The sequence below is a fragment of the Melospiza melodia genome, chromosome 11 (assembly GCF_035770615.1).
Source record: "Melospiza melodia melodia isolate bMelMel2 chromosome 11, bMelMel2.pri, whole genome shotgun sequence".
Lineage (NCBI taxonomy): Eukaryota > Metazoa > Chordata > Aves > Passeriformes > Passerellidae > Melospiza > Melospiza melodia.
This window is the reverse complement of record NC_086204.1, coordinates 23,503,981-24,080,696: the sequence shown is the minus strand read 5'-3', so window position 1 is coordinate 24,080,696 and position 576,716 is coordinate 23,503,981. Positions and strand designations below refer to the sequence as shown.

At 43.0% G+C, this 576,716-nt stretch overlaps 1 protein-coding gene across 1 annotated transcript; it reads left to right on the top strand.

Annotated features, from left to right (window-relative positions):
• Positions 1-133,016: 133,016 nt before the first annotated feature.
• Positions 133,017-396,323, top strand: TRABD2B (TraB domain containing 2B). The gene is made up of 7 exons (XM_063166065.1): positions 133,017-133,238; positions 133,681-134,241; positions 274,124-274,270; positions 289,704-289,878; positions 351,331-351,421; positions 371,842-372,111; positions 391,232-396,323. The coding sequence occupies exons 1-7, from the start codon at positions 133,131-133,133 to the stop codon at positions 391,446-391,448; spliced, it is 1,569 nt and encodes a 522-aa protein (XP_063022135.1). The 5' UTR covers positions 133,017-133,130; the 3' UTR covers positions 391,449-396,323.
• The last annotated feature ends 180,393 nt before the right edge of the window (positions 396,324-576,716 follow it).

Sequence of the window (576,716 nt, the reverse complement as noted above, 5' to 3'; positions counted from 1 at the left end):
TGCACATACTGAAAGGCAGTCCCAACCCAACATGCTCAGGATTTAGCTGAACAAAGGCAGGAAGAGACAAGGGGCACAAGATACACTCATGTCTTTTTCTTGTATATTCTCTGAATCAATTCATGAAGCCGCTCACATCTGGGGAACTGAAAACAACTGGCATATCATTTCTGCTCCAGTGCACTCAAAACACTTTACTGCCTTTCTGCTGCCTTAGTCTGGTGTGTCACCTCCTACTCTCTCCTCTCCTTGGCACCTCACCATTTCAGAGCACTTTGAACTCCTTTGTCTTTTCTTGCAGCCCACCCTCTCTGATGTCTTCTTTCACTGATGTCTCCTTTCACTGATGTCTCCTCTGACCTTTTTCATTTGTATTTGTTCCTTTCCAGTAGATTTAAGCAGACGGAATTGGATTCATGGAGCAGCCATGGGACAAGAAAGCTGCTTGGGTGCCATACCAGAAAGCACTGACACATGAGACAGGGTACAGCAGAGAGCTGGCATGAAATGCATGCCTGGGCCCTGCATCCCTGAGAAAACAGGCCCAATGGGCTGAAGCAAGGAACTGGAAAAGGGGCTGCATTTCAAGAGGAACCTTGGGAATTGCTGTACCAAGATGTCCAGGAATGTAGACTGAGGTCAGGCATCAATCTCCAGCTCCTGATCCCACTTACAGTACTGACCTGCTCTGCTAATGCCTGCACCATTATCCCCAGGGTCTCTTGGGAGTGAAGGGAAGAAGTTCTTTCTGTGGAATTGGGCTTGTGAGGGATCAGGATGCTTTCAGACCATTCAGTTCAGGTTTCTCTTAGCTAGGGAACTACACTGGTCATGATAATGCAAGGGGCAGATGAAATTCTGTGCCCTTTGTCATGTAGATCTGCAGACCACTTTGATTTTTGGCTCAAAAAGTCTCTTAACAGAGATCAGTTTGCTCCCTGCTATCACCTGAGTGAGGCTGCAGGACATGAAGGCCACCTTCTAGAAGTAATTTTAGCTAGAAGTAATCAACCTTAGATTATCCTTGCTTAGTGAGGACTGAGGCAAGGGAAAACCACCTCCAAACAAATCAACTGCACACAGTGGGGCAGCGAGGGACAGGAGGCATTTCCAATGATGTAGTACAGGAGCAGGAGGCTGATCTGAGAGTGAAGTGGCAGAACAGCCCCAGGAGCTCCCAGAGGAGGCATGAGAGAAGCACCAGAGAGCAGGCAAGAGTTACTGGCATCATTGTGCGGGAGAAAACATGGAGGCTTTGCAGGCAGAAGGAGAACCATATGCAAAGAAACCATCTCCCACTGCTAGTTTTCAGCTGTTTGTTTTCAGCTGTGCTTGGGAAAACACAGCAATAGGGTCATTCTTCATAAATAAACACTCAGAGCATCCACTGCTTCGCCAGAGAAAATAACACTGCAGGCATTTGCTAACTAGCCATGTCTGAGAGGAACAGACATCTCACTGCTGGATGGAGCTGGGAAAGAAGTGGAGGGAAACCCCAACAAAACAAGTCTGGCCCAGTTGCTGCCCAGCTTTTATTTTTTTCTAAAATAAAAAAAGATTTAATGCAAATTTCTATTTCTCCGTTGTCCACCACCACCAAAGTCGGGTGAGGATTTTGCACCTTGGAAGAATACAAACCATAAGGTAGACAAACACTTTTTCAGGAATGTTCCCATCAGGCAATTAGCCAGCCCTCTTCTTAGGCCCTGACAACAATTATGGCATGCTGCTGCCTCCTGCACTTTGACTCAGGACAAGGAAACCCAGCAGTACCCTGTAAATCCCAGCCCTGCTGACAGCCAAAATCAGGAGCAGCTCATTCCCCTGGGAAAAAGATTTGTGAGAAAGGTGCTGAGCTTTCCTTACCCATATGCTTTCTGTTCTCACTACATCGATGCCTTCACCTGCTTTTTGTTTATCTCTATCACAAAATTCATGTGTGAGAGCCTACAACTGAGAAGGTTTTTCCTTTTCTCTTCCCCACTTCCCCTCCCTCAAGAGAAGACACTTCTAAGTATTTGAGCATTTTCTTACAAAGGGCTTTTCTCCAGCTCCTGGCCTTCCCTTGCTGTCCCTCCCTTTTGTTCTGGATGAATTATATGGTGTCAAGTGTCCACGGCAGCCATCCCTGCTCCAGTCCAGCCCTGCAACGTGCAGGATTTGCATGGTGGAGAGGGAAGAGTGCAGAGAGAAAGGGAAATACCGGATATTAAAAATTGCTGACCCTTTACAATCACTAATGCTGAGAGAGGATATATTTTTCATGTGGGAGGGCTGGGCAATTTTCACAAAATTGGCGGGCTGTTTGGTGATCAGGCAGAAATTCAACTGCAATAACATGTTCTCCAGTTTCCTAGCTGAATACCAGGAGGTTTGGAGGTGAAGCCACAAAGGTTGACACGTTTGATCAAACCTTTCCTGCTCTTGGCAGGGGTTATTGCTCTGAGTGTGATACACATCGTTATGGAGGGAACAACAATAACTTTCCTCCTTCAATTTCAGGGCTGGTTCCACAGAAAGCACCTGCTGGTACTGCTGTAATGGAGGAATGCTGCAGAGCAGCAGCCTTTCCCCAGGCTTAGTGGGAGCAGTCAGTGGAAATTATTTGAGACATCTGCTCTTTCCCTGTTTCACTTGCAGCTATCATCTCTTATTTCTAGTTGCTAATAACAACCACCAGCCTGATCAGCATTAATTCCTCTCTACATATTGCAAAGAAAATCAGAGTGTTTTTTTTACAGAGTGGGAAAAGCAAAGGACGGGGAAAAGCAAGGCTTGTCTAGCACCACCCAGGAATTCCGTGGCAGACAAACAGATCTCTTCAGCCCCAACTTGCACTGTCAAACAGACAAAGATTGAGCCAGCCAGTCATCCTTATAACCACCTCCCTCTTGCTCTTCTTCTTCCTGACACCCCAGTGACCTTATCTCATCACTGAAGGCCAAAAGTGAAACCCTAAACAGGAAAAGTTTTCCCAAATGTTTCATGACAAGAGGTTTGTGGAGATTAGTATGCCTGAAACCAGGCTGACTTTACAAAAATCAGGCTGCAGTGCTCTGGAATTTACTACACAAATACACAGCCTTTCTGCAGGTACTTCTGCTTTTTTATTTTGAATCTATGTAATCTGGCCAAAAAAGAGGAGAGGAGAGGAGAGGAGAGGAGAGGAGAGGAGAGGAGAGGAGAGGAGAGGAGAGGAGAGGAGAGGAGAGGAGAGGAGAGGAGAGGAGAGGAGAGGAGAGGAGAGGAGAGGAGAGGAGAGGAGAGGAGAGGAGAGGAGAGGAGAGGAGAGGAGAGGAGAGGAGAGGAGAGGAGAGGAGAGGAGAGGAGAGGAGAGGAGAGGAGAGGAGAGGAGAGGAGAGGAGAGGAGAGGAGAGGAGAGGTTGATTGGAGGAGTTCCTTGCTCCTGTTAATCCATTGAACAGGCAGACACCTTGCAGGACTCATATTTCAGTGTTTCAAGCACAGTACAGTGTTGCACCAAGCAAACCCCCTCCAGAATATCTACAGAACTGCTATAAAGAAGTCCTCTTTCCAACTCTTATCTCATAGAAGAATGAAAGAGACTAGTAACAGAAAAGACATGCCATGATTTTTCTCTCTTTCTGTTGCGTTTGTTTTCTGGCATCTTATAATACCATTCTATAACATTGTGTCAAGTGCTGAATGCTTTTCTGTGAAAATAAAAACACAGAAACATGGGGGTTTTGCTTCAGGAGCAAACAGCAGTTGATAGAAGCACTTTGTGGTCAGAAATGGCTACTGTAAATTTTATTGAATTTGAAACAGACACTGAGAGGCAAATCACTTTGCAGATGTCAGGGCAATTCGATCTGCAAGGAACCTGATCCCACAAGCTTCTGCACTGCACTGACTTTCAAACCTTAGGAAATTTTAAACATCTGAAACAATCACTAGAAGTTAAATGTTCTTGCTTATTGGTAAGTGCAACCTCGTAGCCCACAGAAAGGATTTGAGGATTTGACCAAACAGGCAAAGATCAGTTCCTCAGCCTAGGTTTAGCTGCACTGTCCAATTTTGAGTCAGAAACAATGAATGTTCAGATCAGAGTGCCACTAGTCAGGACAGACAGATTCATACTGGTCACTGGCCTGAGGCTGGATCCTCAATATGCTGTGTGACTGGAAGCATGCTTGGGAGTGCTGCTAATGCAACAGCAAGATATTTTTCCACCTCTGAGATGTTGGGAGTTTTAGAAATTACTCTTTTGAGGTCCTTCTGAGACAACAGACAAAAGAAAATTAATATTTAGGGTTATCATATTTTAATAATTAAAACTTGGGAATTTTTAGGGTCAATATTTCTCACGACTGCACAACAGTCTGAATGCCCTTTCTATGGTCTTCTGAAAATGTCAGCTTTCAATTATGGCTCAACATGTATATATTTCTCAGAGAAAGGACATGGGGGTTTATTTTGCCAAGTAACACCACATTCTGATGGGGTTCATTAATATAGCTGATGGGAAAAGGTCATCTCTGTCCCTGCACTAAATACCATTCTTTTGACATTTGGATTTCAGCCTCCGCTAGGGTCAAAGAGAGAGAGAAGAAAAGAAAACCACCAAAGTCTTAGAGGATGTAAATACTTTAAAAAAGGGGGAAAAAAGTGGGGTTTTTTGTTCATAAATCAGAACAAACCCTATAGTGCACACCTACACAGCTGCACATTCAGGAAAAGGGAGATTGACTGGGCCAAGGGCATGAGGTTTAGATTTCCTGGAAAGTACCAAAGGAGCTCTTTAAAAAGCAGCCATTTATCTTCACCTAAAAAAAAAAAAAAAAACTCACAAATTTCAGGACACCAAACTAGAAATTCATTTGACCCAGTGAATCAGAATCTTTGACTCAGAATCTCCCTCACACACATTGAACAAATCCCACTTCAGAAGAAGACAGGATCAGACTGGAGCTGCAGTGAAACAGCTGAGCAAATGGGAATTTTGGAGATCACATCTGTTTTTTGCCCATGTCTAAGGGAGATGCTGGGTACACCTTTCTCAAACACCTAAGGTCCTGCTCTGCTCAGGGTTGCACCTCAAACAAACATTGTTTTGCTACAAGAATTGAACACTGATTATGTTGAAATCAGTTAACAGGAACACACTTGCATGAGACAGATTTTCTAAAGGAAGCTACTGAACAATGAGAAAAACAAAGTTTTGTCTCACAAGAACTGGGCCAGAGCTAGACAACTGCAGCATATCAACTGCAGTTTGATACTATTTTCTCACAGCCTAAAACTTCTTGTAAACCAAATTGAAATACTGAAATGAAAAGCCTGGGAGTTTATTACCTTGATGTAGCACTAGCATTCCTTCTCAGGAGGTCAAAATGAGGCGGTAATAGTTTTAAGCCAGAAAATCTCTTTGGAGGGCAAGACTGTAGTAATTCTAGACATTTTTTTCATAGCTTCATAGCATTAAAACATCCTGCCATTACGTAGAAAGCAAAGCTCTACATCAGCAGTTTATTCCAAGTTATTCTCTTTTGACCTGCCTCTGAGCCACGCCCCAAATTTAATGTTCAATGCTTGAATCATGCATTACTAGATAAAACACAGTCCCCAGAGTCCTCCACTCCACTACAGCTATATAAAAATAAAATTATTTCAGGCAGAGAAGTCACAAACAAGCCAAACACAACAGGGCCATAACATGCAGCCTGACATTGTTGGCTCTAAACAAACAAACAATTGCATATTCATTTTGACAAACATCTGAAGAGCTGCACTGCACAGAGAGAAGAGTCCCAGGGGCCAATATTCATTCCCAAGCAAGTCCATGGGCTTTGGTGGAGTTACTCAATCGGCTTGCAGGGCCATTGTGTGTCTCACTTCCAGCAGTCTCCAAGCACATCTGAATCACATTCTCCTGTGAACCATTTCCTCTCCCCCTGCACAAAAGCAGCCCTAACATAGGGAGCAGCAAAAAGATCAGGCTTTGTTATCTTTTCTGCCTGCTCCAATATTTCAAGTGCTTTGGGGGCTTGCTGGTTCCCTTGAACAGCAGCCATTCCTGGGTTTATTTGGCATAAATTATACAATTATGTTTCATATCATCACAAGGCATCCGCAAATGAATAGCAGACACCCCCGCTGCACTCAGCCTGTTTAAACAGGATGCCGGCAGAGGAAGGAATGTGTAATACAATGACTCCACACTATTTCCAGTGGCAAGAGCCCCTTTACACCTGCATAAATAGAGCTGGGCCAGGCTGGTTGGGTAGACATTGTCTCCTCCAGCTACGTGCCCTGCTGTTGTAGCAGCCACTGTTTTCATTATGGCTTGGGGGGCTTCCGCAGGGAACTCATCCTCTACCTGAGTGGTTAGGTTGTGAAAAGGCAAGTAAGTAACAATAGAAAGTAGCAATGTGTTGTAAAGGCCTTGCTGGAGCTACACAGTTTCACTGAATAGCCCAGCAAAGTTTCTCCGAATGAACATGCTGCTGAACCTGACCCTCCGGTTGCCTTAGAAGCAAAAGGCAACTCGTTTCAGTACCTTCACTGTGAAATTTGCTATAAATGAGGGTTCTAGTGTCAATAGACCAGATTTTACTGACCACTCTGTGTCTGAGCTCTGGTTGAACATTTCTGTTTATAGTTCAGGTGCAAGCCATGATGCTCAGCTTTCATCCAGTATCAATATTGAGGCATTCTCCTCCCTCACATCAGCTCTCCAGAGAGCTTCAGCAACCCTTCTTTTCCTCTCTGATGAGGTCTGGCCCAGCTGTTGCAAATGGTGATGTGCTGGGGTCTGAGAATGAGATGGACCATCCTGGACATTCAGATGAAACACCTTGGACACTAAGCACCCTTCCAAACCTTACCTGGTTGCTACCAGACTTTCTGATCCGGTCATTAAACAGGACCATGGGTGCATGCTCTTGTTCAAAGCAATGACTCACCAAGTCCTGGAGGGAAACTCTCAAGAAAATAATGAGGAACCTTAACCCACTATTCTGTGTAGCAAAAGGGCTTCCCTAAAAGTAGCCATGTCAAGAAAAGGTTTTGTGTATAACTTGTCACGAATACACTGAGGGAGGAAAAAAATTGAAGAAACATGAATTCTCCAGGCACTTCCAGATGGGAGGATGAGATGCCCCATCATCAGCTGTCAGCTGTCATTGGGTGATCAGACGGCTTTGATATTTAACACAGACCTTTAAACCAGATGCAGCGTTAGATTAAAAACTATAAACCTGTTTAATTGTTTGGCATTATGCAAGGAACGGTTTGTTTAATTAGAAGGTATTTGGCAACCTGTTAGATTGTAAAATGTTTGACAATATGCCAGTCAGACTCTCCAAGCGATAACAGCAACATCAGACTCGTACGTGTTGTACATTCTGTGCCACATGTGTGGTACATTCTTCAGTGGAGCCATTCCAAAGTGGAATTTAATGGCTGGGGAAGGTGTCAGATGAGCAATGCAATTATTTTGCAAAATAGCTACTGCACAAACAAAGTCAGTGAAGGATTTTTTGAGGTTAAATCCAAGCAGGACACCTGTAGTTTTGGTCCTCAGGGTCTCCCACTCTTACAGTCTCATACAGACACTGGGAAATGCTTTTTTTACTAACCCTTGGTACATGACTCAAAGCACCTCACTTAAATTAGGCTTTTCATGGCTGACTGTCACATCCAGAGAGATGGACAGACAAAAGACATTAAGACAAAAGACATTAAGATAAAATGCTCCTCCTACAGTGACTTGGCTCTGCTGTGATTGCCAGTGAAGGACGAGACACAGCAGGATGGGCAGCAGGACACCCAGCCAGGCATGGGAAAGCCATCCTCACCCAGGCATCTCTGCTCAGGTTATCATGCTCCCTGCATGTGCTTTAAAAAGGGAATGTTAAGTGGATGCCAGCACAGTCCTTTGCCTTTTCAGTGGAGGCAGCTGATATCACTGCATTGGACATGGTGATACGAAAATAAACAGATTGACAATGCAGTAATTTCGCTGATTGGAAATGTGAAAGGAGCAGGCCTTTTAGGGTTATATCAGGTAACACAGTTTCCAGCTAGAGAAGCCTTGTGTATTTTTTTTTCCTGATCAGAGTTCCTTCTAGCAGAGAGAGAAATTGCAAAAAGGAAAAATACATTGACAGAGCTGCTCAAAAAACATGTTTGAAATAGGCAAATTTTGATCCAGCTTGGTTCAGCAAAACTTTCTGATTGAAACACCAACATTTTTGGCATGAGAGGAATAACAATTAATCATTTTTATTTCTTGCCTTTTGTTCTTTAAGTCCTAAAATGTATGTGTCAGTGATAGTGTTCTGATTTGCTATTTGAACATGAATATACACCAGTCACTGCAGCGCATTAATGTGTGCATCCTTTCATTCTTAACATTATGTCTCAGCATTGAATGGAACATATTATCTTGAAGCCACTTCTGAATAAAGACATTTCAAAATATTGGAATTCTTTGCAGACTGGAAATTTTGGTGTTTTGGTCAGCTTTTATTAAAAGCACATATGAGCAAACTACCTAAATCTTAAAAAATGTAATAATCTGGCTCAATTTCAGTTTCTCTTTTATTTGCTATCACACAGTTGTTTGTTGTTGGTTTTTTTTTTTTTTTTTATGTTATTTCCTAACACTTTTTTTTTTGCTCAGTAAGCTAATAAACCTGATTCCTACCCCTGCTCTAGGTTACCCATTGTGCTGTCAGAAAGTCACTTCAGTGTTCTGTGCTTACACACTCCACCAGGGAGAGATTATACCAGCCAAATATTCCTCCATTCTGCTTTTAAAGACTTGTTGAGGCAGAGTCTCCAAATCCAGGCAATCTATTCCTGTGGTGTTTTTTCCATCCCCTTAAAAAGGTTTTCCTCCTGTCTAACCCAAAACCACCACTGCAGCAACTTAAGCCCATCACTTCTTGCCTTATCCCCAGTGGATATGGAGAAGAGTTCATTACCTCCCTCTTTGCAGCAGTCTTTAACATATTTGAAGACTGTTATCATGACTGTCTCACAGTTGTCTTTTTCCTAGACTAAACAATCCAACTTCTGTCAATCTTTTCCACAGAACTTCTCCTTCCAGTCCTTCTTATCATCTTTATCATTTTCCACTATTTTCTCTTATTTTGTAGCCACTATCACACTGTTCTCTCTCTGCCATCTTCTTGGTTTTTATCTTTGTGATGGGAATAATTTTTCTTAAGGTGCACAGACTGGAACAATTCAGGCTTTGGTGATGGGACACTGCTGTTACACCAGTAAATAAGAGCAGAATACCATGAACCACATTATCAGAATGTGGAAACAACATCACCTCAGCCATAGACTTCAAGGCTCTATGTTAAAATATGGAGAGATTAAATGCCAGTCAGCTCAAGCTGAGCATTGGCATGAAAGGCCTCTTTGCTTTGTTTTTTTGGTTTTTGGTTTGGTTTTTTTTTTTTTTTTTTTTGGTTTTTTTTGGTTTTTTTTTTTTATTTAATATTCAAAGAAGGATTCTAATGAAAAATGTTCAAATTAGGTCTATAAGCAAAACTTCTCAGGAAGTTGGTTGCCTTTGAAAATATTGGGAGGCATAGTTTTCCAGTCACAATAGTGATTTTTATTTTATTAAAATCAACTGTTTGAAAATCTGAAATTGCTGGGGAAAAAAGAATGCCTGGCAAGTGTGCCTAAGTATATGAAAACCACCGAGCAGGTCTTTAACTTGTGGTATGCATGCTATTTCCATCTGTGTCACTAGCAACCATTCCAGCAAACCACTCTGATCTAGTATCATAAGCAACAAACTTTTCCACATCTCTTCTCTTCCCAAAAATACTCCCCAGAATCACCATGAAGTGACAGATCTAACACATCAGGGGTGCATAACATTTGTGGTGTTCTCTGCACACAAGAACACAAGGTGTCTATTATATAAATCTGGGCTGTTTTCTTCATGCCCCATAGATCTCCGAATAAATACAACTTAAAAGGGAAGATAATTATTTCAGCACAAGTCTTAGTATGGAGATTTGGAGCAAGGAGGTAAATATTTATTCCTACATTTATTTCTTGGAAAGCTGTCTCCATAAACTGTTCCAGGCTGCAAATTCCTCTCTGAAAGCTAATTTCAGGCATATCTCAGATAGTTTCAGAGGGTGCTTTTGTTTCAGATAAGGTAGAAATGCTTCAGAGACTTATCTGTGTCTCTTCTAAAGGTCTTCAGTTTGCAAAATTAAGCTGTAAGTATCTTGACAAAGAACTTCTACACCTGATTTATTTTTTCTACTTTTCCTTCCACTGAAATTAGAAGAACAGTATTTAAGATTATTCCCACAGCACTGTCTTTTGCTGGATAAAACATAGGAAATGCAAAAGAAAGAAAGAAAATGTCACCACTGGATATTGAAAGAGAACACATGAAGTTATGGGCAAATTATCCCAACAGACCTGGGTTTAGCGACACCCAAGCAATGGGGTCCAGGAGAAATTTGGTTTCAGCCAAGTTGTGCAGGAGGTCCTGGACAGGAGGGGATGTGTGACAGGACTGTGACAGTCTCTGCATTTCCTTGTCCCTCTGCAGGACCACACTGACAGCAGAGATTCTGCCCTTTGTTTATTTTTGAATAATGCTAAAATATTGACTCGTTCACCTTTTCCAACAATTACTTTTATTCTAAAAACTCCAGAGCCCTGGTGTGCCCAGAGCAGCCTCCAGTGGGGTAATGGGCAGCTGTGACCCATTGCTGTGACTTTGGGCACCCCAGTACAAACCAGGCAGGCACAGGGTGACCAGTCCTTTGGCCAAGCATCTTGCTTTGCTGGGTATGACTCTGCTAAATAGAAATCTTCCATGCTTATGCTAAAAATGAATTCTGTTGAAAAAAAAGAGCACCACAGGCCTTGGGGAAAAAGTAAACAAACAAGCCAACCAAGAGTTTTAAATCTGTTTTCTGAAGAATCCTATCTTGTCTCATGGATGTCGTGTTCCCTCTGATTGCAGTATTAGCAATGCTGCCTGTAAATTTCCCTTTTCTGCTGGCAGCCCTGTTCTGCATCAAAACCTCCTGTCCTGAGGTGATCTGAGCTGCAGGTTGACTGAAAACAAAGCAGCTCCATTCATTTCTGGGTCTAACTGGAAGAGCAATGATAAAAAGCAGGATGGATCCTCAAGTTGGCATCAAAATTACTCCTGCTTTCAGGGATCCACTCTCAGAGAGTGGATTGAGGAGCCTTCTCAATACTGCCAGCTGGTTTGAGAAGGAACTGTGGGAATTTCACTGGCATTCATATCATGATCATCACATTCACAAGACTTTGAGACCTTTTGAAGATCTCACTCTCTCTGGGAGCACAGAACACATTAAAAATCATGGTCCCAAAGTGCTTGTTATCTAGCTGGCAAAAAAAAACCAAACTGAACCCTGAAACTACAGAGAAGGAGAGTTGTAATTGTAAGACAGACACAGTTCTTTTCTTTGCAATAAAGCTAGTACTGGGGATACTGGATCTGTTAATATAGCACTGACTAGGTTGCATGCATGGTTTTACCCTTTAGTTTGGATATCTTCAGCTCCTACAGATCCCTGTGTTTTACTGGTGGCCAGTACCCAGTACTTCTTATCAAAGATGTGATCAATTTGGCCAAATGCCAGATGGAGAGAAAACTTTCCCTGGCATTACTCATGAGTTCTGCCCTTCTGCTTTGAAGCCTCCTTCCCCTCCAGACAGTGGGGCATCTTACATGTGGAATGAGGCAATTCAATGGGAAGTCAAGGGGAGAGGGCTGGTCATTATCTGTTCACCCATCCTGGTGTCAGAGGAGACTCCTCTTCCTCACAGCTCCTGAAGGCTTTCTGGTAATCAGCAGGACCTTGTGCTTTTCCTCCTGGCATCAGCAACTTTCCCCTTTTATCACATTTGTTGCTGACTCCTTCCAGTCTGCTGCTCTTTGCAGCTGTCTGCCAAAACCAATATTCTCACAGCTGCCAGAGGCAGCTTAGACTGGCACATCATAAAAGGCAGCAAGGGCCATATTTCCAGATTAAAATAAACCCAGCCACTTCAGCGCCTCCTGACAATGTGTTTGACATGCCTGTGCCGTGGCCTCACTCCTTGGCTCTGGCAGGACACAGAGATGGCCATGGCAGCTCACGTGGGCACCTTGCTCCCCTCTCCATGCGCCCAGCAGGAGTGGCCGCAGGATGACACAGTGCCACAGTCCTGCTCCTCCCTCACACCTGCCTTCTTTCAATGGGATTACAGAGGGCTGTAGTTAAATACCAGGCTGTTGCCTCTGGTAGGGCTTCCCTCCTAACATTTCCAGGATTATATGCCTGTATTTTTAATGTATTTATTGCTGCTTTTTGATACTGGTAGGAATAGACAAGCACCTTGGTCATTACAGTACAATGTATCTTATTTTGGAAGAAAGTTTTTCTCTGTGTCGACCCACAGCTGTAGCAAAAGGGAAGGGCATGTCTACACATTCCCAGCCAGCACTACATCCTTGTTTTCTGACAAAAAAATTATGAAACTGGCACAGAAGATTGCAATTCCAGAAGACAGGAATTCCCAACCCAGGTGGTCCTTTCCCATTTGCCGTTCCAAAGAAAACTTTTGCTCGTAGACAATGTCTAGCAGGAAAGAACTTCAGGGCAAAATAAAAAAGAGCAAGCCCTGGGCAGAACAGGATAAACAGTGCCTGAACTTTCTGCTTTGGGTGAAAAATATACTCAGAGGCTTTGAAGGTATAAGGCCTCTTTGCTTTTTTACTTAAATCAGTCAGTAAAATCATTTGAAATACTCTGGGGGAAGATCCCAGGGCATGTGTTTATGGGTCACTGAGGGTGAAAACACAGCCTTAAGTCATAGGGTAGCAGTCAGTGTTTGCTGAAAAATCACCTTGCAAGGACCCCAGCTCCCACATGCCCCTCAAACCTGCTAAAAAATGAGGCCACAGGGTGTGGCACACACTGACCCCTTCCAAGGACCAGCAAAAACGCAGGGGTGTGTCTTTTATGTTTCTACTTCTGACACCATGAAATGGGCACAGTGTTTTGGGGCAAATGCCAGGCTGGCTTAGTGCTTGTTTTCCCAGATCCCTTCCTCACTGCTGGTGTCTCCATTGCCACACTCCTGATGAGTTGTCAGGTTTGCAGCATCCCTCCCTTCAGGATGTTTCAGACACAGAGGATGGTTTGTGGGGTCAGTGAAATTTTACAGCCACCAAGAAGCATTGTTCCAACCTCTAGGCTGCTGCCATCAGGAGGCTGACATCAATGCTGCTATGAAAATCAAAATCCACCAAAATTTGATCCAAGGAAATTAAAGATTGCACAATGTCTGGAGGTAGAAGCTGCTTTTTAACATAGCTATGCTGGTTAATTATATTTAAGGACATTTCTGTCAGGTGCAGTTAATAGATCTAATTAAGAATTCTTTTAGGTCTCCCTCATTCTGCCTCTCTCTATACCTCAGTTTTGGAGAAAATCTTTGGGGATTTATGTTCCCTGTCTCTTCTGAGGGTAGGAGACATATCTTGTGCTAGGTACCTTATCCATTCATAGCATCTTTATAAACTGATGGTGGGAATGACTCAAGTATTTTAGTGGAGTTTAAACGGTGCAAACTCCCTTATCAGATGCATCTTCCTTACTCAGAGCCATGTAAATTCCTCAGATTTTAACACAGTTATAAAACCAATGAGATGAGTCTCTCTCCAGACGTGCCTGTGTATCTATATTGAGCATGGAAGGAGATCAAACATTGCTTAGATTGGATGTCTAAATTTTGCATGGGTAAAGTCAGTGCCAGTGTGAAAGAAAAGTCCCTCATAAATTTCATCTGTGGAAGCCAAGAATATTATGGCTTTTAATCTATCAGCTGCCACTTGTATGCTTCATTAGCAAACAATTTTCTACTCTATTTTTTTAACTTCTTGGAGCTGTTTCTTAATTTTTGAGTGAAAAATTTTCCCATGAGAAGTCAGGGTGTCATCTCATTCAAAATTCTTCCCTATGACATGGTTGATTTTCAGATGATTTTTTCTTTGCCAAAAAATGAAGATAAAATATTTCCCATCAGGGTTGTACTCTATATCAGTCAATGTTTCTCATTGAAGATGCAGCTCTGAGTTTGTTGTGACCTTGTCTTCTCCTCAGCTGAACACTATCTCCCCCAAAAAATTTGGAGGGCAAGTAGTTAGTCAAATGGGATGTCTGGATTCCTTATCTAGCCAGGACAGCAAGCAAAGTTATCTCTAAACATGCAGGGATCTGTTGTATCTGAGCTGTGGTATTTAGAATGGAAGGACTTCCACTCTAGGCTGGCTCATCCCTCCCTTTCTCTCATTTTAGAAGACATTTTAGGCAACAACAGCTATAAGAAATTAATCTGACCCTCCTATGACTGAAATGTTCCAGTGTCAGGATTCTCCTTACATTTGGATAAGAAATAATTTAAGTCTGATAACACCTTTTATTCCAGTGGGGGAAACATTGGTACTCTCCTCTTCCGCTCTGACATGGGATAAAAGAAGAATGCGAATTTCCCATGAGTCAGGTATTTTTTTCCCATCCACTGCTATTTTTTATGCAGTGGTTCTATATGTGGAGCTGTACAAGAAGGAAAGATTGCCAAAAATATCAGCTCTTCCCAAACAGCATGACAGATACAATATATGCAATGCAGATGGAAAACGGCACAGCGTGGACACTTTTATAGCATGAAGATTCTCAGCACTGTCAAAAGCAGAGAGTGCAAAAACAATAGGCCTGACTTTCCTCCCATCTGTCCTGGTGTAAATCAGATAGAAATCCAGGAGAGCTGCACCTCTATAAAACCAAGAAGTGAGATGAACTAAGAACTGGACCCATCTCACCTTCCAATCCCTGCAATCATTCAAGTTAGCACCATGTTACAGACCAGCTTTTATGAAAGTCAAGAGGAGAAATGGGTTGAAGTTTTATTTGGAAATTGGAGGTTTGTATAAATTCCTGTCCTCCCCTTTTTATATGCTTATAGCTTCTGAAAATAAGCAAATCTAAGTTACAAAACTAGATATTCTTTCAGAAAAGAGCTGCAGCACCTTTCTTTCTAATCCCTGCTGTCCAGGTTCCTCCCCATCTTGTTTCTCCCTGCCCCTTATACTACTGAAAACTTTTCCTGATTCTCAGTCTGTTACATTTCTTAACCTACCAGAAATAAGCTGTGAAATTTATACAGAAGCAACATAAAAAGATATGACTGAGAAGGAGAGAAATAGCTGTCTGCAAAATCATGACTAGTCTGCAGAAGATGAAAACAGTATAATTATTCACAGTCTTTCAACTCAAGGACAGGAAAGAATAAAACAATTTGGAAAGTTGAAGACAGCTTAAAAAAAAAAAAAAGGTGGTTTTTCATTCAGCTGTGGAAATGCTTGTCACAGGAGCTTGTGGAAAGTGAAGTTTTACAACAGCTCAAAAAGTGGTTTTGGGGGAAAAAAAGCCCAAATCTATCAAGAAATGTTAAATCTTAATGCAGGAAGTCACCTGAATTCTATCATACCAGAGCCTGAGGGGTATTCTGTACAAATATGCTGCCTGTACCATTATCCTGAACATTAGATGTGGCTGGAGGCATGGACCATTGGCCTGTCTCAGTGATTGTTCCTGTGTCAATCCATGGGATGCAGCCTGCTGGGGCAATGTCTGCATCTCCTGCTCTGGGAACAGGAGATGACTGCAGAATCCACATGTTGCTCCAAAAACTTCTCTTGCCTTGTGCTCACCCCCAGAATTCTGGCATTGCTTGCTGCCTACCCAGCAAGCCAGTGGTAGGAGACCTGGCTGAGTCTCAGGTTCACATGGGAGCTTCCTTCCTTCCTTCCTTCTTGATCCTGTCAGTCCCACATCCTCCTCTCAGCTGCAGAGTGCCTCAAAATCCTTTTGACAGCCCTTGAAGGCTGTGGTCCAGAACCCCAGTATTTAATTGCAGTGCTATCCGAGCCATCTAAATCATGGATAACGAAAGAACAAAGTGAAATCTGCTCTCTGAGCCCAGCTGCACATATCACAGAGGGGTTTTACAGCCTAAGCCCAATGGGGCACTGCAAACTCTGGTTGAGTCAAGAAGCCAGAAGATACTCTCCACAGGAGAGAGTGCAATTGTGGTATACAACCCATCTGGATACATGCAGAAGGAAACAAGGCAGATGAGAAGAAATATGTGGGACATAGCTAGGGGATGAAGGCATAAAAACTGGCCCAGGCAGGATTTCAGCAAATTACCCAGTAATACAGCATCATCAAAATGAAATCCTTCTTGAAAGAGAGTAAAGAACAGGATTGGAGAGCTAAGGGTCTGTGCATGCTGGGGGAAGGGCCAGATGACTGACTTTGCAATGCCTGAAATCAGACATCTGTTAAGGATTGTACGTGACAAACTCTTTGTTGAGAGTTAATGAGGTCACTTGAAATGGTTCAACACAATAAATTTAATGGGGCAATAAAAATAATTAGAAATGGCCTGGCTTGTAAGAGTTTGGATCTGAACTTCCTCCCAGTTCAGGGCTGTTTGGACTGAAGGCTTTTGGCTCAGCCCATTAGAGAAGGAGAAGTGAGGAAGTAAAATGGAAGTAATTTCTATCTCTGTCTATTAAGTGGTTGGGTGTGCATTCAGGGTAGAGTTTAGACTGCTCTCGTTTATTTTCATGAAGCACTGAAATCATACTATATGTACAAAAACTTCATTGATTGAACATGTCTCAAGTATATAAACAGATATTTAGATCCTGTGACACTGAAGAGAACGAAATGCTAACAGGTATCTGGGAGGAGAGATGTGAGTCTAAGAACTGTTTAGCATCAAATCCTCTGAAATTGGGATTTGGCTGTGTAAAATGTACTCAGTAAAATTCACCATGTAATTCAATCACTGTTCAGAACTTGCAAATCCATTGGTGTCTAGCCCTTAAATAGCTATGTTCAATGGCTTAAAAGTTTTTCAGGCTCTGGAATTTGATGACAACACATCTTAGCATTATCTTGTGTGAGGAGATGTACCCATCTCACATCCAGAACTCTGCTGTGACCTGGTAGCAGGTACCTAAACATGGCTACCTAAAGCCTTGGAGACTCATGAGCCATCAATACTAGTCTTAGGCAGAGCAAACACATTTTAATATGATGATGTGTATTAGTTAAAGAACTTTCATGGAGTGGTAGTTCAGATTTCCTGAAGGCAACCCTGGAACCTGTATCCATCCCCTGGGATGAATATTCTGGCCACAAAATTCTTACCACTCCTTTGTTTTTTAACAAGACCCAGGCCCATTTGATAATCTTTGTGGAAAGAAGACTTAACAAATTGTATCCTGAATGGAGATATGTCTTTATAGCATGTTGGTCTTCTGCAAGAAAACCTGCGAGGAGGGAATTGGATCTGCAGGCACACAGAGGGATCTGCCAACCTACACTGGCAGAAGACACTTGAGTGGTTACTCTCAAGGTTTGAATTACACTGTAAACAGAAGATGAGATTCTCAAAATGCTAATTCCAGGTGTCTAAATTAGATACACTATCATCCTGAATTTTTATGTATATAATATTCTACAGGGAATTATATATGCATTAAGTCAGTACAGTAGCTACTTGTTGGAGAACAAAGTGTTCTCTCATACGTGGAACAGCTCAAACTGAAGATAAATGTGCAAACCATGTGCCATTCCCTCACCTGTGCTCTGCAAAAGTCAGTACAATCATGGCAGCCTTTTCTGGTGTTGCTGTCTAGGTATCGTCACCATACAGGGGTAGACTGAGAAACAGGTTAAGAAAGAGCAAAAACAATCAACAGTTTGAAGACAAGCAGCCTGAATTACACGCTGCTCACTCCAGCCTACTGAAAGTGCCTTTGCTATTTATGTGGAACAACCTTTACTTAATAATCAATCTCAAACTATTGATCCATTCAAACAATGTGAATCTTGTTCCAGTTATTAACACAACCTATCTCATGTTGCATCTGGAATGTGGGCTTCCTTCTGTGCCTGATCAGGGCTGGGAGGCCTGGGTTCCCAAGGAAAGAAAGCTGCTTCCAGGTTTTAGTGTGTTTGCTGAACCAATTGGATTAAGTGAAATCATTAACACCTCAGCACAATGACTTTTGGACCCTGCTGTTGTTAAGAAAAAGCACAACTAAGGCCAGTGCTGCAAGTCCAAAATCAACAGAAGCCAATGAGAGGCCTTTCAAACCCTGATCCAAAGCTGCTATGTGTCAAAATCTGCAATGTGCAAAGTGGACATCCCCACTCTTGCACAGAAATGAGACTTTGCTGAAGCAATAACTCCTCACACAGCTGCTTTGTTACCTTTTACTTATTTAACTTCCATTGCAGTCTCGTGTTGGCTGTTTAATCCCAGAGCATCAACCCTACCAATATCTGCTCTCACATTCAGGAACACTGACACAGGCAGAGCAGTGGAATTCATGGGACAAATGATGCCACAAGGCCTGTGAGCACCAGGGGCAGCAAAGGAAGAACTCATTTTCCTCATCATGCCAGTTCCTCATCCCTGCAGAGAGCCTGTGTATGACAATTGTGTCACACCAAAAGGGCAGCAGCTCAAGACAATGCTCCACTGGTTAAAAACTCAGAACCACCTATCTTGAGCCCAGGAGCCACTGTATCATTGAATGGAGCACTTTTTCTCATGAGTGGAGCACATGTTTTTTTTGTCACATCATTTGTAAATCTGGAGTAATGCTGCAAGATTTTTATCTCCAGCCTTTTTTTTTTTTTCATGTTGGGTTTTCGACAAGGTAAATGAAAATCCATCTCTCTTGGCTGAGTTACAGAGCATAACTTCAAGGGCATTCCTTAATTTCCAGCCTTCTGTTGCTTTTGACATAAATCTTGGGAGCTGGACTACTTAGAAAGCAGCAGGACACCCCAGTCAACATTTCCTATTCTTTCCTTTCAAAATATTCTTGTTTTCATTATAAGGTACTCTCAGAAGGGGGAAGGTTTTATTAATTTTTTTTTTTTGTGAAATGCTACAAATATGAGGAGATCAAGAGCAAAACCCATGTCAGACAAAATTGTAGCTGCTAAAAGTGATCCATTGAGTTGAGCTACACTTGCATATGTGTGTATTTAACCTCCTTGTTGCTACAGGATTTTTTGTTACTCTTTTTTCCCCCTCTTCCAAGAGCTGATGGAGTTTTAAGATTCCAAGGCTAAGATATTTTAAACTTCAGTATTAACTGTATGTTTCCTTTGGGATATCCTAGGTAAACTGAATGCTGATTTTCTTGGCATGGTCTGCTAAAATTTTATTGGTATCAACATTTTCTCTGTCTCAAGTCACATGGCAGCAAAGTTCTTCCTGAAAGTTCAACAAAACCCACACTAAGAAAAAGGTACTGTCCCCTCATTTTAAACCTTTATAAATTAGACTTTAGGCACTGGGAAATTATGGGAATTATTCCAATGTGTTCACCTAGATACAAGAATCAAACATGCAATGTATGTATCAGAATCCTGGCTATCATAGTGTTAGAAAAAATGAAATATAGAAGAAGAAACACATCCCTTCTAAAGAAATATTTGTATGCACACAGTGTGTGAATACATACAGACGTGAGACAAAACATAACTGAAGAGTATCAAAGTGAAAACCCTTCAGAGAGGGTATGACAGACTGATCTGACATGTCACTCATTTATGATGTTCCCAGGCTGCTTTTTAATGCAGCTGTAATCCCAGACTCAAAAGGCAGTTTTGAACAGTGTCTATTTTGGGCACATGCATTTACAGAGAAATGTTGGAAAGCGTGTCCATGATTTTGTGTCTTGTTCTGAGAAGACCCACCTACCCTTCGGTGAGATGTGCTACAGGTCCTCACAGCTGCTATCACTGAGCTCTCCAGGCCCTCCGGGATTTCTGCAGCCAGTCCTTGGGTTGCTGTGCTTGGTGGGTTTTGTGGCACCACATGTTCTCATGTCAGGCCTCAAATTAAAGGCATAACTACAAGAACCTACGTGCATGTGGCATGTGAGGCTCAGAAAAGGAAAGAGGGAAACCCAACCACTTCTGTTGGGAGCTGCCTGTGGGAAGCAAGACAGGGGGATGAATTTAGACATAAATCTACTCTCAGTTAGGTGGCAGTTCTCATATCCTTTATCTTTCAGTAAGAACATTTCACAGCATGATATTATTTAAGAATAATTAGCAAATTTTAAAAAACAACAAAAACAAAAAAGAAAAACAAAAAGCACTAACCCCCTCAAACCTAATCAAAGCATCTTAGAACCAAAATACAGGTAGTTAATGGCAATTCATTTGGCTATGTAAACTATCCCACTTGGAACAGATTTTGAATTTTGAGGCTGGACTATAAATACTTTACACACAACTCTCCGTATAATCAGTTTTCATCTGGGATCTGAGTGAATAACTGATCTGTTCCAGCTCACCTTGCCATCTGCTCAGCTGTGCCAGTGCTGTCTGCCCTAACATCCTGCTCTGCTGTTTCTCTAAAAACATCACCATTCACTGCACCCTGTTAGGTCCTTTCAGAAGGCTCAGTCTTTCAAGGATACCTTCAGTTAACCTAGTAAAAACTCTGCTTAGAGATTGTGTAGTCTTTCACTGGGAAGGAGGATTTTTGGAGACCAGACAAGTATGCCTGTTGGAAATTAATTTACAGCCACTGGTAGAGGAAGTGCAAATGTGTAAATTTGTGACAGGAAAGGGAAATTTACTGTATTTCATTTTATTTAGTATAAAGATGATTTTAAGTCATGTGTTTCTCACTCCTGTGGTCAATGTCTTGGTGAGGAAAGACTTATTGAGTGCTCTTTGGGAAAGAGACTTCTTAGGACCTTTCTTATGTATTGGAAAAATATCTAACAAGTTTCTGTTAAAACAGCAATGGCATCACAATACAAAAAAATTCTTCATGGGAATTTTTCTGGAATGTTATTTGAAGGTCTGTATAGAAAGAGGTAATAAAGGAATCTTCATAGCCAATGTGCACAATTTATCATGTTGAGAATGCAATCTCATGTGTAAGACAGCCTTGGATGAGAAAAAAAGAAACACCTTAGCAACTCTAGTCCTCAAGAGCTCTCACTGCCCAGCACCAGACTCTTCAATAATTCAAATTGCTCTAGGTTTATTTCCAAGTGTCAGAGCCCTGTGCAGGATTGAATGCTTATGTCTAGATGGCCTCTCACATCAGGACATCTCTCATCCATGCTCACGAGCACTCTGCAAGTTTAGGTGTCCCTATGTGCTCATGAATGCTCCCTGGTGCATCAAGCCTTTGGAAGTTTCTGTTGGAATGGTAATTGAGGAAATCACAAGCCTGCACTATTTATGGAGATCATCTGGTCTCACAGTTCACTATGCAATATGGAAACAACATGTAGCTGGATATCAAAGGCCATGACAGATGCAGAGGGCCACATCTTTTTCCAATATCACTGCTTTGAGGAGGGAAAAATGTCTCCTTTCTGAGCTCTTCTCAAGCATTGATTTGACTCAGAGCCTGGAAGGAAGGTCTGCAAATCAAAAGATATCAGTGAATGGTTTGTGAGTTATTTTGTTAACAGAGTACAGATCATTAAAGCCAAGTTCCCTTCTGTTTCTAATCACTTCACCTATAATTTAGTCCCTTTACAGCAAGAGAAAATACAGAATGAGTGAATGGCAGAGTCTACAGAGTGATGTTCATGAAGAAGAAACAAAGCATTTGGTTGCAGCCAGGCCTGGGCTAGGCTCAAGGCCTCAGCTGTGTGGTTGACAAAACACAGGTAGGTCTGAGAGCAGTTAGCACATTCCTTAGAGTGTAGGGAACATGGTTTAAAATGGCAGGAGCAACACGGATCTGAAGAAATCCTATGATGTGATTTGACTCACATCAGTCCCCAATTTGCTGTTTCTACATAAGATCACTGGAAAATCCAGTAAAGTTGGCAATGAGCTTTTGTTGCCCATGGCAAAGAAGCCGCACCCCTGACATTCATCATTCAGAGCTCTGCTGTCTGTAATACTCTGAGTCCATGTGCTACAAAGGCAAGGCCAGGCAAGTTGAGGAGAAAATAAAGGCAGGCCTGTGGCATCCCCAGAAGGGCCAGAACCCTGCCCATGTTTCTGAGCATAGCCATTTCATGGAAAGAATAGCAGAGGGTTTCTTGTATATCCAGGAGTCCTCATAGCTACAAAGCATTCCCAAATCCCATGGCACTGACAAATCAGGCCAAAATTCGTTTCAGGTTTTTACTTTTCTTCCACCTTGGCAGATTTGCTCTCTTTAAAGAGAAAATCTATGTAAGTTGCTGCAGAATAGACAGAAGACATGCTGCTCCTTTTGTTTGCTTATTCCTTCATGACTATGCCAAAAAGAGATGTGGAGCAAGTTACTTTGCAAATTATTCCCTGAGAATCACTTGACTGATGTTGAAACATGACTACTTTGCTTCCTAGGCTGTCAATTCCGATTTGCCAGTCCTGTGCTCTCAGTCCAGCTCAATAAGCAACAGGAGCAGCTGTAAAGATAGTAGCACAAATACAGTGAAGCTGAGTGTGGCTTTAGGATGGGAACACATTCCACATATATTAGTCAGTTGACTTCTTCATAGAGGAATCCCTAGAAAAAGAAAAAAAATGCTGTTTGTCCCCCTTTCTTTCCATAAGAAGGCTATTGAGGAAAAGATGTTTCTTCCTATGCACCTCTGTTTTCATCACAGATGTTTGTATCCTGGTGAATTTTCTTCAGTGCTTTGGTGACCTCATTTTCAAATGCTGTAGAGAGAAGTCTTCCACTTCTCTGAGACTCTCACTAACAGATCTCCTTGTTAAGTCATTCTATGTCCCCATCATTTCCTTTCCCTCAACTGCACTGATTCTATCTCCTCAGACTTTGTGAAATCATTCCTTTTAAATATGATTCTTTTTTTTTTTTACATCATATGTAGAAAGGAGAAGGAGTTGCATCCACACCTTGTCCCATCTTCATTGTGTGGAGAGGTTTCTTTGATATGCACAAAGACCACTAATGTTGATAACATTATATTTCTATGTGGCATTTCTTAGCCACATCTACGTGCTGCTCTTGGCCACACACCACACAACTGCAGTGCTGAATGCATTATAAGACAGAGATTAAGCAGGAGGATTAAGAAAACAAATGTTAAATGGAACTGTAGATAGATTTGACATCCCAACTATTCCTTATCCCTCAGCACACACATTTATTATTTTTACATTTCCAGCAGTGTAGAAAATGCCTTTTCCAAATTCCATGCACTGAAAGGAGGATAGCTGCGCCAATGAGGGGGTTCCCAACATAATTTTCTCTGCTCAGACTTTCAGCTCCAAAACCTTTATGACATGACTATTTTATGTATTTATATGCTTAAGAAACAAAATGGGGAACTCTCTACCAGCTTCAGAGTAGATATAAAGGCCATATTACTGCCATGTAACCTAAAAATTATGAAGTCTCCAACCACTCTTTCCAGTGCTAAAAGAGTCAGTGGTCAGCCTCAAGAGTCTGAATGAGAAACAAAGATATTTCTTTTTAGAAGGGAACTCTTTTGTGTTCAGCCTTCCTTGGTTTCTTCAGCCTCTAAAAGCCTTGAATTTGAGACTTCTGCAGTTTGCCTCTGCAGGTCCTTCTGCTAACCACAGAGTGCTTTGGATAGGCAACACTGGCTTTGAAGCTGGTAAAAGTCTGGAAACTTCATATAAAACAGAGCAGCTTCAAGAAGGATTTGAGTACAGTCAACTGTGGCCCTTTTCCTGACAGCAGAATAGAACTAATTACCATTAGTCACACTTGTAGAACAATTAATACATTTTTCCTTTGCTAAACAAATGCAATTTGCAAGACCAAACCATACAAAAGGGTGGAGGGGTTTTAACACATGCCAGTTGGATTTGGTTTCTGTGTCTCCAGATGGCAGTGAGCACAGAACAAGGCCACATTTCCCGGCGTGAACAAGAATCTCCATCTGCAGCCTCTGTGTGCCACAAAGCCTGTGACTCATCTGACTGCTTTGTACTGGCTGGGCTACTGCTGGCTTTGTGTAACCATGTCCTCCCAGGACTGGGCTCCCAAGTGCCTCAGCAGGCCCAGATCTGCACATGGTTAAGTCAGAAGAAGGCAGATCTAAGCACATCAAGGATGTTTACCAGCCACAGAATTCAGGATTCAATTTCTGTCCCTGAAAGCCCATCTGTCCCAAAAGCTCTGGGAATGATGCCCAGGACAACGCACTGACCTGCTTGCCCATGTGTTTTATACTCAGATTGCAGAGCACTTTCCAAAGTTTTGAAACACTTCACATTCCCAGAAATGTGAATGAAGACAGGTCATGCCCATCTTTACAGACTGAGCACAGATGTCTTTCTCATCTCTTTTCTTCAGCAAACTTTACCAGCTCCTGCATTTCTGTGGAGCTCACTGCAGAAGGGAGATGTCCCACACTTTGTGTGACCTGTTCCGTCTGAAGCAGAGGCTTGCTTGCAAGAGAGAACAATAGTTTAATACCAGTAGAACCACCAGACATAGGCAGTGATGTAACAGTCCTTTCAATGCACTTCCTAATACCCCTCTAACAAAAAATTCTGAAACACTTAATTACCATGGACTTAGGTGAGTGCAAGTCTCTATCCACCTGTCCCCTTTGCATGCTGGTGAACTCTCCTAAAGCCATAGAGATAAATGAATCAAACATCATCTGGTCTTCCAGCTCTACTTTTTCCAATCTTTAGTCATCCATTCTCTTAATACCCAGATTTTCATTCCTCAGTGAAAAGTAATAATGTTTTGATTTTTCTGTGCTGCTGTAGCTTGAAGGATCTATAGATGTGTCTGAAATCCACAGGAATAACTCAGGATGAAATAACATTTTTATTTTCTAACATTTCTGATGGGCAAAGGAAGAACAAGAGCATGAGACAGAAGAAGAGTCTGAACCTTTGTCTTTTAGCATGAGACTTTGGACCTTGTTACCTGCACAGTAAATGGAATTTCCCCATATCAGAGACACATCAATGAAGAGGTTTTAGGTTTCTCTGTTCATGGGAGATACAAGTGGGAGGAACTGCACAGATGCACATTGATATGTTTGTATTATAGAAATATTACCAGCTATCATGAAGAGCAGGCCTAGGAGCTATGTGAGGGCTATCTAATGCCCAGCCTTTCCAAGTGCTGACCATGTCCAAAAGGATGGATGACTAGGTGTGGCTGTTGTCCCCACTCTCTGCTCACCACATGGTACAGAATAGAAATTCCCACTAATTTCCAAACCAAGAAAGGCCAAGGTTACTATGGGGAGCCTGCCAGCACACATCACATGGCTTCAGGGCTCAGATGGTGGGGGCTTTACTCTTCTCACCACTACAGAGGAGCACAGAGCCCGTGGGAATTCATGCCTTGGTCGGTTTTACAAGCTCTCAATGCATAAGACTGAATTTATAGAGTTTTCTTTCTGCTGTTTTTTCAGTATAGTGGCTCCCTCTGTGAGATGGCAGGCAAGCAGGCAGCTAGAACATTAGGAAGTATTGTATTTATTGGGTCCTGCAGTCATCAAGAAGGTGGGAGGCAGAAAAAAGTATCCTCTTAGGAGAGATACAGATTAGACTTTGAGTCAGTTCTACAGCCAACTGTTTTAAAAGCCCCAGAAGAGGCTTAACTATTTAAAAATGATTTAGCGGGTGAAACTGCTCCGTATGAATTATTTGGTGGAATTAAGGAGATGAGAATGATTAGGAAGGAGTGAGGAGCTTTATCAGCCCAGCACTAAATGTTGAGCTGAAGAAGGGAGGGCAGGCAAGACAGCTCATAGATGCCTGTGATTTTCAAGTGATCCATGAATGTTTATTGGGATGTCATGTCTCTGACCCCAGAATGGGATGGGAGCCAATCTGCATAAAAGATACTCATATTCCTGGCATAGTTTTGTGGTGAGCAGAATCTGCTGTATGTATATTTTATGTTTCAGGTTGCAGGGCCCTGTGTGGGAGTTTTATATAATGTCTTTCAATATTTATTTGGTTAAACTTTACAATTATGATCCTTGGAGAAAATGATTCTCAGATGCTGGATCGTGCCTCTGTAATTTGACTGAGATTAAGCACACAGACTATCTCTTAAACAGCAGCATCTCTATCATGTGTGCTCCTCTAACCCTTCACTTCTAAATATCTCTGATAAAATATATTTATCCTCTCAGCCACTATATAGTCAAACCAGTGACAGCTGCCCATGGCAGATTGATACACAGACACACTGGCAGACAGTGCCTAGTTTTAAATGTCTCCCTGGGGTCCTTCTGGTTCCCAAAGACAAACTGGTATGTTCAGAAGGTGTCTCAGATTACCAAAGACCTAAACTACCTGTGGAACAGGGATATCTGCTGGTTCAACATATCTAAGTTCAGACAAAGCTAAAAGTACCAGTATTAGTGATTATTTCCCCCTCAAACTTCCTTCCCTCTTTGTCTTCTCTGGAAGGGTCCCCATCTACAGGTCTGACTTGTACCTGCTATTACCTCATTCCAAACAACTTCTCTAGAGCACTTGGAAGGACACATGAAAGAAAGGTGTCTAGAGTTCAAGAAAAAAACTTTCAGACTGGAAAGATTAATGTAGGAGAGGGACTTTGTTGGCTGACAGGATGAGGATTGAGAAAACAGTCATAGGTGGAAGGATAATTTAGCCAAATAGCAGCTCTGCTGTACATTACTGTGCAGTGGGAAGAGGGCTGTTCTCCAACATGAAGAATATCCTTTGTTTCTTAATCATTCTAGACCACAGAAACTGGAACAATTTGTTAGTAGAATGACACTCAAAAAGATCCAAGAGCTCTCCAGCAGCAATGTGGAGACACCAAAGATATTCCAAACATTATCCCAGCGTTTTGTTCTGCTTCTTGCTGTTTTCTGCAGGTCTAAGCTGATATCATCACTATTGTGTTCATTGGGAAAAGCCTGCAGTGTTGTGTCTCACCCCACTGTCCTCCACATGGAGCTCCCCAATTTCTGAGCTCTTCATAGATTATTAAAAAGAGGCTGTATTAAACAAAGGTCTACTCTTCTGCGTCTTTAGCCCATTCAACACACGGAGCTGCCCAGTTTCTGAGCTCTTCGCAAACTATTTAAGAGAGACTAAATTAACGAGTCTACTCTTCTACTTCTTTATCCCATTCAACACACGAAGCTCCCCAGTTTCTGAGCTCTTCACAAACTATTTAAGAGAGAGTAAATTAACAAGTGTACACTTCGTACACTTCTGCTTCAATTATCCCATATATAAATATTCCCAGAATGAGATTGCTGTATCATTTTGGGTGCATGAACAATAAAGCTGATCAGAGGCTGTGTGTGGGTTGGGTTTGTTTCATGGTGGTTGAACCAGCTCAGATACACAATGAGACAAACGTGTACCACACAAGCCACCAAAACTTGAGTGGCTTGGGACAGGCCAGGGCAGGCAATCATGTGGGTCTGGTCACACCAGCGAGAACAATCATGTCTTTACCGTTCCCATGCAATGGAAGCAGCCAAAGATCTGTCAGCACAGTAGTTCTCATTAAACCCCAGCGTTTGCCAGTGGTGAGTGGAACCTGGCATTTCCCAGGCAGAAGTATGTGCTGCACACACACTCTCTCTCTGAGGTTTCTGGGAAGCATCAAGCTGTACAGCCACTCCGTGCAGGCTCTTAACACCAACATCTTTGATTTGCACAGGGCTTTACTGCTCACTGAAGAACCCTCTGTTCAGTGTGGGCACAGTTAGTCCAGAGCCTCCAGGAAGCACGGAGCTGTGGGCTCCAGAAAGGGTTGGGATTTTCAGGTGCAGTGGAGGTATGATCAGTTTGCTTCCTCTGAGCAATACTCAGTAGTTCTCTGCTCTTCCTGTTGGGTAAGGAAATCCTAGAAAAATATCAAAAATCCTCAGATTCTACCAAAACTGATATGCAAGTAAAAAACCCCACATTTCTATGTAAAGACAGATATGAAGTACCTGAAGCCATTGCACAGATGCTAGAGACAGTCACAAGAAAAGTTAGGCTCTAGTCGCTGTCAATGCTGTGTTGTGTTTCATTTCACATTCCCATGTGGGTAGGAGGGAGAGGGAGAAATTAAATATCCTGAAGTTGAATTTAGGTCATCAGGAGTCTCTAGGGTTAATGGGAACTGTTATTGCTGAGATGCCAGGGAAAACTATTTCAGAACTATCAGCTCTGCCAAAAAGAGCAAAATGAATCAAACATTTGAGTTCCTGTGTAGGAAGTAAAAATAATTATTCTGTTATTTATTACTGTAAAAAAAAGGTCTAATTTCAGCCAAACTGTCTGAAAAAAAAGCATTCAAATTTTATGTGTTTGTGGCTGTAGGAGGATTTGACTTGGATGGTTTAAATGAGTCCCTGTGTATGTGTGTAAATGTCACAACATGCCACACAAGCAAGGGTCTGACGAGTCTGAATACGGCTGCATTTGAACTTTGGGAAAATTCAGATTCATGGCCTGCTCGTATTTTGGCACAACAAACTGAGCCAAAGCCTTTACCCAAACACACCCAGGACTGTGAAAAGTTCAGTCCTGTATCCAGTCTAGGGTTCCATGTCTGTTGCTGCCTTAAGCAAGCGGGAAGTGGGCTGCATAGGCCTTTTGTGTGTCACAGATGAACCAATATATTTCCTGCTTTGGTTTGGACGTGCATCTTGTTGCAGCTTCCTAATGAGCTGTCTCTACAGCAGATGTCAAAAGCCAAATTTAAAAAGTTAATTTTCCATCCTAAACTCAGTATTTCCTGAGAAAACAAACTCTTTGTGAATATGTGAATATTTAAATCTGCGTGATGACCTGTGTTTCTCCAGTGCCAATGCTTTGTGTGCTATGAGAGAAAACAAGAGCTGATTCCCAATGTCCTCTTTTCCTTCCCACGCCTCTGGCAGCCAAGCCTTGTGCTGAGGCAGCACACTTGGACCTCAGAGGCACTGAGGGAGATCCTCCACTGGAGGAGGCAATGAGGAAGCTGAAACTTCAGCTCTCTGCTGAGCTGCTGTGCACATCCCAATCTGAGCTGTGTCTCTGCTGGATGAAGTCCCCTCAGTTTTTCTTGGAGGAGTCCTCCTGTGGAAGCAGTGTTTTTGCAGGCAGAGCACCTCCAGCTGTTGCCAGCGGTGGGCTCTCACCTTCTACCAGAGTGTGCTGTAAAATAATGATTTCCCCACTAGCTGCAGAGCAGTCATACAGAGTAATAGAAAAATCACATTACAGCTATCAAATTCTGCAGAATGGTTCAATAAACATAGGTGACAACCCAATTCTCTGCTACTTCTGTGGAGAGATCTAAAATAACATATGCAGATCCTCTGGGCATCATCCTCATTCTTTTAGATGAGACTTTTTGCCACAAAAGCATTTAAAAAATAATCATGAGAGTCGCCGTTTTCTCAGTTTTGGAAGATCACTGGGAATCGATCCAAGATTGGATCTTACTTGAGGGAAGATTTCTCCAAAGGGAAGTTCCACATGAGATGAGCTCTCTAGGGATGGAAGAGCTCTTGGCTGCTCCTTTTATGAGATGTATCTGGACTGGCCAGAGCGAGCTGCAAATGAGACATGATCAGGGCTGGCTTTACAAGGCCTATTTTCCCAGCTGGGGCAACCTCCAAGGCTGCACAGCTCAGTGTGAATTCACCTCCTGGAAAACCAGGACTGCCTTGACACACTGCTCTGGTCCTGCTTGTACTGATCTTTTGGTTATGTTATGGGTGACCTTTTACAGTGTGTTTAATGACTTTATGGGAATCTGGGAAAACATCCAATCATTCATAGTCAAAATATTGCACTTTGGACTTGATACCAATACAAGCAACCTTGTACTTTATAAAACTGACTGGGAACTGGTTTCCTACCCCTTTTACTCTTCCAAGAACTACAGCCACCACAATAAAGTAGCAGTAGAATTTATGATCATTTACAGTAAGTGGAAACAAGGCGCTTCTGGTATTCCATCCCTGGTGCTATTTTCCTTAAAGCATCAAGACTCCTAAGAAATGCTTCATGCACAGTCACATGCAAGTATCTACCAAGACTTTAAAGCTGCTTTGACTTGCCCCAAAAGAAACAAAAATCTCTTTGCAGTTGCAAAATAACACACAGGTTAACTCAGATCAAGTCTCCCACAAAGGCAGCACTCCTGACTCAAGGCCTATAAAAGATTCTCAATTATTTTTTTTTACTTCTTTTCCATCAGTATATTTTATGAAAGTCCCTTCTCATGGATAAATGGTAATACTTTCTCATAGACAAAATAGAGATTCTGATAAATGCAGAAGCAGCTTCTAAGAAACTTGGACAGAGGGGAAGGCAAGGGGTCTTTCATTTCAGAAAAAGCTAAGAAAGGGAGATCTTCCCAGCTGGAGTGATGGCTCTGCAATTTGAGTTAAGACAAACAAAGATCCCAGCTCATCACTCCAGTGTGTGCACTGTTTTTAAAAGAAGGAGATGTTATGTCTGTCAACCTGCCCAGAAATCCTTTAACCAGCAAAAGGAATCTGAAACCAAGATTGTCAAAAGCCAAAAAGGAGTATTTTGCAAAGGTTTTGGGTTGTTAGGACTGAGCAGAGGAATAAAATTGCTAGAAAACGTGTCTGGGAAAACAGATTGGCCATTGACTTGTAATAAGACCTGAACTTGCTGCAGTCAAACATAAACTCATGCAAACCTGGGGCTGTGGATTGCTGGATGGAGAGTGGCCAAATGAAGGAAGTGTTGCCCATGGTCTCACTGTGCATAAAAAGGGATTGAGAATGTAATATGGATGAATCTGAACTACCTGGGGAAGGGAAACTCCCCTGCTGTAGCTCCCGTTCTTTCTGGTATTGCAGTTCAGGAGCTTCTACCACAAGGACTCCACACTACAGAAAATGTTTGGTTTGGTGTGTGAGTAGAAGACCTGTGAAGGGGCCAGAGAGTGCTCCTTGGAAGGCACATCAGCATGAACCTGACTGGTCCCACAGGGCCAAGAAACATCTTCATTATTAATGATCCGTAAATGTGGAAACTCAAGCACTGAGCAGAGCAGATCTCCAGGTCACAAGGAATCAAGGGCAGTGCTGGAGCTGAAACACAAGCTCCCAACATAAAGAATATAATCCAGTGTTTCCCAAAATTCTCTGTAATTCTAGGTGTGGGAAGGTAAGAGAAATGGGTGAAAATAGAAAAGTCTCTTTAGAAACTCATAGTCTCAGATCCTCAGAAACAGGTGGCTGCTTGAATACACTTAGAGTGAAGAAACTAAGGCCCTAACTAATAACTTATGAAAATAAACTTTTGAAAATATTCTTTGGAAAGGAAGGCATAATCTCTGATGTCACAGACATTGCATGTTTGCTTACATCTATCCTATAGAGTTTAAACAGTGTTTGATATAGCACATACACAGTAGGAAATACCTATAATAGATAAGGCAGCAGTGGAACCCAGAGTTTGCAGAGACTCTGAGCACCTCTAAATTGCTCCTTGCCCTCAGGGTTTGTTTTTTATTGGTTTCATCACTTAAAGCATAAAAAGAAGCCCATCATGAAGTGCTACAAAAGCTGCTGTCCAAACTCTTGCTGAACATACATACTCAGGGACAGGGGGAAGGTAGAAGACTTTCACCTTCTTTTGAAGGAGGATCAGCTTTCAAAACTTGAGGAAAACTTAAATCGTGCTGTTTCTCCGACACATAATTATAAACTGAACCAACCATGCAGGTTGGTTTCCTCCCTCTGTATTGATGCATTTTGAAGCCTGCTCTGCCAGTTCTGATATTGTTCTTTGAAATTTATAGTCATTATCTTCAGAGTTATGTAACCTGAAAGTGAAACAGAGTGATCCAAAATGACTGATTTTATATTTCTTTTTTTCATCAAATGGCCCAAACCATTATGATTTGGTCTTAAAAAATCCAATTCTCTCCTTTCCTGTCCTAATTTCTTCTTGCGACCACAGGGGAGAAAAAAAGTCAATTTTCATGCAGGTCTGGCTCACCTGCAAGTGACTGCATCTTCCTGTGGCTGATTTGAAAGCAACAAATTTAATCCAGAAATGTTGTTTGTTCATGGTCCTTCCATATTACACAGAGATAGTTATTGCTAACAAATCTCTCTGCAAAAGCAGGCAAAATCACAGAAACCTGCTCTGAATGCTGTATAGACACAAAGGAACATGTAACATTTTCTTGGCAAAACTAACCCATGGCTTCCACATCCTGAAAACAAGAGTCATGACAACACATCAGAGGGCAGGAAAACAAATAGAAATCTTAGACTTCTTGACATGAATTTTGCTTTAAGAAGAATTGACTAAGAAAGCATGGTAGTAATTATACATTTGCACTTTATTCTTCATTTAAACACATAAAAAAAACCACCATCAGGAAAAAAAAAAGCATCCATTACATTAAATTACCAGCAGTGGAATTTTGCAATGGCCTGGAGAGAGCAGTCATTTGACTTTAGGGGCTATAGGGCAAATGAAGGGTTGTTCCCCTTCCTGTCTCCGGAATGAAGGCCTCAGATCGGTCAAGCTTATTTTGGAAATCGAGGGCCCTTGTAAAATTTCTCTCAAAACACTCCATCACCCTCTGGCAGAGCTGTTGGCAGTGGATCCTGCAGGTAGAAACACTCACCATCTTTAAACCTGAAGGAGGAACTGCTACTGTTCGAGGTAAAGCAGCAAAAGTTACTTGCAGCTTCTCCCCAGAACGAGTTGTCTCACTTTTCATCCTTTTCTTTTTCCTGAACAAAAAGCCGCTTGGTGAATTATTAATAAATGCTGTTAAAGAAACAGCTATGTGAACAGTTCTATAAATTGCATATCCTACCACAAGCTTTAAGAAATCACATTTTTTGCTTTATTTGAAGACATGCTGAAGGCATAACACCCTTTCTCTGAAATGAAAATGTCAGGACACAGCAGAAGAAGCTCAGAAGAGCCTGGATATGACAAAAGCTTTGATTTCTTCCTCCCTCTCAATTTTGAACAAACACACCCAGTATTTTCAGCAGGGTTAAGCACCCAGAGGCCAGGCCAGGTTGTGAGCAGACCTAACTTCTCATTCATGCATCAAGGAGGGGGTAAAAAAAGCATTATATACTGAAGTCTTCTAAGTGGAAAAGCACTTCAGGGTTGCACTTTGCACAGCCACGTGCTTCTAGCTCACTTTAAGCAAAAAAAGCAGGGTTCCCATAATGGTTTTCACTGCAAACACCATCCTATAAGTACAGCAAGTCCTCACTCTCTGAGCTCTCTGTGCACACCTCAGTGAGTTACTGGAGCTGAAAACTTCTCTTAAGGACTCTTCTCTCACTTAAACAATTCATTTTGTAAAGGTGTAGAATCATCTGCTTTTATTCCTAGGAGACCTATTGAATTAATTGTCGTGACAAGGATTCCTTGCCTACAAGATTCTTTTGACTACAAAAGAGGAGGGAAGACAAAGGAGGAGAGGCTACAATTAAAGTGGGCACACTACCTGAGTTACCACAACTTTTAATCTCCCCTGGTAGCTCCTGCCTCCTGAAACCCGAAACAACCAGGGGTCACCAAGCATGCTCCTCATGATATGATATGATGATCTCTGGAATATTGTTTTCCCCATCAGTTTTAGAAGAAGACAAGCCCAAGGGTGTTTGGAGAGGAGTACAAATAAGAAGCCAGTCCTGGAGTTCTTGGCTTGGATCTTCAGTAGAGCTGGCTTAAGAGCTGATTCTAAACCTTGGATCACTGCAGCTTCCTAGGAACTGGCTCTAAGACACATTGTATGACAGGAATTTCCTGAAACATCTCCACACATGCTTAACTAAATGATCAAAGCTAGAAGGGTATTTTTGTGTATTTCATCCTCATGCATTCAATTCTAGATACTTCTAAAGAAGGGCAAGGACTGAGATGAGCCCTAAATTCCCCTTTCTTGGGGAGATTAACTCTTGGTCATAGATATCCAAACGCAAGAACCCAAAGCCTCTGCACAGTCATGAAGGTGATGTTGAGAACATCGCATGAGCCACATCAGAGCATGCAATATCCTCAGCTCTCTTCCACCCTTAGCTCTATTGATCAAATATAAGTTTGAGTGAATAAGATACACCAGGGAGGCATCCAAGATAGAAAATAATCTGTCTCCACCCTGCTGTAGATCTATATATGCTACTGCCCAGCTTCATCTGTGTCCTTTACCTATCAGAGCAGTGACTTGGTTGTGATTAAATCCTGCTTCAGTGATTTACTGACTCACCACCCTACAAAGCCCACAGTGACTCAAGGGGGTTAAATGGATCCTTCCTTCCTTTTCCCATACATCTCACAGCGCTCACAGGGAATTTTTTTCCCATCCAGTCCCGCACTGTGATCTCCCTTTCTCTTCACCCCATGGATCATTTCCAACAAAGGCTTTGGACAAGCAGCAAGGGAAAGGATTTGCACAACTGCTGCCCATGTTTAGGGTCCCAGCTAATTTCTGGATTCTGACTCCTGAGCCCTTCAAAATGCCAGGGACTTACCCCACTATCTCAGGCACTGGTTGGGATGGAAAGAGTACTGAGTCTGAAAGCCCTGGCTAAAAACTGCCCTGAAATAAATGGGATGAAAACATTTCCAGCTCCCTCACCTGGCTGAAAGACACTGCAAAGAAGTAGCTTACTAAAATGCACTCTTTTATTCAGCTTTTGCTGTTCATTTTACTGGGAGTCCAGATTTCTTTCTGCCTTCCAGTTTTGCCTTTGTTGTTGTTGAGTTTCCAAGGAGTCTGTCAGACAGGAGAAACAGTATCTCAGCACACAAGTGTGTAGGGGTGCCAGGCCAGGGAACGTCATTAGCAGTCTTATTTAGAGAAAAGGGTGAGTTAACCGCAAAATGCTCTGCTGATAATTTGTTTAGCTGCTCCTGTGGTCAGAAGTGTGGTCAGGCTCCCAGCATCCAGGAGCTGTTAATCACCTGTCAGCGGGCTCCTGCAGTCTTCTGCAATTGCAGCCCCTGTCGTGTGAGGCTCTGTCAGCAAGGGAAATGAAAAGAGCAACACTCAAAAACCTTTCCAAAGAGAGCAGAGCTGTGGCTGAATCCAATCTGTGGTGTATCTCATCTGGGACTGGGTTTAATTTGCTAATAGAAACCCAAATTCTTATGGCAGTAAGGGAGCATGCAATTAACATTATTTTGCAGCTGGAGCTTTAATGATTCCATACAGCTTGTCTTTCCTCATCTGTTACTCCATCCCACGCCTTACAATGACTGAATACATGAGCCAATATCAACAAGACTGGACACACAGGAGAAGTCCTGGGCATATTATGTTTCTACATCTCACTAAATCAGGGCAGAAGAGACAGCACCATCCTGGGAGAATCCTTTCACTGCAATCTCAGCTCCTATGTACCTGAGACAACATCTATCTCCTGAGAGGAGTGCAAGTGCCCCAGCTGCAAGAAAACCTCGAGGTCACATCTAATTAGAGAATCAGAGAACACAGTGTCCGGACAGAGTCCCAGGCTAGAGGAGTCCCACATGGTCCCTCAGATAGATGCCCTGAAGAACAGAGCACACTTCCCTGAGGCTCAAATAGTCCTCATAAATGAGACAGAGCAGAGTCCTTTTCTCTGCCCTTAACACTGGAAAACTCAGGGCCAAACCTGCAAATCAGAGAGAGGGAAAAGCAGTGCTGGCTATGAAAAGTAAAAGCAGAAAGGAGACTTTAGCACTAGATCTGTGTGAGAAGTGTGGTTTACCCTTTTCCTGAGGAAAGAAGAAAACATGAAAGCTCAAAGTAAATGCATATTTCCAAGAAAAATGCTCTGTGATTAAGTGGTATGTTTTGATCACTAGTGGTGGATATTTCATCATCCAGGAAATTACTGTTAAGGGTCACTGCACACTAATTAAGCTTTACTTGCTCCGAATCACCTCATCACACCCCATAGCATGTGCTCTGCCTTTACTCTGGCTCCACATGTCCAGTTCTGGGCACACACACACAGAGAAGTGCTGGAATGACACCCCATGTGCTGGACAGAGCTCTGCTCCTGCCCACACTGGCTGGAATATGCTGCTCCTCACTGGCACCAGAGCTCCACCCCACCTCTGTCCCAGCAAGGAAGGCCTGGCTCTGATGATTTCCAAGGCAGCCTTTCAGGGCTGTGAGTTGCCAGATGATGTCTGCACATTTTTGAGAGCCCCTGGGAATCCACAGGTTGATTTTGATGGGCTTTAGGCTGGGCTGTTACGCTCCAGCAGCCAGCTAATGCAGACCAGCAATTCCAGCAGGGAATCCTCCAGCACAGGGGCTGTGTTAGTGGGGAGACTGAGTCCAAGTGACAAGGAATAGATAGATGGGGAGTGATTCTGGGGGTAATTAGATACAGCAGTGATGTGGGATTCAGACTGGTGCTCAGCGTGCCCCCTGCATGAGGAAATCCTGTTTGGTTTCCACCTGGATTCAGGGTATCCAGGTTCTGGACCTGGCAGGGCTGAGTGAATATTTATCCAGGATAGACATCAGCTCAGATACATTGATTGCTTAGGCTGCTCTGGATACTCTGGACTTAATTTTCAGAACAGCCAATGAGCAGAGTCATGGGAACCAGATCCAGTCCTGCTCTGCTGGATTTCAAGCCCATGAGGGACTTGCAAGCCTTTTGGTTGACCTGCAGCAGAACTGAGTCCATAAACCTCACCCAGAGTTTCCTGCAAGCGGGCCAGGAAGATGTGGGGAATGAGGCTGGGCCTTCAGAGGGGGCTGGCTGGAATTCTGCTGGACTTCCTGCCAGGTACAACTGCAGCACCTCTCAGGCTTCAGATGTTTTGCACCACGGTGTACATATAATACCATCTGGCCCTGCCTTCCCATGCTGTATCTCGGTTGAGCCCAAATATTTATGCCTATTCAGCACTCAGTTTATCCTAAATGGAAAGGACTGCTGCCAGCATGTAAAAGATATATGTAACACGATGGATCAGCCAAACCTGGACACTGGCAAAGCTCTCTGAGGCTGCAGAGCAGGGCATATGCCTACAAGCAGGATTTCCTTGCTGCCAAGGAGCTCGTGTCCATCTTAGAGAGTTTATTTGTGGGAAGGAATAAAAGTGGCCCATAAACATAAAATGTAACAAAAGAAAATGCCAAACTAAATCTGACTTTTCTTATACCACTTCGTTTTGTGGAAAAATAGCATCTGTCCACTTAAATTAGACCAAAATACTGAGATGTTTCCTAATGAACTGGCAACTATAGATGCCAAAGGGGTGAGAGCTGAAATCTGGAGAGGATATTAGCTTTTCCCCCCGATCCGAATATGATCTTTATTATTATTATTTTTGCTTCTTCTTTCCATTTAATTTGGCAATGGACTTACAGAAGAAATAAGGGTTTTTTGTGTTCTCCCTTCTGTGAACTCAGACTGAACACAGCCAAAATTAACTTCTCCCTGGGAGGTGAGGATAGAAGAAAAGGAAACTAATCTTCATTTCCGACCTCCATCTCCCTGACATTATATCCTTTATTTACAAGACCTGAGCATCATCTGCATATAAGAAGGAAAGAAAATAATGTCTCAAATTGGAATCTGGAAATATTTATTCACTTTATAATGGCATTGCCATAAGAAGTTTGATTTTTTCATCTACTCCAGATTGCACTGTGTAGGAATAGTAACCTCTTTAGCCCACCACTGAATTCTGTGATTCATCAGTGTAACAAAAGACTTTTGGAGGGTTCAAAGTATTTCCTTTCTTTTCTGACAATACACACTGGAAAAATACACAAAATAAACAAGGAAAAAAGGGAGTTGTTTCTGAGGAGAAGCCAAAGAGGGGAGGAAGAAGTTTGCTGGTCAAAGAGACTGATTAAAAAAAAAAACAACTGGTATAAATAGGCTTTGGTGAGTTTTAGACATACACTTTAGAAAGTGAGTAAGTAAGACATACACTTTAGAAAGTAAGCCTTTAGAAAGCAAAACAAACACTTAACTAGCATTTTGTTAAAATACTAACAAGTATCTCTGTTGCACTTAGGACCCTGGTAGGGAGAGATAGGAAATTTTGCAGATTCTGCTAGAAAATGCTCTGACTTCCGACATGTAACACTTGTGATTTTATAATGCATCTTCTCCTTCAGGTTATCTATCAGATGTAGACAATATAAGCCTGTCATATTTTTGTTTATGCTGCAGCCAGATATAAAGGTTGTAAATTTGAGTTGATCACAAACCTTGTCTAAAGCACGTGTGCACTTCCGTGACCCTGTTTATCTTCAGCGTTTGGCCAGCTGAGATAACAGCCTGGTGTGTCAAACACGTGACATGTGTTATCTGGACACCATGAACACTTTTGTTGCTGGGACATGTTGACACAGCACTTTTGAGGGGATGTAGACAACATGATGGCTCCACTTATGCTAAGGAACAAGATGAGTGGTCTTATGTTAATGTGTGTGTCTCCCCCCATGCCTAACTCTGTCATTTTGGGCTTGCAGTGAGGAACAACTCAGATGAATTCAACAACAGAAATGTTTAAAAAACCCAGCACTTTGTTTTGGGTATCAGAAGTATTTCATTTTGTTATTGTGGGATCAGGGAACAAAAGGTAGGCAGCTCTTTTCTACAGAAAACATGGGAAACTTGCCTTTGGGTTGTATTTTTTTTTAAGTGGTATATTTCTTTGTTAAGAATCAAAACACAGTATTTGAGATTGATAGGCTTGAACACATTTGGAGAGAGAGAGATTGATAAGTCCTGTTCTCAAGGTCCTTCTTAAACTGTGGTTTTCAGGGTTGCATCTTTTCTTGAGGGATTTGAAATCCACTGTGCTCAATCTACCAACACCCTTCAATGTCCAAGGACATCAGAAAGGACAGAATGTAGCTGGGGAGCTGCATTTTTGGGGTTGCAGGGAGAAATTTAATCTCATAGTGAATAGTTCTTTATGAGCATGTCCACACCACGAGATGGAAGACAGCAGAGAAGGGCAGGAGTTGGTAGATGCCCTGTGTGAAAGCATCAAATTAGATTTGGAAGTATCTGCCACATCTGTGGGATACCAGACAATGCCAGACCCCTCAGCTCCAAAGGCAGGACTGAAGGAGGCTGATTTCTGCAGGTAGCACTACAGAAACCAACCTGCATCCAGCTGCCTCCCAGCTTCCCTCCCGCACAAACAATTTCAGGGGAGGTGAGATTGCATGACAAATTCAATTAGAGATGAGCCTGAGGGGGAAAGAAGCTGTCAAAACAGATGATTAAGATGAATGCAGTTTGCAGCCAAGGGTAGTAACCAGCATTAAGTCATGCCCACAAGCAAGGGAAAATAACGTGCTAGAAACTACGAGGTAAACTGGATTCTTTTTTTTTCATTGTGTTCCTCCTGTTTCTCCTTTTCCTCCTCTCCCACTCTCTGCAATGCTACTGCTTGGCTACACATTAAACACTTTGACAGTCACACAAAATCATCTAACATTTCCATGGCAGTGAAACACAAAAGCATAAACAGTTTATTTCTTGTGAAATTTGTAAGGAAAACAAACATTTTACAAGGCTCTGGTTCCCTCTGCCTTTTCTTCCCATGAAGCCCCAAAATTATTGCTAGTGTAAAAGACAAGAGAGAAAACAGACCTTAAGTAAACAGAGTCATGAGTGTTATTTACTATCCCCTGGTTATATGCCAAGGAGATATCAAGCAAGCAGACATTAGGAAAATATTTATCCAAGCATTAATATATTCTTTGCACATGACACATTGCACATCATTATTTAGCTGGGCTGATAACACGGAAGCTTTACTAACAGCATATTTCTTCCTGTGCTTAGAAGTCTTTAAAGCATTTTTAAGCCTCACAGTAAATCACAGCCCAGTCTGCAGATATGTTCTGTATACACATGCAGATTCTGCTCCAGCCCTTCTAATCACATGGTTGGGTGTCCATATCTGTTCATCCCTGGAACCTGAATGTCATTTCAGTGATGGAAAAAGGAAGGGCAAAGCTATCAATGTCTGCCTCATCCTAAGCTCCTACTAAACTTCCCAGCAGCATCCGCCTCCAGTGCTTAATGAGGGCACTGGTGGGGTGAAGCAGATCAGAAAATACAAGAACTGAGACAAATCTGGAAAGACTCCTGAACAAATCAAGAAAGCCTTTAAAATGTCTAAAGCACTCTATTGTTTCAGGGCTGGGAGGTTGCAGGCTTTTTCTGGTGATCTTTCAATATGTCTCCTCAGAACAAGTCCTAAGTCTTATTTTTGGTCTTATTCTCATATTTTTTAACTAAGTTTGGCAGATGAAAATGTTTAGATAGTTCCCATCTGTCCTAGGCAAGAAAATGCGTCTCTCGCTGTTCTGATTGTTCTGTGTAATAAACATAAATTCCAAAATGTGGGAATTACAGCAAACCTGATTGTATTGACTGAAAATGGAACTGATAGACACAGAATTAGAAGCACAGATCTCTTAACTCATGACTAATATTTAGTCAGCATTAAAGGTGTGGGGCCCACTGACCAGAGGACACCATGAAAGGGGAGGAAGAAGAGGATCAAGGCATGGATGTGGGTGGATTAGATGGTGGGAAGCCCTGAGTTTCCTTGCATCAGACCTCACAACAATCCCACCAGGACTCTGAGCCCCTCATTGTGCCATTTTCAATAACAAGCCTAGGGAGACAAAGGTGTAGATGCCAGTGTTCTTTAACTCAGCACTGATCTGAAACACTTCCTGGTGATGCCATTTAGCAAAGACTTTCTCTAACTATTAACAAAATATTAAAATATTCTAGATCTTTCTATATCTTTACAAGGAAAGCTGGAGCCTGGAGACCTTCAGTGACACGATGAGAGTTGGTGACACCATCAGGAACAGAAACTGAGTCATGATTCCTCTTGTCCTGCCTGAACTCCCAGGCCCTCATCAAAAATCCTGGACAGTCTTTGCAGCTACAGATTTGTGCAGAGATCCACAGGGACTCATAAAGGCTAAAGCCGCCTTTAAAAATGACTTCTTAGGCATGCAAAGGCATAAAGTTAAAACTTTCTGAGATAAGTTGTAACTTACAGCCCCAGCACATGCCTGCCTACTAATCCATCTTCTCAGTGAAAAATGTCACAAGGAATTGCAATCATTCCCCTTAGAGCAGCAAGATCCCCAGGCCACTCAGTCCAGCGGCATCACACTCCCACTTGGGGATTTGTCATGCTCTCCAACAAAGGGTTCACTTCATAATGTTCAAATAATGTGCCATGTTAAGAGGAGACATAAAGAAGGGAATTGTTAACACTGTGAGATTTCCCACACACTCTCAAGGGCTTGAAGCCTGGGTCCTGTGACCTCTCTGTACTATTGGCTGGTGACACGTGCAGTCACTTGCCTCTGGGACCTGGCTTTCCAGCTCTTGACTCATAAGGGAAACTCCAGAAATCTCCAGAATCTCTAAGAGTGCTGCAGTGAGAGAATTGTTCCAGTTAGGCTTATGACTGTTGGTTTGCAGTTCAGCAATTGTGGAGCACTCCAGCCACAGGTTTGACAGAAATGGAGGGGGGAAAAAGTATGCACGCTATTTCCCAGTGAGAAACTCTGGAAGAGATAAGAACATTTCAGGAATAACTGATAAGCTGCATCCTGCTGGTGGTTTTTCTTTAATTTATATTAATGGATTAGCTGAGCTGAATCAAGGATTCTGGGTGAGGAATGTCTCCAAGATGAATGGAAAGATGACACTCATGGGAGTGATTCTCAGAACAGACTGAACATTGCCTACTGGTTTAATGGCAAGAGTGAGGTTTGCTCAATGAATTGAGGTTCCATCTCAAAATTTCACAGATTTTTTTTTAAACCCAGACAAGATTATTATCTTCAGTCTATTCTCATTTGTGCTAAAGTTTCTCCAGCACCTCCCACAAGCCCATAACTTCTGTTTAACACCGCTGTAAACAGTCTGAATTGAGATATTACAAATGACAGGCACTACACCTTCTCCCAGAAAATGCATTCCATTTCAATCCAACATCAATAGTCCAGCAAGATTTGTAACTTAAACTTGAATTACAGGCGGAAATAAATATATTCCAGTTTGTTTAGAGAGCCCTCTCCCATTTGCCTTGCTAGTATCTTTCCCATGCTTAAGCTGGCACTAGTTAATTCTGACTCCTGCATACCTCTGGGATATCCATTTCTAGCCTAACTGGTGGAAAATTGGTTGTTGATGCTCAGGAAATAACTGATTTTCCATCCATTATATTGTAGCCTTACCGAGAACATTATGCTGCTGATACACAAACCACTGATTACAGTTTTTAGTTAACAAATAGGTTTTGTCAATCGCCCCAGGGCTGCCTAACAAAGCTGTGCTTAACGGCTAAGGAGGCCGATTTCTTTGGGGATATTGCTTAAATGGAGCACAGATCTAGAGTACACAACAGTTGCTATTCATCAGGCACAGGGAAAAAAAAAAAAAGCCTGGCAGCAAGTCAGAAATGTAAAACAGCTCTGTAAGTTGGCAGAGTAGTTTATAATTACTGCTATTAAAATATACACACACACATATATATATCTCTATATATATATGCATACACACACACATGTCAGATTTCCTGAGATACAAAATGCCCTAACTCCAGGGCAATATTTCTGTGATGATTTCATTCAGTGATTAAGTATTTCGGAAGGAAGATACAAGATATTAATTAAAGCAGAGGATAAATACCTTCTTAATTAGCTGATGAAATACAATTTGCATCGAAGTGAATTCTTTTTAATAACTGCTGAATGTGCCTGGGGCAATGTTTCAGTACATGCCCACTTTTTCCTTTCTGTCATCCTCAAGGAGTTCTAAATAAATATTTGGAGACTAATTCTGATCTTGCTCACTGTGGTGGAATTACTGTGGTCTGAGAAATGAGAAAGTGAAATCAGGCCAGCTGATTTTCTCCTTTTTCTTTCCCTTCCTCCTGCATAGCAGAGTGGAAAGCACTCAGAGCCATATGAAATATTCTGGGTTTGCACAAAGAAGACAGCAAGAGAAATGCTACTACAGGGTTTTCCTACACTGATTACATTATCATGTAAATCCTCACATGGCATTTTTTGTTCACCCTCTAAGTTTTCTGACACCATTCGATTCCCTGCTTAGACATTTGCCAGTCCAGAAAATCTGAGGAAGGATATCTCAGCAGCTATGGAATTGCCAGTGTCTGGAAGATATCCTTATTCATTTGAGTTTTGTTTGGTTTTGGTTTTGGCAACACCTTTGCCTCATGTAACATCCTGCAAGTAGTGCTAGTTTAATATGGAGATGCTGAATATTTTTCTTTAACATCCCCAATCAACATGTGGTCCCAAGGTCATCTCTTTTCAGCACACTACTCAAACTCTCTTCTGAAGCTGGAATTATTCATTTCCTTGTGGCCTCTTCTATGTCATTTATCACAAAGGAATCCAAGCATTTAATAAATGATGATGAAAATGGGTTTATTTTCCCAACTTGCTGGTGAGGAGTTAGTTTGGCTGGTGCCACTGCTGCCTTATGGATGGGTAAAGGATAGAAAGATGTATTAAATCCCACATTTCCCCCAAGCCTGAGCAATTCAAGGGGCCTGTGACTTGATTTTTTCAGCTGACAGTGCATCCTGCTTTCTTCAGAACTACCAGGTGAGCTTCTGACTGCCCTTTCCTCAGCCCCTCTCACACTTGCACCTTACCAGACCTCTGCATCAGCTTGGCCACCACAAGCAGCTCCAGCACTGCAGAGAAGACAACTGAAGTCTGCTTTAGAGGAAGCATCTACTGATTCCCCAGGGCCTCCTAGGGAGTACTGGATGTGGACCACTTTCCTGTGCTAAGAATTCCCACACTGAACCTCTGACCTCATGAAGATTTCAGTTTTTTTGCTCTTTCACCACTTCATCCTTCTAATGGAAGTAGTGCCTGGCACCCAGGAGGGAACAAGCCTGTGGTTTTGGAGGACATTCTGACCTTCCCACTCTGGGCTTTGCTGCAAGCAGGGGCAGATGTGTCCTGATGATAACTTATTTCAATCTGCAGAGTGAGACTTTCCTGTGCATTAAGAAAAGGACAAGAGTTTTGGGTTGAAAAGGCCAATGTATATAATAAGGTGAAACAGGAAAAACTATCATAGAAAGTGGCTGAAATAATATTTTCAGGGGAATTTAACTTCACTATTAAACAGCTAACAAAAGAAATAGAGAAACTGAATGGCCTGTATGGGATGGAGTTCAGCCACCTGAACAAAGGCCAGATCAGCCATTTCCACAGATTGCCACATCCGCTGTGGATAAAATAAAGGCAATTTGTCCCTGGGACTGAGGTCTCTGCTGATGGCTGGGGATTGGAAAGAATCAGGTATTACACGCCCTGCTTTAGGGTTGTATATGAGTAAGGTATTGTAAATTGCCTCTTCTTCACAATCTTTCCAGGGATCTCCATTTCCTTCATTCTGTTCCCACAACAGAAGTTCACAACAAAGGAAGAATTGGAAATGTCACATTAGCTGTGTCTTACACCATGCTGTAACTGGACAGGGGAAGGTTTAGAAGGAGGCAGGGGGGAGATGGCAAAGGTATTCACAGGCCACAATGTGTCACCTCCAAACAATGAGCCAAAGATTATGCTTGCCAGACTTTTAAAGATGAATATTTGTAGATTTTACTAAGCAAAATAATATACTTTTCCCCTATATTTACATTCTGTATGGCTTTTTTTCTTGTTTTCTTTTAGTGCAATAAGATCAGTGTTGGCACCTGACTTGTTAGATTTCAACCCAAGGTTCAACTACAGTACAGAATTTTATAATGACAAGGTCTGGTCCACGCTTATAACACAGCTGGGCTCCCCCCTCAACCTGCACCAAGCACAGGGGAGGTGAAAGTCTGCTGTTCTCAAGCAATATTGAAGTCTCAAACACAATTTCAGCCTTGCCATGCAAACTGACAGGGAATTCACAGCTGCATGCTCATTTAAAAAATCTCCCCACTGCAGGCATCAAAGCCTCAAGGCTAAATTTCCCCTGCATGCTCCCACCCTGGCACAGATATGCTCCCAGTGCTGCAGAAAGCAGAGTCTGTCTCTCCAGGCAAAACCTCTTCCACAGCCCAAGTTACACAGGTCAGCCTCTTTACTGGGTTACTAAAGATATTCTGGTTGTCTGTTCTGCTTTATTGCATCAGCAATTTCCTTTCAAAAATCCAGCCTTTTCCCTTGGCTTCTTATTTAATTTTCCAAAGAATTTCTACCATGCTATCAGGAGAAACTTCATAGTGAACCTGCCCATGGCCCCTCTCCAGTGCTGCATTCCTCCCTGTCAGGGATGGACAGGTGCTTTCAGATGCACCACAGAGACACAGAAAGCAGGAAAACTTCTGTCCAGCTGAGGATGAAAACAGGTACCTGTCCTGGCATATGACCCAACTCCAAGTACAATTTTGGGAGGAGGATAATCATACTGGGCTTCTAATGAATGTCATCTAAGGCAGGACCTTGCACCGACATCACATGGGGACAGCACCACAGGGTTTCTCAGGAAACATCTAATATGGCATATAAGGGAGGAATATGATATTTTTGTGTGATTTGTTTTTAAATTCTGGGGGGGAAAAGGGGGAAGAGGGCAAGGAATCCTATTCAGAACCAGAGAGTTCAACAAATGATTTCTGCAAAGAAAAATGCTATTCTTTTTACGCCAGCACCTTTTAGTTGGAGGACTTAAAAGAGTTTGGGGTTCTTTGTTAACCACTTGGACCGATGCCCAACAGTTGTTTTCATTTATCCTCAACAATCTCAACTGCTCCCATTGAAGTGAGATAAAGTAGTAGAAAGAAAAATAAACGGGGCTCCTTTCTGCCCTCCTTCCCCAGCGCTGGGGTCAGTGCTGTGCCACACAGGACATGCAGGACAGGCAGGAAGGACAGGCTGGGGCTGGGGCTGGGGCTGGGGCTGGGGCTGTGCTGAGGGCTCCCAGAGCTCGGCTGCACCTCCCAGCTCTGCTCCAGCCTTCCTGCACTGCCTTTGCCAAGTCACTTCACCTCCCCGTGCCTCGGTGCCTCATCGGAGAAAGACAATATCGCTTCTTTTTTCTCGTCTTGTAGCTTTTTCTCATCTCCAGCTTTGTGTCTGTAGACAGGAAGATATTTTAGGCCAGGGTAATTTCTTACTACCTGTTTCTTGCCCTGCCTAAAACAATGGGGCTTTGGTCTGTAAGAACATTTAGGTAATAGAAAAATTTAGCTAATAGCAAGAGTACTTGTCCAGATCTGCATGTCCTCTGGGTTTGCCTTACCTTCCTCATGGCCAGAACTGTTGGAACAGTTTTAATCACTCTGTGAATATGCTTGACAGCTTTGAATCAAACCCAAACCCAAATTGAAAACTGATTTGAATTGTTATTTCTTTTCAAAACCAGAACTGAACCTACACTCTTACTTTGAAGACTATGTGGGACTCAAAAAAACCCCAACCAACAGAGCAAAACTTCCTTTGTAGCTGGATCAAAACTCTACTACAAAAAAATGACTGATTTGAGTCCATAATAGATTTACTTCCTTGATGATTTCAGTTGCCTGTTATTCATCATGTCATGTTAGCTGAAATTATTAGGAAATACACCATTATTTGTGTAAAAATTAATAGTTCCTGAAAGCTTTAAAGTCTTGGCATAAATGGTTACTTGGTAGAAACTTGTTATGAAATGTCATGGTCACTTGTAGCCAGTCTTCCATTTAGAAACCTTTGATCAACTGATTGGAGAGAAAGCACAACTAAACCAAGAAACAAGTTGTAGGTGGAAAGCACTTACCTGAAACCATCAAAAAAGATAAAAATAACAAAGGCAACATTTTCTGTCAGAAATTGTGTTTGGATCTGATTTTCCAGCTCAGTTCTGGCTGCTGATGTGACCAAGTTGCTGTGCTTGGACTTGAATGCTTCTCAATTTTGTTAAAAAAAAAGAAAAAAAAAAAGGTAAAGAGGAGGTTGGGATGTTGTGTTCCAGATAGTGAGCTGAGAAGAGACAATAAAATGAGGAATTTCTTCCCTCTGTTCAGTAAAACTTTTTGACCAAGTCTCATGATCCAGCCCAAAACTATACATTATATTTTGTCTTCTGGTTTTCTAAGTTTGACTTTTAAATGAAAAGTCCTGCTAAAAAATTGAAGAATCCAAAGGTTTTACTTTGATTTTCATGAGGTGTTGGTGTTACTTACCAGTCAATCTTGTGTATTTAGGTGCCATTTCTTTATGGTCTTTGATCAGTGCAACTGCAGACAGCCACTGTCAGAAAACAAAATCATTATAGATCATCTCACATGACACAGGGGTGCATGCAGTGGTGCTCTTCTTGAAGTATTCTACCTGCTGCTGTTTTCATACCCTTAAAATTGAGGCTGTGTTGAGTGGACAGGACAGCCTTGGTTTTGACTGGACACAGAGAGAAAAGGAGAGAGAAGGAAGAGGCCTGGGAAAAGCCCAGGTATGCCAAATGCCTGCAATTACCTGCCTCTACCTTTCCTTTCACCATCTATGAACAAGTAGTGACAGGTGACTGCAATGACTGGAGCTATTAATCTACAGCTCGGATGAATTAATTCCATTTTAGTGGGAAAAAATGTTCCCAAACATTCAGAGCTAGGCCAGCAAAATTAAGTAGAAGCAGGAAAAGCAGAGAGAGGGGAAAACAGCCAAGAATCCTCATATCTTCTTCATTCTTACTCTCATACCTCCAGGGAGCATCTGCAGTCCCAGCTCCATCTGAATCTTTCGCAGCCACCAGAACAAGCATCTGGATGATGTGACAAGGCACCAGCAGGTCAGGAGCAGATGTGTTCCTGTGCAGACTAACTCCTGAGTAATATCTGAGATTTTTTTCCCCTAGATGGGGTTGTCAAGCACACTGCCCACCACACAGCAGGTAAGGAGAGGGAGCAGCCTTCTTTTCAACACCAAGCACTTCATGGACTGCCCTTTGCAAGCACATGGTTTTGTTTTGCTGTGCCAGAAGAGTGCATGTGTGCATGGCATGACAACACAAGTTCATTTCCATTTCCACTGCTGAAGAAAGACAAGATTGACTGAAGGTGAATCCCTGCTCTCTTGTTGTTCATGGCTCAGATGGAAAAGCAATCAGACAAGATCATTTGAGACGCTGTTGTTGAGAAATGGGTTTGTAGAGGCAGTAACAGCTGTCTGTCTCCTAAGGAAACCACAGCCCCTGCTGAAAGCATAAAGCTCATCTTCCCCTCACATCCTTCCATCCCACACCCACAGCTCCATGGCAGCCAAACCTCTGCCTTGTACAGGGCTGACAGACCAGACCCAGAGCGCTCTGCACGCAGTCAAGTGACAGAGATAAGGCTGATGATGCTGGAGATGATAAATTCTGTCTCTGGCTCCCATCCTTGTTTGTTTGTTGCCATGACCCTGTAAACTGTTTCCACTGCACGAAGTGAGTCACCACAACCCACTGTGTGCAGAAGATAAAGGCACCCTGTGATCAAATGCACCCAACACCTGATAAAATCCCCTCTCCCTCTCTCCTTCTCATGGGGGTCTGCAGGCAGTCCCTCCTGCAGGCACCTGCTTATGCGGTCATGTTTGAAATGACCACATTTCTCTGCCCTTTGAATGTGAAAATGGGGTCAGTGTCTTGGGAAAATGAGCCCAACCAGATCAGGTGATGATGCAGGATTAGGTGTGGTTCCCCACTGGGTGTCAAATCCCAGCACGCCCACTGCTAGCCCATTATATTTTAATGGCAGGAGGATGATAAGTCAACACTTCAAAGAGAGAAAGAAGGCTGTGGAGAGCTTCCTGGATTCCTCTTTAAGGTGAAGAAAGAATCTGACTTAATTGAAGCCACTTCTTATCTGTTTCCATCTTTTCTGTTTCAAGAAAGTAGGAGGTTAAAATGGACAAGAAGAATAGCACAGGAAGAGTCTGAGAGAGAAAACAGTTTTTCCCTGTCACTGCATGTTTGTGATTTTCTTCTTTGCCCTCCATGGATAAAATGACACAAACCTGCCAAAACCTGCACAGAGTCAAATTCTTATCTCCACCCTCCATTGTCCTTCACAATTTGCCAGACCCCTTGTTCTGCCTTTCATAAAATCATAGAATCATTTAAGTTGGAAAAGACCTTTGAGGTCATCAAGTCAAACTGTTCACAGCATGACGTAGAAGATGCTCAATGAAGTAGCCGTATGTAAGGAATCTCTTCAACCATACAATTAAAAATCACAAAATCTGACATTTTCAGCTACCTAGACTGATGCAATTTGGCATTTATGTTATTGTGCTGAAAATCAGTCATCATTTTAAGTGCTTAGATCGTAGTCAGATAATTTTGTAAGGATGTCCGCTGAGAAGGGAAAGCATTGGCATTACCAAAAGCAAAAGTAAAAGAGAAGAGAAGAATTGCAGGGATTTATGCTGCACAAATGTTTTGTCACAGCCAGAGAGTTTTTTTTCATTGAGGGAAGAGGCTCATGTCTTTTTGAGTTTGGTGGTATGGGAAACAAAATGACAAAACCAGAGAAGATGGAGCAGAGGTTGTAAAAGCATGTGGTGAGAGGTAAATGCTGGCTTCTCCCCATAACCTTTATTGTGGCCTGCTCACACTTGCTCACACAACAAACTTGTCTCCACAAGGTTTTCACCCTGAGGTACCTCATGACAGTGAACCCCAAGGAGGAACACAATGTTTTCTTCCAGTGAGGCCATAGCCTGAACTTCTGTGTTCCTTCCCTGACCTATTACTGGATACAGCAATCTGGACAAGAAAAACAGGAACAAAACCCAAAGTAGACAACAACCTTATGTTTCTGCTCCAGACTCACTTCATGCTCATCACTTTCTGTGCCAGTAAAGCATGGTTTGTCTTGTCTTCTTTCTTTTTTTTTTTTTTGTTTTGTAAGAAAAAGTTTCCATTTAACATCCAGAGCCAGACTCATGAACAACTATTATACTCTATAATAGTTGTTCTGACTATTCTGTGACTCCTTCTGTCCTGTCATAGACACAGATGGGGTGAACATGTTGCTGTTTCTGCTGAACTATTGTTTGCAGAGGCATGGGTTAAGAAATGTTAAAAAAGATATTTTTATATCTTTTGTGTCTCACTCCATCATACAGAAAAACCATGTATGCTCTGCTGCTTGAAAGAAATGCAAATGTCAGGACCTGCAGCTCCTGGGATAAAACATTCAGGTATGAAGAATAGAAACAGGACGATAAAAAGGTCTGTGCAGTCAACACAGAGAACTGGAACAGCACCTTGATGAAAACTGAGGCACCCCTGCACTTCCAAACAAAAATGGAATAACCAAAGCACCATTTTCAGAAGGGAAGCTGGGTAAAGGACAAGTCAGCAAAAATGTGAGAAGGTTTTACTTTTAGATCATGAAAGGAAACCAAACTTGTGAGCCTTCATTGTTGTGTCTCTGAATATGACAAGAAATCCATTATAGTACTTCCCAGTAATGTTTAGGTCCAACCAAATATAGCATAGATGTGGAAGAATAAAAAAATAAGTTCTTGCCTATTTCTTGAAAAGAGGTCACTGGCAAATCATTCATAGAGGGATTGCATGGATATTTCCACCTTATCCATTGGAAAATCCATATTAGTGTGCCACCGTTGAATCACAAACTCATAGGACGTCACTGAATGGCACAATCTGTTTTTAACTAACACAGATCATGAAGCAAGTTTCACATAATGTCAGGGGTGTGCCCTCAGTGAAGACACCAAAAAGTTGGAGTAAAGTTCCACATAAACGGAAATGGCAAAAATGATGAATGAAACCAACACAAAGTGAATCCTCCAGATCAGGGAAGAGAAGCACCAAAAAAATCCCTTGAACTGAGTAGAACATGCATAGTGGGGAAAGAATTGTAATTTCATTGCTACATACTTGAGATACAGCTTTGGCACTGCAAGAAGGAGTGACTGCATGCATTCACACACCCAGGTTACACACACTGCTTAGAAACTCTACAGGTCTTGCAAATTCTTCTACTTACAGAAATAAACTGCCAAGAATGAAGCCACTCCTGACCAGGGTGTACTGCATACTCCCCACAGCTCCTAATCCAAGATGTGCTTTTGTTCAAATCTCTCTCACAGAGCAGCTTGACTGACAAGGGTTACATGGGCAGGTCCTTACAGCTGAAGAGAGCTCTCACCAGTTTTCCAGTCACTCCTGAGAATGTAGTGGCAATTTGTATGAAGTCTACGTGTTAGACTGAGAAAAACCAACAGGTATGTGCTGCTCAGTGTGTTGTAGGTGTTGGGCAGGCAGGATCCACAGTGGCAGGGAAAGGACAAAGGTAAATGAAAATGAAAAGGGCAGAGTGTTCTGATATTAAATTATTCCACTTTATGCTGTTGATGCAATCCGAGCAAACCAGCAATTTCCTCTTGGCCTCTGTTTTATGAGCAATCCTATTCAAGCTTTGATAATAAAAGGAGCACAGGTGGGTAATTAAGGAGGTGTGAAACACAAACGAGTAGCCAGCTCTCTGCTAGTGCTTTTTGCAATGTGCTCTGGAAGACTCTCCTCATCCAAGTGCTGAGTGATTGAGTGACTTCACAGGCTGACCTGGGGACTCATTTTCTTCCAAAACAGAATGAAGTTCAAAAGGTTTCTGTAAAAATTTTGCTCTAAAAATTGCTGACAGGTTTGCCATTCCAAGAGGAGCAACACTACCTCACTTGCAATCATGCTTTTCATGGATTGCAGCAGAACACAGAGACAGCCATAGCAGGTCAAGGCAAAATTCCCCCCAGCACAAGATGCATCTGGCAGTGGATGGTCAAAGAGTGGAATAGGGAATGGATGGAGAGATCCTTCCCCTTGCACTGCCCCTCAGGTCTTGGTTTACAGACTCACTGGAGAGGTTGTACCCTTCCCAGCAAACAGCCTTCCATGGAGCTCTTCTCCAAGGCTCAGTGGTAACATAACATCCACACACTGCTAAGGACAAGATTCAGAAAAGTTTCCTCCAAAAATAAAGATCACTCATTGGAAGTATTGTAAGACCTGCAGTGTAACAGCAGGGAAAGCCTTGCAGGTCCAGGCTGAAGTTCTGTCTGGTGTGAGAACACTCTTTACACAGGAATAAACCATGCAGTTAGCATTTTGATTTACCTAACCACATAAATGCATGTATTTTTAACACTTGCTATATGCTTTAATATATATTAACAGATAAAATTCTATTAATATGTTTAATTATATAACATATGCTACCTAAATATTCCTTATTCACAGAGGTGACAAGAGAGTGCTAACTGCTTTTTTAGCTTTGTTGAAAAAGCTAACAATGAACAATGTATTTAATCCATCTCAGACATCAATTTTCCTCCATATTAATTTTCCTAACATTCAAGTCCAACAAATTTAATTTGAAAGTATTCAGTCAGCAATAGAAAAGCTGCACTTAGAAAAAACTGGAATGAAATTAACTGAGGATTTTTTTCCTTATTTCTGTAAAACAAGTGGCAACATGCCCATATATGCTCTCTTACTCAAAAATACCCAGCCTTCTAAGCCAGCCAGAAAATCTTACAGAGGCCAAATACAGAGGGTATGAGCCACTATACTGAGTCACAAAAGGAGGTCCTTTGGGCCAGTGCTCTGCCTTTATAGCAGCCAGTAGCCAGTGCTCAAACAAGCAGAGTAAGCCAACTACTGTAATGTTTTTCTTCTGCCCTTCCAGCCCTCAGAAAGCAGCACTTCATGGTCTTCTTTAGCAAAAGCTGCCTTTGGACACATCCTGTTTAACAGTCTGTGCTGAATTTCTCCTCTGCTAACCTGCCCAACCCTTTTGGAGATGTTTATCCTTGAGAACTGTGTGTACAGCCAGGTGAATGACAGGAGCAGGTTGACAGATCGCCCTCCAACATCAGTTCCTGGGTTTTTTTCTTCATCCCATTAAATTCAAATGAATTGCATGATGCCCATGCACACCACTATTAAACATCAAGGAGGAGCCTCCCTACTTCTGGAAAGGGCAAGTTTGTTTAGTTCTTTTCCTTGGTCTATTTTGGTTCATGTGAAAACAAATCTAACATCACTGGCTCTTGGTTTAGGGCCTCCCTAATAATTTCTCAAGTTCAGGGACACCATGGGACACAAGAAAAAGAAAAGGAAAGAAAACCTGAGCATTTAGGGACCTAGATCCTTAAAGCTAAAATAAAATAAAGTTCCATATACAGCTTCTGTATGACTTACAGGGCCAAAAGGATTTATCTCTTATTTTTTGCCTGTACAACTGAACTTCCATGTTCTTTGTATGTTTTACTGAAAATCATGATCCAAACCCTGCTTTGTTTTTTTCCATTATTATTTCAGGTTTGATATTTTGGGGGGTTTTTTTCTGGATTTTTTGTTTGTCTTCCTGAAGACTACTTCAGGATTCAGCAAAGTTTCTAAGCCACAGGAATAGAGCTAGATTGCAAAGCAGGTACCTACCTGGGTGCTCCTTCTGGTTGCAGTCTCACTTGCTGGCATCCTTTCCCAGGAATAAATCCTGAGGCTAGCTGATCACAGCCAGCCAAAAAATTTGCTTTATGGTCTATCCCTCCTGTCCATGCCTTAGGAGTGATTGAGAGGAAGAGAGGAAGAGCTTTTAGAGAGGAAGTCATGGATGTAATTAAACCAACCAGACCACAGTGATACATCCAGAGAGAACACAACTTCATAGTGCACATCCCTGTCCATAGGGATCATTATCAGGAGTTCTAAAAATGTATTGTTTTGTGTACTTTGGTCTTTCTTCCTAACCCCAGTCCTTGCAAACTGGCACATCCTCCATTCTTGTACTCCGTTAACCAAATAAGTACAGGATTGCTGCTCCTGTGCACGTCCTTCTCATCACCTGAAGTGTGGAAAGCTGGGCAATTACAAAGTGACCCAAATGGCTCCATAGAGAACCATAATCTGAGATTAAGTCCATTTTAAAAGCCTGATACCAAATATCCAACTGCAGCACAGTAAAACCAAAATTCCCTACCGACTATCTCTGCTCATAAAAGTGATTTAGATTGGTTCTCCCTCTGCATGAGTTCTCTGCTGGCTGTCTGAAACAATTAACAGAGTAAATAATAAATTGCAATGTTTTTCTTTCCATACAGGTTTGTGTTTTATATGAGTGAACAGTTAAAACACACATCTTAAAATGAAAAATCCCGGAACCTCAGAATTCCCTTAGCTGCTGAGTGAAAAGGAACCAGCAAAGCTCATTTGCAGGGAACTGCAACAAAAGCCTTGTCATTCCTGCTGGAGATGCTCAGTTCAGGGTAGGGACTGCAAACTGAACTCTTCATATCCTCAGCTCCTGTGTGACCATCCCATCTGACCTTATTACTTCAATGTTTTTAATTTTTCAAGGGGGGAAAAAATTGGAAAGAGACCCAGACCATGGACTTTTCCTATGTTTCAGCCTGTCATGTAGGAAATCCTGCTAAGGACACAGGGTCTCTGGCTTCTTTACAGATGCGCAGTGTCACCCAGATCCACAGCAACGTACAGATTCACCCTGTGTTTGTTCATGGCTTCTACAGGAATTTAGCAGACAAATTCATGCTAGGCTAAGCCCCTAAAAACATATATAGGTGTGTTAAACCTCAAAGGGCAAACAGCAGAGGATGTTCTCCCCTCCAGAAGCTGTTGCAAGAAGTGCAGCATCATGCTCTTTTGGACATGAGTTTTGCTGCAGGGGGAAATCCCAAAGTGACTGACAGCCTTTCAGTGCTGAGAAGAGCACAGGAGGTGGATGCAGGAGACTCAGACATAGTTATGCTCTATTTTCAGTCAATTTGAAAACCAGAGGCTTCCATCACCTAGGAAAGGACATGAAAAATTGTGGGCACATCCCTGTAACACAGTCTTCAGCATCATGAAATCTCCAGGGTCTTTATTCTTTGGCAAATGCCCTGGAAAACACATTTTATCGATTGGCTTCTGTAAACAAAGCTGACTCTTTCTTTGGAGCAAGAGAAATATGAAATGGAAGCTAGGTGGATTTCTGCTGGCTAAACCTGAGTCCTAGGAGAGAGGGGGGAAATGCAGAAAGGAAGACCTGTGTCAGAGCAAAGATTAATATCTTGCATGTGAATATATCAGATGCTTGAGAATCCAACCTAGGAACTATCAAGTTTCCAGTCACATCATCAGTGTTGACTCTGAAGTAAAAATTAGTGACTTTTTCCATCAAATCCTATTGATCTATTTCTTCAACAAGAAGCTTCTTCATCTAAATCACCAGTTTATTGTGCCTCTGATTGTTTAAAAGGATGTCATGGGAGCCATTGAAGAGTCACTTAAAACACTGTTCACCACACGTAGACAAGTTGTGTTTCCATCTGAAACTTTGCTCTGTGAATTAAACCTTTAAACACAGAGTGGTCTTTGTTTGCAAAACACTCTTTCAGAAGGGTGGCCAAATCACACTGCTGTTCAGCTATTCAGGCCTGAAATGCAAAGGGAAAAGAAATAGTAATTAATGAAATCCACACACACTGGTTACAGCTTTCTAAATGGGATACAGGTGCATGATGGTTTTGTAGCAGTAGGTGTAAATAAGGTTTGGCTGTTTACTACACCCTGACAGGTGGCTCAATCAGGGCCTAAAATCAAATATGCTTTGTATTCCTAACTCCTTTCCGAGAGACAACAAATTAGCACTTCTGCCAGCTCAAGAAGCAAGATTTTTGCTTTGACCTGTGGAGTCCTGGTCCATTCTCTGACAGCCAGTGATGCCCACAGTGTATTATGAATATGAAAAATAAATTATCAGTCAATCCTGGCAGCAGGCAGACTTCACTGTTTCTGCTCTTTGTCCTAGGAGGGTATGTGAGGTACTTCACTGTTTGGAAGTGAGTCCCTTCCAGAAAATGTCCCTGAGCATTTGGAATGAGAAAGCAGTTCAAATGAAATATGGTCTGAGAGACAGTCCTCCACAAGCAGCGCACAGACCCCTCACAATGCCCTTCTTTCTGGCAGCACTACCACAAAACCTTGGAAAAGAACAATTTTCTGGCTATCCTCCACTTAGCAAGCCACAGAACACAGTCCTGTGTATATTTTGTATTTTGGGAGAGACACTGATATCACAGCCTTAGAAAACTGACATTATGGAAAATAGAAATAATCCCCTCTACTCTAAACCTTCTATCCCAAGATGTCTGAACTGCATTATATTATTTTACTGTCCAAAAATGTTCAAAAGTGTTTCAGGCATTCCAGTGAGCAACTAGAAATAGACATTCCTTTCCCAAATCATCAAACTTCTATGTCCCATTTATAGCATAAAAAGCAGCCGAGTGATAGAAAAAATAAGGAAAGGAACAAAAACTGTGTTCCAGTCTGCTGGCACTTTATTGTGGAGAAGAATATGTTCAGAAGCCTTCAGATTTGAGAGAGAAAGATTCCACATCTTCCTTTCAAAGTAACAAATTTTTTTGCTATTTAAAAAATCTTACATCTATAAAAAAATCTACAAGGTTTTAAGAGTCAGCACTGATACGAAATTGTGAAGTAAAAACTTCCATTTGTCCCTAAAAGCCTTACTTCTCAAATTCTTTCACAAAGAGTTTGCTATTTCAAACCAGAATTAACAAACCTCTGAAACTTTCTCTTCTCTGCCTGGTATTGCAATGTAAAATCTGGTCTCTTGCAAGCAGACAAGGAGAACATTTCTCTATGGGGAACTGCAGCTCTTGCACATCTAAGAGCCAGTCCCACCAAGAGCACCAGGGCCCAACACAGAAAGAGGAAGAATGTTCAAATGCCTCACTTTTTCCACTGTTCAGCTTTTCTTAGATTGTTATGTGGATTTTCATTAGGCTTCCAAGTTTGGAAAACTTTTATTATTGTTATAAACTATGCTCATTAAGTGGATTTTCTAATCCTTTCATGCCAGACGTTTGGCCAAATTCAAGCACAGAATTGATTTGATATCTGACACAGAGTCCCATGGGAACCATATCCTGCCACTGACACAGGAATAGATGTTGTCATCAGATAGATCCATTCCTCCTCTATGCTTCTACCAGAGCTACCTGTTTTTAATAATGATGATATTTGGGGAAAACATCTGTGATACCTCACCATGTGACCAAAGTTCAAGAGAACAAGCCACATGCTGCAAACATTTCTTGGAATTGCAAACTACTGTTCTATTCAGCATCCAGCTGGAGGTCGATATTCCCAAATACTCAGGAGTGTAGGTCAGCAAATGCCTGTCTTTCATCTAGAAAATCTGATTCCTAAGTCAACAAGGCCAGGCAGGATTCATGAGCATCTCTCTGCCATGTGTGGCTTTAGAAGTCAGAGGGCTATGAGGTATCTTCAGCTCAGTGAGGGGGCTTAGTTAGTATATTACAGAATATATGTATATTACAATTAGTATATGACAGAACCATCACAGCTGAATGCAGAAGTTATTAATTACTCTGATTTTAGCCTGTTTGGTAATGTTCCCAGCAAGTTGTGTAATGAATCTCCTGTGTAACTGGGGACACAAAGGAGTGTCAGCTCATCCCAACATTAACCAAGACTTAATATTTTTTGAACTGACTATCTCCAGAACAATGACAAGATTATTCAGCTCATTTAACAGAAAGCAACAACAATCAACACCATTCTGGGAGAATCCAGAACTGTCCAGGACAGAACCATACAGCAGCTTGCAAATTTCTAATTGACTGCGATTGAAATTCAGAAATGTTCTGTTTCCTAAATTATGACTCGGGGAAGGTCATGATTTAGCATCTGTCCTATTTCTGATCCTCTCTTGGCACTGCCTAGACTTACACTCAGGCAGCATCTCCATGGAGTTTGTTTTCTTTTCAGTCACGTGCAAAGGAGCAACAGGAACTTGGGATAGTATTATTGTTATTTCTGCATTCTTCTGCAACTCAATCTTCTTCCTATCTCCAAAGCTCTTTATAAAACAATGGATTTTCCAGTACATTAGGACTTGCCACTAGCCCAAGGATTTTCACTGCTCCTGGCAGCCCGCTGCATTGGCAGAGTTCCCTCTGCATCCTCGACCTGCTGCTGATTGATCCCCGTAATCCAATCCATTTTCAACAAGCCACTTCAGCGCCAATAAAAACAAGGGGCTTTGCTGATTTCTGGTTTCAGCTGCAGCTGTTGGAGCCACAAATCTAAAAAGAAATATTTTAAGTCTATTTGTAAAAATATCTACTGGTAAAAAAATAAAAGATCCATTACTTTTATTCAGTTAAACTCAGAGGGAAAGTAATTACTGCTTCTTTTTATGCATTATATCTTCTTTCTTGTTTTATCCCTGTATGCCTTGCTTGGTGTGATCATAGTGGTCCTTTCAGCAAATAGGTGAAGAAATGTTATGACTGAATTCCCCCAGGGCTTTGGAAAATGTAAGAATCAACAGTTTGCATAACATGGGTACTGCAAACATTTCATAGACTTTAAATCTTTGATTTAGAAGAGACTGTTCTAATCTGCCTTTTCTACAAAGCACCAGCCAAATAAAAATCCCATGTCCTTCCAGATTTCTTGCACTATAATTATAATTTTTTATCTGAATTGAGAAAAATACACAAAGCATTTTAATCCTAGCACCCATACACCAAACTAGACACAATTCCCAATGCTTTCAGATACACGATTCCAGTTCTGCAATTACTTGCAAAACTGAAGTTCTGCATTTTATTTTTAGACTGAATTTGACAAGTTACAGCTTCCAGTCATGGAATTTAGTAAGGGGTTTTGATGGTGTGGTTGCTGTAGAGTAAAGCAGTTATACCATGCTGTTAATAAGAGAAAGTTTAGATAGTTTATAGATCAGATAATCTATTTTGGGAAAATAGACTTTGGCTCAGAGAAGAGCCAACCCTTTCTCTCCCCTTTGTGAAGAATGTTCTCTTGATTCAGACCAATATGGTTCTGCTCATACCTTTTCCATCCTTCTATACCTGCATTTCTGCTATTAATATTTGTGGCTTCACTGTTTTTTCTAAGGTTGCTAACACAAATAAGGACTGTGATGGGATCTCCCAGGGCAGTAGTCATCCTTTAAAGACAGACTGTTCTGCAACCTCTTTTAGCACTACAAGTCATAAAAAGAAAACTATCATAGGCTGATCTTTCCTAAAAATAGTAGTGCATAGAAGTCTGCAATTGATAACTGAATACTATGGAAAAATTTGTTCAAGCTATAAATTTTTTGAAATTATTTGTGAATTACTTGGGTTCACTGCAGTAGTTAGTGGCTTTTGGGTAATGGTTTAGCTGTCCTTTTGTTTACAGCCATTGTCTGCAGCAGCTAATTTTACTAGGAAGGGCAAGGAGGCAGTAGAAATAGAAAGTATGGGCCAGAGAATTGTACTGGGAAAACTATGAGAGCCAGAAATTTTTTTTTCATTGAGCCTTATATGCTACATTTGGCACAGTGTTGCTTTAATGAAATTTTATTGATTCCACGGCAAGCTTCCAATGGAAATGTGCCCAGATTCCTGGGGGTCTCTGCTGAGGCTGGAGACCTTCAATGTGCTGATCCTTGGCTGTAGCCCTTCTGTTAATGGGTCTGTCCTACAGACAGGGGATCACGAGAGCCCCAGAGAAGCTGCTCTGTAAAATGAGACATCTCTCAGCTCTTGCAGACAACTGCTGCTGCCATTTCCTCACAAAACAGAGAGATTATAATTTCCCACAGCACTTGAGGGACTAGGGAACTTCTGGTTTATTAAAGAATTTAAATGAGAATAATTTCAGATCCAATTTATCTAAATATTTGGGGAGAGAAGGGGAAAAAATTAAATCCTTACAAGCTGAAAAATCCTGTTCTTCAATATCATCATGGTTCAGAGAAATAATAATCCAAAGTATAAAAAATATTTGTTTGGGAAAAGGTAAAAATATGGAGAGCTGGTCACTCAAAGACACAAAAAGGAGCACCTCCAGCAGTTGTCTTGCAGAGGAGAGGATGTTTACCAATTTGCAGTGAGGAGAAATGGAGCTATCTCTAGCAGATATATTAGAGTGGAAGAAAAGGTTATAATATTGCCTACTCAAGTTCATGGCCAAGAAGGTCTTTTAAACCATTGGGAAGCTTTCAAAAGAATACCTGTATCAGTAAAATAGTTAGTTTACAGTCTTGAATTACACTCTGTAGATACCAGCTGTACCCATTTGTGAACAGGAATTTATAGTAGAGATGTCAGGTTGCCCAGAGGAATTAATCACAGCCATAGGCTCTCAAAGCCAGAAAGTGCTAAGCAAGTTCTGTTGTTTTTAAAAACCGAAAAACTCTCAAGGGCCCAGTCTGAGGGGCTGGGGCATTGTTTTCCATTTGTATCTTTGGGATCCACCCAACACTTAGTTCCCTCTGACCATAAAATTAATATTTATTGGGTAGGGGAAGGAGCTCATCAGGTCACCCTGACCTCCACTACACAGGATTTCCTCTCTTACATTATATCAGGAATTAATTTCTCTAACCCCCTACTGAAGCAAGATTAGGGTAATCAGAATGGGGAGAGCAGTGCATAACCAGAAGGTTATTGAAATAATCTTCAATTTAATGGAATATCTTTTCTTTTAAAGAGTTTCAGGATAGGGAACAAGCCTTTGAACAGACATGACAACATCAAGTTTTATGGTTATGCAATATAACAGTTTTATTGTAGCACTTCCACTAATTTTCATTTCTCTAATGGTATCTTCTCCATGTTGGGCTCAGAGGGACTTCTTTCTGCAGAACTCATGAAATTTAAAAGAAAAACATTCGTTCAATTTCTTGGAGGATTGCTGTTCTCCTAAATTGAATTTTTCTCCTTGCAAAGAGTTTAATCCAATGGACAGTTAAGGGAGAATGTGCTACCACAGCAAGCAGGCACCACTTAACATGTAATTCTCCGTTTAGATATATTTTATCATTTAGCTGAGGTACAAATTAAGGTTTTCCATTGTCCCTCACCTCATGTGTAAACAGAAATGTTTTCATGAGATTTTTCACCCAAGCAGAGCATATTTCCCTGCTAAGGAGTATTCAAATATTCTTTGCTCTGTTTCTCAACATTACAGGAAAAAAAAAGAACAGAAAAAAAAACCATAAAAACCAAACAAACAAACAAAAATAAAAACCGCACAAAAACAACCAATACAACAACCAAACACAACCATTCCCATACAGTGCAGATCCAATCCTAAGCTAAAGGCCCCACTTATTACAGCAAACAACCACAAAGAATAAGCCCTCCAAAAGATTTTTATTCCCACATTTACTAGAGCCCATAAGAGCCCTCTGTCAGAAAGCAGAGAACCACAGGGCTGAGTAACATCCAATAAGAAAACATGTAAATCTTCACAGCACTGGCTCCTGAGAGCTGGGGAGGGAAATGAGCTGAAAGGGGGTGTTGTTGGGCAGCCCTGTGTCCCACAGCTCCCAGAGTAGGGTCAGCAGCCCAGAGCATCCGCTCTGAACTCACATTTCCTCCATTCTCAGGTAGGGTCAACTCCCCTCACCTCTGTCACCTTGTAATCTTGTTTCTACCTTGTCTGTGCTTCTCTAAACTCAAGATTTAAAAATCTCCTTAAACAGCTGCCCATTCTGCAGCAGAGGAAGGGAAGTTAGGCAGAGCTGAGGCTGGAGCAGTGAAACAGCCACATGGGCATGACCACTTTGTCCTGCCAGATTTGGAGAGGCAGCACTGGCTTGCAGAGCTCGAGAGAAAGGGCAGGGCTCCCATGGCTGATTCAGCAGAGATGGATCCACCACCCTGAAGATCTGAAGAAACCAAATTCATTTAAGATCAGGAAGGGAAATACATTACTCTCAAACAATTTCTTTTATACCATTGCTGTGGCACAGCCAGCTCCTAGCTGGTGTGGACTCAAAGAAAGCCAGCTTTGATGGAAACCGCCTGAAAGTCCCTAAATGTTTCAGACGATTGCCTAGTGCAAACTGCAGGCCATAGTGAAGCTTGGCTTACAGTGGGGCTTATGCAGAGGTGAAGAAGTGGATGAAATTAATTTGGGAGAGGTCCACCAGCTAGGTTGGAGATGCCCATTAATCATATTAGTCTGCACCAAAAATTAACAGGTTGCCTTTAGAGACTGTCCTCATAGATGTGATAGATGAGGATAATTAATAAAGGCAGGTGGTTTAGGCACAGACTCAAGGCCCCTACTGTTAGAGCACCACTGTCTTCAAAAGAGTTACTTTAACCCTTGAGATGGAGAAAGTTTCTTTTTCTCTACAATGAAGATTATGTTAGAAAACAATTCCATCACTGCTCTGCTGTTGCAAACCGTGAAAGTTTGTGCTCAGTATTTGGTCAAGATGTGCAATAGGAAGAGCTCACAAACACTGGTGTAGGAGTGGTTACAAAGCTGACAACCTTGCTGCAGTTCTGGGCCCTACAGTAATGTTTCCAAAGATGGGACTGACCACACAGCATGGCCCATCAGCACCACCTATTTTATGGCAGAAAGTCCAATAGATTTCCTAATTCCTGGTTCCGTGCAGCCTATGATTTGCATGCCATCTGTGCTCTGGCAATCCCGCTCCTTTTCCTCCTGAAACTCATATCTTCACCTGTGCCTTTATTACTTTTTATGTTGTCTTCCTTCATACTAATTTCTCCCTCATCTTGTGTGGTTTCTTGTAGGTAATGAGCAATGCACAATCCCCAAAACCAGATCCAACAGTGGTGCAAAGTCAGCATCATGCTTAGCTTCTAGATAGATTAATCAGTCTGATCCAATCACATTACTAGAATACCAGTGCTATGCTCAGTGTATCTGTGTAGTGTTGCTTTGTATGGTATGGGTACATTTAATGAGACCAAAATATTTGGCCTCCTAAATCTGTGGCCATGGTGGGAGTGAATTTCATTCATCTGCCACTTCAGAGAAGTTAACATCTTTCACAGCCTCAAATTTCAGTTGAAAAGCAAGAACAGAAGCTGCTTAGGAGAAATTGCTTGAAAAGTAGCAATCAGGGAGAAGGGATGGGGCACAAGAGAAGAGAGCAGGGTCATGAGATGGAGTGGGTTTAGGTATTACTGCCCATGTTGAAAATGACAACATAATGTGTGTCACATAATTCAGACACAGGGCCATTCCTTGAAAATCAGAAGCTAATTTATGCAGCCCTACAGTGAAAAAAATCAATCTTCCACCTTTCCTTGGAGAAAAAAAGATCCCCACGCACTATGATTTATGGCAGAGGAAGAGAATCTTAGATTTTCTTTGACTTCATGCAGTACTCCTTCCACATGTCTAATGCACTGCCTGCAGCTATGCTTCTTATGGAAGGTGAGTGTGTGTGTCAGCACTGTCCTTAACAGACTCAGAGAGTCTGATCAGTTTTTCTTGTGTTATCAGCTATTTCATTTTTTAATTGTTATTTCTTGTTTTTCTCTTTGAATCCATTTATTACATTTGCTCTTTCCATCTGTTTGCAGTTTAATTTGCCTTGAGTTAAGGTGCTTGGACACTTTTTGATGATAAATATGTCTAGTGAAATACCCAGGAAGAGTGACTTAGCTTTGTGCCAGGAGCTGTGAGTGTTCTGAATTTGACCCCAAGGGCAAGAATAAAGTCCTTAATTGTAGTCAATTGCATCCTTGATCTTTCTGCTGTGCTGGCCTACAAAAGGGCAGATGATGACAACTCCGATGATTTTTGTTCTGTAAATAACCCCATATTTGTGGACATGCATAAAGTATTTATTCACTGACATTTTGTCACGTTAGAATCACACAGACCAGCAGGATTTGTTATATAGGTGCACGAATGGCCTTCCAGTAGCACTAATAAAAGTAACATTTTGCAACTCCTCTCTGTGAATCTGAAAGCAGACATGTAATCACTGCTGGTCACTCCCAATCTGGAATGGGTTTGACCTGCTGACCTCGGGGTGAAAGGCTCTGCTCTGCATTACCATTCCCAAGGGCTCTCTGACTCTCTCTGAGGCTGCTTTTTTATTATTTCGTAGTTAACCTCAAGACAGCATCACCAACAATGGATAACATCTGCAAAACACTGGCTATCTGAACATTTTCTTGCTTTGCAACCAATCATTGGCACTCAATGAATCTGAAGGTTAAAAAGAAATTGCAGGTCCAAATACTCACTGCAGAAATAGTGAAATCAGAATGGGGGGGGGGAAACCCTTAATAGCTCCTTCCTGTGTGTTTTTTCATTTATTCATATGGTTTTGACATTTCATTTAATGTAATGGAAGATGTAATGATTTGGGGAGAATCATCCAAATTTATTCCTTTTAGCAAGAGACAACCCATCAACCAACTGCCCTCAAAAAATAGAAGGACATCAAGAAAGTTTTCATTGCTCCTGGATTCATTCAAAGTTTTCATTGTCCCTGGTCTTTTACCATTCATTCAGATGTTCAGTGCTTCACTCATCCATGCTGATGCTATCTCCTGTAGAATCCTGATGTATAAAATACCACCCAACCTTACAGAAGCCTTAACCACACACTAAAAACAATTGCAGAATGCAACAGAACTATCCTTTACATATCAACCCCTTTCTGTCCCAGTACAATTTTCAAACACCCCACTGCATTCTGCCAGGAGGATGTGACCTCACTGGGGAGTTAGCCACAGCAGGAATCCAGAAAGATCCACTTTCAGTGACACCAGGAGGACCATCCAGGACTTAGATGGATCTCCACCCACAGCAGACCTGATCCCTGGAAACCATTGTTTTCCCCTGCTAACAATGAGTCTTTACGAATTCTGATTATTTGGGAAGCTCTGCTTACGTACCTCTGTATACAAATGTCAAATCAGCACTTAATGAGCATGACGTGATTTCACATTGAACTGTCCATCTCATAAGCACCAACATGTCCAAGAAAGGAAACTCATTTGTTTATTCCCAGCAGTACTTTGGGATGCAGCCTTCACAAGCAGTGGGAATTAGACATGAGGAAGCAGCAAGATATTTTCCCAATTACATATTCACCCATCAATCATAGTTCTCTTTGAAACCTGGCTACTGGCCACTGGTCCCTGCTGGGAAAATGCTAGAAATGCAAGAAAAAGGGGCATTTTTCCTTTTGTGCCAAATTCCAGTGTAGAGTTAACTTGAAGCTGTAAGTAGCTGTGAGCCCAGCTCCTCTCTGGCATATCTCTGAGAGGAGATCCATTGTGGAATTTCACAGCTGGATCTCAGCATCTCAGCCTGCTCCATGGTTTGACATTTTGGACTTGTTTCACCATTGTTTCCCCAAATTTTCATCTCTGACTTTATTAAAAGAATAAATTTAAAAGAAATTCCATGCTTTGGAGAGTGTGTTCTGGTAAATTTCTTTTCCCCATTACAACAGAATGCCAAGAAACAGACTGAGGCTGGACACATTACTATAGATATGGTATAGAAGAAGAAAATAGATTTAGAGCAAACTCCGGCTGATTAAGCCAGCTGGCATTTTCAGGTCCATATTTCTAGGACTTCATAAAACAGTCTGGTTCTTTTGGAGAAGAGGCTTACTCTGGGGTGGTCATTTTTTTGTGGTAGCAGAGGCAAAAAGCAAGTGTCACTACTTCTTGGGTGAATGAAACTGCTCCAAGGGACACAAAGCCAAGAGTACTGTGGGGAGACTTGGTGCATGCCCAAGCTCTGATCTCCTTTTTGTCACTGAGGAACCAGGAGGAGACCAGGCCACAAGTCCTATGGGAAAATATGACCCCAGGAAGCAGTAAAACCAAAATAGTCGAGACAGAAGAATGTTTCTGTGGAAATAAGGAATACACAATGTGAGGATGACAACTACTAAAATGGCCCCAAACCAACATTTTAGAGCAGCCAGATGTTGAGGCTGCAGACAGAGAATCTCTCTAGGGTAAGTCTAACTCATAGGCAGAGAGATTTTCCCCTGAATTCTGTGCTTTGCTTTTCCATTTTGAAGGTTTATTCTGTCTGACAATGTCTCTTTTTGCACTTACTTGTCACTTAGACACAATGACTTTGGAGCAGGTGAATTTCCACACTCCGTATTCATCATTCAGACATCCACATGGTGCTGGGCTCAGTGGTGAATCTGGCAAGGGGAAGAATTTTGAAGGAAGATTGAAAGCCAGCCTTGAAAAACCCTCTCTCATATGACAGATATTGATCATTCATGATGCAAACAATTTTCCACTAATGGCAAACACAAGGAATTCTCTGTGTTCCTTCCTGTATCATCATCATGTAGGCATAAGAAATTCAGAAAATCAATTCCTAGGCTTTCTGGAAAAAGGAGTGGGAAAAAAAAAGAAATAAAGAAGTTGGCATTCAAGTTGATTGTGTTCTCTTCAAAGTCTTGGACCAGCTCTGACCATCTCCTAAAAAATCTGCACTCTCTCAGTGGAATGGAATTTCCCAATATGCCATGGTCATTTTGGCACCCATTTCTCTGAAGCAGCTATAAATCTGCAGGTCACAGAACGCTGTAAAAGGAGAAAAAATTTACCCAAGTGTTCTTGGACTGGGCCTGGAGATCAGGAGAGGGACAGAAATGTATGTCTCATCCAAAGAAAATTCTGCCTGACTTTAGACTACTAATAGCTCAGTGGGAAAGTCTGTTTAAGTGTGCGCATCCTTCAGAGGTTTCTGGGATGTAACCTGTTAGACCCTCACCTAGAACACATTTCCTCAGTTTTTGAAGGCTTGCTTGTCTGCAGAGTATCTACCAAGCAAAAGAAATGAACATTAGGGAGCAAAGAAACCCAGTGGCAGCTGTGCATCAGGTCCCAATTAAGACATCAAACTAAACCCTTCAGCCCTAGCTCTCAAACATCCTTGTGTATAATATTTCCCATGAGGCTGGAATTCTTCTGCGAGGTTTTTGCTGGCTTTAATGTATAGCATCAGTGTTCAGTGAGCTCTCAGGGCACTCAAGTTGCTGTGTGAGACAGCAGGGTATATTTTTTCAGCCCCACACCTCCAAATAAAAGATAAGGGCATGCCCTGTGTTACAACATGACTTGACTTGGACCAAGGGAGCAGGTCCCAACTGTTTGGCATGATGCTGCATTTTAATTTGCCATGGAGTCATGCTGATTCTGAGCATTCTAATGTCCTAAATCCTAAACCTAGCCCCTAATTTTCTAATACTCATTTAGTGCATTGCACATGCAAATTAAAGGAAATTCATCTGCAAGGGTCTCTCTCCCTTAAGAAGGGGTGGAGAGGGCATTTAATTGGATGATAAATCTGTAAGGTAGAAGTCCACTTGCTGTGGCTTTGAATGAAAATAACCTGATTATGTTTAAGACACTTCCTGTAAAATTCCTTTGTGAACCCCAGGGCACTTTGGGCCAAATAACCCCTTCAGGTAAAAGATGAAGTTTATAGGTCAAAATGTCTCCATCACGGCATCTGATTTCAGCTCAAATTCAAAGTAATATTTTGCCCTGATGTCAGTGAAAGTCCCATCTGTAGATCCCCTGCATTATTGCAGGAAATCTTCCATTTCCTACCATTTTTCTGCAGTCTCTTGGAAACACAGTCACAGAATCACTGCAGAGTCTCACCATGAGTGCAAAGTGCCTGTCTTATTGGCAGAGTGAAATCATACATTGCTCCCTGCTGAGAGGACCTAAGTCACCCAGCTGTCCTCACCAAAAATTAACTGAATAATCCTGCAGATCACTTAAAATTCCCCTTGCTGTACTTACAAGACAGCCCTGCTGTGAACAGAAGCAGCATGCCCAGAGTCATCTCCCACTGCTCCACAACACAGAACAGATTTGGTTTGAAAATAACAGCAGTAGGAACATCTACACTGCCAAATAGCTGAGCTCCCTGGTTTACTGTTAGATCCTGCTTCTTCAGTTGTCTGTGGTGCTTTCCCTTGGGATCTCTTTGGGACTGGTCTAGCTAATTCCTTCAGAAAAATCTCAGTGCATCTCTAGAAGCAGCTTTTTGCAGCAAGCCCTGCCATTAGGAAAGTAGGAGCAGGCTGTCCAGCTCTCTGGACACTCTCCAGGGAAACCTTTCACTCATTCCAAGCCCCAAGATGAAACATCCTCAATGAAAAAAAACATGGTGACTGTTACTGAGTACCACACAATCTGTAGCTTTTTTCATGCAAAACTACCTGAAACAAGCAAATAAAGGAATTTTTGTATCTCAGAGTTAGAGAGATATTACATGTGGCTCAGAAGGGACCAAGAAATTATTGTGAAGCACAGGACAAGGCGCACTGACTTTGGAGAAGGATAGATTTGAGCTTTTCTCTCTGCAGTGCCAGGAGTCACTCCTTGGACTGAAAGCCTTTAGAAGCAGAGATGTAACTGAAGAAAAGCCTGGTAGGACCATGATTCCACCAACCTTGATGCCCACTACTAGGTTTCCTATAAACAGTACTTCTGATGGAGAACAAATACAAATTCACCATTGCACAGGCACATATTAGGATGTTTAACCTGGCAGTATGCCAGCTTTGAGAAAACAGACAAAGCCTGAATCAGAATAATGTTAGATAGGGTCTAACATGATTTGTCTGTTCCATTTTGTCACAGCATCTGCTTGGACAAAATCCTTTCTCTGGCTTTCTTTGAATTAACAGAGAGAACCTGCATTTTTATTCAGTGCCCTACATGACAAGAAAAGCCCAGAATTCCATTTGTAGACATAGCTGAAAGAACTTGCTTTTAAAACTTGGAATTTAGTGAAAGTACTGGAGCCACATAAGTCTACATTTCTAGGACCAATAAGCCAAACAGCCAAACACAACGTGCATAATTCCCCTGCCATTACTGGAAAGGCACTGAAAAGCTTTCCAGGAGGAAGTTAGCTATCCAAAGCAGGGAATGACAGTGCAAAATGGCTCTTTCAGAGCTAGAATGAGGTTGTGAATGACAAAAATTGTATGAAAACCTGCAGAGTGTTGTAGCCAAAGACAAAGAAGAAACACCTCCCAGGATTTGGGGCAGATTGATGTTGAGAGGAGGTCTTAGCACTCCTGGTTTCTGGCTGCAAATTGAAGTGTTGACAGTTGGAATTAACTTTTAAACACAAGCATGATAGCAAAATGTGATCTCTGGACATAATTGTTCCCCATAATACAAACATGTATTTCTAGGAGCAGCAGAACAAGTGAAGCCTGGTTTCCTACAGATGAACATCCAATGCTAAATTTCTTTGCTGTCTAACAAGAGTGAATTTGTGCTGTAAATTGTCTGACGTTATGCAGCCTCTGATTTCCATGACATTTCTAGCAGCTTGATATTTTTGGAAAGAGCACTCCACTCTTTCACTTGTGGTTAAAATAAATCAGCAGATTTTAACACTGTTGGGCAGGCAGGGGGGGCAGGAGGCCGTGACAGAGAAAAACAGACATATGGAGCATGGAATGTCATATTTCTCACTTCCTTAGGAAACCAATCTGGAAAGATAAAGATGGCAGGACCACATTCTGCTGGAGTGGAGTTTTAATTGGCGGGATGAGTGTCAAGAAAATCCCCTTTCCAAAGAATTGCAAGAGAAAGAGCTTATTGCTCTGAGTCATCTCTACACAGCCCTTAAACTACACAACAGGTGACACCTTTGTTGGAGGCAGACTAAGGAAAAGATGAATTACCTCTTAAAATGCAAGTCAGATGATGAGGATAAAGTTTTAGAGTGGATAATTCCCCTTTTCCACATGGGATTCAGGCAAAATTAGTGGTTCTGAGTATGATGTAAGGCTTACCCATCAAGTTACTTCCTGGGGTAAAATATATTACAGAATTGGAACAGTTAAGGAAAGGCCCCTGAATATACTTTCATAATCTGATTTATATTCTCTTTTATCTCAGACTCCACCTCTTCAAGTCATCTTTTGATAAACCTACTGAGAGGACAAAAAAGGAAAACAGGAATTGGAACATTCCTGAAATTGTGTCTGCAAGACACACATTAGTAATTTACCTGGAAACACTTTCCTAGGGAGCTCTTTGGTTTGGAGAGAAGTAACAAAACAAAAAAAAATCCACTTCAAGCAGTATGTGTTTTATCAATAAGTGAAGACATATATCAGAGGCTTGTAAACTGATTTGGTGAAAATTGGTTGTGACTTACAGTCCAAACTGAATTTGCAAGCACTTTTCAAGGATTAAATTGCCCCAACTCAAACAGAAAAAAAACCCTTAAACCAACAAGCCATCAGGAACAACAAATGATTCCTAGTATTGCAGATTACTTCTAAGTGTGATGTGAGCATTAATTGTTCAAGCACAACAACAGCTCCATAATGATATTGATAATATTTATTTCCTTACTTTCATATTTCATGGTGTCTGTCTGTGAATGCTGGACACTCACATGACATTTAGGAGACCTTGCTGTGGGGCTCTGTCTGATTTTTAAGCTTATTTTCTTTTAAGACTCTGGCTCAGTGAGCTGCTGAATCTCAGGGACTCTTGAGCACTCTTACAATGCAAATGTGGTTGTCGAGCTCTACCTTCTTGTGGCTCATCTGCTTATCCCCAAGCTCAGTCCTGACCCTGAAACTTCTTAAGCATTTTCTCTCCTTAATCAAAGGAGAGAGTTCAGCTCTGAAAAGAGCAAACTAACACAAAAAGGTTTCACACAGATTTTCTACACACTGGCACTTTAACCTCAAAACATAAAAAAGATTACACATTACTAGAAAGGCAAATCACCAGATTGTTTCATCCTTTCCTTGGAAGTCCTTGGAAAGGTCAGCCAGTGTGCAAGGGGACAGGGCTAGCAGCAAGACAGCTGCTGGCTGTTTCATTTATCACCCAAATGATGCTTTGATCAGCCTCTGCAGGGACCACAAACTCCTGCCAGGAGATTTTATTTCCACAGAAGGCATCATGTCAATTCCCACATTGCCCAGAGCTCCTGGGTAGCTGTCATGGCATATATTGCAGACAAGATGGCCACAATACACAGAGTATCTCCACACAATTTCAGAAGGCTTTGTGCATCTGAAATCACCATATCACCTCAGGAGGCTGCAAGGATCTACCCTTCTTGTTCTTCAGCCCAACCTTTTATACCTTTTATATATTTTTGCAGGTGAGAGAAGAAAAGGAACAACCTACAGGAAATCAGGAGACAGGAATGAAGTCACAAGGAGCTTCTGAGAACTCGTTGGTCCAGTCAGTGATTTCCCACCTGCCTGGGCCTGCTGTACCTGTCAGTCTAATGCTGCTAAAAGCACTGTCAAACACCTTTTCAGCTGTCACCTGAACTGGTCTGGGAACAGTCTCAGAGCCAGTTCACCCCTTCACAGAAGCAGTAGGAAACAGGACTAAGGGTGAGGTACTGACTGATCTCGGGCTCTCTCTGACCTCTGGCTCAGAGGTAGGTGGGAATCTTCCAGGGAAATTCCTGGGAGGGGCCCAGCTCATTTCTTAGACCAAAGAGGTCCAGTTTGGAATCAGCTTTCTTTTTCAAGCCAAATGTTCTTGGTGAAAGTACCACCTTTGCGCCCCCTAAGAGCATCCTGCCTCTGACTCCACACCACTGCCACACTTCAAACACTACCAAACACATTCCCAAACATTCTCCCACCTTCTCTCCTCTTGAGAGAAGTTCCCAATTTTTCAGTTCAACCTTGCTGGCTGGCTATTCCCCTGGAAAAATCTTGGGAAAACACAAACAATGCACAGCTTTTTGATGAGGTGAGATAACATTGGTTCCAGGGAGATTTCAGCAAAATGCTCCAGCTGTGTTTGACATCGGTGAAGCCCAGGCAGAAAGTGTTCTGCACTGACTTCTAACACTCCTTTTGGCTGATCTAGGCCTTATCCCCTGCAGATGTCCAGGAATTTGCCTATGCTATGAAGCACAAGCCTTCAATTGCCTAAATGCATATTTGCACAATGTTCACAAATCTCTTATGCTGAAAAAGATCTATCCTTTCATTATCCAACACAGTCAACCATCTTCATTGGGATCCTGCCCAAGTTTATCTAAGAGGAGGAAAAAGTTATTATGAAAATTACCACAGATTTTTTTTTTCTTCTTTTTGCAATGAACCATTTTTGTATCAATGCATAAACCACAAGAATAATCATCAGTTTAATCGTTTCCTGCGGGTGAGCCCTTTCAAGTTGAGCTGTCAGGAGGATGGGTGGGGAACTCACTTGGAGGAGAAGTGAGAATAAGTCCCTTTCACAACACCCCCTGAGGCAAAGATCAGAATTACTCTGGGACAACTTGCTTCACCCTCCACATGTTGTGGGCAGGTCTCAGCCTTTAGCACTCAGTGGCATCAGCTTGCACTGAGAAAAAGACATTTTTTAGCAGGTTGACACCTCTGAAGAAGGGAACATGATGTTCTGTGATCTGCAGGTGAGCAGAAAAACATTACACCTGGATTTGTGCTGTTGCCCTGAGTGCTGAATCCTTTGCATAACTGGCAGAAAGTGCTGTTATGTGGGCAATGAGGACACTGTAAAGCAACTGTTTTCTACATGTCTTTGGGATTCTTAGATGGAAGTTACATAAACCAAGGTGTGGAAACAGATTTCTTTTTCCTTTCCTTTCCTTTCCTTTCCTTTCCTTTCCTTTCCTTTCCTTTCCTTTCCTTTCCTTTCCTTTCCTTTCCTTTCCTTTCCTTTCCTTTCCTTTCCTTTCCTTTCCTTTCCTTTCCTTTCCTTTCCTTTCCTTTCCTTTCCTTTCCTTTCCTTTCCTTTCCTTTCCTTTCCTTTCCTTTCCTTTCCTTTCCTTTCCTTTCCTTTCCTTTCCTTTCCTTTCCTTTCCTTTCCTTTCCTTTCCTTTCCTTTCCTTTCCTTTCCTTTCCTTTCCTTTCCTTTCCTTTCCTTTCCTTTCCTTTCCTTTCTGGAAAAGCTTCTTTTGTTGGATTGGATGCACATAAAATCACTTTCTCTATTGCAGATGTTAATTGAAGGCATGCAATTAGCAAAATGATAAATTCTTGGGGATGAGGGAAGGAATTGTGCTGGTGAAATGGGATATTTACCCTTCATCTTCCAATGTGATCAATTACGCCCTTCTGATGAAGGCTTTGGATCCTTGGGAACTTGGACAGCCAAGTCTCTTCCAGCAGGATCTTCTGCTGGCCTTGCAAAGACTCTCATCTCCCTGCTGTCATAAATGGCTTCTAATCTTGTCTACTGCTTGCTGCCATTTTTCATTGCAAAACCATATTTTTTTTATTTTTGTAAATGAAGAAAAAACTATTTTATTAAGTGTTCTTATTAAAAATCAGTGACTGAATGTAGGGCATTGTGATTTTTTTTTAAAAACTTCAAACATACACTTTAGCTTTGAAGATGTTTCAGCACTGGCACTGTTTCTTCTTTACTTCTGAGATTTTCACAGGGGATCTGGACAAAAATGAACATTTTCTCATGTTTTCTCATAAAAAAACCAAATGGTAAGTAAAATTCCAAGCCAGTAGAAGCTGAGGTTCCCAATTTCCAAGTTTTTCATTTTCAGAGGAATGAGTGGAGCTGATGTTAGTGATCTGAAATCAAAGCCCACTTTTTCAGATGTCCATGTGAACTAACCCATATTTTACATTACCACTCTGACAGTAACATTTGCCCACTATAACTTACACTAACATTGTACAAATATGTTCAACCTACATTGAAACAGAGCCTGAGGTGGGGGCAGGGGGGAAGTTTATTAAAAACAAAATAATGATTTAAAAGTTCAAACAAATCAGAATGTCTGATACAAGGAGTGAACACACGGCAGAGAAAACATGATGTTATTGCAAGACAACCTCATGATTTGGTATTTCTAATTATTTGTGTGGGATCAGAAATTAGTTTTGTGTTGCCTGGGGTGCCAGGATACTTTCTTGTGGTGAAGTTCACAGGTGTTCTGCCTCTCTCCCTCCTCACACACATTACCATGGTAGCTGAATGCTTCTCCAAAGTATGCAGCATGTACAGAATAGTCTGTCCATCCCTGCTCCTCGCATACAGAACGACCTTGAGTGAAAATCCCTGCACTGCCTTCACCACAGCTCCTCAAGGACTTAACAATGCCTACAGAAAAGGGAAGCCATGGTGGAGTTATCTGATATCATTTGATGGAAGGATGACAACTGAACCTGCATTTGAAATAAATTTTCAAACACATTTTTGCTCATCCTTTTTTTCTATTTCTCTGTTTTCCAAGCTGTAAATAGGACTTCCTTTTTGTGAATTAAAAAGGAAAAGGCCCTTTGATAAAATCTCTTATTGGCATCATAGCACCTTACAATCCAAATTTTAAATAATCACAGATTTTTACTCATTACTTTGATTAGGCATTACCACAATCAAATGTAATTTGAATTACTGCTGTAGAGATAGTTCTGTCCAGGTTTGGTAGGAACAGGAATAGAGATCTCTGTTGTTTCCATTCTATTAGGTAGAATCTTTCAAACTTTTCATTCCTCAAGACTCTGAATAATTTTCTAATAAAGATGAAGAATGTTCAGAACGTTCATATGTGGGATCCTGCATCACACAGCATATCTAGGGTTTGAGTTTTCAGAGGGGAGCACCACAGAGAAGGCAGCTCCCAGTAGCTGAACATTCTGGGGTTTGTTGCATTTGTCCTTCTCCTTTCAGGTCAGCAAAGCTGAGTTCTTTTGGGGAAATCCCATCATCTGCAGACTGTGAGACAATACCAGATCTTCCTTTCTTTTGCTCACCATAGAAGCATGGCAGACATGGTCGAATGCTTTGGCACTGGAGCAGATCCTGAAAACTAATTAATTACAACATGATGGGGATTTGCCAGAAAAATCTGTTCCAATTAAAATCTGTCATCACAGATTTGCAAAGGAGCAATGATGATTACAATTGCACATTGGGTGGAGCTTAAAAAACATGTTTCCTGTACCCCCTGAACATGACTATACAATTGCTGACTTGCTGTGGTCCCAGTAAACAACTGAGATCCTGTTGTGTCATGTGCTTTCCAAAGAGATGATACAGATTGTTCCTGCTCTGAAGAGATCAGATCTCTGAAGAGATCTGAGGGTCTATTCACATTTTGCATAAAGTTCCCCTCTCTTCTTAGAGAGATCATCATCCTGCCCCTGAACAAGCAAACACACCCTCCATGGGAATACCAAAATTACACCAGAGAGCTGTGGCACAAAAGTCTGGCATGTTTAGGAGGGAGGCTGAGGTTTCTAACAGGGAGTGGAAGGTCCCCTCCTACAGGAGTTCACACACAGGTGACACTTAACACACAAGGTCTAATGCAGTGCATCAAATTTCCTGCTGTATTGGCTGAATTTCTTCCCACATCAAATTGTATTGTTGATTCTGTAAGCTGCCCAAGAATCTTGATATTTAAATTTCTAAAATCATACATATCACATGTACTCCTCTTTCACTTATCTCCTGTCAGCATGGCAAGCCAGGCCACTGAGCAACTGAAGGAAAATCTGAAACTCTAGATGAATTAAGGTGTTGAGAGTTCCAGGCCTCCATTTTAAGAACTCCTTTCTGAGCAGAGGAATTCAGATTTTATGCAGAGTTGCAAACACATTTATAGAATCTCCTTAGTTGGATGGGGCCCACAAGGATCACTGAAGTCCAACTCCCTATTCCTGTTTCTGCCTTTGAGTGAGCCCCCAGTACATCTCAGACCTAACCTGCATCCTCCAGAGGAGATGTTTGGCTGCCCCCCAGCACACCCCAGCTCCCTTTCCCCACTCATATTTCTGTAGCTCTTCAAGAAACCCTGGGACAGGACTTGAAAGGATGCAAGTGCTTGAGTGTCAGCTGCAGTCCAGAAACTCACATTTTGGGATTATGAGCCTGCACTATTCCACAGAGCAGCCTAACTCTGCTGGCATGGAGTCGGGGATAAAACCATCATTGGCTTCCACAGAAGCTAAGTCAGGCCAAAGCAGGGAGCAAAGCACATTTGAACACTTCACCTGCAAGGTCTTCTGGCCATCAGCACTTTATGGCATCGCTTCATCCCTGTCTGGTTGCCGTGTGTGAGGCTGGGTTTGGAACTGGCTTTACTCTGACTCACTTTTTCCATATAGCTCCCCTAAAAACAGAGATCTATCACAGAATTAAAGCAAGTTTTGCAGATAGAAAAACCCAACCAAACAAACCTATGATGAGAAACAAAATATTGCACACATGGATCATTACAAGGTTGAAACAACAGAAACTTCCATATCAGCCTAAATAATGGGAAACATTCAGTTTAATTGAGGTATCTCCTTTTAGGTACTGCAGGCAAACAGGGGTATCTGGTTATTGTTAGATGAGAAGAGAGTGGGGAGGGGCTGGGAATCTCCAAGCACCTCCAGAAAGCATCCAGGAGACAGGATCTCTGCAACAGCCAGTTGCTCAGTGCGTGCTCTGCAGGCTGGACAGATGAGTATACACACAGTTTTCTCGAGCTTGGGTTCCTTCCAAGATCAAAAATTGAATCCACCTGAGGTAAGCAGACTCACAAATCACCTTATCTTGCACGACATGACGGACAGATGTTTTGCTGTTGCACTGAACTGCACAAATGGGACATGTTTTCCTCAGGTCAGGCTCCCAGGTTAACTCCTGGCACATGGACTTGCCTTCTTGCCTTTCCTGGGGGAAGACCAAAGGTGAAAAGGCCAGGAACTGTGGGCTTGCCAACAGGCAGCCAACCAGAAGGTCCCAAAGGTACTGATAGCATTGAGCCACACCTAAAATATTCCTTGTGTTGTGTCATTTGGACTCTTAAGATATGGAAGCAGGGACATGTCCATTGATAGATGGATAGATGATAGTTCGCACAGCAAGGACTGAAGTGCAAAAACCAAAGTCTATCCTGCCAGGAGTCTGCACACAAACTACAAAAATACAGCATCCACTCCTTCCCTGTTTCCTGTGATCTGAATTGCTGCACGTAAGAGCACTTTGGAGGCCAGATGAGCACAGCTGTGTTCACAGCAGGTGAGACAGAAGCTTGCACTGAGACATAACAATGTTTGTAGTTGCTTTTGTGCCCACTTGTCAACTCCCACCTGGACACTGCTCCCCAGCCTGTGGAGCACAGGGGACAGCATTCCATCAGGGGATCCTGCTGCAAGGATGTGTCCAGCCTGGTCCCTACAGCACAGCAGTGACTGTTGGGCATCCATTCCTCATCCCCCAGTTAGCAAAGTGCCTTCTAGAAGCTCAAAAATACACCCATCACAGTAAACCAGAAAGGCTTTGCAATAGTCATTTGAGGGAGCCTTTTGAGCAGCAGGGCTATTCCCATCAGCAAAAGGCAACTCCTCATGTAATAGTTCTACAGTCTTATCCTCCTCAGAGTGAGCTCTGGTGAGTGATGTTAAATATTTAAATTATTGCTCGCTAACTCCTCCCTCTTCAGAGACTAAAGACAGTGCCTTTAAACAAGGCTCTAAAGACTGAGCCTGTAAACAAGCTCGCTGAATGTGGTGATGTATTTTAATTGCTCTTCTTCCTTTTATTTCGTCCCACACCAAAATACTATGGAGCACTAGGTGCTTCCTCACTCGTAGAACTCAAGGCAAAGCTTTGGTGATGCTCATGATTTGAAGGTGTTTGGTTTCTTCCAGAGCAGGGCTTTAATTCTGCTTTCTCTACAGAATTATTGTCAGGACCATAAACTGGCATATCAGTGTTATGAAGTCTCAGATGATGGGCTAGGGCACTGAACATGCTTCTAACACTTGTATCAAAACTTTGAACTTGCATTTTATGCTGTCCAGCTTTATGGGCTCAGCCTGGGCTCTTTCATTGGATAATGATAATTGCATGAAATATTACACAGTGCAGTAAAACAGCTGGCACTGGGCCAACTGAAACAAGGATTTGCAGAGTCAATTTGATATTTCTTTCACATGCAGAAGAAATCTTTTAATTTCTGCACAAACAAGATTTGCATATGCAAACTGAAGTGCCTGTCAGCTATTGGTTTGAAAGAAGGATACGTGAAAATTGTGGTATATAGCCTTCAAAGAGATAAGTTATTTCTAAAATCTCAAGAAAAAAGGCATCCTATGCCAAGCTAGAGGAAGAAATTGGAGAATTTATCCTTCCGGTGGATATGTTTATAAAACTGTTTGTACAAGTGCCTCTCACCCATATGGAACATGGCATTCAGGCAAACTGGCCTCTCTTGCTTGTCTGAATTCTTTCTGGGTGTGGATGTAGAACAGAACAAGGAGCAAAACACATTACCAGTGGAGAGAGACAAGTAAGGAAATTTCATTTGTCTTGTGAGGAAACTTGATCTTCATGGAGAGCTGTGCAGAGCACCAGGCTGGTGCTACCAGCTTGAACCTAACCTTCATCACTCAAAATTTTATTAAACCATCTCATCTTTATCCACAGAGGAACTAACAAACAAAAGAAAAACAACAACAACAACAAAGCGAAATAACCAAAGAAACCCCCTCAAAAACCTGCTCCCATAAAACCATTAATGTTTAAATTTTAGACACATGGGAAAGATTTTTTTTTAAATTCTTTTACCTCAAACATATCTTTTAGGAAAAAAAAAAAAGAGAAGGCAAAGGTAGGTTTGTTTAATTAATATATTTTCTGTTTCAGATGTTGAAAAACCCACCTCAGTTCTGAATTTTACATTGAAACTCAATTATGCTTTTTAGATTTACATAATTGCAGTATTTTCTATTTGTTTGATATTTTATATCCATATTGGCACAGAGGATTTGCTAATGGTATGTGGAGACTGAATCACCAAATAGCTGCAGCCTGCAGCCTGTACATTACATTAGCTAAAAAGAAGACACAATGTGAATGGCTAATTTATAAATTTCCAATAAAATACGTGTTTAGGCTAGGTATTGCTGACTTTTTTGGAGATACTCAGGAAAGAACACCTATTAGTTGTACTTTATTCTAGTTGTGTGATATTTCACTACTCAGCTAAGTTTAAAATCTTTCTATGACAATCTGTCATCTCTGGAAGCATACACTAAATTAATTTGCCAAAGAAGGAGTGAAAGAGGTTTTTTTTAAATTACAAGTTTCATTAAAATTCAAACTGAAATGTCATTTCTAAGAGATCAAAAAAGATAAAACGTGCCATTCAAGAAATTGCACAGTTGGAGTAGATTTCCTTCTTCCTGAAGAGTTTTTTTAAAATTTATATAAAACAGTTTATATTAACTCCAAATATTACTATTGTTTGCTGAAACAACAGTTTTCCTTACGGATTGATGGCAACAATTTTGGAGCAATTATTTGATTTCTTGAGTGGTTGAAACGCAGTAATTATTTTCTGATTCTCTTTTACGATAGCAAGCATTCAAGCAGATAGTCAGCATTTTCAAGGTCAGATCAGAAGTTGTATTAGCACATTCCTGCTTTCAAGTTAAGCACGTGCTTAAGTGCCTTTCTAGGCTGAGATGTGACACCTGTTTAAATCAAAACACAACTCCACTGAACTCAGTGGTGTTGCATCTGTATGTGAGCAGGGTATGTGAGAAGAAAATGAGACCCATATGGCTTTGAAAAAATCTCAGCAAAATGTTGGACTAGTGCTGTGGATTAAAAGGAGGCCTAAAAATCACAGAATTATTGTTATTTTAGTTGTCAGTGCTGTATTTATCTGGTATTTCCTGGCTGTCTATTAGGTATTTAAGATAACATAGCCTCATCATTTTATACCAGCTAAGACTTTGACCCTAAAAGTGAATTTTAAATGTATTATGCACTCCAGAAATGAAATAATGAGAGTTACAGTCCTTTAATCAGGGAAAAGAAGTGACATCATATGCTTATCACAGCACAGCTCAAATTTCCAATACTGCACTGCTAGGAGCAATCCAGCTGAGTGAACAAATAAGATCTTCAGGACTGAAAATGACATCTGAACAAACCATGAGGCTGCCTACAAAGAAGATGATGGGATTCATTAAATTAAGTATTTATTTCTAGAAAAATTATAGGCCCTACACAGACACACACATGCACAAGAGTACAACTACACTATGATCATGAAAGACAATAACACCGTAAGTGTACCTTGGATTGAGCTGCACAGTCCACATCTAAATTATTATTAGGTAGACTAGCACAAGCTGTGTTTCCATGAGTCCCATACAGACATATATTCATTGTCACTTGACAGAATTTGTGGATTAATGTCAGTTCTCCCACTGCTTCTATTGCTTGTGTTGTACTGTACTTTGAACTCCTTGTGAAGGCCCCATGAATAGATCAATATATCTACAGGCCACGAAACAAAAGTTCATGTTTTCTTCCTGAAAAAGGTCTATTTCTAGCTTGACCTATTCGTTCAAGGCCATAAGTAACTGATACCTAATGATAAAAAGAGTTGGCCTAGAATCCCAACAGATACAGCTTGGCAGAGATCCACCAGTGTCCACACAGCCAAGGCAAAGATCTGTTACTTTCTGTTTCTTTAAAGATAAGTTAGGAAAGTGATACAGAAAACTGCTGGTTAAAACTGTCTGCTGAAAAGAGCATGGCACTTATAGGTGCCATCTCTTGCCATGAATGCTTCAACCAATAAACAATATTCAAACCAATATTGTTTAACAAAAAATGTGTAATTCCCATTCATTTCCTCTTGTTTGTTTGAAAGAAAGCTACAAAGTGTTCTCAAGATTACACCAAAAAAAAAAAAGAAAAAGAAAAAGAGACAATGCCTTGTGCAGTTCTCCTGGTGTTCCAGCACAACCCTGGGGAGCCCTTCTGATTTATTTCCTTCCACAATGATGCACACTGCAGAGAGAATCAGCAAAGAAGGAGTATCTGAGGCATATTTGAAGCTGGAGAGTGACTGTGGTCACTAGGCCAGCGCTACACAAGTGCCTTGCAGATCTATTCTAGGCAGCAAATATCACTTAGCAAACATGAAGTCAGTAGTATTTTCTTGTGGGTGGGTGATCTGGAGGAGTAAACATTGACACCTCAGAGTAGATTTCTGTGCAGGTGCACATCACTGGTGTGTCACTCTGACTTGTTACCCAGTGGAGTACAACACTACAAACACTAAAGCACAGTAAATGCCATTAACAGAGGCAAAGAGAAAAATTTCAAAAAAGGTGTCTCTGCATACAGAACACAGATGAACCACAGGGCATTGCAGACACCAGGAATTTACAAAGACTCCAGGGGAGGGTGAACAACTTTATGGAAGATAAATCCACAGAGGTTGCCATCAGCCTGTGCCTGCCTTAGCAAGATCAAAATGATAACAGTAGGAGGTAAGGAATGCATTAGGGAGAGCTGTATTACACACTCAACCTTTTCTCATATCCTTTACCAGCTCCCTTCTCTGAGCCTCGAGTGAAACAGAATCCTGGGACTGATAGAACTGTGGTCTAGTCCATTGCAGCCATTCTCATGGGACAAAAATTCACAGAGCTGCTGGCCTGCAATCTGTCATCTTCTAACAATCATTTGTTGGTTGTACACACTCTCAGAAATGTTCTGATCATTACTAGTTGCTTAAGTAGGCCGAATGCCAGCAGCAGGGGAGGAAAGGCCTTGGTGGCAAGCACATAAAGGCAGCTGACAATGTTGTACTGACATGGGTAAAGAAACTGCTACCCTGGCAATGTGCTGCCTTGGAAAGGCATGAGTGCAGAGCACCAGCCAGGGCAGCCCTGGGGAGAGGAATTCAGTGTGTCTGGAATGAGGGCAACATCCGACTGCACACAAAAGCCAATGCCTACAATACAGTTGTCACTGCTCTTTTGTCTGCCTGAAAAGACAGGACAATTTATAGCTGTCATGGCAAGTGGTCTGGCCAATCCTTCTTGCAATGCCTCTGAGTCTTGGCTGGCACAGAAGGGCATGATGAGATCTCCACAACTGAGATCCCAGAGTGTTGCCATATTCTCCTCTGCTCTTCAGAAAATCTGGGCATGTGTCAGTTAGCAGCAAATTCAAAGCCATCTCTGATGGCCCACTCTGACACAGCTGAGCTGAAAGACTCTGAAGAAATTCTATAAACCCCTGCTTAGGGCAGACATCAGACGTGGAGCACAGTGCTGACAACTTTGGCTAGGACAGAAGAACATCCCGAGCTGTCCCAGGCTGAGTAACGATACAGTGCAGCATGAACAGGCAATCAGATATAACAAAATCAGGAAAGCAAGGGTATATCAGAAATAGGTTTTTGCTGTCTTGGGGGATTATAAAACTCTGTCTTTTTCCTGCCTGTAAGGCCAGTCCAGACTGACTCTGCAGCCTTGCACAGCAGTCAGGGAGTACAAACCACCAGCCTCCCCAGGGAACAGCAGCTCCAGCAGTGCCAAGGCACAGCTTGCTGAAATAGAGGGAGCAGATCCACCCACCTATCCTGGTAACTCAGAATTCTTATCATGCCATGTTAATGATGGCATTTACTCCTTACTCATTCATTTCCAGGAACATCCATCCCCTGAATATAACAAGCTATCAGGAAACTTTCCCATGGAATAGCCTTTGTTGCCTGTGTTTCTGTAATGCTGGAGGTTCACTGACTGTAGCACTGGCCCAGGACAGAGAGGAACAGATAAATGGGCCCGCAGATGTCTTCTGTGCATGGAGCTAAAGACTCATGAGGAGAGGAGGGCCCCAAGCTTTGGTCTCAGTCACTCAGGGTGTGAACACACAGTAACTCTGCTGGACTCAGCATGGACTATCAGTCATGTAAAACAACAAATTTGGTCCTTTATTTTTTTTTATTTTTTTTAACTTGCTCTTCTCTGAACTGTGTCAAATTTGCCAATAATTGGAATTTGATATTTGGTCCCAATGCCAGATACAGTTGTAAGAGAGTCACAGAATTGTCAAGCTCAGATAAAAACCTTCAAGATCAGAAGAGCTGATTAATGCCTTACTCCATAAGGTAATGCCTTTTGCACAAGCAGCCCCAAAACTTTAGTTATGGGGGTTTTCTTTGCATCCCATTTTATGTGCCAGAATGATCCCTCAGGAAACACCCCTATGTTTCCACCAGTCTTACTTCTGCATAGTTTTATTTTCCCTGTGTTTCCTACTAAAGAGATTGTTCTCAGATTTATTTTCTCCACAGCCTGCTTCCTTGCTTGCCTTCTTCTCTCCCTCCTGTGTTATTTTTGTTTTTAGTAACACATGTCTGTCTTTACCAACCATGATCCCATCTCCCAGCTGAAGACTGCAGCAGAATTCATGACCAAGAACATGTAATGATCTTGAAAATTTTTTTGTTTCTTTTAAAACCAGCTCTGCAAGTTGAGAACCTGGATCTATACTGATCTCTTCAGTGATTCACAAAACAATCCTGCCTGCATCTCAAAGCTGTTTATTTTCATTGCTCCCATAGAAAGCATTTTCAGCCCAGCAGCATTACTTCTCTCCAAGACAACTTTGCACTGATTACCTAAGCAGGTTTCATTGCAAGACCCTGTGATTCTACACTTCCCTAAAATCCAAATACTCTGATAAAAAAGTAAAGGTTTGCCAGACAACATGAACTTTTTGTAAACCTGTATTGTTGATTTGCATTACTAAAATAAAAGTAAAAATCTATCAAGAAGATCCACTTCAGATATGGCAGGCCAGAACAGATCAGTTGTTGCAATTGCAGCAACTTGCTGCAAAAAAAAAAAGAATTTGAAATTCTTTTGTTGTACTTGAAGATGGACTGTGCTGCTTTCCCCTGCTCCTTCACTGCCTCCCATCAAAGGCTTATGTTTGCTAAGCTATTCCCTAAACAACCTGGGATGTGCAGTAACTTCTTATCTCTGCATGTTCACATTCTCCTAACAGTTATTGAGACTGGGTCTTTCTGACCTGACTCCACATATTTTCCTTGGCACAGGATTTATTTTTTAAGGGGATCACTATTTCAGCCAATTTTTGCATCATTAACCACCTCCTCCTCTCTATTTATTTATAATTTAATAAACCACTAATTTCCCAATCAAGGAATAAGGCCAGTTTTGGCTAAAAGCCAAATTCAGACAAAATCCCAGCAGTAATAGAAATAGCTACATGAAACCATTTTTAGAAGAAAGAATGTCAGTGTTAAATATCAGTTAGAAGCTGTGAACTGCAGGTAACTGATAAAGGAGGCAAAAGATATCAGGAAAGTTATTGCTGGCAGATTGGAAGCCAAAGACAAATGCTTAAGCCAGGATGTGATAACAGAATTTCTAACAATCGTCTGTTACCTGACTGCAGAGTGTAAAATTGCTGATAAGAGACAACTGAGAAAAGAAAAAAAATATTCAGCAAGTGGTTTAGCTCTGAATTTGGAGCACTTCAGCACAGCAATATGGAGAAGGAGGATTCACCTCCTGTGAGGTCTATGTGCACATGTAAATTCCCAAAGACTTAACCAAATGTCAGTACATGATTAACATATCCTAAAAAGCTAAGAAATTCAAGAGGACTGACATGGTAAACACAGGGGGAGTTTTAGAAAGAAAAAGTGGCCTACCCTGCCAATTTTCATCCAGGGAGCCTGAAATCAGCACAGGCAAAAAGAATGGAGAAGTTGATAGATGATTCAGCTGAAAGGCAAAGAAAGAACAGAAGTCTGAAAATAAAACTAATGCAAATCAAGAATATTTTATGGAAAAGAGAGTTTGATAAGCAAATCTGCAATCAATTGGAGAGATGGTTGGCAAATGCAATGTGCAAACTCTGGGTATGTATTTGGCTGTGCACAATGCAACATTCCACATACAAACTGCCATTACAACAGACCAATAAAGGCATATTTTAGGCAAAGCTTAGTTATTTGAGATCTGTAGAAGAGTCTAGAGAGGATGCACTGACAAAACAGAAAGAAACTAAATATATCACTTCCATCTGACTAGATGAACAGACAGCCATGAAAGCAGGTGGTTCTCTCTTTGTGTGGTGTTGGTACAATACCAAGATCAATTCTTGTGTGAATAATTAAAATGTGTATCAGTTTGGAGGCATTTCTTTGGGAGGGTAAAACACAATACCAGAAGTAAAGGGATAGACAAAACCCTTCTTAACAATTAATTTACAGCCTGATTGGTTATCAAAATGTATTAAGATGAGTCAATTAGAAAAAAAAAATAACTTCACTGAGTGAAAACAGCTCAGGTGAATAGACCCTTTCAGGCAACAGAAAAAGGCATACTTACAGCCTGTGCCTGAAAGGCAAAGCCAGAAACTGAGAAATAAAAGACACATTTTGAACAGAGAGGATGATTAATTTTAGGACAAACTACCACGGGAAGTGGTGAATTCTCATATGATTCGGGTCAGCAGAAGGTGGGATCCATCAGTCAGTGCCACATGAGGGATCTGATTAAATCATTTGCAAACCATTCCAGCTCTGAGGTCTGTGCATTGCAGGAGAAGCCCCGTGCTGAGCTGCACCATCTGACCCAGAAACCTGCGACAGGGAAATGTCTCTGGTCAGCTGCACGTTGCAACCTCGCTCTTCCTTGCTGCCTCTCACAGAATGGATTGCTCCCTCATAAAGTGCCCATCCTGGCAACACAGGGGCTTAAGAGATGAACAGAGCTTGCTTTGAATTGGAGGGAAACTCATATACATACCTTACCAGCAGGGAAACACATACTTTACAAGGTAAACCGCACCCAAGACGTTTTTCCCTTCCCTCTCTTTTCAAATCAATCAGGCCCTGTGAGTTTGACTCTATATGCACCTCTCTTGCTTTCTGTCAAATTAAAAAATTCAATTCTAGGTGAATGCACAATCTCTTCCATTCAGGACTGGTGCTGGCAAAGCATGGGAAGACGGGAAGTTGCTACTGGCAACATGAAGATGGGCTGCAGCCACACAAATTCAACTGGATTCCCACAGGCTGACAGAGCTCAGATGCCATCAAGAGTTTGGGGATTTGGGTCACTTTGCTGTGAAAGGTTTGCTAAAACTCAGTCAGGAAAGAGCAGCCACCATCAGACCAGTCAGGGAACCCTCTGCCTGCAAGAGACACTGGGCCACCACTATTGCTCTCCTGTCCCTTCTCCTGCCCAACCTCAGGTCCACACTCTGCCCTTGGCTTCCCTATTCATTATCTTTCCACATGTTATGGAAGAGCCTGGTTGTCCCACAGACCTTGAATGAGGCTGGGAACCAGTGAGATTCACAGGTCTTAGACCCACAACTCAAAACCTGAACAAAGATTTTATACTTGCTCAGAATTTGGGCTTTGCCAGCTCTGAGCACAGAGACCACCAGTTTTCCAGCCTGCCCATTACATTTCCCAAGCCAGCTCCATATTCATGGGAAGAAATAAATAAGAAAGAAGGGCTGGGAGAGATGAACTTTGTAACAAGCCACATTGGTGTAGGGAAGCAGGGAAATGTAAGTAGAGTTTATTTTATCAGCACTGCACAGGAAGTCTCAATCCCAAAAATTGCTCTCATCCCAGCCAGCACTCCATGTTATTTCTGGCACCTTTGTAAATTGATTTGCAAAAAAACCCTTAGGAGTCCCTTGGTGTCTCTCAGCTCCCTCCACCTCAAGTATTTTACTGCAAACCAGAGCTATTCCTGCACTGTCAGGTTGAAGCAGGTCTCAGAGGCTCCCAGCACCACAACCAGCACAGACACACCAACACCAAAATTCAAATTGTGAATTCAAAAGGCTGCCTCTGGGCACAGCCGGCTTGGAAAATAGGGTTTGTCACTGGCTCTGCCCAAAATGAGGAAATTAAGCCAGCTCAGTATGCAGATAGAGGGACTTTGCACCTTCTGTACTGGTCTAGTTTAAGAGGAATATCCTGAGAAAGACCCTGCTGCCTTGTTTCCCTCTGATACACTTGTCTCATTTCGTTCATGCCATATTAAACCTGATTAAGAGACAATAATTTAATTTTCTTTAGCTCTTGCCTTCCGAAAAAATACTGATTCTGCATTCTGGGGTGAAAGACACATTTTTAAAACTCAGTTGCAGATTTTGTTTCAAGAAGAACTTGCAAATCATTCATCGATTTTTCTTGCCCAGAGCGGTAATCTGTTTAATTCACAATCTCCTAAATCTGATTTTCAGACATAAAAACTGGAATTCGGGGGTCAGACTGGGGCCCACCGGTTTGATGGACCCGTAGAGGGCACCAGACACTCATTTTTCAGTGCACCGGCCAGGTGCTTATCCTGTCCATGGTAACTGCACACAGGGCTCCGGACTCCTGGGATAAGGAGTGGGAGCTCCGTGGAAATAGAATATTTTCGTTCTAATCTGAACTGTTGGAATGGTGGGTATTTCAGTTTCCTGCCTCTTCCAAATTAAATATTGAAATAAAATGTTGGCTTGATCTGAAATTACATTCTCAAGTATCTGATGAAATGGGGAAAAAAATCAGCTAAAATATTTTCTTTTCCATTGCAAGATTTCAAACAAGAAATAAAAAATAATCTTTGACATGAAAAGTCTCTTCACATGGGAAAACACAAGCATTCAATTTGGAAACCAAAATAACTGTTTTGACTTCTCGGGTGTTTTTTTCCATTTACAACAGAAAATGAAATTAATTTACAGTTTGGTGTCACTGAATCTGCATTTTTCACCAAAAAGTTCAAACAGGACACTTCCTCCTCCCCTCTAGCCCCAGTTGTCTCCAATCAGGGCTCTCTGGAGGAAGTGTTGCAGTGGCCTTTGTTGAGATCACACCCTGAGAATCCCATTTCACTATTTACTCACAGGCAGCGCTAAATGAGAGGTAAATGAACGGGAAGAAAACACCCCCCGAAGTGACTCAGTGTCATGTGAGAAGTGTGCTGTCTGCCAGAACCACAAGTCCTGCTGCATTATCACGGTGGTTTATTTAATCTGCGAGTGAACTCTTGATATCATCTAACACATCTGCTCCCATCTTCTTGCCCGTGGATCTCTGTCCTTTGCTGCGTTTACCTCCACATCTGATGGGGCAAAGGGGCTCGGGCAGACCCAGCCCAGCACCAGCCTGGTCCACTCTGTGGGGCAGGGCACCTGGAGCACCTACCAAGACTGAAATACGACACAGAGCTGCTCGCACAAAAGTGGATGTGGCCGCTTAACAGATGGGATCTAGGAAGTTGCTCTCAGTAAGCCTAAATAAATTTGGGAAAGGGAGGGCAGGCACACCAGACTTGGAAGTAAGATTATGATCAAAATATTGAGGCAATTACCCTCCCTTGGTAACTCTCCAAACTGGCATCCTCAATTCCAGACCCTTCAAGTCTCTTAAAGTTTGAAAACTTTCTTAGTTCAGGCTTCTCTATTTTCACCAACCTTTACTCCCACTCCTCTCCCATCCTTCAAACAGCTTTTCACGTCTTGCAGCATGGAGGATGCAACATTCACAAGTTTTCAATCAACTTTAGTGGAGTTGGATTAAGCCCAAATTCCTGCAGCAACTGGAATTCAGGTATCTTTCTAAGACCACTTATTTCTTATTGCCTAGGACAGGCTCTGCTCTGCACTCCTTCCCTATTTCTCTTCCTTCAGAGGTGAGATTATCCTTAAATAATGTTTCCCTATTGTGTTGTGCAGCAAACACTCTGTGCTTCCTGCTTTATACATGTTTTGCATTCTGTGCACATGGCCTAGGAGATCAGTTGTTCTGCCTCAGGGGGCAATTAATCCCCAGCACTGTAATCTGCACAGAGGCATTTAATCTTTCAGGAAAGATGCACCTGAAAGGAACTTTCTGAGAAGCACATGGCTGATAGAAACCACTGAGTAAAGCCAACAGTTTAGCCAGAGGCTGGGAATCTCCTTTCTGCTCTGATCAAGTTTCCCCAGCAATTAAATGCGGAGCCTTCCAACACAAGTGTTTTTCTAAGGCTGATGAGCAAAACTCAGGGATTCAATTTCAGCACCTTCTCACAGGTCCCTGTTGCGTAACTCAGCTTCCCCGATGAGAGGGTCTGGTTTTGCTCCCCCTAGCTGGGAGAATCTTACCTGGTATTGGCCTCAGCCCTCATATAGAAGTCCAGTCCCTATACAGTGGAATTGCAGGGCAGAGACTCTTCCTGCTGCACAAAATCCAAGCAAACAGAGGTCCTAATCTCTCCTTTGGCTTTGGAAGTGCAACTAAGGCCACAGTCATTTGAAAGCACTTTGATGAGGTAATTACAGAGTGATGCATCCTTCATTTTGTCACCTTGCTCTGCACCAAGATATTCTGGATTACTTTTTCAGACTTTTCAACTTCAGGATATTCAGACCTTTCTAAGGGAGCCAATATCAAAACTTTTGCCAGGGATTTCTCTGGAACTTGGCTGAAATTCTAAAGCTCTCTATTTCTAATTTGGCTTCCACATCTTCTTTTCCATTTAGGCTGTTCCTACCTGTATCCTGAAATAGCTCTACCTTTTTTGCATGTAGGGTTAGTTGAGGACAATAGGAAACAACACAGGAATACTAATTTTAAAGCAGTAGTGGACAGTCACTACAGCCTGCACTTCAGTGCCCAGATATGAAGAGAACAGTCAGATGTGGACCTCATCCTTACCTGCAACACATTCTCTGCACACTCAGCAACGCTTCACAGCCATTCAGAACTTAGATTTATGGTTTAGGAGATTTGTCCAATTTAACTCGCTGCTGGCACTCCATGTTGGGAACCACCACATTATGAGATCCCTCAAAAGAGATGACTCATCCACCTTTCATTGGTTTCCCTCTTTCCATTCATTTTGCTTTGGCCTCAATCAGGAGTTTTCATGTTTTTGTTCAGCTACAGGCTCTCAAGCATGGGTGGAAACGGAAGGCAGGTAGCCTTGCTTTCCTGACTTATCCATGCTCAGCACATCCTTTTGCTCCCAGTCCACCAGAGCCACAGGCACTGCCTTCAGACCAGCATGGCCCAGCTGCATCCCCAGCACCCTGTCACACAGCTCCTCTCCAGTGCTGGCTCAGCTGAGGGCAAGGAACAACACTCACCCTTCTCCCAGCCTTGCAGTGGGTCTCTCCATGCCCCCACTGCCTGCAAAGCTGCCCCACTGCACCAGCGCTGGGATAGACCAGCTCCATTTGCAAGGTCTGGTGCTGGGATAAACCAGCTCCATTTGCAAGGCCTGGTGCCTTTCCTTTGCCTTCCCTCACCTACAGAGCAGGTCTGCCAGGAGTGCAGGTGCAGGCAGCCCTTCACTGCAAGAGGTGAGGCTCACAGGTCAGCAGCACACATCAAAAGGGACACATAAAGACCTACATTCAGGGCTGTGTTTTCAAACCCAGGACACAGGCAGGTGGACAAAAAAGACATTAAGCAGATAATAAGTTTTAGGCAAACATTTCTTCTGAAAATGGCTCCCTGAAAGCCCATAGACTTTTCCTGCCAATAATGAGGTTCTTGCTCTAGGCTAAGGGATGTCTGTAATGCATATCACATATGAATATGTTCAGAATAAGGGGTCTTTAATTCAGCAACCAGTGCTGGACAAGTATAAGATGAGGTCAGTCTTAACTAAACTAAAGTTAAATCACTTTTGAACTGGTATCAGAAAAAAGCTCATCCTCTAGGAAAAGCAGAAGGATAAAAAAAGGCAAAAACCAAGCTATGAGTCATGAAGTTGAAATAGGTTATTCAGTCGCTATGTCCTGCAGCCACACTTCACCCCAGTAAAATGGGTTTGAAGTCTGGAATCTCATGAAAGATTCGTGACAATGAGCTCAGCAGTATGGACACAGAAGAGTTGCCTTGTCAGACCAGTGTTTTCCATGGAGTCCCACCCGTCTCCAGTCTTAGATCACTGCTGTAGCTCCTTGGACAATGTCAGGGAGTAATTCGTGCTGCATAAGAAGTGTCTACTTCAGCATCCTTCTCTGCATTCCTGTTCTTAGGGTTTTTTTTTTTTTTTTCATTGTATTTTGACCCATTTTTAAATTTATTATCTCTGTAATTGGTCAATTCTCCTCAATTTCTTCTTTAAACTTTCTTTGTAAAGTACTACTCTTAGGTTTTGTAGGGATGGGAGTGAAGGGTGACAGTTCTAAATGGGAGCAACACATGTCTTGAGGAAAATAATAACTGAGAACATATACAGCAAGACTTCTGAAACCACCCAGCCTGCAAGGATTCCCTGAACCAGGCTTGGTTGCTTTGTATTTAATAGCTCTATTTAGATTTTTTTTTTCCCCATGGACTTGTCCAGTCGTCGTTTGAACGCTTGGAGGTTTTTAGCAAGGACAATTTCCCCCAACAAAGTGTTCCAGACCTTTCCTGTGAACTGGTTGTTCTTGAAAAGATCTCCTGATGCCACATTACACTTCTCAAATGTTTAGTAGCTGAATTTCTGGTAGGCTCTTTAATAGATCTAATATGCACACTGTGAGTAGGATACAGAACCTGTATCCTGAACTGCAGCAGTAAGATATTTCAGGTGAAAGTTGACCTAAATGTAATTACTGGTGTCTGTATTATATTATAGTATAATTTTTTTAATCATCTGAAGGAAGATTACCTGTGTTCATAAGAAGAAATATAAGTTAATATCTATGAAGAACTGGTAATATTTTGAAAGTCTGTAGGTTTGCATCAACATCAACAGGTATTAGCTGCACTGAGAAAGTCTGAGAGGACCCTAAGAAAATATTAGGACAACTCCAGTTCCAGAAAGCTCTTGCCACAAAATAGGCAACAAAATGAAAGCATAAAGAAAATAAAAGGAAATAAAGAGTGCTTAAGCGTACATTTACCTGACTGACCCCTCTCCTCATCTCCCAGTATTGTGAACAGCAAGAAATTTTAAAAAACTATTTATTGCCTCCAAAATAAAGCAGAATGCAAGCAAACTTCAATTTGAGCTTTAGGCAGAGGCTTCCACGGCTCTTTTATTTTAGTTGCTCTGCTCGTTGGTAAAAGATACCTTCAGGAGCTCCTCCCCAGCACACTGTCCTTAGGGATGCCGGGGAAGAACAATGCAGTGATTTTTATCAGTGGCATTGCAACTGTAGGGAAGGATTGGCTTCCCTGGCAAACAGGAGGAGTGTCCTGCACCTCAGCCCTGAATGAGTCGGTGCAAAGGCAGACTGTAAATCACTGCACCCGGTGTTGCACAACTGGCTGCTGGGGAGGCAGGAGTACAGCCCCCGGGGAAAAGGAGCAGCCAAACAGCCTGAAAAGTAAAAGTCACCTGCAGGGACTACAATCCAGAAACCCCAAACTGAACTCCACGAGATTTTCATCAGCGTTTCCAAAGGAGAGGTTAGCAAACTGTGGGTTGAAACGTGAAATCATTGGGCAAACTGAGTGAACCACAAAATGAGTAACTTCCTCCGTGAGCTCCCCCCGGAGGGGTCGGGATTGCTCCAAGGTGCACGGCCTCTGTGATGTAAATTGTCTTGAACCCTAAGAGGTTTTGCAGATTTACATGATAAGGAACTGTTTTCTCCCCCCAACTATTAAGCACGATGTGGGAGAGAGATTGAGTGGGAAGGAAAGAAGAAAAGCAGAAGCAGAAAGCTGGAAGGAGGCTGTAGGGAAAGAAGATTCTTGCAACACACTGATAGATGAGATTGGAAGTCAGGGGGGTAAAGAGAGCAAGAGCAGGATTTGGGCAGGATTATTGCAAAAGGAACTGCAAGTGGATATCACCTGCAGCTGCTCAGGCCTGATGCCAATCTACCAAAATGTGCTTTTACCCATGGTACCCATGTACAGAGAGTTACCAGGCAGTCTCATGGAGCAAAGCAAACACAGTCCTGATTTTCTAAAACTTTTGTCCAAATATCAGAAATCTTAAGTCCAGGTGATTCTGGAGCTAGTGATAATGTCTTTGGATTTAAAAGGACTTGCTGGATTTTTCCACTATGAATTTTGCCCAAATTATTTGCCCTTACACAAACATCTCACTTCTGTGGAATCTCACGGCAAGGGGTCCATTATTTAATCAAACATTTAATTAAGCAGAGGTGCTCCATCACCCAGGAATGGTGTTTTGGCCGGATCCTGCAATGCAGGAAGAGTTGTGGGAGCTGTCTGAGAGAACTCAATGATCTTTTGAGTCTGGATAACCAACAAAAAAGGGCTACAGTGACTTCCAGGGACTGGAAAGTTCAGGGAAGCAGAACAGAAGTTCTTCATGGTGATAGGAACAAGAGCAGTCAGGGGAACAGAGTACACAAGTAAAGCATTAGGAGTTGGAGACCATTTCCAGACACTTCATATATCCATGGAAACAGATGAATCAGCATGAGACCACATCTACAAATGCAGTGGTGATGTGAGGATGGAGAAGAATCTGTGCCTCAGGGTCTCTGCCCACAAAGGAGAAACAAGTCAAGCCTGGGAGCATGGAGTGGCTGAAAGGGTAAGATGAAGACAGGAGATAAATGGATGTGGGGAACTACTAACATTCAGTGAGGGGGAAAGGAGCAGAAGGTTGACATGGAAATGATTTCTCTGTGTCTGAAGGAAATTTTCAATTCTTTCAAGGGAACATTTTTCACCTCCTATTCCTCCAGGTCTTGTCACAACAGAAAGCTTCATTCTCTTCATGTTCTCAATGGTCCAACTCCCTCCAGATCAGCAAACTTACAAAAATGGAAGTCAGCAGAACGTATTCCAGGGCTGGAAGAAAAAAACTCCTTCATCATGAGTCCCTCGGTGCAGCATGTGAGAAGGCTCTTTCCTTTAGCCTTGGAGAGGATATCAAATTGCTTTTAATGTTGCATCTATCAATGCTGGGCCACAAGACGTTTGTTTGCTCCAGGTGTCATGGGAGCTGAAAAATCTTTTTGCAGGGAATGATATTATCCCTCTAAAGCCTTATCTTAAGGAAAACATATACGATCTTGCAGGGAAGCCTCTCCCGGTTGCACTTTAACCAAACAGGAGGTTCCTTTCCTGACATTTCTGTTAGTACAGGAATATCTGCACACACACATCCACACACCACTGTAGCAACCAAAGAATGCAAAGCCCTCCTCAGATGGGCTGGGGGAGGGAGGCGGCCAGGGGAAGAAGGCTTCCCATGCCATTCCAGCTTTGAGATATCCCTGCAACAAAGGGGCAATTACACAAAAGCCAAATATGTTGGTTCTGAGCTGAGCTGCTGCCAGCTGGAGATCTCTGTGTCAGCAGGGCTGGCCCACACCATCCTCTAGCCACCACCCTGGAGTATCTCACTGCCCATCTGCTGGCCTGAGGATCCTAAACCTTGATCTGAAAGAAACCTTGCTGGGCTTTTTACAGGGCAGCAGAGTGTGGTGCTGTGGGCCATGGCCCTGGGAATGGCACAGAGAAAGCAGCTCCTGCCTTGCTGACGCTGCCAGAGAGGGAAGGGATGGATTCTGTACTCTGAGATAGGGACAGGAGAGGTTCAAATTACTGGCAGATTTTGGAAAGCTTTTTAAGTGGTATCTTCAAAGGGTATGTTACTTGTCCTAACTCTGGTGGTGTCAAAGAATATTTCAAAGGGGGTATTGTTTGAGCACTTTCAGATGTCTCACCTTTAATGTCTCTGAGCTTCTGCTCCTCCAGTATAAATGGAATTGCCTGCCTTGTCTGTGATTTACTCTATAGGGGAAATTTTACCCTCTGGAAGACTCCCACAGCCCCTGAGATTGTAAGAAGCAGGATAAATAATCACACCAAGAGTGTCTCTTGAAGTCTAAATGTTGTGGTTGTTAAAAATTGAATTCTTAGGTTGTTAGCACAGTTCTGCAATAAACTGCTGAATTCCCTTATGCCATTATTCTCCCTGTTACTGTTTATGTTTTCCAGTATTTGTTTTCTATGGAAGAACTTTTTTCAAAACACATTTTCATTTTAAAATGTTCACTGTTTTTACCCATTGCTATCTAATTTCATCCTAAAGAACACAAAAAATTTAATTAGAAATATGATTGTGGCTTGCAAGAAAATCTCTGAAGTCAAGATACAATGAGTGAAAAGGTCGATGTCACTATCGTGTTTCCAGCTCATCTGGGCACAGTTATCTCTGCCTGGGTTTGTTACGCAGCTCACTCAGTGCTTGAGCTCGTCTGAGGTTTGTGGGCTTCCCTTTTAGACAAACAGAAGTAGTAATACAAAATCCAGCAGCATGAGTTCAGCCCTGTTGCCAAGGACCCCCACTCCTCATCCCTTCCAAACCCTGAGGAAATCCATCGATTACATGCTGCTTTTTGGAAGTCAGCAGTTTTGGGTGGTTTTGAACTGGGGGGCCTCTTCTAAAACAAACATAAATCAGCACATATGTATACACCCTCCTGCACACACAAACTCCATACATCATTTTAATAAAACCTACCAAAACAAGGAGTCCACTGCTCTCAGAGAATTCACCTCCATAAAATGAAGAGAGCAAACAGTGTCAGAGACACAACTCACCTCTACTACCAGAAGTCTAAAATTTTGTGGTTCATAAGGATGGCATACAAACATGGCTATAAAGCCAGCATATGGAAGCAAGAGTGTTTGCATGGTTAATGTGGCTAAAGAAGGAACAGTCAGTGTTAAAAGGCAACAGGGATAAAAAACATAAAGAAAATTCTGGCTTTTAGAAGATTTGAAAGGGACTGTGGCATCTCAGAACAAATGCTTCTGCCTTCCCTGCTTCCTACTTGAATATCTTGCTGGAAAACAGGAGGTGGGGTATCAGGCAGAGGGAAATGTGTCATTTACTGGCACTGCTTCCTTCCCCAGCACTCCCACAGCTGCTGTGGTTTTACTCACAGGCCCACTGAAGGTCAGAGGAATCCCATACCCAGTCTGGAAACACCAGTAAGGAATGAAGCAAAGAAACCCTGCCCCTGAGCTCAGCCAGTGGGCTATAAGCAGAGTTATGTGGCCACTGCACAACAGCACAGACTGCTTCTGTTCCTGCCCAACAGCATCTTACCTCATCCATCAGCCAAGGCTTGGACTGCAACATGACTGCAAACTTCTAGCCACAGTATTTTTCACTTTTTGGGTCAGGTTTCTTTTTGGGGTAGCTGACTGTACCCTCAAAAAAAAAAAAAAAGGGCGCCAAAATATTTGTTGCATTTTTACATCCCAAATCTGAATCAGATCAGCATTCTATAAGATTCCAACCCTTCTCTCAGTGCTGTACTGTGGCACTGATCCCTTTCCTAGAGATACTATGACAAGACAGCAGTTTGTGACTGGCTCCTCTTTCTGAGGGATTGGAAAGTTCTCCATTTCTTTGCATTGTGACAGAACATTTTGCCTTGGGCTTTCTGGGTTTTTGGTGCAATCCCAAGGCTAAGCACGACTTGAAAAACAGAAACAACAAAAACGTATTTTCTGGCATTCATTTCTAGAAGAAATAAAACAGCCCAACTTAATATGCATGACTTCAATAGGTCCAGTAAAATCTATTCCTTGTATACAACCTAATGCTCTAGCCATAAATTCAGATTTGCTCATGACCACAACAAAGCCCTTCAATGGTTGAGGAAGATCATTACAGGATTTTCCTTGTTATTACAGCCCAGCAGAGAAAGCGGTTTCAGCACAGCTGACAGAAGTTTCCATCTAGCAAACTCTGCAGATGGGTCATAGGCTTCCAAAAAGTGCATCAGTCAGAGATGAATTGGATTAAAGATAATCTGCAATGTGAAATCCTGTTAGAAAAGGGGTTTCCACTGCTTCCAGAGCTGAAACTCTCCTGGACTGAAAAAAGGCAGCTGATGTTTGTTTTTACAGCTGTGCAGAGTGAGAGGTGTGTGTGTGCGTGCTGGGGAACAACACATATGGTGGCCATGTGACACGACCCACAACCAGATGAAAGAAAACTGTCCAATATCTCCAGCAGCGTGGTTCAAATTCCACTTCAGCCAAATTGGCGGGCGTGACAAATGCCAGCTAGTCCTTCTTCCCTACGTTGATTTAGGAAGCAAAGTACTCCGTTTGATCACCTGCATGCTGTGGTTTTCATCTACTCCTAAAATTTTTGGGACACTAAACAGCACTAAGCTGCTGGCTGTTAAATCATATCATTGCTTCTCCAGTTCAGGTTTCTTACTCTTCCTCCTCCCTTTTTAAAAATGGTGGGGTTTTTCCTTCAAGGTTTATGCCATTGTGGCAGCTCAGGGAAATGAAAGTCTGTGTTCCTGCAGAAGAGGAGGGTGATGCAGCACCAGAAAATCCACTATCAGGGGGCAGGACAGAACCTCAGATTGGAGCATAAGAGATCTGACATAAACACAGGTACAGAAAGGGACTGGACAACTTCAGGGAAGTGAAATCCATCTGCAGCTATTAACAAAAAAAAAGTGACCTCTGCTCTCAGACCTCTACTGTAAGGGACTGAGGGGAAAGAATTGCCCAGCCCATGCTGTCTATATTTCCATTAATTCTGAGTGATGGACAGATGGATAGGCTTAGGGGTCTTACTGATCCACCACTGCCATTGGAGATGGAGCTTCCTCAGCAACTACTACATACAAAGTGCACCCATACAAATAATTATGGTCTTCTTTTACTTTCATCAATAAAACAGATGATTCCTTCATGCCTATATGGAACTCCCAAATATTACTGTGTCCGGAGGAAAAGATGGTTCCTCCTGCCAACCAATCCATGGATGACTCAAGTGCTGAGACATACCAACACCAACAGCACACACCCTTTTACCATGTTTTATCTTAGATCAGTTTTATTATTGAGGAGTCCTTGTTGTGTTTATTCCTATGGTAGGAATGATAGGTCACAAATGGTTCATGCTGGTGCATGATGCTTGGGAGTGGAAGCATCAATCCTGTTCTACTGAGGTGGGAATTTAGTGAGTTACAGTTCAAACCTTTCTTTTGTAACTGGCCTTGTTTGTGGCTATGGACAGATGTGTTCTCTTCCCCTGCTTGGGCTGACCCAGGCATACCCACATTATCCAGGTGCCCAACAAACACTGCTCAGGGTCTGGGGTCAGCTGTGGTTCATGAGGCATCAGACAATAAAGACTCAGTGCTGGACAGGTCCTTCTGCTCCTGCAGTAACTCACTTTGCATCAGTGGTAATTCCACTGAGTTATAAAGCTGATAAGATTCAATCTGTAGCTTCACTTCAATTTCTAAAACTGACCTAGGAAACTCCTTCAAGTACAATATATTTTCATGAAGTTCCAAATGGGCTTGCCAGCAACACCAGGAAAGCTGTGAGGACTGGTTTGCTTCCCAGTCTGTTAATGTAAAATATAGAAATACAATTGTCTCAGCAAGAGAAGGATCTAAAGATGCTCATTGAGAACAGATTATATAGTCCAAGCTGAGGAGACACTCCCTCTCAGTTTGACTGTCAAAGCTTTCTATGAACAAACAATCCAGCAAAAGCCCTGACTGAGAATCTGGAGAAGCTTGTTGAGTTATTGTGAAGTGACTTTCCCAGAAGCTGCTCTGTTTGCATATGTCCCAAAACATTCAGGGCAGAAATCTTAACAGAAGGATCAGCGGAATTAAATGAGATTAATGTTTCACACTGATGACGGTAGAAAGTGCCTTGGTTGTTCCAAATCTCTGCCTTGAGGTGACCTCAGAAGCAAATGGTTTTGTGGATTGTCCAGCAATTAATGCTTCCTCCCTGCCTTGAATGAAACCTGTCCACACAGGAACCCCTTAGGCTTTATTCGAATTCTTAAGCTGACTTTTTAAATGAGCAGAAAACCACCTATAATGAGTACTTGGTCAAATTAAAAATTACTTTTGTTGATCTGAAACCTTTTCCTACTCACTTAAGATTGGCATTACTAGAAATTTATTTATGTAAACCTGTCCACACAAGCTTTATATTAAATCCATTAGGGGAATAATCATACCTTTAATTCAATCAGCTTGGTGTTGATTGCAAACCAACAACCATTAAGTGGCTGCAAATAGCCTATAGCTCTGTCAAAAATACCTCATCCAGTTCTGCAGGGAGCTTTACTAGAAAACAAGAGTAACTGGAAAACTTGAGCAGTGGCAACCCAAGGAAAGATGCTAAAATGCTCCCTGCTCTTCTGGTCAAACAAAAAATTCCTTCTGCAACTGGTTGCTGAGCATCACATTAATAAGATATGCTTAAGAAATAAAGACTGTCCCTGACAGTAAAGGGGCGGGGGGGAAAATTACGCATGACTCAACCATTTCCTTGCTGCAATTTATTAGATTTTAAATGTGCTCATGTTGTACCCATCAGCCTCTCTGCTGCTATGGAGTCCGTGCCAGAATTATGACAAATGAGATTTTTCTACTCGCTACAAATTTTATCTGAATTATCTACCATGTTAGAGGTCATGGGTATAACACTTCATTTTTCTCAGTACCATAGATATACTGAATGTGGATGCCAGGTCATGAACTATTTCACAGGCTTGCTATCATGAACTCATGTGAAAAAAAAACATAGTGCACAATTAGGCTTATCTTCAAGAGTTCCCGAGAATGAAGTCCAGTCTGTACTGATTTATCTGATCTCTCCTATGAACTAGAATGAGGATAGTGTGGGGGCACAGAATTCACCCTGCACCATTGTAGCAGAATGAAAGGAACAATAATATCAAGGACAAGGACAACAGGAATGGTGAGCAGCACCTGGGGAGTGGAACCCTGACAGGTCTTAAAACAATCTGGCTTTTGAAAGAAATTGTCTTCTTCTAAAGAATGACTTGGTAAATACAAAGCACACGCTGAGTAGCCACTGACCATCACAGAGGAATCTGCCACCCGTGTAGAGACAGAGCTCGAGGCAGAGCTTTCTGCAGCTGTTCTTGACCCTTAGATAGCACTGGAATGACCAAGTTGGGAAAAAGCCCAGTTAATGTCTTCCTTTCAAAGGCAGTGGTGATGGGGCTTTGTCAATGTTTGGGGTTACAAATAACTCCAAAGCACTGAGAAAACAAAGCAAGAACATGTGAAATGTGGGATTATCCCAGATGTTGCACTTTAACTTCAGTTGGCAAAACCACGACCCGAGTAACCTAGTGAGATGGATTGCAGTGCAACTGGATGTATATTATCCATATTATTGGCCTAATATTTCAAGCTGATCTTCTGCTTACAGTTCATGTCAGCACATAGACTGGCTTATTCAACCTCTTGAAAACATCTTGCAGAGATAAAACACATGTGTATATATTATAATCTTTGGTAAGTCGGAGTCTTCTTTTAAGAAACAGTGACATTTACAGGGGGGGACTGATCATTTTCAGATGTTTTGCTTAATTCAACTAAGCAGCTAGACAGATACTAACAACACAAGAACAATCCTAAACATTCTAGAGCCAGAATCTCTTCATCACCCTGGACCAGTCACTCATCTGCAGTCCTGTGAACTACATTTACACTTTAAGTTTTCTTGTCATAAATTGGAGCTTGGATGTGCCACCAGTTTTAAAACTTTCTGCAACACTGTCCCTTTGAGGTGCTCATTGAATTTGTAATTAAGCGAGACATCACTTCTTTGAGCTAAGACTTTTTCATCCCCATACAGTTTTAATTTTTTAATAGGTGGGAACCAGAAGTAGAGAAAGGGACAAGGGAAGATGCAAAACTGAGCTAAGAATTAGAGCAGAAACACTGGAGACACAGCGATCTGAACACACACTGGTTGCGTACATTGCCTGGTGAATAAAAGCTTCCAGCCCCCTGTAATACAACACCTGAAAAACCACTTGATATCCCAGAAGCTGGCCCCACTATGTAACAGGAGATTGCTTGTAAATTTAGAAAAGAAATTGCCAAGCTACTGAACTACCGTGGGAAACCTGCCAGGGTATCACCTTAAGGAAGGCAGCGCTGGCTACTGGGACTGTGGTTGCTTCTCATTAAATGCAAGAACAGCTTCTGGAATAAGACATTTCTCTGTAGTATTACTCTGGCAGCCTGGAATTAAGGAGTCAGAGGACAAGCCCTGCTCTCCGCTAGCAGGAACGTGACAGCCATTTTCTGGCCCCGCTTTCCCAGCTGCTGTTTGGAAAGGATCACCAGGCTTCCCCTTGCAGGGAATGACTTTAAAAAGCAGGTCTTTTGTCCATAGATCTTTCCTGTGCAGTTTATGCATGACAGCAAATCAACCACGGAGACTACATTAGTAAATATATTATGATGAGAGAAACTGTGAGGGTATTTTGCTCATCAGCCTTTGGGGCAAGACTGCTGGCTGGTTTAAATGGCACAGATATGTTGATTTCTAAAGACTGCTACAAGTGGGGAAGCTCAGGTGATACTCAGACACCTCCATCCTGTTGATGACCATCCAGAATTCCATAGGGAACAGAAAGACAAGGACTCAAGAGTGCTGCATAAACCACCAAGGACAACCACTCTTCCCAATTGTCCCTAATTACAGTGGAAAAGTAATTGTGATTTCAAGTGGCCTACTTCAGAATCGGGATGTGGCTGGCTGAGATTAGGGTGTGTAAATCTTCTCATATAAACTTCATTCCTTTGTGATGAATGTCATTTGATGAATGTCTCAGTTTTTATTTTTCTTTAAGGACTGACACAAAGATTGTAATTGCTCAGCAGTCAGGTTGACAAAACATCTCTTTGGCTCTCTTCATCTAAAAAGCTGTATTGTATTTAAATATTTAATGTTGACAAACAGTGAGAATCAGCTGCAAAGAGCTACAGAGTAAAATACCAGAAATGAAAGATACTTATTTGCACTTTTTCCACAAGGTGAAATGAGCACTTATAGCAGTGACTTCCCTGGGCAATTTTGAGTGGGATAAACTGCACTCTGAAAAAGCCTGTTTCTTTCTGAGTTCAGTAATGTTTTTCAGAAGAACTGAGACATTTATCTGCTATTGAAGTTGAATTCTTAAACCATTAGAGGACTGCCAGTGCAGTATGCTTTATCTTTGCTCTTTTCAGGAGGACAAAGTTTTCCTCTCAGGGAAGAGCTATTTCTTTATGATATTTCAAATCCTTTCTAATAAATGATATGGATCCACATGCCCAGGATTGGAGGGATTTGCAGTGCAAATTCTTTGGAACTCCTGACTGTTCTCAAAAAACACTGAATTTTATGCTTTATGGACTCTATAGATATTGATGGAAATATAAATTCTTCTGTTAGCTGTCAATGATTCAGCTTAGCTTTGTCCTCATCATCTGAAGCAGCACAGAAATAGCAAAAAAGGAAGAGAAAGAATTCATTAAACAGACATAAATGCAAAGACAAAGTGTGACAGAGCTGGAAATTTGACAACTGAATGGTAGAGGTGGTTCCCAACAGCTTTCAGACACTTTCCTCCCTTTTACTATACAACCTTTCTTTCCCTGTACAACCTTTGATCTAAAGCCCTGTGCAGAGTTACAGAAGAAAGGATATTTGCTGACTGTCCTGCTGTCGCCTTAAAGAGACAAGAGAGTCTCTACGAAATGCTGCAATTGCTCTGAGAGAGCCACAAGTGCACTGTGCTCACTCTTCAAGTCCAGACACTGCTCTTGAAAACTATCTGGAGAGACATCCATCAACATGGCTGCAAACATTTGCATCTGCATGGCATAGCAGAGCCTCAATTTTATCACACACTGCAGGATGGCTGGTTAAGCTTATTTAAGTGTGGGATGAAAAAAACACATTAATTAGTTAAAACAAAAGTGTTTAATGTTTTATATTTTCTACAGATGACATGAATGTGACAGAGCAGCTGAAAGTTTGAGGCTTGTGCAAAATGCAGTGACAGGCTTTGAAGACAATCTGCTCCAGAAGGTTTTCTGTGTTTGTGACACACTGGCCATTTTCCTTGTCTCTTGCTCTCTTCTTTATCAAACTGGGATAAAGGCTATTGTACAGTTGGAATTCTTTCTGCCAAGAGTCATAAAATGTTACTTTTCCCTTTATTTCAGGATTTCTTTCCCAGAGGTTCTTTCTACTCCTGTGTGAGCCTGAAAATGTTATGTCATGTATTTGCCATTTATTTTGAGACCTAGAATGGGATCTGGATACTAATTACCATGGCAACCTGTATACAATTTTACTAAATGGAATGGATGTTGTGGGGAAGACTCTTGGGTGAAGAGTGCAATGTATGTGTAGTTTGTGGTACTAAAAGGTACAGGAGAATCGCTTGAAATTGAACCTTCAAACTTGTCCTAGAATGGAAGAGAACTACCACCCCTATGGGCAGCAGTCTGACAGACACAACTGTTCTCTTAGCATATACTTTTTAAATTTAGCCCTTCTCTTTTTGTTCACTTAGTGCCCTCCTTCCTAGTGTTAACTTTAAACAGTTTGCTGGCTTTTAACACCTCATCTGCACCCTTCCTCGTATTCAGTGGCACAGGATTTTCATTGGCACAGGTTTTCAGTGTGCTGCCACCGTGCTAGGGAGGGCATTCCCAAGAAGCCTTAGAGGCAACTTCTTGCTTTCCTTCAAAACTGCAAAGCATGAAAAAGCTTTGATAACAGACTGACAGACTGAGGCTGGTGCCACTTATGATGAGACAACAAAGAAAGTTTATTTCATCAGCTGTATCTGCTGCTGTCTCTCATCTCACTCTTGAGCAGGAACTGCCTTTATGCACACTGCCTCTATCACATCACAGCAGCAGTTAGCTTTTCTCCAGGGCAAAGGCTTCCGAGAGTCTCAGCAAGGCAAACAAAAATTACATGTGATCCCTCTCTCCCAGCACCTCTGGCTTTGTGCATTGCATCCAGCACCCACCAGCACATACAAGCCCTCAGAAATGCTGAAAGCACACAAAATTGTAAGAGCTATGTGGTAGCTGCTGGCAAGAAGCACTGCTTCAAAGGCAGCCAAAGTCACAGCTTCCATTTCTGTTATGCTCATAGTCCACCCTGGAAAATGTTTCTGATGTTGTTACAGGTTTTACCATGATGGCAAATTCCCTTCAGCATCAGCATTAGCATCAGAATATCCTGTACCTTCTACTCTTAATGAAGTACTGCTCACCCAACACAGGTGAGGGTTTTACACCAGTCCTGTCCCAGGACAAGGATGGCATCCTGTGACTCAACATCCTTGTAGGCTGTAAGTGGTCCAAGTGTGGCTTTCCATGTGAGAGCTGCTGGGTAATCCAAATTCCTAGCTGTGGCAGGAAATGAGCCAGCAGGGATCGCTGAGTCTGGAAAAGATGGGTTACTTCAAGACACTTCCCAGTGGGACTGTGAAGGGAGCCACTGTCTCTTGCTGAGAAGCAATTCTGTTTCATGAGAGGTGTATTTTGAGTCTTGTGGCTCTTGGCTATATGAAAATTTTGCTGTGAAGCAGAGAGGGTTGGAAAAGTAGGCCACTCCCTCAAAGAAGTCTTTTGCTAGTCTAGAAATATCATTAGATGTGAAATCACATTCTTAACTTATGCTGGCAGGTGATTAGGGCAGACCCAGCATGAGGCTGCCAATTGCAATATGTGAGAGTTTGTTCAAATAACTTGGGTAGGTTTCATTTCTTTAACAACACATTGCAACCCATGCGTCTGCCAGACTCCAGCACCTGAATCTGCATCCCTGACATCTGAGCAGCCACTGGCTGACATTTGACACTGCTCCACTGAGCTTACTAACTCTCACTACTTGTCCTGCTGAACTTTTCATGGCCACTCCATCCATTACAGCTACCCAAAGGGACAGGAAATCAATGCTGGTATCAAGCAAATGCAAATTCTGAGTCAGCCACAGGGAGCAAAGGAATCACAGCTTCCAAATATGGCAGCAAGCACAACGTGGAAGCAGAGAATTGTGGTCAACTCAGCCCTGAATATTTCTGGGCATTTTACCCAACACAGCAGGAGTGTCTTCAGATGAATGAACTGAGCTCCTGACACTGTGTGTATAAATTTTCAAGTGGGTTTTACTGTGTCCTTTCTCCAGAGGAAACAAGGGCCACAGTAGACACACACACACACAGACACACACAGACACACACAGACACACACATCCCCTCCAAAAAAATCAGCAACAGAAACACACATAGACAGAAGTGCCCAAGATCAGCCTGTTGAAGTAAACCATAATCAAAAACACATTCTGGTTTGTGGAAGGTTCTCTGGAGACATGCATGAATAAAAAAAGTATGCACACTTTCTGTCTGCTATTTTTAAACCTGAATTTTGAATGGATCCTCAAGGTCACCTAGGCTGAGCTTTGATAGATGCAATGTTTAACTGATTGGAAAGAGAACAGCAGGGTGGGATGTGGCAGCTATAAAATACCAGCATTCTCTTGTCAGGCCTTCAGAATTGCTCAGCAGTTGTGGTTGGATGATGTACTTTGTGGACCAGCCATCTGGTGGGAGAGTCCCTGGATTTCGGAGGATCTCTCAGATTATTGGTTTTTCCATGCTCCTCCCTGGATCAGGAAAGAAGATGTTGACAACCCACAGATGCTTTGTGCAAAAACAGCGTTTCATTGGTAATGCTCATGGTGAAGTGCATCCACAGAGAGCAGAGAAAAGACTTGGAAATTATACTTGGCAGCTCTGTTATCCCACCAGCCCCTTCCACTTCTCCCTTGAGTCTGGATTTTCCTGCTGCTGGGGTAACTGTCAAGGTACAAGGCATAAATTCAAAGAATCCAATGATATCCCCATACAGTTGGCCTGCCTTTCTGGCCATGTTCAAATTCAGAAGGCTGAAAACATGTTCTCAGAGCTGTAAAACCCTAATTTTATGGACAGTGCTAGCAAATCTCCTTTTAGGCTATTTTCTTAATCATCTGGATAATGTCTTTTTGCCATTCCGCATGTTTAGTTAAAATGCCTGTGGAAAACTTGGGAGAGAATGATATTTCTGCTAGAAGTGTCACTGATGACACAAAATGCTTTACAGCCACCACTGCCACCACAAGGAAAATCAGTGGTGAAATACAGACCCAAAACTGAACCTTCCAAAATCCAAGCTAGCATACTGTCATGAAGAATCCTTTCTTCAGGACCAGTCTGATATTCTTTATAACTACCATAAAAGTTTAAAAAAAAAGTGGGAAAATGCCAACCTTCTTTAAAACTACAAAAAGGTCTTTTTTTTTTTTTTTTTTTTTTTTTTTTTTTGGTTTTCAAACCTAGATCAAAAAGATTACTCTGTGATTTAAACATATTGCATTTTTGCAGCCAGCAGTGAAAGCATTAAAATGAGAATATTTCTGTCCTGAATGCCTGTGAATTTACCATCTGCAGAGAGGAAAAGACTCAGTTGCCTTTGCAGTTCACATACCAATGGCCTGCTTCTGCCTTGAACTAAATTCCACTGGATTTCCACCACTGTTCAGAAAGGCTAATACTGTTCCCTAAATATCTATCAAACATGGAAAAAGTCAGTCAAAAATTTACTCAGTACAAAAGCAAATCTCCTCCTGCCCTACAGTGTTAAACATTTACTAGTACTGTGTACTGAAGTCTTACTAAGTCCAGAAATGTGGATTTGGGATATTTGCCCTTACTATGAGGGATCACTATGATTTTTTTTTCCCACCTCAAGCCTCAGGCAGTATGTAGAAGATCTTTGGTCCCTAAGCTGAAAATTTTAATTGTTAACATTTTTAATCTCCTTCCAGCAGGTGGAGGTAGATGTGTGTTAGATTTTCCTTTGGGAAAACAAGCGAGATCTATAGCTCAGAAAGCAATTTTATGTGCATCTAAAAAACTGTTTGTAATATCTCCTATATCATCCCTTTATCTATCACTCCCTTTTGTTTTCTTCTCAAAAGAAGGAGAAGCTGAGAAAAGGAAAAATATTTCTGCATTTGGAATGTGAAAATGTCTTGTCTCCCTTGAAACTTTGAAAATCCTGCGTGGATAAAATTAAAAACTCATCACAAAGTTGAAAAAGTTCCTGTTATTCTTTATTTGTTGTCTCTAACTCTCAGTTTTTTCCAGAGTCTCAATTTGGAGATGGAAAGTCAGCACTGTGCTGGAAAATGCCTTTTTCCAGAAGCCTTCTGCCTTGCAAACAAGGGCCAAATGTTTGAGGTAAGAGCCTGATCATCTGGAAAGCCCACGTGAAGCTTTTTTTACAGGCTTCTTCCCTTGGCCTCACCCTTTGCTCTGAACACTGATGAGAGGGAAGAGTTTCAGGAGACATTCTCCAAGTTGGTTCCCTCAGACAGCCTTTTTTCAGGGCTTCACCAGGACATTATTGGTGTCTGGGCACACGCAAGAGAGGAGTCCCAAACCCTGTGGGGAGCACACAAGGGGAGCTTTCTCTGAACAGAATCCACTGGATATGGAAGGGCCTCTCCACTAATGACTCAGATGTTCAAATCCAAACATTCCTATCCCATGTTGATCAGATAATGATCTTGTAAAAATTGTAGCTGCCATACAAATGGAGAGCAGAGGAAGTCAACTACACAGGTTCCTGGATGATTTGTGTTCCAACCTGAAGGAATCCCTGGCTTGTCAAAGGGATTAGGATGAGCCTAACAAGACTCATCCACATCTTCTCATGGAAGTTATTTGAGTTCATCTGGGGCAATGAGGGTTTTTCTCACTGGGTTTCTTTTGCAGCCCCCTTTTGATAAGGGCTTTCCCTGGAAAACCTCAGTTGTCAGGGTTAATGGCTTAAGCAGTGTTGAAAAATTCTGTTTATGTTGGGTGAGGCAGTTCAGGTGGCCCAATCTAATGTAAGCTTTCTGTCAACTGTAAACAGCAGCTTTTTATGTCAAAGCTGTGTTTCTGCCTTTTGACAAAGAATTAACAGACCTAGGAAAGAAAGAACCCAGGGAGAGGACAGTAGGAAGAGAGGTTTAATAGGTCATTTCCACTACAAGTGGTGATAAGTTGACAAAGGAGTTTGCCTTCTCTGCCCAGGTACCAGAGAGAGTTCACATTCACCATATTCTGGCTCCTGTTTTGTTCTACCCTAGGAGCTGGAGAGAAATTTGTGGTGGTGTCTCTGCCAGCTGGGAGGAAAAGTCTGCTGTCACTGCTTAGACCTCCCCAGTCTTATGGTGAGCAAGGGGAGGTTCTGCCTTTGACCACAGCCTTTTCCTGAGGCACTCATTTAGAAATGGCTTGGCTGAAATGGGTCCTGCCTGGGAAAATATTTCCTATATGGATTCACAGGAAGTTTCCCATGTGTTGTCTGTAAGCAGAGCTATTCCTAGTCTGACAGCTCTGTGAAGACAATCGGACTAAATTAAGACTTTCTCTTTGCCTGTGGTCTGGCATTAGGACATGACACCTTGGATGGTATCTTCATTATCTGGTCCCACCCAGAAATGAGACAGATCCAAGACTCTTTGGCTTACAGGGAGGAGGATTGGCCCAAGCTAAGAGCAGAGTGAATGTGGAGCTGTACATCATGTGGTGCAGGAACACCAGCTTTCATTTGGTGACTGGCTGTGCAGAAAAGGAGAATGCTACAAGGCACATGCTTTGCCCCAGGATCCGAGATGAAATTGGTCCATAGGCCAAAATATTTTTCTGCACAAGGATCGACATTCAGTTAAAAAATCCATTGTGAGCCTAAGGGTCCTCCTAGGAACAGGAGAGAAAGGCCATGGTGGGAGATGAGATTAATTCTATCCAGAACAAATTAGAGGGGTGGATGAGGAAGGTCTATAGGAATTATAAGGTTAACTTACTGAAATTTGTGTTCTATAAAAAGATGATCCACACTCCAAAAAGCTTGAGCTGTCAGCAACATCATTTAGTCTTTTACCACAGCCACCAGTAGAGATAAGCATAGTCCTGTTTTAGAGGGAACTGTGTGAGAGTGCTGGTGTAATCCAAGAACCCCACTACCTTTAACCTGTAAGCATCTCAGAAACTTTAACACACAGGGACCCTACTCAAAGGATGAAGACTTTCTAATTCTGTTTAAATGTGATAATATGTAAATAACTTGGATTGGATGTGGCAAAGTAAAAAACTACTTGGGTCTGCTCCAGACTTCCTTTTGTGCTATAACAAAGACCTCAAGACACTGCACAACTCCCATAGATGCAGGTACCAGAATTAGAAAAAAACCATAGACAGAGGGGTTTTACTGAGCTCACACATCCCATCTCACTGCCTGTGGAGAAATATTGCTTCCCAGGGAGGTCTTGCCTACCCCTGCTCTACCAAAAAACTCACAAGCCAAGGTTACCGTTGGATGTCTTTCTCTTTGCTGGGATCTTTTCTATTACCTTCAGGATAAGGTGGAACTTATCTTTATAACCATTTATTAATGTTGTTGACTGATGCACTGGCAGCAGAACAATCTGGTGGAGCAGTGACTCTGCTGAGAACGACCAGTGGGAGGCCTGGGTGAGACAGCAATGGACTGCAATCAGCCTTGCACCATCTGATTTTGCTTCTCTTATGCTGACAGATTCTTGGCTCAGACCCAGTAACTCACAGAGGGTAAAGGATGGTAGCGAATATTTTGGCATGGGAATTAGCAGAGCATTACAGGATGTCAGAGAACCATCACCTCAGAGGGCCACAAGGTGGTAAAAATGTGGCTTACAGGGTTAAACCATGTTAGAATGAACTTGCTTTGCCAGTCCAAAACAGCTGAAAAGTCTGTTATCTCCATTTATTAGTTTAATCCTTTAATCTACCTTGCTGTCCAATTAGATTAATGAAACAAGAATCCCATTTACAGCTTGACCTGTATTATCACACTTATAACATGGGAAAAAATGTACTCACGAAAGGGGTGTGGAAGTTCCTGGGTGAGGACTGCCATAGGGTTTATTTAGTGAGGGCTGATTAGCTCATTAGTGACCTGAAGAGCATAGGAGGGCTCGTGGGACTAACCCACCATCACAAGACAAGGTGATCTTCTTGCTATGATGCTGCCTAACAAAAATTTTAATAGTTCAAAGGAGAATTTATTGCTTTGTGCTAACGCTCCTGAACTGACGTAATTTTAAAAAAAATATATAATGGTTGGGACTAAACTGCTTTATATATTAAGAAATGGATCTGCTTGCAAGCAGGATCTGTGATAACTATTTAATGGAAACCAGCAAAATGCTTTGCTGGTGTGTCTGTAGGACTTCCCTTAAATTGCTAGAGGTGTTCAGATGAGTTTCCCTGACAAGCACTGACACTCTTTTTCTCTTTTCTTGGGCCAGATTCGGGTCCCACAAATTACTCTCCAGAGCATTTTGACTTCAATAGCTCTCTCTATAGCGACGCTGCTTATGGAGAAGGGCCAATGCTGAACCACCCTTGACACCAGGGACTTTTGGACATCAACAGGATTGAAAAAGCAACCATCACCAGAGGAAGACTTTTCTGAAAGGACTCCCATGCTCCATTTCATACAGTGCCTGAGGTGCTTTTGCTTATCTCATTATCCAATTAAAATTTGCTCTGCGCTAAAACACACTAGATAGGGAGGCAAAGGTAGTTAAGGCACTCATGAGGATTTGGGAGAGCTTTGTTTAGTTCTTTGCTCTAAGACTGGTTCCCTGCATGACCCTGAGGCTGTCCCTCAACCCTGTGGTGTTTCATTTGTAAAATGGGCAGGGTATCACAGAGTTCCTCCACAGGAATGCAGCCAGGAGAAAGTGTTAGACACTAGGTTGTCTCTACTGTCCTGGTAAAGATAAGATACCATGGAAGCCAGAAGAGGTTATAATCAATTGAAACAAAGCTCTGGGAATTCTCTGTGTTTCTTTGCTTCCCTCTGAGCGTTATCTGCATTAATGGATGAAGGCATATGAAAGGTGCACTATTTTTTACCACTCCCTCAACTCTTGCCACTTGTTCTTTGGCCCCAAAGTCTTACTACTACATCTGAAATACTACATGTTAAATCTACCCTGAACCACATTTTTTTAGTCACTCTGTACCCTGTGATCTCTGAGCTAACATCTGCCAGGACTGCTGCTTTGGTCAAAGTCACAGGAACATGAGGTAACACACAGCTTTCTCATTCTGAAAACCTGGTATGGGAATGACATGAGCTCACCCACCACTTTTTCGCTGAGGAAACAGCCTGCAAATGGAATTAAAAAAAATAAAAAATAAAAGTGCTTATGGTTGCAAAGGATCCTGGAAAAAGCTTTAAAAAAGCCATAGTGGTGAACTGTTTCTAGCCAAGTTTTTGGCAGTTGCATTATTTGAAGATAAACCTTGCCCCTGCAGACTTCAGTATTCTGAAACAAGTATTTTGAGGCCCAGGAAATTTCTCAGAGAGGCTGATTAGATGACCCTTAGCCTATAAAATCACAGGATAATTTAGACTCAACAGCACCTTTGGTGGTTTCTGGTTCAATTCACATCACAAGGCTTTGATGGCTTCCACCAGAACTTGTCTGGAAGAAAAGGAAAGATAATATGATGGAGATAGCTCTGGACTGTAAATAGCAACATCTTTGATGATTAGGATGGTTTTATTGCTTTTCCTGTTAGTGAAATTACTAAGGGTGTCTTCATAAGACATCAGAATCCAGTGGGTTGGAAACAAGGTATTAACACTCTTGGCTGAGTTTTAAATATACATTCTTTTGCTATATAGTACTGAATAGAACAATTGTTCTTTTTGAATTGCTTAATGAAAAAGCTATCATCCTCTTCAACAGTAGCAACACAGATCTGTGTTCACTGGATAAGAAACTTTCCAGTAGTCAGTAATCCTGATTCCAGCTCTGATCCTGGCTTGCTCTGTCACCTCAGATCATTTACTTCTGTGTCCACTTTTTCCTCTCATCTGCAGGATGTCCTTTGAAATGAAGGATGAAGATCTCCATGAGTGAACTTTGAAAATAAAAGTTACTATAATAATTGAGGGTATATTCAGTCTCGCTTGAATGACTGAATGCTTGATTTAAGAAGTCAGGAAAATATAACATTTTCTTTAAACAAAGTCTGGTGAAAGCTGCCAGAGAAGCAGAAGTTTTAGTTTTTAGGAGGTATTTACCTGAATTCTACTTGATGGTAGGTACTTGAGGGCAGGCTCTGCTCTTTGGAGAAAGATGGACAGAATATTAACTGGCTTAAGTTCAGTTTTGAAGCTGATTCCACAAATGGGAACAGCATGATCTGCTGTTAGGCCTGAGTGGGCACAGAAATCCTGAGGAAAGGAATGGGAGAGCTCCTCTGCCCCATATGAAGTCTTAGCACTTTCTCTCAGCTCAGGTAGAGGACATTGCTGCAGAGGGACTGCACACTCAGATCTAGAACACGCTCCTTTTCTAGAACAGAAACCAGACATTTCCAGATGGTGGAAGAACAAAGAAGAAAGACCATAATTGGATCTCACTGTTTGTGGTTTTATTTTCTCCCCTCCCTTTGCCTTCTAATGAGAGTCAGCAATTTGGAGAGTTTGTGGACACAGTGTTCACTGGAGGAGCTTTCATTTCATGGTTACCCACTTGTGCTCGTTGCCAACTTTACAGCTAATTGAAACAAAACTGAGCTTGTAGATTAAATGGCAACCCCTGGGATTTGTTTCTGCAATTACCAGCACTCCTCCTAGACAGATTCTAATTCAATACCAAGTTCTTAGACCTACATGCAGAAAACACTGGGAAAAATCCCACTCTGCCTGGATGACATCAGAGTTAACTCTGTCCAGTCCAATTCAGCTCCTGCAGTCCATGACAACTGTAGGTGAAATCATGGCCTATTCAAATCTGGGAAATCTGCCACCAGCTTTGTATAGTTAGATGAAGGCTAGGATTTCACCTTGGAAGACTGTAGGAACTCTTTTTTCCTTGACAGCACCACATTTCCAACTTCACAGCTTGCCTTGCAATGGCTGAAGTTTTACAGAGTGCATTTTCCCTCAGTGTGGTCAAAGCTATTCATGCATTTCATAAAAACACACGCTCAGCTTTGGAGTGCAACCTTTTGCAAGCCCCTTGCAGATACCCTGTACCCAAACTGAATTCCCTGGAAGGGAAAAATGGGGCTACAAAATGCAGCACTTGCAAAAAAAGCTTTTGGCAAGCAGTTTCCAGGGGTTAAAAAGTTACCAGTCACCTCTGAACTATTTTCACCAACAGATATTCAATCTGAAAAGCATTTGCGGACTGGGGCATGAACACGTGGTTAAGCAGATTCACAATGAGATACCAGGGAAGCAAAAAGTTGGCTTTTGCTGTATCTTCTCATTGGCAGACAGAGCTGGAGAGAATGCACACTGACTAGCAAGGATTTCTACTACCATATCTGTTTCCATGGTGTAAACCAAAATTTATCTGCCAACTCACTGACAAACTTTCTCCACTTCTAATTCAATTGAACTTGCTTTCATTCCAGAGAGTGCAGCTGGAGAGTTAACATGATAGAGCAGAAACCAGCCATATCAGGTTCTGGATCACCTTTTCTTGCCCTCTTTCAGCTTACCAGTAAGAATTCAAGCATGGAATAAATGCTAAACTTCTCTAAGTGATGCTACAAGCCAAGCAACCCTTGGCTTAGCACTGGGAAACTGGCAGTTTTTATCCTGAACAGCCAAGGATATAGTAAAACTGGAATAGGATATATGGGAGAAAGTGGCTGGAGAACTTTTCTATGAGAATGCTTGAGGGTAGAAAAGAAAACAAATATGCTCAGCCCTGTAAAACTCAGAGGAGAATTGTGTGAGCAGTGAGGGATGGACAGCATCTTGCAGATTCCAAGAGGTATTTGATGCCAGCTAGAATAAGCTGAAGGTGTGTACGGAGTAGAAGAGGGGAGAGAGGTTTTTATACTCTCACAGAAGTTGTAAAACTCTGGAGCTCTCTGCCACGTGTAGGCCCTTTACATGGGCTCAAAAGTTAGTTAGAAAAAGTCATAGAAGAAAAATCAATAAATCAATTGCTGAGGTGCCAAAACACAACAGATACCACTTCTGGCTCAATATCTCTGAATGACAATTTTTCAGAGGCTGAGAGAGAACACCTTGGGGAACTATGGATATCATCTGTCTTTTCCCTGGACATTTGCCAAAAACTACCAGTGCAGACAGCACCCTTAAAAAACTGAGTATAAGAGGATAAGAACTGTCTGGATCCATCTATGCTCACAACCAGACACTCATGCTATAGGAAGGGAGCATATGAAAGAAATAGAGGTCTGCTTCTCTGAGCAAGTTCCCCCTACACTCAGGGTCTCACAACCTCCTGTGTAGGGACACTCTGAGAGGGAGACTTACAGGTGTCTTCCTTGACACTTCCTTGATTTTAAAAGTGATTAAACAGCTCTGTTGGGAAGGAAATGCACCTATGATTTCACTCATTACATGAGCTCAGCTGCCTGAGCATTTCTGCCTTCCTGTCTATCTCCTTTCTTAAGATTATCAGACACAATGAAGTGCAATGATGATGGTGAGCTCCGTGATCCCACATTTCTCCACATCTTGTGGAAATAGTCAGGTAGAAGGGAATGAAATCTTATTAGCTCTCCCAGGGAGAGAAATTGTGCTAAGCCTAAGCCCTATTAGACATCAGAGAACTCACACAGGGCAGTGTGTATTGGAAAGGTGGCAGTATCTGTTCTGCCCTCACAGGGTAATTAGTTTTGTTGTCAAGTTGGCTGCTGAGATCTGATACCTTTGCCCAATTCTATCCACTGTGGGCTTTCCACATCTTTACTCCAATGCCCTTTTTATGAAGAAAAAACAATTTTAGCGACTGCCATGTAAATGTCACATTTTATGAGCAAGACAATTTCTCCAATAAGAGCTTTTTTTTCCTTTTTTTTGGCAGGCTTTCAGTTCATGGCCTGGGTCGCCATGCCCCCAGTTGCCCCCCCCCCACAGTACAGAAATGGACACTGCAAATTTCTGTCTGAGGCCAGCCTTGGCAAAGACGCCAATGAGAAGAGAAACAGCCTGTGCTCTAATAAGTAAAATATTTATGTCTTGCTTTGGCTAACATACCCTCTTTCAATAAAATATTTTTCCCAGGAGGAATTCTATGAAAGGGAGGGGGTTCCTTTATTATGTCCTCAAATAATTCTTTTCTGCTCCCCTTCAAAAGCCTCAAAATCAAAGGACACTGTGCTCTGAAGCTTTTTGTTGCCATTCTTGACTTTGTTATCATTAGTTATTGCAACCATTATATTGATTTCCATTACGAGCTCTCGGGAGGCCCTGGCTAATCAGCACCCCATTCCAGGCTCTGACAAGTCTCTCACAGCGTATGCATACACAAAGCTTGTAGTCTACAAAGACCAGCTAAACAGACTGTTAACACATTCCCGTGCCAGGGAACTGCAGCATGGAGAACACCAGCAGTTCAGCAGCAGCCCCTGCAGAGCCCAGGACAGAGAGGGAACAAAGTTCTTCACTGGCATTGGTTATTTCTGGCTGTGTCTCAGATGATCATTCTGACACGAGGAGATCCTTGAGAGACTCTCCACTCTCCACAGGAGAGCTATCCATGGTGTTCTGCACTTTAGCTCATGGCTCACCTCACAGCCAAACACTGCTCCAGCTTTGCAGCTCCCTCAGCAATCTGTGTGATTAAGGGCAGGTCCAAGCTCAGGTGGAGAGTCACTGGCCTGATCTATTTCTGCTCACATCATCTCCAGCACTCTGCAGTGCAGGTGACAAAATCACTCGTAGCATCTGCTCTCTCTCCCTTAGTGTTATATTACAGATGCTTTTGGCCTATCCCAGTTACTTGTATCATCTCCCTTATTCAAGGCAGGAGACAGAACTGTACCCACTCAGTTGAGAAGGATGATTCTCAGCTTTGATGGAGCAAGATTTTACCTCAGAAAGCTACACGCAGACAGTAAAATTTCAATTCTTAGAAAGATGTGTCTATCCACTTAGAAACAAAGCTGGCTTGTCACTAACCAGGAGACACATCCTGGTCCATCTGAAGTTCCTCTCCTCAGTTTTGCTGGAAGGGGTTTAATGTGAAGGCAAGGAGCAGACACCTCTGTAGTTGTAGACATCCCTCTCCCTCAGACTGCTTTTTGCTCACTGCTGACCTGCATTTCAGACCAACCTGACATGCACTGACAAATCATTCTTTGCCATATATCTCTGGGACACAAGGCTTTGTCTATATGTATAAAATACCTTTATGTCAATGCAGAAAGCTGTGTTCTTGGAGAGAAAACTCATTTTCTTTACTTGCCTTGCCTTCTTTACAAAGCTCCTCTCCCTTTACCATTGAGTTGCCAATCCTGGGATTTGAGCTGGCCCTTCTTAGATCCTCAAAAGTATGTACGTGACAGAGCTACTAGGAATGTCTCAAGTTTGAAAAAGGTTTCAGTGGTGACTCTCTTTATTATATTCCAGGGAACCCAGCTCAGTCATAAATCCCTGGTAACCTGCCTGCACCATGTTTTTGTGATGGAAACCTATTTACCAGCTCTCAGATGGCACTTCACTTCTCTTTGAACTAATGACCTCAAAGCAAAGTGCTCCTCTTAATGGTTCACTTATGACTCTGCAGACTCACTCTGCCTCTCCTTCTCAGTTACCACCCTCCCAGAAACTGTGGTTTGGTGAGGAGAAGAAACAAAAAAAACCCAACCCTAGACTGTTACCTCTAAAGGAAACACAAGAGGAAAAGTCCCATGGATACCAATAGCAAAAACACACACAACCTGGAAGGGAGAAAAGAAAACCCTATTTGGGATTTTAAAAGAAAAGTTGAGCACATACACACAATACTCTTTGGCAAAGGAGCCCAAGCTGGAAAATGTTGCAGCTCAAACGTGCTGTGCTCAGAGAAGGTGTTAATGGTCCAGCCATCCTGTATTATTACACACAAACAGGAGAGGCCCTGCAGAACTGTAGGGGTCTTTTAAGATCCCTGCCCAGATGGAAAGAGCAGAGAGAGTTATGTAGGATTAACACAGGAGGAGAGGAAGGAAAGAGGTGAAGGAAAGGTAAAGTCCCAACACTACAGCTCTGAGTTATCAAGGCAGCTCTGCTGTCTCACACATTGAAATGGGGATCCTGTGGCTGCCCCCCCTTCCACACCTCGGCCTCCCTCTGCTCCATGCACTCCCTGCAGGATGCCGGGGATTCCCTCCTCTCTGGGCTGCATTGATGACCAGCTGCATTTAGGGTCACCAGTCCCAAACTCTTTTCAACTTGCAGCAGGAGTCAGAGGCTTCAGGCACTTTGTCCGCCTGGGAGGAAACATCCAAGGTGTGTCTGTAGCTGTGGTCTCTCCTTAACAGCATCACAGATACCGATGGCTCTTGTTCTTGAGGAAAGAAATACTGGGAAGGCTGTGACACTGGCCTATGTGTGTTTGCTGAATGAGAGCTGATGAAATCTTCACCCGAGTGTCAACCTTCCTGGCCCTACAACCATACACCAAAATCTTCACGTGGCTAAGAGCTTCCAGGCACAAAGATCTGGGTGAAAGCCAGGAGTGTGTGTGCTTGTGGTCTGGGAATTTACATGCAGCAGGGAAGGGGTGGTGCCTTTCCCAAAATCTGCCACAAACACAATGGGACACCCGAGGGCTGCTTCACTTGACCAGGGATGCTGCAACAAAACTTCATATCCAGAAAATATTTGGTCACATCCAAGTGCAAGCTAAAGCTTTGCAAGAATCAGTGCTGAGAGGAAAGCCATTATTAGACTGCACAGGGGTAGGCTGATTCTTCAATGTGCAAATGTTTTAATAAACACTGAAAATTTCTAAATCAGCCATAAATTAGATGGGCTTAGGTGGAGAAGACAATCAAGTTCTGCAAGCTAACCTCTAGAAGAGCCAATTGTGACAGTATTGAACACTCATGAATCTCTTCTGCAACAATAACCAGCTGCTATGAGAGGTGAGTAATGTCCAGAAGAAAATGCTGCTGAAAATTCAAACAATAAACTGAATTTCTGGAGGCGCCAGTACTGGCTTTCCCATTTGTAGACATGATTCACCATCATCATCTTTATAAGAATTCTTCTCAGAAATGTTTGGAGACTATTTTTGACTGCTCTGTGAGTTAGAACAAGTCCAGAGTTATAATCAGCAGCACACTGCTAGGCAAAGTGCTGGACTGTTGAACTCATGTACAATTTTCCTGTGGATTAGATCAAATTCCTGATGTAGGAAAAACTATTAGAGCTTCCATTCTGTTTTTACTTCTGAGAGCTTAACACACATGTTACTGACTTCAACTAAGTGATTTCCAACATATACCTGTGAGAATGCAGGATCAAACCACAATGTGTTATGTTTCAAAATATTTTTTCACAATAAGTTGGTTTAGTGAACTCACTTTTCACCCCTAGAGAGATGACTGTAACGAGATCACACAGAGAAAGGATATGGAGTTTCACACTAATCTCCAGGAGACAACATGCCATATCCAAAAATCCTCTCTCAAATCAGTAGTACTTCCAGTTGTGGAGCAATACCATCTGTGGAGATAATTTGAAGGAAGCAGAGAGGTCAGAATTTCAACAGTCACGTGAAGATTTGGAGTGTGCATATCAGGGATATTGTGAGGATGTGTTTGCTCCCAGCTTATGAAATTCTTCAGTCTATGCTTTACCTAAAGCTTCGCTGTCTTGTGAATATCTGTGACATTATTTATACTGTAAGGGTTTTTTTTACTTTTTTTTTCTCTACTTGCACTTAAAAAATACAAAATTCTTTGAAATCATTAGGGGAAAATTCTTCCCTGTGAGGGTGGTGAGACACTCACACAGGTTGTCCAGAGAAGCCGTGGATGCCCCATCCCTGGAAGTGCTCAAGGCCAAGAATGGAACTTTGAGAAACCCAGTCCAGTGGAAGGTGTCCCTCTCCATGGCAGTGGGGTTGGAACAAAATGATCTTTAGGGCTCCTATGGTTTTCTAACAGGGGTAACCTCAAAATCTATCATGACAGCAGAACAACATTTGATATCTTACTGTGGATACACCTGCTGTGAGTTTTCCTTTAGCAACAGAAAGCAGCATGACAGGTTGAATTCAGCATTAGCTAGATGAGATCTGAGCTCTATTGCTACAAGGAAATGAGAATCGAAAAAGAGACTCTACTTTCATAAAATCACATTGCACTAATCCCAGTCCAACATTCAAGCTAACAAATCTGTGAGGGGAAATGTTTGTCCCTGCCCTCTCTGCATCACTCCAAGATTTAAATGGTGTTTTTAATCCTTCATTTTCAATGCAAACATTTCAAATTCTAGGGGCAAATTCATGGTGTTTGTCGGTTTTAATTAAATTACATGCTTTATTTTTTTTATTAAATAGCCTGAAAGGAAATAAACTGCAAGAAATACTCTAACAAATTATTTAGAAGTATTTCATATATATCTAAGAAAAGAGCCAAATATAAATTGACAGCTTAGTGCAAGAGAACTTCAATCTGGGTTTTATTGCAATAACAAAAGTACGTATTTAAAAGCCTTCACACAGAGCATCTATTCAGAAACAAGCCCGAAGACAGTCAGGGAATTAAAAAGAGGATAGTGTTTTGAATTAATCTAGAACATTTTTGTGGATTAGTTTACAAGCACAGAATGCCTCAGGGACCTAGGGAGAGAGCAGAGCACTGAAGTCAGAGGGATCTGTCTTTTTCCTGTTGCTGGTGATTAGTTCATATCTCTTTGACACCATGTTTACAAGCCCCTAATTGCCTCATTAATACCTCATTATTACTTAGAAAGTGAAGAAGCTTTTAGCTTTGAAGCTGCTTTGCTGCACTTGAAGGCAAATATACGGTGAATTTTGAATGTGTTGGTACTAATTAAAGTTGAAGTCTGTTTCCTGTTGCTTGTGGGTGGGTGTTAATGGCTTCAAAGAAAAAATTAGGCTTCAATTTATATTACTCGCCCCTTAACTTACACACACAGGAAAAAGTGCAAGTAAGAAGCCCACTTCTGCAAACTGGATTTACGAAGGGACACAGACCCACAGGTCTATTTTCTTTCATGCTTTCTCAGTGAGAACCTCACTCTGTGAAGGCTCAGTCACTGTTAGACTGCCTGGAACAGACTGATGTTGGCCAGTTCAGTCCACACAGATCCAGCATGCACCTTCCCACGCTGCCCTGCATGGACATGGTCCCATATTCTCCTTTTGCACCAGAACCTGAAAGTGAAACTGAGTCATCACCATGTAAAATTGCCTTGGGTCTGTCTCCTGCTCTGCATGGACATTGTTTCCAGGTCACCCTGGAAAAGTTTGGCTCACAGCAAAACTAAAATCAGGCACAAGATATTGTGATTCTTCACTTCCAACCACATGCACATATTTTATAAATAGGTATCAATACATTAATAAAAAAATATATGTGCATGAATACCTAACAACACAGCATCTCACTGCATCCAGTAAGCACATTCTTCCTGAAATATGTCTGAGGCTGAGACCTTTGGAAAGGGATCCAGATTTCAAATTACTGTACACAACTGTTTTGATATACCAATTGCAAATAAGCCAATGACCGCAATTATGGTTACTGGAGTATCATATAAGTGAATAAATGAGATGTTTAGAACCTCATTTGGGCTGTAGAGATGCACTGTCTGATAATGTTTCAAGGAATTTTCTTCCAGACAGAAGACAGACCAAGCAGACATAAACCACAACAAAATCAATTCCATGGGAATTTTTTAAAAGAAATGTGCTTTCTTTAATTTAGCTTGCTTTCAGGGGATGTAGTGAACGGAGAAGGGGGTAAAGGAGAAGGAAAAGATGCCCATTTTTGGGAAAAGCGTCCAGTTTCTTAATAAGAATTTTGGATGAGAAAAACAGTGAAAAAGTGTCTTTGCTGAAAGCGAATGGAAAACCCTACATAGACTGGAATATTTGGATACAAAAATAAAATGTTTTCCATACAAATTAAATTCCCAAAGAGGCATTTTTCACCGACATTGTTTTTCAGTGGTAGGGGCTGGGGCTGGGTGCAGAAATAAAGCAAGTCTAGAAGGCTGAACATTCCTTGATGAAGGAGTCAGGACTTGGCTGAGAGTCCCCCAGACTCAGGGTTTAGCTCAGGCTGCTCAGAGTCACCGGTGATTAACAGGCTTTGTTGTCACAGGCCCAGGACAGCAGGTCTTGGCTTACCATGAGCACTCCTAAGGCAGAGCTCAGAACAACTCAGCCTTTAACGTTCCTTGCATACCTAACATCTTCTCTAAGAGGAGGTAAATTGATAAAATTCTGACCTCATTTTATTTCTGCATTAAAAATGTCAATAACATTAAATTACACACGTAGCTTGACATCACCCCTTTACAAACATGACTGTAAAGAATACACACAAGAAACAAAATTTACCTAAAATTGTTGGACAGAAACCCAGTCTAAAATATGGGTAAGGAAGGAACCCGCTCCTCCTGTGCTATATTTACAGTATCTTTGATTTATATCAAACATTTTTAAAAACTATTAAAACAAAAATAATTAAGGCAAGCCAAATCCTTTCCTTGCCAGCACGCAAAGCTCGTCCGACTGGACATATTGAGGCTATCAATCGGTGGTGTGTATTTATAACCCAGTGCTCAGACAACTTGGAACGACAAATGCAAACAGCCACAAAGAAGTTACTTTGTTCGCTTGGCACAAACAAATCCCCGAGATGAAAAGCAGCCTGGCGTTTATTTTGGGCCAAGCTTCCTCATCTGACGATCCACAACGTGGCACGGAAAGGGCAGTGTTACCAAAGGACACGAAGCACATGGAGATGCATCATTAGAGCAAACACAGACCAGGGTGCCAGATTTTGTTATTCTTGCTTCTTCCTTCCCGGAATGGATGTCACTTTCCCTCTGTTCTTCTCCTCAAAGCACACTGGTTTGGAGCTTGGTTGTTTGTTGTTTGTTTTTTTTTTTTTTAGGACCGGGCTTGTCGGCACAGCCTGTAAAGCTCTTAGAGCTATAATTCAAAACTGAATTGTGTTGATTGAAAACACGGCAAGCATCTGACTGCAGACATGTCTGAAGACTTCCAAATGCGTAGTCAAATGAGGACTGGTGAAGACATGGTGGGATTTGCCAGCAATATTAAAGCGAGCTCTGCAGGCACATGATCCCCAACTGTGCCCTAGAAAACGGGAAATGCTCATCTAGAGATGCAGTGGATTCCCTTAACTACTGAGCCACGAAGACCTGAGCTGTCCAAGCAAGCAAGACACTGTGATGGTCAGTCATTCCTGAGAGGCTTCCCAGAACAGAGAGTTCAAATCCAAGACTAGAGGAAGAAACCTCAGTGGGGTCCAGGCTGGTTTGATACTGAGACCTCATTCATTTTCCAACATGAACGAATCATAAGAGAAGCATCAGAGGAGAATGGAAAGAACAAAATAACTCCAACAGAGTGTTTAGCCAGTGAACACAGGGCTTCCTGGGAGGAGAGCACAGTGCCTTTTGTGGGAAGCTGCTGAGAGAACAGCAACAAGGAGACAGGTACCAACAGATAATGAACAGAGGCTGCAGGAGAGCAGGAACAGTTTGATTTTTAGGAATGATGGTGCTGTTCCAGTTCAAAAGGAGTATCTTGCCATCTTCTGTGGCTCCTTCAGGGGAAGATCTGGTCAGGCCTCTAGTCCTTATCTCCATGGGCAGACACAGACAGTGATCCTTGAGTCACATTGTCCCATGCACGGAAAATGGAAGCTCAGCTGTTTGATCCTACAATGCCTTCATTCTTCTCATACCTGCATCCTCTTAAGATATGTCACAGAGCTAAAAGCATGAGAAAGTCTTAATAAAGTTTTAAACTTCTGACAACATTCAGGCTTTAAAAGGAGGGTCATAGGTGATTTGGGAGACTTTTCTCTCATTTCACTTAAGAAAAGGACTTCTCACAGCTCTTTAAACACCAGAATAGAGATGCATATATTTTTCAGTGTATGGATTCAAATCCTTGGTTTCTTTGGCAAAAGGCCATATAAATTCTCATGGATTTGTTGTTGCCTGCTATAAATTTACTACTCAGAAAGAATAATATTTCATTTGTTTTATTGTCGGTGCCTCTAAATAAGGTGAAAATAGATTTAAGTCTTTCATTGAGCATCTTGATGAGGGCAGAGAAGGAACATAAAAAGAAGCCAAAAGGACACTTAAAGAATTGATGTAAGGCTCCATCAGCTATAATTCAGTTGATAAACTCAGGTCTCCTTTGCAATGACTTACAATGCCAAGAGATTTGTTCTGTAAATCCTGTCCAGAACTTGGCAACACCATTCCTAAACAAAAAGAAAGCAAACTCCCAGGGGACTAGAGCAATACTTTTCATCTGAATAAGCAGAGTTTGATCTTACTCATGGTGGCTTTTAGGTGCTTCCTATTTTACATAGAGGATTAGGGGCTGTAGACAGTTCACCCATACAGAGTAACACCCTATCCCATCAGGAGGCTTTAAGCATCCACACATTCTTGCTCTTCAGCACAACCTTTTATGCCCTTATTGTACACGCATCACACCTGTGTGCCCTCTGTACCCTTTTGGGATTGCTCAGTACACCTGGGCACTCCATGGCTCATTACCTTCAATGCTGTTCACCCGACCTACACAGCTGTAGCCCATGGGGGATGAGGCTCAGCTGCAGCCCCACTCTCAATTACCACAAGCTGTGAACGTCCACAGGACCTCAAACTCTTCAGCTTGAAGATCTGTAGGTATATGCATAGCTTCACAAAGTTAAATCCATCAAGCTAAAGCCATTTCCTTGGCAGCTCTACTTACTCCATGACTCTTTATTATCTTCACAGTGACCTCATTCAGAGGGGACACTGCAGGAATCTTACCTCCCTGTATCAGCCCCCAAATGAGATAGGCTTGGGATTCAGGGAGCAGGACCTGGACTTCAGCAGTGGCAGAGATCCAAGTGTGCAGAAAAGTGTGCTTGGTTTTTTGTGACAGAGTAGAGTGAAATCAAAGAGTCAGGCTGTTTGGACTCTGGAGCTTCTCCAAAACTTATGTTCAGACCCAGACTTGCCTCCATTTATCAAACTTACTTAGCTTGAAGAGTCTGACCATGTGGTTACCACCATATTAGCATCTGAGATATTAAGTTTATGCTACTGAACAAATTTATGACTTGAAAGCCTGATCCTTGTCAGTGGGGATTCAAGATGTGGACAGATGAAGCAATTTGCTCAGAGTCAAAAAGAGGATGGGTTACAAAGTTGAGGACTAAAGCAGAACTCCTGAGTCCCAAGTTTTTGGCCAGTGCCCAGGGGGATCCCTTCTCCTTTCCAGGGATTGATAGATCAATGAATTGCTCTCTAAATGCTTCCAGTGGGAACTCTCCAAAACACAGCAAATGGGATTTTTCACACTTTGACTAATGAAAGCTTGGCACATGGCATGACAAATAAAATCCTCACTGCCAGCAGTACAGATATATATAAAATGATGTTTATTTCTACAGGGCTTGTGAATAAGCAAGACATTTTTCACCCATGAAAGGCAGTTTCTATGTGCATGTGTAAGTTAGCAACAACAACAAAAAAGTGTGACTGATGATCCCAATGAACATCATCTCAATGAGATTTAAATACTCGTAACTTTTTGCTCCTCAGAAGAAAGTCTCTCTTTTTACTTCACCCTACAAACTTCTAGGTTTATTGTCACTATATTTCTCTGCTCTTGACAGAAATACAGACATAATTCATTTTTTTGTTTCATGTTTAGAAATCAGTTATCATCACAGGGCTAGGTATGTATAAAGAGAGATGCTACAAGATGTGGTCAGAAAGCACAGTGCCTGCAAGATCTACTTCCACATGAAGACAAAGCTAGCTTCTAACAAGGGAGGAGAGCCCATTTTCTTGCCAAATTATGACATTTCTTTTATTTGACACTTTTTTCCCTGCTTTTTTGGCGCTTTCCACATGACCAGTGCTAACAAGAGGAGAGACTAGTCCTTAACTCCTCATGCAAGCAGACTAAAAGTGATGAGACACAGACTGGGACTGATCAACATGCACTAAAGACACACTTCCAAAACTGACAGTTTTTTCTCTTTGTCTGCTCAAACTGTTTGGAAAAGAGTGCACTGAGAAAAGCCCTGAAAATAATAATTTCTGTGAAATACTGATAATGGGATCCTACCAAATAAATAAGAGATGACCTGGCCACAGCCTTCCAGATCACAGCAAACTTGATATCCCTAGGACAGCTCAGCAGAGGAGCCCTTATAGGCATTTCAGGGACTTGTCATAGTGTGAAATGTTTATTTTTTTCTCAAGTCCAAAAGAATAACTGGGACTATTTTAAATTTGTTTCAAATAAACAATAGAAGAGCTTTATAGTTCTGCAATAATCAGAAAAAATGTAAGAGGAGATAGGTAAGTTGTGAGGTGCTTTAGCACAGCAGAGCATCAGGTTTTATTTGATTAATTCTTCCCTACAGCTTGGAATGGATATACACAGTGTGATTTCAGGCCAGGAGTAGCTTCAAAGTACGGGCTGAGTATCACAGATCCAAGCATGCACAGCTGGATCTCAAGTGTATAAGCCACTTTGACTTGCACATGAGGAAGGAAAGGGGAAGATTACTATGATCTGAAATGTCAAAGCTTCTTCCACACAATTAAGTGCATTTACATGTTCTACTCAAACCAGCAGAAGTTGTTTCCAGGCAACAGAAAGAAATGAGTATCACTCCACACTAGGTGTGTACAACATACATATGCACTGCTCCTCACCTGAGAGTTTCTAAAAAGCAGGACAAAACCATGATTTGGACAGAGAACTGGTAGTGTTACAAGCAAATTACAGGTATTGAAAAAGCTCCCTGTCATTTTCCCTGTGGGGAAGAGGACAAGGGATACAGCACAGAGATGGTTAGGATTCCCTTCTAATAACCACAACCAGATTTCTCATGGAAGGAGGCAGGCGGATTTCTCCTGCAGCAGGTGCCCTACGAGGCCATGAGTGGGTAGCACAGACTGGCTGTAGCAACCCCAGCAGCTCATTTATCAGGGAACACCTTCACAGGCTGAAATCCGGGTGCTGAAATCCAGAGAGAAGAGCATCCCCACGGGGAACCTACAACATCTCTGCTGCAGCCGGGGCTGCCCCGGGCTGTGGGCCTCAGGGTGCGTGAGCAGCACAGCGCCGGGCAGAGCGCTCCTCCTCCTCAGCCTGACTCAGCAGTGACAGCGTAACTGTAGGGAACTTGTGACGGGCCCTTTGCCATGGACTCAGGGCGCACACCACTCACACCTTTGCACACTACCCACACACACTCACACTCTTGCACACTTCTCACACTCTTGCACACTTCTCACACCCTGCACACTCACTCACACTCTTGCACACTACTCACACTCACTTATACTCTTTCACAGTACTCACACTTACACTTTTGCACACCACTCACACCCTTGCACACTCACTCACACCCTTGCTCGCACACTCACACCCTTGCACACCCACTCAAACTCTTGCACACTCACACTCACTCACGCCTTTGCACACTCACTCGCACTCACACTCCTCACACCCTTGCACACTACTCACACTCACACTCTTGCACACTCACTCACACCTTTGCACACTCACTCACACCCTTGCACACTACTCACTCTCACACACCCCCTTGCACACTGACTCACCCCCAAATTCCCCACGGATTTGCACACTGGTCAGGAGGAGCAGTGCTTTGTGCTGGCCGGCTGTTATAGAGCAGGAGCGCCGGTGGCCTGACCCAAAAGAAGGGATGGCACAGCACGGATGGAATGAGGTGAGCAGCTGTTCCAGAGGGCTGCCCCCAGCCTCCACTCCTGAGGGAGCTGAACACCTGGCTGGGATAGTGGAGTTCCAGCTCTGGCCAGGCCAGATTAGATCCCTTCTACTCCTCCTTGTCTAAGATTCGTGAAACCAGACACACTCATACGGCATTCTGAGGTTAGGGAAGTTTAGATCCTGGCCAATTTCTATTGTTAAGCTCACAAAACACGGCGATAAATAATGGAAAATGCTTCAGCTGCTATTTATTTGGGGCACTTTCACCATGTGACATCAGAAAATATTCCATGGTGGAATTTATTAACATAAAAATGGACTCAGTGAGACTTTGTGATCTATAAAACTTCCAGCTAACTAGACTTTTGGTTATCCCATCGACAGATGGTGTTTTTCTGAACTGGTTATGTTGATTCACAGCACTGAAGTGGTTACTGGAAAAAAGGACCACGAGTTTAATAAGGAGCAGGCCCACACACACGCAACAAATGTGAGCCATATTCTACCAGCTCCAAAAGAAAAAAAAAAGCAGCAGTTTTTACACCAAATTGCCAAAATATTGGCACGTTTTGCATGTCTATTATGTGTTCCAAGCCACTGAAATAGGAATGCTGTTGGCAAATGAGCTACATCAGACATACACACAACATTATTGGATTTCCTTGGAATATTTTGCTCCAGGTTAGGCCAAAGATGCAGAGACTCTCTTTCAGAAGTGCTGTCTTGGAGGGCCAGTTTAGCTGCCTTACAATAAAGACTCATCCCACTTAAAAAACCCTCTGAGGCTTCTCATTAATAAATGCCAATGAACATAATATGATACCCAGGTTGCATAAATCAATGGCAATCTAGAAACCAGGAAAAGAAAATAGAGTGAATAACAATGAAGAGGGGAGCATTTAGAGGACTCTTGAGCAGCTGAACTCACAATCATTCTCCAAACATGAAAGAGGCTTCAACTGTTTATGAAATTAAGTGGAGCTTTTGGAACTGCATACTGAACTATGTTGAACAGGAAGAAATCTCTTTGCTTATTAGGCCTCAAGGAGATAATCTGTAGTGCTATGGAAACAGCTATGGCCTTTTCTATACAGCAGGGAGATTACTTCTTTTCAGGTGGATGAGCTGCTTTCAGATCTTTTTTTCACAATCTCTCTGATTTAATATGCTTTAGGAATGGAACAGGAGTGTTCTGCTTCAGGTGCAGATATAAGATCTTGAAATACAGGCTCCACCATACTTGTGGTAGGACATCAGAGAAGGAGAGGCTTCTGCCTCCATAGGCTAAAATTCAGAATATGTTTGAGAAGATGGGGAAAAGGATTGAAAAGCATATAAGGGAGCATTAATAGCACTCACCTATCCCATCATCTTGTGTGTGTATATATATATATATATATATATATATATATATATATGAATGCACTAATATATATATAAACACACACACATAGCAACATACACCTTCTTAGAGGTGTGCATAGGTAATAATATAGACATAGACAAGCACAGACTAAACTTTATACAGAGGGATAATGCATTCCAGAGCCTGACACTGGAAAAGGTTTTCTTCAGCTATTTACATGCCTAGTCTCAGGCAGGATGTGGTCTGTCATTGCAGAGGCCACAGCACAAGGTGAGACTTTGCAAAATGTAATACAAGCTATTAATGCTGGTTGGTCTGCAAAATTCATACCTCGTTCTTAGAAGGGAGGATGTCGGGACTGAGAGGGGATTTTCTTCAGGAACTAGATTGGTTGTTTTTGCTACACTGAGACAAAAGACTGAATTTGACACAGGAGGACCAAAAGGCAAGAAAAGTAAGATCCACTACAGTGACTACATTGTATTGCTTGCAACACACATGAAAAAAAAGATGTGAAACATTGAAACAGTTGTGGTAATTCAGCAGTTTCAGCATGACAGCCTTAAGTAGTGGAGGCTTGTTCATCTGACAACTGCATGTTTCAAATCATGAATTGCATGGCTGAGCAACGATGTTTTATGTGACTACAACATCAAAATCAATCTTCTGCAGGAAAATCTATTTGCCAGACACATCACAGCACAGGTGTCACAGCAAATAACAAGTCATGGCATGACAGCTAGCGGTGCAACTGCTTTAGGCTTAATACTTTTTTGAGTCCAGGACAGCTACAGAGAATGCCACCTGTGTATAAGAGTAAAGAAATCTAATTAGCATCTTTAATTGAACTTCAGCAGCATGATCGAGCATTGAAATTAACCCAGTTCAGAGTGGTTGGACCTGAAACCTCAGGAAGTTTCTTCCAACCTAAACTGTTCTGTGACCTGTAGTGTACAAGAAGGTTGAATCTCATCTACCATCTCTGGCAGGAGCACAAGACACCTTCAGCTTCATTCATGCAAAAAGGAAAAGCTGGGTTCTTACTCTTCCAGTTTTGTCACAGGAGAGGTTTGGGGAGAGCCATTGGCCACTCCAGTGAGGAGTTCCTTACTGCAGGAAGGTTTTAAGAAATGCAGAGACTGAAATTCACCGGGTGCCTTCAAATGAAAGTACACCAAGGTGGAGACAGGGAAATGCTGCTACACCACAGGCCAGCAATATGGTGTTTTTCCTGTGAGGAAGGTGAGCAGAGAGGAGAACATTCTTTAAAAAAATGTTACACTTCCCTGCATGCAAATACTGATCCCTCACAAGCTGTTTTCTCTCAGATCTAATAATCTTCTTTACCTGTTGGAAACTCACTGTAATTACAAGTTTCAATGCATGCTTCTCATTAACAAAGAAAACTACCCTCTATTCCATGGAGTTTTGTTTTACCTCATTAAACATATTGTTAAAGCCTCCACAAATATTTTTTATACCCACACGGACTCCTTATTGAATCTGGCTGTCTTCACTTCCTGTTTAAGCACAACTCACTTGGTAAGTTGTTGCCTCACCACACCCCTAAAGTGGTTGCCTTTAAGTGGTTGGTGAAATGATTAATATTTATTTAGTGAGGTTCTTTGAAAATGATACATGACATAAATAACAGCTATAACTATTTATTATGCTTCCACAAAAATAATACAGCTTTTGTAAGATTAAAAGCCAATTCTCCTATTAATTTTCTTAAAACTTGTTAAAACCAAACTAACGTAACCTTCCATTTCAGCTTAGCCCTCCTTTCTCTTCACAGTTTTTAATAGTCAGTATTTTACACCTGATTACTTCTAAACACACTGTTATACTGCTTTTACAGCCTTGGGCTTTATTACAAAGCCTCTCTGTTAGTCTGGATAGGCAAAAAACAGTAGCAGGTAGGGAGCAATACACATTTTCCAAAGATCAGCACCATTATTTAATGTTTTTGTAAATATTTACTTTAGACGCAGGCTAAATGTTACTTAAGATTTGTTCTAAACTGCTGTGTTTAAAAGTAAAAATCATGAGGACATATGGAACTCATCTGAAGGAGAAAAAAAAATGTTACAATTTCACAAAAGAATTAATTTCTTTACTGTTACCAAAGAGTTGCCTTCATAAAACTTGTGGCATGCTTTTGTGTCTTAGGTGGAACATCATGACACATAGCATGTGGTTTTGTGGTCTCCTCTTCCTACTGCCTGAAGTTCTGGCTGCAGTTTCCCCAACCTGACTGTCCCACCAAATCTGTACACACCCTCATGGTGCTCTCACTGGGATTTCTGTTCCTGTTCCGTTCTTTTTTTTTTTTTTCTTTCCCCCTTCTTCTTAGTCATCTTACCCACAAGCGGCATAAATCAAGGCGAGGCCGTGTTTTCACAGCTAGACAGTTCTTGCAACATCAGGGCTGAGTTCAGGGAAACGGCTGGAAAACTTGCTATCCACACACACTCACACTCACACACACACACACACCTGCCTTTTGGCTCATGGAAGACGAGCACAGTGCCAAAGATGTTTGTTTATTCTTGCCCTGGGTGCTTTGATATGGATGCTATCGATGAGGGCAATCGCCTCCCTCACAGCGCAGCGCAGCACCCGGCACTGAGCAGGGCCTCACATCCTCACAGACCTCCCAGGATCTTCTCCAGGGCGTGACACTCTGGGTCACATCACTCCCGGTGTCCCCACCAGCCTCCTGATGAGGCCCCTCTGTTCTTTCACAGCTTTGGAAGAGATTTGGGTAGATCAAGTCAAAGCCACTAAGCCAGGCAAGTGCAGCCATGCCACTTTGGATGTGGCGCTTGCTGAACGCAAGGAGAGTTTGATCCAGGTGGAGCAAATGCAGCTCTGTGTTACAGTGTCAGCATCCAGCCTGTAGCTTTGCAATCGTTTGTGGCAGCTTAGGGAAAAGCAACAGGATGCTGTGCTGTGACTCTACTTAGCCCTTGTTGTGTGACATCTGCTGGGACATGGACAGCACAACTTTCCTGCTCTGGACCTTAATTTCAGGTCTGGGCACAGCTACAGTGACATTTGGGCACATTTGGGGTGGGAGGCTGGGAGTGTGTGCTGAGGCACACGTGGGAGAAAGGTGGGGCTGCTGCAGAGAGAAAGATGCTGTGGGCACATGAAGCCAGGCTCTGCCCTCCCTGTCCTTGCGGGATTGTGCCATCACACCAGCAATGCCAGGGAAGTGAGTTGGTGGGGAGGGCACAAGAGCAATCACTGCCTACAAAGCAACACACACAGAGCTGCTGCCACTCCATATCCCAACAGCACGGAGCCACAGGTGACTCCAGCTCCCAGCCATGACTTGGTTGTCTCACTGGACCATCCTGTACTGCAGCAATGGGACACCCTGTGTGCTAAAAATCCTTCTGCCCCTCTGTTTTTCTCTACTTTTCCCTTATCTGAACTGTATGTCTCAGGGTGGAACCAGAAAACTGAATATTTATTTGAAATATTAAAGAGCTAGAAACACAATGAGGAAAAACCAGTCCCTTACTCCACCCGATTTTTACCTGTCTGGGAGATCTGGGAGGAGAGACAAGAGGATGAGCGGCATTACTTAGAAAGGAGCTGCTGGTTCCAACACTGTGGTGAGGAGGATGCTCTCCTGCCAGGAGCAGCGTGCAGGGCATGCACACACTGTGGTTCCAAAATGCCTTTCAGCAGCCTGTATGGCTGCTTTGGTCCATTAGGTACCTCAGCAACCAGTGTCCCTCACAGTCTCTCAGGAAGACACATTTACATCCAGGTGGGCCTGAGTCTGTCACTGTCTTTGGCTAAACTCTACTGGCTCTGTGCAGCATTATAGTAATGCAGCATTTCATCATGTAAATTTTGGTAGTTTTGCTTATTGCCAATACAGTGAGCAACTTCCCAGTTTTGGACAGGGTTTACAGTCGGGGAGGCGATGGGCAAACCAGGGTACAGATCAGCTCTGCTGCACACAGCAGGATGAGGGTGATACCTGGGGCTGGGCAGTGTTCTGAGGGGAGAATGGGCTATGTCCGGCACCCTGACTCCCATTTCTGCCCAGAATGGATCTGGAGAGGCAGGAGTTCTGGCATGTGACGGTGACAAGCACTGTCAGCCTGTCCTCTGCTCCGTAACTGTTAAACACACGCTAAGTGTGTGATTTGGAGCTGCTGAATTCAAACGCCTTCTGCAACAGAGGGCTCTAGACGCCCAGGGATCCTGGAAGATTCCCCGTCACCAAGAATCACCTCAGGTCGCGTTGCTGCGGCTTTTCGGTCCAAGTGGAAGCTGGATCGCTAATGATTCATGCTTGAAAACTACAAAAGTTTCCTTGCTTCCATCCCCCTGCGCAGCTCAGGAGGCAGGGGTCCGGTGAGGACAGCTGAGGTACGCGGTACGATGCTGCCCGCGCCATGCAGGGGCCACGTCCTTGTGCTGCCCTCCCCGCTGGGCTCGGAGGGGCCGGGGAAAGCCGGACATGTCCCGACCGCGCGGGTCAGCGCGGGCTGAGCGGGGGCGCCCCAGGGCATTGCCCGCAGAGCCGGCTGCCCTCGCTTCCCGCCCGTGACAAGCCCCGTTGGACTGACTCTGCCAACCGATCGAGTGTGGGGATGTCGGAACTTGTCGGTTCCGCGCTGTTTGTTGGTGTTTAACGCGCGGGACGCGCCGCGCAGGTGCCGCGGGCCGGGCGGGCTACGGGCAAGCGCCGCCGCCCCTCAGCCGCGGCCGCCGCTGGGCCGCCATCGCCCCCTGGCGGCGGCCGCAAGCGGCGGGAGGCGCGGACGGGCCGGGGCGGCTGCGCGGAACTTTCCGCCGGCGCGCGGGTCCGGCCTCCGGAGCGGGGAGCGCGGAGCGGAGCCGGGGCGCGGGGGCCGCCGCCGCCCTGCCGAGCACCGCCCGCCTTCCGCAAGGCGCCGCTGGACCCCCTTCTGGACCGCCGAATTAAAGAAAAAAAAAACCAGTCCAAAAAATCTTGGGTTTAAACTTTTTTTTACTTTATGGCTGCTCTCCCCCCCGCTTCCCCCCTCTTCTCCCCCCCCGCCCCTCTCCTCCCAACCTCCTCCCGAAGCGGCGGGGCGGGAAGGAGCGTCTCCGGTCTGCAACACCAAAGCATGGCGGAGGCTGGCGATGAGAACCGTCCTCCCCAAAGCATCCAGCGCCTCTGACAAGCCCGGAGCCAGAGGGGGTGGGGGTGGGAAAGGGCGGGAGGGGGGAGAGCATGGGAGGGAGGGGGCAGCCAGTCCTTCCCCCTGCACTTGTCAGATGCAGATGGGACTGGCAAAGTTTGTTTGAATAAAAAAAAGGCTAAAAAAAAAAAAAAAAAAAGGGGGAAGAGCAGGAGGAGGGGGGAGGAAAAAAAAAAAAAGATCCTAGAAATCCAAAAAGGCTCATCTGGGAAGGAGAGAGAGGAGACCGAGAGGAAGCGGGATGCAACTCAACCTGACGCTGATCTGCTTCGTCTTCGGGGGGTTCCTGCCCGACGCCGCGGCCCGGCGGGAGCAGATGGACACGGGGCAGTGCGACCTGCCCCGCTCGGTGAGCCGGGCCGGGCCGGGCCGGGGGCGCGCCGGCCCGCGGGGGATGCGCGCGTGTCCGCGGGGCGCGCGGGGGCCGCGGGGCGCGGGCGGGACGGGGGCGCGCGGAGGGACCCCCCCCCCTTCACCCCAACCCCGCTCCGCGCACGCGGGCGCGCGTGGCCCCCACAGGTGTGGCGGCGCTGCCCCGCGTGTGCCCCGCGGAGGGGCCCGGGCCGTGTCCCCGCCGCAATCGGGGGGTCACGGCGGGACCCAGCCCCATGCGGGCCTCATGGTGCCCGTGGGCTTTGCTCGCTGCGAGCCCGCGTGGGGCTGGTGCGAGGAGGAGAGGGGGAAGCGGGACGCCCGCTCCTCCTGCCCTGCGGGCAGCCCTGAGGGTGGCATCGCTGTCTCTTTCCTTTGTGCCCCTCCATCACTGAGCAGCCCCTCTGTCTTCCCCGCAGCAAGGAGAGCTCAACTCCTTCCTCTGGACCATTCGCCGTGAACCCCCCGCTTATCTCTTCGGCACCATCCACGTGCCCTACACGCGAGTTTGGGACTTCATCCCTGACAACTCCAAGGCCGCCTTCCACGCCAGCTCCAGCGTGTACTTCGAGCTGGACCTGACGGACCCGTATACCATCTCGGGGCTGGCCAGCTGCCAGATGCTGCCCCACGGGGAGAACCTGCAGGACGTGCTGCCCCGGGAGCTGTACCGCCGCCTCAAACGCCACCTGGACTACATCAAGCTGATGCTGCCCCACTGGATGACCCCGGACCAGCGGGGCAAAGGGCTCTATGCCGACTACCTCTTCAACGCCATCGCCGGGAACTGGGAGCGCAAGAGGCCCGTCTGGGTGATGCTCATGGTGAACTCCTTGACGGAGACGGACATCCGCTCCAGAGGGGTGCCGGTGCTCGATCTCTACCTCGCCCAGGAGGCCGAGAGGATGAAGAAGAAGACGGGTGCGGTGGAGCGGGTGGAGGAGCAGTGCCACCCACTGAATGGGCTCAACTTCTCCCAGGTAAGGAGGCTTCTGGGCCTCGTGTGTTATCCCAGGATATGGGGGGTGTTCTTGCACTTCCATCAGCTGATGGGGGTGAACCCCAAGCCTGCTGCAGCGGAGTGGTCACTCGTGGGCCTCAGCAGCTTTTGTGCTGGGCTGCCTGTTCTCCATCGTGCTGATCCGTTCTGCCTGCAGAACCCCCGTGATGTGCGTGGGGAGTGCTGCGTGTCTATCACGTGTGTAGTTTATTTGAGAGGCAAATGTCCGGGGTGTGAATGTATGTATCTGCTTGCCTGCCACTTGTGAGGGAAACTTACATGCTTCCCATCCTGTCCCGGAGCTGGGCAAAAAGTGATTTTTTTGTTTGTTTGTTTTGAAGTAAAGCAGCTCTGTGGTACTTGTCAGGAAGAGGATGAAGCATGAACAATGAAAATAGAAATTTCCACATTGTTCAGATTGATTTAAGTGCATGCAAACTGTCAGTCGTCTTTTTCGTGGTCATTCCGGGTCAAAACAAAGTGGCTCATGTTGCCTTTGTACTGGGGGAAATTGAGTGTGCAATATGCATGGGTTTATTTCATTTTAGAGCAGGTAAATTTCACCAAACAGAAAAGGATGTAGGTTAAGAAACAAAAGTTATTGGTGTAACTGGACTCCGGAATTCTTTCAATGGATTTAGCTTTAAACAGCCAAACACTAAGCCATGAGATCTATTTCATTTCAGTGGATTAATGAGGAACACAGTAACAGCTATTGACTTTGCTTTGTGGAACTGTTTATGTGAAATGAGATTTACTAGAAATTGAGGAAATGAACGTGTGTGGAAGAAAACAAATAATCCGGGGGAGATTTAAGATGGTGTCAGTTACTGCTATGATATTTCATTCTTAACCTGCTTTTTGTCATTAGTTTTGGATCGGTCTATTTCCAGCCTTATCTTACTGTCCTACTTTGACCAAAAAAATTCTTGGTGATGTGGGGAAATAAGGATTAAAGGACTAATCTTTGGTGTGATTAAAATGTCCTTAGAGTGCCTTCACCCCCTGCTCCCTTGAAGTCCAGTAGGAGCTATTTGAAGGGGAAAAAGTCTGGCTTTCACTAACATTTGGTTCATCCATATTTCAACTAGGAGTCTTAACTCTGCATACAGCCTTCAGAGCAGATTTTTCCATACACTTTTGAATGTATTTTCTTGTTTATCAATAAAAATAATTAGAAGAAAGCCCCTCAGGACCTTTGCATTATTTAGCACACATCCAAATCAAGGAATTCGTTTTACACTATTCTGTCTGAAAGGTTTAAGTGCCTGTCCTCTCTGTTGAGCCCCTTCTTTAAGGTGAGGTAAAAATAATTAACTATTCCAGTCATCCTATAGTGTTTGGTTGTATTAGGTCAAAAATGGCATTAGAGTCAAGCACATGAAAGCACCTGGTTAAAAATGTACCACTTGGAAGCTTTTTAAATGTGAATCATGCTACGTTTTTTTCTTTCCAGAGAGAGTGAGCAAAGAGAAAGGAAAAGGGACAGAGTGCAAAACTCACTGCTGCCCTTAACCATAATTGTTTCTCTGTCCAACTTTTAAATAGAAACAAAAATTTCCCATTCATTTTGCTCCAAAAACAATCTAAAAAAGAACAGTAAAGGTATTACTGCTATTGGCAAGCAAAGGACAGTCATTTATGCAAAACATTTGTGCTGATTAAAAGAATACATTCCATTTTAATTGTTAGAGAGAATTGACAAAGTTGCTGAAATAGATCAGTGTTCAGGAGGAATTTTCCTAGATTGAAGCTTTTTCTGGGAACAAGGCCACCAGAACAACAGGAGACAAAATTAAACAAAACAAACCAGATATTTATTTTCTTGCTTCCTCTAGATTTCCATGCATCCTGACACCTGGCTAGTTGTTTAACAATAGTAATTTGTAATGTTATCACACCGTCTGGCAGTCCTACTGCTTGGTGTATTACTGTGCTAATTTAGTGGAGTGGATTAGTATTGCAAGGTTTCACCTCCCAATTCCAGGTCTTGGAGCCTTCCTTAAGCAACACGTAATTAAAAGCCACTAAAATGGAAATCAGAAATTGAGCAGCTTTTGTCTCGCAGGGTGTTTGCACAGTTTGATGAGAACATCTGTGATAAATTATAGTCCCAAATCTGCTAAGGGCATCAGCGGTTTTTTACCTGTTTTCAGCATTACTATTACAGGAACACTGCACATTATTTCTGCATTCAGAATTCAGGTTTTAGGACTGAGCCTTGCTGAATCATGTCAATGCTTTTGTTTCCCACATCCACGAAGTCCAGTATTTTTGCCCTAAGCAAATTTAAAAAAAAGACAAAAAAAGCTTTTTTTCCCTACTTCTTCTCCTCAAAGGCGGCTTTGTGCTACTGCAAATATTTAATCTGACTACATGCACCAAATCTGTTAATCTGATACCGTGAGGAGGAGGAAATCTAGGAGTGGTCCCGGTGTGGTACTTGGTTTTGATCTGCTCTGAAAGAAAGTGGATACACTTGCATTTTTGACCAGGAACGATCTTTGAAACGTTCTGTGCAAATGTTGATTGTCTTAGCCGGATAAAAAGATTAAGGTGGCTCATATAATTAGCTGCTTCCTGGAGAGCCAGCTCCTGCAGGTAGGGCAGGGAGCATTGTTTTCTATTGTAAACCCCGAAACTTTGTAGTTTGATGCTCTGCTCACCCTAAAACCCTTGCACAGTGTTTCCTGCTGCTTTTCCACATCACTCCCATCCTCCTGCCTCCTGCTTGGATCCTGGGGGGAAGTGTTATCCCTCCTCCTGGGACTCTGGCAGCTGCTGGTCACTCAAAGTCCGGGCCCTGGATATGGTTGAGCTGGTGTCAAGGTGTCTGAATCCCAGCAGAAGGCAGTGTTGGGAGCCTGGATGCAGGGGAATTGATAGCAGGCTTGGGTCAGGTTGAACTTTTACTGCTCCTTGGTATTTGAAATTTCAGGGTTTTCATGGGAGGTGGGACAGAAGGGCTGAGGCAAGTGAAGAAGAGGAAGCAGACAAGTCTGTCTGACAGCGCTGATGTTTATGTAGAAAGTGGCCAGAAAACGGCAAAATCAAGTTGGCCACGGCTGAGTATTGGTGAGGGGTAGATGACATTCCAGGCCTTCTTGTGGAATCCTGGCAGAGGCACTGCAGCCACTACTGGCTGTGAGGGTTCATCCCTGTGTTCTCTGAGTGCCAGCTGGGATTAGGGCTGAGCTCTCTCTCCTCTTTGGGACCCTCATGTGGGTCTATGATGGGAAGCTTTCCCCAGGTTATTGTTGGAGCAAGGAGAATTGTGAGGGTGGCTCCTGCAGCTGCTCAGGTCTGGTGCATCCTCCCTGATGGCCCAGGGCTGTCTTGGGACCCCCATCACCCTGGAGTGATTGCAGTGTGTCCTCACTGAAGGTCTGTACAGTCAGCAAGGGGGGGATCTTACTGCCCTACCCAAACTGCTGTTCCCTGGGGAGGTGGGTGACATGTCTTGCTTGTATTTGATCCTGTTTCTCAGCAGGATCCACAGTCCCAGACAGTGTTCATAGCCCTTCCTCCACATTAGAACTAAAATCCCTTCCCCATCCCATCCCGAGCTTGCTCTCCTCAGGGACAGTCTGCCTTCAGCTCATAGCAGATTCCCTGAATCCCAGTGTTTGTAGGGGAAATCTTGTGTCAGGGTCCAGCTTCCTGCCAGCCTGTTGGTGGGGAAGCTGTCAGGCTGGTGAGGAGCTGCCAGCACCCCCTTCTCTCCCCTTTGGCTGTTTGGGAAGCTCTGACTCCGGTCTCCTCTGGCTGGTATCATTTCCAACTGCAGGGGGAGATGTTAAATATCAAACCAGTGTTGATTGGATCAGAGACGGCCTCAAAGAAAGAAACCTCAGACTGCGCCAGATTAAACTTCACACTTCACCATTCTCCCCCTTTCATTTCTTTGCCGCCTCATTCTCTGCACAAATAAACCTCATCTCCCCGCTTTCTACCAATGAGACAGCATTCATGGGGCAGGAATGACTTTGTTAACAAAATCAGTCTTCATTTCCCAGGTCCTGCTGTTCCATCAAACCCTGGGACATGGCAGCTTTGATTACTCTGGTGATAGGATTAGAGGGGGGAACAAGTGCTGGTTAATAAAAGGCCGATGGGTGGTCCATCATGTTTGGTCACTGACAGCTCTGCAGCCTCGAAGCTGGACCTTCAGTGGCAAAACAGTAATATACAGAGTAATATACAGCCAGGGCCACGTCCTGGACTCTATTCAATCTGCCCTGTCCTCTTGAAAAACGAAACATTTCTGTGATCACAAAGCTGGGATTCTCCAAGCTGACAGGACCAGTGTAACTGACTTCAAGAGAAGTGTACTTATTTGTCCTAATGAAAGATCCAGGCTCAAAGTTTTCTGAACTGCATTAAAGGGCTCAGTTTCAGAGCTAGCTGACTTTTGATAGTCTGCATAGTTTATATGAGGGAATATTACTGACTTTTAAAAAAATTTTGAAATAAAAGTGGTTTTTGCCTAGTAGAAATGGCATCTTCTTGCTTTTCATAGAATTTCAGGCTTTGTGAAGAGATCAGGAGTCATCAAAAACAGCATTACCTGTTTTGATTGCTGAATGTTTTGAAAGAAATGTTGTTAAAGAGTTTGATTTCACACAGCTATACATAGTGCACATAGTTTTCAGCTTGCTGGCTTTTGTTAAACTATCATTCCCTTCACCCTCTTATGCCCCAGGGTAAAAAAATTCCCCCAGCAAAATTAACCTTGGGGTAGAAATTCATATAGCAAAAATAGAAATTCTTCCATATAACTAGTGGGAGATGCTTTATGTCTTCACCGGGGAGCTGTTGAAGATGAAACTATGCAAGTATTAAAATGACAGTAGTGGCAGTAACACCTGAAAGGATCAGCAGCTGATGTTTACAGCCATACCCACATGTAGGTGTTGATCTGTACAGCCAGTGAATGTGTGTTTCTGCCCCACAGCCCCTTGGAAGGCTCACCCAGGCATTTGATGGCTATTAAGAAAGCAGCCAGTCACTAAGGATGGCTCGAGGGGCAGCTGGCAGTTAATCTGTTTTATTTATTGTGTACAGAACTGCCAGTAGTGTTTGTGCTACTGGTCAGGTATGAGCTCTCCTTTTCCCTCTGATCCTTCACACCCTCCTTGGTAACATCCAAGACCAAGGCAGGTGTACCTGCCTCCCATGAGCAGGTCTGGAGGACTCTGCTGGTTGATTTGTTTGCAAAATTATGGGTGCTGCCTGTAATTGGTATTAGGTAGAAATTATATCTTTGTAAGATCGTTCTTAAAAGGGCAAAATCCCCAGAAAACAGTGTGACAGACACTCAGGGGAGTCCCTACTGTACCTGGGGCAGCTTAACTTTATTAGTGTATAGAAGTCAAATCGTACAGAATCGTGCCATTTTTTCCTGTGTGTGTTTGCCACCTCAGAGCTGCTAACCCAGTAGATACTGGGTTAGCCCCTGTTTAGTAAATGGTGTTTTCACAGTGGTGATTTTCAATCTGTTTGTTACTTGCTGTCACTTTCTGATGCTGTTGCAGCAGCAGTCAGGATCCGCCTTCAGGCCTAGAGTGCTTTGCTTATAAACAGAATAAACCATTGACCCTAAAATCCTCCACTTGAAGTATAGTGCAACCTACAGTTCTCAGAAAGTCTTTAACAGCTCCCCTCAGCTCCCTAGTGAGTAGCAATCCACATTATAAAGGCAGCCCACATCATTTGGGCAAGTCAGAGGTTCCTGGATTGCAAAGGCCAGAAATGATCTTACACAAGGGCGCTCACTCACTTTGCACTCCTGCAGAGAGCAGATCAGTGGCAGGGCTCCTGGCAAAGCATATTTAGGGACTTCAGAGGGACATACTGTAAAATAACAGGTTTCCCCTGTGCTATGCTTTACACTGCAAACCCTTATTAATGTTTTCACTGTTGTTAGGAGTTGATGAGACAAGTAAAAGGCAGAAGAAATCACAGTGTTACTGCTTAAACCATGGGAACTTTGTGTGATTTCTTTCATCTTTTGGTCTTATTAGTGAGGTTCCCTGCCTGCTTGGATGAATGACTGTAAGCTGGCATCCTCAGAGGACAGTGTTTAAGTTATAGCAAAAAATGGACATTTTCAGCAATGATTGGTATTTTAGAAACTTCATTGGTTTTAACTTTCAAGGGTCAGTGTTAGAAGAGCCCCATTTTGCAAGGAAACATATCTGCCTTGTGTTCTCAACTTTCCCAAATCCCTCTTCCAGGTAGGCAACCAGTACAGATGCTCAATGCCACTATACTTAAAATCTGCAGAAAGCACTGTAGGCTGATGACACAATTTCAGTATCTTTCTGAATATCTCAAATTATTTCTAGGTTGCAATTACTAAGACATTTTTTTCTGAGCATTGCAACAATTGTTGAACTTAATACTCCTTCTGTAACCCCAAAAGCATTATAGTTTCCATCCCGCTTGAGACACCAGAAATTAAACTGGTGCCTGCAGAGCTTAAAACTGCACATATCAGTGTTTGAACTTAATACCTCAGTTCTTGGGCTGGAATTGGAGCAAGACTATGCTCTGTGCAGAGTGGGAACAGTCATGCAACTAAACTGTAAGACTGGTTGTATCCATCACAACAGCTAGTAGTTGTGGTGTCTCAACACCTCCATGAATTTGCTTTTTCTGGTGCTCAATGGAACAATACAGTTATTTTGTATAATTGTTACTGTTTATTTGATCTAATTATCATTTAAAGGCATGGAGAATGACAAGTGACCTGGTTAGTATCTGTCAGAAGCTCACGCAGAAATTCACACTCATGTCTGCTGCTTTTATCACTAGTTATTCCAACACCAGTCATTCACATTCAATTTCCAATATTTTAGAGCTTCTGGTGCAAGTAATTTCAGGACTTCTAGCACAATATAAATGAAAGTTGGTAAAAACTTTAAATTAAAACCATGTGCTCAGCATTTTGAAGTGGATGTTGTATGGCTTGAGGAGGCTCATTAGAAAAAGTATTTTTAGTTTGAATGAGATCAAAGACCCAAGATTTTCCACTCTGAGAGTTGTTTAGCATAGTACTGGACACCCCATTTCTCATCATACATAGACTCCCATAGGCCAGTTATGCCTGAAGAAATCATCATCCCGGAAATATTGTAAAAATTAGATTTATTATCAGTGGACCACTGCTGATCACCTCCATCCAGGCACTGTAACAATGCTGAAGGGTTGAAGAGTCTTGGAGATGTCAAAAGCGAGTTTTATTCTTGATTTCCTCAAAATCAGGATTTCAGCCCATACCAGTGGGTAGCAGTGTTAGAAGTGACAGGCTGAATCCTGTGTGTTGTGTCCATTCCAGAGTCCTTTGAAGCCAGGGAAAACACTGAACCATCCCCAGAAACTCCTAGTAGCACACAGAGAAAAGATTGTAAAAAAAGAAAAAGAAACGAATCTGATATCTTCTTTTCCTAGGCTCAGTTAGTGTGGAAGTTATGAAGCCTTCCACATGAATTCCAGTCCAGAGGTTCGTCATGCTTGGGTATGCCTGCAAAATGGGAGTTAGCTAAGATGGGGCAAAAAGCTAGGAATTCAGTCATTGGCAGTTTACTTAGCTGTATCAACATAATTAAGCATAATAGGAACAAATGCTTTATGTTTCCACCAGATTTAATTAAACTTACTTGCTGCTGCTACCCGAACTCTTCCATTGGGGCACTTGTTGGGAGACACAGGTATCTCCAATATATAAACCAGAGAAGAATCTGCCTTTATAGAGCAAAGCAATATTCATCAGACTTAGTGAGCCAAGGAATGAGAAAAAGGAAACAAATCTTACATTTATTTTCTAACCTCTTTCCATTTTAATAAAAGTCAAGTTATGAGGAACACGGGAAAAGTATTGCTTTCAAGTAGGCAGTTCTGTGTCTTGAAAGTATCCCCTCAATATTTTAGAGACTGTACTAAATCCAAGGTCTCCATTAGGCTCCCTCACTTTTGTTAGCAATCACAATGAAGACTGATTATTCTCTGTACGCTTTCTGCCACTGCACAAATTTAGCTCTCCTTTGATTTCTTGCAGCCTTTTCCTATTACAGGTGACAGCATAATAGTGATGGGGAATATTTATTTAAATGTGAGACCAAATGCTCACAGTGCAGGAGTTTGCAGAGTCAGCAGAGAGGGAGAGGGCAAAAGGGTGATTTGAGAAACAAGCGCAAGTTTTTGAAGGTCTTTGTATTCCTGGGATGTGATTATTTACAGTTTTAGAAAGGATTATTGAGATAAATGTTATGCCAGAAGGAAGTGTGATGGGACGTCCCAATGTGTCTTGTTGATTCTAAAACACTGGAAAATGATCACAGCACTATTAATGGTAAAAATGCTAAGCCCTACACCATGAGAGGAACTGGTCCTGACATACTGGGAGTCAGGTGGGATGCTAACTTGTAGTTTGCTTTCAAGCTGAAGTAATTCTTTATTTTTGGGATATCACAGGGGCAGGGGAGGTACAAGTGTGCAAAAAATGCCTAAAAGTGTTGTTTTCATAAGAGTTAATGATGCAAAAAGCCCTTCTTTTTAATAATAAATTTCTTGATTAAGACAGGAAAAAGCTAGAAAGAACATTCTCAAAAAAGCTCATTGTCTGCCTATCGGAGCAGATAACTCACTAACACCCAGAAGTGAGCAAAGTCAAGTTTTCTAATACAAAGTTATGGCCAATATATGGCTTAGCCTTCAAACAACTGGGGTGCAGTTCAGCTCTTTCAGCATTTCTCCTTTCCAGTACCAGAATACCAACGAGAAAATACCTCCACAATCCATGAGACCAAGTTATACCATCCTGAAATAATCCAGGTGTTTGGTGGCAAGATGAAGTTGAGAGGCTCAAGACAACAGGCCTTTGCAGGCATGAAACACTGTCCAACTTTATGGATCTGCCTGTCTGCAGATTGGCATTGGCCAGCTTTTTACCCAGCTAATTGTGTGAGGCCAGAGAGGATTTTCTTTATTAACTTGAGTGGCTTGGCTGTGAAATGAGACATGCTGTACAGTGTATAACTCAAGCTCACTTTCAAAGGAATTTTTATTGAAGCTGGGTATCCAGAGAGATCTGAGCTTTTAACATGTAGTCATCTGAAACACACTCTAGGAACTTCATAATTTAAGGTCAGCATTTGCACTGGTTCATGTTCTAGTAATGGAATAGTGCTTGCTTTAAAAACATACTAAATTTATATCTAAATGTACAAAGATGGGACTTTTTCTTGAAAATTAAACTGACTGATCTGAGCACTTGCTGTGTGTTAAGTGTGGCTGGATAAGCTTGGAATGGATGTACCCTGTAGAGACTACAGCATATTGTGGCTCTGAAGTGGAAAGCAAGCATCATTGATGAACTTGTACATTCTCAAAGCTTGAAGTATTAGTTGTTGGGAATCACTTGTAGTAGTACCCCTTTGTATTTTAGGAAGTACAAAGAGCTAAAATCTCCCAAAAGGTGATGTATTTTGGCACATTTTGGATGGGTTTTGTGATTACTGACAAAGAGATCCCAGTGGAAGATATTCCTAAGAATGCAAAACACAATCACTAAACCCACACAAGATCCCTTATCACACTCTCTCTAAAGTTGCTGCAGATTCATTTGAATTACACTGGAAAGATTTATCTCTTGTTAATGGAGCACTCTTCATTTTTTAAAATTGAGTTGTTGTGCAACACATCAAATAACAATGTCATAACACATCATAAATCAGTTTGTTCAGTGAAGGATTCCACATGAGTTAATCTAACATCCTGGACACAGTTCATGAGCAGTTAATTTTAGCAGTTCTCTTTGATACATATCAGTTAAGGCAAAGCAACTCCAGCCATTATGGAGTACAGTCAAAACTGGTTAACGGCAAAGCAAGTACAGACAAAGATTGTTCACAGATAAAGCCTTTGGCAGATCATTCAAGGGATCTTTGCTTTATATATAGAACAATTGTAGCTCTAATACCAGCAGTGCAGACACTCTGGGACAAAGAGAAAATACACACACACACACCAAACCACAGAAGAAAACCACACACACCACTTGGTACTTGAGTCTAACAAGAAAGTCAAGCTAAAGTTCACCAACCCTGACGTAGCTACCAAAGAGCTCCATGGCAGGCAATGAGATGGGAAGAACCACCCCCAAAAATGCATTCAGGAATTATTCCCATTGTCAGTGTGGGAGAAACTGAGAATGTTTGATTTGAAACACAAAGTCATCCGGCGGCCTGCCAAATGCCATTCATCTCAAGGTCACACAACGTAAATAACCCAAGGGTTAGCTCCAAAGCAGGAGGTAGCTGAACAAGAGTAGGGGAAGGGATTCCTCTCTCTTCCCTGTGGATGTTTGGCATGCTACTGACAATGTTTTGAGGCCTGGCACTCCTGATGAGTCTGGTATATTAAGAGCAGTATAACACAGCAAAAGCAGAGAATAATAGCTGAATGTAGCATTATGGAAGGGACCATGGTTTGAGACCAAGTCACTAAGCTGTCGCACATTTTCTGCAAGAATTAATCAGGGACACTAATTAGAAAGGAAAACTTCAGCAGTAAAAAAAATCTTTTGGATGCTTAAGTCTGAAAAGATTAAACCCTGTTACACAGTAGGGACAACCAATGTTTATTTACTGTTCAGCTGAGTGGTTGCATGAATTTTTCTGTTCTTCTAAAACACGAACTATCACAACCTTTTTATACTTTTTAGGAGAACAACAAGTTTAACTGTAACATCAATAATCCATCATTATCAGTCAGGGAAGGAAGAGGTGTGTTTTCCCAAGAGTGCTCAGACCTGAGGGTATAGCTTGGAATATAACTATGGGAGAATCCCAAAAGACTTGGCACCTGTTCCCCTGTTCTCTGAGGCAAAGCTCAGTGTAGTTCCCACTAAAACAAATCAAACAAGTTGACAATCCTTGTACTGGGAACCCAAAACTGTATCTCTTGAAACCAGGCAAGGTGTCTTTCCTGCTGGTTTATGCAGAAAGGAGTTTCAGGTAGATAAATAATTTATTAAGAGAATGAGGGAGAAAAGAAATGTTAGTCAATATTCTTCTAATTTATTTGTGATTTTGATAGGCTTAAAAACCAGACTAAGTAGAGTTACTTGTGATTTCATGTTGAATTTTTGATGCCATGAAAAAAGTGAACTTAACTCACTAAGTCAGAAGGAAAACTAAAAGTGTTTCAATTCAGTCAGCACCACATGAGGTCACTCTGTGGAGTCCTGTACATCTGTGTGGCCTGAGCACCATTCCTTCCAAAATGAAGGGAAGCAGGCTGGGCATGTGGATAAAGAACCCTGAGTCTTTGTATATACAACATGATATTATACCTGTAGGCCTTACATAATGTGTTGGAAACTGAGGCATCACTTCAGAGGTTGAATTACCCCAATTATGTTACTGCATCTGGGGCTAAGACAATGATTTTTCCATCTATAAATTTCTCTTACACCTTTCAACTTATTTAGTGCTTTTAGAAAAAGCAATATCTGTATGTGGAGTGGCTGGAGTTGATGAGATGGTGATGTGAAGGGGACATCTGGAGAAGTCCAGGCTGATTGTGAACTCCACAACCTACAGCTCTTTGGGCAAGGGATTATGAGACACATCTTCATCCCTGGTGAATAGAGTGGCTCCGCCCCTCTTTGCTATTTTAGCCACTAAAGGAATTGTTTTTCTCAAATGCAAATGGTCTTGAAAAATGGCTGAGAGCATAGACTTGCATCATCAGCAATGAACCAAGGTCCTGTGTGTTGCAACAACCTTTGTTGAGGGATTGTTGTGTTGAAAATCCCCTGATTTTGGCACAAGCTGGAGAGCTCAGCAGTTCCACTTTGCATGTCCTGCCATCATTCAACAGGCAGACCCTCTAGCTAGACATCACAGTAGGGCAGCCAGTTGGCTTCTCCCAACCTCCTTAGGTTTCCAGATGTCATAACAAAATGAGAGAGAGAGACTTAGCCATCTTCCATGTGTTTATGCTGGAGCTGCTAGGCAGAAACCAAGCCACAACACTGCACAGCTTTTCAAAAAGGACTTAATAGGCCTCTCTGTAAACAGATCTAAATATTTGCTCCAGTGACATTTATCGCATCACACGTCTGGCGCGAGTGTTTCGTCCTTGTTTTGCTTGCATGTTTGGATTCTCTTATAAACATTAATGAAGTGCCTGAATACAAATGAATAATCCTCCCCCTTTCTTCCCGCCCTGGAGGGGAGGGGAATGGGAGGGCATGAAGCAATAATAGTTCAACCTTCAACCCGTAATTGCTCGGTACATTTTGATGACAGTTTTCTCTCTCACGTGCTTTAAAAGACTTTATTCGGCATGTACATCTATGCAGAAGGCATTGCACCTTTCTTCAAAGGCAGCTGCAGCCAGAGTTGGAGTGGGGGGCACTTAGCAGGCAGCACTGTGTCATTTGATGTTTGAGCAGACATAGCAAGTTGACTTGCTGCTGGGTTCCCAGCAGGCTGCCAGAATTCTGCCCCATCTACAAAGCTTTTAACAGAGGATATATTTAATATATGGTTTCCTAGGCGTCTGCTGTTGAGCTGGACAGAATAATGGGCCTGAAGCACCTCAAATCTAACTCCATTTGACAGTTCACCTACCTTTTGCTGGAGACCTTTTGGGGTCATTCAATAGGTATTTTCCAATTACCTACAGCTTTACTGACTGGAGACAGTGTGTTTCCAAGTGGTCCCTTCTGATCTTTCAATGCCTTTATGGAGGCCGTAGAAAGTGGTTGTCTTGGTTGTCTTTGTGCCCAATTTTGAACTGAAACCTCCACATCCTCCTTCTGATTTTATCACTAAAGGAGAAGGAGAGTGAGGGGTAAGGAAAGACTGACCAAATCTTGTTTCCATAGGTGGTTTCTGTGGACACAACCTTTAGAAGATAATTCTGTTGTCTAGGGTATGAGAACATAAACCAAATGTATTAGAAGACTGTTTCCTGATCCTGAGAGGGGTGAAATTGTGAAACAGATCAAGGCATCATCCCTGAACCTGTTCCAGACTGAGAAAACATTGAGTATCTCATTCCTGTGTGGGAGCAGTTATATTACTGCTCCATTCTCCCTGTGCAGTTCAAAATGTCACAATGTCTTCCATGCACAATAAATTACCATCATCTCCTGCCAGGTGGGACAGTGCTTTGTTCAAGACTTTACTAAGCATCTTTAGTTTCTGCAGCTGGGCTTGTAGGAGCGGTGGTTTGGCTTGCTTGGAAGCCAGTAATAAAAGAAATTTTCTTTTAGTCATGAGGGGCTCTTCAGAAATTCCCTGAACGCATGCAACTAAGCTCTCAACTCTTTGTTAAGAGCAAAACTGCTGCATTTAAGCTGTGGGACATAAAAGAAGTAATCAATACTCGGAAAGTTCATTCTTCAAACAGTCTTTAAGAAAAAAATCATCCTGTATATGACATCTACAGGTCTGTTGTGTGCAATACTACTAAGTGCAAAGGATTTATGTCCCAATAGTCAGGTTTTGGGAGGTCAAAACTAATACCCAAGAGGAAAAAAAATGCATGTGTTTCCTTCATCTGAGTGATTAGGTATAAAATGGGTTAAAAATTATTACTGTCTTTGGTTCAGCTTGTATATGAAAACATTCAGTCTGCACATACTTGAGTACTATTCGAAAGTGCCTGTCAACCCCATTAATTATCAAATTGCTTATTCAGTCTATGCATTCCTTGCATAAATCCATATCAACTTTGCCTCTTGTAACAGTGTTTGTTTATATGAGCTGGAACTCTCAATCCTGAGCAGACTGAAACGCCTCTTGAAAGAATTTCTTCGTGTGCACCTACAGGGACCCAGGCTAATTCCTATTCAGAGGATGCTTTTTTGGTGAGGAGTTGGGAGTCACAAAATTGGCTGGAAATGTGTCCTTTTGTCACTTCTGTCCGTATTGATAATTCAGAGAGAAGAGACTAAAATCATTACAGTTCTCAACAGCTGCGAAGTGTACACCAGAAAAAAACAAAAAGCTTGGAGAAAGGGATGGAAAAAAGAATTTGCTGATATTTTTGTCATCCTCTTTTTAATGTGCCAATACCAATGGAGGCTTTTTTTTGGAAATGAACTTATAGTCCAGTGTATTCTTTTGTCCCCATCGCTCAAGCATTCTGCCTTTTGCTCATTTGCTGGAACACAAACATGGAAGTGTATTTGGAACTAGCTGGAGTCCTAAAAAAACAAAATTAAGGCAAGCTGCCAGATCAAAATCTAATACACAACATATGTTTACAGGGTTATAGTCTCTTGCCATGCTGGCTTTAACAGCACTCCAGTGTGAAGTAGAGTTAATGCCTTCCAAGATCTTTTAACATCCATCGTTCTTATCAAAACAGTAAAAATACTGGTTTTATTTCATCAAATGCACCTTTCCTCTTGTCTGAAGCCCTTTGAATTCCTCACCACATTTGGGATCAATGGAAGAGTATGTCCTTGGTCATCTTTGTCCAGTTCTCCTCCTCTTCCCAAGAGTTTATATTCCTGAGGGGTGACCAGGTTCATCCAGCAGTCTGGCAGGCAGCCCTGAATAGGATCCCTGGTTTGAGAGAAGACAGTAATGTTGACCCCCATGTGCCTTGTGCATTTGATGTGTAACTCATGGCACTTTCTGAGGAGTCTGTCAAGAGCAAAGGGTTGTCCAAGTCTAAAACAGAGGATTGAAGTGAACGAGGTGCTTTAAGCTGACTTGGGCTACCTCAGCTTGTCCAAATGTAAGAGGTGCCATTGTGTTTGCTCAAACTTTAGTCCTTTCTTGGGAGCCTTCTGCACTCAGCAGAGGCTGGAATTTGGTGTGGCCAGTGAGCCCCACTGAGGCCCTGTGGTTCCTTCTGGGCTGTGCCTTACACACTGCTGGTGTCTCTCATCCCATGGTGCCTCTAACCATCCACAGCACAACGGGACCATTGCCACTGGAATCTGCTGCAGTGGAGAGCAGCCAGCTAAGGCAGGGGCTTCAGTGGCAGTTCAACATGTAGGGGTGGGGTGCAAGGGACAGCACTGCAGGGCAGAGGGAATGGAAAACAGGGACAGTTGTGCCAGACTCCTGTCACCTCCTATGGCTGCTCTGCCCGGTGTGCAGTACACACTGTACAGCTCCTTCAGCAGCAGCTGGATGCAGCCTGGAGTATGTAGGGTCCAAGGAGAATAAACTTTAAGTGTCTGAAAATTTTGTGGGATGAGACAAAGCCTTGGTGGGTATATGAGGCTCTGAAATAGCAGCACCCTTCACTATTTCTTCTGCTCATTCTCCATATGTGGGATATACCTGTCCATGATCCATGAAGCATCCTAGGCCAGCTGGACTCCATGAGCTCTACATGCACTATTCCAAGCTTATCAGGAGAGCTCTGTTAAGAGGATGCAGGAGTTTTCTGGGCTCTCAAGAGACAGTCCTGACGTGGCCTTTTGTGTTCAGTTCTCTGCGTGCAAGATGGGCAAGATATTAGAGCTATTTATTTTTGGAAAATGCCTTTTTTTTTTTAAACAGAAACAGTGCTCATGTATTTTTTTTTTTTTTGTATTTGAGGAAAGAAACATTCCTTGAAATGTCTCAATTTGAAATTTAAAGAGAAGTTAGAAAAACCATGAGTCTCATCAGTAAAAGAACAATCTGGTGAGTGACCCAATTGGAAATTTTTGTGCTATTAGTGCATAACAACACATTAAAGATAGAAAAGGATTAATTTTTAACTTTTTATTGAGATATTGTTTTTCCCCACTAAACTGTAGATAGCAACAGAAGTAAATCTTGTAGCAGCTTTGGATAAATTGCCAAGGGAGAAGAAAGTCCTCCTGTGCCTACTTGGTGGGAGCTCTAACACATCTCCAGGATGCCTGACTGGAAGGTTGTTTGAAATAGGGGGACTTTACCTCTGTTGAATATAGAAAATTCATTTGAGATGTCAGGAGAGTAATAGCATTTTCAGCTTACTTAATGTGTAATTACACCTGATTTGCAGCAGTCTCTGCTCACATCAGTAGTTCATGCTGTGCATGGTCATTGAAGTTCTTGAAGTACAGTTCAATGACATGGGAGGCAGGACATGGCAGTTTCACCTCAACGTTTCATTAAGGAGATCTCTCTTGGATTGTCCTAGCTTGAAGTTCGTTTCAGAAATAAAAATCACATACATGAAAGGCCAAGGTAAGCTGTTGTATAAATATTGGGTTTGCATCTCTGCAGCTCCAGGACTTCATTCTTTGTAGCTCAGATCTCACCAGACAACCAGCTTACCCTTTCACTTGAGGAGAAAGTCAGAAGAGGTGGTCATGGGTTGGACTTTGAGGCTTCATCTTTTTCTTTTATCCTAAGAAATGTCCTCTTTCTATCACTAAGGAGATGAGTTGCCTAGTTCAGCTTTTGAGTCAAAAGTTTAAGCTCCTGCTTGCAATTCTTGTTTGGCTTTGCTGTTTGGTTCTAAACAATTTCTGTATCCGTTCCCATTCTGTTATGCCTATTTGACTGGCCAGTGCAGAGTCATGTTTAAGAGATTCAGTCAGTAAAGTCCATGTTGGCTAATTCCTTAGACACAGTGACTGTCAGGACAATGACCTCTCCCTGACAAAGGCACTGTTTCCTCTATTTCAGCAGTATTCTATGTCCTGACCACTTGCTTTGTGCAGAGAGAATTTGCTGTGTGCTTTGCTGCTGCCCAAATGCAGATGTAGGTTTTGGATTATGAGATTTCAAGTTCTGAGGATCAGCATGGGTTTTAATGCTCTTGATGACACAGCCAAATAGTGTTGTTATGATAAAATTCAAAATTCATCTCTGAAGCACCTCTTTCTAGCGTTGCCTCATGCATTCTCAACTAGCAACGTATTCCTTTGTCTAAGTGACTTCCACTGTTGGAACTTTTTCCTAACATATTTAAGGTTTTCCTTTACTGCTTCCAGATGTAGACCCTTGTTTTACCATTCTTCAACTCTGTAAATATATTTTCTCTGGTTCTAGTACTGCGCAGATCTTTGATAGACAAGATCATGCTCTCTCTTTTAGGAGTCATTTATTAAGGAAAGTTTTTACAACTGCAGACAAAAAACAGGCTTCTGCAGAGAATGAATTTCAGGTTTTGTCTCGTTGGTTAACCAGGATTCACACCCCTTCTGGGACAGTTCCTAGAGACACCTCGTGGCTGTCAGGAACTCTACAGAGCGCATCGTGCTCGTGTCAAATTAATTTATTCTAAGCCTCAACATCCAGAGTTATTTGAGAAGGAGTTAAGAGTGAGGCTGCCAACCTTCTAATTAAAAGCTAGAAATATTTTCAAGTTCTCCTCTGATGGAAACAATTAAGCAAATCTGTTCTAAAGTGGGATTACCCCCCAAACCCAACAGCAACATGTTGTCTGCCTGAGTATAATTAAAACTATCGAAGGAAATTTTCTATTCCAAGATGAAAGGAACTGTTGGTTAGTTCCTGGATTCCCATACTCCAGTTTATACTCCCATTCTGTAAGAACTACAGCAGGCAGCTCAGACTACATGGATGCAGTTTGTTGCTGGGATTCTTAGCTTCTCAGTCAAAACACACTAGGCAGTTCAGAAAAGTAACAAAGCAAACCCCATTCCTTCAAACACACCAGTCCAGAAAGAGTTAGATGATAAGCTTTGTGCAGGAGGAAGACAGATTGACTTTTTAGGTTTCAGGTCATCTATTAATGTAGAAATTTAAACAAGTTGAATCCTGGTGAGCTTGCTGACCAGGCAGTAAGTCTTTCTAGTGGTAAGTGAGCAAGACCTAGAATTCACTATCTCTCAGAATTAACAAAGTGTGTAGCCTTTCTTGTGTTTTATACGGACTCTGTGAAAATGATATTTTAAAGAACAGAAGCCTTTAGAGGAATAAAGTTTATATATAAACTAAGCAGTTTTACTGGGTGTAATTACTCTAGACCCAGCTGAATAGAAGTCTTGTGATTACATTAATCTTACGTGTTTAGATCCAATTATTCAAGATTATACTTACCATAATCTGATCACAATTTCATGTATATACATATAAATAAAAATGACAGGTAGGTGGAAATAGTGTTACCTCTCCTTTTCTCGGTGAAAATTGAGTCATGCAAAATGATGGAAACCATCATTCCATAGCAAAGGAGAATAGCATCCTACATATGCTTTGCACAAGACTTTGCCTGAAATTAGAAGGTCCAAAGAGTCCCTCAGATTCAGGGGTTAGTTCCTACTTGGGGCATGAGTAAGGAGGTAAAACAGTAGCAAGAAGAACAGAGTTATGGAAAGTATGACTTCTAATGTTAAATCTCCATCTTCATGAAAGCAGAAGCATGGAAGCAATAAAAACTGTATGCTTTACTGATTTTTAAAATATCCTGGTTGAGTAGGAGAGTCTCATTACTGAAGACAACAACTCCAAGTTAGTAGTAGGACTTCATAAGGATTTTTTTTCCTTAATCAGAACCTAGAACCACATAGATAGGGTTAGAGTTAGATATGTGTGTTATCATCTTGAGCTGAGGTTTTTTCTAGGGGTACTTCCATACATTTTCTGTAGATGCCCAAGCAGTCTCCTTTCACTGGGCTGTGTATCCAGCTATTACTTCTTTCTCTTCTGTGGAAAGCATACATTAGGGTAACATTCAGGTCTTCCAAGCATTAAGGCTTAAAAAAAGTCACCATGTTTACTTCAACTTTCCCTTTCTAAATTGCTTTGACAGCCCTGTGCTTTTTTAACTCGTTTTGGGGAATATCCAGTCTGCCATTGGAATTATTTGAATTGTACAGAAAGAAAGAAGGGCCTGTTTCCCTCCAAATTCCATATATTGTGTCGCTGGAGCTTTTCATGTTCCATAAACAATGCTCTCTTTTTCTAACCCTCTCCCCCTCCCGCCCATAGCCTGACTTTCTATAATTTTCTTGACATGGACAACTCAGCATTTTTGTGAAAAGCTATGACTGATTTTCTGCAGCTTTACAAACAGGAGCTTGCTGGTGATTTCAAGAGGATCAGGTAGTGTGATGCAAGCGAGACTGGGTCGGGTCTCTGGGACTTCAAACATGTCTCAGCAGTGCATCTAGTTGTGAGTGATTGTTTTCCCTTAAAGCATTCATGATCTCCAATTGGCAAGTCTCCTTTTATAACTAAGTAGACATTTGGAAAAAAGTTGGTATTTTTAAAGATCTTCTTAATCCCTGTAGAACTCTAGCCACATAAAAGCAAGTGGCTTCATTTTTCCACACACTACTCTTTCTTTAGTTAATAATTCAGTTATTTTGTGAGTGAAATCTCAGGAGGTACTCCGAGTTGCAGGCACTCTGTCGCTTAAGTTCATTTCAAGCTTCCTATGAGTCTTTTAATACTTGAATGGTGTTTCATGGTCTGTCTTTGACGACTCATGAAGCTGGATCCCAGAAGAAAATCACAGCCTAGATAAGCAGCCATAGTAGATACTGCAAAAGCAGTAGTGCTTGTGTAGCACTTCAGTGGATTGATGCCTCAGTATATTTTTATTTCTTTCTTTACCAGGAAGATGAATAATTTCCAATCTTAACAACCACGCATGGGAAGGATGAATAAGCAGTATTTGGGAATGGAGTCTGATTGGTTACACCCTTGTCTGGCTATGCTTGCTGGTGCATTTTGCATAGCATTTCTGGAATACTTTTCTGTTGAAGTGAAAGGGTTGTTGCAGCATTTGATTTCAGCCTTGTAAAGGCTTTAGAAGAAATGCCAAGCCCCTGTAGTCTGGAAGCAGCAACACTGACCATGTGCCATGTCACGGAGAGGGAAAATAACTCCCTTCCAATGTTTGCACTGAGCATGAGTGTCACCAGAAAGCTCTAGGTTGCTCTTAAACTCCCTTGCAGCCTGACGGCTTTGTGTTGGACCTGAGAGGTCTTGGGTTAATGTCATCTAATGCATCCTAATGGGCAGCCTAATTGTAACTGCCATTCCAGCTGTCCCTTGTGGGTTTAACTCATGTAAATGAAAACCACAGCTTTCCAATTTACTCTTCGGCATGAAATATTATATTCTTCTTAAGTAATGTGTTTTAATTGCAGAAGCAAGATAATATATATATATATATATGGAAAGAGTGGGTGAGAGCTTGCAGGTTGTATATAAATAGCAAGGCTTCTTAGTTTGTTTCTTTTCTTTACCAGTGACCTGTCTTCTCTCACCTGGCTGCTGACTTAACAGACAGGGAACCAGCTGCTCCCAAGGGGTGAGACCGCAGGTTGAAATGTGTGGTCACTTATCCCAGCTCCCATCTGCTGCAAGATGTGCAGATGGTTGGACACAGCCCTCTGAAGCTTGCACATGCCCACTTGATGTCACTCTGGAGTGACTCTCTCTCCCTGATTTATGTTGGCAGAGAAGATCAAAACCCAGCTTAAAAATGAGGTGACAGAGACATAAAAAAAAAAAAAAAAAAAAAAAGAAAGAAAAAAAAGAAGTCAGTAGACACTCAGAGGCCGGGAAAGGCTGCCAAATAAGCATTCCTGCCCTTGCTTACGATTCTCCACCACATACAACTGGCTGTGTACGTCTGGGAGCAGCCAGCATAGTGATCTATTCATAAAGGGCCAAACTCAGGAGCCGACCTGCAAGGCTTGAGTACATTGACTACACATGGGGAAGGTGGAGTGAGGGCTCTGAGGGGCTTCTTGGAGTTGTGCAGGACAAAAATCCCCTTCTTTCCAGCTAACTAGAAAGCAAGCACATCAGGGGGAAAGAATGGTGTTGTGCTTTAGGGCTTTACACTGGGTTTTGGGACAGCGAGGACCAGTTCTGTAATTGAGCAGAGAGTGTAATTTCTGTAATCTCCAGCTGCCTGGGTCCTTGAGAGTTTCCTTGTCACTCCCTGGAGCTCCTGCAGGAATGCTCTGATTTAGATACTGCCGAATGCTTACTACAGACCTGAAGCAGAGAATAGCCAACACTGCAGGACGATGATTTTGTCATCCCTGCACTTGACTGGCTGACCTTTGACATGTCCTGTTCCACCAGGTCCTGACAGAGAGAGATACATTCAGGAAGCACATGAACTGCTGTTTTCTGATGATGATGCTTTTTTTAATCTATGCCATTCTGGAGAACTGCATTGAAACCCACTCTTTGCTTGATGTGGAGCTTCCGAATGGGGCAGGACAGAGGTTGTGAAGAGAACATAATACTTCTCTTCAAAATGGACAGCCATAGCTGTTGTTTTCAGGACAATGATTTCTGTGTTTTCATTGTGGGTTGCATGCTCTTAGCTTCATCTCGTCCATCTCACACCAGGGGCAGAGCTTGCAATGCCACATATTTCTGTGTATCTTCTCAAGTGTAGATATAAACTCCCATGTATAATCCACAGCATTGGAGCTCATCCAGGGAATGTTTAATGTCTCCTGTTATTAGTGGTGTGTAATTGTAATTGGTAAGCAGTCACAGGGGCAGCACCTTTAACCTGCTTAGTGAGCCATTCCTAAAAAGGGATAGAAAGGCCAACAGTGAATGATAGATATTTTTTGCTTGTGCTTGAACAGTGTTTCTGCAATGCCCTTAGATAGGCTGGGGGATATTGCTTTTCTTGGGTGTCCTCTCATTGGTACTCTCTTAACATCTGAAGTAATCTCAGATCAGCATCTGAATATGAAAATGCAGTTACAGTTACTCCAATTCTTTCCACAGAAAACTTGCTTTTAGTTCAATATTGTCTTTTCCCCTACTTTTCCTACCACGCATTTTATGACAACTAACCTTTGGGAAGCAAAGCTGGTTGTGGCACTGGGCAGGTGCCTCTCAGCATTTCAGCTACTGGCTGTCCATCTCAGGGTGGCAGCTACTTTTAAGATGTTAGGTCATCACAGGAGTGTGAGTAAAAGTATAATCCTGACTCAAGGTTTGCTCCTGTTGTATTTAAGCAATAGCCTACGAGGTAGATTTGTGGCAGCCCTAGATGGGTTACTTCAAATATGCAGGTTCTGTCAGCATTCCTGATTTCCTATCCCTGAGGTAAGTCAGGCTCTGCCAGGTTTCAGCTTTGGGTGATAGGAAATTCAGAAGCCAGTTGCTAACAGTCACAGCTTGATTGCATATGTACACACAGAAACACACATGCCGAGGAAAAGCAGAAAAACAAAGCTCTACAAAAGGAGTTATTTATCTGTTTCTTTGTTTTCCTCCTGCCGCGTGTGAGCACAGCTGGGATTCCTGCTCGGCCGGGGTTTCCAAGGGGCAGGCGGCTCCTGCAGAGCCTCCTCCGAGCTGGAGGTTCAGAGCACGACTCCTCCACAGAGGCAGCTCAGTGTGAGGAGCAGAGCTGCACTGATCTCACACCATGAGAAAACGAGGCTCTCAGTGAGTGATTTGGCTAGGAAAAAATGGTAGAAGGAAAGAAACTAAAGCAAGCTTCTTCTGAGCGGGGGGTATTTCAGTGGTCTATTTTCCGCTGATCATTAGAAGATTAACTGCTGGTCATGTTCCCAGTTAGGCAGTCTCAGAGCTTTTTTGATCCTGGGCAACAGGTTTATTTGCCTAATTTATTGTTGCTCTTAGAATTTTAAACTCAAATATAAATTAAAGTCTTTTGTTCTGTACAATTTAAAAGCATGTCTGGGCTGAGGAACCCAATATTTGGCTTGGCTTCATGTTCTGAGATGTATTTCAAGAGCTTCTGGGCATTACTGGGATGAATTTGGGGCTGCAGTTTGTTTTCTGAATTATTTTGGTGCTTGATGTTTCTGCATTAAGAAGAAAGGTCACTGCCAGCTGTTAAGCAATGAAGAAGGGGAGTGATTGTAAGGAACCTATTTAGGCAAACCAGTTGTTGGAGTGTACCTCCTAAAAGGAGACAAAGTTAGAAGTTGTTTTGCTATCACAGCTGATTTCTGAACCATTACTCCAGTTTGGAAAGAAAATTTCCAAAGAGGTGGAGACTATAAAAAAACCTAATGAGTTACATCTACAAGATCTGCTGATTATTCTGTAAGACAACTCAGAATGTATCTGCTTCCAGGAATCTGAGAATCCTTCTTGGATGTCTTGTCTTGGATGGGGGTATGAGTTGGCTTGGAACAAGTGCTAGATGGGGCTTCAGCTTTTCAGCAGTGGTTCATCAATGTCCTTGGTGTGCTGAGTGACCCAGGGCAAATCACTTCAGCCTCTCCAGATTTTGTTTATTGAGGGACACTGAATTATGATGGATGGTAATTATATCCCCTCTCTGTGGGGAGATCGTGGGCATGGAGATTATCTTCAAACCACTTCCACCCAAATGCCTCTGTGCTGCTGTGCCTGCCAGGTTTGCTAAGCTCTTCAAGGTACCATGTCTGTGAAACTTGTCAAAATATCCTGTCCCTTGAAAAAGATACATTTGGGATGTCAATAATTGGAATATATTGTTCTTGGCCCACGGGGAGTCTGACACAACAGCTCTACCTTAAACACAGCAATCAGCCTGCAAAAGCCAACAAAATCCCACAGACCAAGTGATAACAACTGTTTCACTTTCTTAAATCTCCCAGTAATCTGAGGGATGAGTGAGCTTCGTAGCTGAGAATTGCTCCTAAGTACAATTTACTGGGGTTTGTTTTTTAATACCCGTATTTATTACAATTTTTTTTTAAAGAAGTCTTTTCACAAGATTTGCCAAAGAACATAAAGGTTTGTTGTAACGGATCAAATCACTTATCCTTATAAATCCACTACCCTCTATCTGCCAGTGATGACTTGGCTCAGCTCGAGAGTCAGCTTGTGTGTAGTACAGCTGGGTGAAGGCAGGGCTGTCCTGAAGGGCTGAAAGCCTCCATCCTTCCATCCCTCATTCTGACCATGGCAGCCCAGTGTTGGCATCCCCTTCTCGGTACTGTCAAGGCTGTGCTGCCGCTGGTTGGGAAAGGCTCAGAGAAAGCAGGTAGGGTCCAGAGAGGCTTTGTGTTGAAAATATGTCCTCTGCGCAGGTAAGCAGGACAGAAAATTTGATGTAGAGTTTTTTATTATCATGGATCCAGTTTCTTTGGAAGTAGGAGTGATGGGAAAGAAAAAATCCAAGGTCTGAAAAGTGATGTGTGGATCACAAACATGCATAGTAACTGCCAGAAACAATAGGGTCTTGTATTCTGGGTAATCTACAGTAAAAACTGAGACTATGAACTTCATCAGTGCTCAAAGTCTTTGAGCTCCATTTCCATGTGCATCAGTGTCACAGATGCTCCCTGTACTTCCCAGAGATGAAGCTGTGGCAGCTAAAATGAAGTGCCACACCTAGGCTGAAGGACACCTTATGCTGCTGTTGCTAAGGTTTCAGAAAGCCTGAAAGGCATTTCTTCACTAGTATTAGGCATTAGGGATTTTTTCCTTGCATGTTACAGAGCTATATACCATTATAGAAAATTAAGATTCTTGTAGTGAGGCACTGTCTAAATGCATCTGTCTTGGGACAGTCACTGCTGTGCAAGCCAGAGGGTGACATTATTCTGAGGGAAGAAATCCAGCTGCTCTCTGCCCTGAATAGGCCATGTAACCTTGGGACAGTTGTGTTCAGCTTCCCTTTTCACCTTGTAAGGCTTTAGCCATATGGTACAAGACAGTTGCTTGTTGAAGGAAGGGCTCAGCTTGCCATCGTGTGCAGATGTGGGAGAAGAGGAACAATTGAAAACCCTCATGTTTTGGATAGGAAAAAATATCCCGGTTGTGATCTACTGTTGCATGCATAGGTCAGGGAAGGATTACCCTGCGGTTAAGGAAGAGGATGGTATCAAGGGACAAGTTCTGTTCCCAGCTCAGCCACAGACTTCCGTTCGGACCCTAACACTTCATTCTTTGTGACTTTGTTTACTCACCTGTCTGATGGGAATAATACCGCCTACATGAGGCAAGTTGTGCTACTCTCTGTTGATGCACGTGGTGTTAGTTAGGAACGTGAAAATGCTTTGTGATCCATGGATTTTAAAAAAATGCACTGTAAATGATCAGGGCTGTTACTTGAGATTTTAGTTCCAGACACTGTGCCACAAATCAAAATATTTTTTATATTTTTTTATTTCTTACTGTAGAATGTTATAAAACATCCAGTGGTCAAAAGGTTGCACTTCAGAAAGCAAATGCAAATTTTGGACAGCCCATCTAAAATATAATTTCATATTTAAGCTTTATATATGTTCTAGTTTTCATTGATATTTGTCATGTTATTTTTATTTTATATTTACTGGCAAAATGCTCTTCTCAGTTTGTTAGTGTTACCTATCCATTGTCCAGTACCATTTGCTTCCATGTTTGGTATTTCAGGTTTTACTTTACATCTCCCTTGGCTTTAGAGAGCTAAACTATTCCTGTGCTCATTATTCAGTTGGAATTTGGATGGAACTTCAGATATTTTTTTTCTTTTAAGTCTCTTTTTGTTACAGGCTTCAGTAGCTCACTGAAAAATCCTTTAAGGAAGACACCAAACAGGAAGGTGGAGGCCTTGGTTTACTATTCCTTTCTGATCTCAAGCTGTCTGACACCCAAGGTCAGCTACAGAATATCATTTTATTCAGGAGACATTCTACTGTATAAAAGGTATAAGGTTTATATAGTGTATTAAGGCATGTAAAAAAACTCTTACAAATAGATTGTCTGGGATGACTGGGAAAGGCTGTAGCTTCCACAAGGCCACCATTTAAAGAGCCTCACAGGTTTGCAGTGAAGAGCAAGGTCCTTGTCCTCAGTAGCGTTCAGTTGCAGCTCCATCAGCCAGAGCTCTCCATCAAGGCATGTCTTACCAGCAGCAAGTGCTTTCTTGTGTGATCAAACAACAGAGATGCCCAGTGGGGAGATCAACTTGGCTGCCAGGGCCACCACAGGGTTGCCTCCTGTGAGCCCATGGTGGTCAGACAAGCCCAGAGCTGGGGAGGAAGAGTCATGGTCCAGCTGAGACTGTCTGGAGCCAGCCTGAGTTCCAGCAGCCCTGACCAGACTAGGGTGAGGCCCTGCTGGGATGCCTCACTGGTTGCCTGGAGAAGAGTCATGTAGGGAATGATTACTCTGAAGCCACAGGTGCTTTAGTCTCTCCCCTCCTACTGGGATGTGACCACAGTAGCAGGAATTCCCTATTCACCTCTTCTTCAGTGCTGGCACAGCTCCTCAGCCTGGGGGTCAACATCAAACTGCAAGGTGCCTTTCATTTGGGAAAGACACTAAGAGGCCTGGGCATGCTGAATGTTCTGGGGAAAAGAAACAACTCTGCAGGTTTGTATAAGGAAACTCAAGACCAAGGATCAAGCCCATTTCTCACCCTGTTACTTCCCTTTGAGAAGAAAGCACATGGAGAGCAAGGATTTGTGATTCAGTGTTAAGAGGTAGTCTTGTACTCTAAGAATAGTGGAAGTACAGCAACTGTGTCACTTGGGCAGGGAAGGCCTTGAATATCCCCGTTTGTTGCATGCTAACAAGCTGTTAGTTTGCTACAAAAAAAGAAAATCCCAGTTCCATTTGGTTTGAGATCAAGGCAAATGTCAGGCTTGGCAAACTTCATCCCCAGCTTTCATCCAGCTTTGAAGTCCAATAGGGAAGGAGTTTGTATCTAGAGTGTAGGACAAGGAGGAAGCCAAAGGGACAGCTCCGCAATCTCTTCTCACAGCTCCTTCCTCCATGATGAAAGACTGGAATGTCTTTTTCACATCCTCGTCTAAAAACAGATTTCTTTCTAGTACTACAGCAATCCTTACTCCTAGACTTAAGACGTTTCATTTTTATTATTTTTTTATCAGATGTTTTCCTGGATGTGAAACCAGGATTTCTGGGTTAATGTGTTGTCCCTCCCCCATTTCTTTAGCTAGCTTTGAGGTCTGTAAACAGGGTGCACAACTTCTTCCACTTCAGCAATCGCAGGGGGTCTTTGCTTGCCCTCTGGGATGTTGCTGGAATTTCATACCTCTGTTATCTGTAGTCCATGCAAAATTAGTCAAAACTACTCCCGCCCTTGTCTGTAAGAGACACTTCCTCAGGAGTGGAGACAGGAAAATGGGGGAGGGATTGGAGGTGATGAGAGGGAGCAGGGGTCCATCCCTGTGGCGCACGTCTGGATGCGGAGGAAGGAGCTGAGGGAAGGGGGAGGCACAGTTTATTGTGCTAAAGAGAAACAGAGAGCACTTTCTGCCGGTGCTTATTGACACAAGGCTCGGCGGTGACTCCGGGCTTCCCTGCCGGCTCCGAGTGACGGCCAGAACAGGCTGTCCCCTTGTTCCCTGGGATCTTGTGCAGACAGACTCCTTGTGGAGGGATGGATCCTCCTTGGGCAGCTGGCGAGAGGACAGAAATGCAGGATCCTCTGGCTGACAATCTGCTGTCAGGGAACAGACAGACATTTTGGGAAGGCTACAGCTATTAAATTAGGAGTATTTTCCCCAAGGTCCCATTTTTTAATTGTCCTCAAAGCCAGCTGCTCTGGTGCTCAAAAGTAAGAGTTATTTCTGTCTGGGCTGACCTTACGGGACACATCCAGCTTCCAGCCCGTGTCCATGGCCAGTGTAAGTATCCAGGCTGCCTTCTCTTGACTGATGCTGTTGCTGGTTAGGAATGATGGGAGTGGATTTACAAGCTCAGCTCAGGCACAAGGCAGAAAGTGGCTCATCCACAATGTGCTGATTTGGTGTATAGGCTGAGCCTGTTCCAGGGACCCCAGCCATGGATGCAGCATGTCCTTGGTGCATGCTGTGCCCTGGAAATGCAGCCAGAGAGTGCTGTTGTTCATTTAATTGTAATTTAGGTGAAGATTTGAATTTTTATTCTTGGAAAATCCCCCAGAAGAACCCTGTGTGTCCTGGCAATTTATCTTCCCCATCATGAACAATAAACATGCCATTATAGATAGAGGAAAGGGCATGAAAATCTTACTGTGGTTCACTTAGGCAAGGAAATCAAAGCATTAAAGGAGTTCGTTCTTCATTATCATAGAAATTTCCTTCAAGTAAATGGCTCCTCCTGAATGGTTGGAAGGCTAAGCTGGACTGGTTTGACTCTAGATGCACATCCATCCTGACAGAAAGAAGGGAAAAGACAATATCTGAATGAGCAGACATAAAATATATAGTGAGATGAGAAGAATGGGGAATTAAGGAAATCAAGATAAATGGGAGAAGATGTTCTAGAAAGTACTTGCTGTGGCACTGACTGGTATTCAGGACTGTATTAATCAGTGCTAAAAGGAACTGATGGGAATGCAGGTGAAGGAGATGTATATCAGCTGGAATTTGCAGAAGTTTTTCCCATAAAACCTTTCTACTACTCCTTGCTTGGCAAGGATGTTGGGAGGTGTGAAGAGTTCTGATTGCAGGTCTTTGTGCTTGGAAAGGTTTCTACATTCAGCTCAAAGGACCACTAATCAACAAGTTCAATCCCTTGTTTATCACAGGTCATGGAGGAAGGCAGTTTATTATTCCAGCAGAGAAACCCACCAGAGGCCTGGCGGCTGAAGCAAATTTTCCAGAGTATTGGCCAGTGTCTCTCTGAAGAGAGAAAAGGATTATCCACCTTTTCTCTTGGGAATTGAATGGTTAATTGCAACCTCCTTTTCAGATTTGCCCCTCTGATGCCTGTTTGGATTTTACTGGCATTGGAAGCTATGGCGTGGCTTCTTCAGGGCACTTCAGGCAGATAGAGGCAGGTTGAGAGCAGCTGATGGCATGGAGAATTTCCTTGAAGGTGGAAAAGTACAGGCAGCTTGACTTTCAAGGAGAAATGTTCCTTTACTAAAGGTAAACTGGGGTGCTGCCATCCCTGTGAACTCCAGCTGTGTGGATTAGGACCAATAAATAGGCTGCTCTGCCAAGGTCTGGGCTAACTGAGGCAATGCTCAGTGTTTGCTGACCTTGAGGGAACACAAGTCCATTTAGAGTAGCAGAGTGCTGTAGGTATTTGAGATCTGGGGTGACTGAGGTTTTGCTGTGACCAACTTGGAGCTCCTAATGGGCTGAAACGTCACCCTGAAGCCACAGACATGTGGAGAAAACCCCATTGTACCAAAATCACGGTTAGACAGGACAGTCAGTGAAGGTCAGCGGAACACAAGGCAAATATTGTGCTTAGGGAAAAAAAATCCATGTTTTCTGGCAGTATGAAACCGAGACTAGGGTGGTTTTTTTATGAAGAGAGCCATTTCCAAACAGGGAAAGGCTGCCAATGGTATGAGAAGCTTTTGTGATGTATAACAGGTGCTCCTCAGACCTGAGCAGAGAAAGCCACAACTGGGAGGATGTTTTTGTCTGCACATTGTGATCTAAGAGAAAACAAACAAGTTTATAGGTCTGTAGGATGCAGCAGGGAAACAGATTACTGCACTGGAACAAGCCAGAGGTTTCAGCCCTGGGATGTGGGGTACTTATCCAGGGGTCATGCAGTGGGAACACATGTGCAGGAGTTGTGAAATGGACACAGACCTGATCTTGAAAAAAATCTGCAGAGAAAGAAAGTTGAGAGGGTCATCTCTGGGTGTGAGCATCGGGGTTATGACTATTCTAGTATGCTGTATCCTACACACCAAATTTTGGCTAGTTCTGGGTGCTTTATGCTCAGCTTCACAACTGTTTTTTTTGGTTTTTTTTTCCTTGCATAGGGAATAGGGAATATTAGTACTCCTAAATAACTCCCCTAATAAGCACAGGAAATCAGAATAGTTGCCAAGTAGGTGGAAGATGCAGTGAAATGAAAATTTCAGGAGAGTTTTGAGTTAGAAAAATTGTGCTCAGTGTATTCAACCTAAGTAAAACACTTAGATTTGACAGGACATTATTCTTACAGGAACAACAGTTCCTAATGAAACATGCCAGTCTTCTAGGACTAACAGATTTGGAACTATTTTAGTTTCAGAACTGTGGATAGGAAAAATAAATTAGAAAAAGAACCCTAGCCGTTTGGAAATGTACATTTTCCCTGCTTACTTACACTAGGTGAGAATTTGGCTCAGACAACAGGTCATGTCTGGTCTTATGGGGGTGTTTAGGACTGAGAGCCTCAGAGCACTGGACATATTTGAATTGAAGCCACTTGCAGCCTAAATCTGAATCCAGTAGTGCTTTGCAGCTGCAGATAAGGATGAGGTCATATGCCAGATTGTGGTCTCCACAATACATCATTACCAGGATAATCACATCTGCAAGAAGGACTGTTAGCATCATGCATTATTGAATTAGATCAGGTACTTGTATTTCTGAAATAAGTCCAAGACTGTGTAATTTGCTGGCTTATTAGTTTCCAGGGTGAAGCTGCCAAGAGGCCATTACCAGGAGTTATGTGAATTGACAGGGAGGGCTCAGAGGACAGTTTGAACCCTGTGATAGGCAAGCAGAGATTTTGCAGTCAGTGGGCTATCAGTCTAGTTAAAAATTATAGTCTACAGACATCCCATTTCTGGGATATTTCCTATATATTTTTCTTCCCTTACTGGCCTGATGTCCAAATGCAGCTATCTCTGACACTGACATTAAGGATCACATCTAACTGGTTTAATTGCATGCTGTTCATTTAAGACAAACAGTCTTGGTTCTCTGCTTGCATCCACCAACAGACACTGTAGAGGCTCCTCTGTGATCTCAAGGCAGCATGTGCTGTTTTTCAGCATGGTACACCTAGATCTACCCTCACAGCCAGCATTTGTTCTGGAACTGGCTCATTTCTAGACAGTTGGGAGCATAAAGAAAGTGCAAGATGGTATCTGGTGGCAGGTTCCATCTGGACATAGCCAGAGACAATTGTGCCTTTTAGACTGTGACACTGAAGTCTGAAAAGTAGGGTTTGTGATTTATTCTTTAATTGGGAGCAAGGAGACTGAAAATTGGATGTCCAAGCTCTATGCAGTTGAAGCAAAACCTGCCAGTTGAACTTTGAACTGACTTGTTACAGCTGTAATAGACTACTTGAATCCTTTTCAGAGAAGTCCTTTTTTTCTTTTTTTTTTTTTTTTTTTTTTTTTGGCTGATTCCTGGCACTTCTTTCAGGTCACAACTTCTGAGGTATCCTAAAGGGAGCACTTCAAAATGGCTAAACTCTTTTCAGGAAAGTAGTCCTAAAAGCCATCCCATGGGTCCTGAATGACTGGAGCTGCACAAATACATAGTTTTATAATCCACAAAGAAATCTCTGGTCCAGCCTTCTGCATAACTGGTGAGCTTTACTCAGGAATTTGGCTCATCACTTTTTTCTTGAGATTTAGCAGTGTTTGGGAAGACTTGATTTGAAAGACTTTGCTAGAAGGAGGATGTACCCTGGTTCCAGTGATGACAGTGACATATTTGATCTCCCCTACTTCCTTCTCCTGGCAAGTTGCAATTGTGACATTTGGTCTATCACCAGAGGCTCAAACTGTAGGATTTTGGGATCTGTTTTGTGGCCTGGGGGAGGGGTGGCATATGGAACAAATGTTCTGCATTCAATTGCTCCCCTGGGCTTCAGTGCAGGCTCATCACACTAGCAGATCTAGACAAGGGAACATGGTATTTCTAAATTTTGAGACTCAAAAAACTATAACAGTCTGTTTTCCCACTACAATGTACAAGAATTCTTGAAACAAAAATAAGATCCTGTCTCTGCCACTTACCCAGAGCCTCAGAGATGCAATCAACCCAGCAGTCATCCTCTCACCAGAAATAAAAATATCTGTGGTGGGGTTTTATTTCCTTCTTCTGGAGACCTGGGATAGCAACACATGATTTGGTGCTGCTGACATCTGGCAGCATCGTTCCTATTTACTGTAAACACGAGTCATCGCCCATGGAGTGTTTTATTGCTTGTGGTTTCCATCTTGTTGTATGCAGCAATTATGCACATGGCGCAATCTTTCCATGTCAATAAAAATGTTTCATTCTCAGCAAGGAACTTGAGAATGAACCTAGCAATTCTTGGGGGCTACTGTGCTGAGTTAAATGGGATGTGATGGCGAGGGGAACGGCAGGGGGTCGGTGTGGAGGGCAGGGGTGGTTTTTGGGGTCATTTGGTGGGACTCGCACTCAGGGCAGTGCACAGAAAGTTGGTGTGAGCATTCACTTCTCCAGCCTGGGGCTGAGAAAAGGCCTCACAGCTTTTGTTTGCTTTGTTGGCAAAACGTTGTGCAGCAGGATGCCTTGTGAGTGCTGCTGGAGACTTTCCTTCATGCTAATTTCTGTTTCTGTCTTTACTTTTTTTTCCCCCCCTGGTTATCCAGGAGTTTGGAGATGTTTTCAGTAAAGGATTCATGAGAGAATCTTCAAAGGGGACCACAGCCAGGGGAAAATCATAGGCATGACTGGAAAAGTAGTGTTTTAAATTAGTGTGAAAGCTTGGGGGAAGTCACTTAGGCCTAAATCCACAAGTTGATTTAAGCCTCTTATTGCTGCTTAGGTGCTCTGTGCTCCCTTTGGAGTTACACATCTAAGGGTCTTTATGGTACAGCACTTCCCACCTCATTCTTCCCTTGGCTCACTGGGAGATGGAGTACAGTGTTTGCCCTCTTTGGTGGGAGCAGGAGTGCATTTGTCTGGGGCTCCAGACAGCGGGGCTGGGCTTGGCAAGTCACCCAGCTCCTCTCTGCAGCGCTGCAGAGGGACAGGCCCTTCTGGTGGGTGACTCATCTCCACAGAGCAAAGATGTCTGAGACACGGGGCAGGAATCACTCCCTGGAGGTGCCAGACCCTCTCCACTGGCTCTCAGTGGAGCTTAGCCAAGGAGTTTAGATTCAGCACCTAAGTTTTAAGCAGCCGATGGTATGGGAAGTGAATTTCACCCCCGGGAACTTGGGGTGGAATTTAAGCTGTCTGAAAATGACAGTTGTGCAAGCAATAATAAACAGTCTGTATGGTTCCACGTCTGGAATCTCCTTATAAACAGGGGCATGCAAATCAATTAGATAAAAATCTGAGCATTTCTGAATTTCCTGCCCAAACTTGAACAGAATCTGCTTTTGGATTTGATGAAATTCCCTTTCACTCCACAACCTATGTGTAAGTCTGTTTCTGCCCGACAGGCTGCCTTCTTGTTTCGCACAGGGATGGAGATGCTAGTGCAGTGGGATGCTGTCAGAGTGACCTATCTCTGGACATCCTTAACTTCACCAGGATGGTGAGAGTCAGTGCTGGGAACCTTCTGGGAAGAGCCCAAAGACATGGCATGATTCCTGACTCAGTGCTGCTGATCGAAGTGCTCCAGATAAGCTGAGATGTAGATAAGCACTGCAACTCCCAAGCACTTATCCAAACCAAAACTTTCAACATTTATCCACCTTGACTGTACATGACTTTGCCCTTAGCAACAGAGACTACACCCACTTTTTTCTTCCCTACTGTCAGCGGAGGAGCAAGAACCTACTTGAAGACAAATAAAACACCTTAGGCTTTTAGGTTCCCACACCTTTCTTCTTCCTTTTTCAGAAACTAGTCTGATTATGTATTCATTTCTCATTGTAGTCACTACCTGAGAAACCACAAATTCAGGTAGGAGTGCTGGGCAGCTTCTTGTGAAGGGAAGTGCTCCCTTACTTTACCAGAATGGGGCTTGTGGGGCCTCACCATCGTCACTTGCCCTCATTTGATGTGAAATGATTCTATTAGCTGCCTAGGGCAGGAATTTATTTATTTATTGATTATTATTCCCTTTTAAATTGAAATGGTTTTTGTTTGTTCTCTTTCTCTTGATTCCCTGGAGAGGAGAGAATAGATGTGACCCATCCATTGCTCCCTTTGGTATATTAAAAATGCTCAGGTGCCTTGTGGCTGTATCTCGCTCATGCACTCAGGGTAAAACCAGAGTTTGACTTAGGGAAAAATTCCTAGGAGTGACAGAAGGCCTTCTTTTCCTTTGTTTTTTGTGTTTGCTAAGCAGGATTGGGTATGGGCCACTCTTCTCTGACCAGCAGGCATTATCACATAACAAATTACCTGTTCTTGAAAGGATCAGGGTTTCTTCTTTCTGCATGTAGTGCATTGTAATTTTTTTTTTTTTTTGTGGCTTTTGGTTTTTCAAATTAGAGATTTTAAGTTGTTATAGATTATGTGGAAGTGTTCTGTGGCTTGTGGCGTGTCAAGTTATGTGGAGTCAAGTTTGGTGAACCTTTCTGAATAAATTTGTTATACATTGGCTGCGAGGAGCTGCATGTGATGAACCAGAGATTTGTGTTTGAGTCCAGGGATTCTCCATTCATTTGGGCACATGCAAGTAAATGTTACTGCACTTTCTTTCAAAAACGGCCTTAATCTTTATATTTATGGGGAATTCAAACTGTCCAGAGGTGCTAACTCACCAGGCAGCCTTAGACATTCGTGTTCTCTCATTCCTTATTAATGGGTCAAGCAAAGCATTGGCAACGTTATAAGAAGCTTCAGTTCTTACCTGGAAGGTCACCTCTGAAAAGAAGCCTTTCTTTTCCCATGTATCTCTCCCTCAGCCTTTCCGTTAGGGAGAACTGGGCCAAGAACACGATTTTTTTTTTCACAGAAAAAGTATTTAAAAGTATTTATACTCTTGGAAAAATGTAGTTTTATTTATTAAGAAGGAAAAAATATGTTGTATGTGTTCTGTGTATACATATTATATTGTAAGTACTAAGAAGTTTCCATTCTGCACCCTCCTCCTGCCTTTTCTTTAGAATAAATATTTTGGTTTCAGCCCCTTTTTTGATGGATTGGACAATTCTGATAAGAAAAAAACTTTAATCCCATGAAGTGTTAATTTTTTACAACCCCCCACTCTTCATCAAGCAGAATCACAGAATGATTCAGGTTTGAAACGACCTCTAGACTGAGTCCAGCCATTAATCCAGCACTGCCAAGTCCACCACAAAACCCATCCCTGAATGCCACATTTACATGTCCTTTAAATACCTCCAGGGATGGTGACTCCACCACTTCCCTTGGCATCTTGTTCAATACCTGATCACCCTTTCAACGAAGAAACCTTTCCTAATACTGAATTTTGTTTAAAAACATTTCAGATATCTGTCATGAATCCAGGCACAAAATGCTAACTGGTAAAAATCATGGCATGTATATGCACAGCAGATTATTTCCTGGAATTCTTTGAGCAGGCATCAGATGGAAAAGCCTTGGAGCAGTAGTGATGTGACCTGCATTTGGCCATGGTATCTAGAGCCCATGGGTCCATATCCTGTGAGGTATTCAAGTTTGGCTATATTTACTTTTAAAACATTGAAACAGTTTTCTGGTTAAGTGAAAACTCTTCACTGGCACAATGTGCTGAAATACATATGAATATGAGAGTCTTGGACAAACACCTTGAAAGTAATGATGCAGAGTGCAATTGTGGTGTGGTTTGCTTTTCCTCAGAAAAGTCCTCAAAGTCAGGTCTGGTTGCTCCAAGTTGGTCCACCTGAAGTTTGGAAATCTGCAAGAAGATAATTGACAGGACCTCTCTGGATCTTGGCTTCAGTGCTGGACCACTCTCCCTCTGAACAGTTTTGTTTCACAATACCCATTTTCAATCTATCTTGTGCTCTTTGTGTCCATTGTTTTTTGTAATTTTTTTCCAGGCACCTCTGAAAAGAGCTCAATTCCGTCTTCTCTGTAACTCCTTTCTAGACTGTGTTTAGCTCTCCCCCTTTACTCCTGGGTACTTGACTGAGAAAAAAAAAATGACTGAGGCACCTTGTGTTGGTTTAAAGAAAACCCCAAAAAACAGCAAAAAACAAAACTCAAACACTACTTACTAAACAGTGCTGGCAGTTTTATCAGTAATTTCCAGGAGAGCAGAGTTAGCCCAATAGTAAATCCTTTCATGAATCCTTTCCTTCATGTTTTTAGTGCACTTTCCAAACCAAAAAAGATTAAATGCTCCCTAATACTCATCCTAACCAAACAGAAGTTCTGACCTCTTTAAGCTGTGACCTCTAAGGTCAATATTTGCAAAACAAAGCTGTCTGACCAGAGATGTGAGGTGTTGGTAAACGTTAGCGGTCAGCTGCTGTGCACTCATTGGCCACAACTCTCTGTTGGACAGTTTTGGTTTTGGGAAACTTGCTTGACTTGCTGTCTTACAAATGACAACAAAACAGGAGCTTTTGGTGGTCAACCTTCCCTTTCTTCTGGGACAAACTTACAGAAACCAAACACATTTGGGTTTGTGTATGGAAAACATATATGGCACTCACTGCTCGTGAGATTTCCCCAGCCAGGAGAACCCAACCAGGGCAGCCAGGCACTTGCACAGATGTGGGAGGTTGCTGGGTGGGGATGTTTACCCTCCTGGCGTGTGGTACTGCAGTGTGTTTGCATGTTCTTGTGTGTCTTTTCTGCAGCAAGACTTTACCCTGTGCTCTCAGGAGCAGTTCCTCTGCTGGCAAATGTGCCTGCACGTCCCAAGGAAATCAGACAGGAACTCCCACTCATGTTTTCCACTGGCTTTCCATGGGGCAAGAGCAAGTGTTTCCTGGATATAAAATGATGAGCACTGAGGAATGCTGAGGTACTCAGAGAAGCTAAAAATGGCTTCCTCAAGTGCAGCTGGATGGTGGTCAGAAAGTTCTATTTTTACTTGCCTTGTGTTTGCACAGAGGCATCCATGCATGACTTTCTGTTGTTCCTGGAGTCTTTCAAGCATATGGTAAATAGACTTTCAATGGGTTGGAACCTATTGCTTCAGGAAATGTTGTTACAAATTGTTTTTCCACTGCAGTGCATTGAGGGTTTTTCATGCCACCCCCAACATATGCTCTGAAATCCAAGTGGACTCCAGAAGGGAGTGGCCAAGAGTTTTCAAGGTGTTATGAAACCCATTAGGCCTGCAGAGAAAGTAGTAAAAGCAGCATAAAACAAATCAGAGTGTAGAAAAGCAGGGGCTGTTACTCAGAATGCAGTGAAACCATGTTTCCTTAACTAGATTACTTTACATCTTGTGGTACATAAAGAAATAAAAAATACTTAGATTGCAATATGCCATGTTTTTCTAACTAAATAGATTCCCTTACATTTTGTGGCAGGAAAAAAATGTTAAGAGATTGGTTTGTTTTTTTCTTAATCCCCCTTGACAGGCTGGATTTCTGATGCTTGTATTGTTTAGTGATAATCTTTGACTTTGGGGCATCTTTTTTGGCTAGCTCTTCTCCAATGCTTATGAACAGATGTTGCCCATAAACACCTATGAGAAAGGCACATTTTTTTAACAATCCCTGTTCATCCATGCCAACTGTTCTCCATCTTTCTTGAGCCTCAGCCTTATAGGACTCTTTCTGTTATGCAGGGCATCTCTTAACCATGAGATCCTTTTTCTTCCACAGCAAGTGACCTCATCTATTTTCCTGCAAAAACTTTATTTCGAGGAACTCTTTCACACAGTGCACCCTTTATGATGTCAAGGTCTCATCAAGTCTTCCTCCCAAATTAAAAACAATCCAAGCCACTAATATGTGTGGGCACAAATCCAAGGGTTCCAGTGTGTTTTCCATTTATAGCAGCTGGCAGAGAAATTGAGCTGAATACCCAGCACAGCAAACTGTCATAGGTAGGACTGATAATGATGGAAAAGGAGAATGAATTTGTTTGCATTTGGGAAATGGGCAGATAACTTGAACAAAAAGACTGTCCTAATTCATGGAATGCCTTTAAATCCACAGTGTTGGGATAGGATTTTAAAGATGACATTGAGACATCAAATTTCAATTTAAAATATTTTTGGGAGAAAATTCTATCTCCTCCTCTGCTTGACTAAGATACCCTTTAGCTTTTGTGGCATCACACCTCTGACCTGGGTTTGGAGCATGGCAGTCAGTGGACTGTTGGAGAATTATAGTTTTGGTTCAGATGATACTCTCTGTTAGCTGAGCACTACAGAAATCCCTGCTTTTTCCTCTGAAACAGCTGATACTGCTGGTGACAGGATACCGGATTTAGAGGCACCATTGTTGTGGTATAATTGTCAATTCCACAAGTTAGGAGAAACCAAAAACTGCAGTCCTCTCCTACAGTGTATGCAGACTCAGAAATAATTACCTTTTGGCAGAATGTGGTGCCTCCACATTGTTCCTTGTGTCTTGCTGAAGTGCTGTCTTGCAGGAGTCAGCTTTACAGACAGGGTATGCAGTGAACATCAGCATCTGTAGAACACAGTTAAAAGGTTAGAGACAACTCAGAAGTAATGAAACTCTGACAAGTGGGCACTTGGCTTATGAAGAGCAGGCAGAGGAAATGTGGGGCAGCAAGGTATCTCTGGGATGAAGTAATTAAACAAAACAGAGTAATGTACCTACCTTGGAAGCCTGCTCAAGTCAAATCAAAAGCAGATGGAAGGCATTTAGAAGAAACTCAGGCTGGCTGAATTGCATTCAGGCAGATAAAAGACTTTGCTAAAGAATATATCTTCCACTTAACACAGAGAGGAAGTCCTACAACTCATGTGGGCTTCAAGTGATGACATCTGGTTCAAGTATCATGGTCCTCTTCTGAGGAAACAGCACAAAGGCTTGTCACCACCCCAGTGAAACATTCAGAAGGCTGCAGCAGAGCTGAGTCTGTTCTCTTGGAGCAGAAAGCAGAGTGAAGCTCTGATGACAACAGATGGACAGAGCTGATTTTTTTTTTTTAAGGAAAACAGATTGTAATTAGAGGCCTTGGACCCCTCACCCATAGAGAATTTGTTCACATAGATATGGGGCAGGTATTTCAGCTTATTGAAAAGTGCTTGTTTTCTCTGAGTTCCATGAAGGAAGAATTGGCCACAGATGTCTTTGTGTCCCTGTTTCTTGGTGTGAAACTGCCTCTTTCATAAACACATGCAACAAAATAAACCACATCCACGAGGAAATATTTTTTCTTTTATGCATTGTTTTTGTGTGACTGCAAATTGTACATGCCCTCTTGTTAGAGTTGAAGATAAACTTTTCTGAATGTGTGAACCACTTTTGGGTTCACTTTGATTACCAGCAAGTCTCTCTGTTAAAATAGCAAAGTTTGTGACAGCTAAAGGATGCTTGCGGATAACCACTTCCAGATTTGAAGTGGCACCTGCTGGTGTTGAAATTCGAGCCAAAAATGTGACAAACATCACAGTACAGAATCACAGTACATAAGTCACAAGAAGTACCCATCAAAAAACCTCAGCTCTCAAAGATAAAATGGACCCCATCACATACAATCAAGCCTACCCCCACCATTATCCCTGGCCATAGTTACTAAGGAAGAAATTGTAAGTACTTGTAAGGCAGTTGAGGGAGTGTGTTAGTCACCCAAAGAATAAACAGGGAAATTAATTAAAATAAAATGATTCATTATAAATTACTCTCCCAGCTATACTCATAATGATGTGAGAAATATTCCAAATACTATTAGAAAAGCACTCCCTCCGCATCTAGTACTTCTGGCACCTCTAGAAACAGCAAGTGCTGAAACTCCCACGTGAGGGATGTTTCCTGTGAGCTGTACTGCCAGATTGTACCTGTATTTTTGGGTAAGTGTTTGAACATTTGCCTGCTTATGGAAAAGAGCCTGGAGCCTGAACTTTTCTGAGGGTAGCTGTTACCAGGTGGATTCCCCCCATTTCTGTGCTGGGGCCAGCCACACGTAATTATTTGGAAACACTGTGAAGCAATGCCTAAAAATGGTGAAACGTGAGCGAAGGTAACTCTTCAGATGTGGCCCTGGATTACTGTGGTGGGATAGTCACCACCCCTGCTTAACTCCTGGAGATATGAAGAGCCCTTGCATTGATTTCACCTCTGGCTGTTTTAAAAGACAGCAACTTCTTCCTTTCCCACTGGGCTTTCTGCTGCCCCACGGCCCATCACACCAAGTCCTGCTTTCTATTGTAAAAACAAAAAATCCTTCTTCTCCCTCCCAAAAATCAACCCCTCTTTCCCCCTCAGTTACTGTCAGGGTCTCCTAAGGTGCTCTGAGTGTGTCTGTCTGACTGTTACACATGTGTTTAATTCACATATTTTCTACTGGAAGGGATGTGAAAGTGTGAGTTTAGAATTTGAAACAGAACGTTTGGGGTTATAAAAATTTAGCTTGGCTCAGAAAGGCTGTGTGTAAGCAGAGACTTAATTGACTTCTGCTGCCTCCGATGGGTCTCTGCCAGTCATTCAGGCTGCATCGACGGGCTGTCACGTAAATCCTGCACTGGGGGACTTGGACCAGCAGCTCCACAAACTGGGCATTCATTTTCAGCATCCCAAAGGAATCCTGGAGGACCAGCTCCCAGATCCATAGCCTCTCTTTGGACATTATTTGTGAGAAAGACATCCACCTGCTCTGCCATCATGACTTCATTGCCAGTGTAAAATTTGAAGCTGTTGCTTTGCCTTTTATTTCTTTTGCTGCTGTATTGAAATCTCCTTTCTGAAAATGCTAAATAAACACTATACAGCAGTGGCAGAAGTTCCTGAAGAGTGAGCTTACCACAAGCCATAGATGAAGAGGTTTGCAGTACTGCTGGAGATGGAAAAGAGTGCCTGGTATCTTCACACTGACTTAAGCAACAAAGAGGAATTCAGCAGAAAAGCCTGTGAACAATCTTTGTTCAATTCTTATGGGAAGTTTTATGGCACCCCAGATCTCTTTAGCAATACCTTTCTAGAGTCCTTTTCTGCTTAAAGTTGTCTTCAGATCCTCAAGCTCCTCAGAACTTGTGGTCCTGCATTAGTAGTGTTCAACTCCCAAATCCCTCCCAGCAAGAAGAGTATAAGAAGTACTTTCAAGCCAAGCCTGAGGTCTGGTCTGGGCTGTGTATCTGGAGAGGAATCACTCCAAGGTTACTGAAGAGTTTTGCCATTCAGTGAAACACAGTGTTCATTGAAAAACAATGTTCCACCAAACCACTGAAGGGGAAGTTTTATTCTCTTTTCATTTATTTAAGACCAGGGATTTGGCTTGGGAATTTTGTTTATTGAAATATCGAAGGAAAGTCTGTCTGGCCCCATCTTTGTAGTATCTGAACTCTTTCCAAGTGTTTGAGGGTGGGGTTGCAAACTAGTTTTCTCAGGCCCTTCCTAGTTTCTCACCCTAAAAGTGGTATGACAGTACTATTTACTGCATTTTCATTGCATTATGGACTCTGTTTTTACTCATGGTAACTTACACATTGTAGTTACTTGCAGTTAAAAACCAGCACTGTATTGTTGCAGCAGTGCAACTCCCTGAGATCAGGCAGGGATGCTCAGAGAACTGAACTCATCATCTCATAGGGGAAGATGACAGACTGGTCTTAAGTTAGGGTGTTTCAGAGATATTTATTATCTATTAAAAGTCTCAAATTACCATAATACAGTATCATAATCTGCTGAAGGGGAGAAATTTTTATCCCATATTGTGGGAAAAGCCCAAATTATTATACAACGCTTGAGAAAATGCATTTTATGTATGTCAAGAAGCAGTTAAAGGGGAAGTAGAAGGGAGAATTTCTCTACTTAATCTTGAAGCTGATGCCATCTTTGGTGGGAGTACAAACAATCAAAACATGCTCATTTACTTACTGTGGAAAATACTGTGTAATTTTTATTTAGTCTAAAATGGTGCTATTAAATTCTTCTAGTTTTCAGTTTGTCTTTTCAGTTAAAAAGGACTTCCTTCTTTCTTTTATTTTAGAATAGTTTGATTTACAGTCACGAAAATCTGAACCTCAATTTAGAAGGTTTTTTTATTACTGATTTTAATTGTCACAGTAACTTTTTCGCAATGTATGAGTTTTTGGTGAGAAACTGCCTCTTTTCACAGAAATACTTCAGTAAAAATACATTGCCTAGCTCCTTCTTGGCTCATCCATGTTTGTTCCATTTAATTTAATATGTAATTTAATGATCACAAGATTTTTTTTATAGATAAGTGGGATGTCATTTTTTTAAAGCTACTAGAGGAGTTTGTTACTCAAGTTTTGTCAAATTAATGAGAAAAATGTGGACTTTGAGAAGTATAAACACCAGCTTCCCTGGACTTTGTTTTGACACTTGGTGGGAGAGAGACATAGCCTTGATTTAGTTCTACTGGAAAGGTGCTTATGTTACATAAAGAGGGCTTCCCAGTCCAAAATCAGACAAGAGACAACTGTAGAAATAGAAAAATCTGCTTGGTCAGGGAATGAGGAGACAATAATTTCTCATTTCACAAGTTAATAGAGTATTTTAGGTGCATTGTGCATTGTGACAGGGAAATCCTCTCTTGCTAACATGAATTCGGGTGAGGTTCCTCAGGGTCCCATGAACCTCTCAGCAAACCTGCATCCATTTGGATGTATGAATGCTGGAATGGGCTTGACCTGCATCTGGCCTGGAATGAGTTAGTGTCTCCAGGTGGGAGCCATGCGAAGTGTGATGGTTTCATAAGTCTCTAGATATGACCTTAATCCCAGCAGGAGTGTTGCATCTGAAATCAGCACCTGAGGATGCAAATGTTTCCTCCAAACCACCTTCCAGGGCTTCCTGAAGCTCATTCATCACTGTTTAGGTGTAACAACTCTAAGTGGCGTAAATTAAGTGGCCTTAATGAAGAACAGAGGTTTAGTTTGATATCATTTGATAAAATTTGAGTTAGGACAAGTCGGTTTGATTAACATGACTGAATTTTACAGTAGTTAAACTCTCTTGGAAGTTACAGTGATAAATCAGAGGAATGGGTGATACCATATATAGATTCTCCAGCTCAGGATTCTGGTGAGGGTGGGTAGATCTGGCATGCCCATGGTGGAATTCATGGATGTGTGGATTTATGCTGTGTTGTACCACTGGATCCCTTCTGGTCATGTGCATAATATCCATGGGATTATCTATGAATGGAACAAAAACCCATCTGCATCTCCAAGAGGAGACAGAGCCCATGGTCAGTGTGAGCAACTTCAAGGTTTCACAGATCACTGAGATAAGGGAAGCTGCAGGTGGCAAACATGCAGAGTAATGGCAGCAGAGCTAAGGCTATGGTGGAGCCAGCACAGGGAATGTGGGCTAAAAGCAACAGTCCTCAGGAAATGAATCCGGAAATTATTGTTGAAACAGCCTAGGGCAAAACTGCAGAACAGAAATGGCTGATGACCTCCTAGGGTAAATTGTAAGAGATGGAATGAGTAAATGGAAGAAAATGCACAGTTTGGAGACCAGAAACTTATATTTGCACTGCCTCATAATGAAAGGAGAAGGGGACATCTGATTAAAATAGAAAGGTGATGAAAGCAATGCTGATAAAAGAGTACTTCTTCGCAGGGTACATAATTAAAAAGGGGAGCTCGTTGCTTTAAGATGCCTTGAGATCAAGAACCTAGCAGAAATTAAAAATAAACAAACACTGAACCCCAAACATGAGATATTTCCATGGATAACAAGGATATCCAGTTTTGTCAGCACTTCTGCTTCAGCACATAAATTCATCTCTTGCTCGTCGGGGTTAATACTCTGTTCCTCTGAGAAGGATACTGGAACTGCTTACTGCTCACAGCATTTCTCTGGAAGTGCTGGCATCACCAGGAGCCAGGCACGGAGCAGGGGACATGGCTGACTGCTGAGGTGCTGCAGTATCCCTGCGCGATGCTTTTAAGGTGTCTGGCTCTTGTTCTGTCCTCATCAGGAACATTGTTCTGACTGGGGGCCGCTGGACCACAGACAAACATTATTGCTTTTTGAAGCATTTTCTGGGATAATGAGGTGATAGACAGTCTCCATGAGAAATGCTTAAAGGATGTTAATCTCACCTAGTGAGGAGGGACTGCAGAACTGTGGCACATACCACATAATTAAATAGCTCATTGCTACAGGATATTGTGAAGGCCAAGAGTACAGATGGATTTGAGAGGGGAGTAGACAACGTTCATGGAAGGTAAGTCTATGAGTAGCTCCTGGTCCTAGTGTGACCTCCGGGCAGTCCTTGAAGTGATGATTTCCAGACACCAGGAAGACGTGCCATGGAAAGTGACCATTTTCCATGTGACCTTTTCTTTTATACTCTTCCCTTTTCAGTCAGCTTGGAAGACAGAATATTTAACTAGACAGATGTAGGTTCTATCTTTATTACTTAAAAGGACATAGCAATTCTGAAGGGCAGATGAATCACATTGGCAAGGGGTTCAGAAATTGGGGGATAGTCTGAAAACCCTGGGAAGCTAGATGGGAATAAGGCACTTACTATGCTTGAGGAGTACTTAGGCATATGGAATAAGTTACTGGGGAATGGCAGGCAATGTAAAGACATTACACTAAGTCTTTAAGATGATACTTTAGGCGATATGTTCTAAGTTCAAGAGACACTTCCATCTCTCTTTTCAGTGGGGGCTTGGGAAAAGAGCAGTGTTATAGAACAGAATAGGATTAAGAAGATTGCTGGGAAATGGCAGGCAAGTAGTGCTGGATGCCCTTTCCCTGTTCCTAAAGTTTCCAGCATCCTCCTGAGAGGAAGAGAAAACAAACGGAGCAATGGTAATGCCCGGGGTTACACAATCAGGTCGGAGGCTGCTGACCTCGCCGCTAATGGTTTATGGGCAGCCACAGGCGTCCGCCGCTGCCCCATGTTTTTGTTACACATGAGCTGCCAGTTGCCAAATGACTCGGTCCCAATATGCAGGAAATTACTTGAGAGCTATATTAAGCAAGATGAGCCCATGTCTTGATTTGGCTGGAAGCTGAGGCAGATTGAATTAATCTAGGGGAAAACGGAGTGTGTGGGGTCTCGGCAGAGCATTTTCCCCCAAGTTTCCCGGGGTCCTCTGGCCTCCCTGGGGTTTCTGTTGTGGGCCAGCCTGAGGGTTGTCAGTGAAGGCTGAAGAAAAGGGGGTTTATGGGTTTTTGTTGCAGGATGTTGCTGCACAGCCCAGAGTAGCTGATTCAATCTCTGCTGCACAGCAAGGACATCTGCAGCGTGAGTGAGTCCTCCTGAGGGAGCACAGCGTGGGCTCCATCCCCCTGGGGTGGCCCTGGGCCTGTGAGCTCAGCCAGCTCCTCTGCCTAAAGCTGGACATGATCACAGTGCTTCCCAGCCCTCTCCCACCTCAAGGTCTCTCGGAAGCTCCATAGTTCTCACACAGCTCTGGTTTCTCAGCCTCTTTCCCACCAGAAACTGGAATTAGGAGGCAAGATGAAGGATCATCCTCTGGGTGGTCGCCACTCAGATAAAGATAGTCAAAATTCACATTCTCCAAGAGCAGCCCTTGTCCTCCCTGGCAGTACATCAGGCAGATCCTCTGCCAGGGGGCAAGCCATGGCATTGGCTCAGCCCCAGGAGAGAAGGCACCCACAAGACTTGAAATCTGCACACAGAGGTTTTCTTTCCATAGTCCCAGCTCTCTGAAGCTGTGCAGGAAGGCTCTCCCTGTGGTTACCTGCCTTTCATGCAGCTGTCTTATTGGAGGTGTGTGTGGAATTACTTGCAGCAAGCCTGATTCACAGCCCACAAAATCAGATTGGTTTTGGATCAGACCCCGTAAAGGATTTGTACTGTATTTCAGCACACAGGAACATAAAAGAGCAGAGTCTGGTTATTTGCTCGATAATTAGCAGCGTTGTCCCCTAAGGGGAGATGGATCAGTTCTGGGATGAGTCTCTAACCAAAGTGCCTAAAGTTACCCTGCAGCTACCACACAGCAGCCAGGTGTTGTGGGAAAGAGGGATTTTATCAGTGCCATGCTCCATGAAGGAGTATTTACTGTGCAGGCAGCTCTCAGTGAGCTACACAAATGAGGTGAGGAGTGCAGTGTCCGGGCAAACTCAGAGCCCTGGGATTGTGTTCACCATAGCAAGGTGTTTTGCCTGGCCTAAATACTAAATACACTTCCTAAAGTGGAAGTTACCTGACTTCCACTTTGAGCTGAGCAAAGAAATTATATGATAAATATTCAGTAAGATACCTCCAAGGGAGAAATGCTAAGATAAAGCTTTTCAGCTTAAAGACTCACTTTGAAATGTCAGCATTTATTTCCCACCCTTTGATATTTTCCTTAGAGACTCATTTTGCTGATCTAAAAACCAAAATATAGTGTTGTGCAAATGGAATGGTTCACAAAGAAGATGGGCAATGAGGGTGCTGTGCCGTGGCTATGGCTTCAGCAAAGCCCTCAAGCTTTTGCTCAACATCCTTCACCATGAAGGATGGAGCTGGGCCTCAGGGAAGAGCATAGTGTTGGGTCCCTCACAGTCAGCAGTTTCTCTCAGCTGGGGCAAGTAAATGACAATCTGGGTCCTATGAGCTGTTCAGGAGATGTGGGATGGTTGTCTTCATTCAGTGTGGTATTTAGGGTGTGCTGAATTCAAAGGGAACCCCTCTTGGGTGCTTTTGTGAATCAGAGCTACCCTGCCTACTTTTATTCTTTCCAACTTAATTGACAAGTTTCTTCATAAATGTTGTCCCAGCATCTGGGTTTCTGACATCCACCCATTCAAATGGGCAATGCAATAACTGAGTGAAACAGTTGCATAAATTTATGTCTTGTAGGGGATTCAGTGCAAGCGAGGCATTTCAAAAGCTGGCAGTACTAAAACATGGATGGCTATTGGCATTCCTCTGACTCCAGCTCACAGAGAGCCAGTCCTGTCACCCATTGTCAAAAACATACCCTTGGTTTCAGCATTCATCACCATTTGTCTCTTGTAATTGCATTTTTCTGAGTACTAGAAATTAAATCGGCAGTGACAGAATATTTATGGCTCAGAAATATTCTGGATGATTCCTAGGGAAGCTGTTTCCAGCTTGGTTATTTATGTCCTTTTATCATGGATTTTATAGTGGGACTGGGGAACTAAACAGCAGGAACCATATGAAACATGCTGAATGATTTCTTCCTTGAGCCAAACACACATTTAGTGCAGGCAAGGGGATGCTGGTGAGAGCACATGTGCAGTTTAGGGCATCCAGCCCATGGCCAGGGCTTCACCTCCTGCCATCACTGTGCAGAGAGGTGTAACCTGCTTGCTGAGCTCACCTGGCACATTCTTTTCATCTGGAGGTTGCCATCAAGCCCTGGAGAGAGGCTGGTGTGGGTGAAAAGGATGGACTTGAGTGGGTGAGATGGTTTGACCTGCGCCCTGCTGTCATTCTCTCTCATCCCTGGGCACTGTAGATGGAACTTGCCAAGGGCTCTGACCACTCTCCCACTGGCAGCACCATGGAGCCAGGCTTTTCCTCAGTACTCACAGTGAAAACTGAAATGGCTAAATTTTCAATGAAAAATAAAATACAAGGAAGAATGTATTCAGGAAGTTGAGAACTGAATTTGTCAGGTCTGTTTCTGTAGCATCAAATTGTTCAAGACTGACTCACTTTCTGTAGTGTCCCACTCTCTTTTTGTCCGTAAGACAGTTGAAATGAAGCACTTTGACTTTGCTGAAATCAAAGATTTTGCTGATTTTCCCTGCTAGAATTTTTGCCAATATCAGCATACTTCTGAGGAACGCTCTTGTATTGGTCTTTTCTCATATAAAACCGTTCCTTATGCAAAACTGACTATCTCAGTGATAAAATCTTTTTACAGTTCCTGTGCTGGTCTCAGCTTTAGCCTCCCTGTGATACTGTGAATTTTTATCCCATGCTATACACAAACAATAATCATGTGCAGAAGGAGCCTTGATCTCACAGGGGTGTGTCACAATTTAGCCACGATGACGATGTGCTGCCAGCTGAACTGCTGACCCTGTCACTGATTGCCAGTGTGCACATGGCTTAGAAGGGGTTAGAGCCACCAGTGGTGAGTCCTGCAGGATCCCCACATTTTCTCCATGAACCACAGGATGGATTGGTATCTGAGAGAGCTGAGGGAAGGAGTGGCAGCAGTAGGAGAGGCAGCATTTCTCTGGGCACTCCTGGCGTCAGGCAGGGCACAGCTGTGGAGACTTTAACGTGGCTGCTTTCTGCCCCCGTCAACGAAGTCCAGAAAAAATCACAGCAGCATCAGTGCTGACAGTCCTGTTGAGATTTTCTTCTAGATAGCTTTTATGGCCAGAGCTGACTTTCAAAAGGCCCAAATTGCTATTCTTGAGATACTATAAAGAAATCCTGTGCAGCAAATAGTGCACATAAAATAAAAAATAAAAAGAAGTACTTTTGTCTGCCTTTAATAGGCTGTCTTTCCTCAGGCATTGCAGGCAGCCTGCCCTTCCTGTTGGGATGGCTGGCTGCAGCAAAGGAGATAACAGCCTATCTTTTTATAGGATGATACAGGTTGTAGGTGAAGAGCCCAGTTCAAAGTGCAGGCCACTGAGCTCCTATAAATTGTTCCTGACATCCCTGATAAAACCCATGCTCTCCCTTCCTCCCTGTGTCTTCTTTGAGCCAGGGGAAAGGGCTGCTAGTAGAGATACCATTTTTCCACTTCAGTCAATACTTTGATGTTTAAAGCTGTTTAATATTCATTAAAACTACTCCTAAAATGTAATTGCAAGAATTACAATTCCGTTTTTATGACTGTCTGTAAGCCTTACAGCACAGGCAGTTAAAACCATCTCTGTGGTGTTTTGATGATACATCCACCACAGGACTCTTATCCCAGAGAAGAGCAGGATCAGGCCTGGGTTCCCCCTGCCCAACAACAGAGGTCACATGATTGGGAACAAATGGATTCTTTCCTGGGAAAAGTAATTTTAGAGTTAATTGAGAGTGTTTGGAAATCTGTGCTGAGTGGTGACATCCCTGCCCTCCGCTCACATACTCCATTCCTGGGCAAAGGTCTGTTTTGATAATTTCTGAAAGAAACATTTAGATTTCTTATTTCAACACAAAATTAATTTTGAAATTTGTTGAAGTTGTGTATACATACTTGTCTTTAAAAGGGCTTTGTTTAGGGGTTGGAAATTCTCTGAGAGATGAAGTGAGACGTGAGTTTGAGAATTTTGAAACAACAACTTTTACTTGACTAAAACTAAGAAAACTAAAAGGGAAAAATAAAAGTCTACTCAAAGCAACCTAAAACAATATTTCTCATTACTGCTGACAATGAGTTAAAAAAAAAGTCAACTATTTGCCCACCTTGTGATGAGATGTTGTGTATCTTTGTCAAACTTTTTCTACAACTGCAATTACAGATCTGCTCCCTGAAGAACATCTCTGAAGATCCTTTCATGTCTTACTATGACAAAGCATCTAAGCATTTCACAATGATTTCATCAGTGTGCTCACAGGGAAGTGCTAATAGCTCTATTTTTTCAATGGGAAAATGATGAGAGACTGATTTATCTCATATAATTCTAATTATCTAAAAATGAAACATCTCAGCTAAGCTGCTTGTCTAAAGCCACATTGTAGTTGATTTTCTCCCACTGTTAGATCTTCTCATCAGGACTGTGGAATGTGGGCAGGGAGGCTGTTTCTGCCTTTAGGAGATTTCTGAGCCATATTATCAGGGGAGGAAGAAAAGAAAGGAATTGATTTGTTTCTAGTATGGTAGTGTAGTACTCCAAGTGCCTTCTGAAATGTGAATTTGGACTTCATGCTGCAGCTGTGAGAAATGCTGCTCCTCTGGCCATCTGCTTTCAGTGGATTGTGGCTGATGAGGCTGGGGAGCCATGAGTGCTGGAAGGGAAGCCTACCTCAAGTTACTGTCTTTGGGAACCTTTTTGGCTGGAAGGTGTTTGCTAAGATGACCAATAGACCAGAGAGGCTTAGATGGAATTTTCCCTATGGGCAAGGAGGTTGAGGAGAGAGGTTGCTTACAGATGCAAAAGCCTTGAAATTTTTAAGCTCAGCAGGTGACAAGACCTTTCAGGAGACTATTTCCACCTGTGATGTTAAGCTCCACTGGGATTTCTTGGCAGTCTGACTCCATGCTTCAGGAACTGTCATTCAGCTCCAAATGCGCTCCTGGAGCTACAAAAGAGCCACTGTCCTCTGCTTAATCTGTGGATTGTATCTCTATTGGTGCCTGGCTGAAGTATAGTACACACAACCCTAATAGAAGCAATTAATGTCAATCAAATGATACCTCCTCCCACACAACATTTGAGCTAATACAACCATCTTAATTGCCCGAGTTTCTTTGCTTTCAAAAGTATGTTCTGCTTCATGATACCTTTTCTAACACTGGAACTCTGTTGTAGCAATGCTGTTTCTACAAAAAATAATTTTCCAGCAGCATTTCTCCCCCTGCTCCCTTTGAGTCCTGTAACTTTTGCTCCCTTCCTCCCCAAGCTGTGCACAGACCAGTTGGCTCCAGCCAGGACTAATTTCCTCAGCTGTCCTGGTGAAGCGCTCGCATAAAGGCTCTGGCATTTGACAGGGTGGGATTGTTCTGGTTGTGTTAGTAAAGCTTCTCAGTTGTACAACAGGGCTTGGAAATGCTCTTCTTGACTCAGGGAGACATCCTGAGAAAGGAGAATTGGCACACAAGGAAAGTGCAATTGCTCGGTCACATTAAAGCTGAGACAAAATGTTTCTTTTTAAAGAGCTTTAAAATAGTCCCTAATGTAAAAGCTTAGCAGCTGCAGCAACACAGACCTTGAGTAATTTCCATGTATTTGCTGCAGCAACACGGAGCCTGAATAATTTCCATGTATTTATGGATGTGCGTGCTCACATGTGTGTATCTTTCTTTCCCAATCTGTTTGCACTGGTGCTGTAATAAACACTGCAATGTCACGTGCTCTCAGGCCAACACTGATTTATTTGTCACTCAGGTGTGAAGAACAACACATTGCATTATGTCAGTCCAAAATGGGCCATCTGATTTGGATTCCAGCTCCCAACAATTAATGCCTGACACGCAATTTCGGCACAATACCCAGCTTATGGCCTATTATGTTCATCATCAGACCATGAAGTATTAGTTACAGCAAGCCAAAATATGTCAGATACCCCTGGCTTTCTCCAGCATTCTTGAGAAGGAGTTAAAAAGAAAATGTTTCTTCTGTGAGCAGGAAACCGAAGCTTTGAAACCCTTGAATGCACATGGGCAGTCTGTGAAATCCAGCTTCAATTCTCCTTGCCAAAGTGGCTGTAATGGATTTTAGAAAGAAATCAGATTTCCAGCAATGATTTAAGAGAAGAATGGTGTATTCTGTGCGATGGATGGAAACAGGCAGACATCTAGGTGTATGATAGGAATGTAAGATAGGAATCACAAGGGAATTGGTTAATTCTTTCAGGCATGGGAATGCAGAAGTTTCTAGGCAAGACATAGGTTTCATAGTATTCAGTGAAAAGGAGACTCTTGGCTTAAATGTACAGATTAAGTGAAATATAAAGGGAGTGCATGCTTGCATCATTGGCCAGGTGAGGTGTAGAGTGAGCATCATGAATGGGAGACTTGAGGAGAAGGATGTGGACTTGTTCTGCATCTCTGTTTCCTAAGAGATGTTTACATTCTGACAAAAAAATCCTGAAAGCTCCCTCTTAGATATTTAATTTTTATTTTATGCTTGCTTATGGAATTTCTGGGAATTAATGAACTAAAAAGTTCTGATTTATGAGTGTGCAAGTTCCATGCTCTCTGAACCTCTTAGATTTAGTGTTCTCTATAAACTATGGCATTATAATGCTGGTTTACCCCATGTTTCATATGAGGAAATGAAGAATTATTTTACAAGTCCTAACCCTTGGCGTTTATTGATAGTGTAGAAGAGATCCCATGGTTATAAGGCATAAAAGGTTCGAAAACCAGGCCAATCTAATGTAGTTTATGAGTTGGTAACATCATCTGTATACGGACAAAAGGAGCATTCCATGGTAGGAAACCAGACTTTAAAGACCAAAGTGCTGGAAAGTTTGTATGGAAAAATGGGCATTTCACTCAGAATGCTTTCAGGAAAAAGTTTGTGATGCACAACTGAAGGTTTAAGAAAGACACCCAAATGCTTTTGTTTTATACAGCTGATTACCTAATGCAGAGCTCAAAAATGTCAGGTTTTACTAGCTGACTAATACCTAAAGACCTTGTCTGCTTGTTTTCTCTGCAAACCTTGTTGCACTGACAAGAAATACATTGTCCATATGGGGGGAAGAATGGCATTTAAGTATCGGGTGCTGAAATCCCACTCGCTTTTACATATTATGCTTCAAAGCCCTGCTTCCTGGATACAAAAGTAGTTGTGTTCCCAGCAGAAGGTTTACATAGTTTAGCATGAAGTAAAAGCACCAGGGTATGAAGCCAGCCATGTATATAAACCATTAAACAATTTCAGTGCAAAGCTGCACAAAATGTCTATTAAATTTAACAGTACTATTAAAAATCCACATTTAAGCTTTCTTTGTTTCTAGCAATGAGGCTTTGAAAGATGGAAAAGTCAGTTAAAAAATCCCCAACAATAAACAACCAAACCCCAGCTTTTGCTTGGTCCGTAATTTCATAGCAAAGACTAAATGTCCACGTCCCAATGCTTCCCAATTGGTCTTGCTCCAATCCTGAGATACTTTTAAGTTTTCTGCAGTGTAAATGTTCCCTTTATGAAGTAAGCTATAGCCAGTGCCCATGGAAGCCTCTCCTAAGGAGGTGTTATTTTAATATATGAAGGGCAGTCATTTCATTCCATAAAGATAGCTTGTTCCACAGAGGAAATAAACATCACACTTGACAGATGCAGGGACACTCCAAGATCCTCAGCCCCTGTGGGGGCAGGGGAAGGCCTATAAAGCTGTTCTGTGTTTCCTGCATTATGCTGCATGGGGCTTTAGATGTCTTCCCTGAAAACCAATTCTGTGGTATAACTGTAGCCACCTAATAATTTTATTTTACTTTTTAAATGCCATAGAGTGCAGTGAGAAGCATGGTATTATGTGGAAGGGTGCTAATAGCAAATGGGGAAGGGTCCTGAGGTAAAGACATAACCTTCTCTTTGTTCAGTGGTCGTGAACATGCTGGGAACTGGCATCAGGCAAGGTGTGTGTGGTTCAGAACCAGCTTACACATGGCCAGTTTATGGGAATTGCATCTCTGTTGGCATAGGAGAGTGCAGGTTAATGGTCTCCTGCAATTCTTGTTTCGCTCAGCAGTTTTGTCTTGCTATCAGTCCCAAATATGTAGGAGTCCAAGATGACTGACAGACAAAAAAAAAAAAACGCAAAACTTTCCCTCAGTTTGGAGATGTGTTCCCAGCATGTTGTGGGTGACAGCCCATTTTCAAGATGGGCACAGTCTGTGTGTTTGATTTAATTATTTTCGGATGTTGTTTTGAGCTAATGGATGACTGTTTCTGATGCAAGATCTAGAGGCCAAAATGCTGGCTTAGCGGCTGGAGGGAAGAGTTTGGACAAAAGGGATGAGAAATCTCCTGCCTTATCTATTCATCCAGTGCTGTATTTGTTATCCAGAAATTCTGGAGAGCTGGCTGCCAAGCTGAGGTGAGGCTTATCCAGAGTTATTCCGACCGCATTTCTCAACGTCATGTTTGTTGTGCTTGGAAGGAACTGGATGGCTCTGTCGTCTCTCTCTCTCACTCCCTCCTGCTGAACATAGTAGCTATACTATGTTCTTACTGGAGACCTGTGGCACTTAATGGTGAACCAAAGTTGCTTCGTTTTTCCCTCACTTGATGAATGAAGCTGAGGTTGAGGCAGGCAGCGGGAGTGGAAGTAAGGAGAGGAGGAAAACTCACCTTGAGAAAACCCAGGTTTCCTTAATGAGTGAAAGATGTTATGCTGGGAACAACACATATTGCTGGGAATTGTTGGCCAAAAGAAGAAAGAATGCTCTGTCTGTCTCACAGTGCCTTTCTACTGAATGCAAAGTGAATTGGAGAAAACTGAAAGCAAGCTGAGGTAAAATTCCCTCTCTGTCATTCCAGTAACCTGGATAGTGCCATTCTGTCCCATGGCGTCACTGCTGCTTGAATGGGGGCAAAAGGAGGACACTCTGCTGAAATCCATAGTGCTTTCTAAATAAAGCTTATTATACAGGAAAACATAATTCAAATCTCAGGATAAAACCCCGAGAAATGGAAGAATTTGCTTTTTCATGCACAATATATAACTTGTCTTGTAATACAAATAATAATTTCATCGTCAGTAAATGCTGTCTTTGGCACTACTTTAGCATTGTAGCAACAGTTCCATAATGAAACAATACATTATTTATTTTAAGTTTTCATTATTTCTATGATTGATCATATATTATGCTCCAGCCATGGTTCTTACCAGTAAAGGAAATGATCTGTGGAAATGATCTCTCAGACCAGTGCTGTGTGATGGTTTATCCACCAGTGCCAGAGAATTTCTTATGGAAGAAGCAAATACCACTAAATTAGTTGTACAATATTTCATTTAAGCTTCAGTTTGTTGTTTTGATTTTTTTTTTTCCAAAAGCTTGAAGTAATGGCAACATCCACTGTATATTTTCTCTTGCAAATTTTTATTTCCTCTTTGGATTTTGTTTTTCAAAAGTTTTAATTTTTATCTAAATTAGTTCAAGCTGTCACCAATACATAAACATATTGTATTTTTTTTCCACAAAGCAATTTTCCCCAAGACAACAAGGCTTAATTCACTGCTTTGCATTTTTCTTATATATTTTGCTTGTATTTATCACAATATTTATTTCAGCAACAGCCAAACAATATTACTGTTGTAAAGGAATTTTGTCATTATGGATGACTTTTTTTTGAGGTTTGGGAAAAATTCTGGGGGAAGCCAACCAGTGTGATTCAGCAGCTCCATTCTTCTTGTTTTTGTTCTCCCTATACCAGGTGGGTTTCTTACTCACTCCTTCCAGTGGGATGTTTTGTGGGGTAAAATGCCTGTATAACATCAGTGAAGTTTTTACAATCTATCTGGCTCTCCCTGTGCAAATAGATATTAAAATCCCACTTTTCTATGGACTCAGAAAATTGGAGAATATGCTAAATAACAATTTTAAAATGCTTTTTCCTATATAAATGTGATTGTTTTGAATGGGGAGTGGAGTTTCCCGGACTAACTCTGAGGCTGGTGCAGGAGGGAGAGTGGTGGTCCTACACAACCAAACTTGGACAGTTCTCAGCCATCACAGCCTGGCCCCTTGGTTAGTCACTTATTACTTAGAAAAGTAAGTGCAAGGTGGCTGCAGAAAGATCTGATTTTGTTCTAATGGTGCATTTAGACCACCATGTGTTTATTTTGCCCTGACATGAGCAACAACACAAGATGTGGGGCACAGTGAAGCAACGCCTGGGAATTCTGCCACTGATGCTAATGGTGTTGGTCTCTAATCCTTTTCCAGCAAAGGTGAGATGATGCATCAGCAAAATGGCTGCCCACGCTGGGAGAGACACCAGCACCATTCATAGTTGCTGAGACAGTGAAACAGTATTTTTGGGAGGAAAAAAAAAGAAAAAACTCATTCCTTAATATACGGTCTTATAGGGTAAATATTTATCCAGCCATCTAAAGGCAGGAGTAATCACTGCAGTTTTCCCTTCACTCAGAGACTGGAGATTTTTCCTGACTGAAAAAAAAGAAAAAAAGAAAAAAAAAAAAAGGAGTCCAATTTTGTGTATGTGAAGAAATCAAAGCATTGCCCTTGAAATAGGTTTTTCAGCTGTCTCCTGGGTATTCTGGGGTTAGTTTTCACCACGTGAGGTTCTCAAGTGCATACTCAAAGGTTCAAACACAGGAAAATTGGCTATCACTGCCAGCTCTGTTGGGTGGGGAGAAAAAAAGTTCCTTTATAGAAAAAGGAAAAAAAGGAAAGACTTTTTTCTTCTTCTTCTTTCAAGGGACTATATGAGAATGAGCAGGAAGAAGTCTTTGACTTTTATTATATCCTGTAATCAAATTTGAGCATCTTACTTGCTTCTTTTCTTAAAGACCACCCTGGCAGTAACAGTCCGCACACACACACAATTTTGGTATGCATAAACCTATAAATTTCATAACAAAATATAGGAGCTGAGGTTGTAGGAGGACTGCAAGGCAGAAGGTGCTGAAATGTAAAGTCTGTGTGTGTTTGAAGGGATGTCATTTATTACATACTTCTGCCTTTAAAAAAAACCAACAACCCTTACTGTTACCACACAGACTGTGTAAATATATATTGCCTAATGCAAGATGGTGTGGTGTAAAGATTTTATTGGCATGCAGTAGCTTAGCTTGAGTAGCAAAGGCCTGAGCAAGCTCTGTATCACCTCAGATGTGTGCCAAGAAAACATGTTCTTGGCATGAGCAATGAGAACATCCCCGGTGATGCTGCATAGGTGCAAATCTAATGAGGATAATAACCCATGTGCTCCAGGGCACCAACCCATTACTGGCTTCATGGGATTAGGGAGGATTTTCTCCTTTGTGTTGTTCTAAAGCCTTTTATTGTGAGCTCCACACACTGCCCCCTGAAGCCTCTGCCACTGGCCATTGAAAGAAGAGGATGATGAATTTGATTGACTACTTGGAAGGGTATGATTTGGGAGCTTGTGCACTCTTCTGCGAATTCTGTAATGGTACCTGTTTTATGTGGTTTGGAAAACGTTCTGCTGGGGCACTTCCCTCTGTAATGCCAGCTCCTGCAAAGCTTCTTTCATAAATGCATGGAATCATTTAGGTTGGCAGGGCGCTCTGCAGATCTCAGTCCAACGCCCCACTCCAGGCAGGGCTGGCTTCAAAGTCAGTCAGATTGTGCAAGGGACTTGCCCAGTTCAGCTCTGAAAATCTCCAGGGGCAGGAACTTGGCCACCGCTCTGTCCGTTCCTCCGTGGGGAATTTCCGGCAGCTTCAGAGAGACTGACACATGTAGAACACCCATCTTGAGCTGCAGAAAGGTGGAGTCTCTCCAGTCACAGAATTTTTTTCTTCCTCCTGTAATCAAAGGAGAAAAATACAAGTCCTGGTGGAGTTCCTTTCATTCAAAGATGAGAGGCTGAGACCACCCTTGGTCTGAATTATTTCTGGCAAGGCCTGTCTCTCTCCACTGAACCTGGGGAGAACACAGATGTCCCCATCAGATTTAATACCCAAGTACTCAACAACAATGGTTACCTGGAACAAGCCTCAGCCAAAATATAAAGTCATCCAAGGTGAAGGGAATAGTGAGTTTATGTAATACCCTGTTATGTGCTGACCATGAAAAATTAAAAAAAAAAGCACCCCAAAACACAGATCAAATAGTTTCTTTGATTTTTAGAGATGAAGAACTACTACTTTGAACAACAGGACCTTAAAGGCAGCAAGTTTCGTGATATGGCTTCATATCAAAAATCAGAGGGATTTATCCAGTTGAAAAATGGCTTTGGATTTCAACAATGTCAGCTGATATTTGAACTCTGAAAGTTTGATGTGGTCTGTCCTTATTACAGATGGTAGGAAAAAACAGACTGCTAGTATTTCTTTGGAAGAGAGAAATGCATTTCAAATAAGATATTGTGAAAAAATACATCTGTGTTTTAAGTGGAAAGGAAAAAATAGTGGGAGGAAAAAGTAGGAAATTTCATCTGATAGAAAAGCAAGCAAAAAAATCACAAAAAATTTAAAAATATTCTGGCAAGAAATCATTGGCAGCTCCTAAAACTCCACTGAATTCTAGACTTCCCTGACAAAATCTGCTTCCCTGGAACTGGATCTGGAAAATGCCTGGACTGGACATGGTGCTCTCCAAACAGAAAACAAAACCACAGGTGCTGTTGCTTGGGGAGAAGAGTCCCCAGGATTTTGGAATGAGATTATTCCAGTAGATTTCTCCAACAAATTGCCGCTCATTTCTTTTCCTTCTTTGTGAAGAGAGGCCTAGTGCTTGTCATAGTCTTTTATATCTCAAAAAGTTCCAGTGAATGTCTTGAGAATGAGTAAGTTTTTGTATTGCAGCCTGAAGAGAAAAACAAAAAGTCAAGGACAATTGAAAAATCACGTTTTTCCCCCATCTAAGAAACTTCCATGGCTTTCATTAGCAAATCCAATTGAAGTCTTTCCTGCAATGCAAACCCTTTGCACAGGCTCTCGTTTTCAGGATGCCAAGGGAATAAATGGAGTGATGGATTCTGGACAGATCTTGCTGCAATTTTGAAAAGTAACTTTCTTCTTCCTTTATCCCCACGTACTGCCACAGCAGGGGAAAATTATGGGAGTAAGAAAAATAAAGCCTCTGCAGTGTTAAGGCTTGCTGGTCTGTCAAATAAAATTTTCGATATTTTTCCATGAATGAAAAAAGGTTTAAAAAAAGGACTTTTTAAAAATTTTATTTTAAAAAGGAATGTATGCTGCCCAAATACTCTGTCAGATTAATGTGAGCAACTTACACTGAGTCCAGAGGTGCTTCATTCCTCACCAAGCCCTGGTGGGAAGAGAAGGGGAAGAGGAAGGGAAGCTCAGAGGAGCAGCAGCTTTGGGTCCCCCAGCCTGGGTTCTTTTCCCCTCTTTTCTGGAGATGGGTGAGCCAGGACCCAGCCAAGGAGGCAGCCCCCTCTCCCCAGAACCACCGAGAGACTCTGAAAATGGCACAACTAAATGAGCCTTCTTCTACTTTTTTTTATTGTGGGAAAGGGTCTGTCCCTGGAAAGCAGGGGGAAAAGTTTGTTTGTCTTCAAAGTCTTGGAGAAGAAGATGTTTCAGGAAAAAGGAAGGGGAAAAAAAGGGTTATGTTTCAATTTGGGTACATTTGTGTAATATCCCCTCTGGAGCTGTAGTTTGGTTAACCTCTGTGGGTCGAGCTCCCGGCTACAGAAACCTCTCCTCAGGCTCGCTGCCTGGGGAGCCTCAGGAAACAACCACCACCCTGCTGCTTTGGGAAGGATTTAAGGAGGAAATTTAGTCTCTGGAGAGAAAGGGAACAGAGCACACCCAAACAATCATTTCACCAGGATTATTTTTTTTAAATTTCATTGTTAATTTTGCAGGAAGAGTTTTTCGTTTCCAATTAACTCTATGTGGAATTGGCATTCTGCTCCTCTGATTCATCCCCAGGCCACTTCAACTGTGTTTGCCCTTTTGTTTGAAGGGACATGAAATTAAGGTCAATGGGGACTTGTTGGTTTTTTAACAGGAAGAGTCTTCAATCCTGTGCTTGCAAATTGTCCCTCAAGTTTGCAGTTTGTCCTGCTGGAGTGTCTGAATGCTGCTGCTGATCCCACTGATGTGTAATGTGTGTGTGTGTGTGTGTACAAAGCATCTATTTATGGTCACCAGCTAACTGGTGAAGCTCATTCTTATGTGAGATGTCCAGTCCACATTAGTACTGCCCCAGTAGATCTGGGTTGTGTTTGCAGTCCTGCCACATGCTGGCCCTGGGCACATTACCTTCCCTTCTGCAGTGAGGAAAAAAACAGCTTTTTTTCTGAGTTCTTCTGAGGAAAATATATTATCAGAGTTAGAATGTGATGATAATAATTGCATTAGGAGTTTAGGTTGGACCTCTCATTGGGGAGTTTTAGGATTGGTCAGTTGGGGAGTGAATGCCAAATTTTAACACTATGTGGTTTAAATATACAACCATATGAATATTCAAGCTGTTAATGAGTGTGTATCTTTTCAGCCCCTTTCCTCTGCCCTTTCTGTCAGTTATCTCAGCCTCTTGTAGAGCAGCAGACAATATGTGTGGTTTCAGGTACTCTCAATATCCGTCTAAATCTTGGACAGATCACGAGTGAAAAGGTGATCATCAAAACTGGAATAAAACAACACAGCAGCCATCCAGCAGGAAGGGATGGGAGTCTGTGGGTGAGTTGTTGCTGCTGCTGCTGTTGTGGTTTGTTTTCCAACACGGCGGGCATGCTGCCATTTCCCAGTTGTCATTTGCAAAGTCACAGCAATCCATGGCTCCAGAAAGCTGTGACACAAACAGAATAGAAAGGAAATATTTTGTCAATGGCTGAACCTGGCCATATGTTGCAATCAGATGTGCAGGAATTAGGAAAACAAGAATGAGGAAGCTTTGTGTGTAGCATCAAAGGCAGCATTGGCTCACACTTTGAAGAGCACAAGTGTGGCCCATATTGTTTGTTGATTTTCTCCTAGTTTGTGTGCTTGGAAGCTCATGGGCACATTAAGGGTGTGTTGACACTGTAAGGCACAACCTATGTCTCATGGGTGCAATGAGCCTGGTAGGTAGCTGAGATGTCAGAAATAGGTTTATTAGGACATCCTGAGTACCTGGAGCTATGACAAGGATATATCTTTAAAAAAAGGAAAAAAAAAAACAAACCACAAACAAAAAACAAAACAAAAAAAGAAACCCCAGAAAGTGTATTTTCAATGAATTGTACAGAATCAGAGCTGATACTCAGCCATGTGGCTGTTAAAAGTTGTTAAGATTTCTCCCCTGGGCATGGTGTATCTACACACAGCCATGCAAGACTATGTTTGTAGATGCTGAACAGAATCCTTATCACCCTTTTTGTTCTGTATCAAGTTGTTATTCTTTGAAGGTTTGACCCACAGGAACCAAGTTTCTACTGGAAGTTATTTTTGGCTGGATTCTCAGTGCTAGCAAGGGTTGATTTTGTGCTGCAGCCATGCTGTTTCTTTAGTGATTTTTAGCAGATTTTTTTTGTCCTGTGTTTGGTTATTTCTCTTCATGAAAGATGTAGGAGTTAGTGGCCTTATGCTCCCATCATTTTGATGGAAATGGGCCTAGGGAGTTAGAAGGTAACGGAGAGCTACGGTGACAGGTAGATCCAAAGGAAGCACAGTTAGATAGGGCAAAGGAAATTGGACTATAAGGAGCATTGAATGAGAAGTTCAAGTTTCCTGGGAAAAAAAAATCTTGCATACAAAAAAAATTGCATTATGATTTGTTAAAAGCTGGCAGAGCGTTGCCAAAACACGATTGAAGTCTTATGCTGGGACGTGTCTGACAATGTTGACTGTTGACTCTAGGCTGATGCAACATCTGTGGGAGCGTGTTAGAAATTCAGGCCCAACGTGCACTTCATCTCTCCTTCTACCTCATAATCCATATGTACTGTTCCCATTTTTCAAAAATGATCTGTAACAAAATGCTCCTTCTTTGTCCCGCTCTGGAGCTCAGGTTTCTCTCCCTAACCCCGTGTGCTGCTAACCCATAATGGATGAGATGCCCTGCCTGTCCTTGTATCCATCCAAATGTCAAACATGCTCCAAGGGATGGTCAGTCCTGAACTATCCTTTGCCTACCAGGAACAAATCAACCTCCCTGCTGATCTTTTGCTGAATGACTGGGATCTTGACAATGACAGCTTCTCTTTTCCATAATGCCTCCAGCACAATATGGGCTCTTGGGTCTGTATCCATGATTTGAGGCACTCAGCAGCTCTCCTGTGTCTTCTCTGAGGAATGGATTTTGTCTTTTGTGATCATGGACACACTCTCCAGAGCTCTCTTCAGACTGAGAATCTCAAATTAATGCCCACAACTGAAAGCACTGACATTTCCTGAAGTTAGAGCAAAGGAAACAATGGTTAAAGTGGGAAAAAAGGAAAGAAAGGGCATTCATTGCTTTTGATAATTTTTAAGCAATCATCAGTTTTACTTAAGACTAACAAAAGATATTTTTATCTAATAGAAGTGGCATTAGTGCAGAGCTAGATAATTAACATAATCATGTCTAATTTCAGTATAATTAGCATGCTGTAGTTAGAAATATCGTTAGTATAATTAGAACATGTATAAAATTAGCACAAAGGTATTTTAAATGTGTCATGAACCTGGCCTGGTCAGTACAGCTGTTGTCACTCTGCATTTCAGGTGATTTCTGGTGGGTGGTTCATGCACTTGCATGGCAGAGGAATTGATAGAGCTTGGCAGTGGAATTGATACAACTGGAGTTCTCTGCTGGGAATTCTTTGCTGATGGAGAGTGTGTTGTAGGGCTAATAATTTTTATGGGAGGATGCTCGAGCGTATAAATTAGCCCTGTGTGAATTAGCACGATTTTCCTGTCTGCATCCAGCAGAGAGCACATTTTGGGAATGACCATGCTGTACTTTCTTGGGTAAAAACTGTCCTGGATCCTGGAGCCTTTGGTGGGACTGTGTCAGTTTTCACCAGCCAAAGGTGTGGTGACCTTTTGCATTGGTTTGGACATTTGTTATTGGAGAGGTTAAGCTGCATGAAGGTTATTTAATTACAGACCTGCAATGGTTTCTGCATGCTTTCCGTGGAATTCATTGTACATTCAGGAAGGTGTGTAAATCAAACAACCAGCACATCAGGCAGGGGGTGGGGGCCGAGCAGGAGGAATTATTGGATGCCCTCATAAAACTTTAAAAGGCTTGAATGTCAAGCTTAAACTCTTGGGGCCTTAAAACTTGAGTCTCAAGGCACTTCTACCTGCTGTTTCATCACATAAGCTTTTCACTGTTCATGAACTGCAAACCCAAGATGATTATGACTTCTATTTCCCTGCAGTGTATTTAATTTCCCTTTACTGTTGTCATCATACCCATGTCTGAACCACCTTTCATCTCCTCCTACCACTCATCATCCTTTCAGTCAGAGCCAGTGATGCATAGGCTTTTTAAATAGAGTGTTCCTTGTAGGCTCTTATATCAAAATCTGTTTAACCTCTGGTGCTTTCAAGCTTAAGGCAAAATCACTGCATATTAGCAGTTCTAATGCATAACTGCACTCAACAGGAGAGTTAGCAAATCTGCAGAGTGATACTGCAGCGCACAGGGGATAAGCCTGCTGCCAGCTGTGGCCAGATGTTCAGCTCCATGCTCCTGCCCAAGCCCTCTGCTGAGCCAGTGCTGCGCCCAGACACCTCTTGTGTCCCATGGCTGTGGACACCCCCCTTAGAGTGGGAGAGGGACCTAAACTCACCTGGCAGAGTCAGGAAGGTGCTGGGCTATTCCCTGTCATCATGGACAGGCTTTTCAGGAATTTCCTTGCATTGGGGAAACACCAAGTCTCTCATCCTCTGCTGTCCCTGCATCCCAGGGAGCCCCTTTGCATCCTGTCTCCTTCTTCTTTATCTCTGTGTGAGCTGTCTGTCCCTGGGGTAATCTGAGACACTTGGGCCTCTTCCCTGCTGTAGCATTTAAGAGCAGACACTCTGCATGCCTCATCAAAAATACTTTACATGATACTCTGAGTGACAGAGAGATTTACACTCAGATAAAATAGCGGCATCCACAGCAGGGCAATTAAACTGACAGCTCAGTGGCTCAAATTGAATTCAGAGGAAGTTTAGGACCACATGCAGTTGAATTTCTCCTTTGAAAAGGGCTGGCTGGAGCAGAGCAACAGCAAGTAACAGTTGCTAATGCCTCTGCCAGAAACCAGCCTGGGAACACTGGACCGTGTTATCATTTCTGGTCGGTAGCTGGGGTTTCTTCATACTGGTTCCTTTATCACCCCACAAACCAAACCCTTCAGTAGCTGTAGCAAAACTGATAGAAAGTGTGCCTGGGGATGGGAGCCTGGACTGAAATCTTGGCTCCCCAGTTAACTCATACATTTTTGAGGTCAAAGCAACAGCAATTGTGACAACAAGAAGAACTTGTAGATAATGGCTCAGTGTAGTAAGTTCCCCATAAAACATTCACTTAAGGCAAGATGCTTCAGTTAACACTCAAATCCAGGGAGAATCTTATCACTTGCTGATCGTCTTGCAGGAAAGAGAAGAATTCTGTGCTGCACAGTGCTCATTTTTGAGGGTGAGTGAGGCTCTTGGCTCAGTTTGAGGCTTCTTGCCCAGATATTTATTCTATCAGCCCAGTTTTATAACAAACTAGGAATAATTCACTCTGTTTTCTTTCTTGCAGAGTATCAAAATGCTTTGCTAATGAGAAATGGGCAAATGAATCTAAGGAAATAACTCCACTTTCCCTGAATATTTCCTCATGCCTGGGATCAAACCCAAAGCCAAGCTGAGCCTTACTACTAGGATAGATTCGTGCTTTTCCAGTGTTGTTTTTGATTGCTTCTCACATCCCATCCCGGCTTTGGAGTTTGGGTTTGGATAGAAGCAGCAGTGCTGAAAGGTTATGGAATGATTTGTTTCCGTCGTGTCTCTGGCCCAGTCAGCCACAGAAATAGTTTAAAGTTTTGGTGGAGCCTTGAAAATTAATCTTCAGCCATGAACTTTGGGGGAAATCTATGGATGACTTGGGAGAGGCTGCATTCTGAGGCTTTAAAAGCTGACTAGCAAAATTATTGCTTTGGAGATAATGGCAAAATATCTTGTAAGTTATATTTCAGCGCTGCTGCTAAGGTGCAAGGAGTAAATGGTTGAAAAAAGATTCCTCTTTTATCTCATCTTTGTGATAAGAAAACAGAGGGTGCTTTGGTTTAGCAAAACCTCATCAGTTGTTATGATTTGGTTTTGCAAACCTCCAACCAGAGAGGCTGGGGTCTGGCTTCCATTATATCCTAACCAGAAAGTTCATGCAGAAGAGCTTTTGTGCTCAAAACTCTCCTGAATTTGTTCTAAATTCAGTTTAATCACAGCAAAACCTAAACTCTTAGTCCTTTAGGGTCTGTCTGTCACTGTTGTTAATGTTTTACAGTGCTCTGTGTGGGGTTTCATAGGCAGATGAACTCTGAGAGGGTATTTATCACCCAAACGCACAAAACTGTGTATATGTCCATATGCATATTGTAGCATCACAAGGTTCTCTTTAGTTTGACCACAGTGGTTTCTCCTTAGCCACAGAAATCCCATGGGTTCACAAGCCAACTCCTATTTTCATTTGTGTTGGGGTGAAATCAAAATCGACTTGGCATGCTTCAAATGACAGCAGACAGCGTGCCAACTCTGTGCCACCAAGGAAGACAGCTCTCTGCTGGTTTTACCTTATCTGTATTTATCCTGCAGCCTGAAGTGGACCAGAAAGAGCAAAATGAACATGGGGATTCTGTGCTGGAAATACTGGATGGGAACAGCATTGAGAAATTTTAAGATCAACCCTTATAAATACACTTACAGTGTGTGTGTAGAGCTAAATTAATAGCAGGCATAACTCTTTTAAAAGTCACTTGACTTTAATTGACATATCATTATAATTGGCAATTATCTTAATTGATATACATGGCATAAATATTGTGCTCTGGAAAGCTTCCAGTCCTTCTTTATTAGGGTATTAAGCCACAACACATGCAGATTACATGGAAATACCACTGGAGCATTTGTTAAAAGAAATTCCTTTCTTATGTCTCTTTCTTGTATTTTTATATCCATGTGTATATATGTAAATATGAAGGAAAAAAGTCACAAAGACATACTGAGTATTGTCAATACAGTCTTTTAAACTATTTCAAGTGATTCCACTAAAGGGTTTCTACAAGTTTCACACTCTGCTTTTGTGGAAATCAGCTTTCAAGTCAGCCAGGCTAGAGATTAGATCCAAAGATTTAAAACCCCTATAGATCAAAAGCAGATGCTCTTAGAAGACATTTCAGCCAAGACAAGCCGTCTGGGGACATTGTTACAGCGGGAGAAGACAATTTATCATTAAAACATGAAAGCCTCTGTTCAATAATAACCAGATGTATTAAAAAAAAAAAAAAAAAAAGAAAAAGAAAGAAGAAGAAGGAAAGGAAAAGAAAAGGAGAGAGAAAGAAAAAAAATGGGGGTGTCAAGGTCTTGATTCATTTGTCTCCCACTAGAAATCATCTTTATCCCATACTTAGGAAATGAGTGCAGATTCTTTGATGCCAAGACATAATGTAAGAAAAATTGAAACATTTCACATTGTAAATCCTTGGCAATTGTCAAGGAAATTTTAATTATTTAAAATTCTGTGATGCCTTAGGTAAAGATAAGGAGCAGTCAAGTTAAAGAGCAGTTTCCGTGACTTAAAATTAAAGGGGGGAAGATCTGACAGGGGCGTTTCAGACGCTTCTGCCTTTCTTTGTACACTTTTCACTTTTTCCTATCTTCACTCCAACCTAATGCAACTTGGCCACAGTGCTTGTCTCTACCCTAAAACCTCCCCTCCAAACATTTGGATGTGTCATTTAAGCCTTCCCACACAGCAGAGGGATTGTTGGCACCCACAGGCATGAAGGGACACACCAGGGCACAGTGGGATGGGATGAGTGTCCTCATCATACCAGGATACTGAGGGGGAGAGACAGGAAGTGAAACTTTTAGGATCTGATTTTCCTGTCTCATAATCTAACCACTAGAGAGCATCCCTTCCCAGTGAAATGTATAGCTCTGGAACACAGGAAATGCATCTGCTGCCAGGGTATGGGGAGCAGGAAGACCTCCTCACTATTCTTATTTTACAGGCTATGCTATGAGAGAGTGGGTGTGATTAACAACAGTCGTTATAGTATATTTGAAATCATTTCCAGGTCTGTGGTTAGACATTTCAGGCTAAAATTCCCTATGGAACAAGTACATTTGAGGACTCAGAGCGAGTAATGTGAGGTGGGGACACGAGTTCTTGGCCGTTGCCACCAAATGGGTCACAGAGCAATCTGACTGAGCTCGCCAGTTGTCCCACAAAATGAGACACAAACCTCTTTGCTTTTCTCGTAGGAATGTGGGAGAAATGCACTCAACATGAGGGATGGGAGGGAGCTCCCTGAATAATGTTTTCATTGATTTTTCTGGAAATGGCTCATTCTTTGACAGAGAAACTTTTGGGAGGAGTATGTTGGTTTTGATAAAACTTTGGGAAAAACTACTCTGGTTCAGGACAAATTTTTTGATGAGTTGGAAGGAGAGACTTGACCACCCTGCACAAGATCAAAGGGGAACAGAAAGCTTGTAGGGCTCTTCTGATGCCTCCGGTGAGCCACACATATTTAAACTAAGGTGTCTGATTTGCTGGTGATCCTGAAGAATGAGTTCCCCTATCTTTTGACTGTGAAGAAAACCCTTGTCCTGGCCCTGAGGAACCTTCTCAATAAATTGTTGTCAGAACAAATAAAGAGAGAGATTGCCAGACTCAGTAAAATGTGACCCTCATGTTGCCTGTCATTGACTATCTCACATGTGAGACTGTGTCACCATTGGCTTTCTGCCTAAGCTTCTGCCTGTGGTGTCCTTGATGGGGAATTTGGAAGAAAGGACAAACTGATAGGCAAAGGTGATGGTTAGTTCCTCAAGAGGACAGGGAGGACAATTTGGAGAGTGAATCCTAGATCTGTGATCAGAAACTGTGGAGACATAGGGCATGGATGTTTGTGTATTTCCTCGGCTCTTTGAGTGTGGAGCACAAGTCAGGTCACTGTCACAGAGGTCTCTGGTCTGTAGGTGGCTTCTGGGTTCTGGTCAAACCTTGCTGCAAGGGTGCAAAACCAGAAGATTTTGTCAAGGGGAAAACATTTTCCAAGGAAAGTATGAGGAAACTGCACCAAGATCTGGAAAGCATATCAGCATGCCTGCCCTTTAGGAACTGGAAGGCTTTAGCAAACTAATTCCATTCCTTTTTTTTTTTTTTTTCTGAATAAGAAAAGAAAGGCATTGCCATCTTCTAGTCCAACAAGAACAGTTATGGTAGAAAGTACTGAGCTTTCTGGAAAGTGCAACTTGCGTGAGCTGGAAAACTGTCACCATGGAAAAAATGAAATTAATTATATTTTTATTTCTCTCTGTGTGCCAAGCACCATTCATTTCAAACAAATCTGTTTACTTGAGCACAGTTTGGCTGATGTAAAGGACCAAGAAAGCATGAGATAAATGCTGATTCTTGTGTATTCTCTTGATATCTCTACAGCCACAAGTGGCACTTTGGAGACCTGGAGACCCACTGGTGACAAAGGTCTTTTTAGTGGCACATTTGTAACATGTTGGCTGAAGGTCTATGGTCTGGTGTGGCAATTTCTGCTGTTTCAAGTGGGCTTCACTTCCTTTTCTTCATTTGGGAAGAAATCTCTTTGCCTCTACCTTGGAAGGCAAATGTTTATAAGCAGGGTGGACTGAAGCAGAGAAATCAGGTCCAGGGCCAGGTTAACAGCACTGCTGTCATCAGAAAGCTGAGTACTGTCGTTCTTGTTCTGACTCACAGCAGAAGATTTGACTTAATTGGATCCAGATTGGATCTGCACATGGATTTGGAAACCCCAAAAGTTTGGGAATTCACATCTGGACTTCTCAGCATAGGTTGGAAACGATTGAAAAATTGAAGAGAAGGGCCTGCTCAGCAGCTGGGGGAAGACAAGATCAAGGAAAATACAACTTAGGAGAGTGACAGGGAGAAAGAGTCACACTCCTTTGTGCAGTGCTGCTCCAGTTGTACCTGTATATCCCACACATGTAGAACCTCCCCTGTGATCCCAATCCCTAGTTCTTGGGATCTGGGAGGTGGAGATCACCAGCACGTGGGAGCTGGTGGCCACCACACTGACACTGTGGCTGCTGTCGCTGTGCCTGAACAGAAGCTTGTTTGGGGCAGAACAAGTGGTTCATGTGGCCACAGACACCACTTACACGGTGTGGGAGATCACACACATAAAAGTCTAGTGCAGAAGTGCACAAGCACAGACTCACTCAGCCCTCGGGCCTTTTCTGTTAACAATCAGACCCATAAAGCACATAAAAATAAACCTATTTTTACAGCTCTGCACTGCTGTTCAGCCAAGCATTTCAAGAAGCAAACAAAAGCACCCACTGCTCTGGAAATGCAAGACTTCATTCCCATCCAGGAGCACAAATTGTACTCAGGAGGGAGTTGTGAAACCCTGTTTAAGCTCAGATTTGTATTCAGTTTTGCATACCTTTGATTCACCCTTCTGTAGGAGGCGTTTTTAGTTTTAAGCATTTGGTAGCTCCATAGTTTTTTTGGACAAACCATTTCCCAACAGTTTGCTGCAGAAACAAGTGAGGTTTTTGCCTCCTCCTTTTCAAGTGTATATCGATAGAGGAGAAAAGTGTGTTGAAGTGCAGAAAACCTTCTCTCCAGCTGTTTCATGGCAGCTCTGTGGTGAGGTAAAGAAGGCATGAAAAGAGGCTCTCTGGCCTCTGCCACTCTCAGGCAGGGCTGAGTTTAGGGTCCCTGCTGATGGACCATGCTGATGAACCATCCTGATCACTCAGGCAAGGACCGGATTTCTCATCTGGCACCAAAACATATTCCCTAGGGAGCTCTTATTTGCATCAAGAGCAGCCTTGTGTGGACTTCTGGGGTGACTCTTGGGTGGAGAGGCGGCTCTCAGAGAGGCATCCTCTGAGAAAGAAAAACAAACAGCAAAAACAATGATGTTCTGTCTTCCAAACAAGATCTTACATCATCCCAAACAAAAGGGTCCTCATTTTGCTTGGAGATCCAAACCCAAAACAAAGCAGCGTTTATAATAATTGATTATAAATGCAGAATTGTTTGTTCTCCTTCTAATTTTTCTTTTCTTTTCCTGCAAGTCTTTCAAATAATATCACGAAACCATTTGCATTTGTCAAGCTAAGTGAGCCACTCATTTTTCCCAATCCTTCCTTGCCTGCAAGGGCTTTAAATATTGCAACATTTGACATAAAGCAAAGATTTTTGCTGATAAGCGTGCGTAATGGTTCAAAACTGTTCCAGCGAGCAAATCTAGTTTCTCAAAGGTAAATGATACAAAAAGCTGGCCTTTGATTAAATATTCCAATCATGACCTGCTAATGGTGCATGAAGCTGTGATTTATCAGCCAAAACAATGTGCTGGAAAATGAACATAATTCATTAAGCCTGAACCAAACTTCACTTGAGCTTTCCACTCACAATAAGTCTTGGCCAACAGCAATTGGTGTCATGCAGCAGAGGTCTGTTTGTAGGAGACTTCACATTTTTTATTCTGCTGTGCTCTGAGGCATGAACTCTAGCACCTGAGCATCCATGCAGGAGCGGTGTCCTGAACTGTTTGTAAGGAAACCAGGGGCCATGGGGGATTTATTTTTCTTATATAATTGTTTTAAGCACGAGAGTGCAATTTCAGGGGCTCAATTGGCCCCAGCGATCTCTTCCATCTTGAAGATGACAAAGAGTTGTTTAAAATCATCCTGAACAAGCAGAGAGCTAAGAATTCGTGTTTGGCATTGGCAGAACATGGATTCCCCTCCTCACTGCTGCTGCCATCTGTGCTGGGGAGCTGCAGGGAGGTGGACTGGTAGCTGATCCCCTCTCCTTGGCTTCCTGCCTCCCCTCCCTGTGAGAACTGTGCTGGGTGCCAATGAGATGTAATTACTCCTCAGGCTGCAACTTGTTTATTTTTAGGCTTGCCAGTGTGAGCTGGGGACATGGGCTAGTCAGGAGTGGTTTTGTGCTTTTTGCTACCTCCAAAGAAGGGAGTTTGGAGGTGCTGGAGCACAGGGCTGGAGCTGGTGTGCCTGCTGCTAGCAGGACGTGTTGTCTGTTTTGCTAACATCCTGGGGCTGGTTATCGTGTAGTAACAAGGGCTGTTTATTAAAAAAAGATGTCTGTTTTGTTACTGATTCCTTGCTGTAAAAGCAGTTGGGGAAAGGAGAGGAGATGATGCCAAACTCATTGTTGGTGTAGCTTCAGAGGGGGTTCATTATTATAGAAACACTTGTTCCATTAGATTAAACTCAATGTAAATCAGGGTCAGGAAGCAGTTTACTCTGTTCCCCATAATCTCAAAACCTCAAAACCACCATGATTAAGTTCCTTCTCACCCACTTTGCACATCCAGATGAACACTGAAGATGTAAACCAAAAGAATTTCCTCCTCCTCACATCACATTATTTCACACACATGCTAGAGAAATAACAAAATTATTTATAAAGCCTAATCAAAATTGAATCATCAGTTGAATCACCATGAGCTTTAAAGGGAGACAAGGGGAGAAGGAGGAAGGTATATTTTGGCTGGAGAGGTGTACATAGGTGTGTGGAATTCATGCCCTTTCTGATTATATGGTTATGGGGCTTGGGCAGCAGCAGCATTGCCAGGACTCACCAGCTGCACCACTTCCCAGAACAGAGGGCTCCCAGTACTCCCAGTGAAGCCAGAAGTCCAGATATGGTAGAAAAGGGGCAGGGATGACAATTATTTTGTGATAGCATTATGCTGCAGGGCTGCCATACTTTCTATGTATGTTGCTGCAGCAAGAGTCCAAACTGCGCTGGGCATCTGCTGTAAGCTCTGCCCTGTGCCCCAGGTCCCAGACAGGACTGAACCAACAAATGTGGTCTTGGAGTGTCACTTCTGCTGCAGTTTTTCTGCTTGGAGACACTAGGGCTGGCCTACAGGGACCTCTTTACTGAATCTTGGGGTTTTTCTGCCAGGGATGATGGATAGCTGTGCTTGTACTAGTAGGCTACACCTGCAGTTTGCTGGCAGCGTGCACACTGCTGTTCTGGGAAGCTGACATGTCACTGCTGCATTAGGGGTGTGATTGACTAATTTGCCTCTCCTTTGATCTAGCAGAAAGCACTTGACACTTTTGGAAGAGGGAAGACAGCTCAGCTGTGTTGTGTAAGCAGAGTGCCATGGGATGTGCTGGCATCGTGTGCTGGTGCAGGCAGAGGGATGTAAAGAACAGGCCTGAGTCCATCTTCTCAGGCATGGATCAGCATTTGGCCTCTGCAGACGGAGAAAAAGGTGGGGTGCTAATCCAGGGAGTGTGAAGGATGAGCTCTAGGCTGCAGTTTGGTTCTGGGAAATGGAAGGATTTGAGCAGCACTGGAGACATACTAATGAATCATTGTGTGGCTGCAGAGTTCATGGCAGAGTAGATTCGGGGAGCACAGGGGCTGGGAGTGAGTTGCTCCCACTGAAACCTGAAGGTGTGATGGATGTCTTGTAGCTGTGTTACATGGACACCAGTGCCCCTTCTCTTTCTGTCTTCCCTCTGCCTGTTTCTCTTGGAGAAATTAGGTTCCAGGATAAGAGCTGGTAATACAATATGGCCAATAGTTTTAGGAACAAGACCTTTATAAATGGACACAGCACTACAGACACTGAGTTAGGGAAAGGAATGAGTGCAAGGAAAATGATAATTAAATATCTAGGAGTTTTTCCAAGGTCTGCCATAGACTCTTCATAAGACCTCTGGAAATTCCTTCATCATCTTGGCCCACCTTCAGTGGTCTGAGTACAGCCCCAAGGAAGTGCTAATCCTTCCTTTCATCCACTCTATTTAAGTGATGAAGTCTTCTGAGCAGGCATTGTTTTCTATATGAGTTTGTAGAGTACCTGCCAATAAGTGCAATGCCACAGCAAGTTGTGAGCAGAGGCTCTGATCTTAGAAGATACTTTGGTGCCAAATTTCTGTACAGGAAGAGCTCCTGCTTACTCCAGAGATTTGGCTTAGTATACAGTGGCTCACAAATAACACTCTTGACACATTTCATAGTTTTTTAAAAGAATAAAGTAATAGTTATAAAAGCCTACTTGCTTGAATTTCTAACCCCTCAGACATATTTTAATTTGTTGGAGGACATGAATTTTAACCTTGAGCTTCTTCCTCAATACTCATTCATTACTTCTCCATTGTAGTTTACATTCCCTGTTGCTAAAACTAACAAAATGTTCATTTTAACAGAATGTCTTCTCCCTGCTGGGCCCCAAATGAAACATTCCTGGGAAGGCAGGAGGCAGTTGCTTTATTCTGTGTTGCAAATTAGCATGTTTGCATAACTTACTGGTCAGTGCATCAGACAGGAATTCCAGAAGAGATCAATCTTCAGCGCTGTGTTTGACTTCATGGGCCGAGCATCCTCCTCTCTGTATGGCATCACTGCTGAAATGTCCTTCTGGTGTGGGCTATCCATCATGGTTTCTGTGAGGAAACCACAGAGAATGGGAATGTGTCAAAGAGTTTATTGAAAGGCAGAGTTATCACTGCCCACAGCAAAGAGCAAGCACTAGCACATCCCATTGAGAAAAAACAGCTCCGGCTTATGAAGAAGATGACTGAATTCTTCCATCTTCTGTAGACACGTGTTGAAAAATCTTTACCATCTTTACCTCCATCTGCAGCTTTCTTACAGTGCTGTGAAACCCCATTTGAGGGGTCTGGGCAAACTCCACTCCAGTGCCACCACATGTGTTGTCTCAGCTGCAGCGTATGAGCGGCACTGGAGGAGGAAACCACCCATGAGCACATTATTTCCTGTTCAGTGCTCTGCAGAATTTTCTTCTTTAGGAAAACAACTCAGGATTCTTCCCAAATGTACATTTTTTGTGTGTGCTCAGAGTTTTCCCCTTGCCAAGTAGAGGCCTGATCCAGGCAAAGCAAGATAAAGGGAAAAAACTCCCCTAGACCTGCCCAAGGGTGCAGGGCTAAAGGATGGTGTGGATTTGAAAGAATGGGAGGGCAGGTTACTGTGCTTGTGGAAGCTACATCGTGTAGGAAGTTTTATCACCATTTCTAAAATCTGCTGTGGTGACCAGGTTTCAGCTAGCAAGCTCACCAGGTGCTGATTGAAGTCATGGCTGTGTTACCTGACTACTGCCATTTATTTGTGTTGTTAAATTCCTGAGGCAATCATGGGCCAGGATCCAAATGGCTTATATGCCATCCAAGCTAAAAAACCAAAAATAAGCCATGCCTGGGGAGTGCACAGTCTCTGAGCAAGATTTGTCCACCCTTGTTGCCCATGAGAGCTGTCTTACCTTTTGTGGTGTTTCACTGAAGTTACTGTGAGATTGGGAGCACTTCATGGTTGACACTTGCAGGGAAAATTCAGGTTAGTAATTAAAATATGAACACTCTTGGAATCCTAAGTAGGTATTCCCACTGATGGAACTTCATGTTACTATCTAGATCCACCCAAAAATTCAAGACACACTTCCCATAACACTTTATGGCAATCTGGGAATACAGAAGGATGGGTTCCTGAAAAGCTGAGAGAACAGTTGTTGAATGGCCTCTTTGCTTCCTCCCTAGCAGATTTCTTCAAGATTTTGTTTTTTTAAAAATTCCTAGAAGTGATTAAACAAAATTTTTTTGCAGCAGAAATATTTACCCTGGTTTCTGAGAACTGATAACACCTGCTTTTAAAAAATGCAGCAACACGCAGGATGTTAATATTTTAAACATTTTTGCTAGTTCTGCTTCTTAGAAAATTGGCAGCCTCTTTGCATATTTATCTTATCGCCCATGTGGTGTTTCTCAGACCAAGTCCAGAAAATCTGTTTCTATTCTAACTCATTCAGTTTCATTCTACTGCCATTTCAGTACTTCCTTCCAGCTGGTACCCTCTTGCTTTTATCATGCTGTGTTCAGTCACCCCTTTACAGACAAGCAAGTTAAAATACCAGGCATTTATCACTCTCTGGTAGTATTTTCTTACTGCTTTTTGCTTTTTTGGGTCTTTTCGTTTGAAGACACAGTGGTGGGGTTAGCAGACGGGCAGTAAACATTCTTGTTTTATGGTTCAAATCAACCTAAAATCATTGTAATATGCTTGAAGATTTTTTTTTATATACATCAAAAAAGAATTTAAGATATATATTGAAATCTACAGATAGGCAGTGGTCATGCAAAACTTGTCTTGTCCATAATCAAGTATTGGAGTTGACAGTCTAAGGTAACAAAATCCTCAAATATCCGGAATGTGTCTTTAAAAACCAAATGCCTTATTTTCTGAAATACATTGCATAGGACTGATGTTTTTTTTTTTAGTATATGGTCGTACTTTTTCACTTTATGTATTTAGGAAATATGAAGCCAGTATATGTTATCTGTGCTTAAGAGCTCTCCAAGTTCTCCTTTCTAAGAAATTCCCTCCTTCATTAAAGAAAAATATTTGTGTGGATAGATAACCACCAGCTTCTCTCTGCTATATTGCAAATTATGAAGTGGTTTTGGATATCTGCTTTCTAAATGAGTGTATTTGATATAAACGCCCAAATGTAACTGTTGACTTAAGCTGGTGAAATTATTCATTACAAAAAATGCTGTTTTGTAATAACTTTAATTCTCCTCATACCTGTTCAGTGGACAATTTATGGCACTGTAGGCCATGTCACAGGTTAATTTATAAACTGCTAGGACATACTTTTCATTATTGATTAATTTGCAATTTGTTGCTTGAATAATCTGATGTTGACTCTGGGGTTTTTTTTGATTGGACAACAGAAATGTGATGAATAGAGGAAAAATGAGTTGTAAATTCAGATGTGTGGTGCAGCAGCATCCATCACAAGTGCATATAAGTGTTTGCAAATGAGAAGGGCAGTCCTTGCCCCAAAGGCCTTCCAGCAGATCATCTGCTGAGATGATGAGTCCATGCAGAAAAGGATAAGGAAAAAAGATTTTGCCACCACCGCAGTGCCCTTGGTGTCTTGTCAGCTCAACCTCTGTCCAGTTTTATTTTAGGTGAAGGGGAGTTTAAGACAGTCACCAAAGGCAATGAGGTGAAGGAGAGGACAGAAAAGACTGAGAGAGTGACTTTCTTTGAAAATGTAGCCAGGGGTGTGGAAGGCATGGTGGGACAGCTGGAATTGTAAATTAACCCTTTGATACCTGTTATGATCCCATTATAGGAGATGGCTCTGCCTGAACTATGGTGTAAACAAGACCAAATGCTGAAGTCAACAGTACAGATTTTATTCAACAACAAATGTGGGGTAGAGAGGTGGAAGGAAATAGAAGGAGGGGCAGGGAGGGAGAGAAAAAGGGTGTTGAATAACATCACTTAGAGGTATCTCAATGATTAAGGTAGAGTTCAGGTTGAGAATTCAGAGAGGGTGGTGGTACAGGGTCAGTTTTGATACAAATGCAGAAAACTAAAGGTGGTGATGTCCTTCCAGGTACTCCTTACCTTGAGGCTGATTTGCCATGCATAATGTGCAGGTATGAAAGTAAATGTTAGGGTTTTCTGATTTTACACCTTTCCTTCATCTTGTGTGTAAGGATGTGGGATCAGGGTGGATATAAATCTTGCAGTGCCTGTAATCAAAATATAGATATTTGTCCTAAGAAATTCAGCTTGATTAGGAAGCAACCGTTGGGTTCTTTAGTTGGGCATTGCCCATCCAAAACATCACAGACAGCAAAATATTCTCAGTATTTGCTGGTTGGCTAGTAATGCAGGAAAAGTTTTGAGCAATTCAACAGTATCTGTCATGAAACTGCTATTTATTCATTTTTATTATATAAAGTTCCATGTGTTTTTGCTATTCTATGAATATGCTGGTCTGGCAAAGTTCTTACAGATCCCTCAAAAGGTGACTGTTTTTAGAATTATGTGTTGTTTCTGGTCCTCCTCTTTTAAAAAAAAAGTTAACTTTATTCTATTTTTCAATGGCTAGAAATCAATTGATCTCTCTGTAACTGGCAGGCTGGGGTAAAGCATACTTAGAAAAAGCTATATCCCATGGAATTCTTGGCTTGCTTGCTTTAACTGTGGCAGGACATCCTGATGCTATGAAATTACATGGGAAAAAAAAGTCTTGGAAGAAAAACTGGGATTAGTAGCTTTGTTACTGAACAGATTTGATGAGTTCCTTCTTTGATAGGAACATCATGATGTTGAAAAGTAGCAAAAGCTTTGAAGAGCTCTGGTGCATTTCAGAATGAAAATTGAATGCAAAACTCTGGAACGTTTTAAAGAATAGGCACTTCATGTTTATTAAGCCCCCTCCATGACTTACAGGTACTGAGCTTGTCTTTACAACAGAAACATCTGGCTTCTTTGCTTAAATTATTCCAGCAATTCAAGAAAAAATATAGCACTGAGAGAAGAGGGAAGTAAAGGGAGAAAGATACATTTGTGTAGAGGGATGGTGAATAATGCAGTAATTTCCCTCTAGTTGCACCCCAGATATTGTATGGAATGAGACTGACACAAGGGAGAGGGAGAGGACATCTGGACTATCATTTTTTCAGATTAGCAGAAATTTGTGACATGTTACTTGGAAGAGACGTAATTAAGATTTATTCATTTTCTGAATGCTCTGCTCTTCTGTATTGTTTCAGCACACATGGCATTCATATAAATCAATTACAGCCATAATAGTCTATGAACACAGTGTCTCATCCACAGCCCACTGAAGTCTATGGGAGGGCTTTCCATTGACTTCACTGGGCACTGAGTCAGTCTCACTGAGGGCCTTTGATCAGCCAGTAACAGCCACTAAATTCCCCACATCCCTCTGTGTGGGAGAGGTGACAGTTTTTGTTGAACATTTGGGAGGGTGTGGGTGGCTGGCTGGCGCTGCAGGAGCTCGAGCTTGTTGGTCTCCTCTCCCCCACTGCAGACTGCCCTGGTTCTTCTGCCCGGCAGGAGCAGGGCAGGTTTGTTGTGCTGGGCCTAACAGGTTCTTTTAACTGCTGGGAAGCTGGGAGTCCTGGAAGTCTTGGAAAGTAAGTAGGCATGTTACACAAAGGAATGGGAGTCACTGGGATATCTGCTGAAGTCTGATTACAGAATCAGAGAATCATTAAGGTCTGAAAAGACCTCCAAGTTCATTGAACCCACCAGTTAACCTGATACTGACAGGCCCACCACTTAACCATGTCTCTAAGCTCCACATCAACAAGGTTTTTTAACACTTCCAGGGTTGGTGACTGCCACTTCCCTGCACAGCCTCTTCCACTCTTCCGGTGAAAAAATTTTTCCTAATATCTAATCTAAACCTCCCTGGTGCACCTTGAGGCCATTTCCTCTTGTCCTATGGCTTGTTACTTGCGTGAAGAGACCAACCCACACCTCACTACAATCTCCTTTTGGGTAATTGTAGAAAACTCTGAGTTCACCCGAGCCTCCTTTTCTCCAGGATAAACAGTTCCCTCAACTGCTTCTCCTAAGACTTGTCCTGCAGGCTTACAGAGCTCTGCTGGAGAAGCCCAGCAGACCACTGGCTGCAGCTGCAAAGGACCCCCAGCCACCAATACTCTGTGGTACCCTTGTTACCACCAGGGAGGTCTGAGCACCAGAAATGGTTTCGAACCAGCACAGGCCATTTCCAATGTGCTGAGAGCATGCACACATCTGCTATGGCTGCTCAGCTGACAGCCCACAATTGCTTTAGTGGTGAAAACCCATTCTGCTCTGAATGGGGGATCATGTGTAAGATAAACATGGGGACTGGCAAAGCAGTATGACAAAAGTGACATTATCCACTTGGTTTTAGCCAATAGGAAAAGCTATCAGCTCATCTTCAGCTCAGCTATAGCCTCTATAACTTACTGTCATTTTCCCAGTAAATATTTCCTGAATGCCAGGAAGAGTCTATTGTATAAGTCAAACAATTCTACACCACATTAAAGATAGAGATTTATGCTTTATTATCTGTTAATGAAAAGAAAATATGCTTCCCCAAGAAAAACACTATTATATTAAAATATGATGGCAAAGGAGTCAATCACATTTCATATGTAACAATATACCAGAAAAGAGTCCTCACTTTCCAGTGGCTCTCCATCACTACTGAAATCCGAACTGCTTGGAGTTACATTTAAGCTTTTGCATTTGCAAGTAAAGAGAGAAGGAATAATTAATTTGATTTTGAGCAATTGTCTTCCAAATAAATTCTGCTCCACAATTCTGATAATGAGTATTTGGTAAAAGAGAACAAAAAATAAAAAAGTAAAGAGCCAAATCCTGCTCAGGCTTTGGGCTTTTGGGTTCATTTTCTAAAGGGTAAAGTTATTTTGTTTACTGGATCTTGAGCTTGGAAAAAACAGACCCAGACATGTCTAATGTAAAAGATACTGCACTGATTTGCCATTGATTTGCCAGAAAAGCCCTAATCCAGTGCCTGTTAACATGGGTTAGTGAGACACTGTTGACTCCTGTGGGCTTTGGAGCAGACCCAGAAACAGTTTCATGTACTAGTTAATAATCCTACTAGAGGGTGGAACACGATTCCTGGCATTCAGCAGGAATTTCCCAATTTATTTCTCTAGGCTTTGAATCAGACCAGTGGGGTGATACTCATCCTATGTTAACAATCCCAGGGCTGGTATCTCATCATCTAGGATCACTCTTTTATCAGAGGCTAACAGGGACACCTTTGGAGAGCAGCTCCCATCTCCTTTGGCTCAGTAAGATGGAAGGAGCTGAACTGGAGAGATGAGACAGCCAACTATCAGCTAAATTCAGATCAAATCAGTCCTACCTCTTTTGATCCCTGCTCAGCTAACTTTTGGTGTTCTCAGTGCATGAAAGACTCTAATTAACTGCTTGGCACTTGAAGGGCATTGAGAGCATAAATAGGTAATCAAAACCAGAACTTTAGTTTAAATAATTTCAAGTATAATAGAAAAAATTATTAATGCAGTACTTCCTCTGTTCATTCAAAAAACAAGCCCCACACACTTGAGGAGGAGGATGGGACACAGACAACATCTTTAGCATTTACAAATAGCCTGGAAGTACTCCTATCCCGAGAATTACTTTCATTAGCAACAGTATCAAGTCTGAAATGAGATCAGAACTCCCTGCAAAGGACACAGTAAACAATGTGCTCTCTGGGATTTGAACACTGATAAATAAAGACCTAGTATTAGGAGAAACCAAAGTTAGGGAGTCTACTTGAAATTGTTACACAGCTTTGAGGATCAACTTAGAGTTGTTTTTGCAGTAGACGTTATTTGTGTTTTTGGTAAGGAGTACAGCATTTTGCCAGTCTTTCTTTTCTTTTGAAATCCCTTGGGTTGGTTTTGCCAGCTTGGCCTAGAGCCATCCCTGCTTGGGTGTGTGCTCACCTTATCTCACTGGCTGATCAGGCTCAGGCAGGATCAGCCCTTGGGAATTTTCAGGGAGAACACAGGGTGCCAGAGGTTGGAATGGTGAGGCTTCCCAGGAGGGTTTTCTCCCTCTGAGTCAGTGCAGAGCCACTAAGTCAGCCCTGGTTTTCAGGGTGGCACATTCCCTCTGTAGCCATGAGTAATCTGCGGTTTCTGCTTAATATCAAAAGGATACAGTGAATTAAAACCAAAACAAAAAACAAAACCAAAAAGCAGACCCCGGCCTTAAGTAAATGTTTGGTTTACTGATAGGTATCTTAGATGAGCAAGGGAAGCCATGATGAAATACAATGAAATATATATGCTGGGGTAAGGGCTGCTGGAGGTCTGCTCAGTCTCTTTACTCTAAGCCTGAATAGGAATATTCAGGGAAAGCAAGACTGGAATGGAAAATAATGGAGAGTTGCCTTTGTATGTGGAATGTCATCATTAGGCAGCAGATCCCATTGCTGTAGGAGGGCATCTGGGATATGACAGGAGCTTGGTGGCCAGGGGGGTTGCAGAGATCAGTGTGGCCACTCCAGGCTGTACCCAAGGGCTATCACACTGCAGAGCTGCTCAGAGCCCTCTGCATTTGCAGCCAGGGCTGCAAGAGCATTGAGAACCATTTTTGGAGAGAGATGAGAGGTGCAGGCCGTCCCAGACTGGGAGGAGGAGGCACAGGGGTGTTGGAGAAGCCTCCTCAGGCTGTTTGAAGGTCATAACAAAGATGTCAGCATGAATCTGAAGAAAGCCACAGAATAAAGCAGTGACCCATGAGCAATAACAAATTGCAGCTTGGGAGGTTTGAATTAGACACAAGGAAAAACTTTTCATGAGGAAGGTGGAGCAGCACTGGAAGCACTTCTGCTTAGCCAGGCTGCCAGGGTATCTCTGTCCTTGGAGGCTTTCAAGGCTTGGCTAGACAAAGCCTTGGCTGACCTGGGCTGCTGTCAGCAATAGTCCTGCTATGAGTGGAAGGTTGGACTGGAGACTTTCAGAGATCGCTTTCAACCAGCATTTCTGTGATCTTATGATATCCAGTGTGGAATTTCCTTAAAATTATGTCATTAAAAATTGAGTCCCTGGAACTTGCCAGTCTCCATTACAAATCCCTTGTCCTGATTTCCCTTCTGCTGGTGTCTTTTTTCATCTGCACTGCCAAATCGCATCATACTCCCTGGCAGTGTTTGTCCGCCAGTACACTGACCTAAAGAGTATCTTGGTGAAGAAATATTTGCAAAACAAAAGCCATGGGTTTGCTTTTTGTGGTGATTGCATCATCATCTGCAAGTGCATTTTCTGGCCAATAGCCAGAAAAAGCTTTTTTTAGCCCCCAGTTGCATTGTATGTACCAGCTTTACTTGTAGTGAAGTCTTGAAGTACCTCTGGATTTTCATGTGAAGTCTTGGTTACCAGCTTCATCCAAAAGAAAGGCAGCTCCAGCTTTAATCAACACTTGAAAAACAGAGCAGGTTAGCTAATACCACTCTGTTATCAAGTCTTGTGGCAAGAAGACCAGTAGAATCACAAGAAAAGAAGATTTGGGGCTGTGTAGGGCTGGCTGCCATCTCTAATTACTACTGCTGTGGAGATGCAGCCACAGTAAGCCCCCATCCAAAGCTCAAAGCTTAGCCAGACATATTGTACATAATACAAAGATATTTTGAAATGTTTTTTTTTTTTTTTTTTTTTGTTTTGTTTTTTTTTTTTTTTTGTTTTTTTTGTTTTTTTTTTTTTTTGTCACAGGCTCTTTGCTTTCTGAGCTGGAATAATTTGTTGTTCTTTTTCTGTCCAATAGGAGAGATAAATAAGGGTGGATTTTTCAATGAGTAAAACATACATTTGGAAACATCATTTTAGTATCAAAATGAGATTTCCATAAGACTTCTCTGAATGAAGCTGTAGCAGTATGTCTTGATCCCTCACTAGGAAAGGAAAAGCAGCCAGAAATTTCAGGATTAAATTGCCTTGTAGTTCATCTTCTTCCTTTGTTATTTTTTTGTTTATAGAAAAAGTGAATTTATTGAGCATGGAAAAATACCAGATTGACAGCTCTGGAAAATGAAAGCCTCTCTTAATCCAGTGTGCAGATGTGGCACAGTCAGGATTAATGCAGAATGCCTCCCTGAGATCCAAAGGAATCATTGGAAGTAGTTTGGCAGGGACAGGCTCTCTGCCCCAGCCCTCATCCAGGGGGATTTCAGAGAGAACAAGTTCTGACCAGAGCTGGAGTGCTCAGAGCTCAGTGGTGTGTTTGCATTTCTCTGTGCCACTCTCGCTGCCAAACCACCCTGCTGAGGGGAGCAGGGAGTAAGGGAGAGGAGGAGAAGGCCAAAACAGGGAGTTTATGCTTATTAAGAAGTCATTTAAGTCACCAACTCAATGAAACAGAAGTGGATGGATGTCCAGCGTGATGTCTTTGCACCTGTATGGATATGGGTGTGGTGCATGGGCAGCACTGCACGCCCACAGGGAGTCAGGGAATTCCTGCTACTAAAAGCAGAGCATCCAGCCTACTACCCAAATTTTCCTCAGCACATAACAGCCTGGAGAGAGCTGTAAGTGATGGTGAATTGGATTTGGGGTATTCAGTCTTTATTGTGCAAGCTTCAAGGACACTCTGTTGTATGTGGGGAAGGTTGTTTGTTTTTATTTTGCATTTTTACTCTGAAGTGTATGACTTTTTCAACAGGGTGAAAATCTGTCAAATGGCCATTTCAGACTTCCTAGAAATTATGAGGTTCTGGAATCTATTAAAGCATAAATGTCATAAGAAAATTACTGCAGAGTTTGTCTGGCCTTTCTTGTTTTACTCCTTGATGTTAACTTTTCTTGTTTGCTGATGTATGCTTTTTGTGCAGGGGTTACAGGAAAAAAAACTTTAAAAGATGCTGCAGTTATTAACTACTTTTGCATGTCTGCAGTCTTCAGGCTCTGTGTGTGTATATGTGGCTTTCCATCAAGATAAAACCTGCTTAGAAAAATGTTGTGGTTAAAAAAAAAAAAAAGAAAAGGAGGAAAGAGAAACTGATGCCAGAAAACCAGACCTAAATCATTCTCTTTTTTCCCTGTGAATATTTCTGAATTAGACTTGTAATTCACCATAACAACAAACAACATGTTTTTCTAGTGTAAGTAGATTTGCTGTTGAGTAAGTCTGTGCCAAAGCTATTTTTGAGCAAGCAGATGTCAAGGCCTAAACAAGGTCTGAAGTGTGCATGGGCATTATGAATTGCACTTGCTTTCAGGGACAGTCTGAGGACAGAGAGCTCGTTAAATTTGTCTGTGAAAAGATGCCATTTAGGTGCCTATGTGGTATTTGGCATGGCATTTGTACCAGCCCCTTCCAAAGCTCACTCTGTAATCCTTCATTTTTTATCACTTTGTACTTCCAAAATACAATTGAAATAAAATGCAAAGAAGGGTCAGATGCTCTATTGGTTGGCATAACTCCCCAGCCTTATTTCTGCTGGAAGCTTGGTCCAGAGTAGGTGCCATCAGTGACTGAGATGTTCCATGAAGGAGGAGATAAGTGGAGCAAGTGCAGAGAAGTAGTGTGTACCTATTCCTCTCCAATGTTGGGAATCACTTCCAGGAGTCATCAGGAGTTACTAATATACCCAATACTGGGAAAGCAGTCTGAACAGTGAAAATCCCAGAGCTCAACTGCATTTGTGAGCTTTTTTCCCCTCCTGTTTCTCTCTGCATAGATGTGTTTAGTTTATTGCATACTTCAATACAGCACTGGGAAAAGGTGTGGGACAGTCTGGAGCTTCCAAGGTTTTAAGAACTGGAAACCTACAATTAATTTTGGTTAAGGAATTGCAATGGATTTAGATGTTTTAAGCAGCAAAGAATGAGCTAAGGCCCTCGTGCTGTTCGGCAGGGCTGGAATAAGTCCAGGCACAGTTTGCTTCTGGGAGGGAAGTTATGACAATACCACGTCTGGAAGGACAGAACAGCCCCTTGGTTGGGTTTAGCAAAGCCTGGGGGCTTGATGCACATTCCCACAAGCGCTCCCTTGCACTGTGGCAGAGGTGTTGATTATTGTCAGCAGGCTGCGATGCCGTGAGTGAAAATCAGACATGTTTTACAGGGAACACTGGGAACGTTGGCAGGATCCCCTTTTTCCATGTTTGCAAATAATGTGATGTGAAATTCAGCAGCTTTGTGGCTGCTGAACGGGGCCGCAGAGAGTCTATTAGGGCACATGTGTTTCCAAACCTTACCAGTGCCGGAATACCTCCCAGTAGCCGCGTATCAAGGAATAAGGCATTAATTTTCCTGAGCATGGCACGGTGTAGCACTGAGCTGCACCAGAAGGGGAGTTTATGGAGTCAGTCTGATCCCAGATCTGCACAAGGGATCACTAAACCCCAGTAAAATAGCATTGTGGTCCTTACAAAGTGAGCTGGGAGAGGCTGCAGTGCTATCACATCCCAGGGCTCCCCTCTGTGGGACCCTCAAGAAAACACATCTTGTTGTCTAGAACATTGTCCAGAACTTGCCACAGGTTTTATGATTAGCTCTGCAATTATGTCATTGGATATGCTTCATGAAATGCTTTGGGGGAAAGGTTTAGCAATTTTAATATGTGTGCAACACCTTCACTGTACTGTGTCTCTTGCTGGTCTGTGATTCACAGCATCCCACGTGGATAGTGTTGGCCATAAAAGCCTTGAAGGCCAGAGCCTGGCTGCAGATATGCATGAGACATTAAAAAACAAAAAGTAATATTTTCATTTGCTTCAGCTTTATGACTCTTAAACAGATGCTGAGATTCTCTAAGCATATGTGAATCTGGTTAGCTGCACAAGCAGGGTTGATGGCAGATACAGCACTTGATTATTTCTCTGTCTTGGGAAATCTTTATATTTAAAAAGCATAGTAGTTTTTTTCCTTAGGATCTCTGAAGTTCTGGAGAAAGTTATTATCAGTCCCAAACTTAGGACTAGAATTTGATCTCTTAGTACTCCTTCCCAGGAGTTGAATTAGCTGGAAGCAAAGCAAGGAATTTCTTATGGTATTGCTACCAGCGCTGAAAATTAGGTCATTTAGGAGTGAACTCTAAAGGAAAAGTTATTTATATTGTGGATGAATGTAACCAAAATTATCTTTATTGGAAACTCAACATATCCTAAAGTTGTGTCATTTTTGAAAGAAAAATTTGTAATGAATTATTCTGAAACTTTTGTATTAAAATGTTTTAAATAATTTACTTTTTCCACTGAAACACCTCAGCAAATATTCTAAACTTATTCATCTTTCAGGTGTTAATAATTTAAACAAAGATAATATAAGTAGACCCACAGAACATACAACATAGTTTCTCAAATTTCTAGTCAGCAGACAATAAGTCACAAAAGTTTTCCTTATTTACTAGAGACTGTATGAAAGGATGACAAAATTTATTGAGTAGGTTTGGATAGGACATGACATAAAAGAGGCTTTACTAAAGCCCATGTACCTCTGAAAGGCCAGAGACTGTGGAGTGGAAGTCAGCCACACCGTTGACGTATTGTACACCCTTATTGCAGCTGAGGTGGTTGGAGCACACTAAGCTCTTTCCCCTTGTACAAGTGATCAAGGGAAAGGCATAAATGACCTGAAATTATGATTGCAAAAGGAAATGTTCCTGAGATATCTGAAGTTGGCTGCAAAGGCACCTGAGTTTCCTCTCACAAGTTCTCAACAGGAGTTAGCAAGAAGACAACAAATCCGTGTTGTGGATTTGTTATGGAAGTGGCACCTTCAGCCTCTGTGAGGTGAAGCAGTGCAAATTTTACAGGTGATTATTACAGAGCTGTGCAGGGCACTGCCAGGTCCAGGGCCTCTGAATGAAGGAGGACAACACACAGGAGAAATCAGTCTGGGAGAATGTGATGACAATAGCAGCCCTGGTCCTACATTTGTGAGAGGAAACAAGAAGATTACCTCTGAAAATAAATATTACTTAGGCTATTGACTTAAGAAAGGAAAGTTAATGCCTAGGCATCATGCCTAAATGTAAGAGATTTATCCTTCTCTTAGAACTGTGCTGATTCTGCCAGAAGTTCTGCATTAGTGCATGAGGTTCTCCTGTGGGACTGCTCCACCATCTGGCTTAGCCTATTGTTCCAGGGCTTCCAAGGCCATGTAGAAGTGTGTGACCCACACTCTGTGCAGCTCTGTGTGCAGTTATGTACATGGCTCCACGTGTGCATGTGCTGTTTATTGAGGAGAGCTGAGGTTTATGACATGTCAGCAATACCCTGCAGGCCCTAGTGAGTGTTCACAAGCCTTTCAACCCAAGGCACAATGGTTCCCCTTATAAATGAAATCCCCAGTCAATATGTGTTTTATTACACTCTCAAAGAATGCATTTTCCTCTCCAAATCTGGTTCACTTTCACTTGCTGTCTGCTGAAACATCTCTTTTCTGTAATTCAAGGGGACTTACAAGACCCATGGCCAGTAGAAGGGTTTTAATGAAATCCATCTTGGGTAGAGAGGGAGAGACTGTTGCTGTGGTCTTTTTTCCCAGTTACAGTGATATGGGCAAGAGTGAGTATGGCTGGAGATCAGTCCTGAAACAGGTTACCATGGGATCTGCAGGCCCCTGTGTGGAAACCCAGACTTGGTAAAGGTGAACTTGTCTGGAGGATTGAAAGGTGCTGAGGGGGTCCTGTGTGCTGGTGGGAATTGCACTGAATCTCAAGATGAATCTCATGACTGTCAGGATCAGTGCTTTGCTGTCCTTGGTAGTAAATGTTAAAGCCAGGGAAGTCTGGAGTGCTGAAGTGTCTCCAGGATCACTGCACATGTTCATAGTCCATGGCAATGATGCAAAAGCTCATGAAACCTGAGTGAAATGGGCAGTCAGGTGGTGCCAGGGCAGCATGGCTGCTGCTGGGGACAGATTTTCTCCTCACACGCGCAAGTGACTCTAATAAAGCTCCAACCCATCCTACACCTGTGAGATCCTGGCCATACGTACCCAACAAGGAAACAAGTAATTTTTTGGCTTTTTCTGGACCTTGTTCTGTGCTTAGAGTTCACTGGTGCAGTGAGTCTGCAGGAGGTGAGGATGTTCAGCACCTCCCTAAGCTGAGACTTTAGCCTGGAAATCCAAAGGCCTTTCCTCTCCTGACACAGAGGTGCTTTCAGCCACACATAATTGTTCTTTAATTATGCAGGTTAACTGGAGTCAAGGAATTGTTACTCCACAAGAAGAAGTGCTGGGGCATCGCTGCTTATAGAGGTTTTATCCCTCCAGGTATAGACTCACTGGGGTGGCCCTTTGGAGGTTTGAACAAGGCATGTCCATATCCAGTGCAGCCTTCAGACATATAGGGAGCACTTTTCTTTCATCTTGAAACCAGTGAATTATGAACATCATCAAGAGCCGGGGTGTATGAGCATCATCCACAGCCAGGATGGGAGCGTGCTAATGATCTGTGTGTGCATGTGCATGCAGGCTGGGAAAGCATCGCTCCATCATCCCCAGATGGCTGTGAGGGGAGTAACCACAGCACTGCAGAGATCTTCTTAATGCTGTGGGCTGGGGCTTTACAAGCAAAATAAAACCCCAGTGAAAACAAACAGCCCTCGGGCTAATGATCTGCTGCTCCTGTTTTGTGAATGGGGATATGGGACAAGGATGCTGGGGAAAGGCGGGGTGGATATGGAGCTATTTAGTGTGCTCAGTAGCTGAGGCTCTTTCTCCTATCATGGCTCAGTCAAGCACAACCTCAGGTTTCAACAGCTGGTTACCCACATCCATTCCAGGGTTTATTTTACTATGTTTTATTTTTATTGTTATTGTTGTTTTGTAACCAGGAGGGCTGCAGTGGTTTCCAGCGTGCTACATCTCTGCAGACCTCGTGAGCCTCTCCTGTATGAAGTGAGAAAGAAGGAGAAAGACATGTTTAAAATGAAAACAAAATAGAAAAAAAATTTAAAAAAAAAGAGAGTGCTGGTATTTGCTGAGGAATGCTCCCCACAATGCTGAAGTTGCATAAGTGCCGTCTTTGTTTCCATCAAAAATCTGCTTTTTGGGTTGAAACAAGGCCACCACTAACAAGGCCAGGAAAGAAATTCCTAATGGTTTGAAGTGAATTTAAGATTTTGATGGAGCATTTGATTCTGGGTATGGTTCATGTAGCTGAAGAAACAGAAATGCAGCCCCTCCACATCAGCCAATATATATACAAATGCTGCAGCGCAGACCCAGCCAGCCACCCTCACCACACGGCTAATGGGCTTGAAGGGGAACCCTACTCCTCTATGAGCAGGGGAAATGATGAAGTGGCAGACAAAGGAACTCAAAGGGAATGACACCAGGTATTTTGCAGCATTTGGGATGAATTTTATGGTGAGATGGATTGATTACAGGCGCTGTTATTGGGCCATACAAATCCTCAATGCCAGTGAACCAGCCCAGACTGAATTTGGCTTAGGTAGAGCATTATAGAATCTGAAGTTTCCATGGACTGTGTTTTCTTATTTGGTCTTTTTTTCTCTCTTAAATTCCTTTGTTTCCTTGGTGAGCTCCTGAAGCATTCCCATTTTCCTCTTTTAACATTAATCACACTGAGAAGTAGATCATGAACAATGGGGCAGCTTGTCCCAGAGAGTGTGATAGTTCTCCTGTTGTGTTCCTGTCTCAGAGCATCTTTCTGACATTCTAGGAGAGAAGCAGGTGAGACTGCCACAAAACCCAAGTGCTGTGTCCGACATATTCACTGTTCAGCCCCAACCTTCTCTAGCCGTGGGTCCATCCTGCACCCACCCTTCGCCATGGGCAAACCACACCCCTCATTAACCCACAGCTGCTTCCCAGAAATGGGAATGTTGCCCCTGTCAGTGTTAGTTCATAAGGACTGGTTCAGATCTCACCCAGCCATCAGGCAGGGTTGGTGGTGAATATTCAGCCTGCAAGTGCAGTGACCTTTTCCCACGTGTTTCTGGCTGGTTCGGGGCAGACAGGCATTGTGAGAACTTCCTGAGTTGGAGGCTGCATCCGCAACAGAAAGGTCAGGCCACTCCCAACAGTACAAAAACTAGACAACTTCATCCTGAAGTCTCTGAGTAGCCCAGGTCGGCTTTCTCAGCAGCTGCTAGCAAAATTACACCACCTGAAAGCAATGAAACCCGAAAGGAAAGAATGGAGAGAGAGCAGAAAACGACTATCCATAGCTTTCATAAGCACCTCACCTTTTCTTCCTGTAGCAATAGCTCCTTCTGTCCCAAGTAATTTAATTTGACACATTTTAGCCATGCTAACCTTTGGTTTTCAACACATCTCTCATATTGTGGTCAATTATATTTTAGCAAGGCGAATACCATCTGCAGTTACGCCGGGGAAAATAAAATCACATGGCCCGTCAGTTCCCCTGCTTCAGGCATAAGTTCACAAGAGCTGAGGTCAGGAAGGAATCACACCACTCACAGCAGATGGATGCTTTGACACCTTCTCCTGTAGCATCTGGAAGCAGCAGCTGCTGGAAGCAGCACAATAACCCTACTAGACCAAATCCTGCTATGATCAAGAACAGGAGGCTTTTCCACTCCTGAATATTGTGCTTACCACTCTGTGTTTCTGCCTTGTGAAACTAAGCCTTTGTGGTACTGATGATTTTCGTTCTTGGCTGTGCAGGCAGTTGTAGTAAGAGTTGGTCACACAGGAAATGTGTGGTGCAGCCAGGATTAAGAGCCCAGCAGCCTTACCCAGTCATAGGCAGTGGAGCCAAGACCAGCTTTCTGTCACACACACACAAAGTGGTTTTAATGAAGAGCATCCCAGAGGGGTTTGCATGGGTAGCAGATAATTGGTGCAATGTGTGTTCCACTGCACAAATTCCTAGGACCACGAAGCCAGAGTGAGGATTTCCTATTGCTTGTGATTTGCTGAGACAAGTTATAGATGGCTCCATCCCTGGGGTGTTCAAAGCCAGGATGGATGGGGCTTTGAGGAGCCTGGTTTATGGGAAGGTGTCCCTGCCCATGGGATGGGGTGTTGGAACTGGATGATCTTTAAGGTCCCTTCCAACCCAAACCATTCTGTGATTTTATGATTCTAAGCTTTGTGCAAATTTCTGCCTCAGTTTCCCCACCTAATAAAAAGCCTGATGGTTTTTCCTCTCTGTCAGTCAGTAAATTGAGATCTCCGGTTGAAACCTGCTGAAGTTGGTTACACTGGGACTTTGCTCAAAGGGTGGCATACTGTGATTTCCTTGGTTTATTGCAAAGAAGGGAACATGCCTCTTCCTCTCCCAGCTTTGTGTCCTCACAGGTTGTGCCATGGCCAGGAGGAGCATCATTGCACCCTCAGCTACACCAGAGGCTTTTCCTCTTGGAGAAAGCCAGGTGGACTGGTGAGTTCAGCCTGACTCTAATGACTGCCCTGAGATGACATGGGCAGATTTCCTTCCCTTAATCACATAGAAGGGATTTGACAGTCTGTAGTACAGATTTACAAGAACACGAGCTTGCAGGGAATTTTATGGCTGAAATAAATCTCTTTAAAGGAATGCCAGGATTCTAGGACACTTGAGATTTGGGGTTTGAGCATGTATATATTTATTTGTATATATTTATATGGCTCTCTGTTTCCACATGTCTCTGTGTGGAATAGTAATGATCCTGCAGATTCCCTGCTCTCATGACCACCATGAAATGTTGATACATTAAACTGCCTGAACAAGATGCTGATGCCCTCCATCTTCTCCTCTGGGGAGGCTGAAGTTAATGGGGCAGCCAGGTGGTGTGCTGGTGTGAAGCCATTGCTTCCCCACAGAGAGAAGGTTACAGGCCTAACGAGCATCCAGCAGCAGAACACGGATCGGAGCTTCTGGGTGGTAATATTAACACTTGGCTAATGGCTTAGAGGAAAGCCCTAAGTCCTCTTGGACCTGGCTTCTGCCTGGTTGAGAAACCACGGAGCTCAGATGAACGTTGTTCCAGCTGGAACAGAGCCTCCAAAATGCTCCGTCCTGGAGAGAGAGACAGGCAAAGGAGGGAAGCGAACACAAACAGGGAAGGCAAGATGGAAATATCATAAGGCTCAAAGAGAGGCATGAACCTCTTTTGCTCTCTGGATGATGCTGAGCCACCCCTTTCACCTTGAGCTGTTCTCAGGAGGAAATGGGAGGGAATCCAAAGCTGCACTTGTGTCTTCCCAAAATTTCCCAAAGGGCATCTCTTCAGTTACAGACACAAAGACACACATGCAGATTTCCAGATCCCTGTCTTGCACGCCTCACATATTCAGGAATGTCTTTCAGGGTTGTGCTGTCAGCATTTCCAACAAAGCCAGTTCATATTCCTGTGCTTGCCAAGCAGTGTGTTGATATAGCTTGGAGAACACGTTTTTGTTTAAACAGCAAAACAACCTAATAGGTTCCCCACTCCTTCCCTCCTCCTGTCTGCAATTTAGGACTCCTAGTCCTCGGGTATTATTCCTGGCTGAGAGGGAAAGTTTATGAGTCCTTTGTTACTGCTCTTGGCAGTTCATCACACTGTTCCTGTAACACTGCAGCACAGGTCTGGCCAGGGAGGAAAGTGCAAAAGAGGATGGGAATTTGGGAGAACCAAAAAAAGCTTCAGGTCAGGAGCAGCATGCCATGAGGGAAGATGGAGACGTAGGTGTGGTGTACAGATGAGCTCCTTCAAGTCTCCAATGCATGCCCTGAGCTGGTGAGAGAGGCTCAGAGCAGGGAGAAGTCAGCAATCACCTCATGGAGTGTTTTGCCCAGATAAACCTCTTTATAAACCTCATTCCAGGTATGTCCATTATCCAATGTGGAAGTCTCTCCAAAAACCCCAAACAAACAAACAAAAACTCCAAACAAAACTGAGGCAGGAGGCAAATTGTCCCCTGTACAGGACCTGAAGTGCTGTGCCTTAAGCACAGCCAAGGACAGCCAGGTTTGACCTTGGTGAGGTCTTTTCTAGCACTCAGATGGGAATAGATTGGGAAAGATGTGGTGTTTCCACCGTGAGAGATTAGGGGAGGTTAGGCACACATCTGTCAAGAGCTGGCTTCTTTCTGTGTTTCCACATTAGAGGTAAAGATACCTTTGCATTATGGATCCCTGAAGACCAAACTCTCAGCTGCCAGCACCTATCATGGGCATGGCTCCCACAGTAGCAGGAAACTGTTCAGGTGATGCACTCCTAAATAATCCTGAGAGACCATTCTCTGCCATCCTAGAGGGTTTCTCTGATATGGGGTGGAGGGAGGTCACTGTATCCACACACACTGTGCACCCCAGTCAGTCACAGATTTTCTATACTCAACCTGCAGCACTGATCTAGGCTGCTCAAACTCTTCTCTGCCACTGTTACAGTTTTTGGTGTTGCTGCAGGAAATCTGGAGTGAAAATAACCTCTAGACCTTTGTGTGTATGTGCACAGGAGAGGAAATTCTTCCTCATCCTGAACACATCTGAAGTCCTGAAACAGAAGAGTTTATTATTTCCATTCCCTGCAATCAGGTTGAGGATTAAGTGTATCAGAGTAAGTCCAAATAACCCCATTCTCCTCAGCCCCATGAAAGGTGAAAAGGAAAACAAGGACACTCATTTACAAGAGAGGCCATGATGATCATCCAGCCCCAGGCGCTGGAGATGGTTTAACATGTGCTTTCTTGAGAAGGTACCTGTGAATAAGACACATCAGAATAATGAGGAGTAAAAGGAACAACTTATCCCCTCCAAACTTTACTCTCATTTATATGGAATGGTTTCAGTTGTGTTCATGAACCAAGGATGAGGAATGAATAGTTAATCCTTCCTGCCTTCCTGCCTTCCTCTTTCGGAAGAAAGTTTTACCTCCTGTTCCGTGTTCCTCTTTTTGGGGCAGGACCATGACATCCAGAACTGGCAGAGATTTGATCCATCACTGCATTCAGACTCTTGCTTTCTTCAGCCAGCAGCCTAATTATTTTTTTTCATAATGGCTATTGAAGTTGTTATTATTATAATTTAGGCATGTGTGGTATATAATTATGCAATTAGGATAGTAATGACATTAATAACAGATACTGTAACACTGCCATCTCCCCTTCTACACCTGGTTGAGAGAAGTGAGGCAGGTCCTGGATGAGAGACGAGGGAAAGAACAGACCTGGCTCTCTTCCCCTTTCTCTGTAAAATCCTGTGTTGCAGACACCTCTGGCTGAGCTTGGATTTTCCACCCTAAATCCCATTAAGCCCCTGATCCCTCTAGCAGGGAGCAGTGGTGACACCGTTTCCCGGGGCAGCGGAGTGGCAGCTGGGAGCTTCAGGCCTGGTTTGTGGAATCAAAGCTTTCTCTCTGGGTGTAGGTAATCCAAATGGGCACCATTCCCTTTTGTTCACCAACAGGCCAGAGGAGGCCAAAGCTCAATTATTTTACTGGACAAGGTTTAAAAAGAACTAATAATAGATATACTAATAACACATCTGGACACTATGTCATGATTTAGGAGACTGAATGCCTTTTGAGTGGGGCTCTTGGCCATGTGAAAATTTCTCTGTTGCCTTTCGTTTTTGAAGGATAGTTTATGCATTTGAAATTAAAATTAAAATGCTTCCTGCTAGGAAGGAGGAGTGCAGAAACCACAAGAATCTCAGCAACTCATCCTTCCCTTCACTGCAGCAGTGGGTGGTTGTCTCTTAAAACCTCAAATCTCACTTGGGGCTGGGAGGAGGACTTAAAGCCATCCCTGGAGAAGGAGACATCCATGCTACCACCCCCACTAAGGAGGTTGCTTGAGGGCATGTCTGAATGAAGACCCAAATCCTGAATTACTGGAGCTCCATGAGAAGCTGGGAGTGTTGTTCTTGGACCGTTTGTTGTTCCTACACATGGTGATGGGCTTCACCTCACAGATGAAGGTCACTCCAGCAGCCACACATCACATGTGCCCATTTACATTCAGGCCACTTGGGGATGACAGATTATGTTAGGGTGAATTTGGAAATGTCAGAAATTAATGCATCAGGAAATTCAGTTGTTTCAAAGACAGGGCTTAGACACTGGAGGAGACCTCACCTCAGTGTGGATGGGGAGTCCGGTGGGATTGACATTTCAGGCTCCTTTGTACTGGTAGCCAGGCTTCTTGTCTTCCAGAAATTTCTTGGGAATTGTGATGGAGTATCTGATGGAAGACTGGCATATTCCACGTCTTCAAAAATCTTTCCATCCCACAAGATGCCCTTAGCCAACACCACTTCCTGACTCCTGATGGGTCTCTGGGTGGGAGTGATGTCTGTCCAGACAGCTATGCTGCACGTGGGTGTATTTGATGTGCTGCCACCAAGTGCCTTCTGATCAGGAGCCAGCTGGGGATCTATAGAGTAGTTTTGGCTTTCTTTTCTAAGGCATCATTAACAAAAGGTCTGCCTAGTGCTAGAGCTGGACCTTGCTTCCAGCTGGACACGGGAGGAAGGAAAAACACAGGTGATGGTGGTGGCAAGACAGAAGTGACTTCAGGACAGACTTGGAGGAGCTTGTCTCTCTGAAATGTGTCAGGGGAGAAGAGCTGCTTGTCAGCCACTGTTACAGCAGAGGCTTGGGCTGGAAGTCTCTCTCAGGCTGCAGCCAGGCTGTCTGGAGATGATCCATCTGTAAGAGAAAGGTGGAAATCCCCTCTGCATCCCAGCTCGGTTCAGCTTGGAAGGCATTTCCAGAGGTCTGTAGTCCAGTCCATTAGTGAGAACAGGACAGCTTTGAAGTTACAACCCCTCTATGTACTCCCAGGAGTGTCTGAGCTCCTCGCAGGCCAAGTGAGCTGTGGATGTGTGCTGGCTCCATGGACTTGGAGAACAATGGCTTTGGGAGTGCTCTGAGGCATGTCAGGGCTGGCCAGACCCAGCACTGTCCAGCAGCATGGCTGTGCATCTGCGGGGTCACTGGGCTGCAGCAGCTGCAGCTGGAAGGGAATAACTGAGCACAGTGCACTCCAGGGACTCCAGCACAGACAGAAAATGTGGAAGGGGAAAAAAGAAGTCAAGTTAACATGCAAAAAATTCACAAGAGAGCTGGGAATAGAAAAAAACATGGATTTGGAGTTATGGGCCAGGAATTATCCAGTTGGCAAGGTTGCCTCTGCAGTGTGGCATGTTCTGGCCATGGTGTTCTGCATGAGCCCTCTCCTGGTGGTCAGCCTGACCATGTCCAGCTGCATTTCAGCACACAGCCTGACGGCTTCAGTCAGTGGGCCTCCAGGGAAAAGGGAGGCACTTCTGCTAGAGAAATCCCATCTTGTGCTCCAGAAGATTCTTCCTTTTCTTCAGGAAGAGGCTGACAAGACTGACCAAAGAAGATGGGAGGCATGGGAGAACATTATCTGGAGCCGCACTGGCTTGGCTCAGCAGAAGTGATTCTGACTCCTGCCAGGCATGGTCACATTGCCTTCACCTCCTGTGCCTCAGTTTCCCCATCTCTGAAAGTACCACCCAGGTGTGTTCAGATTCACTTATGCTGTGCCAGGGCCTCACATTTTATGGCATTCAGGATCCCTCAGCTCCCCTGCAGTCCCCCTGTTGGCCCTGGGCAGCAGAGGCAGAGGAGAATCTCAAAAATCTTGGTGTTGGTTTGACTTACACTCTTTGGTTCAGTTGTCAGATAGACATTGGCAGCAACACAGGTGAATGAAGATGGGGTTTTGGGGAGTTTTCCTCCATAAAGAATGCCTTTAGGCTAGGATACAGAGCATGGAGAGGAGGGGGTGCACCACAAGTGATCAGCATTCCTGCAGGTGGAAGGGAGGGGACACACGTCTGCTGGTCAGTGCTGTGCTGGCTGTCCTGGGGAGGGCACATTGGTGCCATTTCCAGCAGAGCCAGCTTGTTGCTTTTCCACAGTGGAGACAAACCATTGCAATGCACACCTTTTGCCAGGCTGGCATGCTCTGGCCAAAGCAAGAACCATCTCTGCTGGAAGCATTTCCCTCATCCCTGAATGCCTTTGCTGTTCTCCATACGCACAGGTGACATAGGGACCTAGGAGGGGTGGCAGCAATCAGAAGAGAAAGTCCCTTCTCCCTGAAATCTGATAACATATTAGCAGCCCTAGTGATGGAAAACCTTCAATATTACCACAAAAGTAGAGACATCAAGCACAGGTCACCTACAGAGATTAAAAAATGGAGATACAGGTGGTTTGGGGGTTTTCTTTATTTTTCTCAATCCATGTCCTGTTTTTCCGCAATGCCTTTTCTGCCCTGGGAGCACTGATCAGGGTTCACAGCAGCCCTTTCTGATGGCTGTGCTGTGAGCAGTGCCCTGAGCAAACCCAGAAACCACCAGCACTGCTGGGTGACCCTGGCTGTGCTTGACCCAGCAGCTCGAGATGTCTTTGGTTAAAGTCTGCTCCGTGTTAGCAAGTGACTGTTCAAACACAGATGCTGCCTGTGTCAAGGAGGCCTTTTCTCACAAAGTACAGACAAATATTGATCCTCTATTGAGCCTGGAGAGCAGGCTGGAGCAGCTCAGTGATGTGTGATTGGAGCTGAAAAAGGTCCCACAGCACAGGAATTGAGGATACTAAAGGGCCTCTTATTTGCTGATCGGGCAAAGCTTGACGTGTGTCTAATCCCCCTGGCCAGCGTGGTCATGGGGGTTTAGCTTTAACCAATTTCTAATTAAAAGTGTTTACAGATGAGCGCTTTATTTACCCAGTATTAATTATAAAGGGCTTTACTCTAGTGGGGAGCAAACGAGTTTCCTGTCTGCTGCAGCAAACCCCTCGCTGGGAGCTGGCTTTCCCCAGAAGGTCCATAATAAAGTTATTATAACGACAATCTTTGTGATGAGATCCTGAGCAGATGGGGGCCGGAGAGCTGGGAGTGTTTCCCCCACACAGGCACCCACCCTCACAGGTTTAGGAGCCCTCTGTTTCCATGTTTTCTGCCTGGATGCTTGCCAGCCACCATCCAAGGTCTTGTGGGTCCACAAGTCATTAGTTTAAACGCCAATGTAATCAGATATTAAGTTATACATATGTAAAATAAAAGCAGGAGGATATTGGATGGTTTAAGATGCTCTCTGTGGTTGGAAAAGGGCTGAGTGCGTGGGGGGAATGTGGGATTCCAGCTCTGCAGATCCGTGTGTGTCCATAATAAACAGCAGCATGTCTCCCAGCAGCTTGAATGGAGCCAAACACTAAGTATTATTTAATGTTTATGTGGTTTTATTTCTTGTTGTAAACCCAGATTTTTTCCCTCCACACCATGCTCATTTTGACAAGATTTGTCAGAAGGAAATAAGCTGGTTGGGAAATTTGCATTGCAGAGCAATGAAAATTACATTACAGTTACGTTATGGTTGGTTCTGAAGAAGAAAAGTTCATTGAAAAATATCAGGTTTAACAAATTATTCTTTTTAAAATTATTTTCTGTATTTTTTGTCTAGATTTTTTCTTCTACATCTCTACTAGTAATATTTTATTGTGTGTTTTAATAGCCCGTAATTCTATACACATTTGTAGCAAAAAAAAACCTTCCAGCACTGCTGTTCTTGAGACATTTTTGTTGCTGGGAATGCAGGCCTCGAGATGTTGACATTTCCCACACAATTTGCTGTTCTGGCACTTCTAGTGATAGCCACCACTGCGTGCAGATCTGCTAACGGGGTACTTGGGAATAGGTGATAAGGTGGTAAGAGCCAGCTTCCACCTCCTCTCTTCACAGTGATGTTCAGTGGTTCATTAAATAAGGAAGTTTTTTGACTTTTGTCCCTTAGTCAGACTTTTTGGTGCTATTCTTTAGCAAGATATTCTTTAACTTGTAAAAAAATTTATTCCTTTAATATTAAAATAAGAAACTCCAGATACTGTAGCAAGGGGAAGACAGAGAGAAAAAACCCCCATATTCTAGTGTATATCTGTATTGAATTCAACTTTGTTTTTAAAAAGCTGCCATGACCTAGTGCCCAAGTAATAAAATAGTTATTCCCTTGTGGGTGTAGTTTTGTCAGATGCTTTTCCTTAAAGCACTGAGGAGCTTGAGACAGAGCCATTGTGGTGAAGAAGTGCATGCAATTGTGCACAGCACACACGTTTTACGAGCAGTCTGTAAATCAGACATCTTCTGCCTTGCATTTCTTTCATACCCTATATAGCATTTTGTTCTTGCCACGACCCAGTACACAGCCTTGCAGTGCTTATGTTTAAGCCCTCCCAGTCTTGCTGCAAAACATCACCCACGGCGATAATATGGGAAAATAAAGGAAGGGACCCAGAGCTGTCATGAAGAACTGTATAAATCTGTGCATTGTGGATGAGATGCTGTTGTTGTGCTGTGGCCAGCTCCTCCTGTGCCTTCCTCTCCCAGGAAGGATGCTCCTGGTGATAATGCCAGCCTGGCTGAGGATGTGGCTCTTCCTTTTTTTGTACACATCTCCCTGTGCTGCCTGAGCGCGCCTGGAGAGAGGAGCTGGCCAGTGGTGGCAGATCACTGTGTCTGAGGTGGGGCTTTTGTCCAGCCTTTACCTGGCTGTGAATTTGCATTAGGCTGGGTTATTCAGCTTGGCAGTTCCCCAGCATCCTTAGGGTAAAGCTGTGTTCTAGGCTGGTGCCATGTCTGCAGTGAAGGCCCAGTTAATGCCAAATTATACTTAGGGGAAATCTTTACCTTCAGCTGTGATATTGTAAATTATTGAATGGTGCAGAGAAAATTACTACATGGTCCTTCTAAAAATATCTGCCCCTGTCATAGTCATACAGAGACCTTCAAAAGGTTTATTGAGAGGGACTGGGAGATGAATTTCCGTTAAATATGCAATTTCCTTATTAAAAAAAGAAAAAGTTGTAACTTAAATGGTGCTGTAAAATCAAAAGTAAAAATGAAGGGGAATCTCATGAATTCAGGGTATGTGCTCAGTGCAAGAATTGCTGGACTTGAGCAGCTCCACAGCTGTCAAGGCCTATTGCAAGGCCTTCACCATTACCTGAATTGCAGGGCATTGATCACCTCTCCCCAGAGAATTGCTGATTTGAAATGTGAAATGTGCCCCATGAAAAATACCTCAGGTATTTACCTCATTATTTACCTTGTTAATACCTCAGGCAGCGGCAGACGGGTACCAGGATGGGTTTGGGAGAGGAGTGGTTATTGCCAGTGGGACTGTGCGGAGCACTGATGGCAAAGGAGCTGCTGTGCCTGGCTGGTTTTCCTCTGTAGATACCAACCACAGCTCTCCATCCCACATGGAAGGCAGGCACTACTCACTCACAGCTGAGTGAGCTGCCCTGAGCCCCTGGCCATGACAAGACTGTAAGTGGATGAGCAGAGGTGGTGAGAAGCACCTTTCCTTTAGGCAATCCCTGATGTTGTGTTAGCAATGAAGGATGCTTTATTCTTACCTCTGTAGTAGTCTGGGCTTCTTCAAGTGGGAGTGGGGCCTCAAGTGTCCCTCAAGCTCCCAAACTCTCATTCCACCCACCTCAAATGGCCTTTTTGTAATTTTAATCTAATGTGAAAGGCCACTAGTCCATGTGGGCCTGTGGGTCTTAAAGATTTTCCGCACCAATTTGCAGACTGTAAGTAATGGTTTTGTAAGTCCTTGGCTGTGGGACCTCAGTGAAAAAGCACATTTCACAAACAGGCCCATGGTACACCCCAAGCACCTCCTGAGCCTGCACGGGTTTCCTCGGCTGCCCTGCGCTGCCTCCCCTCCTCCCTCTCACTCCGTACGTGGTTTCATTTAAAACGATGCTGAAAGATGTGAAAGAAGATACACACAGCAAGATGTAAACCCCTCCAGTCTGTCAGCATGCCTCAGGGAAAAAAACCAACCCCCCACGGGCAGGAGGATTGTAACCTGAGAATCGGTGAATTCAGTATCTTCTAAATTAGGGGTTAGCTTCGGTATGCAGAGAGAGGCTTGGATGGTGATCCAAGGTTTTATTAACAGGCACGCTCCCTGATGATGGCAGCACTGAGATCTTAGCCCCAACCCAAATCAGTCTCCCTCCTTCTGCAAAACCAGCTGGAAATTTGAAGCGGTTCGTAATGCTTTACATTTTGACGACACTTCTTCAATTCAAACACCAGCTAGGCATTAAGAATTGGACCTCTTGACATTCTTGCTCTGACTAGAGCTACATGGCAAATGGATTTTCCAATTTGTTGAGGTTTTGGGAAGCAAGCAAAGAAATTTTGTTCCGTGTTGGAACAAAAAAAGAAAAGTAGAATTGTTTTTGGGTCATTTGAAACATTTTCAATATATTCAAAGCACTTCATTCAGATTTCAACCCCTTATAATGCAATAGAAAGTAGAGTCTATTTAAAAGAAAGTAATTTTGCAGGAAGAAACCAAACTTCTCAGTGGATGTATGGCAACAGACCATTTGAATCTTAAAAAAAATATTGCCCTGAATTTTCCAGTAAAGAAATATTTTCATAATGACTATGATTTTATTTTTAAACTGTTTTATTAAAACAAGAGCTTTTCTAAAGAAAACTAGAAAACTAGAAATACAGTGGATACCTGGTGTAAGCTCTCTGGATTTCTTGACTTCTCAGGCTGTTCCCCCTCTTATTCAACTAACAACCATGGCTCAGGTCTCAGTGCAATCCCATCGTGGTTTTCCTTTATTTTTTTTTTTTTTATCTCCCAGGGAAGCATCTTGCATCCACCTTGCATATCTCCTTAGTTTTCCTTTTTTCTGGGGGACAGCTTCAGCCATCCGTCTGAGACTGTTGAAATTCCCTGGTTGGCTTCAGAATATTTTGTGATGAAAGTTTAATGAAAACTGATGCATTTTCATGGAAATTTTCCAATTTTAACCTATTGGTATTTTCTAACAAAGAACATTTTGTCAAAGCTGTTCTTGTCCTGTTTTCCTGCCTCCTACCTCAATTAGGTCATTAAAAACCAGAGACACAACACCTGTATAACTGGATAACAGCATTTCAATAGGCTAATACATGGATGAAATCTGAAATAGATTAGGAGAAAACAGGGAGATGGCTGTTATTTTTGAATGAGGTGGGGGAACACCTTCCCAGCCCTGAAGATACAAGATCTGCTCTTTCCTGTGGTGTTTCCATGGGGGCTGCCACGTCCCATCAGAGAAATCACCCAGGCTGATGAAATTTGTGAAGCTGCCCAGCGATGAGTCTGCATTGTGAGTAAAGGCAAATTAACTGGCAGTGTGTTAGCACATATTTCACTCGTGTCGTGGTGTAATAATGAACCTTGTATCAAAGCCTGCAACACCATCTGAGTTTTATATGCCCCATTTCCTACATGTTCTGAACAGTGGAACCAATTTATAATGTAATGATTTTTCCATACATAATTTCTTTCTTATGATTTCCATAACTCGGGAGTTTTTTACTACAAGTACGGCTGAAGGCAGCCTCGTAAAGGATATGAAAAGAAGGCTGGCTAAAGTGTCTCATAAAAAACTAGCTCGATTGATTTGCTGGTGGCTCTCTGTGGGTTTGATTGTGCCTTGGGTTTTGGGCCATGCCAGGAACCAGCAACCTGCATTCCCAACCGCCTTCACACCGCCAGCCTTTCACACCAGGCTGACTGCAGGCAGGACACGGGTACGTGGGGACTGCTGGGCCTGCAGGAAAGGGGGATCTTGGCTACCTCTGCTCCTTCACTGGCCAACAGGGAGGAATAGAAATTTACTCCCGCTTTAAGCCAATCTGAGGCTGTGCTGATGAAGTGGCTGGGAAAGCTCAGTGCAGAGCCAGAAGTGAGAGTACGTGCCCTGCTCTTCAGCTGGACTCCATCTCCTGTCAGAGATAAAAATAAGCTGTAAAAGCAGCTGAGTCTTCAAACAGGGTTGGAGGTGCTGTTTGCTCTGTAGCTTTGCTGGGTGCTGTTATTACAGGGACCAGATTGTCTTTTTTGTGCTGCACAAGTGGCTGGTGTGGGTGGGAGGTGAGGGTACCTGCTCCTGGTCTCTGTTCAACATCACTTTGTGTACATCTTGGGGTTGGTGGGTACAAACCCACCAGTTTTAGACAGGTGAGGCAATTTGGCTATAAAAGCTCACCTGCTTGTCAGAGGGCATCCTTTTATCTGTGGAGAGAAAAATAAAAGAAGGAGTGAACCTCAAAATTTTCCTCTCAGCCATTTCAAGGCAAAATCCTTTCAGTTTTTGTCTCCAGTTTAGGTGGAGTTTTGCTTTAAGCAAATTTTAAAAAGGAAAACTTTCAACTCTGAAGTACTTCATTTTAGGCTTGAAGAAAAAATGTAGTTTGACCCCAGTGAAAATTTTGCTTTTGTCTTAATTCCTTTGCAGCTGCTTGATTGGCTGATGCAGGACATTTGCCTGATCTCTCCATCCTTGTGCAGGAGGATGCTGAGTAATTAAGTGGAGGAGGGTAGAGGCAGATGGGGATTAGGGAACACCTGGCCTAAGAAACACAAGTTTTATAGAACTGTGACATTACATTCTTTGATCTCTGTCCTTCATATCTTTGCATATCTTCCACCAAGGTCAGCTTGAGAGTTTACTTTTTGCCTCTCTTTACTTAACAAGCATCCCTACATACAGTTAGGCTGAAAAAAAAATGTTTGAAGTTATTTTTTTATATAAGTTATTTGAAGTCTGTACAGCTCCCCAGGTGCTAGTGACTGTATACCAAAGGTATACCCTGCCAGGACTGCGATTTGATCATGTCACAGGTAGAAGTTAAGAAACTTAAGTCCATTTAACACATCAGATGATTCTAGTTTTGCCCATACCAACAAGTATCACAGAAAAACAAGTTAAGATTGTGGCAGACAAGTACACTTAAAAATTGCTTCCTGTTGCTGTCTCTGTTTTTTGTTTCCAAAATTCCTTTGGAAGAGGGAAGTCTTTAATCCAGGTTCTAACTCTAAGGTTGTTTATTCAGTGAAGGAGAAATTACATGTTGCTAAGAGCCACCTTTTGGGCATGGATGTGATCACACAGTGATGATGATGTGCTCTGCAAGCCAGTGGAGCTCCAATTGTGCCTGAACAGATCTGGAGCCCCAACAGACCCTGTGTGATGGGTGAGTAAAAGCTCAAGTGCCTTAGAGAAAGTACAGGGTCCTAAGTAATGTTCTCTGCTCTGTTTAGAGGTGTGAACAGTGTGCCTGTCTAAATCAGGAATTCCTCATAATTGACACATCTGCTGGATGCTAATGAGGTTCTTTTCCTAGAAATGTATTTCTTTTTATCTGGAGAAATCAGTATTGCGGGTTCATGCCACGTGGCTTCTGTCTCAGCTGGATAAATAGCGTGAATCACTTTTCCCTTTCAAAGCCTTTCAGCCACTCAGCTCTAAATACCCATTTAATCTGACTTTATATGTTAATAAATCACTCAGGATAATTAAGCATTAGCTCCACGTGCCAGCAGAGTGCTGGGGAGGCGAATGGGTTGATGCAGTCCTGTGTCTTACAAACCCTTTCACACCAGAGCCACCTTTCCTCGGGCGCTTGGAGCCCAGCACTGCTGTGTTTGCTGGGGCTGAACTGGGACCCTGTGCAGGCTCAGGACTGGCTGCTGAGCGAGGATGTATCTATCCCCTGGGGATTAGCAATAGCTGTGGCTGTTTGCAGGATGAAGAGCAGGTCCCATGATGTGCTGAAGGAGGGAAAGCCCGGGGCTCAAGGTTTGCTGGTCTGAGAAGTGCCTGGAAACCTTGCTGCAGCTCAGGCTTGAGGATACAGTTGCTCTTTGCTGAACACAGGTGAGGTCTGGACAACTAATCCTGTTTCCAGGTTGTGTTTAGGCAGAGCCATGCTAGGATTGTGTGCCTGTGATTCAGAAATTCAGAAGCCCTCCAGCCTGGCTCTGTGGGTGTGCTCAGGAACTGACTGTGTGGGTTTACATATTTAATAACTGTCCTAGTTCTGACTCAAGATGCATTTGCAGAGCCACAGTGAAGGTCTGTAGGACACAGACAGGTTTTTTGAGTTACCTGAGCTGCCCTGATATGAAGGTTTACCATCTGTATTTTAGGGTTCCAGGCAAGCCATGCACACCTTGAGCTCTGGCTGTAGCAGCCAGTTCAGTGTCAAACATGGCTTGACAGTCGTTAGCTCTTGGCCTTCTCTCATCCTGCATCTTTGCCACACGTGTTTGAGAAAGGGCATAACCTGGCCTTGAACTCTGCCTACTCTGCTAATGTGATGTGATGGCCTGTACTGTTTAGCATTGGGCAATTGATGATTAATTTTTTCAGAGATCCTGTGCACTCTGCTTCATCTCGAGTGTCTGAAGACTCAGGCTGTACCTGTGGCAATAGCAGTGCCTGGATTGGTGTGTGCCTCTTACCTCCCAAAATCCTTGGGTGCAGAGTTGCAGGCCACTTTTTAGTCTGAAACCTTTTTCTTTGATATCACAACTCCTTTGCTCCTACATCATACTCTTTCACTTTTCTGTGAGCAGAGATTTATACACAGGAAATGGAGAATATGACATTTTGTTTGTGCCCCTGTGTATGTGTAATATCTTTAATATGAAACTAGTTGCCACTTAATTCTACAGGCTAAAGACCTCCATTCAGTGTGTTGTATACAATTTATGAGTCTCAGGTCTCCCAGACACACATTACAGCCGTGTGGCAACACCCAGGTGACTAACATTCCTTTTTAATTTAATTTCCTTACATAAATAGCTTCATTAAGGATCAGTTATTTGGGCAGAGAAAATGCTATTTGAATAGGTCAGACTAAGCCACTGATTTTAGGACCCTGCTACTGTTCCTGCTGAGAGCAGCACCAGACCTGGGTGTGTCACCCTCCTGCTCCACTCTTTGCTTTCACCTTCAGGCCAGGAATCTCTCTAGCAGAGATGGTGGACTTAATTCAGAGCTAATTCAGTGTGCAAGGTAGCACTGAAGTTTTTATGAGAGCAACACTAGGGAGAATATTCTCAGTCTGCTAGTCAAGATCAGCCCTATTGCCAAGATTTCCAATTTGCTCACTTATCTCTTTCTGATAAAGAGAAGTTCAAATGTCTTGCGAAATTCATTCACACAGCACCTAGAAAAACGTTTCCCATCTTTGACTCTCTAGTTTCACGCCTGGAAACAAATGGAAATCAATTGCTGAAGTCCTTGGAAAGCTGCTTGGGTCACATCCAGGCATTGCTATCTTGCTCTGCCTTATCATGCAGTGTAGATGGCTTAGGATTCATGGGACTCAGGTTCCAGGCTTCTGGTGTTAAAAAGGGGGGAGAAGCCATGGAAATCAATGAGTAGGTATCTTTTTATTCCTGCACCCCAATTTGCAACACTTGTACTGCTGTAAAATATTTGCTCTGTCTGTGAAGGCAGATTAGATCAAAACTCTTAACTGATCATGGAAAAATTATTTTCAGGTACTTATGTTAGGGATTTTTTCCCGGATACAGCATTAACTTACCCCTTTCACATGAGCAGAAATATAATTTACATCTCAACATAAAGATAAGTTTCTGAGATAGCCAAGATCTTCTCCCCCCAGAACTGCCACCACATTGCCAGGCTCCAAACTTCCCTCTTCTGCAAAGCTGCCAAACATTGCCAGAAAGGTGAATATTGCTAATAGCTTTGGCATTTCCAGGCTATGTCTGCAAGATACCATCAAAAGTGCACTCTGAGAACACAGGAAGATGTGAGGGAAGTTGGACATTTACATGGTTCTGCTCGCTTCCATGACGTTGAGTAAGCGTTTGCAAGTGGTATAAACACTTTGTCCAGGACACGAGCCAAATCCGAACTGTCTGCAGGTAGGACAGAGCACTCTCAGCAGACACATTGTTCCATCAATATCTATTATGCAGAAGCATCTGACTTTTATTACTCTCTGGGTTAGTACATGGGGCTCCCAGGACTATCACCCTGAATGTGTGTGCAAGGCGTAGGAATCACTGCTTCTTAAAGCACCGGCCAAATGTAAATCTTCCCAAACCCTTTCAAGATGGGTGGTCTTGCCTTGTTGGACACAGGCTTTTGCTTTTCAGCAGGGAAAGGGTTGAGTGATGATTATCTCTCGCTTTTTCCCATTCCATTTCTTTTTGTGATAAATAAAAAGAGCCCTGCTCGAAGTGATTGCTTTTTAACGATGCATGTCAGACGTGAAAGCAGTATCGCTCCTGTTTGAAAAGGGCATGTAATGTAACAAGCTGGCTGAGTTTCATTCCCAAATCACCACCATTCCCTCTATCAGCATAGAAATAAATGAGTTCCCATTGCCTGTGGAGGCTGGGGTGGCCGTACCTTGCTGGATATTACCTCCTTGTTCTCTGTGGGGGAAAAAAGAGTTATAAAGTAGCAGGCACCCCCCATTTTTTTTTTTTTTCTGATTGCCAGACGACCTCCACGTAGAAAATACGTGTGATCCCTGAATACATGTCCAAGTAATTAAATTTTTGTGGCGCTCATAAGGCCATTAATAACTATGCTTGCCCCCCATGGGGTCTGAGCTTTACTTTGGGTATTGCTGACCCTAAAGAATGGATTGAGCCGTGTGGAGAAGAAAATCCAAGAGGCAGCTGAGCCTGTGAAGAAACTCTGAGTAGGTGTTTTGTGTTGTCTCATTTATGGTGGACACCAGTGACAGTCATTGCCACTCTGTGGTAAGTGGGGATTAAAATGGGTTGGTAGGAGCTGCTGTGGAGGGCTGTGAAATGCTGCAGCCAAAGGGAGGAGGTGAAGGCTACCCAGGGAGCTGTGGGTGGTTAATGCAGGGATGGACAGTGAACATATTTATTTTCTCCAGTAATTGCCCTGTGCTGCAGGTGGAAGATAAGTCTGGGCTTGATTTGAACCATGACCTATTTGAAGAGCAGGTCATGGAAGATACCCAGTCAAAAAGGCAGAAATGTGCTGCACCCCTTCATCCTTCACATTCAATGCACAACCTCCCAGAAACCAGGATGCTTTCCAGTGCATTATCCAGTCCAATTTGAAATGACCCAAGCAATGAACCATCACTTCCCCTGGCAGCTTGTTAGGATGTTTTCTTCTCCTACCCAACTCATATTTCCCATTTCTTTATTTCAGCTCATTACTTCCTTTTGTCTGGCTGAGGGCAAATGTGCTTCACCACTAAACAGCCCACAGCAATCAGGGCTTCAGTCATGTACCATTAATCCCTGGAGCACAGCATTGCTTGTTCACCCTCTGCTGCATGGTCCAGGAGAGAGTGAATGATTGACACTGGTCGTAAATGCTTATAGTGTTAATTCTTTAATATCTTGCTAATTTTAATTTGCTCTGTTTAGGTTGGGAGGGGTGTGATAACAGTGGCTGGACAGAATACTGCTGCTTATCACTGCTGGAAACATGCCTCTCCTGTCGTGGTTTGCACAGCCTCAAGGCATGGAACAAAAATGAAGGCTATTTTTGTATAAATAAACACCAAATTGCAGAGAGTTCTGCATCTTTGGTGGCCAAGAAAAGGGATCTGTGTGCTGGAATCTGCTCCGTGAAGTAGGCATAACCTTTCTCATGCCCCTTATTATATGCAAAGGTTTTGCCTGGCTACTTAAACCCAGCCTCATTTTTAGAAGGCCTTTATGCACTGAAGCCCTTCAGTATTTGAGCCTCAGCCTTTGCCAAGCACTTGGGCAGGTGGAGCATGTGAAGGCCGTGGGCTGCCTTACACCAGACAGTGCCTGTCCTCATTTTTGCTCTGCTAGAATGTGCTCAAAAGAAGCCCAGAGAAGGTGGCTGTGTTAGATTCATCTACTGCTTCAAAAAAGCAGACACTGCTTGCACTAAACCACCCTTTGGCTAATGTATGATGTCCTGTACTTATGGGAAGGAGTGGAATGGGATGAATAGCTCAGGTGTTGATTGAGATAGAGTTGATGAGCTGGTGGAAACTGGTGGAATCTCATTCCATCTTTTGGTTTGGACTCGTTTTCCTGAGCTGTGTTGTTCAGTCATGGCATTTCTTAGTAGGTGGCTCTGTGGTGCTGAATTTTTATTTTCACAGTGGTCCATACCACACTTTTTGGGCTGATCTTGTCAGCATCGCACTCGAAGCCTGGATTTTTGGAGATTCCTAGCCCTGTCAAAATCACCAAACTTGTGCCACCACCAATGTCGTGCTTGGAGTTGAGCGTGTTTCCAGGGAGGGCAGCAGAAAGTTCAGTTCACAGTGGTTTGAACTGAAATTCATTCATCTTGGTGAGATGCTGAGCAAGATGAGTACCCCTTACATGAGTGCAGAGAGCCCTCCAACAGGTTTACGGAGATGAAAGCACAAATGAGTTCATGCCTGGCAAGTTGGATAAAGAAATCATTCTTTCTATCTCTTTTTTTGCTTCCAATTTGCAACTAATCATAGATTTCCTTTGTATTTTTTAAAATATCCATTTTTAGCCTAATTGCAGACAATAAATCAAACCCTAAAGTAAGCAAGAACATCTGACTGTCAGCAGTTGCAAGGGGGAGACATGACAGCAAACTGGCCTGGCTATCCAAGCTTACATTTTAAAAAAATATGTGGAAAGTGGTGGGATGTGATGAGAGATGAATTCCATTGGTGACCCTGTACTTTTCTTTCCCTTTGAACAGCATCTTGCAAGCACCAGGGTTAAAGAAAACATTATTTAAAAACTAGGCAGGGAAAGAAAGACCCACTTGGCAATGCCAGCTTGTAGCTAGCTGGGCTGCAAAACTTGAAGAGGTTGCTTTGTCATCTGATTGCTTCAACAACAGCTGAAGGTGGCTCTGATTGGAGAAGATGCTGGGGCTTGTTGGAGTGGAGGTACCCCTGACATTGTGCCACTGATGAACACGGCAGAATGCAGGGGAACTTCTGTTCCTGAGCCCCGGTGGCAGTAAATTGTACTTAGCAATGCCTGCAAACCAGATACCTACAAACCCGAGAGGCAAGCCATGAAATATTCATGAAGCCTTTCTTATGAAAGAGGGTTATTCATGTGAGTTTAAATATATATATATATATATATATATATATATATGTGCACACTTTTGAAATCTATTCAAACCAAATAAGACTTTCTTAGTCACCTTGCGTAAAATAGGAAAGCAGATGACTTTGGTTCTCCCTCTATTGTACAGTCATCAGGAGACTGAAATAGCTCTGGAAAAGGAGCTGCTGGTGCTCTGCCTTCCAAAGGCATGTGCCTTTCTGGGGCTCTGCTGGCATTTCAGCAGAGCAGCTGCTCTGGGGGAAATCACTTGCTGCTACCTTGATGTAGTAAATCAATCAGCCTTTGTAATTTATCACTCCCTGTGCAAAAATAATGAGTAACTGTTCAAATGTATCAAGGGACAAAGCTTTAAAATACCCTGGGAATGGTGATGGAGGAGGTCAGGCTGTGACCATGCACTTGCTGCCGGTGTCTCTGCCCTCTCCACATATGCCATGGGAGCATTGTTCCCATCTCATCCCATCCTGCTCATACTAGGGATGTGCTGTTAATCAGACTGGTGATCCAGGACAGCTGGGAAACCCAGCAGAAAATGTGTCCCTAGGTACTGGCCCAAACCTTGCAAAAAACCCAGCTCCTTCGCCAAGAACTTAAACTCAGAGACAGCATCTTCTGTGCCTGTCTTGCCTATTATCTGTCAGTAAATACTACAGTTTTTTCACCATCACTAAAGCCCTTTCTGGAATGAAGAAAGGGGAGAGAGAAAACTGCAAATAATATCCTGCAATGTAATGTAAATGATGTAGTGTAAATAATAAGATTATTGTAGGAGTTTTGCTTGATGCCAGCAAATAGCTTTAGTCAGACTCACACTTGTCTTTTGAAGCAAAACCATTGAATTTAGAAAAGAGCCTTTTATTCTTATCCATATGAAAACATACAAGAATCTTTATGGCTACATTAGCTAAAGTGGCTTTGGCATTTTCTTCTCTGAGAAACATGTGAGCTGCTGAATGCTGTCTATATTATGACAGTGACAGAAGTAGTAAATTAGGAAGTGAAATCATTGGTGATATTACTTTAATAAAGAAGAAACAGCCTATTTTATTTATGTTCAATTCCACTGAGAAATTCTGCCCTGCTACCTTCTTTTATTTCCAAAATGTCAGGTACCAGAGTGTTTTAGCCACATGTATCTACATTTTCTTTCTTGATATCAAGTATAAGGCTCTGTTCTCCCTGTTTGGCATCAATTTAGCCTGGCACAGGTTGCCCTTTGCACCTTTGTGAGTGGTGGAGAACTGTACACAGGGAAGAAGAGAGAAGGAGCTTCTTCTCAGAGAGCTCAGCAGGGCAATTTGCCATGGCCCCACTTAGCTGAATTTCTTTTTAATCTTCTGCGTTTCTTTCTGGCCCCTGTCTTCACAGACCTCAGCTGGTAAATACTTGAGGAGTTGTTTTAATGTGTGCTAGCCAGAGATATGTCAAGTTGCTCTCTAATTAATATATAGTAAATTCTGTGGGGAGAAACCGTTCCTCGGTGCATTTGATGCAAGTTCACACAGAATTTTCAGTTCCCATGGGAGCTGCCCTGCTCTCTGCAGAGACATCTCGGCTGTGCTGCTCATTTGGTTCCCCTCCCTAATGCATGGCCAGGGAGAGGGAGCAGAAAGCTCCCTGTGAGCTGCAGGGAGAGGATGGGCAGAGCTGCCAGCTGGGGTCTCTCCTGGCTCAGGTTAGCCGTGTCGAATCCTGCAGCGATCGCAGTCTGCTGGCACAGATCATGGGGTTTATGCTTTTATCCTGTTTTTCAGAGAAAGCTCCCTGAGATGGTGGTGTCAGGTCAGGCTTGGTGAGGGTGGGAAGGTCTCTGGCAGATGGAGGAGGTCCTGGTGCTTTCCTGGGTAGAGGAGCAGAGCTGGCTCACAAATGTGCAGCGGAGCCTTGTACCAGACCTTGGCCCAGACTGGAAGGAGGTTTTAGTCTGGGCACAATTCAGTTTCAAGAAATCCAGAATGCTTGTTCCCACTGTTTGAAAACCACACCTTATCCCAAAGCAAAACCAAACATTACCAAAGTGCTATCAGATGGAGATGCTTTCCACACAATTTCCATTTCAGTGGGAAGTAATCTGTTCCTTTTTACTTTTTGTTGCTGCTGGCAGAAAAAGGATTTGAATGAAGAATAAGGAGCTCCCATAATGTGCAACCTGACTTGGATGTGTCTACACAGAATTGGAGAAGAAGCAGGATCAGGGAAGAGCATCGTAAACTGAATTTGTGAAGTGAATTCTTTGCCTCACCAGATGGGATCAGAGCTTTAAGGATCATGCTTCATGTGGCTTCAGAAGTGAATTTCATTGTGCACCTCCTCATTAGCTGCCATCAGGTACTTAGGCAGGGCTCTCAATGGCCATGGTGATTTCCTTTCCCTCCCCAGGTATTCTTCCAGTCACATTCCAGTCCACAGGCTTAATATCTTCATCATGTTTTATCTGTGGCCAAGTTTGGCAGCCAAACATTCGCTCTCACCTGCTTCTTCATTTGTTTCACGTGCACTCCTTTTGCAGAGAGAATATCACTGGCATAAGCAGTGTCTGACATCACCATGCCTGGGGTCTGTTTATTTATCCCTTCATCACCTAGTAAGTATCTAGGACAAACAATATTGAACTGGAACTGGCACATGTACCTTTCATAACCTCTTCATTTTCTTTCAATGCCCCAGCCTTGGGCTGTATTTAACATGAAGCTCTGGGAACTGCATTCATAAACCAGATACTCAGCTGTTGTAAGTTACTGTAGCTCCATTACAGTCACTGATACAGGGCTGATTTATAGTAGCTGACCTGTGCAGGAGCCAAGGAGAACACATATAAATGGCAGACATTCCAATAACTAAATTAAGCATGGGAAAATGCAGGCTAGCTCTTTGGAAAATTTTCCTAACCAGGTCTGTAAGTGCCTGGAACAGGTACCCAAGCAAACTGTTGGAAACTTTGCCTTTTGTGTGTGTTGCAGTATGGCAGGATGGAGTGTTTGGAGAGCTAGGAACTACCCAGAAATATATTAACCAGATGCTGCACATGCCTGGGTAGAGCATAGTAATAAAATGACTTCACTGCTGAGAAAAGAGCTTGTACTGAAACCTGGCCAGTTTGTGGGTATTTCTGCCCCAAGTGACAGCATTTGCTGTGTGCACCTCTGGGTGCTGTTGGGCAGAGCTGATGACAGCATAAATACAAGATAAAACTCATCAAACCAGGTCTGGGCAAGGACCTGGCTGGTTCAGCTCCCAGTAGCCAGAAGCACATATCTAGGCAGAGACACAGACATTGTCCACATCCCCACCCACCTCTGATGGTGTGCAGCTACCTCAGGTGAAGGCCATGCTTGTATTAAATAAGGCTGGATGTCTTTTTCCTGAGATCTGAGAGTTAAGATATCTGCTTGCTCAGCCTCCCAGCCCATGCTGGCACTGTGCTCCATCACTGCATTGTGGTGTTTTGTTCAGCTGTCCACGTGCTCCATGTCCAGGAGTGGTAGCAGCCCTCTGGCACATCACACTGCTCAGCTGTCATTCCCTGGTATGAAGTAAGGGCAGACTTGGTTTGTCCATCTCACACATCCTCAGTTGCAGTTTCTGCTGCTGTTTGAAATGAATACAAATTCAGAATTCACTCGTGCTGAACTCTGTATGTGTTATTCCAACATCACTCAAGTAGATGTTGCAGAAAATGGTGGGAGGATGCCTGAAGGTGATTCTTGCCTGGGCTCTGCCTCATGCCAGCAGCTATTGCCTCCATCAGGATCCTTGCCATAGTCACTACCTTGCTGCATGTTTAAACCATTCAGTGTGGGATCTCTGCTCATGTGTCATTGTCCAGGAGGAATTTTGATGCTGGGGATTTCTTGTACTGGTCACTTGTGTACCTGAAGTGTCCCAGGAGCACTGCCAAGCTCTCCTGCTGCTTCATTACAACTTCCCAGGGTTTCTTGAAGGAGCACAACTTTTTTGGTGCCAGCACTTAACACCCACTTTTAGGAGGAGGACTGGAGGACTTGTTCAGCATTTTGGGGGGTTTGTTCAGCATTCCTCATTGAAATGCCTGCTGATGCCTAGACTTGGTGCAGAGCTCCTTCAAAGTTCTGAAGCCACCAGGATTCAGCCTGGAGAGCAGCAGGTGCCTGCCCAGCTCCTCAGGCTGCTGTGTAATCAGTAAGTGATGCTGACCAGTAGCACACGCAGGGGTGTTTACCTGGCCTTGCTCCCCACCAGTGTGCGTTGTTCCAGGGGCACTCCCATTTTTCATTCCTTCTCTTGGCTGGGCAGCATGCAGGCAAGTTCTGGAATAACAAATGGTGGAAAAGGACTGGGCTTTTTGAGCTTTAGGAAGTAAGGCAGAGAATAAAACATAGCCCATTAACCTGCCAGAAAAGATACATGGAAGACATAGCAATGACTCCTAAACCACCCTGCTAGAACATGAGAAATTTTTTTTCCTAAACTGATTTCCCTATGAATTATTTTTTTTTACTGCAAAATAACTACCAAGAAAAGTATGTTTTAGTTATTCACAGTGACCTTTTAAACTTCCAAGAGAACTGCATATTTTCTGAGGCCCCGTGTAGGGCCTATTAATAATTATGCACTCCCACTGAGCTCCATTGATTAGTTTGGGTCCTGTTTCACACTGTAAAATGAAAAAAAAAAAAAAAGTCCCTAGTGTTTGTGTATGTTTTTTTCTTTTTATGTTCAGCTCTCCTCGGCTATAGATCAAGTTTTGCTCCTAGCACAGGTTTTGGCCTATGTTGATGTGTTGCTTTGCTGTGGGCCCCAAAAATCAGGGAAGAGGCAAGACTGGATGGCAGAAAAAAGGGGAAAAGGTTTGACCTGTGACTGAGCAGCAACAGCAAAGTTCAGCTGGTGAGATAAGGGGCAATATGAGTGACAAGACCGTGCATTAGTATGCTACAGCCCCACTCTTGCCTACGCTTTCATTTCTGCTAGCAAACATTTCTTTGTGAATAAATCTACTTTCTTGGCAATGCTCTGTGAGTGCTTTAGTTTCATTAAAGAGCCTGGAAACACCCCAGTGGTTCAGGCTGAGATATATAATACTGCTAACACAGATTTGTTTCATAACCCACAAACTATTAAAAATATTAGTGTCCTCTCGGGAGCTGCCTTTCAAGATTCCCTTTCTCTTTCTCACTTTCAGAGCTGGGCTAAGACAACCAGCAATAATGCAAAGCAAGCTCAATTTATTCAGCTAAAAAAATAGATAACACTGTATTTTACTACTTCTGAGCTCTTTCTTCATCTGAATGTTGCTTTGTGTTGCACTTCTTATCCAATGTAAACAGCCATAAAGGAGAGTTGCTGAGACAACATGTGGACATTTCAAAAGGTAGATTTTACCCGTCCAAAGGGAGATGACATTTTGTTCTCAGTGAATTTAGTCTGGGACTTTGTAATGGGATATGTTGGTCCCTTCAAGACTGAGCAGGGAGCTCCAAATCCCTTCAGGACTGAACAGACCTGTGTATGTGTTAGGGGTCTTTATTCCACCCAGCTGACAAAGAAAGTAATAACTGAAAGGAAGGTTAATGGTCCTTGGAGGGAACTCAGGAGGTGAGTAGGTCCAGCATCCAAGGTGAGGGCTTTGGGGTGTAGGGGAGAAGAGGTCTCCTGGGAGTCACAGCCAGCAAGGACAGAAAGCTGGCTCCATAACCCTCTGTTCTGTCAGCCAAGCTTGCTCAGGAAGATAGAGGTGTCAGCAGTTTCTCCTTGGTGGTGAGACCTCTATCAGCTTACTGTCTGTGCCAGAGCTGTGTTGTGATAAGGAATCTGTAATACTGATGGGGAAGGACATTAAGAGGAAGGAAAACTCCAGGAGGTACATCAGTGTTTGGTGCTGAGTTTTGCCAGTGCACTTTTTGGAGTTTTGTATGGACTTTGCCACTGGGCATCCAGGGAGGAGATGAGCCAAGGGGGACAAGAAGCCCAGAGCTGTGGGGTGTGGGTGCAGCCTTGCTGTCCAGAGCATCTGACAGCATCTGAATTTCAGAACAGTCTGTCAGAGGTGGACAGAAAAGCCCATATCTCAGGAACTAACAGCCCAGCCTTTAACTTGGATGTTCAGTTAGGCACAGTGAACATTAGCTGTCATCTGGCTCGTCAGTGAGTCAGGATTGGGTGGAAATTGTTTCAAAGAGCTCTTCTTACACAGCTTCTGTTATTAATGTCCATCACAATGGCACCAAGAGGTCTCACTGCCATCAGAGCCCCCCAGCCCTCCATCCCCATCTGGTTTCCTCTGACTCCTCATGTACCACAGGCTACTTCTATCTAGTTAAGGTAGACTGGAGGCAACGCAGGCTCTTTGTTTTACAGAAAGGGGATGGAGCACAAAGAGAAGCAATAACTTGCCCAAAGTCATGCAGGGAGCCAGACAGAACTGGGAACTGTGATGTAGCTCTCTCTTTCATCCCAGTCAGCATCCTACCGCAAAATAATCTAGTTTAGTTCTGCTGAAAAAGCAAAATATTTAAATATTTGCTTAAATCTACCTACTTTGCATAGCAACCTGATTCATGTAAAATTTTTTATATAAGATTGGCAAGTCAGAGCTTGAAACTTTTTTTTTCTGGGTCGTTTGAAGAAAGTGTGAAGAAACTTCTGAACTGCCGAATCCAAATCTGAACCAAATTTTCCCTGCTTTGAACTCTGCTTATTGCAAACTGTAATAACATTCATCCACATTTCACAGGGTATCCTTGCAGATGGGAGGAAATACAGTAGCGCTGTTTGACACAGAAGAAATTAGATTTACGTGAAATTCCCTTTCCCTGTGTCCCTCACTTTATTTCCAACAGACCTACAGTTAACAATCAGCAGTGTTTCACTTTCAGACAGTGTGGTTTTCATTACAGAGGCTAAGGGAGTTTAAAATACTCTGGGAGCACACAGCATACATAACATCCTACCCTGCTCCTTTTGATTTCCCTTTGCGGCACTTGCGTTACAGATGCTGTGCAGAACATGTTAGAGGACAGTGCATTTATATGCCATCATTACAAGGAGGAAATATATTTAGAGACATCTGTTCAGGCTCTTTGATTTCAGCAGAATATAAGACATCTTTGATGAAGAGTTGGTTTTGGAGCACGGTGGTGTCAAAGCCTGGCAGGCGTGCACGTTGGGGGAATATGGCACTGCAACAGGCCCCCAGCCAAATCGGCAGGTGTGGACAGCACGGCTTCACCAGGAGGGGAATTTCAGCTCTCACCTTGTCAGAGTTACCTTTCTCCAGAGGGAAGTTCAGCTCTGTGTTGTTTCCATGTGGGGTCAGCCCCAGAGGAACCTCAGTGTGGGGAGTGATCCCAAGCACTGGAGGTTTCCCCATGTATGGTGGCGCAGTGGTGCCTCCCCTTTGCCATTGGAAGTGTAGGCATCCTTCTTTTGCCACATTCAGAGTCTGAAATAAAGTAGAAAAGTGAAGCATGCTTTTCCTAGGAGCCTAGGGTACTTTAGGAGGTGCTGCTGAGACTGAGCTGAACAGAATTGTGGGCATTCTTCCAAAGAAATGGAAGAACTTTCAAAGACGATACTGGAGCTTCGGAGGAGTTGAGAGGGTTTTCAAGTATAATCCCTGTCTATTGGCTTTTACATCCATGCTTGGGTAAAATCTAGGAGCAGTTGTTTTTCTCATGGGGGCTTAGACACGTTCACACATTGGTTTATACCTTGTTTCCAGAACAGCTTCTTACATGATGCCAAGACTTGCAATGGTGAATCGAGTGGAGTTTCTGTGGCCATGAAGGGCTTCTTCTGACTCAGCTTCTGCCACCTGATCTTTAGGCTGTGTTACTGTCAGCTGCTCTCAGCCTGATGGAAAAGGGCAAAAAGAAAGACCTTAAAGTACTATATAAATGCAGTTAAAACCTTTTTTTTCAATTTCTACACCATTTTAGTTTATATATCTTCTAAAAGAAAAAGTTATGTCTTCGATAATTTTTGAAAGTTCTGTAAATCTAGATTTTCATCTTTAATTACCACAGGCAGGAAATAGTAGAAGCTTCATAATTCAGACTTTGCAATGACCAGGGATGATCCAGCTCTTCATAAAGCTGTCTTTTAATCTCTAAAGTGCTAATCTTATATATAGATGCTTATAAAAGCATCTATAAATCCTCAATTAAAATTTATAACCACATTAAACAGTTTTTAGAACACTTCTTTATAATTAATAAATGGAATCCAACACATCAAAGTATATAACTAAATGTGATATATATGAAAATAGATATACATAAAAGTATATGTATGTATACATGTATGCTTATGTGTGTATATACAGAAATCAGCAACATTACAGCAGAGCAGTATGGGTTGCATTTCAGCATTCTCTGGAAAATCCTCATCAGCAGAATGCCGGGCTGAATTATGGATCAGGAGAGATCCCTGGTGTTCTCTGTGCTAAATACTTTACAGTAGAATGAATTCATTGACTTTAGTGTCAATACCAGTGACATACTCAATACAGCTCATTTAAAAAATGCTATCAGAACTTTTTTGGTGATCAGCTGAGTGCTTGACAGTATAATTTGTTGGGCTTTTCTTTCTTTAACCAAATCTGTCCATTTGCTGTGGGTGCATATTGAACACCCATTGGCCAAACCTAATATTGTTCATTCCAAGAGACTTTGGCCAGTGGCCAAAGGATTAGGGATTTTTTCAACAAAAGTGCAATATTTTCCATTAGAAAAATCCCCTACGATTTTCTGGGAAACTCTGGTACTTAGCTTCCCATGTATCTTCTCTTTGTCATCATTGTCAGAAACTAACTGGCATTTCCCGTTGACATTTTTAGAAAAGAATATTTATATAGAAACAATGCAAATAAAAATTTGTCGGCAGAAACGGGTGACATTTACAGTATGATACAGCCCTGACATGTTTATGCCACCAGTGGGAATTCTGCCTGTTTGATGACTGATTCTGTCATTCCTCCATCATCCAAGTAAACCCGTTCAGCTCAATACAACTGCTTAACTAACATCCCCAGTCTCTCTCTGGTGAAACTCATGTCTGGGAAAGGAGGTGGAATGAATCCCAGTGTTGTGGATAATGAGCAGTGGTGTTGACTGACTGCAGTGTGATGAACCTCAGTCAGCACCTTGGTTAGAACTGCAAGGTTTGAACTGCTGAGGTGCTACTTCGTATGTAACTAATTATGTCTTCCCATTCAGAGGAATAATTAATTCATAATCTCTATGGAATAGTGATATAGGGTGCTGCAGGACATTGTTACTGCAGGGTTGTCAAAGCCCAGCTCTAGAGATTAAACTGCCCTTTATGCCAAGGATTAGCACAGGTCAGTGAAGAAGTCAAGATCTATAGGTGGGTGAGAAACAAAGAAGTGTTGGTCCAAAGCAATTTGGAAAATGTCAAGTTGATGTTCTTTGGCAGTTGCTAAAGGTTGCAGAGCTTTATTTTCATGTTGCTTTCAGTAGAGAGAACTGCATGTTCAGGCACAAATTTTCAGAGGAATTAGGTTTGCTGCTTTTGACTGGCATGTGTTCTGGGAAGAAAAAGAGGAATAATTTGCAGGTGTCAAACTAGTTAGGGCAGCCAGGTAGCCGACAGAAAGAAGTACCCCTTTCAAGCCAACTTCTAACAAACCCAACCACTTGGTCTATAAAGCAACCCACAATTCCTAGTATGCTAAATTTTATAGCCCTTAGGAAAAAGAGAAACACAAACACAGGAAGGGAGGAATGCCACAGAAACTGTTTTGTTAGAAGGAGGTTGGGTTTCTCTTCCAGTGCAGTGTTCTGTATTTTGTTGGTTAGTTTTGACCTTTTACTTTTTTCTTCTCCTTGGGGTAAATGGCGCATGTAGCTGGTTTTATTTTTTGCATGCCAGGTAGTAATTAAAATTAGCAATCTGATAATCAGTATCTTGGCCTTGGGCACTAGAAACAGATGTACTAAATAATGCCAAAAGTTGTTTCAAACCAAAGGAGGCTGTGCTGAGGCAACCCTGCTGAATTCAGTGCATCCAGTTCATGTGGGAGGGGATGAAGACAAACATTTCAGTCAGTTTTGGTCACCCGTTGTCCCTGGCAGAAGGTGACAGATTGTGTGAACTTTGTCATGACTTGGCCAGAAATTCTATGAGTAACATCTGATCAGGGTCCTGTCCCTGCAATCTGTCCATGGAGATGAACCAAGCCACACACGGTGCAAGCCACCTTCTGCTGTTCAAGTCACCTTCTGCTGGTCAAGTCACCTCTGATTTAACTCTTCTGCAGTTCAGCAGTGGGTGAGGAAGCTCTGGGAAGATTTTGTTTCCTTGAGAGAAAGTCTGATTGTCATAGCTTCACCTCACTGAGGAGAGAGAGTGGAGTAAGAAGTACAATCCCCACCTTCCCATCCTGTTCAACATCTTCTCCTTTCTTGAAGACAAAACAGGGACAGGGAATCAGCCCCAAAACATCTTCAGCAACAGGAATTCACACTAGCCAGCCTCATACATATATTCCTTCAGCCCTGCAGGAAAGCTTACAAAGGGACCCAAATGTGATGGTCTCTCTGTATTTCTCCTGCTGCTGGATTCATGCAGAGGCTCATGATGTGGGCCAGTCTGCACAGACAGTGATGGCTGTGGGGAAAACTGCTGTCCCCTGGGGATGGCACTGTCCCTGCACCCCCTGTGGCACTGATGTCCTCCCCACTCCCTCCCCAGGAGCTGAGAGCTGCTCCAGTGAGCCTAGCCAGCACTAAAACCAAACTCTGCTTTTTCACATCCTGTGTTCCAGTACATGAGAGTGGGCATTGGCTGTCAGGCAACTGTGGTCTCAGCGGATTGTGTTTGTGGTGAGGCACTTGGGATTCCTGATTTCTAGTTCTGGAGCTGCTGTTTGCATGGTGTGTGGCCTTGGAAGACTCACTTAGCTCTGCAGCACAGCAGTTTTTCCTTCTCTTGGACAGGGAAGTGACACCTGCGAAGCTGCAGCTGGGATAAACAGCAGCATCCTGCTAAGGGATAGAACCTCTTACACTAGCAGCTAAGAGGGAAGACACTAAAATAAAGTGAATTATAATGTGAATCCTGCAGCAGTTACTTTCTATCCCAGACACGAAGATGGAGTTGTTCTTTGCCAGTTCTTTGAAAAGAATGTGTACCATCAAATTGTATCACCCACAAAGGTCATATATTGGCATATTTCTTTCAGGGTGGGCATAGGGCTGATCCAACTCATAGAAAAGAGTTACATTAATACAGTGTGAGAATAAAGGGGATGAAGCTCCTTGGCTTTCCCTTCCTGTCCCTGCAATGCTCAGAGGTTAACCTGCTTGAGGGGTCCTAACTCTGTCCAGAGCTGGTTCTGGTACTGGGGGTGTGCATCATGATGGTGAAGGACCCTTGGATGTTGGAGCTGCATATTGTAGTGTTGAGGAAAATGTTATTGGAATCTGCTTCCTCACTCAGAAAATTCAGGGAAACTAAACTTTGTTGAGACAGCCTCTGAACATCCTGCTCAATCAGAGACATCATGGTTTCTTTGAGATGATGAGAAGGGCTGCATATGCTGAGTTTTGTGCCTCAGTTTTCCCAGCTGTAAAAGGGAAGGTATTTTTTTCACTGCTGTAATGAGAAGGGATGAATTCCTATAGCTTAGAAATTGCCTAAGTTATGTCTCTAGAGGGAAACGTCTTTCCCTCTGCATCACCACTACAAACCTGTGTGTCCCTATTGTTTGGGCAGCCAAGGGCACCAGCAGTCCTGAATTCCTGCTGTGAGTAGCAGATGGTGCTGCTGATCCCTGAAGAAATGGACTGAAGGCTGAAGGATCCAGGTTCCTGTTGAGCTTGGCTCTCTCAATGCTGTGGCAGTGAGCTCAGCAGAATGCACCATCAGCTGCTGCAACAGGAGATCTTTGTATGGTGTGAAGGCATCCAGCTCAAGAAGTATATGGTAAAACAATACCACATGTTGAAATCACAATAGGAGTAAGTCCATTTTGGCACAGTCTTCCACATGAAATCCCCTTTAATTTCAGTAACGTCACAGTCTCGGTCTCAGGGAACCTACAGCAATATATTCTGTGCCATAAATAAATCCACTTGGGGACTAATAAACTAAACTGTTGCTAATTTGTAATGTGCCACTTTTGCAGCAGTATCCAAAATTCATATGCACTAAGATTCCAGGGCTGGAAAGAATGAGGTGGCTTGTCCCTAACCACTGCTTAACTTTTTAAGTTACACTGGTGAGTCGGGTGCAGTTTGGCTTTTAGTGAGACCCCTGGGGAAGCAAGGCCATCTTAGCCTACAGTCTTAAAAAAGGGGCTGTTTAAATAAAAGCCTACCTATTAAAAATAAATACAGGGAAATGATGTCTTTGTGACTGAAGCAGGAACACTTGTGCCATTCAGGGACGACTCTCACACTTCTGACTATCACCACTGATAAGCACGAGTGACTTTGCCTCAGTGTACTTTACAGGCACAGGTGGACCCTTTCATTTCATGTCTCTCTGCTTGGGATTATTGCTCAGCTCATGGAGTCCTTTCTGTCTGGCTGTGAGCAAAGGGGAGGGTGGCAGCTCAGCAGGGCAGGGTGGTGCTTTATGGGCTGGTGGATCACAGCTGGTTATTGTTCAGATTGAGGGGGTTCCGTGTGTGCCTCCATCTCACTCTTTCAGTCTGCTGTGTCTTCTTGTTTGGGCTGGTTTAGATTAGGCTCAGACTAAAAGTAATAATCCAGGAAACCCAGTGATGCTGCTTGTCCAGGGGAAATCTGTGAGAGCTCTCAGGAGACTGCTTTGAATTTTTCACTTTTGTTGGCACCAAAGAAAGTGATGCTCTCTGTTTTGTCACACTTGAGATTTGAAAAATCTGCTCTTTCAAGTTTTTGGGCTCATATCAACATGAAAGCAAGTGTCAGAGGACTGGGATTTCTCTCAGGACACAACACCTTTTTTCTGACAGCTCTTTGGGTGGTTCATGACTAGGAAGGCATTTTAAGCAAACTCAGCTGAGTATCCTGCTGTTATCACAGAAGTATCAAGCTCCTGCATAGCTTTGCCTCCTCCTTATAAGCCCTTTCTGCCCAGAACTTGCCCCATTCTCCCATTCTATAGATAAAATGTAGCATCTCTCCCATTGAAGTGGCAGCATCTCCAAGGATGAATTTGATAGATCCTCCTGCACAAAGAAACCTGAGAGTAAATGAATAATCAGATAGATTGAGTCTCTAGTCTGAATGCTGTGAAAATAAAGATTTTTCCCGTTCTGTCCTGAAGGATTTATGGCTTGTCATGGACTTCCTGTGTGATTCTGGGTAAATGGGTTGCAGTATGTCTCTCTTCTGTGAGAAGAGACCCCAAGATCATGTTTTCAGCCTCATGTTGTCACCAGAAAGGTGTATGGGACAAATGAAGTGTCAATGGGCTGGCTCTTGCAGATCATAAGGAGTGCGCTGGGCAGAGACAGTGAAGCCCCTCAGGGCAGTATCAGCCAGGCACTGAGAGAAACTCTGATAGTGAAGGTCATGTAAGCACTGTAGACAAACAAAGCTGACAGCCTGAGCTTCTGCAGTGTTGGTTTTGTTCTGTATCTTCTCTAGATAAGAGCCTGTGCCCTGTTGCTGTGTCCTTGGTTCTGTGTGTCAGCCCTGAGATTCTGCACCCTTTGTACAGGGAGGGCTGTGCAGCCTTCCAAAAGGCTGAAGGAGACCTCCAGGTGGGACAGTTCTCCAGTGTTAGCAGTTTCTCCAATTTGCTGTCTGTAAGTGAATAACTTGCATCCATCTGGAAAACCTTCTTGTATATTCTATTATGATCAGACTTGATCTTCTCAGAGATGACCCACCAAATGAGGTGGTTCAGCAGATAAACCAGCAGAAGTTTAAATAATTCCTAATAGGAAGAAGTATTGTTGAGTGTTTATTGCAGGGTCAGGATCTCTCGTATTAATCTTTCCTTCAGCACTGGCAACCCACCCAAAAGTAACATTTAGGAGTTCAGGTATATGGGACCTTTGGGAGCTCACTGAATTCCTGCCGGCCTGCAGGGCTGCACAAATGCTCTTAAATGATGATGAAGTCAAGTTACCTCCCTGTGCCATTGTGGCAGGCCAAGGGTTGGCATGTGGACAGCTATTTACACTTTATCTGACATGGAACTTGCTGCATCACAGTAATTTCAACTGTGGTTTGCATGCTTAGCACAAGACTTTTATCCCATTCCTCCCCAAAATGCCTATAAATGATAGCAGGATTTAATGTAGTCCCCACATGAAAATAAATTTGGAGTTGTCCACATCAGCATTCAGTTTGGATTAAGAACTTGCTTTTGAAATATATCCCTCAGTGTTACCCCTGTTGCACCTTGGTGCTTATTGTGGATTCAACAGACATTCAGTCCATGAGACCAGCATAGTACTAAGCCAAAATAAACCTCCTGAAATGTATGTAATGTTTATGTCAGGCCCTACCTCTCCCCTGATCCATTCCTGTCAGGCCACACTACTTGCCAATTTAGCCAGTTCAGGCTTTGATGTTTTTAGCGTTTTCCCCCAACCTCTCCTCCATCTCTCTCCTTACAAGAAGCCCTTTTCACTCAGTTTCACTGTAGTCCATGTGAATTGATGCAACTTACAGGGATGGGATTTATTCTCTTGATTAGAAGCTGGGAATTTGGACTGTGAGCTATAGAAGATTGTCATTGTTGACTCTTTTCACTGTTCTTAGCTGACCTAGGCTGACTTGTACCAGCTAAGTCTATTGTAATTTCATTAGCTGTATTTTTGTGTTCACTCCTATTTATCTATCAGTATGTTTTGTCCTAACAGCATTATTGTAAGGCCAAGGGATTATATTATCCAGGCTGTCTGAATTCATCACATCTTGCAATGCTTTTAATTCCTTCCTCATTAGTAAAGGATCGTGGGTGATTAGCTAGAATGTGGTTGCCATGGCCAGAGTAAGACATTATTTGGTACACTGTGAGTGGTGGTAGAGCTTTTTCCTTTCTTTTATCTTCCCTTTCCCTTTCCATTGCCCTTGCCATTCCCTTTCTCCTTTACCTTCCCCTTTATTTTCCCTTTCTCCCCTTTTTTCACTTTCCCATTCCTTACTTGCCCTTTTTTTCCCTTTTCTTTCTTTCCCCCCCCAGCCCGGCTGCCTGGTCCTTGCTGGGCTGAAAAGTCACAGAAGCTGTTTTCTGTCAATTTGTTGATATCTTCTTTCCCTCCTAGCCTGGCACAGAACCTGCTTTTGTTAGTTTTCCTTTGAGGAATACATGTGCACTTCAGCATGAGGTCTGGCAACCTTGACCCTCCAGGCATGACTAATTCCCATTTACAAGAGCACTACAAAATCCATCAGATCAGAAGTGTCAGGGAGTCAGGAAAAGCCCAGCGTGTAGGGCTGGCTGGAGCTGCTCTCCCTGTGCTGCATGACAAGCTCTCAGTCAGCCCGGCTTGGCTGGGATGAGGTCAAGGAAAAGTGGTGCTTGGAAAGAGCAGGAGGTGAAGGGAGCAACGGAGGGTTTTGCAAGCAGCCAGGGAAGGATTAATTCTGCCCTGCTCATGGCCAGACGCCGTGGCTTTGGAGACAGCCAGAGTTAACCAGTGATGCGGATTGAAACTCAAGGAGTTTGAGATGTCTCCTGGTGTTTGAAAGCCTGGGGTGGAGACTTGTCTTCCTTGAAAGTAGGAAAAGAGCAGCACAAAGCCTCCTGCTTTGCCTTTTACTGAGATTCCAGTGTTTAGGGTTTGGATTTTTATTTTCCATCTCAACATACTTACTCAGAAGCAATAAATAATTAGATCACAGTCATGGAATGGCTCATTTACAGTTAGATCTGACTGTAAGCCTGTGATAAATGGACATCAATTGAAATGCCAGTGGTTGGGAGAGCAGCAGGCAGTGGCTGCCACTCGAATCCTACACTATCCACATGGTCCAGCTGCAGGGGACCTCACTTTATGGAGAAAATTTAGTGAGGGTTTAGCCTGGCCTCAGAAGCTACATTTAAGAACCCTCACTAAGGAGAAAGAAAAGATGTCTAGGTAAACATGACTGAAGGAAATACCTCCAATGCTCATTAAGAAACTGTTAAAATTAGTTCTCATTTTGTCCCTTCAGTTGGTCTTTGTAGTACATAGCAAAGGTAGGAGTCCCTTATTTCATGGTGTAATCAATTGAGTGGTGGAGCTTGGTACAAATCCATCAGCTTGAAAGAGTTACTACTGGATTATACCAGTGAAAACCCAAAAAATACCACCTGTAAATAACTGCTGGAAAGACAAATGTTTGAAAACCTCAAGGATACTGAGTTTTATTTACACATCTCAGTTTCAGCCAAGCCAGTATTGGTCTGAGGTGAGTTTTATTGACAAGAGCTGCTCCAGTGAAGCAGGTTTCAATTGTCCTTGCTGACAGCAAAGTGAAGATGTGTCCCTGAGCAGTGGGCTCTGCTGAAGTGTGGGTGGTGGCATTTCTTGAGCCTCTTCAAGGAAATGCTGCTGGGTTTGATGTGCCAAGTCCTTACAATTCTCATCTCACTTTGTCATAAAAGGGTTGGATTGTGCTGCAGCACTGACCTGGAAGGGCACAGCATTGTTCCCTGGCTGAGTGTCTAGTTCAGAATATGAATTGCCAAGTGTACTATTATGAATCTGTCATTGTTATGAGTTAGCATATTAATCAACAAAGTGATGATACTGGGCAGCAAATCATCTAGAATGTAAGGCTCAATGATTTAGTGCTTGTTAAGCCAACTGCTGGAGGAGGATGAGCCTGAGCATGGCCCGCTGGAGCACTTCCTGAGCCTGGCATGGCCATTTCCTATTGAGTAAACATACATTCTACTGTTAGCCTTTTTTAATTCAAGCCATGTAAGTCTTTTGGGAGGTAGAGGGGAATCCACCAACTGTAGATCCATTAGAGAAAATAAATAGACTGTAATCTGTTGCAGCACTGTCACATTGCTTTCCATTTAAAACTGGAAAAAGAAAGAGGCTAAAGATGGTTTATTCCTGTTATTTTCTCCTGATTTGTTTCTTCCTTTCCTTGCATGTGTGGGTGGGTTAAGGTTTTTGTCTTGCTTTGTTTTGCAGTTTTTTATGACTCACATTCTGATGTGCTGCAGCTCACAGGCTGTGAGGCTGTAGCAATGTTTTAATTTCTGTTTGTATCTGAAACAGGTAGTAAGTGGGTAGGTTATAATTTAGGGAGTAGGTGGAAAATATTGAAACTATATGTTTGAGAAATTTAAAAAATGTCTGCTGACCACAGTTTCTATGTAGGAGGCGATGTCCTTCCCATCCCTCTCCTCCTCTCATTTCCAAATAGTTTTGCAGAGCAGCTTTGACTAAAGCTTTGCTAAGCTGAAAGTGCCACAGCCTGGGATGATAATAAAAAAGGATGCGTGCTGTTATAAACACTCAATTATTTTCCTTCTTTCTTGTGGAGTTGTTATTAAGCCAGGAGGTTCAGAAGTTCAAAAATATAAAGGAATAATTTGTACAAGAAAAGAAAGGAGTCTATTTCACAAGCTATTGATGCTTCCACAGGGAATTAGCAGTAGCTGTTAGAGTAGCTGGGGTCATACAGAGCGGCCATGCATTCTGCTCCCACTTAGGAAACCCCTAATTTTTAACTTTTTCACAGCCACATGCTTACGTTTCTGGCAATGAAAAGTGGGGGGAATATTTGAGGAGCTCTTATTAAAAAAATAAACTTCAAATGATGATTGACTCCCCTTTTATGTCTCTAGAATGGGGCCCATAAATCTCAACAGTTTTCTCTTCAATGGCTACTTGTTCTTTTTGGTTGGTGACAACTTTTATTTTAAGCAAGCTCAGTGCTTAAATTAACCCTTGTGTTGACTCATGCCTCCTTATTTGTCTTTGTTTTGCCTCCCACGGATGGAGAAAAGCTTAGCATATGGTAACAGATGCATTCCCATTTCATGCTTGACATGAAATGTGCTCATCAGTGAGTTCCTGGGAAAAAGAGCATCCAGACTTCAGGAGGTTTGCCTCCAAAGAAAGCACTGAGCTCACAGTTACTGAGTCCTCTCTTGGTCTTGACACTGGACTTCTGACAGGCAGATGAGCACTGAGGGTTGAATTTATTTAAGAACAAATATTCAGATTCACATGGGGACACTCAGACTTCCAGTCCCACCCAGTAAGGATGGGTTCTGGCACTCCTCCTTTGTCATTCTTTTAACAGCAACTGTAGGGACACAGCTGTCCAGTGCTCCCTGGATCTTCCCTGTGTTTAGAATAAAATCCAACCTTTGCTGCCTAGGAAGGAAACAGGATTCATAGGAATCTCAGACAGCATCAGCCACTCGACTTGCCAGAAGACACAGCTGAAAAATGGTTTGGTGAGGGCCCTGTGATGTTCATCAGCCTCCGAGTCTCCCTCACAGGTATGCAGGCCCTGGGAGTCAGGAACATGCATATCCCAGTGCCTGCCTGTGTGTGGCCAGCCAAATTTGGAAGCTCTATCTTATATCTTTCTGTCAGTGACCTGTTATACAGTCCTGGGGCCTAATGCTTGTGTCAACAGGAGGTTAGGTTTCATGGCATCCTGAGCAAAGCAGGAATGTCCTGGCTTATATTTGTCTCCCCAGGAGAGGAAGAGGGTGGGAGAAAAGCTTCAGCAGCTACTGGGCAATCTTCTGCCATGTCTTGACAGGTAGTGATATAAATCAGAGCCTTGAGTGGGCTCTGCTTAGATCCCTATCAGCCATGATTAATTCAGTGCTATAGGTGGAAGGATAAACGTGGCTTCCTGTAATCTTAATTGTTTCCACCAGCCTTTGAACTGATGCATCCATCTGGTAGCATTTAGTTGAGAATACAGAGGGTCAAACCCTGCCCAAGACTGCAGAGTAGGCAGCAGGCCCAGTTCTGCAGAATGCCAGTGCCAGCTTGGAGTTGGTCTCTCGGTCAAGCAGTGTAACAGAGGCAAGGGCACTTAAGTCAGTCCTCTGCAGTTGACTTGCAGTATCATCTGGAAACTTTCAGGTGCCAGAGCATCTAAATTTATTAGAGAAGAGGCTGGCAAAAGGGCCTTAAGAAGTCCAGGGCTGGGCTGGAGCTTTCATTCCGTGCTACAGCACATCTGCTCTGCCATTCCCAATGCTCTTATGAAAAGTCCAAAGAGAAGACAATGGGATTGCTTTTCTTGAGCAACTTCCATTGTAATTTAAGGGATTTTGTGGATCTTTTCAGATCCTACTATCTTCTTGCATCATGAATCCTTCCCCTCCTCTCAAGACTTTAATGGCTCTGGTCTGTAATCTTTGCAGGTCTCTGGCTTGTACACTCATCCATCTACCTTCAGAGCTCTGCACGAGGCCTGCCTTCACTCTGACATTCTTGTGTACAAAGCAGTCCCATGAGAATAGCTTGAAAAATGCCATGCTGGTTTTGTTCCCTCTTTAACATTGCGGTGTACCTGTGGGAAATTCTGAAAAGGGCAACAGTCTTGCTGTGTTTGGTGGAGGCGGCGTGTTTTGAAAGCAGAAAGATCTCTGGCAAATGCAGCCTGCGAGGAACAGAACCAGCTTATTTCAGCTGACAGCTCTGGAGAAAACCAGCATTGCTAAGTTTCAAGTCAGTGTGGGTAGACGCTAATAGGAAAATGTAGAGCTAACAATTTGGAGGGAATAGTTTATTGCTCTTTGGTTAATCCCTTTTCAGTTTCTATCAGCATAGAAAGAGCAGAGCTCGCGGTCATTTGTGCCCAAAGCAAAATGTGATGAAAACAGGCAAACTAAAGTGTAATTTAGCTCCCTAAAAGCAAAGAGGAGAGGTCACCCCATCAGAAAAAAAAGAGTCAGAATTTGCAATTTAAACAAGACTCCACAAAGTCTTTGTCTTAATAATGTTTGTATCCTAATGCTTTGAATCCAGTAAGTTCTAGTTACCAGAGCTCAGTAAAGCCATGTTTCCTGAGCAACTTCTTTTGCAATCTATTCAATTTTCCCCTCTCTATATAAACTCTCTGACATTTTTCTCAGATGTGTTCATTGTTTTTGCCTTCACTGAATAATTCCAGAGCTTCACCTCATCTCTAAGTGGTCCACAACATTTGCTACTCAAAATCCAAGCTAAGTTTCTTAGAATTTTATAGTTATATTTTAAATTTGAGGAACAATTAAATGGAAAGCATAGCTGCACGTGCACAAAATATAAACACAGGGCAAAATTCCCTGCCAAGTGAAGTAATAAAGGATGGTTGGGGTAAGTTAATCTGATCAACTCCTATCTGCAAAGAAATTGGCCTATAAAGCCACCCCCCATCCTACCTGGTTTATGGAAGGTAAAAAGACCCGAGCAGGGAAGAAATGCAGATCAAATATTATCTTCAAAATAAGCTGATCCCCCACAGGTTTTGGAGGATGTAATTTCCTACCCCCTGCACCATCCCCATCTCCTCCTCTGGGACGTGTAGGCAGGATTTCAATGGGTGTCACTCATCAGGACCATGCTAAATTACACCAGATGAGCTTCCTTGAACTGGCTTGAGTCGGCCTTAGCAAGTGAAGTCAAACCTGGAAGCAATCCTCTGTGCTCTGCTCAGTACCCACACCACTGCTTTGGGATTTCTCCTTGGACATCTTCCCTTCTGTCCTGAGGTTGAATAGTGGACTGAAGCCTCTGATTTCAGCCCCACTGTCATGATTGTGCAAAAGGCTGTTATCCATCCGTATTATTCCTGAGCAAGAGGAAAGACATTTGCTTTTGGGAGTTCCTTTTCTCCCTTTGGGGTCTTTAGGACTTGTCTGAGTTGTGTCCCCATGTTCAATGCCTTCAGTGGCTGCAGGATTTCTGGGAATCTCCTGGGTGAAGCACAGCTGGGGAGGGAAAAACCTGTTGGACATTTATGGAGTGTTTCAGGGGTTGGCAGCATGTAATTGCTTAGTTGTGGGTGTATTTACAGAGCATCAGTATTAAACAGGAAAGGAAGAAAAGACGGGGGGGAAAGAAGGAGTTTTTTTGGCTCAAATTCTGTGAGAGCATGTAAGGAGCGAGGAGATGCAGCTAAAGGGGCAGAAGGTGAACCTGAGGCAGATCTCTATCAGGTATTCTCTCTGCTGCTTATGTGCATAGACCAGAATGGTGCCAGAATTCTTCTACATCCTTTCTTAGTTGGAAGAAAAAAAAATCAAATAAAGGTGTTACTTGAATGAAGTGCTTTCTTCAGAAATTGCCAATTTAAATGAATATTTTGCAGCAGCATCTGGTTCCTGGCTCTGTCCAGGAGAGAAAGAATCTGAGAACACTCTACTTTGTTATTTAGCAGCATATCATCACTGGTAGCTGATTTCATAGGTGTTCTCTGACTGGAGTGGAGACTGTTAAAGCTAGGCTTAAAAAACCTTGAAGCAAAAAGATCTTTTAGTTCCAATGATAATAAAAATATAATTGTAGTTATCTTTCAAGAGACAGCTATAACCTCCCATAATTCATAAACAGGAGCATTAGATTGAGGAAGCAAATATATAGTAGAAAATAAAGTGTCTGAATTTATCATTCTGACTTTGAAAGCTAACAGAGAAGTTTGTTGCAAATAATTAATTTTATAATATTCTTCTGGCTTGGCAACTTGACTGTGAATAGATTGCGGTTTCCTTGAAGCTATTTGTTAGCTGAATTTATTTGCTGAATAATTGATGTAAATATCTCAGTGAATAGTAAGTAATTATTCTTGGCCTCTGCTTAATTTGAAGGCAAGTGCTTGGCTGCAAGTAGATGATATTAGAAATTTGAGCTGCTGTGATTTGATGGGTAGGTCACCTTCTTTTCCTGGCTAACTGAATTTTGAGTAATTTTTATGTAGACTGTACCAGGGCTGCAACACTCTGGAGGGGAGCACCAGCTTCAGCCATTTTCATGCTTTGATGCAGCAGCTCTGGGGGAGGGAGGCAGCACAAGGGGTCAGCACTGCTCATCACCCGTGCTTTACAAGGTCTGCACTGGAGCCCTGACCCTGAGGATATAACTATGGATTCCCAGGAGAAAGAGGGGCTGTCCTGGTAAGGCCACCCAGGGACCTCTGTGCCCTGTAACAGCTGGCACAGATGGGGTCCCATCATCTGTCCTGGTTAAGGGCATAGGTTTGCTCCAGGTGGGGAAGACCCAGAGAGAGCAGCTGCCAGACCAAGCCCTGTGCTTCTTAAGAGACATGGGGTGCTCCATGCATGGTCACTATGTACCCCAGTGGCAGAAACATCTTGCATAATAAAATTATTTCATCTTGAGATAATGTTAAGCTACAAGAAAAAACAACAGTTCAAAACAACTGTTTATCCCTGATGAGTTCAGCTCCCTGCTTTCTCTTGAAGTTTTTCATTTCTTATGCTGTTTAGAATTGTAATTTCTTTTTTTTTTTGCCTTTCCCTGCTGGACCTCATGAAGATTCAGCCTCCTTCAGGCTTAGGAAACATTCCCTTTTCTACAGCTGCTAACTCAGTGGTGCTCATGTGGAGACTAGAAAGCTGAGACAGTTGTTGCCCCAAAGTGTTTGTCCTTGGCCAGAAGTTGCAGCTCCATCTGGCTCCCTTCCTGATGGGCTGTGATTTACTCTCCAGGATAGATGTATATTGAAATTGGCACCTGCTTGTGCTGATACCCCAGGCTGGGATTTGGAAATCCAGGACAGAAGGATCTGTGTCCCCTCCAGCCATTCCTGCTGCAGGAGCAGCAGTTTGGAAAGGGGCCGTGCTGGCATCGCGAGGTGTTAAGCTGGGATGGCTGAAGGAGTTAATCTGCTGCCTCACTGTAATATAATAGAAAGAAAAACATGCCTGTGGGGCTAGTCCGTTTTACTATGTAGCTTCAGCTGGTAATTAAAAAGCAACAGTTCAAAATTAAGCAGTAATATGAATAAACCCCAAATTAAATATACCCAGGACAGGTTGCATTTTTCAGTGGGTGGATGCTTAGCATATCATGAAAGTAGACTTTTTTAAAAAAAAGTCTCAGGCTGGGTGTCTAAAGCTGGGAGTTCCCCAAACCACCCCAGAGCTTTGCTTTTCTCCATGAGGGTGCCCCTTTCATTGCAGCTCACTCGTCACCAGGGCCAACTGGTCCCCTCCACTCAGGGCATGTTCCCACATTCCTTCTGTTACAGTGGAGACAAAAAAAGAAAAATCGAAACCCCAGAAGGGCCCGGTAACAATTTTACTTGTGAGCCGAGCGCAAACGTGGTTTCAGGTTCTTGGGAAGGATTTCATGTGCCCCCTCTGAAGGTGAAGGGACAATGTGCCCATTTAAGGTGAAGAAAAGTGATCATGGGCGCTGCCCTTCGGGCATCCTGCCAGGCTTCCATTTGGGAGTGAAATTGCTGAGCAAAGCAGCAGGCTGAGCGCTCCTCTCTGTGTAGAGCAGGCAGATGGCTGCTCCTCAGGAGAGTGGTGCAACCAAGCATGGGGAAAATTTTGAGGTGAAGGCATGGGGAGCAGGGAGGTGGGTGGGAAGGAGTGATAGGAGGTATTTTCATCCACAAAGTCCCCAACTGGCAGATTTCCAGAAGATGGGAAGTGTTGTCTGAGAAAAGTTCATGCTCTGCTCACCTCATTTCTTACATGCTTTCCCAAAGTATCTGCTACCAGACACTTTTGGGGATGTTGGGCTTATCTGAGCCGACTGTTCTTGTTTCAGTGACACCTTTGAGCAACGTGCTGCAGACGCTGCGGCACCTCTGCTGGAACACTGCTCTTCTCCAGAAACCTCCCCACAAACTTCAGTGCCCACAGAGCTCCTGTGTTACATGAGGGGTGTGTGGGGTAGGGTTACCTGACACTGAGGCAGCATTTGGGCTTTCTGAATACAGGGGGTTTGCTCTTGACTAGTGAGTGATGAGATACCCCCAGAACAGGAATGACACAGTGGAGCTGGAGGCCAAGCAAGGCTTGCTGGGGTGGTGGCACAGGGGGAAACTGTGGGGACCCAGAGGTGTGCAGGAAGGAGCCAGGCTGGCAGCCAGCCCAGGGCAGCAGCAGATGGGCAGCACCAGATAGGAAGCAGGGCCCTGTCCATTGTGTCCCACTGGAACACTGCCTGCTTTGTCTGGGTGAGAAATGTCTCTGCCTTCCTCTGTGCCTGTGGGTTTCACATGATCCAGGGCTGCTGCTTTAGACATCCAGTGTCACATGGTCCATCTCCTTTCTCTTCATGGAGTTGGGTCCATTTACACCAATTCAGCACTCCACCTTTTACCCTCACAATGGTCTTTCTGATACCTTTTATTAGTTGTTTAAAATCAAACCCAGTTGCCAGCTACTCAGCCCTGGAAGACCTGTTACTGCTTTGTCACAAATTAACATGAAGGGTGTAAAGAAAGAAGCTGAAGCAAGTTACACCATCATGTCTGACTTGATTCAAACTAATATGGGATTTTTAAGTTACTGGTCAGCATTTCATATGCAGTATTTTGTTGTCTAGTATGTCCTTTCTTTAAGTCACATAACTGAATAGCTGAGGTGAGTTGTAGGAAGGAGGCATATGCTTTAGACCCACTCTGAGTTCAATATTCCTTCAAGAGGGAAGAGTGCTCTCTCATGCCAGAAGTATGAACTGATCTTACTGAGTCTTTTTTTATTTACAAGATCTAAGACTCAGTGCAGAAGTCTAAACAGTGACACTTAGACCTGCAAGCCATCACTGCTGGGCAGGGTGTTGGTAACTGGAACTGGTTGCACTTCATTTAAAACCATTTGCAGAATTAGACTGAGCAGAGTGAAACTCATTTGGTGAAAATATTTAGCCTTTTAGATAGGTTTGCTCATGGAAGTTAATCTGCTGAGTTTAGCACAGCTGAGAAACAAGACCCATGCAGAAGTACTGGATGGAAGTAAATCCTGCATACAAAATCCACACAAATCCTTTATTTAGATTGCAAATTTAACAGAAGTAATTCTGTCCCTTCCAGAGTTTCAGTTCTGATTAAAATGCAAATCTGTCTTCTTGCTGTTTCTTAATTTATTTCCCTAAGTTTGAATGTGGGCATTGACCAAAGCAGTTATCCTGCAGAGTCACTGCTCACTCACACTGTGACTGGTTGGACATCAAGCTGAGTTACTGGCAAAAGAGAGCCTGCTGATGGTGTGGTGAGTGCATTGAAACATCCTTCCATCAGTGTGGTGGTTCACAAAAGGGGAAAAGATGGAAATTCCATATCAAAGCTCTTTCCCCAAAGCTCTTTTCCTTTCTTCTGTGTTAATCTGGACTCTCAGTACCTTTAGCAAGTAACAGAGGTCACTGCCACTAGAAGAAAAGTTTTCAGATTTAATCTCATTCCAACACTGCCTTTGCTGCAGCTGCTGCTGACTTCAGGTTACATATTTAAGACCTTTATTTGGATTTTATTGACCTATTTAGAGTGGGTGTGGTATTTATAGTGTATTGTAGTATAAGTTTTAAAAGTGCTTTCAGGACAGAAATTAATTCCATGTCTTCATATCTTAATGATCTTGGGCAAGAGAAGACATGAATCTAAGAGCCCAAACTGTTGCTGTCTTGCCTGTTTTATCACATAACCCACCAGACCCCCAAACTGCTGCTCTCCAATGTTTGACTGAACCCTGTGCCTTCCCCAGCCCTACTGAAGACAGGAACTTGGAGCAGAAGCAATAGTGCAGTAGGGTCAGCCCAGGGAATGTCATCAACTAGGAGACTCCTTTTCTGGTTTGGGGGACTTAAGGCTGAGAGAATGGGGTACTCATATACTCTGCAGTGTTTGATGTATAGAAATTTTCTGTTGGTTTTTGATTCAATCAAAACACAGCAAAAAATAAAATAAAAAAAAACAAAATTAGCTTCACCTGTGCAAGTTCATCATGGGATGTCTGCATTAGGAGAAAAAGCAGGAGGCTGAAGTCAAGCTGTTGGAGTCAGCTTCAGCTGGGGCTTTGGGCATAAGGGGCTGAAAACTGGGGCCTCGAGGTCCCTGCAGCATTCCCAGCATCAAGAAAAGCAATCTTAGTCCAGTGGCTGGACATCAGTAGTGTGACTGCTCTGCCCTGGGCCGTACCCCTGTGTCACTGTTGTGGCTGAGCCCTGGGATGGGTGGTGGTTTGGGGTTTCTCCAAGCACCTCAGTCAGATTCAAGCTGGTTTATTAAACTGGTTAATTGGCAGTTTGAAAGGGAGGGGGAAAGCAAGGTCCTGGGTCTCCCTGGTCAGTGCCAAGCCGCAGACTGTTAACTACTCCTGCCTTTCAGAAGCAATAACTGCGGATTTGGGGAACATATGGAACTAACTAGCCGAAAGGCTTTTATGAGCAGCTTTAACAGGGAGCACGGTTTGGGAGTAGAAATTCCAGTGGATGAGTTAATAGTTTCACTTTCCTTAGCTGTCCCTTTATAGGGAAAACAACAACAAAGCTGGGCACGTTCCTCCCACAGCCACGGCTGTACAATGTGCCAATGCATCCAGGATTTCGTTTGGACACTGGGGGAGTCCTTTAGTAGATCCCCCAGGACCTGTTTTTCCAGAGCTATTTCCTGATGCTGACCTCATTAGGTCAGTTTCACAGCTCACTAATTCCTAGCAACAGCACAAGAGATTCAAGGAAAAGGGAAACCCGTCTTCTGGAAACCAATGGAACTGAACAGATTTGGGCAAGCACTTTTATTGCTTTTCATTAATCTGGAAAATCAGGGACTTGCATTTTTCTTTCTTCTATTTTTTTTTCCCCAAGTAACTATTTTGACCTGAAACTGTATATTTGATTTTCTGTTTGATCAGAGATTAGGATAACTAAGAAAGGAGAACCCCTGCAGAACTGTATATATCTCAATATTTATATTGCAGTTTGTTTTGAACCAAGTAGGAGAGTGGGTATTTCTTTTCTGGAATTGCAATCTTGGCACTGGCAGGATATAGTCACTCAAACACTTCCAGTAATGCTTATTTAGTGTTTGCATTGTGGTGGCACGTGTCCAAAAGAGAGAGCAAAGGAAAACAATAAGTTGCCTGCTCAAGAGCTGACATCATAGTGTAAAATTTAAGTACTTGTTTTTGTGGTATTGTTATTAATCATGGGTCTGTGCAGGGGTCATCCTGTAATTCCAGCTACTGGAGTCCTGTGAATGCAAAGCTTGGCCTGAGAGTTTTCCTAGGGTTGCCTTTCATCTTCAAGTCTCCTGTATAGCAAATACACCAGAAGAACACAGCTCCAATTTGTCTTAAGCTTAACAAAAAATGTGTTTCTTGTGTTGTAATTCCTGAATTTGTTGTCTGTTTTATTAGCAATATATTTCATAGGAAGGTTTATGACCACTCAAGCATTTTATCTGTTAATAAGGTTTCCTTGTCTTATTTTACAGTTGCTTATTAGATGTTCCCACAAAGCTTTTTTTTGTTTGTTCATTGTGGCATTATTTGGGGCTTTAGTTAGAAAAGTCGAAGAGGTGGACCTGGCAGCCTTTCCACTTGATTCCACAGGTGGACAGGTCCACCTGTTCACCACTGATGTAACCAGGAATGATGATGTATTTGATGAGGGTTAGCTTGGTTTTTGTGTCCCAGGCCTTCTTATGCTCCTCAGATAGAGACAAATGTACAGAACACAGGCAAGGAAAAATCTCTCTGGCACAGAGGCTGTGATTTCTCCTCCCTAGCTATCACATACAGCACTAACATGGTGCTTGCCTTCAGGAGCTTTCAAAAGCCCAGTTTGAAGCTGCTGGCCTGGCACAAAAAAACACTATATGTGACTGGTTGTGAGAGTACCTCGGAACAAATGGCATTTTCATCTAGCTTTTCTCCCAAACCCAAGTTCAGTTTTTCACTAGAAAAATTTTTTCTAGTGGAAAGGCTGGAGTGTTCCTAAGCCCATTCCAAACACATATTTATTCACTTCTCTCTCTTGAGAAAGGTGGCAGTGGTTCTCTAGATCTGTTTCTGTAGATTAGGTTTACATCCCTAAAAAACAACTCTCATTAAATTATCACATAAAATCAAACCTCCAACCTCACCAATGTGTTTGCAGAACAATATTCAAACTGTCCCAAGGACAACTGCTCATACCATCTGTTCTGGGCAGTGCCTAGAGCCTCAAGACCTTAGGACTCACTGCAGTTTTGTCTACTTGCTTTGTATGTGCTTTGGAGGTTTTATAATCCTCTGTCTTTTTGAAGGTGAAAGTTAAACACCATAAACATTCAAGTTGATTTATGTGGGAGGTTTGCTTTTGTAACCCATTCCTTCTGTTCTTGTGTGACTCCTGGATCTATAATCCAGAAGCACAGAGAAGGGGAATATTGTGTGAGTGTCAAAGTGATCAGTAAAGCTGTTAGTGAAGGTCTTCACTCGTCCAGCCCCTGAGAGGTCTGAAGGCTGAGCAAAACAACTCCAAAAATGTCTGGACTGGTGGTCCCTGGGACTGTGTAGGACTAGTGGGACCCACTCCCACTGACAGTAAAACAGGACTGCCCCGAGGGCTGAGCTGGTGTCTCCAAATAAAATCTCTGTGCTGGGGCAATGACACCACCCAGATTAAAAGGTTGGTCAGTCACAAGCAGTGGGGCCAGAGACAGGCATGCAAAAATGTCTTCAAAGCACACCAGGGTGAGCACCATAAATTGTGTGAATAAAATGCGTTTCCCAAGAGCCAGAGTCATAACTTCCCATGGCTTCTCAGAACAAATCCTGTCTGCTCTGTTTATTAGGTGGGACTGTGTATAGGCAGTCACTCTAAGTGTGTTTATTTTGAACTCATCAGTTGTTCAGTAATCTCAGCCAGCTCTGGGAGATTTAACTCAGATAGAGGATTAGCCTGGGGGTCGCGGGGTCAGTGATATTAAGATAGAGAGAAGGGAAGGAAACAGCGTTGTTTTTGTGGCATTATCTGAACAGTAAGGAAAAATAAATTCGGGTTTTAAGCTGGCTTTAACCTGACTCTGAAGGAAATGGTCTACAAATCCAGCCAGGAAGCAGGCAACTGTGATGAGACCCCACTTCTCTTTAAATTTGTTTTGAGCCACCCAACCAAAATCCATGGTGGTTATGGCTTCTCTAGAAATTGGTTAATTACAGTTTTCCTTTAGCATGTCCAAGTGTTAAAATTTCTGATTTTAACTTTCCTCCTACAATAAAATCTCTGGAGTAGCTTTTGGGGCAGAAGTTTGAATCCAGTGCTGAGCTCCCCACAGTGACAGCAGCGTGCTGGATGGGTTCAGCTGGTGGCCAGCATCACCTCTGGGTCCCAAAGCTGCTCTGAGGCAGAAAGCAGGGAAATTAATGTCCTGGCACCAATGAAATAATGGGGGGCCATCTGCCAAAAACTGCAAAATAACTCATTCTCTCTCATTTGGTGTCTTATAAGAAGTGAACTTGTATGGTGAACTTCTCTGCAGGCTGATTTTTGACAAGCCCATAGACAATTTTCTTCAAGATTTCTAACCCCCGGTAAATGTGACTGAAATAATGCAGTAGGTTCCAAACTTATTCACAGGAGAAAGACCCACAGCATTAATGCACAGGACTGGTTTCCCCAGAATAAGAAAAAAAAAAAAAAAAAAGAAAAACAAAAAGAAGGGGGAAAGGCATTGGAAGTAAAGTAAGTAAGGATTTGTTTATTGCCTTCTTAATATTTTATCAAAAAACACACAGTCTTGCCTCAGGGCTTGGTGGTGGTTTGTATATGTGTGTGTGCCTGTGTGTATACATATTTTTGTATATAAAAATCCAGTAACTTCCATTGTTTAAAAAATCAAAAATGAGAAGGATTTTGCTAAAAGCATTTTGGGAAAACCTCTGCTCTCATTTTTCCTGTCAGTGTTTTTCTAAGCTTTTATTTTTATTAGTCAAAATGTTTAGAATCCCCAGGAAATCCTGGGATGAACCATTTCCTCTTTGAGCTGTAGCCCTTAGGGGAAAAAGAAAAAGCTCAGATCCTTTCAAACGTTAGAAATTTTTCAAACTGTGTTTTTTGCATATTTTTAAAATTAGAGAAAAACTAAGTTAGGAAGATGCTTAACTTCAAGCTGTGGTCCTGGGAAAGCTTGATCTCTTTGTAGAAAAGCCTGAAGAGACCCTTAGATCTGAGCAAGGAAATCTTTTAGGCTTTGCTCTTAATGGGGAACTGATTGCCAAATTGAGGTATAACAGGTTCAGTTGAAAGACCATCTTTTTCATTTTTTTTAAAGTAAATTAAAAGCTAGCATTTGCTTTTCCTCAACCCAATTTGTGTATGTTACTTAGCATGTAACAGCTTTTTATTGAGGCTGTTAGTGCCCTGAAGATCCTTTATTATTAATATTACTAACATATCAATGTTATTATTAATAATTAAATATGCAATACTCTTTTTTATATACATGAGATTTTGCAACTTCCTCTCCTTCACCTTCAGATAAACTTCAATGGGAATCATAATTTTAAGCTAAGAAAAACTTCCATCCTGCAAATGCATATGTAAATTGCTGATTTTAAACTCCTCTTGGGTTCAGTCCTTGAAGTGGGTTCAGTTGCTAAAATTTAAGAAGGTAAGAATTCAGGTCCCAGACTGGAGCTCAGCAGGGATTACCTTGCCCAGATTTTGAGATGATTGTTATTCTCTGGGAAGGATGGGGCACTGCTGTTATAAATGAGAAAAGCTTAAAAATGGTGAAATATGAGACTGAGGGGTGCAGGAGTCTTTTCATGAAAAATGACACATCAATGTAATTTTTCAGAAGTCTGAATTCACAGTCGCCACATTCCACTTTATTTTATGAAAAGTGTGTTTGTTTATTTATATAGTTCATGACAAAAGCCTTCACTGCTGTTCATCTGATTTATTCATCTACTTTTTATCAAGTTTCTTCAGAAGGTTCTTGGAAAGCAGAAGATGTAAAGCCCAGACTGTAATAAATACCAATAACTGGTATTTATTACTCCCCCAGTCTGTCACAAATCTGAAAAGAATTTTGGTACTTGATGTGAAATATAGTGGTCCTTTTTTATTTGGTTTTATTTGTTGTTTTGTTGGGGAGGCGTGGGGGGGTTTTGTTTGTTTGCTTGGGTTTTTTAAGGCTTTGTTTGGTAATTCAAGGGAAAAAATCTAATATTTAAGGACTTTTTTTTTTTTTTCGGTTACCCAAAATGGCACAGTAAATAGTGCTTCTGCTTTTTAGGCTTATTTTCAGGTTTGGTTTGGGGATACTGAACCAGTCTGCTGGGACAGTGTTAGAGATCTGTTTGTTCTCACTTTGCAAATGGGTGGGTGAAGGAAGAAAGACAAAAGGAGGGAGACTAATAATGAATTTCCTAAAGTTTCTGTTATTACAAGTGTGCACAAAGTTCCAATACAACACCTTTGATTTCAGAAGTTCAGAAGATTTTGAATTTTTTCTCAAAAACCTGTCAGCTGAGTTTGGGCTTTGGATTTAAGCTAGGATACAGAAAACAGCCAGAGGCACTAGACTTTTCCTCATTTAGGGGAGTTTCCATTCCAGGGTCTGTCACGGAGTAAATTAACCAGCACAGAGAGCCCAAGAGTTTTGAGACTCTGACCTCTGAGCAATATGTATCTGTTGTGAAGTTATACTCCATGGAGAATATTATGGGGTCTTGCGCCTGATGCTTTTCCACTTGGGAATGCCTAAAGATCATCCCTTGTTAGTGTGGGCCAGAATGGATAAAGGGAATAGACTTCAGGTGCAGGAAAGTCTTTCAAAGTTTTGTCCTTTAGTCTTTGTTGTTTTGATTCCTACTGTCTTTAACTTTTTCTCTCTTTTCCTGCCTGTGTTTCTGCAGGTGCTGTTTGCTCTAAACCAGACTCTGCTCCAACACGAAAGCCTTCGAGCAGGGAGTTTGCAGGCCCCTTACACCACTGAGGATCTCATCAAGCACTACAACTGTGGAGACCTGAATGCTGTGATATTCAACCATGACACTTCTCAGGTGAGCGGAATTGTTCCAGATGGGCCAGAGAATTGAGGAAAAATCAGCTACTTCAATAGCAATATCCCAGTCATCACTTCATATTCTGATCCCTCTTTCCCCTCTTCCTTTTAATGCCCTGTGTTTTCTTTCCACACGTGCCTCATTTGCCTGGTGAGAGAGTGGAATTTCCCTGGTTTTGCTCAGGCTCTGGGGAACCATAGAATGGTTTAGGTCCAAAAAGACCTCCAAGATCATTGAGTTAACTGCTAAGCCAGCACTGCCAAGTCCACAGCTAAACCGTGTGCCCAAGCACCACATCCACACATCTTTTAAATACCTCCTGGGATGGTGTCTCCAACACTTCTCTGAGCAGCCTGTTCCAATGCTTGACAGCCCTTCTGATGAATAAATTTTTCCTAATGTCCAATCCAAACCTCCCCCAGTGCCACTCGAGGCTGTTTCCTCTTGTCCTATTGCTTGTTACTAGGAACAAGGAATGGACTGCCTGGAAAACTTTCCAAGGGATGTTCTTGAAAAAAGGTTAATTCTGGATGTTTGGGGCTGTTGAATGCAGACTCCTCATTAAGGGTGGAGGGGGAATCTTTGTAATGTTTGAGCATATATATGAAGAGGAAGTGGACCTTATGTAAATACTCTGTAAAGTAAATAACCTCTCAAACATGTCATAATTCAATAATTCTGTGTGTGTCTCATACAGCCCTTCAGTCTCTGTTTATCTTAGTTATCCAAAGCTATTAAAAACTCTCAAGGGAGCAAAAATCTGCTTTCCAGACCAGTTTGATGCTTCATGGCAAACTGAGATTCCTCTTTCTCCTTTCCAGTTAATTCTATGAAAACTTGGTCTTTGGATGTCATCTCCAACATCTCCTTTTTTTGGAATCAGTATTCCCAGATTCCAGTCTCAGGCACAGTGACTCACTTGGGGCAAACCTGTGTAAATTTGACAGCCACACTATTGTATGTTTCTTGCCAGTGAAAGAATTAAATCGTGATAGCAGTCCATGATAGCAAATGCAAATCAAGGAGAGCTGTGTGACTTCCAGAGAGAATTGAGACAAAGTAAGGTCAGTCTGCAGATTGGGGCAGAGGTCTCTCAGACATTTTTATCTTGCCATCACTATCTTAGGTTGCACAGGCCTCTGTGGGTCACTTGTTTCTCAGCAGAACAGCTGGGCAAGCAAGTGGGGCCTCAACATAGGATAAAACCCCTTTGGTGTCCCAGTTAACTCAGACCTAGAAAATGCAGCATTGTTTTAGCATGACTGAGCAGGACATACCAGAGTGGTTGGTGTGGCAGTACTGAAACACAAGACTGTGTCATACCAAAGCTGCCAGAGCTGTTCATTCTGGTCAGCTTTGCACTGAAAAGTGAGGGGAGAAAGCAACTTGGGTAGGAATATGTCTTTAAAGATGGGGAATATGAATTAGAAAAGGTGGAGAACTCATGACTTTAGAGGTTCCTAGAGAAATCAGTGATTATAACTATTCCTGAAATGTTGAGACACAGCACACATGATAAACAAGGAATTAACAAGCAAGATGTAGTGGAATATTTGCCATGGATGCTATGAAAGGACTGCTGGTAGTCAAACCCATGAAGACAGTCCTGGTGTTACCTTTTAATCTCTGTAATTTCTCTTAATAAGTAAAGCCTTTGTCCCTAAGATGAGTTGTGGTCATTCATAGCAGTTGCATGGACTCACAGACACCTCTGATTTATTGACACATTGTCCTGTAACAGACCTGTGGGTTAGACTTGAGAGGAGCCGTTTGCTGTAAAAACTTCTTTATTCCTGCAAATTATTGGATTAAGTGTGAGTTTCAAAACAGTGTTAAAGACAGAAGAAAGAAGCCAATAACCAGTCAGAGTTCAAGCACTGGTGTTAGTCATGGTCCCAGAGTGCACACAGTTGATGGAGATTATAACGCTTACAGGCCATGGAAAATTAAAATCCCTCTATGTATACTGGTCCCTGCAGAACTCTAAATATTGTGCAGTACTGTTGGGTAAAGAGTTTTTTTGTTTGGTAGTGTTTTTATAAACCAGCTCTATACCATTTATTTTAACTGCAAGCAGAACAAAATAGAAAATTAAAATGTAAAATAAACTCCCTATTCAAGTCAGGTTTTGCCAGTTGGGGTCATTCCAAAGTTTGTTCTCTGTGGTTTTTTGCAAGGATGAAAGACTCTGTCATGGAGAGTTTTTGCCATTTGGTTAGCAAATTAGATTAGCCTGACTCAGATATTACACATGAGAGATTCCCTGTGAGATCTCTCTCTGGAGAAATTAAATGTAGGCACAGGGATTTACCATGTGCTGAGTCTGTTGCAGTTCAGGGCAGGTACCCATGCCAGTCCTGGGACAAGAGTGCCACAGTGATTTCAGAAGATGTGTCCCTTCTTTCATGGTATTCAGCTGCTGGCCCAGCTCTTTAGAGGCCTGATAAGAGTTGAAGCTGGTGCTGTTAACACAACTTTGAAATACCCAATAGAAGGGAACAAAAGATCAGGAATGGGGTTGTAAGAATCAAACCCACGTGAATGCTGGAAGCCAGGGTATTCAGCTCCATCTGGGGCAGCTCAGGAGAACTGCAAAAGGATGAGTCTCACTCTTTGAGGACTAATTTGGGATGCTGTTTAAGGTTATTCATTGTCCCTTAAAGGTTATCAGGAGCTGCAGAATAAAGGTAATCTGTCCATCAGTTGGCTCCGTTCAGAGCTGTTGGTTGAGGTGGCTGTAATGGACTGGGAAGGAGGTGACAAAGCCCAAGGTTGCTGTGGGGACAGTGTCAGGGAGAGTGAGAGTATTTATGTGGGTGCAGTAACTTCCTAAATGCCTCCAGTGTGACTCTTCAGAGACGAAGCAGCCTCAGTAGCTGTCTGCAAGATGCTGAGGTGAATTTTAGTGCAAAAATTATCTTGGAGCAAAAAGGAAATACTGGCACTGTTGACCTGACGTGTTACAGATAATTTCCTTGAGCCTCTACAGCCTCCCCAGGAGAGTTTGAAAAGTGTAAGGTTTCCTGCACGTTCCTGAGTCCTGCAGCATTTGGGAGGAGAGGGCAGAGTCCTTCAGGGACCAAGACTGTGCCAAGGGGCTGCACAGACAGGATGGTGCTGGGAGGAAAGGTGCAAGAAAAGGTACTTCCTAGTCCAAAGCAGGTTTTAGGTCACAGGACAGCTCCTTTGTCACCCATGGGTAGGGACAGGACCACCCCAGGGAGATGCTGCTCACCTTGGGTTTGAGAATTGCAGCTTAGACAGGGTGCCCAGAATGAAGGGGTGTGAGCAGGGCCCCATGTCCTCCTTTCATTTCCCAGAGCCACCAGCCCTGGTGAAAGCAGAGGAATAAACAAATCCTTCTCAGTTTCAGTGGGTTTTTAAAATTTTATTTTAATTAAGAACAGTGAAAGAGGAAACACCTCTGCTTTCCTGTGGTTATACTACGTTCATCATTCCTCTCCCTCTCCGTTTTTTTAAAACTTTGTTTACAAGCAACATTTTTCCAAATGTAAAAAACCATATTTAAACTTAGTAAAACTTTATGGGGGTGAATTTAATACGTTATACTATGACCCAAAATGCAGTAGGGAACATCTCTCTTTTTTAAATAGCCTTCTTCAAACACTTGATTCTCTTGTGACTTTTGCAATCAAGAGGCTTATGTTGAGGCTTCTGGGCAGAGAGTCAAAATGATACCAAAGAGAAAGTATTCTAAGCTAAAATAGGATGGATGTATTTTCTGCTCTTTCTCCAGACTATTTTTCCCCTTGAAGAAGTCAGCTTCTTTCTCTGCTTTTATAAATGTTTCCTAAAAGCAAAAATGGATTGGATTGGATTAGATCAGTAGTTTTAACTTCTGTATTCAGCCTGAAGCTCTCACTAGGGAATTGAGGTCAGTGTGTTCAGAAGTACTGAAATGCAAAAAATCTGTTTGTTCAAAATTAGAAAATTATCTTTCTCCAAATGAAACTTTTTTTACCTGAGACAGCTGAGAAATTGCCTAATGACTTAAAGCCTCCATGAAGAAAAGGTAGGGTGCAGAACAATTTATTGTGGTGGGTTTTTTTGCACCAGTTACTTCCTGTGGTCAGTTTTGAGCTATTCAGTTTTTAAGGACAGTTCTGTAAAGCAAATTCATCTTTGCCAGAATTGAATTAGTTTGTTCTATGTTTCTTTGTACCACTATGTACTCTTTATTTAGAGGAAAATTGAAAATCCAAGACTTAGATTTTTGTGCTTCAGCCTTTCCCAAAAATTGTGGCTGTGGTCTCCAGCTATTCTCCTGACATGAGGAGAGGGTCCTGTCCCAGGAGAAGATGGTTTTTCCTTTCTCATTGCTGATGTGGCCTGTCAGTGACCTGCAGCTTTGCTGATCACTTTGTAGACAATTTCTACTGGCCCAACTACCCAGGTTTCATTCTGCCTGTCCCATTTAGGGTAAACAGCATGGGGTAAGAGTCATTCCTGACACTTCCAAAGCATCCTTCATCCACGGAGCCTTTATGGTTTGTATGTTAGATTGCATTGAGAGCCCAGTGAAGTAAAGGAGAATATTTCCATGCTTTCAGCAGGATTTGTATTCATCCAGCAGGCCCCCATCACTGGATATCAAAGTGAATAAATAAAGTGAGTGACTAACCCATTTTACACTCTTTGTGCTCAGCTCAGCATAAAAATCTTCTCATTGACAGCAGGTGTAAGGTCTTGACTTCATCCACATGGTTAAACAAGCTGTGCAGTGAAGTTGTTTGGTGGTCACCACAGCGTACAGACAGCTCCCAGCCCCTCTCAGGGGCTGTGCTTCCTTCTTCAAGCTGTGTCCATCAGAAACAACCCAGCTTTTTGGATACCTTATCAAATGATGCCATCCATATCTCAAGTTGTCTCTGCAGTTTGAAAATGCCATGGATGGATTTAGATAGTGAGTGTTACCTTCTGAAAAGCATATGATGGTCTTGATAACATGACATTGGAGATTCATAAACTAAGCCCATGTCAGTATCAGCCTCCCTAAACTAAGGAAGAAAATGTTTAGTGCCTCACTTCACAAGACACTTGCTGTTTATAAATCACCAGGTTGTGTTACATATCCCTTTAAAAATGTTATCATTCTTTGCTGAAACCTGTCCTTTAAAATTTAAGGGTCCTGATAATTCTAATTACATCATTAACTTGCCCTATTGTCATTTTGGATAAAATACAACTGGATTTCTGGCTCACTTCTCAAATCAATGAGAACTATCTGCGGAATGCTCCAGCTTCAGTAACTGCAGAAACACACAGCTGAGACCATTAGGTAGAGTGTTGAATGACAAGCAGACCTAATTTGTCCAAGGAATGGAGTTTTATCTAGGGCAGAGGAAGATAAATCCATGAACTGAAGGCTGAGCTATTGTAACGCAACGCTCTGGAAGCATCTTATCGTTCTCAGCCCTAACAAAGTGCAGGCGAACTGGCCCAGCCTCTCGTTCTTCCAGGGAAAATGATTGTGGGCTCTCCAGAAAAGCCAGTGCAAGGCTGTATCCAGCCCAGGGGAGCCATCCCACGAGTTTCCCATTGTGTGTCCAGGCAGAGGGCCAGTCACACTCCAGGAGTGTTTGTCACAAGGACGCTGATGGCAGTCCTGATGCCAGGTGACACGAGTGCTCAGTGCTGCCTCTGCCCACAGCCAGCAGACCCTGCCCTCCACCTTCTGCTCTCTGGAGATGCTGCTGCAGAGGAGCTGCCTTCCCATAGCTCAGAAGAGCTCTTGCTCTGCTGTGGTGGGTTCATAATTTCTTTCTACTTGCACCTGAGTTACAGCTCCGTGTTTTGGTATACTGGGAGCATTTGGAAGTGAACGAAAAAACAGGAGTGGAGCCAAAATTTTCAGAGTCTAATTTTCATATTATGTCAGAACAGGATTCCAGATTGGACCAATATTGTATTTTGGCTTATGTGTTTCAGAAAATTGGTTGCAGATCCAGATTGAGAGTGAAGTCTACTTGTTGATGACAGTGCTGGGGAAAACATTGCAAAGATTGTTTTTTTATTAATAATCTGGAACATGCCCAGATAATTTTCATGCTACAGGTTTTGAAAATAGGCTGTTCTTGCTTGAAAATGTTCATGACATCTTTGCATTTGGAGTTGTTTTACCTTGGAAGTTCTTTCCCTCCTCTTTCCATGAAGAAAGCAATGTGAGAGAAGAGAGAGTTATGGAGAAATTGGAACAAGACATTAAAAAGCTAAGATTTTTCTTGCAGACTGTTGTGTTATTAGAAAAAGAACATATTCACCTACAGAAAAGGGCTGATTTACATTAGAACATTTAGGGAATGTTGACTATCTGTATTTATTAGTATGGGAATAGACTATAAATGAGTATGAAAGAGTGATTGGTAAAAAATATTTGAATGTGCTGCTTTCTGTGCAGTGCTGTATGTTTGCTGTAAAGCATTTTCTTTCCCTTTTTAAAGAGCTGGTTTATGAAGTGTTTTTTGGAAATACTTGTTAAAGAGAAATGAAAAAGACTTGTTAGTATCTTAAATAGTATCTTGTTGGTTGAATGTACAAAGTGCTTTTTCTTTCTCCTTTTTTTATCTAGAAGTTATATTTGCTCCTCGTTATGACTTTGAGGGGGAGAAAAGTGGGACAAGGGGGCAGCTTGGTTGGTTTGGCAGGGCTTGGCAGGATAAGTGTTAGACATTATTGACAGGACTGTGTTCTTGGGTACCCCTGGACACATTTCCTCACCTGACACTGTTAGTGTGCATTACCAAATGGTGAATGCCATAGATTAGGTATCTCCAGTGTAAACTGTTTGAGCTCTGATGGTGACTTCAGACAGAGATCTTCTAAACCCAAAGCCTTGTAGAGTTCTACCAGCTTGGATGTAAAGAAATCCATTTCAGAGGTAACTTAATCTGAATTATTCCTTATTTTTCTCCTCACTGGTCCTTGTTCCACTTCTAAAGGCTTTCTTGAAGATGTTCTCCATCTTTTCATCTGGTACTAGACCTCTCAAGTGACCCCATCTTAAAGACAGTTAAAATCAGTTCAAAAGCTATAATCCAGTTTGTTTCAGATGCCAGCATAACTGGAAAGCTGGTTGGACTGGGAGGAGCCTGGACTTTCTCCAGGACCAGCCAGGAAGGCAGAGCCACCTCTGCAGTGCACGCACTCCCTGGAGGGTCAGCTCCAGAGGTCCCGTGTCCAGCCCAGCTGCTGTGGTGTTATGAACCAGATTTCTGCTCCTTGCTAAGTTATGTGATACTGTGCAAATCATATATTTTGGATCAGACTCACCTCAGGTTAAAATAATATTGCAAATTTCACATACACATTCAAGCTTTTCCTAGAATCTCACTAAACAGGCATGGAAAGAAACTCATTGAAGAGCCCTGAGCAATACATGTCCAAGACAACCAAATCTGAGTTTGTACCCACTACTAACCAACTGTTTTCCCACTGTGTAACAGAAGACAAAATGAAAAATACCTTTGGAAAAAGAATTTCAGTTCTTTAATAAACCAACCCCAAACACAAACCTTCTGGTCCCATTTTTTTTCACTTTATTGCCCTGCTTTGCCCTTTGATCAGTGTCTTTACTTGGGTGTCATGGCAATATAATAGGTGATGGTTTTAGTGTCTGAACAGAAAAAAAATATTCTTTGTCAAAGTAAAGAAAGCATTTGGAAGGGAAATAGAAAAACGTGAACTTTTCCATATGTTTGCAAGCTCGTGAAAGCTGGCCTGAAAAAAATCCCAATGTTAAAAGGGTTTTAAGTGTGGCTGGAGTATCATTAGGTTGTTAAGATTTACCCTCCCCTCTGAAACCCAAACCTTTATTTGCATACATTGCAGGCTTGTCATCCTTAGTCAATTAATGAGCAGGTCCCTGTAATCTGGTCCTAAATATACTCCACATAGTTAGGTGAAGCTTGAAGAAAGGGGGCCGGGATCATTGTTCTGACTCTGTTTTGTTAAGACTTCTTTAATCAAAACATTCATTCAGATAGAGAGGCCGGCTGCATATTTTGGCATCACGACCAAGGGGAGCAGGGACGGGGTTGGGGTGGGGAGGGAGGCCTTGGAGGAGGGGTTGGTGTTGCTTGCTTCTTCTTTTCCTTTTTTTCCCAAGTGCTTGGAAAGCAGCTATTTAACTGGTGTGGAAAAACAAATTGAAAACATACATGGAGGTCATGACTTCTCAGGGATTTGTTGAAAGTCTTTTTTAACAGGGATAGAAGTATCACCCCCCAAGCTGTGAGCGTGTGAGACACACAGCCCATCCTTGTGGCCTTTCTGCCTTTTTTTTTTTTTTTTTTTTTTTTTTTTTTTTTAACATGGTTTCTTTTGGCCCAAATCAACAGAGAAGGTAGTACTAGGCAGGACACACAGCTGTTGTTTGGCCAGGTGCCACCTGGAAGAAGAGCCCTGGCAGGATGGGTTTGCTCCCAGGGAGGGTGTCCATGCAGGTGCAGCGGGGGCTGAAACTGCAGATGCAGGGGTGTCCAAGGGCTGCAGCCCACCCTGCCTGCAGGCAGCTTTACACTCAGGCCAGCAATGACTCCTGCAGCCTTTGTGTCACCTGCAGAGCTGGTTTTAAAAGGTGTTGTTCACTCTCCATAGAGACTTCACTGGCATTCAGCCTGCTCTTCCCCTCCACATCTTCTCCTAATTTTCTTGCATTTACAAGTTTAGATGCTCCAGTGGCCCCTATGTCTGAGGTAGCCAATTTGAAACTCTGTCTTCTCACTCAAGTTGCCATGGCATGCTGAGGAGTGTCCCACTAGCTTAAGTTCAAGAGGCCAGTTAGAGAAATCTCACTAACCTGAGCTGTGGTGTAATTGCAACATCTATGGACCATGAGCCCTGATGGAAGGTGGGCAGGGATGAGCTCATGGGTAGAAAGGGCTTCCCAGAATTGGTCCCAAGAAATGTTCTTGCTTGTGTTCTTCACTTCCCTTCAAGCACAAAAAAAGTATTTTTGTGTGTTTCCTCCTTCCAACTCTGGAAAAGGGAAAGAAGGGATGGAACTGAACTTTACTTCAAACATGAAAGACTCCTTTTACAGTCCACTCAGATTTCTAATATATGACTTTAAATTTTAGTGCTTAAGGGAAAGCCATAATGGCTTAATCACATGCTCCAACTGGAGACTGCTCCTTCCTGGTTTCCCTTTTCCATAACAAACAGCTTATCTTCTTGGCAGCTGCCAACTTTGGGCTTTTGGGTTAAATCAGATTAACCTGACACTTCCTCCTTGGCCATTACTGGTCTCCCTCCCTCATGAAGGAAGCTTGGGAGTGCTGGAGGAAAACCAGTTGAGTTGGCATCATCTTTTGCTTTTGTGGCAGCCATGTCCTCCTTGTGGAGATACTTGTTCTCACAGCCCATTCACTTTGCACTATTTCAATCCTTCCTATCAGAGGCTGCCGTAAGAGGATATGGCTCTCCCAGATGCCAGAAGGGTCCATAAATCAGAGGAAAACAGGTGTCTTCCAAGTCCAGAGCAGTATATTTTGCAGCCCTGCAGTAAAAGCCACAATGCCTTGTCAAGGCTGGTTAACAGGAGGGTATCCTCCCTTCATAAAGGAATGATAACTAGATCTCAGATGTCAGCCTGTGATCCAAGAAGGACTGGTGTGAATTTAGGGCTGTTCAGTTTGCTGGAGGAGCCAGTGGGTGTTGGGATGCTGTTCTGGCTCCCTGGCAGCCCCCATAAGCTGCCTGTCAGCTCATGAGATCCTTATCTTTCCTAGAGCTGTCAACTGTATAAAGGTTCCTGACCTGCATGGTGTAGGGAAAATCCTTCAAAGCGGGATCCCTTACTTGTCTTCTGGCCTCTGCCCACGAAAAGCTCATAAACCAGGAGACTAATAAAGTGAACCCTATCTTTATAATGTTTAAAAAAAATTAATGCAGTTGTCGTGATCTGGGAACAACTCCCTGCTCACAACTGGAGATAAGGATTACGAGTGTGGAGGCAGAGCCCTCTTGTCAGGGAGGGATGGATGGGGTCTGTACTGGGGTGTTGGACTGGAACTCTGGAAGCTGATTGCCAGCTCCCTGTCCTGCCACAGCTGTCCCTTTTGACCCTGGGTGTGCTGCCTTCTGTTTTCTGTGTTTAGCTGTGAACCCTCTGGGGAGAGAAGGAAAAATAAGGAAATAAGGCATTTGTTTTATTAAGAGATTCCCTTGCAACTGTCAGTAATGATGCTGTACATGCAGCAGTCTGAAGTTTGGATATTTCTCAGGAGATGAGGCTGGAAATCCTTGAGTCATCTACTGATTAGGACAGTGGGAGAGAGGAGTCTCAAAAGCCTGGAGGATTGACCAAGATACAGGAAGATAATTGCTGAAAGGGTTTTAGGATCACTGTGTGTTTCATGGCAGGGCTGGCTTCCCATTTCCCTATCTCAGCTTCCTCTTTTCCATCTGCAAGTAGAATTATGGTTGAAGATCACCTCTGTGCACAAGCTGGTGAGGAAAGGCACACAGCTCTTTATTCTATTGTTGGTAATGTTATTTTTTGATTGATGTAATATTAAAATTTGAATTCACATTCCAGAAATAGTCTCATCACTGGAACAGAACGAGGCTAAACAAGGTTATCAGAGGATTGGGAAATGTAGTGCATAGGAGTAGGAATGATAACACTGTTACTCCACATATGATAATGATTTGATACTGGACTGAGTCTAGGCCAGTTCCAATGTAGATAATAAATCCAAAGTAAAAAAAAATGTAATCAAAGATGATGGTGCTTATTGTGTCCAAAAAAATTATTTGCAGATAGATGTTCACAACTCTGGCATTGTGCCTCTCCCCAGAATATTTGTCCAAATATTAAAAAATAGTAAATTTTAAAAATGGACTTTTAATGTAGTCCCGCGTCCATGAATTTTCAGCTGAACTTTGGCAGTAAGCCCTAAATGCGATAAAAGACTCTGCACCAATATATTTTGCTTTTCTCTTTTTTTTTTTTTTTTTTTGTCTTTTTTTTTCTCTCTGTCTCTACAGACAAAGCTGAAAGCATAGCATAGATCTTGAGTTATGGCTGGTGCATTTTTCTAAGCTAAAGTATCTTGTTAGCTCTTATGCTAATGACTGCAGCAGAATCCAAGCCTCTGTGGAAATTTATAGGAAGAGAGGTTACTGCTGAGCACTGTGTTGGACTTTGGGTCTTCCTTTGGGTCCCTCCAGAGCTAGACTGAGCCAGTGCCTTGTATGTAACATCAAGGTAGAAAGTCTTTTTAGAAAAGTCTCTGTCCCCATTTTACAGATGGACTTTTGAGACACAGGAGGAATAAAGCCAAATGCTTCAAAGACACTTAGTGGAGGTTAAGTGCTGAGTTTCTTTGAAGGTTTAAACCCAAATGACATGCCTGTGATCATGTAAGAGATTTGTATCACCCATGGGAGCAGAACCATTTTTTCAGGGTAGTGTCATAACCACTCCACAATCCTTCCTCTTTCTTCTCCCTAAAGCTCCCACTGACTTCAAAGGTGAAGAATTATGGCCCACATCCCACAGCACTGTGAGCTCAGACGTGTGTACAGAGCTTTATCCACACATATATTCCATCAGGGACACTGACTCAAGTAAAACTACACAGACAGTGGGGAGGGGAAGAAATTTTTGTAAGGCTGGGATTTCTTTTTTATTCTCAGAGTCCCTTTCTTTAACCTTAAAAGTTTAACTTACAAGTGCAGAGTGTACCTAATGACTGAGTTTGTGGTCTATCTGTACTGTCCACAGGAAAGCTGTAACCTAAAGGAAATGGGAATAGAAAAAAGGAGTGCTACCTTATTAAGTAAAACAAAATATTCTTTATTCTGAATGCCTCAGTGAGATACGTTATTGAGTTTCCACTAGAATTATATATAAATATGAGTTGGTTGGGTTCTCAGAAAACTGCACAGCTTGCAGAGACTGGATGTAAAGAATCTATTTATCTCTTGTCATGTGTATCCATTAGAAGTGAGCACATCCCAGGTGATGCATTTTTCTCCTGATCCAGCTGTTACACTCCTAGGTGAACAGCAAAATTAGAAGTTTGGATTTTTCAATGGACACATAATCCACTCCATTGTACATTTAAACACTGGTAGCAATATTCAGGTATTAATTATTAGATCAGTCCCTCAACCAGGGGCACAGCAAATGTCTCAATCATTCACTCTCAGCTCAAAACCAATAGATTCATATTATTAAAATGTTAAAATTAATTTTTTCAGAGAATGAAAACAAATAAAAGTGGAAGGGGGAAGGTAAATCCTTTTGGTCCATATTTAGCCCATCTTTTGAAAATAGCAGATCTTCTCTTCTCCAAAAAACCCCCCAAACTTAAATTCTGGCTCCAGTTAAGAGTTTCCTAATTGCGTGTGACTGTTTCTTGACTTCCTGATCCCTGTCTGGTTTAAGGGTTTCTTAAATCAACAGGAGCAGCTGTCTCCCTGAAGCCAGGCATGGTGTGTGTCACTGTGGAAAGGACCTGGATACAGGGAGGAGCAGAGGTGATTAATGGGGCAAGTGTCACAGCTCAGAGTGTGGTTGCACTACTGTGTAGGGGCATACTTACTGCAGTCATTTATCTTCTGTCCTCTGCCACACACACACTGAAACACACGTGGAGATTTTATTTTTGCCAGGCATCAGAAATGCAGGAGTGCACGCAGTGCAGCAGGACCTGTAGCTGATGCTGTCCCTCTCTAGATGATGCCTTCCTTTGTCTTGTTCCATGGGTGAGCAAAAGAAAGATTGACAAAACCCAGTCCTTGGTTTTAAGTTTATCTCTCTGCCATTGGCAAACTTTCCCCCACAGAAGAGAGGGAAAAAAAGGAAAAGGGGGGGTGGGGGGGGAAGGCAAGTAAATGTCCCTGTTTTGTGTGCTGTATTTTAGGTTAGATAAAGAGAAGGAACTATAGGTTAAATGTGGATATAGGATTGCAAGTGATGGAGTTGTACAAGGAGGTGAAAGGTGCTTCCCTTCTTGGCAAAGACCTCATACAACATCTGTTTTTTGGGTATCTAGACCTCCATCACCAATGGGATGCACAAAGCTGGGGGACTGCTCGGTCCCCCAGCATCTCTGCTCCTGCTCTGTGTAGGAGCAGGTTGTGCTCACAGGCAAGGCTGTACCTTGCTCTCCCCAAAGCATCTCAAGTGATTCAAAACCAGGTCCCAGCCTTCACTTCTTTCATCCAGAAGCAGGGAAGAAGAGATTTCCGTTATGTAGGTGTTGAGCCTTCAGATGCTTCCACAAAATGTCACCTTGCACTTCAATGCCTGAAGGCTTTCCTGACTCCTGCCTGTATAGAGGAGATGCAAAGGTTTGTGAAATCTCCATGGACCAATTGATTTGTGGCTTTGCATTACAGAAGTTACTGCAAGTGTAAAATGGCTACTCATTCCTCAGACTTGATTCCTACAATATAAATCTCTCCCTGTTTTTCACCAGGAATGGAAGCCACTATGTTCTTTGCTGCTGTAGCCAGCAGCATTTTATCTCTTTGACACGTCAGTCTGCTCCTCCATCCCTTTGAGACAAACAGGTATTCTTGCCAGACACAGAGGTAACTTCTTGGGCTTTCACAGGAAACTGGTGTCTCCAAGAGGTCTGACTTAATGGGACTTATGACTTGTTGAGTGCTGGCTCAGGGCTAAACTGAGAACAAGGTGCAAAGTACTTGCATGCTCTGAGGAGTTCACAGGTTACACTGGTGACGCCAAGCCATGCTGGAAAGCGTGGAGGAAGGAGTGACTCAGGATAATGTGACTGAACCCTTAAAGAAGGACATGCTGTGAGAAGCATGGTGATTTGGCAAAGCAGGTTGAGAAGCAGTTTGGAAAATCAAAGGTCCAGCTGGTCTGTGAGACCCAATAGGCAGAGGCAGGATCTCTTACATGGAGTGTTATCTCCATCCCCTTGGTTCAGGAGATGTGGTCCCCTTTTCTGTCTCACTCAACTGAGAAGAGCCTTTAGTGTGAATCCAGAGTGAGGTGTAGACTCATCCTGCATAATGCATGGTGAGAAATCTCTCCTGCTTGATCCCTCACATATATTAGGAGTGATGCAGTGGGGCTGCAATGAAAAAGTTTTAAGGAGAGTCACTGGGAAGATGGAAATCAGTTTTTCTCCCTAAGACTTGCTGGAAACTTTTGGAGAAGCAGTATAAGCAAAGAGGGTGGGAAGAGACAAAAATTGTTGTGATAAAGTCATGCGAGCAAGTGGAACGGGAAGAGGTGGGCTGAAAAAAAAAACCAAAGGCAAGTTTTAGAAAATTAGTACAGGAATTTTGTATAGTAGAAAACCATAGATGGAATTAACACAAGTAACAGAGTCACTGTACCAAGTGTTTCAGCACAGTGAGTGAGAGATGTTCCCCTCATGGGCTGTGCATGCAATGTCATTACCACTGACTCAGATTAACACTGGAAATCCTGGCAGCTTTACATTTACCTAGGGACTCAGAAATCTGAACCTAAGGTTTGCAGTTTAAGCTGCTTTCCAGTGGTGAGGCACAGAAAATCACCAGAAGTGCTTGGGTCCTGTTAGCAGTCATCAAACACTGCCCCCTTACAGCTCTTCTCTCTGCAGGGCCCGTGGGCTCCCAAACCCTTGTGGTAAACCTGGGACTTTCACTGTTTCAAAACAAGTTGCTGTCCTCATAATCAGAGACTTTTGGCTTGTCTGTCCCTTACAGCTTGGATGTTGGCTCATTCCTGGGTCTGCTGCCCTGACCCAAGTCCTTGAGCTTTCAGCCTTTCTGTCTGTGAACATCTCTCTTCACAAAAGCAGAGACTGAAGGAGCAGTTCTTGTGGAAGTCACTTCCTCAGATATATCAGGAATGTTCCAGGGATTTATGTGTTGTAATGCATGGTCTTCTCAGGTGAGACCTAATAGCATGTAAAGATAAGGGAGTTTACCCTGTGTGCATCTTCCTGTGTCTGTATTTGCTATACTTTCCTCTCTTTAAACTGTTAGGTTCTTAAAAAGCCACATATACAAGCCAAATCTTACAGTCCTTGCTTAGTTCATGGTGACCTCAGCTGAGAACAGATCACAGGAATTTGGTATTAAACAGCCAATGATTTTTTTTTTTTTGAACAAGCAGAGAATAAAGGTCCAAGTAACTCACCCAAATGTAACACCTGAAACTACATTTTCATGAAGGGACAGAGACAAATCAAAATTAACTAAAGTTTCCTTTAGTAAAATACTAGTTTCACTTTTTTTCAAAGAGAGTATATTCATTGGGAATTTATTTTTCTTTTTTTTTTTTTTTTGAGAGTTCCTAACAGCCTCCCATGCTCTGATCCTATAGTGGTTTTTTGTGTCATAGTGGTGGCTTAAAGAAGCCTGGATTAAAACATGCAGTGTTTTGTGGGTTCCTTAACCAATGCCACCTGGGTTGTGACCTCTCTCTCTGTTTCAGGTGCCAAACTTCATCAACACAACACTCCCACCCCACGAGCAGGTGACAGCTCAGGAAATAGACAGCTACTTCAGACAGGAGCTCATCTACAAAAGGAATGAGAGGATGGGAAGAAGAGTGATGTCACTTCTAAGGGAGAACAGAGACAAGAGCTTCTTCTTTGCCTTTGGAGCAGGTATGGCATGATTTTTTTCTGTTTTGCTCTGTTACTATGATTGGAAGTAAAGTGTTTGGAATGATTCAGGTCTCAGCCTGTGGGAAAACTTCTTATGAGGCTTCCCTTTGAAGCAGAAAGACTTATGTTTGTCCAGACCAGCTTCTGAAATGGAGTGAATTGTTGTAGGAGGTGGGTCTAGGTCCAGGCAGGCTGCGCACAGGCTGCACTTATTTTGTTTTCCATCTGGCTGTGGAAATGTGAAGCTGTAAGCACTTCTCATGCTGTTGTGTTTGTTCCCTTCCCAGACCTGTGGGCTACTTGGCCACAGGTGTAGAAGATGGTTCAGTTGCCTTTGAATTTGTACGCCCAGGTGGTGGTGACAGTGAGTGGCAGAACACAAACCCTTTGGTGGCACAGGCACACGTGTGTGGCTCCAGGCACTGGCCCGGGATTTCAAACCTTCTGGGTTGCTGCAGTTAAACTTTCTCAATGGGTGACCGAGCTGCTTTGGTGCTGTGTCTGTACAGACTGGCTGGTTTGGGGCTTTGCACAAGTGCATGAGTTGTGTGTGTAGCTAAATACCAGCAGTTTAAACCATGAAGTAAAAATCCAAAGTGTCCCTCTTCCTGTTTAATGCTCTCCCTGAAGTCTGCAGAACAAAGATGTCTGCAGTACTTCCGTGAGCCTACAACAGTATGTGCTACTGTCCTCTCTTTCCCTTTTTTAATTTCTTTTCCCTTGACCAATGGAATTCATATTTCTGTGTGATAAGAGTATAAATAATAATTATTCAGGCTCCAGCTCAGCAGAATCCTGAGCACCAGCTTAAGTGTCTTTTTGAGCTCCCTCAAAAGGCAGGCTGAGATTGCTGTGTCAAGAACCAATCTGCTCCTCCTGCTCCTCTCCTTAGCAATTTCTCATTTTTGACAGAGCTTTGCTTCTCATCCCATGGCTCTCACTATGAACTTTGGCAACAACTCACCTTTCGCTACTCACTTCAGTGGGAATTTTGATTAAAGACTGTGGGTTTTAGCAGAGACACGTGCATTTTGATGTATTTATTTTCTGAGTGTATCCGGACTGAATTTTCCCAAGCTTATTTAATCTCAGGCTTGGCTGATATTTCTGGCCAAGAAGTTTTGCTTAACTGTTTTTACAGTAGGAAAATATATCATGATGGCTCATAATTGGACAGGCATTCATAAAAAACAGCCTGTCTAACCCAAGGAGTGAGGTTTATTGGAGATTATCAAACATGATGCTTAGATAACAGTTTCCAGTTTTGGAAATCCCTTAACCAGTACATAAATGGAGATGAGAGGATAAACTGGGCATCACTGCCCACTTGTAGTGCTCTATACCTAGTCCACAGACCATGGACTAGGTGGGTCATGGATCCAACCCACTGCAGCTGTTTGCTTGTGCTAATAACAGAGCTGAAATTAAGCCAATGGATGCTAATTCCACGTTACATTCTTTAGAAAGACACTTCTAACTTAGGGGAGGTTTGAGCTTTCTTCTCTTGTCCCCATCAGAGGGCACCTACCTGAAACTCCCGGGGAGCATCCCTTGGGAAAGCTGGCTCATAAAGAGCAAGCCTCACTTTGTCTTCTAGGCCCATTTCTGGTGATGTTGAAAACTGCCTTTGTTGCTGGGTTGTTTTGTTTCCCCAGCACTGAGCATGGCAGGACAGAACAGACACGCGGGTTTATTGAAAACTGGGATGTGGGAGATGCTGAGGAAAGCTTTTTGTTTTGGGTTCTTTGTTCCAGCCTCCCTTTGGCTTTTCTCACCAAATTGGGCCATCCCTGCAGGCAATCCCTGCTTTAACTACAATTAATTCCTTCTTTCTTCTTTGGGGTGTTTTTTTCTTCATGCAGAGAACATTAAGAATATTAATTTTTTTCAATGCCAAAACTTTATGTGACCACAGTGCAGGCAAGTTCATTTCCTCCTATGATTCAACTGCAATTTTTTTTCTTGAAGGATTTTTGTTCCTCTTTTCCTTCATGCACTGAATTTGAAGAGTGGGTTTTACTGATAGATCTTTTATTTTGCATCCTTATATCTAGTTCTTTTATTTTGAGGGATTTCTTTGGTATGTGCTTGAATCATGAATTCAAATTGTCATATAAAACTTTGAGGGTTTGGTTTTGCCTTTTATAAAATTAAAGGATGTTTTGATGAAAGTTGAGGCTTTCACATATTCCCATGAATTCTGAAGTGCAAAATTTTAGGAATGCACTTTCAATTAGGATAGGCATAATAGAGTCTGTGGGAGTTTATTTGCTCCCAGAGCAATGCAATTTAAGATTTTGCATCTCTAAAACTGTCATGATGAAGGGGAAATAATTTGAAAAAAAATATTCTGGACAATGTGCTTCAGACGATATTGCCCTTATGCCAAGCTTGATCTTTGCATTAATGTCTTAATTCTGAAGATATTTGAACTAATGAATGAATAGTAATTAAATTATATATGTGTATTATGAATTGTTTTCCAAATTTCATAATCTCCATCATAGTTTTGGGAAAGGAGGAATTGGATAAAACTGTGCTGTCAAATAAAATTAGGAAAATAAGTGTTCTTCTAAGTAAGAAAATAAGCCTGTTATGAGAAAAGCACCTTGGAACCATTCAACAAATGCAGTTTTACAGACCAGAGCTGCTCTAGAAGGGAGCCCTGCACCCTGCAGGATGATTCATGTGGACTCAGAGGTATCCAGTTACTCCCAGGTATAACTGGAGCCAAGGGGCTGGGAAATAGGATCTCTCCCAGAAAACAGCCCTCCTGAGGCTGAGCCCTGCCTGTTCCTCTGGTGGCCTCCCTGCAGGGAGCTCTACCTTGTGGATGCTGCTGTAGTGATGTTTTACCTGGCTTTTGCACAGCTGTGTGCAGCAACTGAGGCTCTGTTGCTCTCTTGGAGCATCATCCTCAGCTTATGGTAAGATTCCAGTGCTGTGGATGGGTAGCTCTGTAACATCTAATAATTAATTAGCATAATAAGCTTGACTAAGGCAGAAGGCACCATGCAGGTGACTTTGCAAATTGCAGTCAGGTTTGGCTCAGTCTGTCCTGATCCATGATTGTAGAACCAAAAAAGCCCAGAAAAAAACCCCAAACAAATCCAGTGAGTGGCTTCAAATGAAAATCAAGATTATGATATCCTGGCAGCCTGGTGGTGCAGGAGCCTGGAGCTACTGAGCTGGAAGATGCAGGTGTCTGGTTTTTTGGTAAAAAAATGGGCATTTGTGGAAAACAAAATTTCTCTGTTTTCTTCTGGAAAACAAGTCCATTTTTGCAGATGTCAGTCAAAATCCCAGGTGCCTGGGTGTCATTGCTTTCCTGTAAACTGGGACTCCCGCTAAAATTTCACTATGTGCCACTTAGAGCTGTGCTGCAATGACTTTGTGGTGCATCATAGGAGAGCTGGTTCTGAGTCTGGTCTGTAACAGCACGAGGCTGTGAAACATCCAAAAGACAAATCCTGGGGACAAAGGAGTAGGCAGGGGACAGACATTTGAATATCCAAGCAAGCTGAGATAAAACAGTTTTTCATAAAGTGAAGCAAAGTTTTTTTATGCTGCTGAAAGATGGGGGATTTTGTTCCAGTAAAAAGTATTAAAACAAACAAAAAAATTACACAATTCTAAAAGGAACTTTTCAGTTTTCTGTCATTCTTAAAAATAAAAAAATAGACTTTTCAATAGATTTCTGCCTTTTCCATCTTCCATGACTTTACTCACTATTTAAATGTGTTGAAGTAATTCAGACTTTTAATTTATTCCTTTATAAAACACGTAGAAGTGAAAATAGCAATTTTTTCTTTCTACTTTAATTTCTTTCTCTTCTCCAAGAAAAATACAGGCTCTGGGTAAAAGAGACTTAGCTCTGTACCCAGTTCTGTGGACTTTGTTTCACTCCTGCCAGTGTTTACTATGTTCAGACTTAATGTGAAAATCTCACCATACCTGTATTCACAGTAACTGTACCTAGGAATGAAACAGCAGTTATTGTTTGTGCAGTTAAATGATGTTTTTCATTTAATGGACAGGTTAACTTTTCTCTTTGAATGAATAAAGGTAGCTAAATAAAGCTCTTCCAAGTAAAATTTCGGCATTTGCTTGGGGTTTGTGTTTTGAAGATCAAGATGGTTTACTTGGAATTATTGATCTGTAATAACAGTGAAGTGCCTTAGACATCATTTATACAGACAATTTATAAAGGCCCATTTACAGTCAAGAAAGACACACAGCCAAGAGCACACGGGCTGTTAAAAAGAGTTAATATTTTGGCAGCTAGGACCATACACATGAAGTCAATGTTTAAGAAAAAAATCCACTCTGGCTTATTTCATTTTTATAGGCAAATAATTTTCAAGTAACACTTATGATAACAGATGGATAAATTTATGTCTGCAGTTAATTTGAACGATAATTTCCTTAGGATGTTTTACTTGCTTTTTTTTTTCTTTCTTTCTTTTATGAGAGCTGTCAGTTTTGTAGCTGAGAGCTGGATTTACTGCTTCAGAAATTCAGATGCTGCTCCAGTTCACAATGTTTATTAGCAGCCAAATCAGTAGGCTTTTAGGCAGTGGGTTTTGTTGCTTAAAATAATAAATATATCATAGAGAATATTCTTTTACTGAGACAGAGTTGAAATGCAAGTACCATAGCATCTCCCATAGCAAGTGGGGAAGCAAATTGTCTCTGGACCACAGTTCTGGGGTGGAGGAGAGCACATGTTAAACCATCCCACCAGCCTCCACAACATCTGAGAGGTCAGAGGGGACCCAGCTGTTTTCTGTGGTGTGGTGGAAACCAGATTGCCCACAGCTTTTGATGAAGCTGGTGATAACAGAGCTCCATTTGTGTGACAGAGCACCCTTGCTCATCTGCGGGCTTAGGTGGCAGAGTTTATTTATACTGTTGATGGATTAGGTATTTCTGAGATGTTCTGCAGGAACATAAATACAGGCTTTGCTGTAGATGCCTGTGTGCTGCCATGAAAGCAGAAGACTCCATCCCAGAGTAGCAACAGCAGAAGTAGAATTTGATAATTTCCATGCTCAGAACAGGTGAATTCCCTGCCCGTCCTTCAGAGTTCTCTCACTCATCACTGGATGGGCAGCATCATCAGGAATGATTCTGGTCCTCATAAATTAGACTGTTAGCAGGAATTATTGAATAGTTTGGGTTGAAAGAAACGTTTAAAGGTCATCTAATCCAAGCTCTCAAACAGCAGTTACTTTCTTCCAAAGTAAATGTTCTCTGGTGGTTCATCATAATGGGGCTCAGAAGTGGGGTTCACTCTTTTTAGTAGGGAAAGGGAGAATTGTGCAACTTTTATATAGGGTGGGACTGGTACGAGAGCACAAGAATATAAAATCTCCTCATTGTAGTCCTCAACTCCAGCTCTTCCCCTTTTGTCCTCTCTGCAGAGGATTCCCAAGGGAATTTCAGCCCACATCATTTTAGATACTTGATGTACCAAAGACAGAAGCAGGCTCAGCCTTCACCTTCTGCAATGAGGAGGAGTTACGGACATCTCCAAGGTGACTCAAGTCTGCAGTGGTCTTGATCACCACAGAGATGTTCTTATTTTCCTCCAAAAACTAAAGCATTCCTGAGGAGATATCCAGATGATGTAGCTTGAGCATTCTTTGTCAGCAGGTAGTGAGCTGACCACAACTGAGCTGGAATGTAATGGATGTTGAATTTTGGGGGAAGGGGCCAGAAGAGAGGTGGCAGTGGGATTTTGTTTGAGAACCGTATTTCTGCTCAGTAGTTTGGAAGAGGAAAGTTGGTGATGGATACTATGAGCAACTGCAACTCAACTGATTAAAATCCTGAGAGCCTTTGTGAAAGCCATTAGCACCTGCCATGGGATCTGGCATTGGGGTTCACATGTGTTATTTGGAAGTGTTTTTTCAGGACGGAAGTGCCTTGAGGCCACTGTCCAACTGCCCACTGAGGGATGGGGATTTACAGATGTTGAATATGCAAATAGCTGCTTTGCACTCCCAACTGAGGCAGTATTCAGTGCAGATCAGGCACTAGCACCACTGTTGTGTCACTGGGAACCAGCTCATTGGAAGTCTGGTCCTCTCTCCACCAGGATTGCGGAGCTCTTCACGATTTTCACTCGTCATCTCAGATCCTGTGTGGAACACAAAAGGAAAAAAAGGAGGGGATAAAAAGAAAAAGAAAGCACTTGCAGGCTGGAATATAAAGAGACTTTATCCCCCAGGTCAGGCGTCCTGATCCAATGCTGATTAGTGGTGCTACTGACATCACCAGCACAGTTCATCAATGGGGTTGTCTCAGTGGAGCAAGAAGTTGGCGACCAGGAGATTGAACTTGGCCAGCCTACAAAAGAGAAGAAAAGGGTGAATTAACAGTTTGCAGATGCTAGAATTCCCTATGCTCGTGTTTATTTGGGCATCCAGATGCTTGTAGTGAGGTCAGCCTGTTTTTGTGTATGGATTTCTTTTACTATTAGTTTTTAAGGCAAAGTATCACTTTGCTTTTAGAAATAGACTTGCATGCTAATTTTGACCAAAACCATGCAACTGATTAATTTAAAAGTCTTCATTAAACAGGCAATGCCTGATTCTCTTTTCAGACACTCTTTTGTAAATCAGGAGATACTCCACTGGGGAAAAGCTTGTTCCAAGTGGAAATCCAGCCTGCAGCCTTTAAAAAAAAAATTCAAGAGAACTTTTTAATGTACAGTGATCTTGTATAATACAAGGGTTTTGAAATCCCTGAATATTTGCTTTTCACCTGAAGCTTAAATCGGCAAAGAGCACCTCAGTTAAGGAGGCCAAAATAAACCTGCCTGCACCACCCTTTTGTGAAAAGAGAACTTCTGTTCTGAAGGCTCATTCCTGTAATTCTGCTTTAAGAAACTCCTGTTGTGTAACAAGATATAAATTGTAGAAATACAGCATGGTCTATGCAATGGTGAGAGCTGTCTTGAGGCCTCCATCACCTGTACCAACTGAGGAAGGCAAGACACGTAGGAGGTGAAAGAAAAGACTCCAGTATTTGAGGTTGCAATTTGTTTTTTCCCCTGGTATGTCATCACCTAAACTCTTGAGGTGAGCTGGACAAACCCTGGCCTGTGTTTGGTGGTCTGGTGGAGAATTCATTGTGCTCAACAGGGAGTCCTGCCTGGCCACTGCCCACCTTTGCTTTCATTGTTGTTCCACTGAAAGTGCATGCAACCCCAAATCCTGGTCTTTGTTTGCCAGTTGCAGATATTCAAACAAGTGCTGAAAGCAACTAAAATGAGCCTTGCAAACTGCAGTGTGTACGTTCACCAACTCTGGTGTAATCTTGCCCATGATGAATGGGGAAAGTTGCCTGTGCACTGTAGGATTTGGGTTTAAAGAAGCACATACATTAATGTCAGCTCCTCTGGGTCCCTGACATTTTCATATCATATTTATTATTATGCCTGTGCCAAGTTCTACTGTATAAGTCTAATTCTGTCTCTCTGTTCTCAAAGGAAAGAAAACTCTATTGGCCCCTCCTGCCCAATAATATAAGGATTTTGGTTATATCCTTACTGTATTTCTCTTCAACATCTGAGATGTAAAAAATGTAGACATAATTTGGGAAATTTTCTCTTCATAACTGAAGGAGCATGAGAGGCTTAATCACTCTGCTGAGCAGAAATGGGCTTAAGCATGGGATGAAATACTTTTTCACCCACACACACACGCAAGAGCTTGCTGTGGATTCACAGGCCACCCTGTAGGCTCTCAGGAGACCAGGCAGAGCTCCCATATAACTCTAGGTTTCATAATGGGAGTGTTGAAATCAATATATGGATGCCAGACAATTCATCACTTCCCATCCCAAAACTCAGCTGAAAATTCCCATCCAGCTCTAACAGCGCTGTTGGGAAGATTTTAAAAGAGCAGTGAGGTGAACCCAAGGACTGGCAACCTTCCTCTAACACTGAGGTTTCTGCGGGATGCTCTGTGAAAGGCAAGCAGATTGAAAAGGACCCAAGGATCTTGTCTCAGCTGGGATACCTTTGTGTGCTGCCTGCACAGATTAAAATGCCTGCACCCAAGTGTTAGTCCCCCTGCAGTCTGTTGCTGTCCCAGAGCAGAAGGAAATCTGGTTACTCCTTTTTCTTGAATTCAGAGCCTGGAGTGCAAGCAAAGATCCTTCAGTGGTGTTCCAAATTAATGCAAGTTGATGGGGTTGGCCTGAGTTAACATTCCTTTCTTCTGCCCCTCCTGCCTGGGTGCGTACTCCGGAGGAGGAGCGGGGATGTCCCAAGGCATCCTGGACCACCATGGCTGAATTCCCTGCAGCTCCACTCTTGGAGCCTCCAGCTGTTGGAGCAGAAGCTGGAAAGGGAATTTAGTAAAGCCAGGAATTTAAGAACCAGTTTGTACTGCTTGTGGTGTTGGTCTCTTAGAGGTTCACGCCATTTCTGACCCGTTTTAGAGCCAAGTTGCAGGAGGACTGCATATGGAGAAGAACCAGTGATAGTCTTGGTGCCCTGGAAAGTCTGGGCACAGCTGTTGGCTGGAGTCAGTTGTTTTGCAAAAGTGGATTTGAAGCTGAAAGCTTTAGAAAGCCTGGCTGTAATTTATGTGGATTTCTTGAGGATTTTTACTGGTATGGAAACTGGGACTGGAAATCTCATTAAACTGGGCGTTCTTGTGAGAGTTTCAGGTTTTCTTAGTCATGGTTGTGCCAGGAATATCATCAGAGAAAACTTGCTGAGAAAGGATTTATGGATTTGGGATCAGATCCTATTCTCACAGAATTAATGGTAGCTCTGCAACTGACATCAAGGTGACTGGCATGTGCACCTGGATGAGACATTATTTATTTGTCATTCCAGGTCTTTAATCTAGGCTGCTACTTTCACATCAATACCCTCTTTATAAGCCTATTAAATACCAGTTCCATTGTTATTTTCTCTGGTAGATCAGAAGAGATGTGTCAAGGAAAAGAAAATGTATGCGCAGTATACCTCTGCCCAAAAACAATATTTAAACATCAGAAATGTAAAGTGAAGGTAGAATTACTTATAGGGGCAGAAGGGAAATAATTAAAGCTCCAGCCGGCAAGACGAGATGTCGTAAACTTCAGTTATTCACCTCTCTTAGACATTCAAAACACAAACTCTGCCACCGTTCAGGCATTTTATAGAGGCCTGCAGAAAGCAACAGAGGTCTCTTGGACAAAATTGCTCTGGTGGCAACTGAAACTGGGCTCAAGCCCAAGTCCAATAGCTGAGCTGCCATCTGAAACTGGAAAACGTGCGGGTTCGTGCCTGAATCTCAGCTCCCTCTCTGCTCTCTTCAGTAGAAAACCTGAATCTGGACTGGACTGATGGGGAGTGAGAAGAAACTTCAATCTGTGGAAAAGTGCTGCTGTTTCAAATTGGTTTTTGGAGAGATTACTCACAAAACTGGAAAATATGGTAGTTCTTGGCAAAAATTGACTGACTTGGAGGTAGACAAGACCTTCTTCCTAGAAAATTTTGCTAAAGAGTTGTGAACTGAAATATGGCAAAATGTGGTTTCAGATGTACCAGACTTTGCTCCCCATCAACCTCCAGGCAGGCAGTGGGAATGAACAGGTAGGTGAACAAACAGAAAGCCAGGTGGATCTACCTTGGAACTTCTAGTTTGCAAGAGATAATCAATCAGACCTACCAAGTGCTTAAATTTAGATACAATTTTGCTCATTGCCTGACAATTAGTCTGCCAGAGAACTTCCAAACACCTTTTTAATCTAAACACCACATTTTGATGGAGTTCGCATTTGGAACTCTGTCAGAAAAGTGAAATCTCCCATCATTTTCCTGGAGAAATGTTGCAGGACTGAAACCTATGTGACTTGTATTTAAATTAATAACTTAAGTCTTTTTTAGTATTTTTCTGTACTTTATTATGGGAAATACCTTAAATACTGAGGTTTGCAGACATTTTAAAATAGGATTTATACACTGGAGGTAAAGGGAGAGAAAAATCAAATGCCACCACTGGGTTAACTCAGTATGAAATTCAGCACCAGTTTTCAGTATTTATACAGAATTTTCATTCACTTTGTGTTTTTCCTTGAGGTGTTTGAGGTACAGTGAAACTGCTGTGAGGTTCTTATCACTTAGCAATCTGGTCTGGTTCCAGTTGAAAATTCTGCAGTACCTCTCACTGGGAGGATTGGTTTAAAAGGAACAGAGATCTGCCAAAGAAATAAAGACTTCATTATTGACATCAATGCTATTTTTAATCTGGTTTCCTAAGGAAATGAGGCTTAGGCAATGGCAGTGTTTGTGAGTATGTGTGTGTGTATATATAGGTGTGTGTGACTATGTCCTTCGCCCTCGTAAATTTTTCATCTGTTGGCTGATTATAACCAAACCTGACAGATGGCTGAGGCTCCAAGATAATAAGTTCTTGCACACTTCATGAAAATAAGTGATTTGATGGAAGAAAAAGACATTCATAGTGTGCATCCACTGAAAGGGCACAGCATGAACTCAACTTTTATTAGAGTGGGAGAGGCAGGTGAGCCACATCCCCATAGACAACAGCATTTTTCTGGTTCCTCTGCACAAGGGAGGGTTTGGTGTGTTGTAAATAGATGAGACATGGCATGGTTTAAATGTAATGATGATGTTTACAGCAAGGTTTAGAGTATCTGAGGAGCCACATTACCTCTGGGCTGCCCTCTAATGAGGTGCTCATTCTCAAGGCCAGAGCAATAGCAGGGAGCAAGTTAATAAATGTGACCGAGGCATGGCTCCAGGACTCTATAAACCTAATGAGTCGTGGGCACTCAAACTGTGCAGCCTCACTACTGCTAATTGGCCAAGTGTGCCATCAACCATGCCCAAAAATGTTCTTAAGTGGACAAGGGGTGAAAAGAGCATCAGAAACTCCTGTGAGTCCAGGAGGCAGCCTGGGGCAGCATTCCTGTGTGCAGAGTTCAGGAACACTTTCCCCAGAACCAAGGTCATTCCCTTGAGAGCTGAAGCAGCTCACTGGCAGTGGAGAACAAAACTAAGCAACAAAGGAAATAGTAAAGCATGACCAGGAGGAAAGGGATTTGCAACTTTAGCTTATCAGACAAAGGGAGTTGTCACATAGCAGTTGGAAAAGATGCTCCAAAAACATTGTGATGAGGAGAGTGCTTGAAATCTTTCCAAAGAAAAATACAGATGGGGATCAGAAAAGCCAAGCCAGGGTTAGTGCTTAATTTTACTCTTTTTCACTTGAGATTGAAAATTATATATTTAGTATCTTGGTAACAGTGGCAGCTGTTGGGGTGGGACTGTCCCTCTTGAACTTCAGGTGTCTGAAAGTTCAGTGTGTGTTCTGTATAAGACCATCAGTTCCTTTGAAACCCTCAGAGGACAAATCCTCCCACTTACCTCAGATGCATATTTTAAGATGGAAGGAATTGCCCTCTGGAGATATCTTTCCACTGACCACAGAGGAAACCTAAAAACTGGCCTCCAACAGATGCCTGACTTTGAGATGAGTGGGATTTATTGAACCCTGAGAGCAGGAGTCAAGAATTCAGGGTGTTCTGTCCTTACCTCTACCTGACCTTGAACAAGCTGCTCAGTGCACTGAGCACTCCCTGAGCAACGTTTTGCATTGCTGCCAATGACAGAACATTGTTAGCCCTGAGGCAAATTTGCAAGCAGAAGATTGACACAGGATTGCTTTTTATCATGCCTTGGAGAGCATCTTGGTGCAGTGTCAAGAGGAAAAGAAATTCCTCTGTGACCAGCTCTGGAAAACTCATCCAGGGCCAGGTTTCTTTGGGGTGGGAGAAGGAGCTGTAACACCCGACCATGTGCAACTTTGGCATCATGTGATATGGTTGGAGTCCTGGGTTCACCAAACATTTTGTCCACTGTGCAGATGTCCCTTTGAAACCCAGTGCTCAAACCAAACTCGCCATCTCTGCGGTTGCATGGAAGAGGTGCATTTGGACATGCAGAAGTGTGAAGAGTTTTCCATCTTTCCTCTCCTCTTGGCTTAAGGGAACAAAAGCTGCTTCAGTGCCAGCACAGTCCTTCACAGCCTGGTCTGCCTGGAGACAGAGCTGCAGACAGGAGAGCAGGACCTCATTTCTGTTCAGCAGCCATCATTATCCTTTTGCAAGGGAAAAAGCAAGCAGTCAAAACAAAAAATAAAATACTTTGACATCCTATGTGTCTGATTTTTTGCTGCTTTCTTACAGCCAGGCCAAATCTGTGTAAATGCTGTCAGTGAGAAGTGTTTCGGACTTGGAGACCCTTTGAAAAAGCCTTCTGATATCTCTTAGTTTTTTGCATGCAAGACTTAGAGACAAATAAGAAGGCATGTGGGTGGGTTTTCTGTTTTGTTATTTTAGCATTATGGAGAGACTCACCAGATTGTCTCCCCTGTGGGGTTACTCACCGGGTCTGTAGTATTTACTCAGCATTTCTCTGAAATACCAGCATCTTAGAGGTTGTCTTCCTGAATTTACATTCCCAGTTCAATCATCTCCCACACAATAAAAGCCCAGTGTTGGTTTCGTTTTAACTCCTGCTCCGCACAGCGCTCCTGTCAAAAGGGAGCCCTTGGTCCTGGCGCTTTTGTTTTCCTTCAAGCCTGCCAATCACCCCGCTTACCTTTGCCCAAAGTTTGTTGTCTTTGCAGTTGGTCCCAGCGTGAGCTACCAAAAGCCTGGCTGGGCCTGACGGGGGATTCTGTCAGCCTAACCCCAGCACACGATCCTGCACCTCCCTGCCTCACAAAGGGCCTTTTCACCGGCCCACCGCAGCCCCAAGATTTCATTTCATGTGCTACAATTAATCTGTATTTATTGCCACTTATCTTAAATGGCTAACAATATCAAGAGTTTAAAAAGTGCTTTTAATGTCAAACTGGGTCAATTAAAACTCTACTTAAAATATTTGCAAAACTCCTTGCCTGAAAGTTACCCCCTCGGTCTGCTGTTAACCAAAATGGTTTGAATAAATACATGCAGCTTGAGGAGACTGACATTTGGTAAAATTCCTCTTGATATTTTAGTGGAATCCACAATTAATTTCCTTATTCCTATATTAACTTGATTTTTTATTTAATAAAAGGAGAAAATTAATAATATTTTAGACGGTTATAAGTATTTGAAAAATTTAAACAATCAATTAAAAGCCCTCAAGAGATAGTCTCTTCTTAAAAGTTTTGAAGCTGTTAGATTAATTGGTTTGGTCTCCTGGAATTTCATCCTGTTCTTTTGTGGACCCTAATACCATGTGTTTAGCTGTGAACTTCAAACCATGGGCCACAAGTATTAATTTTTAACTCCTTCGGTATCAAGTGTGGCCATGAGAAATAAAGAACTAGAACATGAAATAGCAAAAAGTTAAATAATTAAAGAGTGGATTTTACTTGTGTAAGTTGAGTTTTACAGAAGGCTGAAGATGGCTGGAGGAACCTATTTTTTCCTCTTGCAAGAAAGCCCAGGTTTTGCCTTGAACATTTATTTTAAAGTTCAATTTGTAGGACAGTCCTAATAAATTGCATGAAATAAATGCTGCTGTACTGCCCGTGGGGACTCAGAACTTTCATACAACTCACCCAAGGCTGCACTTTGTTAGGGTGGTGACACTCATCAGGTGGAGAAGCCCCAGGAGGGACCCTGAGGTGGGACTTAGCTGGGTTGGATGAAGCAGATGCACAGATCAAGTGAAATCCCAGGCTGAGGGTGTTAACTACCTAAACTTGGGTTCACATGAAGCCACTTGGATTTAAACCTCTGATCCTCAAACATTTGCTATGAGGAGCAGCATTAACGAAGCCTGGTTTCCTATGGATTTAGGTCATTTGCTTGGATTCCCAGCAGTCTAATAAGGTTTGAACTGTAACTGAGTCATTTCTATTAATTAGGGCATTTGTATTATCTTTATGGGTCTCTGATGTCCCTAAAAAGTCTCACTCTGCAACTTTTCTTTCCATGGGGGAGATCAATGAGTCTCTATCCAGCCATCTGTATTCATAAAATATATAAGAAAGGGCTTTCTTGGAGACAGCTGCTCTTCTGTCTAATAGATTTGAAATTTGCCCGTGTCTTCAGAATATTTCAAGGGAGAGCATAAAAACAAAAACATAGACACAAAGAGACAGCAGGATCCTGTAAGCATCATGGTTTTTGGAAGCAAGTTTAAAATGAAATTGCCATATTTATGCAGTGTAAATATTGCACAACTTGAGGATACCAAATGGTTTCAATCATTTCTTTAGTAATTTCTTCCTGTAGAATATTTAATTAAACAAATCTGACTTCCTCAGATGTTTGGGGTTTTTTTTTTTCATTTTTATAGATTCAACATGTAAACACGTCTTGAAGAATTTGTTTTGTGTAAGAAATAACATTAAAAAAATTATTTTTTTTCTTTTGGTCCTTGCCGTCCATAAAGAGTGTGTGATTATGTCACTTTGGCAGAAAGCAATTGTTCTTCTGTATCACTGTTCTGATGAACACAAAGTTACTGGCTTGTGGATGTGCTTTTATTGCTCATTAGTTGCTGTCCTATTTGTTATTCTTTTTGATTTTGTTCTAAATCTTAGTCACTGTATGAACAGTCCAAGGGATGCTGATGTCTAATTGCAGCCCAAGAATGGCAAACAGCACAAAGCAAACAGTTTGCAAACAAGGCAGACTGAAATACATTTGCATAAACTTTATTTTTTCTCTTTTTTTAATGCTTGCAAGCATTAAATGCTGTACATTTCCCATTACTGTTTTTCATCTCCTGGTTATCATATCCTGTTGGCCTGGTTTCAGACCTGTGTGACAGAGCCTTGTATGGCCCTGAATCATTTATTTCTCCTCTTTGGGTCTGACAAAAACATCTCACTTGAAAAGGTCAGGTTTGAGATCTGTTTGAAGACCATTGCCTGTGGCAATGTTGGCTGAGGTCTCAACAAGTTCTTAAGGACTGCTGCCTTAGATTGACTTTTTGTTAAAATCTGTGATTTCCTCAAAAAGCCATTAAGGACCATGTGTTAAGTTTGAGAGCTTTCTTGCACAGATCTGGGCAGCTTTAGGGGAGGTCAGTGATGACAGGCTGGGAAGTGAAACAGCAGGGGGATGAGAGCCCTCAAACTTGGTATAGTAAGGGGGAGACTTAGTTCCAGTTTCCATCAGAGGAAATAGCCTAGCTCTACTCATCTCTGCTAGGAACTCTGCAACCCATAGGCTGGTTTCCCTGGAATTTTATTGAAGGTGGAAGTTCCTGTGGTTGTGTTCCTACTTGGAAAGAGGTATCTTTGGCAAGAGGAGGAAACTTCTGGTAATGTTGCCATTCAGGAAAATAGCTGTGATATAAACTGAAACTCACTCTTTCCTAGGTATTGGAAAAGGAGCTCATTCTCCAAGCATGGATCTGTAGGAAAAACACACTTTGCTGGTTACACTGATCAGGAAAAAAATACTTGGATTTTAATGATATTTTCTACTAAAATTAAGTGTTTAGGATTCTTGGGCCTGGCAGGCTCTCAGCTCCTCATCTCCTTCCACTGGATATGCAGGACAAATCAAAGAGGCTTTGCCAAAATCTGGCTGAAACGAAGGAGATTCCTGATTGGGTCCCAGCAGGGAGGAGGCTGAGTACCAGTCCAGTATGGCACGGGCACAGGTCTTGTATTAACGAAATACAAACACAATTGTGTTCAAAATCTCTTCCTGCTGGCTGAGAAAGGGGAAATGAACACAGGCAAATAAAATCTGAGTCTTAAAAGGGAAGGAGCTGTGATAAGTGCAGTCTAGTTACAGCCTTGGATTACTGTGACTGTGGGAAAATGTGATGAGACACTTTACCCAAGCACATTTGCTTTTTTTCTTCTTTGTTTTGGGTGGGTTCATTCTATGCTGTTGTGTATAAGCAGACAGTGATGGATTGTCCCACAATTCTGTGCACAGTATCGAAGAGTGCTGGATTTAATTGTCCTGCATTTATTGTACAAAAGAAATGAGTTATGAGCCACTTTACAGCATCTCCAGTGAAAGTGATTATCAGCACTGCTCCTTGCCAGAGATATAACTCTGTCAAGCAGACTCCCTCCTCTCTTGGGTTCCTAGGAAAAAGCTTGTGAATTTACTGTCTCTTGCCAGTGAAAGCTCAGGGTAAAACACAAAACCAAAAGCTGCCAACAGCTATATATTCAGTTCAGATGTTGTAGGAATTTCTTACTCCATTTTTTTCCTTCCTTTTCCCCTGGGTGGATGATCAGTCAGGATTGCTGAAGCACACAGCTGAAATAGTGCAGCAGAATGTGTTCTCAGCCGATTGCTCTCTCTCAGCCGATATTGTGGGTGAACTGTGTGCCTGAGAGGTCTTGGCTGTTGGCTTTGGTTAGCTTTGTCCAGGGCTCACGTGCATGTACAGCACAACTGGTTGTGATGCCAGGGAAGGAAACCCTTCATCCCTGTGCACCCAACCATATCCCACAGCTGTTTTCACACTGCTCCTCCCTGCATTGCACAGATAACCCCAGGAACAGGTTTAAGCTGAGGCGGATGTATAAAAAGAATGTTACGAGCTCTGCCTCCGAGTCATTGCACAATAACTCATGTGCAGAGGAGTGGGGAGTTTTGCTCTCTACCTTCTCTCTTGAATACTGCAGCACAATAAAGGACAGCGAGATGAATTTCAGGGACCGTAACGTTGCCTGTCAGAAAGAAATTTGGGGGTGATGCTTCCCAGTGTTGTGGAAGAACAGCTGCAGTGGAGATTTTGTGCTGGGGTTTGTTTAGATCTGCAGAATTACTTTCAGTACCTTCAGGAGAGCTGGCACACACTGTGTGCTTTGGGGATCTGTGGGTCCTGTCCCCTCTCTAGTAGATTTTTTGTGCTGCCATTTAAACAAGCACAAGATTCCTGTGTGTTCACAGATATTTTTATGGCTGGGATAACCCAGATAAACAAGTGAATCAGCACATGGATAGAGATAACACTGTGTACTCAACTGTGCAAGCTCTTACAAAAGGTTCCTTTCTGCACTCCTCCACATGAACAGACTTTGCATGGTTTTATCAACAGGTCTACAACTGCCAGAAAGTCTGTTCTTGAGAAGAGGAAATAAAAGGGAGAAAAAGCTGTAAAAAGCCCTGGATTCTAATGGTACTACCAGGTAGCATGTGCAATTCATTTAACTATGAGTCTCCAAATGTGTTAGCTCATAGCTGTGGTAACACTCATGGCAGCAGTCCCCGGGCTGAAAACTGTCCTGCTAATTAATAACAGCAAGGAACAGAGGTTGTGTGGAGTGTCACAGCAACAGGTCATGAATTAGGAGAGGAGCACTTGTGGTCACGTGTTCTGTAAACAGAGAACTGTATTTGAAATTATTCCGTGTATGTGATTGTGCTTTTGGATAATCAGGGCTCAGACTAGTGATGATTCCATGATTTCTTCCACTCTGTCATTCAATTGACTTACTGTCCTTTTTAAATCAGATAGATATCAGCTTCAACAGAGAAAATTCAGCAAAGATTGCTTGTAAGGTTACCTTATGTTTTGTGCACTGAAAAGATTGTCCAAACTTAAAAAGAGTTGCTGAGAAAAGTTGTGGAGTTAAATGGCAGGATGAGGCTTCCACAGTTTGGGCAGTCATGAGTGGCCATTTGTCCATTAAGGACCAGAGTCTCCTGGGAAGAGCTGAAAGACAACCTTGTGACAAGGTGGTCCATCACTCCAGAATGCCAATCCATGGTGTGTCCTTGTAGGAATATAAGGGACAGGTTCCTTCCAGAGACAGTGACTCCACCATCTCCGAGGGCAGCTCCTTCCAGTGCCAAACACAATATAGTAATATCAGTATTTTATGCCATGAGACTTTACATTTTTCTGTTGCAAATAGCTAGTTGCCTGGTGGTGGCTGGATTAATTTGGGATATGGAAAACAGAAGCTTATGTCCATTAATTGAGTTTAACTTCCTTTTGGAGTACTTTCTGCAGGAGGCTGGTGATGGCTGGAGCATGCCTGGGAAGAGTTATTCCAGAAGCATTCTCCAATAGCAGATTACTGTGCATCATCTATTGCAGCAGATTTAGTTGGAGGACTTTGGATACTGAATCTTAGGATTCAGTACATGCAGTACCAAGGGACAGATTTCCATGTAACCAAAATGTTGAGACAGTTTGACTCTTTGATCAAATAGATGTTAAGTGCTCCATAACCAGAGGCTGTGCTGAGGGCTGGACTTTCAATGGGCCTGAGCCCTTAGCAGTTTTGAAAACCTGGCTGAATTTCAGTGCAAGCCTGGCTTTAGAGACCTTTTATACGTTCACTGAGCACAAAGGGACAGTCTGTCTTGTAAGTTCATGCCTTCATTAGGAGGAACTGAATCCTATTGATTTCCATGAGCATTATGGCAGGATCAGATCTCTTCAGCGTGTGACCTGTCAGCACCACGCTTAAAAGCTCTGCCATGGCAACCAGGGCAGCAACCCTACGGCAGGGGAATGGGAAATGGCACGAGGTGGAGAAGGGACATCCTCTTCTCATTGACAGGAGACTTCCCAATAATAGAGGAGGGGGCAAAAAAGCTTGATAAGTCAAGTGGCTTGATTGGTAAGCAAGCTTACTCTAAAGCAAACACAATGCCGTATGTGTCCCATTTGCCAGTGAGATCATCTGTTTCTTTGTCAGGGAAGAAAATGTGTTTCCCTTCCAAGTCCAGGGCTACTCAGGCAATTTACATGAACAAATAAAGATGAGGTTTAGCAGCACTATATAAATAAAGTACAACTCTAAGTGGCCACCAAAGAACTGAGCTGCTCAAATGGAAGAGCAGTGGGACATGAGCCAGGTGGCTGCTGTTTGCCATGGCTGCTTACAATTCCCTGTCCAAGCATTGCTCAGATGCTTCTTGCTGAGGTGAGGTTTATGGCTGTTGCAAAACACACTCTGGGAGATAAACAGGCTATGCTACAGATGAACAGCAGAGCAGAGAATGTAACATCAATCTTTGCCTTACCCATGGACTTCACAGAAAGTAGCTGGGCTCTTGTTAGAGCAAGAGAGTGTGTAAAAGTGTATGAGGATGTGTGTGAGTATGAAAGAGAATTTTTAAAAAACACTTAGATTGCATGTATAGGATTTGACTGTATACCTAAGCTGGAATGAACCTAAGCTGCATCAAAGTGCTTATTTAAAAGTTTTATTAAATGAATTAAAATCTTTCAGAAGGTGAGTTATTGTAATATAAATATAATTGATGTAGAAGCTGCAGGTTATAACCTCCATGCAGGGCAAAAGTTAGATGGAACTGTCAATGGGAAAGTCAGTGTGATGCTGGAAAGGCCAGTGGTTTGCATCTGGATGCATTTGGCCTGTGGGTTTCACATCTGCTTTCCTCAGGCACAGCCATAAATGCATATCCAAGTGATAGTTACCCTGGGCTGTGGCTCAGCAGGTGGGATGCAGTTGTTCCATGCTGTTACTGGAAATTTTCTTTATATCAGCTCATTGTTTTAAATGCTAAGACCTGGATATTCGTGGTAGCTGACTCCAGGTACTTCAGCAAATTATATTAGTTATTCAGACATTACAGGATTTCTCCTGACTGTGTCAGGTAGGAAGTAAACCTCTCCAGAGAAAACTACAGCTCTCTTAGGAGATTGGTCTCACTCTCACAGCATCTGTCTCTCTGCATTGACTTTAATGGAACCTTTGGTAAAGTGCTGTGGTTGAATACCTAAACTTAGGCAAAATCTGGGCTGGGAATTGGTACACCCCATGGACCTCATGAGGGGAACAAACCAGCATAATTTTTCTTAGTTGACAGATAAGAGACTCAATTAATATGCCCAAAGCAAACCAGAAAATCTGTGGCAGATTTAGGAACTGATCGTGGGTGTTCTGAAGTCCAGTTATGGCCTTAACTGTTCCTGTGCCATTGCTGCTGCTCACAGCTGAGGAGCTGAGCACCCCTCCAAACAAAACACATCTTTCTAACATATTGTATTATATTTCTCTCTGTGTGTGTATATAACTACATAAAAATTAAGATAACAGCTGCATTTCCTAATGCCACAGTTGCCAGGTGTTATTGAACTGTAAAATTTCTCACAAAAAAAATATAAAGGCTGTTAAGTCCAACCCAGCTCTGTCTGGTGTTGGATTGGAAGTAAATCCTCTGAGAATTACTGGATCCAAAGATCTCGCTTGGCTCAGGAAGCTGCTGAGCTGCAAAAGGCTGGAGGCTGGGAGGGGATCAGGGAAAGGATCCTACAGAGCTGCCCTGGTGTTTGTCTGGTGGGCTCAGCCTGTCCCTGATGGACCCTTCCCATGTACCCAAAATCAGCTACAAGCTGACAGCACAGCCCAGAAAGAGAGAGAAGAGCTTGGGTGGGCTCTTGCAGTGTATCAAGGAATATGAACCCAAACTTCTATTCAACTTCCCAGTAACTGCAGTGCCCTGAATGCTCAAGAATCCAGCACTGACAATCTCATGGGATATTGTGATGCTGCTAAATTTAAAAGAATAAGACTATTTTTAGTATGAACAGTTAACAGAGTTCCCACAAATCATGTTGAGAGGCATGGTTGTGATTATAGATCTGTAACATGTTTGCTGTGATAAAAAGCAGACCTGGGTCAGGTGATCTTGTTAGCACAATGTTTGTACACTTGGGTAACAGATGCAGCTGTGGCAAAAAAAAATTTAAAAAAAAAATCAGCAGTTCTATTTTAGTAGCAATTACTCATTTATAAACTAAGTAGTGTAGAGGAGTAGCTAAAATCAGAGGCAAGACCTACATCTCTGGATGTTGGGAGTGACTATAAAATGAGAAACATTCCATTCTCAGGACAGATGTCCTTTCCTCTTTGCTGACTCTCCTCAACACCTGCTACACATATGCTTACCTTCAACTTGGATTCATTTTGACATAAACATGGCTTGAAGTTTAACGTGTGCTCATGGGCTTTGCTGGATAAGATAGATCGTAGAATCACAGGGTGGTTTAGGTTGAAAGGAACCTTGAAGATCATCTTGTCCCAAGCTCCCCTGCCATCTCTTTCCATAGACCCCATCCAACCTGGCCTTGACCACTTCCAGGGATGGATGTAGGTTTGCACATCCATCCCTGGAACTTCCTTAAATTGCAATTTTAACTGGTTTCCTGTAAGATTGGTGAGAGAACTGCTGCAATCAGACTTCCTGATCTTGATTCTGTAAGGGGCTGAGTGTGCTGGAAGTTTAGCTCCTTTTCAGGCTGGTCACCCTAGTAAATATTTCACATTTATGATGTGTATTATTGCCAGGGACCAGGTGCTGTTGGCTCTATGGGGCAGCTTGGTGTGAGCCAGAATTAGCCCAGGGAATGCTCACAGGCTTCACCACAGCCATGGATCATGGGACTCCTCATGGCACCAGTTTCCAGTTCAGTTTGTTCTGGTTCCCATTCTCTCCAGTCAGCTGTTTCTGCACCTTTGTGTGTCTCTGAGCTAACTAAGAAGATTGGGAACCCTGAGGTATTTTGAGTTTGGGAAACATGGAGAAAAATTACATGAAAAATCCCCATGCTCATTACTTAGCTCACCTGTCCAGTCCCCAGTAGGTTTAAGGATTTACAAGGAGTTCTCTCAGGAATAGACATCCTGGTTTTTATGGAGCTGAGTTCAGCAGTTTGTGAGATCAGACAGGGAGCACTAAGTCCTGAATTTGTTTCAGATACTAAATTTAAAGTCTAATAGGGAACTTGGGATTTTTCGGTCGTTTTATTTTTTTTTCTTCTAAAAAAGTCTTTTTTGCAAACTGAAAACAAGACCTGATGCATAAAATTTCAGGTAATAATTTTCTCTAGGAAAATTTTATTTGTTTAAAATTAAAATTATTTATAGATAAAAAAATGTATTTTGTGAAGGAAGTTCAGTTAAAAGTTTTACATTCCTTTACTGGAGCAACATGAGCAGGCCTAGTTTATAATTATATAATGGTGTTTTTTATCTTAAACTTCAATTTTACAATATCACATGTAAAAAATTAGTTACAAGTCCACATGAAAAGCTATTTTTCATCCTTCTGGGCCTGTGAGATGCTTAGCATCCAGACATCAGTCTGGTTTCTTGGCTCTTCATTATCAGCCACATGGCACTGTTTAGCTGTTCCGTTCTGTGATACATCCAAGATAAGCTCGTGCCTTGGAGAGGTGAAATAGCATGAATTCCCACCACCTTTGAAATGCAGCTTGTTCTTTTAGTCTGAACTTGTCTTGGGTCTACTGGATAGTGTCCTCAAATTTTGCGTAAGGAGTTTTTCCATAAATGTAGCCACTGCAGGTTTATCCAAATCACAGTGAGAGCTTTCTGGCTCTGTTTTCCCTTTTAAAGACTCATCTGCATCCCACTGGTAAGAGCTCTAATAGGGTGATTTCTGCCTTTCCTTTGCTTTAGTTAGCTCAGGTAGCCCTAAGCTTGGAGCTGCAAACCTGAGCACCCTCAAGCTGAGGGAAGCTTGAAGCTGAGCTCTAGAGCCAAGTCCTGTGATTCTGAGGCCATTTGCAGGTATGCATTCAGGTGCAGGCTATGTGGCTGTGGGAATTGCTGGCATCCTTACATTTCTGTGACTTCCCATTCAGTAACTGCTACATCCTCCAGTTTGCAGGGCTTCCTTTCATCTCCCCTTGTCAATGGGCTGGAGAGATGCACTGGAAGCATCCAAAAGCCATCTGGGATGAAGCCTGGTAGCTTTGCATCCCACCCTGCAACAGAGGCTGCAGGCCAAGCTCCACCTGGGCTGAAGGGGGTGCTGGTTCTCCAGCAAGAGCCTGCCTGGCCATGGAGAGGCCAGTGGTGGGACTGGTTGGACCAACAGCAAGGTGGCCTCGGATAGGAAGGGCTCCATGGTGCTGTGATGTTCTGTTCAGGATGCTCAGGCCCCTTGCCCTCAGGCAGTGGTGTGGTGCCAAGGGGATACAGCACAGGGCCCAGCAGCTTCCATCTGCTGAGACAGGACATGAGAATGCACAGTGGAGCCAGCCTCTCCCCCTTCCATTTCTTCTTCCAGAAAATGCTAATGTAAATAAATTGTCTGTTCACGTGTGTTTTGGCATCTGAATGGGAACACTTGTCCGTGTGCCCCACCAGCCCCACTCCCTCCCTCCCTTGGCGCTTTTGCTAAATGAGCTTTTCTTGCTCAGTTTCAGCTCCAGCCAGAGTTATTCCATTGGCATTTCCCTCCTGGACTGATAACGAGCAAAGGAGCAGGCTGTAAAGCTGGTGACATAGACCAGCCCCAGTGGTGTCCAGAGCTAAAAGGTCCCCAAGCTCTGTCTTGTGCAGTGGATAAATACTGAGCAGGGACCCAGGGGCTGCCCCAAACCTGCATGTTGGGCTTTGCACATACCACTCCTCTCGCCCTGGTCTCTGTAGGAGCTCAGACTTGTTAAAAGCTCCTTCCAATGTGCTAGCAAAACTGTGGCAGCATCCACAGTGTTCCCTGGAGCACCAGACTTGCAGGGAAACTCTTGAATGTGGCTGTACCTTATCATTACTGATATTAAGTTACTGAAGGGGAAAATAACATACATTTAATAATAGAATTTCATTAAACGATAATGCAAACAGGTGACTGCAGGAGAAAATACTCATACAAATTCATTTTGACCAGGTCACTCCAACTTCAGCTTGTTTTGCACAGACAAGGAGAAGAGAGGTGGTAGGTCACATGTTGCAAAATATTTCAAATGCTTCCCATTGGAAAAATAAATATTCAAGTAATTACAATGCCCCTTGTTTAAGGAGAAGATGGAAACATATTGTCATCCTCCTCACGATGTGCATTTCCTGTGCTGCAGGGTAATCAGCCACCCAGACATCCTTAATCCTGTTGGATTATTTGCGGCTGCACCTGCCTGAACTTTTTCTGTCCTGATTAACATTTGATTAAATTCACTTTTAAAATGCCAGCCTGACTGCAGCACTGGGGGTGCGCTTGCAGAGAGTGTTTTGCTCTCCATCCTGATTGCATCTGCATTAATTATGCTAAGTGCAGTGACAGGAACAATATTGATGTAACAGAAGTTTATTAGGTTGATGTGGTCATTCAGACAAGAGGGCTGTAAACGGCTTCACGTGTGTAGGCTTGGCCTCCCATGAGGAGAAAATGTTATCTCATTATTATTCAGATTGACCTGATTTGGGTAATTTCTTTCTGGGAGCGAGGTAGTTTTGGAATCTCATTAGTTTACTGACATTTGCATGTGTTAATAGAGTTCTTGCTTGTTTTTAATCCTCCCTTTCTTGCCATTTAAAATGAGTGTTTGGTGAAAATCAGGGATTTGGGCTGTGTGGCAGAAAACTTCCTAGGCTTCATTTTGGACCTGCTGTGCTTCTTCTGTTCATGGACCCTGACCCCAGGTGTAGTGGTGCAGGAAGATGTTTCCTCTCCTCTGGGAGCAGGCCCCACTGTATGAGCCTTTCCCAGAGGGGAAGATGTCTCAATGTCATTGTAAAAACATGTGATGTTTATCACATTTGGGTTTTTTACCTTCACTGTGCATATCACCAGTAACTCAAGCCTGGACAGAGTTGGTCTGTCCTGTTGTGTGAAAATAGTGGAAGAAATCCTGCCAGGAAGAAATGTCTTAACCACACTTGAACATGGATTATGTTCTTATCTCTGGCAGCAGTTGAGGGCTCCCTTTTCAGCAGGCTGTGGTGAGATGGGGGGAGTAACCACGGCTCTGCTTGGCACAGGCATCCCAGGGCCACGGGGATTTCTTGGAGTGTGTTGGAACCTCCTCCTAGAGGGGACAGGAAGCTCTGCAGTGGTCTGCAGCAGCATGCTTTGGGCCTGGCAGGGCTTCCTAAAAACTCTGAATTCCCATCGCCGTGCTGACAGCTGGATCAGGGGCAAGGTCACATCCTGAACAGGGATTACAGTTCACATTTTATGACTCAACCACAAAGTTCCAGCCCTGTGTTACTGCCCTTGCACTGACAGTCTCTGGCCCAAACCAGTTAGTCTGCCTTGATGGCCTTTAATGGAGCATGCCATGAGTGACTCCACCCTCTCACAGTCTAATATACTATAGACAAGTGTTGGTAATCCTAGAAAATAAGAGCTTTAAAGCAGTTTTTTCAGGCCTCATGCATATCCTTTTGCTGTGGTTGGTTTTATTTTCTTGCTAACAGGTGTTTGTGCACATTTTGCTTAAAGAAGCCACTTACCTGCTGGGCAGCCCATCATGGGAATGTAAGACATTGAGCAGATACCTTGTCTTGCTCTGGGATTCCTGCTTCTGCTCTTCCAGATCCTGTGGCCCCACTAGTATAAAACCAAAGCTTTCTCTGGAAATCATAAAGCAGCTTTTCTGTCCTGTCAGTTGATGTTTTGAACCTACAATGTCAGGAAATGAGAAGAGAAAGAGTTTTTTGGTTTTTTTTTTTTTAATTTTTTTAAACAAAAATATTCTTGCCTAAATTAATAACAAAACCCTTTTTTACAAATAATTTAGATTTTTCCCCCCACCCCCCTTTCTAAAATTGGAAAGTCCAATAACTCATTAAACAGAATCTGGGGGGGAGATTCTTGGGGAAGCTTTCGTGAGGGGACAGGGAATATGTCTAAAATCTTTTCCTAAAAAATGGCCTACTCTGTAACACCTGTGCCTGGAACTAGAAACGAATATTTGTTTGTTTAAAGAATGGTTGGAAAAATCATTTTCAGGCCAGCTATGGATTAAAGGTTGGGATTTGGGGTTTAGTTGTTTGTGGTTTTTTTCCTCAGAGCCTTGTTGTTTCTTTGCTGTAGACTTATTTTCCTTTCTGCAGCTTCTCCCTCACTGCTGCACCACACCAGTTGAGTTCCTCCCAACATCTGCTCCACACTCTGAAAAAGGGGCTGCAGTGGGAGCTGCCTGGATCTAATTTTGTAGGGTGATGGCCAGTTTACTTCTGCAGATCTCCACGGTGTCTTTACATGTGTTTCACCTTTTTCCCACGAACCCAGTGAACTCCCTGGACTTTTTTTTTTTTTTTTTTTTTTTACAATTTTAGATGGTATTTTGACTAGGTTTTTTTTTTTAAGTGTTTTCTTGCCTGATTGCTGGAGGCTGAGCGGGTGAACAAAAACACCTGGGCAAAAAAAAAAAAGAAAATAAGTTAACAATAAACCAGATAGGGTTGTTTATTGAGCTTTTGGTCTCTGGCAAATAGCTGACTGTAGCTGTATTAAATTACCCTCTGCAAGTATCTAGTCTTCATTTGTAACCCAGTTTCATAATTTGCTCAGCACTGATTCTGCACCAGTTCCCCTTCCACAGTTCCCATTTTGAAACACAGGCATTATTCTGAGTTTTTTCCTGTGGTGCTATGGCTGATAAGAAATTTTATCACCTTTTTACCTCTCATTTTTAACTGGGTCCTTACTTTTGCTGTATTCACCACAGGAGTTTTCCTCCTGCATAGTCAGGCAGTGTGATTTTTGCAGTGGGCAGGTTGTTCAGGGGCATTTCTTTCCCACTAATGATACAAATTATTGAAAAGAGAAGCACTATAAAGAGAATAAAACAGCTGACATGTCACAGCATAATTTCTATGATTGATGCATTTGCAATATGAAGGCAACATTACAGAAGATTTTGTTGGACCTGCTCTGGAGTTTACATATCTTCTGACACTCAGGGTAGCAGCTTTCAGATTCACTCACAGACCCTTTCTTTACATTTGTGAAACAGCTCTACCACATGAAATGGTAGAAGACAACGCCAGGGCAAATAAAGAAATTGGTAAGCTCTGTCTTGGTTGGATAGTTGTGTAGTTTCATCATTGTCTAAATAAGAATAAGTGCTGCCCATGTTCCTTTACTCCGTTTTGTCCCCAGCTTTGAGATGGCCACTGTGCTTTCCTCAGCATTGAAGGTAAAGAGAGTTCATGGTGACTGTCAGTAGTACATGAAGGGAAACTGCTTCACCAGGAGCCAAAGCCTTACTCTTCTGCGTGCTTGTTCTTCACTGCCTGTAGCTCATCACCACACACACAGAATGTTGAAAAGTGGGATTTATCTTCCTGCTTTTTCCCAGGAAAGAAATGTGTACTCTTAAGATGAATGAAAAAAGCAATGCTTAAAAGGTTTTGGAACAGAAATTCCAGCGTGCTCCAAAATGAACCTGACTTTGTTTCCCTCTTGAGGATGACCAAACCCTGCCAAGCACTGAAGGCAGCAGATTGGCCATCATGCAACAGTATGATGTGTGGAATAATTTTAACATTGATATTAATAGTTTAAAATAACGTGTCATGCAAAAGTGAGTACTATTCCAAAAGTAACATAATGCTATTAGAAATTATGAGAATTCTAACACTGACATTATGGTGCCCAACTGATTGAAATAGAATTTTCTTGTTCAATAATTTTGTCAAAACCAACATAATCTGCAAAATGTTTTGTAGCAGTGGCAGCATTTCCCAGAAGAAAAATATCACTTTAATAATTAATTAATTAAATATTTAGACAGATTCAATGTGCATTGTGAAAATTAATAGCTGTTTAGGTCTGCAAGAGAAAAGCACTGTGGAATTTAATAGCAAATTGTTCTAATGAAGTGCAACTTCTAATCAATAAATTGCGGTTATTCTGATTCATCATCTTTCTCCACATCCTCCAGCAGCTGAGTACCAGCTGGGCTGGAAATGCTCTCATTGATGTAACTGTATGCAGACAGCTAATTTGGGAGTGTTTTAACCTACTTTGTACTTGTCTTTATCTTTACTCTCATTTTCATGTGGCCTGCTGCTATAAACCATTCCCTGGATGATAGGACAGAGGGATCTGACGAACACACTTTCTTTGGTGGGTTTACGAGGCTGAGCAGTGGAAGGATTGTTTTCATTACTAACATCCTGGTGCAGTAAAATACCAGATTTATTACATATGACGATTGTTATATTACTTAATCCACCGTTTGCCTTCTAATTTAGTTTGAGTTTGCCTTGTTATTTGGTATGTTAGAGGAGGGCTGCAATTCAGCTATTTGGCACACCCTCCTGCACCATCAGCTGCACTTTAATGTCACATGCTGATGGAGCCTCCAGCTGTAAGAGCTCGTGGGATAGTGATCCCATCAGCCTGTCCTGGCTGTCCTGGGCACAGGAGGCACCTGGTGTCAGTTTTGTCAGACCTCTCCATCAGTTTGGCAGCTTTTTGGGAAGGCAAGTTCACAAGATGAGACCAGGGAAGCACAGAGCTGGAGCTTTTCTGTGGCTTTTGTGCAGCTGATGTGGCTCAAAGCTCAGGAAAAGCCACCAGACTGTGTGGTAAAGACCAGAAGTGCGAGCAGTGTGTGTGGGGAAGTCAGTTCATGGATCTTCTTTGATTCTTGGGGGGCTGCTTTCTATTAAAATGGTTTTATTATGCTACATTGCCAAACCTGAGAGCAATAGAGATATTTTTTTCTTTCATGCTTCAGAGGCTGTGGGAAAGCAGAGCCAGGCATTGCATTGCTCATCCCAGAGGGGCAAGACACTGTCTGATAGCAGGATATCTAAGTGAGCTTTGCTCTGCATCATCAACAACAAAATGTGTGAAAGCCTTCCCCACCCAAACAAGCTCCACAGAAAGTTAATTTATCTGTAATGTTCCTCTAAGGACGCTGAGCATCCTCCAGTCTATGCTGAGACGAACCTGGGTACTCCTGGTAGGAGAAATTACCATGGAATAATCTGTAGTGTTGTAGGTCTTGGTGAGGTTGGTGGGGCTTGGTATCATGAGCTGCAAGAAAGGTTTTGAATGGTGCTGATCCTGTGGTTCTCATCATTTTGGAATCAAATAAGCCAGGTGTCTAATTGTAGAGAGGCAAATTCTGGATTCATTGAAAGACTGAGCTCCAGGGTGCTGTCCTGGCTACAAAACAATGGACAGTAGAACACCACTCAAATCACATCTTAATCTCTTACATGTGTATGTTCAGGGAGGGAGTGTTTTTGGGGTTTTTTGGTTGGTTAGATAAAAGAATGTCTAGTAAATAGCTGCTGGGATCCAGGATAATGTTATGATGTTTTCTTATGGGTTTTTTTTCCGTGGAATTTTTTTGTGGTGGACAAAATTATTCCAGTGGCATTTTAGAAAGAAATTCACATTGTAGAAGTGAGGATAGGATGATTGGACTCCCTTTTATTTTAAGGATAAACAGGATTCAGCCCATCAGAGATGAGATGTTTGCATGTGGCCATTCAGTTTGTGTGTCACACATGTGATCAATTTAACCAGGGGAGAATTTAGGCAGGGTGGGGAGGCCGATGTTTCTTCTGACATGTGGAATGTTAAGCCACAAAAATGCAACCACAAAATCAGCAGATTAGAATTCCCATTTGTAAGGAATAAATAATCATTATGGTGAGATAGTCCATGAGGGATTAACACGGCCGCTTCCAATTCTGTTGTTCTGTTGTTCTATCTGCTATGACATTTTTTCCATGCATGTATCTCCCTCTTTTTCCTTTATTTTTCTTTCCTTTTTTTTTTTTTTTTTTTTCCTTATTCCTGGTTGATATTGTGGTTGTCACAGTGATTTATGGGAATGAGTGCAATCTTTGGGAGGTTTGTCTGTGTACATACCTCTTGTTTTCCTCCTTGCTTGTAATTATGTTATGCACCTGTTGTTCACCATCAGGGCCCACGTGCTCAAGTTGCATTTGGTTTACTCAGTTTTACAACATTTGTTACTCACATCTGATCGATCTCTTCTGGCTTCATGCCAAGGAGCTGCCTGGCAGCATAAATCATCCTTACACTGAAAAGAAGAGCACAGTATCTATTTCAGGTTCCCACCCACCAGAGCCTCATAAATTTTCACAAATGTTTCGAGAAACAGGTTTGATTGTTTAGAATGAGCTAATGCTGCAGAGACCTTCTTAGTCCTGAGCCGAGTCTGGGACTCTGGCTCCCCAGGCTTATAGGGTTAACTCAGATTTATAGGAAATGTCTACATCACTCTTAAAAAGCAAGCTGAGAGCAGTGGGGAGAGCATGTTGTCTTCTCAGTCTCCCTGAGGTCTCCCTGAGCACGTGGTGGTGCTGAGTACCTGATGTCCTGTTAACTGCCCTGTTAACCTGCCTGGCATGTGCAGGCGTGTCTGCAGCCTCAGAGAGGAAGCCTCTGAACAGGCGTGTTGAAAGCATTCCCTTCCTTTTCTCAAAACTCTGTGTGTGCCTGTATCCTTAGTTTTCCTTTTAGTCCAAAGGCTTTTAGAAATTTTCCAATCATCCCTCAGTCAAAGATTTGCTTGATTGCAGAGTGTTTCCACTCTCAGCATTTGACAAATGGGCATTTTTTTTCTCTTCTGATACGGTCGACGCAACTGATGGTGATGGATGCCAAACCAAGGAGGCTTGGTTGGATCGGTGGCACTTTTAAAGGACATTATTCTCATGGAGTTGTGAACCTTTAAGTAGGTACTCCACCAGAAATTATACTATTAAGGTATTTATACTTGAAAAACTGTGTCTGTAGTATATTCATTAGGGCTGGGCAAGGGGTCAGGGGTGGTGAAGTGTCCTTGGACTTTGCTGTAGTTGTGGGACTGTGTTGTGAGGAGCCAGGTAACCACCATCCCCCTAAATATAGGTGACAGAGGGAGCTATTGCTAGATCTGATATCATGAGCATCTTGAGTCTTAAACAGAAGAGAATAATCTTTTATGGGAATCTGAAGAAGTTTTACCTCTTACACTCTTTATGCAAACTTCAGCGAAAGAGGAGAACATGGTCTGTGACCATTGCTGCTTTGGGACAGCTGTGTCAAGAAAGGAGGGAGCTAGTGAACCCTCTTGTGTTAATAGCTCTTTCTAGTGGTTCCACAGAAAGTTCTGACGCATGCACAGAAGATAAGCTCACCAGTGGCTCATTAAAGTTATGATTGAAGTGTAACCCCTGGTTCAGCAATTCCCTGACGCAGGGAGAGTGGAAGGTTATGCTGAGAAATGCTCCTCTGGGACATATGTCTTTTTTTTTCCTATTATTTCTCCAAGTGCAGAGATACTGAGTCAATCATGATCCAGAGTTACTACTGGGGAAAATGGTTTGCTTGTTGAATTTAAAATATAAAATCCTTTGGGTGTCATTTATGTCACTAAAAGTAGTAAAAGAAATGCTGGCTAACTCTGTATACAGCCTCTCCTGTTTACAAACAGATGTGGTACTGCCTGAAGTCAGGATTAGATATAAAAATGATCAAAAAAAGTCAAAATTAGCCTTGTAAAATTCTCATAACAATTGCATGACAGAAAACTGGCCAAGTACCTCAGCAATGCTCCCCAGTCTGTGATTTCAGAGGTAATTAAATGAAAATGCAGCCTGGCTTGTTTAAGTGTAGAGGGAGGGCTCTTTCCTCTGCTCGCAGTTGTTGCTATGTGAGAGACGCTGTGGCTCTGCCTCTGAGGCCATGAGGCCAATTTTTAGGCTCTCTAGTAAAATACTTCATTACTTAAATATGTATTGTCTTTGGGGAGCATGTCTCTCCTCTCCCCTCCCTAATATACTTCATCATAAACTTCTGCAAAAATGTATAAATAAATAAAATAATCCAGGTTCTTTTTTCTTAAACAAGAATTTAATTAAATGGAAGTTAGATCCCTTTGGAATACAGAAAAGCAACTTTAAAGACACTCTAGACATGGGCTTTAAGGATTTCCTTTCCTCTTTTTGCTTAATAGACTCCAATCCTAGGACTGTATTTCTCTGCTTCAATGCTAAAAGACTCCTTAAAAGAAGCAATATTCAAAGGCCTAACCCAGACATTTTATGGGATGTCATACATTTTCAGCTGTTCATAACATAAAAAATAAAATAAAATACTGCAGGTTACTTTATCAAAGAGAAAGTTGATTTGTAATTCCCAGGGTAGAATTATGAAAATACCTTGAGAGCATTACAGGAACAGACATTTATGAGAAGTAATAAAATTAGCTGACCACAGTACAAATTTGCTGAATGCTTTTGGAGGAGAAAATATGTTCCTTCCCCCACTGCCCAGAGAAAATCAAACAAAAACTGTCAGTTTGTGAGGCCTTTTCTGTGACAAATCAGAGCCATTCTTTAGCAGAGTGCTGTTTCTGCAGTGTTCCTCTGGAAAAAACTTGATCTTCCTCCCTCTGAAACATCAGAAAAAGAGGTAATGGTATTGACAGGAGCAGCACTGAGTATTAGCAGGACTTTGTGTATGGGAGTGGAGATGCTTTTCAGCTGCCCTCCATCCCCAGGCTGATGTTTACTGGTCAGGTTGTGTTGAGGATAAAGGGGGAAGGATAGAAAGACTTAGGAAGTGTCAAAGACCACATGTGGGAGGGTTCTGGGTGCCTTCAGGTCCAAGAAGATCCAGCTCTCCTGTTGAACTACCTTGAGCTGCTGTGTTCAGAGGCACTGTAGAGGTTGGTCACACTTTCTTCACCCCCTGTCCCAGTCCACAACAGGGAGACTGTAAAAGTCAATGGGAGCCCCTGTGGAGTTGCATCCTGTGTGAATCAGTGTGGCCCTAAGATGAACAGATGCCACAAAAAATAACAGAACCAGGTGGGACAGTGTCCTCTGCTCCTGCCCTGCAGATAACCAGTGGTGTGGGGTCCATAAAATCTATCTTCATGGCATCTGGAATCATCTTAAGGACATGGAGTGATCTCTCTCCACCTCCCTTTTAAAGAGCTCTTCCAGTAGTTTTTACTTGTAACTGACTAAATAAATAAATAGATTAAGTGCCTTCTCTCTGTTTGGCATGTGTTTCATCTCACTTCTAACTGAGCTGTGCCTTTCTCTGCTGAGCTCAGGAATCTGTTCCCACAAGTTTTCCTAGCAAAGATGTGCATAACTGCAGTCAGTCCATCTGCATCTCACACTACATTGACCAACCAACTTAAATCTCCTGCTGCAAGGCTTGTTTCTGGATCCTTGAATTATCCTGTGGATCTTCTTTCTATTCATGGTTTCTTAAGAAAACAAGGCTTATGTACTGAAAGTGCATTTGTGTGTCTGCCTGGGCCCCCTCCTCTCCCTCTCCATTAATTTCATAAAGGGAGGAAGAGTCTTAAAGCTCTTTAAGTTGCACTTTACCTGAACACACACAGCCAGGAAGAGAAGGGGAATCCTGGTAGTGCCCTAATGAAGGAAAAGCAGGAGTGTGTGTGCTCAGTTGCTATTAGACATCAAAAAATCCACACTGGAGTGACCTGCCACAAGTTTTCTTGAGTCACGTTGCTCCTGAAGATGCTTTATTTGAAGGCACATCCCTGGAGCTGTGCATGATGGTCTCAGCTCAGTCTCACCATGCACCAGGTATCCTGTACATCTAGCCCAGGAAAGCAGCGCGACGAGAGCGGGATCAGTGGTCAGCAATGAGCATCAAGGTTCACCTTGTAGGAGCTCTACCTGCTCTCCCCATCTGCAAAAGTCTCTCTGGGTGTTGGTGTGTTCCTGCCTGCTTTGTTTCAAAAGGCAGTTCTGTTCAGATGGCTCTATGTCTTCAGAATTCATCATGCTGACAGTCTGTCTCGTGCATGTGGATTTTATTGGCAGCATTTCAAGAACTTCCAAATCATGGATGAAAATGTTGACTAGTGTTGGGCTCGTTACCAATCCCTATAATTTTTTTTTCTAGGAAAAGCTCCCACCACAGATGGTTCTCAGTTTTTACGGCTACTTTTTGACATCTTTCAGTATAGTCAATTTTCAAACTGTTTGAGGTGTTTTCTATTAATATTACGTATTTCTAGTTCTATAAGCAGGAACTTAATCTCCCTTGGCTTACTACTGTAAATAGCCATTTTACCAACTAATGCTGAATAATGTCAGAAAGAAAACAAACTCCTTTTCTAAGGATCTTCTCTACTCAGTGAGTATTCTATAGCATATCCTGTTATTCTTCGAAGATCTATTCCAAACTAGCTCTTTCAACCAAAGTCACCTAACCTGATAAAAGAAATGACTTAAACTTGTGATTTTACTGTTTCCCCTGTATCCTGAGCACTCTGTAATACCATAGATGGCAGTGGAAAAAAAAGAGTGATTGCAATGCCAAGTACTTTAACAGCAGAAGGAAACTGAAACTTAAATGCATTTCCTTTTCTTGGGTCCGGATTTAATAATCTTTTCTGATTGCATGCCTAATTTATTGCAGAATCTCTCACTCGTTCAATTAAATTTTTTGAGTGTTTAGCAAAATTACTTTAGTGAGCTTTCTTCAGGAAATATGATTTCCTCTTTGTCTTCCACTGCTTAATCATTTTGGTTCTCCTTCTACCTAAACCTAGTTAATGAATCAACTTTCTTTAATCTCACGTGAAATTTACTGTATGTCCCAACAACAGGATTGTTCATGACTCTTATGTTCCCTTCTAGTTAATAAGAAACAACATCTCTGTGATGGGCTGGAGCTCTGGCTGGAGGAAATTTCCATCTTTATCTGTCTTTGCTCTTTGTCAGAATAATCTTTGCAGCTTGGTGGAGAACTTGCACTTCATCTCTGCAGCCCTGCAGTGTAGCCTGTGCTGCATGTCCAGTGTTTGTGAAGAATTCAAGTACTCTGTCCCAGAGCATGTTCTGATGGATAGCACTCTGAAGACCTAAAAGACCACTAAAGCAATTCTTTTGTGGAAAAAAATAGATTTACTGATCTGAAAGGCTTCTTCCTCTTGAAACGAAGCCATTTTTTAATAGTTTTCCTGCTCAGATGGAAGAATTAGGGTATTCTCTAATCTTTATCTGAAACTTTTCTACCTCTTTTTCAGTCCCCTCCTCTGCCTTTAATACCGGTGTATCTTACAAGCAACAGAAAAGAAGAGCTTTTCTCTTTCATTAGTGAAATTATAGCAAAGGAAAATAACTGAAAAAATAGCTGTTAAAATTCAAAGGCACCCTTTGTATAAACTGTGAGTGTGCACATACATGTGTATACAATATGTGTCTATGCCCATATATAAAGCTTGTGTAAAATATATGTCCATGCAAAACCAGTTGTAGAATATACATCTTCTCACTTTTGTATATTTCAACTTAGTCAATTATCTCACTAAAACTGTCCAAAAGAAGAAATTCTTATTTGCTGCTCTTGCTACTCCTTTGCTATTTTACTTCTTTTTAAAAGTATTTGAAGAGTTTGCTGCCTGTCTTTTAAACAGAAAGCAATAGCAAAGCTTTTCTACAGAACAACAAAACAAAATCCTAAAATTTTCAGGGAACCCTGTTGAAGTTCCTTAGTGTCCTTGTTCAGTTTTTAATATGTTGGGGATTTTGTTCCATAGTGTCTTTAAATAATTACCATCAGTTACAGATTTACGGTGCTCATTACGTTTTATTCTTGATACACAATTTCAGTTTTTTAGGTAACTTATATTTTCCCTTTGTTCCAGAGAGAATTCCTGAAAGCAGCCAGATTCAGTTGCAGTGCTACTCAATCAGCATAATTATGCTAAAAGCAGAAATAGTTCTCTTGCCCAAAAATGTTGCTTTGCAATGCCATAGTAATTTGGGTTGAGTTTGGAAAAAAATCCTGGAAGTATCTTCATCCTCCAGTGTTTTCTGTATCTCAGAAAATTCAAATATGCCTTATGATGTATTAAAAGTGAGGCACTTTGATTTTTATTATTTTATGAAAGAAAATTTCTGAGTATATTACATAAGAATATAGAAACTCAAGAACAAAATATTTAATATATAATTTAACTGATAAAAATAATTTTGCAAATACATTTCAAGACATTTGTCCTGGATAAACAAAAACAGTTTTCTACTTTATTTCCTTTTTAAATTGTTTTCTTGTTTGGGTTTTTTAAATTGATTTACTAAAATGCTTGTGAACTGGAAAAAGCAGACTCAGTATCTGTGCACATCTATCATGGTACTCAATGCACAGTATATTTTCTTGTAAAAGAAGCAATTGAGATATAACAAATGTTTTTCCATTTTTGGCATTCCACTTTATTATTCTTATTGATTGACATGAAGGCTAGACTGGTTCCTGGCTCCATTGAGCTTGGTATCACACTATGTTGAATAAGATGTGGCTCCTGAGTTAATATGGTTTTGAAAGACTTAAAGCAGAGTGTGTCAGATTTTGCAATTCATTTCACTGAAATAATTGTTGCTCATTCTGTGGTCACAAGGAAAAGCATTTAAGATATACATGTAATCATACATATTTCTTGATCTAGAGGCTGCAGAAATGAGGCCTTAATGCTGTTTATCATCTTGGGGGACATTAAAGTGATGGGAGTGGAAGGGCTGTTTAGGTTACAGCAATCTAATTATACCCAGAGGAGAGAGTCCACAGCATTCAAAACCAGCTGGTGGAGTAAATCTCCTGTGGATCCAAATTACATCTTTTTCAGTTAAAGAATCAGCATCTTTCATTAGCTGAGCAACCAAACTGTTTTAAATACAGTTCATACCCATTGAAAGTCAGGGGGTTTATGTTGGGTGAGAGTGCTCAGATTTTTTAGTATCTCAAGAAGGAAACTCCTTGAGTTTATTTATTTTTTCTCCTTTTCTGTAGCTGCCAGCAGCACCACAGGTACTGAATTACTCCATCTCAACAGGAGCAGAAGGGGTTTGTGTTGGATCTGCTCAGTGGTGGAAATTTTAAGTTGTAGATCACATTACATGGTGCATCTTAAAATACCCATTCACTATTCTCTCCACAAGCACTTCTTGTTTGTTTCTTCTTCAACTGTGGTGTAGAGGTGGGAAGTCTGAGTGAAAGGTGGGAGTTTGCCATAAATGATCAGTGTTAGATCAGATAGGAGACACCTAAAACACTGGATATTGTGCTCTAATGAAAATAATAAAATATTTCAGATTTCTGGAGGTAACTAAAATAAAGGAGAAATAATGATTTATTGCCTCTAACATGTTTAAAATATTTCTGATTTGTTTCTAAAACTTACAAGACTTCATTTGTAAGTCTAAGTAGCCAAGCTTAGATTAAGCTCTGTTTTTAAATGCTTGCCAGGCTTTCCTTGGGACAACCACTGCATTTTATTGTGTGTGTTTGTACATGTGCATAGATATAGATACAGATTAAATGTCACCAATACCTAGTTCCCCAGGTCATGGCCTGCTTAACAAAATGACTGTTCAATCTGGGAGTGCTTTCTTTAGGATAGAGTTTCTGCCTGTTTTCAAGGTAAGACAGACCAGTCAAATATTTATGAATGTTACAACATTCCAGATTTCCTTTCCAAGGCTACTTGAGGCCACTTGAAGAAGTAAATCTGTCGTGGTGATGGAGACAAGCTTCATTTGCACGCTTCCTTTCATCTCTCTCCAAACAAAAGGTTCATTCTCACTTCCTAGGTCAGTGGTAGCAACCAGCCTTGGTTTCTCCATGGAAGGAGCAGGACTGGTCATTTACACAGTGCTAGTGTATTACTGAAGAAAGGATTTGCACAAACCAGGCACATGTTATCTTTGCTCCCCTTTTCACGCATTTGATATGCTCAGGAGGACTGGTCACCCCTGAGACCCTGTGTATACCTGGGAATCATGCAGACTGGGGAGCTGCCTTTCTTGCACAACTGTTCTGCAGATGTTTCTCCATCACCAGTTGTTCAGGGACTTTTCCCCAAGGCACTCACGACTATAGCAACAGCTAATGAATTGTGGTTGCTCTGTAGAAGGCCAAATTTGGAGTTGCGACTTTGAGCTGCTGGATGACCTTTTTAGTATCTTTCCAGTTCTCCCACCTCTAGGCCTATTGTACTTTTATTGGTGCTTTATTTAGTTCTTAATGAATCTTTAGAATTGTTTTGGTTGGAAAAGACCTTTGAGGACGACCAGTATACCTGTTAATCCGTCTGTGCCATGTCCACCACTAAACCATGTCCCCAAGAGCCACATCCACACGTCTTTTAAACACCTTCAGGATGGTAACTCCATCACTGCCCTGGGCAGCCTGTGCCAGGGCTTTACTATTCTTTTACTATTCTTTCCATTATCCAATCTAAACCTTCCCTGGCACAATTTGAGGCCATTTGTTCTTGTTCTATCCCTTGCTACCTGGGAGAAGGGCTTGATCTCCACCAGACTTCAGCCTTCTTCCAGGGAGCTGTAGAGAGTGATAAGGTCATTTTAGCACTTGTGTGTGTTGAAGTGGTGTAGCAGGTCACTGACCATTCCCCTTGCATTGAGGCTTCATTCTGCTTCCCATCCCTGTCTTCCAGCTCAGGGGTCTGTGTACCTACAGAGCCATAGATTTTGCCATTAAAGACTGAGGTAAAGAAGACATTGAGTACATCAGCTTTTTCCTCTGCATTTCCTCTCACGTCCAATAAAGGCTGGAGATTCTCCTTAGCCCTCCTGTTGCTGCAAATGTATTTATAGAAAGCTTTTTTAATTGTCTTTTATTGCAGTAGCCAGATTAATTTCTAGTTAGGCTGTGAAACTTCTAATTTTCTCTCTGCATAACCTCACGGTATTCTTGTAGTTCTTCTGAGTTGCCTGTCCCTTCTTCCAAAGGTCATAAACTCTTCTTTTTTTCCTGAATTCCAGCCAGAGCTCTCTGTTCAGCCAGCCCAGTCTTCTTGCCTGCCAGCTCGTTCTTTGATGGGGAAGATGGAGTGACAACTCCATGTATTCCAGGCATTTTTCTCTTGACCTCCCACAGTGGCTGTCAGGGTCACTTTGACTTTGCTGCAGATGGGGCTCTGTGCCTAGAAATCTCTTTCTAGCCCTAAAAGTTAAGTCCCTCAGCTGCTGCAAAGGAAACTTGGCTGGATGGTGGGAAACTCCTGTCAGGGCTGGATGTAAACCTTTCTCCCAGCTGCAGAGAGGCAGCAGGCTGGTCTGTACCTCCCGTTTCAGGCATGGAGTCCCATCCCTGCTCCTCTTGCTACCCAGGAGGAGTCACTGACTGGCAAGGCCAGCCTCACACTGCTGTCCTCCCGAGCATAGGGTGCAGGGATCCTCGTGCTGACCTAAAACAGTTGTCTCTGGTCTTGACCAATTGCATCTCAGGTTTTTATGTCCTGGTCAACCATTTTTTCCTGGTTTTGACCAATCCAGTCCAGCCACCCAGCCCTGGAGGGTGTGGAGACCTAACCAAAGGCAGATACATGCTGGATCTGCTACAGGCAGTGCCTGAATTTCTGTGGTTCGGGGTCATGTTTTAATCCTTCCTGGTAACTAGCTGTCAGTGTCCCATGCAGTTGTGCTTAGTGATTCCTTATTAGCTTTTCTCAGCAGGGGCTGCTGCCTCCTTGGGGAGCTCAGGAGGCAGCTTGGACAATCTCCAGCGCTCATCTGGAAGGCACCTGATGTGCCAGGTCATGGACAGATGGAAAGTTATGATGTGATTTGGGAGCAACCCCTGCTCTCTGGTGAAATAGTGGGTGGAAAGAGGTTGTGGTTGAAGCCATAAGGAAAACTCCTGTGCATGTCAATCGTGCGAGTTCCACATCCAGCACACTCCTCAGAGAGAAGGTGGCTGGCTGTGTGTCCCATCAGCTGTAATGAGAAGTGAGGAGATAAATGGTGGAGGCAGGGGTTGTGAAAGCTCACCTCCTGGCCTGCCCTCAGTGGAATCACTGAAAGCAGTTGAGTCACCTCTCCCTGGAGGTGTCTGATGGATGTTGCAGCCAGGACTTGGCACTGAGGAGCGAGCTGGGCCTCGCTGCCCAGGCTGCATCCCCAGCTGAGGCACAAAGTAATGTCTTAGCCAAATGTTCACTTGAGCACACCGTGGCTGCTTAGCTTCTCCTGTGCAAAAGAACTTCCTTCCCTTTGGGGTATTCCCTTGATTTTTAAAAAGTCAAGCAAATATTTAAGAGTGGATTAGAGTCTAGCTCAACATATCCATCATTCACCATCAATTACCCAGGTCACTAGTGTGATTACACTCAGCTCGGGACTTTCTGTGTTTGAGTGTACCAAGAGCTGGAAGGAACTAAAGGTGGAAATTTATAGCAAGAACCTTTCCCTCCCCCACGTTATTTAATGGCACACAGGCTTTGACCTGAAGTGTAATTTTCTGCAACATTTAAGGCAGATAAAGTGTCTTTAGCAGCCAAAGGAAAGCTCAAAGGTAACATTATCTAACTAGCAAACAGATGGAGGATTTAACATTCTTAGTAGCTGAAATTTTGGACTCTGTCCAAACCATGGTAATGGATTTTTTAGCAGTCGTTCTTTTCCTATGAAAGTGCTGGACACAGTTTTAAAAAAAAATCCAAGGGAAATATCCAACAATAAAGGCAGGAATAAGGAAAGATTCCCACTTGATCACAAGCAGTATTGGAGTACTGGGGAAAAATAAAAGTATTTGTATCAAAAACTGGGGCATGACATGTAGGATTCAGTTAAAGAAATAAGATAAATCACCTCAAAAGTATCAGCTCTTTGTTTGCCGTGATGGAGAAGACAAACCTGTTGAGTAAGTGGAGTCATTCAATGTTAACTTTGCCTTGCTATGAAAACTGAAGAGAAAGATGTGCTTTGAAGAGCTCTTGTTGCAATTGAGTTGCAGGAAACAAAACAAAATCTTCACTCTGTGGTGCACAGACACATCCAGCTCCTTGTACGCTAGTGGCAAGCCCTGGTGTTGTGTTACTCCCTTGGTGCTTTGCTGTGTGCCAGAGGGCTTTCCAGATTACCAGAGCCATAAGCTTTCTTGCTCCATCACATATTCTCTCAAGGTTATAAACAGATTATGTTATATGACAGATTCAAAAAGCTATGTAATAGAGACCACAGAGCTCAGGAAACAAGAATGTGTTTTCCAGGAATTATTGGTAAAGATTCTGTGGTGTGCAGAAGGCAACTCAGAAGGCAGGGGGCCTGGAAAACCCTGATGATTTTTGAATTCACTAAATCCTATCATTTACTGTGAGTGAATCTCCAAAACCCTTTGAACGTAGTGAATTTTTTGCAAAATGTCCGTATTTCCTGACAACAGCTTTCATCCCAACACCTGTTGGGTTAAGTTTGATTGATATGCTCGATAAAAAATGTTAGTCTCTCAATCAGGGAGCTGGGAAACATCATATGGCTGAACCAATTAATAATCAATATGAATGAGAAATACTTATTGAGAGGATAGGATTAAATTGCCAGGCAACTGCAGAGATCTGGAATCACTCATTTCACAAAGAAAAGAGGCTGACATTAGGAGGTTTGGAGCCATTTGCTTTGACTAGCCTTGCTCTTTTATAGGCCAGATTTTGGGAGCAAATGGATGACATTAACACTCTACACTGATTACAAAACACGGGATAAATCATACAGATGTCTAATTCCACCAGATTTCATTACCGCTGGATTGAACTTTTCACTAACTTGCTTGTCTCGAGTGATCTGAGTCAGCACATCAGCTCTGAGCATCCCAGGATTCGGAAATGCTGGAAGCAGCTCTGGTTCCAAACACTGGCACTAGAGAGCATTCTTACAAGTCATTTTCCAGCAGGCAAATGCTAAAATATTACAAAGAGAGAGTTGGAGGCCAGCAGAAACTCCAGCTGAGAGCTTGGAGCTGGTCCAATGCCAGAGCATCCATCTTTCGAAAGTTTAATGAGATGAGTTTCCATCAGGCGTTTTCACAGCCGGGCCACCAGCAGTGGCCTTGGACGTGGTGTCTCGCTCCCCATGGTCCCTGGACAGCAGGAGCTGTGGTTCAGACCTCAGTGAGAAAGCTGGATGGTGAAAATTTGTGAGAGCTAATTAAACAAGACAAGATTTTTGCCTGGCAGGGATTCATGCCAGATATATGACATCCCAGGAAACCGTTTCAGGCTTTGCCATAAAGTACTTGTGGAGAGAGAGCAGGACGTCTTGCCAGACTTCACTTCAAATATAGCACTGCAGCTTTTCCTTTTCTTTTTTGGAATTGGTATGGCCATAAATTATCTGCTTAGCTCAAGGTTAAACACAGGACAGTGAGAGCTGTGAAGTCTCAGAGATGAAAGGCCCCAGCATAAGCAGGGAAACGGTCATACATAATGTTATCAGGCCATGCTTCATCTGAGTGTGCAGAGCGTCCTCTGAGGGAATCAGGACATCAGACTCAGGAGAGCTGTATTCCTATTCCTGTTCTGCTACTGGCCACCTGTTGGTCCTGGGCCAAGTTTTTAGCTTCTTTTTGCCTTGAGTAAATGAGCATAGTTCAATTCCCTCCTCTGCTATAAAAAAACCCCAACAAAAACCAAAAACATGTATGGCACAGTAATGTCTGGAGACTGCATGAAGGAGGGTGGCAGGGAGCCTCATTATGCTGCTGTCCTGCTATGGAGACCTCCCCACCAGCAGGTCTGATACGGAGATTGCAGTGTCTTGGGCAACGACCCCAGCAATGACTGGCAGGTGAAAGGCCAAGTCATTTCTTCAGATGCAGCCTGGCCCTGGCTTCCTGACCAAAGAGTTTGCAGCAGCATCATCAGCCAAACTCAGGTGAAAGAATAAAAGCGGGAGTTGGTCTCTGGCCTGACACCTCAGCACACCTCTGGTGTTGGCTCAGAGGAAAAACAACTCCCTGATGTCTTTAAGTTGAAAACAATAATGGGATGTGAGGAGTAGGTGCTGTTCCCTCAGAGCTCCTGGGGTACAGACCAGACGTTTTTCCAAACTCAGCCTCTGGGCTGGCGCCTGCAATCTGGAAGTGGGAAGTGACAGTGTTTGCAATTTAGGTCTACTTTCAATATCTTGACAGATCTGGGACTTAAGGGAGGATTCACCAAAGTGATTCCTTGGCTCAAAGCTGAGCAAAGATGTGGCTTATACTAAGGATTGTTTCCACTCTGGTAGACAATAACTGAGCTTTCCAGAAAAATTATACTAATACTAGCACAGACTCTTAGAGTTAGATACTGCTTAAAGATTGGGGCAATTAGGGATATATTGCAGTTGTATTTGTATCATCTGGATATTGTTCCTGTGCAGAACTGTATCAGATTCCTCACCTAGGTTAAGTATTTAGAGATCCTGTCTTTCTCTGTTAAAGAGTCAAGTTACCTTAATTACTATATTTCTAACTTCACTTGTTTCTACATCACATATAATAGAATTTAATTAAAGTCAGAGCTAAGAAGAGACTTCCAGAGAAAGAAACTTGAATACTTCTAAGTACTCAAATACTTCTGGACTGTATTTCAGAGGGAGCAGTGAGCAGGTGTCAGGAAAAGAGAAATGAGTTCTGAGAATAAAAAAAATAAGAGAGCATTGGTCTGGAAGAGTAGTAGTCTACAGATGTGTTTGCTGATTCATTGGAAATTAAAAGCAGATAGAGCAATTTGGGGAAAAAGTTCTGCAACACCAGGTTTGCTTCCATGTACAAACACTTAAGATATTGTTCCCCAGTTCAGGAAAGATAGATTTTTGGTGTTGTATGCCAGTCCTGTTTCATCCAGCCCAGAATTTAGTCTCTTGTGGGTAGACATCAGTCGTAAACAAATTGGAAAACTTAGACACTTTTCTTGGAAAGAAGTGTAGGGGTTTTTTTGTTGTGTGGGTTTTTTTTCAATGCACCGCTGATTTCAAAGCTGTGTGGTTTGGGCAATAGCCCAGAATTCTTGGTTTTCTCTTCTCCTTGTTCATCTTATAAAGCATAAATACCATATTTCCTCTACAGGAAAATATATACATGCCTTTTGTATCTGTGTGTATTGTGCATCTGCATTTGTGTGGATGTAGAATTGTTGGTACTATTAGTTTTCAGGACCCAGGTATTGGATGCTGAATAAAGCAAAGCAGTGTTACAGAAAAGGAGCTCAGCAATGGAGAGGAAACAAATCCTTGTCGTGGCAGTCCTGTCCTTACCTGTCACTTCTGCCACTCCAGTGCCATGGACTGGCAAATCTCTTTCATGCTGTCCATTAACTGCTCTCAGTTGTCACAAGCCAAGGATGGAAGAAAGCCATGGCAGGGAAAACCAAGTGCTGGTGGAGCTCTTGGCAGCTCAGGAGTAATTCTTTACCTTGTACATCTGCACTGGCCGTCCCCCCATGTGCTGTCAGGGGACTGTGAGGTCCCTCTTCTCTTTGGTGGTGACTCACAAGCTTTGGGCAGGAGTTGCTGTGAGTAATGCTCCAGTAGCACACTTAGCAAAGAGACTCTGATGTCCTGGCCAAATTCTTTCCTGGAAAATTGGATGAGATGCACTTCCACTGCTCCAGATGCACAGAGTATTCCTTGCTGTTCATAGACTGTCATAGACTAATGTCAGCTAGTCAACATTAAGGTGTGCTTTCTTTTCTGTGATCAGCTAAGGAATTCCATGAATATATCAACTACCGTAATAATGTTCAGAGACAAGAACAATTTGCTACTGCAGAGCAGTACTGTACTCAGGATCTTTTGATAAAATGTATGTGTTGTATTTATTAGTTACTGAAAGCTAGTCTCACTCCTATCTGAAGAAGAAGCATTCTGCAGGCTGCATATTGAAGTTCCCCAAAACAAGTAGAAAAAAAAGCGGCTTCTGATCTTTCCTGCAAGTGTAGTCTTTACAGAAAAGCTCTATTTGCAAAAAAGGACCAATAACCACACAACTCACTGACTTTCAGCTGAAAACTGAACTGCAAAAGACTATCTTTCCTTCTTTGACTGTGTTGTGTGCTCAGAGAGGGCTGGAGTTGGGCTTTGTCCAAATGGCAGTCAAGTGATCAGAAAGTGGGCTCGGTGAGTGATGGGCAGAGGGTGCCCGAGCAGGGTGTAACGTAACGCACAAGTGCAATGCAAACACTCTCACCGAGCCCTTGCTCTGCAGGCAGACTTCAGATAACGTGTTGACAGCATCAGTCAAAGGAAAATAAAATTGCTGAGGGGCTGTGAAAGGCACTCTCTGTTCCAGTAGAACAGTGCACATAACCTCTGCTTTCTGTGAGCAGTGGCAGTGACACGTGAGGGAAGGGATGCATGATAACACCAACAGAAAATCCCAGCAGCTCTGGTCACAGCAGTAATGATACTGAACAACAGTAGCTTACTACGGCTCATTGCTGGAGGGGCTTTACTTTAAAGGTTTTAGCTCAAATCCATCTCTTTCTCACGAGCAAGTTGCGCTGCCTGTTGGTTCAGGAGATTGTGTGCAGCAGAAATTCTGGTTCAGCTGTTGAGTTGTGGGAACTTAGGAACTTACCCAAACATAAGTGTGTTGTAGGTTGCCTGAAGATCTGGAGAAACGATTATTTGTCAGTTCCAAAGTAACTCTGTTACTGACCAGGAATGGGGTTTTTTGAATAGGAATGCTCCATATTTCTGTTACTTTGGTACAGCACCAAGGGGATATAGTAGAACTGTGGCTTTGAGAAACAACCTCAGTGTAAGTAATACTTTTATTTTCATTTTTTAAATTGTGCAGCTGCGTATTAAACAGACTTCTTCGAGGAACTCTGCTTATTTCAATGGGACAGATTTGTAATTAGCTAATGCTTGTTAAGTAAGGGTCACAGCTTTGGACTTGATTTCTGTCCTTAAACTGCTCTGAGATCTTTAGGGGCTGCACATGAAATAACAGTGCTATGCATAATTTACAGGGTGTTGTCAGTTGAAAGCTTCTCTGCATTTCGTGTATCCAGCACCCTTCAGGCCAGCTGGCAGTCAGCTCAAGATAATGATGCCATGATAGGAAAGATAGTCAGAAGTTGCCAAGACTATTAGACAGCACATCTGCCTGCTGGCTGCCAGGATCAGCTCTGAGCTGCCAGCACCAGTCTCTTGGGTAGAGATGGAAACACCTTCCAGTGTAATCCATGTGTCACAGTTCTTCAGAGACACAAACAATGGCTTCAGGTAGCATCAGGATATTTCCACTGTGTTTCATCTTGTTAAGGTTAGTATCCCTAGTAACAGCTGAAATACGTGCTAGATGCACCAAAAGTGATCAAGACTGTGGCAAACCTGAAATGCAGGTTTTTTTCTTAAGGGCATTTCCTTCAAAGCATTTTGATGTCTTCTGCTTGGCTGTTGGCTCTGAGAGCAAAGCAAGTGTAAGGCACTGAATGAGAGCTGGTTTTCATAGAGAAGAATAACTGTTTTCTGCTTTTATGCTGATAATAAGTTCTCAGCACTGGTTGTTAGAATAATACTGCTGGCAGACGGAGAGACATGGAGAGACAAGAGGGATCATGTTTCATGGGCCATAAACTGGGGCACACTAAAATAATCCTCTCAGATATGGTCAACTGAATATGAATCCATGTAATCTTGAACACACTCTACGTGAACTCAGAATTAATCATCAGAAAAAATGAACCCATGAACACAGAGCTAGATGTCAGGAGGAATATTTTGTTCTCATGGTGAAATACTCAAGACCAACTCGTGGCATTGTCCTACAAAGAGCATCATAAAATCTAACCCAAAAGATGTCATTATGAATTATTTGCTGGGAGCCTGACTGTCCCTTGCTCAGTATATTAACATGCCATGTGGCATTTATTTTCCAAACAGATTAGGAAGTGCAAAGTCTGTCATTAAAAAAAGCTCAGCTGGAAACCAGTGATGTTTTTCCCCCCTATAGAAGTCTTATTCTTTCTAAGACTGATATTTAGTAATCCTTTGAATTCATACTTCAAGCAACTTGAAAGGTGAGCTTTGGTTCTAATACTGACAAGTCTGTGAGTCTGATGTCTCCAAGTCTGGAAAAAAGAGGTGTCTGCTGCTCTGGTGGGGCTCCTCACCCTGGACATGGAGTCAGTGTGAGCATTGTGGTGGTGGTGGGAAAGACAGAGATTGCAGTATTCTGAGTTTATTCTAAAGTTCAGTCATCACCAAATTTATCAACATTAGGCATGTAATGGGAGAAATGTGTCCTTCTGGGAGGAAAACAGATTATGCTTCTTGTAAGGATGGAGCAGCAGGGGCACAAACCAGTTACTTTGCAAGGAATCCAAGTGAGTGTTTCTTGAGAAGAGTCCCAATATCTCATCCAGAAAGAAAATATTATCAAATAGAAATTTGATTTCTGTTTATTTTTCCCCAAAAATATGAGAAACTGTGGAACATTATTGTAGGATTCTCTAACCCTTGGTTCATTGTGACTTTGAATGTCTGGGGCCACTGTACAGATCTCTAATCATCCTCTGTATGATAATGGGTGGGTGGTGTACAGACTTATCATCCTTCTTCTGGAGCCCATGATGTACCTCAGAAAGGCATGAGAGACAGAGGGGAGAGTGAGACTTCTTAATGTGCCTTGGGAATTCATGACAGATCTCAAATCTCTCAAGGAATGTTTTTCTTGTTTCACTCCATTGGGAATTGTCTCTAACATAGTTCAGAAGCATGTTCAGAGTCCCTTTCATTTTGTTGGCCTCTCTATTGCTCTTGTCACTGACCCAAAGCCTTTTGATTTTTTTTTCTTTTGACATTGTTGAGCTAATTGGCCTCAATCAAAAAGTGGTTTGTTTCCTGCGCAAACTTGGCTGTGACAGAAAGTGTGGAAGTTGGGAGAAATCTAGGATAGGCCAGTGCCAAAGGGCTTATATAATAGTCCAGAATAGTCAGCCAAAATATAGTGTGAGAGCATCATAGGTGGAGTTCATTTGAATCAAAAGTTCTGCAGGGTTTGGGCACAAAAAGACAATAGGGCCATCAATTAATTTCTTACTTCAGTCAGGATTATCTCAGTTTCATCCACTGAAAGGAGCAGATAATTATTTAACTGGATAATTATGGGCTGGACTCCTTCAAGAAGGCACACTTTTGCCACAAGAGACAAGTGGCAAGGGGCCACTCTTTAGGCAAGAGGACCTTGTCTGCTGTTCACATTCTGCTCACCTGTAATTGTGTGTGCCCAGTGCTGTGGAGCTCTGGTGTCTTCAAACCAGCTGGAAGTAAGGACCCCACATTGCACAGGAGATGCCTTCTAGGCATTTTTCATTGAATTTAATCAGCTTCTGATCAGGTTGCACACAAGGAGAAACTTTGAAGCATTGTAAATGCCAGAGTAAAGAGCTGGACTGGACAGATTTGCAGCTCCAGAAGCAAATTGAGTGCTGTGAGTTGCAGACAGAAGGAAGCACAGTTTCCTCATGTGCTTTTCTGTAGTGTAAATCTCTGATCAGCTCCCTTGGATTCAATGGGAGTCTTTTTACTGACTTTAAGAGAAGTAGATGGGACTCTGCAAAGTGGTATTTTGGCTCTGAACCTCTTGTCTGTGGATATGACTTTAACAGCCAGGGAAGGTCCTACCACCATGTTCAGGCTTTAAGGTACTACAAGTCAATCTCAAGAAAAAGAGAGATGCTGAGGAGCAGGAATTCATCCACATTAACAAGACCTGAACTCAGTCTAGAGCAGTGGAAATGATTTATGTCTTGTTTTGTCGGCTGAACCAGATGACTGAAGGAAAAGTTATATTGGGTCAATGCTGAACAAAAACGTTTTCATTTTCTCACCAAAACAAAAGCCTGGAAGAAAATTCAGGCTCTGCAAAGTGTTTAATTTAATGTTCATGTTTGTGTTCTTTTTTTAAATTAAATGTATGCCTATTCCATTTCAGTAAACCATTGCTGCATGCTTTGAAATAAAACTGTGATTTAAAAAAAAATTTAGTTTGTTTTAGAAAGAGCAAGGGACAGTATTCCAGTACTCCTAAATTCCTCATTAGTATTCCTAATGTAATTTGGGAACTATTTTGACTAACAAAAAAGAAAATATTTATTTTTTGGCAGATGAACTACAGAATCTAGACCATCCCCACCCTGTGTACAGCTAGATACCAGCTCCATCATGAACTCTGTTTAATCCTAAGACCCACTGATTATCTGTAGAGCTGGTACTTAATACACAGACACTCAGCTTGAGGGCATAGCCAACAGAGATGAGGGAAAGAGAAGATGGGAATGTTCAATTTGTCCTTATGGAAGCTTTCCTTTTCCAAAAGTAACCTGTTAGTTGGGGAGGGATTATTTTTCTTTTGTGTCTATGTATCTAGATCTATCTTTTTTTCCCCCAATAAAAATTCAGTAATTCCTCTTCCTCTGAGTGATTTCTTCATGACCTGTCTTTTATAATCTTTGGGCCAGTTGCAGGGATGGCTTAAATCAGTGTGACTCAGCTAACACTATTTAGCTTCTAACCCATAAGGCTTCAAAACACACGATCCCTGACTTATCTCAAGAAAATGACTGCTTCCCTGGAGCCGGCTGAGGCTGCTGGTGTTATTAAAGTTAAGCAGGAGTCTCCGTGTTCTGCAGTGTTCAAGTTTAAACAGTAAGGTGATGACACTTCTCTTTCGCTTTTGTAATTTCTTGGAGTTGTTCTCCTTCCCCTCGGTATGTGTGGTTTAAAAGCAGTCCATCATGTTGCAGACTCTATAAACTGTGGGTTGCTTAATTTGTGTGATTCATAACACAGGAAAAAAAAAAAAAGAGCCATCATCATTCTTGGTATTACATCCAGCTCTGTTACCCAGAGCATTGACCTTGACCAGCTAATGATAGGTATTTAATATATGTGCATGTCTGTATATATAGATATAAATATTCATTATGTGAGGTCTGAGATCGTAAGGGAGTGCTGGCAGTGCCAAGTTTTGTTCGATGGTTCAGCCCTCCAGCTGTGCCAAACTCTGGGTTCCCTTAATGTACCATTAAAAAAAACCCCAGGCTTTGCTTGAATGTCATCCAGCTTTATTAAGAGAAAGATCAAGCGTAATCTTATTAAGCTTGTCACTCACAAACCATAAGGGTACAGCCTTGGTGTGTCTGTTTGGTCCACATGTGCGAACAATTTTGCCTCGTGATACTCAAACAGGGGCTGTTATTCTTTAATGAGGGCCGTGAATAACAGAGCTACAAATTGCAAGCTTGGTGATGTGCTCACACACTCGTGTGTTAACAGAAAGGGGTGAAGGAGGGGATTGTTTGTTTGGATTTTGACATGTTCCTCAAGCATGCTTGAACCCACACAACCACAATGTTTTTCAAAAGCTGTTGTGTATATTTTGAGGTTTCTGAACTTCCATAATAACTTAGTCAGCTTTTGAATGTGACCATGTGTCAGAGTGGACAGCTGTATCAGGAAAACTTCACAGGAGCACTGAATCTCTCTCTTTTTGGTTTCACTAGAAGTCTGCTCCCCAAGCCAATATTCTGAGGGCATGTTCAGATAAATTGTGCTTGCCTTCATTGTTGCTCCTTTTCCCCAGTGTTAACAGCTGGGCAGCAGGAGATAACAGCGGAAACCACTACTGTTTATACCAGTGTAAAACCAGAGTACTGCAGCAGGGACTCAAATCAAATATTTCTGCTTGCTCAAAACATGGATGTATATAGAAATTCTGTGTATTTATATAGAAAAAAAACCCTAAATTGAAACTGGTCAGGATGTTTGGCTGTGTGGCTGAGAATAGATCTGTGTGGGTGAAGCTCACAAAAATAACTAGCAATGAGTGGAATGTAGAGCCACATTTGATAGTCTAATAGGGAATAAGTTTGTAATAAGAAGAACTTCTCCATTGACATAGCATATATGAATTAGTACTTGAGGAATACAGCTTTCCAAGACTTCTGGTGAATTAAATTTTTAATTTGTGAGCAAGATATCCTTTCTCCATGGTGATGTGGAGGCTTGATACAACTGTTTGCATGCCCAGAGTAGCTCACAAATGAAAGCATTGGTAGGATGAAGCTCATCTTTGCTGGGTTGGGATAGGTATTCATACAGCACCATTGCAACTGAGAATCTTTAACTACAGCAGGACTGTGTTCTGTTCTTTTCCCACCACACAGATGGTCTCTCTGACAGATAAGATTTACTGACCCTTCTGGTAGAGCATTTGCCATTGCTGGCTGGAAACTCCCCATGCTTCCACCACAGGACCTTTAGCCAAAGGACTTTCTGTCCTTCACAAAGCATTTCTTTCTTCAGTTTTGCTTTTAAAGAAAGAAAAAGTAATTAAGAAAATACGCAGCCATGGAATCTCCTGACGCTGTCAGTGTCCTCTGGAAGTCCTTATTCTAATTTATACCGATATCCTTAGTCTTAAAACTTATCTGATCCATTGTGCCCAGGCAGAGCTGATCCTGGTTTATGATCCATCATGCCTAGGCAGAGCCAATTCTGGTTTATGACATTTAGATGCAGTAAAATGTGTACTTCTAGCCCAGTTTTCTATTATTCCACAGCTTTGGCATGCCTTGCATTTCCAAGGAGACAGAGCTCCAGATGTACGAGCTGCAGTGTGTTTCTGCCTTCCTTTTCTCCTCAGAGGCAGGTATTTGTTAGTGTGATCTGCCCTGTTTTGGGGGTTTGCTTCCCGATGTCAGGGCAGGCGTGAATCAAGCGGCGAGCCTTGGGTTTGGAGTGTAAGGTGGGAAACAAGTCTGAGTTTGCACCTCCTGGAATGCCACAGAAGCATCTGACCCCAGTCTGAGAGCATTTTGTGGACTCTTGGGGCTTATTTCTCCTACTTTCCACTCTGTGGGAAGGACCTCAGCCCACGGCCTCAAAACACTCCTTGAAAAAGCCCCTCGCCTGCACTGGCAAGGCTCACTATGGTGCTGCAAAGGAATCCTTAGCTGAATTATAAGGCTGAGGATGGTCTTTTAGGGCAGGTTTCAGCTGTGTGGGTGAATGGATTTGGAGATGCCCGGTGTAGTTTGTGAGGTGGCAGATGATCCAGGTAGCAGAGAGCAGTTTTTGATGGAGCAGTTAGCTCAAGCCCTGCGAGTGGTGCAGCTGCGCCAGGCTGCCTTCAGAGCAGCGCCAGCTCAAACCACAGAGCAGCACTACATGTAATTGCCTTTAATCCATGATCAAGGACAGGCTTGGAACCATGCCTGCTGTGCTGGGCTCCTCTGTGTGGCTGAACAGAAATGGGTGAGTCCAGACTGGAGACCGGGTTGGATTTGTTGTGCTCAGCAGGGACATGTCTCAGCAAAACCAGAGGGCATCCAGCAGGAGGAGGGGACACACACCTGGGCACAGGTGAATCAGGGTTCATCAGCTCCCTGGAGGACTTGCCCACAGCTGCTGATGGAGACCATTGAGGGTGTCCTGCCTCCAGGTGTTGCACTGGCTGGGCAGCCTCCAGATGCTACCAGCACTGTGCTGATTAACCTGGAAGAAAAGGCCATTTCCAGGTTGGGGTGACACTCACCTTATTCACAGCCTCATTTGTGAGCTTTCAGAGGTGTTTTTCTGCAGCAACAGTGACATCCAGTGGCCAGCAGGATTTTTCTGGGAAAAGAATGAGCCACAGTCAGTCTTAACAATGTGAAGTTTTTTATAGATAAAAAAAATCCTAACTAAGGAGGCTCAACTTTGATTTCCTTGAGCAGTTTTCTTTTAAAAAAAAAGTCTGGTGAAATGGTTTCTGTTTTTCTATGTCTATGGGGTAGAAAGCATCAGTACTCTCTGCTCCAGCAAGGAGTTTGTCCTGTGTCCATAAACTCCAAGGGGCTGGCAATTTGCTGAGGAATCACTCTGTTTTGTGCTAAGGCATCACCACGTCTTTCACTTATGAAACGTCCACAATCCAAATAAACCACCAGGAAGGGGCTCCTGGAATAGATGAAGAAAGCAGTGTAGTCTGTAGAATAATTGACTGAGAGGTCAAAACCAGAAAGAACAAGCAAGGATCCATGTCCTGCCAACTGGGAGCTTTGATTTGTGGTTTTCAAACTGCTTTTCAAACAGAAAATGACAGCTCATCTTGTAGTCTTTTGAAGTAATTTCACAGATTCAACAGACATTGCCCCCAAATAACTTTCCTGGAATGGTTTGATCTCACACTAGAGCAGAATAAAGTTCTGTTTAATTCAGTTTAGAGCTGTCTTGTGCAAACTAGGGGAACTGGGGGAAGCAGGTTGAAAGCAAACACAGTGAAGTGCAGTTTCACACCAGGCTTGATTACATTGTGGACACAGTAAATTGTAGGAGTCAAATGCATCCATGAGGCCAAAAAAGGACAGACTCAAAAGTCCAGCTCACTACTGAGCCTGCAGACAGACCATGGCCCTCACCCCTATTTATTTCCTGTAAGAAGCCATTTAGTGCATCCTTATTACCTGTCAGAAGCCTTTGTCAAGGTCAAGCAAAGGTGCTGCATTTCATAACGCTGGCTGTGTGCTGAAAATAGCTGAGGTCCCACATGGTCTGGTCCTCTCTGGGCCTCAGAGATGCCTCCACAAGTTCACTGAGATACTCTGCTTGCAAAAAGCTGTCTTCCTGACTGAGGAGCTTTCCCATGTCCAAAGCTGCCCTGAGCTCTGGCTCCCCCAAGTCCTTGAGGTGTTTCAGTGCTATATTCACAGTTACCTTCTTTGCAGAGAAGGCAGGAGTTAGGGAATCTGGTTTCTCCCCCCTACCCCAACCTGTGCCTGGCTTTGGCAAGCAGGTCCACGTGCATTCCAGACTGTTTGGGGATGGCTCAGGGGATTTGTGATGGGATATGAAACACTTCTCTCAGAGGCTGCTTGCCCTGCACTGGCTGTCCAGGGACTGGCAGCAGCTTCCATGGAAAGAGCTGATAACTCTGGTTCAGGTGGGAGAGGTTTGTCTACTTCAGCAAGGCTGCACATGCAGTAATAAAGCACCTTGGGTACAAAAAGAGGCTGCATTTCCTCACCAGTTTCCTCATTGCTTGAGGCATTGGTGACAGCTGGCAAAGAATGCTAAGAGAGTGCATTTCACACCAGACTGTCTGCACCTGGGGGATCTGATGGTCCCAGAGATGCCTCCAGCACCCTGTGAAGACTCTTAGAGATGCTGAGTTTTCTCTAGAATTTCCTCAGAACTATTTCCTTCTCTTCTGCTGCAGTGTTAGGGATGGTGAAGTTCCAACATTTTGTACATTGACCCAGTCCATTGGAGAGAGTCCCATGAGGGACAGAGACATGTTCCCTGTCACACAGCTGCATGACTGGCACACACCTCCAGTCACACCCTTGTGTAGAAAGGTATATTCCCATGATCCTACGTTTTCTTTAGAATATATGGTGAAATTGGCATCCTGTGTTGGACCTTCTCTCTGTGGAAAACTCCTCTAATGCCACAAAAGTGAAGCAAGAATATGAAATAGCCCAAATTGCTCTATAATCAATCACAGCCCAAATCAACACAGCTCCCTGTTCTGTGCAAACTCTGGCATGACAAGAAAGGTGGGGAACAGGGCAGAAAGAGGAATGATGGGAGAAGGATGGGCTGTGTGCAGTGTTCAGGATCTTCTGGGCAGTAACAGGGTGGCTTGGTGGGTCACCATGCCATGTCTGATAGACACCGAGGCTAAAGGAGCTCCTTCAGCTCACATGGTCGATGTACACAGAGGGCTCACGGTCTTCCCAAACCTAGTGTTTGAGATGTTGGATTTAATTGCTCTGTGGAGGTGCCATCCTCTCCAGTGGTGAGTGACTAGCACAGACCAGTCACTTCATTTGGAAATGTCTGAGGCAGCTACAAACTGACACAGAGGCCAGAGGAGATTCTTAGGAGGTGATCTCACTTTAGCTCTTGCTTGTGTTGTTTTTCTGAACCCAAGTGAAACAGCTGGTTTAGACTTGGAAGAGAATGGAGCTTTTTTTTTCCTCCCCAAAAAATCATTTTATTGTTTATCACATATGTTTAGGGCTAGTCTGCTAGGGAAAGTGCTCCAAGACTTCGAAGACAGCAGAGAACTGAGTGCTGAGCTCACATTATGGCACTGCACTGAAACTGGAAACAGAGGGCTGTACCAGCAAGGAGCCAGCTCCAAACTGGTGAACTCTGTCCCTCTGTCAAATGCTGAGCCTGTCGAGGATTGTGCATTGCACTCCAGGGTGCTTCTGGAGAAGGATTTCCATGGTGTGACGTGTGAGTTCCTCAAAAATAGCTCTATACCCTTAGTAGAAGGGCTGCTCGGAAAGGAAGATCAGAAATGGAGAGACATTGGGGGAGTTTATTACACTTGGGGGCAGCAAGGAAAGAGAAGTCTGTGGGAATCTGTCTGTCCTTCAGACTGAGATGCTCCAAGTATAGAATCGCACTGCAGATCTCCGAGACACCCCAGGGAAGCACAAATCTGTGCTCTATTAGCTTGGCGTCAATCTGGAATAACCCCCTCAACTTTTGGCCCCTCATCTCTCCATTCTCCCTCTGGCTACGGTGTGGCCTTTCTCCAGAGCTCGTTCTCTAAGTGCACTCGGGTGAGAGGGGAGAGAGGTGATTACATGCAAGAAAAGAATGAAGGGAGCCATGGGAGGATTGCTGGACGTTGGAAATGCTGCACGCTTTGGCTCCTTATGTGTTATTGCTCTGATTCCCGTGACTGTCCAAAAGTGGCTATGAGTCAGTTCCTCACAACTGCATAGAATAACAACATCAAACGAGAGGGAAAATGATTTCTCCATCTGCTTGGAGAACGGGTGGCATGATGTAAGGAGTCCATGATGAAAGCCTGCTTTGCAGGACCATTGCACGTGGCTTGTGCAAAGTATTTTTTAAGGCATGCTTTGGGCTTGAATACTCCTGCCAAATAGGGCAAGAGGAAAGCTCATTCTCTGCATCTCCAGCTCTCCTTCACAGCTTTTTGCATAATGCTGCAATTTCCAAGTGCAAAACCATGTCCTGAAGCAGAGCAAAAGCCAGCAACCTGGGGTGACAGACTTTTCTGGAAGGTGGGGCCTTTGATAGTCCCTTTCTCTTTGGAAAGCTCCCAGAGCTCTTGTTTCAAATCTGAACACCAGGCTCTAGGAAGCTTTTGTTACATCTGGTCTGGTGTGGTAGGGCTGCATGTCTCATCCTGTGGCATGGTATGGCTCACATTTCATGCTAACTGGTGTAGGCTGGGTTCCTTCAAGCCATTTCCAGAAAATTGTTGTTGAATCTCCACACGCATGAGTTTTGTTCACATTATCAGTAAAATTTAAAATCCAAATATTCAGGCTGTCCTAACATCATACTCATGCCTAGGTGCTGCAGATCATCCACCTAATCCATCACCTGGTGTCATTCCTTGATAAAACACTTCACATCAGAAGGTTACTCAGACTGAGGGAATCTTTCAGTTACATCTAGATCCAACTTGCAAAAGCAAGATCTGCACAAACCAAGCATTGGCTCCTTGTCAAAGTGCATTCAAGATACTTTTTCAAGGCCATCCTTACCACTAGAGTGAGATTTCACAGAAGTGGTTCAAGAACAAAGAGGAGCGATTGTCTGGCAGTGAGAGTCATCATGAGGAAGGCAGAAGAGCCTCCAGGTTTCAAAGCATGTTATTCATTAGCAAAGAAATACGCTGAACAAGGAGTGAAAGGGAATTAAAAATTGGGAGGGTTTATCCACAGCACTGATTCCCCACCACAGGTCTCTGGAACATGTGTCATGTCAGAAGAGAGTACTGTGGGATGGCATGTGGTTCCCAGTAAATTCCTGCTGTTACCCAGAGACCTCTGGCTCAGACTGGAATGCTATAGTGGAGAAATCATCAAATTCAAATAAAAGTCATTGCCTGGAGTGTTTGCTGTAGCTCCTTACTACAGCCTCATCTTGATAAATTAATCTTTCAGCTTCCAAAATACTGAGCTTTGACCACTGTAGATTAAGAGGAATGGAGATGCAGTTTTAGAGGCAGCAGGCAAAGGGACCACAAAGTATTTACCCCGACTGTGAAGGGGCAGCTCTCTTTGCTTTTTTCCCTACACTAATTCTTGTGAAGCCTTCCTACCATAAACACTGTGGTGCTGCCAAGGGGCTTGAGAATCAGCATCGAGGGAGAAGGAGGAATAGAGGCTGCCGCCTCCTGATTGCAGAGCAGCCCAAGGTCTAAATGGCAACAAAACGTTATACATAATGTCTGATTCACTGTGTGGAGAATGTAAAGAATTGAGACCTCCCGACACAGTTTACATTGGCCCTTTTTATGACTAATTGTGCAGAAAATAGCTCTGCTTGTAGTGTGCATGGAAACAGTTCAGATTTCTGCTGTGTGTCAGCTAATGGCTAGCAAGGCTTTTTAGCACAACTTCAAAGGCTCTGGCAATGGAGGTCCTTTGTGAGGGAATTATCTCCTGCTCCTTTGTACCCCGTTATCCTTCTAAGCCGTGGAACAAAGAATTGCGAAAAGAATAGACAAAGTAATTTGTAGTAGATCTCTAAACCTAGATAAAGTACATAACATTTGCTTAAAAACATTTTTTCTGCTTCTGTCATCAAAACGTGGTTATAATTTTTCTATGTAGGAACACCCAAGTTCGTCTAACTTTTGAGGGATGCAACCTGATGCTTAGGTTATTGATGAGGGTCACTAGGATGTCTGAAATGGAAAAGGAGAGCTTTAGTTTATGTGGTCAATTAGGAAATACATGGCTGTCAAGAGCTGGCTGAGAGGTGTCTTTCTCTCTGCCTCAGGATATTCCATAAGAAAGGAAGAAAGTGCATTCTTTCAGCAGTGTGTTTCTGCATCGACGTGCTTTAAGGAAACCACGTATATTTCATGTATTTTTTTACATGTTTTTTAGTAAAAAAAACTCTAATTGATGGTTTATTCTTTCTTTCTACCAGTGAAAAATGAAACCTTGGGGAGATAAGGAAACACATTACATGGATCTGCTTTCTGTAGTCCAAAACACAGTTCTTAATTAAAAATAAAAGAGCAAACCAGGAATGGAAGATCTATGATTAATGTTAGCAGCCATGGCGTATAACGTGTTCCTCCACTGTCTCCAGATCCTTGTCTCAAAAAAACGAGATGTGAGTGAAAGGAGGATAATCTTGGCCTCATCAAATTTAGTAAGAAACCCTCTCTTAAGTGCAGCAACCACACTGACCACTCTACTGTGTTTGTGTTTGTGTTTAAACTACAAAATTACTGTGTTTAGCACTGGGTCTTGTCCTCAAGCAAATCCCATTAGTATCTCCTTATCCTCAGAGGGTGGAAGGATTGCATCCACGCCTGGGCAATTTTAATCTTAAACTGTTAGGAGTGGCTGCTCTGCATGTCTCCGTGCCCAAGTACACACTTTCTCTTCAGGTCCCTATGTAGAAAATCTTTTATGTCTGCTTTCTCTCCTTTTCCACTTCCATGGATTTCCCAAGGCAGCTGATGTTCTGACCTCTTGGATCCAGTTTTCATCAGCTGTCAAGATAAATTTGGTTAATACTGCAGGAATGGTTTATTCAGGTTTAGACTGAAGAGGGAATAGTGATGGAAATGCAAGATCATTCCCTTTGCCTCTCTAGCCTGTCTGATAAATCTCTAGATGCACTAAATTTTCAGTAGTTACACACTCTTGAGGTTTTTCCCAGGCCAGGAAGAGAAATTTTTAAAATATTTAAGCAGAAGCATACATGCATATACACATATATATATATAAAGATCATTTATTTCATACCTATAAATAAAAATTAAATCCAGTGATGTTATAAAGAATATGACAGTTACTGCATACTCTATTTGCACATATGAGCAGCCAGAGGCAGCAATTCGATGTTTTTCACTGATGCTGAGCTTAATTGTCTCTGATTGAGCTTAATTGTCTCTGATTTTGTTTTCATCACATGGGCTGTCAAAGTATTCTGTTGTTGTTAATATTTAACAAGTGAGTCCTTATCTCAAGTTGTGTGTGGCTAGGGAGAGTTAATTTGTATAAGATATTTCTCACATAGAAGTTTTTCCTGGATTTTAAAACTGGAAAGGATAATTATTATGGACTTCACAGCAGGAGGCAGGCCAAGACAATTCTTCCAGGAATTCTTTAACCTTTCATGTTACATTACCTACCTGCATTGGACCTCTCCAGTGCCACCTTTTTCCTTAAAACTTTCTCTTCCACATCTCTGATCCTGAGGAACTCCTTGCCATGGGATCACATGAATCACTGTTGGGAAATGTCTGTGTTGGGTGGATTCAAAAACACCTTAATATGTGAACATATTCTCTGGACAGAGAAGTTAAGACAAATAGAAGTCAGAAATCTTCAATCAGGTGGAGAGGATGCATTTACAGGGCAAGCTGGGGATGAGATGGGTGGTAACTTACCCAGATGTACGTGGGATAATACAAACAGGTAAATTTTAAGCAGAGTCTAAAGGTAGAGTTTTGCAAAGACTTGCTCATGCCATTTCCTAGTAGTTGTTAAAGTTTCAGGCTCTGTTGATGTATGTGGAATGGAGAATTATTTGGGGACCAGCTCAAAGTTGGATTTTGGTTTTGATTTTTTTATTTCTTTTTATTTCTGTTCTTTGGTTGAACGGGAGCATTGAAAATATTTTAGTATGTGTTGGATTGTGGACATACAATGAAATAATTATTATGTTTGCATGTATATTTGTAATTAAGATTTTAATTTATTTGGGAATCTGAAGCTGAGGGGTTTTTAATGGAAGCTAGCATTCCTTCCAGTTAGGAAAGGCAGAATTAAAAGAACAAACCCTGTTGCCATGCTGCCCAGCAGATCACCAGTCCCAGCAGCTGGCAGCTTTCAGCATGGCATCCACACAGAGGGCAGGAATGGGAAGTCCAGGAAGTGCCATCTTTTGGTCTTCATCCATCATTTGAAGGGACTTGCAGGCTCTGCTGAGGAGCGGACATTGTTGACCAACCTACCATTGTGTGGATGAGGAGTCAGAGCTTTTGCATAGTTACTTTTTTCCCTGAGTTTAAAAGAGTTAAAATTGGTTTCTCTTATGCTGTCATCTTGTCAAAGATTTGCTGGAATCAGGACAATTATTTACATTAAGAAATCTTTTGGCATTTCAGACTCTGGCTCAGGGAAAATAAAGTGGACTCGGAAACGTCTCGGACTCTGATACCTTTGACTTTGGTTCCTCAGTGTCACTTTGCCAGTGACAGAATGGGGACCTTTGTTTGCCTTGGCTGCTGCATAAAAAAACAGGATATGATCAAATCCAGTTAATCATTCACAAATGTCTCATTTCTTGAATCTCTGAGGGTGTATAACACATTTTTGGGACTGTTCTTTGCTGCTTTGGCTTTTGTTATAAGTAAGTTAGAAAGGGGAAAATCAAATTTTGAGTTTTCTTAAAAGGAAGTGGAGGAATCCTGGAACACACTAGGGCTCTGCAAATGTACATTTAATCATTTAAAGAAATGTCTTTTGGCTAAAAGCTCTTACCAGCGCTTGCGAGTTGCTCTCAAAGCCATGCAGCTACATCGTTCCAACAACTGAGGCGAGTTAGCGCCCTTGTTGGCAGCAGGAGCAGAGGGATGCAGGCTGAGCAGATCCTGGGGCTGAATGCTCTCAAATTCATCAGGACTTTGTGCAGGGTGGGCGAAGAATCCTAGGGGTGACTCTGCTCCTTGCACAGCGGTGTCCTTGGAGGGGGGCTCAGGCACCTCTAGCCTGCCTTGGATTTTTCAGTGCAGTTTGGCTCTGCTGTGGAACCAGGCAGTCAGAAATGTCTCCTGCAAACACTTTGACTGTGCTTCAGGCAAGCACACGCTCTCCAAGCAGCAGCAGCAAACCAGAGGAGTGAGTTCTTACTCCCCACAGCGTGGTGGAACTCCCTCCTCTGAGATGCCACAAGCACAGGGAGGCTTGGGCACATTCCTGGTGAATTGGTCTGTTCAGAGCTGGCAGTGAGGTGCAGTGACCTGGCTGTAAATGGGGGTCACCCAGCCCTGCAGAGTTGGAAGTTAATGGATATAATGGAAGAGGATTGTTCTGTTCTTCCTCCATGTCACTCATGGCTGCAGTTGGAGACAGGTTACAGTGCTATGTGGATTTTAATAAATCTGTTTGTGGACTTTTTGCTGCCTTTATATATCCAACCCATCCTGCAGACAGTGTGGGACTCTGACAATAAGTTGAAAGCTTTGGCTGGATTACACTCCCTTATTGAGTCTGTCCCCAAAGCCCTTTGAGGGCTCCCATTGACTCTGTGGGATTTGGTTCAGATTTCAAGTATATGGGACCCCCTTAAGTAAACTCTTTCAAGGCCTGTACACACTGCAATACTTACTGGGCTCCTTGTTACTTCTGTGAATAGGAATGTGACCTTTACACTTCCAACAAAGAGCCCTGAATTACAGGACTAAATCTTTGTGTTTTGGGAGAGATAGGGTTACCATCCCAGCTCCTCCCAGCCCCACTGTGCAGGTGGCTGAATGGCTGATGAGGCAGTTCCTGAATCACTGTGGTTTTAGTCAGACAAGTACTGAATGTGCATTACAGCAGCCTGAATCTCTTCATTAGCAGATGTCCATGAGTAGTGATGGTCAGGGTTGTAAGTTGTTCCATTTCACGAGTCAAAGCCCTAGTAATATGCTTTTGCCACTGCAGGGTCATTCTGATCTCCATTGGAGTTTTGGAAATTTATTTAATCAGTGTGCATCCTAAAAATGGTCACAGTGGAAGGCAAGACTAGCAACCCATCTAGGTTCCCTATTAGCCACCCTTGGCCCTGTGAGGGGAGGGAGGGATAAACGAGATGGAAGAAGAAAGTGTTTGGGCTGTATGCTGTCCCTTTCTCTGACCTAGTTTTTGGTACCCTTGACTCCCAAAGCTGCTGTTCCAACAGGAGAAACTCAAGCGAGTGAGAGTAGTAGTTTGATTGACAGTGCTATTTTCTACCTGTATTTTAGGTCACTTCCTGGGTAACAACACTGTGATTGATGTACTGAGACAAGCAGGATTTGAAGTGGAGCACACCCCTCCTGGACAACCAATTGGAAAGTAAGCAGCTGCCCACAGATTATTAATCACTTTCTCTCCTTTTTTCTCTCCCTTTTTCTGTGACTAAGCAAGATTATTGCATTAGTATAGGAGGTGGGTGAGGAACCTCCCTTTCCCACCCAATTTCCAGACAAAAAGTGCATTGTAAAGCATCCATTGTGTGAGTTTGGGAACATATGGAGCCTGAATGGCTGGTGTTTTTGTGGGTTTTTTCCACTTGGGGACATTATTTATATCACAGCTGCTTCATTATACCAGCTCAGAAGTGCCATGGTTTCTTTAAAGAAACATTTCATTCAGCTCATTTTCCCCCAGAGCTGTTTTTCCTTTTGCTCTCCGTGGGGTTTTTGTTGCTTCTCCATTGCAGACCTCTCTGTCAGGATGCTGTTCTTGAGGTGGAATTTCAGTTTTTCCTGAAGGGCCACATTTTATGTAGCAGATGCATCATTGAAAGTGTGTTGGGCAGGTAGAGAGCAATTCAGTATTCCCTGAGCTTCTCCATATATCTGGTCAGGTAAAGCAGGCAAGCAGGACTGATAAATAGGCTCTTGACAATCTTCATTAGTATAAGATAAAACATGGCACAAAATTGTCCTTAGCTGGTGAAACAGACTTTATTCATCCTGTAGACTTTTCTTTTTCCTGACCATTTAAATGAGGTCTCTGTCTGAAGAAATCACAGACAATAAAACCATGAGGGCTGGTTAGAGGCCATCTAGCTTTGCAAAATCAGCCTTTCCCTTACATTCTGCAGATAAAATTTGTCCAAGGCTACTCTGTCGTAGGATTATTATCCTCATTAGGAGAAAGTGTTAGCAGCATGCTCCTGTCCGTGGTGGGCAGACATGACATGGTCCAAAACTGAGGTGAGTCTCAATGAGGAGGATTAATGGCAGAGGTAGCAGACCATGTCTGAAAAAGCTGTGTGTAATCTAGTTGGAAAATCTGGCTGATCTAACCTTGTTTGGAAAACATCCGCAGTGATTCATATAGAATATAATATGGCTCAACTGTACATAAGTGTTCTTTGACAGAGCATTTATCCAAAATGCTTCTTGGAATCTGTTGAGCAATAAAAGCATCGTCTTAAATAACAATGGGGAAAAGAGGAAGAAAAGGCTGTTAAACACAACCAGTAAGAGCATATATTCAGAGGAGATTTAAGAAGCACTTTGGCAGGAGGAGAAAAGTCAACATGGTGCAGGGAAGAGCAGTAAACACTGTAGCAGTCTGGAGCTGGACATTTTTTTACTAAAACCAACCAAAAAAAAAAAAAAAGTGAAACAGAAAAACCAAGCAAACTACAGCAGAACAGCCAAGGTGTACCATTCCTAGGTTTCTGACAAAGAAACTTTCCACTCAGGGAAGCAGACACTTTGTTCAGCAATTTTCATTTAGTTGAAAGTATCGTCTTCCCATGAAAAGTGTTTCAACTGGAAATTGTGAAACTATTAATTTATTGGCTGTTGCTAGCCCTTGAGAAGAACTAAAGATGCAGTAGTGTGAGAGAAGTCCAAGAATAGTCTCTGCTCTCTGGTGTTAGGCTATGTCTGTACACATCATCACAGACTTGAAATAAAGGATGGGGCAGGAAACTTGACTCAAAGCCAGTGCTTAATGTTGACTTATTTGCAGAGTGGGGCACCTCTATGTGCTCATTCCCCTACCCTGGCAGCAGTGTCTCCTGTTTATGATGTCTTCCCTAAAATTCTCAATTCCTGGGGGAAATGGCCAGGAAAGCAAGAGGGCTTGGACTCTGCCTAGATCGATGTGTGTGTCCTCAGCTGAATGGTCCCACACTGGGTAGCTTCTGTTCTGTTCTGTAACTTTTGTGTTGGGCAGGTTTGCCTGGACTAGAACCCTTATTCCAGCGGGGTCTGCTCTGAACATTGAACATACAAAACTTTATTAAAGGGTAAATGGTTGTGCAGGAATACTGGGTAGAGTCAAGAGAGAACACATGGTTGCCCCCCATAAGGATCTGTGAGTTTTCCTGTGGTCTGATCATAAGGTAGATCTGCCAGTTCTAGATGAGAATAAAGAAACAAAAATAAATTGCATGGCAAAAAAGTCCAAAGTTGCCACTAGACTGAATTAATCAAGGTGCAGAAACAGCAGAAAACTATAGAAATTGTGAATAAAGAGCATTTAAATATATTCACAAGAAACAGCTTTTTGCCTTTAGAAGAAAAAAAGACTCTCAAAAATGCACATCAAGGACTGTACTGTCATTTTCCTGTAACTGGGGCTGTAGCTATCAGAAGTGCTTGGGGCTCCCCCTTAGAAATGAGGAGGCTGCTGCAAACCATTTTGTCTCTTTTTTTACAGAATAGTTTGTATTTTATGATTTCTGGGTGAGCTCCAAAAGACAGTCTAGCCAAACAGAGTACAACATCACAATAGCACGACAACTTAATAGTTGTTGTGTTGTTTATGTTTATGTTATATTGTCACGTTGCTGTAATTAAGTGTCTTAAGGAACTTTGCATTTTTGTCTAGCCTTCCTTTTTTTACTCTTCTCTTTCCTTTTGAAAAGATTAAATAAAAACAACTGAAAGGCCCAGAAGAGGAACCATTTTGCTATAGTGAGTGTAGTAACAAAATATATACATCGAATAAACAAATAGAGGCACAACAAATTTTGAGCTGCTTGCAAAGCAGAAATTGTTTTGTGGGTTACAGAGGTTGCAGAGATGGAGACGTTTTCATCTTGGTTCTTGTGGAGCCATACATGAAGAGGTATTTCTTTGTGCTCAAGCCCAAAAGAGACATTTCTGCTTTACTTCCAAATAAGTTGTATAAGGGAGTCAAGCCCACTTCATTGCATTCTGGCATTGACAATTGAAAAATTGGATAGTGTTCAAGGAAGATCAGCTGGATTCTAATGTGGAGTTTGGGGGGGTGGACAGCACATGGAAAAAATGCAAGGGTTGGAAAAAAAACTGAAGCAGCTGCAAGCTTATGTTTTAGCTAAGGGAATTCAAAAAAAGTGTTGTGGACAGACCATGCAGGAGAATGAAGAGGAACAGTTCGAGCTGGCACATAGAAGTGTTTGGAAGTATATCAGATTGAATTTGAGGGTGCTTTTGGATGAATATCAATGACTCAACAGTGATTTGCAGGACAATTTCTCTCAGGTTAAGAAGCCCCCTTATATGAAAGTAACTTTAGCAAAACACTCAGGCTATGTCCTACTTACTACCAGTACTGTCTTGCCAAAAAAGCAAATGATCATTTTCTTTAATCTCTCTGTTCCCAGAACAGTATGATTATTACTATTATTGACATGATTAGTAATCTGATCTTTATTGTTCAATAATATTGTTGATCTTTACTGTTCAACAATAATTCAGCAGCATTACCATAAACAGGTGGAGTATAGTCTGGTATGATGTTTAAACCCTGCCATCCATTTTGGTTTTAGAAAGGACAAGAGAATCCCTTTTGTAGAAAATAACTAGCACCGTTCTTATGTATCAGAAAAAGAAAAGCCTTGGGAAGTGTGAAGCAGGACAAAGACCAAACCTGTTTATGCTTTCAGTTGCATACTGACTGGGTAAAGCCAGAAGATTGTTGGCTTCCTCTGTCCAAAATGCTAAGCATGGCTTGTGAAATGGCTGCTCTTTAAGCCAACCAAACTGAATACCTAGAGTCTCACATTTCTGTTGTTTAGTGACAAGCACAAATTTGAGCCAAATCCTCCCCTTCCTAAGGTAGTGGGGAAAAATAAAGTGAGATATTGTCTGGCTGGAAGAAATAGCTATGACATAGAGGGGTCTGATGGCTCCAGAATCAGGGAACTTACAAAGAAAAGTTTATATTAAGTACATTTAGCTGGTGTGGAGCTATTTGGGAATTCTTACTGACTGGCTTTCTGAAATCTCCTGGCTCCTCCATCGATGTGCCTGATGGCCCAGTGTTGACCTTCCTGTGCCTCTTCCAGAATTCCACCAGCTGACTATTGAAAACACCTTCTTTAAAGCTCTATCCCTTTCTGTGAAAGAAACCCTGTTCTATTCATCATGCAGAACAATGCCATAAATTCTTGAGAACTTATTCTCACATTGGCTTAATTTGTTCATTTTGCTGCCTGAGGGAAGTGTCCTGAATCTGTTTGCGTGACAGCCTTCAGCAGCATTCATTCTTGTTTTGCTGGCTGTCATCCTGGTCCCCAGATACAGGCATTGGAAAATTAGTGACTGAATCAATATCTCATTGCTTTGCCCTGAGATAAGAAAGGCAAGTTTGTTTTGGTTGTTGAGGTTTTTTTGTTTGTTTTTTTGGTTTTTTTGTCTGGAGTTCTGCCAACTGGCTGTCCCTGCTCCTCTCTGTCTTCAGAAAACAGAGCTGCATGCTTGGAGTGGGAAAGAGGAGATGGGAGAAAGTCTCCCCTTAGATGGATTCCAGTGGCTTGAGCAGATAAAGGGCCACAGCTGCTTCACATTTAACTGGAAACAGCCAAAATGCAAGATCAATCCAGGAAGCACCTGTGTCCATGATGACTCTATTGTTGCTGGGTTCTCAGAATCAGCTCTGACCTTCTGCCATGTGCCAAGCCTGGATGTGCTGCACACCATCCTCTTGGCCAGAAGAGCATGCAGCAGTGCTCATTTTTATCAGGCTGCTCTCTCTGAGGATGGGATCACTGCTGCCTTCTTTCAGAATCAGAGAATTCAGGATGAATTGAAGAATTCAGCACAAGTTTTTAAGTCTGTTTATCTGAGAGTTGGAGAGTTTATTGTAAACTTTCAGAGTTCTGTTGGAGAAATTAATTACCCTTGCTTCTTCTGTTTGCACTTCCTGTCCCTGTTGAAGCAATGTGTCTTTGCTGTTGTAGCTTACTCCTGTCCTTCTGTCTGAAGCAAAGAGCTTCCTCCCTCCCTTCTCAATAGCATCCTACAGGTGTGACCCTGGCTCTGCTACTCATTGTTATCTCAGGATGGGAGTCCCTGCTCCCCAGGGAATGCTCTCTCCTTCCCCATGGGCTGAAAGCACACTCCATCCACACAGTGATGCAGCCATTTCACTCCATCAGGATCCCTAACCCTCTCAAGGTGATGGACAGAATTGGGACAAATATTTGACATAACATTTCCCAAAGCCCCAGTTTGGTAAACACAGTTTCAGGAGATCTTAGAAAATTACAGATGCCTTCAGAACTCTCAGGAATCTCCCAGTAGTTGCCAGGTTCCTTGAGATACCTACACAGCTTCAGCTTTCTGGAGCCTGCTAGTCAGGGTTGCTCCACTCTGCATAGCTGTTAATTTTTGGGATGTGTTAGGGAGAAAGTTAAAGTTGTTGTGAAATTTAGAAAATACACAAGTGGGAAAAAAAAATTACAAGAGCTGTGACACTTGAATTGGAAATAGCTGAATTAATTGAGGAAAAAGAACTGAGAAAGGTAGACTCTTGATCCCATCTCTTCTGATACAGGGGGAAATGTACCCCTTTTTTATGTGAGTGAAATAATCTCCCCATTGGGATGTGGCAGTTCTTCTTAAACCTCTTGTAAACCTTTGGATCTTTCACTCGATCTGAGCCTGAGGATCATACTCCCATCACTAGCTCACTTCCCTGAGAAGAAAAGTGAATCTATTACTCAGGGGGGTTCTCTGACAGCATAATTTACAGTAAGAGGTGCATAGGGATTAAATGGGGTTCATCTGAATGCATTGGTGAATTTATTGATTCATCTAACAATGGAAAATATGACCACTCAATGCTTAAAATACTTAGCCATGAAAATATGCAGATTACATTTTCATGTTCCTGTGTGCCTTTAAAATATCTTCCTTTGCAATTTAATTGTCACTGTGTCTACCTTACAGCCACAAAACCTGAGCCAGCCAAAGTAACTCCTAGGGGGAAAAACATGGAAGATCTCCAAAGCATGGTAGAGAAGCAAAGTCAACTTACAAATTCTCACCCATAGAAATTTAATTATCTTGTCACTTCCTGAGCTACACATTACTTAGGGACAGTGTATCTGCATGTCCTTTAGGCCACTTTTAGACACTGAACACCTTCTGAGATAATGGAATTTAGCAACTTGCTGCAAAAAAAAATCTGGGAAAGAACAAGATAATTCATGGTGTTGGAGTAAGAATACAGAACAGAACTTTGCAGGAATTTCATGCTTGACTAGTTCTCCCAGTGGGACATTCACTTTGCTGTATAATCAGATTTTATCCTCAGTAAAATTTCTGGTTTCTTTTGAAAAAATTGTTTCATATTCCATATAATTCTGTTCCTTGGGAAGGGGGCCTCTGGGGAACCCTGGGCTTGCTTCTTTTTGCTCCAGGGCAGCTTGCTCGCTGAGCTGTCCTGAAGCCAGTGCTAAGGTTTCTAGGGTTTTTTGCTGATCTGCAGCCTATCAGGTTTAGGAGATCTGTATCTCATACTCCATAAACTCTCTAATAGTAAACTTACAGAGCCTTGGAGACTTCAAAAGTTCAGAGCTAGTTCTTACCTTATTTCCTAGCCAAATTTCAGCGTTCTTGTTTCCACAGGAGAAGCTGATTTTTCATCTTCTTTCTGCTTCCAGCCAATTCTAACACAGATCTTTTCACCTCAGGTCATGAGTATGAGATGAAAATTTTGGTTTATAGTTATTAGAGATAAAGCTGATCCAACTTGCACTGAAGTTGTTGGCTTCCATCAGTGCCAGTAGCTTTTAGAGGTCATTGTTAATATGAGATGGTTGCTGATCCTCTCCCATCTTCGGTTGTGAGGAGCCATGAGGGAACTGGTGGGAAACTCAGAGTATGTTCACACAGTTGTGCAGATGCCTTCTATAGTCCAAGTTAAAAGACTGGCTTTCCCAGAGCAGTGCTCATGGGTGTCTTCAGACAACTGCCCAGCTTGCTTGAGGAGGTGTCTGGCTGGTTTTAGGTGGCTAATGAAGCTTTAGATGGTTAGTCATTCTGTGAAGATGTGTCACTAAGCTCATTTAAGCCTTTGGAAAAGCTGCACCATCCCCTCCCCAGTGTTGTATTGAAACAGTGAGGTTGTGTGACTTTGTTTGTGTATTCAGCCTGCACTTGTCCTGTGGATTGATGGCCTCCACCCCGGGTGACATCAATCTGGGCTGAAGTGCAGCTGCACTTTGTAACAGCTCAAGGGGCACAAAGGTATCAAGTGGTATTGTGTGCTTGGAAAGATGTCGTTTATCTGAGGAAGTTTGTGGTCTGTTTGCTGTCACTCTGTCTTTGCAGTGCCGACTTCCCTTACCTTCACTATCACGTTGTCAGGCAAAGAGACCTCACACATTAGGACAGAGAGCTTTTCCACATCCAGAGCTGACTTCTTTCCTTCAGCAAGGGGTCTGTGGGCTGTGCTGCAATCGATAGAGCTGCTTGATTCAGCATGAGTGTAGTAATTTAGCTTTCAGGGAGCTCTTTACAATGCACAGGTTCCTAAAAAAGGAACAGAAAGAAAGGAAGTCAATGACTTTTCTCACTGACAATTGCACCTAAGGTTCCTTTAATAACATTTCCTTAGAAAAAAACAATCAAAGATACAGTGTTCTACAGGGAATTTTGCTGAGAAGTAGGTGTTTCATCTTTCATGAGTGATCAGGTGTTCATAAGGACATTCCTTGGAGTTCAGATGGGTTTAGAAGCCCTCCAGAGCACTGTAATGTGACTGGTGGCCTGACCAAATGACTTCCTGTGGGTGGATCTTTTTGTGGCAAGCTGTGAAATTTACTGAAACCTTTCTGCATTGCCGCCACAAGTAGAAAGTCACTCTAATGTACATATGGGGGGGGGGATGTTTGATTTTGTGTCATTTCTTGCCCATTTTTATACTAAATAGTCTCATTACTAACAATTCATGGTATCCCAGCCAAGCCGGGTGACTTCATGCTGGCCACAACCCAGCTTTGGTTCCTAAATGACTGTGTGTGTGTCCCTTTGGGAGAATTTGGTGAAGAGTCAGGCTGAGATCCATGTATATCAGCCTCCTCCAAGTTAGGTGCTAGTAGAAGGAGCAGGAATGCCAAAAAGAATAAGTTCTTATAACAGTAAATTAAGGATGGTGAATTTATGAAGCACTTGTCACAGTAAATGCCTTAGAAGCCAGAATGCATTTTTGTGTCATGATCATTGAATCATTTTTATGAGAAGTCAAAGAAAATTCATATGCAATCTGTAAAGTTTGTAAAGAGTTTAATTCATCCAGGAAATCATGTGTTGGGAATACAGTACCCAGATCCAGATCAGATATACTTCAGAGAAGCATTTAGGTTTTAAAATCCTTCCTCAAGCTAAGCTGATCTCCAGAGTCTTTGGAGTTTCACCCTTCTCTGGACCTCATGCTCCATGCAAGTGAACATCATGCCAATGTGTTTCCCATTTCCTGGGGATTAAACTGCTGTGTCTGATGACTCGGGACTTTCCAAGGAAGCAGCTCAGTCACTCATTCTGTCTGAAGTGGCCTCAGGTACCTCAGAGGACATGTTTTCTCTTCCACAGTGATTCATGATTTCAGAGTAGAAGATCAGCTCTCTCTCTTTTCTTTTCTGCCCACAAAGTTAATTAATAATAAAAATTTCTATTAGTGAGTGTTGAAAGATTTTAGTTTCCCACCCATACTCCCAAATGCTCTGCATTCCAGGAAGAATGAAAAATGGACCTGTGAACAGAAACAGGAGGGAGGAAAAACGGATCAGATGCTGTAGATGGATGTAGGTACAGTTGCTGTCAAGTAATATGGTGGAAGAACATCCAGAATAAAAACAGTTTCTTCCAGTAATGATTGCTGAAAACACACCACTACAGTAATCCAGTTTTGGGATTCATAGGTGAAAATTTAGAAAGTTTGGGGCACAGGGAGTATCTGGCAGAAACTGAACTGTATGGGCCTCCCCGCTGACCTCTTGCTAAGGTGGGCAGCTACATGTGATACAGTAATTCTGCCTGTGAAAACTGGATCTTCTGCCACTGTCAGAGGCTCTTGTTGGTCAGGAGAAGCACCTGGAGGATTCACCCCCTCATGGCCACTGTGGACCTTGCTATGCCCATCTGTCTGCCTCATGTAGCCCCACCATCATACAGAATTTTTCAATTTACACCCACCATGTTCGTAACTTTTGTCACTTCAGCAAGAAAGCATTTGGTCCTACTGGGAGCCAGAGTTGACAGAAGGACTAAATTTGGGATATTTCCCATTCCTATTGCTTTATGGAACATCAGAGCACTTCACAATTCCACAGTGCCCCTCTCTGTTGGTGGCAGCTTGCAGAGGAAAAGACTCAATTTGGTGCTCTCATTTGTGAGAAAGAGCACACTGAAGTCTTTCTCCATTGATTTCCAGTCAGCTCAGGAATAGTAACATTTTCCTGCTAACCTGTAGCGCTTCAGCAGCAAAGTCATAGACAGGCTCCAAGTGCTTTAGTGCCCAGTGCCTGTCTGGCAACTAGATTTGCATCTGCTGTCATATGACCCCAGCTTCACATTTCCACATTACTCCTGCAAAAATAAAGGTAGTCCCAGAAATTCCTCTGTCGGGACAGCACATCCCTGTTTATGTTTGAAGGGTCGATACCAATCTGGAGTCCCCAGTGATCAAAGTGCACGTTCAGAGATGAGTTTTGTGTTGTGTTTGAAGTGAGCACAGCCCTTGGAAACAAGGATGAAGCAGGAATAAATCAGGATGAAGGATGTGGGGCATTACTTACTTTACATGAAATCCCTGCTGGAAAGACGTGGCTAGTGTTCCAAAGTTTTCCTTGGAGAGTGCTTGGAAGTTGCACACCAGCCTATTTGTGGAAAACTGAACAGTTTCCTATTGTCTGTGATGTGAAACGCTTCCCAGATAAACACTTTTCCCCTCCACTGAAGAAAAACGATAAAGCCTCGGCAGAGTTGCTGGTTTCTGTTGGCATTTAGTCTGTTAAAGGCTATAGTTCATATCCATGCCAGAGTCATTAAGGAGAGGTTCCATTATTGAGTGAAACTGGGATAATCTTCAAGGATGTAATAATGTTGTGCGCCCACATCTTTGCGTCTCTGGGTTCATTATAACCCTGGAATGGAAATCCCAATCCACAGTGGATAAACATGGATCTCAAATACTTTTGTGGTATTGTCTTCTCCTGATTTGTGGAAGGGAAAGAAAACATTACTAGAAATAAACTCACTGGAGTTGTTTAGCCCAGAGAAGAGAAGGCTCAGAGGAGACCTTATTGCTTTCTACAGCTACCTGAAAGTGTTTTACTGAGGTGAGAGTTGGTCTGTTATCCCAAATTACAAGCAGTAGGAGAAAAAGAAAGGACGTCAAGTTGTGCCAGGAAGGTTTAGATTGGATATTAGGAAAAATTTCTTCACAGAAAGAGTTGCCATGCATTGGAACAGGATACCAGGGAAGTGGGAGAGTCACCATCCCTAAAGGGATGTAAAGGGTGTGTACATGTGGCACTTGGGGACATGGTTTAGTGGTGAACATTGCTGTGCTGGGTTAATAGTTGGACTCAATGATCTCAAAGGTCTTTTCCAAACTAAACAATTCTGTGATTCTACAAAGAGAGCAGTAAATCTCTGCTGCTGTAGTGGGTTCAGGTTGTAACATTGCCTGCATTTGTGGCATTTTAAGTAATTTTAAGGAATTATTCCTGACACCGACAGAGTCAAGGCATCATATTCCATCACAAGGAAGATCCATTAGTCCCTCCATGAACTTTGGAGAGAGAAAAAGCTGATTTTTGAAATTGGCAATGCTAAGAACCAAAGTTCTATAACATCTTGGGGTAATACTGATGCTGGTTTGGTCCAGGTCTGTGGGTGGCTCTCCCTCTGCTTCCCTTGTCCTGGGAGGTCTGAAGGACCTTGTTGTGTCCCACCTCTGACTCCAGTTTGGTTTTGCTGGGTGCCCCCTCCTCCCTCCATGGTGCCTCCTAGGCTGAGGACCTTTCCCAGAAGCAGCGTGTGGTTCCACTTGTTGACTTACAGTCAGGGAATGCAGTGTAGATAAAGATTCACTTTTTGTCACCATTTTATCAAAACAAATCTTGCTTTTGAGTTTGTGACAAAGGAATCATCTTTCTTCCCTAGAGGAATGGGGTTTCTTGCTAATGTTAAATGGTAATTTTGCACTTGTATCAAATTTGTATGTAGATTAAGTTTTAGGTGGGAATTGCAGCTTCCGTTGACATTTAGCAGGCACTGAGGTTTTTAATCGTGAGGCAATTTTAGAAACATTTCCCTTAAGGAGAAGGGACATAGACTTGAAAGAAAGCAGAGGTAACAAGGGTTTGATTGTTTGTTTCACAAATGCAGCTGTGAATTTAGCACAATTTCTATGTATTCAAGCATTCATACTGATTGCAGTCATTGCTGAATGGTCAGCAATTCCCACTCATGTCAGAGAAAGGCATCAATTGAAATCCACAGACAACCAGAACTGGTTTAAATGAGGTGATGTAGCTGGAGATTGATTTTTTTCCCCTTCTTCTTTAACTACTGGGATTCGCTGTTCCACTTGCTTCTTTCTTTATCTTTCCTGCCTTTCCAAGAAGCCCTGGTCAGTCTGTGAATAACAGACCTGATGAGGTCTAGGAGTCCTATAGGTTCAACTGTGGTGTATAGTAAAGGGCTTTTCACATAAATAAGGTCATACACTCTTTTTTGATCTTTGTGCTTTTTTGATCTATGCGCTGCTTGGGATAATTCATTTCCGACTGGCTATCAGATGAATTCTTACTAGAATAGGAAAGCAACAGAGGGACAGAGTAGCCTCCCCTTCTGCTCAGAATTGGTAGGCTTGTAGGGCAGTCCAAGCACTCAGTCTCATTGTAGAGAGAGACAGATGAGTCGTCCTGCAGTTTTAATTAAAACATCTCACGTGGGCATCATTTCAACAGCATTGACTTTCCTGCAGTTTGAGCTGTATTACAGCACCACCTCATGAGAAGCCCTAGTTTGGTCACTCTGTGCTCAGCTTTGTGTAGTGATAAGAAGCTAATGTGGCTGCTGGAACCTGTGCCAGATGCCAGACATAGTTCTGGTGAGTCTCTGACGTCTGTTACACTTGTTATATTACATATTTTTCAATAGCTAGGCAGTGCTACAAGTACTCAGGTGTGATACCCCTCGGACAACTGGCACTTAGAGAAAGCATTTCAGGGCAAACAAACAAACAGACATGCACATATAGTGGAGGAAGGTGAGCCCCTAGAGCTCCTGTGCAGTGAGGTCTCCAACAGAGTTAAGGAGGGAGCCTGCAGGGGCTGTCACCTTTGTACTGGTTGTCATTGTCTCACACCCTTTGCCTGTCAGCTTGCTGAGATGGAGCTCTTTAATGGCTGCATAATTTAATTCTGGGATTCTTAAGTGTACCAATAAAAATAATGATCATGCATAATTTAATTCTGGGATTCTTAAGTGCACCAATAAAAATAATAATCATAGACATTTCAGTGAAGGAGAGATATTTTCTGGGGTCAGTGCAAGTTTTCCTGTTTTAAGGAAGGAAGACCTGGAGCCTGTTCTTTGTAACTAGACAGTGAGATTTACCTGAGTTCATTAAAAATCAGTCTCTCCTATGGCCTCAGATATTTCCTAGATATTCAAGGTCTGGTCTCATAAGTTTAAATTAGCAAACTCATAAAACCTTCTTTTCTTTCTTTAGGTTTCAGCAGAAATGTGCATGCTTTGTTAATGAAGAATTTTAGTGAAGGATGGCTTTGTCAGACATAAAGAGTATTTGATACAAGCAGTTCCATCAGCATGACTTGATACAGAGAGGGAGCCCTCTGTGACATGAGAATAATACATAGAGAGACATTATGTGAAGTTCATTAGCATTAGAGTTGACAGGACAGCATTAGACATTAAAGCAAGTGGGGTTTGGAGGGAGAACTCCAAACTTCGTCACATTTCAAGGGCTCTGTCCATTACTGTGCAGTGAAAATGCCTGCAGACAGGCTGAAGTGTGGCCTGAATAGGGATTCTGACAACTGTCCTGTTCTTTTCTTGGAAACACTCAGGCACTGTGATATGGGCAAGGCCAATGGGCTCTAACAACATTTTGGAGAAAGTCAGAGTGTGTCTGTGTTCCTTTTTTTAGCTCAGCAGCCGTCAGTGGCTGAGCAGATCAGATGTTTTGCAGTGTTGGCTACAGAGAAGAAAAGTGGATTTAGTGTCACAGAAATGTGGAGTCTCTTGCAGACATGGTCTTCTCATGGCTCTTTGGTTCTACACTTATGCCTGCTGCTGGATTTAAGTGCTCTGTGTCTCTCTCCTTCTGGTGATAGCAGCTACTTAGGAGCCCATGTTATCTGTGTCTTGCAATTGTAAGAGCCTCGACTGAGCAAGGTACTTCAGGAACACAAGTTGCTGTCCTTGCACAGATCTGTGATCCACCCAGTACCTCACTTCAGCCAGGACTTAACTTCCAGAGCATCAGAGGGAAGTGCAGGAAACAGGACCAGGCAAACAGTGAATAACCTGCCCTTAGTTTCAGTCTGAAGTCAGTGAAGATGTTGTAGTCCCTCAAGCTAAGCATTTGTTGCCTTGCTCAGCTGTGTCTCTGTAGGGTTTTTATGTTTGAGATATGATAGAGAATATGGGCTTCTGCAGATACATGTTCTCTCTGGAGGATCCAACAAAAAAGGGAAACTAATTCTCAGTGGAGACAATCTGGGAGCAGAACTCAATTTGGATTGTAAATGAGCAAGATATAAACAATTGTATATTAGCTGTAATTCTACTGTGGAATCAAATCTAGCAGCCCATTTGGGAGGTTTTTTTGTCAGTCAGCTTCTTAAAATTCATTGCAAACTCAGCAGTCAAAATTTTATTATAAGACAATAAAACATTTTGGTTAACTTCATGTAGTAAGCCTTTGGGCACTGCATGGACATACAGAGTTGTAATTTGAATGTGAAGGCCTCTCTCTCCTCTGTGAAGGAGACTTCCAGGTGTCCCAGAACAGCTGCATGTCTCTGTGCTCCCATGTTGAACCAGGATGCCTGAGCAGGAAAAAGCTCATCTGGACCTATGGGATAGGGATTCTCTCCAAGGAGCTTTAAGTACCACTTCCATAAGACGGCAAGGCACCAGAAGTATCTATCTTGTGAATATTTTACTTAAGCTGAACTACCCAGGCAGAAATACCTTAGCACTAAATTGGTTTGGTAGTAATAAGACTGTGGAGATTTAGGGAACAGAGCCTGAGGTGAGGCTTGTCTACCATGAGCAAAGAAGGTTCTTATTTGCTATTTATGTGGAAAATGGAAACAAGACTGGAGGGTCAACCCATCCTTCCTCTGAGGGCACAGCCCATCCTCTGGGGCTGGAGCGTGCAGCTCTCAGAGTTTCCATGAAAGATTCATAAACAAAGGATTATTCAGTTCAAGAACTGAACCAAAAAATCAAGAAGGGAAAATAAGTTCAGAGCAATTTAAAATGGAACATTTTGAGGATGCTTTTGAAGGCAGGAATTGGGTTTTGTTGAGTTTTGTCATTTTTATATATTAGTTGGGTTTTTCTTTTTAATTCAGATCAATCTCTGAACAAAAAAGGGCACTTTGTAGCATGTAAGTCTTTGAAAACAGAAGACTAAAAAAATTAGAAGCTTTGTTCATAAAATGCTGAAATGAAACATTTTGAATTTTCAGAAAGAATTCACATGAAAATGTGGAAATGACACGTTACAAATGTTACAGCTGCCCTCTTTTTTTCAACAAATTCAGCCTCTCAAGTGCAGAAAGTTTGCATTTCTTCTCCTGTGCCTTAGACCAGCTCCACTTCTAATGAAATAGAATAGATAAAAAAAGTTTTACTTATTCCTCTTAATTTATAGTTTCTGAAAGTGGGAAGGAAAACGTTGCAGTCTGTGTGAATATCTTCACATCACAGACTTTTCATTTCATTTATGCACAGATTTGTACATATATACGTGTGTATACTGAGGACTAAATGTGCTTTCAAACTAAGGTTACAGTTCTTGAGCAACAGTGATTCTTCCCAGAGAAATAGTCTGACATGGATTCAGAGCACATCCAAGTTGGGGGTGGACTATAATCTAATTTAACTACTAACCTAATTTAAGTGCTCATGAGATATAGTTGACTATGGTGCAAAAAAATGAAAAAACAACTTTGTTTCCAAGTTCTGTTAAGAAGTTTTAACTTTAGTGTACAGGCCTAAGGCAACTACATCCTAAATAAAATAACCTCATTATAATTAAGCTGATCAGGTGAGAGAATAATCAGGGATTTCACAGGAGTAATCAGGGATTTCTCTTTTGCTGTCTCTTGAGCCCAATTCATCCTGAGTAATTTACAGCACTTAGCCTGAAGCAGCTCAGATAAAGTTTAAGTATGGGGAGAATCTAACTCTCTGATCTCTGCTTTGCACTTACTCTCTTTTACAGTAAAATATATTTATGCTTTTCATCTTGAAGGACATTATGTCCATGGTGTCACCTGGTTATGTGAGTGTGCTCTCAATCCACAGTTTCCATCACTGGAAAGAGGCTCTATGAGCAATGCAGGGTTGGGTTAGAATTTCTGCCTGCTTTTCTGTTCTTTTGTTTGCTTCTCTCCCAAGAGCTTTGAAAGTCTGAGCTCCATCCTAGTGTGGAAGAGGGGAAAAAAAGCAAAACCCCTCGTGGGACAGGACATTGTGGTGTGGTGCCCATCTTGTGGGTGTGCATGACTCTCTGAGAGAGATGTGTAGGGAAAGCAGAGCCAGGAGCAGAGGTCTCTGTGGCCTGTGGTGAGGGGAGCAAGGGTGTGTGAAGGGGCTGACGAATTCCTGCCCTCACAAAGACACCCCAACTGGAATTTATGAGAATCCATCCACAATAAAACACTTCCAACTCACTGTCTGGCCATCAGCTGGCTGCATCCCAGGAACAGTGGCATGAGGATGAAGCTGCAGCATCGCACATTCCTTGCTATCACCGCAGCTTCTCTCTTGATGAAACAAAATCTCCCCTTGTCTGACAGTTCTGAGAACTGAAGCAAGAAAACCTCAGTGATGTTGCTGTGCTTGGAAGCCCGTGCAGAGTATGGCAGTCTTCTGAGCAAAACTTTTCCATTGCTCGTGCTGCAAAGTCAGGATGCAAATAACAAATTGGCAGACTGGGATTTCAGAAGATTCTGCTCATATCTGAGGGAACAGAGAAGTTACCGCAAGATTGCTGAAAAAAAATGAGATTGATGATTTCATTGTCTGGAAAATGCATATCATTAGCAAAGGCATACAGCAAGGGCAAGTCCTTCCCTGGCCCTGTGGAAGCCCATGGGGAAGCTTGATGGGACTTAGTCCAAACGTTGCTGGTGTTACTCAGGCAGGTCAGGGGCAGAGGCATTACTGGGCTCTGCCCTGCCTGACCTGTGCAGTTTTAAGCCTGGGAATTTATGAAAACAATATATTGCAGGACATCATGGTGTTAATGTCATTTTTCTGACCAGATCCACTCAATAGCCCCAACAAATCCCAGTGATGAGTCAATTGTCAGTGGTCAGTGCCAGCACAGAGTGACACTGCAGACCACAAGGCGGAGAGAGAAATGCTGAGACAGCCTAATGGAGCATCCAGCTCAGTACAAACAACTTACATGTTTTGTTTTGTTCTTTTAATTCTTGGAAAGAATTAGAAAAGGATGGCAAATTTCACCAGAAGTGAAAGAAAACCACAGAGGTCTTTGTCTGTGGATTAAGCGTTTTCAAGAACCAGCAAGAATAAATGTTTTCCTGCTTTCACTGCTTTCTGTACCTTAGGACCAAGCCACATAGGATATTTGTTGAGACTCCAACGTTTTCTTATTTGGACTTGGTTGTTTTAGAGTACTTGTTTTGCAGGACTGCACATCCCAGGGAAGGAAATTAAGGTCAGAGATGAGAAAAACCCACCTAAGGGCCTGAAATAATTTTCATTTTTCCAAGACCACCCTGTGTGGGAATGATACATTTAAAATGGGTGGAACCTCTAAGCCTGGAATTGTATCAAGTTATTCATGAAAAATCTCTGAGATCTTTGTGTGGACCAAGATATTTGGGTGGTACTTTCTCACTCTTTCTTCAGAAAAGGCACTGTGGCCTCACAAACTGAAAACTAGCCTTGCTTTTTCCCTGACTTTAAAAATAATTATGTATCTTGAAAAGCTGTCTCAGCAGTAGTGAAGGAATGGAAAAAAAAGTCCATTATATCCCCATGGTTTCATACAGTGCAGCTGTGCTAACAGAGTGCACAGAGACTGAGACCAGGGGAAAGGCACGAAATAGTGCATGAAATGAGCAGTTGAATTTAACAGTAAAGCTTCACGTAATGCAGAGATCGATTGTCCAGGTATCCCATTGCAGATGGCAGGTTTTTGCCTTTATATTTTAGGGGGAAAATCCAGAATAAAAATTAATAAATAAATTCTAGCACTTTTTATTAATAATTTTTTTTACTGAAATCAATGAGGAAATTACTATCTTACAGGAAATCTTTCTTACATTAGATTAACATCTTCAATTATTCTTGCAATATATTTGGATTACATATCCCTATTCTGTTTTGATTTTCCTTCTGGCAGAATGTCTGTAGAATGAAAGTCCTATATGAAAAGAACCAGGTTTATAATGAATTAATCATATTTTTATAATATTTGTTGTTTATTGTTATTGTAATTATTATTTTTTATGTTAATATAGTATAATTATTGTAACTGGATTATTAAATCAGTTTAAAACTATCTTCCTTTTCTTTTAGAGGAGCAAACATGCATCAACATACAGCTTTCAAAAGTCTCTCTTAGGTCTTGGTGCAATTATTAGCAATTGCTAATAATTTTAAAAATATTTGTGCACGCATAATGGAATGAATATCAACCAAATGTAATATGCAGTTGCCACAGTGGCTCTATTCCCCCTGACTCGACTCTAACATGCTGGTGGTTAGTTTATAACCCTCTTTAGGTTACAGCATTTTAACGTTTCTCCAGTGTTTATTTATTCTCTTCCCAAAGAATGTTCTGAAATATCAAGTTTACAACCTGTGGCTCATGTGATGGTAGTGGAAACAATTAAGCAAGAAACTTTCAAAGCCACCACTGGGATTTTGATGCCCAAAGTCATTAATTTTAATAAGAAGGGAGCTGCCAGTCGTCTTAAGTGGTTTGTAAAATCTCAACCCATAAAAACACCTCTCTACTGGTTCCAGTTTACAGGGAGCTCAGAGCAAGGTAAACACATGTAACAAAATAGTAGGTGTTAAAAGGTGGAAAGTACGTGTTCAGATATCCCTAAGACAACTCAAGGAATCAAAGAGCAGCCCCAGCCTTGAGCTGGCACACGGGGGCTGCTCCTGCCTGCAGCATCTCAGGGAGTTGCTGCCTGATCAGAGTGTGAGGCACAGAGAAGGAATTCAATGGAAACAGAAATCTTGGCTACAGCTCAGTTCCAGTGGCTTCCATTGGCCACCCATTGGTCTCTGCTGCCATCTCAGGACCCTTCCTACCTGCCTAAACTCTCCTGTCCAAGTTCACACTGTGTTATCCTCCAAGCTGCTAAATGGCTGAATTTGGATGTTGGTACTTCACTGATCCACTATCGTGGTTGGATAAAAATTAGGAACTCTCTGCTGTGGCCTGAGAGACCCCCCCAATACAAACCTGTGAGAGCCTCTTCATTTAAGTGAGTCAGGAGATGGCTTTGCTTCAGCCATGAGCCTGTGCCATAGCTGAGGAACTCTTAAAGGCTTTGAAAAGCACCAAGAACTCTCAAAGGAAACTGCAGCACTGGGGAACATTCACCCTCCACATGAAACATGAAAGAAAGTCTTAATGGGGAAAAAAATTTAGAACCGGCAGATCTATCTGTGATATAAAATAGAGCATGGAGTGAGTATGAGTGAGTTTGGAAAGGACTCACTGGGAGTCTGAATGATTGAGAAAAGAAGGAAAAAAAGGTATTTTCTTGTGTGTTTTATTAAGAAAATCAACCACGGAGAATTTTAGAACCAGTTTTAGAAAACTTTCTTCTTCTCCTCTATCTGTTGTATGATCTCTGAAGAACTTCATGAATGTTGGCTACAAGTGACAAGGTTACTGTAGTATTTGCCAGTGAGTCTTATAGTAACAATAATTAATTATCAGTAGGTATTGGAAAGACTTTTGGATGAAACACAATGCAGTGGAAATAGAGGTGACCATCAAGACTGGTATTGTAACAGACTTCAAGAAAGGCAAAAAGAAAAAAAGCTTTCATTAGTAGTAGATGTGACTTTTTTGGAAGAGAACAAAATGTTCCATAAATGAAACATGTGGTTTCACTTGCGGCACATTTTGTACATTGTCACCAATGAAGTTTAGGATTTTTTATTACTTTTTCATTAAAATGTCTTACTGGTTTCACTCAGGAGGCAAAATTTTTCACGTGGCTTTAATTGTTTCTGTCATAAAAGTCATAGCATCCATGTAATAGAAATAGTTTTGCAGACCACAGCTTCATATTGCCTATTAATTCTCTCCCATTTTTTGTATGTACAACTCATTGGCCCATCCCAGGGACAGGAAAATTTCTTGCAATTAAGACTCAATATGAACTTCTACTGAAGTTAGGGGGGGAAAATAACTTTATGTCAGTCCTGGTTTATTAGTTTTTTGTTTCAGCTATCTTAGCTCACAATAAGTTCACATGGCTGCATACCAAAGGAGAGAGTTTATATTGACTTTCTTCTAAAATCAGTGAAACTCTAGAAGATGAAAATAAAAGGTCTTTTTCTGCATCATTCCAGTCATGTACAATAGGTGGTAATACTTCAGACAGGATTGAAGAGCTCTGGCAGAATTGTTTCAAGGAGGCTTTGAAAAGGTCATTTACCCCTTTTTTCTTCATTACCTGCTGGAGTTCACGTCTCACATATCCTATCCCAGCTGCCAAGCTTCCATGCTTCTATCATCAGCCTAGGCTTCCTTCTCCCCAGTCCTGACTGGATGAGGAGATATAATTCTTGTTGCAGTTAAAACAGTGACTTGTTTTCTACAGACGACACCCAAATCTGGGGGAGGGGGGAAACAAAAAATAAAAGATAAAGAGATAATTTATTAATTTAAGATCCACTTCTCTTCAGGTATTTGTTTTTCTCAAAGAGAGTAATTTGCCAGCTTGGAGCTAGTTTTGTCATTTGACCTTCAGCCCAGCAGGGGAGGCAACCCCTACCACAGACTCCAAGGCCTCTAAGAAATCATTAAAATGCCAGAAAACAGCAATAGAGTATCTGTTGCCTTTTCCCCATTTTCCAGTTAAGTGTTTACTTGAAAGCTTCTTACGAAATGCCAGTGCTGTCTTTATTGCTGCCCCAGAGCAAAGCCTTGTGCACCTTCTCAGCAGTCAGGGACACCCACCAAGCAGTGCAGTCTTCTGCTTTCACCTTTGTTTTGGCACCCTTCCTCCTTTACTCATATTTAGATGTTATGTTTTGCAGTTCAAGAACAACAAAGACAAGCCCAGCCTTGGAGGGACTCTCAGTGACAGCCCTGCCCCCTGTCCAGCTTTCTGAGCAGGTCCCACTGGCATCTCCCTCCCTGAAGCCACAGCAGATGGATGAAGAAGACAGCCTGTCTCCTCACCTCCTGCTGCCCGACAGCATCAGCCAGCTGGAGGAGTTTGGCAGGCAGAAGAAATGGCACAAGAAGCAGCACAAGCACCATCGCCAGAGGCAGTTCAATGACCTCTGGGTTCGGATAGAAGACAGGTGAGTCATGACTGCTCTGGTCCCTGTCCTCTTCCTGCTGGCTCCTCACTCAGTGCTCTTTGCAGATCCCAGCTCTTGCTGATTAGACCATGGGGAGGGTCAGTCAAAGGCTAACTGGGAGACACAGGGAGTGAGATGATGTTTTTGTAGCCTAATGAAGAGCCAGGAGGAAAATAGGCATATTCATGGACATGTTTGTTCAAAAAGTAAAGAGGCAAAAAAGAGTTAGTGCTTAAAATATTTAAAATACACAAAAACAAAGATTTGTCAGATGGAAAAACAGGAAAAGAACAACAATAGAAAATACTCTGTGCTTGTTGTTTTTCTTCCAATAATTCTTTTCCTATCTGTACCAGCAGTTTTCATCACAAAGGCTTGCCCATTTTCCAACCATACAGAATATTCCTGAGAGTTCTTAAGATTCTGACAAATTTGACTTTCAACCTTCTTAACTGTGTTGTGGCGCTGAAATGTTTTAACATCTCAGACTGCACTGAAAATAGCAAACTGAAGCAAAATGAAGTACTTAACTAAATCCTCCATGTGACGAATGGAGGCAGGCACTTTTCCATGGCTATTCCAATCTTGGTCTGAGGTTAAAAACTCCCATTCAATGTTTGAATAAGAGCCTTCGTGTTTGACCAGGGCTTCTCAATGTGTGCTTTTAGGATTCCTGGGCAATTTATTCTCCCACCTCTAAAGCTCTTAGTGCCTTTATGCAGACCAAATCATGGGCAGATAAACACCCACAATGTTTATTGATCTTCTAACAAGTAAAAGGAACTAAGTAATATGCTGGGAACTGGCTGCTCACCTACACATATAATAATTGTCTTTGAGCCTTACGTATTCCCATTTTCATAGCACCTAAATTCCTTGAAAGTCTCTCAGAGATTTCTCCCTTTGCTAAGGAAAAAAGCTTCACATATTTGTGTTTTCAGATTTTTATTATTATTACTTTTATTTTTATTCTTTCTTTTTAATGGAGCAGTTACCTCATTTTTTGTAGTTTATTGTTTTCTCAGGGTGAATGATGTAAGGGTTGCTATTAAGGTGGTGCATATTAATCTTCATGTAATAAGGCTTTTTCTGAGGTCTGTGCTAGCCTTGCAAGAAGGATTCATGTATTTTCTTTTCAAAGTGTGTGTTCAGTGCTTGGATTCCCTCCACAGAGGATGTTTAAGCATGAACTAGGTGACATTTGGTTCCCCATAGCTGATTGCCTCAAATACAAAGGATTTTTCTGTCCTTCTGCCTGGGGGCTGCTGACTTGTGGTGTCCCATGATGTCCCAGCATTTCACAAAGGTCTGTGGTCAAGTTCCCCATGTGTTGTACAAGTAAGGTGTTTAGATAGGTCTGGTGGGAGGCTGGCACTTGGGCACAATCTTCCCACTTCTATCCTATCTATCCAGAAAGGATATTGGATATTGGCAGTGGAAATGTGCAGTTGGGAGCTTAAGGTGGTGCTTATGATTTTTGCGCATTTTGCTGGTTTTATTAAATGTTCTTAAGAAAGGGATTTAAGATGTAGTTCTGAAGGTTAGAGTTAAATTATTTGCTGTGTGCTCCTGTGAGATTTCACCTGAATCAAAGCCTTTTATCCCTCTATTTCCATTTCATAGGGGTGGAGTTTGGGGTGAGGAAACACAAGTTTCCACTCCCACCACGCTGGTGATGAACCAGACACTGTGTGTTGCCTGCCTTGATGAAAGATCCCAGGGAGATATTAGTGGGAGATCACAGACCTAGAAATGAGGAAAGGCTGGTGGAAGAAGGGAAGCCTGCCTTAGTGTTTTCAGATGGTTTTAGTGCTTCTGCAGTTCTGGAGTAACTTCTGGTGTTTTCCTGGAAACAAAGCAAAACAAAACACAAAAAATTAAAGTTCACTAAATCAGAGACTCACAACCAGCTCTGGTTTTCCCATAAATTGGATGGGGTCTCAACTTTCATAAACCAGCTGCTGCATATTGTGCTTTTGGCAGTTGGGTTTCATCAGCATTAATTGCAAGCTGGACCCTGCACAAAGCAATAAACAGTGAGTTCTCTCCAACTGGTTCCTTTCTGATTGGCAAGAAAAGAGCACAAATGTGTGTCTGTGACCAGACCTTGTATGGTGATCATTTTTGGGAGGAAACAAGCAGGGTGGCTGATCACACAGGCAATAGAGTGTTAACCTGTGCAGGAGAGAAATGTGGACTTCTTTGCATTGCCTCAGTAATGTTTCAGCAGTGAGACTTGGCACTCATTTTTGAAGGGTAATTGGGGTACTAGGGAGTTCTTGCTCTGGCCTGTCCCAAAAATCCATTGTGCAGTTGCCTACATTTCATTTGGAGTGCCCCATGTTCTGTGTGGACTGAGGTCTCTGCATTTAGTATTAACTTGAGCTATGGCCCTGTATTTCCAAATGGCTGTTCTTCCAGTTCCCTAACTCACCAGTTGTCACCTGAAACTTGAATTGCTCACCTTTGAGACAAAGTAGAGGGATTTAGGTCTTTGTTACAGCTTTTGGGGGAAAGCTCCATAAAGCTCATTGTTTCCATGCAAGGTCCCCAGGATTCAGCTGTTGGAGCTGCCTTTCAACCTGAAAAGTCAAAGAGAAATATGCAGGTGGAGGACAAATCCAGGCAAATTTAAACCAGGTTATTGATTCCTGTATGAACCTCATTGAACTGTGAAATGACTGTGGTTCATACAGCTCTTTTCCAAAGCTTTATTGACCATGGATTAGAGGACTTTATGAGCCATGAATTGCAGGGCTTTTATGAACTACGCATTTCTAGGCAATCTCATACACTTCCATGGAAATCTTAGGGTGTTTTCTTAAGCTACCAACAGAGAAACAAAGGAAATGAACACAGGAGAACAATCTTAAAGGAACATCAAAGGTCTGACTCCAACCTATAAAAGCCAGGAAATCCATAATTAATGGTTCCACTAAGACTTCAGCTCTCATAGTCATTCGGGTCTGATCCAAGGTTATGGCTACAATCTGCAATGGCCTTGTGAAAAATGAGTCATCATTTAATGCCTCACATCATTATTAGTGTTTACTTTCATTTGTACCTTGGAGATTGTCCTTTTCTTTTTGTTCTGTCTTCACAGCTGAGGCATTTGAGTTAGCACCCCTGGGTGGACAGTGTTTAGATTTGTGTGTTGGAGGCTTAGTACTGCTGTGGAGGATGAGAAAGCTTCTGCTCTGTCTCCTCCCTGTCTTTCACAGAGCTAAGATTTGCTGATCTCCTGGGTAATCGGCTGCACTGAAGGCTATTAAAAAATAAAAAATGCTGATGAAATGTGTGGTTTCCTCTCCCTTCTGCCTCCTTCCCCCAAAATCTAAACAAACTGAAAAAGTCCTGCCTGACTGCAGTTTCTGTTTGAAATGGCTTGTCAAGAATCAAAATTGAATGGAGATTTCAAGTAGCAAGATTTTTTTTTTCAACTACTTGATTTTGAAGAAATGTGCAGATCTGAAGTCTGTCCTGGGGAGAAATCTGAACTTAGACAAGACTCAAACCCTGGCTACCTCCCATAGCCAAAATTCAGCTGGGGCAGCAGGATTTTTGCAACCCTCAGGCTGCAAGGCTGAAGTTTGGCATACAGAGTATCATTGTTTCTGTTGACACTGTGTTAGCTGGGCTTCCCCATGTAATATAAATAATTAATTACAGATCATTCACTGGCTTTTCATGGCGAGATGCTCAGTTAATTGAAGGAATAGAGAAATGCCTCTGAGGTTTCAGAGTGGTCAGTGAAGGGCAGGTCAGGACTGCACCTTTGCTGTAGCAGGCAAAGGGTTCAAGGCTGCCAACAAAACCAATCCAGGAGAACAGAGAACCTCTCCCAGCTGCTGGGGGGAGTTATCCTGGGACCTAAGGCAAGGAGGGAGGAAAACTCCTGGGAAAAAGGAGGGAGGGGAGTTATTAACTAGGAGGGTGTTATGGGAGGGGTGAGGTTTGGAAGGAGCAATGACAGCTAGAGGATGTGAAAGAGAGAAGTACAGTGGTGGGAAGAAAAAAAGTAGAACGGATGTAATGGGCAAGTTAATTCTCACTGTCCAGGAAGAGATCTGGGTGAAGGTGGTGTTTGGAAAGACACTAAGGACACACACACTTCAACAGGAAAGAAATTAAGGGCAAAGAATTGTCCTCAGAAGAGGGAAAAAAAAATCTTGTCCCAGATGTAAGCTTAGCCCTGCAAAAGCTACCATTAGTGGGAAATGAAATGAATTCTCCCTGTAAGTAGAAATGGCAGCTCTCTGATAGCCCAGTGCAGACTGTTCAACCCCAGATGAATGCAATAACATCACAAATATCAATTTATTTTGGAAGAAGCAGTTGGTTTAAGGGGAAAAAATGTATAGCAGTGATGGATGAAGGGAGACAATATGTAATAAACTACACTGAGTTTGCCTGTACAGAGTGTACCTTATCAGTTTGGATGGAATTTAAGCACTTAGCCTGTTATCCTTTCTTTCAAGACAATGCAGTGATGGAAAACAGAACTCTGTCAACTCAGACAAACTTTTAATTCCACTTAACTGCATCTGAAAGGTAAATTTCAGTAAATTAATCCAAATTGCTTCCTTTTCACAACACATGGTGCTGAAATACAGTACTTAACTTCATTAAAGAAAAGACTGCTTTTATTTAGAGGAGACCTAGACACCTTTGAAGTCTAACAGGTAAATTGTGGTCAGATGATTTCCCTCCATATGGTAGCTTTGAGCTTGAAATTTCCATCACTGGGGCCTTGTTTGTTTAAATTACCCTGTCTGCCTCCCTGGTCAGGACACTGCTCGGGGAGTGCCTCCTGATGCTCATGGGGAGGGGGATCACTGCTCCTCCAGCCTGTGCAGCCAAGGAAGCAGCGTCACCTTTGCATTTATTTGCCCTGTGTTCAACCAGGGATGAGGACACAGCTTCAGGATTTCTCTGTCTTGCAGGGCATGGCATGCAGATATCTACAGTCAGCAGAAGAACTTCAGGGTTTGTCAGTTTGGGTGCAAGAGCTTTCTGTGATATGGAGTGGTTCCAAAATACTTCCTGGGCAAATAATCTCTCCTGGTTCTTTTGTGGAAGGTGAACCTTTATATCTTGAACTGGCCTAAATTCTGCTCTTGATTTGCCCAATTTTTTTGAACCCTGGTAGATATACAGTGTCCAGAAAAAGACATTTTGGGCAGTTCAGCAGTGCATCAGTTGGTCTTTCTTCCTCCCAGCCCTGCCTACCTCTCTCAGACATGCCATCTTGCTTCTGTGAAGGCATCCTCTGCTCCTGGTGAGCAGAGAGCCAAATGAGGGAACACAGCATGTTCCCCTCCTTAGTTTTTTCCTGTTTCTATTTGATCCTCCTTTAAGGTGAGCAGATGGCTCAATGCCTCCTTTAAACAAGCACTGGCTCTGGCAGTTCTGTCATCATGCCCTTTGCACAGCCCCAGGTACACGAGCCCTCCAGTGAAAGTAAAACAGGAGCGCGGTGTAACTCAGCACAGTGACAACAAGAGGTAAATCTCCCGACTGTAACAAATGATATGGTGATGACATATCCTCCCTCCCTGGATAGTTTTTATTGAGGCTTCTTGGATTATCAGGTTGGTCAGAGTGCACAGAATATATTAATTAAAGCTGTGGAACCTGGCCTCAGCACACAGCTCTCTAATGCATCTCAGTAACGACGGGAAGTCCTGACATTCATGTCCAAACCTGCAGCATCTCTGTGCTAATAGACCTTCCCTGTCAGCTGGCTGTGACTGATAACTTCTTTCCCCTTGTAAAGTCAAAGAGTTAATTTGTTATCCTCCAGATGGGGCTGAAAAGATGTGCAGCCTCACTTTTACCTGCTAAACACATGAAATATCCATGTGTTTTACTTTGTTCTGTTGTTCTTAATAATGTGCTGCCACTGTGGGATGAGACTAACATGGATAAAATTAGAGAAAAATAAGCAAAAGTCTTACATGTTTGCTTTCACTATTACTTAAATGTCTCAGCTTCAGTATGACCAATTCATATGAAGCAGTATGCAAATGGTGTTTTAATGAAAGCTATAAATACCTGAAAGTAAAATCATTAAAGAACACAGAAGTCTTTTGGAAACATAATTTGTGTATAGATTTCAGTTTTGTTTCATTAAACTAAATTCTCTATTGGTAATGCATTAGGTATTTTATTTTAGTGAAATTTAAATCGATCATGAATATTAAATCCATATTTCTGAAGGCGAACAAGTAACAAAATTGGAGCACACAAGTTAGGATTTTTGAACAATGAGGTATTTTTCAGCAATGGCTATCCAAGAGCACTTTCTGTTCTTTCCTCCTCAATGCTGATTAAGATTTAAAATACAATGCAAGATGTTTTATGGAGCCCATGAAGAGCTTTTTTTTCCTTTCTTGTTTTCTACTTCTCATTTGAGCTGTGCTGAGTAAAGACAGTCTGTAATATCTATTTATATCTGTCCCAGCTTGATGTATTTCTGACTGGGGCTGGACACAGCCTTACAACTGCTAACTTTGTTAAACTGCCTAAGATCTGTTTGATGCAGCACAAACAAAATGTTTTCTTAGGATTTCTTAGGATTCAAGAAGCAGCAGTGGCTGAGTTTAGATGATCTCTTCCTCTGTGATCCCCCCTTGTTGTACTGTTTCTCGCCCAGTGCAGCCTCGTTTCCTCATCCACTACCAGGACTTCTACCCCTTGCTATCTTTTCAGTTCCATCTTGCTCCATCTCCTGCTTAAATATTCTCTTTCTCCAGTGCTCTTTCTACCTGTCTTTCTAAACTCTGGCTGCACTTGCTTGTATGGGCGCTGGAGAAGGGATTAGCAAGGGACCCCTCCTGCATCTCCATCCGCTGCACTCACCTCCACCTCTCTGAGCTCGCTTTGCAGGAGGCTGTGATCACACAAACACTGCACTTTGCTCTTCACTCCATCCATGCCAATTAAAGTGGAGTATTTTGGAGCCTGCAGCCTTCAGCAGAATCTCTGAGATGGGGACATGTGTCGCTTGCATCTCATATATCCTTGTCACCTGTCATTAATGCAGACTGCAGGAAGTGGGAGGCAGAGCTGGGCATCCTCTCCTTCATTTTGTGACCAGGAGGTGCATCTTCTCCACATTACTTCATCTTTGCTTTTCCTACCATTTTCACATAGGTGTATGTGTGTCCAGCTGTACTGCAGACTGGACAGACAGCATGGAATCCATTCTTTGCTAAATTCATGGATATCATAAAGCAATCTAGGCTCTTTCTGCTGATGTTTTCCCTTCTCTTGACAACTTGGCAGCCTTGTGGGCAGCCTCTGTGGCAGTGGCCAGTGCCAAGAACGTTGGGGTGAACCATGGTCTAGACACCTACAATAATACGTCATTAGCAAAACCTTTATGCTTATGCATTGGATCAGTTTTATATTTCTCATTTGGCACTAAGCTGAAGAAAAGGTGCCTGTGGTTATAAATGTAGGATCACATTTCTTTTACCTGTAGTTTGTTTTAATGTTAGTATTGAGCTACTGTGGTCAAATAGGTTAGACTTTGTTTAAAGTCTTGAGATTCCCATCCACAACTACTCAGTCATAAAAACAAGGCTTCAGGATTAGATTTGTAGTACAAAGTGTCTCCTGTAGAGCAAGGCAGAAAAGGAGCTTATTTCACTGGAAGAGTTAACACTAAGTGAGTTTGACTGTATTCTGTGTTATTGCAAGACTTTTTCCCCAGCTATTTTTAGCCTGTTCCAGCAGTGTGTATCCCACTGTGGTCTGCTATGCATGAGCTTTGCTGTGAGGTTTGCAAACACTTGTATTTCTGTGTTGTGAGAACAGAGCATGTGTGTGTTATTGGAGCATGTGTTCTGAAAGGAAGGGCAGGCCATGCATGTGATCCATGCACGTTTCTGTTGTTGCCTGTGAATAACCATGTACAGCAAATAGGCTCTGGAAGAAAGCTTGTTAGCAGATGTCGTCATGGCCCTTCCAATTTATAAATATCAGCCTTGACATTTATATTTTCCATGTCCAGGGCTTTCACTAGCCAGATGTTCTGAGCATTGGCTTCTTGGAGTCTTTAACAATGACTCCTCATGGCATATTATCTATTGCACACACACATACACAAATAAAAGTGATCTGGCTCTTATCAAACAGATAACATGGGAAAATGCACTCAGTACCCTCAGGTAATTCCTCTAAACCTGAGCTGCATTTTAACACAGCTCTACAAAACTCTTTATATTCACTCAGCTGAAAAATAAGTTGTCTGATTTAACAGGCAGAGAAAATTCAATACCCAGTAGCACATTTACCCTGCAGTTTAGGGTGGGTGAGGAGTGTGGTTTGTGTTAACTCAAGGCTGACTGCAGTTGCAGACACTAAAAAGTGCTGAATGGGCTCGTGCCCAGGCTGAGTTGGGTTCCTCAAACACATGAATGGGTAGTAAAGCACCTGCACTCCCTGTATTGCAATTCTGGATACAGAGGTTTTTCCTTTGGCAAGGAAAGAAAATGCCAGAATAAACCAGCTCAAATGCCACAACCCCAAGTTGGAATTTTCTATTTGAGTGCCCTGCATATCTAGCAGTATCTAAGCCCTGAAAATTGCAAATCTGCTGTTCCTCTTAGCAAAGTAATATAAAATCCATAAAATACAAAGAAATTCATCTTCCAGTGAGTTACTGTAAAGAAAGAGAAATGTCTTTAAAATTCAGTGGAATTTAATGTCTTTAAAATTCAGTGTTGTGTGCAAACACACAACACTGTCAGTGCTAGCCCAGAGGAAAAAGGTAAGGGATACGGGATTTATTTCTAATTCTGCTATTCCCCTTCTGACTAGTGAATTTCATGGCCTGGAAAATGAAGTGAGGAAAAGTATGACAGGGAGTAAGGCCACATTACTGTTGTGGTGGGCAGCTGCTTTATAGGAGGGGTTTAACCACAGTTATATTGTGGTATCTAATAAGACAGATTCATTGTGGAGTGAATCAGGAGGAAACTGGATTCCCTTACACTCCCAGGACCATGGGGTGCACAGCAGGCTGGAAACCCAGCAGGATCCCAAAGGGCAGCTTTGGTCTAAGTCCAGTTACTCACTGGGATGAAGGAGAAGTAGGATTTATTTGAATTCATATGGTTTCAATGCTGTAAAAGCCGGGTTCCTGCAATTATGAAAATGCCAGGCCAAATTCAGATTTCACTCAGATCCTTTTCACAATTCCTGAATAACTTAACTGAACAAAGTGAGCTTTATACCTGGGGCCTGAGCCCAGGCTGAGGGAGCCAAGCTTAGTGCCTGGCGTCTGCTGGGTGCCAGGGATGCCTCATGTGGCAGAACCATGGAGAGACATGCTGCACACCACGCTCTCGGAAGCTCAGATCTGCAGAGACACCTCAGGGTCTGGGCTATGACACCTGGCTGGGAGGGGTTTTCAGTCCTTCCAGCCCTACAGACCAGCAATCAGCTTTTTATGAGCCACTGATGGCATCTCCAGGCTTTCAGTGGCTTTGGAAGTGCTTGAGGAGAAGGGGTTTGTGCTGTGACTGCTGTCACCGTATTTGCTTTGCCAGCAGCAGGAGGAACCCAAACCTTGTGGCCAATGCAGCACTTCAATGTGCCTGGTAGCTGTGCTCTGTGAACCTTTTTTTTATTTTATATGTGAGTCTAAGAGGCCAGTGCTTCTATTCAGGGGTACAAGCCTGAATTCGATAGTGCTCCAAATAACAGGTTCAAAGATCTGACCCAACCTTAATTATTCTCACTAAGAGAGACACTGGAAAAATACAAGCAGAGAGCAAGAAAATGAGCCCAGTGAATTAGAAAGAAAAATGTGATACAGACTAAGCAAAGAGAAAAACTGTTATGTAGAGATGGAAAAAGAACGAGGAGAAGGAAAAAGAAAATTAAAATCAAGTGGAAAAACGCAGTATATTGGACATCCATTTAAGCTGGTTTATATTTTGGTTGTTCATTCTGCTCCTTAATACATTGCACAGACATCTCTATAGCTGAAATAATTTTATCTTAGAGAACAGTCTCCGAGAAAATACTTAATTTGACAGGATGTGTTAGGTATTTCCCCACTACCACCTATTCTAAATCATTTTAAAATCTGGAGGGGAAAGTCGATATCTTTTACAGTGTTTAACAAAAAAGTGACAGGGTCAAGTATATACATCTCTATGAATGTATGTGTTCCCCAAGCACATCTAAACATGCATGGTTAATTCTGTGCATCTGCAAAAAATATTTGAGCCATAGGGCCCACACAATGCCAAACAAACACTTGAGTACACAGAGGAAAGGGCAGAGCAAGTCATTCTGGTTCTAATTAATTGAAAAGCTGAGCCCGAGATGTAAAATATGGATTACAGTTTTGACAACCCCAAAAAAATAAATTCTTTTGCATGTGAGGCTGTGTTGGTGAGAGCAGGCAGTTTGCAAAATACAGACAAAAAACGGATATTCTGCTCATGCTTGGGATTTGGTTCAAAACCACCTGGTTGTAGCTCCATCAAATTAACTCCTTATGCGTTGTGTATCAACAGGTTGCCCAAAAATCTTCACTGGCAGGGTTTTTCCAATGCTAAGCCCATCTGTGTTTGTGCCCTTGATGTTTTTGCTTACTTTGGCTGCAATAATGCAGTCATTATCTGTTCAAGGAGCAGTGGAACAGTGGTTATTTGAGCTGTGATGATGAGTGCCTTAATCACACACACAGATCAGGTACACAGCCAGATGTGTGCAGTGGGTGGGGGTGAGTTTGGGGATGGTTTGGAGCCTACATCCCTATTTAGACTATGGTGAGCACGTCCTGGCTCAGATGTCAGTGCAGAACTGGTGGAACAAAGGGCTCTGAGCTATCCCCTCTTAGCAAGGGCCTGGGTAAAACTGGGATGCATTATCCCAGCTCTGTGATTGCCTCATCCCACTGCAGAATCACAGGGGATATTCCTAGGATATTAGAGAATCATCAAAGCATTTCTTAGAAGGGCAAAGGAAAGAGCTAATGTTGTCATCTCCTGTCTCAGGACCACCCAGACACTACTACAAATCATGGATCTTCAGCTACAGTATCTTGAATACTCTTCACAGGGATTTTAAAGAATTTAATTTCTTTTTTTACCTCTTTTTTTTTTTTTTTTTTTTAAGGATGACATGTAGTTTCCTGATGGGCTGGTTTTAATAAGGTCAAAATCTTTGTTGTTGCCATATCAGAGAGGAATATAACATCTTTTAGTCATTAGATGGGAATGGGGTAATTACTCAGAGGGTGTGCTTCAAAGGTTATTCGTTTTTACAACATTCTGTGTTTTTACACCATTCTGCAGTTGTCTGGAAAGGAGCAGCAGGCCTGATTCTGCCACAGCCACAGGTGTGGGTGCAGGATGTGTATTCACTGGGTTTTCCTAAAGGACTTTGGGGCAGGACATTGAGAAGGGCCATGCACAGTCTCCTCTGGGAGTGGGGAGGGCTAAATCTGACCATGAGGTGCAGGAATCCTTCCCACAAACTGGAAGTTCACCTCAGAAAAGGGCCCTTGGACTGTGCTGGAGTTGTTTCTCACCTGCTCATTCCCTGCCTGCTGGATGCATCCCCCTGCCCACTGTGTTCCCCAGCCCTCAGGCTGCACTGCTGTGACAGCAAACTCCCCTTTCCCTGTCTCAGATGCAGCAGACCCCACTGCCCCATCCACCCCTGTCCCCTCCCATCCCTGTCCCCTTCTCTGGCCCCACAGCAGATGATCCACTTTGCCTTAACGATGTGACCCACCTGTGGCTTTAGGATGCCCTTGCTCAGCCTCACTGCAGGTCAGTGTCTCTCCAGGGCTGAATTTGTCATCACAGAGATGTTTTGCAGGTGGCCTGAGCCATTGGGACCTGCAAATCAGAGCGAGAGCCTGCAAAACACTTCAGGTTGTGTTAATGCTGGTGGTGTCACACCAACGCTCCGAGGTCCTGACTCAGAGCAGAGCCAGGGGAGTCGTAGCACTAAAGTGATTTAACGAGGTTTTGATGGCTCCTCAGTGGGTGACTCGGGAATAAAAACCAAATCTCCTGGCTTCCAGCCCACAGCCCATGCTGAGAGGGGCCCAAAACTGCACCAGAGGAATCTGAGCTGCATCTCAGCATGCAGCCTCCTCCTGCTTACACCATCATGGCCCTCCTGGAGCCCCTGATCCGAGTGAGCCACCTTTTCCTCCTTCGTGTCAAACTCCAGAGCCAAGATCCCATGGAAGGGACAGCAGCTGCAGCCCTGCTCTGCCTGGTGTTGGGCAGCTGTGCAGGACTGCAGAGGGGAGCTGTGTCCCACCAGCAGCTGCTTTTTGCACTGCAGAATCAGCAGTTTTCCTCTTCCCCACCCTGCTGTCCTGACCCAATTTGGGAACCCATCCCTACCAGTCAGATACCCCAGTGGGGCCAGAGCTTGGTTGGGATTCAGGAGACCTGAATTCCAGAGACAAAGATCTTTAGAAGCAGCTCATCTGAACAACCTTAGAGGCATATCTTTGTGGGGAAAGGATTGTCCTCTGAAGATGTCTTGTTCCTTATAAACTGAGGCAGGAATACAGCTGAATAGCTTTGGTTATAAGCCTGCATGACATAGCCACAATTAAGGCCACCTTTTAAATCCTACTAAAGGCCAGTCAGCTGAAGGACTGCCTGTGGTTCTCTTTATGGCACATTTAAATATTCCATCCTTGTGTGCAGTGTCCTGCTCCCCAGCTGCATTTCAGTACCTGGTGACAGAGTGGTTCATGATCGTGGCATGCTGCTCACAGCTTTCAGAGCCACTGCCTGGTGAAAATTGTGCTTCCCTTTCCATCTTTTCCCTTGGTATCCTGTTCTTTCTCCTTGACATGAGCCATGGCAGATGTCCTAACAAGCAGAGGTGAGGGATTAGTCTTCTGCCAGGGTATTTGCTCTGCCCTTTGCCTCTGCACAGGAGGAAGGCTTACAGGAGCCTGCTTCAACAGGGAGAATTGCTCAGTGTCAGTCTCCAGAGGAGCCAGAGCACTGGAAAAAGGCAGGATCAGACCTTGACACTGCTCTCAGATGGAGATGGTTCCCACTTGAGTCTCATCAGGAGAGCTCAGATGGACAGTGAAGGGCTGTGGAAATGCTCCTGGGGCTGTTGCTGACCCCTCTGTCCATCACGTGGCTGAGGCTGTGCTGCTCACAGGGAGGCTGGGTGCTTGCATGGTGGGACATGGCCAGAGATCCAGGCTCCCAGTGACCCTGGGCTAACCAAAAAATAGCAGGGAGAAAGCTCTTCTTTGGCTCTTGCCAGATCTTCTCTGCTGGCCCCACACCAGTGTGTGATAGTGCTTACTCACTTAGCTAAGGCAATTTACTACACTACTGCAAATAAGCAGTGGCCTCCTCTGGACCAAAAACTGGATTCCCTAATCAGATCCAGGTTGGATTACTATTTTTTTTAATGAACTGAACCTTGTGAAAGTATGAGCCTCTTGGCCTTGGTCCCACAAAGAGCTTTAGGATGTGCTGAGTTGTAAGTATGTGAATACTAGTGCTGGAAGCTCTGGTATTTGCGTGCTCACAGTCCTGCTCATCTGGGACCACAGGGCTCAGCATCCTGCAGGATTTATCCCTCAGGCTGCAAGAACAGTGTCTGTAAGGAAGGTAATGATGAAGAGAAAGATGGGGAGAACAGAGCCTGTGTTGATCTAAAGAATCCCCTCCAGAAACACATGAAATAATAATATGAACATTTTGGAAGATGGGGATTTCATGTTCCTTTTAAAAGGCTACTCTAGTTGTCTTCAAAGTTAAGTCCTTGTGACATTTTTCTAGTGAATTTTTTACTCCCCAACATACTCTTGTTAACTCTTGGTTGAGCACTATTCTTTTTCTTCAAATGTGTGGTCAGACTTCTTGCCAGCCAGCTCATTTACAGACTGCAGCGGGTTGGTCCCAGCACTTTAAGCAGATGTATTTTTCAAATCTTGATGAATAAATTTTGGTGACATAAAGAGGCCTGCTTAGTTCCAAGAATAATTGTCTTCACTTGCAGAACATTATTTCTGATCACCAGAAAAATAATGTGATCAGTCCTTTCACATCTGTTCATTAAATAAAAAGGGGGGGAAAAAAAGTATGGCAAATTTTGTTTGAAAAGAAACAGGAAGCATATGCTTAATATCACTTAAGAAAACCCCTAGCCATCATAAGGTTAACATCAAATCACAAATGCAAAACAGTCATTATTGTATTTACTCAAAAATTTTCTTTCACTTTACTAGCTTTTTAGGTTTTCAATTGAAGCATGCATTTTTCAGGTTTCAATCTAGCTTCTTTCATCAGATGCTATTGTAAGAAAGGCTGTCTGAGTCAACATTTGCTTACATTTATTAAAAATAGTTGTCTTGTGTTTACATAGCTCCTTTGATCCAGAAAAATCCCCAAACACTCTGTAAGTTATACTTGAAAGGGTTATTTCCTCCACCCTGAACAGAACCACGTTGGGCCCAAGGCATGGCAGCAGATTAAGAATGGATAGAAATATCACAATAATTGGGTTGGTCCTCACCCCCTCAGAGAACCAGCAGTTTTCCATGAGCTTCAGAACAGTTCCTGGGACCATAATGGTGGTTTGGACTTTGGGGGCAAAAAGCAGTGCCAATACTGTTTGTTCTCTTGGAGATTGCCTGTTTTTCATGCACTTGGCAGATATAGAGGCAGTGGTACCTACTGCACCAAGCACAGGGCTGGTGGGATCTCACGCAGGCCTACTGTTTCCAGTTTGGAGCATCTCATTCCAGAGAAGACATGGATCAGAGCCAGGGAAGAGCAGGGGAAAAGATAGAGGGAAAGCACTTGAGGGCTTGAAAAGAAAGGTGAAGGGAATTGTTTGTTTAAAAAAGAGAAGGTTGAGGTGAAACATGGTTAAATTTTCAAAGTACATGAAAGGCTGCTGAGAAGGGAAAAGGAATAAACCTGTCCTGGGGAACAGGACGAGCCATGACCTCGCACTGTAGCAAGGGAGATCTGGTCAAACATTAGGCAGTAATTCTGGGCATCAGAAATGGGGAAATGCTGGAATGGATGGCTGGACAGACTCCTGAATTGCAGTCATTATCACTGTTTTTTGAGACTGGATGACACAAATGTCAGGAGGGGTTTAGATCTTGTTCCTGTGTCTGGAGCAGATGGGCCAGAAAGACTCTTCTGGTCCTGACCTGTGTCCTTCTGCTGTGGTCAGATGAACCCTGCTTACATGGATGAACCAAGTCATGCTAAAACTTAGTTTGTGAGCTCCCTTCAAAGTCCTCACAAGACAAACCAGAGCAGAAATTCTCTCAATGTGTTGCTGGTGTGTTTCTTTTATTTTTCAGCTTTAAAATGCTCCCAAACCATCAAGGTGCTTCAGCACATCCCCAGCTTGGAGGACTTGAATCATGTAATTGCATTCAGTGGAGTCTGTGCACAAAGCATGTGCCTGAGGCCCCATTTCTGGGGAAAGTTTTACACATTCTAATGATAGTAAGACAATGTATGAGTAATGCACTGATTTGAAAAACTGCCCTATTATCTGATCAAAAGAACAAGCTCATGAATATGATACCTCAGGTCATTTGGCTAAAACCTACCTGGAGTCTTCCAAGTTTTTAAAACAATCCCATACACAGAAGCAAAAAAGAGAGGTATGAACAGCGGAGCCAGTGGTTGCCTGTTAACCACAGATCATGTGGAATGTTTTATTAAAGATATTTTATCAGACATACAAGGCTGAAATTCAGAATATCCTGGTCTGGCAAGAGAAGATGTGATAATAATTTAGATAATTATCCCACAGATCTCTGGTTCATTTTTATTATTCTCTATGTTCATTTCAGGAACGCTCAGATCCTCCCCAAGGAAGGTTTCTGGTTGAGTTCAAGGAACTCTGCTTCAACCTCAGGGAATGTCCGAGGGTCACTGAGATCCTACATGCACATGCAAACCTGCTCAGAGGGAGTTGCAGAAGTCATCTCCTGACATCAGGGCCACCTCTAAGATCAGGTTATAATCCAACCTGGCTGTCCAGGGCCCCTCTGTAATGCCCAGGAAGTGAAAGACCCTGAGCAAGAATAAGATTCCCCTTAGAGACCTGCACTGGAGTGAGGTGGACCAGCTTCTGGAAGGGTTTCTCTCCCCATTCACTACAGCTTAGTTAGAAACTGGGACCAGAGGTTTTACAAGGACTTATAGCATTTGCTAAAAGGCATAATTCTCTTTAAATATCTCTAAACAACCTTGGCAGTTAGCTAAAAGTACATTAAGAAAATGTTTTTTATGGATAAGCTGTGATTCATTTGCTATTAGCAAATGCTTTGTAGACGTTAGTGGAAACACACTGTTCTTCTCTTGTAAAGCACTCAAGGAGTTTTTGAAAACAAACAACCCCACCTAACAGTATTTATCTTAACAAGAATGCTTTTATACAAATGTAATGCCTTGAAAACAGAAAATAACCTCATTAACTAAGGAGAAGTGGTCAACAATTCTCAGGTCCTTGAATAAGGGAGAAAAGAAAATCGACAAAAACCAATGAATCAACAACAAAAAAACATCAACCTCACACAAAACAAAATCTAAACACTTATGGAAGTTGACTAGAATGCAGAAACATCATACAGAGACAAAAAACGTTGATTTAAGGCTGCTTTAGGAATCCCTTAGATGGAGCTGGCTGATGAGTGGGCTTTTGCAGGTTCCCTGGCCAGCCTGTGTGCACAGAACATCCCTGAGGAGTAGAAACTTTGTGCAAGGGAAACTTTAATCTTACTGGAGGATCAAGCCCTTAAAATGTGTCAAAATCAAGATACACCCAAACTGGAAGTCAAAATAGCATTTTGATTTTTTAAAATTAAAATTTAAATTTAATTAATTAAAACTTAATTAAAATCAGACCCTCCTTGTAGTTTAAAATTTAATTTAGGGCAAAATGTTGTAGTTCTGTAACATGGCAATCAGTACCAAAAGATGAGGACAAACACCTACCCATGCTTACCTTAGGAAAACCAGGTATAGGGGAAAAACCCAAGTTGTGATCCCACTATAAATGCTGCCAGACCTGTGCACCACATCATCACTCAGCAGGATAAATGAGAGCTGGATCAGAAATTGAAGCTTGTCTGCATTTGTGTTGGATTACCCAGAGTGTACCTCTTTCTGTCAGAAGTTTGCTTTAATGCTGCTTTGTGTTCACTGTGGGGATGATGTTACTTATGTTACAGGAGCTTGGCCACACAGTTCCTAATCCAGTGCCATTCCTGCCAGGCAGATTGGAAACAGCAGCATTAGTTTATGGCAGATCAGCTCTTTGTGTTAAGTGACTGCAGCAATTCTGATGCAATATAGCAGAAACTCTAAAGCTGGGTGTCTTATATCATCACTTCAAGACATAAACCAACCACTCACCACGGGAATTCAGAGAACTTTCTCCAGCAAGCCTTGATTTCAGAGTTCACAGCAGTTTGTTGCTGTGGAACAAGCACTGCTCCTCAGTGTCAGAATCCTGATACTGGTTAGATGGATTATCTGCTCCCATGAAGCAATTCCTGTCTTTAATTGAAGACTGCCTTCTCTTTTTACTCTAATTCATTGCACATTAGTTAAATTCAGTTCTAGCTGCAGAACCACTGTCCCACCCAGAAGCTGTGGTGACAGTATAAAGGATGAGGGAAGAAATGAAGTGACTTCTCCCAAAACTCAAGGGTGAAGTGTAATGTGCTGGGATTGTCCATGGCATTTGATGTTGACCTCTTCAGGGTGGGCTCTGATCTTCTCAGTTTGTGATTGACTCAGCACATTTGAAGCATCTCAACTAAAATCTATCTTAGTATTGCTTAGACAGAAAAAGACAAAAGCCTTTAGTCCTTCTAAATTCTGTTTCTGTGCAGGAATCTGAAGTAAGATGTTATTCCTTTCATCTGATATTATGCAAGACACAACCTTTTCCTTCCAAGGTCAAGTTCCTGGATACTGTAGCTAAATATTTATAGGACTGCATAACTTCTTACCCCATTAAGAATTATATGAAGGTCATTTTCAGTGCCTCCAAATCCCCTTTATGCAAGATTTAGAGAATCTACAGGTATTAGTGTCACATCTTTTTTTTCAGGGGCCCTTGCCACTTTTCTCCTCACTTCTCAGCAGAATGTCTTGGGTTTAAGTCCAAAATCCACGCTGTGCAGTTTGCATGCTTGGTTGTGCTGCTCCCTGACAACTGGTGGATTATGGATCATCCAGTAATGGATGCAATGGGGGCATTTTATGAAATGGAGATTACAGCTTAAACTTCCAAATCAATTGTAAATGGACCTTTCTGACCTCCAGTGTCATGGGAGTCATGATGAATTCCAACCTGCAAATTCAAATCAAAGTACTAACTCAAGCTACAATCAATAAGCAATCACACTGCTATTGAGGCAAATCCACAGTCAGGGAAACCTAACAGCAACTGAGTCTGGTTTTGGCTTTGTGATTTGATCCAAAATGGCTTAAAGCCAGGAAAATAAATGAACCTGCTCACTCTCCCATGCTCAAGGTTATCATTTGTGTAAGGGGATCCTGGGAAGCTCTTTAAGGCTTGTGAAACAGGGAAGGAATGTATTCTGGACCCTCCTGGTCACTCAGTATGTGCTCCATGGTGAGTAAGACATGTCACTGAGACATGAGAAATGTTCAGACCTTTGGTGGGAAGAAAGGACATAAGAATCAGGTCATCCTGGGTCAGCACGAGGATACATTCAGCACCATTTCTGATATTGGCCTGTAATGAATGCTTAAAAATGGAGAGCAGTATGTCAGATACATTAAGAGCAGTCCCTCCTCTGGCTGTATTTTGTCAGCAGCCAGAAGCTGAGGGACATCCTAGATCAGAGCTGTTTCCACATCATCACAGTTATCAGTCTCTGGCACTCTCTTTGGTGTCTAATGTGTGCATAAAATAATAATAATAATAATAATAATGATAATGATAATAGTGATGATAATGATAAAAATAATGATAATTATAATAATGATAATAGGAGTTGCCATTGTGTTTGCTACCACTTGGGATGACAGTTCACAGAGTAGAGATAAGGTTGTCCTGTTTAATTTCCTTCTCTTGTGTTTTCTTCCAGCACCACCACGTTGCCTTCCTATATCAGGATAACCAATGGCTACATCACAGTCAAGCCTCCCATCTGGATTTCCAACCAGCTGGATCAGAGGCCGCGTCCCCAGCGCCCGTCCCAGCCCACGAGCTCAGCCCCAGCCAGCCTCTCCTGGCCGTCAGTAACAGTTCCTCTCTGCATGGCCATGGCTTCCTTTCTCCTGAGCCTACTGCAGCCCTCCTGACCACATTACATCACAGGCAATCCCTTGGAATAGAGAGATAATTTATGAACAAATTGGAGTTTAAGACAACAGTTACAAGCTGGACCTTCTCAGTGACTCAGTAGTGCCTTCTAGCTGATTTTGTCTCTTTGCCCAGATACATTTTGAAACTCTAAAGCTTTATTGTAACACTGACTTACATCTTCTTTTTGTAGAAGGATCTTTATTTCCCATAGTGCTATGGGGTTTTGTAAAATATACATGTTCATATAAAGAAAAAAAAAAAGAAAAAGAAAAATGTATTTATTCGACTGGTAAACTTATTTTTCTTGTTGTATATGTTAATAACATCCCTATTAATCAGTAGCGATGGTGAAACAGATAAATTAATATTTTCTATATGTTTTCTGACAACTCTGCAAATGTCTGAACTGACACCAAATGAATGCTTTCTTTGTTTCTTTAACCATTACATTTTACAGCAACTGTCCAATAAGTACATTTCTGCTGAACTTCTTTATTTTACTTCTTTTATCTCATTAGCATATCTTACACTGAATAAAGCAGATTCTGCTCTCTGGGGCCTGTGCCCTTTAGAAAAATAAGTTCATTCTTAACTCATTAGCTGCCACAGTCTAAAATACCAGTTATTTTTACATGACACAGTAAGTCATTATTCAGGATAATCCTCTACATTCCCCCTGTTTTCTTTAACTAAACTATTTAACTTCTTCAGAAATTACCAGTTTCCTTCTTTGCCCTGAAATTAATTCACCAGCTAACACATATTAAAACACCCATTTCTTAATAAAAAATTGTTTTCAAAGTCTGGAATAATCCTACTTGGAATTATTTTCTTCTCTCCCTCATTTTATATAAATATAAGCCTACAAGTTTCTTGAGCAGAAATGAGAAGAGAGCTTGGTCTGTCTATGGGTTATAAAGATGTAGTGCCCTGTTAATCTATAGAACTCCTTTGTTCCAGTTGTATTCATGCCCATGGACAACCTGGAGGCAAAAAACATCTACAAATTCCTCTTTCTCTTGCTACCATGAGCTGATAGAGCTGATATCTCTATACTGAAATAATTATGTATTGTCCAAAATCTGCTCAGCACCACAGGAACCAAACTAAACCCCCATGTTATGGAGACATGCAGAACAGTCTTACATGTTTAAACTACGGTACCTGACTTAGATGGAAAAGTTACAACACCTTACCCTCACTGAAAAATGTGCTCCCTCTCCAAACAGCTGTTGTTGAGGGATGAGATTTACAACATCTATGTGGAAAAAAACCCAGTGCCATCTTAAAAATTATTTTGTTTAAAAACATAATAATTATGTTTATGTAGATGTTTTTTCACTATCAGAACGTGATGAAAAATTTCTGGATACAAGAGTTTAGAAAATGAGTTTTAGTTGAAATTGTGGGGTTTTTTCCCTAAGTCATCTACAAACAAAAAATCAAAACTATGTAATGAAAACATCTTTTTTAGAAGCCTCCAAATCAGAAAAATACAATACAAGGTTTTCTTTAAAAGCACTAAGAAAAGCAGTGCTTCTTCACTTAGGAAAAAAGATAATAATGATAATTATAGCAATGTCACTGGTAAAATTCTGGCTGAAAACAACCCTGTGAGTTTCCCAGCAGCCCTACAGCCTGGTCTCTGGAGCTGCAGATGATTCCATGCAATCTGCAAGACTCTGCAGTGAGAGAGAGTTCAGAATTCACAGTTTGCTTGTTGTCATACCAGCTATTTCATGAAAGTAAGTTAGAAAGAAACTAGACTACGAAAATCACAGGATTTCATGATGAAATACTGAGCATTTCCATCCTGCATCCCAGCCCATTGCCTTGCAAAGGCCAGGGACAATACAGGTAATTTATTTTTAACTTACTGGACACCATGATCCCCAGCCTTTGCTCTGTTTTTGACAGCAGGTTATGCAGGTATTTCAGTGGGTAATAGCACAGAGTGCTGGAAGTTTCCCCCAACAGTTGATAAGGCTGAATGGAAAACTTTGAGCTTTGCCCCAAATGTGAGATTCAAACAGACCCCGTGCATACTTTCATATTGTGTATTTTGGCTAGCAGAAGATTAGAGATGTTAGTTTTGGACAGGAGCCATTCACCTTGCATAATATTTATTGCACAGAGATGGATATTGAAAACATATTTTGAGAACTTTCATTTTGGTTTTATTTGAGCTATTACTCTAGAAATGCCTTCATTTGAATATTATGGTTTAAGAGACCTTCAAATTGAACAGTAATCCATTTTAAAAAGATTATTGGTTCTCCTGATGTGTTCAAGGCAGAGATGAAAACTAAATTATAATGTCTTATTTACAAGACTGTAACTGGAAATAAGGTAGGTAAATCTAAAAGGTGATGATAAGTTAAAGTGAACAGATGATAAGTAAAAGTGAACAGCCAACAAACCAAAACCCATTGAATTCTACTTGTTGTAACCGGATCGTATCCAGAAATTATTCTGTGGTACTATCCCAGGAATAATTCCAGGCGTTGGAAAACCAACAGTATAAATGGACAGGACCATGTAAAGATAAGGGAGAGAAAAAAGAGCAGAAAACAAAACAACTTGTCCAAGACTGTAAGGAAAATCAACAGGATCAAGACTAGAAATTAAAATTCTGAAGTTTCCCAATCTGTGGCTTTCTCCATAAACCTCTGGGGCTTTTTTTTTTTTTTAATATTAGGAGCACACAAATCTCTCCACACTCCCAGCTGTCACTGTGCTGCACAGAATAGTCACTCTTTTACCACCAGTGAGGTTTTCTGGACAGTAATATTCAATTTTCATTAGCTCAGATACTGTGGTATGTTTGGCTATCACAGGATGTAAATGCCTTGGATATCAAAGTATGTTTTAACATCTTTGCATTTCCTGGCATTTTCTCTGTAATTCTGGGAAATTCATGAATTTTGCTAGAACCCTTGTGCTGGTGCCCCACATTTGTGCAGCCCAGGTGTCAAAACAAGGTGTCTGTTGGATTTGGGCTCTGCACACCTGGTTTTTGCCACCCAGAAGCAGCTCCCTCAGTATCTGAGCTCTCTCTGGCTCAGGGAGGAGACATGACTTAAAGGTTGAGTAGATTTCTGTAGATCTTAGCTCAGGAACCCCACGTGAATGGCTTCAGCACAGGTCTCTACCCAAACACTCCTTTTATTCTCTTGTCTTACCCTGAAGTACAACTTAGGGTCACTTTCTTCAATACAGGGTGCAGAGCAATGCTGGAAAATGAACCCTCCCAGTGGTTGATAAAATGAGTTGTTTATAATCAGCTGTGGCAGCCCAGCATTAATTAAAACACAGTAGTAGTGGTTAGCACAGACTTATGCACTCTGTCACAATGGATCATGATTTCTGCATTTCTAATGGTTTTCTAAACCATGACTTTAAAACCTGGACCAGATTTGATACGTGCTCTGGAAGCAGCACTGACTACCAGCTTCAGAGGGCTTCAGTTTCCTCTGTGCATTTCTCAGAAAACTAAAAACTGACTCAACTCTTTCTTCCAAAGGAAAGCTCAGATTCCCATGTTATCACAAGGTTGCAAGAGCAGGAGATTTAGCAAAAACATTCATGCCCACCACATATAAAAGCAAACAGCGGTGATCCTGCTTATCTCTGAGCATCAAGAGAGTCACCCCATGTCTGGCAGTCCAGGACACGACTTTGGGTGAGTCCAAAGCTCAATGGTCTCATGATTCATCTTCTCAACACTGTTGCAAGGGACAGCAACACAATTCACATTAAATGTGACTGTAGCATTATCAACAAATGCTGAGTACCTGCCAAGATCTTGCCCTGGTGGAATAAATAATCTCATATCATCAGCAACAAATCTAATCTCTCCCCTCTCAGTGTTTTAATGCTTTTCTTGCCTAACTACAGACACTATATTAACATGCACTCCCACTTGGAGAACCAGTCAGTAAGCTGGGACAGAAGGTATTTTATATTTTATGACTGAAGTAGTTTCTCTTCAATCCCTAGAGCTGTTGAATAATGCAATAAGTCTTCTGGCAATAAATGATGAACATGATTTATGATAACTATGCTTTATACAGGTGTCAAAAATCTGCTTTGTCGAACTTCCCTTCCCATTCCTCTAAGCTCCACTGTAATTTAGGAACACCCAAGGTACAGAGTTGTATATTTATCTAAGTTCTTCAGTATACAATTGTGGAGAAAGAGAGAATGGAAAGAGGGAGAACTTAATCTATGTTTAGTGCATTGATTAGTCAAGTGATATGACTCAGTCATTACCATATACCACTGTTAGGGAGGAATTTCCCATCATATATTTATGTTAGAGAAACCAAAGTGCCAAGGTTATTATCTCAGCATAAGTGTTACCATGCCAAACTTTGCTTAGTACCGTATTTCTGTATTCTATCCAAAAATTGTATGGTCTTGTCATATCTCTGAAGTGATCAATGTTCCATGGAGTGTGCTAAAACCCAGCTTCAACTTAAGCATGTTTCAGCTTAACTGAAGCAGAAAGATAATTTGCTGAAGTTTGAAATCATAGGGGGGGTGTGTGGTGTGTGTGCGTGTACATTTACGTGTGTATGTTGTCTGTGTTCTGTCCCAACCCAAATTCAGCCTTTTATATGAATAACATTTCAGGAGGCACCTTAATCTAGCTAAAGGCAGAGAGGTCTTTGCAATAAGTAGGCAACACTTTCCTTCTACAGGACTGATTAACCATCCTGCAGATCATGCTCACAGCGAAATTCAAACTGCATATTTGTCAGTTTTCAGTTCAAATGTATTTCAGATATTTTTTCCTGTTCCGCCTCCTGCTTTTGTGGACTGTTTTGAAGAGTGTAATAAAAAGATGCTTTCTAATATTATTTTATCAAAATATTTTTGTAGCATAATATATTAATAAAATGTTATTATAAATCCATAGCACAAAAATCTTGTGTGTCTTGATTCTTTCCTTTGCACTAAAAGCTAGAGAATCACTGAAAAAAAGGAACATTCTCTATGTGGGGCTTAGGCATGATGCTTCTTTTATGCCCAACACCAACACAGGACGAAACATGGAGAAAGCAGAGCAAAGCTCTTTCTTTCTAACTATTCCCTTCCCTCACTACTAAATCCATGCGCCTGGGTTCTGTAAAGCAGCATTGCAAGCCTTGGAGCTGCACCAGCAGCACCAGTTTGTGTAACTGGTGTTAGAGCTCAAACACGGATGCTGGGAAGCCCAGAATCATCTATTGTCTGGCACAAGGGGCAGAAGGGCCAGGAAATGATCCCTTCCACACTAACCAGCTGGAGTGTGTGCAAAAGCCCAGGTGGAGCATCCATGCTCCCTCCTGGTGGCTGCAGGAAGCTCTTTTCTCCCATTTGAACCATTGTTGTTGCCACTGGCAAAACAAAAAAATCCCCATTGAACTGTGTCTCCATTGGGGATGGAGCAGAGGCTGCCTCTCCACATCAAGATACACACACACAGATTTACTCATTTTTCTTGGCATAATGCTTTTTCTTGCATCCAAGCCATGTCTTGTAGCTGACACTGCAGACTTCTTGCTGATCATTGTTTACTTCTTAATTATGTGCTAAATCATTTGGTTTTTAGCAGACCATTTGGAGAGGACTCCACTAGCCAAGCTGGTTTAGAAATATCCACTGTAGGAAATGCAGTGGGAGGTATAAACACTGGAGCTGGTTTGAATGAGCTAAACATGGCACAGGAAGGGCCTGTTGCAAAATAGAAGGGCAACTCCTGAAAAACAAAGCTAAAAAGAGTCCATCTATTGAAATACCAACCAGACTGCCAAAGCTGCTTGCCACCCTATCTTTGGAGTGTCAGCCCATCTGGAGAGTCTGTGTGGTCCAGCCATGGGCTATCCCTGGCCCTGGCAAAGGGACATTTGAGGCAGCAGATCAGAGGGAAAACTCACCATTGCTTGTGCACTGAATCCCCACTGGATAAGGGCTGAGCTGCACCTGATTGGGGAGGGACTGAACACATCATGCCAGGCTGGGGGAAAGCTGGAGCTCAGCTCTATGGCAATTGTCTGCTCCAGACTGATCCCAGAGATGTGTTCAAACAACACAAACAAAGGGGCTCCATAACATCTCCAGGGGCTCAACTGGAGCAGAGGGAACCACTGAAAAATGCATTAAAATATCTGTGCCCAGTGGGATGTACACAGGGGGTGTCCAAAGACAAAAATAACCAGACATCCACAAGTCTACCGCCACTAATGGAAACAATAGTAACAGTAACAATAGTATCCGTTCAGATTGCTAAATAGCTGGGTGGTGGGAATACAATTACTGAATATCACGGGGGTCTAAATAAAAAACATCAAAACTACATAGAGCATTGAAAATTCTGTGTTGGCTTTTTTAACATACAGCTGCTCCCATCACAAGGAAAATCAGCGAGTCCCGACACCTGAGTCATTTGAGCAGCAGGTCCCAATCCTGCAATCTCAAAACCTTGTTCCACAGCGTGCCAGCACTTCACTAGCTAAGGCTGCACCTTTGGGTGCAAGCCATCGTGCAAAACACTGCACTTCATTCCCCTTTCCACATTTCCATTACACTTGCATTCCATTTTCCACATTCAACAAGGATACGGTTAAAACAGCAGAACAAATTCCACAGAGCCAAACCTCCACCAGGCTGGTTTTCAGAGGAATGATAACAATAATAACTGTGACAGTGAGTTCATGCTCACAGCCCTCATTCACACCTGGAGCTCCCTGCCTCCTTGGAATGAAATACAGCTTGAACAAACGGACCAAGATAATGTGAGAAAACATCAACAACGGGCAGATAGAGGCAAAGCAAATGAAAGACAGATGTAGGAAGGAGAGTGAGAGCTTTCTGCTCTGTGCTCATCCCATATCTCCGTCTCTCCTATGGAATATCAGTCTGTTGTCCTAATGATATCAGCTCTGCAGTCCTCCTGTGTGACATATGATGTACCTTTTCTTTCTTCATATGAAAGCCATTGGTTTTTGTTATGAATTGATGGATATGCAGCCTCAATCAGCCCTTTGTGACTGAATCATTTTGAACAGCGGTGCCCTTTTTTCTTTCCTGCAGCTCTCTGCAGCTGTTTGTCTTGGCAAGGGTAAGTTTGTCCCCAGATTCATCCTGTTTGAAGTCCTTTCCACCCACTCATGTCAGCCTGAGCATTCACCTCATTTTTAATGGGAGCATTATCATCTTCAGTTTTGCACTGGCGAGAACAATTCTCAGAAGGCAAAGAGACAGAAACTCACACCTACCCATGGTTCTTCAACAGACTGTCTTCAGCCAAACTGTAGGAGGCAAGCACTTCGAGGAATTTGCCAAGAATTGTTTTTCTCCTAGCAACAGCCTGGACCTAAAGTGGACACAGATATAATCTGTGATATCATCTGTCAACCAGAAGGATCCCATGAAGACCCATTAGTTCAGACAACGTGTGCTCTGCATGGTGGCTGTGGACTGAGGGATGCACAATGCTGGCTGTGTTCTCTGGCTGTGCCTGGGCCAGCTGCGGCCCTGGGGGCAGGATCCAACCCACATTAATACCCTTATGCTGCTGCTGCCTTTTCCTCCAAGCAGCTCATGGGCAGCCAGCCATTTGCTCCAGACCCTGTTTGTGGCACTGAGTCTGATTTGCCACTGCTGGGTGCTGGGAGACCTCTCACTGTGCAGGGCCTGGAGGCAAAGCTTGGCTCCCCATCACTGAGGAGGGTTCAGTGGTGACACCAGCACCTGCGTCCTCCTGGGGTTGAGCAGCCCTGTGAAAACACACATGAAGTGAGATCATGATGCACATGAGGAGAGTGGAATTCTGAGCCCTCTTTGGTTTCTCTTAAAAATACCTAACTTTCCTTGGAACCTCACCTTTCCTGGGCCATCTTTATCCAAAAGCAGTAACACCAAGGGGGGTGGAAGGTGAGGGGAAGGTCAAAGTACTGGTGTTAATGGAAGACTCAGACATTTTTAAAAGAGTATCCCAGGTTTGGAGCCTCTGTTGCCTGCTGCCAGAACAGGTCCTGCTTGAAAGGAAAGTACCTATCTCAGCATGCAGTCAAGAGGAATAATAAAACTCTGGTCATTCAGAGGCAGGCAAGAGGAGAAAAACACTCATAAATGTGCAGGCTTATGTTTCTCTTGAACTTTCAAAATCATTTTCTCTCCCACCCAGAGATTAGTCACAGAAGCAAATGATACCATATCTGGGAAAGAAGTCAGGTGGATGGAAATGATCTTTGGGGAGAAAGAGAGGAGGAAGGGAGCAGACATTTACTGATCTGCCTGCCTTGCTCACCTTCCCCTTTCTCTGAGACTGAACACACAAATGAAAGAGCTGGGAAAAAGTCAAGTGTTTGAGTCCACCCTCAGGCCAGTGTGGTTTTTCTATTTCTGTCTGGTGGAGCTGGGGAGCTGACTTTGCCACTGCATGATCCCCCAGACTCCCACTCTGCAAGAAGCTTCATTTCTCTCAGAGGCCCCCATGAAATGATTTTCCACACATTTTTCCAGACTCAAATGAAAAAGAAAATGCTAAGGGACTAATGAAAGCATGCTCATAAACACCATTCCCTGGGAAAGACTAGCATTTGCTACGGTTTTCAAAATAAAATTCCAGGTCCTCCAAGTACTTCTGAAGCACTGAGTTGGGCTTCACAACACCCAGAGGTTTCTGGTAAAGAACAACCTCAGGCCCCTCTTAATAAGGTGGGAAAATGAGGTGGACAGTGGATTTTATGACATGCCTGAAATCACGGGGGACATCTAAGGGAGCAGGATTCAGAAGGCAGACCTTCCTCTATGGTACACTGTTCTCCAAAGCATGGCTCATTTATTTCAATTAATAGAGCTTTATAAGGGCTCCCCTGCCACCTTTTTTTGGCATGAATTACTGCAAAGACAGTGAATTAAAAGCACCAAAGGGCATCGTTTTCTTTTAGTGTTTAAAGAAGCTGTTTCCATAAAAGCAGACTATGTGAAATTGGCCCAAAAGAATAAACTTAGGAATAACATAAAGGATTAGAACTGAAAAATAGACGTCTTAAAAATCTCTTCTTAGACAAGCCTGACCTGGCAGTTCAGCTCTGGAGTGGTCCTTCTGTGTAATACCAGCCAAGTGTTCAACCAGGCCTGGTTCCTGTCACTCAGTGTTGCAGGATTAGGGGCTTCTCCAACCACGGGATGAAATTCTTTAGCAAGTGTAAAACTAATGCATGCAGCCCACTGTCCCCCATGTTGTCTCCTCAAACACATGCAGGCAGGATTCAGTGCAAGCACCATGCCCTGTCTGGAAGCTGTCACCCAAACTTGCCTCCTCCAGTGGTGCCACCCAGGCTGACTCACCCTTACAGAAATATTTCCAGCTGGTGTGCCTTGCCAGATATTTTAACAGAGGCTCTTGTGCTTGGTCCAGTCAGTTCCTGCCCTCAGTTATACGTGTAATGTTTGCAAAGGTATCTCAGTTTGTATCCTATATAGGATGATCGGCTTCAAAATGATTTTAAAACAAAGCTAAAACTCAACAACTGACTCATAGCCACTGTTTGACCACATGAAATATATCTGGTGTTGCAGGCATGTGGCAGGATGCTGACCAGGCAAGCTGAGCATTGGACAAGGTGAAAAATGAGCTGTAATCTCCACCTAAAACGCCTCCACTGACTAACCATTTCAAAAATTACCATTTCACAGAGTTGAAGCCCATTATCATCTGCATAACATATTTTGGTCAAAACTGCAGGACTGAGTGATGCTGTGACATTCAGTGAATGTCCTGAACCTTGGTTGGCATCCCTGGATTTTATATCTAGCTGCTAGCTATATGTCAGGTAAACACTAAACAGCCCACTATGAGAAAGAAACATGGGGTTTTGAACTTCAACATGAAATGACTTCTTATTACAATGTGCTTTCATACTGCAAGTTCAAAACTTAAAATAATAAATCACATGGTTTGTACAAAACCAAATTTAAAAATTTTGTTTAAGTTCCCAAATAATAATAATATATGCCATTGTTAAACAGCAGTAATATTTAAATGTCAATGAATGGAAATAATCAATATTTCTGCTCTGAATGAAAGTGTTGTTTACAGTGTTGATAGTTGAAACTATGGTTTCACTGTTGGCCTGCACCTCTCCTCTCTCCCAACAGCATCATTCCTCTTCTCATCCTGGTTTTGAGGTCAAGAACTGGATTTTGATTAGTCCAAATGGACTTTGAGGTCCATGCTTTTTCATGGGGCTCTATAACAAAGGCTTTTTGAGTGCTCCTTTATTCTGAGTTTATAAGGCCTTTTACTAAAAATAATGTATGGGCTCTATTTAAATCCTCCCATACTTCAGAAGTGCTGAAGACCACAACTCAGCTCTCTCTCCTAGCAAACATTGGTTTGAATGAAATCACTGTGTGAAGGAAAATGTCACTGCAATGTGATAATTTGATGATGATGATGCTGAAGTACTGGACCAAGGCAATAATCTTTGGTCAAACCATAATCACAGCACTGAAATCCATTGGTTAATCATGGAAACTTCAAATTCAGTGTGGTCTGCTGTGCTGTTCTGAGGCATTATGAGAAATGCCCATAAGGAGGCTGACAGGAATGTGCTCATGCTGTCATTCACATTGTGTGGAGTGCACACCACGTTTTGAAAAATTGAGTTAATGAGTAAGTTACAGTATTTGAAATGAAGTTGTATGCATCCTCTGTTGTTCCCTGTATTGTGAGAAATGAGACACCCTCTCCACTTTCAGCTAATTGTACTCTTTTTACCCATGATTTCTCTCATGGCAGAGGTCTGTGGTCACATCTAGAGAATCAAACTGGGTGAAATTACAAGGTGCTGCTAACAGGTGCTGCAGGTCCTTATCAGCCTGCCTGGCTGGGGCAGTGGCAGCACAGGTACCTCCCAGAAGGAGACACCAGTGGGTGTCTGATGGGGATCTGTGAGCTGTAGAGCATCTCTTGTTTTACTCTGAGGTCTCTGCACACTGACACTGAGTTTTTAAGGAGCCATGTGAAGGGCTGTGGGTGGCCACGCTGTCCTGCTGTCCTCACTGGGGCTGTCAGCTCATCCCAGGGCTGACAACAGCAAGGCACGAGCCCTGGGCCAGCAGCTGTGGGGAAATGGCTGAAACCTCACGGGGAAATGTGGGGAAATGGCTGGAACCTCACCCTGAACTCCCTGCATGCCCAGGTGCAGAGGGTTGTGTGCTTGTGTTAGAGCAACATTTTGAAATCTGTGGAATGACAGGCAGGCAATGTGCACCAGCTCTCAGGCAGTGCCTTGCTGTGGAGCTTAAACCCATCCACAGGCATTCCCTGGAATATTTTTTAAGCTGGTCAGGCTTCCTCGTGCCCCTGCCCTGTGCTGGGACCCACAGATGCCCAAATCCAGCTCACCTCTGGAAAGGCAGCACAGGAACAGCCGCTCTCTCGGGTGGGTGGGTGCTGAACAGCTGCCTCAGCGGCGACATAACTGCCCTTAAACTCCAAAAGAGATCCATTCCTGAGCTGAAAACATAGGGATTGTTTCATAAAGCAAGGCTGAGATGTTAGCAGGCCATGGAGTGGGTAGTGGACACGGTGGCCCTGCAGAACACAGCATCCTGTCAGCCCCCATCCACTGCTGACTTTCGCTCCTTAGGGGTCCAATCCTGCAATTTTTTCTCAAGCAATAACCTTATCCATGCCAACAGAGCTTGTTATTCCATCTGCTGGTACTCACGCTGGAATGTGTTTGCTTTGGGAGAGATTGTGTGCTTTGCTAGTGGGCTCAGAGGACAGATAAAAGCCAGTGCCCAGCTCTGCAGAGTTGTTTCTAGAGGTGAATGAACTCATTAGTGAAAGATTCCTTTAAAAAGTAGGGCGCTATGCAAACCCAATGTGGATTGGCCTTCTTGTGGGGTAAGTGGAGCTCAAGCACGATACAGCTGATACAGCTCAACTGATACAGCTCAACTCTGTTTCATGCTACCTCCTGCCCCTGGGAAAACTTTCTGATGCCAGCTGGGACAAGCTGAGAGTGCAGAAGTCATGCAGACCAGGCTTGGAGGGGTGGATATCTTACAAAATGCAGAGAATGCCCAGATTTTCAGACAACTGTGAGGCAACAGGTCACACAGATGCTCTGTGACACTGCATGCAAAATTCTGGCCAAAAAAAAAGCTGGAAATGTTTTGCTGCAAAACCTGATTATTGTCTGACTGATATATGCAAGTAAAAAGGGATTATATTAAAAACTAACAAATAAACAAGCAAGCAGATTCCTGTCTGGAACTACATCATCAGTCTGCCAGACCCCAAGTTTTCCTCTTTCACTGCCATGAGAATCCTTCCTTTCCCATGAATGATGACTGAAAGCTTTTTCTTGAAAACAGCTCTCTGAATTAAATGGATGAATTGAGATTAACATTAAATTTAGCAGTTTAACTTATTGACGTTGGCAGCTAGAAGATGGCCACGGAAGAGAGGTATGAGCAAGAAAAGGAGGCGCTGTGTTTAAAAACAAAGAAAAGCGTCCCAGCTGCCAAAAGCACGGCCAGTGGAGGGATGTGGTGGTGGCTCCAGACAGTGCAATGTGCTGAGGATAGATGGATACAGCTCAAAGCAAGAACTGGGGGTGCCAGGATGTGTTTAACACTTAATATGTAAAATCTTTGTGTTAGGAACCGTGCTAGTGACTAAGGGAGCTTGAGAGAAGACTCTGATGTGAGTCATCTCAGTCCTGCTGAAATTCTGGAGCTGGCACTGAGCAGTGCTCAGATTTTTAAGGGCAGACTCATGAGCCAGGCATCCAGAGCTCTGTTACCAGATCAGCAAGTGAAGAAAACCTCACCCAACCAACAGAGTCTTCAGGAATGACACATTCCAAAAACACACTGGGAGATATTTCCACACCGCTGGAAGCATTTGCTTGGAGGTCTCTGGGTCAATAATTGCTGTCAGGTATTGCAACTCCAAAATAAATGTAATAGTCCTCAGTTAAACCATCCTGCCTCTAGATTAAGGGTTACACTGAGCAGCTCTGTCCTGTAGACTGAATATCCTCTCATAAATGCATTCTGGCATCAGAGGTTTCCGTAGGTGGGTGGCTTTGACAGAAATTCATGCTAAGTCCAGAGCCAAACACTGAGAGAAAAGCTATCCCAAACACCCATTGTCCTTTGCAAAAATAACAGAGAATTGATCATTCTCCACCCCAAAACCACAGCGTTCCTCAAGCCTCATTGCCCAGGGCAGCCCAAGTGCTGCTCTTTGATCCTGGGCTGCTCCAGGACAGGTCAGGAGCTGCTGCTGGGAGGGGCTGGGGCAGCAGCATAGGGGCTGCCCAGGGCTGCCAGGGAATTTGGCTCCTTGAGGCACAAAGTGAGCACTAAGAGCTGGTGGGGACAGCAAATACACGGATCCCCAGCCCAGGTAACAGGGCTGAAACCCCAGAGCACTGCCCTGAGGGCAGCCCTTCACCTCTGCACCTCCCATTTGTGCTGTAGCACTCCCAGCAGCAGCAGCAGCAGCAGCCCAGCAGAGATATCAGCTCTGCCCTTGCACCAGGGCTGCAGCAGGGCAGGCCAAGATGTGATCTGCACCATGGCCTCTGACAGGGTATTTATCCTTTAGCCATCAGTGACTGCTGTGATATCAACTCTCCCTAAAAGTCCTGTGCTTTGTGCAAGGATGGGACTCGGCTGTTGCAAAGAAATTGCTTTAGGTTACAGCAAAACCAGTAAAATAACTCCAGAATTATCCCCCCAAAAATACAGTGCTGATGTACAGCAAGACTTTATTTATGTCGTGTGCAATTAGATTTGTTTTCCACCTTTTGACAGGAGCTTTTCAGGCCAGAGTAAGAAAGAAACACACACCAGCAGCATGATGCCACAGCCAGAAACACTCCCTTCATCCAGGAAAGAAAGGCTCTTACATTGTGAAAGGGAGCCTCCTGTTGTCTTCTCACTGGCATTTTCTGGCCAGCTGAAAGCTAAAATAACCCTTCCTTTATGCTTTCAATACTGTGGTCTAATGGCTAAATGCATTTTTAGTACAAAGCATAATTTTCTCTTTTGGTTTTGCCCATCAGTTAATGGAAATTCTGCTTACATCGCAAACAGCGGCTGCTCAGCAGAAGTGAAGAACATGTTGTCTTATGGCCTGGAGTTATATATTTTAATAATACCACTAATAATAATAACAACAATAATAACACTAACTATTATTGTTGTTGTTATTATTATTGTTGATGTTTTTATTATTATTTCACTGCAGCTGCCTGAAGCTGCTGCAGGCTCACACTGGACAGGCAGTTCCCAAAGTCCAATGGTTGCAAGGCAATATCAGTTTTTTCCCAGTATATGTTTCACCCCTCCTCACGTTTTGCTGACAGGAGGGCACAGGAGTGTCCCAGCTTCCCAGGGCTCAGTTCCAGACCAGAAATTCTCATTGCACTGGGCAGCAGCACTGCTGCAGGTGACATAAGAGCAAAGCCATGCTGTGGCAAAGGTGCCAGGTAACCTTTTGCTCACCCCCTTCTTGCTTTGCTTTGGGCACTTGTGGCACTCAGGACCTGGCTCCTAGATGACTGATCCTTCCCAGAAACCATGTGTAGCTTCAGGCATGGAGCAGGTTGGTGCCCTGAGGCCACGAGGGCAGCAGAGATCCTGATGGGGCTGAGCTCTGCCCTGGGGTGATGGCCTCAAAGGCTGAGGAGCAGCAGCAGCAGCAGCAGGGAATGAATGTAAAGTGGAGGGAAGCAGAGGATTTGGGTGCTGTGGGGAATCCCCATGAGAACAGAGCCCCAAACCTTAACTCATGTGCACCAAGAGATTCTATAGGCATAACCTGTAGTGAAGCAGGAGCTGACACAGGGCAGGGCCCAGAGCAGGGTGGTGGTGGGGACAGGCTGGGGGCTCACAAGGACACACATCCCAGAGCATCAGCCACTTCCACACATGCTCTGCACATGCTCTTCAATTGTTTAGGGCTGTCTTCTTAATTTTCTTCAGCTGTCCCCATTGCAGCAGAAGCCTCCTTGCTCTGGAGGGGCAACTGAATGTTGGAAGTGCAACATCACTGAAAAGGGGGATAGAGAACCTCATTTTCCTTGGAAAATTCAACTAACATATCTGGAAAGGGAAGCTGCTTATTGCATGTGTTTCATTATGGAAACAAAATGCCTTTTAAAATCTGAAATCAAGAAACTGGTGGAAAGGTAGTTCCTGGAAGTTAGCTGAGTCTGTATCTTCCATTACTGTTCCCTATAAATAAACATTCCTGTTTCTTTTCTTTGGTAATCATGGGTTTCATGCCAGCTTCAGCTGACTCCTTCAGGCAGATTGATGGCTCAGCTGAAACTGAATTTATGGGCACAACCCTCCCCTGACCAAGGCTCACCCCTCAGACAGATCCAGGTCTGTGGCTCCCAGTGAAGTGCAAAGGATGGGAGGCACCAAAATAACTTGTGAGGATCTCCATGAGGACGAGAAGCCATTTCTGCCTAAACCCACTGAATTTATTTGCTTTCATTCACTATCTGGGAGCACCTACCTGTGGACAGTGAGGGCCATAGTTCAACTGGAATCCTAAAACTTGGCTGAGCACCTTGGGAAGAGTTCAGCATCCCAAAGCTCATCCCAGGATGCTGAAACCAAACCCAGCCTTGCTGCTGTCAATTGAAGCTCTTTCCTCCCCTGCAGATAAACACCCTGGGACAGATTGGCTCATTTGCCCAAAGCCAGGGCTCAGCTTCTCTCTTTATCCAGCACTGAAGCCAGAAGCTGTGAAGTAAGACTGCTTCCTTTTTTTAATTTTAATTATTAAGAAGGAAGTAAAACAATTCATTGTTCTGGGGAGAATATCCCTTGAGTGTAACTACTGAAAAATCAAACAGCATTTGAAAAGCAAGACAATAAGGCTAGCCTGGACTCACAGAGCATTAAAATTGCCCTGGCAGGAGCACAAGTGATTCCCTGATAGATGAAATAACAACGCTGCAATTACATGAAACAATATGTAAACTGAAAATGCAGTGCCACCCTGCTATTTGTACACCCTGTGTTCCACTGTCATCCTCTTATTGTTAGCCCTTTAAGTATTGTGTCTCTTAGGCCTTTAAATACTTCATTTGCATGATTTGACAGCAATCTTTTTGTCTTAAAGAAGAATATTTTCTCCCACCAGGACTCTAATTGAGCCAATTTTTAATGTAAGACATTCAGGCTTCAGTGATATTTCCATGTTCTTGATGGTTTAAGTGGGAATGTCACAGAGAAGCACCTGATACCAACAGAAAAATAACACCTGAAAACCTGATGTAAGGTGAGAAGTATACAAAAATTAATCCTTCCCTGTGGGCAATAGTTTATGGAAAATTTGTAAAGGATTATGAAGGTGAAATGGATTCACTTCTGTACTCCCACCTATGCAGCACTTAGAGATGCTGTAAGAAATTAATCTCCTCTGGATCATAAAACTAGTTTTAACCCCCGAGAAAGAAATAAGTTGACTTGTTTTGATTGATGTCTTGCGGGACACTAAAAAACTTTGATATAATCTCATTCCCTGCAGCAGAGGAACATCCTGGCAGAGGGCAGGAGCCCGCAGCCCCTGGCTCTGCCTCCCTCCCTTCAAATCTCATTGCAGAACTCCTACTGCCAGAGTGCCATCTAGAGACAGCTACAGAAACTAAACAGGGCTTGTTCCTAAACATTTCAGTGTTCTTTGAGGCTTTGTGGGGTCATATCCCCACAAAATGATTATTGCTTGTTATTCCAGCAGCACTTAATTATAACTCTGGGCTGCACCACCAAACCCCAGGAGCCCAGTGCAAAAGCTTCTGCTGGGTTCAGCACAAGCCAGGATTTGCCTTGTCCCACTTCCCCAGGAGGAGAATTTCATCATAATCAGATCTTTATTAGTATAAAAGTACTAACAGAGCATCCAGCACAGAGCAAACACACTCATGTGTGTCTGCACCACCAAATTTACATTACACAGTCGGAATTAATCCTGTCTTTTTCTTAAAAGCCAGTGTAGGCAGAGATAGAGAACACCAACACTTGCTCTGTTATTTCAGCATCCTCATGCCCCTGTGACAACCTGAATAAAAGCAAGAATCTATGGCTCCATGATTCTAAATGCTTTGAAGGAGTGAAAAATGGGGTTTCACAGAAGTGCAAATGAAAAGTTCAGTCACATGGGAGGGGAAAATAGCATGCTGACATTTAAAGCACTGGACTGGTAAGGAAGACACGGGTTTAAATCCAGACTTCCAGCTGTCTCACAGACACTGCTGGACCTGGGGTGTACAGAAAGCTGACAGTGACTTCTCCACTCTCTCCTTATCTCTCTTATTTCATTTCTTTCTTGTCAGATCTCTGTGTGGCTGCTTGGTACCTCAGCCATGGCTTTCACTTGCCACAAAAGTAATGAATAATATTAATAAAAAATTATTGCAAGTGTCTCTCCACATAAGAATGATTTAAAAATGTTTTCTTATACTCCCTGGAGAACAGGTTTACAGCCAAATTTAAGCAACTAAATCAAAGTCAAATTATTGAAATGTTGTAAAGCTAAGGACAGAGAAATTACAGGATATAAAATTGATTATCATCTTGCTAGCACTGAAAAACCTCTTCTTAATCATAAGGCAAGTGGCCTCTGATGGCAAAATATCTATATTCCACTGCAGCTGAATGTCCCCAGGAGAAAGTTGGTTTGAACAGAAGGCAATGAAATACAGATCTCACTCAATGGCTGCCTGAGAGCAAAATATACATCTTTTGTACATCCCTGAAAGATTTATCATTACCCATGGTTATAAATTTCCTTGTAGTAGGGGTTTCAATGGAAAATACCTTTTTGGTCACTTGGAAAGAAAGGACATCATGACCAAATTCTCACTGATAGGCTGGTTTGCCAAGGAAGAGGGAGAACTCTCCTAGAACTGGTCTTTTGTGGTATAAAAAGAGCTCCATGTCTCTGGTCTAGCATCTCTGTGCATTCTGTAGGTCAGGGTACATGGGAGCATGGTTTAAACACCAGGAGATGTGGTGTGTGAGCCCCACATGGGTGGACCCTGCTGTAGATGAGCATCTGGGACATTCAGAGCTGGGCAGCTGGAGGTGGCTGGGCCTGATGGTGGCAAATCATCCTTGGCTGGTAATGCTGGCATTGCAGAGCCCACAGTAAAGCCACAAAAGGCTGAAAGGAGCAGTATTAAATATTCTGCTTTTCAACTTTTTTGTCATTTTAACTACATCTTGCGAGCCATAGCTGAACAAATATTCCTTTTGAAACATCTCTCAGTAAAATTCAATAGTACAAACCATCTACTAAGCACTAACAAAGACTGTAAAGAAGACTTTAAATTATCATTTTCTTATGACTATGGGGGCTAACAGAGTCTGTCTAAATAGAGGGTCTGGTCTGTCTCTTAGACAAAAATGTGAGTTATTGACCTCCATGTGTACATGCATTGACTTTGTTCCAAAACTCACACTGCAAATTTTACAAAAGCAAGAAATCAACCAGGCAATACTTCCCCATGTGCAGACAGGTGATCCACAGAGAACAATTCCTAAGCAGCAACAAAGATGCAGAGCATATGCTGCTGCTGAATCTACCCTAAACTGAAGAGCAGCTGGGGATCCTCAAGGAGAGTCCAGAGCATGACCCAGAGATGGGTCAGAGGGACTGATGGGGCACAGAGAGCACATCCTGCCCTGACACAGGGACTTCCTGGGATGGATCCTGCATTCATCCCAGAATGAAGATTTTAGAAAGAAAGAAGAGAAAGAAGAAGAAAGAAGAATTTACAACAAGAGTGGTGGCGCACTGGCACAAATTGCATAGAAAAGTGGTGGATGCCCTGTCCCTGCAAACATTCAAGGTCAGGCTGGAAAGGGCTTTCAGCCACCTGATCTAGGTGAAGATGTTCCTCCTCATTGCAGGGTCCTTGGCTGAGATGACCTTTAGAGGTCCCACCTGGCCCAAACCATTCCATGGTTCTTTGCTATTCATTCTCCTACAAGAGGAGGGCTATGAATAAAACAAGCACAATGTACACGCCATGAAATCCTCTGGGGTGAAGAGCCCAGGGCTGAAGGTGAGGGAGTGAAAGCACAGCACAGTCAGAGGGGGACTGTCACCATCCTGTCCCCAGGTAGTCTGAGCCCTGCAGGAAGAGCTGTCACACCACCCTGGTGACCAGGGGGTCTGGCAGGGCCCCCTGCCCACAGCACTGCCCTCACACCTTCTGCAGCCAGGCCAGGGCCTGCTGCAGCCATCAGAAAGGCTGAAAGGCTCTGCAGCCATCAGAAAGGCTCTGCAGCCAGGCCAGGACCTGCTGCAGCCACCAGAAAGGCTCTGTAGACAGGCCAGGGCCTGCTGCAGCCATCAGAAAGGCTCTGCAGCCAGGCCAGGACCTGCTGCAGCCATCAGAAAGGCTGAAAGGCTCTGCAGCCATCAGAAAGGCTCTGTAGCAAGGCCAGGGCCTGCTGCAGCCATCAGAAAGGCTGAAAGGCTCTGCAGCCATCAGAAAGGCTCTGCAGCCAGGCCAGGGCCTGCTGCAGCCACCAGAAAGGCTCTGTAGACAGGCCAGGACCTGCTGCAGCCACCAGAAAGGCTGAAAGGGTCTGCAGCCATTAGAAAGGCTCTGTAGACAGGCCAGGATCTGCTGCAGCCACCAGAAAGGCTCTGCCTCGCCTCCTCCCCTGGGGAAACATCCCCCAGCACTGCTGGCACTCAGATCCACACAGAGGAGTGTGGTAAGGAATAAATTCCTGCCACAAAATTTCTCCAGCACGAGGAACTAATGCAGGCCACGGAGCTGCCACTCTGCCCCTGGTGCTGGAGAAGGGAGCAGAGAGCTGTGCTTTACCATCAGCTCCCAAGTGTAATTTCCTGTAATTGTAAAGTGCTTTAGAGGCACTTGTGAATATGGGCGGATGGCTCCTAACGAAGTTGATGAATAACCCAGGACTGACTCGGCTCCTAAACAGACCCAGCACTGAAGGAGGGAATGTGGAGAAAGGTTTTGCCTTCCATTAGCAACACTATCCAAACAACTGACCCTCTCCCTGAGAGATTAGTTCACAGCAGGTGAGCTATAATCTGCTCTGATCGGCAGGCAAGGAAAGCATTCATTCCAACTGCATTACAGCCAGAGCTTTTCTTCTCTTCTTTATTTCACACATTGTGAGTTCCCAAAGAACAGTTCCAGCTACCAGATCAAACAAACATTTTGCCACTTATTTGCAGTAATGCTTCTGGTCCCAAGTTGGGATGGTAACCAGCTGAAGACTGGCTGGTGAGTAACTTTATCCCTGCATGGCCATCAGCAGTTTCTCATCTGGAAAATGGTCATTTGACAGGGACAAGATCTTAATCAGGGTCAGTTCTGTGCTGGGAATTTGCTGTCAATTTATGATGTTAGAGATAATCTACCAAATATTATTATTTGGAAATTATATTGTGTTACCCCTCATCTGACATACTTGGTCGCCAACTTGAGAATATTTTCAGGAAACAGTCACACAATTCCTGGCTGTTTGGTCCAGAGCCTCATGGGAAACATACAAGACACAGTTAAAGATAAGATTAAATCCCAAGATCTGCTGCATATTAGAGCTCATAGACCCCTACTAAGGCACACATATTTCCCTAAAACCAGTGAAGCCTTCATCATCCCACAGCCAGTTACCATCCATCCCTTTGTTCCTCTCTTCCTCTCTGCCTTTGGCCAACAATGTCTCCTTAATAAGGCCATTGCCTTTCCTCCACAGGTATCAATCACACTTTTCTCCTCCACAAATCTGAATAACCAACAAAACCCAATTACACTCAGAGAGATTGTTCCCAGCTAAGGCTCAGTTTGAAGATGGTAATTTTTATTCTGGAGCGAAAAACGCCTTGTGTGTTTGAAAACTGAGCTGTTTGGGCTTATGGGTTTTTTTCTCTTCCACCTACACCTGCAAGCCTGATAACAGGAATCACCTCTGCCTGCACAAATGGCTTTGCTCTCCAATCCTGTTAACTGCATCAGGGGGGTGCTCACCAGGGATGGTGCCAGCCTCTGGCCCCAGAAGCTTCTGCACAGCTTGTGATCCTCTGGGGCTGCTGCTCACCAGGCTGGAGTCAAAGAGACATCTCGTGGCCACAGCTTATACTGCAAAGGAGTTATTTTGTGCCTGGAACATCCCTTGCATGCAGAGGGCCAAGAGCTGCCTTTGATGAGCTCTGACTCCATTGGGCCAAGCAGCAGAGGATGCCACAATACCCTGCCCCTGATTCAGCCTCCAGCCTTTCTCTCTGAGTGCCTTCAGAGCATGAGGAAATTTGAAATACAGGCATATTCTGTCTCTCTGCTTTTGTTCAGACTTGTAAGAACATCAAAAAAGAAACAACTTGGCAGGGGATGGCAGAGAGCTACAACTGAGTCACTGGGGGAAACCACAAAGGGAGTAGTTGCTCATTGTCTTCCAGCACAGGACTCAGAGCCACCAGGTAAAGGTTTAGAAGCCATGCTGAAGCAGGAAGAGGAGGAAGAGATTCCTCTTGGGCAGTAGAGGATCCAAGGGAGGCTGCTTGCTGGAGGAGGCTGGGAATGTTTAAAGTCCACCAGGGTTAAAGGGAAAAATTGCACAAACATCAGGAAAACAGAGCTCTACTGGGTAACAAAAAGGTGTAGTAGTGCTGGAAGTCCCCTGTGCTGCAGTTCTGGGGAAGCACTCAGGAATACAATGTCCTTTCTCCAAGGCACCTGCCCATGGCTGCCACAGGAGCCCTACACACAGGACAGGGCAGGGCAGGACAGGTGTGACCCAGCACTGTGGGTTTCACACTCACAGCTACAGCTCCAGAGAAAGCTGGGAGCATCCCAGCAGCAAGTACCAGTTTGACCCTGACTTCTGTCTCTGAGAGCCACGTGGAAGGCGAGCAGTGAGAGCACATCAGCAGTGGGGAGCCTCAGCTCTCAGTTTAGTGTGGGTCAGGCTTAGCATTGGGGTTTTTGGGTGAACTGGGAGAAGAGTTTCTCAAGGGAAACACTCCTGGTACTGCACCATCCCCACCTACCCCAAATATTGCTTAGTCTTGGCTTGCTATGGAGCATCCCCTCCTGCTCCCTGGATCTCATCCTGAGGTCTCCCATCTCTGGGCAGGGGAGGACAGGAGGACAGGAGGCTGAGGTCTGGCTGTACCTCCTGTATTCCTTGACATCCCCTTCTATCTGAGGTGAAATAACCCAAGACACATTCACTTTCCAGGGTTGGAAGACCTGGCCCACCACCCAGAGCCTCTGGGTTTTTACAAAGATTTGTTCTTTGACCTTGTCCAAGCTGCTCATTCCTTCCTTTAAGGAGTGACAAGGAGGCAAAGAGAAACAGGCATGAATGCTACATGAGTGGTGTCCCAGAATTTGAGAAATAACCAGCTCAGACCCACAGCTAGCTAGGAAAGAGGTTTAAACTAATCTTTGTTGGCTCCTGCTAAATGCTTCCTCCATGATTAACACCAGAGGTGATGTTGATAGCAGGATTCATTGTCAAAATAGCTTATAAAACAATTCCATAAAACTGTGTAAATCTTGTGTTGATCCTACTTTTTACAAGGAGCCTTAAAGCCATATATCCCAGCAGCATTTACAAGGTTGTTGCAGGTGTGGGAGCAGCCTCAGAACTATAGCTACCAGTTAAACTGTGTATTTTACGAGCCTGGGGAAACATCCGTTTGAACTGTAAAAGGAGCTTTCCAGCCCTCTGCTCCTTTGTGCACAGACCAAGCCACTGCCCATCAGAGTTCAGCACCCCCTGAGCCCAGTACAAGGTGCAGGGACAAGATTCCTTTGTCAACAAAACCTCGGGATGGTGACCTTTGCCTTGAGGAGGAGCTGGTCTCCCCAAGCCCAGGTGTCACTGCAAACCCCTGAGCACCCTAAAACCACTTGCCATTTGTTCTGCTGTGGGCTGCAGGCATTCCTCTGGTGAAGCTCTCAGGCTATTTACTGCTGCTTTAGAGCACAAAGAAGCAGGTGGAAAGGGGTAGAATGAATAGCCCAATCATGTGAATCAGATGACAGAAGGCATTTAAGCAGGCAATATATACCATAATTATCTAATAACTATTTAATAGGCATCAGAGTGAGTCTCCTGGGGATAAAGGAAAAGCCAAGACACATTTCTCCCTGTGAGTTAAAATTATCAGGATTTTAATCCCATATTAACACTCAAGATTACATCCCCTCCTCCACATCCTTTGAGCTCTCCCTTCAGCTCCCAGTGAAATATGCCTGAGATTGCTCAAACTACTGCCCTCATCCCACAGTGACCATGGAATACAGGATTGATTAGGTCCCAAACTGTCACATACCTCTGCCCTTCAGGGTGCATGGGCAACCAGCTGCCACACTGCACCCAAAGAGCTCTGTACTGTGCAGCTGGATACATGGGGTCCACATTTATAACCCTGGGAGGAAAAGGATTGCATTGGGTTTGAAGCCCAGGGGCTCTGGGTTTTTAGCAAGGATTTATACTCTGACCTTGGCCAAGCTGCTTATTCCTTCCTCTAAGGGCTGACAAGGCTCCTCCATCTCCACAGCAGAGAGAAATATCAGAGAGCTGCAATGCAGTGCCACCATTGCCACGTGGGGCTGTGCAAAATCCTCTGCCCTGCTGCCCTCACCTTCATCCTCTTCATCAGATGCCTGGCCTCACCTTCCCAGCAGATGTGTCTCAGTGCCCTCTTATCTGCTGCTCATATCTTCTGTGTGAGACCAAATATTGACACTGCTCAGGAATGGCCCTTGGCTGTGAGCTCATCTCCTAACCTTCAAGATAGCCCTTGACATCTCCCCCGAGCCCTGAAACAATAGAATAAATGCAGGAAAGAGTCACAGTGATAAAAGCTGGTTTACAGCAGCTGGAGGGATAAGCCCAGCTCACAATGTCTGCCTTGCAGCAGCTCATTTTGGGGACTCTCAGTGACACTGAGTGACAGGCCTTTGGATAGTGCTGTAGCATCATCCTCTGCTGAAATGAGTTTTTCTCTAGTCTTGCCAAACCTCCAATTCATGATGTCCCTCGGATTTAATACAAAATAGAGAAAATCCTCCCCTATTTTTCTAAAACAGGCCTTCTAAAAGAATGTCCAAATCCTGAATTTTACAGTATCCTTAACAAAGTGCATTGGCTGTGCCATGGGAGGACTGAATAAAATCACAGTGGAGGGGCCAGGATCATCTGTGGGTTATGAGCTTGTACAACACTTGACACACTGAATCTCCTTCCTAATCAGGGATTGTTAAGATGCTGTTGCAATAAGATAACATTATATAAAATGCTTTATATATTTAATCTACTAATTAGCCATGATAGTAACAAGTAACTTTATAGTTGAATGCATGAAACCTCATTTTCTGAATCCAATTTTTATGTGGCTTCACTTGGTCTATATCAAGTGCTGGGCTCATTTAGCAACCCTCCCTTCAGCCACAGCAATGATCTGGGATTCTTCCCTTTTCCTTGGTTATTTATTTCCACAAAACACTAAGGGTTCTAATAGGAGTCCATTCCACACACACACCTGGCTGAAACCTACCTGCTCTGAGTGACTAGCCAGGAACTGATGTATCAATGTGGGCAGAGCAATCACACAACTCCTCATTTCCTTTGGAAACCAGGCTAAAAATAGGGGACAGGCAGTAGAAAATGAGACAGGAAGGCAGGAATGGATCTATCAATAGCTCCTGCACTGCTTCCTGCTCGTTAGTGCCTCTCAGAAGATGTCAGGTAACCTTTAGAAGCCCCCTAAAGCAGCAGTCATTTATCAGACATTTCTTAAATTGAGATAAAGGGAGTTTGGACCCTGTACAATTATGGGCATCCCAGAAGGGAAAAAAAAAAAAAAAAAAAAAAAAAAAAAAAAAACAACAACAACAAAAAAACAAAAAAACAAAAAATGACAGATATAAGGGAAAAAACCCTTTTTAGTGCATGTATTGTATCTCACAGAAAGTTTATGTTTCTAATACAGCCACAGACCAGCTGCGGACTTTGCACTCCATCTGTAGCTAAATGACCATATTGCAGGGACCTGTCTCCCCATTCCCCTGGTGCTCCCCCTGCTCTGACTGCAATCCCAGCAGAGCAGGAGAGGAAACTCCATCTCCAGCAGCAGGGCTCCTCCCAGGAGCTCAAACCCTTGAACTCCAGGTAAGAGTCATTTTCTAACTGCAAAAACTTGTCAGCCAGACACTGCTGGCGGTGAGTGGGGGAGTACAATACAGGTTCTAGCTCGGAGTGTCGGGGGTGAGGAAAGGATTTTCCATCAGAGCCCTGGAGCAGCCCCTGCGGCAGCGGCAGGAGCCGGTGATGGTGAGTGTTGCTCACTAGATGGCGAAGGACGCCTTCCTCCCTGCAAGGCTCCTACAAGCAAGGAGGGATGGAGGAAAGGGCTTGGATCACCCACGGGAGACACCTGGGGCCTGCTAAAGCCACTGGAGAAGGAAGGGTGAGTTATTACGGTTCAGCAGATGCTAGAGCTCTCCTTGAAGAGATGGTGTCACATGTTTGAGAATCTCCCTCTTCACTTGGTTTAAAACAAACCTGCAGGCAAGGCCACAGCTCCCAAAGCTGTGTGTCACCTCCACAGCACCATTCCTCTGCTGTCCCAGGGGTGTTCAGCAGATGCAGGACTGACAGAAGCATGTCAGAGCCAGATTTAAATCCTTCCACAGAGGCTGTGTTTGTCTGACCTGAATAAACCTCCTGATTTGCCAGGCTGGAAGCCCTGGCTGCCCCAGGTACCTTCAAGTCTCTCAACCACAACCAAGGAAGTACAAGAAAGGACAATTCTCTGTCTAGGGTGTTTGGCTATAAGCAAACCAGTCACTCTCAAACAAATAAAACAAAGCAAAACCCCCAAACAAACACATAAACTTAAAATGCTCAAGTGAGACAAAGCTGTGAGCCAAGCAAGGCTGTTTTGAAAGTGTTCAACTACACTAGTGAGTCATAAACAATGCAGCAGCCATGGCAGTGAGTTAGAGGAGAGTAATTTCAGCCACATTTTTGCAGCAACTGGATCCCAGGAATGTCCTGCTCTTGCAAATCATTTCATTTACAATGAAAATTCTGCACCATTTTAGCCAGATTCCCTTACACAGCCTCAGCTATTTGCAAACAGCTCATTCTCAGTGATGCTGGCAACTTCATCCCAGGTGTGCTCAAATTTGCACCTCCTCTGCCCAGCCCAGTGCGACTCTGTGGCTGAAGCTGCAAAAAGGACCAGAGGGTTTGTGTGCTCCCCCAGCTGCCCCAGTGTGAGTGTGGTGGTCATGGCACACGGATGCCAGCTCCAGCATCCAAAATGTCCCTTTACAAAATGGAGCATCCCCTATTCCTCCCTGTGAGATGCCCTCATGAAAATGAAAGCCCATCTGCATTAACCTCCAGGCAGCAGCAGAAGCAGCAACTTCACACCTGAGTTTACAAAAATGGGATAACACATGTAGTGATGTGTTGATATATACCCACACATGAATGTAAAAAGCAGCAAGTAGATTTTTGAACATTGCTCACAGCCCTTTGGAATAAAATCATTCCTGAGGGTAATATTTAGCAGCCTGGGTTTTTCATTGCTTCCTCCAGCCCCAGATTTGTTATCCCCATGTTACATTTTTTGCAGAATAATGCAAATGTATTTCTGTTTAGAAAGTCAAGGCTGTTCCTGCCCAGCTGCCCAGGATATGAAAATACCTGGAAGGTGGTACTGACATTTTTCCTGAAGCTTTTTTCTATTTAACAGAAGCAAAGTCACGTTGCTGAGAGACCCCTTAGTAACAGGAAGCAGTTGTCCAGTTTAAAGAACCAGCTAGAAAGCAAACAGCTTTGCCTCCTTTTTAAAGCCCCTCAGGACAATATTTACTTTTCTAAAATATCATTGTGCCACGGCTTTGGGACTTTGCTTGACAAACTTGGGGGTCTCTGAGCAGTTCAAAGTGGGTTTGACCTATAGCTGAGCATGGAAAACAGGAACTGCATATAAATAACTAAATTACAGAGAGATCAATTCTCAGTCAACTCATTAGCAATGCCCGGCGTCTTTAAGTGATAACTCCACTCTCTAAGACCTTTACGTGATTACTTGCACAAGGCACATTTTACCCTTTGGCTCGCAAGTTTCATAAATGAAGGTTAAGTTTACTTAACCACCCAGGATTTACCAGCCATGTTAAAGCATAAAATGCATGTGCTGCCAGGTGTCTCTGCAGAAACTGCCTTGTTGATTCAGAGACTCCAAGGTTAAATGATGGCTCCTGAGTCCAAGTTAGTTTCCCACTGGGGAACGGGAGGATCTGCGCTGTAACATTGTACCACAGTTCAGACAGGGTCGATTTAACAAGGCTTTGGAGTTAAGATAGCAGTGATTGTGAAAGCCTGAATGAAAATTAGGGGTTTTGCTGTACAGCACACCCATAACAGGCATCTTAAGTGTGTCACACTCCAGTTTGTTACAGAAAGATAACTGCACTTTTTACCTAGACTGGTAGCTGTTTCTATCTTCTATCTTTCTACCTGCATTGGCACACTTGCATATCTGTAGGATCCAGATTTATACAGCCTTCATATCTTCAGATTTACAGCTGATGTGAATCAGCACAGTCCTATTAATATTTTTGGCAAGTCACACTAGCCAAAGTTAGATTGGGTGGTTTGTACCCAATCTAATTTTGTACCTCTGTGTTTGATTGATTCTTTCATGACAGCATTTTGGATGTTCTGGTTTTTCAGCTTTTCCATGCATTCAAGATTTTCAGACATCACTGGAGCACCCAGTGACTTACTAAAGTTGTGTGTGCACCAGGAGAAATTGGATCAGAGAGATGTGAAGCCATTGGCTTGTGTAATGCAGGAAACCTGGGAGACAGCAGCCCATGGGACATGCATTTTCCTTCCTCCAAACCAAGCTCTTTACCTGACAGGAAATTGCCCAGACTCTGCCCCTCAGCCCAGGCTCTCCACCAGAACATCGTGATGGGCCAGAGTACTGACTCTCAAGGAAGGTCCTCAGGTATGGCCAAGGCTGGATCTACCATTCCATGGAATGTTCCAGCAATCTCTCCCCACTGCTGCCTCTTCTGGAGGTCCTGCACTCCCTCCTTCAGCACATGAGCAAAACAGAGAGGTGTTTCCTTGTGGGTCACACAGGAACCAGGCCGGAGCTGAGAACTGGCATGTATCTCAGAAACCAGATGTGTTTCATTCATATGTAGAAATTGCCTTTGTGACTTAGATAGGGCTAATCATTTCCCAGGAGCTGACGAGTTTCTCAGTAATTTGGGAAGGTAGTTTTTCAGCTAGGGTGAAGTTCAACACAGATCAGGATTTGCCCATGGCTGATTTGGAAACACAAGTTCTGTTCACATTGCCAGCATGGGGTTGGAGCTGCAGGTGTCAATATACGGATGAAAATGGCTTGCACCAGTTGTGCCTACATCGCTGTTAGACCTGAATTAAAATCTGAGTTAGTCCCATGCTGCCAAATCTGTTGAGGGCAGAATTTGAGCTGATAACCACTAACGTGAGCTAGTACAAGTATGAAATGGTCGTGGTTCATACAGACCAGAAAGATGGGTTTAATTCCCTTTTTACATATTTAGCAATCTACATCCATTCCCATGAATGTGATTATGACCACTGATGGAACACCTCACTCACATCTGAACAGAAGTGTAGCATTTCTCTACCACTGATTAGCCACAATGGAAACTTGAAAAAACAGTGGGTTGACCTTCCAGCACAGCTAATGGTGGTAGGTTAGAACTTCCACCCTTTACAGTTCTGGGTGCTTCTGTGCTTTCTGCTCTTCTTGGGGGACTCTTGGTGCAGCTGTTGTGGTCTGGAAGGAGGTACAAGGCACTGAGTGCAAGAGGAGATAGCATCTTTTATCAGAACACACTGGGCTGGAAAAAGTAGGTTAAGCTTTCAAGCACATGAGCCTTTCTTCAGGTTTTGCCTAATTAAGCTCCTCTGCCCATTGCAAATCTGAGTGTGATTTTAAAGGCAGCATAAAAGTGGTAAAAAGATTTTGTAAAGGGCTCAGCACAATAGGCTATAGATTGCAATAACTAACCATTAGTCTTGGGGAAATAGCTCAGCCTCTGATCTGACATTTTAGCAGCTAAGAGCTCTGGCTAACAGATCCTACTCTGAATTACTCTCTCAAAACCTTATCAAAAGGAAATGGAGCCTTTTGAAATTGCTGGCATCTCTGGAAGACTGGTTTATCAAATTTCCCCTGGTTCAAGCAGAAAACCTCTGTTTTCCTCTGCTCTTTAACCTCTTATTGAAAATGTCATTTTACTTTGAACTGTCAGAAGAGGCAGCGAGGGAAGCAGCAAGCTCACCACCAGGAGGAGGTGAAAGCTGAAACTTTACCCGTCCTTAGTGAGTTTATCCACATATCAATGGCATGCTATACCAACGTGTTTATTTTTATGACTAGAGCATATCCCTGAACCTCAGGGATCCGAACATTTCCCTGGAATGTACAGACGTTTCATATCATTTATTTCCCAGAGGCCCTTCCCCACACATGCATACATAAACACATATGCTTCTTTCTATCCACATTTCTCTTGATCACACTGCTGTACACAGCCAGGCAGCAGCTTAGCACAAGCACACAGGCATCCCCATCCATGCCACCATCCCTATCCACAGCCCTCTGCAGGAAATAGAAATGTGCACATTACTCTACTTAGATGTATGTATTTATAAGATGTAGATGAACATCAGTGTCTATGGTTTGTGTGTGCATGTTTATAAAAGACACAAATGTGAAAATGCACATATGTGGAAAACCAGGACTGCAAAGGGCACTAACACATGCCACTGATTCCCATGGCTGCTTAGGACCTTGCTGTGTGGTTTCTACAGCCTAGGGAAAGCATTTGGGTGGGACCCAAAGAACTTCCATTAGCCAAACATTTGGATTTCACTCACCTCTGTCTTTGTATCTGCTTTAAAGGGAAAACTCCTTCCTGGAGCCAATAACCAAAATGATGGAGCAGATTCCCCCTCAGAAGCCTTACAGCAATTAGGATTCTGTGAAGCCACTGCAGCTTTGCTCTGTTACAGCTCTGTCCCCTTGCCATATTGACTCAGGCTCTAATGAGATGTTACCAAGCACTGGGGTTGCATTCAAGCTCTCATATAAGCAGCCAGCTGAGGATTGGACTCCTTTATCAGTTTTTGCTGCTTACTGTAGGCCAAGGTCTTCAGCTGGTGTAAATCAGCCCAGCTCCACCGAGGCCATGAAAAATGAGGTGCATAAGTTAAGCATTTGTCTCAATGGCTGATGTTTATCTTTGCTCCCATGGCCTCAATTGCACTTAAGATGAACATAAACCCATGAAAACAGTTTAATGGGACATGGGCTTTCTGCTGATCATCTGCATGCAACTGAATTTTACTCCATTTGATTGCTAGGCTGAGTTCAACAGATATGCATGTTACAAATAATTTGTCATGCTCTGAGGCGCGTTCCACCCCAGGCCACAAAATGTTCACAGTAATTGAAATATACAGCCAAATTCCAAGCTAGCATAAATCTTTGCTGATGTCAAGCCATATGGAAATCCATATGATTTGAGGGCTGTAAAAAAACCCAACAACCAACCGTGCCTTCTAGTGAGAGACTTACGCAGCTCAATCTGATTTTTCTATCACAAAGAAGATTAAGAGGTGGCTTCACTAGGATGTCCAAGTAGAGATGGAAAAAGGAAATACCCAGTATGGAATGGTTCTTTATTCCAGCTGAGAAATGCCACACAAGATTCATTGCTTGAAAATAAATGCCAGACAAATTTGAATGCGTGATAAAGCACAGATTTTTTAACATGGAATCATTGATCAAAGGATAAAGTGGACTCTCCCATCAAAAGTCTTCACACCAAGGTCAGATGCTTTTCTTTACAAAATTCTTTCTCCTAGGATATCTTGGTGGGTTCAATTTTGCAGTAACAACATTAGCTGTTGAACTTAATGTTCTCCAAGAGGCTGTGACTATTTATAAGAAGCCAGTAAATTAAGGTTGAGAAAAGCCACTGTGCTATCAATAGGACTAAATTTACTACAGATTGATTTATCTTCCACTTGAAAATGCTTATGGGACTGCTAAGTAAAAAATTAGATCAGAAAGCACTGAGCTTGGTAAAACACAGAGCTGAGGGACAGACTAATCATCCTTTCTCATCACAATTATTTATTTACTTCAAAGCCCAGTTGGTTAGCCCTAAAATCAGAACATTTTTAGAGCTGTGAAATTAAATTCTTCCAGTTGTAACAGAGGAAAAATGATGAGCCCTCTCAAACATGAAAGAAGAAATATTATTGATCACTGAGAAAGAAATCTGTAACTTGCTAAATTTGCATCCTTCAGCAGCAAAATCAATGGTTTTCAAAGGATCCCAACTGCCAAGTGCTGTGGTTGCTCCAAGTTTCAGCATTTAGCCAAGGTGCCAAGCTGATTTTTTAAAAAAGTTTTAAAAAAAAGTCTTTGCACCATCTGTTCTCTAGCAGTGGTGCATTCCTCAGGCTGAGATGTCATCATCTTCTCATCATCATTCTTAATGATTCTTCAAGTCGATCAAAATCAGAGACAGGAGTACAGATTTGGGGTGTTTGTGCTGTGTTTGCACACTACACTGTGCCCAAAGTACACATGGTTTTTTGGTTATTTCCTTCCATGGCTCTTTGGCAGCAGAGCTTGGAGTCAGAACCCTAGCTTGTCAAACAGATTATGATTATGTATTATATATAATCACAATAAAAAGGAGATTCGAGATGAAAATCTAAAATTGGGATGGGGTGGGAGTGAAACCAACTCACTCCAGGCAGCTTTCTAATTTCAGTCATTGGTTCAAATCCCTCCCAGAAGCCACAAGGCAATGCAGGATCCCTAAATTTCTTGGAAACTGGTCCCATGCTGTCATCAAAACCAGTGGGATGGTTTGCTGTGCCTCTGCTGGAAGCCTGGGAAGGTTTTAACCAGGCACATCCCAGTTTGGGGTGCACACACCCCCTTTGCAGTAGGTTACAAGGGGAAATTAATCCAAAGAAGAACCAGGGGCTGCCAGGGCCAGGAGGGCACATTTGCCAACTGTGTTTTCACCAGTGGCAATGCCCACAAAGGAAGAAAAGGTTGAGGAAATCCATGCTCCAAGATGCAGAAATAAAAGTCATTTCCCTGAGAGAGAGCAGCAAAGCCCAGAAGTCCAGATCTCCCTAACACATTCTTGGCTTCCCCAGGGCTCTGCACAGCTCCCAGCTGGGTGAGTAACTGCTGATTTTATCCAGCCACACTGCTCAGATGGGATTTAGGAAATAAACCAGCAGAGACTTGGATTAAACAGTCAGCACAGAGGTGCAGGGCATTTCCCTGGGATTAGTAACTGCCTAAGGGATCAGCCAGTGGCATTCCCATGTCAGATAAAGCTCAGGAGCAATGCTGCTAGGGCTGGAGGAAGGCCCAAATTCCAACCAGGGGAAGTGCCACCATCCTAGAGAATGGCCCTGTCCCTGAGGACATTTTTGTGATATGCACTGGCCCCTAGCAGTGATTAATGGTGTTGGGTAGAGACAATGACATGGGAACAATGTTTCTGGTGTCCAAACCAGACTCCAGCCCAATCTGACCTGATGATCAGGCAGTCAAGACCAAGGGCAAGTGAACAGTGTCAGGTTGCTGCTTTTCAAGCTCACTAACCTGCAGTGTAATATCTGATGGTTAAATGGTTAAAGCAATAATGTGGGCTCAGATGAGGCTATATCATGCTGGAATATTAACGATGTCATTGTAATATGGCCACTACATCATCTTGCCTCCATAGAGGTTCCCCATCCTCATGAAGCAAAACCTGAGCCTCTGCAGGCAGAGCTGAGCCCTTGCACCCCAGGCTGAGTGCAAGTAAATGTTCTGAAATTCTGGCTGCTCTGTGGCCCTGGGTGTTTAACCCTTAAAAAGGGGGTGGGAGCACTGGTGAGAGGTAATTAACACCGAAGAGATAAGCACACTTCCCTCAAGGTCAAAGCATCGGTTTCTTCACTGCGTGATGCTAGAAAAAGAAACAGAAATCTACAGAGCTGAGATTGACACTTGCACTTGGCACAGAGATCTCCATGCAGATAGATGACAACAGCTTGTAGGACAAGTCGGGACTCCTGATCCCCGGCGTTGGATTGCCGCCTTCCTTTAAGCCCTTTATTGGCTGGAAGGTGTCAATCCAACAAGTGGCCATCAGAGAGATAAGTATGGAATGCTTTACTCGGTGAGGCTGAACTGAGCCCCTTGGCTCAGTTACCTGGCAGAACAGAACCCAAAATGTTTGTGAAGCTACAGAAAAGGTGCTGCACAAACCCTGCCCCCAAAACCCCGCTGAAAGACAGAAAAGTCAAAGATTGGATCAACTCTTCCCTCTCCCCTCACCAGTTTGTTTCTGTTTATTTTGCACACAGATCACACGGAGGGAAAAAAAAGAGTGTCTTTTTTTCACTAGGAGGAGGAAGGGAAACACACTTGATAGTACTTTAAAGAAACAATTTTCTTTCCTTTCAAAAACAACAATTCAAATAAATTAATAGGCCTGACCTAAGGAGTATGAGTCATTTTCAGTACAAACTACCGACCAGAAAAAAAATCTGGTTTTAAATTTAGAGACGGCAGGGAAAAAAGTTTATAACAAAATTAATGCATTTTTAAAAATTAGGTAATATTACCATGAGCAGAAAACAACTATAATTTTCAATACCATAGATTAAAATGGAACCCCTGAGTCAGCAATGATCCAGTAATAGACTTCTTTAGTGACCAAATGATTGGAGTTTGAGATCAAATTATTACACCGTGTACCTATCACAGAAAATAAACTCTACTCTGCATGTGCTTTTACAGCTTTCTACTCCATGAAAATTAATAGTTTTATTTTGTCCATTTGCATAGATTAGCATTCAAGAAAAGTCTTCCTTACTCTCTTCCCAAATTATTTTATTCAATCTGTGAGCAGTTGATGTGTCTGTGTCTACCCCTACTCTATTTATCTGTGTTTGACACAGATATCCTCCCCAAAATGCAAACTGATTTTCTGTGGACATGCACATGTTTCCCGTTGGCAGCTGTGGGATTCATGTGGGTGTTCATGAGTTCTAAACACACACATGCAGGCTCATATGCACTTGGTATTGTTCCTGTTGCAAACCCTAAGTTTTAGTGATTTCTTCAAAAATCACATAAGAAACGGTAGCAGGGAAGAAAATCGTTCTCCCAAGCAGCACTCCAGTGCTGATAATTACAAGACTTTTTTCCCCACAGCCCGGAACAGCTACAGCAGAGAAAACCCAGCTCCTAAGGACAGCTGTGGTGTGCATCCCAGATCCCAGCTCTTCCCCTCGCTGGCTCGGCTCCCACAGCTGGCTCCTCCATGTGGGCTGGGTCACTAAAGCAGCTGGAAAATTAACCTCCCAGCTTTTTTATTTTTGCTTCATGGGCATCACAGCCCAGAAGGGCACCCAGCAAACCGGCCTTCCTCAGACTCAGCACCATAATGATTTTCTTTTCCTTCCTGGCTTTTAGCTTGGGCAGCTTTGGGTATATAACAAAATCATGCACACTCCTAACAAAGACACCTTGAAATTTTACAGTTTTACAAAGAAATAGCGTCCATACATATGCAATCCTACACACACAACACAGCTTTGTAAAGAAACACTCATTATGTATTGTGACTACACACACACTTATGTAAAATTAGGGATAAGATACAGCATTTTTGTGTGACTCAGACCCAGAAGCAGCTGATGTATTAGAGCTAAAAGATTATGTAGATATCGACCTGAGGCAGGAGTAGTGTGGGATAATTTAGTCCCATGGGTTAATTGACTATGAATGATCTTAGGATCACCAAACAACCTAACTAATGGCTTGTAATATGAGCTTTACATACAAGACACGTTCAAGACACAGCAGTTTGAAAAAATCTTCTGCATTACTATATGTCTCCTGTTGTTGCAAATTCAGTATTACACCGAATATTGTGTGTGCTTTATGCTGAGTAGTGTTTCTTTTATATATATATATATAAAAGAATATATATATATAAATATAAATATATATATATTTATATTATATATAAATATATAATATATATTTTATATATTATATCATTATATATCATCTCTATATTTTATATATATATATAATATATTTTATATATATATATATTTTATATATATGTATAGCCTATTGACTAGGATGCATTTTACATTACATTACATATTGTGTGAATTTGTACATAAGCCAGGACCAGGTGCCAACCCACACTGGTGACAAGCAGACAATACCTGCTCACAGCAAAAACCCAGCAGTGGGGCAGGTACAGCAGGCACTGCATCCTGCAGGAGGCACGATGCTGCCGAGTGGAGCCAGAATGATTTCCCCTGGCTGCAGAAGGAGAAAGTGAGCTTACAAGGAGGGTTTCTGGCTAAGTCTCTTGGCTACACACAGGTCATACTCCAAATTTTCTGTGTTTCTCCCATCAAGGCGTTAAAACAAAACCGATAAGTGACTTTCTCCTCTCCCTTGCTCCAAAGGGCTCTGAGTCCGTAGGAAGGACACAAGGTGGGTTGGTGAGTACCCAAACCCAGGGAGCAGCCGGGGATGGGGTGCAGCCATCCCCTCGTCCCCTCCCTCCCGCATGCTCTCACACTTTGGGTGACAGCACAAGCGGAGCTGGTGCCTCTGGGTTTGGAGACAACCCCCGTCCCTAAAACAGCTGAAGGCGGCTGTATTTAACCTGGAACCTTGGCTTTACTGGCCAAGTTTCCCTCCTCTCCTTCGCAGGGACCGGGTCGGGCTGTGCCCCGGGGACGGGGAAGCGCCGGGGATGAGAGAGCGCCCGGAGCCCGGGGAGCCCACCCTGCCCAAGCCGGGCGGAGGGGCAGGAGGAGGAGGAGGAGGAGGAGGAGGAGGAAGAGGCGCATTTCTGCGCGGGCAGGTCGGAAATCACGGCCGGAGGGTGTCGGTGTCCCGTCCTCTCCTCCCCAGCCCCCTCGCACCTCCCTGGGCTGCCCACGGTGCGTGTCCGTGTGTGCGCACCCGCCCGCGCACGGTTCGCTTAAGGACGTGCGTGTCTGTGTCTGAATGGTCCTTTCGGTAGTTGGGTACAGCTCAAAGGTTGTTTAGAGGTAAAAAAAACAGAGATATGTATGCGTTTAGAGGCCGTTTCTCTCTATGCACGTACAAACAGACGACTATGATAAAGTTTCTCGCAAATTCCATGTATTTATATATTCACATATCCGTCAGTCTAAGATACCTGTAATAGTCTGTCATGCGAAAATGCCACGTTTGTAATTCCAACTCTCATTTAGGAACGTAATTCCCCTCAATATATACACCAAATTTAGTTTACATCAAAGATGTACATAAATTCACTTCAAAATACGTTCTGGAGTACGTAGAACTGTATATACAATTCCGAATTACAAATAATGTGTTTATAACGTACCTCGTGAGTATGAGGTGTATTTCATGGCATGTTTCACAAATGTATCATGAAATTAATTACGAAACTGTCATATGTGTCATCTATATATATACACAGGTATGAGTGTGTGTGGGCGCTGAACTTGTAAATTGTCGAACAGGACGAAGCAGGAGGCAGAATCACCGGGCAGGCATATATAAAAAAAAAAAAAACCACCCCGGGGGATGCAAACACGCTGATTTTGTTTCGGAGCCTGGCAGGGCTCACCAGGAGAAATGTCAATTCGAAAGCAGGGCCAGCCGGGCTGGACCCGCCGGCGGAACAGGAGAGTCCCGGGACCCCCAGAGTCCCCCCTGCCCGGGCAGGTGATAATGGTGACTGCGGGACTGAAAACGTGGTGGTTTTACCCGCTTGTTCTCAGAATGAAGACCTGCCATCTACACAGAAATCTCTGCAGAGAAATTTAAATAAAGATGCAACAAAATCAAACAAAACCAAAAAAAAGAAAATAAATTAAAAATCGCAGCGAAATGGATCCAAAAAGCCTCTCCCAGCGGAGCCAGCCCGATCCAAAGCCATTTGTTGTTTTTAGCAAAAATCACTGGGGAAAAGGTGAGGAATCCTGCTTTGGTTTGGTTGGGTTTGGTTCGGGACAAGCGTTTTCCTACATTTTTGGAGGATGATTTTGCATCGGCCCATGCGATGGTGTGAAAAGCCCCTCGGGACACAGCCCGCGAAGAGCTCTGCGCTCCCACGGGAGCGGGAGAGGAGGGGTCGCTGCAGAGAGGATGGAGAAGCTACGAGCAGCACTCAGGGGTGCTGCTGAATCGAAAGATGGAGGAAGACTGAGAGATGCTAAAAAAGAATGAGCGGGGGGAAAAAAGAAATTACAAGAACGACAATTAGCGATGCGAAGAGTCGGGATGTTGAGGGTTGCTCCGGGATGAGGCGGATTTTCCCCCGACTACAGCAGCCCTAGGCAGGGAAAGGAAAAAGAGCTGTAAAGCAGGAAAGCAGTGCAGGAGAGCCGCAGCTGTGCGCCAGGTGCCGGGGCCGGAGCGCCCGGCGGCCGGGAAGCGGCTCGGGAAGCGGCAGGACCTCGGCCCCGCAGCCCCGTTCCGGGGACAGCCCGCCCGGCTTGGAGGTTTGTTGCTCGCTAATGATCAACATCTTTCTTTGCTAATTGGAAGTGCCTGGCGATGCCGGCGCCTGAGCGCTCCGCCGGGAGGGCACGGCCACCCGCTCCGCCGGGACCACCCCGTCTGGGGCACCTCCCGGTGCCACCGCGGAGCCACCTCCCCTGTGCACCTGCATTGGGCGGGGGACACGGCAAACAGCTCTCCTCCTCCCTCCTTCTTTGCTTCCTTCCAAAACCTGCAGCTGCCTCCTGGCACTGCGCTAACAGGGTGATGCTCTTGAGCAAGTCCCGCAGGATCCGGGATTTTTTTTGAGTGAGATGTTTGTTTTCCCTGCTGGTGGTTTTTTGTTGTTGGGGGTTTCTTTTGGTTTTTTTTTTTTTCTTATTTTTAATAATTATTTCTTTTTTCCGGCGGGGCCGGTGCACTTCCCTCTGCGGGGCGCAGGGGGTGCCGCGGGACCGCGCGGCGCCGCGGGACGGACCGGGAATGAGCTTCGTTTCGTGGCTTTTTTTGCTATTCCACACACACACACACCTTTTTCTTCTTCACCTGTCCCCGGAGGAGCGAGCTGAGCAAAGCCACCGCCCGCTTTCCCCCACACCCCCCCCGCTTTCAAAGGAACCGGGACCCACCCCCGCAGTCGCTCCTTCCCCTCCGTCTGAGCCCCGGAATTGCCCCTCTGGAAAGATGGGGGAATAAATAACTTCAGCTCTGCAGCCAAGCTCCCAACAGGCTAAATAAACAGACGCTGTCACCTTCCTGCTCGGGGACTGGCGAGTGTCCCCGGCTCCGGCTGTCCCCGCTGCCTCCCCCGCCCCGCGGGCAGCGACATCCCGCACCGAAAGGCAGATTGATTGTCCCTAATCAGCAAATCGTTTAGGTCATTACAAGCCCATTACCGAGGGACAGGCGGGGTGAGGACAAACCCTGGCCACGTCTTATCACAGCCTCTGAAAACCAGAGAATGAAACAAGGGTTCCCCAGAGAGCCCCTCGTTAGTCCTCTCCTACAGGAATGTCCTCTGGACGTTTCTCTCACTTAATGCTTCCCTTCAGACTCCTGTGGTCCCCTCGAAAGGGGTCCAGCACCCCTAAATCTGACACCCTCCATCCTTACCTGAATCCTTTCTCACATTATTTGCAGCCAGAGCAACGCATCTTCCCAGTAAGGCTGAGGGGATTGAGACCATTTCACTGTTTTGGTGTTGGTTTTTTTTAATAACACCCCTCCTTTTTATGACTTTTACCCCTCATTTCTATTCCCAGTCTCCCTCACTGACTGATTGTTTTTCATAAAAACACCAGGGATTCAGGGCTGCCTGTGCTGTGGGTAACCCAGGGGCTGCCGTGCTCTTGCTGGCCATGCATCCCATCAGGGAGGAATTTGGGGCAGTCTCTTGGGTCTGCATCCATTTGGATCCATGCTAGGGATCCATCTTGGGAGGAGGGAAAGGGGGTGACAGCCCCCCCTGGAAACCAGGACTCCTGTGCCACCCCTGATGTGGTATCCTGCTGCCTCCCTGGGACCTATCCTGAGTACACGGGATGTCACCAGCTACACAGGGCTGGGGGACTGCACAGATCCCCACAGTGGGGCCGGAGAGACCCTTGTCTCTCCCCTCACCCCTTTTACCTCCACCCTAGTAATTATGCAACCTTTCCTGACCCTGCTTTCTATCCCTTTTATCCTGGCCTCAGTGCCTGTTCGCCCAAGCAGGCAGGGCTGAGCCGTTGGAGATTGCTCTGAGGTCCTTCCATCTGGCACTTTCTCTCTGTTCCCCCACTCAATAAATAAAATAAGGGTCACCTTTTTTTTTTTTGGATTTTTTTTTTTTTTTGGATCACACACTAAGGCCCATCACAAATGAGACCCCCGAGGCTTTGATGCCTGTGTTTGGACACAAGCAATTATCTCTAATTATTGTTTTGCTTTTCAGTTTGCCCAACTTTCCAACAGCCTTGAAAAGAAACTTCAAGGAGGGGGCTCAGCAGACTGAATGTGACATTTCTCCACGAAAGCCCCTCCCAGAGCCCCCTCTCGCTTCCATATTGAGAGAAACAAAATCTTCACAAATGTTTAAGTACAATATGGGTTTGCCAAGGGGTTTTCTTTTCTTTTTCTCTTTTTTTTTTTTTTTTTTTTTTTTTTTTGAAGATGATTTCTAAAGACACGGGAACATTTGTACAAATAAGGTGCAGATGGGAGTGGGGTGGGGGAGCACACTGGAGCTGAATATCTGGGAAGGGAGGTGAAATGGTTTTCATCTGGGAAGGAAGTGGAGAAGCAGAGATTAAAACCCCCTTAGACTTTCCCACCACTCATAAATAATACATTAAATTGCACTTACTGTTTTCTGCTCACTGAGGAGCACTGCACTGAGGAGCACTAACTTCAGCCTCAAGTCCTGAAGAAAATTCACCGTCTGGGGCAATGGCAGAACTGGGAGGCAGGAGTGGGGAGACAGAGTGATATTTTGGGAAGCTGTTTGGGAAGGATGGGAAATTACTAAAACCAACACATGAAGTCTGTGCTAATGCATGTGGCACACATCTGCACACACACATGCAGCTCTACACATGTGGGTAAAATGCACCTACATGCACACATATATATATATATGCACACAAATGTGCAAATTTTAAAATGTGCAAAAATAGCCAAAATATATTCACGGGCTGGGACACAAGCGTGCACACAGGTATCACACACACTCATGGAGGGATGTGCATTTGTGTATTCACATCCACATGTGTGTGTGCACATCCACAGGTCCCTCACACCTCTGGGCTCATGCACACAAGGAGGATGTAGATAAACAGGCAGTAAAACCTGTAGTTACAACCCCCACACTGTATGTGGATATGGTAAAGTCATCTGAGAGCTGGGATTTCACGTGGGCTGCATCAGAAATCCCTCCAACTTCTCAAAGTGATGATAATAACAACTCCACCACTCAGTCCCCCACTGCACACCCAAAGCCTGTGATTTTCAGCTGCTAACCCACCATTTATTTAGCAATCCTTCACAGTAACCAGAGCAGGCTACCCAAAACACGTCCAGCCTGCTGAGACAAATCTTTTGCTGAAAGGCATTGATCATTTTCTGCAGCTAAAATTCCTCTGCAAATCAATGCCATCCAGACATTAGTTCTTCACAACCCAGCCTAATGGGCCATCACATCTCCATCCAAGAAAAGGAAAGCACAGCTTCTTCCCAGACCTAAGTGCACAGGCCAAGGTTGGCTAAGGTGGGGAAGCTTTTGTTTATCACTCCCCTCCTTTGGTGGTAGCACTGCAGAGAAGTGGTGTCATAAATATTTGTCTTTCTGCCTGGCTGTCTGTCAATACACATGTCTAAAATCCACTCTAACTATAAATATATAAACATGGCTTAGCCTGGACTTGGCAGGGCTGGCTAACAGTTGGGCTCAATGATCTTAAAGGTCTTTTCCACCCCAAATGGTTCTGTGATTCCACGAACTGATAACATATGTGTATTTGTACACATCATGCTATATATATAACAGAGCATCAAATATATATATATATATAACTTAGTGAGTGTATCATTATATGCACACATACATCCATATAAATAAACCCAGGCACGAGTGTCCCTTGGGTATTTTATTTTACTACTTGATTAGTAGCAGTGGTAGCAGTAATAGACATATTTCTGTCAGATCTAGACTGGTAACATAAGAGCATATTATCCTTTTAGGAAAGTAATTAGCATCAGGGATCTGATTCCTTTTGCTACCCTTCTAATTAATTATACTTGGTAATGCCATCATTAAGAAGAGCAGAGTGTTTGTTCTTTTAATCTCTCTGTAAGGGACATGAGTTGGGAACAAGCTGCTTTGCTGCGCTCTTTATTCCACCACTCTGCCCTCCTCTTTTTGTTTTTTTTCCCAGCCAGGCTTTTTGCAGCAGGAGCCTACATCCCCCTCCGCCCCCCAAACAAAACAAAACATCCCCCCCACCAAACTCCTCCCTCCGAAAAAACAAGGAAACACAGCGAATTAAAGAAATCTTGACTTAAAAACGACCCATATGTTTGCAAATGCTTTCCAAATGATCCCTTTCTGAATCCATGTGTTGTGCGGGGGGCTTGGGGCGGGGGGGCAGGACACCCCAGCCCAGACTGCGGCTCTGATGCCGGCGTTTTTCCTGAGCTCGGGGGCTGCCTGACCCCGGTGCCAGGGGTCGGTGCACTCGCCCGGAGGGCGGCTGTCCCCACGGCGGGGCACAGCCACGGGCCCCGCTCCCACACGTGGGGTCCCGGAGCTAAACCGCTAATTGCACGGGTTCACAGATCCTCCAGGCCAGCATCGCCCAAAGCCCGCTCCTCCCGGCCGGCCCGCATCTCTGCGGGACCACACACAAGCACCGCGCAGGGCTTTTGTGCCACAGAGAAAAGGGGACGCACAATAGAAAGGGCGAGAAAGAGAAAAAGAGTTGGTAAACACATTGGCTGTGGTACCTAGAGACCAAGGCAGTGCGACAGGTTCCCAAGAGAAGATCAAAAGTTGGCCTTTGGGATAAGCAACTGAGCAAACTCAAGTATGTTTCTATAATGAACTGCACAAAAGCAGCAGAAGGAGGACTGTGCTGAGCTCAATGAGCTGCTCAGAACGCACTGATATGTATATTATATGGATATTCCCCTACCTGCCCTGCTGGCACACATAGGTTTGTGTGCGGGCAAAGTACAGCACAAAACTCTGCCACACACACCACACCAGCTATAAATAAATCCCCGCAAGAAATTCTCCCCACAGAGAATTGGATAAAAAAACCTCAGAACTCTGCCTTGAGACCTCAATGTAGATAATTACACAGATTTACCCCCAGGTGCCTGCAGAGATTGTGTGCATTTATGGCTTCAGGAATAGTGCTGCATACACAAAATATGTGTGTGTACATCACATACAGCCCAGCATGTCTGACAAAAATAAAATCTGAATTCAGATGTCTGTGTTATCTACTTACATAGTTCTGTGAAAATTGCAAAAATACAGAATTGATCCTGGGTGTAGCAGGCATGGAGAGCTGTGTGTTTATTATTGTGGGATACGGGCTATATTTGCATCTAATAAAAAATCATGCTGCTCAAAAATACTATCTTTTTTGTCAAAAGTGCACAAATGAGAATTTTCTTAAGAGGGCGGGATGTGTTTTTATACTCCAAAACTTCAGCAGCCTGGGAGACCATTAATACTCATTTATCTGTCACCTGACATGACATCTGTCATGTCACTGAGCTTTCCATTAAGAAGAACAGGGAGCAGTTATATTAAGTTATGTCCAAGCTATCTTCTTACAAAGAAAAGGCCTCATTTGTTCCAGGAGCTAATATGCTGGTTTCCTTCACTGCTACTCACTGAGGCAGCAAGCATGGATGTGACAGCCAGACGGCTGATATGAATGCACATGGACATCTCAGGTCCAAAATGAATATAATGCAGTGTAATCCCAGTTTAACATTATTTTAAAATAAGGGGGAAACACTTAAACTCTTCCTACATAATGATATGAATTTTGGCCTGGATAAGATTACGTGGTTTTCAAGCATGATTAGCCATATGTCTAAACAGAAACGAGACAAAAACAAATCCAGCAAGTTTGCAGCGCTGCGTGCTGAGCTCAGCGCTTTTCAGGAAGGACAATACGGAACTCATTCAGCTGAAATGTAGCCACAGCAATTGTTTCATTGAGAGAAACATGTTGCTGGAAAAACTACAGGAACAGAGCAGCTTTAATTTGTCTTGTGCTTTAGGAGGAGGACACCTGATGTTACCCATTTTTTCAGTTTATCAGTGTGACTCCAATGCAGTAAATCTAGATAGAACTTAATCCACAGTTGTTTCTTAAAAACTCACTTAGACCATCTCCTATCTCTCCTAACTAATTTATCTTAATAAAATAACCAATATTAATTTATAGAGAAATATGACAGTAAAGACTGAAAAGGATCAATGTAAAATACTCATGTGGGGAAGGGAAGGGAAGGGAAGGGAAGGGAAGGGAAGGGAAGGGAAGGGAAGGGAAGGGAAGGGAAGGGAAGGGAAGGGAAGGGAAGGGAAGGGAAGGGAAGGGAAGGGAAGGGAAGGGAAGGGAAGGGAAGGGAAGGGAAGGGAAGGGAAAACATCAACTTAAAGCTATTAGCAGCAATTAGTTTTGCCTGTGTGCTTACAGTAGTACACATTCTCAGACCTCAATGAGAAGGCATACAGACAACACTGAACTTTATTTTAGGATGTCTTTAGCACTTGCAGAGGAGATTGTGACACCTAACTGGGAACTTTGCCAAAGGAATGAGTGCCTAAGTCATCATCTCCAAACTCAATTTGTCTCTCTCTGCCTAGAGGAGACAGCTCTGTCTTCACTGACTTTAGAGGGAGTCAAAACTACTTGACATTACTCAAGCAGTTTCTGACACATTTTGAACTCACAGATTGTCAGAGCAATAATGTCAAGCCTCCTGAGGATGGACCAGCCTCTCTCAGGTGGCAGTAGGAAGCACCTCAAAGTAGCCTCTGGGATCCTCATGCTGTGGGTTGAGAACCACAGGAGAAAGAGGACTCTTTGCCCAGCAGCCAGAGGTTTCACACTGCATATCCTGAGACAAGGACAGTCCTTGCACTCACTGCATCTTCCCATTACCCAGCTCTACAGATGAGCTGAGCTGATCTGAACACCAGTAAGGGGACAAAGTTCATGTTAATAAGCAGCTTGTAAACAGCCTGTGGTGGGGGTGCTGTCCCAGTTCTGAGCCAAGCAGGTTGCGAAGGAGCAGCTGTGGGGAGCAGAGGATCACCCTCAAGGCTCACAAATCCTCTGGGTTCAGGCTGCCAGTCCTGGAGCCCTCACACACCACAGTGGTGTCTGTTTATTTACAAAGAGAAAGGACTTTCTCATGCACCTATGTGGAGCTCAGAGTGCCAAGAACCTCAAGAGGAATTTTAGGAATGCCTCAATTAGCTCGGGAGAGTAATTAGCATTGATTCATAGCAGCTTAGTGTCTCTTCCCTGTTGCTCCCTGGCTATGAGATTCAACTGGTGAGTTTGCCCACACTGAGTTCCTTTTGGCCTCTTGAGCCAGTTTTGCAGCTGATTACTTAAGAGGTGCAACTTCCCTGCCAGCAACTGGGTGTGAGTTCAGCCTGGGTGTGAGTCTGGTGTGAGTTACAAGCTGAGAGGGAAGATGGAAGTTACTCCAAGTCCTCCAGAGTCTTTAAATATTTCAGTTCACCTTGGCTTCCCTGAATGCAGTCCCTTCACTTGGATATGGCTTTTCTGTCAGCCTCCCACACTCACTATACAAAACCAAACTCCAGCCCTCTGTGTCCTTTAAATTATTTGTCTATATTGTACAAGCTCCAAGAACAAAGCTAAAGAAAAACAATGAAAATAAACAAATTTTAAACACAACCACATTTCATGCCCATTCCTCAAGCCAAGCTCTTATTATTCCAAAGAACGGGGCCACAAATATGAGGGACAAAAAGTGACAAATTAGTTCCTCTGACAACCAGTGGATCATGATTCTTGCTTAAGAAAAAGTAGCTCATAGTGCTCTTTTTAGGCCATAGATATCATGAGACTTCATTAACGACTCACAAAGTGCACAGGGAGCTTTAAATGAGAGCTATTTTCTTTGTGTGCAAAATAACCTGGTATTGATGGCTGGAGCAGGAACAAGTTGGCAAGGTATAGGCAGACCACAGTGTGGTCAGCACAAATTATTGTCATTTGCTGGAATAATTGCAGTGGCAACTGTTGCTGTTGTTGCGAAGTGGTTTTTTGGTTTTTTGTTTTATTTTTTTCCTGTGTGTCTTTACGGTGCAGACTATTTATGGCCAGATTCTGCCATTCCTGTGGAGTCAAGGCTGCCCCCTCTGAGATCTGGATCATCCTGGCTCGGTCTATTTTTAAGGATGGACACAACTTCATTTCCCTGCCCCAGTTACAGTCTCTGCCTGAGGCAGGTAACTCTATTGACAGCAGATTTTTCAGAGTGGTGGGGTGACATTGTGGTCTATTGAATTTCAACTGGAAGACTGCAGTCCCTAAGTGGGTAGGAGGTGGTGAATGACTGTGCAACATGTCTTACCACTGAGGGAAGGATACCCCCTGTCCCTTGGCAGACATGGGGCTTGGGACTGCTGTCAGGCTTGGTGGCTGTCTCCAGCTTTCCACATCTGCCATGTAATATCTTAGAGTGGGGCAGACTTGTGGCATCATGCTGGATGTAAGTGACTTCTACAGCAGAGCAGAAAGCAGAAGCAAAAGGCTGGGACTGAAACCCTTTCTCCTTGATTGTCCAAAAAAAGTATTTGAATTGTAAAGGAGCAAAAGCTGATCTCCAGAACGGAGGTAACAGTGTTGGTCTTGACAGAAAGAATGGAAGAAAAGCACAGAGCAAACAAAAGACAGGGAATAAACAGACAAGAGTGTGATTATTTTTCCAGTCACTAGAAGCATCTTAAATATGGAGAACCAGAGAGCTGATTTATTAGCATCCTATTACCTTATGAGAGCAGAACAAAGAGCTGAAGCTGTGCCTGAAGGGAAGGTGATGCTTTCTAACACAGCCGTCCCCACGCTCTCCCAGTACCTGATAATTAAAATCAAAGAGGGCAGGTGCAGCTTGGGTACAAAAGGGAGAACAAAGAGGTGAACTGCTCTTTGAGCCAGAAAAAGCATGTTTCCCTTGTTGCCTTTGACAGCTTTGTGCTCTCACATGATTTATAACTTCTGATGTGCCAGGACTCTCCATCACACATTATATCAACATGAAGATGCCACCTCTGAGCAATTAATGCTCATATTTAAATTCACAGTGATACCACTCATGCAGGATGGATCTCCAGTCCCTTTGTTTTATGTACCTTCAAACTTTTTCAAACCAAGTTCTGTAAGGGGTACAAGGTCAGAGCAAGAGTGAAAAAAAAAAGCCAGGTCCAAGCCAGGAGGTTTCTGCTATCTCATCTGTGTTGAAAAGGCAAGATCAGAAAGACCTGAATTGTCTGAGTTTCAACAGTCAGTGCAGACTCAAATATTTTTCTTGTGTGTGAGAAAGAAAGTGGACAGTATGTTTCAGCCTAACACTTTGGAAATGAAAAGGTATTTGATAACTATAATGAGGAGGTATTTTAAAATGGTACAGCTTCAAAATATGAATGCCAAACGTCATGGCTGAATCTTCCATTATCAGTCACAAAATAGTGGAAGATTCTGAATTATTGTTTCATGCCTCAAAACACACTAATACCCAGAAAAGTATTGCAGCACATGAAAATTGTATCCAGCATGAGACAGAATGAATCGGATCTCTCCAGTTGCTCCAGCTTCTGAACTTCCCTTTTCCAAACTCCCTAGAGAATCTGTCTTATTTGGCCTTAAAATTTGTTGGCATGAAAAATAGCATTTAAATAGGAAACAAAACAAGGTTTTGGTGCAAGCTCTGCCTTTGGATCTCTGACCTAGTTCCAGCCCCCAGTAAGGAGTGAGGAGTGACACAGTCATTTTCATGCAAAAGATCTCAGATATTTGTCTGTGACCCCTCATGAAGAATTAATTGGTCTGTTCATTTCAACAGTGATGAACACACCATTGCTCCCCCTCCTTTTGCCTCCCTCCCAACCTAGCTTCATCTGCATAAATATTAATACTACAACTCCTAATTAAATCCAGGAATATATTTACCTTCACAGATGAGCTACTTAAGCAACACAAGAGGAGCCTCTTGTTTTATGAAACTTTGCAGCCTGTAAAATGCAGCAGTTCTGTCTGGGGTTATTGCTGCTCAGTAAATAATGGGAAAAGATGAGGAATATTTCTGAAACAGGTCAAGTACACTCCAAATATAAACATGCTAATAGGGAGAGATGTAAGAACAGTGCCAAATGTCAATGATCACCAAGTAGCTCCCGAATATATATTTACTGAATGCAATGCTTCTCCACTGAACAGAGTTGACATAATGGCATGCTCTTAGAGAAAAGTTTCCTGGTTATTTTATTAGAGGAGTTATAATTTTTTTTTTTCTGAAGTGCAACTAGAAAGTTCTTTCCCTCAGAAGACACGTTCCTTGAATAATAATATTAATAATAACAATAATAATACAAGAGTAGGATTCAAAAGGCAAACAATGTCTGTTTTTCTCGGAATGATTTGGATAAAGCAGCCAGCTTAGCTGTTCTTCTCTCCACACCCAGCACAACTGAATGGCTTGACTGGTATTGACTGGACTGTTATGTTTATGGGAACATCACTGATGCTGAAGTCAAGATAAAATACCCCAACTGCAGCTTCCCTGCCCACAAGAACTTATTACTCATTCAGAAGAAAAGTCTAGACTGATATGACATGAGATCAGACAAATCCATGCTGTCTGTTCCTTATCAACCATGTGCATGCAAGCAGTCTGGCTGATAACCTGTTACACTACTTAAGCTACAGCCAGCTAAAAAACATTTCCAGAGTGGACATCCATGTGGAACAGGACATATTGAATGGGGTTATACAGAGTCTGTCTGGACTCTGGCAGATTGCTGTTGGTGAGCTGGATGATGCATGATAAAGCAAACCAGGAGGGCTGTTGTTTCAGTGTGGCTGTGGGCAAAGTTCAGCACCTGTACACTTTCTCCGTTTTCTCTATGACACTGCTTATGGCTGATCAAAAGCCAATGGGACATGCCAAAGAGAAGAACTCAGCCTTACACTGAAATTAATAACCCAGGGCATCTTATGCAAGACACATGAGCTAAGCCTGTCTCACTGCTCACTACCAGGAAGGTATTCCTTGTGTTTATCTTCTGCAACTGCTTTAAAACTGCCACATCCCAAGAAAATAATGGGAAAAAATGCCATGGGATTCATTTGCTTTGGACCCAGTTCAAGTCAAAACCACAGAGATGATCCGCAACCAACTTTTGATCAGAGCTGATCAAATCCAGAAGCAGTCAGACCTTGGGGGAGATTCTTAAGGAAGGCAGAGAGCAGCTTGAATTCAGAGGAGCACAACAGCCACACGAAGTGGATCAGAAATCTAAAAGACCTTCTCTTAAGACTTAAGAGAAATGGTTGAAAATTAGTGAGTTTGTTCAGTCTAAGAAATGCAAAGAGGCCCCAGTGTGATAGTCCATAAACTCCAGAGTGAGAAGAGGGAGGTTATAGACCTTTGTGTCTCCTATGGGATAACAGGAAGAGTCTTGTCTTTGAGCTTTGAAAGAAGTTGAAAGAACTTTTGAAAGTTGTTCAAAAGACAAGACAGCACTGGAGGAGTTTGCTGATGGAGTTTATGGTACCTCCATCATTAGGGAATTTTAAGAAGAGGTTTGATGTATGTATGGCAGGAATGGGTTAGGGCTGGCTGTTTACATCCTGGGTGAGGAGGAGAAATATGAGTACCTTCTGATATTTTTCTCCTTTCCTACTCTGCCCTCTAGGATTTGTTAATTCAAACATATATAAAATTCACTGGACAGACTTGCTCAGACACACTCGTGATTCAGACTATGGTCTTGAGACAAGGCCTTACTCAAAGTCTCACAGAAAAAGCTCCAAAGTTCAGTCACTTTGGACTCCAACCCACCTTGGTGCACTGGAGATGGTTTCATAAATCAAAGTGGGGATAAGGAGATTTCTTATCCTAGTAAATCACATACAGAGCTGGCACCAGGGCTACAGCATGGACCCTGCTCCACATCTGAACTGCTCCTGGCCCCAGGATATTATATCTAAACTGTTGGCAGGGGGCCTCTCTGCAGCTTTACCATGTCAGCAGCTATTGTGGAGCAACACATGAGGGGTTTTTGAGCCGGGAGGCCTTTCAGGGATCTTTATTTTATCTAAATAGGGACAAAGAGCTTGTGCAGTGCCAGCACTGCCCCACTGGAGTCAAAAGGCCTCTCTGTGCAAACACCAATGGCTCAAGGCCCGAAGATGTGCAGCTCCAGCAAGAAGAACCCGGGAGACGACGGTCTGTCCCTGCCAAGCAGCAACGTGGCTGTTTATCCAGAGGAACAGCACTCTGTGTGAATGATGGTAGGTTTATTTTGCAGTCAGCGTCACAAATTATGGCGCTTTTCCATCTATTGTCCTATATGCTAAGTAAACACCATAAACCATTCAGTGCTATGTGCTTCTGAAAATCATAACGCAAGGGTTTTACCATCAAGGAACAATGAAAGGGCAAACAAGGAAGTCAACCCATGTAAGTCAGCTTTGTTTTCTGTATGACAGAGTGGTGTATAACTTGTTTTCTCCTCTCATGTCTTTTATGGTGTTTTTTTAAAGCTACTATGCTGTGTTACATGGCTCCATTCATAAAATTAAATTCTACAGGGCAGGAAATCACTCCCTTTTCATGATCATATCGTCTGAACCCATGCTGCAGGCAACAGGGAGAAATTACTACTCCTGATGCATATTTAAGGAGTTTCTTCTGCTGCACGGTTCCCACATCAATAACACATCCTGCACATGCAGCAAGGCAAAAACCCACTGGGTAGGCTGAAATGTTTCTCTGTGTGTGTGTGTGATTTGGTTTAATTTAAAGATGTGCAGATAGAGTTTTCACTCAGCGCGCGGTATTCATTAGCACGAGGCAGCAAATTTGCCTGGAGATCTGAAGGCCCCAGAAATCAAGCTGTGGGTGGGAAGTGATTGGAAAGGTTTAAAGGGTGATGATTTGATAATTTCCCTAGTCCAGAAGCCTGCAGAGAACACACACATACAGAGTCTGGTCTAGAGGTGCCCCATGTCCCAACTGCCCTGGATGCAGGTACTGCGGGACCACGCATTGGTCCATATGGATGTACTGACATGGAATGGATCAACCTAAAGGTATCCCAGGCAGGGACATCTGTAGGCAGAGCCATGTCCCACAAATGACTACTGAAAACTAGAGAAATAGCTTTTAAATGCATAACAGCAGTTTGAAAATGAAGGGTTGAAAGATAACATCCATTCCTGTATGACACCGCAACTCCTTCTGGGTTTGCCTTCCTAAATTTACAATGCTCACATCTTGCTTGGATGAGGCTGGCAGCCCAGGTGGGACCAGCCTGAGGGTTCACCACTGCAGGATCCCTACGGCACTGGCACATCCCTGGCAGCGCTGCTGGGCTGATGCAAAGATGACCAAATAAACTCCCACCCCTCTTGTGTAAAGGGGAGCTGGCAGGCACTGCTGTAGCAAACACTGTTGGGAGAAAATGGTGGGGCCAGTTTCAGAATGGAACTGCAGAGATATTGTTTATCTTAACACAGCAACTTATACTATATTAAAAAACCAGAACAAGTGCTTTATATTTCAGCTCTGCTCATTTACTACAATGGAGTCAATCTTATGCAGTTCATACTATACAATGAATATATCTATGCATGCACAGCTGAAAATATTAATTCTTGAGAGTCACTGTAGGACAAAGCATACTTTAAAGGCCTATATTTGATATTTTAAATACGTTTATACATGCACATCTCTCGCCATCCTGCAAAGTATTCATACAGTTTGTTCTTAATCATTTATCTACCTGATATAGCTGAGAAAGGGACTGTAATTATTTAACTCCTTAAGCATTCTCTTGGCTTTTCCTGCTGGTGAATATCCCACCAGGAAGGGCATGCACATAGCACCTGTCTGGCAGTCCAGGTTCTGCCCCAGCACAAGGTACTGACATATCTGACCCTCTTCTACAAAAATCACTCTGGCACTGCACTCACTGAGCACCACTGGCCCCAGGTAGATGGAGCAATGTCTTTAATACTTTCCTCTCCGTGTGACCAGCAAAACATCTGCTATGAAATGAGTGTTTTCCTGAACTGCTCTGTGAAGCCTTGTGAAAAAATGGACATATTAATATAATGATGACAAAGCTCCTCCAGCAGGGTTTGAGCTTGTCACCATTTAATCCAGCCTTAAAATCCCAGGTAACTTAAAGGGAGCAAGATTCAACACTAAAGGGAAGGTGGAGGAAGGAGGGGGAAGAGAAGGAAAGAGAGTGAATGTGGGAATGCAGGGATGGGGAGGAATGCACAAACATTTCCCTAGATAGGAAAAATCAAAAATGCAGAGTAGAAAGTGAGCAAAGCTTTTCTGCACTCATGCTGTGCCCACCTTTGGTGTAAATATGAAGACACAGACCTGCCAGAAGCAGCTGAAATATTTGTAAGAAGGAAGACACAGCCCCCAGCCCCCTGCACCCCTTCCCTCCCTTCTCATCTATGTGTGAGTACAAGCTGAACAGAATTTTTTCCAGCACGTTTGCCCCTCTGTCTCTCCTGAAAAGTCCCCCATGGGTGCACGGGGCTTTTGGATGGATCCCTTCTGGGATGGTGTGAGCCCCTCTGCTCCCACAGCTCTGAGCATGGGGATCCCTGCAGCTGCTGTCCCTGCCTCCCTGAAACCCAAACACCACGCTGACAGCCGGGGTTTAATCACGCAAGGGCCGATAACCATCAAACACTGCTAATTTCCAACAAATTATCTAATCCAGATGCTCGCCGGATTTGAGTAAACACTGCACCCAACAGGATCATAAAGCAAATAAGCACAAAGCGGTTTCGAGTTTCAGCTCTCCTCTCCCCGAGCCTGGGACCCTCGGATGGGGAAAAATGCAAATCAGGTGATCCAGCGCTTGTGTTTCAAACCAGACTCGTTCCCATGGGATCACATAAAAGTTTGTGTCGTCGTCCCTGTGCAGAGCAGCCGGGCGGGCTCCTGCAGCGGGGGACACGAGTGGCTTTGGGACAGCCGCCGCTCCGGGCGACAGCCGAGATTGCTCTTGGCAGGGCGGGTGATGGCTGCCAACACCGCAGCTGGGAGGCATTTAGGGATGCTGTAAAGCCTAACGGGGACCCTGATTCAGCCCCTCGCCTCCCGCACGGGCGATGCTCAGCCCGTGAGCCGCGGCGCGGCTGTCCCGGAGCGCAGCACAGGGTGACACCGCGGCACGGCTGTCCCGGAGCGCAGCACAGGGTGACACCGCGGCACGGCTGTCCCGCAGCACAGGGGTGACATCGCGGCACGGCTGTCCCGCAATGCAGGGGTGGCACCGCGGCACGGCTGTCCCGCAGCACAGGGGTGGCACCGCGGCATCGCCCCGGTGGGACAAGGGGCCGGAATGCAGGAGGAAAAGGGACGGAAAGCATCTCCGGCCAGCGTGGGTTGCCCGTACAGGCAGCTGCCTGCCCGCGGAGGGAGGCATGGGACTGTTCTGCTGGCCACCCGTGCCCAGGGTGCCCCTGAAATCATCCCAGATCTACGGCAGAGCAGAATTTAAAGTTCATGTCTTCGCAGAGAAGTGCATACGTACGAGGCAGAGCTGAGTATTTTCAGCAGTTTGAATTCGTTTGGAAAATAGTTAATATGTTTAATTCTGCCTCAGGACAAGAGGTAGATCCTATTTCATGTAGGAGCCCTCCCAGACATCAATTTTGCAAGGGCTGTGACCTGGAGGGACACACAAGGGTGTGTGTACACACACCCAAAATGTATGTACGTGCACACCAACACACACAATTGGGCTTTTTATCCCCTCCTCCTGCACCAGCCTATTTTCTTGTATAATTCTCCTACAGGATCACACGCAAGACATTCCTCTAAAGAAGAGACAAATTTTCTACTGCCATACAGTATTTTCTGATGTACACATATGCCTTTCTGTACAGTGTGTAGGCAGAGGATATATTTCAATAAACACTGCATAGAGCCACAGACCAATCCTGCATGAACGCACATGGCACAGCCATGGTCTGCCAAGTCTGAGGACTCATGTAAATAAAGGATTTATTTTACAAATTTCCTTACACACAAACACAGACACACCAAACACACTGGAAACATATGGGATGGAAAACATTCTTTTGCATAAGTCTGCAATATTGGATTCAAAGATACAATTACCCGGAGGTTATGTAAGCTTTGAACAAGGAGGGGGAAAATGCAACATGTCTGAGCAGGCCTTCTGGTGAAAACGGGGAAATGGCACTCCTCACTTATAGCATATTGTCTATTCTCTTTCAAATTGGGGAAAAAAAATTGTTTTCCCAATTCCATAAACAACAGCCACCCTTCTTTCAGCAATTCATGGTGGTCCTCATTCACAAATGTTCATTAAAAAAATAGCCCAAACTATTTGCCTTCCCATCCTTTTTTGCTCCACGAAGAAATAAACCAGTCATGTTGCCTGTTCCTGAGAATTTTCCATCTTCTCCCTTTGCTATTAAAGCTGATCTCTCCTTGCAGTTTTGCTCCCCTCCGCTCCCCCTCCACCTCCTTGTCTGTCTAATCTCCCGTTCCCCTCCAAGTGTGTTATTTGGTTTTGGAATTATGTCTATTTACTCGGGGTGGAAGTTGCACAACGGATGTGTTTATGCGAGAAAATTATATCACTGACAAATGCTGATTGGCATGTGGACATTGGGAGAGAAAACTACAGAGGACGTTTTCATCAGCTTGGAATAACACAATGATTGTGTTTTCAGCGGAGCTAATGGATCACATACTCCTGCTCACTCTGATAGCTGTTTACACAAAGGACGGCTTCCCAGATGCAGCCAAAAAAAAAGGGGAAAAAAAGTGGGGAAAAAAAAGGCAAAAAAAAAAAAAGCTTAGAATAAGAAAACCCGCCCTGGCAAACACAGTAATAATAGTAATAATGGGCAATCAGGGATAATCCTTTGGAGGAAGATCATGAGTTTAATTCTTATTTGCACTTAGATCCCTTCACACAGTGCTGCTGGGAGAAGGGGCATTGAAGTGGATGCAAATGATATGGTTGGGTGTAGAGAGGTCTTCACCCTGCCTGGTGACACGAGGAGGACCCTTTTACTCTGGCTTTGTGCCAGCTGAGGGTGCCACAGGCTGTGGGTGCTCCCTGGTCCCACCGTGTCTGTTGCAGCCTCTGGCTTGAGGAGGAGGATTCCTGATGATGGAGATTTTGGTGTTTGGGGTAGGCAAGGGAACTTGTTCTTTTGTCCTCTGCATCATAAGCAAAGAGAAATTTGGATTTTTAGCACAGAAAGATGCTAATGCAGATCATCTGGTCACTCTCCACTCATTCCCACTTCAAAATAAAATTAAGGAAAGCTACAGAAGTGTAGGTGGTCAGGGGAATCAGAGTCCCCTCCCCACCCAAAGCCCCCTCATCATGCATGCATTCCACCTTCTCTAGAGCTCACCTATTTCTCATGCAAATATGTCTATCAGGGAACAATGCTCCCAGCCCAGGGAAAACACTTTACACGAGCTTTCATCACTCAGAGCCAGGCTCTGCCCAATGACATCGACAGACAGAAATACACAATTTTCTCAAATGCTTTTGGAAGACAAGATCTGCAAGACCTATTTATCTGTCTCTATCTGTATTTCCCCTCCTTCTCTCCTCCTTTCTAAGCAAAGAGACAATTCATCTAAAAATCAAACAAATGACTTGTTGGAATCCAGACTGTTCATCTACTGCATGCTCCCAATTTCACATATATTCATGCCTTTGAGAAATCTAATTCAGCCACATGCTGTCCAGGGAAATGTGGCTGATTTTGCTCTTTATTGCTTCTTGCATGCCTCAGTGTTTAAAGAAGACCCCTCTTTTGAACAGCAGCTTACAATCTGATAATATTTCTCTTTGAAAAGTCAACATACTATCATTGTTTCGAATTCAATTATACAGCCGGTTCTCTCTCTGTGGTATGCAAGCACTATATTTAGGTTATATTAAATTATGTTTTAATAACATCCACTGGATTTTTTTTATCCACCTCAGCCTTTAAAACTCTTAGTCCCTCCAAAGGAGAGGGGGGAGCAGTTTATTAATGCATCACTTCAGAATTGTTTTTTAATTGGAAACATTTTGTGGAGAAAAGACCATTAATAAAATTCGATTCCAAATCAAACTTCTCTGTGTATGTTATTTTTACTCTGCAGTCAAATGCTTTTATTAGATTTAAAACTTTCACTGTTCTTTTTTATCTCTAGCTGTATAATGTTCTGCAATAAAAAATAAAGGGCCTAGTGACTCCAAAGTCTGGCAAAATAATATACTTTTTTGGATGTCTGTGTATGTTGCCAATTAGTTTTGCTGTAAATACAGACCTCCATCCATCATCAGTCTCTGGGTGGCTATAAGAGATCTAATTTGTTTCAGATGCCTTGTGCTTGCCGAGCTATTCACCAACTCTGCTGACCTGCTGCGAAGACCAAAAGCTGCAGAAGGATGACTGACAAGGGAAACTGGAGAAAGACCTATATACTCAGGGATGGATGCTGCCTCCCAAATGGGGAAGGAAGCTTTCCCCCCTCTCTGCTCCTTTTCTCTCTCCCCTTTTCAGAAGCCTGCAGCTTTGCAAAGAAACTCAGAGGCATAAGACCTGTGCTATGACAGGGTAATGGAAAACTCTCCTCCTCAATCCATTCTCCCACCTCCCCACTCCTCCTTTTACAAGCCATGCTTCAAGCCTCCCGTTCCCTAGGAATTTTATGAATGCCTGAGCCCAGCCAAAATAAACTCGTAAAGAAGAAGTTTCAAAAAGAGGTCACAGACCCATGGAGCAAGTGCGAACCGGTAAATATCCAACCCTGGGCCAAAAGGCATCGCCCAGGAGCCCTGTGGTTGTCCACAGTTTGCCAACCTAAAGTGTATTTGATTCTATAGCTCTCACACCCGGGTCTCACCAGCTTTTTGTCCCTTCTCAGGGGCATCCCACAGTCCCCAGGAATTCCCCAGGACACAGCAGAACTCAAAATGGAAGAATGTGGGGAGACCTTTTCCTCCTGAGACTTTCATGCTGAGGAGGGTCAGACCAGAGCCATCAGCCTGGGGGCTCATTGTGAACAACCAGAAACATCCATCTATATTGATTTTCCACAGACAATGGGATTCCTACTAACTGCATGGTTTGTGTCTCTCTGTGTGTGTGTGAAACACATCTATTTTTTTTTTTTCTATAGAAATTAATTTCTATAGGAAACATTCCTTTTTATTTAGAGTGAATTAAAAAAAAAACAAACCAAGAAACCAAAGAAACGCAAACAGAAAAGAAGTTTGGCTGACTTAAAAAATGCAAATCCCCCTGCCAAGCAGTGAAACCCTCCTGATGCTGGATGCCTGATGCCAGTGGCAGTTTATTTATCCTCCTATTCTCACCTCTCTCATGGGGTTCAGCAGTGCTATGCTGACACACAGCCATGGCTGCTCACTTGCTGCCATGGATGGGATTTGGTTTCTTCTGTGGGAGCTGCTTCTAAACTGCTCCCACAAATTGCCCAGACCAGATCTTTGACCCCAGCCTTGGTTTAGGGGCTGGAGAAGGAGATGGTGTTTGGAGTTCACACCTCATCCTAGAGAGGCTCTGGATCATGGCCCACAAAGGCACATGAGCAGGGACAGGGTGGGAGCGTCCTGAGCCCTCTCCATGTGGTCCTGTAGGAGGCAGTTCAAAAGCTGCTGGGAATATGAGATCAAAAAAGGGGGTTTGGCTTCACTGCATCTGCTCAAGTGCTACAGAGGAGCCCTGGGTGCTGATCACTGCTGCAGTTGCTAAAGCATTTTACATGGAAAAGTTACTGGATTACAAGACACAGTAGAAACAATTCTTGGAGTTGAGAAGAAGACAGAGGAAGGCTTATGCAAAGGACAAGAGCTGGGAAAGTGTACTGGTTGTCTCTTCATTCTCCTACTCTTCCTCTCTCAGGATCAGGCACTCCTGTAGCGTGGGCTCTTCCACATAACCTCTTCCCCTGCCTAATTTACAGTTCTCTTGCAGGGATATTTTTGTGAGCTCAGGGATCCAGAGCATTCATGCATGAGCATGCACAGATCATCCCTGTGGGATCCAAAACCCATCCCAGATGAGGAAGCCCTGAGCAGGGCTTTCCTGAGCAGCAGCAGCAGTTAGTCTCAACTAGAAATGGGCAGCTCTTTCTGTGTCCATACAAGGAAGAAGACAGGGAAAATGGTCTGTCAGAAAATGAATGCAGCTACAAAGAGTGGAGTTTAGGGGTGCCTCCACCAGGAGAAAGGACTGGGAATGCTTAAATTATATTTGAAGGGGGGAAAAGACCCTGTAATAACACAGAATCAGCTTTGACTACAAGAGTCTATAAGCACCTTATTGTGTACAAGGCTAAAATGCTAAAATTGCTTTGTGGAAAAGGAGGACAAAGGCTGAACAGCCAAACTACACCAAGATAGTGGAAGAAGCTTCCCCCATCTCTCCAGACACTCTCTTGCCTTGGCAGATGTGAGGGGCCACAGGAAGAAGCGTGAAGCCATGGTGGGGGACACCAGAGACCCACATTCACTGGCAGCAGGAGCCCAGCTGGGCATCCTGAGGGGACCATCCGAGCCCTCAGCACATGGCCAGGGGCTGTGGGGACATCTGGGAACTCTTCTGTCCTAACTGCTGCCAGTGCCACAGACATCCATCCAGGTGAGGGAGATATATGTGAAAACACAGTGCTGCTTTCCAAAAGGAGCATCCTTATCCCGGTGCTCAGGGAGGGAAGGACCCTTTCTTTGCAATGGTAGGCCATGCTTAGTTTTCGTCATGTTGCGGGGGGAATTACTTTCTGCTCAAAACCATATGTAGAGCATCAACAAATGCACATCCTGTGAAGCTGGGCGTGTTGCAAGAGGGATTACAAGGCTGGCAATTTATAGCAGCTGCCTTAGTAGCCTCTTCTTCCACGCATTATTCTGTCAACATTGTATTTTCCTTGGAAAAACATCTACAGTAGTTTAAATCTCTTTACTGAAAACAGATCTACTACAGGTGCTTTAGAGTTCATCCACGGGATATGAGAAGGTTGAACGTCCCCAAGAAAGGGAAATTTATGTCAGTAATGACTAATTGATTTGCTTGCCTTTAAAATCCCTAATGTATTTTCACATTTTTCCCTGCCTTCTTTTTTACAGAGCTAATAAAAGAAGCTACATCATATATTTGTGTTATATGTGGGTTTATTCTGGGAAATCCTTGCTTTTGCAATGTGTTTACGTTTTCCCTCATTTCCTTTTACCTTTCCTTTACAAAAGGGCTTGTTTTCATAGCAAATCAATAGGTTAAAGGTGAACATTAATGGGAAAAAAAAGTGGTTTTGGAAAATATATGGTGAAAACAAGGCAGAACTAGAAACCAAATCTTTGTTCACTGGAAATTAAAGACATACTTTGCACATTGAAGTGGGATAAATGCAATATATTGTGGTAGGGCATAGTGAGAACTGCATGCTCCTCTCCGAAGGCTCCCAAACCCAGTCCCAATCCCCAAAGTTACAAGAAACATTCTGATCCTCAAAAGGATGAGGAGAGAGGTTAGTGCATCTCTGTTGGGGGTCGTTTATAGAAAAGGTTCCTGCAAGATCCTTTGCGAAAATAAATATTTTTACTAAATCCCAGGAGCAGCTTACAATTCCCCCTGCTCACAATTACAATTTCCCCATTAGGAAACTTCCTTGAAAAACCCACTTTGGCTCAATTGGAATGTGTTTTTTCAACAAAGCTGAAACATTTTGATTTCAGCCTAGTTTTTCTACTTTGCTCTGCAATCATTCATCATAGTCCGACAGAAAGTATTCAGCAAGACAAAAATGGCAAAGTCACACACAGGAGTCAAACGTGCTGCTCTGAAAGCAACAGCCCATTTAATTTGGGCTGAAATATTGCTCAGTTTTGGGGGAGGGATACAAAAGAAAATAGTGGTGATAGCAAAATTATTCCCTTAAACACAGCAGTTTCCAAGACAGCAGGAAGTGGTTCCACCAAGGGTTTTGTTAATGTGGTCGCAGTGTACCAGCCTGTCCAGACATCTACCTGGAGATACACTCAAAGGTCCCCTCCAGGCCACTGGGAAGTTTTAACTGAACTTAACACAAGGTTCAGTGGTGGAGACAAAGGCACAAAACTGGCCCAGGTATCTTTAAACCCCTGAGCACCTTTGGTAAGGACACCAGCACAGAGAGGGGCTTGAAGAGTCCTATTGGACCAAATCCCATCACTGCACAGTGCCTCAGTTTCCATCACTGCTCTGGTGCAAGCCATGGGAAAACCCTTTAACAGCCTGTTTGGAGATTTACAAGGGATGTTGTACCACGATGTTGCTGAAAATATATGTGCATAACATGGTTTCCAACTTCACACTGCTTGCAAACAGGTATTACCAAGAAGGCTGCTAATACATCAAAGAAGAAAATTAAGTACCTAATTAAGGCTGTACTCAACCCCACTATACTGAGCAGAGAATAAAGTTATCTACAAGACCACTTGGCAGGACATCAAGTAAGAAATCATGTTGCTTTTAAAATAAATTCATAAATCCATTTCTATGAAGTTAATGCCATTCTGCTTACAGAACTGTCCCTGCTAAACTTGCATTCCAATTTTAAAACAGGAATACTGAAGGAGTGCTCCATGAATCACTAAAAGGCCAGCTAGGAACAGAGGCATTCCTTTAAATTAGAAGAAGTATAGGAGAGCCTGGGCCTGAGAACACAAGGTCTCCATATGTCTCTATATGTGTCCATACAGGCTCCCACATTCGATTTATAAACACCTTATGGAGCAGGGAACCTAACTTGCAAGCTGACAAAAGCTGTGGAGGTTACAGAATAGATGGCTGCCCATTTCCTCCTGGGATCCTACTGTCAAGATCTTCTGGGATGCAATTTGTCCTAAAATCAATTAATTTTTACAGGGACCACTCCCGCTGAACCTTGCAATATCCATCCTCTGCCACTGTCTGCTGGAGTTATTGCCCCCAGGTCATGGGAGCTTTGGCACACCAAAGTTTGTACATGGAGAATGTTGCTGGAAGCTATTATCCCAGGGAGCTCACAGGATCCGGCAACTTGGGGATGTTGTTTCCACTGAGAACCAGAAATCACTTTCTGATCTGACTGATGTTCGAAAAGGGGCCATCTGTGCTGCCCAAATTGACGCTGACAACTGTGTTTGATGTCTCAGTCTCAACTGGTAAAGAAAAATCACTGCTCTGCTTTCTTGGCTCTGCAATCTCTAACTTTGTGTCGGTGGAGGATATGATGGGGAGTGATAGTGTGACACTGCAGGGAAAGTTTGGATAAAGTACTGGGGAAGAAGAACAACTCTTTCAAACAGGAAGAACAGCAAAACCCTGGAAGAGGCTGTCTGGGGAGGAGGTGGTGGGATCTCTGGAATCTAAGGCCATTAGGAGCAGGTTAAACAAACTTCTGACAAAGAGACTTAGGCAGAGCTTGAGGCAGGAAATGGGCAAAGGTGACTTCTGAAGATAATTTCCAGCACTATTTCTGTTTCTAGTAATGTTCGTGTAACCTGCGGTGCTTTAGGTTGAGTGTTTTTCCTAGAAGGTGCTGACTTCAATTGCTAATTAATTCAGACTCAAGGAGATGGAATGGCCATAGATCAACCACAGATCCCCCACATAATCTCAACTAAAGCACAAGAAATGGAACCACACCCAGAGTTCATGGAGCCCAGAAGAAACCTTCTCTTAGAGAAATGGACCCCGTGTCAATTATAAAATAGTCTGAGTGATGAGAAAGTAGTTCAGAAGCAGAAAATCCAGAGGGTTTATTTTTAATTGTTGTTTTAGGTACAGCATAAATTGGAATATCAGGTGCATGTTGGGGTACAGCTGCAAAATCACTTCTGTGATACAAGTTAATATAATAACTGGTGAACCACCATAGTGAATTTCTTTGGAGTACCTGGTATGAAACAGAGAGATGCCTGGATTTTACCTCTTTCATCCTTGCAACTGTTTATAAAATCATTACAAAACTAATTACATAAGCTCTAGATTTATGTAGGTTAATATTTTCTTTATATAACAAAAGATTCACTGTCTTTGACTAAAACAGGGAAAACCTGTCTTGGTCTAGATTAGTGAAGTCAGTATCTCAAGATATCTAAGAGTTTTAAACCACCTTTGACATCCATATGTGTTCAGTCCAGTCACCTTCAGCTGTCTAAAAATTGAACATGTATTTGAAAAGACTGTTCTAAACTCCCCTCCAAAGTCAGTGGGAAAATAAGAGCTCTCCATTCCTCCTATAGCAGATGTCTGGGTAAGAGAGATGAACCATCCCATGGATACTCCACTCTCACCATACAGGTTATAGAAGCCAAGATGATATTAGACATCCATTATCTATAAATCTGTCAGATGGTATCCTGTCCTTAGGAATATTTCAAATTAAGGGGTTAAATTGACCTGTGTAAAAGCCCTTTCTGTCTCTGCACTTTATATCCATGACTCAGTTCCATGAAAAATCTGCTCTTTGACGTTCCTAAAGAGAGCAAGCCAGAGCTCTGCCTGCTCGAGTCTGCCACGCTGCACAGCCCTTGCTATGAGGAAAAATGCTTTTCCAAGACACCAGAAATCATTTGCAAAGGAAACACAGGGTTTGGTTGGGTTTTTTGCATTTCTGACAAATCAAGATATCAGATATGGTTGTTATTATTTAATAATGATAATAGCAACAATTTCTCAGATGTAAAAATAATACAATAATGATAGGCTTCACAGAACATTCCAAAAAAGACTAACAGATATAATCAGTTGCAGAAGGAACTGAAGAAAATCTGGGACATGAAAAGCAGAGTAACAACTGTTTGTGGTGAGCTGGGCTTTCATGATGGGGGTATCACAGCAGCAGCATAAAATGGAAACAGGGTCTACTGTAAAGCCGTGTGTCCTCCAGATGGCAACATTGATTGGTATTTCTAGAGGAGTTTGGGAGGAGCAATCTTTCTCTGGGATATATGGATCAGTCTTCAACACTGATTTGCATTAGTGCTGCCCTCAAGACCCTGGGCTTTGGCAGGAAAAGCCAATTCTTTGACAATACTCACAACAGTCAAAATGAGGAGGGAAAGTCAATATCACTACAAAGACTCTGGATTCAGCAGATCTAGGGGGAAAAAAAATTATGACACGACTATATGGCAAAGGACAAAGAGGTATTTTAATGAATAGACCCCTAAGAAGGGATGATGATCATTAAAGATGAAAAATTACTGTGATCTTAAAGCAGCTTGAGCACCTTCTGCAATCAGTGCATTTCCCTCAGCAAAGACCTTTCCCATCTTGCAACAACACCTTGATCTCTTCAAGTCTTGAGCTGAAGAGCTGACAACTGATGGACACGAGAGTAGCACCTAATACTGTACTAGCAATGATATTTACTGTTTTTCTGAGGCTTTTCACTGAGGATTTTGTAACCCTTCAGGAAGGAGATCAGGAGGATGATTTGTATTAAAGTCTGAGATTTATATGCATTTGCCACAAGTTAATTCTACTCCCCGAGCTGAAGCCAGGAGAAAATCAAGAAATTAGTAAGACTTTTGCTTTTATTTGCTTTACTATTTTTCTTTCCAGTGCATTGCAAACACAGAGTATGAATTCTGCCTTGATTTTGGGATGACTCCAATCTCTTAAAGTCCTGCTCTTAATCTGAACAGGGTGCAGGGAGAGATGATATTCAAATACCACATGAGCAGCAGATTCAGGGCCAAATGGCAGGCTGCTGTGAACTGGCTCAGTGCTGGTGACTGCAAAGCAGTGTCACCCAGTGGACTGGCAGCAGAATTCAGTCTCATTTTCTAGGCTGGGAGAGGTGATTAATATTGGCTCAAATCTTCCAAATCATTGCCATTTAGAGAGAAGATAAAAACCCCCAAAAAGTTCTATCGCATTCTTAGACAATTTGTTTCTTTTTCATTATATGCAAGTTCATGCTGAAAATTTCTTGAGGTTTTCATGACTCATGTGTCCTCTCTAATAATGTTGGCTATTAATGAAGTGTTTCCTGGAAAACAGACAAGTTCAAAGTTTCAAAACCCCTGTTTTCCATTGAAGTTTAATTTCTAGAAAATTTTTCCACTTTCAACAAGAATGAGACTGAAAAGCAGAGAACATTTTCCATTAAAGTTTGCAGAGAAATTTCCTTTAGTTTCTCACAGAGGACTGTGGGGCTTGAAACAGCCTCCACTTTCACCACCACTGCCAGGACCAGAGCCAACATCATCTGCTTCCTTCTTCTGCCTTAAATCAGGCCTAAAAAACCCACTGAGCTCCCAATTTCTGTGCAATTATTTCTCCTTTGATGTCTTCACATCTATCCAGGCTACCCATGATAGTCACGTTACAGTCCTCACCTTTTTCAAATTATATGGAGTTGCCTCCATCCCCTTGGCCCTGCTGAAAGAGATGAGGCTAATCTTTGTCTGATGGGGGGTGGTTAACGTGGATTATTTTGTCCAGGGAAGAGCTAAGATGATGGTCAATGACTTTATTCATCTCTGTAGCTCTCTAAAGAGTGGATACTTTTTCAGTTTCTACTGTTTCCCCTATATTTTCCATATTGAAGTCTCACTAATAGATCTTGTTGCAGCACAAACAAGAATTCAGGCTATAATATTTGTTTGTTTGTAAAGCCAGTCCTGTTCTAACTGATGTGGAAAAAAACCCCTAAATTAAATAAAAATTCCACAGACTTCTGCATTGATATTTTTAAGGGCACAGAACAAGAGAAGGTTTTGGTTTCTTTGTCCACCAAAAAAATCTCAAAACTAAACTTTTTTTCTATATATAAATTTTGGTAAATGAAAAAAAATATTTGAATAAACATGCAGAATTTTTTTAAAACACCCTTGGATAAATTTTGAAAACATCATGCCATGCTTTTACTGAACATTGAGGATGGCTGCAGAAAGCTTTCTCATTAATTACATTTTCATTGACAATCTCCCAGCCCAGTGTGCTGGCTCAGAGCCATTCTCCTCCACAAGCAGTTTGTCACCAGGGTTGGCCTGAACCACACCACGGGTGACATGTGGCACCTTTGCCCACTGCCAGCACAATCCATGCACCAGCAGTGGCAGGACAAGGTTAATTTCTTCTGCCTTTCTTGTACTCATCAAAACTGAGACACCATGACTTAACCCCCAGGATTATAGATGAGAACTGGTGTGAAAATCCTTCCTTATTTATTCTCTGGTAAGAGCAAGGCTGACTTTGACATCTGGCTGATGTGCTGATGAACTAATATTTGGGTGTTAGAAAGGGATTGTTGCCCTTCCAGGAGATGCAGACCACAACAGACCCTTCTGATGAAGCCACAATGCTAAAATGTTAATCTGATGAATTCTACCTCTATGGCTCTGGTGTAAGAGGTTAGCAAAACACTTTCTGTGCCAAGACACTGTAAAATAAGCTTCATTTTAGATGTGATAGGGGAATATCTTCTTACTAATTGTACCAAGGTGTCTGCTGAATTAGCTATGATATATCAGCAGTGACTGTAAAGCCTCTGTGTGAAAACATCTAATAGAGTCAAAGAAGCCAGCCCTGGAAGAGACCCCAAGGCAAATCAGCTAAAGCCAAAGCCTAAACCAGGCTAAGCAGCATTTACTCACACTGTACAAACCCCCTGACTGAAAGGAGAATGGCTTTGATCACATTTGTTCCCATTAATTTCTGCCAGGTCTGACTTCCATCAATAGCCTGATGCACAGCCCCCAGTGACCATCCCTGACTGCATCCAGTGGTGCTGAGATTGATGCAGAAGCAAAGCAGGGACCAAAGCTCCATTATGACTTCACCCTCCCCAGTTTCTGTTCTAAAACCCATACAGAGAGAAGTGCCTGGAAATGCTGTTGTATCTGTTCTACAGGCGAATGGCACAATGATCCCAGCAATGGGTCCATGGAGATGCCATGGCCAATGCTTTCTGCATTTAAAAGAGTGATGAAAGATTCAGACCATGCCTGCTTTCTCCACAGCCCTGGAAACAGGCAATCACAAGGTCCCAAGCAAGATCCAACCAGGACTCTGGCTTAAATCCCAACATCATATGGAAAGGAGCAACCTGGTCTGGTGGAAGGTGTCCTTGGCCAGGGCAGAGGGTTGGAACCAGATGATCTTTAAGGTGCCTTCCAACCCAAACCATTCTGTGGTTTTATGATCCAGTCTGTGACGGAGGTGGGAGCTCAGACATCCCAACTCCCAGGTCTGTGCTGCTGCCAGTGGTGCTGAGCTGCTCTTGACATTTTGCTCTGTTACAGCACACACTGAGTTTTCAGGCTCATATCTTGAAAATTTGAGTCTGGTTTGAAAGTGTGTGTGGCCCTTATCCTTTTGCTCTCTCACTACAGGGTCGTGTCCAATATTCTGAATCTGTCTTACTAGAAGTGATTTTATAACAGTGGATTATTCTACAATATGTTCCTTTTTTCCCAGGCACCAGTAAGAGGAGGTAATTTATACGCCTAGTGGAAGCCAGAATTTCTTTTCAGTAATTTCCCCCAGTTATGTTTATCAATAAGTATCTCTCAGCAAAATGCCAAATCTCACAAGCATGTTTGGAAAGTCAAATATGTTTATGTAATACAAACCTATGTCATGTCAGGAATTAGTTTGACTAATAGGCCTTTAATTAAATCCTTGTGGGGTCTTGGTGTTAATAATAGACTCAGTTTCCAAAAAGTTTAATTTATAAGATAAATTCACAAATATATCCATCTAATAAATCTTTCCTACATCCAATATTTGTCCTAGAAACAATAACAGGACAGATAATTTATTAGACTATTTCCTATTGCATTATAATGACTAGGCTTGATACTTTAAATGTATCCTTCAGAGCCCTGGAATGACAGAGGCTATAACTAATGAAGATAAAGATTTCCAGGGCTCATTGATCCAGGAGAGACATACTTACTGTAACTTTCAGACCTATATGTAATCACAGAAATATTTCCCCAGAGAGCACAAATTACAGATGACTCTAAAACTGCCACCGGAGATATTTTGCAGAAACCACAACAGGAAATGTTTATTTTCTCAACCCTAATAACCCTTTCACAATCCAAATTATTTCACATTTTTGAGAAAATTACATTAATTCCCAATTACTTTTTTTCTTGCAACATACATCACATTTATATAAATATCTTTATTTCTCTTTACAGCATTTTCTTTAGTTAGCTCCTTGACTTCTCACTTATGCAGGCAGAGGGTAGGAAACAAAGTGTGACCTAAAGTGTGTCCATTTCTGTTTCCTCCCAGCATGCTTGGAATAGAGGCGAGCACAGTATAAGGTCAATTCTAGCCTGGTATAAATGCATGGCAATCTTAATAGAAGCTAGGAGAACAAAAGTACCAGGTCTAACATGTGGTCTCAGCCTCCAGAAATACCCTTCTGGTAACACTTTTCAGAGAGTTAGACCCATCCCTAATTTGTTGAACCATCACCTCTAAAATTCAGAGAGGTCAGAGGAAATACGCTCTTGCTGTCCTTTTCCTACAGCGCATCATGTTGTAGCATTCTCATCCTCCAGTTGCACAGGTCTCAGGTTTTGTTCATTGAAATCAATTTGTTTTACTTAAAACTGCTCAAAATTTTGATAGTTTTTCATACCAAACAAGTCAGTTCCAGGTAAATCTATTGAAAGTCCATACGATTGGTATGGATACTGCACATGCCCTCTCCTCATGTGAATCCATGGACAGCTTCACTAAATTCAGGCTGCATGGGAGGAAAGAGGGTGGAAGACAACAGCTGGGAAGAGAGGTTTGTTATGTTTTGATCAAGTTTGCTGGAAGGCTTAGAAATGCTTGACTTATTTCTAATTGTACTGGATAGAATTCAGCTCCTAATGGCCTCCTCAGCATTGCTCTCTCTCAATACAACGTCTATGCAGGCACAGCCTTGGGATGTGTACCTGAGATCAGGCAGCTGCTCTGACCCCAAAGACTACTGAACAGAAGGCAAAACAGCCACCCACTTCCTTGAGAGTTTGAGAAATAAAATGCACCAGAAAGAAAACGCCAGCTTGGGTTGCTGGTGATTTTCAGAAGAAAATCTGATTTGTGACCTGTGGTTTGGCTTGCAGCATTGTGAGTGTATGGATTTCCTAGCAGTGGAAATGAGGCACTTAGGAGGCTTGGCTAGTGCTGGCCTGCTCTGGGCAGCTCTCCCCCACGAAATCTCACATCAGCCTCATATCTCCTTGCAGGCCCAAGCAGCACCTCTGCTCCAAAACCCTTTGCATGGCATTGCAGGCATTGATCTTGGGGCAGCAGCACAGCTATTCAGCACTGAGTGTTTAGAAAAGCAGGGAACAGAAATAAGTTGGTAAAGTTGTTTCTCAATGACTCAGAAAAATTGTCATGTCTGAGGACTTGTGCTCGTCTTTAATCCAATGAGCAGAGCAGGTGACTTTTCACACACAACAGGCACTAAAACCCCAGCACAGAGATCAGTGTTTCTCTATCACACTTAAACATTTTCCACTGCAAAGTACATCTCTACCCAGGAATGGAGGACCAAATGAGACCAAGGCCTCCACAACAGCCAAAGTGACAGAAATGTAAGATACAGAGCATTTCTGCTTCTGTTTCCCTGCTCACGCACAGAGGAAGTTGCAAAACATTTCCCCCAAACTTGTAACAAGCTTACAACAAGCTGCGGAAAAGACCCAAAGCCACAAACTACAACATAAAACAGGAGGAGAGCAGGAAAGCTAACAGGCAGAGAGATGCCTAGAGCTCCTGCAAGCTCAAGGGAATCTGTTAGGTGCTAATTCCTGGGTGATCCTCAGCAGTGGGCTGGCCTCCGTGCTGTGGCTGGAGGCAAAGAAGAGGTGACAGGTCCCTGACTCTGTCATCTGATGAAAAACTTATGCCTGACCCTGAGCTTGATGATTTAGTGCTGCTTCTGTGAGCACGACTCCCTGAATGGGCTCCAGAGAAAATGCTAACACCAGCTGGAGCGCCAACACAACCAGATCTGCACCCTGCTGCTGGCTGGGGCCAATTTCCAGCGCTCCAGAAGAAGGTAAAGAAAACTTTCAGAAGCCAAGTTACGTAACATTTACACAGCGTTATAAACCAACACAGCTCCGGTTTGTTTTTTTGTTCCCATGAACATGATATGACTCAATGGAAACTACTCTGCGGGAAATAGGCGGCCCATTCTGAATCCCAAGCTCCCAGAAATAAGATACTCTCTAATGAATTTGGAAACAGCATACCTGTTGGAGGGATGAGCCTAGCTCAAGACCCTGAGCTGAAGAAACCTGGAATTTGGGAATGGTTGGAAAAAAATCCGACCTGCCTTTGGTGTGGCTGTTGCAATTATGGTAGCACTGGACTGCGCCCAAACCGTGCATCTACGCAAGCTGTGTGTCAATATAACAGCACTCATGTTTACTTTGAAACAAAACAGAATAACCCTATAGTGGGAAATGGTTTCCTCCTTCTTTCTGAGTATTTCTTAATGTTTGCACCAGCATTCCTTAAATCCCCTTTCGGTTGCTACTTATAATCCTAAAGTGGTGTTGGAAATCTGTCTCTGAATTTCAGGGTGTGAAGCCAAGTCGAATCTCTTGTCTCCCCATCAGCTCTCCTGACAAGGATAAAGAAGGACAAAATGTTATGCAGGCTTGTTGACGGAGGTGAAAGTTGGTGGCTGCCAAAGATAGTTTTTGGAAACAGTGCAAACCCTTCACTGAAACCACACTGGCATGCAAGGCAATCTTTGCTTTTTACTAGTAGGCCCAAAACTAACATTTTCATAATAATTTTCCAGTATCAAAGTGATAGTTTTTATCCAAGACAGCTGAATACTACAGAACTGTGTAACAACAATTCAGTGCCAAACATATGCTATGTATATATTTAACACCTTTGATAATAATAAAAAATGCATGTTCCTAGCAGTTTTCTCAACTTTCATTCAATAACAACATCCTCAAGTTGATGCTTTTTGTTTTCCTTTCATATTATTATGAACCTGTGTTTAATTCTCAGTGCCAGTTTGGCTTTTTAACCTCTCTTTCTACATTCCACTAGTAATGTCTGATTAAGAAATTAGCCTTTCAAGTGCTATAAAAAAATCCAAGAAATACAGTAACACAATACCATGGAAAACTGATATAATCTTTTCAAAACTATAAAAATTGGTCACCCAAAGGAACATCTGCATGGTAAAAAATTTAAACAAACTGGAAGGGAATCAGATAGCTCATAAAGAACCAAGCAGCTAGAAGAGCCATTGGTCGTTTACATATTTTGCTGTCATCCTGACTCGGAGAAGACTATCATTTTGAAGCATGTTTCTTCAGTTTTAGTTACCAGCATCTGGAATGAATTCCAGGATGGAACACTGAAAGTTTTCAAAAGGAAACTCAACCTTACAATAATTATTCCTTAAATCATTAATATGGTGAAAGTGCCAGATGTAAAAATATGAACAAAATAAAAAAAAATATGCTCCCAGGTATCATTCAAATCCCTAAGGTACATCTGTCTGTTTTCTCAGTTCATTAATACCTGTTGTAGTCTCAGATATTTTCTTTTATGCAAAAAATTTCCACTTGCTTGTTATGTCTTCTGTCTTGCATCAGAGTTATTGCTTTAGCTCTCAGGACAACTGTCTGTGTACATTGGGAGACTGTGGGTCTGCTGTAATACAGGCTTTCCTCCAGCAAGAGATAACAGGGTGTTCATCTTTTGTCCAACAGCACACAGGGAAACTTCTGGTTTGATGGATGTTCAACAGGAACATGCCCCTGAAAGAGTGGCTTTGTGGTGGCATCAGGGCTTTGCCAGCACAGGACTCCTCACAGGGCCCAGGTTTCATTCACAGACACAAGGCAGGATGCAATGAGACCCAGGTGTTAGGGAGTGCTGGGCTTGGGAGGGGACCAGGAGCCCAAAGACCAGGCAATTCTGCCCTACCTCCACTCTCTCTTCACACTTTCAAAGCAGCAGGATAAAGGCAGCAGAGGGAGGGCCAAAATCACTGCAAATTAATACAAGACCATTCGATGGTCTGTTCTTTACAGGATGATGATGTAAATCACAAGGTCAAAATCAATTTTGTTAAGGGAATCCACTGAATGTTCAATGGAGTTCAGCGAAGAGTTGCACTTAACTCACTCAGGAGAACCCAGTACATTGAAAACTCCTGGAACACCTAACTAAATCCCACCATAGCCCCAAGCATCCATTTGTTTCAAATAATGCCCTCCCTCCATGCCTCCACAAAGAAGATGTCTCCTCAGAGCTCCACTGAGAACTCTCAGCAATGCTAAGCTTTCTGCAGATTAATGCTTGTCAGAATGTTACTAATTAGGGCAGGCGACTATATAATGAGATGCTTACAAAGTTTATTCATCACTAAAAATAAATGTTAAGCATCTGGCTTGCAGGCTGTTCCCATGTGCCACTCAGGTCCGTGTGCTGTAGGGCCAGATGGAGCTGGAGGGACACCAATCACAGCACAGAGGGATTACATGTCTTAAAACCATGGTTAACTTATATAAGCAAGTTGCCATCCCTCCATAAATCCCACATCTACCACCAGATTTGTGACAAGACTGTCACACAGGACTTTCCAGCTTGGAGCTCCCCTGCTCCAGTGGGGCGGAGGAGAAAGTTGGCTGCCCATGGCCAGAGCTGTCTCTCCCTTGTACACAGCCCACTTGTCAGCAGAGCCACTCTCTGTTGGTGACCAGCTGAAAAGAAAGCCCTGATGACTCACAAAGCAGAAAACCATCAAATGGGGCTATGCTGAGTAAACTCTCCTTCTATCCCAGGCAGTGGTGGAAATGACTCATCTCCTTTACAAAGCTTGGGGGAGAGTTTCTCTCTGCCATGTTGACCAAATGCTAAGTTTGTTTCTCAAGAGGGTTTTTGCAGTGAAACCATTGGTGATGTTTGTTTACAAGCCCCAGTTTAATTACTCAGAGTAGCAACAGATCTGAACAATGACACTGTGTTTCATGAAAGCATTTTTTTAGCCTGTGTACAGGCTGACAGAGAAGATGGAATTGACAGGTGGATACTTTCTCTTTTTGTCCCTGAGCAATGATGTGCAAGAAGCAGCACTTTTCTGGTATCACAGGCTTCATGTGGACTGGGAAACATGACCTGGGACATCCCAGGCAATGAGGAAAGGGAGGTCACTCCTCATCCAAGTGAAGAGGGAGGGAAGGGAAACTACCTAAGCCAACATCAGCAGAGAGAAGGAAACAAGGGGGATTTCCCACAGCTGGCTGAGTCAAACCCTCTAGAAAAGATGAATATTTAAACTGTATTTCTGTTTTTTAATGGCCTTAAAGGCTGCTTTCAGGTTAGCAGCCTTGCTTTGCTGAGCACTGCTGAGCACAAATAAAAAAGCTGATTTCTTGTTGTGCTCCAAGAGTCTGCATCCAAGGAAGCAATGTGCAAAGGCAGAACTGATCAAGGGGATGACTTTAACCATGAAGGTAATTTTTCTGCACTTGAGATTTGTTCCTCTAAAACAGTACACAGTGATCAATTCATATTTGGGCTTGAAGCACCCCAAAATTCTAAGCTTTTGTATTCATGGGAGTTTTTTATTTAGTACCTTATATTGCTAAGGAGACTTAATCAAGTATGGGACTTCCAGGGATCACAAAGTACAAGTACTCTATGTAGACGAGATCATTAGCATAAGAAAAATAATCCTTTCCTGTGAAACAAGAAATCCACAAAGAAATCTGAGAGGCCTTTAAAGCAGTAGAGAACCTTTTAGCTGCCTATTATCTGAACACTGTTAAGTGTTGAGTTCTGACACATCTACCAGTTCCAAAATATGAAATGCCCGGACAGACATAAGAATAAGACTTTCAACCTATCTAACCCACTGAAATATGAAGTTTCTCAGAGAAACTGTGGCACAGCAGCAGCCCACAGTGCTCCAGCCTTGGACAACAGTGACAAAGAGCACAAGACACAAAGCTGCAGGACACATGACTCCTGAGGCCCCACTGCTCACTGAGCAGGCTGATGCCGCATGTTCCAGACTTCCTCTCCATCCTCTGCCACCCCTGCACTCAGAACCCTTGATGTGGGGTGGTGCACATAGGAAGAGCTGCCCGAGGCCACAGTGGATGTGATCCCCACATGCCTGTGGGGTGATAAGCAGAGGCACAGCAGTGTGTCAGGAAGGATGGGTTTGTGGTTATGTGGTTCACCCACGGCCAAGAAAATCAGTCCCCACCATAACATTTTTGCTTTGTTGGAAGCAAAACCTTTCATGTGGCTGTGAGGCTCCAAGAGCAGAGGCAGCTTGGTGCTGGGCTGGTAGAAGCTGGATAGCTGGGATCCATGGGGATCCAGACTGGCACATGGACAGAGGACAGTGACAATTTGATCACTGTGTTAGAACCTGGTTACACAAAAAAGGATGGATTATGGAAAATTAGAACAAAGCTGGAAAACATTTTGGGAGGTTTAGTAACAGTGGATCAAAGGTGTCCATCTCAGAAGGCAATATTTTGGTTATGGACACCATCTCCATCTACATGGAATCACTGCAGACTCCTTTCCATATCATCCAGCGCAGAAAGAGAAGCCAAGGAAAACCAGACTTGGAAGGCAGAGAACAGCCCAGATCATGAGTCTTGTGGGGCAAAATATGTGCAGGCGGGAGGACACTTGCCAAACTAAACCCAGGTTTTCCTGCTGTAGAGAGGTTGGGAGAAAGGTTCAACCAATGCCTGAAGAGAGAGATGGAATTCTCATGGCCCACCGGACCAGAAAGGACTTATCTACTTTCATACACAGACCCAGGATCACAAGAAACTATCCATATACAGCTTCTATAATGGTTTAGTCCAGCTGGAACAAGCCTGAAGGCAGAAGTGAAGAATGGGGTTGGGGGAGGTGAGCTATAGGATGCTGCTTTGGAGTGCTTGGCAGGATTAATCCATGATAACCCAAGGTAAAATGTATGTTGACAAAGTGGTGAGAGCAAATAAAACTGCTGATGCAAAAGAGGACTGGCCAAATGACAGGTCAATTAAGTAACAGACATAATGCACCCACTTGCCTGTGTTCTATTTTCAGTGTATTTCCTATTTTCAGTATGTGTCTTGTATTTCACCCTGGCAAATGACACATACACATATCTCCAAAGAGCAGAGTTAGGGTAGGAGTGCAGGCTCAGTAACAGCTCCTCATCAGTGCCTCAGGTGGGATGTTTCTTCTCTGGTTTAGAAACATAGAATCATGGAATGGTTTGGATTGGAAGGGACCTCAAAGACCATTTAGATCCAATTCCTCTAGTCATGGGCACTTTCCACTAGACCAGATTGGGTCCCATCCAGCCTGGCCTTGAGCACCCCCAGGCATGGGGCACCCACAAATTCTCTGGGCAGCCTGTGCCAGTTCCTCACCATTCTCACAGTAAAGAATTCCTTCCTAATATGTAATCTAAACCCTCTGCCCTCTTTCAGTTTAAAGCCATTACCCTTTATTCTGTCACTTCATGCTCTCAAAGCAGGGTTAAGCTAAATCATTTGAGAGCAGGTTTAGGACAGAAATGTATGTCCACATGGGCAACTTCTGCCTGATGCTAGCACTGGGGCCACAGCTCCATGGTTTTGGGACTAATCACAAAAGCTAACATGAAGGAAAAAGCTCATGATAATAGAGACATAATATCAGGATGGCACCACAGTGAGAAAGTCAAATTGCTCCCAGCAGAGATATTTTGTGGGTGGCATGAAAATATTCCTTCTAGCTTTTATCCGTTTTTATTGATGGAACCATCAGTTAGGAATTTTTTTCAGACCTGGGAATTTTTCTTCAGTTTGTTTAGCTATGATTTATGGTGTAAGTTTAAAAAAACTCTGAACCAATAAATACACAGTATTATTGGTTTGGTACAGAAAAAAAAATCATTTCTGACAGCACTAAAAGATTTTACCCACTGCAGTTACTGAAGTCCTAAAATACAGCTTTTGGGTTCTGGCTACAAGGGTGGTTTGATGCTTAACTCTTTCTTTTTAGTCCAAAGGAAAAAAAATATCTCTCAAACAAAGTCAGGGTTTCATGTCCAGTACCTAACAAATGGAAGGGGAATGGGAGAGAGACAGAGCACATTCCACAGCCTGGTGTGTTTAAGGAAAGGGGTATAGCTTTCACTCTCCTGCTGTTAGACAATAATGCGCTGACTGAAAATGTCAAAGCTTCAGTTTAAACAAAATAAGAGACTAGAGGGCACAGGGCAGAGAATTTAAACACATATTAATTAAGGCTGGTAATACTCTGACATTTGCTGGATTTTTAATAAACTGATTAATATTTCTCCTTCATATTTCCGTGACATGAAATCAGTGCAGCACAATTAATTTCAACAAGTTTTGGTCAAAGGGTGCTGAAGGAAACATGCAGCGTCACAGATTTGAATTAGAAGTACTCTCACTCTGAGTGAGTAATGTGGAAACCCATTGCCCTCCACATGACAAAATTGCAGCACAGGACCTCGAGAGGAATTTATTTACTTTCAGCAAGTGATTAGCCAAAAGAGTAATAATTACACAAAAAGAAGAAGAAGGCAGAGAGAATAAATTATTACAGTGCCCTCAAGAATGAAATGGAGTGAAAGATCTTGATAGATGGAAGCACAACACTTATGTGTGTGTTAGCATGAAGGCTCAGCTTTGTATGTTCATAATTAAACAACACAGAAAAAGAATTTTTTGGGGAAGATGTTGAAGGTTCAGTTGTTATCATGGCAACGAAAACCAGAGTAACATCTCTTTACTAGGTTTTAACCCTTCAGTGGCCCTTATGCCAGTGATTCAGAAGTTACCAGTGCACAACCAGAGCAGCAACACTTCCACACAACTTGTCAATCAGCATTATAGGTTGCTGTAAATGTTTCAAATCCCTCTGGGATAGCTCCTTCCTCTTTTGTTAACTACAACAATATTTCTTTATGTGATGAGAGGATTCAGTCATAGCCTGGGTCCCCGTTGTGCAAACTTTGGTTGAAACACCCAAGAAGCAGAGGTCTGGCCCAGGGCCATCTGGGAAGTTGAAGCATGAGTTACAGCTTGGGATAAAACGGCACAGCAATAACACAAGCCACTATGCTGGTAAAAATTGAGATACAGAGCACGACCCCAGTGCCTGAAGAAAAGCAATTGCACCAGTGCTGACTCTTGCATCACTTAATGTGTTCCAACACACTTACTCAATCACAGCCATCCTGAAAAAGTCACATGCACATGAACATGCTCTCCTCCTGCTAGTAAGTGAAATTTGTGTGCATTGGGGGTCATAGCTTTGCTTAAAGAAACCCTGGGGTGCAGTTATTGTAGAAAGAAATGGACTGACAACGTACATTCTGTAATAAAGAGAAATTTTTTAGAGTTTAAAATGTTAGTTCTCACACTAAACACATGGCATTCAAATCCTACATATAAGAAAGTTCAAGCAGAGAACAGCTGGACATCCTCTTTTCAGATTTTAGTGAAATTCTAGATTTTGAAAATAAAGTATTCACATTTCTCCACTTTCTTTTTTTTTAAACTATCAATCTACGAAATTTTGAAATAAAAACCTGAGAATCTTGAAATGTAAATAAACTGCAGATGAACAAAAGTGAAAGATATTTCAAATAAACATTAGAAGGGGATTTTTTCCCTTGACTTCAAAGCGACAGAAAGCGGTTTTGTATTAGATTGTGGCTGTTATTATGCTGTTGTTATTGCCAGTATTAATAAAATATTTGTATCCACTAAAGCCTAAGAATGTCTACCAGACATGCTACCATGTGCTGGGTATTTTACTGATGTTTATTTGAAATACTGTCCTTGCCTCAAAAAACTTCCAATTTACTGTTGCACCCCAGAGGACAGAGAAGAGAAAGAGCTGCTCAGCACAGGAGCTGGATTATCCCAGTCCCAGGAGATCCATCAAACCCCAGTCCATCATCATCAAGGGTAGCACAGGAGACCTGAGGTGACCCAGGCAAGACCAAAATGCCACCGTGGCTTAGTGAGCAGCAGACCTGACCTGAAGAGGCAACAGATTAAACAGATGCAGAAATGGCTGAGAGGAGAAGAAAAGAGACAGGGAAATATTGATTCAATCTTACACACCAGGAGGTGAGAAACTTCAGCACTGGGCTAGCAGAGCATGGCATGGTGGAAGAGCTTCCCAAAGTTATCTAGACACAGCAACTCCCTGCTGTCCCAGCCTGGTATTAAAACCCCAAGGACAATATTTGCAGGTAGCACAACTCATGGCACTGAGGGTGTCTGAGAAGAAAGTGTTCCAAGGGGATTATTATGGTGTCCAGTAGTTCACACAGGCTGGTAGAGTGCTTACACAGGCAGGGAGTGATGGGACAAGGAATGGCTTCAAGCTAAAAGGGGAGAGAATTAGATTTGATGTTGGGAAGAAATTCTCTGCTCATAAGGTGGTGAGGCACTGGCACAGGTGGTTGCTTGGGGATATTTGTGGGTGCCACATTCCTGGAAGTGTTCAAAGCCAGGCTGGATGGGACTTTGAGCAACCAGATCAAGAACATGGCATCCCTCTCCTTGGCAGAAGCTTTGAATGATAATCTTCAAGCTCTTTCCAACACAAACCATTCTGTGATGCTATGATTAATTAGCAATGTTCAAAGAGTTACCAGCATCCCTCTAGGCCATGGTAACTGATTATATGGATGTTCTAGCTGAGACTGGGAAGTTTTACACCTACAAAAACTGCCTTACTTGGGGTCTGTACCAAGGCATCCTACTACTAGAGCAGACTGAGGCCTTTGGTACCTGCCCAGGTACCTAGACCCAAGCTCTGACCCCAGCTATTCCCTGGAAGCTGAGCTCCTTCCAGCAGAGTTTGATGCACAGGACACCTGTTTGCTTTTACACCTCCAATTCCCACTTGGCCCTGTAATGTTACAGTACTGATTTAAATTAACAGATCAGGCAGAACAGGTCTGCTGCAGGATGCCTCTGGGCAAGGGCTTTCTGCAGCCCAAATCAGTCCTAATTTCTGCCCACAGCTCCTCTGGAGGCTCTGGGGCTGCTGGTAGCTCCTAGTGCTGCCAGAGATGTCAGAGAACATCAGCTCCCAGATGCTGGAGATCATGATCATACTGTGGTATTTTTTGAGGCATACAAGGAAGAAGCTGAAGGAAGTTTTGAATTAATGCAGTCGTGTTTGCCCTCTGACTCTGTAACCTCAGCTCTGCAGGTGACAGAAGAAGATGGTTCCTCTCTCCACAGCCAAACGAGCGTTCCTAGGGAAGAGCTTTTGTACAATCACACTCATCACTCTGGTTTCATCCAGCCCACACAAGCCCACAGAGGATGTGCAGAGAGATTCCCTCCAGCCTCTATGGGGCATTACCAGTGTCAGTCTACAGCCCTCCTGTCTCCACGTTAAATTAAGTCTTTAAATATGGGCCAAATATGATGCATTTGTAAACAGCTGTTTAGGGAAGGAAGTGCTGCAGGCGATCCATTACGCTGTGGTCTGACAGCTGATGCTGAAGTCTTGCAAAACCCGTGGGGTTTCCAGAAGGAGCTTGTCAGGAAAGTGGTGAAGAAGCAGCACAGGCTGCAGAAGCCATGGCACCTCAGACAGACAGATATGAAATAGAAATTACTGAGGATGGTGATGGCACAGAAAGAATAGGGATCTGGGAAATACCCAGCCCAGTTAGAAGAGGTCTGGGATGTAGAATAGATAGGAACACTGGATCCCAAATAAGGTGAGTTCAGCTCATTTACTTCATTTCTAGGGAAGTCCTCCTTATAACTCATGTAACTCAAGAGACAAGCTCTTTGTGATGGATGCAGCTGATTTGGGCACTAGATTTACCATGTGTTTTACAGGACTGGGAGTCTGGAGACATGGATTCTTGTCTCTTGACTCTGTTGTGGATTTTCTGAATCACCTTAGTGAGTTTCACAGACCCACCTTCCAAGTGTGGCAGCCTGAATTGCAGTGCACAGACTCATGGCCAGCCCCAGAGCTGGAATCCCTCCTACTACCTACAGGGCCTGCTTTGGAAATAGGGAAGTTGGCCCCAATTCTATGAGCCTCCATTCCCCCACCTGTTCCTAATGGTGTTATCCTTCCACAAGGTCCTTCCAGAGGTTTATTCATGTGCACAAGAGTAATAAATGCAGGGACAGAGGGATGAAAATGGGAGCCAGATAAAAGAATTATCTGAAAACTGCATCACCACATAGCCAAGTGAAGCTGTATCAAAGAGGGCAGAGGAAATTGTTGTTTCCCCCACCTCCCTCCAGCCCTTCACTCACAGCCACCCCAACAGAGACCTGACCAGAAAGAGACTGAGTTGATACTGAAAACCAGAAAATACTCACTCCTCAGGGTTATCTGGGACTACCCAAATAAACCCACAGAAAACAGGCTCATAAGTACTCGGTGCTCATTCAGCACAAGTCATCTGATAATCTTGGGGCAGCTTACCATGTCTGGCTGGAGAGCAGCAGGCCCAAACATTTCTGAGCAGCAGACTAAGTTAGATGACTAAATATGGTATTTTTTTATGAACTTGGAGGACCCACTTTGGAGTGCTTGGCCCAGGACTGATTCCTTTTGAGACCTAGGCCTTTGATCTCACTGCTAGACAAAATAATTAAAGGAACTGAAATACAATCAAGGTTTCTTTCCAGCTTAAAAAAAAAAAAAAAAAAAAAGAAAAAATACTTGGATATCTTTGTTGGACTCTTCAGATAAAACATCACATAGAAAAAAACCCATGGTGTCTCCTGAGTTTATTCCATCAGCTCCCTTCTTTTAAGCTGACAAGTGAAGCTGCTCAGATCTTTTATTGGGAGGCAGAAAAATTGGCATCAGGTAATGATGGGGGGATGCACAACTTAAAATCAGGCACTTTTTTTCCCCACTAAGGACCACTACCTAAAATGCTCTTTTCATACTGAATGCCTCAGCTGAGGAACTTGGCTTTGGAAGGGGGTTTCTTTTTGGAAAGAGGGTTTTCTTTGATTTTGCACACACAGATTTGATCATTTCGGTGGTGCTTCATTTTTTCTCACTATCCTATTTGATAGCTTAACTTCAGTGACATATGGATGCTCTGCAGCCCCCACAGAACACACAGGAGAATCCAGTTCTGGAGCAGGAAGGAGAAGAGGTCCAAATCCTGAGGCTGGGGAAGGATTTCATGGGTTCCTGCTATCTGCTGCCACCCAGTCTGAGGTTCAGACCAGGTCAGAACAGTCCAGTGGCACTTTGTCCCCTCCTCAGCGAGGAACCAGAGTGGCAGAGTGATTTCCTATTGGTCCAAAGGTGCCAATTGCAATGTCACTACTAACTGTCCGAAATTAACCCTATTAGGAAAGAATGTCTGGTAATATTACATTATCAAGAGGCAGGGCGTGAGCTTTGATATAAGAATATGGGGCTGCTGGAATAAGATGATTTTTAAGGTCTCTTCAAATCCAAACCATTCCATGATTCTGTGAATTTGGAGTAAAGAGCCAAAAGCAGATATGCCACAGTAACTTCAGTTGCATCTCTGGACACCTCAGGTTCTTCAAGTAGTCTGCATCACTCATGAGGACTAAAGGAGTCACCTCTAGTGGTGTCAGCAGAAAATCTCAATGCCTAGAGAGCAAGGGTTGTGTGAAGCCTCTGCTGTTACCAACAATCAAACCCTGTCTCTGGGCTTAAGCTGTTGTTCAAGAGCCAGTGCCTGGAAATTTAGTGAAAAACTATTATCTTCCTAAAAGGGCACTGGCTTTATCCTTCACACACACATTCTATCCCAACAGAACTTTCTCCCCCCCTACTCTCATCTTTCACCATGCCTTTATCCCTTGCTTTCCTTTTATTTCCTTTCATGCTGAGGTCCTGGCAAAGGAGGAAGGCAGAGGAGTGGATATCCTCATCACTGAGCCAGTTAAAATGGCTCTTTTGGTGATGATCCCAGCCTTGGATATGTTGCCAGCACTGAGGCAAACCCAGTGTGACCACACAATCAGTGAGTCCTGGGCTGGCTTTGAAACTCTTTGGAGCAAGCACATCCCACTCCTTGCAAGCGTTTTGCACAACATTCCTTAACCTTACATTTTGTTCTCTGGGAGTACATTTGTTATTAATCACTGGCTTGCACATTAATACAGTGCTTTATAACAGTTAAACCAGATATTCCATCCTAGCAACTCAAATTAATATTTGTTTGAATAATCTACTTAGGATGATGTCTGGCCAGCAGTGTGGTCTGGCTGGAAACACTCTGCTCTCCCAAGTGGACATTATCATTTGGTTTGTTCCATATTTTACTCCTCTGCTCTTATTTTATTTTATATCGTCCCCTCAAATCTTCCATTCGAATTGCTTTCTCCAGCAATGGTTCCTCTTGTGTTCAGCCCATGAAAGTCAAAGTACTTTTTTCATTGCTTGGGGACAAATGGCTCTATTGAAACCAAATATTTTTTAGGAACTTATTTTTGTAGCTTTTTGTAGTATTTGAGATTCAAGTTGAGACACATATTCTGGGAACAAAATATATATGTTGCATGAAACAAAATATGCTCGTTTTGTGTATATATGTGCATCTGTATTTATTCCATCACTTTGCAGCATGGCAATTATTTAGATGTGTGATCACACTGATGTTGTTCCAACAACTGTCTTCTGCAAGATCAAAGTCCTCCTGTATTAAGTAAATTCCACCATGATCAAAATTATTCAAAACTAAAGAAGAATCAGATACTGATTTGGAATGGGTATAAATGTTCTCCTTTTTTGGAAGATTTGAAGTTCTGAAGCCAACTTCCACAGGTCAAACTTATCTCTAAAAAACACAAAGGAGCAGCAACCCATGTCCAGTAGTAATTTCTCCACTGAATCATAGTCAGAGTCTGGTCCAAAGCCCTCCTGTGTTTTGAAAATGTATGAAGTTTTTTGGCTTAGGTTGGCTACAGACTGCCTTGGAAAACAAAATTTTCAGAACTGTTCATTCTCAGAATGTTGCATGGGTAAAAATTTGCTTTGACAACACCCCTCTGAGGTCCAGGGATCAGGGTAACGTGCCCTGACTGCACACGATGCTGTGAACACAACCTGTGCAGTGGGAGTCAACTTTGCCCGGTCAGCTCTGCACCAATCCACAGAGAATAAATGTATGGAAAGAGGTGAAAACACAACATTTCCAGACCTCAGGGTTTTTCAGAGCCTAAGACACTACACGTGCTCTGGGACATTATGGTTCCTTTTTAGCTAAGTATGTTTTCAGAAATCTATTTCCAGCTACTCTGCCTGTAAAAAGTGTGAATGACTCGTTCCCCATGTGGACTAAGATAAGGATTATGTGGAATCATAGGAAATTTTCCCCTCATCTAAAAACTGTTTTCTGTAGCACTTTTCACTGAGACTAAAAGATACCCTATATTTTTCCAGAAGAATGAACTATTTTTCTCCAGTTACAAAACAACACACAAACAACAATGACCAGTTTAAAAGTTCCCTCCTCAACCAAGGGAATTCAAGGTGTTTTTTTTAAAAGTATACTCAATTGCAATTAATGGATTCTTTCCTTGAAAAGCTGCATTTAAATTGATAACCACAAGAAAAGACTTCCAAGAGTAAGTTGTACAAACCATTACATCACAGAGGATTCCCTTAATTTGAAGTCTTTCCAAAAAAAGTGAAAGTCATTGATGCTACATATGTTTGATTCCTTGCTTGATTTATATTAGTCAAATAGTTGTTGCTAGAAGAAGTCAGCAGAAACTACAGCAGTGATCTTCCTTTGTATTGTTTAAGGATTTCCCTATGCAATTTCAGACAGGGATATTGATTCCTAGAGACACAGACTATAGCATGTATGCATCATGCATGTATTCATATTCACCTACAGTTACATTAATCCAAGCACACACTGCACAATTGTTGCAATTTATATGTCCCTTTATGATTATAAAGTAGAAAGCATTAATACATTGCCAAGATCACTGATTACATGACCATCTTTTAAAAAATCCATCACCACGTTCTCCCTGGTATTGCAGAGAAAGACAAATCCTGGGTTTGACAAACCTTGGACTCCTGACTCCACATCCACCTCTCTCAGAAGCCAAATTTGGACTACAAAAATCTTCTCCCCAAGGATGAAGAATTACCAGAGGGCCTCAGCACCCACAGAATCTTGTGAGAAATCAACCTATTCAAACTGACCATCCCACAAAAATTTCTGTGCATCCATGAAACACTCACTCAATCAAAAATGATAATTGAAAAACGGCGGCTTGTAATTCATATGTCTGGCAATATATTTTCTCCTAAAGGCCAGAAAAGAGGATTAAGAACTAGAAAGATATAGTTACAGCTGTGTCCATTTGTAGATATGTAGAAAAGCTACTGTGCTGTAAGACAAACTGGGAGTTTTAACCAGATGTTAATGGGTTGTTGGATCACTGAACATGGAGCATCCTTACTATACAACGAGATTTTACACAAAGATGACACCTTTAAACATTTGCAATCTCTTCTTATGTATAGCTGTTAGGAGGATGTACTAATTTTATCAATCTGTTCTTATGTGTAAGACCTTGTCTTTGATCTTGAGATTAATGCAGGACAAACCTATTCTATCAGCTCACTTTTGAAACTAAAGAGTTTTCAGCTAATCTTTGTAGAAATCTATTGCAATCAAATTTGCTTAGTACCCCATTCTTACTTTAAAAGCTCTTTTAGTCCATGACCTTGGTGGGAAAGCAGTATGCTCCATTACTATTTTTCTTCTGCATTGTTTATGTTGAAAAGCAGCTGGTCCTTTATGAATATTCCACTCTTTGACTCAAAGACTATTTTAGCTCCTCTTAAGAGTTTTGTTATTTCTCTTCTAATCAACACTTCCCTTGACCTCACTCCCACCCTCACCATCCACAGATTTACAGAAAGGCTGGAACGGGGATCTGAGAAACAAAAATGGGGCATGATTTTCATCCTGCATCTCTAGAAGGCAATTTCTAACTATTAGTGGGGCCAAAACGCACACAGGACCGACTGAGCTCATAAAAAACCATTTCTCACTGATTTATGGAACTGAGGGGAGAAGGAGAGATTTCTCCAGGAAAACTGACGGCCTGCTTTATGATGCTTGGGTTTGCTTTTAATAAAACTCTTGGAAAGAAGAAGCGGGAGCAAATGTTTCCGGGTTTTGGTATTATCATTAAAAAACTCCAGTGTTTGTTAAAACCTCCTCGAGCACTAAGCCCTCGCAGCTCCCGGTGAAGTCCAAGGGAACTGGCAGCCCTTGCAGAAATGGACTCTCTAAATGCTGGCTCGTGGCAACCAACTTCACATCCAGCCAGTTCCTGGGTCTTTATCCAGGTTTTACTCAGCCTTTACTCAATCAAAGCTCTCGCTTTGGGGCAGTAAATAAGGACTTAAGCAACTGGCCCAAAGTATAGGTTCCACGGCATGCAAGGCAACTCTTATTAAGTGTGGGCGTTAGTCAGCAATAAGCCCTCCTCCACCTCTTAAACTTTTGGTGTTCCCACAAGGGAAGCTATTGAAAGCCTGTGCTTTGTAAGTTCAATTCCCTTTGCTGGCTTATAACACAGCTGCTATATATTATCTTATACATTTGACCACAAAGGTGCATTCTATAGGCAAGACTCATCCACTCCTGCCATCCCTTTTTATTCATTCACCGCTTTTCAGCATAATGTTTGGGGACCCTGTTCTCAGCCACTTGTACACTTCAGCACTTGAAACACACCAAGAGGGACAATCGCTTGACTGATATCTCCATCTCAGTATCTATACCCGTCTCTCTGTTTCTCTAGCTTTCTACCCAAGCCATTGTGTGCACCAATTGTGCTATCATAAAGCAGAGTGTTGGGCTGTTTTGTGACGATGAAGAACCATGCAATCACAAGCTTTATTGCATACCATCCCATCCAGTGACCCCTGTTCTTATCATGAGAGCCCATTCAAGGGGAAATTACACCAGACTTCAGTGGGGAAAGTGTCCCTCTGTTTCCAGGCTATTCAGGACAAAAGGTGAGAACCACAGAACAAGCCTCTTCTGCTTTAATTGTGAAATGTTTCGAGCAATTGGAGGGGGGGTGGGAGGTGGGAAGGGGGGCTAAGGGGGATGGAGAAAGAGAGAGGGGGTGGAAAAAAAAAAAGAAAAACTCTATTGAGATCAGGTGGTCCCATTTCCCAGAGATAAACAAGTTCAATAATATACTGGTCAACAAAGTTACCCCATCCTCAACAGGCTTTTGTTTTTTAAAAAAGGACTAAAATAACCACTTGGAAATGTTAAACCAAGGCATGGCATTTTAATATGAAAATGGAGGCCTAGTATATTTTTGGTCCCTCTGACAATGATTGCCCTCAATTAGATCACTTATACTCAGCAAATTGGTTGCTGCAAGGGGTTTGTGATCATAAAAATAATCATACATGGCAAGCTCCTTTCAAACCTGAGGGATTTTTTTGCTGTTGTTGGGGGTTTTTCTCGGCTTTTTGATTATTGCCATAGTAACGACAAGTGCATATTTTGACTTGCTTCCAAAATAATATTCAAGAATGTTCTTTTTGTCCATTTTAAGAGGAATCATTATGAATATTTGAATTATATTTTCCAATTAGGTGAACTGAAGTGTTTTCCAGCAACTCTGTTTTTTTCCCCTCGTGTACAGAAAATGGGAAATTTTTATTACACCAAGGATTTTCAAGACAATAACTATAGAGACCATTTTCCAATGTTGTTTGTAATATCTAATTTAGTGCTAATTTCTAATGGACAGGGTTCCGTGGGGATTTGTTTGCAAATTTCATCAACTTGAGTTCCTGCTTCATTTGCTGAAATACAGTACTTGGAATTGACCCAGTGAGCAAGAACGCACTTGTTCTTTTTAAAACATTGCTGTATACTACAATAAACAGTGACTGGTTATCAAAAATAAAATGCTTGATTATCTACAGATTTGGAGCACACAATTTCTGACTTGGATGAGCTGTTGATTTATATTCACCACTGACACAGCTTAAACAAACACACACATTTTATTTTAAGCCTTGTGTTTCTTCAGAAGCCAATAGGATGTGCTCAGCTCACAACAAAAGCAATTTTATTTTTTCATATTTGCCCTGGTAAAACACTCTTCAGCCTGGATCCTGAGTGGATGAAAGCCAATCCAACTTGCTAAACCCACAATTTCACCCTCCTTCAGCAGCAAAGTGTCTGTCACTTGAAAAGGAACCCAGAGCATTCAAATCTTTAAGGGATTGCTTAAGAAAGGCTTGATATGCACCTGTCTCTGGACTCGTCTCCAAAATACATGATCTTGAGGTTTTCCTAGCAACAGCAATGGCCATTTCATGTGAACTTCACAAACACACAAAAGAAGAAAGCACTTTTAAACCCAGGAGCTCATTTTAGCAGAGCATGCTTCTGGTGGTGCTGTTGTAGGCACCTAGGACTTGCTGCTCACTGGAAACCAACATCTGCAAGCTCTCCAAGGTGTAAATATTGGGGCTTATTGCAAAATCAAGCTGTACTCTCCACCTCTAACTGCACAAACACAGTTACCCTGCTGAATGCTTCTGCACAGGAATGGAAATTGCCTCACACATTGAACCCATACAGGACCCATTTCCAAAAGGGACTGTAGGTGGAAAACTTCCTGAAACTCCAAAGGGTCACTCAGGACCACTCAAGTTCCTTTCCAATCCTTTCCAGTCCTGGCCTCGATACAGGATTGAGTCAGTGTCCAGAGCCCCTGGATCTCTGAAAAGCCAGACTACTCATCCGTGTTCATGCCTTGTGGAGGCACCTTGTCCCAAGAAACCTCTAAGATGAAACACAGCAGAAACATCCAAGCAGAAAGCATTATTTACATGCACTGGGGAAAGAAGCAGGAATGGGGGGGAGATGCAGTGGAAGGGAGTTTTTATAATTCCAAAACACAATGGGCTCTTTGCAAACAAAGGTAAAGGTTTGGGTCTGCCAAGTTTGTCCAGTCTCAGGCTATGGTGGATTAGACCCACAGGCTATTTTTTTGTTGTTGTTGAGTTTCAAGCTAAGCAGGCAAACTCAAACACTGTGCTATATCCATCCTCACTTTCATTACACCATGAAACAAGCAATTAAAAAAAAAAAAGAAACCAACAAACTGTTCAAACATGTTTGATCAGAAAGCACTTAAGCAACACAGAAGGAATCCACAGCTTTTGATATTACATTAATACACTAATATCTTAATCCTTTACCAGTGACAGACTACACATTTAAATCCCTAATGGGACCTGGTTTCCAAATTACATTATTTAATGTTTATTCAGTGAATAATCCAAATAGTATTTAACACCACTGAAGAAAAAACACACACACCCCCTGGGTGGATTGTCTGCTTTTCCTTTGCTTCGTAATTACCCAACCAAGGGCCCTATTAAATAACTCCATTTTTTATGGTCTTAAAGTGAAATGAACCCTCTATTTGAACATTGCAGAAGAAACACTTCAGGCACACATGCACACTGTAAAATCCAGCTCCACGTCAAAAACTTTCCACTGATCAAGATTGTTTTGATCCATTTGAGGACTTTTGAGCCAGACATATTTAATACCAAAGGGCCTGATCTGGGCTCCATTCTGGAAAGAGAACAAAAGCAAACACCAAGGGAGCATGAAAAAAAAACCCAGTAATGGCTTGTCAATTAAATCTCCGTGTCTCAAAGAGAGGAAGTTAATTGCCTGTAAGTTTATAATATAATTAAGACACTTCCAATGGGATTTGTGCCACCCAGCTGTGGACACAACTGGCAGGGCTGTAATCACCCAAGCTCCCTTATTACCCAGCAGAAAGGCTCTTCCCCCTCTCTGTGGAGGAAGGAGAGGTCTCTGAGTGGTGGGGCTGCTGTTGGGCAGCATGAAAACAAGCCTTGCTGGGCTGTCACAGCATGTCCTGGTGCTTCCTTGTCTGATCCCCAGGGTGCTTTCTCTCAAGCCTTGCCCAGTGGTATCCCACTTCTGTGAACCCGTGTGGATGGACTATCAACTCAGTCCTTTATGAAAGCCAATCCCTTGGTCAGCAGAATTCACTAATTTCCCTGGAAAAAGGTACTTGGTTCCTCTAATGAACAGAGCACAAATCCTTCACTGCCAAAGATGAGCCATTCTGAAGAGACGAGACTCCTCAAGCAGAGGAACTCAACCCAGACATACACCTGCAGCAACAGATGCTCCTGTTGTGGTACCCATATTTCCATGCCTCTCTTGCAAACCTGTTTTAAATAAAGGCCAGGCCTTTTGCTGCTTCTGTCAAACATCTCTAACTGAAACTTTCAATCTTTGCTACTGAAATCAATTCAAGTATTTCCAGGAGTTGTGAGTTAAAAAATGTGTGTGGAAGTGAAGACACAAAGGAAAAATGGCTTTGTCCCTTTTGGAGCAAAGAATAATTTCGGGATTCATTTGTAACAGTAATAAAACCAAGGGTTTCAAAGAGATCTCCCTGGCTAAGATCTGCATGTTATTTATCACAAAGAACCAACAGTGGCCATTCCAGCATTTAACTGTTTTCATTCACACAGTTAATAAAATAGCCAGTGCAATTCCATAGTCCCATGATTTCACATCAGAGCTGCTAGTAAGCTGTCAACATTTCCATTAAAGAGCCCTGCTTGGGGAGCTGGACATGCTGACAGCTTGGAGAGCATTTGCCTTGCAATAGGAGGCAGATGTCACTGCAGGTTTGGATGTAAACAGAAAGGTTCAGGGATGCACAGCCAGACAGACAGCTCCCAGTAGTAAACCATCAGCTTCTGTATCATCTCCTGTTGACACCTAACCTCCCTAAAAGAGAAGGTGCTCCATACAGGCTTTCCTGGTGACATCCTAAATGCACTGCTGAGTGACTGGGCTGCTCCTCCTCTGTTTGACCACAGCCAGGCAGGGAATGAGGGGTCAGTGGGAGACTGCCCAACCCTATCCAAGCACAGGGGCTTCTGGAGGGATGCTGATTTAAAGACTGTAAGTGCACAGCCCTTAGAGTGTGCAAAGCCCTTGGTCTCAGCATGAGACATTCAACTTTCCTACTTCAATAATACAAGGAGGTTTTGTTCCCAGCATTAGTGTTCATGTTTTTATGACGTGGTTGGCTGAAAGAATTAGAGGTCCTTTCTGCAGACCAAGGCAAGCATCCCCAATATTTATATTTTTAGAGGGCTTAGGTGGTATTTTTTTGACTGTTGGATATAGTTTATGTTACTGGCAGCAAAGAAAAGAAGAAATAGCATCTGATTCTTTTCCTTGTGGAACAGGGAACCTCAGTTATTAATGAAATATATGAGGTGACTCTTATACAAGCCTCACTGTAACAAAGCTCCTCATAATCACTGGTGGATTTCATCCTACCTTTATATAAGGCAGTGCTTATTTATCCTTACTACACCAAGAGGGAACTCCAGCAATATTGAAGTAACTCCCCAAGGGTTTCCCAGTGTGCAGGGAACCTGCCTACATCCCATTCATCCCAGTCCAACCCACTCCTTAAGCAGCATGGTGTTTTGGGGAGTGATGCTGAGAGCCATCACAGGGCTGTGTGGACATTGCAGAAGGAAAAAAGAAATCAAAATGTGCAGCACAGTCTGAGATCTGAATTCACTGGCAGGGTCAGGGAGCTATTTTACTTCCTACCACTGTGAACTCCAGGAATGGAATCAATTAGTATTAGTTTAAAACATCATCTGTTTCAGTTTAACAGAAAGCTTCTGTTCAATGAAATACAGGGTTGGTAAATGAAAAATAAAAGTTGGCCTGATTTTAGTAACTCCTAAGGTACTCTGTTAGGTGTGGCAAAGAGGTAAATCCTACACATGCCACAAATGTGTGCAACAAGGCATTACTCGTTTTTCTTCCTGTATTCATAAAAGTATATCCCTGCACATCATGCATGTGCACAAAGCACAAATCTGTGATGAGTGAGATGGTTCACCAGGAACCTTGCAGATGTGTGACAGCGTTTCCCTCAATGATACCCTTGGGTGATAAACCAGCTATCCTGGAATGGATGTTTGCCCAGGTAATTAAAAGCATCTTTAAAATCACAATGGAAGAATTTCTTTCCAGGCGTCACTTCTGTCTTTAGATAGATAAACTCTGTGTGTTTGGGCTTTTTTTACCATAGACTTTGATGGGTTATGGCAGGAAGATTCATTGGAGAGCTACAAAATAAGAGTTTTCCAAGTCAAGGAACTTAAGCCAAGCAATACCGCCTTTTTATTTTTTCTTTTTCCTTTTTTTTTTTTTTTACAAAAGGTTTTTAAGGTACTGGCAACCTTTGCAATCCAAAACACATCTTGGCTCCTCAAGGGAACCACTGGCTTGCTCCTGATCTTCCAAGGCCAACAGCATATATAGGTACTTTATAGGTAAAACAGGAGCCATGTTATTGAAAAACTGAACTTCCTTGCAGGGATCTTAGCTATAGAAAAGAAAATCCATTGGCTGCAGTTACACCTTTTGTTTCCTACCCAGAATTATGAGACCAGAGCTAAGGGACACTACAGAGACAGAGTTTAATGTTACTGTTCCAGCAATTACTACTAAGCAGCTTGAATTTCTCATTCCAATTTTTTATTTTCTGAATGCCCCCTTCCCTCTTTTAATAGTTTTTTGTCTTTTCTCTGCTTACTTTTTTGAGAAAACAAAAAAGCAGAGGAGGGAAGCAGACTAAGGATTCCCATTCATCCTCTGTCTCATACGGATTCTAGGAATCAAGAGAGATAATAAAGGGAAAATCAAGGGAGAGAGTGCAGTTTTTTCAACTCTCCCATCCCAAAAATAACCAGAGTGACCCTAAGCAAATACTCATCTGCAAAGCATCTTCATTTTCCAACCAGTTATTCAAGGTTTCATTAGTCTACTGGTCCCTCAGGTCTGCCTGCTCTGGCTGGCAGAGCAACCCTCTCCTCTCCACGTGCCATTTTCATGGTGTGAGAGCAATAACTGGTGATGGTTCCACTTCCTGCACTGCACAGCTCTCCTTAACTCAGTCTGTTGGTTAAGCAATTCTGCTAAGAAAGCACCATGCAGACAGTGAGAAGAAAGCAGAGACGAGCAGGATTATTCTCACTTGGGATAACTCATTCCTCAGCCAGATGATGAATTGCTGACAGAGCTGGAGAGGAAAGTCCAGCCTGGCCTCCTGCAGACAGCACAATGTCAGCAAAAAAGCTGTGGAAAGGTCTGGGGAGGGAGTGGGGGGCGAGATGAAACAGCTGCTGGGCTTGGAAATAGGTGGAAAATGGCATCACAGCCCACAGTCCACTGCAGTGAGGAGATGCAAAAGTGGAAACTTGTAGATATATTTTTACATGGTGGTAATGATTTTAGCATCTGCACAAGGCACATGAGCCAGGGCTTGGATCCCCTCTCAGTTAAATCACTTAGAGTCCTGCTCTGCCTGAAAGGAATAATCTCCTTGTTTTTATTGCTGTCTTATAAACTTTCCATCCCAATTTACTAACGAAATTAAGTGACACAAGGGCTGTCAAATAAATTCTACAAGGGGGTTGTGGGAGAGGAAAGAAAGGTTTGAGCTTACAGAGTCAGGGCAGGGGGAGCACATTGAAAATGTAAAGCCCAGAAAACGGGGATGATCATTGGGAAAGTGGCTCTTTGGGGCTTCTAAGGCCACAAAACCAACCGTGAAGCAGGACCACCACTCCGTGCTAGATGTTTGCTACCCCCATTATACCCCAGTTGGAGAAAGACCACTGTATGCAGGGAGCTGAGACCTCCAGTGAGGGAGCATTAAGAAGCCATTCCCTTTCCAGATGGTGTAACTGATGCTGATTGACCTAAATGATGTCATGCAGCGAGCACCAGCAGCCCATGCTGTGCGCGCCATCTCCGATGGCAGGGGAACAATGGGCAGCAGGGCAGGGGACAATGGGGGCTGCAGGAGGCTGCTCTGTGCCAGGGTCACAAGGTGCAGAGCACAAGAGCACAGCAGATATTTCCAGCATGCCTTTTCCTCTGCTGTGGATGTGCCTGGCTCCTGTGCTGCAGGAGACAATGGCATCCTCCTGGTTAAACGTGTTAACTGGGAAAGCAGAGGTCTGGCGGTCTCTCTTGTGGTGTTGGTTTTACCTGGTGCTGCTCTTTTTAATAATATTTTTAATAGATGAGGGCAAAGTCTATCCTGGATCTGACCAACACCACACAAGGGTGACTCTGGTTTTGCAGAAGTGGCAGTTTGTATTCACCATGTTGGCTCATCAAATTTGACTTTCCCTGAAATAACCTAACATACATATTCATAGGCCTATAACATAAAAGGTTGAAAAATCCACAATTTTTTTTTTTTTACAAGGAGTGTTTCTCACAATTCTCAGTAATTCCTGCAGAACAATCAATTAATTTTAAGTTCATTTTCACCCTTGCATCTGAATGGACAGTTGGAGAGAGAAAGAGGAAACAGATTTGTATGAGACTAAAGACAGCCTGATCTCTCTAGGGGTAAGGACATATTTATTTATGTATATTAAGGTTTTGTTTTTATCACAAGGATTATCTTCTGCAGGAACACAAATCAGGAGGATGGGAGGAGAGAGGATAAACAACAAAATAAATTATCTGCTTGGACCTGCATCTAAATGACCAGCATGCCTCTACATGAAATTATTATTATGCAATATTGTTTGGATATCTAATATATTTCATTGGAAATTCTCATATTTTATTTTGACTTGTCCACTGGTTGGTTCACTAGATACTGAATATGTAATGGATAATACTGAAGACATGGTTAATCAATGTAAACAGTAGGGAAACAGCACTTGGTTTATTCCAGAAAATAATAAACTTGATGTTTTTTATTTCAGAGATCTTATTTCTAAATCTTTTTCCTAGAGCAGACCTGGTAAGGGAGTAACCTATGACAGAACAGCACAAATTTGGGGCATTCAGAGATCGTAAACCTGGCCCCTGAGGAAGAAATCTCCTCTTCTGATTTATGTAGCCCTGAATCACCCAGGATGTCAGCATAAATTTTAGCTTCCAACAAGCTAAATATGAAGCCTGATTTTAAACACAATAGTCTTGTTCTTCATGTCTTGCCCCCAGTCCACACTCAGGTATTGGAGATCTGCTTGTTGTGCTCCCTTGGAAAAACCTGACATTGAGTGAAGCAAAGTGACTCCATCTGTCAGCACCTGCTGGCCTCTGCACCTGCACTGGAGTTTGTAACAAAATCCCAAATTAGCACCAATGAGCTTCAGGCTCTGGCAAAAATGGCTTGCAGAGGACATGCTACACTCCTTGGGAATTCTCCTGGGGATGCAAGTCCTTGGAGAGATGGATGGGCTCTTATGCAAGTGTTTCCAGATCAGTCTCACACAGAAATTTCAGGAGATCAGGTTCCCCAAGGTATTCCCTTGGTTGTTAAAATATGGGTTATCATTTTTCCCCATTAAAGCCTGTGTTTGATTTTTCCCGAAAAAAAGTCACTGCAGTGCAATTGGTTCTCAGAGAACAAAGCAGCACAGGCATTAGGAGAAAAAAAAAAGTAAAGGAAACAAAACCAAATAAGTGAATGAGACCATTTTAAATAACTCCCAAATTGTCACAAGATCGCAAAATTCATATACAAGGCTGAAGAGAGGGGGAGCTCATTTTCTCCAGAAAAAATGATGCTGTCTTTTCTTTCTATTATGCCACTTTGATTTTCCTTTACAAGTGTTACTGAAGACTGCATACACACGTGAATATTCATATTAAAAATATTCCCCTTGAAAAAGCAGGGCAGAAAGCGACATTATGGAAATGAGGCTGGATCAATACCAGAGGGAAGAGAGGATTCAGACCTATGAAGACATTGGTGTGCCTCATGCCAATGTTCAGGCTGTCACTTCTTTCCTTTTCCTGGACTCCGACTGCCAAAGCTGTGACCTAAAATCTTTTTGAGATGGGCAGACAGTAGCGATGAAATGACTTCAAGACTGAAGAAATTTAAGGAATTCCCCCTGTCTGGCACATTGAAAAGTTCAAAAGTTACCCCTGTCTCAGTGGCTAAGCAACAGAAATGTCAGGTGTTAAAATATTTTTTTAAAGAAAATGAGAAAGGCAAAAGAACCACCAAAGGCTGGGTATGAGGCCCAAGATAACTCAAAGAGAATTCACACACATATTTGACACACCACGCTATTTTCCATCAGACCAAAATAGAAAGAGAAATTTTATCTTCTGCCTTTTTTTTTTAACTGTTAATTTTGATACAGATTTTTAAGATGGTGATAAAATTTTAGGCTGCATATTTTCATGCATCAGAAAATCCAGGGCAACTCATTTAGTAGTACATATTCATCAGAATTGCTGACCTTTTGACCAAACCTATCTATACAAGATAGAACACAGAACATAAAGGAGTAGAAAATGGAGTTTTGTAGATTCCCCTTCAAAGGATTTGTGGAAAGTAACTCATATAAACAAGCCCATATCCAGTAAGATGAAATTTAATATCTATTTTCTGCACTTCTCTTAGAGGCACGTTATGATCCAACATTAACAATGGGTTTAAAATTAAGAAATTTAATCTTTTTTTTTTCCCTAAAAGAAAATACTCTAGGAAGTTTTAATGTGTTATTCCATATATGGGAAAAAAGTTTAGTCTTTTTGTAATTCCATCACGCCTTCACATTACTAAAGGTGTCCCTTCTTTCCTTGGGTGGCAACAAGTAAAGGAGGGCTTTCCATGAAGATGAAAAGAAAAAAGCAGTAGACTAGATCCAAAATTGTCTTCTGAGCCCATCATTGACGTTTCTAGGCCAAAAAAAAGCCCAAGAAACTTAATTCACAAAAAATACAACACTGACACAACTACAAGATCTGGCAGAAAAAGGAGGAGGAAGAGTTGAGGCAGAAATTTGTCCAAAAAAAAAAATTTACACTCCAGGAAACCTACACCCAAGGCAGAAGAGAAAGGACTGGCTTGCTTTGAAAAGCCACATCTTGGAAGAATTCTGAGATCCCTGAGGTGAATAACAAAGAAAAAGAGGCTACTAGAGGAAGAAGTTTCAATCTTTATCAATTTCAAAAAATTTTAATCCGTGGATATAAGAACTGAAAGGAGGAGAGTATCTGTCTGCTTCTAAACAAGCTGACATTTTATTTTGGAGAAATCAAAACAGAAAAAGTTGTGAGAAAATTAAAAAACTTAATGTCAGCAATTTTAATAAAATTATTTTTCTTTTGGGAGAAACTCTATTTGTCCTTTTAAAATGTATTTAGTCATTAGATAACATGCCAGACACCAAATAAACTAAAACCAAAAATTTAAAATCCCCATGTTTTAATTCCCTTTTTTAAAAAGAAACTCCAGCTAAAAAATGACAACTAAGATCAAAAGGGATTTAGAAACCTCCTTTAGTGGCAAATTTGAAAGTTGAGAACTTCTTTTTTAGAAACAGAATAAAGCCAGACACTGGGTTTGAAATTTTTGCCAGGCAGAAGATCTGTCCTCTATGGAACAGCAGGAGTCACAAATAATTAATATTCTGATTAAGCTGTCCTACTAAAAATCCAATCCCTTCATTAAACCTGAATCATTAACAGGCCACCCAAAAAAGAAAAAGAACCCCATGGATTTGACTTTGCAAGGATATTTCCTTTATTCCTGGTGGTCCCTGCCATTCTTGGAGTCACATTTTTGCTAAGCAAACAAACTGGCATGAAAAGAAAAGCTTTTCTCATCCATAGATCGATTAGATTAGATCATATCAGATCCCTGTTAGTCTGCTGAAGTCGCTTTTGGCCAGTCAAGACTGTAGCTGATGACTTTTGGTAACAAAAATATGAAAAACCAAATCAATAAAAGCCTCTTTCTCTTTCTTTTCCTTCCTAAATATATTCAGTCACATGGAAGAGTACACAAATACATATAGCATTATAATTATTTAAAACAAACTTTTCTATTCCACAACATTTTCCTTAGAGACGCAAAACATTTCTATAAAAAGTGCGATTTCTATTTGTTTTCCTTGAAATTATTTTCCTTCTATTTATTTTCCTTGAAAATAAAATAGGGGCAACAGGAAAAAAAAAAAAAAAAAAAAAAAAGAAAAAAAGAAAAAATCCTGCCATTAGGAATGTCTTTAATTTTATGTTACTTTTTCCATCTGTATTCTTTCCATAGAAGTAAACCTCAACTCCAAGATGGTTTTTGAGATTTACATGTTTATTTCATTTTGTTTAATATCCTAATCGGTTCACAGTAAATTTGACCACACACACATACAGCAATCCCAGCTGTTTGACTGTGGCAAGCCAAGCCAAAGACATAGGCAAAAATACAACCCTGCTGCTGAAATCTTTGCAAAATTATAAACAAGACCCTTAATATTATAGCTTGGCATCCCACACCAGCAACAGAGACACTAACACTGTTTACAGGAAAACAATCTAAAAGTAGCCCCCTGCTCTTTGGTTCTTAAAGGCTTATGATAAAGCAAAAACTTGCATTTAAACGCTGGTGATGTATAGATGTGCTCCTGGTTTGGCCTGATGCTGTGGTTTCCATAAGAAGGTCTGAGGGGGCTGGGATTTCCTGGCAGGTAGGAGAATGACTCAAGTTAATGCTGAATGAACTCTTCCTGTGTCTCTTTTCTCCCTCACTTTTTTGGGGGGGGCAATTAATTCATTATGGTTTTGCCACTCCCTTCATTGTAAAGCCTGAAACAAACCCAAGGGCTCCTTTGTAGCTTTCGTGGCTGCTTCACTTTTCATGGGAAAACACAGGGAGAAAGCTGAGACCGTGATCTTCAAAAGCATAAAACCCCTCAGTTTCACTTGGTCTGTCCTGGCTTGTGCCACACACTGTTCATCAAAGCCCAGACTTCAGTGGAAATATCCATGGAGCCTTGTCAAGGTATAGATACCCGCCTGCATTTGCTGAGCCATTGCCTTTACTTTTTTATGACACTGAAGGTCCAAAAACAAAACCAACAAAAATTCAGTGTACATCCATTAGTTCAGCAGAGGAAAGAGACAGAGCCAGATGGCGAGGTTTAAAAATAAAATGAAAGAAAAATAATATTCAGAAAGCCCTCTTTCCCAAAGAACATCCTTGGAAACAGAGCCTGACAGCGGAGGGATGGACAAAACCACACCATCTGTGTTTCCAAGCAGCCTGGACTTTCCACAGCACATGGGTGCTCTCTATGGGACACCTGGGTGAGACCACAGGGTGCAGAGATCAAACAAGCCCACGCTCAGAGCCAGATAATGACTTGAGGATATGGAGGCATTCTGAGCTGCCTGCAGCTCTCCTTGGTAAAGCCAACCACAAGCTGAGCCACGGTGCCCTATAAAGCTCCTTATCAAGATTTCACATCTGGTCTGGGCAGCTTAATTTAATGATGATATGGTAGCATCCCCTCTCCACTGCACAGCACAAATTATCACATTGCTTTCTGAGGACATAAATCTCATTTAGCTGTTCTTCCCTTTCAGTGAGTTTTACAGGCCAGGGAGCAGGATAAAAATATCCACCTGGAGGCATGTAAGGAGCTTCTTATGTCAGCAGTGACTCTGAAAAGCATCCATTCCTGAGAAATACTGCAGTTTTGTGTAATTAATGTATTTCTTGTGTAATTAATACATTTCCCTAAACTCCCTGTGCCAGGCTACAAGGCAGAGGACTGGGGATGTTGTTGCGCACCACTTGGGAATGTGGCCTCTTTTGTGCAGAGCCCCTCAAACCACCCCCCTTTCACTGAGACCTATTTCTGTGAGGCTTTTTTTTTTTTTTTTTTGCAATAGGAATGTAGAAGGAAAAATTCTGGTGGGCCTAGTCCATGGTGGAGGCAGAGCTTCTCAGCCACCCCATAACAACATCTGGGAGCTGCCATCTCGATTCCATCCTCACCCTGAATCCACAGGAAAAACAGTTTTCTGACTACATGAGTTAAATCAATAAAAGGGGAATAAATTCCCAGCTCCATAATAGGGACAGTGGTGTCCACATTCCCATTCTTTCTCAAAACTTTGTTATTATGGGATGGAGTGTTAAGGATCTGTCAGCATTTCTATTACAAACCTCAGTCTTTAGAGGTTTATAAACGCAGCCATTTAAAATAACACTGCATTAAAAAGTAGGTATGTGAGTTGTCAGCAGTGGTGTTTCTGTTTTCTTTAAGATGGTTTAGAGACGTTTTAGCAGATTATTAGCCTTAGAGAGGTCAAAAAATAATCAGAGGTGGTTTTTTGGCTACATTTTTGGCTACCTCTGGATAAATAATGGTTTAATTTGAAAAAACATTGAGTACATAATATGAACTGTCTTTAAGCAACAACAACAAAAGAAAGAAAAAGCCTCAGTTAATGGCCACACTATTTATGTTTTAGAAACAGCTCCTGCACATGCACTGGGTATGCTCAGCTTTGAAAACTTCCCCTGAGATGTGGGTAATGGGATACAACAATAGTTACATGGATGGTGCAGTTGTTTCCATGACCTGAGCTCACCCACATCACCTCCAGGGGACAAGCCATCCCCAAACAAGGGCTGTCCCCAAGGAAGCCACTCAGGATGAGGAGGCTGGGGGTTCAAGGAGAGAGCATAAAGGCACCTCAAACCCTCTGTCTCACTGAGCCTCCAGCAGCCACTGCTGAACAGAGGGACCTGTGCTCCCTCTGGGATGGGCTGGTGGGCACTGGCAGCACCAGCACCTCCTCCCACATGAGGCAGCCCAAGCCATAGGGGGACTAATCTTCAGTAGCATGAACAGAGAACATGAATGATAGACATTTAAACCTTCATTATGGGTGAGCATTTGGACCATCCCACACTATGTGAGCCAGGCCACATTTATGCCCATGACCAGAACAATAATGGATTTCAGCTGGCTCCTGCCATGGATGTAAACCAGGTGAGGATAAGTCCAGGAGACCTCATGGTGTGTGAAACTGAGTGGGGAAGGACTGGAGAGGGAAACTGCCTCAAAAACTGTCTGTGTGCCATTAAATGCTGTTACCAGCAAAAAGTCAAAATGGTGTTTTTAGCTTTCCCTTCATGAAGAAAATGACAGGCCTGAATCTTTGTTACAATAATTGCCCCTGAGATTGGCTTGCAATTATTTTGGTGAGTCTAACCTTCCAAAGTGAAATGACATGAACAGCAGAGCATCCATGGGCCCAGGTAACAGCTTCTAATTATTTCCCATCAACTCTTGATCTTCTTTACTTGATTGTTGCTTCAAAGAGTTTCAGCAAAAAGAAGATGGTCTCAGCACTCACTATCTATCTCAATGTCTTGGTGAAAGTTTTGGAGCTCTTTCAGTGGGCAGAGAGCAGACACTGCCTGGGCTGCCTGAAACAAATTTATAACAAAAAAAGCAATGGCTTAGTGCTAAACATATCATAACAACCAGACAAATCACTTGAGTTCTTTCTTTTGATACTTAATTATTAATAGCCTTCCCAGAATATCTATTTTGAAAATTGTCCGTACATAAGAACTAATGAAAATTATGGCTGTGGGCTAGTTACACAGAGTAATTACATGTAATTACATGAAAGTAAGTTTCAGAGTCTGAGTCTCTGATCCTGTAATAAATAACCATTTTCAGAGCTGGATAAAAATAAATGTAATCAGAATTATATGATGAAAAATATAAAGAATCTGATTTGTTCATTCTTCCCCTTGCAAAACCCATCACTCCAGAGAGATTTGAAGACAACACTCCAGACTGTCCTGAGTAAGTGCTACAGCTTCCTGAAGCCTTCTCCTGAGATCCCACTGCTGAAGCATCCTCATCCTAGAGCTGACCAGAACCACCCTGCAAAGGATCAGATGATATTTCTTTCTTCATCACCTCTGAACACATGCCATGTGCTGCCCAGATTCCCATTCCTGATCTTCTTTTCTCTCCCATGTCTTCTATTCCTTCTATAATTTAATCCTTCTCTCTCTAGCCTGCTATATATTAAAATATATATACATATATCTGATCCAGTCAGCCAAGATTACATTACAATTTCTATTTATTTATGTAGCTTTGTTTCTGTGAGCCTGCAACCAAAAAGGCAACAAAAAGCAATGCTTTAAGTGGCTTGTCCATGGTGGAGCTTGCCTGGTGCTGCAGGCAGGGAGCTGCCCCCTCTCCCCCATGGAGATCTTGCCATGACTCAGCTTCAGAAGCGGTTTTCTGGCATTGCTCTTCTTTTCTCTTTCCTTTTCATATGTGCTTTTCTTTGGGACTAGGTTTTGCTTTCTCCTTCCAGAAAGAAAATCGGAATCCAGCAATAACAGTAGCAGAAAGAGCCCCAATCTATCTTCATTAAAACTTCCCTTTCCCAGAAAAGGCAGTTTTGCCATCTTTAACATTGTCTAACCATGATCAGAAAGAGGTTTCACGACAATGGAGCTGTATAAAGGAAGATCATTCAAAAGCAAAAGCCGTAATATTTTGCATTTCAGATGCTTTTATGTCTTTTATTCTGCCTTCTGGAGTCAGAGATCTTTGTATTCAAAGCCCCAGATATTATTTATAGCACTTTATGGAGACAGAGCCATCAGCACCCAGGCTGTCCAGACCTCTTCATCCGATTTTTGTTAGTACTGTACCACAAGCCCACAACATTTAGCAAATGTGAAACCAAGATGAGGGAGCACAACCAAACTGCCTCAAAATGAGCCTTTGCCTTCCCAAACCCCACACAAGCGCCCTGGCCATTTTAGTCTTCCTCTCTCTGAGGAAGCACAGATTCATTGTCTTCCAGAGGCTGGTTGTGCTGTCTCTGTGCAGTCACCCACAGCATCATCTTACCACCCACCGCTGCAGCTGAGCTGGGTTTTTGTTCTTCACTCCACTGGAAAAGCAGAATTTGACCTGCTGGTTCCATTATGCTGGTTCTCAGGGTTTCTTTGTCACCCTCAGCCCAGGGGAATGACATTAATCCGAGGCAGCCATTGCACAACACAGGAAAAATTATAGGGGTGATAAACTCTGCAAGAAGGGATGAGGCTCTCGTGCCTTCACCCCACTGATCTCTGCTCAGACCTTGGAGAAGGTTTTACCTTCTCCCTGTCCCCCTACAACCAGTCACAACAAGCACTGGATAAACCCCAGACCACAAGCCATGAGCCACCTTCTGTAAGCGGATACATTTTGTATTTAATACCACGGTAAATTAAAAAATGGCAGACCACATCAAACTTTTATTTCGCATACAATAAAAGGGTTTCCTCAGCCATAAAAAAATGGGCAAGGAGAGGAGGAAGAGGCCACCGCACAACAAATTCCTTCCTTACAGTCGGGAGAATTTGCGGGGGCGGGTTCAGGGGGAAATTTGCCAGTTAATAAAATGTTGTGTATGAATTATACACCAGGACTGGCCCCAAACGTGAACCAGACACGGAATGGTGTGCTGGGATCATTGCAGTGGCACAGTGCAGGATCACTTCCAGTTCTACAAAGACTCACATACAAGCTTTATCTCCAAGGTTTAAGCCCCTTCAGCCTCCAGTTAAACAGTGAGGGACATGTGTAAGTATTCACATGCTGAAGGACTTAGTTTTACAAAGACAGCTTTGTTCTGCAAAGGTTGTCTACATCGGAAGAAATAATAAAACAATAGAAAATAGGACAATTGTTTATCCCCTTGGTTAAAAAAATTATGTGTGCATCCAAATACATTTGTCTTTAGGTACACTTAGGCCTTGCCCCTTGCTTTTTCTCATGTACAAGGTGCACATGTTAATAAATTTTTGTACCCAAAATTCACTCACATCAGCAGAGAAAAATCCATTGACTTAAAGGGAACATTGCAGCAGCCTGGGAATCCAGCTCTGCCGATCTTCCAAACTGAAACCAAAACTGATCCTAAAATCACTGCAGAGATGATGTTGCTTTTGTAGCATCTCTGGTATTATCGCTGGCAAATAAAGGATTTGTGTATTCTGCATATTCCCTATGCTGTTCAGTGCCTCCCAGTGCCATGACAGTGCCACACACTCCATGGACAGAGTGGTACACGCAGCCCTCATCCTGAAGCCTTTGGATGGCGGGTACGAAACCCCAGACAGGACGCAACAGACCTACGGATAAGCTTCTAGGAAAACCAAAACAACTCTTGTCAAGATGGAAAGCAGTATATTTCTACACCCCAGCTGCCTAACCATTAATCTTTTTCACGCTGTATTTATCTGCTGCTCATAACAGTTTGTTTTATAATGTTTAGCTCCAGTAGCCTTCCAGACTCGCACAGGGCAGCGAGAACAGAACAGGGTTTGTGTCTGCCACGCTCATGCCGCCGAATTTGCTGCTTTGCTGCCCAGCCAGGACAGTGTGGGCAGCACTGCATGTGGGCAGCCTTTTCCCATGCTTGCCCCTCTCTGTGGCCCAGCAGAGCTCTGCTTTGGCACGGCTGTGGCGACTTGAGCGGGGTTAGTGCAGCAGAGCGAGGACGCTCACTGCTGTGCTGCCCCGCGCTCCCACAACTTCCACACCACATACCTCCCATGCAGCAACCCTGATAAATGCTTCAGGGGGGGCAAGGAAAAAAAAAATAAAACAAAAAAAAAAGGGAGGGGGTTGGGGGGGTTGGGAACAGGATATTTTAATTGACTTGACACTAAATTCCACTCCCTGCATTGAATCAACTGAGCATTAAATTCATGTGTCTATTATGGTATGTGCAGATGTGTCAGGGTACACACGTTAAGTGTTTCCAGTCGCTCTCTGAGTTATTTTCTTGTTGAATAAAAATCATGTGAAACCCATTAAAAGAAAGACCAACAGAATTTGATAACAAGATGCAACAGCTATCTAAGGTTTTTGAACAATCCCAACAATTTCAGGCGAGAAATATAACTTTTCAGCACTTCTTCCTAATATTCGCTAGAGGTGAAGTATTTCCTGGAGTGCAACTGAGGGCTTTGAGCAGTTGTTTTGTTGGCTTGTTTTGTTGGGTTTTTTTTAATGCTACTATATTAGCTTAGTTTGTTGGATTTTTCTTTAAGATGATTTTTTTTTAATGTAAGGTCTTTGATAAAGCTCTTTGAAATATTTAGACAATTAAGATATGTATTTTTTTTCTGACAAATATGTTTAAATTTTCTCTTTTTCTTTTTAAGTTGCAAAATTGAAAGGAAAGGCCTCAAAATGCTTTAAACAAAATATTTTAGTTGACCAAAAGGAGGAAATGTTTTCAGATTTTTTGTACATGTAGGAATTAGAGATTTTAATGAGAAAATGCAAAACGTCTTGGAAAACTGTGCCAGCAAGAGAACAGAGGAACCACAATGTGGTCATTTCTGTTTAAAAACAAGAAGGCTAAATTCTCTGCTGCTCTAAGCCCAGCAGAGCAAAGAGCATTAGATCAGGTGAGGATTTGTCCTCCAGAAAGAAAAGCACATTTTTTTCTCAGAAGTAGAGCATCCTCCAGGCTGGTGTGAATCACCAGGACACAGCAGAAGATGTGTCCTCACGCTTTTTAAACAATTCCCATCAAAATGCTGGTGGGAGCAGCAGGGCTTCACGGCAGTAAGAATCCCCTTCTCTGGAGTGGGGATTTGTACAGATCAGGCTTTGTGCTGGAATGAAAGCAGCAAGTCTCTCTCAGGCCACCAAGGTCCCTGAAGTCACTGCATTCATTTGCACAATGTCCAGCACTCCTAAGTTGTTCACCTCTTTCTTCTTAATTTTTTTTTCATTAAACTTATGGTTTTGACTGATGAGGGATGAGTGAGATGCTGAAGAAAATAGAGTCTGATATTTCCCTTGAATCCAAAACGATCTACCACAGCAATTTTCATTACTCCAAGAAAAAGAGAGCGAGAGAGAAGGGAGGGAAAAAAAAAAAAGAAAGACATTACTTCTCTGAATTACACGCCACTTTCATAATTCTCCCTGAAGTACCACACAGGGACTGTGTTGAAGGGAGGAAAATGAAAACAGCTGTGGAGGTTTTGGGTTACACTGCAGCTCCGTGCTGCCTTTGGCCCTTGCCCACCAGTGCAGTTTGTTCTAATCCTGGTCGTGAATGTCCGTATTTGTTACCGCTCACTAAGGCAAGTCTTCTGCCTCTTGGAATAATAAAAACTGTTGTGTGCTTATCTGCTAAGCTTCTCCGACAGTTGCAAAAAGTTATCGAGTCAGCAACGCGCCTGGCGCCCGGGGCTGTCACTCACAGGGGCTGCCCATGCTGGGACAGCAGCACTGCCAGAGGGGCTTGGGACAGGCAGGGACTGCAGGGCTGGGAGCCTTGGTGTCCTCCCATAGGGCTGGCATTGTCCTCTCACCCCAGAGTTCCCCTTTCTCCTCTTAAATTTCTTCCCTTTTAATTTCTGCTACACGTGCCTCACAACAAAGAAGGCATCTCCATGAGTAAACCCGCTCCTAAAAATAGGTTGCATCATTTTTGGTAGAGGTTTTGGCTCCCAAGGCAGATTTTGATGAGCACAGGGTGACGTGTCTTCAGCAGGGCTGTGACTTAGAGCTGCCAGCCCTTCAGTTTCCCACTCTCATCCTCACCGTGCTGGCCAAGTCCCTCCATTCTCCCTCCACTGCCACACTATTTCCTGCTGTTGCACTCCTATTTTCTCACTAATCCCTGACTTCCTCCACGCTCTCCAAATAGTTCTCCTCAGCCTCAACTTTATTAACTTAAGCTGTTTATTCTTCTACCACTAGAAAGTAATTCTGTGCATTCCCTTTTCCTCCTCCGTGCATCCCCCTCCTCCCCACCCTCAACCTCTGTGCATGCTGAGACGCCATTTGCCCCTTTGGAGAGCTGCATGTATTTTTTCCCCAATGCGTTTGGGAGAGAAAAGTCAGGGAGGGGGGAAAGACCAGTTCCTGGCAGCTCCCCACTGGAGGATGGAATCTGTTTTTAATTTAGGTAGTTAAAACTCACAGCCCTGCTGGATCCTGGAAGAGGAGCGTGCGTGCGTCTCTGCGTGTGTGGTTACATGGGCGCTCATTGTGTGTGGATGGGACAGGGTGACATGTTTATGGCCAGTGTGCACACGTGGGGCTTTTGCTCATGTGGAAATAGCACTCTGTCTGTGGCCTGTGCCTGCCTAACATCCGTGGGAAGCTACAGCCTGAGCCTGATGTTTCTGTCCATGCGGGAAAAGCCCAGGAGGGCAGCTGAGGGAAGAATCACCCAGCTCCACCACCATAACCTGAAAGCCTCTCCTGGGAAAGCCAGCTCACAGCACACCTTGAGGGGGAAACATAGACTGGAGAGCAGGAGCTCAGCCATGACCATGGATTTGAGAGCATGAGTGCTTTAGCACCTCCAATCCTGGCCAAGGAAAACCAGCAGGCAACTGTTTTCTACTGGCACATCTCTCTGTAGCAGGAACATCAGAGAGCTCAGCTGGTTTTTGTGCTTCTCAGGCCCTAAAACCTGAGGAGTCCTGCTTCCATATGTAGCACAAGCACATATCTTGACATAAAAATCATATATAGAGCTATACATGTGTCCACACATACGCTCACCTCCACAGAGGTGAGCACGCACACAGGACTGTGGCAAGCACTGTGCTGGGATCCCCAGGCAGTGTGGAGGGGAGGCTGGGCTAATGCCTCTGCCTCTAATGCAGGTCACTTCCTCTCCGGATCCCAGCAGAAGTGACTTATTACAGGAGCTTATAAAATCCCCCTGAAGAATAATTGCAAAATGAAACAAATTGCGTTAAGTGGCGGCCAATAATTTCACCAGGGACACCAGGACTATTAGACCAGCCAGGAAGGTCCTCGTTTCCCCTCCACTCTCTTCCAGCTGGGACAAGCCCTGTCTAAGGGGCAATGTCATCAAAGCATGTGTTTAAGGGGTGATTAATTGTGTCTCCATCAAAGGGGAGCTGAGATCTGTCTGCCCAGAGCTGCTCGTGGCCATGGGTACATCCCAGCAGTGGGGGTCATCCCTGAGCAGCCAGACAGACACCCAAAGACCTGCTCCCAGCACTTCTTCATCCATGCAGTTATCAAGTCTTTCCAAGGAATATGAAGCACTTTTTTGCAGTCTAAACCCACCACTCCATATTTTACCCAGGCAGGGAGCAGAGGTTATTCACTTGGCTGCTGCTCCTGTGGGATATCTGGACAATATTCTCATGTCTTCCCCAGTCTCTAAACTACAGCATGCACTTCATCTGCCCATTCCTCTTTGGCCACCTCAGCTCCTTGTTGTTTTCCTTTGGTACTTCTGAATTGCTGAGGGAACAAATTCCCCATAGTGTTGACCAGTATTTTTGGCATCTGCTCAACAGCTGACCCAAGAGGAGATATTCTTCTGAGACCAAGAGGAAAAAAAAAGAAAAAATATAACCCAGCATACTTCCTTCTTCCTCCAAAAAAATAAAATAAAATAATCACAGAAGTGATGAAAAATGGGCCATGTGTAAAGAACCGCGGACCCTAGGGGTAGCTCTGGATTGAACTCCCTATTTATACACAGTTTTACATTATTATTTACTACAGTAATCAATGTAAAAACACTGCCTACCCTAGCAACCCCTGTGTCATATGGTGTGTATACATCACCTCTGGGAAGCAGGTCAGCTCTATAAAGAAAATCAGCCATATTTAATGTGAAACTCTGTAGTTTTTACAATGTTTTTAAAAATGTTTTACAACATGTAGAAATGCTTCCATAAAAGCAGACTTATTAATCCCAGTTTTAAGCTGTCTTTTAAAGTGGAGTTTTCTTACATAAATATTTTCCTTGTCTCCCCACTGCTCCCTGCCCCTCCTTTTAAATAAAGTTATAATAGAAAAAGAAATGGGTGCTCAGACATGGAAGGCAGCTCAGCACCGTCCACCTCCAATGGACCCCTGATTTCCCCCCAGAAGATGCAGGGAAGGAGGATGGTTGTCATTCCCAGGGGAGATAACTCTCCTGGGCACTATCAGCAATAGGGAATATTTGCAGGATTTAACATGTTTTCTTATGCTTATCCCAAAGCCTGAGAGCCTTTGCACCAAATGTGAAGTTCTCAACCAAGAAGCTTAAATTAGGAACCCAAATGGGCCCCTTCCACTGTCAAGAAGGGCTTCCCACAGCTCAGGTCTGAACTGCCCTCTGGAGATGCCTGTCCCTTATTAATGCTGGAAAGACTCAAGTAATTAAATGTCTAATTTAGGAACAAGATGCAAAGCAAAGCCAGACCCTATTCCTGGAGATGTCTCCATACTCTGAACCCATCACCACTCCCTGCTGGAGGCCAGGAGGGCTGGTTGCCCATCCCACTGTGCCCACAGCTCTGCCATCTCCTGTCCCCATGCAGTGGGGCTGAGCTTCCCACTGTGGGGTCAGAGCTACCACAGGTCCAGCTGAGAAGGGACATCATCGTGCCACAATCCAGCCTGGGGCTCCTGACAGCAGTGCTTCAGCTCCTGGCCACTCATGGACCTGCAATTCATCCCTTCACTCCTGGAGAGGAGCAGAAACACCAGGAGCACCCAGCAAAGGCACCACTCCCACAGCAGAGAATTTGGATTGCTGTCAGAAATCCCAGGACAGCCCTTCCCACCTGAGTAAAGTGGCAGTCACATGAATCAAATCCATTTTTGCAAGACCATTCTCAAATCTCACTGGCAGCATCTCTTAGGATCACCACAGAGCAGGAAAACACTACACAAACAACAGCTCAGGATTACTGATTTTGAGACAATCCATATATTAAAAAAAGTCTATTGCATTGACATTTAAGGTTTTCATCAGACAGATAAACATAAATTCATTCTCAGGGAAAAAAAAAAAAAAGGTGCCCTGTCCACCTCCATTGCTAACCCTTACAGTAATTCCCTCGGAGTAACAGCCCATTTTACAGAGAGCAAAACTAAGACATAGAGAACTTGGTAACTTGCCTGAGGTTACACATTTTTAATAAATCCTGACAGCCAGTACTCAGATGCATCACATCTTTACAATAAGGACTGGATGCTGCAAAGTTTCATTAACAGGGGACAGAAGTGCTGGTCCCTGCCATCTGGCTGAACCTATTCACACCCAGCACCAGCCTCATCCCTGTAATAAGCTTGACCTCTGTGGTGGGGGGATGCTGTTTATCTTCCCTGCTCTGCGACCCCACTCCACAGCTTCCCCTGGCTGCTCCTTCATTGGACCCAGATTTCCACCCTGCCTGCTGTTTTTCCAGCAGTAGCATTTTGGCTCCTGGCAGACTGGAGAGACATTTCTGTCGGCAGCTCAGGAATTCCCTTTGTGTCTTTCCTGAGTTTAGGCTCACCTTGATGCTAGACTCTGACCCCTCTTTAATGCAGAGGAATGTGTGAAAAATTTATTCCCCTTTTCATTAAGAACTCATTTAAATTCACCAAAAGGTGACCCGGCTCCCTCCACTGTGGCTATATTGTTCTCTGAGAAGCTGCTTTATTCCTGACTTAGAGGTCAGTTGAAAAGTGGGATCTCGCTTCCAGTGATCCAATAGTTTAATTTTTAGTATTAACGATGAAGAAAATGATGCAGAGACATGTTTAAGGTATGTTTTTTATACTCAGAAACAGTTTGACCAGCTATGAGGAAATGCTGCATGTCTCTGAGTGTAAGCATCCTCCTTCTGGCTCACTTAATTAGTGACTCTGGTAAGCATGGGAATTTGATTTTCCATTAAAAACTTGGAAAAATATTTGTTTTGTTTATTTGTTTTTCACAACACACAAAGCAAAAGCCAAACCCATCATTTCTACTCTGGTTTGTTTTGTTTTCTTGACAAGTGAAAAAATCAGCAATCCTAGATTGGAAGCGTTTTGGGAGCTGATCTGGAAAAGGTGCCAATGCAAATAATGTCATCCTTTGTGCAAAACAACATCCAGGGAAAAAAAAAGAGAGGAGCATTTTTCATCCAAAAAGCACTTTGGAAAATCAAAGCCCAGTTTTCAACTCGCTTCATTCTCAATCTGATTGTTATTAATGTTCCTTAATTTCCTGTGTGCTCAGCCATCACAGTGTCGTGTGTCACTGTGTGCCACTGTGTCACAGCTGGCTGTGGGCACACCATGGGGATAAGTAGGGCTGAGGGCAGCACGGGCACATCAGGACACACAGAGGACTCCTTAATCAGCAGCAATATAAGCAATGGAAAAAGCAATAGCTTGTCACCACTCCTAAGTGAAGGGAAGGTGAGGCAGGGGAGGGAGGAAAAAGGGTACAGGGGTTGTAGTACTCCCCTCTCCTCTATTTAAGTCAAAGATTTCTTTATCCCATATGCATCTAGAAATGCTCACCAACCCATTCAAAATCACCCCTCTCCAGAGCATTGACCACAAAATTACCATCCATTTCTCCCAGCACACAAACACTGCAGGTAGAGGCATTCATGGTGCTCTTCCCTGCTGTTCACAGTCAGTATCCCCAGCATGCCAGGAGAAGCTGGCTACTCTATGTGACGCACAACCAGCTTCATTTTTCCCTGTTTGTGCCACTTGTGTATTTGGTTTGCAGAGGTGAGGGGAGGAAAAGTGTCTAATACAATTTATTTTTTAAATTAACCTATTTAAAACTATGGATGCCGACTTTTCAGTAGTCTTCTGGGGGCTGTTACAAAGGGGCCCTGGTTGAAACCTATCTGAAGGGAGTTAACCACAGTCCTTTGCTTGCACATGTGGTATAATGTAGGCTCTTTATTGCTTTTCTTTACTCCCCACCCCCCCACACACATTTAAGATACGCAGAGCAGAGCTTTTCTAAATATCTTACAAGTGCCTGAGTGTGTGTGCACGCTGGATTTATGGCAGAGAGGGGAACCTAATTCTGCCCTCAATTAACAAAACCCACGAGCAAGAAGGACTCAACACCAAGCTCCACAAAAGATCCCAGGAGGGGGTTGCTGCAGCAGAGTGTAACACAGCTTATGGGACTTGGAGATGACAAACACCCCGGTCTTATCAGCAAAAAAGAGTTCACAGCCCAAGATGTCAGGAGAAAAGGAGCCAGTGCACCAGGGAAGGAGGCCAAACTCAACTCTTGTACAACTCCTTCCATAAAGAGAATGGCTGGTCTGACCCTGTGTGTCTAAAGTTCAATCCTGCAAAGAACCAAGGCTTGGATTCACCTCAAGGCTTTGGACAGGCAGCTGAGGCCCACAAGCTGGGAGCAGGGTTACCTAAGACCCCTGCTGTGGTTTAAGGACAGAAATCAGTTCCCTCAGGCCCTAGAACTCCTCTCCAACATCTGCTGGAGGCTTTTGTGCTTCTCTGCTGCCTGTCCAACCTCAGGGGCTCAGGTTGGGCTTTTGCAAGCCCAGCTGCATGTCCTCCTCTGCACCAGGCCCTGCTGCAAGACAGGACTTTGGGCTGTGAGCAGGATGAGCCACACTTCATCTACCACAGCCAAAGACAGAGCACTGGGACAGGAACACTCAGACCAGGTGGCGCCCAGGAAAAACATAGGTGTTGCCAATGACATTTGAGTTTAAGAATGATGAACAGCTCAGGCCACCTACTACATGGTGATGCCAGATTCTGGCTCCTTAACCACAGAGAAGAGACAGAGAGCTTTGCTTTAATCATCTGCTTTTAGCACCTCATTGTCACACCCACCTCTTCCCTGAGACCATCAAGAGCAGCCAGGTCCAGAATCACATCATGGGAGATCAGCTGAATATCTGCTCCTGTCACACCAGCTGCCCTGAGAAGCTCCTCCAGCCTCTCTAGCCACCCCTCACCTTAGTGTCATGATTTCCACCAATTTTCAAGAGCAGCTTTTCCAGATGCCTACAGATGTCACAAGCTGGGAGGCATCATACCAGGACAGCACCTCGGCTGGTGTAAATCAGCCCCAACCAGCTGAATCCACCAGTTGAAGATTTAGTTCAAAGCTGGCATCCCCATGCCTGAGATTCCACAAACTGCAAATCCAACCTCATTTTTAACCTTGTGGGTTTTTTGGAGCTCTGATTTGCTGCGCTAATGTGCTTTTAACGTTGTTTTTTCCTTGGTATGTGTGTTATATTAGCACACATGCACCCTGTATACGCAGAAAGTCTGTAAAACAGGGCACTCGTATAATTTTAAAATAGACAAATCAGTTTAAAGCATTAAAGTAAATCTGGTAAAAGAAAATCTCTCCTAGGTTGACATTTTGTTTGCCAAGTTTTAGCTTGGAATGAATTTTTATGACCGAGTTATAAACCCTCGAAAATAGTGGTTTATAATGGAAATCTTGACAAATCCTTAACACAGGCCCCATTGTAACATATTCTGTCCATATCCCATTGATCTATGGTAATAACAAGTTTTATATAAAATATTTTAACCATGGGAGCGACGTGGTTATCTTCAGGCTTCCAAAAATATTTTTCAAATAAAGAAGTGGCTTTTTCAACTAGGCAAAATCAAGGAATTGAACATTGAAAATGACATCTAAATATTAATCTGTTTAAAAAGAAAAAAAAAAAAAAGAGAGAGAGAGAGGGAAAAAAGTAAAACATCACAATAATCCAGAACCCATGATGTTTCTTTGGCTGAAAAGCAGCCAGTGACTAAGCAGCAATTCTGCTCTGATATAACTCCCAATGCAGGATGGGGTATTAGCCATGAGCAACAGAAATTACTTTCTTAGAGGATTAGCTGTAGGCCTGAAACAATAAGCAACTTAAAAAGCAAGCTATTCCCTCAGCAGGCAAGATGATAATACTGGGATACAAAGGATTTGTCTGCCTGGTCCTCAAACCCTCCTTCTCTCCTGCAACACTTGGTGCTTTTGTCCCAGCAGCTCCTCTGAGCTGGGCTTAGCCCAGCCTTGGGCTACCTGCATTAATAACCCAGAAAGCACAAGTTTTCAGCTCTGCTGAGGCCAGGGGTATGATATGGGGAAAAGAAGCAGCTGGAGCTCAGCACTTTATCTGGCCCACGGTACCACAGTGGTGACAATGGTGCTCCAAGGATGGGGCCAGGTGAAGGGCAGGGCCAGTGCCTTTTCCCAGCACCTCCTACCCTCAACACCATGTTTGACCACCACCACCATGCTTGATCCACCTCTAGACTCCAAAATGCAGGAGTGTCTAGGCAGGCAGCCTCCCTGGGAATGGAGAAAGGCAAACACTAATTTTCAAGGCAATTATATCTGAAAAAAGTTTAGCCCATTGATTAGCAAATGCTGAGACTGCAAGTACACAACTCAAGCAGCAATAAACATTGTCCTCTTTTTCTTATTCCTAATAGTATTAGAAGCTCTGTCTCTGAAATATTTTTAAACCATCACTCTTCCCAATATCTGAAAAAATCACAGCCATTATTATTTAGCATTACACCATTCCCATTAGGTAAGGAGGTTCCAGTTCACAAACAAGAAACTGAGGCACATAATTATGAGAAACTATGGGGATTTGGACTTTTTGAAGATATTTAGATATTGAACCAGACATGCAACCAAGATGCCAAGAGTTTTTTATGGACAGGAGTGCAAACCATTGGTTCCAGAGAAGAAGCATATACTGGGATTTTGCTTTAATGTATCGCATCTTGTCTAAGCAAGTTTTCCAGGCTCTCTTTTGAATCAATTGAAGAAGGCACAACATGAGAATATTGAGACCATCCTAAAAGAGTCATGATGAATCCCTCCCTGGACATTCCTATCTGCCTTTTCCCTAATACAAAGGCCCCTCAGGAAGCAACCCTGATAAGGCCCCTGGAAGGAGTTGAATGGCTTGAGTTGCCAAAGCAAGAATTTGGACTTGTGCCTCCATTGCCCTCGGCAAGCCTGAAACTACCTAATTTACATCCAAATAAAGGGGAAAAAAATTAGTATTTTGAGTGTATATAAATGGGCATATACGACTTGATGGACTTAAAGGTCTTTTAATACTAAACAATTGTCCAAAATAAAGCTGCTTCTATGCAGACAGATGCACGCTCAAGGAGAGAAGTACAATTGCCATAAGCCTGATTTGCCCTGACTAACAAAAGCAACTTCCTCCTCACCCAGTCATCCCAGACCATGGCTCTGAATCCCTGCACTTGCATCCAAGGGAGCGAGCCATTTCCATCTCTGATGCACTCCTTTTACTTCCATTGAAACCGATTACCACACTGCCGCTTTAGCATGAACATAAATTTTTCCGACTTAACATGTTGCTTTAGGACTCGGTTCCACTCGACAGTAGACTTCCATATGTGCTGTAATGTTTGTGTTTCTAAGCAATGCCTCGGCAACCACATCAGGATTGCCGAAAGACGAAAACGAAAAGCCTGCTTTTTAATTTTCTTTTGCTGGCGATCTCGGTTGGAAACTCAAAGAAGGTCATCTATCTTCCCCAGAAGAAATGTAGCCCATAGGGCCAACATGTTGTTAACACACACCAAAAACGTTTTGGTGGCATGCGTCTATTTTTAGGAAAAAAAAACTAAAATACACTTCACTGGGATTAAGTTGGGAGAAAAAAAAAATTAATTTGCTGACACGTGAGAGGCAAAGACAAAGATCTGTTTCTTGTGGAAAACGCCAGCAGGTGTTGTCTAGGGATGTTTCTTTCTTTTTAAATGCCAGAGTAGTTCCACACAAGCAGGCCTGGCAGCATCCTTTTGCATATTTTGTTGAATGCTTGACAAATTAGCTGCATAAACTTGCGTAAGTTCCATTTCGCAGCCATTAATGAATAAGAAAGAGTTTATTCAGATGCCTTGACCACAGAGGATAATAACTTCACTTTCCTTTCCCCTTTTTTCCTTTTTTTTTAAAAAAACCCTGAGATACAAATCTCATTGCAGTCTGTGGAGAGACACAGATACTTTAAGATCATTATGAAAATCTGGTCTGACACATACTATAGAATGTCACTCAGCTACCCCTGTAGCACAGTGTAGAATTTATGCTTGACTGAAGACCAGCCCCATTATTTTGCTGGGCTATGAGAATCAAGCATTTATGCCTTAGTTCTAGAAAGCATTTAAACACATGTTTAAGTCCCTCCCTAGTCAATAAAAGCACTTAAACAAATACTTTGTTCCTGCTGAAGTCAACTGGATGTTGACACAGCAAGTACTTTGCTGAGCAGAACAGGCTGCTAACGGGGAGCCTCAGGGAGCTGCACTACTGTACTTTGGAGCTTAGAAACAGGGATGCACTTCTTCATTTTTATAGCAACCAAACAATAGGCTTTCCATCCATTGTGATGCTCAAGGATGTTAAGATTTGGTCTTGCCTGGAGCTGGGGTGCAAAGTCAAAAATAGGTATAAGTGTGTATATTTCAGTGAAGAACAAGTATTCTCAAAAGCTTCATGTCACTCTTTCAACAGTGTCCCTCAGCCAGGCCACAAGCAAGCCTCTTCAGTGCTTCTGTTGGGAGATATTTATCAGCAACTCAGCCTCTGCCAGAGCCCAGGTGACCCCTTTCCCACATCCTTCCTCACTGCAGACACTCAGATCTGTCTAAGGCAAAGGACACCCAAACTCCCAAAACATCTGCTTCCACATAAACGAATGCTCCAGTGAAAAGTATTCCCCTGGTCCCCTGCATGTCTGATGGTTGTCTCCCTGTCAAGAAGAGCATCCTTAGGCAAAGCTCCAGCTCTTTGTCCCACTGCCCCAGAGTTGTGTCTCAGGGCACAGAACCGGCTTCTCCACACCTCAGCGAGGCTGCAGGATGTGCTGGTGGCCTCTGCCTTTCCTCTTCCCCATTTAGGAATTTATTCTAACCTCAGAGAAATGGTTAGGGGCACTTAAGAGCCAGTTATGGCTCATTAGAGGCTGTGCTGGGTTAGTGGGAGGGAGGAGGATGCTGAGAGCTGCTACGGCCAGGTTCAGTGGCATTTTCTTCCCCCTCTCAATGATATCTGGATTAAAGGGGACAGCAAGACCTCTGGGAAAGAATCTAAAAAAGAGCAGATGGTTTTTTTCTGTGGTCCACAACAACTGTGACATCTCCCCTTTGAAGCCCAGCAGTGACAACCCAAACCCCAAACGCTGCTCCAGGGAGGGGTGGGCTCTGTGCACAGCCCCCAGCGCCCACGTCTAGGGCAAGCAGGGCTTGGTCTGCCCGTGCTGCTGGGCAAAGTCCCACAGAAATGGAAGTTACTGTAATTATAGCTTGCCTGAACACATGGTTTCAGGGATCTTTCCGCGTGTAAAATGCATGAATATGCATCAAAACTAGATGTCACTGCTTAAGTTACATAATCCTGCACAAACATATATTTAAGAGGGACCCGACATCCTCTGTTTTTTAAGGGGCTTTAGCTGTGATTAATTCTCTGAGCTTATTAATCACAACATGTGTTAGTGTTTGATAAATTGCCCAAAAGTTGCATTAGCTAATAAGTATAAGAACAAAACGAAATAGTTTCATCTGTTTTTATAATAAGACAAAGAGCATCATGGGAGCATACACGGTGGTCATGAATAAAAGAGAAACATTCATTTATGATAATTGGTTTCAGCTCCCCGTTTGGCTGGTTCTTGTGACCTAAATGTATCCAGTTGTTTCCTTTCTTTCCCGTTGGTTTTTGGGTCACTCCTAATGGTTTAATTCAACAAAAAATGTCTACCATTTCCTGTAACCTCTGTCTTTTTTCATTCCTCCTTCCAAAATGTTTTTTTTCTGTGCAGCATCTAGAGAAATCTCCCTCTCTCTCTCTCCCTCTGTTTCCTTCCAAGTGAACAAAGTCAATATTGTTGACAGAGAAAAGGTTTAACTCCAGGCAAAAGGGGGAAAAAAAAGTAATAGTCATTTATTTGTCTCCACTTCTGAGTTCACAAGGGTTTTTTGTTTGATCCTGGCGGTCAAGACTTTGACACGGAACATGCCCCCTCTGACCATGAACAATTTATGGAGGGAGAAAGAGACAAAAATCCTCATTCATGTTTAAGAAAGCAAAGGAAATGGCTGTAGATTAATATTTGTGCATTTGTAGCAAAATTTCTGATAGGTCTGTAACACATTCAACCACCCTAGTTGAGAAACACAAGAGGCAAAACTCAGCCCTGGAGAGTTGAGTTTTGTTACTCTTGGACACCTTTCAAAACATCAGCCCTCATTCTGCTTTTCTTAGGGCAGCTTTTTCCTCCAGCAGAGAGCGAAAAGCGCTGTATGGCATTTGCAAGGAGGCGGCGCACGCTGGCAGGGGTTACCTCGAAGCACAGGCAGGGAGCACTTGCCATGGTCTTTCCATTTGCACTCATGCCTGATACTCCCTGAACACTGCAAAGTGCTTTTACATCTCCCATTTACCCTGCTCAAAGTGACAAGGAATGGATTTTCTAGCATGAGGCCCTGAGTTTGAGCTGGTGGGAGATTGGTGCAGCACAGCACTGGGATGCGAAAGGGTATTAGTCAAGATGCCCTGTGCCATCAGGAGCCCCTGTTTCACACATTAAAACTTCTGGGGCTGAAATTCTCCTTTGCCAGGTGTCTGCCTCCAGCAGAGTTTTCTAGGAAATCAAGGAGGGTGAGAGAGGGGGAGGCCTGGCAGTTTTCCAACACACGATTAGAGAAAAGTGCTTAGTTGATATAAAAATTCTAACAATTATTTTTTTGGAGTCGCTCTCACGCCTCCATCTTCTGTAAAGGAGTCTGTACATTTGGTGTCACCCTGGGAACAGGGATGTGCCTTTTACATCCAAATTTGGCAAAGTGAAAAGCCTTTGAATACGTCCCACTGAAGATTTATTAGTCTTTGGGAGAAAAACCTCTACAGATTCTGTCTGCCTTGATCTCGCTCCATTTTGGGGCTTCTAGGGCTTTCTTCTTCTGGGGATTGCTCAGGACTTTCCTTGCTATAATTCCCTTCTTGGCTGCTGGACATGACTGTGGCTCTGGGCACCAGAAGAGAGACCTAAAAAGCCATCCCTGTCATCTTAGGCCCTGGACTCCCACCAACTCCCTCACTGCCCAAATCAAGCAAAGAGGAAAGCAAAAGAACTGCAAAGCAGGAGCAATGGGGAAAGGACCAGGGAGAAACCAGGCACAAACACCTGAGGGGAGAGATGGATCCCATAGGGATGCTTGATATGACATCAGGGAATTGGGATGAGGCAGAAAAATGAGCCAGGATAGTCCGGCAATAATATATAATAAAAGCATAGATACAACATAAGCACAAGGAAGGTGATGAAGGCCACAGACAAGGCCTTAATTCTCATGTGTCAAGGCTTCTGAATTTCAGCTTTAATTTCTCACGTAAAATAGCTTGTGCCTGTTATCATTTCTACAGTACCCCAAGCTCTCCGCCCAAACAGACTGGGAAACCAAAAATCAGCAAAGCATCTCACTGCTACACCAAACATCCACTGGAACAGCTGACAGGCTAAAAAGAATGGCAGAAAGATGTAATGAGAGGGCAGAGATAGCCAGATTAGAAAACACCATAATTTAGAGAATGCTGATGGTATGCATGAGGTGTAGTGAACTGCAGCAGTAAATCAAAGTCTGCTCTCGAAACTCTCTCACAGCTGCTATCCAGAGACCCTCTGGCTGGAAATCATTTCCCCACAAAATCATGGGTATAACATAAATATTCATGTGATTTTTAACTATACAATAGCTAGGAAGTGTTTAACCCTTAAGAATCACTGTACCTTGGCAGCAGAATTTCTAGCTTTCTGTTGCTGAAATCTGTACTTGCTCATTGCATCACACACCTCAGAAGTTGAGGCTTTCAGAAAAGAAATCCCAATTGGAGAAACTCCTGCTGAAGTCATGGGCATCACTAACACTTTGCAAAGTGGCAGTACCCATTCTTAAGCATGGGAGGATAAATATGCTCAGGATGTGATAGGACACATTTGGAGAGGACAGCTCTATCTGCAGCTAGTAAACACTGAGGTCTAAGCACAAATTGCATCATGTGCAATTGCTGGAGGACCATTGCTATCAGCTGGGTCCAGGACCTCTCCATCAGGGCATCTATTGACCTCTCCATCAGTTTTTCTACTCTCCAGGGAGGCTGTCCACAGCCCAGCTCTTTGTGACAGCCTGGATCTGGGATGACCAACCCTCAGCTCTTGGGAATCACAACTTGGTGCCATCGCTCTCCTGCGCAAAGACTCTGCTGCCTGCAAGGGAGAAGCAGCCACTGCCTTCCCTGAAACAGTCCCACCTTGGCTGCTGTGGTTTGGGGATGTATTTGACACAATCCTCCTGCTCCCTGCAGCGTCACCCAGCACAGATAGAGCCTCAGAGAATTCTGCAAATCAATGCACCTCCCCTACCACTACAACAAAGCTTGTGACTGCAGGAAAAACAGCATGAGGAAGGGCCAGAAAACTCCTTACAAATCAAAAAATTAAAACCCACTGTCTAGACAAGAGATCAGGAATTATCTTAAATTTCAAGCGGTGATAATTGACCAAGCGGAAGGGGAAACAAAAAGGAGAAAGTTTTTATTGAAAAAAGGGAGGATTCTTTTTGGGCACATCATACCAATAAGGGAAAACTACATGATTTCCCTGCCAGTGCTGCTAAAGAATGACTGCAGCAAGTTTTGTTCCCAGTTCTGCCTAGTTCTTGCCTATAATGAAAGGCCCATGTGTTTTATTGTGTATGGTTCTAGTGCCAAAACTTCTCAAAGGAGACAGGTTTGTAACTGCACAGGACACCTGCTTTGTGTCTGCAGGCAGGAGTTACAAATGAACACATGATTGAAGGGAACTGCAAATCTTAAAATATGACAGGCATCAAAATGTTATTGCATCCTCTCAACAGCTTCAGAAAACTGTTTTTCTCTAACTTTATCAAACCAGGGATGACAGTGGAGCCAACTTCTACTGGATAATCACAGAAAAACAACTACACCACAGGCTTTCCAGCTTTCCAACAGAACAGACTGAGTAGCTTTGTGGTGGAAAACTAGCACAGTGCAGAATACTCAAACACATTATGGATAAGGTTTAACATCTAAATCTGCAGCTACTCCAGAAATACAAAGATATACCTTTAGCAATACACTCTTCAGTCTATCCCACTTATCACAAGAACACTTTAAGATGATCTGCATTCTACACAAAAGCAGGCATGACAGCAAACTTGGCACTGCAAAGCACTTCTGTTCCCCGTTTTAGATGATCACATCTCATTCTTGAATGGTACCTTTACACATGTCTCAGCTGTACAGAGGTTCTAAATAGCTGTTGGTGTGTGGGTTTAGCTGTGAGAAGTGACTGGCTTTAAATCTTATCAAATTATTTCAATTGCATTAATTAAGCAGCTTCCTTATATCCCCAAACACCCCCAATTAACCATGCAGCTGCAGGAGTACTGGATTTCCATCTTTAGAGATGCTGGGGTGAGCCTTTCCACTCACACTGAATGCACCATGAAATAAAAAAGCTCACTCTCTCCTGAAGTAGAAATCAGGCTACTGTAAATAAGGCTTGGGCTGGATCTCACACTGCACAGGGCTCTGCACAGCCCCTCACATCTTCAGCTTACACACACTAACAGTGAGTGTATGAAAACAGCTGTGCCATTTTTCCATGTCATTCCACTCAGCCACATGCTTTTGAAATGGTTCCATTTCATTACATGCCTGAATATGCTTTCTCCTGTTTCTCTGTTGCACCAAATAAAACATACCTCTAATCTAAAAAAAACCCCAAATCCCAAAACAAGTGACTCTTGCATGAACATAAGAGCACATTCTACCATATTCCTTTTATTTTCCCCATTTATTGACCTCTCCACTATGCTTCCCAGTTGACTGAAGGGTGTGTTAACATGCACAGCATGTCAGTCCAATTCCATGGGTTGGGATTTAGGCAAGGTTTTGCATATGGGAGTAGGAATTGCTTGCCTTGCAAGCTATGGGGATGACATGCCTCTCATTGTGACAGGGTGAGAGACAATCTGCTCTGTGCCCAGCTGCAGGGTGCTCCAGACACATTCCCTTCCTCCTGCCAGGGGCTGAGGCTTCTTTCACAGGTGCCAAATGGCAATTTGGGGTGGTTCACCTGATGTTTCCAAGTCTAGCATCAGGCTGTCATTGTCATGACCCTGTGAAGAGCAGCTCCGCCAAAAGGCAGAGGGATGGGATTTATAAAATATCTAAGATAAAAGAACTCCCAGAAGTGGCACATGAACCACAGCCAGGTCTGCTTCAGCAGGGCAAGGCAGAAAGGTGTGTCACTGCAAAAATGCCCTTAACAAAGGTGTCACTTTGGCAAGATGAGGTCCTGCAATGTGACTGCTCTCCTGGCACTACAGCCCCTCAGAGACTATTCAAACTGAAAAGTCATTCATAGAAAGGAACAACAAAAAAATATGCAAGTCCTAGAGAAAAACTCTCCCTCCTTTCATGGGACTCCTGTGTGAGATTAGGGATACCCCCACTTCACACCCAGCCCTGTGTTTCAGGCACAGGGAGGGGCTGCAGGAGGGACCATCCCACAGCACCCTGAGCCAGCTGCAGGTGCAGAACTGGCTCAACTCAGAAACAGGGTCAGAGTGCAGAACAAAGTGCTGGCCTGGTGTCTTCACAAGATCTGTTTTAAAGGCCTGCAGTTTTTCACACCTCAATCCAGCCAGGCAGGCAGCAATGCCAAAAGATGGCTGCGCAAACTCCTCTTGCCTGCTGTATGGAGGAACTGGGATCAACACAGCACAGGATAGCAAAGTGCCCCAGAATCCTACAGGTAGAGGGTGAGAGATGGAGGTGACAACCCAGAAATGGTGGGGTTTGCCACCTTACTAACCTTACGTCCAACTTAAAACCATATTCAAAAGACTAATGATAAAGCAAAAGTCTCTGCCAAAAAATTTAGGCAGGACATTCCTGCCAGAATATATGTTAAAGAAAGACACACAATTATTTTTTAGAGTTGCTGGCACAGTGCTTTCAGGAAACCTTTCCCTTTAAACACTAAAATTAAACAAACACATGAAACGCAGGGAGAAATGTAATTACTTTATAGCTTGACTTTGGTCTATTGCCTTGGGTATCCAGTTCCTTTTCTTAGTGATGTGGAAACTCAAATTCCCCCCTAACAGTGTCATTAATTCCTTGGCCTGGAGAGCCCAGCTTTCCTGCTGCATTTTGCATCAGGAAATCCCAGCTGCCCGCACCTTGCTCTGAGAACAGCTCTGCAGGTGAGAAAGGAGCTCCTGCCCTGCTCCCAGCTCAGGAAGGGGGCAGGAGGGCTCCCCTGTCCCCCCTGAAAAGGAGGGGATTAAAACAATTGGGTTGCCAAAAAAACAATTAGAAACCCGGGCGAAGATCTAGCTCCTGTGACCTCCAGCCCTCCCAAAACTCCCCTCGCCTGCCAAAAAAAATGACAAGGGGTGTCTATTTCTGCTTGCCTTTTTCCTAAGAAAAACACCTCCCTCTCTCCCTCCTCATGCTCCCCCATGGCTCTTCCTCCCGCACACAGTTGGGGCTGGCTAAGGTTCATGCTAAATGAACACCCAGCCCTGAAACACACCCGGGATGGCATCCAAAGGCTACCAGAGGCTGCCGAGAGACTCCCACTGGTGTGGGCAGCTCATGTGCCCCCCACTGACCGCCCGCCCTCAGGCCAAGAGCAGCTGTAATGCTCTGGAGAGAAAACAAACAGCTCTGGGGGAGCACAGGGAGCCCCGTGGGAGCAGAAGCGTCTCCCCCGTGCTTACCTTCCCCCTGCCTTGCCTTGTAGGATGCTGAGGAAATCCTCCTGTACTCTGTGCCAGCCTGACCAGGCAGCCATCCCAGCTCCTTGCCCGTGCTCAAGCAGCTGCTCCTGAGAAAGGCTTTCTTGGGCACTGCACAGAACATCCCAGCTCTTTTCAGACTGAGATCCGTCGAGGTTGGTCCTGGAAGCAGCCCTGTAGCTGCCTGCCCTTTGCAAGCTGTCATGCAATTTAGCAGGAGCCCAGGCAGGCTGAGTGAGTTTATATCCACCCTGTGACACACACACACACACACAGACACACAGAATGTGCCTGGCATCTGAAGCAGCTGATGCTGGATTTATCCCTTCCCTTGTTGCCAGTGACTGACATAAGTGCCGGGAACTCTTGGTGGAAAACTGCTTATGAGCTTTGGGCCTGATCCAAACCCCACTGAAGACAAAGGAAAGACTTGCGATTGCTTTGGAGCTGGCTTTAGATCAGTCCCATTATCTCTGCCCCAAGAGCAGAGCACAAACAAAGCAGCAAGGACTGGGGCACTGCGAGCCTGTGCCCGGGGGCCCATCTCATCCGGGGAAGAGAGAAGCAGGGAGATGCATCTGAGCCTTCCTTAGAACATCCACCCAGGGCCCTCCTGGGAGGGGATTAGCCTTGGAACTGCACATGATCACAACCCACGGGTGGTGATGCCCTGCTCGGGAGCAGACACAGATTTCTCTATTCAAGATTGGTATCAGCCACATAAAACACCCAGAGCCAGACCTACATCCAGACTTCAATTGTGCAAATCATCCACCTCGCAGGCTGAGTCTGCTTTTATCTGTCAAACACCATCAGTTTGCACACTCCAACACTAAACACATTCATGTGTTTCACAGGACACAAGTGTCCCCATGAGCTCTTCCCATTCCACGAGAGACTGAAAGAGTAACACTCTCAGACTCCCTCCCACCTAAAAATCCACAAAAACATTTGTTTTGTGAACAATTAAGCAGCAATTAGCATTCTTCCTGAGTAAGAGACTGCCTGCAGAACTGAAAAATGATTTGACAGTATTTCATTCCACTTCTCCTAGCAGCACTATCTTTCCCTTAATTTACTAAAAAAAAAAAAAATTGTTAAGTCATGTTTTTTCTATTTTAAGGCATTTTTTGTAACAATACAAAACTTTTTTCCCCACTGGGAAAATAAATGAGAACCATGAATCACATCAAACTTACCTAACAAAAGTGCAAAAACAATTCTCTGTTCTGGGATTATAGAGTTGATGGCTCATGACCATTTCTTGTAGGGTTTAAGCTACACAACTTCTGTAGCACAAAGTGATTTCCATTGGAGGCAAAGGGGTTTTTAACCAACACCTTCCCACTTGTGCCAATCCTCAATGTGGATACAGTTACACCACACTAGGACAGCTCTTCTTGGGAAACTGGCAAACAGCTTCCTTTCGCCTCGTTTAAAAACACATTTGAATTCCTGCATTTTAACAGACTACCATGTGTCAATGGAATGACAATAAACAGCAGCGTGGGTGTCCTTCAAAGGAGAGGAGCAAGAGCCAAAATGAGTTGCCCTTGGCTCTTTGTGCAGAGGCTGGGGCTGATCTGGCTTGTGTCTGAGGTGGGCTCAGACCCTGCAGCGATCACCTGGCTCAGCAGTGGGTGGCAAGGTGTGACAATGCCCTGCCCTGCCATAGAGCCCACCCCAAACAGTGCTGGCCTAAGGCTGGCACAGCTTATGCTGTGCTCAGATACCCTAATCAGGGTAACTCTGGGGAGCAGAGCAGCCCCGACAAGTTTCAAAGCCTGTTGACATTTTTGCGATGCCAAACTCTGAAAATCGCAGCTGGTGTTGAGGGTCAGGTAACCCCGGGCTCGAAACACGCAACACTAAGTTATTTTTCAATCCTGGCTTGAACTATAGCTTTGCAAAAGCCTGAGTCTCTAGGATTTCCCACCCCTCATCCAAAGAAGTGGAGAAGAGAGAGTGAGGATTTAAAGGGAAATAAGTTAAACCTCATAGCATGCAAAATGAATTCCCTAACCAGAAGGGTCTCGCCACATCCTCAGAATGGTGTCACGGCTTGAAAACATGCCTTGTTTCTAAGCTCAGTTATTTGCTAGGAAAACTCAGCCACTAGTATGTCTTAAAGAAATCCCTGGAAAGGCATCTGCAAACAGTTGCACTGAAATTTCAATTGCTGAGTGTAATTCACGGCAGAGCGAAACCCTGGAATCTCTGAGAGTGCAGGGCACAAATAGCTCAAGGAGGTGTTTGGTACGAAGGAAATGGTGATGCTTCTTCCATTTCCCATGAATATCATATGCACTGCTTCAGCCATATGTTGTGTTGAATCTGCCACATTCTTCAGTGGTGGGCACAGATGTGGACAGATCTGACAGATCAGGGTCTTAGGGTCACACAGGAGTAAATTGGGGGCAGATGATTTGAGCGTCACAGCTTATTTTTAGAAAAAAAAAGGGGGGGGAAAGATTGCTAAGAATCATTTCTACCATGTGTCTGAACAAGAAAGGCATTTATCTCACCTAGTAAAAACAAAGAAGAGTTTCTCTCCAATAAGGAGTTTGTTTAAAGAGGCTAACAAAGATTTTTCTATGCACTCTATAGATCACAGGTGCTGCAGAGAAACATAGACTTTGCCATGTATTTCCGTGCTTCATTAACATGTATTATTTTCAGACAGTCTCCAACAGTGTTCCAGCTTTACAGGCACAGAAGTGACTCCTTTGACAAATAAGCAAAGTTTCTTCTCAGTTGCCAGGCTTACACTATTCTCTGGTTATTCCTCAGATTAGTGCTATTTTGCTTACATGTGCACTGTGGGTGATAAAAGGCATCAAGGAAATGGAAAACACTTTCCCAAGACTATAACCACTGCTAGGAGATGGAACAGAAAACAAGGAAAAAGGAAATCAATGCTTATTCAAGCCCTATAGGCCACCAAAATACAGCAAAAATGTAACAGATTCCTTCATGTCTATTATTTATGCTCATAAGAGCATCTTACACACACAGACACGTTTTCTGCCTCCTGCTGTACAAAGTTTAAAAGCAGAGAGTGAGGATGAGGTCACATTTCTTCATGAGTCCCACAAACTGCAGTTGCCCAACATTCACTTGTACAAGGTGATGCTCTGTAAAACTAAGGCAGAACTCAAACCCAAACTGCATTTGCCAAAGAAGGAGAAGAGTGTTTCTACACTGCCTGCCACAGGATAGGCCTTTCAAAGGCTTCTTTGAGAAGGAAACCAGAAGAAAATGCTGGATTGCACTAGAATGGTGGGGACAAGGTGCTGATGGCAGGAATGTCCCAGCCAACCCAGTCCTATAAGTCTTTGTGTTATGGTCATGCCCAATCACTTGCAGTGGATTTTTCCAGGCCATCAGCTCAAATTACTAATAGCCAGCAGGGGACATTTTAGTTGTATCAAGCAGACATTTACCCTGCTATCAACAAACCAACCAAGGCCCCAGACACGCTGGAAATTGCTCAGAGAACAATGTCACCCTTTTGCTACCCAAGGCTGTGCTCTCCTGAGCCCGAGCAGAAATGGGGTGAAGCCAATCTGAAAGCAAACCTGGAGCTTTTCCATTTCCTCTTACAAGTCACTGAAGAGTTGTAGGTGCAATCAGTCATATATTTTTTTCTACGTTTTCCCTGTCTGTTTGGCTAAGAATAAATGGCCTGGATTGATAAAGCCTAAACTCTACTGATTTTCCTGCACCTTGAGGTTTCACACAGTCTGCTTCAGGTTCTTCAGAGGAGTCACACCAGCTGGCAGAAGGATTCAGATGGGATTGAAGCTGTGTGAGGCTGGGCCAAAACTGTGTTAAGTGTAGCTCAGTGATTAAATTGTTGGAATAGGGATCAGACAGCCCATTGTCTTAGGTAAAAACGGACATTTCAGCCCAGCCATCCAAGCTCTGAGCAGGGATCATGCCACTTAAATCCTTTTGCCAGTTGAGATTCACAGTGCTGAGAAGGTGACAAGCAGGTGGAGAAGGCAGTATTTTGCTGGTCTAATGCTTTGGGGTCTCCAGGAGCACACCAGAGCTGTGTGTGTGTTGCTCAAACCCCTGGCACTGAGTAGTGGAGCCCAGACAGGACCGCTAGAGCAAAACAGAAGCCAGACAGAAGATGGGATGCTACAAGAATTGAAGAAACTTGAAGCTAACTTTTCTTTTTCTGTGGGATTTGTTTTTAGCTGGGTCAGCTTCCTGACCTGGATAACAGAAGATTCCATATAAAAGGCAGAGGATTAGAGCATATAGCCACAGTTTAAAAAAAGAACCACCATTTTCAGAGGCAATATGAGTTTATTTCAGATGAACACAGCATTTTAACTTAATTTGTCCCTATAACCTGGTGATTCAGAGAAATTCCCATCAGGCAAACAAATGACCATGCATTTTCCTCCTGGAGAGATTTTTACCCCATGCAGAGAGGGCAAAGACTGAGATAGGAGCTCATGAATCCCTACCACGCCTTTCAGGGCAGAGCTGCTTCCTGAGAACTTCAAACCAAACTAAGGTTTGGAAGGAAGTTTGCTGCTGGTTTTTCTCCCTGACTCCTGGTTTCCATCACTTCTGTGTTCAGTTGCTTTGTGGCTTATCAAATAAGCAAAGGTCCCCTAGAAACTCCTGCATCAATTTTTTTCTCTCCGCTTGGAAAACAGGCTACCAGCCTCTAAATGCATCCCCTGCTGGCAGAGGAGAGAGGTAACATTTTATACAGCCTCACCTCCCCCATATGGTCGTACCTGGCCACTTCTGGATATGTGCAAACAGCATCACAAAAATACAGGATTTTGCAAGATCTTCTGGATTTTTCTTGCCCCCTGAGTGCAGACAAACAGGATGTGACAGATACCTGACAGATCTGCTTTCAGGATCCTCCTATGGTTATAGAAGCCATAGTCCCACTCACCTTCCCAACAGAAAGGTTTTGTCCCCTGCCTCTCCAGTTATGATCCAAGCTGCCCATCCCCTCTGCTGTGCTGCCAAACTGCAGACAGCAAGATTTCCTTTCCCAGTGGGATAACCTGCTACCTATGTGCTGTTTTCTTTCTTTTTCTTTCAAGATAGTGAGAGAGGAATAAAGATATAAAAGATAAATAAAGGTATAAAAATAAAGTAGGTGGGAATGGGGAGAAGCAAAATATAAACCATGACAGAAACATAGGACTTGTTTATGGGGGACAACCAAGTGCCTTTCTCCTACAAATGACACCATCCAAAGGCTGTACTGGCACTCTTAAAGCTGAGGGTGGAAGAAGGGGTAACTCAACTCCCAGTTCTGCCACAAGCTTGCTTACAGATCTTGAAAATAAGTGTCCATACTTCAAAATGCCTCAGTTTGGGTCAATCTGCTGCTTAAAGGAAAAAAAAAATCTGCTTCATAGGATTGTTCAAAGCTTAAATGAGCATTTGAAGAGCTCTAGTAGAAATGAGATGAAGGGCACTCTCAGAGAGACAAAGCATTATCATCATCAAGTGTAATCTTGATGTTTTTTATGGGCAAGCATAAGATTCCAGCAATAATCTTTAAAGCAACATCCATTATCTGGAAAATTAGCTTTCAGCTAATGGTCTGTTACAGGTCACACTTGGTAAAACTTCACGCACATTTTCTTCCCTTTCTCCCTTAAAAGCACTTGGAAATCCTGTGACAGCTGCCTGAGGGGAAGAGCAGAGCCTGGCTGGCTGATGGCACACAGTGACATGGAGAGATGAGGAGGAGCATGCTCCCCTCACACACCAGGTGAACCTTCAGCCTGTGCACCATAAACCCCTCCAGATGCCTCCACAGGGCAGAGATCTCACCCAGCCACATCTCACCTGGCCTGCAGGGCTTGCTGGGGCCAGGCACTCTGTATTAGCACTCTGGTTGGGATAAGGCTCAGTCTTAGACACCTCCTTACCAGGACACTTGGGTGGCAAAAAGCAGGAGGTGGTGCTCTCCACCAGAGACTTCTTTCACTTGAGACTCCCTGAAGAACTGCATGAGCCAAAGTGCCTGGGGTGTGGGATGAAACCTCACCTAGCTAGGCTGAGCCCCTCAGCACCATTGATGCATTTACTGCTTCTCTTTTCAGAGACTGTGCTCTCCTACGTGAGGAGCTCTGAAGGCCACAAGAAGTTCAAGAGTGGAAAGCACCGAATTTCGAATTTCCCTCCAGCCTCAGCAGTTCAGCATCCACCTCCCTCCCAGCTGCTGAACCTGTGTGGGGAGCAGCCCCTTCCCCAGCATCACCTGGAAATGCCCCACTTCACAGCATCTTTGCTCCAGGGAAGCCCACTCCTTGCTGTGGCCACTTTCTCTCTCCTTGCACAGAGTGACTGGTAGGACCTTCCTCACATCACACAAAGACCCCTGTGCTTTGTGCCCACCAAACACTGACAAGGGACCCCAAGCAGTGGCCACCCCTGAGGAAGGAGCAGCAAAGCACAAGTCAGATGGTGGTCTCCCTGTGAGTCCTGGAGATCCATCTCTCCTGGAAGTACAAAGGGCTAATTCACTGACACCATTGTGCGAAGCCAAGAAATCGAACTGGGGCTACTCAGAGAGAAGGGAGCCAAACTCGGCAGCAAATAAAAGGAGAAAAGAAGAGCAGAGATGACTATTACTATTTAACAACTTTGAGGTTGTGCCTTTCCTGAGCAGAGGCAGCAGCAGGCTGAGGAGCCCAAGAGCCCAGAGGGCTGAGCTGGGGGACGTGGCCATGCTCCTGCCAGGCTCTGCCATTATCCAGGGCTGCCCTGGGGAACAGCCTGGCTGAAACAACTGGTTCATTTGTTGGGGGGCAGAGCCAGCCCTGATGTTTTGGTATTAATGGCTTTGAAATGTCGTTTCACAGCCAGCAGTGCACGGCTCAAAGAGCACAGTCCATGATGGGAAAGTGGGAACCTCTACACCACAGCAATGTGGGTCTGGGTCTCAGCTGAAGAATCTTCCACAGTGAAAAATATGGATGAAAGGAAAATGGGTGGGGTTGGTTTGGGGGTTTTTTTTTGTTTGGTTTTTTTTTTTTTTTTTTTTTGCCTGAATAAAAAGAAATTTGTTCTTTGTTTTAATTGTTTTTGTAATTTTATGCCATACTGGCCAAAATGTTATGTCATGATTTTAGAAACCAGCCATTTTAAGCTCTTGCTTGCCAAAAGCAAAGGAAGCAAAGGATGTTTTTACAGCTTTTTAAAACCAAAGCCTCATGGGGGAAAAATGAAAATTTAAAATATAATTTTTCTCCTGCTATTTACTTTGCTAAAAAATTACTTTCTACTGGGAAAGTGATTAAAATTAAAACCAATTGTTGAGTCACTCATCCAGACATCTCAAGAGTTTGCTGTAAAATCAGCAGATATAAGAAATCCCCCTCATACTATGAGGGGTCTTTCCAATTTTCTGAAAGTTTATGGCACTGCAGCAGGGCTGACACTGTTTTTAAACGAGCTGCAACTAAATCCTGGGTTTGAAGGCAGCTGATAGACAATCCCAGAGGAAACAACACCACTTTTGTAAAGTGCTATTCTGCTTCATCCCTCCAAGCTTGGATTTAATGATTTATTTACAATATGAAGAAGTGAAGTACTTTCCTTTATTATAAGGACAAGCAAAGCCCTGGCTGCAGTGTGAAGACAGCCTGATTTCTCCCCAGCTCTTCCAAGGATCACTTTGGTGAACTGGTGGCAGCTTTGTCCCATGGTCCCAGGCTCTCTACAGCAATATTAGGGTGAAGACACCCATCCAAGCTCCTTGGGGAAATCCACACTCACTGTCCAAGTAGACCTGAAGGTCAAAAATCAATAAAGTTTTCCAAATTGCATCCCTTTTCCAGTTGCAGCATCTCCAAACCCACTGCCTCATAAAACTTCCAAACAGACTATGAACGAATGGGGAACTGCAACAAGACCTCCTATAAGAAGTGGAGTAATTCCAACTCTGGTTGCAATGCAATCAACTTTATACCATGGCTGCTGGCTGACACTGGGAAAAGAAAACAAGGAGAGACACCCAGGACATTTCCATTTGGGTGAGCCAGTCTGCTGCTTCATGCAAAACTTCTGAGCCTCAGGGACTCAGTCTCAAGTTCTCATGCCTGTTTTGCCCAAGGAGAAGAGAGCTAAATAGCCAATGGTCTTGATACAAAGAATGGCTAAGCAGGCCTCTGGCTGGAAAAAAGATACTTAAGATGGAATATTAATTGTTTGTACAAAATCCTGGTTTGGGCAAGATGCAGTTGTTCACAATGACTCCGAACACAAGAATTTGAGTTCTTAGAGCAGGAATATCAAATTAAACTTTCAAAGGTTCAAAGGTGGTAGGTTAAAAGCCAACACAAAGAAATATGTTGGATGGTTCAAATGCAGCTTGGAGTTAAGCTGTGGCTTAACTCTATCCCAGGATGTACAATTAACAGAAAAATGGAGACCAGCACAAGCTCAAGGGAAAAAGAAAAAAAGAAAGAAAAAACCCCTGAGATTTGTTTAAAAAGCTTAAACCACCTCTAATCCAGGAAGTCATTGGGAGATGTGGAAGTGTATATTTGGAAGTGTGCTGCATGCTTGCCCTGCACCTTTCCTCTTCTGTTTGTACCCACTTGCAGCCTCAGCCAGAGACAAGATTCTTTATTAGATGAACATTCAGGGTGTCCACCACTGGATATGAGATCAAAGTGCTGAGATGCTCTGTGGAGGCATGCCCAGGCCTCAGCTGCCCTTATACCTGGAGATCCTCTGACCACCTCCAGAGCAGCTGCCAACTCCAAATGAAGGGCAATGGGAGTTGATGTGTTGAGGATGTAGAGCTGCCCCATGTCCTACTGACAGACATGGACCTGCACAGAGCCAGCCACCAGATTCCTGACTGAGAGCTTCACAAACAAGAAGCCATTTTAAATCAACCATACCAACTATTGAATTTTTCCTATAGTTAAAGTATCCTTTTTGGGGAAAAGGACAGCAAGAAAATAGCCGAGTATAAAGACACTCACAGGAACACTGTACCAGAAAACTCTTCTCTAGGGTCCTTTCAGGTCCTAGACTTCACTGCAAAACCATGCAGGACTGCACTGGGGACCATGAGGATTAAGGTTTTCATGGCCTTTGTGTTCATGGGTTGGAGGGAAAACCAGATGACATTAAAGCTTTGACTTGTTTCCAGCTTAGCTTCCTAGTACAGTCACAAACCAGGATTAGCAGCCTGAATATACAGGCACAATCCTCCAGAAACATCTCAGCTGCAGTTTTTAGCCGCAAATTATTATCCCATTGCTACTCAGCTGCAGGTCATGGTGCTTTCCTCAAGACCCCATTCTCCAAGACACACAAAAGACTCGCTAGAACTCAAAGCTGCTCTGGGTATCTCACACTTTGCCAGCACAAGGGGAAAGGAGCAGCAGGTTATGCATATAACACAGCTTCCAACAGGGCTTGGCCATGGAAGGTGTATAAAATGGTATTAGCAACAACTGGGTGAAAAGGAGCCATGTCGGTGTCACCGAGCACAATGAAAGCGTAATTGGTTACAGCTGACAAACACAGAATTGCATTAAACAGAACATTCGATGCTGGGCTATGGTTTACATCAAATTGTCAATCTCAATATGGCAATCCCCTAAAAGGGCCACTTTTTTTTGTAAACCCTCAGGAAACATAGCAAATCACGGCAACATGTTTATAGTCTTCGAATGCCACACAAGGAGCCTGATACGCATCCTTTACTGTGGGATATACTGGGAGGGTGTTTCAGCGTGTCCATACTCATTTTCCAAATACATTTCACAGCTTTGTTAAGTCTTCATGAATCTCACAGAGATCAGCTTTTTAGGTGAAGCTGTGGTGTGGACAATCCTCAAGGCCAAACTCACTCAATAAAAACGAGATCACTTGCCTTATCTCTGTGTTGTTTTCTATCTTTAAGTCTGGCAATGAGGGCTGCAAACAGCAGCAGCACACGCATCTTTACAGCCTGCCCTGAACTTCGCTGTCTGCTGCTGCCATATCAACTGCCCTTGGACTTTGGCACTAAACTTGACACCAGCAACCACAGTAGAAGGTCGATGATATTTATGTCCAAACAAAAGAGGGTTTTTTTTCTGTGCTTATTCTGGCTGGAGTTCAAGTTATTCCAAGATGGTTTGTGGTTCCTGCACCTATTTACATACCAGATCCCCTGGGGAAGGGGCAGGTTTGCATGGTGCCTGCCACAGCCAAGTCCTGATGCTACCTGAACACTCTGTGGCTTATCCTAAGACAGAGGGGCAGGAGGAGAGAGTGTGGCTTAAACAGAGAAGGCACCTCAGACACAGTCAGAACCATTCTGTGTTTGGGAAAATACACCAGGTCTTGCTGCACTTAGAGCAAACCCTGCCATGCTAGGATATTTCGTGAGAGGCAGCGCCTGTGAAATACATTGTCCTGAGATGTTTGTGCTTTAGATTCTACAGTGTCTAGTATTCAGGCTGAGATCAAGCTGAAGGTCTTGCAGGGGAATTCAAGAGTCTCTTTTCTTCACCCAGCTTCAGGTTTTCATGAATCTGGTAAGCAGTTTTTTTAAGGTATTTTTAAGACCTTCAGCTAGGTGTCAGTTTTTCCACCAAATCCAACAGGTCAGTGGAAATGAGGACAAACAGATAGACTACATACTAGAATAAGGTAAACAAACTAAAAATCCACACAGTTTAATTTTCAACTTCAGAAGAACAGAACAACTTACAGCAGGAAAAAACATTTTAAAAACTAAAAAAATCTGCCTAAAATGATGATCCCATTTACCTACTCAGTAGATGACCTGCTATGATATCAGCCTAGCTTCAAGGTTTCAAGATAAGGAAATACAACACAAGGCAGATCTTTACAGCAGGATGGCAGTACCCTGAGTTCATTCAAAGTCCTGGTTTACTACCATGAGTACTCAGATAGCCTTACAGAAAATAGCTTTGAGTTAACTTTACTGAAGAATAAACAAGAAGAAGAGTCAACAAAACTGTTCTCTAAGTTTTAAATACCAGGAGGGGAGGAAGTTTTATTGCTTTATGCTACTACATTACACAGATACAACAACAGATGTCAACAATAATATTATCTGTATTACAGCAGAGATCCCAACTGAGACTAAGGTCTCATTGTGCAGGACACTTATAAAAAACAACTAGAAATTCACTACAAGAAACCACCCTAAAGAAACTCAAGACTAAGCAGGCAAGAGGGAAATAATGGGGGGAATTGACATGACCCTGCTTTTACAGATGGGAAACTGAGGAATGCCAAGGATAAGTGACTTTCCAGAGGCTGAAATTAAAAGTCTGTAGCAGAGCCATAACTGGGTCCAGATTTTCCAAATCCCACTCCAATACCACCCAAATCCAGTAGAAGACTTCCCTTTAAATTAGTCTTAATAATGTTACAGTTGGATCTCACCTGTTATTGAAATGTAGAAATCAGAAGTAGGTACATATTTTTAGGAGCGCTCTAATTTAGTCCACAGCACATTTCGCTCAGGACTATGAATTCTTCATTAAATGGGTCCATTGTGTCTAATTTTCTCTGCTTAACATAGAGGCTGCACTTTTGGTTGCTGTGCCAGGCACAAACTTGTTCCAGCAAAACTTGGTAGAACTTTTTCCTAATGCTCCTTTACACGCTCAAGGCTAACAAAGCTGCTCCCTCTGAAGCATCCACAGGAGATATGAGAACATTTAATACAACTTAATACACTCCCAGCACGTTGCTGTGAGTGGGAAACTCCTGAAGAAATGCCACAGCCCTGTAACACAACGTGTTGGATGAACACAAAGTTTTGTGGTTAACAAGAGTCAACACAGTAATTCAGTGTTAGTCGGAGTTACCACAGTTGGATAACCCATTTTTCAACTTCTCCTGTTCCTAAGCCATCTTAGTGGCCTTTATTCACAAAAGGCACAAATCTACCCATTTCAAATTGCCCCTTCGTGTAAATATTGTCAGGACAAATAAAGTAATTACTGCCAAGCCATCTGAAAATTATCAACACACTTCACTGCGAAGTAAGCAAAGAGAAGTCCATAACAAGATAGCAATTTGCATCTTTTTTTTTTCAATTTGAGGAATAATTTACTTTTTTTGGTGCATAAGTTAAGCATGGAACATATTATTTAATCCTAATGCAAATCACACCAGCAGGAAATGTCGTAAAGAAAAAAGTAATCTTCTGAAGGAAAAATAAATTATCGACCACGTTAAGAAGGAAAGAAACATTCTCAAATAATTTCTTTCTTTGTTGGTATTGGCTGGCAGCATAATCCTTCCAAGTAAATTGTAATTTCCAAATTAGATTATACATTATGTCATATTAGTTTTATATTAGAAAAACAAACTGACTGAAAGGAAAAATGCCAAAGTCGACTTGCCTGGTAATGTAAAATTTTTGTGTTTCTGCTGTGAAATGCTAATGTTTCTTTTCTCTTTTTTTTTTAAACAAGTTTTACAGCAAACATAAAAATTAAATTAAGGCAAGATATTTACTTTACTTGACCAAGCCCTGTTTGAAAAATAAATAGAAAAAAAAAGACCAAGCATTTTCAGGACACCACATAGCCATAGCAACAGTTATCTCTGTACATAAATACTGATACTGGCATGGAAACTTTTATGAGTTATACATCAATCATGAATATAAGCACCTATTGCATTCAAAAATAACTTATATAGAGAGAACATTAAACCTGCACAGGTCAAGTGAAATGAAGTCAGGAAATGGTGGAATTGAGAATGGCTGTGTAACTTTTGTATTGCTTGTGTCTATGTTTCAAAAGCATTTAAATACACCACACTCTATCAGGTTTTTTTTACACAATTCCTGCTTCAGTCACTGTCCAGAATGGATGGTGTTTGCTGGATACATCCTCCATGGTCTGGGACTTTAGTCCTATGAGGAACAGCTGAGGGTACTGGGATTCTTTAATCTGATTTTAGGGGGGAAAAAGATGAAGGAAGATGCTTGGCCCCAGCCTCCTCTACAATGTATTTCCCCAACTCCCAGAGGGACTGCAAGCCTGCTTTGCCCCCACTCATCTTTCAGAAGATGTTAAAATGCTGCTAGGCAGAGATAACACTTGAGCTTGGACACATCAGCAAGGGTGCAGAGGGATGGGATGACCTAGGAACAAAGACATATGGCAACAGGGAAGAAAGCAAGGTAGGTACAGGACCATGGGGATGATGAGACTGAAGATGTTCCAACACACAGGACTTGCTGAAAGCAATCATTTGCAGAAGGTTTTGAAGACAAATAGCCAAGGGTAAACATGGAAATACTGTAATCTCTTCATGACTGTTAAACTGTCCCAGAGCACTCCACTGTCACTACAATTTTGCAGTAAGTTTAGACAGTTAAAAACAAGTTATAAAAACAGTCAATCTTGGCTGCTTCAGGAACTAAAAGCTCATCAATCTGTTTCTCCAAGGAGCTGGCTGCAGATGATCAGGAAAAGTCCCACCTAAATGTACTAGCTGACGAGTACAAAATGCTTTGGTATTAAAGACATTGGAAGGTTGAGCACATCAAGTGCATCTTCATACACACAAAGGGAGAAAATAACCTCCAATGTCAAGGAGATGTGAGAAAGGAAGCGAGATGTGTGCATCCTAGTCCAGCAGACTGACAGTTCCTACAGACCCTAACAGCAATAACCTTGAAATAGTGGATGTTTATCATCCTGAAATTACCTTTGCCACAAGACTTCTCCCAAATGACAAGACTACAAATGACTGGCTTTACCCTCCCTGTGCCCAAAGGAATGTCTGGACACAGGATCATCTTAGATGTTTAAAGAAACATATATGGATATATTAGAGAAAAATATGCCCTCCAAAGACCATTTTGAACTCAAGTTTTTAATGAATCAAAACAGAGGTTTAAATGTAAGTTCCCATTTAATCTCAGCAACAATCTCACACCTCCCATGATATAATACCATAAACTACAAAAGGGTGGGTTTAACTCTAATATATTTTTATATCATCACAGCTACAGCAACATTCCCATTATAAAACAGACAGATACACAGACATGTCTATCTCACTTCCTGCAAAGGTTATACTTAAAAGCTTTTTATAAGGAGCCAAGAGATTATTATTATGTGTGGTAATGCGGTGATGAACGCAAGTACCATGAGGCTCAGACCATTAAAAAGCCCTTAGAAAAGTCAGCTCTAAGCTGTGGTTCTACACAGCTTGGCTTTGTAGAATCACTAATTTCTTGGCTTCCCTAACAGTTTGTGATTTTTTTTAAAAACATCGATAAATCACCTGGTAAACCTTAGCAAACACTTCTAAGTGGAATTTTCATAAAAAGCAACATACACACATAATCTTGGGATTTTGTGCAAGACAATCATCCATGGTAGTGTAAAGCAAGCAAGGAGCCAAACTCCATGTTATGTAGCCCCATTTTTATATTTGATCACATTTGATTATGGATGTCATAGTATATCTATCAGGATAAAGAGATGTACCTTTTTTACCATTTTGGTCTTACTGCACTAAATCTCTAATGATTTATACAGCCCCATTTTTCTCATTTGATCTATTATATATATTATTTGCATTTAGAGGACTAGAAATGGCAAAATCCTGTGATTATTTCATGTTTCAAGAATGGCCAGAGAGATTTATTTCATCTAAATCTCATCAGGAATGACATACAGATTTTATAGAAGAGTTTACAAGTTTTTTGGTGGGGGTCCATTTTTTCCCTCTCTTTCCCCACCTCAAATTTGCACAGGCAGCCACTTCACAGAACAAGAAAAAGACACGCTGGCTTTGTGTTTCCTTTCTTCCATAACATCTTAAAAGAAGAGCAGTTGATTAGTGTGTAAATTTGCTATGTGTTTTACTTTTTGACTCCTACTCCACTGATCCATGGGACTTCCTCTGCCATGACATCACCTGACCCGAGTCACACTAGATATGCGAAAGGATGATCTCTGATGGAAATTTTAACTCCTCCATGACAGATGCAATCCCTTCAGTCCTCTATAATGCAATATTTATTGTATGTGAGCACAAAATTTCTTTTTCTCATGTCTTGATACAAAACTATCTGCTATGGATTTTTGAACTTTACCTCTATTATTGGTGTCAGTCAAAGAAAGGACTAAATGGGTCATCACCTGATATCGTGGGTCTCACCAACCTGCCCTCTCTCATGCAAGAAATCAATATTTGGCTTTGGTGTGAAGTATCTTTTCATGCTTTCCCTCCCAGGCCTGACCTCGGATATCTCTTTCACCCATGACTTTCCCAGAGAGGCAATTGAAGTAAGGTACACATTGATCAAAACATCTTTTTTCATCTATTTTTTCCCCCACCTTTTCAGACGGAGCTAACAGGGACTTGCTGGAGGAACAAAATGCAAGTTGCAGTTCTAAACTCGACAGTCAGAGCACAGCCCTTCAGAAAGCCTTTTGTGACACAAAATGCAACCAGCAGTTGGTGGGGGGAAGGAAAGAATAAAAGCAACAATTCTGAAAACCAGCAACTCTCACAATTAACTGGTGCACATAAAACAGCAGTTTCAAGAGAGCCAGAATCCCAGGCAGGAGAGACAAGACACAGATGCATGTACATATACATAGACAAAGAGTGCTGGAGACCATGTCCAGAATGATATAATTGGTTTGCAGGCACACTTCAATCATTCCTTCATTTTATAGACTGCCATTATTTAGCTTAATAGGACCTCAAAGAAAGGAAGGCGGAAGTTAAATGAAGTAATCTCCCACCCAACCCTGATGTATTATCCTGGCTTCCTTTATACTGGCTCATTTGTACCTATAGAAACTGTTCTCAATGACACAGGGACCAGGGATTATTATCAATAAAGGACCTGACTTGACCATAGTCATCCATTACCATGAATGCCACTCAACAGCTTCTTCTATTAAGAAAATTGATTTAAAAAAAAAAAGAAAAAAAAAATTCTTTTTTTAACATAGTATTTGTTGCCATTGAACTCTACTGGAAATATATATACTGCAAACATCTGCTTTTACATACAGCCTTTGCACACTGATTTCAGAGGAAGCCTGAAAGGCTCCCTTCAAGGTTTTTACCTAGGGATGCATTATTTAAATGAAGGTCTTTAATGCATCATGTCAGAAAGGCCATCTTCATTCTGTGATTCCAGGGAAGTGGAGGTTCTCCACTGCAAAGAATTTGGCTTCTTACAATCATAAAATAAACAGTTGCAATGCCTGTGGATCTGAAAAATAGTAGCAAGGGTTCTTTTTTAATAATCCTGTTTCAGTAGCTAGACTACACATCGCGTCTCCCAGCACATACAATACAGCTGCTTTATGTTGGCCTTCTAGCTGTTCATTATTTTTGCTTTTATAATAAGAAATGTATGGAAACAAATGACCCTTTCAAAGTGCCGATCTGTTTAAAGAAATAGCAAACAATCCCAAAGCCACACAGATTCTTCTACTGGCACAAGAATGGTGGCCCATCGTCATTTCAAGCCCCAAATGAGATAACACTTTGAAACAACATTCATTAATGTTTGAAATCCCAATACAGAGAAGTTTAATTCAAATGGCTTTGTTCTTCAGAAGAAACCCAAAGGGGAGGGCGGGAAGGCTAAAAAGATAGCTTAAGTCATATAAACTTTCACCAAAGAACAAATCAAAACATCTGAGGTTCATTCAGTAGGGCTGACTGGCCTCAGCGAGAGGACGACAAACAAAGGAGCATTGTATTGTTCCACAGAGTGAGGCTTTTCCAGGAACATCCCGTCAGATGCTTTCCAAGAGAACACCATGCAGCTGAGAGTAGGTGGATGTGAAACAGCACAAGATCAATAAAAATCCAGCTTTCCCTTTCCCAAGAATTCAACTGTTAAAACAGTAATGTACTTGTCCATAGCATGTAAAACAGAAAGGCCACACAGAGGCTGGGCATTGGGTTACTGCTCAGTGTGTCTCAATAACACAGCACAGACATTCTGAACATCTTCCCTACCCCAACCTGAAACCTCCTTGTGCCAAATAGTCCAAGCCTTTTAAGCAAATTAATCTCTGATAAAAGGCAGAAACCAACCACGTTTTCTCAAAGAAGAAACAATCCCATTTCCTCCATTAACCTTGTAGAGAACTTCTTAATACCACATTTTGTCACCCTATCATTCATTCCAAAGGCTCAGATACATGCAGAATGGAAGATATCAGTAACGAGGAGCATCGCTGATGGTGCTCTGACTCATGAGGAGAGACAGAGGTGGGGAGGGCATCAGCATGAAACCAACCACATTCTGATGGGCTTAGGTGTTTTAATTCATTATAATATTATAGAGTTATTACAGACTGCTTTATTTTTTCACATGATTTGTTCATCAAAGTTATGAGTGGAAAGAGAGCTGAATAAAACCCCCTGATTAACATGACTTACATGCATCCACATTTAGACCAAAAACATGACAAGCATGATGCAAGGTCTTGAATGGCTGCTGCATGAGGCATGATTCAATATCTTCTCAAATTAGAAGATATGACTGAAATGGGATGTGACAGAGATTGGTGAGATCCTGGCCACAATGAGTAGGGATGAGTTGTTTACTCTCCTTTCCAGCGCATCCTGGGAAACAGTGGAGAAAACAACAAAGAGCAGACCAAGAAGAAATGAAAGCAAACAGCTCTTCCCAGAGCACTTGGTGAAGCTAAAGAATTCCTTGCATGGGATGCTATAAAATGTATGTGGGTTCAAAAAGTGATCAAACAAACTCCTCAGAGAAAAAATCCCACTCCCTTAAATATAAAACATAATCTTTGTCTGATGTGTGTTTGAGCCTTAAAATGATGAAGGTCAGAAGAGTGATACTGGAAAAACGTCACCAGATGCTTGCCCTGTTGCTGTAGTTTTTTTTGACCGCCACCAGTGCCTGAGTTACCATGCACTGAGGTCTTTGGCACTACCTAGCACAACCAACCTGACATTATGTGAACCCCCACAGCAACAGCCTGTGTGTGTTCCCAGCCTGCAGCAAACATGAGGTAATTTGGATTAATTTAAACCACCCAGAGGGAGGTTTAAACTAAGCTGGATTGTCTCATGTTTGCCAGTGGTCAGAATACACATTTACAAAGTTATCTCACAGGTAGTCAGCAGGAGCCAAGGTTCTGCTGAGCCCTGTGGCAGAGACCACTGACTATGTGGTACAGGGTTCACCTCAACACTACAGGACAAGATTTTTCTGTCTGAGCTCCCCACAGATCCCACCCAAGTGACAATTTTTCAATCATAATCTGATCTTTAGGGTGCACCTTCCGGCCAAGAGATCACAAGGATACCCCAGCCAATGCTGAGAAGGTTCTAACCAGTTCGTGTCTTGTCTACACCACTGGTTTGGGAAGCAAAGACTTCCCCAGGGAGGTAAAAGCAGAAATCAAGTCAGCTTTCCAGGTTAATTAATTTCCAGTTTAACATTTGCAGATCCCAGTTCAGGCATCAAGATAAGTGAGCCCAGCCTCTGGTTTCAAGATGAACCCTTCAGCATTGCTGCAGCTTCTCAAAGGCAAATTGCTAGCCTAGCCTTCCAGGTTTGTCATGTGAGTAAATGTTCTTGCTTTTGAGGGATTAATCAGAACTTCAGGGCAGTTTTTTTTCTTACTCTGGTAACACTGAGGCAAGGAATCCACACTGACGTTGGCAGTCTCCCACAGGAATGCTGCTGTGGGAGCATCTGCAAGTGATTAATAACTAGAAAAGAGCAAGACAAAAAGGTTCCAGTTGGAGGTGAGGCTCCAATGGATGCTGCTGGGGTGTCAAGAAGATATTCATTCAGTCTTCTCATTTTTTGCTTGCCTTTCCAGTACACAGACATGAAGAACTGCCTGGAAGCATGAGTGGGAAAGAACAGCAACCCCAAAGAATGGAAATTAAGAGGCTGATCCTTCAGCATCAACAGCCAGGTCTGCAAGACCTTGTCTGTGAGTTGCATGGATATTCTTAATGGTAAGGGGAACCAGATGCTCATTAGCCAAAGATGTGGCTGATATTCAAACAGCAGCACGCTGCTCTAGCTTTTAACCTGTGGGTCTGACTGCCTGCAGAATGGCAGTGGGACCCTCCAGCAGGGCTGTGTCGGAGTCAGGGACCTCAGCACAGATAGATTTGTGCAAATTTCTGGTTAGATTGCTTGACTCCTGGGTTCTGCAATTCATGTTGGATCTGCACCTGGGGGCAACAGAGCAGTTCATCTGGCGAACATGGAATCAGGCTGACTTCCACCAGAGGAGGTGGTGAGGGGTTGAAATAAAGCCGGCATTTTAAGCAATCAAAAAATTGAATTTCTCATGGAGATGGATCCTCCAAGGCCTCTGTGGAGGGAATTCCCATTGACTTCAACACACAAGGAGAGCTTAGAGGAGCAGACCCCTGAACCTGGGTCAAAGTAATGAATGAAACCAAGTTCTGCTGCAAACGACATAAATCAGCCACATTCATTCCAAACCAGGCCCTGCAGCATGACCCTTAACCAACCTTTCAGTGAACCTGAGATATGGTTTTCAAATTTGTAATGAAACCTGAAACTAAGTGATTTTCACCTGGTTCTGGCTTTTACAGAAAACATTTCACAGCAAGCTTTATTCCCTAGGTGTGATCCCCTAATTTCTTTGTTAAATCCAACCAGTTCTTTGAACTGACAGAACCAAAAAGCAATCTTGTGACAATTCTCTGAAACACATTAAAATATGTGTAAGTATACGAGCTCCAAGTGGATGCCTTCCATAGAGTTCCCCAAGGAATTTGCAAGATCTGTCTTTTCAAAACCATATGCCTTAAAAAATATTAAAAGGATAACACTTGTGCTAGACTTTCATGTAAAACTTTCTGCAACCAACAGCACCTCCAAGTTGTATGCTTGAGCAGGGTATAGTAAGGGAAGAAAATATAAGGGAAGAAAAGAATAGTATCAGTCATCTCGAAAGCTAATCCCACTAGGACACTGATGGTCTGCAGAAGAGCTTTTGTAGAAAACCCCAAATCTTGGACAGGCTTTGTGCCATTAATGTGGGAAGGTTGTCTGTTAGCAAAGACACCCTAAATGTCTCTCCTGAAGAAGGACTGCCCGGTCCTGTCCAGGTGAAGCCCATTAACTGGGTATATCTCTGAAGAGAAGACAAAATGGATCTGCATGACTTGTCATCTCCCCAAAGTGCATCATCAAATACCTAAAAGAGTCAGGGAACAGAGCACTGAACAACTCAACTGCAGGGGCAATATCCTGATGGAAAAGCGAGGCAATAAAACCCAGCAAAATTTATCCCTCCTTAGAATGGTGCAAAAAACCACTGAGGCCCCACATTCAATGCCCCCAAAGTTTTTCTGCTTCAGATGTGGTACAGAGGGTCCCAGACCATCACTGAGTATTTAAGTCAGCTGCTCAGAGATTAATTCCTAACTACACAACACATGCAGGTGCCCTATCATCCCTGAAGACACAGAGAGAGGAGGACTGTGGGGTAGTGGAGAACTGGTTGGACAAAGTCATTGCATTGCTGCTCTTTCCCTCCCTTAACAGATCAAGCTGTGATGGTAGAGCACAAGTGTGAAGGAAGTGTGTAACTAAACATCCCTTTATAGCTCTGCTCACCTCAAAAACATCACTGGGCAGAATCCCCTCTTCTGACTGGAAACGTAACACGTGATTCTGGAGCCATGTGGGGACAGAGTCACCAGCAAGGGAGCTCATCCTTTGGGGCCCAGTTGCATCGACAGTCACATAAAAGAAAAGATGCTCCAGCATTCAAAGGGCCTTGCATCCCACTTGCTCTGCTCAATAGACATGATCTGATCAACCACCCTGTGATCAGTGCATGTTTTCCCTCATGCTGCATTTCTAGACAGGTAGCATTGCCTCATGTTTGATAATATCCTTGTTCTAAAGGACACAAACCCATGATTTACTCTGCAAAAAGCATAACTCTCACTGAAAATAGCCTAGGAAGGATATAGCGTCATACCTAACACTACATTAAGTGCAAGCTGAGAACCTGATATATTTTAGGAAAATTCAGCACACTCTAGACTAATAAACATTTTACAATATTATTGCACATGTTCATTTCACTTTGTACAAATAATCATTCCTTTCACATCTAATAAGTCTGCTTGACACATTTGTGGCCTTATAAAAACACCTTCAAGGGTCTTGTTTTGAGGCATCAATCATTTATTTATACAAAGCTCAAAGACAATGACTAACAATTCTGATTGTATAAAAGCCTTCAGCTGTGATCTTTGTCATGCTGTTTGTTATCTCGGAACTCTAAAATTATTTGAAGGGGATTTTATTTTAATAAATTTAAAAAAAAAAAAACCTGCTTTTTTCCTTTGGCAGCAACATCAAATCAATCAAGGTGAAGGAAAAGACCAGAGCTATTTGTCTTTTAGTGTATTTCCAGAGCTGGAAATAGAGTGCAGTTTGAAGCATTTATTTGCAGTTTGTGCTGTCTACACAATCACTGGGGGTGCCAGAGGCTGGGAAAGCATGGACTGAAAATCATTCTTCCAACCATCACCTGTGGGGATGTTTGGAGTTGACTTTACCCATTGTCCCAATACAGAGCTTAGCTTGACCTCACTAGAAATAAAAAATAGCAGATTCTGATGGTATTTTGACACTTTTCTAGTTCTAGGTGTAAAAGAGCTCATGAATCTGGTACTCCAAAGCTGGTGCACATTTCTATCTCAGTCTCTATTGCAATTTCACCTGCTTTTTCTTTCATCTACAAGCAAACTCCACCTGCCCATCCCTGCTGGGCCAGACCCTCAAAGAGCAAAACCAAGACCATCATTGCACAGACCCATGAAATCACACCAATTTAGGGCAACAGAGAAGCTTGTGTGCAGTGGCAGTTGTTCCATGGTATGTTATGACACAGCAGTTCCGCACAGGCAGAAGGGAACTGTCACTGACTATTTTTGTTGCAAGCACTAAAATGACAATGTTTCCATTAAACTTATGATAGCTGATCTATGCTCCAAAGTTAACCAAAAGCAGAACCTCCATTCCAGTTATGACCTCAGATAAATGTAAATTCAAATGAGGTGCCAAGGAAATACGATAGAAGTAGGAGAATTATAAGCACTTACGTAACAATACAAGCATTCTGAAACTTGGTTTACTATTAAAATAGATGTATAATTGACTGCATTTTACTAGGCCCAGATTATGTTCAAAGCCCACTGAAGTAGATTTGCAGATTTATGGAAACACATGTTAACTAGTTGTACAAGAACAGGTTTTCCCCCAAAGCCAACTCTCCCTCATGCTTTGTTACCATTGCTTTTAACATCACATGATGCCTGACAGCACAATATAAAAATTAAATGCTAGAAAATAAAACAGCTGCTGATTTTAGAACTCTGGAAAAAACTCATGGCCTCTGTTTAAGACACAGCAGTGGGGTCACACTGCTGTTAACTCAGCTTTCACTTTCTCCCAGGCCCAGAAAATTTATTCAGTTGCTCCATGTACATCTCCAAGGGGTAAGGCAGTAGAAAAACAGTTATTTATTAGGAGGAAATTTCCCCTTATAAAGATATCCTTGAGGATGCCCCTACTCAGCCTTAGTCCTGTTTCCATCTTTTTGGAGGATGTTGCTCTCAGGGAGGTTGGTCCATACTGGAGCAGCTGGGACTGCCCTGGAAATGCAACAAACCCTCTCCAAGTGGTGCTGGACCGAAGATCTGAACCTTCAAAACCTCTGGGCTCATTGTGCACTTGAAAAGATTTAAAAGGCCATTCTAGCAGATTATTATGGATCTGCCATTCTTAAGGATCTGCTCTCACCATGTTTACTCAGCCTTCTTTTTTATGCTTGTGCCCACTTTCATTTCCATTGGAAACTTACCAGAAAATGTACAAAACCTGTATGTCATACTAAAACCCATTAAAACTGAGATTAATTTAGTCTTAAAGGTTAGCTCCATTTTCTAACCACTATTTCTGTCTGCAATCTGTCTTCATCAGACACTAATTAATAAGCAGACACAGCTTTGGAAAACTGCCTTTAATCTTAGGAAAGTGTAAATGCTCATGGTTACTAATGCAAAATCTCAGTACACAATTCATCAGGAGACTGGAACATATAATTTTCCTTTACAACAGCTTACTGATTAAGAGGACTAAAAGCACAGGTGAAGCTGAAAAGAAATATTACTTTAGAAGTTTAAATTATTTTGCCTTTTTTTCTCTCTCTCTGCAGTACCAATGCAGTTGTGCTTTCCTAAGACATTTTCATTTTTTTTCTCAGGCAACACGATTAGATCCTCCTGTGTTTTACACCAAGAACCTTTGCTGGAAGTCAGGGTTTGTTACTCCTGATTTAGAATGGTTGAAGTCATTTGGGGATTAACCCCGACCAGAACTGTGTGCAGAAAGAGGGGGGGAAGAGGGGAAGGGGTCTTGTGACAACTTGGAGGTAAAATATTGCTCTCCAAATTATATTTTTAATGATCACTTCCTTTCATAATGATGCAAGATTATATATTGACTGTGAAGAGCTATTTATGTGCCATGACTAAGATACGTTTTCATCAAACATTTATTTCTCATGCCTAGAACTAATTTGTATTTGATTAAAGGTTTTCTACACATTTACAGGAAAAGATTATTCACATTAGATTGCTTTTCTCAACAAAACAAAACAAAAAAGTTTGCAAGTCCTGCCAAAAGAGTGGTTTTAAATACATCTCTTTTTACTCTGTGCATCACAGTAGGAATTTCTTAATCAATACCACGCTGGCTAGCACAGATACACTGGCAGCTGGGCTAGACCACAGCAGCAAATGACTGATGGTGATCCCTCTTTGGAATTGCCCCCTTTAGCTGGACCTGAAATTGCCATCTGTAGGGTACACCAAGATCTACAGATCGACAGAGTACAAATGAGAAGATATTTTAGGACACGTTTCCCTATCAAAAATAGGGGAAGGGAGGGGGGGGAACACGTCTTTAATTCTTGAAGACTTCCAGTGGTGATCACTCCATCTCCTCCCCAGCTATTCTGACAGGTACTAGCTGTACTCTGCTTTCAGCCTCTCTCCACGGTGTCTTGGGGAAACAAGCTGTGTTGTTTTTCCAAACCATATCTGATAGGCTGTGTAGGCTGTAACATTTTCGTTCTCCCTTCAAGATGACAAAACTTGGAGCTAAAAGGTGGTTTGTTCAAATCACATCTGCCTGCCCAGGCTGAGCAGAAAGCATCAGTGCTCCTTTCTGCACAGAGCAGATTGCCAAACAATATCTCTGCAGTCAGTCTTAGGGGATGTTGGGGTGAACCCAAAACACTCAGACACACTGTCCTCAGCACCTGACCAAGCACTTGGACTGAGAGCCATCTACTTTTCTTCACTTTCCCTAAGAAACTGGGAAAAGCAGGATTCATCTCCAGTGACTGCAGAGGTGTCTAATCCAAACCTAGTTATTTGGGAGCCCACAACAGCCAGAGGGGAAAAATACATTCCTCAGAGCAGCTTCAGGACTTAGCATAAGGAGGATCACCCTGTGGAGCTGCAGTTTTTCCCCACTGACTGTAGGGGAAATCCAAACAAACCAGGGCCAGATGCCTCCAGCTAAGGTGTCTCCAAACCTATGCAAGACCATTCCCACTGCAAACCCTTCTGTGCCTCAGTTCCTCAGACAATCTCCACAAAGACCAGAAAGGTTTAGAAAATCAACACATCCAAGGCCATAATGTACCTGCAACCCAGAGGGCATCACATAATGTGGGTCCATGCCAAAAATCCAAGAAATGGGCAAGTCCCATCATTTTTCCACTTCTTGGTTTCCCATTGTTTTTATTTTTCTCTTCTCATCTCTATCATCACTCCTGCTCTCTGCTGAAGGAAAGCTGCAATATGTCAAGCACATGGGGAAGGATTCTCTGAAGCAGCATTTAAAAAAAAAAAAAAAAAAAAAGAGGAAAAGCTCCTCTGAAAAACGTTTTAGTTATTAAGACACTTGGATTTTTCAGTATAAATAAATTTATTCGTGAGAGCACTTAAGACAAGTTCTAAGGTTAACAAACACTGCACTATGCAACTCACAGCTGTGACAAATATTTAAGAAATCCGATACAGCATGCCTAAAAATTATTCATTTGCAGGCCTCGTTGCTTTTGAAGATCAACTGTTTTATTTGTAATTTTTGACATTTTCCTTCTTTTCCTGTTTGGCCTGTGAATTTGAAAGGGTTGTAAACACGTACTCCAGCTCTCTGCCTGAGGCACTGGGCTGTTGTCAGCATGCCAAAAAGAAAAGGAAGCTGATAGGTCCTTTGGTACATACCGATATGAAGGGCTTGTAAAGATAGTATTTGTTTGGTTTTTTTGATCTGACTTCGAATCTGGCTGTAGTACCTACCCTTCAGGGAAAAGCAACTTTTAAATAAATGCTTCAAGATTGTGCAAACATTTCAGTAGTTTCAGAGTCCTGGTGTTCTGGGTCAGGGAAGGAAGAAAATACATGTCAGTCAATAGAGATGGAAATGATAAAAAATGGTTAGAGCCACAGCCATAATTTTTTCTGGGCTGGGTGACGGGTTCTTTCGACGGCACATCACGTGCTGCCTCACTCATCTGCCTTTTGGCCAGCCTATAAAACACACTGTGGATTTTATCCATGTGCATACACTTGGAAACAGATTAAAAATACACAGTCCTTTCAAACTCATCACCCATCAATCCCACAATTTGCTAGTGCTGCAGGATCAGGAAAAAAATATAAGCTTGCTAGTTTTTCTGTTTGTCCTCTGAGAGTTCTGAAATGGTTATTTCCTTCTATTCCTTTGTTTTAGCTACATTTCTGCATTTTTTTTTAATCCTTTATTTATTACCTAGCTCCTGAGGGTCCCAGCTCTCTGCGCATGAGTTGCTGCACCAACATGTAGGTCCCAACAACTCCCAAACAGGAGTTTAGGGCTGTAGGAGCTGATCCTGCTGAACAAGCACAAGGCAGAGCCTGTTCTCCTTGGAGAGCTCATAAGCTCGAGGGCCAAAGAGCAGGAGGAGAGAGAAGGAAGTGAAATGGTTCATTCAAGGCCACAGAGCAAAGCAGTGATAAATCTGGGAACAAGACCTACATCTTCTGGACCTTAATTACAACAGAATAAATCAGCCATTTCTCATTTGCCTCCTGTACTTTCCTGTTACTTCCCAACCATAACCCTTCCATCTTTCTGCAAATTGCAAGGTATTCTTACAGGGGGTTGTGGTTTTCAGGACAAAAGAATCTGCTTCTTACTCCATGGGTGGTTAGGGATGTTGGGAGAACGAGCCCATACTTGGACACAAAGCAAGGAATCAGAGCTGCTACATGCACCTGAGGAAACATAGCTCCCAAAATACTCTATACCAGGCATCAATTCCTTGATTGCACAATTTTTTTTTTCTTTGTGGATCTAAATTTTTGCTGCTGATGTTTAATACTGAGAAATTGGAAGGGCTCTATCTGTTGCTTGGGTTTGAACTGTACTAGAAAACAGCCCTGGAGCTTACACATTTGAGCTAAAAGCATAGGAAACTCAGTTTTGATCAAAGTAGCAGGATGAGTAACTCATGACCTGCTTGTACCAAAACACACCTAGTCTCACGGATTTCACCTGGTGCTAAGTCCATCATACTAACAACATGCACTTTTCCCTAGGGAAAACCAGCCCTGTGAGTCCTGAGAAATATTCCATGACAGAAGCACATCACAGAGGCTTCTGCTCCCAGAAAACTTGCAGTTGAAGAGAACCAGAAACTGGTTCTCTGAGAATCTGAGAGACCAGCAGTAAGGCAGAGATTTAAGGTGGAATAGAGGTTAATCAAGAAGAAAAAGGAGGAGAAACAGAGGTGCAACAGTTAATGATTTTTCAAATGCCAGAGGAGCGGCAGGTCAGGGTTTCCCAGCCCTAAGAGCAGATCTCCCCTCTCTCCCTTGGCAGAGGAAAACTGCCCTTTTTCCCCCTTGTTGGCAGCTTCTGAACATGAAAACACTGGAGGCCAGGGCAAGGAGAGAGAGCAAGGGGAGGAAAGAGGACAGCTGATACATCCAGCACATCTTTCCCTGGCTGGGAAGCACTGGCTGGGGCCACGGGGCCAGCACAGCCTCCGGGGACCTACCAGCCCTACAGCAAACTCAGGGCACTGCCGCCTACCAGCTGCAAAACCCACAGCAGCCCAGGTTGCCACACTGCTGCTGGACCACCAGGCCAGCTCCAGGGTGTGTTTGAAGGGAATCTTTGCACGCAATAAAATCCTCAGGCCGTTATTCCTTGGATGCTTGGCAGAGCATTGCTGTCACGTTTTCATGGCAATAGCAGCCTGCAGGAGGTGGGATCCCAAATGGAGACAGTTATGGGGCTGTTGGATATTTGTGGCACGAGTTGGGTGGGGTTTTGTTATCCAGCATCTGACAGGGCACTGTGTCCTCTCCTCAGCCTGCAATTGCCCCATAGAAAGTGCTGCTCTGCTCTCTCCCCCCTTGCCTCTGCTGCCACACATCCATCCCACCAGTGGCTGGGGTTTGGGGGAATTTGTCTCCAAATGGGAACCAGATTGGAAAACGGATTAGCAGGAATAAGATAAAGAATTAAACCCAATCAGCAGGCGACCGCGCTTTTAAAAGACACAGATGCGCACGATTAGCTTGCCGCATGTGTTCCAGTCAGATCCCAACATCAGAGATGGGCTTGGAGAAAACCTCAAATCCCTGAAGAGCTCCCCGGGGCCCCAGGACATGCCTTTGCACGTCAAGGGCTGGGCATATCCCCAGAGCCATGCCTGGGAAGCACAGGCTGGGGCAGCCCTTTGGTTCCTCATCCCCCCAAACACATCCCCTCAGTGCCCTCCACAGGGAGGGCATCCCCCTCTGCTCACCCCAGCAGCAGGAAGGCATTTCCATGCCCCCAGCACTGCCTGTGGGAGACAGGCTGAAGAGGAGATGGAGAAAAGCTAATCCCAGTCTCACAGTGCCTGAATAAATCCCAGACTCTGTTTGGGGAGGGGGGGCTGGAGAGGAGAAGCAGATTTTTTTCTCCTCCCCACCCAGGTCACTGAGTGAATCAGGGGTCAAGGAACAGGGGTGCTGGTCCAGCTCCACCCGCTCCCCAAGCAAGGCCAAGGAGGGTGAGAAAATTTAGGGAAGGGCTTCCCACCTCCAGCTGGAGGAGGTGATGACCGTTTCATCGTGTTGAGAAACGCCCCAGCGTCTCCTGGCCTCACGCTTACTTAAGATCCATATGAAAAGTAAATATTGCCGAAAGACAGAACAGCATCTGCACACTATCAAGTTTTCCAGGATCCCAGACAGTTCTTGGGCTCACCAGTTTTAGGGGCTGGTTTTCCATTGGGTTGATGGGGATGGGATGAGGGAGATAGCAAGGAAAGAGGGGGAGAAAGGGGTTAGGTTCAGTGGAAGGAAAGTTCTGATTTTTTGGGAAGCCCTTTCTTGCTGGCAGAGAATCACCATCAAGTTCTTGCTGCTTCGACATTTGATACAGGTTCATGAGTTCAGTAGGAAAACATGAAACCAGAAAGGGCCAAATCCTGACCCCAAACAGGCAGGGAAAGCACGGGCCCAGCCCAGGGAGTACTGTAATTTAGCAGACAGACCACCCTATAGTTTGTAGAACAATAAGATAATCTTAATTCTACAGAACTAAATCCCAAACCCAGCATGGCTCTTTCCAATTGGTGACAGCAGAGTTGAGCTGAGTGGTTTGCAGCCCTATCAGCCTGGGAGCTCTGAGTATTTTGCAAACCTTAATTCAAAGGCAAAAGCTAGCTGTGGGAGAGAGAGGACATTTCTTTCACTGCTTCACAGCTGGGGAAGCAGAAGTCAAATATCAACCTGAGTTCCTGTGTGTTAAAGCAGGCTTTCTACTGCTTCTGGACCTCACCTGGGCAAAGCCAGATTACAGCCCCCAGAGCTTTGCCCAAGTGATGACTGGGGCAGATTCACGAGCAGCTTTGTGTGCTCACCCTTTGTCCAGCCCCCTGCCCTGACTGGGGTCAAAACCACCTGTCTGAAAGGACAACGTCAAAAGAAATGCCCTGGAAGTGGTGGGACAGGGGCCCTTTACTTGGTTTTCCCCAGCTCTGGAGTAGAACTCCAGCAAAGGAGGGTTTAATCCATTGCACTGGGTCACTAGGCAGGTGTGAAAAATGGCAACATTGTGGTAAATTGCAGCATTTCATCTCCAAACTTGCCACAGCTTTGTCATGTTTGGTCAGGGGTTTATACTTCAGTCCATCCCCTCAAAAGTTACAGGTATTTGGAGCTTCCTTCCATGATGTCTGCATAGCCTCATGTGCACACATGGGATCATCTCCAGTGGGTTTTAGTCCAGCAGTTAATCTCAAACACATCTTTACCCATGGAAGAAGACCATACAGGTTCATCATACCTATTATGATGCCGTCTCCTGTTTTTAATTCCTTACTGCAAACAGATGGTCTTGGGCATGTTTTAAAGAAACTGAGTCAGATAAGTGCATTCTGAATGTGCTCATCTCTCTCTACTCAAAAAAAAATGGTCCTGATTTGTTTTTTTTTCTTTTCCCCTCTGGCACAGAGATGAATCACACCTCAAGTTCCTGTAAGTTTCCTAAGAATTTTCACCCAGAAGCCTCTGTGAGGTTAAGGCTCAGCCACCAGCAGCACCTGAGATGCCTTTTGTGTGCTGACCCTGGAGCACCAGCCTCCAGGAATTTAGGCCTCTGTTTTTGCTGCTCATGAAACAATTTTCTGGCACTGACAACTGGTATGCTGCACAACAGCAAGATTGCACATGGGGTGGTCTAAGGAGATAAGCAAGGACAGTTTTGAAGGGAGAGAGAACATCAGTTGTAAAATAGGTTTGATTAGGGTGAAAAAAAACCCACAGCAACTCCATTGTAACTCTGGATATTCCCAGAGAACATTACAAACATCTACTTTCCCTCCTGCAATGATTCCCCCAGGTAACCAACCCTCTGAGAGCAGCAGGACTGGATCCTGCATTCATGATCTTGCGGCCTCTCCCTTTCACCCAGCCAACCCTCATTCCTGACATGACAATCATAGAGCCCCTAACACACGTGGTCTTACCCAAACTCTCTGATTTGAGCCACAAGACTGGGGCAAACTGCCCCTTTCCCCCTCTCCATCCCAGAGCCACCCCAAGTTCCCAAAACACTCTCACCCCCAGTGAAAATACTCCACCTCCTGGAGCCCACGCAGCCGCTCCAGCCCCAGTTGGTCAAATCCAAGAAAAAGATTTGTTTAAGCTTTTTCCAGCATACATTCCACAGCAGACATTGCTTTTAATAAAGGCTGCACCACAATCCTTTTCATAATGGCACGGAGCAATCTAGCAATATCCTCCTGTACTTAGAGAGTGAGTTAATGAAGGAATAGGTTAATTGAAACCGACTTCAGTACGGAGCACAAGCGGTCGAGCTGAAACGTGGCATAAAATAGAAATGAAAAGAAAACCCAGCTTCTCAACCCAGCCTGTAGCTTTCTGGCCATACACGGAAAAGAATTATTATTTCTTCTTCGTCTTCTAATATGTTCAACAGTAAAACCACCAATAATATGAAAATAAATTACACCTGGGGCAACCTTATATTGCACTAACAGTCTGGGTCTGATTAGCCTTGCCTTTATCATGCATGCATCGTATTAGTCCGTTTCAAAGAATTCGTGGAGAAATTCATACTTCGACCTTAAAACAGAGAGTAAAAACACAGCTGAATTTAATTACCCACTGACCGCATGCACTGGGTTAGGTAATAAAATATAGAAGCAGTAAGATATGTAATGCTTTATTAAGCTATCTCAGATACAAGAGCATGCCTGGCAATTATGCCTGAAGGCTACTGAAGGCTACTCAGAATCTCTGGCGGACCACCCAAAGAGAGGAGCTAAACAGAACCTGGTCCTCGCTGCACGGCAAAGACATCCATAAATAATACAGCTATATGCAGGCAAAGTGCCTCCTTGCTCCTATCTGCCTTCAAGTCCATATGTTTATCAAACACACATTGCCCTGGCATCCATGAATTCTTCTCAGCCTTGCTCAAGATGTGTTTTTTTAACGCTTTCCCGGTGCACTCTTAAGCCTAGCTTAGGCCCCAAGTTTATGAACGTTTAAATAAAACAGCTAAAAATTAAATAAAGCCCAGAAATGGCAGCATGGGAAAGGAAAAGCCAAGCCTGTCTCCCTTCCTTGCTCCGAAAAGGAAACCTTGGATGCAGTTAAAGTGGATAGGTGAGAAAAAGGGAACCAGTTCACAGAAGCACTCCACAGATAAGTAAAATATTTGGGAGAGATGAGAAGGCAGGGAGGGAGGGGAGAGAGCAAATACTATCCTAATTCCAAAATTAATGGCTTAAAGAAACCCAGAAAAATGCACAAGCTGCATATACTGATCTTCCCATGTCCATGGTTTCAGGCAGTAATTTTTTAATCAAAAAAAGCAACCCTTTCTTTCTGTTTTATCCAACCTTATGCTGCCCAAAACATGTAAACTTATCCTAATAGAACAGAACTACACAATGAATAATGAAAAGTTGTGATAAACAGAAGAAAAATAAGCCCATTGAAAGACACATTGCCAGGGAATTGTACTGTAAACTGGATAACCCAAGTTTATAAAGAGATTCACATTTTCAGGCCCCTATCCAGACAAGGGGCCCAGGTTCTGGGTTTCCAAAGGAAAAGACAGTTGCCTGTCCTCCTGTTCCTGCATGATTGCCATAACACGGAGTCACAGGGTGCCACCAAGAGCTTGTTACCCCAAATCCCAGCAAATGCCTGAAGGCTGGAGACCAGGCAACAGGATCAGCACAGAGGCAGCAGAGCCAAGGGCAAGGTGAAAAAGGGATGAGATTTGCAGAGATCGAGGCAGATTCTCTGGCAGGAGGGGAGTCTGAATCAAAACCTCATGTCCAAACCTTCCTGGTGACCACCCCTTTTTCTCTTCTTCCATTTCCCTTCTCAGTTGTTGTTGGCTTAGACTACAGACAATTTAGGGTAGGAACACTTTTGCGTGTGGCTATGCCATCCCTGGAGACACCACACTTGGTTGGAGTCTACAGGCTGTATATAAATATAATCACTGCCATAAGAATCAAATTAGAGAGGGATCCAATATTCACATCGAGCCCCTCTTACTCGTAACCAGCTGAACCCAACTTGCAGATCCCAGAAAATTTCCACCTCTGGCAATCTTCTCCCCTGTGCTTGCCATGTAGGTCTGCTCTCCTCTTTTCCTGTGACGGGAAATCTGTTTCTTTGTGTACTTAGGTTTAGGGGTTTTTAATTTTTAATAGGAAAATAGGTCCAAAATTTGAATCAAATCTTTCCAGAAAAAAAAAAAAATAACCAGAGAAAGAAGAAGCAATCCCAAGTCTGGGTCACTTTTTCCTTTCCCATATGCCCTGGCATTTGTTCATCTGTTGCTCCTCTCCTTTTCAAGCTATGTGGCCAGGATCAGAGGCAGACTTTCTTAAACATATTGTGGTGTGAAAGGCTGCTCTGTATGGATTTCTGGCCACCACTCTCAATGCAGGATGAGTTGTAAATCTCCAAATAGAGCTACGTCTCAAAGACTTCAACAGCAATGTTGGAGGGAAAACACAGAGCTCTGAAAAGTGTGCATACTCTTATCTCCAGGAGCTCATGAACATCCATGGTAAGTGGGAACTGAGCAGGAGCTCTATCAAAGTGACACCTCTCTGGCTGGATCACAGTTTGCTCTGCAGTGCCTGTTAGCAAAGTTAACTGATAAGTTTCCCAGTCCTGAGCCAAACAGACAGAGAGGGACCACTCAAATACCTTGCCTGCAGATGATGGTGGTGAGAATCCAGGGTCTACACCACAAAACTTCCCTGTTCACACCAGAGCTTGGGAGTTTCCTGGGGTGCTATATTTAACATAGGTTTCCTGAAATCTGTCTCTAGTGCTTCAGAGCAGGGGGTTCAGAGATAAAAACCAGAACTTTGTGTGCCGGATCAGGAATTCTCGCAGACAACGTCTACACTGAGCGCCCTCGCAACAGGCAGCAGGGGAGCCCTGCTCATTCACATTCTCTTTATAAACAGTTGTTTATTTTATTATCTTTATTTGAAACAGATTATGCAGCAGAAGACTTCTGGAAAAATCTTTTCCATCTGACTACTATTTTTGGCAACATACGGTACAGGATAGAAATGCGCTTGCTCGCCTTTGTTTATTTGTCTTTATCCTTACGGCTGCAGACGAGGAGAAAGATACATTGGAAATAACTTCAGGGAAAGCCTGTGACTGTCAATGTAGGGACTAAGGTGCAAATCAAAAATTTTACATAGGGCCATCTGTGAACCATGCACACAAGACAGAGTTAATCTTTGATATTTCATTTTTGCCTCATCCTACAGCCTGAGCTTTCTATAGGAAAAGAGCTCGGAAAAACCAACACCAAACCTGAAAATCTCCATGAGCAGAGCTGAAGGGGCTTCTGCAGCAAGGAGCCGAAAACTGTGGTACTCTGATGGGAACTAAAATGAAGGGTGACAAAGACATCAAGAACTGCTCTACAGTGATATTCCTGCACTACAAAGAACCACCCTATTGAATTAAAAACATTAACAACTTTTTCTAAAGAAATCATCCAAATCAGCTGCAGAGAACAATTAAGATAATATTTAGCTGTAAGTGCAGTTAAAAGCCCTGATTCATCTCTGATGTAAGAAATCAGTAAGCCACAAGGACACAGGAAATATACATTACAAAAGAAGCTGGAAAAGCTTAAGAATGACATAATAAAAGTAGTTGTAATACCAAAAGACAACTGTGCATTACTATGCATTTCTCTATATGTGCAAAAAAACCCAAAACAACATAATAAAATTAAGGGTGGGGATTACTTCGCTTGAATTGATCAATTACTTTTCTTAAGGCCTCAAACACTAATAGTGGATTAGCTGCAGTTCACAGGTAATTTTCCTAGGCATATTCAATCTTTCCCATTCAGAACAAAAAAATGAAGAAAACACACAAGAACAAAAAATACATTTTTAAGAGAATTGGGAAAATATTGCTCACACTAGAAACTTTGCTTTGAGAGAGGGAAAAGGACTGAGTTTCTGTCCAAAATATTTATAGAAAGAAAACTCCAAAAGCCTCAGGGTTCCCTTTCCCACATTCAACTTCTGAACCTGTCTCCATGATGCAGAATTTCTTTATGGAACATGAACACACGCATCCGTAAGCCGTCAGCAAAGCTTCCACAAAACCTGCAGTGCCCGTAACGTGTCTATAAAATTTTCACTTAAACATTATTCATTGATCTGCTTGTAAACTTCCCAAACAGCACGTCGCCTAATTAATCATTTTTATACTAGATGCAATTGTGAGTTTAAGCTGCAGAATGGTTTGCTGCGGCTAATCACATCCATGCACTGAGCAAAGATGGAGCTGTTTGACAATTGAATATGAAGGTTTAATTATTCTATTCAGAAACAAAGTTTTCATTAGAGAATCCCAGAGCAGCTGGTTACGGTAATGATGTCCCTAGTGGAATTACAAACAGGATGAAAAGGGTTGGACAATGTTATTTGACTCACAGCATCGCGATGTTCATTTTGAAAGCCATGAAGGGTTGGATAAGATTCTTTAAGTTTTGTGCTGCTGGTGCCAGAACTCAGCTGGAGCGTGTTTTCATGACACTATCCACTTCCTATTGTTTTGCAAAATGCTTTTTCCACCTTCTGAAAAGGGCTCAGAAAACAATACACCTCAGAGTGAGGATTTTCTGCTAGGAGGAGCTACTGAGCTGAGCACAAACTAGATGTCCTCTGGTTCCCCGTTTTCCATGACCGCATGGAAATACAGCGCGCACACAGCCTCACTTTCCCACCTCCAAACTCTTTTAGGGAGCAGAGGAAATAGGAGAAGGTACCGGTACCATTAACACTGCCTAATATGGCACGTGTTCCCCTCGGTGCAACCTTACCCATGTCATGCAAATGTGGATATTAACTGTTCAAAGATGTGTGTGCTGGGGCACAAGGAAGTCCTCGGTGTAAGTTGGACCGGCTCCAACCCCACATCACATACTGCCCTAATGACTTTATGTCTTATTGGAAGTGAGAGAAAGAGGAGGGGAACCAGTCCCAGTGTGAGGGAAGAGCCCATTTTGCTCTGTTCCTTTGCTCTGCCAGGAAAGGAAAGGAACCAAACAAAGCTCCCTGGTCAGCTACATTCAGATTCAGGACTCCCAATGAGAATCATGGCATTCAGAGGAACCTTCCCAATGCCATCACAAGCACTCCTCACTATAATAAAGTCAGCTCAGCTTGTCCTAGTCTTTCCTTTTAGCAAAGGTGATAAAAAATGAAGTTCTAGACTTCTGTAATATGTCCATCTTTGGATGGGCGGGAGGAAGGAAATAAGGGGTTAGTGCAACAACATAAAATATCATGAGAGAATTTTTTTCTGTAGAAAAAGCTCTTTTCTCTGCACAGCTCCCTCAAGCCATACATGCTGATGTCCAGAATTAAGTCCTAAAATACACCATCTCCATTGAATTCTCTCCTTCCTTGTTGCCCTCCTTCCAGGACTTTCCTAAATAATTTATTTCCCAAATGTAAGCCCACCATGAGAAGAAGAAAAAAAAAGTAAAATAAAGAAGGAAAAAAAAAGAGAAGGGGTTAAAAAACCCTCATGAAGACATATATCCTGCTGAGCCACCAGAGAAGCTCCAGGAACATCAAAAACAGAACCAACTCCAGTGAGTTCTGATGTGGTTTCAATTTTGGATTCTGTCATTGGGAAAGTAATCAGGTCAATCAGAAATGTGGTGGAAACCCAGCTGAGAACATGAATTACTGCACATTCTAGACCACCCAAGACCAGAAAGGGAAAAAAACCCCACAACTATATCTTAGTAATACTACAGCTTTTATCATTAGGATTAAAATTAGAGTTGCAGTGAAACTAAGGAAACAATACAGATTTGTAAGTGCTTCCCACTGAAATCTTCATTAATTTTTTAGCTTGTGTGTCCTACTGCTGTATAAAACTACTGAGAAAGTTCAGTTAGGGCTGAGGGCTGGGGGTCACATCCTCAACGGATGCAAATGTGGAACAGCTCCAGTGCTGGGAGGGTTCAGCCCTTTGTTGAATTAAATTCCAACTAGAGACTGGATATTTTTTTTCTCCCTCAGTTTACAGAAAAGTCTATTTGGGGCATTTGTGTAAGTGGATGTGATTCCTTTTACAAGGATGTTTGGAAATGAGAAACTGAAGCACTGAAGAGGTCTCTCACAAGATTTGTTAGTGTCCCTTTTTTCCTCCGTAAGCAGCTGTGAAAATAGTCTAGCTGGAACAAACATGTGGATTAAAATGGAGATATTTCACAAGTGCAAACCTCTGTGGCCAGGCTCTGCTCACCATTTCCTTGTCACAAGTCCTACTGAATTCCCAAGAGCATAACAGAGGAAAAAGGAATGAGTAAAGGAGAAAATTCTTTCTAGGCAATATGAAAGGCTTGGGTAGGGCCCACAAACACCCTCCACCACATGCAGATTTGTTGTAACCTCATAAAACAACTGAACCACACTTCAGGTGAGAAGAAACAGAAACGATTCCTCTCCGCTGTAAAGGAGCCGTCGGTGAAACTGGCCCAGTGGAGGCTAAAAATGTTGGAGAAAAAGGAATCTGAGATGCCTGAAATGCCAGAGGTAAGTCAAAACCTGTGTCCCAGGGAGCCAGATTTCAGGCATTAACATCAGCCACAGAAGTGTGAGACTGTCACTTTCAATTTGGCCTCCACAAAGAGAAGCCAAGGTATGCAGTGCAGACAGCACAGAGCTACATGAGCCAAAACCTGAGTCCACATTTCACTCTCTTCAATTTAACCCAAAGAGAAACCAAAGACTTTTTTGGCTTTTGGTGAGGGTGGTCAAGCACTGAAACAGGTTGACCAGAAAGGTCCATCCCTGGAGATACTCAACACCCAGATGGGCAATGTCCTGGGCTTTAACTCCATCTCCAGAAGGGTTTTTGACGCTGTTATGTGTAAAGGCTTTGCTTTGGTGCTGCCTCTAAAATAGGCTAAAGAGCTCCCTCCTCTTGAAGAAATGGGCAAGAATATTCTCTGAGGATATTTAATGACCAGCAAGCTGCCTCCAGACTGCATGGATGAGTGAGGAAATGCAAATCCTCTGCTCCATAAAATTAGTAACACAGAACCTCAAATATTGCAGCCTCCAGCTAGATGCAGCTTGCCGAGCTCCAAGGACTAGAATATGTGGAAAATTTCTTTTTTCTTTTTTTGTCTGTCTGTTTTTAGACAGGAGCGTGGGGAACTGAGTAGCAGGGTCATGCTCTCTTCATCCTGTGGTCTGCCTCAATCTAAACACTGGCCACAGTGGAGTCCAAAGCACGTTTTGCTGTGGTAATAAAAAGATTGTGGTCATTTCAAAAGCAATTAAGGTCTCATAATCGATTATGCTTTTTTACCACAGCCATCTTCGCCCTTGAAGCACACACCCATGTACAGAGGAACAGATGGACATTTTCATATGCCCTGCATGCCACTCTAGAAGCTTTTCTTTCTATTTCTGCCTAGTCAGATTCCAAAAATCTTTTAAGCCAAAACATCATAGAGTCAAAATCCTAAGAGAGGACTGCTTTTACTGTCTCACCACTGTCACAGAAAATGAGAGGGAGAAGGCTGCAGTGGTTCTAGTCATTCATAGCAGGGATGTTCTAATTAGGAGAGGATTGTGGCCCTGCGGCCAAGATCAACCAATCAAGTTGGGGTTTGAATCCATGGACAGGGCAAATTCCATTAAGGCACATCATGCTTCTTTCATATGGGTGGTGTGTGCAAGCAACTGCCATCTCAGAGGGCAGTGTTATGTCTTCACAGCCGCTTCCAGGCAAATGGAACCATGTTCTGTCCATGCTTGGTGCTGAGACAGCAATAGTGCACAGGACCTCCTTGTTCAGCCAGCTCTCTCTCTGTCCCACCTGCATCCCAGTCCCTTGGCAGAGAGAGGATCCTTATTTTTTCACCCATGGTGTGGCAGGTAGCAAACACTTTGAAATCTCCTACATCCCAGAAGCTAAGAAGCTTCTTGCTGAACAGGTAACATGAGCAATGAGAACCTGATGAAGAGCTCCACTGGTTTCCCTGACTGTATTTGAATCCATGATTCTCTGTCTGAACACTAATGAAAGTTGACAACAGATTATTTCCTGCCACTACAGCAACCTCAACATATTGGAATGCTTGTATCATATCTCACCATTGTTATTTTTTTCCCTAAACTGAACAATTTTCTCCCACCAGGGTTGCTGCCTAAGGTCCCTTCATGCAGATGATTTCTCCTATCATACCTCGTCTTCACAAAAACATTCCCCTTTCAGGTTGTGCTTTGCCAAACTCTCTTATACCTTTAAGATGGCCTCAGCAGCTCTTCAGGGACAACTCCAAAATTAACAGCTATGTTGTTCTTCCACCATGCCAAGTGGTAAGGAAAAAATTATAAAGCAACAAGTCCAGAATAGAGCCCTCAAGATCTCCCAGCCTGTAGTGTGAAAGCTTGAGATTGAAATTATGATAATCAGTCCCTGAGTATTCTCTCGAGCCAGCCTTAGAGTCATGTTAGAGAAGATTCACCTCAGCTTAGCTTCCCTAGCTCAGTTGCAAGGCAACAGAGTTCCTGTTTTCTTTCAAAACCTTTTGAAAATGATAGTCAATACAATAGTCTTAGCCTTAAATTACTATATATACATACGTACATATATGTACCTAAATAAAATAATCAGAGAGGGAGCAAAAGTTTGCCAGCAGCCTGAGGCTTCCCTCTCTGACCAGAAGTACCCAGTTCATTTCCAGTAAAATTCCATGGAAGCCACTGGCATCCCACTGGGATGTGCTAGGCACATATTAACTTGCTAAAATAACACGAGAGATTTGCATGAGTTCTGCTGTAATCTATCACTTCTCCCTTTTTTTTTTTTTTTTTTGTTAATAGTCACTATGGTATCAAAGCAAAATACAACAGCATGGAAATTCAGGGTAACAGGCCAGCTTGCTCCTGCTCAGCATCCTCAACCTGCTGTGCTGGGTCCCCTTACCCTCAGCTCATGTGGTTTGAAATTTCTTGGCCTTAAAAGACTGTAACACTGGCCTTCAGGACTTCTCCTCTGTTGCCCTCTCCCAGATTTGAGGTCTCACAGCCATGAAAGTCCTACAGCCAGTGTGATGCATTGCCTGGCTCCCATAAGACAGAATACATCCATTCCCAGAGGCTCCAAATCAGCATCCAGGTGGATGCTTTGAGAATCAATGCTCCTAAAGTTCTTAATTTGAATAAAGAATCATCAAAGCTTAAGAAAGTAAGTCATTAGCATAATACCTGCAACAACCTTTGGGTTCATTTTGTCAGGAAGCAGCTCCAGCAAAGATACATACCATCCACAGTGAAAACAGACTATGTTATTAACAGAAGAGCTTGGAAACAAGCCTGACTCAAAAACCAGCTCTAGACACCCCCAAAATTTTTGTGGACCCCCCTGAGAGGCTCACACCCAAGCTGCATGGCTCACAGTCCCTGCTTTTGACCTCTGCTCCCCCGTGACGAGCAGCAGCCACCAGCAGAACATCGGCCAAGTGCAAAGCGGAGCTGGCTGCCCTCATGAAGAGCCCCTGCCTGGGACTCTGCCATCTCCTCCCACTCATTCATGCCCTCCATACTGCAGCCTCATCATCCCAGACCTCTAATCACTTCATCTACACGCTGTCCATAAATTAGGACACATCACAGTGTTATTTGGGGCACTGAACAAGATTACTGTGCAATTACACCAACGAGCCACCTTTATCTCCAGGCTTGAAATCATGCCTTTACTTAAAACACTTTAAATCAATAAAATTATACTGTAGCCATAGGCAGTACATACAGTTTTGCTTGCTGGAATGACCCCCATTATGTTCAATGGGAGATCTGTTTCTGCCTGATTCAAGCACAGCAAACAGACTTCAAGTAATGGCAAATGTCAAGTGGTTTTAGGAGGAAATAATTATAAATCATTCATGACACCCTGCTATGTCCTAGCTGTTGGTTGGCTTATTCCTCTTGATTAGTGCTAATTTGCATACAACTCAGACCAGTGCAGCAGTGACAGAGGCTCATCCAGAGAAAAGCAGGTACCCTGAAGCACAAAGGCAGATGGATGGACTATGATGGGAGAGACACATAAATTGTAAATAACAGAAAAGCACATAGGGAGCGATCGAACCATTGCTTCCTACTTAATAATCAAAGAGACCCAGCAGGAAGCAGAATAAAGGGAAAACAGACAAACACCCTTCTCCATGTGGTGCATAGGGAAGCTGTGCAGCTCCCTATTGCCAGTGGCTGCACATCCAGAAGGTTCCTAAGAGCTCTGAATCCATCTCCAGGGCCAAGGGGTGACAACCCACCTTTGAGGGCAACCAGAGCAGAAGACAGGGAGGGAGGGCTGGGCTTCTCTTTGTCCACAGCAGCATGGATACACACAGGTATTGTCCACAGTCTGGCCTGAAGGCACCACTGATTCAGCACTACTCAGTAGCACAAAGAAGCAAGAAAATGAGCTCCTAAGTCTGGATGTGATGGAAAAGTGAGGACCAGCCTCAGGGAATTCGTGACTGACTGCAGGGCTGCCACAGTGGTGGCAGGCAGAGGACCTTCTCCTCCTCAGGAGGTGGCCTGGATCCCCAAAGCTACATGTATTACATAGGGCCAGAGCTGGAGTGGGGCAGAAAGAACATTTGCAAAGCAGAGCATGGGGAATCCAACCCCATCTTGAGTAACTTAAACCCCCTCTGTAGCTTTATTATGTTATCCCAGGAGACAGGAAATTTTCAAGCAGCTCCGAGTCAATGGGGATTGTCTGACACAGTGACAGAGCCCTGATTTAACAGGGTGCTAATTAACTTCATGCACTTCAAGTCTGGCAAATGCAGAGCATCCCTGTTGAACCGGGGCCTACACGCAGCACTGAGATAGCTTAAGCCGGGAGAAGTAGGCTGGAAACATCTAACAAGAAGAGGATTTCCCATGATAAATCTGGTACTTCCTGCTTCTGGCTGTGCTGGGTTTACCACACAAATCGTCTTTCTCACAGTCCTTCGGCGCTGCTCATTTCATTCTCAGCTGGGCTCCAGACGCACAGAGGTGCAAGGGAAGGAAAATAATGAGACAAAGTTGGGATAGGCAAACATTGTGATGCTGGAGGCTGTTCAAGGCTCTCAGACACTTTGGTGGGTTTACAAACTGGGATAAGATTGTGAACCACTTCTTTTTTTCCCAGTAATTTGAAATGCATGCTCTCCCTCGTGTGCCACCAAGGGTGGCTCAATTATTAAAGGCACAAACAATTTTTCAATTTTTTTTTCCTGGGAGACTCAACTGTGCCCGGGAGAGTGAAGAAACCTGGACCACCTACCATAAGCTGAGTAGGCAGAATACTGCACGTAGTCCATACCCCGTGCTGCCTTCCCATGTTAGAACTTCCACTCTGGTGCCCATCTGCCCTGACAGCATCCCCATAATCACTCTATGCCAACATTTCTTATTTTTCAAAACAGAGATGGATCCTGGAGTTGTAGCACTCCAGGAAGTCACAGTCTGGAAGTGATCAGGATTTTCCCTAAAGCCTGGCATTTCACTTCAGGTCCTTTGTTCAGAATGACCATGGATTAAATTAGACCTTTGATCTAAGACTGAGCTTCAGAGTGCCACTAGTTGAAATTCATCTATTCTTTATGCTGCTGCCTGCTCCAAAAGATTTCTCTTTATCCTTTTATACATCTGCATCCATAGGAATTTCTTTCTTAAACCTGGACCAAGTTCACCTTTAATGACTCCTTTTTCTTCCTTTGTAATTCATCCAGTCTTTTTCAACAGCAGTGATTGTCCCTTTAACATTAATTTTCTTCATAAGCTCTGTGTCTCTGTTTTCCCCACGGGTCAGTCCTCTGAGCTCTTTAAACATTACCTGTTCTCTAAAACCTGACTCACTGATATCTTTGTCCAGCACCAAGATGTCAGTGCTCATTGCAATCATGTGTACAGAAGCTTAGTGGTGGGAGGTCTGAAAACAGCTATTTTGTTCCCTGCCTTTGGCACTGTATTAAGAACTTGGATTTCATCTGCTGTTCACCATCACCTTGAGGTCACTTTCAGAGATATTGGGTTTCCAGGTCCCCCATCTCTAATAGTACAAGTTAAGATTGCTTTCAATTTTCATTTCCTTCCTTTTGATGGCTCCACCCCACTCTTAACATGATTTGGACATGAGTTGTTTTTCTGGTTTTTAGGCTTCCTCCACACATCTCTGCTGACCAGTTACTGATTATTTTAACCCACATTCACAATATACAACTCAAAGTGAGACTAAGTGCGTGGACATTCATTAGGAACAAAGAATATATTAGCATCCCCTGACTGATGCTTATACCCTCACATCTGGCCCCTAAGTGCCTCTATAAATCAAATGTGGCATAAAAGGATGAGGAAATCTGTAGGGTTGCAGCAGGCAAACACTGTCTCTGCTCCACTGAGAGTTTATCTCTAAGGAGTCCTGACAGCCAAGACAGCATCAGCTTTGTTGTCTTTCTCCTGGTCCAAACATTTCCTGGCCTTTTCCATGTCACTTTCTCCATCTGCATTCCTTCAGATGACCCTTCTCTGCTCATTCTCAAACACTTCAGTCCTTCTGATTCATTCATTGCCTGCAGCATTGCTCTGAAGGACATGAGGAAGCCAAACATGGGGCTGGACACAGCATCACAACCACCCAGTGCAGTGTTTCTGGCCTCATCTGTGACCACACGGCCTGAACGGAGCTCTAGCAGCTGTTCTGTCCAACACCATCAGACTATGGAGCAGGCTGAAATCAGAGATTGATTCCCAACCTCCAGCTTCACATTTTGCAACCCCAGGTTATGGCTATAAATTTTTTACCCACATAGATAGCTATAAACTGGGTGCTTACCTCCCATTCACTGTAAAATTTTCCGCTTGATATACTTTATTATAAAGAGCAAATCTTTTCACTAACATTCTTTTGATGGGTATTAACACATTTTATGACTGATTCTGGGTTTTCTTCTAGTGTAATCCTTATCAGATCTGAACAATTGTACTTCCAGAGGCTTTTTTTTTAATCTGTACTCTGATTATTTCTTAAAGAGGAGGGGCATTGAAATACAACAAAAAGTATTTTCCATTTTCAGCCTTAATTTATACAGGTTCGGGTCAAGTCATATAATTTAAAATATGCATAAAACTCTCTGCCTCAGCTTTTCTGCACACAAGTCTATTGAAAAATCCCTGGGTCAAAAGTGAAAAATATTCCTAATTTAATGAGCTTTCTTCTTTTAATTTGTGGAAAGCCCCATTTCTCCTTGATCATTCTGCTATTTTCTCCTGTTCATCTCCACCAAATTTAAGCATTTTGATTTTTCTCCAAGCAGTTGAACACTTCAATTGGCTGTGCTGTTGAATATTTCCTTTTCTGGGTCCCTGCTAGCATCAAAGAGCCATCAGTGGCCATACTTTCCTCATGGAGTCCTTCAGCACTGCTGTGGAAGTTCAGAAAGAGCACAATGAGCTTGGGGGTGAGGTGGCTGCCTCACCAGGGCTGCAGACCCTTGCAAATACAGCCCCTGAGTCCCACATTAAGTCAGCAAGTACAAACCCTTGAGCAACTGAGAATTCTTTGATGACAGCTGAGAATCTCTCTGCCATCCCAGGAAGTCAGACAGCTAAATCAAGGCCATAAAATAAAGCCAAGAGCTGGCCTTAAGATAATAAAAACATAAAATAAAAATGAATTATATCAACTAATACAATAATATGAAGGTTTTATGGAAATAGCGACCTAAACTCGTCAGAAACAGCAAGTCTGTTTTATTGCAGTACCACCAACCACACAAGCACTTTTCCTTTCCACTTGCCCTATTCTGGATCTGTGTTTGCCCAACAGCTGCCTTTGCATTGGGCCTGAGCAGCCAGGACACAAGCCATGGAAAAAAGTTCCTAACACCTGTGGCTGATCTGGGAGCTTGGACCAACAGCCTAACAAAGGCAAGCCCAGAGCAGGATAGAAAATTTGCCACAGGCAGAAAAGAGTATGCCAAATGTCACTCAAGGGGCCTGGGCAAAGAAGGAAGAGCAGCTGATTGCTCAGACCCCCTGTGCAGTCCAAAATCCAAGGGTTTCAATAAGCTCCACACGGGCAGGTTGGCAATTCCTGCAGAGCCTGAGCACAGCAGCACACAGGGATAGGGAGTCCTGGGAGAAGCCACTGGCTGATTTACTGGGCATCACCTCAGGATCAAACTTGTGTGAGATCAGCATGGTCCAGGCAAATTTATGGAGAGTTTGTTCCATCCCCCCACGGGAGCAAAGAGACAGGGAGAAGGAAACTTGCCCACTCCTACTAATTAACCACAGTGCAAACTTCATAAACATGCTCCTGACCTCCGCCACAGCGCACACACTTGAGTCATCCCAATAAAACAGGAAATGACACTTTGCCACAACATTACTAAGTCCATATCCCATAAAACCCTTCAGGGAAGAGAGGGGGGGGGAAAAAAAGAGAGAAAAGCAAGAATAAAGCCAGCAATTATCTGTTATTAACCCAGTCCTCAGTGGTATCACATTGCTCCTAAAAATAATGACAGGGCAACAAAGCTTGTTTTCGTCTCCCATGTCCTTTGTGGGTTCCTTGTTATTCTAATGAGCTGCTGGAAAATGCACTTCAGATACATCCCCATCGAACATCTCACTGATCACCCTGCTTTCATTTCCACCTGGCACCACAAGATGTTTTACAATTAACACTTTGATCCTTTCTTTTTCTTTCCTTTTTCTTCTCTGTTTTTTTTTATTTTTTTCCCATTTTTTTTCCCCACCAGGGACAAATGCGCACACACACTCTCTTTGGGAGGAGCTGAGAAATCTGGTGGATGAGGCTTCCTCCACATTTTGTGCCAGACTGTGGGGCGGCCAGGCTGGGCACGGCTGGCAGAGGCACCAAACATCCTCCTCTGCTCGCGTGACTCCGCTCCCCTGCAGCTGGTGCCACAGAGAAACCAGAAACAGCTCAAGAATAGATCTGCACATAATGTCTGCCATGTGGAGCAAAACAGGCAAGGGATGGAGGAGGGCAGCAGCACAGCCATTGCACGAGCAAACAGGCTGTGGCTTGGTGGGTTTTTTCTGTCTCTCAGTGACTCACACCACTCATTGTAAGTTGCAGTCTGCCTTCTCTCATGTGGAGAGGGAAAAAAAAAAAAAAAAGGAAAAGTCTTATTTGTTTCAACAAGCTCTCCTTGCCACCTTTTATTCCACACTCCAGAGTCATTATTCAAATTGTTTAAAGCTTCAAACAGCTGAGATGGAGCTGGAAGGCAGCACGGCTTCCAACCTCTGCTTCTCCCCTTCCTCTTCGCCTCCTGCTGCACCTCTCAGGTCCCTGGATAAGGAGGATCCATATCCAAGGCCATCCTTGCTTTGGCTGGAAATTTGGGCCACAGGGAGGTACCATAAATTAAATACTGCCTATTTAAGAGACAGGAATAACTACAACTGCTGGGGAATGGAGCTGCATGTCACCCAGCATAAAGGGGACCAGACATCAAGGAGCAACAGAGGAACAGGGAGATGCAGTTCACAGTCCACCAGCTAAAGCCAAAGCAGGCAACTTACACTTTTGATATTATCAGGTTTGACATTAGTCTCTGCTGAAATTTAGACAATCAAATACATTTTTTGTGCTTTTAGCAACAAAAACTATTTTCTCGTTATTGAATTGTCTGCTCTTCCACAGAAGTGTTATTTTACCTTTTTTAAATTTCAAAATAATTTGAAAAAACATACAAAAATTGCTATAAAAAGATTTTGTACACTCCAAACCTCCTAGCTTTAGGGTAACTGGGGGGAGGGGGGGATACAGAAAGCAGATTAAAAAAAAAAAAAAAAAGTCACTTAATCCAGCCTAAAAAGGGCTTGAAAACAATTTCACCATTACAACTTTTTGTTAGGAAAGCAGATTTTCAGTTGTCTTGAATATTAGAACTCATAAAAAAATATTGAGAAAGGATATTTGTGCCAAAGTTAAGTCTTTCCCTGCAAACTTGGTGATTTATAAAGACATTTTACTGAACGGGGGAAAAAATTAAAAGAAAACACTTCTGGAATGTCATTACATGGGGTTTTTTGGTTTTTTTTTTACAGTTATAATATTTGTTATTTCAAACTAATAATGAATGTTATAAAAAAACTGAACATCAAGATGAAATGCTTTAGGTTGTCTAAGAAAAGCTTAAGAGAGCTTTGAAAATTTTGTGCAATTGAAAAATCCACATTTTGGCTCTGTGAGGCCAATTTGGGATTTCAGAACCTTGATTCCTTAACATTTGGCTAGGAAAATGCTGATTCTTACAACACTCGTGTTTGAGCATAACTTTGCTGCAGTTGTATCTGAATGAGGGTATTTACAAGGGCAAACTCACGCTCACATTTGAGTGTTGACAGGATCAGGGCTTCTGGTAACTCGCTGACACTCAGTACGACCTATAATGCTGCACAATGCTCACTTTATGTACACCAGACTTTGACCTTATTCATCAAAATACCCTTCTGACTTTGTTCCAAGGGCTTTTATGTCCTCTGAAAACAATAAAAGTTCCCTTTTATGACATTACAGCTTTAATTTCAAAGTGTGATGAGTGAATGTGGTGTTGTTTTCTTTATTAAGGCACAATGAGCTCGTACGCCGCCGCTCAAATTGTTTTTACTCGGGCTTAACATAACCCTGATACAACAAGCAGCAGATTGGGGTCCAAAGTACAAATGCAGGGCACACACAGGCTCAGACCCCACCTCCCAAGGTGGGAGATGACTTTGACCTCTCCAGCCACAGCCCATGGGAAGGGATTCTTGCCTAGGACAACTCCTCTGCACAGGGAAGCGATGGCTCTGCGGCACGTGGGGCTGCTCTACCAACCCTCAGATCCCACAGCCACGTGAATGCAGGCATCTCCCACTCAGCCTCCTTTCCAACATGGTTTTCTAGAACTCCTGGATGCAATGAAGCCTTTAAAACACAATAGTTTTAGTCTAGGCAGCCCTGATACCAAAGTGTCTTTTGGAGGGGGTGATACTGAGCCCTAAATTCCTATTGAAAGAAAGAGTGAAAAAGAGCCTGGGTCACCATTAAACTCAATCTTGGCTTCTTTCATTTTAGCATAGATTCACTCACAGAGACTATTTATGCTTTTCACTGAAAAAGATGCTAATAAAAAAAATTGTCATTATGAAAAAACACACATGTAAGAAGCTGCACAGATGCTCTGGCTCAAATTTTAAACACGCCAACCTCCTCAGCACAAGCCTGAACAATGCTAAGTCAGTTCCAAGGCCAAAGCTGTGTTAGTAATGCCTTACTGGCACTGCTCTTGGACCCACCTTCCTCAGAACCAGCAAAAAGGATGCTTCCGCTGGGATAATTTATTCCAGTTTCCCTAAGGAAATCCCCTGTAACAGCAAAAGTGCTGTTTTGCCAGGATAAGCTATAACATTTATGCAGCATTTGCCAACACACATATATATACATATATTTAATTTTTTTTATGAAAAGCCATTCCTCTCTGCAATGCTGTTCCACCAGAAATGATTCTTTGCACAGATTTGGCTGGGAGTGCCAAGTGCAGATACAAAAGGCATTATTATATGAGGCTGGGGACTGGTTCCAAGCTCAGTCAAAGTAATTGAAAATAGGAAATGCTGAAAATCTAACTCATGTACACAATCCAGGAAAATGTTGCAAATACTGCAAGCCATTTCTTTGAACAGGGGAAGTAACCCAGTCCTGAACTGGGCCCTTAACTGGTGTGACTGGCATAGCTCCACCAACCCAGACATGCTTCATTGGTGTGCACACAGCCCTAAGTCTTCCTATTTTGGGGGTTTGTTTTGGAGTTTGGATAGAGGCTACCTGCTATCTCTGGGAACTCCTGGAGTACATTCAGCTGTTATGAAAAAACCAAAAAAGAAAATTAAAGGAAAAAAAAAAGGAAATTCTAAGCTCCTAGAACCTCATATATGATGAAATGGAGCCAAAGACAGAGGTATGACCCCAGAAAGGGCATATTTTTCCATGTGAGGATGACCTTTGGTCCACTGTGAGCAAAATAAAAAAAAAAAACAAGAGAAAGAATGGTGGGGAAAGATGGAAGAGAGCAGTCAAGGTGAGGGGACAGATGGTGGGGAATTCAGAGGGAGGGAGTGGGGAAAAACCCCAAAGGGTGAAAAACCAAGGCAGATTAAGAAATAGGAATCAGAGGCAGAGGAGAGAGAAGGGGAGGGATGGGCAGTGATAAAGGGAACAGGGTTAAAATGAGCAAACAGAGAAGGCATAAAGAGAAGGGTTGGGGTTAAAGGAGCAATTGCCCTCTGGCAAACATACTGCAGTGTAAATGGAAACACATATGTCAACAAGGAGTGTCCTGAGATGGGCTGGAGAGGAAATAGCTTATGTGATGTGAGCTTCTGCTGGGAACCACCCCAGCCTTCTCCCCCCAGCCCCCAGTCAGTCCTTTCAGCAGATGCTGACACTCCTGGGGCTGCAGGGCACTGCCTTTGGGTTCCCCCAGCCCAGCCAGGACTGTGACTCTGCCCAGCACTGCTCCCGGTGCGGGTAAACTCCCAGATCTTCACAGCTACAACTGCCACCCCACCTCACTCAGGTCCATGAGAGCTTCATCACAGCTGCTCAAGGTGTAAAAACACGTGGCATTTTCACAGGTAGCTTTGCACACTCTTGAACCCAAAGAAGAGCTTCAGAAACAGCTGATAAGCACACGTAAAAGTCTCCTGAGCAATTAAGGCTGAGCCCAGCACCTAAAGCAAACTCTTAAGACCAAATTCCTTCATTTCACTACTTGAACTGCACTGGTCAGGACCTGATGCCTCAGAAGAATTTTCTCCTGGAAGCTAAACACACACAAACCATTTTTCCAATTCCACTCAGCTTTTTACATGATCCAGCCATCCAGTTACACCTTCAGACATTTCCCAGAACATTTCTGGTGATACTGCTCTTCCTTCTTTAGGAGAGAGCTTAGGGCAGATGGCAGCAAGACATCAGTAAGAACCATGAACATTTTCCATAGACAAGGGGGAAATCCTATGATAAAGGACAAGAGTCCAACAGAAGAGCTATCTGCAGAGTTACCATCCCTGCTGCCCAAGCCTTTGTGCTGTTCCTTAGGGGTTTCTACACTTCCTGGGCATCCCTACTTGTCATGCCATACATTAAGGAAGGTCTAAACCCCAAGTGTTGCCTAATACAAAATCTCCAGACACACTGAGCATGCACAACAGGGCTCTGTTTCCTCATGCTATTGGACCTAAACTGCCCAGAGCTTCCAAGGAACTCAAGATTTGAGAAGAGAAGAATCCTGTGTAAACAAACTTTTCCTCTGCTATGGATTCAGCTTCATTGCCAAATGGGCATTGTGTGGAGCAGTTTCTTTGGCCAGTGGCACAAAGGGAAGTGAAATGACCTGTTATTTATGCTCAGATTCCCTTTTTTATGCCCAGTAGCATATAACAAGTCTAGAGTACAGCTCAACAAAAAGTGTGTCTAGGTCACTGCTTGCTTTGGTGATCCCTGATTGCAGTGCAGCTACTTCTGCTGCTGGCTCACAGCAGCCCATGGGAACAGGAATTTCTACCTTGGCGTTAGTACAGCCATAAACAGGGCATTGCACCACCTCAAAAACCCAGCAGGACTGCATAGATAAATTATTGGCACAGTCAAGTCCTTTGGCTACTACAAAGATACTCTGAGCACCACCAAGGAACTGACAGCAGATCTTTTAGCTGTAAACATTTACTGTGGAGAAGCTGACACATGGGACCTTCCACAGCACTAAACTCCTTCCTAGACATGTTAAATACACAGCACATCATGTGTTGCAGGAGGTTGCTCAGCAGCCATTCATCTTTCTTCACTTGTGCTGTTGTGACTTCCCCCTGAAGTGTTAAGAAACACTTTTCAAATATCTTCCATCACCTTGTCAATACAGATCAGGACACATGCAACCAGGATCATTAATGACTCCATACAAAGACCTTTTGTCTATTAAAAAAGCATCCTTTAAGTAGACAGAATCCAAATCTTTGCATGAAGTCAAGCCTGAAGACAATACAGAGATGAAGGGCTTCCTATAGCTATAAACCCAGAAGACAGATGAAAGTTCAATCACAGACACTGAATCTTTTTGACATTTAAACATTTCCACTCTGAAACACATGACAATCCTTCAAACAACCATGTTGTTCTGTTTTTATACAGACACCAATTAGCCTGTGTTGTTTAGATTGGTAATACTTGCAATGTATAAACTTTCTTAGCACATGGCAAGTGAAAACAAATAACCTCCATCAGATATGCATTTTCCATGTCAAAAGGATGAAGGAAAAATAAGTGGCATTTCTGTAACAGTCTGACTCTAGACTTTTTTTTCCCCCAGAATCTAGAGGGACATTCAAAGACAAATTTACACACTGACCCAAAAATAATTCTGCAGAGAATACTTTCTCCCAGTGAGTTGTGTTGCTGTAGCTGTGATGGTCTGAAAATAGAGGGACGAGGTTTCTAAACAAGAATAATTTCCTGGATCAGCTGATACAGCTAAAGAAAACAAGCTTTGGGCACACAGAGTTTTCTAAGCTCTGTTCACAGGAAGGGCGCTTTTCCTTGCACAGCCTTGATGCCAATTCTTGTACCTCTCCAACCACCAAAGTTTCCCAACAGTTTTCTCCTGCTTTTGGCTCTGCTACCAACTACCCAAGCATTCCTGAGAGGGTGGCCTCAAAGTTCAGGAGACCAAGATCCAATTCCCTTTTGTCACAAGCTGCTTGTAGGATTTTAGGATAGCTACATGCCATCTCTCCATCTCAACACCCATTTTCCCATCACATATAAAGCAGACTAAATGCCCTCTTCCCCCATTGGGTAAGGGGGAACAGGGAGGCAGAAGTGCAAAAAAAAAAAAAGGCAGATAAGCAACACCAGTGCAGGTTGGTTTTACTTCAGATATTTCAGCATCATTGGATTTTTAAGGCAACAGATACACCAGAAACTTCTGTGAAAGAGAAGCTAAACAGCCACTGTATAACCAAGGACAGCCATGAGCAATATACTCAGATGCTTGTTAAATAGCCCATTTTCTGAGCACAAGATGTTGGTCTCTTCTCAGAAACTGTGTGTTGTGCTAGAGAACTGTTTCAAAGACAGATGCAGGGAGTTGTTTGTTCAGCATTCTTAATGAAAACAAACAGTTGCATACTCTTACCTTCAACACAAGTCTCTCATCTTAAGGTTCTGGCCAAGAAAAATATTTTCCTAGCTAGTCTGTTATGAAAATGTTTGAACAAAAGAAACAACATCAATAACTTATGTAAAAACTTCAACCTCTAATCAGCTGAGCTTTAATAAGGTTTGAGATAACAGCACATGCATTTTGCCAAGAGTATAAAATAATCATAAAATATTATAATTGATGCGCTGTTCTGGTTTATTACATCTCACAAACTAGATAGCTGAATACATGGAAGAAAACATTCTGACCTCATGTTAGCATATTGTAATAATTAATAGCCATTATTTGGATTTGGAGAATTTCAGTGTGAGGTTTTGTTTGTTGGGGTTTTGGCGGGGGAGGGAATTTATTATTTTTACAGCCTGTACAAATTTGGCCATAGACTCAAATCTCTCTGAAATTAAATGAACTATTTATGACACAAAAGATTTGGCCCATAGAGTTTTGAAAACAGAGATGATAAAGCTTCAGTGCTGCTCAAATTAAACTCTCAAAATAGAGAATAAGAGGGGGGAAAAAAAGGCACCAAATTGCAAATAAACCCTTGACAATAAGTTACACCGAATTGTTTCCTTTTTGGAAGGTAGTGAGCTGCAAATAATTGCTAATAAAAGGTTCACTGTGTTTGGTGAATACAAATCTTTATTTAGTGGCTGCAGAGCAAGTCTTTTTCTTGCTCTCTTGACAGTTTAACTACACGCCAACAATATTTGCTTAAAGTCTTTGGCTCCATTAATCTCAAACCCTGCTACACAGATTGCCAGAGCTGATGACAAACCCCAGTTAGCATGGATCATCTACTTGCCCATGACAGTATTTTTCCCATGACATTAAAAGGATGTTTTTTTCCCCAAAGAGGGCACAAGTCTACTGAATATCAAGAAGGTTTGAAAGGATAAGTCTATGGCTTAAGGTGACCAATAAAGATGGCTGGGGACTACACAGAAACAAGAAGGAGGAAGAATACCCTTGCACTCTAATTGGCTTTTTTGTTTGCTCACAGTTGCTTCTAATATGGACAAATCTCCATAAGAAAACACAAAATTAGCACCTGTTAGGACAACTTAACCTTCAGGGAGAAAAACAAACATCCTTGGGTTGTCAAGATTTTGAAACAAAGGTTACAAAGGAGGTGATTTTTTCTGGATGGTTTTAACCCCTTCTTGCAACACAATGCAGCTCATTAACAGAGGTCCAGAACAGACTGTTAGCCACCCTTTCCTGAAATATGGTACCTGAATCAGTGTCATAAAATGTGTGACTAACAATGTCATTATGCCCTGAGCATCAGATGGGGAAAGCATGTGCATGTCAAACATGATTAAGGGAAACTGAGGCATGGTAAGAAAAATAATTGCTTATCCTCTGCCCCTCATGACTGACAGAATTAAGATGAAGCATTCACCAGTTGTCTCTGAGTCCTACAACTTTAGGACTACTCCTTTAACTTTTTTATTTTTTTTTTAAGTTGCCCTCACTAAAATGGCTGGCGGGAAGCAAATGGGGCTGGTCCATCAATCCTTGGGCAGCCAGAGTAAGGAAACAGGAACAGAGAATTATAAATGATGCCTTGTCACTCAAAGTAACCCTGCCATTCAAATGCTTGGTATGTTCCACTTTCCTGGTCCCGCCCCTTCAGCTGTCAGCCTGGTCTGGAAGGTAAGAAGGTATCCCACTTATCATGGACAGACATCCTGACATCCAGTGTGGATTGACATGTGGCTGTAACAGCCTTTGCTGTTCCTGAGCCCACAGCAGCCTTCCTCTGAGCTCTCACACGCACAGACTCCCATGGAATTTATTCTGTGGCTCTCTTCTCCTTGCAAGCCGTGTTGGGAAGAGGAATGCAGGCATATTAGCAATGCCTTTCCTCCAGCCCAGCCCTGCAAGCACCTGGAGTTGGCTGCTCTCCCCTCCCCATGCAGACAGGCTCCATAAAAAGGTGCCAGGATGCTTTGTGCCCACTCACTCTGCGAGTAACACGGAGCTCAGCTGCCTCCCCAGACAGGAACAGCATCCAGCAATGACTTCTCACTCTCTCTTCCTACTCAAGAAAAAAAATTTCTCAGAGCCAAAAAATTTAAAGCAAACCCAGCAACTAAAAATCAGCTCTGTGTCATTTTTCCCTGACTCATCAACAGGTGTTTTGGCCAAAACCACTGATGTATTAACCAGTAACCAAGGCACCTGTTGCAGAAGCTTGCTCTCACAAGCAGGTGCTGAATATGGAGGGAAATATAAAAACCAACCCAGAAGTACTTCCAAGTGAAATCCATGGTATCCAGCCACGGCTCCGGACAATACAAGCAGGGTATGTATTATGTATACCTGGCTAACAATAGCAGCACCTCCCTCACCCTGCCCTGGCTCATCCTCATGGATAATGATTTGGTTAAGCTAAGGACTCCAGCAGAACTATTCATACAGAAAAGCATAAAGCCTGCACACAACTCTGCAGGATGGTGACCTCAGGGAGTAAACTGAACTAAAGTGATTGTAAATGAGCTAACATCTTTCACTTAACACTGTCTCCTGTTACTCTCCAACAGAGGTACCAGCCTTTCTCTCAGTGGAATCTTCCACTTCTCTGTCAAAACCACAAGCATCTCCCAATTTTTCTACACTTTAACCCCAGAGAGGTTCACACTGTAGCTAACAGCCTCCAAGAGGACTGTAATAAAAACTGAGTGAGTCTTTGTTCTGATTGCAGATAAAAGGGAACAATCTGCAGTACAAATGTAAAGTAGCTTTCCCATGTTTTCTTTCTTCCCCCCCTTTTTGAATAATCAGTATCTGCATGTGAAGGTTCAATGTCACCAAACATGAGGCTTGTGTACAAAAGCACAAGATCCTTGACTAAAGCACAGCATACTTAACAGCTCAAAAGCAATTGTTGTAAAACTTGATGGAATTGTGCCTGGCAATCATATTTTATTGTCATTTGTACAGGGAAGCTTCAGCATTTTTCTGGGCTTCTTTTTTTTTTTTTTTTCCTTTGGGAAAGTGGTGCATGTTTGATGAAGAAACTCGATCTCAGGAGTTCATGGCCATATTTACTGTTTTCTCCAGAATGTACATATTTTATATAAAATACAACCCCAGGTGTTCAGAAGAGAAACACTTTCCATTTATTCAGGTAAGAATATAGCCCAAGGTCATATAAAAGCATGTCACTGAAGTTTGCACTGACTGAGGTGCCATAAATAAAGGCCCAGCGTTGACACAGCATTGAATATTTTTGTGCTGTGTACAAGCTCTCCCTGCAGAGAGGGCTTTTCTACCCCACTGGTACAGAGGAGAGTCAGTACCTGCTACAGCACCACACACAAAATGTGCCTGTTTGGGTGACATTCTCCAGCAGCAACAACCATGAAGGAAACACCTCCCCAGCCTGGGACACGTGCACTGCCCTGCCTGAGGCATAAACAAGGGTGTAGGGGAAGTTGGCTGCAGCTCTGCAGGCCAATGGAAAAAGGAGACCTTGGAAAGAAGAATTTTGCTTTCCAGATGGAGTCAAGCACATCTGGGGATGCAGCACCTCCCAGCAGAGGGCTTTTTCCCGTGTGACAGCAGTGACACCTTGAAAAGCAGGCTGCACTCATCCTCTTGCCTCTGCTGAATATGCTTACAAGCATATGGCAATTTTAAATAAGGCTGTTGGGGTTTTTTCCGTGCTGAGATCCTTCTCTGGACACCAGCTGTTTATGCACATCAGAGTTTAAAAAAGCACTATTTCTGGCATTGGGAGCAAAACCACACATTTTCTTTGTGAAACCACAGCTTCTTTGCCTTAGGTGGAAGAACATACACACAGGTGAGCAGCTAAAGTAAACAAATGAAAATATCTGAAGTCATGTTTTTAGAAAGCATCTCCATCTGCCACACCCCCAAGGTGTCCTTTACATGCACCCTTTTTCTCCCTAGAAATGATGATGTGGACCCAACACCACCCCAGAAATCTCAGAACATCCTGCAGCCTGACAGATCAGTGATTTTTTTCCTCTCCAATACATACACCCTAATCAATATGATCTGTGTGCATATGTTCCACGTACCATAAATCCTGGGGGGCTCTCAAGACATGCAGTCCCTTTCTACATCAACATCTCCTCACCCCCAAGCCCATTCATTATTAAATTAAAAAAAAAAATTGAGAAATCCTAAATTTCTGTGGCTCTCAATGGGAACAGTGATCCCTCAAGTCTAGTACTACATACATTCAGGTTGCTCCCATCCCCTGCCCCCCTGTGGTCTCTCCCACAGTGGCAAATAAATCCTCAGCCTGGGAGGGCTCACAGAGTGAGCATGTGCATATGGACACACATATACACACATTTTTATATATATGTGCCCACATAAATACATAAAAATCCCCAAGACTTTGGGGAGAAGGAGGAAGAGGGAAATCCCTCCTTTCATCTGCATCTAAATGGGAAGACCTGGTTTGCACTGGAAGTGAGATTTCAGAAACGTAAGGAATGAATGGCCTGCTTTGTCTCCACAGCTTTGATATATCAGTTCCTTCAGTGACAGACTTGTTAATCTTTCCAATGTTGCTTTTTCAAAAAAGACAAACACAGTGGATAAATGCGAAGGGCCAACCACATCCCCTCCCATAGGAAGTCTCGCCACATGGGCAATTCTTCCAAGTAAAGAAAACAGCCCACTTTATTTACAGGGTAAATCATTTTGACTTATCTTGCAGGGGTTTGCTCATAGCAAGCTGACAGTTTCCCCCTGTTGCACAGTAAATGGCTGACGGGGAAAATGTTTTCCTTCCCACCATGTAGAAACAACCAGCCAGGAGGGGAGGAGGGGTCGAGGACTTCATTTTTCTAATACTCCATTAATGTTCTCCTTGCTGACAATCACTGCAAAGGCCTGAACTCACCACTCCAGGCAGCTCCAGCAAGAAACCTGAATCTCTACAGGGATTTTGAGCTAAGTACATTGACTCAAGTTATAACTTTTAGTCTTAAAGGGTAAGTTAACCATTAAAATGATTTTCAAGTAAGTACCATTACTGTAGGAAAAGGGAAAAAAAAAAAACACCAACCTAAAGTTATTTTTTCTTCTGTTGAAATCCTTGTTCTAAAAAACCTAACATCTTTGTCATGACAACCTGGGTAGAAACTTTTTAAAGGTATAATATTCCCTGGCAGATTGTTAATCTCTTTTTCTTCCTTACACAAAAATATATGCTTTTTTTTTTAATTGTGATCCACTGACCCATTAGTTGGGGATATTTCAGATATGTACAACCTAAATACAAAACCAAATCTGGATATAATGCAAATTTCTATTTTCTTACAGATTAAAGTCTTCAGCTCAGGGATGTGACAAGGCCCAATCTTTCTTCTCTGGAAGTCAGTGTGATCTCAAGACATCACCCTGAAGAAGTCATCCCACTTCTCTAGCTCTGATCCAAGTTTACAGCAGTTGCTGCCCTGATTTTTTCAGTCCAGCCAATCCTACGAGCACATTTTCCTTGGGCCACTTCATATAAAAAATCCACTAGTGTTAAAAAGACCAAAAACCTGCAGGAGTTTTGGATTTCTTACAGTTTCAGGTGAGCACCAGGAACAACTCCAAGGGACAATAGAAGTGGAGCAAGGAGTGCATTTGCAGAACGTGTTCTCATCACAAGAGGGAAGGACAGGATGAGTTAGGCAGCTCAGAGCAATGCTTAGGTAGGTCTGCTTTGGGTTGGAAAGAGGAGAGAATTTCTCCCACCACACTTTCACAGGATTTGTAAAAAATCACTTTCAGCTAAACCGGGATGAAGTACAAGTGCAAAAGTCAGCCTTGCCAGTTTCAACAGGATGCAACTATCTGCTGAAGTGTTTTCCACAACAGCAAGCTAAATAAACCATCCAGGATGGCAGTCATCACTCAAATAACATGGAGAATTCCACCAAGACTGTTAAATGCACTACACACACACACACACAAAGAGAGCAAGGGGCGGCATTTTGCAACCCTAATACAGTAGGTTAAGAGGTGCGCATGTTTCACATCCCCAGTAATATCTTATTTAGGAGAGACATCAATCAAGGCTAGACCTCAGGCAAAATCCATGTAATTGCAATGATTTATACCTTTTGACACTCTGGCCTGCTGACACTGGGAAGACAACGTGCATCAGAGTGTGCTGCAAATGTCCGCTAACACATTTCCCGGTGGTTTGGGGGTTAGAAATATGAAAACATATGTTCTGATTTATAAACTGCAGGTCAAACATGCAGGTGTTAATGGCTTTTTCCCTGAGATTTTCAGCTCCAGCCAGACCCGTGTATGAGCAACCAATTAAGAAATAGAAAATAGCACAGCCATAATGGTGTTCCCATCATCTCATAGTAACCAAATAGCAGAGCAAAATTAGAAACACAGACCTTTCCACCAGGACTCAACCTCCAGGTAAGAAAACAACTCTGGATCCTGCATGAATCTAACAAATGCTTCTGCTTTGACCTTAAATGGCATGATTTAAAGTAATAATAAATATTTTTAAGACTTTTCCAATTTAAATGGGTGAAAGCTGAAAGTTTGCACTAGTAGAGTTAGTTGAATGATTAAAAGTAACTATAACCCTGCTGGTACTAATGAAGGCTGCACAAAGGTTCACATTGCCTAACAGGTACATTTTTTCCTTGATTTTTTTTCCCCCTACTTTGTTCTAATATTCCCTTTGGGTCCCATCTGCACAGGTAAATTTATGATGCTGAGGATTATCCTAAAATATGGGCTCTATGTACAGTGGGCTAAAAGCCCAGGCAGACAAATAAAAGCTGACCACAGGACATGGTACAGCTCAGCTGTCCCCATGCCTGGTCATGGGCACTGTGACAGCCTAGAACAGCGTGGCTTAGGACTTTCTCACTCCTTACTCTGCCAGTCTACAACAGAAGGCGCATTGCATGAGAGGATCAGTCCCAGGCCAGGATTCATACTCTAATTTTCATATGTGGTCCCATAAAACACAACAACGACCACTGCGGGTGCCTTTTATCCATGGACAGAAAGCAACAGCACCCAAGGGCAGCTCAGTCTCCCCATTCCCTAGGGCCAGCTAATTTTGCAAGACTGAGTTGTTCTCTAGAGGGTTTTTCTTTTCTGCCTCGAGTGTAAACCCAGGCTATTCCAACTGAGATGCCATAGCAAAATGCCTACACTGGCAAAATTCAGGCTTTTGTGCCTGTGTCACGGTGTGGGACACAAACTCCTTTGCTTAAAAGAGCATGACTTCAGTCTTGTGTATTTAACACATCCACACTCCAGGTGGGATCTCCAATGTCCCTGAGGTTACAGTCAGCCTGCAGCTGCTTCAGGACAGCACTGCCCCACAACACAACAGAAGACAGCCCTGGAAAAGGTGCAAAAGCACCACAGAAGATGGATGTCTTTCCTGGAAAGGGTAAAAGAAGATTGCCTGGTCCCATTTCCCCCTTGCAGGAGGATTATTGCCAAGAGCAGAGCAGGTGTTGAAAGCCCTCAGGTGTGGGAATCCTACAGCCCTCCTGGTACCTGCTCCACCACTGCAAGCATCCCTGAATGAAGCATCTTGCCTTAACATGCAGCACTGCTAAGAAAAGACCAATGCATCCAGATGTGCAAAATACAGATGAGAATTTGAAAATTAGCCTAGTTTTTCTTTGCAACAGGTGGCTCACATCATATGAACACACACACAGCTCTGACACTTATTGGTGTTCTGATTTTTTTTGGGGCTGGTTGGTTTTTTGGTTTATACAGAAATACTACCCAAAACTGTCTGAAAAAAAGTCCATACACCATTTTTCCTGCTTTAAAGACCTATTTTCCCATCAGGTAACATAACTTAAAATTAAGCCAGAGATTTGTGAAGATGACAAGTCAATATTTCCTTCAGACCACAGAATTGTTGAAAATTATTGTTTTAATGGGGATTCAAAGTGGGTTTGCATCATTATATCAATATATAAATCATCTACAAATTTAAAAAAATTTTAACTGGCTACATAATTCCCAGCAAGTCTAGCTTTTAGCAACAGCAAAAGAAGACTGTCATTTCCAATCCCAGGAAAACATAATAAATGTGGTAGAAGCTGCAACCAAAGAAAGCTAAAGAACATCCTTTAAAAACATTCCAAACATCTTTCTTTTTCATGCCATGAGAGATTATTTTTTTCTATTTCTTGTTAGGCACTCTGCTATTTTGCTTATGATTCCTCAGGGACTGCTGACCTCATGAAGAAAAACAACCAGGACAGAATTAGCTTTTATTTATATATTAATAGTTTTACCTCCAGCAGTGGAAGATAAAATTTTGAGTTAAAGATCGTAATTTGGGAGTGTTTGGATAGCAGCACTCCTGCAAAGTTGTGGTAGCAGGAATTGCTGGGGAAGGCTGAGTTGTGGTTGCCAATTGTTGCATTTATTAATGACTGGATTTGAAAATTAAGTGTCTACTCCAAAACTGACGAAAGCCAGGAAGATCCTTTGCATCCCCTGGATTTTATATCAAACCTTAAACACAGAGCAGAGTCATAGCACAGTGGGGGGCACTTGACAGGGAATGCAAGACCGTAAATCTCTTCCAACATAAGCTCCCTCAATAGCATTAGTAATGGGATGGGGCTGGAGGTTTGGGGGAGAAGTGGGTGACAAAAGCTCCCCTCCCCACCACTGCCAGTCCCCCAGCTTAGAAGGTGACTGCTCCTTGTCCTCACCCTGCCCAGTGAGAGGCCTGGTCCCTCTGCATCCCTCCCTTCCCCAAACACCCTTGGTGGGGCTGTGACAGGAGCTCCCACCCCGAGGGCTGGCGAGGCAGTGAAAAACGATACGAACTGAAGGGCAAAATCAATATTTGGTCAGGCTGAGGGGGGACTATCGATTCTTTTCTCATGATATCCATGTCTCCTGCACTTCCTGCTTCTCTGGGGCACTGGAAACCCAAGTCCCTCCTAGACCAAGGGTGGCCAGGCTTTGAGTCTGTAACATCTGTACCTCACAAGACGTTCACGTGTGGTCTCCCAGCCCGATGCTCGTCCACTTGAGTGGCAGCAGGGACATGCTGGCATGAGGGCTACTGGGTAAGGCAGGAGGAAGCAGGACAGCAGGAGATGCTGAGGGCACTGACACTGGGTCAGGGCAGGGGAGTACCACATGAATATGCTGCCAGCTCCCACCTCAGCATTCTTCCTCACAGCCATGTGGCTACATCAAGGTTTTAACGCCTTAACTTTTCATTCAAGCCCTCACATCTGTTTTCTCTAGGCTTTCTTGCTCTCGCCCTTTCTGTCCCAAAAGTGTTTTGTCCTGGGCAGAGACAGCCATGAGGCCTGCAGAACTAGGAGATCCAGGAATGGTTGTCAAACCTCATATCAAGGAATGAGGGCACAACAAAATCCCACACCTGAAGACCCTCATCCTACATCCAGATTTCCACATGCTATAGGAACTGGGGGATGAATAGCAGCATTCATCATGGGTAAATGCAAGCACAGCCAAGTCCTAAGCTCATTCTCCTGAGAAACTTTCCCCCAGTTTCCCCACCACTGAGGCCCATCTCACAGGTAGCCATGGACAATGGCCAATACAAGGGACAGTGGACCAAGAGGGAAATAAAGTGACACTGCTGTGTCACTAACCACACCCAGGTTAGCATCTCAAAAAATGGCAGTTATTTTCCAGAAACATTACTATTTAAAGGTCCTTTTTCCTTGGAGAAAGCTGGGGTCTCCCTAAAGTTGCTTCAGATTGAGAAGTTTGCCAAACCACACACTGCCCTACTTGGTGTTTCCCTTTGTTGAGTTGCAATGGTTTTGAATGACTCTGGAAAGCACCCAGGGATACAAGAATGAGAAGAGCACGGGAAAGATTTCCTTCTCTTCGGTAAAAACATTTCCCTCTCAGGTTTAAAAGCAATACTGCTCACAGCAGAGAGGCTATTGTTAGCCAAGGCTTAGAGAAACCTGCCAGGTGCCTTAAACTCCAGGATGGACAGTGACCATTGAAGTTTTGACTTCTTGCCTGGGCCAGAGGCCACTTTCCCAGGAGCAGGAATGAGGTGGTGAAACAATTCTCCATGAACACCTGTCCAACATCCATAAACTCAACCCACGCTGCTCAACAGCCAAACACCACGGCAAAAGTTGGCTGCTCCAGGGAGTACAGAGGAGGGATTCTCACATCAAGTCCACCCAGAGTTTGGTCCCACAAGAAAGGCAAGCCTCCTCATTCATCTGCCTGCAATCCATGAAGAGTCCTGTTCTGGCTTGAATGGGGAATATGGAATCCTGCTCCTCCACACAGTGCAGGTACAAGCAGAAGCAGCCTGGCTGGAGCTGGCTTTTGCTTCACACAGTCTCCAAAGGCAATCCCAGGTTTTGGGGAGTCCTGGCCTCTCTCACTACTCTGCCCTCAGCCAGGACAGTCTGAGGGAGGTGGAAAAAACATGAACTCATTCCTGCTAAAGCACAAGAGAAAAGTCTTGGACAGCCAAGGCCATCATATCAGTCAAACCCGTGCACTAAGGCAAACACAAGTCCAGCAACAAGAGACTCACCCAGGGAAAGCTCAGTCACATTTGGACCAGGGTTAGGCACGTTGCTGGGAGCACCAGGTGGTGGCACTCAGTTGCTGCAGTGCCAGGGACAACAGACAGACACAGCTCTGCCTCCCAAAGTTCTACCACAGATGAAATCAGATCAGCAGGCACCTGAAGGAGGGCAGCTCCCTACACTGCTGGCAGGAACACAAACAAACCATGGCTGCGAGTGTCCTTTGCGGGGTGGGTCTGGCAAAAATTGCCTTGCAAGGGCTTGGGAGAGTCCATAGAGAAAGCACTCAGCCCTCAAAAAGACAAATATACAACAGAGCTGGCTAGGTGGTGGCTGCCCTTGCTAAACTTCATGGAAAAACACAACTTGTGCAAACCGAATTCCCTCGCTAACCTCTTCCCCTTGTTGAAATATTAAACAAAAATAACTTCTCTTTTTATCTTTGAGCCAGCGGGACAAATTCATCATTAAAGGAACTTCAGTGAAGTCAACAGGGATATATCTCAGATGAAGAAATGAATTTGACCTATTGCTTTTTGTGTCCTTATGTTCTAACTAATAACTGAATTGCACAGGCTCCTAATCAACAGGATCAGAGAACCTGGCCAAAGCAGTTTGCTTTCTTCCCCCCAGCATCGCTATCTGTACTTTTATATTGCTTTCTCTGTTAGTAACTTTTGAAAGCAGGTATTTTCAGCTAATTGAATCACATAATTTTTTTTCATGAGTATACTGTCAAAACCTAAACATAGAGTTTTCATAGAATATTTTCTCCTAACACAGAAAATAAGTAAGCAAGACATTTTCTATTTAAAATTTTACCAATTGCCACTAAGAAAAAATATTTTTTTGGGTGTTCAAGCACACACATTTGTTAAAATTACTCCAGCCACAGGATGCCTAGTCTGATCCAAGGATCTCCCTGGAAGATGCATGGAATGAAGCAAAACAAAGCTGTGGCTACACAAGGAGATCCAAAACTCCGTGTCTCGGCACACTGACAACTCTTTCCATGGAGCCAGGGCACACAATCCTGCCAGGCAGAATAGGAGGGATTCAGAGAAAGGAAGGAAGAGTTGTCTGCAGAGGAGAAGGAAGATGATGAAATATTGAAGCTACCAAAGCCTGTGTTAGGCAGAAGATGCATTTTGTGTCTCGTGTTATATTGGCTGCCGGTCGATCACAGCGCAGCCTGTATAAACACGTCATGCGTGCTCTGACAGGGAGTCGGGGTGAAGCAGGGTGTCAGGGTAAAACAGAGGATAATAAAATCACTTTAGATTTATTTCTCTAAATTGGAAACTTCATGCTTACACCTGACTAAATCATCAGCCTGAAACTCTAGCTCGACTCCCACAGAAAAAGTATGAAACCTTATCCCATCTTTGTTTAACAAAGGCCAATCAAGCTCGCCTAATGAATTCTGCAGATGTAGGCGACAGGACGTGTTTGGCCACTTCAATTCTGCAGGGCTTCCTCAGACCTGTCTCCAACATACCCATCTTACCCTTGAAACAACAGAAGAGCTCTCAGCATCTCAAAGCCAGGCTGCCCCACAGGTGCCCACAGGCAGAGTGGGTCCGAGAGTGTGTTACTAGACCTTGGCCACAGCACTTATAAATTCAGACCAGTATTAAGGAGAGCATCACAGGTGGCTGATGGCAGGGAGGATGGCAGAGCTCCCCCTGCCCCTGCCCAGCTTGGCAAGAGCAGGGCACCAGCACCTCCACCTCCATCCCACCACCAGTGAATCTCCTCGCTCACAAAGTGCAAAAGGACCTTTAAAAAAAAAAAAAAAAAAAAAAGTCCAGCATAAGGAGCTGGTTAAAAAACAATAAATCAGTGGTGAAATGTGGATAACAACCTTCTCTGTAAAATCAACATGGATTGTGTTCCTGCAGAGAGCTGTCTGACAGGCCGGTTGAAGCCTGACTGCTTGCAGCCAGATTTTTTTTTTCCCTTTTTTTAATTTTTTTTTTTTTTTTTTAAACAGGCTGGAGGAGTATCTTGGATCAGGGAGAGGCAAGGAGGTCTCTTCCTTTCGTACGTGGTTCTGCTGTGTTAGAAAATCAATAAGCAAGGTCCTGACCTCAGCATAACTTCAGACATCACTCATGACTCCTTTGAATCTCTTCCCCCACAAAAACCCAATTTTCTTTTTAATCATGCACACCAGAGGGAGTGCTGGCAGGGAG

Excerpts from the sequence above, each read along its gene's own strand:
- TRABD2B (XM_063166065.1), top strand. The coding sequence starts at position 133,131 with ATGCAACTCAACCTGACGCTGATCTGCTTCGTCTTCGGGGGGTTCCTG. Across the intron at positions 134,242-274,123 it reads ATGGGCTCAACTTCTCCCAG|GTGCTGTTTGCTCTAAACCA; the intron begins GTAAGGAGGCTT and ends GTGTTTCTGCAG. Across the intron at positions 372,112-391,231 it reads TGGGTTCGGATAGAAGACAG|CACCACCACGTTGCCTTCCT; the intron begins GTGAGTCATGAC and ends GTTTTCTTCCAG.